The following is a 576,716-nucleotide window of genomic DNA, read 5'->3' on the forward strand; positions in this document are numbered from 1 at the left end:
CTAGATCTTTTTCCTGGGTGGTAGCTCCTAACATGGAACCTAACATCGTGTAACTACAGCAAGGGTTATTTTTCCCTATGTGAATCACCTTGCACTTGTCCACATTAAATTTCATCTGCCATTTGGATGCCCAATCTTCCAGTCTTGCAGGGTCCTCCTGTAATGTATCACAGTCTGCCTGTGATTTAACTACTCTGAATAATTTTGTATCATCCGCAAATTTGATAACCTCACTCGTCGTATTCCTTTCCAGATCATTTATATATATATATTGAAAAGCACCGGTCCCAATACAGATCCCTGAGGTACTCCACTGTTTACCCTTTTCCACTGAGAATATTGACCATTTAATCCTACTCTCTGTTTTCTGTCTTTTAACCAGTTTGTAATCCACGAAAGGACATCGCCTCCTATCCCATGACTTTTTAGTTTTCGTAGAAGCCTCTCATGAGGGACTTTGTCAAATGCCTTCTGAAAATCCAAATATACTACATCTACCGGTTCACCTTTATCCACATGTTTATTAACCCCTTCAAAAAAATGAAGCAGATTTGTTAGGCAAGACTTCCCTTGGGTAAATCCATGTTGACTGTGTCCCATTAAATGATGTCTTTCTATATGCTCTACAATTTTGAGCTTGAGAATAGTTTCCACTATTTTTCCCGGCCCTGAAGTCAGGCTCACTAGTCTATAATTACCCAGATCGCCCCTGGAGCCTTTTTTAAATATTGGGGTTACATTGGCCACCCTCCAGTCTTCAGGTACAATGGATGATTTTAATGATAGGTTACAAATTTTAACTAATAGATCAGAAATTTCATTTTTGAGTTCCTTCAGAACCCTAGGATGCATACCATCCGGTCCAGGTGATTTGCTACTCTTTAGTTTGTCAATCTGGCCTACTACATCTTCCAGGTTCACAGTGATTTCGTTCAGTTCGTCTGAGTCATCACCCCTGAAAACCATCTCCGGAACTGGTATCTCCCCAACATCCTCATTAGTAAACACGGAGGCAAAGAATTCATTTAGTCTTTCTGCAATGGCCTTATCTTCCCTAAGAGCCCCTTTAACCCCTCTGTCATCTAATGGTCCAACCGACTCCCTCACAGGTTTCTTGCTTTGGATATATTTTAAAAAGTTTTTAATATGAGTTTTTGCCTCTATGGCCAACTTCATTTCAAATTCTCTCTTCGCCTGTCTTATCAATGTTTTACACTTACCTTGACAATGCTTATGTTTTATCCTATTTTCTTCAGATGGATCCTTCTTCCAATTTTTGAAGGATGTTTTTTTGGCTCAATTCTCTCTTACGGTCTGGCCATTGAGAGGGCTAGACTGAAGAAAAGAGGATACTTGGGGCTGGTAATAGATACTCTCAGAGCGTGCAAGTTCTCCACATCACTAACATATATAAGGATCTGGAGAGTATTTGAAGCCTGGTGTGAAACTCACAGCACCAATCCACATGCCGCTAAAATCCCTATCATTTTGGATTTCCTGCAAGATGGCCTTCAGAAGGGTCTGTCCCTCAATTCCATCAAAGTTCAAGTGGCAGCACTATCCTGCTACGGTCCCCGGAGTGACAGCAACAGCATCGCCACACACCCAGACGTTTCCCGTTTCCTGAAAGGAGTCAAACACATTCGCCCGCCACTGAAGTGGCCAGTGCCCCTGTGGAACCTCAACCTAGTCTTGGAATTCCTAGTGGGACACACCTTCAGACCACTTCGAGGCCTGTCCCTCCATTTGTTAACCTTGAAGATGGTGTTCCTGCTGGCGGTATGCTCAGCACGCCGCATCTCAGAGCTACAAGCACTGTCCTGCCGTGACCCGTTTCTCAGAATCACTCCAGAGGCTATCCATCTTCGCAGGGTTCCTTCCTTCTTACCCAAAGTAGTCTCTCAATTCCACCTCAACCAAACCATATCCTTGCCTACCACGGAAGGTTTGAAGAAGTCGGAAGAAGGTCGAATACTACGCCATCTCGACATCGGCAGGCTGCTGTCCAGATACCTGGAAATGTCAGAAGCAGTACGAAAGACGGACCACCTGTTCGTCCTTCACAGCGGGAAGAAGCAAGGGGAAGCGGCCTCACGGGCAACCATCACCCGCTGGATCAAAGAAGTTATCAAGGCAGCCTACGTAGAAGCAGGAAAACCACCGCCTCTATGGGTCAAGGCTCACTCTACCAGAGCGCAAGCGGCCTCTTGGGCAGAAACTAGGATGCTGTCGCCTGCAGAAATATGTAGAGCGGCGACGTGGTCCTCTCTCCATCCTTTCTCCAGATTCTTATCATCTGGACGTCCAGGCCAGGGAGGACACAGCATTTGCGAGGGCAATTCTGAACAGACCTTGGGCAGCCTTCCGCCCAGTCCAGGAGTAGCTTTTGTATATGCCACTTGTTTTGAGTCCATCTGCTACACGCTAGGAAATGTAGAGATTACTTACCTGATAATCTCGTTTTCCTTAGTGTATGCAGATGGACTCAGCATCCCGCCCGGCTGCCAGCATACATGGGGATTCACCGACTCACGGTAAGCCATGTTTTTTTCTTATAATAGGCCATCCACCCTGTCGGGTGTCGACGCCTTCCGGTTGAGAACGCTGGCGGTCTCCAGCTACTATCAATCAGTCAGGGTAATCCTGTTCATTTAATCGATCGGTCAGCTACAGCTTTTGCAAGGAAGATTACTGAATTGCTTCACTTCCTGCGGGGGTATATGTACCCGTGCTGACGTCAGATCATGCACCGTTTATTGTATCGCCTCCTAGCGAAAGTTAAGTTCTTTGTAAACCGGTGTGATCTATATATCCTTTATAGGAATATCGGTATATAAAAATTCAAAATAAATAAATAAATAAATCTGTCTCCAACTGCTAGCACGAGGACACTATACCCACTTGTTTTGAGTCCATCTGCATACACTAAGGAAAACGAGATTATCAGGTAAGTAATCTCTACAATTTTAAAAAGGATGAGAGGTCAGAATTCAAAACTTTGCAAAATATTAATATCTTAGAATCATTTCTATGGTGGCACCTCCTTAAAAAAAGAGGGAATAAAGTGCACCCTAACTAAATAAGGTGCCCATATAGGACCAAATTAAGCCAGTTATGGGTTTATTCTAGTGCATGTAGGGAGATGTAATTCTGATTTCCTTATTGAGTTCCCTCAGAAAAGCAGGATTGTATCTCCATGCACATAATTAGGTAAATCCAAGACTGGTTCTACCAGGCCCCTTGAAATGGAGCTGTACAGTTTGCTATGTCCCTAAAGGTTTACAGCACCCACAAAAGGAGAAAACTGGTAGTTGTCTTCCCTGATTTTGGAGCATGTTTCAGAACATATACTGAGCTATCTGTAAACTCCTGTGATGGCTTGCTGGGGCAGAGTACCAGGTTCCCTGGGCATCATTATAGGTCACTCTTAAGCACTGCTCAGAAATTATCTTGAGTGTAAAATTCTCTATTTTCTCCTTTTTAAAACCATATGTAAAGTTGTTAGCTCAGAGGGCGAATGCCAGTCTTGCCGACTTCTGAACCTGCCATGTCGTGGCTAAACTATATCATGGAAATCAGATTTGGCACCCATCTGCCCAATGTTGCAATTATTTAAAGATTTTATAACACTTTATTGAAATGGTATAATTAGTTATTTCATAAAATACTAAAGGAAGTTCAACCTTTGTGCATAAATTATATGCTGTGCTGCACTATCACTTTACACTCTGTGCCATCCCATTAGGCAGAAGGTGAATTTGTAATATAAAATGTGAATCATGTTTACATTTAAACTGCCTCTGTTTTATTTGGAAATGCTTGCAAATAAAAACAGAACAAAGTGTTTGTTATATTTAAATGGGAAAGTACTTTGAGACTCAGGCATTGAAATTTATTTTTGAAGAAGGAATGGATAAGAAATTCTTACTATAACAGATATGTAGGCTTGCTTTAATACTTTGTAAACAACCAGTTTCCCAATATAACCACACTTATATCGATGCATATGTTGTGACCATCATAATAGGCATCATTGTATAGTGCTATGCAGCCTTTGTTACTCTGCCTTATTTTTAATCATAGGTCAGTCCATTGGACAAAACAATTTTTTTGAATATTTTTAAATATATGCTTCTTATAATGTCCTTCACCTATGAAAATTAAAATTGAATATAGCAATTCTTAGTCTATGTATTTCTAATGTCAATTAAACTTGCTTGAACTTTAGTCCATGAAACTGAACTCAAAACTTACTTATCTTGCTTCCAGGAATTATTTTCTTATGCCCAATATTTCTTCAATGCAATGCTGTTAGCCAATTGCAGTCTTCATGCCCGACGCGGTACTGTGTTTCAGACTAAATGATGTCCTTTGTCAAGGGCTAATTCTGCGTCAAGAAAAGCAACATTTATGATTATTGCTGAAACCCGATCTAACAGTTTTTTCCAAGTTACTCAGAGTGGTACTTACTGTTAGAGCAGCATGGTGTTTCTTGGCGTTTTTTTAGTATTTCTCTTCCGGTCTTTCCCGGATCTTAGTTATAGCCTAACTTGGTTACTTACGTCATAGTCACGTTTCTACTGCCACAATAGATCTTAAATTAAAGAATTCCATTCTATTGCGCTGTTTAACCCTGTTGGGGCTACTGTGTTCATCCAAAATATCCATTGTTCTCTCAAATTCAAGATTGAATTAGGATCACCACCTCTCAAATTCATGGGAACGTAATCTAAAATTCACCACTATAAACTTTGAAATATATGATTTTTTTCTACACAGTGAGCCACCATTGGTGCTAACATTTTTCCCGTTGTAATACAGCTCCGATTTTCAATTAATCGTACTTGAATGGTGCATTTTGTACGTCCAATATAATAAAGATTACATGGGCAAATAAGGTAAATCACTCGTGTCTATAAACAATCAGTATACTGGCGAGCCGTATGGATCTTCCTGAATTTATTTGTCCAATTTAAGCCTGCAATAGTTTGACTACACATCGAACAATTTTTGCATGGCCAATGACCAATGTTTGGATCTATGCTGGCAACTGGAATTGGAGCCAGAAAAGAATGGGTGACTATATCACCAAGATTTTTACCCCAGATGTATGTTACTATGGGTAGCTCTTCGAACACTTTGTGTGTCTTCAACGTTGGCCAATGATACCGAATAAGAGAAGCAATTTGACCTGCTTTTATAGAGTAAGGTATAGTGCACACTAATGTTGATTCGTCCTGTTCAGGTGCTTTCTCTAATAGCAACCATTGTCTTTCGGCATGATATGCCCATTTATATGCTTTTTTGATACATTAATAAGGATAACCTTATATTGGGAAATTGGTTGTTTACAAAGCATTACATTATTGACCAGCGATTTTCCACCAAAAAAAGTAATTGTTCTGAGCATTTATAGTTGAGTATTATACTGGGCTTGCTTTAATATACATACCATAAGTTCAGTTCTTTTGGTTTCTAGCCCAGCATTTTACTACTTTTTGTAAGAGGAAAACCAAAAGTATTTGAGGTTTAATCTTCCTGCTTTGGGATTGATGTTCACAAGATTTGGATGGTAGGGTATTAACCTGCCTATTTTCCTCTGTACAACCTAGTGTAGATCTTGGTCCTGACTTGGCTTTTTGGCTGAGACTATCCTCTGCTCATAGCTCAGACCTTGCACATATTCCACCCAAAAGGAGGCTGAGAGCAATTCTGATTTTATTCCATCTGAGTCATCTTTCAATTGCGAGTTTGATGTTTTGTGTACATTGTGTTACATAAAGTAGTGCAATATAGATTGAGAACAGTTTGTTCACTGACACTATTGAAAATGCAGAGAATCATCTTTTGTTAGCCAGGGGCTTGCCCTCTTCTGTGTCTGTCAGGGTGAGAGAATACAAAGACAAATAAAAAAAAAACAACCCAGGAGTTGAATGCAGGCAATCCTTTTTGCAGAAGAGAGATTTAGGTTGGATGTGGGACTTTTTCAGGTCATGTGTTGAGGAATGAAAATCACTTTTGTAGGCATTTAATAAAGTCAGTGGGTTTCAAACTTAGTTTCTGAGATCCTCAGCTATGCAAGATATTTAACTTAGCTAGGATGAATAGGAATTATGTACTTTTAAGAGTAAGGTTAACTTGTACGTTTTTTATATAGACTAGGGGAAGCTGAGGAAACTTCTTTGGAATAATTCTTGAAAGAATTTCCCTGATGGGTACAGTCACTGATGCTATTTTCTTACTGGAGAGCCACTTTAAAGCTGACCCTGTAAACATAAGATCTTTTTTTGTCATGTCTCCACACAGTTATTCTTTACATGCTGCCTGCTCAGTTCACTGATTAAAAATGTTTGCTGCACACAGTCCTAGTACACAAAGATTTAACTGATTGGTAATGTCTGTGACCTGAGTGAAACTACCACAGCTTTGACTCAAATTGCAGTTGCTCCTTTTTTTTTTTTTTATGGCCACTTTAAATGTGTTAAATTATTTTAATGGAAGATTGATCACCAGGGTTCAGTGACCTCAAGTAGTGGTGTGTGTTAGGTTTGAACTGATTTGCCAAGGGCTAAAATCACATGTATTTCTATAAATGTGCCAATGTGCAGCAAATCTGCTAGAACATGTGGAGCTAAGGAGCTTCCTGATTGGCTACAGTAGTGGGTGCTAATGCGTAATAGAGCTTGTGAAAATCAACAGAAATTTCCATGAAACCTGTCTTTTAGTGATGTCTAACCCAGTTGAAATTGTAAACTTTTGAAGTTTACAATTGCCCTCTGACCTTTGCCGCCTGCTACCTCCCTGGTTATTGACTGACCTTCAGGTCATATCACTGAAATAACTATTCAGCTGTCACATCTATTAAATATAGTATTTAGGAATGTGTTGGAGGAATTTTGCAATATTTGACAACTGTATTCCTATTCAGTCTAAAAGGGTCATGTACTAAATTTCAGTATAAACAGTTGAGATTATTAATGTGCAATAACATCCCATGGTAGTGATTTGCATTAACTATGTATTAGTCAGTGTATTAATGCCATCATTGCTGTAAAAAAAACCAAAAACAAACTTTATTCCTCAGGGAAGGGTAAGTTTCTCACATGCAATGGCTGTATTACACATTTTAACGTGTGACGTTTCACTGTCTTCATAGGTAATGAGTTGATTTGAATAATTTATCTAGTTTATTTTTAGCATAACTTTTGCTCTGCTGTTCTTGATTATTAAATGTCCATCAAAAACACGGCTGTTTCCTAACGTGTAGACAGATGGACTCAGGAGCAGTGGTTTTGTACTCCCCTGCCAGCATATGGAGATGGAGGAAGCTGATATCACAGTATACATAACCCAGCCTGCCAGTATTCTCCGTCTCCAGCAGATGGTGAATGTGCATCTCCCTATGTGTATTGCTTTGAAGTTTTGGAAAGGAGAAATTTGAAATTGTAAATTCAGGAAAAGAGAGCCCCATTTTCCTGCAGTGATACCTAAAGAGCCCTCCCCCCATTGAGAATGCCTGAGGTGATTTTCCATGGTCCCTCAGAGGTGTGCTTTGGTCTGGTAGCTGAGTTTCCTGGTGTGAACTTAGCTGTTAGTTCAGCTGAAAGGCAGTGTGTACAGGAGGCAGAGGGTGGCAGTAATGGCAGATGCCCTCTTCCCCCCACAGCTGGAGACAGTCTCTGTACTCAGCAGGTAAGTGCTGAGCTCGGGTAAGGTTAAAAAAAAAAAAGCTTTGCCTGAATCAGAGGTTTCAGGACTTTCTCTGGTCTTGGCAGGCCATGCCAGCGTTCATTCCCGTTGGGGAAACGGTATCTTGGTGGGTTGAGGCCTCCAGTGGGCTAGGCCCTAGCCCTTAGGCTTTTTCTTGCACAGTGGCCATTTTCATATGCTCTATAGGCCATCAGTGTGTCAGTTCTGCGCATGTATTGTGCGCTTGGTTTTTGGCTACGCTTTTTACACGCACAAACATTTTTACATGCTTAACTTTGGTGCACAGGCTGTGCACGCACCTTGCCATGCTTTCATCTAGGTCCTTATTTTTTGGGCGCATTTTATTTTTGAGGGCAAGCCATTCAGACACATTTACCACAGCGATGGTGCCGGTAAGCAAGGAGCCTACGCGTCTTCCTATTTGTGTTGCCTGTCAAATTAGGGCTTCTCAGCCTAACCTGGTCTCTAACCTGTGTCAGCACTGTTCAGATGCTCAGGGAGAGTTGTCTTCCTCGCATTTAGCTAAGCTTAGCTCTTCCCATTCTGATGATGGGTTGGTCACAGCCTGGATTGGAATGATGACAGATATTGGTTCTTCTTTGACTGGCTCCTAAGCTAGTGAGGGCAATTCTGTGGGACCAAATCAGTTCCTTTTGGGCTTGGTCTGGACCTGGCTGCTTTTTCTTGGGTGGAATTTTTTCAAGGCTTACAAGCCTTTCTTCAGGTGCAATCTTCCACTTCCCCCATTTCTGTCTGGTCTGACCCTCAGCTGATGGCTTCTCCCTCTTCCAGTCCTATGCTTAAGTCCTGGGCCTTGCCTCAGCTCTCTGCGGGTGTTCCTGACAGGAATCTGGATAGTACTGATGCTGAGGTTGCTACTGCTTCCCTGGAAGATGGGGAAATTCCTCCTTAACCTTATGTGGTGGTGTACTCAGAGGAATTTCTGACCTCCTTGGATCTGTTAGAGGCTTACCTTCATATTCCCATTCAATTGGAACACCAATGCTTTCTATGCTTTGTGGTGGTGGGGTGCTGCCTTTTGGTCTAGCCATTGCTCTTAGAACATCTTACAAGATTATGGTGGTAGCAGTGGTCTTGGATGACTGGCTGACTCAAACCAAGTGTCAGGAAGAGAGCTGCCTGACACATAGGAGCTCGGTTGGGTGGTGAACCTGACCAAGAACAATCTTTAACCATCCAAGTTGTTGGAGTATCTGGGGTTCTGGTTTGTCACGGGACAGGACCATTTTCCTACCGGAAGCTCAGAGCCAGAGATTGTCTCAAGTACATCAGTTGAGGAACACCATAGGCCTGACTGTGTGGTCCTACCTACAGCTAATCTACTTGATGGCAGATACTGTGGAAGTAGTGCCTTATGGTTCACTTTGAAGACTGTGTTCCTGGTAGCTATAGGTTCTGTGCAATGGCTTTCAGAGCTGCAGCCCTTGTCTTGCTGGGAGCCATTTTTTTAATGCTCAGAAAAATGAGGAACAGCATAACACAATGTATTTCTCAACAAAAATCTTAACTTTAAGACCATCAGTTTCTTTGTAATCTTATTAATCTCTCTCTAGCCCTCTATCAAGCAGTTCTACATCCCTTAAGTCAGTCTGCAACATCCACCTATCTTCACTAAAGAGGGAGAGTTTATTGTTCTCTTTGTGCAAGTGATCAGATGAACTTAATCAAGACCATGTATTCTATGCCTTAAGAAAGGTGGAAGGAAGGCAAAACGATTACTGGCATGGTTAAAAGGTGAGATGAAAGAGGCTAGTTTAGCCAAAAAATCTTCATTCAAAAATTGGAAAAAAGAACCATCAGATGAAAATAGGATAAAGCATAAGCATTGACAAGTTAAATATAAGACATTGCTAAGAGAGGCTAAGAGAAAGTTGGCCATAAACGTAAAACCTCACAAACTTTTTTTTTTTTTAAAAATACGTCAAGCAAAAACCCTGCAAGGGATTCAGTTGGACTGTTGGATGACCAAGGGAGTTAAAGGGTCACTTAAAGAAGATAAGGCCATCCCAGAAAGATTAAACAATTTCTTTGCTTTAGTGTTTACTGAAGAGGGTATTGGGGAGAGAGAGATGTCCCAGAGAAGGTTTTCATGGGTGAGGATTTAGATCAACTGAACCAAATCCCTATGACCATGGAAGATGTGGTAGGCCTGATTGACAAACTGAAGAGTAGTAAGTTACCTGGACCAGATGGTATATGTGCCAGGATTCTGAAAGAACTAAAAAAAATGAAATTTAAGACCTATTTGTAAAAATTTGAAACCTATCATCAAAATCATCCGATGTACCTGAAGAGTGGAAGATGGTCAATTAACCCTGATATTTAAAAAGGGATCCAGGGGTGATCTGGGAAACTACAGATCTGTGATCTTGACTTCAGGGCTGGGAAAAAGTGTGAAAACCTATACAGTATAAAATCACAAAACATTTACATAGACATGGTTTGGGACACAGCCAGCATGGATTTACCCAAGGGAAGTCTTGCCTCACGAAGCTCCTACACTTTTTTTGAAGGGGTGAATAAACATGTGGACAAAGGTGAACCAATACATGTGGTATATTAGGATTTTCAAAAGGCGTTTGACAAAGTCCCATATGAGAGGCTTCTAAGAAAACTAAAAAGTCATGGGCTAGGAGGTGATGTCCTTTTGTGGATTGCAAGTTGGTTAAAAGACAGGAAACAGTAGGATTAAATGGTCAGTTTTCACAGTGGAAAAAGGTAAACAGGTGAGTGCCACAGGCATCTGTACTTGGACTGCTGTTTTTTAATATTTTTATAAATGATCTGGAAAGGGGTACAATGAGTGAGATGATCAAATTTGCAGATGACACAAAATTATGCAGAGTAGTTAAATTGCAAGCGGATTGTGATGAATTGCAGGAGAATCTTGTGAGACTGGAAGATTGGGCTTCTAAATGGCAGATGAAATTTAATGTGGACAAGTGCAAAGTGATGTACATAGGGAAAAATAACCCTTGCTGTAGTTACACAATGTTAGGTTCTATCTTAGGAGTTACCACCCTGGAAAAAGATCTAGGTGTCATAGTGGATAAAACAGTGAAAGCATCTGCCTAGTCTACTGTGGCAATCAAAAAAGCAAACAGAAATTATTAAGAAGGGAATAGAAAATAAAACGGAAGATGTCATCATGCCTCTGCATCGCTCCATGATGAGACCGCACCTTGAATACTGTGTGTAGTTCTGGTCACTGCATCTCAAAAAGGATATAGCTGCACTGGAGAAAGTGCAGAGAAGGATGACCAAAATAAGGGGCATTTAACAGCTGCCCAATGAGGAAAGGTTAAAGAAGTTAGGGCTGTTCTGTTTGGAGAAGAGACGATGGAGGGAGGATATGATAAAAGTCTTCAAAATCATGAAAGGACTTGAACATGTTAATGTAAATCTGTTATTTACTTTCTCAGATAATCGAAGGAACAGGGGGCACTCTATGAAGTTAGCAAGTAGCTCATTTTAAAACAAATAAAAAAAATATATTTTTCACTCAGCACATAGTTTAAGCTCTGGAATTCATTGCCAGAAGATGTGGTTACAGCAGTTAGTGTAACTGGGTTTAAAAAAGGTTTGGATAAGTTCCTAGAGGATAAATCCATAAACTGTTATGACTGTAATTAATAAGCAGTAGTACCTTCTGCTCTATGGAATGTTTGGGTACTTGCCATGTACTTGTGACTCGGATTGGCCACTGTTGGAAACAGGATAGTGGGCTTGATGAACCCTTGTTCTGACCCAGTATGGCATATCTTATGTTCAGTACTAATATAGCAAACCATACTGCCCCTGACTACATCCTTTTCTATTTTGTGGTATTCCAGGTCAGCAAGGCTAGAAAATTAACGGACAAAGAAGCCCAAAATATGGTATAATACAAAACTGTTCTACTGGGGGTCTCAGGTTCTCTGCCCTTTGGTGGCAGCAGGAAATCATGCAGGGTTAAGGCTGATATACCACTGCATCAACACTAAGATTCTACTTTGAAACCTAGTTCAAAGGTTCTAATGTCTGTCTTGGAGAGCCATGAAATGAGTCTGGATTTCAGGGTTACTAAGCTTACAAATTAACCTTGTTCTTTGACTGTATCTACACAAATGTATCTGATAAATCCAGTGTTTCCCAGGCCTCTAGATTTTCAGGGAGATCTACATAGATGTGCATACCCTGGATCTCAATGTATTTCATGCATATTCATTAAGGATATCTTGAAAACATGACTGGTTAGGTGTGTTGGGAAACACTGTGATACATTTTCATAGTGGATATCCTGAAGACTAGACTCGTCTGCAGCCCCTTCCCAAGAGACCCCCGAGTTAGTGAGATGGTTTCCAACTTTGGCCAGTCAATAGCAAAGCACGCTTATATCCTTGCTTAGTCACCTCTGTCAAATGCTTGTATTTTTTGTTTTATTACAAAGGCAAAGCTGCTTATTACAACTAGATTTCTGTAATCTTAAGCAAAATTTTGTGGTTGTGCTTAGTGCACTTGGTATTCCGTAGAAATGAGTCAATAGTCAAGTTGTAGGTGATCCTTTTTTTATTGGACCAACTCTCGCAAAGCTGGTGCTAGCTTTTTTGCTGTGCAATTACTGTGCTACCCCTCGTGCCCCCCCCCCCCCCCCCCCCCCCAGTCTCTGTTCTAGCCCATCAGGAAAAAAAGTCCAGCTCCTTCCAGCAATCTATATTTATAACCATCTGTGCTACCCCCCCCCCCCCCCCCCCCCCCAAGGGAACTCATGGTCTGTGGAAAGGTATTAGGTGCCCTAGGCCAACTGTATAGACTTACACACATAACCTGCCTCTACAGAAACAAATTATTTATAACATTTAATATAACATTCAAAAGTAGGTTTTCCAAGGCAAAAAATATTAGTGTGCATATTAATGTGCACTGCTGTGGTGTCAGCCAGAAAACTGCCAAAAAGATACTTGAAACTCCTATAAAATTAGACCTTTTGTAATGCATATTAGGTGCAGCCTTATTTCTCAGAAAGCCATGAATAAACGGAATTATCATTAAATATAGTAAACCTCCCATCCCAAAACAACCCTAACTACCAGCACTCAAATAGTAACAACCTTACATCTATGAAAAAGCAACACTGCATCAATTACACCAGGCCCTAGACGACCAATACATCTATTATGAAAATAGAACTTATCAGACTGCTATAGATCCCTGCACAAAAACATGCCAGCAAAATACCACACCTCAGTCACACATGCAGAACACATGACCCTGACTAAATGCAGACTAAAGAGACCAGAAAGCACCGTATAAATAGAAATGTGTGGAGAAGAACTGAACTGGAACCCACAAGCCAGCCCTCCTATATGGAGAGCAATGATGGAAAAAAGTGAAACCATACCATTATTCATAAAACATTAAATGGTAACATGAAGAAATATAAAACATCAATCATCATAGTAAAATCATATTCATAAAAATAATTTCAGACCAGTTCATGAATATCAATAATTTACCAAACACCAATAAAATATTTGCAAACAGACAAATCAAAATCACTAAGCAATAATTAAATCAAGTAACAAAAAAAACCCCCTTTCTTCATACCTTGGACATCTTATTTCCAGATGCCCTGAGGTTGTTGTGGATTAATGGGGGAGAATTGGGAAGACACATTCACGCAGGTAGGCTCCATTTACATGCATGCGCAGGTAGGATGTTCCATGGCCTCTCCTCTTTTTTGGCTGCTGATGGGTTGGGCTTCACCCACAGCCACATGGCATCTGCTAATCTTTGGCACCTGGAGGCATGGGCTCCAGCAGCAGCCACACAGTCTTTCCTCTTTTGCTGCCGGCCTGATGGGTGTTGCAATGGCCTCTTGTCTTCGTGTGCTGCTGGTGAGTTGTGCTCCACCATAAGCCCTATGGCCTCTCCTGCAGCTACCACCTCCAACCTCCCCCACCTCCCACCTCAGGTGTGCCGCCGTGAGAAATTGCAGAGTATGCACATGCGGCTGGGCCAGGCCTGCCCTTAATGATTAGCTTGTGTGATTTTAAAAACAGTTATTCTTCATGTAGAATCTGGATTCTAAATTACCTAGTACTGATGTTGGTGTGGCTTGTCTTTATGTGATAATATAATTTCACATTATTAGACTAAACTTTTTCGTGAAATGTGAAACATTATAGTATTTACCTACATTATGTTGTGCATACAATTCCTAAAATTAACAAATTTTTTTTATTTTAAATAAACTAAAAAGGAGGCACATTGATTTTGAATGGTAGTAGGAATGCAATTGTTCTAATCTGTAATTTAGTGGTGGTAGATGTCTCCTAGCGAATATATGATGTTTTCTGAGGTGGTGGTAACAAGCCTGATTGTCATGATTTATCAGTCATATTTGCATACACTAGGTTAGGGCTTTCCAAACCTGTCCTGGAGCCCCACAGAGCCAAACTGATTATCTTGCCTCCTCCCCCCACCTCTTTCCAGTTAGGTTTTTATGATATTCTTAGGGAGGGCAACGTTGAGGTTCACTATTATAGGGAAATACTTACAGTACCTGAATGTAATTTGCTTTGAAGTGCCTAAAAGGATAATATAAATAAATTAAATATTCTAGAGCAATTGTACTCAACTCTGTCTTTCCCTGTACATATCCGGATCAGTCCAGACTCCTGGGTTTTGCCTCCCCACCAGCAGATGCAGTTTTGACTGACTCTGTCCTATACCCTGAGGTGCCACTCACTGTCTGTCAGTATTTCTCTGTCTCCAGCAGATGGTGGAGGTGCAAAATCCTGCAGTCTGTAGTTAGTGCTTAGTTGTAAAAAAAAAAAAGAAAAGAAAAGTAAAGCGTTAGGCCTTTAGGGAGCTAGTTTGGCTGGTCTATTTATTTTTTTTTTTATTTCCAAAAAAAAAAAAAAAAAGTCTTTGAGGAGTAGCCTCCCAGGGGGTTGTCAGGTCCTGAGGGGATCATCCCCCCCTGGTATTGAGGCTGGTGGAGCCTGGGGTCAAGGATCCTGCTACTGCTCCCCTAAGCCATTGAGGAGATACTGGGGAGCCCAGCTCACTCTCTTCCTTTGGTTCAGGACCCGTGCTATGGACAGCGGCTGCTCAGGTTTACAAAAAAAAAAGAGCAGAGCGTGTTTTTTATTTTCACGGCATTTCTCCTCTCTTGGTGCCGGTTTCTCCTGCCGCCGCGGCTCATGGTTGGGGGTCGGCTTGCCGTTTTTCTTATTCCGTTGCGGCGCCTTTCATCCCGATGCCTCGTGGCACAGCCTGCAGCGATGCGTGCGCCTGATCACTTGCTTCCCTGGTGGGGAAGGCACGTCTTTGGCACTGGGGAGCGGTGTTTCTGGACCGTGACGACTGCCTGCAAGGCCCAAGCATGCACGGCCAACTGCCTTTGATCCGTTCCTGCTTAGCACGGGAATGGAGGCCATTTTGTCAACTTTTTGCACAGCGACGAGGGCAGCTATGGGGGGAGGGGAATCCCCTCCTCCCCTTTCCCCAAAGCCCTCTGCCCCCGAGAGGAGTGATGCTGGGGCTGGCAATGTTGGGGCAACGGAGGAGAGCTCCGAGGGGGGTCTCAGACTCCTCCTCCTCCTTTTCGTCTGATTTTATCCTCTTGCTGCATAAGGCCTTTAAAGCACAGAGGTCCACAACGAAGCACGCAGGAAGCAGCGGCCCTTCCCGCGCAGCCCAGTCTTCCGGGGCAGCGGCACCACCTTCTCTTAAGCGGACTTGGTCCGTAGAGGCTGCGGGGGCTCCTAAAGCTTAAGCGTGCCCTCCAGACCGGCTTCTCCCGTCCACGTTCAGATTCTTCTTCCGAGTCCTCAGAGTCACAGGGGCCCGGCCTCCTAAGGATCCTGTAGAGGAGGTCCAGAGTTCTCTTCCTGGCTCCCAAGTGGATGGAGACAATCCTAAGGTGGTTCGTCTCTTTTGGAAAGATGAACTTGGCCCTCTGATTCCCGCAGTTTTGGAGGAGTTGAGTATTGAGGCCCCTCCGGAGGACTCCGCATGGGCTCGATCGATCCAGTCATGGTTGGTCTTCGTGGTCCAACCAAGTGGTTTCCACTTCACCTCTCGGTTACGGATTTGTTATTCCGAGAGTGGGATACTCCAGACTTGAGCCTCAAGGTCAGTAAAGCTATGGACAAGCTGTATCCCTTGCCAGAAGAGGTGCTGGAGCTGCTGCGGGTTCCCAAGGTGGATGCGGTGGTGTCAGCCATCACCAAAAATACCACTATTCCAGTTTCAGGGGTTACGGCCCTCAAGGACCTTCAGGATCGTAAGCTTGAAGGCCAGCTTAAAAAGAATTTTGAAGTTTTGGCGCTGGGAGTTCAGGCTGCCATGTGCAGTAGTTTCTCCTTGCGGGCATGACTTCGCTGGGTCCAGCAGTTGCAGAGTTGTGCCTCGCTGTCGGAGGAGGAAACTGTCCAAGCCGGTCGTCTGGAAGCAGCGGTGGCTTTCAGTGCGGATGCGCTTTATGATCTGTTGTGAACCTCGGCCAGGTCTATGGTATCTGCGGTCTCGGCTTGCCAGTTGCTGTGGCTTCGGAATTGGGCTTCGGATGTATCTTCAAAGGCTCAGTTGGGTTCTTTGCCTTTTAAAGGCAAGCTCCTCTTCGGGAAAGACCTAAAGAACATGATTCAATCCTTAGGAGAGAATAATGTCCATAAGCTTCCTGAGGACAAGCCTAGGGTGAAGAGTTCCTTTCTCCCTAGGTCCCGTTTTCGGGAGAATAGGAGATTTCGATCCTCGCGGTCGTCGGGGTCTTCCATTCGTCAGAACTCAGGCAGGCAGCAGTCCTGATCGCAGTCCTTTCGAGGGCGCTGTTTTGGAAGAGAGGGGCTCCCCAAGCAGCGGGAGGCCCTAAGTCTTCCCAATGATGCCAGAATGGCCCTTTCTTCTGTTACGTCGGTAGGGGGCAGATTGTCTCTGTTTTATGAGGAATGGGTCAAACTAACGTCCGACCAGCGGGTCCTCAGCATCATAAGGCACAGCTATGCGTTAGATTTTGTACGCCGCCCTCGCGACACTTTTCTCGTCTCTCCGTGCTCATAGCAGAAAAGCGGAGAGCGGTACAGGACACCCTGCAGAGACTCCTCGACCTGGGCGCAATTTGTCCAGTGCCTCCTGTGGAGTTCCAAAGGGGATGCTACTCCATTTACTTCGTGGTTCCGAAGAATGACGGCACCTTTCGACCCATCCTCGATCACAAAAGGATCAACAGATGCCTTCGAGTTCCATGCTTTCGCATGGAAACCCTCAGATCGGTCATTACGTTAGTTCACAAGGGAGAATTCCTGGCATCTCTGGATCTCACGGAAGCGTACCTGCACATCGGCATCAGATCTGATCACCAGAAGTTTCTGCGCTTCTCCGTCATGGGAAAGCAATTTCAATTTCGGGCCCTTCCGTTCGGGCTGGCCATGGCGCCCAGGACCTTTACCAAGGTGATGATTGTGGTGGCAGCGCAGCTCCGGAAGGAGGGGCTGTATGTTCATCCTTACCTGGACGACTGGCTGATTCAAGCAATATCAGAGTCTCTCTGGCGAGCGGCGGTGCAACGAGTACTTCAACTGTTGCGATCTCTCGGATGGGTGATCAATCCTGCCAAGAGTCACCTGATTCCTTCTCAGTCATTGGAGTTCCTAGGAGCCCTCTTCGACACACGTCAGGGGAGAGTTTTTCTGACGGGGGATCGAATCAGCAAGCTACAGGAGCAAGTCCGCGATTTGTTATCCAAACAGCCGCCAAGAGTTTTTGATTATTTACGGGTCCTGGAGTCGATGGCATCTACTCTGGAGTTAGACACTCTGGCCTTTGCTCCTCTGAGACCTCTGCAATCAGCATTACTTTCCCGTTGGAATCCTGTGTCCGAGCTCTTTCAGCTTCCTCTTACAGACTCTGCACGTCTCATTCTAGACTGGTGGCTCCTTGCGGACAGCTTGGGCTGCGGGATGCCCCTGGAGGTTCCCGAATGGTCGGTGGTGACTACGGACGCCAGACTCTCCGGCTGGGGAGCGGTTTGTCAGGAGAAGTCTGTGCAGGGGCAGTGGTCGTCGGAAGAAGCTCGGCAGTCGATCAATCGCTTGGAAACCAGAGCGGTTCGCTTAGTATTACAGGTTCTATTACCTTTCCTGCGGGGAAAGTCTGTGAGAGTTCTGTCCGACAATGTGACTGCGGTGGCTTACATCAGGTGCCAAGGAGGAACCAAGAGTCAACTGGTTGCGATGGAGGCTCAACAGTTGATAGGCTGGGCCGAACTGCACCTGGCAAGGATTGTGGCCTCCCACATAGTCAGGGTCGACAATGTTCAGGCCAGTTTCCTCAGTTGCCACAAGCTCGATCTCGGGGAATGGGAGCTCTCACCTGAGGCATTTCAGATTATATGCGACAAGTGGTCCACCCCGAGGATGGACCTGATGGCATTTCGCAACACCAAGTCCCCGCGTTTAAGTCAACGCAGAGAGCCAGGAGCCGAAGGGGTAGATGCCCTGGTTCTCGCCTGGCCAAGGAACATACTCCTGTACATGTTTCCACCATGGCCTCTCATAGGCAAGGTGCTGAGATGAATAGAGGTTCACCCATCGGAGGTAATTCTGGTAGCATCGGAGTGGCCAAGACGTCCATGGTTTGCAGACCTCGTCAACCTGGCAGTAGAGGGTCCTCTGAGACTTTGGAACCTTCCCAATCTTCTGTGCCAGGGACCTGTTTGTATGGACGGGGCAGATCGCTTTTGTCTCGCGGCATGGCTTTTGAGAGGCAACGTCTGAAAAGCAAAGGATATTGAGATGCAGTGGTCACTACCCTCTTGCGATCGCGAAAACCCTCTACTTCCCTCGCTTATGCCCGGGTGTGGGGGATTTTTGAGTCTTGGTGTATGGATCATGAGATGAGCCCCCTTTCGCACTTCGGTGTCTGATATCTTATCCTTTCTGCAGGCCAACTTGTCTAAGGGCTTATCGTGTAGTTCTCTGAGAGTGCAGGTGTCGGCCTTAGGCTGTTTTCGGGGTAAGGTTCAAGGGGTACCTTTTAGCGACGCATCCGGATGTTATGCGTTTTCTCAGAGGGGTGAAACATTTACGCCCTCTGATGCGGAATCCGTGTCCTTTGTGGAACCTTAATCTTATTCTCAAGGCTTTGTGTGCGGAGCCCTTTGAGCCCCTGAAGAGAGCGACTTTGAAGGACCTTACTCTAAAGACGGTTTTCCTGGTGGCTGTTTCATCAGCTTGCTGGGTGTCGGAGCTTCAAGCATTGTCTTGCAGGGAGCCCTTTTTGAGAATTACAGATTCGGGAGTCTCGTTGCGGACGGTTCCTTCCTTTTCCCTAAGGTTGTCTCGTCATTTCATCTCAGTCAGTGGAGCTCCCTTCATTTTCAGGAAGCTGGATGTGTGTCGAGTTCTGGTGCGCTATTTAGAGGCTACTAATTCCTTCCGAGTGTCAGATCATCTGTTCGTGCTCTGGAGTGGTCCTAAGAGGGGCCATAAGGTGTCTCGGGCAACGATTGCTCGTTGGTTAAAAGAGGCTATTAGTTCAGCATATCTGTTACAGGATTGCCCGACTCCAGTTGGTTTATGAGCTCATTCTACCCGTTCACAAGCAGCATCGTGGGCGGAATGCCAACTAGTATCGCCATAAGAGATTTGTAGGGCAGTGACATGGAAGTCCTTGCACACCTTTGCTAGACATTATCAAATGTGCCCTCATGACACCAAAAGGTCACAAAGCCAGAATGGAGAAGATGGGACTCCTCTTCTGTGCTCACACCCCAACGCCGTCCATCGCATCAACGTCATCGGAACCGGTACCGTCGAAGTCGCACCAGCATCGACCACTGTCCGGTGACCGTCCGCCATCGATGTCTTCACGGCCATTGACTCCCATTTCTCCCCCTCAAGATCGAGGGGATCGTAGGGAGAAACATCGGCATCGTAAGTCTCGGACCGTCGAGGGAGCGAAATCATCGACCTCACCACCATCTGAGCCACCATCGAAGAAGCCCCGTCCAGGAATGGCACCGACCATTCCTGCGACTGGGGCATCGAGGCCACCCTCACCCGATCGGGGTTTGGGAGTCGTGATTCCGCCTGTAAAGGTGGTCCCTACAACTATGCCTCCGCCTCCCTCTTCCATTACAGAGCTGGGGCTGCTTGCTTCAGGTTTCCGGGAAGAACTGGACCGGCTGGTCCAGGAGGCCATCGACAAGGCGATGCAATGGCTCCAGGTTCCTCCGGCACCGAGAGTGGAACCGGTCACTGACCCGATGACAGCAGTGCTGGCACCGCTGCAATCCTGGATGGAGACGCTCATGACCGTCCCTCCATCGGTGATTCCCGGGTCTCCGATGGCTTCGGTGCGCTCCCCGTTGACAGCTTCACCAGGAGGAGAAACACCGTTCTGCATTCCTCCTTCGGGAGTACTGCCTCAGCCATCGATGCAAATTCGTCCCTCACCACCGATTCATCAGGGGCGATAAGCACATCGGCGCCATCGATGCCTTCGATACTGGCACCGATGCCCTCCAGGCCGTCCACAGTGCCCCCGGCGATTCCTTCGATTTTCTCGGAGCCTCAGCCGGGGCCTTCGGGTATCCAACTCCCTTCTCGTCCTACAGGTCAGTCTACTGATCCTTATGACACCTGGGATGATGATACTTCCACAGACACCGATGACTTACCTTCACCTCCCTCTCCTACTGAAAGTAGAAAGTGTTCTCCTCCAGAGGACCTTTCTTTCATTAATTTTGTGAAGGAAATGTCTGAGTTGGTTCCTTTTCAGCTTCAGACGGAGCAGGATGATAGGCACCAGATGATGGAGTTGCTCCAGTTCCTGGATGCCCCTAAAGTGATCACTTCCATTTCCATTCATCAAGTTCTTCTTGACCTCCTCAACAAGAACTGGGAAAACCCTGGATCTATTGCCCCAGTCCATAGAAAAGCTGATACTACCTATTTGGTGCAGTCAGCCCCCGGCTTTCAAAATTCTCAGCTCGACCACTACTCAGTTGTGGTAGAATCAGCTCAAAAGAAAGCAAAAAGGACGAAGCCTCACTCATCTACCCCGCCTGTTAAGGAACACAAGTTCCTAGACAATATTGGTCGACGAGTGTTCCAAGGGGCCATGCTCATCTCCAGAATTGCTGCTTACCAGCTGTATATGACCCAATACAATAGGGTCATCTTCAAACAGATACAGGACTTCTCTGAAACCCTGCCTGAACAATTCCAAGACCAGCTTCAAATCCTTGTCAATAAGGGGTTTGAGGCAGGAAAGCATGAGATAAGAACAACTTACAATATCTTCGACACCTCTACTAGAGTATCTGCAGCTGCTATTTCGGCAAGACGATGGGCCTAGCTCAAATCTTCTGACCTTCGCCCAGAAGTACAAGACAAGCTATCTGACCTACCATGTGTAGGAGACAATCTGTCAGTGAGCAGATCCAGCAAATAGTGGCTGAATTAAAGGACCATCATGAGACCCTTAAACAGCTCTCATCGATACCTTCCGACTTCCCCTTAAGACATCCCTTCAGGAAGGACTCTAAGAAGTCATTCTTCCGTCCAAGGAAGTACTATCCTCCACCAGCAAGGTCCCGAACTATGCGACCTTATCAAAAGCCTCAGCCTCGCCAGGTCCGAAAGCACAAGCCACAAGCAGCTCCCCAGCTGGGGCCTGCTTCCGGTTTTTGACTTTCATTTGGAGAGCAGCAGTCTGATTCCTCTGCCAAGCATACCAGTGGGAGGTCGATTGTGCCACTTTCACAACATGTGGCAATCAATCACAACCGACCAATGGGTGCTAGCAATCATTGCTCAGGGTTACCACCTAAACTCTTCCACCGGACTCACCACCTCTGCAGGCGTGGAGAGTATCCGACCACTTTATCCTTCTGGAGCAGGAGGTTTCCCTTCTCCAGTTAAGAGCAATAAAACCCGTCCCACTCGCGCAGCAAGACCTAGGGTTCTATTCCCGGTACTTTTTGATCCCCAAAAAATCTAGGGGACTTCGTCCAATTCTGGACCTACATGCTCTCAACAAGTACCTCCAGTGGAAAAAGTTCAAGATGGTAACCTTGGGCTCGCTTCTACCTCTTCTACAAAGAGGAGACTGGCTCTGCTCTCTGGACCTCCAGGACGCATACACACACATTGCGGTCACTCCAACTCATTGCAAGTACCTCAGGTTTTTAGTAGGCCCAAAGCACTATCAATATCGAGTGCTTCCCTTCGGCCTAGCGTCTGCACCACGAGTCTTCACCAAATGCCTCGTAGTTGTAGCAGCTTTCCTCAGGAAAGAAGGTGTACACGTCTACCCCTAACTGGACGACTGGTTAATCAGGGCTCCAACCCAGCAAGCCGCTCAGTCGTCCCTTCATTTCACCCTACACACTCAAATTTCTCTAGGATTTCTTGTCAATTACGGGAAATCCTATTTAATCCCATCTCAAAACGTGTCGTTCATTGGGGCAGACTTGGACACTTTACAAGCAAAAGCCTTTCTACCTCAACAATGAGCGCTAACACTCGTGGCCCTCGCTCACCAGTTGCAATCTCAACATACAGCAACAGCTCGCCAATTCCTCGTCCTGCTAGGATACATGGCGTCATCCGTCCATGTTACACCAATGGCCCGCCTGGCCATGAGACTCATGCATTGGACTCTGAGGTCACAATGGATTCAAGCTGTTCAGCCTCTGTTGACCATTGTCCACATCATCAACTCACTCCGTCTGTCTCTCGCCTGGTGGAAAGATCAGACCAATCTCCTCCAGGGACTGCCTTTTCAAGTGCCAGATCCTCAACTCATCCACACCACCGACGCTTCCAACCTCGGGTGGGGAGCCCACGTGGATAATCTACAGACACAAGGATCTTGGTCTCCAGAGGAAGCCAAACATCAAATAAACTTCCTAGAACTTCGAGCAATGCGATATGCTCTCAGAGCTTTTCAGGAATGCCTATCAAATCACGTTATCCTGATTCAGACGGACAACCAGGTGGCCATATGGTACATCAACAAGCAGGGAGGCACAGGCTCCTTCCTCCAGTGTCAGGAAGCTGCGCAGATTTGGGCGGAAGCGCTCTCCCACTCGATGTACCTCAGGGCCACCTACTTGCCCGGAGTGGACAATGTCTTGGCAGACAAACTGAGTCGCGTCTTCCAGCCAACACGAGTGGTCTCTCAACCCCTCGGTAGCAACCTCAATCTTTCGCCAATGGGGATACCCCCAGACAGACCTCTTTGCGTCCCCTCGGAACCACAAAGTGGACAATTACTGCTCCCTCATTGGAAGCGAGCACTCTCAGCCCAGAGATGCATTCTCCCTCTCAGCCCAGAGATGCATTCTCCCTCTCGTGGGCAACCGGTCTGCTCTATGCATTCCCTCCACTTCCTCTTCTTTTGAAGACTCTCATGAAGCTATGTCAGGACAAGGGAACCATGATCCAGATAGCACCTCACTGGCCACGCCAAATGTGGTTTCCCATACTCCAAGATCTCTCCATCCGCAGGCCACATTCCCTTGGGAACGGGCCCACATCTGATCACGCAAAACAACGGATGCCTACGCCATCCCATTCTTCAGGCCTTGTCCCTGATGGCATGGATGTTGAAAAGTTAATCCTTCAACCACTTAACCTTTCAGATTCGGTTTCTCGTGTCCTGATTGCTTCACGGAAGCCTTCCACAAGAAAGTCTTATTCCTATAAATGGAAAAGGTACACATCATGGTGCACTTCTCAGTCCCTTGATCCCTTTTCCTGTCCAATCCCAAGGTTTTTGGACTATCTTTGGCATTTGTCAGAGTCAGGTCTAAAAACCTCTTCCATCAGAATGCATGTCAGTTCGGTAGCCGCCTTCCATAAAGGTGTCGGGGATGTCCCTATATCAGTACAACCCCTCGTAACATGATTTTTAAAGGGCTTGCTCCATATCAAGCCACCTTTACGTCCTCCGGCCCCTTCTTGGGACCTTAATCTGGTTCTCGGTCAGCTCATGAAAACTCCATTCGAGCCTTTTCACTCCTGTGACCTAAAATATCTCACATGGAAAGTGATTTTCCTTTTAGCTATCACTTCAGCTCGCAGGGTTAGTGAGTTACAGGCCCTAGTTACCTATACACCTTACACTAAACTCCTGCAGGACCGGGTGGTACTCCGCACTCACCCTAAGTTTTTACCCAAGGTAGTTTCGGAGTTTCACATTAATCAATCCATCATACTACCTACCTTCCTTCCCAGGTCCCATTCCAATCCAGGGAAACAGGCTCTGCATACCCTTGACTGTAAATGGGCTCTAGCTTTCTATCTAGACCGTACAGTTGCCCACAGGAAGAGCACTCAAGTTATTCGTCTCTTTCCATCCCAACAAATTAGGGCAACCTGTGGGTAAGCAGACTCTCTCCTCCTGGTTGGCAGACTGCATATCCTTTTGCTACTAGCAAGCAGGCATTCCTTTTCAAGACCGTGTTAAAGCACACTCTGTGAGGGCTATGGCGACTTCAGTAGCACACCCACGATCGGGACCACTTCCTGACATTTGCAGGGCTACCACTTGGAGTTCTCTCCATACCTTTACAGCCCACTATTGCTTGGACAAAGCCAGAAGACAAGATTCCATCTTCGGCCAGTCTGTCCTGCGTAACCTATTTCCAACGTGATGTACCAATACCCTTCCGCCTGCCCGGTGGGGTTCAGGATGCCCTCTACCAAATTCCACCCCAGTTGTTGTGCCTGTTGCATGCCGTTGGGTACATTTGGTGCATGTTCAGACAGCCTCAGCTCGGTACTCACCCATATGTGAGGACTACCATCCTGCTTGTCCTGTGAGAAAGCAAGTGTTGCTTACCTGTAACAGGTATTCTCACAGGACAGCATGATGTTAGTCCTCATGAAACCCGCCCACCGCCCTGCAATGTTGGGCTCGTAACGTTTTGTTGTTTTTATTTTTTCGGCACTGCCTGTAGCTATCAAATAAGACTGAAGGGGGACCCCTGCTGGCTGCAGGGTTAGTGCCATGCTGGGCATGCCCAGTAGGGGCCAGTCAAAGTTCTGGAAACTTTGACAGAAGTTTTCCGTGATTGGGCTCCATCCTGTGATGTCGCCCATATGTGAGGACTAACATCCTGCTGTCCTGTGAGAACACCTGTTACATGTAAGCAACATTTGCTATATATCGGTTGATTCTGCAGAGTAGATTCTTTCTTGTGCCACAATTATAGCCTGTTCTGTTCCTATGTGAGGTTTGTGAGCTGGATAGTTCATGTGGCAAGGTTTCTCTTCCCCTGGTTGGGGTCGGGATGCTAGTGTTTACTCTACTTCTAAGGGTTCTGCTTTGATACTGTGAAATACTGACAGATTGTGGGTGGCACTTCAGGGTATAGGGCAGAGTTAGTCAAAACTTCTCTGTCTCCATCTGCTGGTGGGGAGGCAAAACCCAGGAGTCTGGACTGATCCGTGGTACTACAGGAATGAAAATTAGCAGGTAAGAACCAATTTTCCTTTGGGACACATCCAATTAGTTGCGTTTTCAAGATATTTTCCATAGTGAATATGCATAAGATTCAAGGGAGGCAGTGCATGCAAATCTCTCATGCCTACTCAGTGTGGATATCTTGAAAACTAGACAGGCTGGGAGTGTGATGCGGACTGAGTTGAGAGCTTCTGCTCTAGACCAGGCCTTCCGAAACCTGTCCTAGGGTCACCACAGCCAGGCCTGTTTTCAGAATATCCACAATGAATAGGCATGAGAAATTTGCATATTATGGAGACTCCACATATGCAAATTAATCTCATGCCTATTCAATGTGCATATCATGAAAACCCAACTGCGGGTGGCGTCCCTAGAACCGGTGTGGGAAACCATGAGGTACATCTCTAAGGCCTGGATTTTCTAAGTTCACAGAACTTAGAGAATCCGGCGGTAATGGGGGGGGCGAAGTGGGGGGTGGGCCTGCGAAAGCCAGCAGCGATTTCACCTCCGCAGAGCTATCGCTGCTGGCTTTCGTACCCAATAGCGCCACCGTGAAAGGTGGCGCTATTGGGCGCGATACTGGCGGCGATAAGGATTCTTACCTTTCGCCATCAGCGACGTCGTCGTGGAGTCTGCCCCGAGGCCACCCAGACTCCTCCCCTTCTGATGCGGACTCCGCCCCAATTTAGATATCGCACGCGAAAAGTCCCTTTTTGTGTGCGATATCTTAGGAAAATGACCCCCTAAGTTGGCTAAGTGGATCATTTTTATTCTTGTAGACTGGAAGAATGAAACGACCCACCTCAGCAATGTATGTCAGGGGAACCCCAGCTCCTGTTGAGTTTTCAGCATATGCACATTGAGTATGCAGGAGATTAATTTGCATATGTGGAGTCTCCATGATATGCAAAGCTTCTCATGCATATTAATTGTGGATATCCTGAAAACCTGCCTGGCTGTGGTGTTCCTAGGACAGTTTTGGGATATCACAAGCTGAGGCCTTTGCTTTCTACATAAATAGCAAATGCCTACCCTTACTCTTCAATTAAAAAAAAAAAAAAAGTCATCCTATCATGCTTTGATCTAGTCCTGCTCTTTTCAAGCCTGCCACATTCTGCAGCCTACAATGAGTGTGACCAGGGCGGTGGAAGAACTAGGCCTGGGCCTAGGGCGCCGAGTGTTAAGGGGCGCCGCGAGCAGTGGTAGCCCGAGGGGAACCAATGCCCCCGGGCGCAGGGAGGCTCATGCGGCCACCAGTGGACCTCATCCCACTGGCCGCTGAGCAGCGACACATAGGCAAATCGGCAGGGCCATAGTGGAGCTCACGTCACCACGGCCCGAAGAAAAAGGTCGCGTTGAAACGTGCAGGTGCTCCTCTTCGTTCCTGTCCGTGCGGCCCTGGATGAAAATGTTGCTGGAGCTGCACGGGCAGGAAGGAGGAAGAGCATCAGCGCGTGCGGAAGAGGAGAAGCGCTTACGGGCTGCCGCAAATCCCAAGTCGCAGCAGCCTAAGAAGAGGAAGAGACCCGGTAGCAGGGCCGCTGCGGCCCGAGAAGATCAGGGCGGCTACAGCGCCCATTCTGTGGTGTAAGGAATATGGAATACTCCTTGTCTGGGACCACTTATCTACTCTACTTATCTACCACTTATCTACTCTACTTATCTACCACTTATCTACCCTACTCTCGGCTCTCAACTACATGGGCTTCACACAAATTATAAAAGCCCCTACCCACAAAGCAGGTCACACTTTAGACCTTATTTTCATTAATCAGTGCATCTCAAACACAAATACAATCACATGTTCACCTGTCCCTTGGTCGGACCATCAAATCATCAACACGACCTTCAAGCTTTCACAACATCCTCCACTTTCGTTCCCAAAAAACACTATTCAATTCAGGAAACCTTGTTCTACAGACCTTCTCATCAATCAGTTCACTAATGAATTATTACATCTCGATCTCTCCAACGCATCTACAGCCACCACCTCATGGTGCAACATCACCAAAAAGATCGCAGACATTACCTGCCCTTCCATCACAAAAGTAGTACAACCTTCGCCAGACAACAGGAAACCCTGGTTCACCCCAGAACTGAAGCTGCTTAAACAAGAGCTAAGAAATAAAGAACACACTTGGAGGAGAAACCCATCCCCCACAACATTAGCTATTTATAAAACCTCCCTCAATGCTTATAGGATCACCATACTGAGAACAAAGAGAGATTTTTTCTCAAAAAAAATACATCATTTCATATTTGATTCAAAAGCACTTTTCTCCTACGTTTCAGCTCTCACTAAACCATCACCTCCTACCATTCCTGATGATCAAGCACTCAACAAAGCATCAGAACTAGCAGAATACTTTAAGGATAAAATTGACAAACTGACTATCTCTTTCTCATCATCTTTTTCATATCCCCCTTTCCCTCACATTACCTCACCTCAACTAAATACAATGCTGGAAACTTTCGAGACCACTTCAGCACTTGAGATAGAAAACATACTTAAAAAAATGAAACCGTCATCTCATCCCTTAGACACAATTCCTACTAACCTTCTCATCGCAATAAGAAACTCCATATCAAAACCAATTGCAGACATCATTAACTGCTCTCTCTCCCAGGGTCTAGTTCCTGACCAACTTAAATTAGCCATTCTCAAACCTCTACTTAAAAAACCTAACCTTCCAACCACAGATCCAGCTAACTTCCGCCCAATAGCTAATCTGCCATTGATCGCCAAAATTATGGAAAAGATAGTCAATAAACAACTATCTGAATATTTGGAAGAAAACAACATTCTTGTATCTTCCCAGTATGGCTTTCGGAAATCGTTAAGCACTGAATCTCTCCTTATCTCTCTTACCGATTCTATTCTATCTAATATGGACAAAAAACAACCACATCTTTTGATACTACTAGATCTCTCTGCAGCCTTTGACACTGTCAACCATTCATCTCTATTAAAATGTCTGGCAGATATAGGCATTAAAGGAACAGTCTTCAGCTGGTTCAAATCCTTCCTAGCAAATAGACAATTCAAAGTAAAGATTAACAACAAAGAATCACAACCGATCCCTTCCAACCGGGGGGTCCCTCAGGGTTCCTCCCTTTCCCCTACCCTCTTCAACATTTACCTCTTACCTCTATGTCATCTACTTACTAAACTAAACCTAACTCACTATCTCTACGCGGATGACATCCAGATACTCATCCCAATCTCAGAATCCTTACAAAAAACCTTGGCTCACTGGAACAATTGTTTGCAACAGATCAATCATCTTCTCTCCAGCCTTTGCCTCATTCTTAACAACAACAAAACTGAGATCCTAATCATCAATCAAGACATCAACATCAAACTTCTAAACCCAGCTGACCTACTCAACTCATCCACTCCCATATTAAATCACTCACCACATGTTCGAGATCTAGGTATCATGCTAGACAATCAGCTCAATTTTAAAAAATTCATAAGCACAACCACCAAAGACTGTTTTTATAAGTTACAAGTCTTAAAAAAATTGAAGCCTCTTCTTTATTTCAACGATTTTCGGATGGTCCTACAAGCCATTATTCTATCAAAAGTCGACTATTGCAATTCGCTTCTCTTTGGCCTTCCATATTCATCCATCAAACCCCTCCAAATGCTACAGAACTCTGCAGCCAGAATCCTTACCAATACGAATAAAAGAGATCACATCACCCCCATTCTCAAGCTCCTCCACTGGCTGCCTATAAAGCAAAGGATCCTATATAAAGTACTCACCGTAATTCATAAATCCATTCACAATATCTCTCCTCTTCAATTATGTAACCAACTACGCCCTCACTCCTCCTCTAGACCCATCAGAGGAGCATATAAAGGCACACTCTATGTACCTTCAACAAAATCCTCGCATCATAAACGTGCCATATCTACAGCAGGCCCCATTCAATGGAATGCGCTCTCACCAGACATTCGGCTTGAGTTCTGCCACTCTTCATTCAAAAAAAAACTTAAAACCTGGCTCTTTAGCCAAGCTTTTCCAGGACCATGATCATCATTTTTTCCCCTCCAACCAGCAAGAACATATCTTCTTCACAAACCCCCATTTTCCATACCACTACCTACTTCGGTATCTAATCTCTTGCTGCAGGACACTTGAGACGTTCTCACATATACGTTATAATTTTTATGCTCAATAAGACCTGTCAACTTAATTGTTTAAGTCTTTTTTTTTTTTTTTTCTCCTTTATCTTTTGGTCATCAATGTTACAACGTTATCATTAAATTTTGAACTTATGTACACTGTTCCAAGTTTCATAACCTTGTTCTATGTAATGCCTTTTGGCAATTTTCATGTTCTGTTTCAATGTAAACCGATGTGATCTTTATTTCATATAGGAACACCGGTATATAAAAATCTAAAAAATAAATAAATAAATCTACGGGGTCCCAAAAAGAATGCAGTCAGGATATATAAAACAAGAATTTATTTATAAAGGATTGAATTGACATACACAATCATCATCTCACAAAGCAATGTATTAGACTAGATGCTTCACCAGCAGTACTTGTTTCAAGACCTTACCGTCCGATTTCCTCAAGCCGAGAAGCCGGGGCTGCCATCAGGAACAGATGCTGCGGGAATTCTCAACATGCGTCCACGTTGCAGGATCTGCTTCTGACTTTGCCCAGGCTGCTCTCTGTATTTAACCAGGTATGTTTGCGAAGAGGCTCGTGATTACTAATCCCTTAGGGGAGTGATAGCATTGTTACTGGAAACTCGAGCTGGCTGCGTCAGCAGGATTGCACAAGGAGGCCACTCTTGTCAAACTGCTATTGCCCAGCACGTAGCTTTTCCTGCACAGTGCTTAGAATTTCCCCTTCAATCCACCCTTTAATCACGAGTCTCTAGCAAGCACTCTGGTCCGTACCGGGCCCGAACCACACGAAGGTGGGTTTGTTGCTTTAACATTTTGCGGACACGAAAGGCTAGGTAACAAGTACTGAGAGTGTATAAAATGCAAACAACACAAAGCACTAGAATAGGGTGGAATAGCCAATTAAGCATTTGTCGGGCAGTGGGGAAATGACCAGTAAAGATATCCCACCATGAATGATGAGTATCATCAACAATTTTTTGAGTTAATGAATGTAGTTTGTCATTCAAAAACAAAGTTTTAAGCAATACAATGTCTGTAGACTTATTTAATCGCCCTAGTATTTGCTGCAGCTTATGAGAAGCATTAATGGCCTTTTGCAGAGGCCGCAGATCTAAAAGGGCATATGCAAAAAGGCGATCGATATATTTATCCCCGTAGAGATGTTTAGTGTATCCTTAGCGGGTAAGTAAGGGCTACGCCCTAAAGTTAACTGTATTTATCTGTTCCTTGTAAGGGCTTCGCCCATAAAGTTCATGTTTTACTGTGAACCGATGCGATGTGCGAACGGACATCGGTATATAAGAGACATTAAATAAATAAAATAAATAAATAAGTAATAAGTGATGTTATCAAACAAAAACACTGAGATATTATAAATGCAGCCACTAAAGGAGAAATTATAAACACAAACTACTTGAGGAGCAACTATGGTGAATCCTTGCGCCTGGGCAGGTAATACCCATAACTCGCATTCACTCATGGAATGTTGCAAAGTACAATCCTCTTTAACACGGGATATTGAAAAGTGGCAAGCAAAATGACCTGACAGAAGAGGAACACAATTATCCAGAGAGGATGTCCGATTATCAGGAAAAATCCATTTACCGGAGAAAGTCGGTTGGACCATCACAGGTCCTGAAGAGGACCAAACATGAAAAGGGAGCGCTATAAATTTACATGCTGTTGCATTGATACCTTGGTACCATTCAATTAGTCCAGTACAATATAGATGGTTACACCTTGTCTGCTCCGGGTGCGGTCTCCACCCAATAGGGTAGGGGATCAGAGTTTTCACATATTGTTCAAACAAGGTTCTCCAAATAGGAGCATGTCCAATATACAATTGTGTCTGGACGTATTGAATTTGTTGGGTGAGAAAAATAATCTGCAATCGAACCTGCGTCCAATTAAACAATACTGAGACATTTTCTATGACCTGTACTTGTTGGTCAAATACTTTTTGATGAGTATTAGACTGTGCTTGCAAATAGTTCAATGTTTGGTGAAAAAGATTTGCATTATCCGGTATCCAGTCGGCCATAAAGTTAATAGCGGTACTCATGTCCATGCCGGCCCGAGCGACCTTACCCGCTAGTACTTCAACATCTATACTGTTAAGAACTCCAAAACCTAGGCCAGCACTTCCTAAAAGAGTATCTTACCATTCTCACCTTCGCCTTCCAGTCCGGGGTATGGAGGGAAAAGATATATTAAAATACAATTTATGAACGGTTTTATAAAATACTACTGTAGCACAGGTTTGAATGAAGAGTGGGTGGCTCGCCGGAATGACGGCTACTGCCTGGAGATAATACCCTTATTCAATAAACATACACATGGTTACTGTGACTCCAACATCTCTCTAAGCTTCAATGGCAAGAGGAAATGTGGAAAAAAGGATTTGCACTCACAAAGCGGGGAGTAGCTGGCTTGTTACGGCGGTTACTACCCCAAACCAAATAAGCCTGATACTTCACTTTCAATGCATATCCAGCATAGCTCTCTGCTTCAATGGCAGGGGAGAAGAAAAACTGATACTTCACGCATATCCAGCATAGCTCCCTGCTTCAACGGCAGGGGAGAAGTAAAACTGATACTTCATGCATATCCAGCATAGCTCTCTGCTTCAACGGCAGGGGAGAAGAAAAACAACCAATAAGGGCTGAATAACATAGTCTGGGTAAAACAAATAAGCATGGGTGTAGCTTGCTTATTGCGGCGGTTACTATCCCTACTACCCCTAACTAGTCAAGCTTGATATTTCATTCGGATGCAGCTCCATCACTGCTCTCTACATTAATGGCGGGGGTGAAAGGGAAGTAGAACCAAAGAGCTAAGAGAAACAGATAAGTATGAGAAAAAAATGTGTGAAGCTTGCTGGGTAGACTGGATGGGCCGTTTGGTCTTCTTCTGCCGTCATTTCTATGTTTCTATGTTTCTGGTAGGCGAATTAATGATTGTTCCCGGAATCGGGGCTGGGACACCTGATTCATGATCCAATAGTATGTAAACGTTTCAGATGTACTATTTGTCTTGGATTCCATGCAGCCAAATATCCAGGCTGGTTTGGAAACATTAATGGTAGGTAATGAAACAGAAACATTGTCACATTGGTATCGTAGTGCATGCTGAGTGCCCATAAAACAAACATAATCAAAATTTTTACAAACATATTCTGTAGTGTTACTAAGCTCTAAAGTCGCGTTCGAATTATGTTGGTACAACCAAACATACTGGTTGATATTGTTAAGAGATATAGTGTACGGAATAATGTTCTCTATCGTAAAGTTCCATAGATTACAGTTGTCACAGGTTGCATTGTGGAATAACTTCCACTTTGTCCGATTTGATGCCTGGATCTTTGATAACAGTTTGTGGAATCCACCTTGCGCCGAAGAGGGTGTGTTTCCAATGGCCAGGGCCCATATGACCAGGAGGGCTAGCAGCTTCGGAACCTGTGTAGCACAAACATTTTATGGTATTACTGTCTGAGTTTACATCGGATACTCAGCACTTGTATCCAATGATCAGCTCCTTAAGGAAGTACTGTGAGTACTGCATCCTTTCCAACTGCAAATATTTCACCTTTTTCTGGACCTTTGTTATGAAAAAATATCCAGATTTTTGCTCCTGGATGAAATTTGGGGAGTACTCCCTTTAGCGAGGTGCTCCCCAAGGCGCCCACCCCTCTAGGAGTTTTACTCGGAACTCCCCATCCCATAGGGGTGGATTCATGTGGAATGATTATTAATTGTGTCATTTTGGTCTGTGCGGGAACATATAGTTCCTTGTTTGTCAGATTGTGGAACAATACATATATCGATCCTCGGTAATCGGAATCAATAATGCCCCCAAGTATTATAATGCCTTGTTTGGCCCAACTGGATTTAATTTGCAACCAACCAAAATGTCCAGTGGGGATACTGCATCCTATTTGTAAATCATATAGAAAAGATTTGTTCGGGGGAAAAATTACAGCTGTAGGGTTTGTTAAATCATATCCTGCTGCTTCAAAACTATTATGTTGGGGGAGTTCAGCTTTCCCTTCTGCAATCGCCCAACAGACTATATTTCGGATTTGAGAAAACTGTTGTGTGTTACCTTGGTACATTCTTTGAAAGGGTGTTTTGCCATCTCCCTTTAACGGCCGACTGTTAAGTAACTGTAAGGCCGTGGGGAGTACGTCTTTCCACCCTTTGAAAGAGGCTGACTTTGTCAGCGTACGGAGCATATTCTTTAACAACCCGTTCATTCTCTCAATCAGGCCAGCTGCCTGTGGATAATAGAGTATATGGAATATCCATTCTATGAAATTATCTTGGGCATATTGTTGGACTTGATGTCCGGTGAAATGGGTACCCCTGTCACTCTGTATCTGTTTTGGTAACCCATAATACCGACTCATTTCATGGAGCAATTTAAGGGTTGCTTTATGATTGGCGTCTGGGGCTGGGACCGCCATTAGTACTCCACTGCACATGTCTACTGCAGTGCATTTGTAAGAATCACCACCGCTTCTTCTGAGCGGACCAATAAAATCTATTTGCCAAATCGTGGCAGGTGTTAGGCCACGATGTATGTGCCCTTTCTCTATTGCTTGCGGGGATCTAGGATGGGTCATTTGACAGTATTCACATTGTTTAATCACATTTTGGAAGTCCGAGGGGGACCCTGGTATCCCTCTGGCTTGAGCCCACCTGTAAGTAGCCTCCACCCCCAGATGACCACTTTTGCTGTGCATCCATTGCCATAAACCTTTTTTTCTGCCACATTCATCAATAATCTCTGCAGTTCGGATTTTTGTATGCTTATCTGCAAAAGAGTTGTACAAGTTAGATAATGAACTATCTTTGACATGTGCATCAATGTGAAAAACTGTCACTTCTTTATCATGGCATATCTGCCAGATCTTTTGCCATAAGTCTGCTCCCCACATGGGTCGGTGATGTATTTTCCAATCATCCTGTTTCCTTTTTGACATCCATAGTGTCAGCCCCTTCATCACTGCCCAGCTGTCAGTGTATAAGTGACATTGAGTGCCTGCACGATGTAGGGCCATCCATATGGCATATAGTTCTGCAAACTGGCTAGATTTCCCTTTTCCTTCCTCATTATATACTTTGTTAGTGTGAGGGTTAAAAATAGCCACTTTCCACATCCTCTCACTACCTTTCATTCTAGCTGATCCGTCTGTGAACCATGCATACTGTCTAGATTCTGGCGATAATTGGTCAAATGGAACTCCTAGCTTTACGTTAGACGAAGGTAGGGTTAGTTTATCTAAACCATTTCCATCTCCTTCATTGGGAATATCTGCAATTTGTTCATGTAACATCGAGTGGCCCGTTGGCCCATTTTTTGCTCTATCCTGAATACACCATTTCCATTTGACAACAGAAGCTTCTTGTGCGTATCCAATTCTATGCGTATGGGGATTACTCTGCACCCATTGCATTATGAGAATCAGGGGACGCATTAACACATCATGACCCTGTGTTAATTGGTCAGTGTCAATTAGAGCCCAATAGCATGCTAATAACTGCTTTTCAAAGGCGGAGTACTGCCAAGCTGCATCTGGCAACGTTTTGTTCCAGAACCCTAACGGTACCCTTTTCCCATCCTGTTTTTGCCATAGACCCCAATCAGCATAACAGGAGTTAAATGACACTTGCAGTTCCACTGGGCCCTCCTTCAGGGGCCATAAATCTAATGCAGTCTGAATAGCAAATTTCGCTTGGTCAAATGCATCCTGTTGTTCTTTTCCCCATTCAAATTTCTCCTTCTTCCTCGTAACTCGATACAGGGGAGCTAATATCTGCCCCAAGTGTGGAATATGCTGTCTCCAAAATCCAAATAGCCCAATAAATTTCTGTGCTTCTTTCTGAGTGCGTGGCGGGGTAAATAACAACACTTTATCTTTAGCTTTTGGCAAGATTTCTCGTTTTCCCTCTGACCATTGTATTCCCAAAGATTTTACCACGTTACTAGGTCCTTGTATTTTATTCTTATTAATCTTCCACCCCATTTGTTCCATTGTTTCAACAACTTGCGCTAACACCTTCGCTACCTGCTCTTCAGTTTCTCCTTGCACGAGTATATTGTCTATGTAATGTGTCAGCTGCACCTGTGGCGGACAGGCGTACGTCTCCAGGCCCTCTGCCACTTTCCTATGACATATCGTGGGGCTATTTAAGTATCCCTGTGGTAGCCTGGTAAACATGTATTGTCTCCCTTCCCAGGTAAACGCAAATTGTTCCTGATTTTCCTTGCAAATGGGTATAGTAAAGAAAGCATTTGCCAAATCAATTACTGCATACCACCTCCCAGGATGTGTTTGAATCTTTTCTACCAGAGTAACTATGTCTGGAACTGCTGCAGTTAAAGGGGCAGTGTTCTTATTCAGAGCCCTGTAATCCACAATCATTCTCCAGGAGCCATCCGGCTTTTTTATGGGCCAGATGGGATTGTTCCAGCCACTTGTAGTGGGGATAATTACACCTGCATCCTGTAAGTCTTTTATTGTCTCGGTGATCTCTTTGTGTCCTCCCGGTATTCTATATTGTTTTTGACATACCGGTCCTGTTGTTACAGGTAACTTAATGGGGGCCCTACGGTTCTGCCCACCGTTACTGGGCGGGATAGGTAGGTAGGTCGATTTTGTATAAATGCTACTTTATAAACAGGGGCTTGTCCAAACGTCATAAGCCCACATGTAGTGTTTAACTTCAACCCCTGTAACAAATCCATCCCAATTATGTATTCCTTAATAGGCACAATTACTACTTTGACATGCAAAATTTTATATCCTCCCACTATTAGGGATAATATCGTCCGTTTACCTACCACCGTCTTTCCTCCTAGACCTGCCAATTCCACCTTCTTCCCTCCATGTTTACGTGGGTTTCCATATATTAGGATGGCCTCTGCCCCCGTGTCTACTAGTACCATTACTTGCTGTACCCCATTACGCCATCATATCTCCAGCCCTATGTGAGGGCAGTTATCAGTAGTAATGGCAGCGATATTGGGGGTTTGGCCACTTTCCTATTGTGCCCAGGATAGATCGGGATATAATCTCGAATCCTGTGCGCTAGGTGTCACTCTAGGGCAGGGGTCGGGAACCCATGGCTCGCGAGCCAGATATGGCTCTTTTGAGGGCTGCATCTGGCTCGCAGACACGTGTCGCCATACTTCGCGGTTCCCCGCTGACCCAGCTGCTCCCCGGTCCTCCCCCGCCCGGGCTTAAAATGCTGTCAGCCCGGGCGGAACGCGGCAGGACAGCTGGAGTCAGCGGCACCGGCGGGCTCTCTTCTCCCCCCCCCCCCCCCCCCCCCCGTGGCCCGGAAGAGGAAGTGGAGAGCATCGGGTGCCTGCGCGGGAAGAAGAGACCACACTAGCGTGGTCTCTTCTTCCGCGCAGGCACCTGATGCTCACCACTTCCTCTTCCGGGCCGCGGGGGGGGAGGAGAAGAGAGCACGCCGACTGGAGTCATCCGGGTGCCTGCGCGGGAGTCATCGGGTGCCTGCGCGGGTCTTCCCGCGCAGGCACCCGATGCTCTCCACTTCCTCTTCCGGGCCGCGGGAAGAAGAGAGCACGCCGGTGCTCTCTTCTTCCCGCGGCCCGGAAGAGGAAGTGGAGAGCATCGGGTGCCTGCGCGGGAAGAAGACTGCAGCGCGGCTCGGAGGAAAATGAAAATCTTCAACCGCGGCCAATGGGACTCCGCCTTCGCCTCCGCGAGGGCTGAAAATGAAGGAGGTTAGCGTTGGGAGGTGGCTGCTGCTGCCGCGAGTTCCCGGGGGGGGGGGGGGGGGGGAAGGGGGAGAGAGAGAGTGAATGAATGAGCGAGCAAGCATGTGTGTTTGAGATCCTGTGTGTGTGAGTGAGAGATTGCATGTATGTGAATGATTGAGAGCCTGTATATGTGAAAGAGAGTATGTCTGTGATTGAGATCCTGCCTGTGAGAGAGAGAGCATGAATGTAAGTTTACCATTGGGAACCTGTATGTGTAAGTTTGTAATTGAAAACCTGTTTGTTTGAAAGAGTATGTGTGTATGATTGAGATCCTTTGTGTGTGAGAGAGATCATGTGTATGTATGATTAAGAGCCTGTGTGTATAAGTAAGAGAGAGATCATGTGTGTCTGTGTCTGATTAACAGCTGGTTTAGGTGATGGAGCATGTGAGTATGTGATTGAGAGCCTGTGTTTAAATGAGAGAGAGAGACCATGTGTGTCTGTGTGATTGAGAGCTGATTTAGGTGAGGGAGCATGTGAGTATGTGATTGAGAGCCTGTGTTTAAATGAGAGAGAGAGACCATGTGTGTCTGTGTGTGATTGAGAGCTGATTTAGGTGAGGGAGCATGTGAGTATGTGATTGAGAGCCTGTGTGTAAATGAGAGAAAGAGAGGACATGTTTGTAAGCATGTGAATGAGAGTCTGTGTGTGAGAGAAAAAGACAGCATGTATTTATGTGATTGAAAGCCTGTGTGTGTGTAAGCGTGAAAAGATAGACAGCATGTGTGTAAATGTGTAATTAAGAGCCTATATAAGTGAGAGAGAAAAAACATTTGTATATGTGAGTGACTGAGAGCATGTGTGTATAGGTGTGTCATTGAGAGCCAGTGTGAGAGAGAGCGCTGGTATGTGACTGAGAGAGGAGAAAGTTCCAAGCAAACCACCCCACCTCCTGCTAATTCAGAACAATCTCAGGACACCTGGATATCAAACGTTCCCAGGTATGCAGAGCAAAAAAATTTTTGTATCCTTATTATTTTTCATTACTGGATCTTTGTGTCTGCTATTTTGAAATATTTTGTTGGTATCTGGAAATGTTTTATATGAGTTTTTAATTATTGGATATTCCACTCATCAGCTGTTTCGAAATATGTTCTTTTTGTTAGTACAGTTTTACTGCTGATGATTTTATATTTCTTGATTTGTTTTATAAGGATGTGTGATGTTTCTTTTTTCCTTTGTTACACTGCATACAGAGACTCTGGCTTGTTGCAGTTTCCAATTCAGTTTTTGTCTGCATGCTTCTTGTTATGCGTTTTGGTCTCTTTATTCTATGTTAGGTGAGGGACAGCACGTGATTCAGGTGAGGTTTTCTGCTGGCGTGTAGTTTCTGTGTAGGACTCTATAGCAGCCTGACTTGGTCCGTTTTCCTAATAGGAGATGTATTGGTGTCTTAAGGCCTGGTGTAATATTTTCAGAGACTTATTGTACTTTAAAAGTGTGATCTTACATAAAATGCACACATTTACTTGTATTTAGTTTTAAACATATTGTATGGCTCTCATGGAATTACATTTTAAAATATGTGGCGTTTATGGCTCTCTCAGCCAAAAAGGTTCCTGACCCCTGCTCTAGGGGAAAACGGGTTGGTCGAATTTGTCTCCTGTTCCTTTGTTTCATGCAATAATTGATTCACTTTTTGTAACAGTACCTGAGTCAGTTCTTTGTCTTCTCCGCCCTTTTCCGTATATACTTTTTTCTGCCTCCCCTTACATTTTTGCAAGTACAATTTATACGTTTCCTTGGTGGGGATACCATCAATTTTTTCCTTTGCCACCCCCGCGGCTATCAGAGCTGCAAACATATCTCGTCTAGATATTCATGCCTCAGTGTCTCGATTTCGTAAATCACAGAACCCCTTTTGGGCTCCCTCGCTTCTTTCACTCCTTTGAGTGCCCTTACCTCCCACATCATATATTTCCAAATCCTGTACCTCCCGAATCGAGACAATTAAGTCTCCAATAGTTTTCCCAGCGTTATTAATGAGCAAAGTCATCATTATAGATTTATAGGTGGAGGATACACTTTTCATAATCTCTCACGGGCAGTTCCAGGCAACTTTAATTTTAAGAAGTCACCCGCTAAATCCCCCATACACCACACTTGCATGGTCAATTCCTTATTACGTTGTATAATATCCCTGATAGTATGCAGGGTACGATTGCTCTGTGGCCAATCGGTGATGGTAGCATATCTCCGCTTGGTAGAGGCAGAGATGGCATCGAATAATGTAGTCATCTGCCCCCCTTGCCATCCTAGCGTGCGTATGGCTGCCCGTACCTCTGGGACAGTACTGATCATAGTAAATCGTTTAACATCAGCCTGGTCTATGTTAATATCTCCTGCGCCAGACTCATATAGCCTTACTAGCCATCTATCAATCGCCTCATTGGGCTTTTGTCCCATTCGTTCTAAAATCTCGCTAATTTCGTGCTGAGAGAAATCTCCCATTACTTGTGTGCCTTCTTGCTCCACTACCTGTCCATCACTTCGCTGTAAAATGCACCTCCAGACAATGGGACATGTTTGTTCTATGGGAAGCGGTTCAGCAGCAGCCTCAGATTCACTGTCCGTATTTTAGTATGATTTATTTTTCCCTTATGTTTCCTATATTTGTGTTGAGCCACCCTTAAGGCGGCCCATTCAGCAATAGACTGAAAGTGCTCTGCCTTTTGCTTGTAAGTTTCTAAATGACATCGTAACATCACATTATCTTTTAGCAAGTCATCTAGTTCTTTTTCTAACCCGGCTATCCTTTCTTGTAGTATGCTTTTCTGTTCATGGCAGGTACGATAGCCAGATAGCATTACCCATCCTCATCTCCCAACACATCCCAGCTCTCTTCCTGCTATTACCGGTACCTTTTGTAATTGTTTTACAATATCTAGCTGCTCACTCCCTATATCCCATGCTTCTGCTAGTCTGGTATTTGTTGCCCATTCCTGAGCGAGTATTTTGTATGGCATTTTTTCCCAGCCGGGAATTGCCAAATCAAACGGACCAGCCGGTTCATTTTTGTCTTTATTTTTCTTTTTAAATATAGACATCCTGCTCACAGCACCAAATGTAAGGAATATGGAATACTCCTTGTCTGGGACCACTTATCTACAGGGTCCCAAAAAGAATGCAGTCAGGATATACAAAACTTAAGCCCTCTGGGGATAGAGAAATACCTACAGTACCTGAATGTAAACCGGTGTGATATCTCGATTAAGATCGAATGTCGGTATATAAAAATAATAAATAAATAAATAAATAAATAAAACAAGAATTTATTTATAAATGATTGAATTGACATCACACACAATCATCATATCAGAAAGCAATGTAATAGACTAGATGCTTTACCTGCAGTACTTGTTTCAAGACCTTACCGTCCGATTTCCTCAAGCTGAGAAGCCGGGGCTGCCATCAGGAATGGATGCTGCGGGAATTCTCAACGTGCATCCACGTTGCAGGATCTGCTTCTGACTTTGCCCAGGCTGCTCTCTGTATTTAACTAGGTGTGTTTGCGAAGATGCTCGTGATTACTAATCCCTTAGGGGAGTGATAGCATTGTTACTGGAAACTCGAGCTGGCTGCGTCAGCAGGATTGCACAAGGAGGCCACTCTTATCAAACTGCTATTGCCCAGCACGTAGCTTTTCCAGCACAGTGCTTAGAATTTCCCCTTCATGTGGCGACCCGTGAAGAGGAGGCCCAGAGGTGAGAGAGAGGCTGAGGGTCTGTAGAGTGTGTATGTATGAGATGAGTTGAAAGAATGTGTGTGGGAGTGAGGACCTGAATGTTTGCAGAGACAGCATGTGAGAGCCTCTGTGTGTGTGTGTGAGAGAGAGACATCATGTGACAGTGAGAGCCTGTGCTTGAGCAAGACAGCATGTGGGAGTGAGAGAGAGCCTGTGTGTGATTCAGACAGCATGTGCCAGTGAAAGACTGTGTGTATGAATGATTGTATGAGAGAGAGCATGTGACAGTGAGAGCCTGTGTGTGTGAGAGAGAGAAATGCATGTGAGAATGAGAACCTGACTGTCAGGTCGATACAGTAAGGTCGAGGTAGAAACAGTGAGGTAGTGTCAGGCGCACCCTTCCTCCCCGCATGCACAGTTCTCTTCACTAACTCCCCGATACTCTCCTCTAATCGCATGCAAATGCATGCCGCGGCTTTAAAGCGGTAGGGAAGGGTTATGCCCGCGTAACCCATTTTACTGTATAGGCGCTTAATACAGCGCCTATACAGTAACCTGGGTGTACTGGTGCCTGTCATTTCAAATGACATTTGAAATGACAGGCACCAGGAAGTGTAAAAATCAAAATTTTTAAATACCTGTCGGAGGGCCGCGTGGGTCCAGGCGGCCGCCGGGATCTGGGGGGCCGGTGGTCGCGTGTTAAATCTAGGCCGCGGGCGGGTGGGCGCCTGTTCCGGGCGGCGGGTGGACGCGCGTTAGTTTCAGACGGCCGCGTGGGTCCAGGCGGCCGGCGGCGGCGGGAGCCGGGTGGTCGCGTGTTAAATCTAGGCCGCGGGCGGGTGGGCGCCTGTTCCAGGCGGCAGCGGCGGCGGGGGGACACGCGTTAGTTCGAGACGGCCGGCGGGTGGTCGCGTGTTAAATCTAGGCCGGGTCCGCACAGGCACGCATTCATTCACTGCTGGTGGGGGCTGCCCCCCCCCCCCCCCAGCGCACCCGCCACTACCCCTTTCATCAGCTGCATCCACCCATTATGCCCCTCACGGGCATGTCCCGCTTCACAGAGCGCTCCCACTCAAATCCGTTCATGGGTATATACCCTTTCGCCCCCCTCACAGCGCCATGCTACCACTGCGACCCGGAGGAGGTGAGGCACAGCGGCGAAGACAGACGGGAGAGGAGAAAAAGCAGAGCCGAGCAAAGCAAAAGCGTGCAGCAAGCCGGCGAAATAGACCTGCGAGCAGAGGCAATAGCAGCGGTTCGGTAAGCCTGGCACCCTCCTTGATGTAGTACGTCCCGGATGCCCCCCAGCGCGCCCGCCACTACCCCTTTCATCAGCTGCATCAACTGCGACCCGGCAGTCCCGTGAGGCCTACAAAAAAAAAAAATCCCCGGCTCCCGCGCCCCCGCACTGGCCCGCCGCCTCTACCTCCCCCCCCCCCCCCCTCTCCTCCCGATCGGGCAGATAGGCGGCGGCGACGAAAACCAAAGCAATTTTTTTTTTTTTCAAAAAGCGACATCACACATTGCATAAAATAATCTCTCCAGCCTTAAAGCGACTTACTTTTGGGATCTGTCAAGATCCCAAAAGTAAGTCGCAAAAGTAACTTACTTTTCTGAAGCCATCAGGAACATGATCTTAGCTCCTCCGGACGAAGACGAAGATGGCCGCCTGCACGGGGAAAGCGTGCAATTGGCCGCTGAAGACGTGACCTCACGTCTTCAGCGGCCAATTGCACGCTTTCCCCCGTGCAGGCGGCCATCTTCGTCTTGAGCTACGATCGTGATGGCTTCAGAAAAGTAAGTTACTTTTGCGACTTACTTGACAGATCCCAAAAGTAAGTCGCTTTAAGGCTGGAGAAATTATTTTATGCAATGTGTGATGATGCTTTTTGAAAAAAAAAATTGCTTTGGTTTTCGTCGCCGCCGCCTACCTGCCCGATCGGGAGGAGGGGGGGGGGGGGGTAGAGTCGGCGGGCCAGTGCGGGGGCGCGGGAACCGGGGATTTTTTTTTTTTTTTTTGTAGGCCTCACGGGACTGCCGGGTCGCAGTGGATGCAGCTGATGAAAGGGGTAGTGGCGGGCGCGCTGGGGGGGGGGGGGCATCCGGGACGTACTACATCAAGGAGGGTGCCAGGCTTACCGAACCGCTGCTATTGCCTCTGCTCGCAGGTCTATTTCGCCGGCTTGCTGCACGCTTTTGCTTTGCTCGGCTCTGCTTTTTCTCCTCTCCCGTCTGTCTTCGCCGCTGTGCCTCACCTCTTCCCGGAGCAAGGCTGCTTTCGCGCCCTGCTCCGGGAGGAGAGACACAGCGACGAAGCAACAAAGACTTTTCGTGTTTTTTTACACTTCCTGATTCCTGTCATTCCAAATGCCATTTGAAATGACATTTGAAATGACAGGTACCGTCGCACCCTGGTTACTGTATAGGCGCTGTATTAAGCGCCTATACAGTAAAATGGGTTACGCGGCCATAACCCTTCCCTACTGCTTTAAAGCCGCGGCATGCATTTGCATGCGATTAGAGGAGAGTATGGGGGAGTTAGTGAAGAGAACTGTGGGTGCGGGGAGGAAGGGTGCGCCTGACACTGCCGCACTGTTTCTACCGCGGCCTTACTGGATCGACCTGTTATTGAATAGACTGGTACAACCTTCCTTAATTTCTAAGATCTGACCAAATTCAAAATTAGCTAAACTGCTACTGCTGGGAAGTATGAGGTGTTATAAAAAAAATACTCATGATCTGGAAAAATAGGCAAAGTAAATAAAGCTAAGCTTGAAAGAATTAGAGCATCCTTATTTAACTTTCATATTGAAGATAGCAGTTGCTGATAAGATCATATGATCTAATTAATAGCTACCATTCACAATTATTTTCTTTGATAACAGATTAAGAGAAACTAGACCGAGCCTATATTGCCAATATAATCTAAATTATATCAGAACAATATCAAATTAACCTAGCCACTCAGCTCATTTGAGATCTTTCCACATAAGTTTCAGCACCTGTATATAATTTTATAATTATTTTCTATCTAATATCTTATAGATAGCAGCCTCTTCTTCTGAATGCATATGGTAACTTTTGGAGAGGTTGTAAGGCTACAAGCTGTTTTAGTTATGGCAGAACTGTCCCGTTCTGCAGACATATTAGGTAGCAATTCTTAATGCAACTAAAACCTTGTCAATACGTTGGTGTATTTACTTCTAAATGTATACCTTAATATTATTAAGCTGCTAATGATTTTTTATTTTCTGTTGCTATTTTAATGTTATATGCCGCTTTGGGTGAATTTCTTGTTCAAAAAGGTGCCTAATAAATTCAAATAAATTGATGAAAGTGATCTAAGCTGGGCGATGGAGACAGGGCGCTTGAGGTTGCCCGGTTTTAATTTTGGCGATAGTAAGTGCATTACCAATTTAGATAAACTAATACCAACTAAGGGTGAAGAAACGTTTTTATGGAAGAGCCTCTTTCCTCTGACTATACCTATCTAGTTGCCTGTGATTTTCAAGAACCTCTAGTCTCTGAAAAAATGATTGTTGATTGATAGATATATTGTAACCCTTTAATGAGGACAGGTTGATGTGCCTCTATGTCTCTCTTAATAACTTTTGTGTTTAGTTTCTTTTCCACTCGTATCTAACATGGGGTCTAAGGGAGTCCTGATAGGACAGGGGTATTTTTTTTTTAAATCCTTTTATTCTATGTGAATGTGCATCGTCGAAAGTACGCTCTATTAACGCTGCGCGAACTTGGTGCACTGTATGTAGTGTGATTAAAAAGTGAGTAACAAAAACTAAAACAGACAAATACCCAGACGGCAATCCGCCATCCTGAAAAAGAAGAGCGTTGTTTCTTGGAATTTAAGGCGCTACATGGCACGTGGAGTCCGCCTCCCGCCTTCCCATGGTCTGGAAGAAGCATGTTTCAGTGGGTTAGGAAAGGCAGTCAGTGAAGGCTGCAGTGACGCCCGTGCGCCGCGCGTTGGCACCCGACTTCTTCCCAGCGCCGGTATCCAAGCAGCAGCTGCCGAGCTGGGAGGCGGATGCATATGTCAGGCCCGAAGCGCGTCGCAACCAATCGTTGCTCCCTATCTGCCTTCTCCTCCAATCTGTGAGGGGGGAAGGAAGGAGTCCAAACAAAAATAATGGTACTCTTAACTTTCAAGGTAGGTTGAGCCTCACTTAAACAGAGCGGAGTGGCGCTGTAGCTGTATCAGTGGCGGTTGTATAGGTGGAGTTCTCGGGGTGGTGGGGGGCATGGCGGAATAGGGAGCAGCAGTATCTCTGCATAGTGGAGCGCACCTGCAGCGGAGGGGCTGCAGCAGCACCTCTCTCTCTTTCCACCTCCGTCCCCACTTAGGTAAGTGTAGCCGCCGCCACCACTTCCTGAGCTGCTTGAAGCGGCCTCATGCAGCGATGCCGCTCCTGCAGAGGTTGCAGCCTACCCCGGCCACTGTGTCAGCAGCTACGCCCGTTCCTCCGAGTGGGGGGGGCCCCCCTCACCTGCTGCCAGGTGGGGGGCACTGCAGCTGCAGAGGGAGGCAGGCAGGCAGCGCTTTGTTCAACCGCCCACCTCCTCCCTTCTTCCCCTGTTAGGTGCACAACGGCCGCAGTCCCCGCCTGCCCCTGCTTCACCTTGTCTCCGCTGGAAATCCGGTGACAGAGAAATGCAACCTGCAGCATTCTCGGTCCTGCTCTGGAGTCTGAGCTCAATTGCCTACGGGCGCTGGGATAATCTTCATGCAGCTATCTTAGCATTTACCTTGGTGTTTGTATGCGATGAGCCACCTTTTCTGTGTGTGGTTTATATTTATAAACACACATACAAGGTTATAGTGCTGCGTTAATTTCACTGACTAACATGTATTGACCAATACAGTGTGTCTGTTTCTGTGCATATATACACACAGTTAAGATGTTGACAGACTGTAAACAAAATTATGTGTTTGTGTGCGTGTGAATACACAAACACACACAAGCGTCTTAAATTGGTTTATGGGCTTTAAGCATTCTGATTGTGCTTGGGAAATATTTCTGCCGTCAGTGGAGACTGCCAGCAAATCTCATTTATTCGTAGTATTTAATAACTTGTTTTATTTAACAGTGTCTGTCATTCACCGAGATTTAAAAGCTTCAAAATTGATTTTGCACATGGGTGGGGGAGGAAGGGGGAGTCTGGATCTGAGGTGCATGTTGAGTGGCTGTACTGTATATTTTATTTATGTACAGATATTATAATCTTGATTTTTAAAGAACACTGTTCTGCCCTTTTCACCTATATCTCTATCTCCCCAATTGCACCTTAGGATTTGTTTTAGCACTTCATTGGTTGTCAGGTTATAGTGGAAAGCAGCATTCTCCCCATAATCATGCCCTGGAAGAAGCTTACTATCGGGCCGATACAGTAAAAGTCGCGGGAGAGCGGGCGAGCACAGGCCACTCTCTTGTGCGCATGATTTAGTATCGGCCCGCATGCAAATGAGGGCCCGCGGTAAAAAGAGGCGCTAGGGACACTAGCGCGTCCCTAGCGCCTCTTTTTTGACAGGAGCGGTGGCTGTCAGCGAGTTTGACAGCCGATGCTCAATTTTGCCATTGTCGGTTCTCAAGCCTGCTGACAGCCACGGGTTCGGAAACCGGACGCCGGCAAAATTGAGCATCCGTTTTCAAGCCGCGGGCCGATTTAAATTTTTTTTTTATTGTTATTTTTAGTTATGTTTAACTTTTGGGACCTCCGACTTAATATCGCCATGATATTAAGTTGGAGGGTGTATATGCCGGCACTTTCCCAGTGCCGGCAGAAATTAAACACCTATCTTTGGGTAGGCGCTAATTTCTGAAAGTAAAATATGCAGCTTGGCTGCACATTTTGCTTACTGAATCACGTGGGAATAACTAATAGGGCCATCAACATGCATTTGCATGTTGCGGGCGCTATTAGTTTCGGGGGTGTTGGACGCGCGTTTTTGACGCGCTATTACCCCTTACTGAATAAGGGGTAAAGCTAGCGTGTCAAACGAGCGTCCAAACGTGGATTAACAGATACATTTGCCATGGAGACTCAGTATATGCAAATGTCTCTCATGCATATTCATTGTGGATATCCTGAAAACCCGACTGGCTGTGGAGTCCCCAGGACAGCTTTGGGAAGCCCTTGCCTAGCCATAGCTCAGCTAATCAATGATTCTGTTATACTGCTGGTCATACACTTGATCTAGTATATGCGCCACACCAGCTTCTACCAGATTTCTCCATTGGAAACAGCACCACTAAACTGATCTGGTCAGACCATCAAATGGTACTATTTGAGTTCTTCCCAAACCCACTCCAGAAAATATCTTAAACTGATCAGATCAATGATACACCTAAAACCAGAGGCCTTCCTATGCACTCTAAAAAAAAAAAACCAAACAAAAAAAACCCTTTCCTGCCACATCTGCTACCTCGCTGGTATTCTGATATGAATACTTTAGCCCCATTGAAAGTCACTACCTAACAAACCCTAAACTCAACCCCTAGTTCACACCATAACCGAAACTGCTTAATTAAACTGATCAAAGACTGGAACAAAAATTGCATAAATCTTAATAGTAGATGGACAAAACTTAGTGAATATAACTGTTGAAGACCATCATAGAAGCAAAGAAAGCATGCTTCACAATTACAATTCAGCATGCAAAAACTTCACAACTAGAATTATTCCAAACAATCCAACTAAGCTCATAAGATTCCCACCCCCCCCCCCACCACACACACACAATCAGGGCTGGCACGTCCCAATAGGCACACTAGGCAGTTGCCTAGGGCACGGCAAAGAGCAGCCGTGTGGGGCCACGAGCAGAGCCCATCCCACTCACGGCCGAGAGGAGTAGAGATTTGGTGGCCTGCGAGCAGAGTAGAGACTCGGCGGGCCCTGAGCAGTGCCCATCCTGCTCGCAGCCGAGAGAAGCAGAATCTCGGTGGGCCACAAGCACCAGCTGTGTGTGTGTGTGTGTGTGTGAGGGATTGTGTTTGTATGAGAGAGCAATGGTGTTAGTGAGAGAGAGGGAGCTTGTGTAAGGGTGTGTGTGTGAATGAGACAAGGAATCTAAGTCTGAGTGAATGAGGTTGAGGCCGGAGCAGGGCCTAGACTGGGGATGGGGGCAAGGCAGAAGGTTTGCCTAGGGCGCCTAATAACCTTGCACCTGCCCTGCCCACACTACCCCCTCTCTCACATCAGAAAACTGCAACAATCTTGCAAGATTCTTTTAAGGATGAAATTTCATGAATCCTATCAGATCTGAACATTAATCCAGGAAGAAGCCTGCCACAGGTGCAACAGACTACACCTTGCCACACTCTGCACCTTTCCGCTTCTTACAGAATGAAAATGTGAACACCCTCCTAACTGCCCTCAAACTTACTACTTACCCTCACCTTCATGGTTAATCAACAGGTAAAATCTGGATTTCTTAGCCAGCTCCAGTCCATCATCAATGCCTCTCTTACAGAAGGCCTCATACCAGACTGTTAAAAATTAGCAATCGTGCACCCACCAGTGGAAAAAAACCCCCAAACAATTGACCTAAGTGACCTAAACAACTATCTCCTACTCTGCCATATCTAGGTATTGAGAAAGTTGTGCTATCACAGCTATCAAACTTCCTGTCAACAACAGCCTAGCCTCATTTTAATTAGGCTTCAGGCCCCACTACAGCACAGAAACAGTATTAATAACCCTGGTTGCTGAACTAAGACTCTTTTAGATTGGGGATGGGGTTATCAGCACTCCTGATACTTCTCGACCTCGCTGCATCATTCTATGCCATTGATCATGGAGTCCTAGCCACTCGGTTAAAGGATTTAGAAGTAGCAAGAAAAGTCCACATAAATCTTATCCTTCAAATTTGCATCTTACTTGGATCAGCACTGTCACATCCCCACCCTCTCTTCAATGGAATACCACAAGGATCCATCCTGTTCCCAGCGCTCTTCAACATACACATATATGGCACCACTCAGCAAACTTATCAGGAATTATCATGTTAGCTACCGCACCTATGCTGATGACATTTAACTGCTGATCCCACTCAGCCCAAATCCAGATGAAGAAATCTCCAACCAAAATATCTGCCAGAGAAGATATCAACCTGGCTATGTCAAAATGAGCTAAAACTAAATCCACAAAAGACAGAGGTTTTCTGGAATTGGAATAAAGAATCCCAGCAACATACACACAAAAGTGACCCTCAAAGGGATGGAACTTCCCCTTACTGCCCGAATCTGGAGTCTGGGCTTCATATTAGACTCTCAACTCAGCATAGAAGCCCAAGTCCAAGCTGTGAGAAAATCGACCACTATTTTTTTCACCTCCACCAACTTCGCCTTCTCTTCAATGCCGCAGTCTTTTGCAGAATTATCCAGGCCTGTATCATCTCCTGCGTGGTCTACTGGAATTCCCGCTACATTGGAATCCCAAAGAAACTAGACCGACACCTACAGCTCATCTAAAATGCAGTAACTCAAATGATGCTAAATATAGGTAAGTTTGCCAGGATCTCTCCAGTTCTAAAATCCATATACTAGCTCCCAACTTTCTACTATGCCAAGTTCAAAATCCTAATCCTGTCCTGGCCTCAAGTCTTTAAGGCTGCTCCTTACCTAAACAGTTCCTTACCCCATATGTATCACCATGCCTACTATGTTCATTGACATAAGCCCTCCTCATCACATACACCCCAAAGGAAATGTGCGACACTAGGAGCAAATCTTTCTCTGTTTCTGTCCTAACCCTCTGAAATCCTCCCACTCCCCTCCTCCTGCTGCCCCCCCCCCCCCACACACACAAAAACACACACACACCACCACCATCATTAGCTAGCTCACAGCCTTCCAGCTTCAGGAAGGTACTAAAAACTTGGCCTTTCAAAACACTTTGGACCTGAAGAATGAACCATTTCACAAAACTGACTATCAGACAGCCTTCCTTCCTTAAACTGGCTCATATGAACCTTGTTCAGACCATCTTGCTTATATTAATGAATTGTCCAAATATCCTATACCCAAAATGGTAATGGACTAAAACAAACCCTCATGTATTTTCTATTCTTTATATCTATCTGTGTTGTCCGGGGTGGCCAACTCTGGTCCTAAAGAGCCATAAACAGCCTTGTTTTCAGAATATCCATAATGAATATGAATGAGATAGATGTGCCTGCACTGCCTCTATTGTATGCACATCTATCTCATTCATATTCATTATGGAAATCCTGAAACCCCAGAATATGTGTCGTTCTTGAGGACTGGAGTTGGCCACCTCTGCTCTATGTAATTACCTGCCTATGTTTGTGACCAAATGTCATACAGACAATCCTTGTCTTTCTACCTGCCCAATATATCTGACCTACTGCCTTGTCAAAATATTCTCTCTTCTTCCTCAGACCCAATACAACTCTATTTTATCATTTTGTCTATTTTGATCTACCCCCTTGATCTACTCCCCTTGATTTAATCTACTCTATTAATCAGTTTGTACTATGTACCCATTGTAACCCAAACACATTGTGCTTGTCATAAATCTAATTTTTGTAACATGCTTTGAACTCTCTGGTTTGAAAAGTGTAATCTAAATAAATGATGATAATGTTGGTAGATTAGGGTTGCCTTTGAGGAAAAGGGCATGGACTCCGCATGGGTCAAACAGAGGAAATGTGTAAAATATGCCTTTGTTCTTTTTAGCTCTCTGAGATGAAATAGTTATGGGAAGAAGCGATTTCTATCTATCTATTTGTTTGTTTCTTTTTGTATACCAACATTCGATTGAGATATCACATCAGTTCACATAAAAACTGAACAGCAAATAAGACATGGGCTGCTTATTTTTACAGTATAACTTAGAACAGTTAACAAGTAACTAATTAATACATATGTGTCAAGGAAACTTGGTGGCTTGCATATTGGAACATAGCTTAGGAACAGTTTACAAAGAAATGGTTTTTACAGGGTGTAAAGGCAACTTGGAGGATTGAGGATTTAGGCATGACAACTTGTTTGAGGATAATAATTATAATAATAATAATTATATTATAAGCATTTGATATTCCACCTTTTTGTAAAGGTAGGCCCATGGTGGATTACATAAAGTAATAAGGTATTAAATACATAAGTAATAGTTATGTACAGATATTAAGTGGATAGCAAGTAAGTAAGTGTGGTATGTTGGATAGGAGTAACAAAGTAGGTGCATTGGGTTTAAATTGCATATATTTAGTTAAAAAGTAAGTTGAACACCCATTAGATAAATGTAGCAAGAAAATAGGCAAACCTTCTGGGATTTGCAGTTTGGGAGACTTTCTATGGGCAGGTACTAAGGGATGAATCTGCTTTGGATTCTAAAGGAAGGCCTGGCTAAACAGCCAAGTTTTCAGGTGAAGCACTAGAGATCTTGGTCCATTTATTTATTTAAAAAGGTTTATATACTGCTTTTACAGCAAAATGTCGGTCATATCTGCTTACAATGGTTAATATACATAATAAAACTAAACAAAAAAAATACCATAAACAATAAGTTAAAAGCAAATAAAAAAAAATCTAGAGGTCCGTAATCTGGGGAAAAGAAAAGAATATGATGAACAACTAGAAGGTGACATAAGAAATTCCTTAACCAGTAGCAGAAAGAGAACCAAAGGCCTGTAAGAATAGATATGTTTTTAGGGTTTCCATATTTTAGGGGCAGAGCAGCTGAATGTGCCAAGTTTTGTGCATATTAGTCTAGCTGAAGCTAATGGAGGGGTGGCTAGAACAGTGGGGTGTTGGGAGGCTCAAAGTTCCCTCATGGGGGTATAGGAGAGCAGAAGTTTGGAGAGCTATTTAGGGGCTAGTTGATTCACACATTTGAAGACAAAGCAAGAGCCAGCGTAGCTGATGCAGATTTGGTGTAATATGGTCAGTGGATTTGGCCCCTATTAAAAGTTTAGCTGCCATGTTCTGCAAAAGTTGGAGATATTTGAGTTTGTATTGTGCAATGCCATGGAATAGAGAATTTAGTAGTTGTGGTTCTTGTTTAGTGAGTATATGACAATATACATTTGTAAATAAGGGACAGAGTGCATGATAAGCTAGTGTATTCTAAATTATAATTCTATTATAGTAAACTGTTTGATCAGGACTTTTGTTTCATAGCAGGATACCGAAAGAGATTAGGGTTTAGAAAACTTGCTGCTGTCACTAATAGCAGACATCACTGTGAGAGTTTCACACTAAGAAGAGTGTAATGTCTTCATGGTGGACCTTGAAGAATGTTGAGGTCCAGTGCATCCTTCTGGAGGGCCATCTAAAAGAGTCGGTGGCCTGTCAATGAGAGGGGCTTGCTCTTTGCAGGCACCATGTTAAATGAGGACCCTGAAGTAGGGCAGGGATCGGGGAAGACTATAGAAACCCAGATAATAGCATCCCCTCCGGGCAGCACTTCAGTGAAATGTTCTCTGAATGGTGCATTCATATGCAAGCTGCATATATACACAACATCTACTTATAAGGGTCTGACCAATACTCAAGTTTACATATGTTCAGTCTCTACAGCCTTTCAGGCCGATGCAGTATGGGCAGGCAAAAAATGGGCACTCATGATTGAGCGCCCGCTTTCCTAATGTGCGCCCATCCACCTCTCTCAGGTGCGAGATGCAGTATGCTAATAAGCTGCATTAAAAAAGAAGGCACTAGGGGAAATCGTGCGCCTCTAGCACCTCCTCTGCATGGGGCACCCAGGAGAAGTGGCTGTACACGGGTTAGGAAAACAGATGCTCGATTTTATGAGCGTCCGTATTCTTAACCCATGCATAGCCTTGTAAATTGAACATCCATTTTCCGAACCTGACCACTGTCAACACTTTTTTAAATTTATTTTTTTTCCATGTTGCTGCTTTCTGTGGTTCCTCCAACTTAATATAATTTTCAGCTTTTCTGTTCAACTTTTGGGGCTCCTCAAGACTTAACTCCAGCTCCGGGGCTGCCGTTTAATTTTTGAGGGTTAAAATGTGCGCAACGGGTGCACGGTTATTTTTTTACATGAGGGTTACTAGCTAATAGTGCTCTTCAACATGGCATTTACATGTGAAGAGTGCTATTAGCTATGCGCTGGTTTGGACGTGCCTTTTGGATGTGCTGATCCCCTTATTGCATCAGGGGTTATGAACGCATGACCAAAATGTGCATCCAACTGTGGGTTAACCTGTGCCCTAGCCTGAGCGCATGACATTGCATCGGCCTATTTGCAAAGGGGAGGAATCCTCCTGCCATATTGTAACTGTCTGCGCACTGAACACTGATCAGTCTCCTCAATTAGTAAAGACCCCCAATTTCTCACAGTATTGCCAATCCAAAGTCAGTGGCAGGTGTGGGAGAAAATCTCCAGTTTGGGATGTATTAAGTATCAGGAAATAGCAGAAAGGCAAGAAGAGAATTGGTTTGATAGTGAAGAGAAGGAGGAGGACATAAGAGTAAATGACATCAGAAAAAGACCCAAGGGTCTATCCAGTCTGCCCAGCAAGCTTTTTAAAAAATTATTTATTTATTTATTTATTTATTTTGGAGTAGTAAATGCTGCTCCGGGCAGGTTACCCCAGTTAACACAGGCTGCCCCTTACTTTCATTTCCATCCTCTGTGTTTATCCTATGCCCTTTTGAATTCCATCATTACCTTCCCTTGGAATGCATTCTATACATCCGTCACACTTTCTGTGATGAAATAGTTCCAAGGGATGTATCTACTCCCTTGGAACTTCATATTATGTCCCCCTAGTTCTACAGCTTACTTTCTACTGAAATAGGCATGATTCCCTTGTACCAATAATACCCTTCAGATATATAAAAGTCTGTATTATATCTCCCCTGTTGCTTCTTTCCTCCAGGGCATACATATTCAGGTCCTTCCGTCTCATCTCATCTATCTATCTATCTATCAGGTTTTATATACCGTCATTCGGCTTCATTATAAAGCCATCATAACGGTTTACAAACATAGGAAGGTTACAAACATGTTAATATGAATGTTAACATAGAGAGACATCCGTTCGCAAAGATTATTTTTAAATGTTTAAATAGAGCTAGCACTACGGATTGCACTAAGGGGTGCACAAAGGGGTGTGCCCCTCTGTCACACCCCATCGGCGTGCAACGCCTGGTGATATGGCGCCGTTTAATGGTTCGGCGCTGTCTTCAATGATATTGGGAGGGGGGGGGGAGGTGGCGGGTCTCCCGATCGGGGATCTCTTGTCACTCTTCCCTTCCCAGTTCCAGATGACATCTTTTCAGTTTTTCTTTTCTTTTCTCATGGCTGTGAGGTGTTGCAGGGTGCCCGGTGGTGGTGGGTTGCCTCCCTGTGTCATAACTCTTTTGGTGCAGACATACACCATTTTGGTTGCCTTTCTCTAAACCACTTCCATCCTGTCTGTATCCCTTTTGAGATATTGTCTCCAGATCTGAATGCAGTATTCCAGGTGAGACCTCACAAATGACCTGTACAAGGGCATTATTACCTCCCCTTTTCTTGCTGGTCATGCTTCTTTCCATACAGCCCAGCATCCTTCTGCCTTAGCCACTGCCTTGTCACATTGCTTTCCTACCTTTAGATTGTCAGACACTATCACCCCAAGGTCCTTTTCACGGTCCATTCACATCAATCTTTTACTTCTCATTATGTACAGCTCCCTTGGATTTCTACATCCCAAATGCATGACTCAGCACTTCTTGGCATTGAATGCCAACTGCCAAACCTCTTATTCCTCAAGTTTCCTTAGATCATTTTGCAATCTCTCTACTCCTTCAGGTATGTCCACTCTGTTGCAGATCTTAGTGTTGTCTACCAAAAGACAAATTCTTTCTAACCCCTCTGAAATGTCACTCACAAAGATATTGAACAGAACCAGCGCCAGAATCAATCCCTGAGGCACTCCACTTATCACTCTTCTCTCCTCAAAGTAGGTTCCATTTACCACCCCATGCTGCCTGTCAGTCAGTCAATTTGTAATCCATTCCACCACCTTGGGACCCACTCCCAGGCTTCTCATTTTGTTTGAGACTCCTATGCAGGACAGTGCCAAAAGCTTTGCTGAAATCCAGATAAATCACATCGAGTGCTTGTTGCAGTCTAATTCTCTAGTTGCCCACACCTGATCTGATGTGCAAAAACACCGTGATCTTTCATCTTCTCACCTTTCCCCTCCCAGTGAGCCGGCAGCAGGAGCAGCATTCAAATGTACCTCATCTCCTGCAGCTATGAGGCCAGTCTCCCAAACTGTTCAAAGCACAACAGCCTCCCTGGGCCACAGAGGTGAAGGAAGCAACAGAGCTGCACTGCCATTGTCCTCCTCCTAGGCTTAATCTGGGATGGGAGGGTAAATGAAGGGATGGGTGGGGGAAAGTGAATGAGGGGATGGGACAAGAGTTTGACTGAATGAATAGGGAGGCAAGACTGAGGGCAAGGGGGGTGGCAAGAGTAATTGGGATTGGGGGGGGAAGCCATGATGGGATTAGACGAGTGTAGGGAGAGTGATTGAGGGAATCAGAGGGGGAGAAGATTGATAGTGAGGGACTAGGACAAAGAGTGAGCAAGGAAAATTGGAGGTTCTGTAGCATGAGAGAATTAGGGTGGGGGTGAGCTTTGCATGAGGGGGATAGTAGGGGGGTGGAGTGAGTGGATCAGAAGATTGGGGTATTGAAATAGTGAGTCAAGAAATCACTGTTGAGAAGAGAAAAACTAGGGTTTCTTAGCATTCAGATAGGTAGATCCACACCAATGGGGTTATGCACCTCTACCAGCGGATGTCACAGTATGCATACCCCTGCACTGACATCAGTCTGCCAGTATTCGCCACTCCAGGAGATGGTGGACGTTCATCTCCCTACTGGGGTTTGTGTTTAAAAGTTTTTTTGTAGAAGGAGAAGTTTATTGTCCTGCTCTCCTGTGGTGATATCTTATGGCCCCTCCCTCAGTCAAATTTCATGAGGTGATATCTTTAGCTCCCCTCTCAGATGAGTGTCTTGGTCCAGGAGCTGGTTTCTGCCAGCATGGACTTAGCTGTATTAAAAACAAACAAAAAAAAACAGCTGAAAGGCAAGCAAGTGTAGGAAGCCAAGCGTGGCGGTGAAGGTCTATGCCCTTTCCTCCCGCAGCCGAAGACAGACTCTATACTCAGCTGGGATGGGCTGAGCTCAGATAGAGTAATTTAAAAAAAAATAATAAAAAGAGGTAAGAGGGAATTGATTTTAGCGATTCCTCTCCCCTCTAGTCTGTGTTCTGCATGCCAATCTGACGTCCATTCCTGCCTCCGGGGGAGCTTGGGGACCTGGGATGCCTGGCAGGTTGAGCAGCCTTCTGGGCTAGGTCCTGTTGTCAGGCTTGGATTGTTCACCACGTGGTAGCCATAGCGGAGTTTACGCGTTTTTCTCTGCGCAAAAAGCTGCCCTCTTCAGGTATGTTGGTTCACGCTTATGCGCCTGACTGTGTGTCTAGTTGTATGCCTACCTGGGCGCTCAGTAGTGCGCATATGGGCGCCTACCTGGGGCTCAGTAGTGCGCATATGGGCGCCATGGATGCACAGTGATGTGTACTCAGTTTGTGTGCTACCTGACTAGTGTATAAGGTGCCTAAGTTTTGAGTGCCTAATTTTTTTCAAGTGCTTATTGTAAGCACAACTGGGTGCACAGTTCTCAGATGCCTATTGTAGCATACTGACAACTCTATGGTGCCGATAGCAAAGAAGCCTAAGCGCCTTACCCTTTATGTTGCTTGCCATGTTTAGGCATCTCAGCCTGGCGTCCCCTCTAATATGTGTCAGCATTGTTTGGAGGCTCAGGGAGAATTGTCTCCTCTGATTTTGCTAAGCCCGGTCCTTCCTAGCATGATTTGGGAATGGAAAGAGAGCAGTCAGAGGTTTCTGCTGAAGTTGGAGCTCCCATTACTGGTTTGTCAGAAGGAGAAGGTTGTTAAACGAGCACTGGACTGACCCACTGGTTTTGGCATGCCTTTTCTTGGGTGGAATTTTTTCAAAGGTTGCAATTCTTCAGGTGCAGTCGATGGTCCCGGCCAATCTTAACAGATCAGGATCACAGGCTGTGGATTCCCATGCACCTAGTGCGTGGGTAAGCGTCAGTGTACATCTAGACCCACTGCAGGTCACATCGATAGGAATCCAGATGACATGGATGATGAAGCTGATCCTTACTCCCTGGAGGATGGGGAAATTCCTCCCGGGCTGGAGCCGTATAGAACTAAGTTGCATTTCTTTCATAGAGGTGAGTTACCAGCTCTGATTTCCCAGACATTGAATATGCTGGGAGTACCGGGGACTGATTCCATGTCTTTGTGTAAAGACTCATGTTTCTTCCCTGTTATGGAGTCTATTTAAGAATTGATTGATCTTGAATGGGGCGCCCCAGAAGCTAATTTTTAAAAAGGGACAAGCCTTGGAAGGGCTGTACCCCCTGGATCCGGCTGCAAGAGAGCAGCTGCGCTTTCCAAAATTGGATGCACTTGTGTGCCGTCACAAAGCGGATGACTATCCCCATAGAAGGGGGAGTGGCATTGAAGGATGCACAGGATAGAAGAATTGAGGCCATCCTTAAGCAGGCCTTTGAAGTGAAGGCAATGAATTTGAAGGTAGCTTATTGTTGCTCCCTGGTAACTAGCTCTTGTTTACTTCTCTCTCAGGAAGTCGATGAATCAGGTGTGAATTCCAGAGCAGTGATGGAACCGGCAGCTGCCATCTGGTACGCACTTTGGCCAGAGGGATGGCTTTGGTAATAGCAGCCAGGCGACTGCTATGGCTCAGGATTGGGTTGGCTGATATGATTTCGAAGTCTATTCTTACGAAATTGCCTTTTAAAGGATCACTCATGTTTGGGAGTGAGCTGGAAAAAATGTCCAATAAGTGGGGTGAGTTGGTTGCTTGGTTGCTAGAGGATAAGAAGCAGACATCATGCTCCTTTGGCGTAAGAGGTTGTACTTGAGGTTTCAGGTGCTTTCGATCCTTCAGAGGAGAGGCTTCTTAGAGGACTCAGCCTTTGGGTGGGTCTCAGACCTTTCGTCCCAGGCAGCCCAGAAGGGGTGCAGGCTCAGGTAGTGGTGCCCCCCGATCCTCTCAATGAAGGTGTGCCAACTGACCCCCGGGAACTGGAGATAGGGGGTCGCCTCTCTCTTTTTTTTTTTTTTTTAATCAGAGTTTGGTCGAGATCACGTCAGACCAGTAGGTTCTGGAGGTGATAAGAGATGACAATGATCCGGAGTTTCTCAGTGTCCCTGCCTGCAACTCTCATCAAAAGAGACAAGCAGTGGAGTGTACATTATCAAGGCTACTCAGCCTGCGGGCACTAGTTCCAGTGCCCATGTAACAAGAAATTATGGGCCGATAATCCATTTATTTCATTGTGCCCAAGAAGGATGGCTCCTTTCCCTTGAGATCTAGGATGGGGTGAATCAGTTGTCATTCGCGGGTGACTCATTTTCACATGGAAACCTTACGCTTTGTGATAATGGCTGAACAGTCAGGGGAGTTTCTGATGTCTTTGGATTTGTCAGAGGCGTACCTGCATATTCCCATCCAGCTGGAACATCAACTGTTTCTGCGTTTTGCTGTTTTGGGGTGACATTTTCAGTTTCAAGTGCTGCCTTTTGGGTTGGCCGCCATGCCTAGAACCTTTTCCAAGGTTATGGTGGTGGTTGCGGCAGTGTTAAAAAAGGATGGCATTCTGGTTCATCCGTACTTAGACTATTGGCTGATTTGGGCCAAGAACCTGGAAGAGAGCCTTCGGGTCTCATGCAAGGTGATCATCTTGCTACAGGAACTAGGTTGAGTGGTGAACTTGGCCAAGAGCAATATACACTGGAGTAACTCTGTGTTGGTTCGATACAAAGCAAGGCAGTGTGGCATTCAGAACCTGATGACACAGGTGTGTCTATTGACAGAAACAATATGCCCGACAGTGTGGTCTTATCTACAGGTGCTCGGGTTGATGGCAGCCATCCTAGAGGTGGTTCTGTGGGCAAGAGCACATATGCGCCCTCTTCAGCAGACTCTGCTGTCTCATTGGAGTCCACAGTCTCAAGACTATTCGATACGGCTTCACCTATCAGTGGAGATCAGCATACAACTGCAGTGGTGGTTGCAAGTGGTCTATCTAAGGAAGGGGGTTTCCCTATGATCACTGGACTGGCTAGTACTCACGATGGATGCGAGCCTCCAGGGTTCGGGGGTTGACATTCAGGTGTTGACAGTGCCAAGGGCACTAGAATACAGAAAAGTCTCTCTGGAGCATCAGTCGGTTGGAAGACCGGGCCATCCAGTTGGCATGCATATAATTTGTCAACAGATTGCAGGGTCGAGCACTTTGGATAATGTCAGACAATTTGATGTCAGTGGCTTACATCAATTGCCAGGAAGGAGCCAAGAGCCAGCAAGTGGCACTGGAAATAGCCCAACTCCATGAAATGGGCAGAAGTGCGTCTTCAAGAGATTTCAGCGTCCCACATTGCAGGGAAAGACAATGTAAGAGCCGATTTTCTCAGCAGACAGTCTGGTCCCAGGAGAATGGGAATTGTCAAATGAGGCATTCCAGCCGTTTCTAGACCTGCTGGCAACATCTTACAGTGTGAAGGTTCCTCGCTTCTTCAGTCACAGGAGAGATCAAAAGTCCTTGGGCATTGATGCCTTCATGCAGGAATGGCTGGAGGGCAAGTTCCTATATGCCTTTCCCTGAGGCCCATGTTGGGCAGAATGATTCGGAGGATAGAGAGTCACACAGGGATGGTGCTTCTGGTGGCACCAGATTGGCCCAGGAAGTCATGGTAAGAAGATTTGCAAAGGATCCTGGTAGATTCTCTTATCCCGTTACCGTTCACAGGGATCTGCTATGGCAGGGCCTGTTCTTAAGGGGTGAAGTATTTTCGTCCTCCCTGCGGTTGCTGGTACCCTTATGGAGTCTTAATCTGGTTTTGGATTTTCTGGCGGGACCCACCTTTCGACTGCTGTGTAATCTTTCCTTGAGGTTATTTACCTTGAAAACAGTGTTTCTTGTGGCAATTTGTTCTGCGCGTAGAGTCTCCGAACGGCAGGCCTTGTCTTGCCAGGAACCGTTCCTGCGAGTGACTCCGGGGGCGATACAGTTGCGTACTATTCGTCCTTTTTGCCAAAGGTGATCTCGGATTTTCACTTGAATCAATCAATTTCTCTGCCAACTTTGGACAGGGAGAGAGATATGAATGAATATCACCTGTTAAGGTCCTTGGATGTCAAGAGGCATATCTTGAGGTATTTAGAACCTCTCAGGCTGTGTATATGGATGCTGAGCTGCCGTTGTCTTATCAGGTCAGAGCTTATTCCACTAGGGCTCAGGCAGCGTCATGGGCAGAGATTAGATTGCTGTCTCCCATCAAGATTTGTCGAGCTGCACCCTGGTCCTTCTCACCTACCTTTTCCAGGCACTACCACCTGGAAGTGCTAGCTCGGGAGGATGCAGCCTTCGCACATACGGTATTGATCGGACCATGGCCAATCTCCCGCGCTGTTTGGAAATAGCTTAGGTGGATCCCCACCAGTAGGATGAACCAATCTGAATGCTAAGAAAGGAGAAATTACTACTTACCTGATAATTTCCTTTTCTTTAATGAATATAGGTGGATCCACCTTCCCATCCTTGGCTGCTGGATGGTTGTGTTATTGTCCTCCTGCATGGGTTACTGGTGTCAATCCAGTCCCTAGACTAGTGTTATTACACTCCTTGTCTGAGCTTAGTGGTTTTCTGTTAGCTGAGTGCTGAAGTGGTTGTCTGTTAATCAAGTTTTGTTAGTTTGTCCACAGTTAGCTTTTTCAGAGATTACTGGTGAGCACTGATGTTAGTGCAGGAGTATATATAGCATGATACAACCTTTGTTCCATCTCCATCTGCTGGTAGAGGTGCATAACCCCACTGGTATGGATCCACCTATGCATGTGCCTAAGGGGAGGCAGCGGCCTTGCCAGGATGGCAGAATCAGCAGCGGGTTTGTGGCATGCAGTGATTGCGGCATCCTGCCGCAACAGGAGGTCTCCAGCAGCGTTGGGCAGCAGCTGGGGTGAGTGCGGCGGCTTGAGGAGCAGTACTGTGAGCCGCCAAATGTAACAAAAACATATTAAATAATGCTTACTGATATAAACAGAATACATATAATTGCAAAGCACAGCAGTAAATGTAGAAGAATGACTCATATTCAGTAACTTGTGTAATGTGACTACACGAACCCACAAAGCTGGATCTGGAGCAACTGGGGGCAATGGACTGGTGGAGGGGATAGAGAGCGAGAGAGACTGGCAGGCAGAGATGTACTGGTGGTGATGAACTAGAGGAGGGAGAGAGAGCAACTGGCAGGGTTGGACTGGTGGAAGGTGAGAGAGAGTGACTGGCAGGGATGGACTGGTGAAGGGAGGGAGGAGAACTGGTCGGTATGGACTGTAGAGCAAAGACAGAGAGTGAAAAACTGATTGAGAGGGGCAAAGGAGGAATTTTTGAGATAGGTCCACATCACTAAAAGGAAGACGCGGAGAGAGGTTTAGTGTACATATTTCTCTCCCAGTCCCCACCCTTCAATATGGTATTTTTTGAAAATTATTATTACTATTTATAAAGAAAATAACCTGTGACAGGAAAACCACCCTGTTAGTTTGATCTTGACAGGGGTCCAAGGGGGAAGTAGTGTTGCTTGGACCAACATGTCCAAGCTGAGCAGGGGGAGTGACCTCCTTTTCCCCTGTTTGTACATGCAGCATCAAACTAGAAGCCTGGTCCACTTTAAACCCCCACGGAGGGAGAGAGCTTTGTAGGTGGGACCCTGTGGGGGCAGGGAAGAGGCCAGAGGGGCGGCATCGACAGGCCCCCAAGTCTATGTTTTCCAAGACAGCAGGGAGAGCTGAATACTGCAAAGTTAGGCAGTGGTTCTCAGTACTGTTTGTTGGTGAATAAAATGTATTTTATTTCAGAAAAGCTGGAGTCTGCATGGTTTCTGACTCCAGGAGAATGAAGCCTGCTCGGTTATCCTCACACTCATATAATTTATTTTTAGATTTTCCGAACAACAATAAAATATTTCAAAACATTAGACATCAAATATCAGCTAATAATTAAAACTAGTAAGGATTTTAAAATTCCCTGTTCTCCATACCTGGGAACATTTTGATTTCCAGTCACCCTGAGATTGCTGTGGATTAGTAGGGGTGGGGAGGAGAGTTCACGAACTTTCTCCTCTCACACACATACATGCACATGCTCATTCTCACACAATCACATGCTCGTTCTCTCTCTCACACACATACACGTGCACTCCATCTCTCTCACACACATACACGTACGCTCCTCTCTCATATGCATAGGCTCTCACACACATGCACACTCTCATACCCACAGGCTGTCACAAATGCAAACTCCCTCTCTCATATGCACAGGCTCTCACACATGCACATGCTTCCTCTCTCTCATACACACACACGCGCACACACACACACGCTTTCTCTCTCTAATATATACAGGTTCTCACACATGCACACAAGCTTTCTCTTACTTAAGTACAGATGCTCACACAAACTCTTCTTCTCTCATGTGTATAGGCTCTCACAGACAGGCAAGTTCCCTCTGTTTCTCATATGCACAGGCTCTCACACACATGGACACTGCTCTCTCATTCACATGCTCCCTTTCTCTCAAACATGCTCCCTCTCTCACACACACATGCTCACACCCACACACACTCCCTCTAACATAAACGTGCTGTTTCTCTCTCATATGCACATGGTCTCACACACTTGTTCCCTCTCTCATACACACATGCTCATAGGGAAACACTCCCTCTTTCTCAAACAAACATGCTGTCTTGTTCTTTCATTCCCCCCCTCCCCCACACACACACAAGCTCTCCCCTCTCATTCACCTAGGCTTTCTCTCACATGGGCCTTATCTTTTTCCTGGACCGTGCAGGGGGAAAGAGGGTCCCACAGTCTGTCCCTCATTCAGGCTGCTAGCGACCCCACAGCCTTTTTCAGTCTTTGGCCACTGGCGAGATGGGTGTGCCGGTCGCCTGTGGCCTTTTTCAGTCTTCAATTGCTGGCAAAATGGGATATGTCAGTGCCCTCTCAGGACTGCTCTTTTGCGGCCACCATGGGATTGGGTCTGGCAGCAGCCTGTTGGGCCTCTTCTTTGCGTGGGCTTTTTTTCTCTTCTCTTACAGCTCATGACCCCCTCTTAATTCTGACAGACCCCAGGTTGGGAATCACTGATCTAGAAACTTCAGCTCCGTAGCATGTCCTGATGTGGCATTGACCCAGTCGATATTGGGGCAATTGAAATATCCCATTATTACTGTTTGCCAAATTTGTTAGCTTCCCTGATTTTTGTTAGCATTTTATCATCCATCTGTTTCTTCTGACCAGGTGAATAGTAGTACACCCTTCACTGCTATACTCTTCCCCCATCAGACATGGCATTTCTATCCATGAAGATTCCATAGTGCATTTATTCTCCTGCAGGATCTTTATCCTGTTTGACTTTATGCCATCCCTAACATATACATAACATCACCCATCAACCAAGTTGATACACCCTATCATTGCGATATAATTTGTACCCTTGTATAGCACTGTCCTATCTTCTTTTCACCATGTCTCTGAGATGCTAATTATGTCTACCTCTTCATTCAGTACTAACTCACCCATTTTACTTTTTAGATTTCTGGTATTTTCATACAGACATTTCAATGTGTTTATTTGTATGTATAACTTTCTTAGCAGTTGACAGGGATAATTTGGCTTCTTTTAACTTGATCTGCTCTTTACTTAAAGCCACCTAGGCTTCTTTTGCCTTTATTAGAACCTCACTATTAGGATGTTGTCTCCCCGGTTTTGTTAGTATCTTTCAAAGATACCTCCCTTTGAACCAATTGTTGGCTTGAGATGCTGGGGTGGGTTAATAAGCCCAGAGGTTCAGAGGAGAACCCCCCCCCCCCCCCCCCCCCCCACCCGTTACGGACGTTTGCCTTACTATCAGGTCGATACAGAAAAAGTCGTGGGAGAGCACAGGCCACTCTACTGGGCACGCGATTCAGGAGGGTGGCCTATGCAAATTAGAGCCCACGGTAAAAAGAGGTGCTAGGGACACTAGTGCGTCCCTAGCGCCTCTTTTTGGACGGGAGCGGTGGCTGTCAGCGGGTTTGACAGCCGACGCTCAATTTTGCCGGTGTCGGTTCTCAAACCCGCTGACAGCTACGGGTTTGGAAAACGGGGACACCAGCAAAATTGAGCGTCCGGTTTTCAACCCACGAGCCAGTTTTAAAAATTTATTTATTTATTTATTTATTTTTGACTATTTTTAACTTTTGGGACCTCCGACTTAAAATCGCCATGATATTAAGTCTGAGGGAGCACAGAAAAGCAGTTTTTACTGCTTTTCTGTGCACTTTCCTGGTGCCGGCAGAAATTAGCGCTTACCTTTGGGTAGACGCTAATTTCTGAAAGTAAAATGTGCAGCTTGTATCACGCGGGAATGACTAATAGGGCCATCAACATGCATTTGCATGTTGCGGGCGCTATTAGATTGGGGGGGGTTGGACACGCGTTTTCGACGCGCTATTACCCCTTACTGAATAAGGGGTAAAGCTAGTGTGTCAAACATGCGTTCAAATGCAGGTTAACAGTGCACCGGAGCGCACTGTACTGTATCAGCCTGTATATAGGCATACCTCCCCCCCCCCACCCCTCCCCAATATGTTTTATTTTTTTCTTTTGCTTTTTGTTCATCTTTGCAGTGAGTATAAAAAAAAAAAAAGCATCAGGCGGTGTTAATGCTGAAAGCCTAAACACCTGTGCACTTGGTATCATATTCCTGTGATGTGCTATTGAATGTCTTCATTAAACCTTCTTAATTGCATCCATGCAAACTGAAGAACAGACGGTACAAAATTTAGTTTCTCTGAGGACAAGTAGGGTGGCAGTCCTCGCATATGGGTGACATGATGCTTAACACACTGGATGGAGCCCGGCACGGAAAAATTGTCAAAGTTTCTAGAAGTTTAACTGAGTATCTCCAAGGATGTCCAGCATGCCATTATATCACACATCCATGTGGGGTCCCTTCAGTCTCCTTTTTCCACCGAGCCTCGTAGTCTTGGGTTACTGAGTTAGTCTCTCTCTCTCTCCCCCCCCCCCCCCCCCCCCTAGCAGGTATCCTAGTCAACTCCCAGGATGGGTTTTGACTAGATCATAGGGAACACAGCCATGTCCACTGTATCTAAGATATTGGATCGGTGTCTGACTTCCATCTTAACCAGACCATCGTCCTACCAACATTTTTTCCCAGCCCCATTCGCACCAAGGTGAACAAGCCCTGCACAGTTTGGACCGCAAAAGAGCCTTAGCCTTGTATCTGGAACAGACAGAAGCCCATAGACAAGACGGTCCACCCAACTTTTTTGTTTCTTTTGATCAGAGCAGGTTGGGGATCGCCGTTGCCAAGCAGATGCTTTCCAGTTGGCTTGCAGACTGCATCTCTTTTTGTTATACCCAGGCAGGATTGCATCTTGGAGACCATGTCAAGGCTCAATCTGTTAGAGCCATGACAGCGTCTGTGACCCACTTGTGGGCAGTCCTTATGGAGGAGATCTGCAGAGCTGCATCGTGGAGTTAAATTCACTCAATCACATCGCATTACTATTTTGGATGGGGTGGCCAATGAATACGCAGGTTTGGCCAATCTGTCCTTTGGAACCTGTTTGAGGTGAGGAACCCAACTCTGTTCCCACCTAGGGCCCATTCTTTCTTTTCAGGCTGCCCCTCTCCCCTGTTACTAACAAAACTCATTGTTGTGCCTTTGGCACATGTTTGGTGTTTTGTTGGTCCCCTTTTATGTTAGAGGGCATCTTGAAGCTAGGGATTTATCCATGTGTGAGGACTGCCATTCTGCTTGTCCTCGGAGAAGGCAGAGTTGCTTACCTGTAGCAGGTGTTCTCCAAGGATAGCAGGATGCTAGTCCTCACGAAACCCACACGCCACCCTGCGGAGTTGTTTTACTTCGTGGGTATTGGTCTTAGTTTAATTTCATTCCTCAATTCTATGTTATAAGACTGAAGGGACCCCCATGTGGATGCGAGATATGACATCCTGGACATGCTCAGAGAGGATCAGTCAAAGTTCTAGAAATTTTTAATATAATTTTCCATGCCACGCTCCATCTGATGTTGTCCATGTGTGAGGACTGGCATTCCGCTGTCTCTGTCAAACACCTGTTACAGGAAAGCAACTCTGCTGTATTGAGAGACTGAAACATTTTCTGTGGTCATTAAGTTGATAAAAATCTGCCAATAAGTTGCTTTATTTCAGTTTCAGTAGCCTTTGGCCAGTAAGTGTTCAATTCTGAAAGTACTTCATGCCATCAGTCATGGTTGCATTATGGTGCAAGGAGTTCCTTTTGTCTTTAGTGCCAAGCTAAAATATTCACAGCATGCCAGTTGACTGGCAGAAATGTGCTTATAGGAAACATACAAGTTCTGATGTAAAGTTTTAGCAGAATCGGCAGGTTCTACTTTCCATAGAGGTAAGTAATTGATTTAAGAAATGATGCTCATTTAGGTCTTCTGTCTGTTCTTTCTGCCCTTGTTTTTATCCTCCATTTTTTACATCCATAATTCGTGCTCTTGGTTGGACTTTAGGTGGGGAAGTCCCTTTATAGACCAATCATATCCGAAGTTTTTACCTCTGGACATAGAGATGTTGCAATTAAGGATATTGGAGATGATGCAGCGGCTCCTGAGGGTGAAGCCTTCAATTAGTTTCCTTTATCAATATCTACTATAAAAATTGTCCCAGCTTCCCTGCCTTGGTGTGTAGGGGAGGGACAAAAGCATCACTTCTGAGACAATACATGCATATGTGTGGGTACACACATGCACACAAATAGTTCCCTTCATATGTTTGAGATGTTTATTAGTTTTATCAAACCTTCATTGGCTGAAGTAGTGTGGTTGCTATGCTATTCCATTTGAATCCACATAAATGGATTCACTCTGAGGAAAAGAGAGGTACCTCCTGAAGTTGTCAAGAAATGTAATGTTAGTCTAATAAAAATGTATTGCCTTATATTTTTGTGTGTGTTGATTTATATTTCTGAACACAATATCGGTGTAATGATTGCAATATGAGGTAATTTTTATGGTTCCATAGTCCATGTCCCAGAAATTTTATAAGCAAAATTTGAAACTATGGAGGTTAAATGACTTACTCAAGGACCGGTGCTTTTCAGTATGTGTATGGATGATCTGGAGGGGAATACGACGAGTGAGGTTGTCGGGTTTGCGGATGGGGCAGGGTTGTTCGGAGTGGTTAGATCGCAGGCGGATTGTGGTGCATTGCAGGAGAGCCTTGCGGGACTGGAGGATTGGGCACTGAAGTGGGGTTTGGTGTGGATGAGTGCAGGGTGTTGCATGTGGGGAGGGGTGACCCTTGCTGTGGTTGCACGATGTTGGGTTCCATGTTGGGAGCTGCCACCCGGGGGGGATCTGGGCATCATGGTGTATGGTGCTTTGGAGTCGTCTGCTCTGTGTGCTGAAGTGGTCGGGGAAGGGGGGGCAGGCAGGCTGTTGGGAGTTGTTGGGAGGGGAATGATTGATGGAATGGGGGATGTCGTGGTGCCTCTGTGTCGCTCTATGGTGGGACCGCGCCTTGGGTGCTGTGTGCAGTTCTGGTCACTGCATCTCAGGGGAGGTGAGGTTGCGGTGCAGAGGGGGGCGGCTGGGGTGGTGGGGGGGATGGAGCGGCTCCCCTGTGGGTTGGGGCTGTTCGACTTGGAGGGGAGACGGCTGATGTGATGGAGGTTTTTGGGATCGTGGGGGGTCTTGAACAGGTGGATGTGGGTTGGTTGTTTGCACTTTCGAGTGGTGAAGGGATTGGGGGGCATTCCATGGGGTTGGCAAGTGGCACGTTTGGGACTGGTCGGAGAGGGTTCTTTGTCACTCGGCGCTCTGTTGGGCTCTGGAGTTTGTTGCTGAGGGATGTGGTTGGTGTGGCTGGGTTTGAGGGGGGGTTTGGATGGGTTCTTGGAGAGGTTGACTGTTGTTGGTCGGGTTTGCTTGGGGAGTGGCTACTGTTGTTGATTGTGTTGGTGGCGTGGGGTCTTCTTTGTGTTTGGGTGGTTGCCGGGTTCTTGTGGCCTGGTTTGGCCTCTGTTGGGGGCGGGGTGCTGGGCTTGATGGACCCTTGGTCTGACCCAGCATGGCAGTTTCTTGTGTTCTTATAGACTCTATGACATAGACTGAATGGTGCAGAGGGCACTTTGCATTCACAGCTTTTCGTGCATTCTGGCCACTTCTTCCTCTGTACAGCATTACATAACAGTAACTGTGCTGTGAGCTGAAAGCAGTTTGCCTGTAAGGCTCCTTGATTTGAGGGGGACTCTTTCTGTCCTGGACATAGGAAAGAAGGCATAAAGCTAACCAACATTTTCCAGATGTATTTGTGAGCACAAGAAGACTTGCAGAAGTACTGTGACAGAGAGGTTGGCATGAAGCCAATGGGGCAAGATTTTCCAATACTAGATTTGCCTCTTAACTGAGCAGATGTTTGTCACTATATAAAGTGATTGGCATGCAGGCTTTTCAGTTCTCATTATTTGAGCTTTTCTGAATTTTGATTTCTTGATTTTCTTGGTTATTCTCCACTACTTGCTATATCTGCAGTAAAGCAATATTGCAAACAATGGACAGAAAAGACCATTGATTAGAGGAAGGCAGAGGGCCATCCTGTAGACCATGGGCAAGAGCAATGCATGGATTCACTAAAAAATGCATCTTAAACAGAGAAGAAATCTAAGTGGCCAGACAGTTGACAATGTACTTTTTAAATTTATTTAAAAAATGTATATCCTGCACATATTTTTATATTCAAGGTAAAAGATGGATATTCACAATAAAAGTTTTATAATACATAATAAAAGGACATCAGCAACAAGTCTACAGCTTCCAATATATACTATCATTTAAAGTAGGCCTGTTTAAACAAATATGTCCTTAGCTACTTCTGGAATTGGTTATGAAAGCTGATTAATCATAGTTGCTTTGAGCGTGAGTTCCAAAAGATGGGCCCAGCAATGGAAAAAGCCCGATCCTGGGTTTCGCTTAATCACATACCAGGCAGTGACGGTACTTCAGTAGACCTCTATTAGCAGAGCGTGATGTCCTTCCTGAATGGTAGATGCGCAGTACAGAATTCGGACTAGATACATCAGGAGTATTCATTACTTTGTGAATTATTGTTGCAACTTTAAATTTAATCCTATATTTAATTGGGAGCCAGTGCAGAGCCAGTGCAGAACCTGTGCCACCAAATTTTACACAATCTGAAGAGTTTTAAGTAATGTATCAGTCAGGCAAAGGTATAATGCTTTACAATAATCCAAGTTAGTAAGGACTAACGCCTGAAACACAGAGCAAAAATTTTCAGTTGATAACAGATGGTTATGTTTTCTTGGTTAATAGCAGGTCCATTTCTGGAGTTTGTCCTGTTCTATGCAGGGCTTTGCACTACCACACCTCCCTCTATAGTTTGTTTGTTTGATTTATTTATTTATTTATTTATTTTAGCATCTTTTATATACCGAAGTATAGCAATCTGCCTTCACTCAGGTTTACAGTTTAACAACTTATTACAGATAATGAACGATATAAACGGGAAACATAGTAACTGAACATTAAAACATTCTATAGATAGTCATAATGAAGCAGGTCTTATAGAGTATAAACATTGTCTAATCAGTGTACAAACGAGTACTGCATTTCGTAAAAACTAGAGAAAGACATTGAGTCTCTGTTGTGTTAGCTATAGGCTTAGCCAACACCATCTGTGAATATTTGTCTGAAAATCCAAGTTTTGAGTTCCTTTTTGAAAGATTTTATGTCGCTGATTGTGCTTAGTAATCTGGTAAGGAGTTCCAAGATTTTGGTCCCGCAATGGAGAAGGCTCTGTTCCTAGTGTTGAAGAGCTTTGCCGAAGGAAGAGAGGGTATGGCTAGGTGCATTTTGCTGGAGGTTCTTGTCGTGCGTTGTGGTTTGTGTGTTTGAATCATGTTATCGAGGGTGGTGTTATCAGATCTGTAAATTGCATTGTGTAGGATTGTTAACGTTTTGAACTTGATTCTTTGATCGACCGGTAGCCAGTGAAGACTCCTTAGAACAGGGGTGATGTGATCTGATTTTTTCTTGCCGGTTAGAACTCTGGCTGCGGTATTCTGTAACAGTTGGAGTGGTTTTAGGGCAGATTTGGGAAGGCCAATTAGCAGCGAGTTGCGGTAATCGAGGCTGGTAAAAATGAGGGATTGCAGGACGGATCTGAATTCTTGTTGGTGTAAAAGCGGCTTAAGATGTTTAAGTATGTGAAGTTTATGAAAGCCTTCTTTAGTCTTCGTTGTGATGGTTTTTTTGAAGTTTAGTTCGGTGTCAATCCAAATCCCGAGGTCCTTTGTATTATTCTTCAGTTGAATGTTAGTGTTGTCAATTTGTAGGGAAGGCAGTGGGGTCATTTGGCCTGTGTTGTTTCTTTCAATGAGTATGCATTCTGTTTTGTCCCTGTTGAGGCATAGTTTTAGGTGGTTCAGCATGTTTCTAATTGCGATAAGGTGGTTGGCTGTTCGTCTCAGAGTGTCTTCGATCGTAGAAGTTATTGGAATGAGGAGTTGAATGTCGGCGGCGTACATATAGTATGTTACGCCTAGACTTGAGATGAGTTGGCAGAGTGGGATTAGGTAGATATTAAAGAGGGTGGCCGAGAGGGCGGACCCTTGCGGTACCTCTGTTTCGAGGGGTACCGCAAGGGTCCGCCCTCTCGGCCACGATGTTGGGTTCCATGTTGGGAGCTGTTCTTTCCTAGGTGGAGGTTGCTGGATCCTACCTTGCTGTGTGCCACATTGTCTGTTCTCTATTAGACAAATAAAGTGCCAATGACAGTGTACTTGTAACAGTGTTGAACTTTTGCTGCGAGTAGTGAAGATTTTTTTTTCCTTCTAAGCCTGAGAAATGTGCCTTAGAATGAAGGGGGAGGGAAGTGATGGATCACAGTACAGACAGCTGAATACCGTAGAGTACCGTTCTGTTAGGAAAGTAGCTGTGAAGATTATTTATTATTAAGATATATAGTTTAAGAAGCACTCAGTGGATCCATTCTAGATGTTTTGTCAACAGGCTTTTTTTTTTTTTATGGAAAACAAATTATTCTCTGGGAGTGATGATGCTGGTAACTGAAACAGAAAACAAACAAAATAAGACACTTTATTATCAATATGATAATAGAATCTGTGTTTGACATGGCTTGATCCATGGCTACAGGGACCAGTAACAATATATACTTAATAATGAACATCTTTTTTTTTTTTTCTTCTGGTCCAGTTAAATTGTTTTGTTATTACTAGAATATTTAATTATGCAGAGAAATATTTCAAATAGATTACTCTGATTTTTGAATAGGGCAGGCCCTCTTGATTTTCATGTTGAAAGCAGCAAGCTTATTCTTTTTACTCTCCCATTAAAAAGCACTCTCTAATGTGGCTGTTTATTGCATGTGGCAAGTCTAGAGTTTTGCAGTGAGCAGGGGTGGTATCCCTTCACTGCAGTGCAAAAAGCAGGTCACATGAAACACTTTCTCCAAATCTTCCTCTTTAAATGAAAATAAAGGTCAGTACATGAAAAAATAGATAACATAAGAACATGCCATACTGGGTCAGACCAAGGGTCCATCAAGCCCAGCATCCTGTTTCCTAAAGTGGCCAATCCAGGCCATAAGAACCTGGCAAGTACCCAAAAACTAAGTCTATTCCATGTTACCGTTGCTAGTAATAGCAGTGGCTATTTTCTAAGTCAACTTAATAGCAGGTAATGGACTTCTCCTCCAAGAACCTATCCAATCCTTTTTTAAACACAGCTATACTAACTGCACTAACCACATCCTCTGGCAACAAATTCCAGAGTTTAATTGTGCGTTGAGTTAAAAAAGAACTTTCTCCGATTAGTTTTAAATGTGCCACATGCTAACTTCATGGAGTGCCCCCTAGTCTTTCTATTATCTGAAAGAGTAAATAACCGATTCACATCTACCCGTTCTAGACCTCTCGTGATTTTAAACACCTCTATCATATCCCCCCCTCAGCCGTCTCTTCTCCAAGCTGAAAAGTCCTAACCTCTTTACTTTCCTCATAGGGGAGCTGTTCCATTCCCTTTATCATTTTGGTAGCCCTTCTCTGTACCTTCTCCATCGCAATTATATCTTTTTTGAGATGCGGCGACCAGAATTGTACACAATATTCAAAGTGTGGTCTCACAATGGAGCGATACAGAGGCATAGAGACATTTTCCGTTTTATTCACCATTCCCTTTCCTAATAATTCCCAACATTCTGTTTGCTTTTTTGACTGCCGCAGCACACTGAACCGACTATTTCAATGTGTTATCCACTATGACGCCTAGATCTCTTTCTTGGGTTGTAGCACCTAATATAGAACCTAACATTGTGTAACTATAAGCATGGGTTATTTTTCCCTATATGCGTCACATTGCACTTATCCACATTAAATTTCATCTGCTATTTTGATGCCCAATTTTCCAGTCTCACAAGGTCTTCCTGCAATTTATCACAATCTGCCTGTGATTTAACTACTCTGAACAATTTTGTATCATCTACAAATTTGATTATCTCACTCGTTGTATTTCTTTCCAGATAATTATAAATATATTGAAAAGTAAGGGTCCCAATACAGATCCCTGAGGCACTCCACTGCCCACTCCCTTCCACTGAGAACATGGTCCATTTAATCCTACTCTCTGTTTCCTGTCTTTTAGCCAGTTTGCAATCCACGAAAGGACATCGCCACCTATCCCATGACTTTTTACTTTTCCTAGAAGCCTCTCATGAGGAACTTTGTCAAACGCCTTCTGAAAATCCAAGTATATTACATCTACCAGTTCACCTTTATCCACGTTTATTAACTCCTTTCAAAAAAGTGAAGCAGATTTGTGAGGCAAGACTTGCCTTGGGTAAAGCCATGCTGACTTTGTTCCATTAAACCATGTCTTTCTATTTGTTCTGTGATTTTGATATTTAGAACACTTTCCACTATTTTTCCTGGCACTGAAGTCAGGCTAACCAGTCTGTAGTTTCCCGGATCGCTCCTGGAGCCCTTTTTAAATATTGGGGTTACATTAGCTATCCTCCAGTCTTCAGGTACAATGGATGATTTTAATGATAGGTTACAAATTTTTACTAATAGGTCTGAAATTTCATTTTTTAGTTCCTTCAGAACTCTGGGGTGTATACCATCCGGTCCAGGTGATTTACTACTCTTCAGTTTATCAATCAGGTCTACCACATCTTCTAGGTTCACCGTGATTTGTTTCAGTCCCTCTGAATCATTACCCATGAAAACCTTCTCCAGTACAGGTACCTCCCCAACATCCTCTTCAGTAAACACCGAAGCAAAGAAATGATTTAATCTTTCTGCGATAGCCTTATCTTCTCTAAGTGCCTCTTTAACCCCTCGATCATCTAATGGTCCAGCTGACTCCCTCACAGGCTTTCTGCTTCGGATATATTTAAAAAAGTTTTTACTGTGAGTTTTTGCCTCTACGGCCAACTTCTTTTCAAATTCTCTCTTAGCCTTTCTTATCAATGTCTTACATTTAACTTGCCAACGTTTATGCATTATCCTATTTTCTTCTGTGGATCCTTCTTCCAATTTTTGAATGAAGATCTTTTAGCTAAAATAGCTTCTTTCACCTTCCCTTTTAACCATGCCGGTAATCGTTTTGCCTTCTTTCCACCTTTCTTAATGAGTGGAATTCATGTGGACTGTGCTTCTAGAATGGTATTTTTTTAACAATGACCACACCTCTTGCACACTTTTTACTTTTGTAGCTGCTCCTTTCAGTTTTATTTCTAACACATTTTCTCATTTTATCAAAGTTTCCCTTTTGAAAGTTTAGCACGAGAGCCGTGGATTTGCATGCTGTTCCTCTTCCAGTCATTAATTCAAATTTGATCCTGTTGTGATCACTATTGCCAAGCGGCCCCACCACCATTACCTCTCTCACCAAATCTTGTCCTGCACTGAGAATTAGATCTAAAATTGCTCCCTCTCTCGTCGGTTCCTGAACCAATTGCTCCATAAAGCTATCATTTATTCCATCCAAGAACGTTATCTCTCTAGCGTATCCCAATGATACATTTACCCAGTCAATATTGGGATAATTGAAGTCTCCCATTATTACCGCACTACCAATTTGGTTAGCTTCCCTAATTTCTCTTAGCATTTCACTGTCCGTCTCACCATCTTGATCAGGTGGACGGTACTATAGTCTTCCCCGACACACAAGGGATTTCTACCCATAAAGATTCAATTTTGCATTTAGTCTCATGCAGGATGTTTATCTTGTTGGATCTATGCCATCCCGGACATAAAGCGCCCCACCGCCTCTCGGGTGCTCCTCTCTGTCATTGCAATATAATTTGTACCCCGGTATAGCACTGTCCCATTGGTTGTCCTCCTTCAACAATGTCTCTGAGATGCCAATTAAGTCTATGTCGTCATTCACTGCTATACATTCTAATTCTCCCATCTTACTTCTTAGACTTCTGGCATTAGCATGCAAACATTTCAAAGTTTGTTTTTTGTTTGTATTTTTATTCTGCTTTTTAATTGATAGGGATAAGTTAGAATTTTTTAGCTCAGGTGAGTTTTTAGTTACAGGCACTTGGACTACTTTTCTTATTATTGGAACCTCACTGTCAGGATGCCCTAATTCTAATGCATCATTAGTATCCTTTAAAGATACCTCTCTCTGAACCATGCGCTGCTGAGCAACTGCCGGCTTTCCCCTTTGTTCTAGTTTAAAAGCTGCTCTATCTCCTTTTTAAAAGTTAGCGCCAGCAGTCTGGTTCCACCCTGGTTAAGGTGGAGCCCATCCCTTCGGAAGAGACTCCCCCTTCCCCAAAAGGTTCCCCAGTTCCTAACAAAACTGAATCCCTCTTCCTTGCACCATTGTCACATCCACGCATTGAGACTCTGGAGCTCTGCCTGCCTCTGGTGACTGCACGTGGAACAGGTAGCATTTCAGAGAATGCTACCCTGGAGGTTCTGGATTTAAGTTTTCTACCTAAGAGCCTAAATTTGGCTTCCAGAACCTCCCTCCCACATTTTCCTATGTCGTTGGTGCCCACATGTACCACGACAGCCGGCTCCTCCCCAGCACTGTCTAAAATCCTATCTAGGTGACGCGTGAAGTCTGCCACCTTTGCACCAGGTAGGCATGTTACCAGGCGATCCTCATGCCCACCAGCCACCCAGCTATCTACATTCCTAATAATTGAATCACCAACTATGACGGCCGACCTAACCCTTCCCTCCTGGGCAGTAGGCCTTGGGGAGATATCCTCGGTGCGAAAGGACAATGCATCACCTGGAGAGCAGGTCCTTGCTACAGGATCCTTTCCTGCTGCACCCGGTTGATGCTCTCCAATCATGAGACCTTCTTCCTCCAAGGCAGCACCAGGGCTGCCAGTCTGAAGTTGGGACTTGGCTACTATGTCCCTGAAGGTCTCATCTATATACCTCTGTCTGCCTTTTTTTTTTTTTTTAACTGGACTAACTTAATACATTTTTTGACTAGTTTTTAGGAGTTATTCCTTTTGTTGGGTCGATACATTAACGAGAACTAACTGGACAACCACACCATTTTATCTAAGATTTTAAAATAAAGAAACCAAAATGAAACCACAGAGTGCCCACTGCAGTCATGTCACATGGCTGGTGGTTCCACCACAATCACATGAGTCTGGATGCACAGGCCTTCTTCCAAGGGTTGACTTTTTTCCTAGGCCTGTGTTGATTCAGGTTTTTCGCTCCTGTTGCTGGTTGATTTTGACCTCCTTGTTGAATGTACCACATTTCCTCAACTATTACTTTTGATGGCTTTAAAAAAAATATAAAAGTTATTTCATTGTGGCTAGCCATACTTTTCGTGATACTCAGTGAGTGGCAGCAACAGTGTAGATGTGTAACAGATGCTCTAGACATCTGCTGTGTTGTGATGGTTTCATTTTACAACATCTTGAAAGGTGGGAGGGGAAAGCACTCGACAAACCAGACTCTTAATGAAACAGAATACTGCAAACTCTACTCTTCAGAAAAAACACTGCTCAGAGCAATTAGGAGTCACTAGGATTTTATTTAGGGTATCAGAGTTTCTGCCCTCTAACCAAGGCTGCTGTCAGACCAATATAATGTATGATAGTTGGCCTTTAATGTGTCACTTGAGAATTCTTTGTTTTTTGTGTTGGTGAAACATTTTAGTTAGCTTGGGCCATTTACTATGGGAAAGGGCTTGTAGGTGAACTTATGCCAAAATGTAATTGTGCTGTTGAAGCCAGGCGGGCTTGGGATGCTTACAACTTTAGACTGTAGCTTTTGCCAGCAGTTCAGTTGGGCTGGCCTGACTTGTATGAAGATACTGCAGGACATGTTTTGTAAGGCAATGAATCTCTGCATACGTGGTTATGAATGTCTTAGAATTTCTACACAAGGTGTGTGCCTCGTTTTCTGTACTCTTTGTTAATGGATGGTTGGTATCTTTGTACATTTTGCTTTCTTGCATGCCTTGGAGATCGACACCTCACTGGATGGGCTCCTCCCACAGGTTGCTTCATACCACTGTCTGGTTTGCTTCATGAATCTGCAGTGCTGACATTAAAGAATTAGAAGAGGATCAGAAGCCATCTTGGAGCAGATGTGTTCATGGCCTGTGATGATATCTAGTGTCAAAATAACAAGCACAATAACAATGGCTTTCATAAAATGCTGCTGGGAGATACGTGTATGATATACCTACAGTGGTAATGTGCAGTTATGAGCAAAACTATAGCATTGCAAATCTGTTTCATAAGGGCAATCCAAACAAAATCCCCTTATTTGAGCAGGATTGATGCTTCAGGTAGTATCTTTTGACTGTTAATGATGATAAACCATGCTTCTTTCTCTTTCATGGTTGCTTGTTCCTCCCTACATGCTTGAGGCATGCAATAACTAGGTAAAATGTGCCATTGCACTGTAAATGCTTCTTTACAAAGTATCGATTAATTTAAGACGTGGCTTAGCATACAGCAGAGCTCATTTAGGTCATCAGAAATGATCCAAAAACCTGTGGAAAGTTGCACTTATCTTTATATTAGAGCAGTTCTTCTTACATTTCAAACAAAGAAGGCTCATTGTTTTCTAAATGCATTGATCTAGTAACCTCCATGCATTTCTCTTCTCTTTTTGAAAAGATATTTTGCTCCCATCTGGAGATATGAGATCATTCTACCGTGCCTATATTTGTTTCTGCAGGTAAATTTGCCCTTTGTGAATTGGGCAGAGACCCCAGTGGGTCTCATTCAGCTTTTCAAAGCCCACAGCTATATTTTCCATTCCCTGATGTGCCAGTGTTTACATGTTTATTAGCAGAAAGCTAAATCTGAGAACTGCAGGGCAGTGAATTTTTAGATCCAGTTTTTAAATAATTGCATCATATGAATGGGGTTATGTTAGGTTTGTTTTTCTGCTCAGCACAACTGCAGGTGCACTTTCTTTTTAAAGACTGGATTTTTTTGGCTCAGCCCAGCTGGTCACAGATGTTCATTTGCCGCACTGGCTGTACTATGCCTGAAGAAATGGACCTGCGAATCCAGTTTTAAATCATTCTGGGAAACATTTTGCAACACCCAGCCTAGGTGCAAGGGAGATCTTATACCTGGTTTTCAAAGGTAAAGTATGTATGTGCTATTGCTTTTGAAAAATGTTCACAGTTACAAAGGCTCCAGAGACTTTTCATCAGCGTGTATGTGTGTTTATTATTTTATATTTTGTTGGGGTGAAGTTCCAATGGAAAATAACATGTGCAGATTGGATTTTCAAATCTACAAATGTTTTTCTCTTGTGGCTTAAATATGCCTCTGGGAATGCTTCCAGCAGCCCGGCTAAACGTATGTGCACAATGGAAAATGGCATGTAGCTTTTGTTGGATGGAGGAGGGCAGTTTTTCGGTAGCCAGTTTTCTTGGGTAAGTGGCTTTGAAAATTGTTCTCCCCAATTGTAAGTCTCCAGACCCTCTCTTAGTGTATGGTATTTTGGTAATTACTACAGTCATTGGTTTGTGGTTTGGTTTGTTTTTTTTTGTAAGATGCTTTATACACATTTAAATTTTCATTGTGTAGCCACCTGCCGGATACACTGCAGTGTTGGAGAAAGGAAAGGAGCAGCCCTCAATACTAGGGGTTAGTCCCGATTCAGTCTTTCAAACCCTAGTGTGGATTCTCCAGGCGTTTTAGCTAGAATCAGTTCCAAGGAGACACTTCAGATAGTTTTGGTGTTGCAAAAATAAATAAACCTTTCCTGGGAAGACTTCAAGTGAAACAATGGAAACTGTAATAGTCTTTCTCTTGGAACAAGCAGGATAGTATCCTCATACATGGGTGACATCAGATGGAGCCCAGCATGCCACTATCCATGCGTCCACACGGGGTCCCTCTCCAGTCTTTTCTGCGACGCTATTGTCTCATAGTTGTGGAGCTCGTGCTCTGTTTTCGGTATTGGAAAGTCTTTCTAGGTCGATTCGTTGACTTGCCTGTGCCGGGTCCCTTTCCATTGCCCCGACTTAGCTAGCTGGGCGGTGCAGCAAGTTTTTTTTTTCTTTTTGTTTTTCCCCTCCCTTCTGTGTGGTTGATTCCTGACAGTGTTCCTTCCTTACCCACTGGTCATCAACCACTTGGCTTTTTTCTTATGGTGTCATCGGGTTTTCGTCAGTGCCCCCAGTGCTCTTGGACTATGTCCTTCACAGATCTGCACGATGTGTGTATCCTCTGCCTGGGGGCATCGCATGACATTCAGTGGTGTCTGTCTGTTCTGCAACCGGATGACCCCCAAGGGCCAGCTCGCCCACCTGGACAAGATAGAGAAGCTCTTCAGATCGAAGAAGTTGGAACCCTCGACACCGGTGTCAGGGGCATTGATGCCAAGAGGCCGGGGGGAGCCGATGGACACCGAGCCTTCACTGTTCTCTCCTCCACTGGGGCCTTCAATGGAGAGAGAGGGGCCAGAGATCGGCCATCGGTGTCTTCACGCTCCAGGATGTTGAGATCGTCTCCTTTCTCCTTGGCGCCAGGGAAAGAGCAATGTGGAAAGTCCAGGAAGCATCGCCACCAGTCTTCATCTACGCATGGTACTGGGCTCAGATTGGCACTGGTGTCTGCTGTGATGACCCCAAAGCGACCCCGTGGAGAGTCCCAGGCATTCTCCATCGATACCAGTGCCGGGCACCGATTCCCCCTTGGGGCTTTGAGGTAGGTCTGCTGACGCCTCCCTTTCCTCCAACTGTCCGGTCTTTTGGTGGATTTTCAAGAGGAGTTGGAACACAGGGTGCAACTGGTAGTTGTTCGAGCCCTGCAGTGCATCGAGCCACCGGTTCTCCCACCGGTGCTTCTACGAGTTCTGGAGCCTGCACCTTCGATGTTGGCACCGTTGCTGGAGCCTCGATATCCATCTTGGCATCCTCCCTACGCAGCTGCTGCCTGGGGGTCCATTGATGTCCTGGCGGTCACTGTTGCCTCCTCTGTCCGGTGCAATTCCCATTGTAGGTTCCTCCGAGGAGGAAGGCCTGTCGCAGTCTGCACCACTGTTGAGGCCCTTGGTGCTGCGGCCAAGAGGCTTGGGCAGGGCTCTCTACTGGTGTCTCTAGGTGATTTCAGTGAGGATGTCGCCCCATACGACCCGTGGGGGAATGATACCTCTGAGTCTTCATCAGATGACTCGTGGGATCTTCCCTTGGACCCATCCCCTCTGGTGGAGCGACATTTGTCCCTATCTGAGGACCAGCCCTTTGCAGGATTTGTCTGGGCCATGGCAGAAACCATTCCATTTCAGCTTCTGATGGAAGAGGATGCCAGGCATAAGATACTGGAGGTTCTCTAGTTTGATGCCTCAAAGGAGGTGATGGCTTTTCCTGTCCATGATATCTTCAAGGAATTATTCCTTAGGATTTGGGAACATCCCACCTCCGTGCCTTCGGTGAATTGGAAGGCTGATGCTGTTTATCTAGTCCAGCAGGCCTTGGGGTTTGAGAGACGCCAACTCCCCCACTAGTCTGTCGTAGTGGAGTCTGCCCTAAAAAAGGTTGTGTTCCTGCACCCACACTTCTGCCTATCCAAGTTAGGAGCACAGAGTTTAGGTGTTTTAGAGCGCTATGTTGATCGCCCATATTGCTTCCTACCAGCTGTACATGATGCAGTACTCCAGGATACTCTGGAAGCATGTTTAGGAATTTTCTGAGCATCTGCCTCAGCAGCAGGATGCTTTGTTAGCAGTCATCCAACAAGGCCTGGAATGTGGCAAACGAGGTGCTCAGGCTGGTGGATTGCCTCTTCTTCTGCTATGCGCAAATGGGACTGCAGCTTGGGGGCCATGTCCAGGCTCATTCTGTCAGGTGGCATACCTGAGAGTGGTCCCCGTGTCTGAGACCTGCAAGGCTGCAATGTGGAGTTCCCTCCTCACTTTTGATGCTCACTACTGTTTGGACAGGGATGGCAGATATGATAGCAGCTTCGGCCAGTCTGTCTTACAAAATCTTTCAGCTGTAGAACCCAACTCTTCCTGTCTAAGGCTCTTTTTTTCAGATTCAGACTGTTTTTGGTTGGGTGCCTGTTGGTCTTGCTTGCTGTTCAGGAACAGCCTGTAGCTAAGGATTCACCCATGTGTGAGGACTACCATCCTGCTTGTCCTAGGAGAAAGCAGAGTTGCTTACCTGTAACTGGTGTTCTCCTAGGACAGCAGGATGTTAGTCCACCAAAACCTGCCCACCACCACACGGAGTTGGGTTTCTCCTATGTTTGTTTTATTTTTTCGTAATTCTGTTACGAGACTGGAGAGGGACCCCATGAGGACAGGTGGATTTATTATTTATTTATTGATTTAACAGTTTTTATATACCGACATTCAATAGAGATATCACATTGGTTTACAATAAACAGAGAGCTACACTAAATTAGTGTTTGACAAGGAATGTGAACAGATCAATAACAAAAGTAATAATAAATAGGCTGTAGTTAAATAGAATAATGAAATGTAATACAAAATAAGCGATATATATATATATATATATATACATACAATTACAAGATGACTAGGACTAAGTTACCTATTAGTTACGATGACTAAACTTATGACATGTAATTTAGTCTAAGTGGGATATGGATAATGGGTTAGAAATGGCGGAAAGGGGAGGGGGTGCTTAAAGGGAGGAGGAAATTTTACAAATGGTTGAGAGACTATAGCGGGCGTGAGGGAGCTTAGGTGTAAGCCTGAGAGAACAGCCACGTCTTTAGTTTTTGCTTGAGGATCTTTGGGCAAGGTTCCAGACTCAGATTTGCTGGCATTGAGTTCCATAGAGCTGGGCCGGCAATGGATAGGGCGCGTGCTCTAGATGTTGCAAGATTGGTGAGTTTGGGGGAGGGGGTGCGCATAGTGGCAAGATATTGGTTTTTGGTTGGTCTAGAGGGGGAATGGAATAGCAGTGAGTCATTGAACCATCTCATATTGGTGTTGTGAAGTGCTTTATGTATGATGGAGAGAGTTTTGTACTGGATATAGGAGGCGATAGGGAGCCAGTGTAAATCCTTTAAGATGGGGGAAATGTGCTCATTACTGCGTGTATTGGTAAGGATCCGGGCGGCAGTATTTTGCAGAATTTGAAGAGGATAGATGGAGTTTTTGGGTAAACCTAGGAGGAGAGAGTTGTAGTAATCTATTTTAGAAAGAATAGTGGTTTGTAGGACCATATAGGCTTGACTATTGCTTGTTTGAGGGGGTTGGGTACTGAGCCTAAGGTGATGGAGGCATTTATAATGTTGGCAATGGGTTTGGCTATTATATTGGGGATGGAAAGGAGACGTTTCGTGGGAATTGTGTCTGAGGGGTGGGAGGATGGTCTAGCTTTCTTCAGTATTGATTCTATTTCGAGAGCAGTGGTGGTTTCTAAGGAGTTTAAGCTTGTGTGGGGGTCTATGGGATGGGCAAGGTGGGGTTTTTGCATGTTGAGGGCAGGTGTTGAGGAAGGTGGGAAGCGTGTTAGTTTATTGATTTTTGTCTTTAAAGAATAATGCGAGATCCTCACATTTGATTTGGGCTTCATCAGGTATAGTAGGGGGAATGGATTTTGAGTGTCAAGGTATTCGAAGAGGGCTCGTGGGTTAAATTGAAATTGGTGTATTTTGGTGGCATAGAAGTCCTTTTTGAATTTGTTTAGCATTTCTCTGTAGGAGTGTAGTGAGGATCTGTATCTGGCGAGAAGGGTGGGGGTTGGGTTTTTGTGCCAATTCTTTTCAGTTTTTCTAAGGTTGTGTTTCATGTCTTTCAGCTCCTTTGTATACCAAGGTTTTTTGGTATTGTCAAGGGATTTTATTTGTCTTGTTGCAGGGAGGCAGACATTATTGGCCACAGTATTTGTGAGGTTGTGCCATGATGACAGTGTGGCATCTGCGTTAGAAAGATCTAAATTGTCAAGCGTGTTGGAAAGGGCCGAGATGAGGTCATCCCTTTTTCAAGTTTTTCTGAAGTGTATGGTACTGCTTGAATTTGCATAGGATGGGGGCTTCCTTATGGAACATGATGTTCCATAAGGAAGCCCCCCGTTCCACGCACCATCTGAATGGGCATGCACGTAGGAGGGTCCGCTTGCATAAGGGAGTTAGTGAATATAAGTGGCATGCTGGGCATATTCAGTTTTCCAGTCAAAGTTTCTAGAAACTTCTGTGCCGAGCTCCATCTGATGTCACCCATGTGTGAGGACTAACATCCTGCTGTCCTTGGAGAACACCTGTTATAGGTAAACAACTCTGCTTTGTTGCAGTTTTCAAAAGTATCAGCAAAATAGGGGTTTTTGATCCTTGCTGGGACACCATCACATCCCTACTGGATCTTAAACTTCCACTACACTGATGCTAGGCTCCCTAACTTCTTCAGGACCCTTTTTGCAGTACTTTTTTCACTTAATGCTTGAATTGCTCCTTTCTGGACCACAGCAGTGGATGGGCATGTCTCTCCTTTCCTTTCTCCTTTCCTCATGGCTTGGCACATCTGGATAAGCACCTGACACAACTTCTCACTGCCCTGCAATTATTTTTATTCACTGCTGGAACGGACACTGTGTGAAAAGCTTACTCTTTCAGAAGGTGATATCCTCCACTCCATAACTGGATCCCTTAGGAACAAATATTTTTATAATGTAATGCCTGAAGCACCATCACAGAGACTTTACCTTGTGGGCCTCTGCATCCACTACTGAACTTTGGAGGCAAAAGACTTGCTTACTCCTTCCTAGATGCTTCCTCCTGGGTTTAAATCATCTGACTAGAATTTTCTCTCATGTCTATGACCAACACTTGGACTATACCATTGTGATTATTCCAATAGGAGAGTGCCACAGCAAATTATGTTGTTCACTCGCTACTCTGACAACCCCAATATGTCCCCCAGTAAGAAGAGCACAGACCTTTAGTGAAGAGTCTGTAAACATCTTTATACATGAATACTGGAAAAATGTATTGTGGTTGCCATATTTGTTCACTTGGGTGTGCAGAAGTTTCAACACAAATACTGTAAATAGTAAATTACATCATAGTGATAAATTGTTGTAGAGTCTTAACCAGAAAAGATATTTGTTTTACAAACTTTGCTCATCTTGTCAAGAAGAAAAGCCTAGAAAGATTCAATTCGGGGACAGTACTTGCCACCTTTGAATAAATCCTGTTCTGTGTTTGGAACTGGCCTTCCCCAAAATGGGATATAGTATATTTTTTCAGGCTGCTCAACATTTCTGCCATGTTTTAGTATGAAAGTGAAAATCCTTACCTGCTTGCGTGTTTAGCAAGCCAATGGCTTCACAATACCACTGGTTCACATGGCCCTTTGTATGTCTATAAAAGCTGGTAACATAGTGGGAGGACTGGATGTGTTGAGGGGAGGATTTATTGGGGTTTTGTGCTAGGGATAATGTACTGGAGAAAATCTTGTTTAACGAGAGATGATGCTAAAACAGCGTGCTTTTAGTGAGCCCTGCCACTCCTCATGGTTTACCAAATTAATGACTGTAATATAGTAAAAGACAGAAAATTAAGGAGTTCCTATTCAGCCGCTGTGTGGCTTAGCAAGTTAGCCAGATACACTTATCCAGTTAGCTGGGATATTCACTGGCTAATTCAACTCCTCCCTGTTAATTCCAGTTCCCCATTCTTGACATATCCAGCTAAATACCTAGACAGATAAGTGACTTATCCAGCTAAGTGGCGTCTGCTGACCCTAGCCGGATATTCAGCAGCAACAATTAGCTGGATAAGTAGGACTTATCCAGCTAAATACTGTTTTTGAATATCTGGCTCAAAAACACCAACTAATCCATTCTTCCTAATTTATTCTTATCTGCACTATCAAGAATATATCCCAACAGTCATCCATAGAACATGACCGCCGGTATTATATCCTTCCTTATCCAAGACTAGACAACTTTTGTCAGCTTCATCCATTATACTGCATCCTCCTGGGTAGTTGAGTATTCAAGAACCCCCCCCCACCCCGCCTTTTCTTTTTTTTTTTTTTGTTTCCAGTTCATCCCCAGTACCCCTTCTTTTCCCATATCCAACCTTAAGGTCTCATAATAATCCAAATAGCCACCAACCCCAGCAAGGCTGTTACCTGTACATCCAGCCTGACCTGTGGCTTTTCCTTATGGTTCCCCACTACCACCAACCTAATCAACAGCAGATATTCATAGCCTGCCAGACAGACTTGGATACCTGAGAATAGATAAAATATAAAGTGTACATATTGAATATCTAGACCAGTATTGCCTGTTGTTGTTAACTGCGTAGCACAATTTTTCTGCTACAGGTGGTATATAAAAACCTGTAAATAAATAAGAATAGTCCAGTCTTCACATATACTTATCATTATGGGTTATTCAACCTGAGCCCAGGTTTATGCTGATACAATGCTGATTAGATGGCTGCCTGAGTCCATTCACAAGGATGGTGTTTTCCTCAACATAGTTGCCCTGCTCCGTTCTGATTCCATAACCAAGTGTAACAATAATGCGAGGGTGGAGAGGAGTACATAGACATTGCCTCCTCTGGCTGAAACATAGGGAAAACTCCTGGTAGACATGAAGTGCATCTTTTCAATAGCAGAAATGGCAAAAAGACTTGTGAGAACAGAATTACCATCAGATGAGCTTGTTAACCTGGCTGAGACTGATTCAGATCTGAAAGATCATGTTCACATACAGACTGGAGAGACTACAGCATAGTCTCTCCAGTCTGTGTTAAAAGTGGTCGTTCTTCTCGTTGTGTACTCACCTTTTCCATTGTGAAGTCCTCTGATCCTGGTGAGGTTGATCAAATCCTGTTTTTTTTTTTCATCGATAAGCAGGCTGAATTAGCCATTACATGTGGGTGACATCATCTGGCAACACTGAATGGACTTCTCTCCAAGCTTGTGGAGCTTTGAGCTCTACTGAGCATGTGCAGGAGTTTCCTCCTGAGCCTCTTCAGTCATTTTTGTGTCTGAGCTGAAGCACAGACATGATTTTGCTCTCTTTATTTTCTTTTTTTCTCTCTTTTGTGTCTTTTGCCTTCTCTCCTTGTTACCTTGTTGCCTCAGCAGCCCCAAATAGCACTTTTCAATGCCACTTGCTAAGAAAGAAAATAAAACAAAAGAAAAATGGTGCAAAAATGTTGTAGATAGGGGAAGATTCTGGAAGCCATGTCCAGCAAAAGGTCAGGAATTTTATCGGGTTTTAAGAGTTGTGTCTGTGGTCAAATAATGTGCCTGATGGATGTTACCATTTGCTGGACCATGACCAGCTGAATTGTCCCCACTATGGTCACATATCTCCATGGGTCCAGAGCTCCAAAGTGGCTAAAATTGAAGGCCTCTGCCAGACTCGCAGCTGCAGTTGGTTGTCTTGGAGTTCCTCTTCAGGTCATCTGAGCATGCTGCATACTCCCCCCACTGCTCCTGTTTGCAGCTTGGGGTTGAGTAAGGGGATTCTGCATACGTCAACACCCAAGTGCTATGGTGCAGATTAACATGCATTGAGGAAGCACAAGCACTCAATGCAGGGTGCATTGGAGACCGGTGCATTGGTGTAGACCACATTGAAGTACCTGAAGCATACCTCTTCGACACATTCTGCGTCAAAGCATTTGTAGTTCGCTGCATTCAGCGCATGAAGCATCGTTGCATCTGGTGCATTGACTACGCATAAAGCATAAGTCCTTGACACACTGCTGCTGCTTCTCATGCACATATGCCTTATATCATCTCTCAGGCCTCTGTAAATTCAGTCATCTTCCCATCACAGTTTGTAATGTTCTAAAAGCAAGAAATGTTTCTCTTCATTCTTGGAGATGACTTCTCATCATTCCCATAATGCTTCTTCAGCAGTTCCATCTGCACCGTTTGAACATATGCCGCACCCCATTCTACAAGCGGCCTTGCCCACTCGGAGAAATTCAACTTGCCCTGGCTTGAGTCCAGCTGATGATGTCCTGCATGTACCTCTACCAATTACCAGGGTGCTCCCTGTTGAGCAGCTTGCTTTCCCAGGGATTCCAGATCCAGTATGTTTTCTGCTGCCCATTTATCCTATTCGGCCTCAAACTCATGAGACAGAACCTATCTTGGTTTCAAAAGAGGATGCTACTCCTCTTCACTCCAGCCCAAAGGATACAACAGTCCATAGACCAAATGACAGACATCTTCAGGTCTTTCTTCACCTCACTTGCCAGAGAGTCAGGCAGTTTAGAACAACCTGTCCTCTCCACCTTCATCTTTGTTTCTCACAAGCAGTGGCTTCGGAGTCTCCCTTACCACTGACGGGCACTTTGGCCCCTGCCCCATGGGAGACTTTCTCATCCATTGTAGCAGTGTCATCTTGATCAGGCATGGTGGACCACCCTTTCTCTCCCCCAGTCATTCCAGAGGAGCCATCACAATCTCTTGCAAATTCCTTCTCCAGGATAAATTCAAGAACTCTCTTTTCAAATGATCCTATCCTTCATTCTTCAGAAGGAATGGATAAATGGATGTGCTCCCTAGACCTCAAGGACACTTACGCCCATGTTCCAATCCATCCTTCTTGTTGGTGCTACCTCCGCTTCACAGTGGATGCAATGGATCATCAGTACAGGGTACTACATTTGGCCTCTGGGCCATTCCGAGAGTCTTCACCAAGTACCTTGCAGTGGTAGCAACTCACCTAAGGTGTCAGGGAATTCAGGTCTTACCATATCTAGATGACTGTCTAATCACAAGTCTCTCAAGTGTCATTGTGCAGCACCATCTCGGAGTAACCATTCATGCACTACAGACATTTGGTTCTCTCATAAACTTCAAAAAGTTCCACTTTGTTCCATCTCAGCATCTCCAATTCATAGACATCTGTATAGACTCTGTATGACAGAGCATATTCTTTCCTGCTGAGAGAGCAGCTACTCTATGGCATTTGCTCCATGATCTCTTTATGTGAAACAGTCAAGGTCTGACAGGTACTCGATCCATCTTGGAACATCGCCTACATATCAATCTCCTCAAGCTGCAGGCGATCTGGAATGCTCTGTGAGCCTTTACTTATTTTCTCCAGTGCCTGAGTATCTTAATCCAAACAGACAACCCGTTGTCATGTTTTACATCAACAAAAAGGGGACACGGGTTCCTGGAGCTGCTGTTGGGAGGCAATACAGATTTGGCAATGAACAAAAGACTATCGCGCCCATCTCCCAGTCCACCTATCTACTGGGGATTTCCAACTCCCTAGTGGACCAGCTCAGCAGGGTGTTTCATCCTCCTGCTTGATCAGTGGCAGAGGATCTGTTCCCGTTATGAGGTTGCCCTTCAATTGACCTCTTCGCAATGGAGTACAATTGGAAACTCGATTGATTTTGCTCCATTCTTCCCAGTGATCTTAGACTTGCTCAGGATTTGTTTTTTCTTGACTGGGGAAGAGACATTGTATATGCTTTTCCACCGCTGCCCCCGATTCCCAGAACAATTCAGAAAGTACTTCAGGTTCATGGGTGCATGATCTTTATTGCTCCACTGTGGCTGAAACAGATCCAGTATGTGTAACTCTTACGACTCTGTGTATCCTCTACATCTAGGGTCTGATCTGTCCCTACTGACACAATAAGACAGATGTTTACTCCATCCCAATCTGCAGGATCTCAGTCTCACAACTTGGATGTTGAACACATGATAATGGCAAGCCTCACCTTACCAGACTCTATTGAGGAAGTTTTACTTTCTACCAGAAAACTATCTACCCGGCAAAGCTATAGTGTTAAATGGAACAGATACTGTAATTTGGTGTTTTCAGAATGGGCTAAATCCTTTTCATCGCGAGCCGTGCCAATTGTTATCCTACTTGCACCACTTTGAGGCTTGCTACATCTTTGGTACTTGAGTTCCATTTTGGTGTACCACATTTTGGTCGGTAACAGGCCAGTTTCAACTCATCCCTTCATCTCCAGATTAATGAAAGGATTGTGGAACCTGCATCTGCCAGTTCGGAAACCTATGGTACCATGGAACTTAAATGTGGTACTTCAGTGTCTCATAGATCCACCCTTTGAGCCATTGGATGCCACCTCTTTCAAGAACTTGATGTGGAAGATAATCTTTCTAGTAGCAGTGACAACCGCATGACGAGTTGGTGAGCTTCAAGTCATTGTACCCTATATTCTTTATTTGCAATCCTTCCACTATAGAGTGCTGCTCCACCCTCATCTAAAGCTCCTACCAACGGTCATTTCGACCTTCCATCTCAATCAGTCCGTAATCTTGCATACTTTCTTTCCCAGACCACATGCATATGATGAGGGAAAAATGACTATACTTTGGACTATAACTGGGCTCTCACCTATTTCAAGAGAAGAACTCAACCCTTATCAGGCCTCTCAGCTGTTTTCCGGTATTAAGTGTTTATTTTGGTAGCCTTCAACACTATGATTCTAATAGACTGGGTGACCAAATGCACCTTATCCAACTGGATAACAGCTTGTATTTACCATTATTATACTGCAGCAGGTCTTTACCTTACTAATCCAGTCAAAGCCCATCAGTTGTGAGCTATGGCTTCTTCTATTGCTCAATTAAAAGATGTTTCTCTAGAAGTATCTGCAAAGCTGCCATGTGGTCGTCTGTATACACGTTCTCTTCATACTACTAGCTGGACAATTTTTCAAAGACTGACAGTGGTTTTGAACAGGCAGTACTACAGAATGTAGTCTCTATGTAGTCCACTTGGTGGAGTCTGGGTTGCTCATCAAGAAAATACTTCACTGCAACCCTCATCTTGGGACCACCTACATGTAATTGCTAATTCAGCCTGCTTATAGGTGGAAAAAGCAAGTTTGCTTACTCTAAATTGTGTTTTCCCATAGATAGCAGGATGAATTAGCCATGGAATGCTTGCCCTCCTCTCTGGAGAGTTGACTACCTAGCAAGTTAGCTCTGTTGTTGACTGAAGAGGCAATAGCTTGGAGAGACCAGTCCATTCAGTGCTGACGGATGATGTCACCCACATGTAATTGCTAATTCATCTTGCTGTCTATGGAAAACACTGTTAATGGTAAGCAAGCTTGCTTGCTTGCATAAGAGGTATTCCTTGCTGCTACAAATTGTGATCAGTTGATAGCTTGTCCCACACAAGATGCTGGTCATATATTTGACTTTAGTAATTTATCAACAGCAGTGGGTTGAGCTAATTTCAGATCTTAAAATTGAAAGAATGTTATGGACTGATCATAGTTTAATAACATTTGGGATTTCTTGCCCAAAATTAGCGAAAATGGGGGAAATAAAACAATTAAGGCGACCTAGCGTGGATACTAAGCAGTTTTTTGAATGTTGGAGGGCAAATGTGGAGTCCTAGGATTGGGAAATAAACTCCACTGATGTTTTGGTGGATAAATGGAATGTCAGTGTTTTAGTAAAGTATATAACAAAACAACAAATCATGTACTGGTTTAAGCTAAAAAGCACCTTAATACCGACTTAACAAACTTTTGTTAGACCCTCTATATACGAGCAGGCATAGAACAAACCATCACAGTATATAACACTGTGGCACCAGTATATAAAAAGTGGGTTTGTATTAAAACAAGCCCTGTAGCTTGGTTCTCTGAAATCATAAGGGAAGAATGGAAATTATTACATAAGGCAGAAATGAATTGTAGAAAATTTTAAAATGGAAATTTTGAGACAGAAATATCAAATTTTGTTACTGAATTATAGAAAGTCCTTCCATTTGGCTAAATGTACTTATTTTACACAGGCATTAACAAATTTCATTTAATCATCCAATGAAGTTGTTTTTCATAGTAAGAAAATTAACTAAAAAATGGTGAATTTGGAACAAAAGGTCTCAGATTGTAACCAATTAGCAGATTATTTTCAGGAAAAAATTGGTACTATAGAAAAGCAATTAGGGATGAATAGGACTTTGGATGTTGTACTTGGGTTAAATGATGCATTTGTTCAATGGTCACTTTTTTCCCCTGAATATACGAAAGATATTGCCTCTGTGATAGCTTCTCTTAAAAGTCTCTATGTCTCCCTTGGATATGTCTATTTTATATAATAAAGAATTTGCAGGGTGCCTCAGTTGAGATTATAAAAAAGTAGTAAACTGTTCCCTAGCTGAGGGAGTTGTCCCTAGTACTTTAAAGAAGGCAACTTTTAGGCCAATACAAAAGCATTGCACGGTGTCAGCCAATGTTATTTCTAATTATAGGCCTATTTCAAATTTGCCTACAATTTCAAAAATTTTAGAATGAAGTTTTACTACAGTTAATTATTTTTCTTGGATAATAATATTCTTGATGAAAACCAATTTGGATTCAAAGTAATAATACTGAGATTTTAATGATTTCTCTGATACTTTATTGTAAACTTTGCAACATAGATTGAATGAAATTTTGTACAACCAGATATCTCAAATGCTTTTGATATGGTGAATTACATTATGTTGTTGTCCCACTTACAAGCCATTGGGGTTACAGGTACATTGTTGATATGGTTTGTGTCTTTCTTAAGGACAGAAAACAGTGTATTCAGTTTGGGAATCAAACCTCTTCCTGGTGTGAGTTGTCTCTCAAGCTCTAATATGCTCATTGCTTCAAACATTAGGAGGAGTATTTTTCTTGTACACGGATAATATGCAGTTATATATCCTAAGTGAGGCTCCTGGTGAAATTCTGAAATGTTCAAAAATTGTATGCATGAAGTAAAGAGTTGGTTGTGGATCAATGGTTTAGTTTTAAATGTCCCAAAACCAAAGTTTTTTTGTGGGTGGGCAAAAGCTCCTTGACAATAGATACAGCACTAATAAATTTTGAAGGAGTCAAGTTATCAATACTATCAGAAATAAAAAGGGGTGCTATTGGATTTACAATTTAGCATGAAACTTCATATAAAGCAGCTGGCTAAAATAGCATTTTACAAATTAAAGATGCTTAAACCATTGAAGTACATTATTCCAACAGATATGTTTCGAACAGTACTTCAGTCTCTAGTCTTGGGATATATTGATTATTGCAGCACTATTTGTGCGAGTTTCCCTAAAGAATTAACTGTATCACGTGCATTAGTTTAACACGCTGCTGCACGCCTTTTATTGGACCTAACAAAGTATGATCATATTACCCTGGCACTTCAGAGTTTGCCTGTGAAGTACAGGGCAAAATTTTGACTATTGGCTACAGCATTTACGTTGTAGCCAATATGAAGATAATTTTTTTTTTTAAATACAAGAAGTGATAAGATATAGTCCAGCACGTGTCCTTCACTCCACTAATAAACATTTATTGCAGGTACTCTCGAATAGAGATTATAAATCTCAAAGAATACAGGGTACGGCTTTTTCATATGTGGTTTTAGTATGTTGGAATGCTCTACCAGTGCATTTGAGAAAGGAGATAGACATAAAAGTGTTTAGGAAACGTGTGAAGGTGCTAATTTTCCAAGAAGCATTTGGGTGAAAACAGTTTTGTAGTTTTGTTTTGTTGTATATTTAAAATTAGTTTTTATATATTTTAATTGCAATTTTATGTATGTTTTATTTAAACTGCACTGAACATAAAATTGTATGGAAGTTTGTGGTATACAAGTTTTTAAATAAATGTGTAATTTTAGCTTGTTTGCACCTTTCTGATGGCAATGCCTGCATTCAGTGCACCTTGCAGTAAGATATATAAATAACATAGAAATAGAAATAATTACAGTACCATAAACAATAAAATAATACATCAGTATAAACATATTTACTACAATCTGGCCCTACTCCCACTCACTAGTTTGCTGGCGCAGAGTGTATAACAAAACTAAAACAATCTCAGAATTACTTCCTCCCAAGTCCTAGACATTAGAAAAAAACAAAACAAACAAAAAACCCCAAACAAACACATAGTATAACTAATTTTTAAATCCTAAACATTCCCTGTCCTAATCTCCAAATCAAACATCCCCACCCTGATCTCTCTCTCCTTAATATTTATTAAAGAGACCAAATGGAGAAAACTAAACAATCCCAAACTCCGCCCCTCCCCCCCCCCCCCCCCCCCCCATAAAATGACCTAAACCGCCCTTTCCCCTCAACAGTCTTATCCCTAAGAACTTCATGTCCCATGCATGCAATGAATGGTAAATTAAAGTAGGTCTGGATCAGCCATGACCAGCAGAAATGGAGCCAATTGGCAACCCTAGCTTTAAGTGGTGCCCAATGCTAATGAGCGAGAGCAGGCACCCACCTGCTTAACGTTGCAAGGGCTGCTTGCTCTCACAGTCTGTTTGACAGAGGACAAATTGCATTTTTACCTTGTCCGGCAGATTTCTTTAAGCAGAGATCCAGCTGCACCTTTTTCTCATCTTAATTATAACTTACTAGCAGGCACGTTCGCTTAACTTGGAAAAATGACTGAATGTGAGAAAAATAATTTATTTTATTTATTTATTTATTTATAGTTTTTTATATACCGCCACTCATCAAAGATATCACGTCGGTGTACAATGAACAGGAACTTACGCCGGAGCGTTATTATTATAATAATGACGTACAGCAAAGAAGAGGCCCTATCCTGCTTTCTTCGATTGTTCAGATTATTTTCCTGAAAGATGTCATTCAGTGTATGTGTCCACCCCCCATGTCAACACACTTTTTTTTTTCTTTCTGCCAAGAATAGATATTAATAACTACTGGCATATGTAATGTTATGCTCAGTGCCGAACAAAACGATTTATACTGGAAATATAATCTACTTTTTCCCCTTAAGATAGAAGCACTGGCTCCTGGTTGGTGTGTTGCATACTTAAACTAGGATTTCCCCATTCCTCAAGCTGGCAGAAATATGGAGGTTAACGTGCTGTTATATCACCTTTGATAGCATTCGTTCTTGCTTTCACACACAATAAAATTCAGCTAATGTCAACAAACACCATTCTTGATGTAATTTCTACCTTTAAACATATTTATAATGGAAGAAAGATTTCATGAACTGAATTAAATATTTTTGTAGATGACATTGTAGAGGAGATAGAGAAACACATTTTTATTTATTTTTGAGCCTGCACCTTGAGCCCTCAAGAACTTAAATATGTACCACAAAGGAGATGATGGAGAATGGAGATCTAATATAGACATTCACGTATCCTCCCCAAAGTGTCAATAATGCACAAAAGGTAAACCTTTTATCTTTTTGGGTGGAAAAAAAGGTTTAAAAGAAGAGGATATGAATTATGGCTGGAGTAGAGGGTGACTCAGGAGTAACATTTAGAAAGATTTCTTCACAGAAGGGTTGGCATACACTTTCTGCAGGAAGAGACTGGAACGAAAGATGGTATTGGAGTTTACAGTAGGGACACTCTTTGTGGTGGGAACTCCACTATAAAGCTGGAGATTAAATAGGGCTTCTATAGGGCTTGTGGAGATTGGGGTGGGGGGATAAATGTGCAAGCTGAAGCCAGCTAGTCTCTATTGTTTTGCCTGTGTATCTATGTAAGATAAGTGGAAAAAGTTAAAAATGAATTACTGAAGGTTATTGGTATCCCAATTTCCAAACACTGCAAGAGTGTTAACATATTTGTATAAACTGCAGTCTGCTAGGTATCATAATTATATATGTATTGTTTAGTGAAAAATACATGTTTAATTCCAATCTCCTTTTAAGAAAAGATGATGGGTTTTTCCTTTATAAGATAATCTAAAAAAATGTAGTCACTAATCTGTGAAAAAATGTATAGATAATTATTTTCCTTCTCTTCTGAGAAAACACTTTTGGTTATAAATAAGTCCTATGATGTGTATCACTGTTTCTAAATGGATTATACTATTGTGTATGTGTGTGTATATTGTATTCCGCCAAGATTTACGGATTGGCAGCTTAGAAATGATTAAATAAAAAAAAAAATCCTGCAGAACTTTCAGAGATGGTTCTCTAACCAGCAGACTTGAAAAATAACACCTGCTGAAAAAAAATGATAAATTTCATCTAGTTCTTATTAGGATTTGTGGAATAATTGATTTTTTTTAATGTACATCTTTCATGAATACCGTGTTACTTGGCATTTCATTTCCTTCCATATCTATTAATGCTTTGGCGGCATAAAACTGCTCCTTGCTGATGTGTGTTAAGCATTTTCATCAGCCATCTATCTGCAAAACCCTTGATTGCATGCTAGCTGTTTATGCAAATTTCTCATGATGACTGTGGCACACATTGTGACATAGGAGGTATGCCCTATAGTCGAGCCTTGAACATGATTAGGATAGCATTTCCCTACCTCTTCAAGCCCAAGCACACCAGCCTCCATGGAGCAGATAGTGCAGATGGAGAGGACTAGTACAACCAAAATAAGAATTAGGAAAGCACTGAAAGCCTATCAGTTCTCTTCCAAATGTAAAGTTGTTGCATTAGTATATAAGCCATTGGCTCTGGACTTGACACTTTGAGTTAATGCTATGCCTCAGATATACAATCCTACACAAGCTCTGTGCTCATCACACAAGGGTCTTCTGGATGTTCCTAAGATACGCCAAGCACATTTGCCCAATATGAGGGAATGGACATTTTCAGTGGCAACTCCAATTTTGTGGAATTTGCTGCCATACGAATGGTTAGTATCCTTTCATAAGACCTTTAAGAGCATGCTGAAAACCCACTTATTCAGACTGGCTTTCTTATAGTGTCCATTTGGTCATAGTGACTTGCATATGCATTTTATATCAGACTGAGTAACTTGTTTTTGTTTTGTGATTTTTGTATTGAATTTTAATGTGTTTTACTGTATGCTGCCTAGAGCCTGGCAGAGGCGACCTGTACATTTTCTAAATAATTAAAACAAAGTGGGTGGGGGAGAGGGGAAGCAGAGACACAAATAAATCCATCAAAATGGACCATCTCACTCTATACAAATACCAGGAAAGAGAGAAGTTGTGTGGTGCAGTCAGCTCAGTTAGTTACCTTGTCTGCTGCATGGGGCAGCCAGAGCTCCTCCACACTGCTGCGCTCAGCCTTCAGAGTGAATTGTATCCCATGCAAATGCAACCTCAGCAAATGCAATCCAACAGCAGGGCTTTTGAGACAGAATCAGTCACAACACCGATTGCAGGTCAGTGGAGGATATCTTCTTTTTACCACCCCTGGTCCAAGATCACAACCGATTTAATGAGTTCTTAATATAATCTCCCATAGGTGCAAACTGGATTTCACTCATCTCCCACTGACACCTCATCTAGTAGAGTCCACAAGAGACCTTTCCCAAATACCCCTGATACAGCAGGAAGCACAGGATCTGGTGCGTCAACAAGCAATCCATGCTCTCTCCTTTCCCAGATCAACAAGGGCTGCTTATTCTCAATACTTCCTCATTTCCGAGAAGTTGGGGGTTCTCTGCCCCATTTTAGACCTGCATTCTCTCAACAAATTTATCAAGAGACAAAAGTTCAATCAGTCCTGCCCTTTCTTCAGCCCCAACAATTGGATGTATTCTCTGGACCTGAAAGATGCATATACTCACATTCCCATCCACAGATCATATTGGCGTTACCTTTGTTTCCAAGTGGGGAATAAACATTACCAGTATAAAATACTTCCCTTTGGACTCTCATCTACCCTGAGAGTCTTCACAAAATGATGTGCAATGGCAGAGGCTCATTTACAAAACAGGAAAATCCTGGTTCCCCATTATCTCAGCAACTAGCTCATTATCTCTCCAAATCCACAAATTCTATGGGATCACTTGATCAAGACAATTCAATGCCTGGAAGAAAAGGGGTTTATCATAAATTACAAAAAATCCCACCTAGACCCTTGTCAGGTTCTTCAGTTCATAGGAACAAGGATTCACACCCTTTTATGCAAGGTGTTTCTGACCGACGACAGGGCTCAGGCTCTGCATTCTCTGTGCTTGCTTTTTCAGCAACAGACCTATACAACAGTAAGCAGAGTACTAGTCTTACTGGGATGTGGGGAATCAGCTGAGGCAGTGGCTGGCAAACCATGCTGACTCAGCGATTTCAATACATCTTCACTTCCTTATCTCTGACCTTTGCACTGAGTGCAACAAGACTAGCACATCTTAAAGCTTTAGCTTATAATTAACCCCCACTGCCTAAGGAGAGGATACCTGGCTGCCACGTAATCAGCTACAGGCAGAAGACAGACACATATATGGTATAGGCTTCAGCAGCCAATGAAATGATTTGTACGCACCTCCTGAGCCAATGGTCTAATGACACGTCTGTATGCTATGGCTAAGAGAGCCAATGATGTGATAGCACATCCGTATGCTATGGATGTATGTACAATTAAAGGGGACCCACGGGAGTGTTCAGCCCTTTTTGCCATGAATCCTGCCTGATGTGTCTTCATTGCCGCAACACTGGGTCACATGGCAGCAGCAATACATCTGGTCCCTAGCACCCGTCTTCACATGAGATGATTACAATGGGGCTTAAAGTCACAATCGAATCAGCGCAGGTAACCCATTTTGAAGAGAATTCGCATTACGGCCTCAATGAAAAGAGACATTTCTAGTTGCTAGCATCCTCAGTATTGACGAGGGGCGCCATTCAGGAATCCTATTCATCAGTTAATAGTCACGACAAATGCCTCAACAAAAGGTTGGGGAGCCCATCTACTTCATCTGAAAACATAGGGCTTACGGATCCCAGCAGAATGCCCATTCAAATAAACCAATTGGAATTGAGAACAATAAAGAATGCAATGCATACCTTTGCTCCAAAGTCATCCGCCAGTATTCCTAGGGGACAGCACACAATTTCTAACACAGGAGGGCAGAACGCTCATTCACCCGATGCACTCTTCCCTCCAACTAACAGCAAAGAGATTGAGCGGGAGGTTCTAGGACATTTCCACTCTCACCTCATTTCATTGACATTTTGATAGTGGCTAGAAAACCATCCACCAGTAAGAATTATGCCTTCAAGTGGAAAAGATTTTCTAATTTGTGCTGGCAGCATGGAATTGACCCTTTTACTTGCTCCCCAAAAGGTTTACTAACGTACCTATACTCTCTTTCCACCTCAGGTTTGGCAGTGACATCCCTACATGTACACCTAAGCTCAATAGCTGCTTATCACACCACAGGAGAAAACCCCTCAGTTTCTTCACATCCCCTGATTTCATGCTTTTATGAAAGGTCTACTACATATTCACCCACCAGTATGGAAACCTCCTATACCGTGGAATATAAACATTGTCCTGGAAAGCCTTTGAACCCATGGAATCCGCATCTTTGAAGCACCTGACTTGGAAAGTACTTTTCCTTGTTACATTCACATCAGCTAGGTGAGTGAGTGAACTTCAAGCCCTAGTGACCAATTATCCTTACTTGCAATTCCACCACAACAAGGTCTTGCTCCGTACACACCCAACCTTTTTACCTAAGGTGGTATTAGCCTTTCACTTAAACAATTTCATTACCCACCTTCTTTCCTAAAGCTCATGCAAATAGAAGGGAGAAGGCACTTCTCACCTGGACTGCAAAAGGGCCCTGGCATATTACAAAAGAAGAACTCTGACGTACATCCCAACTTTTCGTGTCTCTTAATCCAAATGATCAGGATAAAGCAGTAAAAAAAAAAAAAGGACACTATCCAATTGGATAACTCAGTGCATTCAATTCTGTTACACATCACACTCAATGGTGCTCCATAATCCAATTAAGGCACATCAGGTCAGTCATGAATTCACACTTTCACACCCCACTACTATCTCAATCACCGGTCAGTGGCTGACTGTACATTGGGAAAAGCAGTGTTGCATCACATCCAATGAAATTAGTGGCTGTCCACAAAAAGCTTGAGTTGCTAATTGAGAGTGATTATAATTGACTAACACAAGCAACCCTCAGTTTGGGACTCCCAAACATCATGGCTAAATAAGCCTGCTTATCAACCAAATAAAGCAAGTTTGCTTACCGTAAATAGTGTTTTCCATAGATAGCAGGATGATTTAGCCATGCAAACCCTCTCTCTTCCCTGGACAGCCATCTGAAATTTACTCTATATGAATCTGCTTAATAATCAACTGAGGAGGCTTGCATGAAATGCACGGGACAAGCTCTGTGAGCTTAGAGAGACAGCTCCACCCCATGACGCTCGGATGATGTCACCCAGACAGCATGGCTAAATCGTCCTGCTATCTATGAAAAACACTGTTTATAGTAAGCAAACTTGCTTTTATTTTTATGTTCATGTTTTAGTCTTTAAATGAATAGATATAATATGCCATGCTATACGCAAATGTAAAACTTGTGGTCGGGTTCTATTCACCTGATTAACCATCTGGAGGCATTGGATTTTGAGTATGAGCAATTCCTTATTTTAGTGATCCCTTTTAAAAACACCTAGTGTGGTTTGGACAGTAAAAATGTACATTTCCTGGAGGATTAGGGCTTTGGGGGGAGGGGCTTAAGAAAAGCTAGCAGATTCTGTGCTCTGCTCTGATTTGCAGTAGATTGTTCCCATGTTGGTTTATATTTGTATGTTTTTGGTATTGTCCTGTAAATTAAGTTTCTGTATTGAACAACACTTGGAGCATTTGTCAATTAGGCATGTATATACATTTAATAAATAAACTGAACTAAGGTATGCAATAGGGTCTCCCCAGTTCTTCCTTTGCCCAAAGAAGTCTTCTTCATAATTCCACCGCCTCTTCTGCTCTGGAGGTTTAAACCCAGGCTGACGTTCAGTGTTGCACCCAGTTCCTCTTGTTAACTTTTTATAACTCTAGCAAAAATTCTGCATTATGGCTCTACTTATCAATTGGTGCTTGTGCTTATGTGGAAATGGGGTGTTGCATGGTGCCATTTCTGGCAAGAGAAGGTCTTGTGAAGTAGTGATACAAGACTGAGCAGAAGCAAGTATGTAATCAGCAGAAATAATTAAAAAGAAATAGTCCTGGATGAATATTTTTTAAATATATAGTCCTGGATGAATATTTTTTAAATATATCCAAAGCAAGAAACCTGTGAGGGAGTCGGTTGGACCATTAGATGACAGAGGGGTTAAAGGGATTCTTGGGGAAGATAAGGCCATTGCAGAAAGACTAAATGAATTATTTGCCTCCGTGTTTACTAATGAGGATGTTGGGGAGATACCAGTTCCAGAGATGGTTTTCAGGGGTGATGAGTCAGACGAACTGAACGAAATCACTGTGAACCTGGAAGATGTAGTAGGCCAGATTGACAAACTAAAGAGTAGCAAATCACCTGGACCGGATGGTATGCATCCTAGGGTTCTGAAGGAACTCAAAAATGACATTTCTGATTTATTAGTTAAAATTTGTAACCTATCATTAAAATCATCCATTGTACCTGAAGACTGGAGGGTGGCCAATGTAACCCCAATATTTAAAAAAGGCTCCAGGGGCGATGCGGGTAACTATAGACCAGTGAGCCTGACTTTAGTGCCGGGAAAAGTAGTGTAAACTATTCTCAAGATCAAAATCGTAGAGCATATAGAAAGACATGATTTAATGGGACACAGTCAACATGGATTTACCCAAGGGAAGTCTTGCCTAACAAATCTGCTTCATTTTATTTATTTATTTATTTATTTGATGAGTTTTATATACCGTTATTCGGTAGAGCCATCATAACGGTTTACAAAGTGAACATTTTTCTTAACAGTATTGAAACATAATAGCAGAATAAGCATATATAGAGATAAACAAGACAGGTCAAATAATTATTCTTAGGTTGGATGAGGAGGGAAGCAAGTTTGGTTGGAGATTAGAGTTGAGAATTAATTTGATGGTTGGTATGGTCAGTTGACGGTGGGTCTGTGAAGAATTTGCGGAAGAAAAAAGTTTTTAGGTCTTTTTTGAATGTTTTTATGTTGTGCTGTGTTCTCAGGTCTTCAGGTAGTGTGTTCCAGAGTTTGGGGGAGGCAATGGAGAAGGCTCTTTCTCTTGTTGTTGCCAGATGTGCATCTTTTATGGTAGGGATGTTTAAGTAGCTTGAGCTATTGGAGCGTAGGTTTCTTGAGGGGTTTTGATGGGTTATGTTGAGCATGTTTAGACCTTGATTATCGTTGTTTAAAATTTTGTGAATGATGGTCATAGCTTTGTAGGCAATACGTGTAGTAATCGGAAGCCAGTGAAGGGATGTTAAAATGGGCGTTATGTGGTCATTTCTTTTTGTTCCTGTTAGGACTCTGGCAGCTGAGTTCTGCAATATTTGTAGAGGTTTGAGGGTTGAAAAGGGTATTCCTATTAGTAAGGAGTTGCAGTAGTCTAATGTGGTGAAAATGAGTAATTGCAGGACTGTTCTGAAGTCGTCAGGGTTGAGAAATGGTTTCAGATGTCTTAGGGTTAATAGTCTGTGGTATCCTTCTTTGGTTTTGTTTGATATGTGGTTCTTAAATGAGAGATCTTTATCAATGATGACTCCGAGGTTCCTGGTGTGGGTGGTAGGGGTTATAGAAATAATGTGTTTGTCAAGAATTGTCAGGGGTGGTGGTGTTGGATTCTGTTTTTTGTCCATGAGAATTATTTCAGTTTTGTCAAAATTGATTATTTCAAAGAATTTAGGAGGTGTTTGATTGAAACCATTAGATCTGAGGTTTTTCTGTAGGTGTCTTCGATAGAGTTTTGTATGGGAATTAGAAGCTGAATGTCATCAGCGTATAGGAAATGTGTGATTTTGCGTTCTTCAAGTAGTTGGCAGATGGGGAGAAGGTATATGTTGAAAAGGGTGGCGGATAAAGCAGATCCTTGAGGGACTCCAGTATTAAGGTTGATCATGTTTGATGGCTTGTTTTTGATTAATACTTGGTATGTACGGTCAGATAGATAGGAGGAGAACCATTGTAAGGTGGTCCCAGTTAATCCAATTTGTGTTAGTTGTTCCAACAGTAACTTGTGGTTTACTGTGTCGAAGGCGGCCGAGAGGTCAAGTAGTATGAGGAGGTATTTTTCTCCCTTGTCAAAGCCTCTTATAAAATGTCATTTAGAGAGATAAGGAGAGATTCTGTGTTTAGGTTTTTTCTAAATCCATATTGGGATGGGGGAAGAATTTTGTTCGATTCAAGATAGTCATCAAGTTCAGTGTGTACGACTTTTTCAATGATTTTGGCAATGAACGAGAGGTTTGAAATGGGGCGGTAGTTGGAGAGTATTTCAGGATCAAGGTTGCTTTTTTTTAGGATTGGTTTTATGACAGCCGATTTGAGGCATATGGGGTAATTACCTTCGGTTAGGGAAAGGTTAACAATTTTGGTGATGGTTTTTGATATGGTGGGTTCTATTGATTTAAGAGTTGTTATTGGGATGCTATCTATTGGATGGCTGGCGGGGTTCATTTTATTTATAATAGATTGAATTTCAAGTGTGGATGTGGTATCAAAGTTGGACCATGATGAAGTTAATTTGGTGTAAAGTTTGGTGTTTTGGTTGTTGTCGGTTATGTTGGGGTTAATAAACATGTGGATAAAGGTGAACCGGTAGATGTAGTGTATTTGGATTTTCAGAAGGCGTTTGACAAAGTCCCTCATGAGAGGCTTCTATGAAAACTAAAAAGTCATGGGATAGGAGGCGATGTCTTTTCGTGGATTACAAATTGGTTAAAAAACAGGAAACAGAGAGTAGGATTAAATGGTCAATTTTCTCAGTGGAAAAGGGTGGAGTGGAGTGCCTCAGGGATCTGTACTTGGACCGGTGCTTTTCAATATGGGATAGATTTTTAAAAAGTGCGCCTTCGCGTACTTTTGTTGGCGCACCAGGCGCAAACAAAAGTACGCTGGATTTTAGTAGATACGCGCGTAGCCACTAAAATCCAGGATTGGCGCGCGCAAGGCTGCCGATTTTTGTGCAGCCGGCGCGTGCCGAGCCGCGCAGCCTGCCTCCGTTCCCTCCAAGACCGCTCCGAAATCGGAGCGGCCTCGGAGGGAACTCGCTATCGCCCTCCCCTCACCTTCCTCTCCCTTCCTCTATCTAACCCACCCCCCCGGCCCTATCTAACCCCCCCCACCTTTGTCGGGGGATTTACGCCTCCCGGAGGGAGAAGTAAATCCCCGCGCGCCAGCGGGCTGCTAGCGCGCCGAGACGCAACCTGGGGGCGGTTCCGGAGGGTGTGGCCACGCCCCTGGACCGCCCCGGGCCGAAACCACGCCCCCGGGCCCGCCCCCAAAACGCCGCACCGATCGGCCCCGCCCCCCGACATGCCCCCCTCGAAAAACCCCGGGACTTACGCGAGTCCCGGGGCTCTGCGCGCGCCGGCAGGCCTATGGAAAATAGGCGCGCCGGCGAGCAGGGCTCTTAAAATCCGCCTCTATATATATATATATAAATGATCTGGAAAGGAATACGACGAGTGAGGTTATCAAATTTGCGGATGATACAAAATTATTCAGAGTAGTTAAATCACAAGCAGACTGTGATACATTACAGGAGGACCTTGCAAGACTGGAAGATTGGGCATCCAAATGGCAGATGAAATTTAATGTGGACAAGTGCAAGGTGTTGCATATAGGGAAAAATAATCCTTGCTGTAGTTACACGATGTTAGGTTCCATATTAGGAGCTACCACCCAGGAAAAAGATCTAGGCATCATAGTGGATAATACTTTAAAATTGTCGGCTCAGTGTGCTGCAGCAGTCAAAAAAGCAAATAGAATGTTAGGAATTATTAGGAAGGGAATGGTTAATAGAACGGAAAATGTCATAATGCCTCTGTATCGCTCCATGGTGAGACCGTACCTTGAATACTGTGTACAATTCTGGTTGCCGCATCTCAAAAAAGATATAGTTGTGATGGAGAAGGTACAGAGAAAGGCAACCAAAATGATAAAGGGAATGGAAAGCTCCCCTATGAGGAAAGGCTGAAGAGGTTAGGGCTGTTCAGCTTGGAGAAGAGACGGCTGAGGGGGGATATGATAGAGGTCTTTAAGATAATGAGAGGTCTTGAACGAGTAGATGTGACTCGGTTATTTACACTTTCGAATAATAGAAGGACTAGTGGGCATTCCATGAAGTTAGCAAGTAGCACATTTAAGACTAATCAGAGAAAATTCTTTTTCACTCAATGCACAATAAAGCTCTGGAATTTGTTGCCAGAGGATGTGATTAGTGCAGTTAGTGTAGCTGGGTTCAAAAAAGGTTTGGATAAGTTCTTGGAGGAGAAGTCCATTAATGGTTATTAATCAATTATACTTAGGGAATAGCCACTGCTATTAATTGCATCAGTAGCATGGGTTCTTCTTAGTGTTTGGGTAATTGCCAGGTTCATATGGCCTGGTTTTGGCCTCTGTTGGAAACAGGATGCTGGGCTTGATGGACCCTTGGTCTGACCCAGCATGGCAATTTTTTATGTTTCTTATATTTCTTAATCAGTTGGCAGTCGAGATACTGAATTCGTCATGCATGCATTTGGATTTAGGATGGTAGGGGAAATGTTTCTCCTAAGGTTTGTGAAGAACCTGCTAAGTTTATTTTTTTCAGTTTATTATCCCCTGAAATGTCTTTCTATCTTGACTCTTAACTTTGTTGCTCTCGGCTTCAGAATTCAAACCACCATCTTCTGAGAACAATTTTAAAGCCATGTGTTTGGGTAAATAAATGATTTACCTGTGTAAATTGGTCTGTCTGAAAATTTGCCCTTCCTCACAGGCTGTTGCAGTAATCTGAGCATTAAGAAACTGTGTACTGGTTTTCAGCATATAGTTTAAATGCTCAGATTTATTTTTTTTTAACTCCCCAGATAATGAGCTAATACTATGTAAATGCATTGGGAATTAGCGTGTTAACTGTAAAATGTGTGTTCGCCACAGGCCGAACCCATGTTTTAACTCAAGAAGGTGGGGGGAACTGGGGAAGAAAGAGACCATGCAATTAAAAAACAAAACAAAAAAAAACTACCGGGAGGAGGAAGTGACGTCACCCGAGGCGCATGGACGGGTAATCTCCGAGCTCCGTGTAGCGGCGGGGAATAAATGATTTAAATTATAGCGAACCGACTCGCACACCTACCCCGAGCCGATCCCTGACGCGGGTAAACAGCATGGCTACGCGGCGCAAAACTGTAGACCTCTCCGAGTTCTCTTATGGAGGCACGGCCGCAAGAACAGTGTCGGAGCCGGGGGAGGAGGAAGGCAAAATGGCGGACGGCACAGCACGTGCAGTGGGCCCGATACCGGAGGCCAGCGGCAGTACTAGCGCTGACGGGCACGATATCAGAGCCTGGCTGCAGGAGGTAAAGAAGGAGATCATCCAAACTCTGAAGGCAGAAATTAAAGAAAGCATCGGGGCGCTGCGGACCGAGGTGGAAGATCTGGGCGAAAGAATCCACGTGGTGGAGCAAAGCACCGACGACCAGGCCATCACTATCACGCTGCATTCTAAAGAAATTCAAACTCTCCAGCGCGGCCAGGAAGAGCTGATTAACAAAATAGAGGACTTAGAGAACAGGCAGCGGCGCTGCAACATACGAATCAGGGGGATCCCTGAACAAGAGGGGAACATGGATTATGTAGAGCTGGTACAGGCAATCTGTAAAGCGGTGCTCAGCATGGAGGCCCAGGAACCCTATACACGGACTATAGCAATTGAAAGGGCGCATCGTACCTTAGGTAAGCCAGCTAACAACAAACCAAGAGATATTATCGCCTGTCTGCACACTTTTGCAGTTAAGGAGCTTATTATGGCTAAAGCACGCACGCTCCGCCAGATACAATGGCGGGGGGAGCCGATCCAGATATTCAATGACCTCTCTTCCGTGACCCTGCAGAAGCGCAGGGAGATGAAAGCTATCACAGATTCATTACGGGCTGAAAATGTGCGCTTCAGATGGCTGTACCCGTTTGGAATCTTGTTTACCGTGAGTGGAGACACCTGTGTAGCACGGCAGCCAGGGGAAGCGGAAAAGTTCCTGAGACAGCGGGGCATCGAGCCGAAAGGAGCAGACGTAGGAAAACCAGCAGGAAGACCAGGGCTGGGACCCCGGTGGCAACGAGCGGGCAAAGGAGGAAAGCGCCTACGCAGGCAGGAAGGTGCCAAGGAGGGATCTGGGACCCCTGCAGAGTGACTGCTCCAGAGGACTTGAGCTGCTAAGCTCGGGCAGGGAATGAGTTCTATGGTGGGTGCCCCTGCTGCGGAGGGCATACTGGGTCCCTAGCGGGTAGGGTTCTTGCCCTACTATTTCCCGCGCATCCTGGGGGAAGAGTACGATCACATAAAGAAAATGGTGGAAGTGGAGGGGGACGGGGCGGGGTGGGGGAAGGTTCTAAGCAGCAGTTGTAATTTAAGTAGATATTATGAAGTTTCATATATGCTACACGGGTTGATGTTCTTTCTCCCTTTTCTTGGAGGTGAGGATGCACACCTCATTAAGTATGGATGGGGATGGTGGGTGGGGGGTGGGGAGGGAGGGATATTGCGGGGGATCTGAGGCACAACTGTATAAATCACTTCAGCAGGTAGTAAGAGGGGCGGATGACACAGAGGAGGGTAGGATCCAGCACAGCCAGTTCTTTTTTTTCTTCCCTGATTATGGCTGATTTACGGTTTATTTCCCTAAATGTTAAAGGCCTGAATCACCCAAGGAAACGCCAGTTGCTATTTAAAGATGCGAAGGCGCAGAGGGCCTCCATTTATTTTGTGCAGGAAACACACCTGCTGAGAAAGGATGAGAAATTACTCCGGGATAGGGAGTTCCCCACTATCTTATTAGCATCGAATGGGGAAGGGAAAAAGACAGGAGGGGTGGGTATTTTGTTTGCTAAATCTCTTAAGGTGGAAATTCTGGACCGTAAAAAAGACCAGCAGGGAAGATACCTTGCTGTGGTGGCTAGACTTGATAATATCCTGGTCACTTTGCTTAATATTTATGCTCCCAATCAAAACCAAGGGGCTTTTTTCACCCAAATGGAACAATCCCTAGATGGGTTCATTCAAGGGTCCCTGCTGATGGGAGGTGACTTTAATACTATTTTAAACCCTCACTTAGATCATAGTCAGTGGCCAGGGGGAGGGAGTAACGAGCATAGGGCCAGACTCAAACTGGTGATGACCCACTGGGGTCTTGTAGATATCTGGCGACAACAACACCCACGGGGAAGGGATTACTCCTTTTATTCCAGAGTGCATGGAACATACTCGCGTATCGATATGTGGTTGGGGAGTAAGCTTTGGTATCAGGGATGTAGGGAGGCTAAGATTGGCAATATAATCTGGTCTGACCATGCACAGGTACAGGGCACCTTTCGTTTGGTACAGGAGGTAATTGGGACTAAATACTGGCGATTGAATAATGGTCTATTAGCGGATTCTCATTTCTGTGAATCACTTTCCCACGATATCCAGGAGTATTTTGAATTTAATGATGATGGTGAGGTGTCCTCCCGGATGGTCTGGGATTGTTTTAAGGCCGTAATAAGGGGAAAGCTCATTGCCAGGGCAGCGGCCAAACAGAAAGAGAGTAGGAAGACGAGGGAGGAGTTGCTCAGGGCTATTGCGACCTTGGAAGGGAAACACAAACAATGTGGAGGATGGCGTACATTACGTGATTTAGATAAGAAGAGAAATGAATTACGTATATTACTGGACAGTGAAATATTGGATAAGCTGGATAAGAATAGAGGGTTCCGCTTTCTAGAAGGGAATAAGCCGGGACGCTTTCTGGCCAGACAGTTAAAACAACAGATCACCCAGAGCACGATCTTTAAAATTAAAGATTCCCAGGGAACCTGTATACTGGATAATGAGGGCATCCGGAAGCGGTTTGCCCAATTTTATACTGAGTTATATTCGGCAGGGCCTCCGGTCAGACCGGAGCGAATTGAGGCCTATTTGCAGGAGTCCCAATTGCCCACTTTAACAGCCACCCAAGCCCGAATTTTAGATATGCATATCACTAAGGGGGAGATTTCTGATGCTATAAACGACCTCAAACCCTTTAAAGCGCCCGGTCTAGATGGCTTTACGGGCCTTTTTTATAAGAAATTTAAGGATCTTTTGATCCCCCGGTTGCAGGTAGTTTACAATGATATGCTCACAACCCATGTCTTGCCTACTACTATGGAGCTTGCGGGCATTACGGTGATCCCTAAGCCAGGGAAGGATAAGTCTGTGTGTGGGTCTTATAGACCCATCTCCCTCCTTAATGTGGACCTGAAGATATTGGCTAAGGTCTTGGCCCATAGGCTGAACATGGTGATACAGGAGCTGATACACCCGGATCAATCTGGGTTCATCCCGGGCAGGCAAGCCGGAGACAATATTAGGAAAGTGGTCAACTTAATATGGACGGCGCAAAAGTATAATACTCCGGCTGTGTTAATAGGAGTAGATGCCGAAAAGGCATTCGATAGGGTGGATTGGGATTTCCTGTTTGGAGTGCTGCGGAAGGTGGGGATAGGGGACAATTTTCGGGCCTGGATTGCAGCAATGTACTTGTCTCCCAAGGCTTGCATCAAAATCAATGGCTCTTACTCTCCCAGTTTTGCCTTGGGTCGAGGCACTAGACAGGGGTGCCCCCTATCTCCGCTGCTTTTCGCGCTGTTCATGGAACCATTTGCGGCCAGGGTGCGCCACAACCAGGATATTAGAGGTATAGCGAGTGGGGGAGTTCAGTATAAGATCTCATTATTTGCTGACGACATCTTATTTTCTATTGCACAACCCCAGCTGACTTTGCCCATACTGGTACGGGAAATGGAGGGCTTTAGTGCTATATCGGGATTCAAGGTCAATTTGTCCAAAACGGAAATATTGAACCTTACGCTTACGAAAGCCCAGAGACTTAACATTCAAGCCCATTTTCCTTTTAAATGGTCTAACAAGGGCTTAAAATATCTAGGTATCACACTCACTGAAGACTGGAAGCAGTTGTTCTCCTTAAATTATGTACCTTTGATGTTGAAAACAACAAGGGATTTAGAGATTTGGTGCCCATACAGGCTCTCTTGGATGGGGAGGGTGGCCACCATTAAAATGACGGTGCTCCCGCGCTGGCTTTACTTTTTTCAGACCCTGCCCATAGCATTACCCACTACCTTTCTGAAAAGATTACACACGAGGCTCTTTCACTTCATCTGGAAAAGGCGGCCACCTCGCATTACTAGACAGGTCCTCCACAAAGCCCGGGAGGAGGGGGGACTGGCGGTTCCGGATTTTGGCAAGTACTATCAGGCCGCCCAATTACGGGTGATCCCGGAATGGGTGGGGGGAAAGGAATTGAAACAATGGGCCACGATCGAACAAGACACGGGGGACGGGGTGCCATTAGCGCATCAAGTGTGGGGTATGCCTAGGATAACTAAGAGTCAGACCACGGATAACCCATTCACGCAGGTGACACTACGGCTCTGGCGGAAGTCTAGAGTGCACCTAACCGGATCGTCCCTGGTCTCACCTCTGTTGCCAATTGGTTTATACAAGTCTAATTGCTGGGCACATGATGCGGGTGGACCGGTTGATCGCTGGGGGAAATGGGGCCTCTGGTATTTTGGACAATTGATAAAGGACAAACAACTGAGAACTTTTCGGGACTTACAAATCCAATATGGTCTACCTGAGACAGAGTTTTATTATTATTTACAACTAAGGCATTGTCTGTTGGGCTTATCCCAGAGGGACGACGTGCTTAGAGAAAAAACGTCCTTTGAAGCTATGTGCGGTGCATCTGCGGGACTGAAGGGGAATATTTCCAATATCTATATTTGGTTGGGGACTATTGCGGGTTCGTCGGCTCGCTATCAGCGGGAATGGGATGAGGAGCTGCAACTCAATTGGTCTGATATGCAATGGAAGCAATGTTTTGGATTTTTGCTACGACATTCCCTTTCGGCAAATATACTGGAAACCAATTACAAAGTACTGACCAGATGGTATTTAACACCGGTTAAGTTACATAAAATATACCCCAGTCAAGGGGCGCAGTGCTGGAGGCAATGTGGACGTGAGGGGACTTTTATTCATGTTTGGTGGAGCTGTCCCAAGCTGCTGCCTTTTTGGAGTCAGGTACAAGCTGTGATACACCAGATGCTGCATATACGATTGGAACTGCTACCAGCAGTGTGCCTACTGTCCGCATATCCGGACTCTTGGAATGTGTTGAAACGGACTTTAATTCATCATATCCTTTGTGCGGCACGACAGGAGGTGGCGGCTTGGTGGAGGTCCACTGGGGTACCAACGGTGAACACTATGTCACATAGACTTTGGCAGATGCACTGCTGGCATTATCTTCGGGCACAACAACTTGATAAGATGGAGAAACATGTCCTGATTTGGGAACCCTACCTCCGTTGGTATAAAGACTTGTGAGTGTGCGGGGCCCCTGGGACCGATGGGCTGTACCTTACAGCCCATGGGGGACTGATCCCGGTCTGGTGACGTCTGAGGTGGCTTTGAGTAGATCACAGGGGGCTATGAGATAGAGGATAGGTTGTGCTGAGTATTGGGCTTGGTAGTGTCGATCCGCAATGTTATTGCAGCGATCTTATTTAGCAGGGGAGGGAGGGAATGGGATTACTAGGGAATAAGGAGGGGGGGGTGGTGTGGGGGGGAAAAAGAAAAGCGCGGCACTCAGGTATTCATTTTAAAGTTTATTGTTCAGTGTTTAAGTGTTTCAACGTCAATTACTGATACTGTATTGTTTACTATACAATGTGCCAATAAAAATTTAAATTAAAAAAAAAAAAAAAAAAAAAAAAAAACTACCGGATAAAGCATATTTATCCTGCTGTCTGGCCAGAGCTATATGGACTTATTCAACTAAGTGGTGGTAGAGCAGGAAAGACTTCTTTTTTTTTTTCAGTTTTTGCTTTGTGCTCTGAGCCAGGAGTTAAGTTTCCAGCATTAAGAAAACCAGCGCACTTCTCTGCATCGGGAAGTACAGCTTAATGCCCTCATTTGCTTGGGATTTCCGTGTGCGAGCACTAAGCAGTACTCACATTTTAGAACACATATTTTATAAGTGTCTAAAACTCTTTGCTGCATGAGTATTCAAATGTGGGTAAAGCTGTGCATTGGGCTGAATGCACCTTTCTCCATCAGCCTGTCAGTGTGGCTGACAGATTGCTCCTTCTGTACTGCTTGGGGTAGCTAATTACACTGCACACAGATAATCTGGAAAAGGATGTTATACGCAAGCATGTCCTTCAGTCCAGAGTCAGTAAATCTCTGACATAGGGGAGGGTGAAGTGTGTGCTTTTGCCTGCATGTCTCTGGGCTGTGTGCATGGGTGTGAAGGTGGCCTGCAGAGTCAATAAGGGGCTGAGCAGATCATTTGGTAATGGGAAACCACTGAAGCCTGAAATAGAATACAGGATCTGTTCCTCTACCCTTCTAATTTTGGAAGATGTCTGGAAATAATAAAGAAGAAGCCTTTTGCTGGGTTGTACTCGACTGGTCCCAGGGATCATGCATTCATTGCCCATGTCATGCTTTGGCTGCTGATCAAGTATTTTGGATGCTTGCATATCCAGGTGGACCTCTGCCAGCAGCCAAATGCTGCTTCGGTCTCTAATAAAGTCAATAATAAAGGTGCTTGTAAATTAGGTGGCTGTTCTCATGGCAAATGAACATCAATGCAGAGGGGAAGGGAAGCACACACAGCAAAATAAAGCAGAAAAGAGCTTTTCTGCTCACTGATCCAGCACTTCCTTCCTGTCCTCCAAGTGCTGCTGATTGCAGTGAAAAGAGGAAGGGGTGCTGGAGCAGGGAGCAGAGGCTTTTCTCTGCTCATCCCTGCTCTGCCTCTCCCCTCCCTCCCCCCCCCCCCCCCCCCCCCCCCCCCCCACCCTTACCTGCATCCAGCAGCACTGGAGAACAAGGGCAGGGCTGGAGTTGATAGGATAGCAAAGGAAAAGCTCCTTTTCACCCCTCATCTCATCTGCTACCTAGAGTAGAGGGCTCTTCTCTATTCTGCTGTCTGGAGGGGAGACGCTGGAGTGAACCCTAACTCCGGCCCAGTAAATCACTGTCCTCTCAGGGCTTAGCATTCAGCTGATGAGGGAATGGAATTACCAAGAGCTCCAGTCAGCCACAATGATTTATGTTGAAGAAAGGGGCGGGGAATGCTTGGAGAGAGGAGGAGGCATATGAGAAGTGGTGAATGTTAAGCAGGCTGAGGGGTTTGAATGCTTGGGAAAGAGTGATGCAAGAAGGGGGTGAATGTTTGGGGAAAGTGAAGGGATTAAATTCTTCTGGGGTGAGTATCAAAAAGGGTGAATTTTGGGAGAGATGAGGGGGTTGATTTCTGGGGACTGCATAAGGAAGAGCTGAATTGTGAGGTGAATGTTATATCCTCATCTGTTATAATTAGTGAGGTTTGGGTGGACCCTTGGACACTGTGGCAGCTGACCACGCCCACAGGGGGAAGTCCCTTGAGGGGCCACAGGTCAGGCTCAGCTTAGGACACACAAAGACAGAGATTGATCTTTTATTAGACAATGTGATGAAGCCACCAGAGGCAGCAGAAGTAGCCAGGCTGGGCTAGTATCCCTCAGGCGCTGGAACAGCGACTCCTCCGGTAGCAGTGCTATAGTGGAAAGAACTGAGAATAGTATGCACAAAGCCCCAGTATGGAGAACCCCAGGATAGGGAGAGCAGGCCCTCGAGGAGCGAGTACCTGATCCCTGAGAGCTGAGAGGCTTGAAGGTAATGTACTCACACATCGGTTCCACGTAGGAGATGGCACTAGGGCTGGAATGGAGGCAGGCCCTCGAGGAGCAAGTACCTGGTTCCAGGGAACAGCTCTGAGGTGAAGATGGTAATACTCACTGGTGTTGAAGATAGCGAATCCTTCCAGGCAGAAGAGAAGGTAGGAGCAGGCAGCGAGTCAGGGAACATGGGCCCTTGAGGAGCGAGTACCGGTTTCCTGATAGCGACCTGAACAAGTGAGGCCCCCGAGGAGCGGGTACCCCGTTAGCATTAAGAGTCCAATGGAAGATAGGAGAGGCAGAGTAGCTGGGTACAGAGAGCGAATCCCATCCGTAAGATTCCCCCTTGCTAACTCAAAGGCTAGCAAATATCGTAGGCTTTAAATATCCGGGCAGCGTGACATCATCACAGGGGGACGCCCCTAAGGTTCGCACCAAGTAGGAAATAAGAGTGAGGGCCGCGCGTGCCCTAAGGTACCAGCGGAGCATGGCGGGAGGCAGCGCCCAAGCCGGTTCAGGGACGCCAGAGAGGACGGCAGGCAGACGCTGCGGCAGCCAGGCGTCCATCCATAGCGAGAGGAGGTGCAAAGAAAGAAAGGTAGGTGGAGTGAAGCTGTCGGGAAGGGACAGTTGCAACATCATCTCCCTGAAGTCAGCAATGCAAACTGGGCTTTCTGTAACTTTATTGTTCCTCATGCTTCCACATGTCCACAGTAGGTGTGAGGGGAGAAAGGGTGAGAGTGGGTGAGAGAGAGTGCCAGGGGTATGGGGTTGCATGAAAGCTATGTGAGAGGGGGTCCTGCATTTGAAATAGTGTGGGGGAAGTTGAAGGAACATGAGAGCCAGGAATGAGGTTAGAAAGGGTTTAAAAGAACTGGGAGAAAGGCAGCAGTGGGGTGCAAGAAAGCCAAAGTGGGAGAGTACATATGAAAGTAAGCCAGAGATGGTGATGAAGGGTGTGTATGAGAGAGACAAAGGTGGTGAAGCGGGAGAAAAAGAGACACATCTAGAAGTAGTGGAGGCGAGAGAGGGGAGGTGAAAGTGGGTGACAGAAGGCCAAAGGCAATGAAGAAGGAGAGGGAGGACAACAGTGCCAGAAATGGTGATGAGAGTGGAGGGAACAAAGTGAATGAGAGCCAGAGGTTTGATGAGAATGGAGGAGTAAAAGAGCCAGAAGTGTGATAGGGAAGGAGGGGGGTTTGAGAGACACACTGAAAGAGATGATGGGAGGGGGTGTGTGTATGTGAGATTCAGATGGGCTGATATTGAAAGAGGGGCTGGGGAAAGAGAATGAGAGGCAGGGCAGGGGTAACGTTGCTGGTAATAAGATAGGGGAGGAGAGAGGGTGAGGCAGGAGGAAAAGACAGGGTGACAGTGCATACTGGTACTGGGCAGAGGGTGAGGAGAGAGGGGAACCAAATCACACAAGAGATGGGATGGGAGGTGTTATGCTGAGTCTGCTAAACCCATGTCATTTTTGTGGGCTATGTTGGGGCTGCAGAGAAAGTCTGATAAGGATAGAATGGAAGGATTGAGAGAGATTGATATCACAGGATGGAGGCTAGAGAGAGACTGGTAGGAACAGGATGGGGGGGGGGGGGGCGAGAGAGAGAGACCGGTGGGAACTGGATGGGGACAAGAAAGAAAGGGGTGGGGCAAGAGAGACTGGTGGGAACAGGGTGGGAGTGAGAGTGATGGTATCAGGATGGGGGCAAGAGAGACACTGGTGGGAACAGGATGGGGAGGCAAGAGAGAGACTGGTGAGGATCGAGTAGGAGGACTGAGAAAGAGTGACGGGGAGGATTGAGGAAGACTAATGGGAACAGGTTTAGAGAGGGAGAGATATTGGTGGGCAAGGTAGGGGAATATATATTATATATAGAGAGAGAGACTGGTAGGGATTATGGGTCTTCATTAGAACCCCCACCCCTCAATAACGTGAGTCTCTTTCGTACTATGCATTGTGATTCCATGGCTGTTGGTGCATGTGAAGTTGGCCACCCTTGCTTTAGCTTACTGTTTTTATAGTTTGTTGATATCAGGTTATAATCCTGTAATAGCAGAAATGATGTTGCCTTAGAGACTTGGTACTTGAGTGTTAAAAAAAAGCAACCATTTCTTTTCTTGTTTTGTATGATGTAAATCAATGGTACAGTTGATGTACATTAATGTACACCATGTTGTAGAAAGAGAACAAGAAGCATAATGATATGTATGAATGTGTGAAATGATTCAAATATATTCACCATGGGTGTACATGGAAAATAGTTTTTCACATGGCAAACGGTTCAAATTGCTTCCTTTGTTGATTTTAATTCACCTATTAATTACATTTTCTGAATAGCAGGCACTGAAAATACAAATAATATTTTATTCGTTTTTTTGTACCTTTTCAGATGGGAATGAGACAAAACAGTTAAAGAAATATAGATGATGTGATGTTTTAAAATGACCCAACCTCCTTAGTAGGGAATGAAAATGTATTCCATACATTGTTCAACATAGCACCTGCACACTTGTACAGGGTGAAAAATTGTAGGAGGCTGCATGTCTTCATGCATAATGTTCACTGTTTTGAAGCACTAAAGACGTTACAGGATAAGAACATATTGGTACCAGTGGTCGGCAACTTGGCATTAGATTGTGCACCATCTTTTGGCCACGTGAGAATTGATATTACTGATACATTGAGGTTCATGGTAAGCTTTGGAACAATATGGGAATGTAGCCTCCAGAGACACAAGAATCTTGAAGGTCAAGACAAAAGAAGTTGGGTGGCTCAGAGGAAATGCAAAGTTATGCTAATTTAATGAGAGAGCAATGGTTGCCTGGAATATCCTACAAGCGATGATTGCAAACAGTGATAGAACTCATGTTTGGGACAGATACAAATTAGGGGCTAGGAGACAATCAATCACGTATGATCTGCATGATAAGGTTAGCAGAGACAGACTGGATGGACCCAGCAGTCCTTTCCTCTTGAACACACTATTGTTACTTTGTAGGTGTAAAACTTTGAAAAACCTGATGTTTTTAGGGAAAACATTAGTCCATTCTTCACCATGATACCATCTTGCCAGATACTCAGATTCCAGTACTTGTTCCTTTTTCTTGGATTTCCAAACATATTTTTCTTTTAACTCTCAAATATAGCAATAACAACCATGCACTTGCAATCAGCAGAAACTTAGAAACTATAATTTCAATGTAATATACAGTATTAACCCCCCCAACCCTATAGTGTCCCACCCCTAGCAAAGGCAAGGAAGGAAACTGGTTTATCAGAAGAGCAGGGGAAATAACAAATATGGTGCTAGAGAAGTTAATATGTTTTGTTAACTTATTCTCCATTCTAAAACAGAGTGGAGTCATGTTTTGCTGCTCCTGTCTAAGTCCTCCATTATCCACCCCATACACAAAATGGCAGGGGCGGTTCTAGAATGAGGTAGGGTGAGGCGGCCACTTCAGGCAGCAGAATTTTGAGGTGGCAAAAAATGCCTCTATCAGAATGCCACTGTGGCATATGCCTCACACTGCCTTCCAATGTTCCCCTTAAGCTGTGCACACAACATTTCTACCCCTCCCCCCCACACAATAAGACCAGCAGGGCCATGGTGGAGCTCATCTCACCATGGCCCGAAGCACAGACTAGAACCCCAAAGCTTCAGGTGCCCCACAGTATTAAAAACTCGTGAGAGTAGAACTTTCTGTATGTTCTCACAATGCATGAGATCAACATGAAGGAAGTGCTGGCCTACAAAATTTTAATTTCACGGGGCCTGCACAGAGGAGGGAGCAGTAGCAGCGATTGGCTCCTCACCAACAGCTATGCAGCGCAGTGACAGAGGCAGCAGAGTGAAAGAGGCTCCCAACAAAAGAAAGAAGGGGCCTTCCTTAAGTATATGTATGAATGGATGCTTGCCTGGGGGTGTGTGTGTGTGTGTGTTAGATGACTGGGGGTCTCTATGTGTGTGAGAATGTGTGCTTGCCTGGGGTCTGTGTGAAAATGGGTTCTTGCCTGGGGGTTTGCCTGGGGGTTTGTCAATATATCTGTTTGTATGTGTGAGAATAAATGGGTGCCTGCCTGGAGGTCTGTGGGAGCTTGTGTGGGTGTGTGTGTGAGAGAGAGGGAGTTAGTGAGAGTGAATGCATGGGTGTGTGTGTGTGAGAGAGATAGCATGTGTGTTTGTGTGAGAGAGCATGTGAAAGTCAGAGCCGTGTGTAAGCCACAGCATATGAGAGTGGGAGCCTGTATGTGTGTGAGAACATTTGAGAGAGACAGCATGTGAGAAGTGGTTAGCATATGTTATCTTTGGGAATGTGCATTACATATTTGTATTTTGCTCTTTCTTCAGTATGCCACTGTTCAGAGTTTAGTTTCTCAGGCTTTCCATTTTATTTTTGCCTGCCTGATTTTGTTTCTAATTTGTAGTCTCTCATTCTGTATTGGGTAAGGATCTGTGTGTGTTCTGCATGTGTGACTGAGGTGCAGTATTGCTACTGGCATGTAGTTTTTCTGTGGGGCTTTGGTGTATTAGTATTCTAGGGTATGGTATGATATTTGAATTGCTGCCATGTCATAGATAAGGCTAAGTCCTGAGATAATGCTGGTATGGTATGGCATGGCAAGGTTAAGAACATAAGGAATTGCCATGCTGGGTCAGACCAAGGGTCCATCAAGCCCAGCATCCTGTTTCCAACAGAGGCCAAACCAGGCCACAAGTACCTGGCAAGTACCTAAACACTAAGAAGATCCCATGCTACTGATGCCAGTAATAGCAGAGGCCATTCCCTAAGTCAACTTGATTAATAGCAGTTAATGGACTTCTCCAAGAACTTATCCAAACCTTTTTTAAACCCAACTGCACTAACCACATCCTCTGGCAACAAATTCCAGAGCTTAATTGTGCGTTGAGTGAAAAAGAGTTTTCTCTAATTAGTCTTAAATGTTCTACTTGCTAACTTCATGGAATGCCCCCTAGTCCTTCTATTATCTGAAAGTGTAAATAACCAATTGCATCTACTTGTTTAAGAACTCTCATCATTTTTAAAGACCTCTATCTTATTCCCCCTCAGCCGTCTCTTCTCCAAGCTGAACAGCCCTGACCTCTTCAGTCTTTTTTTTTTTTTGTAGCTGTTTGTGTTACTTCTCATAGTGTTTGGCAGTGAAAGGTTTGCAGTTACTGAGATGAGAGAGTGTGTGAGAGGAGGCGAATTGAGTGAGTGTGCATGAGAGTCTGGGGAGTGAATGAAAGACGTGTTGTGTGTATTTGTAAGAATGAGCGTGTATTTGTGAGAGAGAGTATGAGAGTGAATATGCGTGTGAGTGTATGTAAGAAAGTTTGTGTGCATGCTGCTCTAATATTCGCTCTAAGGATTGGGTTGCTGTGAGCATAAAATTGATAGACATTTTGCATCAAAGAAAGTAGTGCTCACAGGGTAATGAAACCAAAAATATTTGCACACAGCAACCCAATCCTCAGAGGGAAAATTACTGCCTGCCCCTCCCGCGGCTGCTGACTGCCTCACACTCTGCTGCTCTCTGTGTTCACAAACTGGCACACATCTAATGATCTAAAAAAAAGAAGAAAGGTGCAGCGTTCCATGTCACGTGGCGCAGGCTCAGCATTTTCGTCTGCCTCCCTCGTACTTTGGTGCCTGCTTGAGCAAGGTCCTACTCTTTGGTGGTGCTTATGCACAGCTCAGCTGCTTTGTTTTGTGGTGTTTCATTCCCACTTATCTTGATGCCTGCCTCCAAAATAAAGTATGTAAAAAAAAGAAAAATGGTGGCAATGCTAGCAAGCAATACTGAGCCTCGATTCCTGTACCTGTGTCCCCTTTGCTTCTGCCTGCTTGGCCACTCATCTCAGCGGCCCGCGGGAGGGGAAGCAGCCAAGCCGGGGACTCATGCTGTGGGGGGGATAATAAAAGCCGAGGGGCCGTGAGATAGAAAGGGACACCTGCAGCAGCAACAATTTTAAGGCAGCAGATGTGACAGCTCACACACACTATGGAGTTTGACTGGGACAGGTCAGAGCGGCTGCTGGGGTGAGGAGCCAAAGCAGAAGATCCAGAAGGCATTGAGTAGGTAAGCTCCAGGCTCCATTCCAGTAGCAGCACTGCCTGCAGTGATACTCCTGCTAGAACATACTGAATATGCAGGGGCTCCTCCCCCTCCTGGAGAGAGAGAGAGACACACACACACACTAGTCTTGGGGTGGGTGGGGTAAGATAGTAAACGAGAGACCTGTCATGGGGGGAGTTCATAGTGACTGCTGAGAGAGAGACTGCTTTAGGGGAAGGGGGATGACAGTGACTGGAGAGAGACAGAGACTGCTCTGGGGGTGACAGTGACTCATGAGAGAGAGAGACTGGTCTTGGGGAGGATGACAGTGACACGAGAGATCCTGGTCTGGGAGAAGGTTAATAGTGATGAGAGAGACTGGTCTGGGGGGAGGGGTGACAGTGATTGGTGAGAGAAAATGGAGCGTGAGCACTGATGGCCTTTGGGTAGAACATTCTGGGTGGTCACCTTAGGCACCACCAGCATCACCTATCCTGTTGTGACCCAAAGAGCGGGATGGGGGTCTGCTGCGGCCCACCAGGCCTATGTGGCCTGAAGAGACAGGGAAGCCCTGAGAGTGTGAATTGTGCGAGTGTGTGCACGCTGGAGAATGAGACCCTGTGTATGTGTGTACGAGAGAGTGCGAGCCTGTGTGTATGTGGGTGTGTGAGAGAGAGCCCATATGCATGTGTACATGGTGGTGTGCCTGAGAGCCTGCATGCATGTGTGAGTATGTGTGGTGTGTGCAAGAAAGCCTGTGTGCATGTGTGAGGGTGGTGTGCGTGAGAGCCTCTGTATGTGAGAGGGCATGTATATGTTTGTGTGGTCCCCCTTCCCCAATCCACAAGAAATTTTGGGGGATTGGAAATCAAAAGATATCCAGTATGGAGAGTGGGGAATTTTTTTTTATTCTTATTAGATTTAACTGATGAATGTTGTTTGATGTCTGTTTTGAAATATTTTGTTTTTTGAGAACATTTTAAAACATTTTGATGTCCTGTTCATCAGCCATTTTGAAATATTTATTCTATTAGTATAGTTTTAATATTCTGATTATTATATTTCTTGATTTTATTATTGTTTTATGAGGAATGATGGTGTTTCTGTTTTTCCATTGTTGCATTGCATAGAGGTCTGGCTTCATGCAGTTCCAGTTCAGTTTTTGTCAGCACATTTCTGTTTTATATTTGGTGTCGATCCATCTGGGTTCTACATGTGTGATCAAATCGACGTTTTCTGTTGGCATATAGTTTCTGTGAAGGGATCTAGCAGCCTGGCTTATTCCTAATAGGATGTGTATTGGTGTTTTAGAGCCTGGTGTACTATTTGTAGTGTTGTCTTTTTTCAAAGGTAGGGTTGTTACTGCTTGAGTGCTGGCATTTAGTGCTGTTTAAGTATGGGAGGTTTATTTATTTATTTAAAATATTTCTAGGCCGCTTATAGCAAACATTTTGTACTAAGCAGATTACAATGTAAAATAAAATAATCGTAATAGGTTTACTATACGGTATTATCATTGTTGTTCAGTTTATTCGTGGCTTTCTGAAGGCCAAGCCCACATCAAATGTACTTTACAATAGGCCTAATACCAAATGTCTTTTTTTGCAGGGTTTTCTGGTTGGTACCAATACAGTGCATGTAAAAATAATATACATGTTCCAAGGGGACCCTCTTGCGCCCCCCCCCCCCCGTGACCTTCTCATTGTTTTGACCTGTGCTGTGCCTTTGGGAGGCACATCTCATCCCTCGCCTCAGGCAGCAGATTGCCTTGAGCTGCCCCTGCAAAATGGTTTCATATTTACGCCCCGCTCGAGTAATTTTCTTTAAATACTTGAGTTAATTTTTCAGATGCATGCATGCTCCAAAATCATTTGAATCCAAGTTTCTAGAGGCAGCAGTTATAGGTCTAGCTGCTGCCAATCTATGGTTCCAGTTTTTTTTATCTGTCCCTGTTCCACTTACTGCAAAAGTTAGCAGCATTTATCTGTTTCTAGCTTTGTTGTTCTGTAGTTGCTCAGATATTGACAGCTGAGAGATTGAAGAAGAAATTGCTTCTTTCCAGACAATTCATATTTGCTGGAGCAGAAATAAGTGACAAGTAGGGGTGACTTTTTTTTTCTGTGTCATTGCTGATTTTGTGCTGTCCTGGAAAACATTAACACTCAAACATAACATCCAGGGTGAAAACAAATTAACTCAATTAGCTTCAACACCATTTCATATTAATGGTTTGAAAATGTTAATAAGCTATGTTAATTGCTCTTATTAACTTGCTGTATCATACATTTTTCTAAAGTGAAAATGAAATGCAAAAGAACAAATTTAAAATAGTCATGCGCACAGTTTGTGTATAGCTACACTATGTGCATTCAACTCCTGCATCTAATTCCATCATATACCTGTATCCACTCCTGATTTTATTTATCCCTTGTGTACTTCCCCACTCCCAGACAGTGTACCTGGACACATGTGTACCCTCGCTGGCAAGGAGAGCTTGACGGGAAGTCTTTTCCAAATTCCAGTCCCTACCCTTGGTACCTCGCCTTTGTTCAGCCGAGTTTGTCGCAGAGGTGGCAGCTGTCCTCACTCCCCAGGCTCCAGCGTGTCATTTTTGTGGAGACCCTGCCCCTTGCTGACCTTGTTGGACAGGAAACTTGAGCAGTAACCTGAACCATGGAGGAGGGGGAAAGAGGTGGCCGCCCAGCCTCACATTTCTATTGCGAACTTTAAATGATTTTTTACTTAGTCTTGCTGCATCCTGTGGGTGGTGTGTGGTTTTTTTGGTTTTTTTTTATGTCCTCACATAAGAGTGAATCTGTTTATTGCATCCCTTTATCTTCATTAAATATTGTGTGACGACATATGTAGCTATATTTTATTAAAGATGAGAATATCTTCTGTCTGATCAAACTGCAATAGAATTACATTGGGAATCATCCCATGGACTAATTATCTGTCTTAAAGGTGCAATTTTGCACTTTTCAGGAAATGATGGCCTTCATCCTTCAGAGAACCTTCTGCTTTTTCGCTCATGCTGTTTGCAAAAGAGTCAGAAAATACAGGACTAGCAATCTCAAATTGATTAAAGGTCCATGAAATTGAACAGACACGGATATCTTTTCAGATGTCACCCAAAGTAATTCTTTAGTATGTCGGGGTCCCAAATGAGGTCACCAATCGTTCAGCTGGGGTTACAAGTGCCTCAACTGGCAGCACTCTTAAGAAACCAACAGCATTTGTGAAAGCATGTGGGATTTGTGAGCCAGCACACACTCACAGGTCCTGCAATGGTACTGCCCTTGCGTACAGGCCGATGCAATAAAATGAACGAAAAAAATGTGCATCCAAACGGCACTCGTTTTTTTTAACGTGCGCATATCCACCTCTCCCGGGCGCCCAATGCAATATGTAAATGAGCTGCCGCGCTAAAACGGACATGCTAGGGATAAATTGTGCTTCCCTAGTGCGTCCTTGGCATCGGGCGCCCAAGAGACGTGGCTGGGTATGGACAGGGCTGGTGCTAGGTTTTTAGTTGCCCTGTGTGAACAATTACTGTGCTGCCTCTCCCCCACCTCCCCCCGTTCGTTCATTCTCTGTCCCAGGCCCACCAAATAAAAGCCCAGCTCCCTTCAGTGATACAACTTTAAAAACTGACACCCCCCTCCCGTACCAATGGCTGGTGCAAGCGTATTAGGTGCCCCAGATGAACCTTATAGCCTTACAGAACGCCCCCGCCACATTTCATACACATAGTTGAGTTATGCATTTATATTTTACATGAAAAATATCAAAGTACAGTATTCTGAGGTGAAGATATCGCTTCCATTATATTTACTTGGACTGCTGTGATGCCAACCAGAAATCCCTGCAAAAAAAGACACTTGGAACCCATATAGTATTAGGCCTATTGTGATGTGGGTTAGGTGTGGGCTTCACCCTCAGAAAGCCCAAATACACTTCCTATTAGGAAAATGCCTCACCTCAGTCACACATGCAGAACGTAAACAGACCCTCACCAAGTACAGAATAGAGCAACCATAAAGTAGAAATATAAACGCACAGGCAAAAACTGAACTAGAAATCGCAAGAAGCCAGACACACTCTATACAGTGCAAATATGAAAAAACAGAACCATCACCATTCCTTAAACATCAAATAATAAAATCAAGAAATAAATACATAATCATAATACTAAAAATATACTAACTAGGGATGTGCATTTGTCCTGGTTCGAGGAGCCCGAAACCCGAACAAATGTTTTCCCATTAGTGCGCACTAATCCGAAATTGGGGTCCCCCTCCCCGAATTTAAAAGGCCCAAACTGCGGGTAATATGAAATTTCCTGCGGCGAGCCGAAAACGAAGCCCGAACCAAAAGGTTCGGGCTTCGCACATCTCTAATACTAATATTATTTCAAAAAAAGCTGTTGAATAAAAGATCAAATAATTAAAAACTGATATATGTTTTTTTAAATGTCCCAAACACCAATAAAATATTTCAAAACGTCAGACACAGCAAATAACACCTGAAAAATAAAACTGAAAAAGATTTTCAAAATTTACGCTCTCCAAACCTGGGAACTTTTGATTTCCAGTCACCCTAGAATTGTTGTATTTATATTTATATTTACATATAGATAGATTTTAACTCTCTCTTTCTCTCTCTCTCTCTCACAAACCCACAGGCGCCTCCAGCTCTTCTTTGGTTGGGATCTATCAGCTGCCCCAGGCCCTCATTTTCATTTCAGCTGGCAGATTGGAATCCACCTGCACCTCCCATTCTCTCTCTCTCTCTCTCTCTCATATCCCCCCCCCCCCCCCCCAGATCCACACCCATCCCAGGCAGCCTCCCATTCACTCACACATATACAGATCAAGGTCCATGGGTCATTCCTCCTCCACTGCTGCTGCAAGTCTGTTCCTTCTTTGTGGAGAAAAGCCGTCCTTCAGCTCCTCTTCCTGTGCTGGCACTGTGGTAATTCAACACTCGTGGTGCTAGCGCTTCTGTATTCTCAGAAGATGAGAATACAGGACGTTCTAGCACCTTGAGTGTTCAATGCCATGGGGCCAGCACCAGAGGAGGAGCTGAAGGACAGGCTTCCTATGCTATGGCCTCCTGCTTCTGCCACCGGTGGGATCTGATCCACCGGCAGCACCATGAGCCTCCACTTCTTCTACCGGTGGTGGGATCGGGTCCACAGGCAGCAGCATGGGCCTCTTCCTGCTCCCGATGCTGCCCCACCAGGTGTGCCACCCTGTGCAATTGCATAATTTGCACACCCGGTGGTGCCAAGCCTGTGTACAGGTTATCAAAACAGAGATTAGGGCTGTTCAGCTTGGAGAAGAGACGGCTGAGGGGGGATATGATAGAGGTCTTTAAGATCATGAGAGGTCTTGAACGAGTAGATGTGACTCGGTTATTTTCACTTTCGAATAATAGAAGGACTAGGGGGCATTCCATGAAGTTAGCAAGTAGCACATTTAAGACTAATCGGAGAAAATTCTTTTTCACTCAACGCACAATAAAGCTCTGGAATTTGTTGCCAGAGGATGTGGTTAGAGCAGTTAGTGTAGCTGGGTTCAAAAAAGGTTTGGATAAGTTCTTGGAGGAGAAGTCCATTAATGGCTATTAATCAATTTTACTTAGGGAATAGCCACTGCTATTAATTGCATTAGTAGCATGGGATCTTCTTAGTGTTTGGGTAATTGCCAGGTTTTTGTGGCCTGGTTTTGGCCTCTGTTGGAAACAGGATGCTGGGCTTGATGGACCCTTGGTCTGACCCAGCATGGCAATTTCTTATGTTCTTATGCTCAATTTACAAACATCCGTTTTATTTTGCAGCAGCGAATTTACCAGCACAATATATGTGGCCTAGAGTGTATATACTGTGTGTTTATTGTGTGCTCAGAAATTATTATTTTTTCAGGATACTGCTTTCTGTGGTTCCTCCTACTTGTATCGTGACAATCCTAGGTGATAGGAACAACCGAAAAGCAGTATTTTTTTTTTTTTAAATAGACCCCTTGATGCTCAGCAAGTCTTTACGCCTGCTCCGGGGCAGACATAACATTTGACAGGTTAAAAAGTACACCTTGGGCACACGGCAATTTTTTGCATCACGGGGTAATAGCTAATAGCCTCATCTACATGGCATTTACATATGAAGAGCGCTATTAGCCACGCCTTTGTTTGGACGCACGTTTTGGGGGTGCTGATCCCCCTTATTGCAGCTGGGGTTATGGACGTGCATCCAACTGCTTGTTAACCTGTGCACTAGGCTGGGCGCACTTGATTGCATCGGCCTCATAGTGTTTGTGGTAACAGGAAGCTCTACACGTGGAAGTATCGAGGTCTCTGCAGGGCCTGTGAATTTACCCTAGCCCCCAGGCCCCAGGCTGATTTATCAGTAATGCTGCATGCAAATTACCAGCCAAGGGAGGAGGGGAAGGCTGAGTTTGAATGGACCACTGGTGATTGCCAACTCCCACCACTGAAACTACCCAGGAGAAAAAATGTTGCCCTTGTCATCCGCCTGCCCTCTCTTTCTTTTCACCAGTTGTTATTCACTTATGGCCCAAGGCTCAAAGGCAAACGTTGCTGTTGAGCCTGGCCAGGGGGATGTTTTGGAAGCGGGCTATTTGAAGAGAGGGATGAGAGGCAGGAGGGCTTTGGGGATTGGATAAGGGAACCAGAGGGAATGACAGAAAATCAACTGGGGAATTAAGAGGAGTTGGAGTAAGGGGAATGTGAGAGAAGGGTTAAAGGGGTGGCTGAAAGGTGAAAAGGAGATGGGATAAGGTGAGAGGGAGAGGGTGACAAAGGATCAGTTGGGGGTTATAAGAAGGGCTCGGGATGAGGATCAGCTTGAGGATGCGAAAAGGGTTGGAGGGGATGAGAGAGAGAGGATGAGCTTGGGAGGCGAGAGAAGTGAAGGTTGAGAGAGGGGATTAGCTGGAGTGTGGAAGAGTGCAAAGTGATTGTTGGAGGAGGACTCCTGTTAATTTGTTTTTGTTCTCTGGAGTCATGTGAATTTTCAGTGCTAAAATGAAGTCACACTGGTTAAAAATTTGGGAAGCCTTGCTTTAGTATTGTTGCTTACAATAAATGAATTTGTTGACCCCTGATTCATTTGTGACAAAGGGAGATTGTTCTAGCATTGACATTTTTATTTTTGATTTGTCCACTAGCAACCCTTGGCTGGGATAATTTGCTTTTTTGGAACAGTGTGGCCTTTGACTTAAACACCTAGAGATAAGATAAGGGAGATTAGAAAGGCTGCAAAAACTGGATGTGCCCACAGGGTGTTTATTAAAACGGGCAGTGGTCTTCATTGTAAAGCATATGGGGATTGACTTAAAGATCTAAACATGTATGCCCTAGAGGAAAGGCAGAGTAATGGAGATATGATGGAGGCATTTAAAAATCTCCAAGATATCGAACATGAGGTGGGCTTCTTTCAATGGAAAGGAGTTTCTGGAACAAGGAGTCATAAGATGACGGTAAAAGGGGGTAGACTCAGGAGTAATCTAAGGAAATATTTCTTTACTGAAAGGGGGTAGATGCATGGCATAGCCTCCCAGTGGAGGAGGTGGAGAAAAGGACCATGTCTGAATTCAAGAAATCATGGGATAAAAACAGGGATCTCCAAGGAAGTGGTTGTGGATAGGCAGACTAAATAGGCTGTATGGTTGCCTATCTAGTCTGCCTATCCACAATTGAGATAGGTCTGAGACCACACCTTGAATACTGTGTGCAGTTCTGGTCACCACATCTCAAAAAAGATATAGTTGCACTGGAGAAAGTACAAAGAAAGGCAACCAAAATAATAAAGGACATGGAACGGCTCCCCTATGAGGAAAGGCTAAAGAGGTTAGCGCTGTTCAGCTTGGAGAAGAGACTGCTGAGGGGGGTTATGTTAGAGGTCTATGAAATCATGAAAGGACTTGAGCGGGTAAATATGAATTGGTTATTTACTCTTTTAGATAATAGAAGGACTAGAGGGCACTGCATGAAGTTAGCATGTAGCACATTTTAAACAAATCGGAGAAAATTCTCTTTCACTCAATGCACAATTAAGCTCTGGAATTAATTTCCAGAGGATGTGGTTAAGGCAGTTAGTGTAGCTGGGTTTAAAAAAGGTTTGGATAAGTTCTTGGAGAAGTCCATAAACTGCTGTTAATAGGGAATAGCCACTACTTGTTGCCAGCATTAGTAGCATGGGATGTATTTAATGTTTGGGTTCTTGTCAGCCACTTGTGACTTGGATTGGCCACTGTTAGAAACAGGATACTGGGCTTAATAGACCTTTGGTCTGACCCAGTATGGCATGTCTTATGTTCTTATGCTGTGATGTTATGTAAAAGGTTCAAGGCCTCCTTCTGCCACCTACACTTGCTATAAGCTTGGGCAAGTTACTGTCTCCCCATGTTTCAGGTACCCACTTATTTATTATTTCTTTGGGATATGGACTTCTCACATATATGACACCAACAATGTCGATACCAGCAGGTTGGTCATGATTAGATTAATTGTGAACAAGAACAATAAACTAAACTAAGAGGCCAGATGTTCAGGCAGCAGCTTCTTTAGTTTTGGTGGTGGTTTAGCTTATTACAAAGCTTGGATGTAAAACATGAGGTGAGGAGGGGGCTTGGTGTGTGTGAATTGTGCTTTCTGGATCCCATACTTATTTTCCCAGGAGTTTAAAGCACCAAAAAGAAAGAAAACATAAAGTGGGTAAAGAGGCATATTCTACAGAAGGCCATGCTTTTACACTTGGCAGTTGGCATTTAAATGCCTCCATCATATCTCCCAGGAATAACTGGGCAGACTGAATGGAGCAGTTGGTTCTTTTTCTCTCTCATCTACTATGTATGTAAGATGCCTGAGTTTTTAATGTATTCTATAAATGCCAAATAATAAATGTGAGAGAAAAATAACTTAGGTCCCTGATCTATTCGTAATTTTTAAATGAATATTTGCTAACTACTGTCAACCAATTTGGTATGCTCGCATGAAAAGTTTGTATATAAAAATTATTAAATAAATAAATAAATAAAAGTAATCAATTTATATCCTTATTTTTGTGGATCAATAAAATTCAGTCAGGGATTTTGATGCAAAATTGGTATTGAGCTCTAAGTAATGTACCACAGAAAATGTCTATCCACAGTATTCCAGGCCTGTGATGCTGATGATGCTAGGAATGTTGGTCTCGGTTAAGGAACTCTCTGGGTTTCCTTGTATTTAGCCCCACTGCTCTACTTCCTGTGCCATCAGTATTTCTTTCAAGCTGTGTAAGTCACTGACAGGTGCAAGGGCTTGTAAGAGGAAGTGGGAAAGGAAGATAAAAAGGCAGAGAGGAGGCCAGGCGGTGAGATGTAGGCAGAAGGGCAGAGGCGTTGACAGTGTTGAAGGCAAACATGAAATTTGGTAGAAAAAGAGGAAGGATAGTGACTAGAAGGTCAAATTAAGAGGGGGATGGGGATGATGGAGGAAAGAAGGTAGGTCAGTATAAATTAAACTGTTCAGAGGTATTGTAGGGAGAAGGTGGTAGTGAACAACTGGCATACCAGACATAAATCGATAGTTTGATAATGATATGTTGTGTTGAATTTTATTTTTGCATTGCTTGCTGCCTGCAAATGTGGGACTGATCACCTTGGTAAGTGGACATTGGGTCAGCCAGTAATCTTTGCACTGTATACAGTACCCTTCCTGTTACAGCCATGCAATTTTCTTCAGGCCCCTCCAGTTGACTGGTTTTGTTAGTGGGACAAAAGTCTAGTTGACAAAAAACACAGAATGCATCTTTTTGGCCTGTACTTCATTTAACTTTTCTTATTTTCTTAATTCAAAACTGATATACACATTTAAAACTGAGGACTTAAATCAAGATAATAGGAAACTGAAGCAAGCAGTAATATATACACTTGAATAATTAATCCACCCCAGAAAGAGGCGGGGTGATTATACAAAAACGAGAGTAGAAAAATAAGCAGAAATAGATGACTAGTTAACATAGTACCCAACAGAAATTTCCTAGCGTGTAGCAGATGGACTCAGGACCAATGGGTATAGTATACTCCTGCTAGCAGTTGGAGACGGATCAGATTTCAGACTGACGTCAGCACCTAGTACATATACCCCTGCAGGAAGTGCAGCTCTCCAGTATTTTCCGTCTCCATAGCAGTTAGGGACTATCTGCACGCTCTCACAGTGTTCAAACAAATTCAAAGAAGAAAATCCAAATTTTAAAGAACAAACCTACCTGAAGACGAGCCCCGCTCTCCTGCGGTGATACCCTAGGGTCCCTCCCCCAGTTGAGATTTCCGGGGTGATTTCCGTGGTCCCTCGGAGGTAAGCCTCGGTCCGGCGGCCGAATCGCAGCGAGGACCTAGCCCCCGAACCTCGGGCGCGGCTGAAAGGCAGCGGGTGTATCCTCGAGCGCGGCGGTGAAGGTATTTGCCCTCTCCCCCCACAGCCGGAGACCGCCTGGGATGCAACCGGGAAGCGCCGAAGACAAGGTAAGGTAGAAATCTTCTGCTTAATCTGGTCTCCGAGGATCGAGGAGGAGCACAGGTCGCCGGCCGGGACCAGTGCCACCGGGTTGATGCGCCCTAGCAGGGCCAGGCCCCGGTTATTTCCAAGGGTCTACCCACGTGGAGACTCTCCGAGGGGGTCGCCATATTGCCCATGTGCTCGCCGTCGCCATTTTGGCCCTATTCACCGCACCGTTCACCGTTTGGCCCGAGAGCACGAATCTGACCTAGGCGCACAAAGCACGTGTGCGCATAGCTTTACACGCACATCAGGCCTTGCACGCATAAGTTACACGCGCACAGCTGGGCGCATATCTACGCCTGGGCACACAGCTTCGCGCACAACTACATGCTTACCTTAAGCGCACCGGTGCGCATAAGAGTTTATGCGCCGACAGCCATGGCACCTCCAGAAACAGAGATAAAAGCTCAAGGCCTCTGCCCAGCATGCCACATCAGAGCCGCACAAAGCGAGGAGGCCGACGCCCTGTGCACCCAGTGCGTGGAGGCCCTGGGAGATCCAGTTCAGGGCCAGTCCCACCCAGGGCCGAGTTCTAGCTCCTCAGGGGATACCCCGGACCTAACCAGAGGGACCTCCCCACAGACGGGGAACCCAAAGGATCCAGCGCCCCTCAGCTTTGACCCAGCTTCGATCTCATGGGTGGAGTTCTTCAAGGGGATTCACACCTTTGTTCAAATGCAAACTAAACCTCTGGCTGTCCAGCCACATGCTCCACCGGAGGACCCTCACGCCCCAGGCCCTTCAGGACCTAGGCACAGGCTTCCACTACCCAGAAGCCTCACCTATGGGGACTCTGACATCTCTGAGGAGGAAGCCGAACCCCTAGAAGAAGGGGAGCTCCCCCGGGAGACAGAGCCTCACCGAACCATGAGACGCTTCTTCACAAAGGATGAGCTCCCGGACCTGGTCAACCAATGCCAGATGGAGCTCGCTATCCCAGGCCCAGGAACTTCGGGGGAACCTAAACTGAACCCCCTGCTGGAGAGTTTCCGACAGACTTCTTGCCATTTCCCTCTGTTACAAGCAGCACAACAGCTGATTGACCTGGAATGGAGTGCTCCAGAGTCCACATTCAAAGGGGAATGAGCCTTGGCAGCCCTGTACCCCCTGGACCCGGCAACCAAAGATCTTCCTGCATGCTCAAGAGTGGATGCCATGGTCTGCGCGGTTTCTAAATGCACCACTATCCCAGTGGAGGGAGGAGCTGCGCTCAAGGATACACATGACCGGCGGCTGGAGTCCATCCTCAAACAGTCATTTGACGTAGCCGCTATGTCTCTACAAATTGTGGCCTGCTGCACCGTGGTGACACGTGCCTGTTTATCACAAACCAGGAACACCACCCTGGGAGAATACATGGAACCAGCAGTATCATTCCTCGCGGACGCTGCCTCCGACCTAGTGCACACAGCAGCCAGAGGAGTATCACCTGCGGTGGCGGCCAGAAGGCAACTCTGGCTCCGAAGCTGGTCGGCCGACGCATCTTCCAAAACACACCTCACAAGGATGCCCTTCAAACGGTCCCTCCTGTTTGGTAGCGAACTAGAGAAATTAGCTGACAAATGGGGTGAATCCCCATTGCCGCGCCTGCCGGAGGATAAGACGAAGAGAAACCAGCGACCCTTCCCCAGGTCCTCTAGGGGCAGAGGTTCACAGCGCTTCAATCCTTACAGGAGCAACTATCAAACCCCCCGCCCTACGGGCAGGAACCAGTCCTTTCGGACCAAGCACAACAAGAGAGGAACCAGCTCGGGTGCAGGCCCCAGCCGCACCCCACAATGAGATTCAGCCGACCCATCCAAGGGAAGAAGCCATAGGGGGCAGACTAGCCCTATTCTACCACAGATGGGTCGAGATAACATCGGACAAGTGGGTCCTAGCCATCATTCGGGAGGGGTACTACCTAGATTTCCTACGAACCCCTCCAGACAAGTTCGTGGAGTCCCCCTGCCATGACCCCTTCAAAAGGGCGGCAGTGGAAGCTACACTGTCCAGACTACTGGCCCTCGAAGCCATAACCCCAGCGCCTCCACAGGAAATAAATACTGGACATTATTCAATTTATTTTATCGTCTCCAAGAAAGAGGGAACATTCAGACCCATCCTGGACCTCAAGTCTGTCAACCGCCACCTCAGGATTCCCCGCTTCCGCATGGAAACCTTATGATCCGTTATAAGGGCGATACAACCAGGAGAGTTTTTCTCTTTCGGAGGCCTACCTGCACATCCCAATTCATCAGGAACACCAGCGCTACCTATGCTTCAAAGTCCTGAACTGTCACTACCAGTTCCGGGCACTACCCTTCGGGCTAGCCACAGCACCCCGGACGTTCACCAAGGTAATAGTGGTGGTGGTGGCAACACTGAGGAAGGAAGGAATCCTCGTTCACCCTTACCTCGACGATTGGCTGATCAGGGCAAAGTCACCGGAGGAAAGCCACCAAGCAACCAGCAGAGTCATAACTCTACTGGAGAGCCTAGGATGGGTGGTCAACACACACAAAAGCTCCCTACAGCCCTCACAGTCGCTGGAATACCTAGGAGTCTGATTCGACACCAAAGAAGACAAGGTCAGCCTGACCCCCACAAGGAGATCAAAATTGTGGAACCGGCTGCAAACCTTGCTGAACGATCCTCGTCCCACAGCATGGGATTACCTGCAAGTCCTCGGGCTGATGGCATCCACAGTGGAAGTAGTGCCATGGGCGCGAGCCCACATGAGGCCCCTACAGCGCTCACTTCTATCACGGTGGAGCCCACGGTCCCAGAACTACACCGAACTTTTATCACTCCCGGGCAGAGTTTGGACCCAGCTACGGTGGTGGCTGCAGGCCAGCCACATGAGCCGGGGATCAAGACTAACCCCCCCAACCTGGACCCTACTCACCACAGATGCCAGTCTATGAGGATGGGGAGCACACTGCGAGGAGTTAACCGCCCAAGGGCAGTGGAATGCAGAAGAGGCGGGATGGAACATCAACCGCCTAGAAGCGTGGGCAGTCAGACTAGCCTGTCTGCAGTTCGCTCACAGACTTCGAGTCAAAGCGGTCAGAGTAATGTCAGACAACGCCACAACAGTGGCCTACATCAACCGACGGGGGAAACCAGGAGCCAACAGGTGTCCCTAGAAATAGACCCCCTGATGGCTTGGGCGGAAGCAAACCTCCTGGAGATATCCACCGTCCACATCGCCGGGAAAGACAACATCACGGCAGACTTCCTCAGCAGGGAAAGTCTAGACCCAGGAGAATGGAGGCTGTCGTCTGCAGCCTTCAAGATGATAGTGAATTGGTGGGGGACACCGGACATGGACCTTCTGGCAAACAGATCCAACGCTCAAGTATCCAGATACTTCAGCCGCAGGCGGGAACCACAGTCCCAAGGGATCGATGCCCTGGTACAGCCCTGGCCCCCGGGGACTCTACTATATGCCTTCCCGCTGTGGCCCCTACTGGGCGCAGTCATTCACAAGATACAACTACACAAGGGACTAGTTCTTCTGGTGGCTCCAGATTGGCCAGGAAGACCCTGGTACGCAGACAGTAGAAGACTACTGGCAGGGAATCCCCTTCCCCTGCCCCCACACAGGGACCTACTACAACAAGGTCCGATCCTCCAAGAGGACCCAGCTCAATTCTCTCTTACAGTCTGGCCATTGAGAGGGCTCGCCTGAGAAAGAGCAGATACTCGGGGGCGGTAATCAACACTCTCCTCCGAGCATGCAAGTTTTCCACATCGCTAACGTACATAAAGATCTGGAGAGTATTTGAAGCCTGGTGCGAAGACCACAACATTAAGCTACACTCATTTAAAGTTCCTGTGATCCTGGAATTCTTACAGAATGGACTACAGACGGGTCTGTCCCTCAACTCCATCAAGGTACAGGTGGCTGCATTGTCATGCTGCGGCTCTAAGAGCGAGGGCAACAGCATAGCTTCTCACCCGGACGTGTCACACGTTCTGAGAGGAGTCAAACACATTCGCCCACCACTAAAGTGGCTGGTACCTCTGTGGAATCTCAATCTCGTTTTGGACTTCCTAGCGGAAGGTCTATCCCTCCGCCTGTTAACCTTAAAGACTGTGTTTTTGCTGGCAGTGTGTTCAGCCCGCCGCATATTGGAACTACAAGCACTGTCCTGCCGTGAGCCATTCCTCAGGCTCACCCCGGGGTCCATCCAACTACGCACGGTTCCCTCCTTCCTCCCCAAAGTGGTCTCACACTTCAGCCTTTACCAGACCATCTCGCTATCAACAACTGATGGCTTGAAGAATTCGGAAGAAGCCCATAGTCTGCGCCACCTCAACATCGGCAGACTCCTATCCAGATACCTGGAACTGTCCGAACCCATGCGAAAAATGGACCACCTTTTCGTCCTTCACAGCGGAAAGAGACAAGGGGAAGCAGCCTCACGGGCAACCATCGCCCACTGGATCAAGGAAGTCATCAAGGCGGCCTACATAGAAGCTGGGAAGCCACCACCTCTACAGGTCAAGGCCCATTCTACCAGAGCCCAGGCAGTATCCTGGGCAGAAACTAGAATGCTGTCACCTGCTGAGATTTGCAGGGCGGCTACATGGTCCTCCATCCATACCTTCTCCAGATTCTACCGTCTGGACATTCAGGCTCGGGAGGACACGGCATTTGCAAGGGCAATACTAAATGGGTCACGGGCAGCCTCCCACCCGGTTCAGAAGTAGCTTTTATACATCCCATTGGTCCTGAGTCCATCTGCTACGCGCTAGGAAATGGAGAAATTACTTACCTGATAATTTCGTTTTCCTTAGTGTAGACAGATGGACTCAGCATCCCACCCTTGGCTGCCGTCACGCATGGTCTTTCAAATGCTTCAAGGGTAAGCCATGTTTTCAGTTACCTAAGGCATCCACCCTGCCAGGTGTCGACGCTTTCCGGTTGAGTACACTGGCAGTCTCCAGCTATAGTCAATCAGTCAGTTCAAGTTAATCAAGTTAATCAAGTTTTAACATTTAACCAAGTTATGAAGTTATTCAAGTTAACCAAATTATTTAGTTAATCAGTCAGTCACACATATATCCACAATGCTTTTCGAGGAGAATACTGAAGAGCTGCACTTCCTGCATGGGTATATGTACTAGGGGCTGACGTCAGATTGAAATTTGATCCGTCTCCAACTGCTAGCAGGAGTACACTATACCCATTGGTCCTGAGTCCATCTGTCTACACTAAGGAAAACGAAATTATCAGGTAATTTCTCCAATTTATCAGCTATCTTATTTCCTGCAGTTGAACTGGAAGGCATTACCACAGTGATTTTTCCCAGACAAAAAAGCAGACAGTTGAGACAGCTTGGAAACCCTCCCCCATATTTCACGCCTTGAAGCTTAACGCATTTACACGGGTACTGCAATACAAAGGTAGCACCTAACTGTAATAACATAGGTCTAAAAATAAAAAACTGCTTTCTTTCTTTTTGTGTAGCATGGGCATACATATCTTGATACCTTTTAAACAAAACATCATGATGCTTAAAGAAATATTTAAGTAGAAATTCTCTATCTGTATCAAGTGCTAATTAAATAGTAAAGTTGATATTATAGAAACGTCATAGTCTGTCTTGTCCAGGGTCTGGAAAATATCTAAACTGTCAAAGGATAATGGAAAATGTTGATCCCCGATGGTAATCCTTTTATCCTGGGAAGGTAATATACCTTACAAAGCAGCAGAAACAATGCCATAGGAGCCTTTCTTTTTTTTTTTTTTTTTAACATATATAGTGAGACAGTACTATCCTTTCTCCTTTTACTTCTGCTTAGTTGGAACCAGTATTGGGATCTTGGCACCATGAGCCCTCATTCACTTATACCCGGGAATGCTTCCCTATTTTAATAGACCCACCTTCCCACTGTTCCTAGTCAGGTCATTGCAGCAGTGGTCCTGAGGCCAGGAGTCATGCACCAGAGCTCCTTCCAAAAACCTGTATAATCGACTCAAACTCTTGCCCTCAGATGTCAATCTTAATAACAATGACACTCCTACTTTCACCATCTCTCCTCCCGAAAGGCTGTGAGCACTGCCTCCACGGTATCCTTAGCCAAACCAGCATGCAGAAGACCGGATCCACGAATCAATCTAGGGATCCTCTGCATGGTAGTGTGCAGCACTGCCACCAGGGAAAGGCTGACAGAGTAGGTTTTTATTAACTTGGGATTCCCAAGGGTGAAGGCTTGATGCGGTAAGCCACCGGGCCACTCTCCCATTAGCCCTCACGTGTATTTTTTCCAGCATTGCTATAAAATCTGACCTTGATGATAAGTTCCTCTGGCAGCACAGCAGCACTCAAACCTGGCTGCCATTCTACCAGGTCCTGCCTGTGAATTGTTCAGACTGATATAGGGAAAAACAAACATTTCGGTTTAACATCTAACATTCCTTTTTAGTTATGTGTTTTAAGTTGGTTATTTAGTGTGAGGCAATAGAGGTGAGATGGGGGGGAATCTGTGGCCTAGAAGAAAAATGAAAACTGACAGAGAACCAGCGAGTGCCAGAAATAATCCTTGTAGCAGCATGAATCCCAGGCAACTGAGGTCAGAAATTGTAGAAGATTGATGGAAAGGATGTTTGTTTTATTTACAGCACAAAATAACTGGGTACAGTAAGAACTGGTTTGGACAGTATAATCCAGTTTGCATTCTTTTCTTTATTTTTCTAACACTAGAATAAGCAGTATTTTTTGTCACATCTGTATTTTTTGTCACATCTGTATTTTTTGTCACATCTTTATTATTTTCATTCTTTTTGGATGTTGAAAAAGCAAGATAGAGGCAGAGCATTGCTAGTCTATATTTAATTTATTTTAAATCACCTAGCAAATATTTATGCTCCAAGTAGCATACAAACAGAATAAAAATGCATTTTATAATAAACAGTTCAATCAATTTAATGACCTACTGTACTTGTTCCCCTCCAGGAACTGGGGAGGCCAATAGCTCATTCTGTGTCTTCTCAAGCTTACATTCAAGAGAAGTGATGCGCATATACATATATATAAAATGCTAGCAAAAAGTGCCTAGCATTGCTCAGGTAGTCTGGTCTGTAACAGCTTGTGTGTGGGGAGGGGGGTGGGGGGCTCTACCTGGGTCTGTGTGAGGATGCCTCTGCCTGTCTGTATAAGTGCCTATGCCTGCGTGTGTATATTTGGGGGAGCCTGTGCATGTGCACATATGTCTGCTTGTGTGTGTGTGTGTAAGGTTGTGTGCACCTGTGCCTGTGTATAGGAATGTGAGAGACAGGGCTTTGGGAACATTGTGACAGACATAACCAACCAACACAAGCCTTTTATTTACATATATATATATATATTTATTTAACTTTTTTTTTTTTATGCCGAACTTCATGACAAGCTTCATATCAGACCGGTTTACATCAAACTTACAGCTCGATACTGTAAGGCCGCGGTAGAAACAGTGCGGCAGTGTCAGGCGCACCCTTCCTCCCCGCACGCACAGTTCTCTTCACTTAGCGCCCGATACTCTCTTCTAATTGCATGCAAATGCATGCCGCGGCTGCGAAGCCTTAGGCAAGCGTTAGGACCGCGCAACCCATTTTACTGTATAGAGCGCTTATACACTATCCTGGGTTCGCGGGCCCAAGGCTTCACGGCCGCGCTTGTATCTGTTATTTCAAATGTCATTTCAAATGACATTTGAAATGACAGGTACCAAATGTTCCCCGATGCTCAGCAAACTTTCCCCCAGCCCCCGCTTACCTGCCCTGGCCCCGTCCGGTCTCCGGTGCAGCCCATCCGGTCTCCTGCAGCCCCGTCCGGTCCCCTCCTCCCGAAGCAAAAAAAAAAAACAAAAAACCGAAAAAGTAGCAAGGCTCGGGCCTGCTACGGTAGTCCCTTCTCCTCTCCGTGCGATTCTCCTCCGTGCGATCCTCCCCTCCCCTCCTCTCCGTGCGATCCTCTCCTCCCCTCCTCTCCGTGCGATCCTCCCCTCCCCTCCTCTCCGTGCGATCCTCCCCTCCCCTCCTCTCCGTGCGATTCTCCTTTCCGTGCGATTCTCCCCTCCGTCCCTTCTCCCCTCTCCTCTCCGTGCGATTTCAGCGCTCAAGGCAGTCACATGCCGTGACTGCCTTGAGCGCTGAAATCGCACGGCCATTCATCCAGGCAGAGGGAGCCGGCCTGCCTGGATGAATGCACGGCAGTGAAGGAATGGCCGTGCAATTTCAGCGCTCAAGGCAGTGAGCGCTGAAATCGCACGGCCATTCATCCAGGCAGGGGGAGCCTCTGCCTGGTTGAATGCACGGCCTCCGCCGGAATGGATGCCCGTGCATTCATCCAGGCAGAGGGAGCCGGAGGCCGTTTTCGCCGCTGGCTCCCTCTGCCCGGATCCCGCCGCCCGTCTGAGACTATCGCGCGTCCACCCGCCCCCGCCGCCGCTTGGAACAGGCGCCCACCCGCCCGCGGCCTAGATTTTACACGCGACCACTTGCTCCCCGGCTCCCACCGCCGCCCGCCTGGACCCACGCGGCCCTCCGACAGGTATTTAAAAATTTTTATTTTTTTTTCTGACAGGTTTTTATGTGTCCCACAGCATTACATTTTCTCGATCATCTCTGTATCGCTTTTTTTTTTATTGTGTTTTATTGTGTTTCAGTATTTTAAGTGGTGTCGATGGGTTTGCTACAAGACTCACAGTCCTAACACCTACTAGGGGGAGGCGGTAAACTAACACATTAAGGCCGCGGCAAAACAGCGGGTTACTAAGGAGATAATATCAGCGCCCGTTACAGTATCGGAGGGGAATAGCTAATTCCTTCATTATACAGCTAATTCGTTCATTTACACATCATCTACATGCTGGGTGCGGAAAGGGTTATGTGTCTATTTTAGGAAGCGCTAAGGACGTGTGAAACTGGAGACTGTATCGCTGGATGGCCTTACTCGTCTGTATTGTGCGCTCCCAGCACGTTACAGACGGGAAATCTTCAACCGCACGTTACTGTATCGACCTGTAAGGGATTAACTGAACATTACTATATAACAGGAAGGCCGAAGCGCAGTTACAAATAACAGGGAGAATGAACTTGGGGGCTGGAGTAGCCAGGAAATAAAGGACAGAAAAAAACTGGAGGATGAGAACGTATGTCTATACAGTGGCTGGGTCGGTCATTTAGTCTATTGGGCTAAATGAAAGTACTGTTGCAATGTTAGGCTTATATATATATATATATATATATATATATAATTTAAAAAAAAGTTGTATTTTATTAATTTTCAAGCCATGTCATCTTCATTTTGAAGAACAAGCCTACAGGTCTTCTGATCCAGTATACCCATGGCATCCACCAAGGAAGAAAAATTGCTTGCTGTAGGGAGAAATAAACGCCATTCAGATTCATTGCTTTTCCTATGCGAACTGGTTGATCAGAGACATTCCATCCAGTTCAGACACCTTCAAATTAGTTGCATACAGAATTTTTATCTCTTTGAAACCTGGCTTAGTCTTCTAATCACTTGGAGTTACTAGATGTCATAGAACTGTAACTGAAGTAATGCTAAAGATCTGTCGCACAACAAAACCAACACAAGTCATACACATTACTTTTTTCCACACTGGTAGTGAGAGATTATGCAGAATCCAGATTGACAGGCTGATATAATAATGGGATGAGAGAGTTATCGCGACAGTGAAGTGGATTGTGGGTTTTCAAGGATGTTCACCCTTCATCAACTGGTCACTCCCCAGATAATCTTTTCTTGGATCATAAGTGAGAATGGGAATGAAAGGGGTTTGCAGTTAGTACTTAATCACTGTAAGGCAAAATATGGTTTATAAGGGGACACTGGCTTGCTATGTAAAAATTCAGTCCTCTCTTTCGATTTGTATTTTTGCAGATCTGTTTATTTTTCAGGTAGATATTTTTTTAAATATTCTTTTTGAAACTCACACGCAACCATTGGCCATGAAAGCCTTCTGCCCAGCATCATTTTGTTATGGAAGAATTTAGCAGATCAGTCTCTTTTTAGGAAATGTAAGGTGGTGTTTATGTATCCCTTTCTATAGGGTATAGTATGCTTAATTGTTGATTTATAAATGTGTCATTGTACTTTATGGGGGGAGGGGGCAGGAATTCAACAAAATATTTTAAATTAATAAAATTGTGATCATTAGCAATAATTTACAAAAATCAGTAATCACTGGGAGGAGGAGGGCTTTTACCCATAAATTTCCAGAAATGTTTTAACATCAGAAAAATATTTCTTCTGTTGTGCAAGTAGGTTTTTGTATTGTTAGGTGGCTGATAATGTGCTGGTTTACTTGCATAACCCATGTTCAGTATTACCTATTGTGGTGTCCATGTGCTTGGGTCAACACATTGCATGCAGGCTCCAGAAAGACGCAGATGGAACTGTCTATACATGGCACTCAAAAGTTTTGGAATCCTTCCTGAAAAATTGGACCATGAGAACTTTTCTTATATAAAACGGTCATCTCCCTAGATAGATAAGGCAGTTATTTTTCCCCATTGAGTTTTACATTTTCTTCTGAAAAAAAAAAAAGGTCATGTAATATAGTGAGCCTAACAAAGCATTGCGCTAGAGGTCTGGGTGCCACTCCTCCTCTCTGTATTCAGTCTTAAGATCCCCAATCTTCTATATGGTGCAGAGGATATTTTGCCATGATTGGGATAGCAGAAATGTCATCTAAGCCCATCAGGAAGGAAAAAGAAAGGGGCAAAACAGCAGACTCCAAAATAGCCAACAAATGTGAGTCCTTCAACTTGGTTAATATGGAGGAGCAAGCAGGATTAAAATTGACTCAGGCAGTTGTTGTGGCCCTAGAACATAAATTTGATGCAATTAATACCAACTTTTCAGAGTTAAGAGTTGATGGCAGATGTTGGGAGAAGAATGGATATAGCGGCGGATCTCGGCATTAAAAGAGGAAAATGTGGCACTTACAGTCTGCACACTATAGAAGTCATTAGCTTCAAGCGAGGGAAAGCTTGAAGATTTAGAAAATCGTTCAAGCCTAAATAATCTGAGGTTCTTGAGCTTGCTTGAGAGTATACCAGAAGGAGAGCTTCTGATTTTGCTTGAAACCTGACTACCATGCGATGTAAAACTGCCCAACTTCAAAAGAAAACTGATTTATAGTATAGTAGGGCGTACAGAATCTGACCTAAACAAGCTATGGCGGGGCACCTTGTTATTGTGCGACTTCTAAATTCAGCTAAAAAATCAACCGTGTTTACGGCATACGACAAATGAAAAGAGCTCAAATACAAGGATCAGAGAATACTGATGTTTCAAGATTTCTTAGAGGCCATGTCTGTGCAACTTTACGCTTTTTCAGAGTTCTGCAGTGAGCTAATTAACCATAACACAAGATTAGCTATGATTTTTCCGGCGAAACTGAATGTATGGGAAAACGGGAAAGTACACACTCTTGACTCTCCCAACCAGGTGAAGGATCTGTTAGCAAAACAACTTTCATTTGAAAGAGCACAAAGGCGGGTTTACTCCATGGGTAACTAAAGGTCATGGCATGCATTTAAGTGCATCAGGAAGGCTCAAAATGGAAACCTTTGTGGTGCCTTTGGAAGGTGGGTTGTTTTTTTTTTTATTACAGAGACTAACTTGGAGGAAGGCTGTTCCTCAACGTTCTAATGAGTTTGCTTGTCTTCTTCCCTAGTCGGAAGGAAACTGCAGGAATGCTAAAGATGTTAAGAGGACTACTGTATGCAGCAAACTTCACAGGTCCCTGATGGAATATAAATAGTTTACTTTTTATTTTTGTTGTTGAAGGTATGAGGAGAGCTATTGGGAGACTAGACATGGTTTCAAAAGTTTTGAAAGTTTGTTCAATATGTTGTGCCCTTACATATGGTCATATAAGGGTTAAACTGGTAACCAATATGCCTATGAGTAATCTAGATTTAACCGATAGCAAATATCCCTTTGTGCCTTACTATCATGTATGACCAAATTACTGCTAATATCCGTTTGTTAATGCTTAGTTAATTGGCAACATGGGATGGTAGAATGATGAAGGGAGGGTGTCACCCAATCGCAAAATTCACGGATCTTGTTCCCCAATCTCGGGGTTCAACAGAGAATATGGAATTTGGGGGTTTAAAAAGGGGGAGGGATGCCAAGTGGAGGGGAGAAGGAATGAACAATGCAGTGGGGAATCAAGAAATACACTTATCTGAAAGGGAAAGCAAAAAACTTAATAGGAACTGGGTCAGACAATGTTTTTTTTGCGCCGGCAGTGGGGAGGAAGGTAACGGTAGCAGTTCTGGTGCACAAAAATTTAACATTCCAGTTAATACAGCAAGTAAAAGATCCATCAGAAAGATTTTTAAACTTAGTTGGCAAAATTCAAGGTAAAGAGGTTATAACATGTTTTTTTCACAGATTTAGTAAGTCACTTACTTCTGGTTATGAGGTGACCTTTGATCTTGACTGGGGATTTAAATTGTGTTCATGATGCTTTATTGGATAATTTGCCCCCACACAGCAGATGACAGGGGGACAAGACAGATTAAATTTCTATGTAAAGAATTATTCCTCCTGGATATTTGGTGTACCTTAAACCCTACAGCACACACTCCACGCATGTATCTAGAGCAGCGGTTCTCAACCTGTGGGTCGCGACCCCAGCGGGGGTCGAACGACCAAAACACAGGGGTCGCCTGTGTTTTGGTCGTTCGACCAAAACTGATCTGCGGACCGACCCCAACGGCCCGGTCCGCAGACCAGTACCGGGCCGTTGGGGTTTTTTGCCAGTCCGCGGCGCCGCGGCTGCTGCGGGGAGGCAGGGCGAAGCTAGAGACCTGCCTCCTCCAACCCCAAAAGGGAGCGTGTCGCGGTGCTCCTCCTACTTACTTCCTGCCCGCCCTGCCCCGGAAGACAAATGTTGCCGGAGCTGCACGGGCAGGAAGGAGGAGGCGCGTCAGCCGCGTGCAGAAGAGGAGCAGCGCGGCCCGAGAAGACCAGGGCTGCTGCAGAGCCCATCCTGTGGCGACCCGTAAAGAAGAGGCCCAGAGGTGAGAGAGAGGTGTGTGCGAGTATGAGATGAGTTGAGAGATTGTGTGTGAGAGTGAATTGAGAGACTGTGTGTGTTTGCAGAGACAGCATGTGAGAGCCTCTGTGTGTGTGAAAGAGACAGCATGTGACAGTGAGAGCCTGTGCTTGAGCAAGGCAGCATGTGGGGGTGTGAGAGAGCCTGTGTGTGAGACTCAGACAGCCTGTGCCAGTGAGAGACTGTGTGTATGAATGATTGCATGACAGAAAGAGCATGTGACAGTGAGATCCTGTGTGTGTATGTGTGTTTGAGAGAGAAATGCATGTGAGAATGAGAACCTGACTGTGTGTTTGAGGGAAGAAGACAGGTGGAGAGAAAAGAAACAGAAAAAAAGGCAATATAAAAGGAAATGGCAAAAAAATAAAGGGAAGCAGATGTAAAAAAAAAAAAAATTACTTTTTACTGATTGGCACATGTAATCTTTGGGAATGTGCAAGAGTAGCACTTTCTCTATGGCGGATCTCACAATGTACGAGATCAACATGGAGGAAGTGGAAACCCAGGGGGCCTGCACAGAGGAGGCAGCAGAATGGGCTTCAGTGCCAATAGCAGCAATCAGCGCCTCCCCAATAGCCACGTGGCAGCAGTGGCAGTAATTAGATTAATTGTTTGACTCAGCTGGAGGTGACAAAGTATGAAGTGGGATGTGAAATCAGCTTGATCTGGTGGAGAATTAGGATTGCTGTTACACATGAACTGTATTTGGCAAACATTAAATTAAAGGGAGCCAGGATAATCAATTGAAGCCTGCAGCTGAGGACTGATTCATTATGACTCATGTAGAAATTAGTGCATTTTCCAGATTAGTCTGCATAACACAATTCTCAACATTCAGCATTATTTCTGCTGCATAGAGTTTTATCTGAGAGGCTCTGAGGTTGTGAGGGAGCCAGTAAGAGTGAGAGCATGAGTGTGTATGAGAAAATCCAGGGGAGTAAGAGTGTGTGTGAGTGGGAGGGGGGGGGGGGGGGGGGGGAGAGAGTGTCTTACACCCTGAGAGTGTGTCAGTGTCTGTGAGAGTGAGAGGTTATGGTGGGTATAAGAGCATGAATGTGTATGTATGTGACAGTGTATGTGTGAGAGAGAATGGACATGTGAGTATGTGTGAGAGAGAGAGGATAACCTCCTAATCCTCGACAATATCAGGGTGACTGGAAATCAAGAGCTCCCATGTATGGACAGCAGGGGCTTTTTAAAATCCTTATTAGTTTTAATTATTGTGTGTTATTTGATATATGTGCTGTTTTGAAATATTATTGGTGTTTGGGAAATTATAAAAATGTATATGATTTTAATTAATAGAAATTCTATTTATCAGTAATTTTAAAATATTCTTTTATTAGTATGGTTTTACTATTATAACTGATGCTTTATGTTTCTTAATTTTATTGTTTTATGAGGAATGGTGGTTCTGTTTATAAATGTCATAATAAATAAGTATGCACTAAAATCCAACCCCATCCATAACCCCGCCCCATATGACCAAAGCCCCGCCCTCGCCCCGCCCTTGCGGGGCGAGGGCGGGGCGAGGGGTCACCGCAACATGAGGAACTGTATTACGGGGTCACGGCATTAGAAAGGTTGAGAACCACTGATCTAGAGTGACTCGACGATGTCTAGGATTGACTTCTAATTTCTGATTTTTTTATTTTTTTTTTTTCCCCAAAAATACTGAAGGCAGAAATTGGCCCAACTGGAATATCAGACCATGCGATGATTTGTATTGATTTTAAATTGCGGCTGCTGTCCTGGGGTTGAGATTTTGGAAGTTCCCAAGTTAGTTAGTAGAGAATGTAGAATTTAAAGTGTTTTTTGCAAAATAAATGGAAGACATTTGAAACGTACAATGTCAGACATAAAGATAATCCAGCGTTATACTGGGGAACAAGTAAAGTGGTGATGAGAGGAGAGATTACATCATTTATTTATTTATTTATTTATGTAGCACTTTTATATACCGATATTCTTGTAACAAGTTACAAATCACTTCGGTTTACATTGTAACAATAACCATCGCATAAGAATGCATTACATTAAACAAGGGTGAACTAAATTGGATCCATGGAACTGGGTTTAACAGAGAGATAAAAAGAAGAACTTTAACCAGTGAGCCGGATGCTAACTTAGGAATATAGACAAGCGACTAAGAAAATAACAATGGGACAAGGTATTAAGAAGGAGAATTTCTTATGATTTATGATTGTATAGCATTTATGATTGCTAGATCTAAGGCGCTGCATAGGAAATAATAGAATTAGAACAACAATTGGGGGAAGCAAAAATAAAAATGCACAGAGTAATACTGATAAATTTAGAGAGGAATACAGGATTATTCTGGGAGGCAAACTCACACTTTACAGCAAAGGACACAAAGATCAATGTACCATGTGACGCATAAATTCTTTAGATTCAGCAATAAGGCAGGGAAACTATTAGCAAATATGGTGAAGTTGAGCAGAGGTAAGACTTTTATAGAAAAATTAAAGGATGACAGGGATAATTGGACCATGCAAAGTAAAGATATTTGTGCTATTTTCCACACATTTTATGAAAATTTATAAACGGGAGATAGAAAAGGGAGCCTTACACAAGAGGAAGACTTCTTTAAAAATTTGGATATCCTGAAAATAACAGATAAACAACTGAAACAAATTAATAAACCCATTATGATTCAATAAATTACTAATATAATTAGGGCTACTAAGAATCATAAAGGATTCGGTCTGGATGGCCTAAACGCAGACTTTTATAAAGTGCTTGGGGGCCAGGTTTCTGTGGTTTATTTCATTTTTTCTTAGATGCCCAAAGGAAATCTAAATTTCTGGAGGAGTTTACAAGGGCCTATATTACTGTCTTGGAGAAACCTGCAAAAGATCCAACCAATCCTGCATCCTATAGGCCTATTTCCTTAAGGATGCATGGCAAATCTGGGAGGTATGCGCATGACTGGGATGTGCATGGGCCACGCAGATTTTAAGAGGCCCGCAGCCACGCGTGTAACTCCCAGTGCGTGCATTGGAAAAGATTTTGCAAAAAGGGCGGGATCTGGACGGGGCATGGGCAGACTGGGACAGCGCCATTAAGTCCAAATCACGCACAAGCACATGCCGGGATCCAATGAACATAAAGGGGTAGATTTTTAAAACTTGCGCGCAGGCGTACGTGCGCACGCTACCCGGCGTGCACACATGTATACCTGATTTTATAACATGCACATACATGTTATAAAATCCGGAGTCGGCGCGCGCAAGGGGGTGCACAATTGTGCACCTTGCACACGCCGAGCCTGCTGCGAGCCATGCTGCCTTCCCCCTTTCCCTCCCAGGCTGCTCCGAAATCGGAGCAGCTTCGGAAGGAACTTTCCTCCCCCCACCACCTTCCCTTCCCCTACCTCCCCCGCCCTTTCCCCCCTACCTTTGATGACTTCTTTTTTTTGTTTCTAAACTTACTTCAGCCTTGGGGCTGAAGTAAGTTGCTGGCGCGTCATCCCCGGCACAGTGGCAAATATGGCCGCTGTGCCGGGAGCCTGACACCGCCCCAGAACTTACACGCGTCCCGGGGCTTTAGGCGCGTTGCCAGGCCTTTTAAAAATAGGTCTGGCACGCGTAAATCTTTTAAAATCCAGCCCATAAGTTGCTGCTGCTATGAACTGTGGGTAAGTAGTAAAATAAAAAATTTTTAGGGTAGTCAGCGGGATTTTAGGGGTCAAGGCTAGAAGGGAAAAAGGGAGGCAGGTTAGGTAGGGGAGTTTAGGAAGTCCGCTCCTTTACAGGGGCGAACTGGGAGGAAACAGAAATAGGCCCTAATGCGTCGCCACGTGTATCTACTAAAATTCCCTCACTTTTGCATGCGAGATGGCTTTCACCCACACATGCATGCGTTGATATAAAATCGTATGAGCAGGTGGCGGATTTTATAACATGCACGCATGATTTTATGATGCAAAATTGTTCGCTAAAATTTTGGCAGCTAAATTAAGTATAAAATTTCCTACAATTATTTTTACACACCAAGTAGGTTTTTTGAAGAGGCATTCGATCAGCATAAACATGACAAAATTGATAATAGCAATGGAAGAAAGTAAGAAAAGACTGTGCCTAGCAATGGTGGTGGGGTTTGATTCAGAGAAAGTCTTCGATAATATTGTGGCCATATTTATTTTCCGTATTAGAAAAAATGTGTTTCATGGGGAAATAGTTAAAAACATGTCTTTACAATATCAGAGATCGAGATCCGCCACAATAGCTAGTGGTCAAATTTCAGAAAATTTCCTGTTTCATTGGGGAACAAGGCATTGCCCACTCGTGTCTCTTCTCCACATTATTTCAATTGATCCTTTAGTAAGAAAGACTGAAAAAGATAACTTGGTAGAGGGGTTCAGAATAGGCACCCAAAAAAATCAAAATAACCGCCTTTGCAGATGACGTTATAGTTTTGCTATGCTCACTCCAAGAGTCGTCGGAGAGAGTACTCAAATATCAGAGGGAGTTTGGTTTTTTTCAGGCTAAAAATAATTGTCGACAAATATGAGGCTCTGGAAATATATACTAATTTACAAGTCAGTGGGAGAGGTCAATTTCCATTAAAATGGGTGGAAGGAGGGATGAGATTCCTGGGGATTATGCTTTCAAAACAGGTGGGCAAAAATATATGAAGTGAACATCATGCCGTTACTTAAAAAAAAAAAAAAAAAAAAAAAAAGAGACAAAAATTGGGTCTCTTTGCTCTTGTCCCTGATGGGGAGTATTCATTTACTTAAAATGATGGAATTGCCGAGATGGCTTTATGTTTTACAACAGCTTTCTCAATCACTATGGTTGAGAAAATCAGACTTTAAATTAATTCATCAGCTTGTGAGGAAATTTGTATGGGGCAGACATAAGGTAAGAGTCTCATTGAACATTTTGACAGGCGACAGGGAGGTATGAATTGTCCTAATTGGAGGGATTATAATTTAGCATGTACAGTTATTTTTCTCCTTTTATCTTTCGAAAAGCATGATTGTTCCCATATTGGCTGGAAAATATTATGCAAGTTACACTGAGTGGGGACCTCTGAGTTTTTAAGTATAGTTTTAATAATACTGTCAGGAAGAAGTGCGTGGAATCTCTTATGTAAGCATAAATTACACAAACTAGAGTGTAGTATGCCATTCCTGACTTTGCGAGGAAACCCACAATTCTTGCCAGGCTTAGAGGCAGATTTTCAAAGCGTTACGCACGTAACATACGCGTGTAACCCCTGAAAAGCTGCCCCTACGCGCGCCGAGCCTATCTTGCATAGGTAGATTTTAAAAGGTGCGCGCGGGCATAGATTTGTTCGCTCAACAAATCCAGGGTCGGCGCGCGCAAGGGGGTGCACAATTGTGCAACTTGCGCGTGCCGCGCCACGCAGCCTTCCTCCAAGGCCGGTCTGAAATCGGTGCGGCCTCGGAGGTAACTTTGGAACTTTCCTTCTGCCCCCCTCCCCACACCTTCCCCTCTCTTCCCCTAGCTAACCCACCCCCCAGCCCTATCTAAAACCCCCTCCTAACCTTTGTTGTAGAAGTTACGCCTGCCTCCGGGCAGGCATAACTTGCACGCACCAGCTCTCCAGCTCCCGGCACAGGCCGCTGTGCTGGAGGACTTGGACCCGCCCCTTTTTCGAAGCCCTGGGGCATACGCGCATCCCGGGGCTTGCGCGCGCACCGCCAAGCCTATGCAAGATAGGCTCGGCATGCACAGGGGCAGGCAGGGGCAACGTTTCGGGGGTTATGCGCGTATATTACGCACGTAACCCTTTGAAAATCTGCCCCTTAGAGAATAAGGTATTTCAAATATGAGAAAACAAGGCGGTGGTAAGTGTCACAAAATTTTTATGGATAAGATCAATGCAATTACAGATTTCAAGGAATTACAAGACAGCAACAATTTGGACGCCAAGGATTGTTATGCCTTCCCATAAGCTTTGTATCAAAAAAATAGATTTCATAACTATGCAGATGTGAGAGAAGTCTTTCTGTGGAAAGGTGAGAAGACCAATTCATGCTCATCTTTCAATAAAGCGATTAAAAACATACGGCACGACAAAGTGATAGATGGGATAATGGATAAATGGAAAAAGCAAGCAGCAATAATGATAGGAAGATCGGAAGTGCTGGAAATATTGCAAGATTATATAAATATTAGAAGTGCAAATAGGGAAACAGGTACAGATTACAAATTACTACGTTGTATGTACATGTCTAGGGCATGGTTATTGCGGCTAAATTGTGCAATAATGATAAATACTTGAAATGCCTTACTGAAAAAGGTTCTTATTTCCATTGTATGTGAGTGTGTGTGTGTGCAGATATCAACAATTTGGACTAGGATTCTGACAGAGCTAAGGTGGATGATTAGACTGTAAAATTCCAAGTATGCCTTGAGTGTGCCTGTTGGAACTATCTGATAGTTCATTGGAAGATCTAACTGAAAGCAAGAAAATATTTCTATGTAAAGCATTTTTAACTAGCTATTCAAACTATCTTGGCAATATGGATTTCTCCCAACTTGTTGACAGGAGAACAATGGAAGTGTCAGCTTCATAGTTTGCTTTAGCTTGAATATTTGACTGCAAAAAAATGTCATCAGGAGTTAAAGAAAAATGTATGGATATTTGGCAAATCTATTGGTCTATCCTTTCAGAAGCATTGAAAAATGGTCTTAAGCAACTGTAATATCCCTGGAGAATGCTCATCAAGCTGAAGGTTTGGTAATTGATGTAAGGATTAGTTGTGAACCTTCCCTGCAGGAAGTTGACAATAAATGAGTAACTCTTTAGATACTTTTGGGATCATTATCAGATGCAGTTTCTCATGGTAGAGAATTAGGAGATGGGGAAGGGGAAGGAATTGAGGAGGGTGGAGATAGGACAGGTCGTTGTACTAGTTAGGTTCTATAACTGGTTGTACAGTTGCAACACATCTGTCTGATATATCGCAACTGTTCAAAATGAATAACTATATGAATGAAAAAAAATAAAAAACCCATCCATAAATGTAGTTCGTGTTTAAAATCTGCTTGAAAAGTGATTTTCTTCCCAGACTGTTGGGGGTCTCTGATAAAGTGGACACTGTCATCCTTTTATGGGTCTTGTCCGGGAGGTCAGCATTCTGGGTACTGATCCCTGATGGGGTTCATTAGCAGTTGCCAACTCCACTGCACCCATAATAAGCCCTGGCATATTTCTTTTGAAGAAAAATATATCTCTAAGTTTAAAGTTATTGGAGTCTTTCCTAGGCTTAAAATGCTGATAGAACTGCATTTTATGCATATCCAAAGGTACTATAATGACCAATTTTACGTGCTGCTTGCTGATGAACATAAAAAATGTCCTTGGGTCATTTATATGATTTTAATTATCCTTTATTTCATTCGTTCTCGATCTTATCCTTGAGGACCACCCAGCCAGTCTGGTTTTCAGGATAACTACAATAAATATGCATAAGATAGATTTACATGCATACTGCTTCTACTGTATGCAAGTCCATCTCATGCATATTCATGGTGGATATCTTGAAAATCAGACTAGTCAGATGGTCTGCAAGGAGCAGATTGAGAATGCCTGCATTTTATCCTGATGATGTACAGGAAACATTTGTCTAGGATATATTGAGTGCTTTTTTTTTTTTTTTTAACCTGGCTAAGAGACTTGCAGACCTCTTCACACATAGAAATGTGAGGAGTTGCGTAAGATGCACATTGAATTCCTGTAGATGCCCTTGGGCTACACGCAATACATTGGCATGTGGCTGAGTGGCGTTCTGCTATATGGAGCCCTTGGAGTAAGTTTAAAAAATTCCTCAAGTTTAGAATGTGAATTGCTTGGCAGTACACTGGAACCCATGGCAGTTGTTGATTTATCTCTAGGAAACCTATTACTGTTATCTGAAATTTACAGTGTACTGTGATCGGCGCTTCCTAATGGGAACATTGTCAAAGAACAGGTCAATAAATCAAAGTGGTAAAATGCCCGTGACTCTAGAACATCTGAGGTATCTTCCTTCCATTTTCCAGGACACAATTTGCATTTTATTAGCCTGTTTTACTTGCTTCTGAATGGTTCCTTGTGATTTATCAGGTTGCCTTATGAGTAATAAGTCGTTATGCAAACTAAAAGTGAATTTTCAAAATGTTGCATACGTAAAAATTAGTATATATGTGCGTAAGTAGCCGCTACTCCTGTATTCTGTATTTTATAAAAGTCCAAAATACATGCATATTTTCACTTTCACATGCATATATACATGTGTAAAAAAGGGGCAGTTTAGGATGTTCCTAGATGAGGTCCAAAGAAATAGTGGATCTGTAAAAACACCAGGGATTCTTTATTATCACAATCTTTACAAACTGCCCGACTCAGGCCAAGTTTCGCTCATGCGTGAGCTGCTTCAGGGGCTATTGGAAATATAAACAGATAAAAGTAACACACAAAACATTAAAATATGCAGACATTATTATGAAAATGAATAAAATAAATAATTGGTTTTATTTTTTTCCCTTTTGAATTGGTATTTTTCTCTGCATAATTTATTTTTTCTCAGTGTGATTTGCCATGGTACAACACTAGCCCAATTTAAATACATTTACATTTTTGTTGCGAAAGGTAGCCATTTAAATAGCAGTCTGTAGCAGGCAGGTCTCCATTTACTCAGCGTTTGCCAACCTCTGACACAGCGATTCCATTCTCGGTATATCTTGCAGTTTATTTTGCTTTAAAAGTTCAGTTTTTCTTAGTTGCAATGTTAAGTTGGTGCATTACAGAGAGCACACATTTATCTGTTTATTATTCACTATGGTCATCATGTGTATATGCTGTCACACTGGTCTCTTTATAGGTTTCATATTTGCATATATTTGAATGTCATTTCAGCCTTTCTGTAATCCTTCCCTCATGTTCGTTCTTTACCTTTGGTTCTTTAGATCAATTTGTTGTATTTGTTCTCTACCCCCATTTTTTTTAAATAGCAGTTTGCAGTGTTCAGGTTTTCATTCACTCAGTATTTGCCAATCTCCGACCTGGTTGCTGTGTTTCTAGGCTTGTCTTATCATTTAAATGGCTTCACACGTAGTTAAACAGTTTACTTTTCTTATCACTACTGCCTGCTTCATATGCTATCACCCTGTTTTGTTTACACGTATTTATTCTTTCCCTTCGGTCTTGATCATTGCTTTCTGTTGTTTTGATTTTTATCAAGCATTGTTTATACACTACTTTTGAACGGTAATAGTTTATTCACGAGCAGTGCATTTATGCAACTAGAGCTTCACTAATTTATTATTTGATCTGAGGTGATTTTTCCTTTGGCAGAGTCACAATTTAAAGAGGTGCACCCGTCCAAAAAAAGAATCATTAATAGTTTTTTCAATCTCTCCGGTTTTTGGTGTTTTGTTTTTTTTTTGTGTTTGAACATTGTTGTTTATGTACAGCATTTATTTTTATCTTTCCTTTTAGTATTCCATATTGGAATGGAGTCTTAAAGTTGGCTGCTCTAAAGTTGTTCTCTTTTAGACTACTTCTGGATTCATATGGCTACAGTGTTCATGCTTTTTAAGATCTTCTGTGCCATCCTTTTTCAAAAATGAAGAGCATCTTGCCATAGTTTGGTTAGTATTACCTTCATCTTTATTATTTATTTACTTATTTTTCATTTTTGTTTCTTCATTTTTAAAACAAGCGTTTAATAATTAGGGCTTTTTATGTGTGTATTACATTTGTGAGTAATCAGCATTTGTAACATCTATATTTTTAAATACTATTGATTGGTGCAGTTGTTGACACTTTGTTTTTTATTTGCTGATATATTAAGGAATATGACTAAGTGATTTCTACAGTTCACCTTAAGGAATCTACCTATTTGACTACACTATAATTATAGGTAAATTTTGCCACATTGTCCTTCATTGTTTTTCATTGAGTTATGTATATCATATTTTATGTGTATCATTTTTTTGGCATATATTTTGTTTTGATTTATCCTTTCCTCGTTTATTTTTTGGTCTGTTGGTATGTTAATCATTTTTATTTATTTTATTCATTTTCATAATGTCTGCATATTTTAATGTTTTATGTGTTACTTTTATCTGTTTATATTTGCAATAGCCCTGAAGCAGCTCATGCATGAGCAAAACTCGGTCTGAGTCGGGCAGTTTGTAAAGATTGTGATAATAAAGAATCCCTGGTGTTTTTACCGATCCACTTCTCTTTGTTCCTAGATGAGTCCAACAGTTACACATGAAAGTTGATATTTTAAAAAACACTTATCTGTGTACATTTTCTAACTTGCGTATTTTTACACCTGCTAATTATCCCGGTGATCCAGACCTCCCACCAACAAGGTGGGAGGTCTGGATGACCGGGAGAAGGAATGGGCAAACTGGTGGACTAATTAGTTAAACTGGTAATCTTAAGCATATATGTTTTAAAAATAAATCAATTTAAGAGGGTAAATACTGACTCACACGATTGTCTTACTGTATTGTTGCATATAAATATTATGCGTATATTTTTAAAATAGGTGGGTAAAGTACGCATGAAATATGTGGTTTCAATGCGCATTGGCCTACATATACGTTTTTGTTATAAAATACTATGTAAAACTACACACTGCTACATATGTAAGTACTGCCACACACTGTTGTTTGAAAGTTATCCTCCCTAAGTGTAATTAGCAGTTTTTCATTAATTGGAGGTAGAAGAAAAGAACATTAGGAACAGATGAATGTATCCAGTAGTTAAGATAATGAAGATTTTTTGCAGAAAATGGCAGAGAAAGTGGAAATGCCAAGCTGATTACTTTTAAATAGCAAGAGGTTTGATTTAGCGTTTAGAACCATGTTGGAAGAGGTCTTGGGTTCAGCTCCTACTCTCCCAATGACACTGACTCTAAACTCGAACAAGCCTCGTAATCATCTTCTACCCAATCAGGTGAATACAAAAAGTATGTTTCCCTCTGAACCCAATACAATAATATACATACACAGAGGTCTAATACATAATTCAAATTGTTCCTACAGAATGGTTCAAATAACTATTACAATCCACATTTGTTACATTTATTACATTTATTATATTCAAAAATAAAAAACAATACAAAATGTCTGAGGTGCACCCCAAATTATAAAATGCAATGTATTACATATTACACCATCTTATTATAAAACTCATCCATTCATCAAACCAACACATGCATACACATACATACATACACTACTTAAAACATTACCATCACCTTACACAACACAAAACTTTTACAGTACATTATAATATCCTTCTTATATATTAACCCACAAAACTTTTACACTGTTATAATATCCTTCTTAAGCATTAACCCTACAAGGACCCTCGTTTCACCCTCCAGAAGGGCTTCCTCAGGGGAAATACATACATACATAAGAACATGCCATACTGGGTCAGACCAAGGGTCCATCAAGCCCAGCATCCTGTTTCCAACAGTGGCCAATCCAGGCCATAAGAACCTGACAAGTACCCAAAAACTAAGTCTATTCCATGTTACCATTGCTAATGGCAGTGGCTATTCTCTAAGTGAACTTAATAGCAGGTAATGGACTTCTCCTCCAAGAACTTATCCAATCCTTTTTTAAACACCGCTATACTAACTGCACTAACCACATCCTCTGGCAACAAATTCCAGAGTTTAATTGTGCGTTGAGTAAAAAAGAACTTTCTCCGATTAGTTTTAAATGTGCCCCATGCTAACTTCATGGAGTGCTCCCTAATCTTTCTACTATCCGAAAGAGTAAATAACCGATTCACATCTACCCGTTCTAGACCTCTCATAATTTTAAACACCTCTATCATATCCCCCCTCAGCCGTCTCTTCTCCAAGCTGAAAAGTCCTAACCTCTTTAGTCTTTCCTCATAGGGGAGCTGTTCCATTCCCCTTATCATTTTGGTAGCCCTTCTCTGTACCTTCTCCATCGCAATTATATCTTTTTTGAGATGCGGCGACCAGAATTGTACACAGTATTCAAGGTGCGGTCTCACCATGGAGCGATACAGAGGCATTATGACATTTTTCGATTTATTCACCATTCCCTTTCTAATAATTCCCAACATTCTGTTTGCTTTTTTGAGTGCCGCAGCACACTGAACCGACAATTTCAATGTGTTATCCACTATGACGCCTAGATCTCTTTCTTGGGTTGTAGCACCTAATATGGAACCCAAAATTGTGTAATTATAGCATAGGTTATTTTTCCCTATATGCATCACCTTGCACTTATCCACATTAAATTTCATCTACCATTTGGATGTCCAATTTGCCAGTCTCACAAAATCCTCCTACAATTTTTTTTTATGTAAACCGTTCTGATGGCCACACCAAATGACGGTATATAAAATCAGCAAATAAATAAATAAATAAATAAAAATCACAATCTGCTTGTGATTTAACTACTCTGAATAATTTTGTATCATCTGCAAATTTGATTACCTCACTTGTCATATTCCTTTCCAGATCATTAATAAATATATTGAAAAGAACGGGTCCTAGTACAGATCCTTGAGGCACTCCACTAATTACCCTTTTCCACTGAGAAAATTGTCCATTTAATCCTACTCTCTGTTTCCTGTCTTTTAGCCAGTTTGCAATCCACGAAAGGACATCACCACCTATCCCATGACTTTTTACTTTTCCTAGAAGCCTCTCATGAGGAACTTTGTCAAACGCCTTCTGAAAATCCAAGTATACTACATCTACCGGTTCACCTTTATCCACATGTTTATTAACTCCTTCAAAAAAGTGAAGCAGATTTGTGAGGCAAGACTTGCCCTGGGTAAAGCCATGCTGACTTTGTTCCATTAAACCTTGTCTTTCTTTATGTTCTGTGATTTTGATGTTTAGAACACTTTCCACTATTTTTCCTGGCACCGAAGTCAGGCTAAAACTACTCAACACCAATTTAAAAAGGACATACACAAATAATCTCTATTGTAAATTGAGGTGACTCTCAAGAACAATTCACAGTGTGAGTTCTTCAACCAATCCTTCCTTAAAGCATGCCGAGGAATGTATCCAGTGAATCAATGAACACAGCTCTTTCCCGATGTTATTTTGAATTCTCAAAATAATCCCTTCATCATTACATGACTCAAAATATTTCATAGTCCACAAAACATGCATGTGTTTGGTTTGAAGAATGGATGAGTTTTATAATGAGATGGTGTATTATTTATTTATTTAGTTATTTGGGGTACAGCTCAGATAAAGCTGGTCATACTCTTGACCTTATCTTCACAAATTCCAACCTCTTTCCACTTTCACCCCCTCTATGCCTCCCGGTTCCATGGTCAGACCATTTCATGACCACCTCTACCATTAAGTCATTGACAGGATTTTTTGCTCCCCGTCAGGTGACCACTCTGCACTACAGGAAACCATGTCCATCAGAAGACCTCGGCAACTCTCTTATCAAAGAACTTCCTAACCTGGACCTATCTAACCCCAATTCTGCTATCAACTCTTGGCAAACTATTACTGAAAGGATAGCCAATAATCTATGTCCACTGTCTAAAAAAACCATAGACCATCTTCAAAAAAATAAACAGCCATGGTTCTCTAAGGAACTCCGTTCCCTGAAGCAAAACCTTAGACGGAAAGAAAAGGAATGGAGGAAGAACCCCAACCCACATTCTCTATCCATATATAAAGCCGCCCTCCACCATTACAGAACGACTACACTTCAAACAAAAGAGATTTCTATGCCCACCGTATCCACGATATGATATTCGATGCGAAGGCTCTTTTCTCTTACGTATCAGAACTCACCAAAAACTGCCCCCCTATCATTCCTGACGATACAGCCCAATCGAAAGCTAATGATCTGGCATTATTCTTTCAGAATAAAATCTCAAACACCCTAGCTAAACTACCCACCAACCCAAACTCACTGCCTCCTGTTACCCTCCACCGACCGAACACAGACATAAGATTGGAATCCTTTGACCCAACCCACACTATAGAGGTGGAAAATCTGATAAAAAGAATGAAACCTTCGACCCACCCGCTGGACCTAATCCCCTCTAAATTCCTGATTCTAATACCAGAATACATCTCCAAATATCTAGCCGATATTATCAACTGTTCCCTCTCTCAAGGAATATTCCCAGACATTCTCAAATCAGCCACACTTAAACCCATTCTCAAAAAACCGAATCTGGATCCGGATGACCTCAATAACTACCGCCCCATCTCAAATCTCTCATTTATAGCCAAGATCATGGAGAAAATTGTAAATAAGCAGCTTTCAGACTACCTGGAGGACCATAATATTCTACACCCGTCTCAATACGGTTTCCGTAAAGAACACAATACTGAAACCCTCCTCATCTCCCTCCTTGATCAAATTTACATCGGTTTCGACAAAGGTCAATCATTCCTTCTGGCCCTCCTTGACATCTCCGCAGCTTTCGATACTGTAAATCACAATACCCTATTAAACCGGCTATCAGATATAGGGATTGCAGGATCAGCTCTCAAATGGTTCGACTCCTTCCTTACCAATAGAGGATATAAGGTTAAAATCAATAACAAGGAATCCTCTCATACTAATGCCCCATTCGGAGTTCCTCAGGGCTCCTCCTTATCACCCACCCTGTTTAACATCTATATACTCCCTCTCTGCCATGTCCTCTCAAATCTAAATCTTAAGTTCTATATATATGCCGACGATGTACAAATTTTAATCCCCATATCCAAATCACTGGACTCTACACTCAAATTATGGAACTCTCATCTACAAACAATCAACCACCACCTCTCAAGCATTAACTTGGTGCTCAATACTTCCAAGACTGAACTACTGCTAATCACCCCTGAAGGCAGTCACTTTCATAACCAACTACATTCTAACATACAAATATCCCATGCCCGAGATCTTGGAGTTATACTAGATAGTCACGTAAACTTAAAGCAGTTTATAAGACAAACAACAAGGGAGTGCTTCTACAAGCTACAAGTACTCAAAAAACTCAAACCGCTTCTATTCCATTATGATTTTCTGTCCTTCAAGCCATTCTTTTCTCCAAGATAGACTACTGCAATTCCACCCTGCAAGGTCTACCGACTTCTGCTATAAAATCTCTCCAGTTGCTCCAAAATGCAGCAGCGAGAATTTTAACAAATACTAATCGCAGAGCGCATATCTCCCCCATCCTTAAAGATCTTCACTGGCTCCCAGTAAATTTCAGGATCCTTCATAAATCACTAACAATTATCCATAAAAACATTCACCATCAAACTCCATTAGATCTTTCACACCCTCTTAAATTGCACTCGACGACCAGACCCTTAAGAGATGCCTACAAGGGATCCTTACACGTTCCCCCAATCAAAATAGTTCACCACTCAAACATCAGAGACAGGACATTCTCTATCACAGGACCTTCCATCTGGAACGCCATGCCTCCGGACCTCATGCAGGAAACCTGTCTACTAACTTTCAAAAAGAAACTAAAGACATGGCTGTTCTGCTGAGCCTTCCCAGATACTAGTTCTACAATCTGATTTAGAACCATCATATTTCTTATGTAAATACTCAAAATGCTAAGCTTGCTCATATTTTATCATACTCCATTGTATATAGTAACTTATTGTATATAATTATTTATCTTTCGTTCTCCCCCTCTTTTTTTTTTCCTCCTTCCTGTTAAGGCAACCCTGTTATAATGTAACTTTTATGCTCCTTCTAATTGACTCTTGTTGAATTGTTGGTTATAGTTCTGCTTAGTTCGATGTAAACCGAGTTGATTTGATCTGTATCAAGAAAGTCGGTATATAAAAGCCTTAAATAAATAAAATAAATAAATTCTTATGTGTTAGTGGCATAAGCAGAGCATTACTTCATAAAGGCCTTCCTTCAGATGTAAGACATAATAAAAGGTGCACAAATATAGAGGCTCAACCATCACACAAATGGGAAAGAAAATGGGGAGGGGGGGGGGCAAAGTAATAGAGAAAATGAGAGAAACTTCTGCTAGATTTTAACAATTAACATAACAAAAGACACCAAAGCATATAATCTAAAACTTGGAAAACTAATAGATATCTGTGCAAAACCTAATTAAAACTATTAACATACACATATGAAAATACAAAAAAGTTGAACTGGTTCATAATTTTTTGACTTTTCATATGTGTATATAATTATTTTTAACTAAGTTTTGCACCAATATCTATTAGATTTCTAATTTGTAGATTATATGTTTTGGTATCTTTTGTTATGTCAATTGTTAAGAGAAACTTCTACTAGATTTTATTTTCTTTGCCACTTCCTCCTTTTTTTTCCATAATAAAATGTGCAAAACTTCTTTTTCAAACTGAATGATCAAAGAAACAAAAAATATTAGGACAAAAGAATAGAAATCTGTGAATTGGAGCTCACCAGAAAAAACGTTTTCCAAACAAAATTTGATCAGCAGCCCAAACTCCTTCAGATAGAAATTATGGCCTGGATTTTCAAAAGCCTATGTGCGCCGGGCCTATTTTAAAAAGGCCCAGCCACTTCCGTAAAGCCCCGGGGCGTGAGTAAGTCCCGGGGCTTTGGAAAAGGGGGCCGGGGTCAGAGGCTCCCGGCACAGCGGTCATTTGCTGGTGTGCCAGGGGATCGCACGCCGGCAGGGTGCCAGTGTGCGCAACCTGCACCTGCCCCAAGGCAGGTGCAGAAGGGTAGGATAAAGGTCAGGGGGGGTTTAGGTTAGGGCAAGGGGGTGGGTAGGTTAGAGGAAGGGGATTGGAAATGGGGAAGGCTGTGGGCGTCGGCGCGCGCAAGTTGAACTAATGTGCACCCCCTTGTGCACGCCGAACCCCGATTTTATAACGTGCACACCTGCGTGTACATGTTATAAAATCGGGTGTCCATATGCATGCGCGTACTCGTCTTAAAATCTACCCCTATATGCGCATCTCGCTCTGAGAATTATAGAGTGTAATTTCAGTAATACTCTGAAATATGCAGGCTGTCCCATCCAGAAATGACTTTGCTATTTACACAAATTAGTTATTAAAAAGAAAGCTGAGGGATGGTAGAGGGCACTAGGAGATGGGGAATAAAAGTGATAGTTTGGATATTCGTTATCTTGATGTATAAGTTGGGAGGTGTAACAGAAACACGCACCTCTTAAGCTGTTTGTATGAAGTATGTTTATTAGTAAAATTAATAAAAATGTTTTATCATAAAAAGAAAGCTGAAATCAATCCATTGAACCTCCAACAGAGGAGATACTTGGTTCCTTTTATCTGGTTATTGTTGAAAAACCATTTGCCCTTCACTGGAAAAGCTGTATAGATGGATTCAAAACAATGGTGGATACCTTGCTATCTAGAAAGAATGTTCCTCAACCGCCCTTGCAAATGGACTGTTGACTAGGGATGTGCAATCGTTTTTCCCGAATTAGGCAATGTCAACGAAATTGCCTAATTCGGAATGGTTTGGGAGAACCGAAAAACGATTGATTTTTTACGAAATTTTGGAAAAAATTCAATTTTGAGTTAGTGTGCGCTAATTCCCGATAGTGCACACTAACCCGAAAATCGGGGGTCCCCGAAAAAAACAAAACCCTGAACCACGGGAAAAACGAAATTCCCGCGTGGGCCCCTGAACGAAGCCTGACACGAAATTTTTACCTGAAGCGCATCTCTACTATCGACTGGAAAACTTGTATTCTTTTATGGATTAGATGGAAAATAATTTTTCAATATTTAAGAACATTAGAAGTTGCCATAGTGAGTCAGACCAAGGGTCCATCAAGCCCAACATCCTGTTTCCAATAGTGGCCAATCCAGGATACAAGTACCTGACAGTAACTAAACATTAAATAGAGCTCATGCTGCTAATACCGGTAATAAACAGAGGCTATTCCCTAAGTCAGTTTGACTAATAGTAATTTAAGGACTTTTCCTTCAGGAATTTGTCTAAACTTTTTTAAAAACTCAGCTAAGATAACTGGCTGCCCTTAATCACATCCTTTGGTAACTAATTCCAGAGCTTAATTGTGTGTTGAGTGAAAAAGAACTTTCTCCAATTTGTTTTAATGTGCTACTTGCTAACTTCATGGAGGTTCCCCCTAGGCCTGTTTCTTGCATGATGTCTAACAGTGGGGCTGATGCAATATTATCGTGAAAGTGGGCGCTGACTTTTCAGCAAGCCACTTTCTTAAAGCATGCATGGCGCCCGCATGGGGGGGCGCCATGCAGATATGCAAATTAGGGGGGTCACCGGTTAGCAGTGGTCTGCCGGTTAATGAGCACCAATGCCGATAAACTCTCTGCGTCTGTTTTCATAACTGCAGTCAGCCGGTTATGAAAACCGACGCCAAGCATGTCGGCGTCTGTCTTCAAAGCGGCTGCAGAGATTTTCTTTTCTTTTCTTTTTTTTTTTACTTTTAAAAAGTACAGAAAAGCAGTTTTTTCTGCTTTTTCTTCTCCAGGCAGGGCGTTAAGTATTTGAGCGATAAATGTGCGTTTGAGACGTACATTTATTTTTTTGCATTTGGGGTGAGTGAGTAATAGCCTCATTCACATGCATTTGCATGTGATGAGCGCTAACTCATTCACTCCACGTCGGAGTGTGCGTTAAATAGGCACTAATCCCCCTATTGAAGAACCCTCATCTGACAGCGGGTTAAACAGTGCGCTCGTCTGAGCGCACTGTATTGCATCGGCCCCAGTGGGAGCAGTTTTATCTGTTACTCATGCCACTAAAAGATGGGGTAATTAAGTAAGAATATTGATACCCAATATCTCTCTCATTTCTTTTTCTTTCATGTTTCAATGTGTGTTGTTTATTTCTTTTCTGGAAACCAGAATTTTCAGTCAAGGTCTAACTTTTTAAGCAAGCAAGAGTAGACCTGACCCAGAATTTGGAGTGAAATATTTGGCTAGTATTGTTTTTTTGTTTTGTTTTTTTTATTATGCCCATTCCAGATGCATTATGGGACTCATGGCAGTACTGTTTGCAAATGGAAAAATCAGAATCTCTAAGATAAACAGCCAGTGGGAATGTGTGAGACTCTGAAATCCTCCCCAGAAAGTATGGATAATACTATTCCCAGAAGAGTCATTTGTAGGTTTTCACCTTGGGGAAGACTTCTCATCCAAAAAGTTGAATTGCTTAGATATATGCCCAGAGAAAATGAGAGCAGAAATAGACTCAAAACATGTTATATTTAACCAACTTGCACCAAGACCTTAAGCAGTAAGAAATCCTTCCCCTATAGATCACCATTTGCAGTCTCCTGTTGGTTCTTTGAGCACATGCTTGTGATATGCAAATTTTCTTCTGGGCTTTAGTTCATGCCATCTTTTGAAAGCATTGATTTATTTTGAAATGCAGTATTAGCTCTAGCACTGGTTTGAGAGGGTGGGAACCAAGCAATTAATTCGCTTCTGTAAAATCCGATCATTATCTTCCAAGCACCTGTTAAATTGGGTGCCTCAGTAATGCTGCATGACTGAATCTGAGGATAAATTAGTAGATTCTCATCCTACTTTGACAATCCATATACATTTTTTAGTTACTTGAAAGGTCATCCACATGGGATAAGTTAGATTTCTGTAGCTATGGCAAAAGAAACAATATTAGAAAAGTTCAAGATGGATCAACATTTATAGAAATTTCACAAAAATTTACAAAGTATTGTTACAGATTTCCTTTGCGCTCTGTTACAAAACATTTGAATCTAAGCTGAATATTTGGTATACAAACAATATTTGTTTAAGCATATTAGAAGTTACTAATGGACACTGTGCTGTAATTTTTCTCACCCTTTTTAATACTGGATTTTCTACTATTTAGGTTAAGAGGCAGGATATCTTAGGTATGTAGCATGGGCTAATTAATATTGAACTAGTGATCTCAGTTGAACCCTTGTCCATTGGCTTGGTATTTATTTACTTGGGGGCTGATGCAATACTGAGCACTCAGCCAAGCGCACTGTTTTAAGCTGAATTTGGATGCGAGTTGTGTAAGCACGTCCACAGCCCTTTATGCTATAAAGCGTAGATTTTCAAAAGGCCACGCTTACACCAAGCGCATTTTCAAAGGGGCCCGGCCACGTGCGTAAACTCCAATACACGCATACGTACCAGGCATACGGGTGGGGCGGGGGGGGGGGGGGGGGGGGGGGGGGCCGGGACAGCGCCATTGATTGCTGTTCCAGAGCCTTGTGCACCGACTGGTTGCTAGCGTGTGCGCTCAGAAATTAACGTCTGCCCAGAGCAGGTGTTAATTTCTGAGCACCCCCAAAAAGTTGTACAGATTAGCAGAAAATACTGCTTTCTGTACAGCCTCCAAGTAAATATCGTGGCGATATTAAGTCGGAGGAACGAAAAAATTAAAAAAAAAATTTTTTTTTAAAGTGCCAGCAGTCAGGTTCGGGAAACGGACGCTCATTTAACCAGCGTCTGTTTTCTGAACCTGTGGCTGTGTGCCATTAGGAAATGGACACCGATAAATTCAGTGTCCATTTTCTTAACCGGCGGACTAGCAGCAGACCTCTCCCGGGCGACTGCTGTCAAGGAGGCGCTAGGGTTGTACAGTCGACCCTAGCGCCTCCTTGACAGCATGACCCCTAATTTAAATATTACATGGCGCCCCCAGGAGAGGTGCCTGGGGGTGCGTTAGGAAAGTGGGCGCTGAGCACTCAGCACCTGCTTTCAGCACTTTTTTTTTTTTGCATCGACCCACCTTGGATTCTATGCCTCTTTGCCATAGAGTGTTCAAGGTGGGATAACAACCTTAAAATACAAAATCCAAACACATATTAAATAAGACATAAAACAATCAAGACAGTTCAAAAACAAAAGCATAATAAAATAAACTTACTCATCCAGTTTAAAAGCTAAAGGAAAATTTGGTTTCTTACCTGATAATTTTCTTTTCCTTAAGTCCCATAGATGAGTTTTACTCCCCCTCCAGTAGATGGAGGCAGAAGAACCACTGTTTTGCTAACATCAATCTCTAAGGCACTATGGAGCCTGCAGCAGCTCAGTATTTCTGTATCAAAGCAAGAACAGGTTTGTAACAAGACCACTTCCCATAGTCAGAAATGGATCTCGAAACAGTTGATCAAGGAAAAAAAACAGCAACAAGAATAACTAAAAAACAGAAACAAATCAAAGATCAAGAGGACACTTATAAGTAGGATGTTGGCAGGGAAACATAGGGAGGATACCTGGACTGGTCTGGTAGGATTTAAGGAAAGAAAATTATCAGGTAAGAAACCAAATTTTTCCTTCTATTTCATTCCACTAGACCAATAAATGGAATATACCCAAGTCACATTCACCCAGAGAAGGAAGTGAATAACTCTACACACCTCAATGTCCAAACAGTAATGCTTCAAAAAGGAATGCAAGGATGCCCACATTGCCACCTTCCAAATCTCTTCTAGGGAAATCAAATGCAGTTCCAGCCATAAGGCTGCCTGGCTTCTCATGGAATGTGTCCTAAGACCCTTGGACACTGAAAGACCCCCCTTGAAATGTAAGCTGAAACCAATAACCTTCTTAATCCATCTAGCAATCTTGGCCTTAGAAGCACCTTTCCTAGGTCCATTAAACAGAACAAATAAATGATCTTAGTTCCCAAACAGTTAAGAAACCTTTAAGCATCTAAGCAAAATCCTTTTAAATCCAAAAGATGTACTTGGACTGATGCTTTTCAATATATATATAAATGATCTGGAAAGGAATATGAGGAGTGACGTAATCAAATTTGCAGACGATACAAAATTATTCCGAATAGTTAAATCACAAGTGGATTGTGATAAATTGCAGGAGGACCTTGTGAGACTGGAAGATTGGGCATCCAAATGGCAGATGAAATTTAATGTGGACAAGTGTAAGGTGATGCTTACAGGGAAAAATAATCCATGCTGTAGTTACACGATGTTATGTTCTATATTAGGAGCTAGGCATCATAGTAGATAATACATTGAAATTGTCAGCTCAGTGTGCTGTGGCTGTCAAAAAAGCAAACAGAATGTTAGGAATTATTAGAAAGGGAATGGTGAGTAAAACAGAAAATGTTATAATTGCCTCTCTATCGCTTCATGGTGAGACCACATCTTGAGTACTGTGTACAATTCTGGCCGCATCTTAAAAAAGATATAGTTGCGATGGAGAAGGTACAGAGAAGGGCGACCAGAATGATAAAGCGGATGGAACAGCTCCCCTATGAGGAAAGGCTAAAGAGGTTAGGGCTGTTCACCTTGGAGAAGATACGGCTGAGGGGGGGATATGATAGAGGTCTTTAAAACCATGAGAGGTCCAGAACTGGTAAATGTGAATTGGTTATTTACTCTTTCGGATAATAGAAAGACTAGGGGGAACTCCATGAAGTTAGCATGTGGCACATTTAAAACTAATTGGAGAAAATTCTTTTTCACTCAGTTAAGCTCTGGAATTTGTTGACAGAGGATGTGGTTAGTGCAGTTAGTGTGGCTGGGTTTAAAAAAGGTTTGGATAAGTTCTTGGAGGAGAAGTTCATTAACTGCTATTAATCAAGTTGCCTTAGAGAACAGCCACTACTTTTACTGGTATCAGTAGCATGGGATCTGCTTAGTGTTTGGTACTTGCCAGGTACTTGTAGCCTGGTTTTGGCCACTGATTGGAAATAGGATGCTGGTCTTGATGGACCCTTAGTCTGACCCAGTATGTCAATTTCTTATGTTCTTCTTATGTTCTTGTGTCCATCTGCCAAAGTTCCCCTAGACTCCCTTTGAGAAAAGGCCGGGAGCACCTCAGATTGATTCAGATGAAAAGATGGAGGAGTAGCCTATTGGTTAGAGCAGTGGGCTATGAACCAGGAGACCAGGGTTCGAGTCCTGCTGTACTCCTTGTGACCTTCGGTAATTCACTTTACCCTCCATTGCCTCAGGTACAAACTTAGGCCTTACCCAGGTAAAGAGTCCCTCAAGCTAGGTTGAGAGAACACTGCACAAATCTCATCTTGGAGTGAGTTTCCTCACTCCAAAGGCCAGCAAATCTTCACAAGAGACCACTGTTCTGTTCGTAGGTGTCACGTAGAATTTCAAAGTGGCCCCTAACCCCCTACACTCTTACCTAAACCCCACCTGGAGTTACTAGGTGGGCCTACCATAGGGACGCAAATACCTACCTATGGGCCATGATATTGTGGCCAGTCTCTCTCTCTCTCTCTCCCTCCCCCCCCCCCCCCCCCCCCCAAGGCTCTGGACCCGTCAATTCACCTGAAATAGGACTTACAGGAGACATTGCAAATGGCAATGAAACCTTACCGCATGGTCACGGCAGCTATCGCACAGCCTAACGCAATCCAAAGCGGTGTAGTTAAAATCGGCATTATGGCTGTGCGATAGCTCTTCACAAACAGGCTAACCCAGCCCACTCTCCGCCCCTAACTCCTCCTATTTTCTGAATTTGCATCGCACCATACGATATGGTGCGATTGCATGCGTTAAACACGTTTTCGCATGCGTTAAGGGCTTATCGCATGCGTTAAAGGCCTATCGCATGCGTTAACGGGGCTTTTCGCATGCGATAAGCCCTTAACGCATGCGAAAACACCTTATTGCATTTTGATAAATGACCCCCTTAGATTGTAAGCCCTCTGGGGATAGGGAAATACCTACAGTACCTGAATGTAATCCACTTTGAAGCGCTGAAAAAAGTGTGAAAAGCGGAATATAAAATAAATAAATAAATATGTACCTTGGGCAAAAAGGAAGAAACCATATGAATGGACACCCCAGCATCAGAAAAAATTCAGAAATGGCTCTCTGCAAAAAAGAGCCTGCAATTCTGACATTTGCTGTGCTGAAGAAATGGCAACCAGACAGATAGCGTTCATGGCTAAATCCTTAAGAGACGCTCCCCTAACTGGCTTAAATGGTGACCTGCACAAGGCTTGAGGGACCAAATTGAAATTCTAGGAAAGACAAAGTCTTCGCTAAGGAGGCCTAATATGCTTAAATCCCCATAAGAAAATGAGCCACATCCGGATGACCAGTCAAGGAACCTCTCCGATCACCCCCGCCAATAACAGGTAATGTCCACAACCTGAACCATCAAAGATTTCAAAGCCAGGTTCCCCCGAAGACCAACTTGCAAAAAAGGAAATAGAGGCCTGGAAGGGAGAAATAGTCCTTTGAGCACACCAGGCCCCAAACGCGTTCCAGACCCTGATGTAATCTAATGAAGTGAACTTATTTCCATCCTGTAAGAGTCATCAACATTGCTGGAGAGTAACCTTTTATTCCTCAAACGTCAATTCTCAAGAGCTAAGCCACGAGACAAAAGTGAGGTGGATCATCATGATCACCAGACCCTGGTATAAAAGAACCTGGTCCTGATGTAACCAAAGTAGGCCCTCCTCTGAGTCTCACGAGATCTGCATACCAGGGACACCTAGGCCAATCTGGCACCACTAGAACCACCAGGCCTCTGTGTCTTTCTATTTTTTGGACATCCCGGCCCATCATTAGCCAAGGTGGGAATATATAAAGAAAGGCAGCCAGGTCTCAGAGAGGAATCCACTCTCACTGAAGCTGATTCTTTTCTTTGACTGAAGAATAAGGCGGTCTTGGAATACTTGCAAGTAGCTATGAGATCCCAACAGGGTCTTCCCCACTTGTAAACTATCAAGATAAAGGCAGTATACGCCATTCTCCCAGATCCCAGTATATGATGACTCAAGAAATCCGTTTGAACATTGTCTGCACCAGCAATATAGGAGGCCTATAGCACCTGTAGATGCATCTCCATCCACCTGAACAAGAGTCTGGTGTTACGGATCAAACAGTGGAACCAAGATAGAAGACAGCCTTACCTGACTCAGTGGGCTTGGTCAGTGTTGAGATCACACTTCGGTCGGAACAGGCAGCAGAGTGTAGTCCGAAGACAGTCCGGGTCGGGGAGGCAGCAGATCAACATTCTAAGGCAAATTTATTCTACAAGGCAGGCAGCAAGACAGGGCAAGTCCAAAAGGCTATCCGGGTTGGGGCAGGCAGCAGAATGAACGAGTCCAAGGGCGATCCGGGTCAAGACAACAGCAGACATAATCGAAGCAGGAATCCAGCGAAGCTTCAGCACACGCAAGCCTTTAGCTGAGGCAATGCTGTGCTGGAGAGTTCTTTTTAAATACAGTTTTTTCCTGCACTTACTGCGGGAACTTCCGGTCGGCCTGCTGATGAAAAGGGGGTGGAAACATGCCTCGAGTCACGTGGTGCCGCGCCAAGCTGGGCGAAGCTGTCGGGCTGCAGACTGCGGAGGTCTGCTGAAGTCCTGCTGAACGGTAACACCTGGCCTCCAACACCATTAAGAGGCTTTGAGTGCCACCCTGCTGATTTTATATACCTTACAGCAGATGCATTGGCTGAGAATACCCTCACTGGCCTTCTTTGTACTAAGGTCAACAGCGCCTGAAGAGCTCGCTGTGTGGCTCTTGTCTCCAGACAACTGATGGACCATTTTAACGCTGTTGGATTCCACTGCCCTGCGTTAACCTGCCCTAATAGTGAACCCCCAACCACTCAGACTGGCATTTGTAGTCATTACGATCCAATGCAAAGACTCCAAGGAAACCACTCTGGAAAGATTCGAATTGGAAAGCCACTAATCCAGACTGTCTCTGGACTTTGAAGTCAAAGCAATTTCTTCTCTTGAAATACTGAGATTGTGCTTCCCAAAGAGACAACCGTACCTTCTGCAATGGTTGCATATAGCTCCCTGCCCAAGGGCCGAGATCCAAGACCAATGCCATGGAACCCAGAACTTACAGATAGTCCCAGAAACTTAGCAATCACAAATGAAGCAGATTCCACATTCAATCTTGTCCCCTGACAAAAAGACATTGCCCTGCCTTATATCAAAACATGCTCCCAAGTAATCCAGGACCTGAGATGGAACCAACTTGCTTTTGGCAAAATTTATTAACCAGTCCAGCTCCTGCAGGAGCTGAATGACCCTGGTCATAGAATGTCAGAACTCTTCCTCTGAATTTGCTCAGACCTGCATCCCTGTAACCACAACCGTCACCTTGGAAAAGGTTATGGAAGCAGTGGCCAACCCAAAAAGTAGTGTTCAAACTGGTAATGGTTCCCCAGAACCACAAATCTGAGAAACCTCTGATCTGGCCAAATGGGAATTTGAAGATGAGCTTTAGTGAATGTGATGCCAAGTAGTCAGAACAAACCAGAGAACAGACTCCAGTCTGGACTCTGGCACACAAAAAAAATCTTTATTAGCTTCTTTTTATTCGTGAACAATAATAAAACAACTTAGTTGGTTTGTATAGTTCAACAAAGCAATTGTAACTTACACTTGGTTATCTCGAGGCATCTCTCTGTAGGGACCCCCCTCATACTTCGGGCCCTGGCCTCTTATCCCTACTTGCAGTGAGCCACCCTAGCCCAGAATCCCTTGCTAGGTTGGGAGTGAAGGAGGACCGTTACAGATAGTTATAGCTAGTCCTTCAAGGTGTTCTGAGGGAATTTCTTATATGCTGCCTCACATACCCTCCCCCTCAACTCAGCCTTGTCAGGCCGGGTCCAGCTGTGCCCAAGCTACTTCCCGGCTCTTCCTTACCAGTGACCTTACCCCTGGGTTGGCTGTCCTGATTCCCTGTGAGCTGGCTCCACAGGGTCGTAAACTGGGGACAACTGCATCCCAGAATAACCGGGTATGGGAGCTCAGGAAGAACTCCCACTTCCATAATGGCTTGACCTGCCAGGGTCATTGTCAGGCCCTGATTGGTTGGGTATTCCTGTTTGTCCACATGTTTACTGGTGAGTATCTCTTTTCTCTTGTGATTGATGCACTCTTTTTGGAGGAAGACCTCACGAATGAGAGTCTTGCGAAATCCTGAATCCACTAATACTTGGATGGGCACTTCATCCAGTTCCACCTGAATCACAAACTCCTTACAATGCTGATGAGGAACATCCAGGTCAGCAGGTTTTTCCACTCCCCACTTCCCCGGAGTGGAAAAACCTGCTGACCTGTCCAGCCCTGGCTCACTGCTTGACCCTTGACTGCACAGACGGGGCTACACCCCTTGGCCTGTTGTAGCTTCATTTGGGTGAGTGGAACTGGGAGGTCCCAGGAGAAAAGGAAAAAAAACTGTAAGGTTTTTTTCTTCTCTTCTGAGGCTGTGGGTATCTGCTTGTGCTCCTGCTTAGGCAAGAGATCCCACTTCTGAAACCATATGTGAGGCCGAGTGGTCAGAACTAGCCAGAGAACAGACTCATTTGTGCAGTTCAACAAAAATATTTGTAACTTACAGTTTATCTTGAGGCTTCTGTCTCTCTCTGGGGCCTCCCTCAGGCCCTGGCCTCTTATCCCTGCTTGCAGTAAGAACATAAGATATGCCATACTGGGTCATACCAAGGATCCATCAAGCCCTGTATCCTGTTTCCAACAGTGGCCAATCAAGTCACAAGTATCTGACAAGTACCCAAACATTAAATAAATCTCAAGCTACTATTGCTTATTCATTAATAGCAGTTTTTTGATTTTTCCTCTAGGAACTTATCCAAACCTTTTTTAGAACCCAGTTACACTAATTGCTGTAACCACACCCTCTGGTAATGAATTTCAGAGCTTAACTAGGTGCTGAGTGAAAAAGAATTTTCTTCGATCACCTTAGCCCAGAATCCCTTGCTGAGTTGGGAGTTAAGGAAGACTTGTACAGATAGCTGTAGCCGGTCCTTTAAGGTGTTCTGAGGGAGTTTCTTATATGCTCCCTCACAATGAGATCCAGAGAGGTAAGAAATTACCCTTTTCTCACTATCCCCATTACTGATCGAATGATGCCATTTGGAAAGGCATCACCATCCCCATTACTGATCGAATGATGCCATTCAGAAAGGCATCTTCAGAGCATCATTTACCAGGTTATGATGAAGCACACTTTCCTTCTTGGGAACCACAAAGTACATGGCATACCTGCCTTGTCCTCATAGCTCTCTGGGCACTGGTACCACCATCTCAAGCTGAAGACTGTCCAAAATCACCTTTACTGGTCTTCTCTTTTCCAGGGAATAATGAGGGTATTCCATCATGGCATCCTTAATGTAGAAAGTAAACTCCAAGGCATAATGGTCTGTTATGACTGAAAGGACCCACTGATTTGATGTGATGCCGGTTCACTCTCAAAAAACTGGGACAGATAACCCCTGATTTTCTGAACTGGGAAGTGAACCCTTTGAACTTTATTGGGACCCTTTGTGACTGCCAGTGCCAGAAGAACCTCCATCTCTAGAGATCTTCTGCCCATGCTGAAAGGCATGAGTTTTAGCCCCAGAATGAACCTTCTGGGAAGAGGGTGACTTCCCTTGCCGGTAGCAACACACATCCCTGAACTTAGGTTTGTTCATAGACCCCCTTCAGTTTATCTTTGGGCAACTTGAGGGTCTTAGTTTCCCTGTAATGTTTCACCAGCTTCTCTAAATCCTCTCCAAAGAGAAGCTTTCCCTTGAATGGCAACTTGCTCAAATGTGACTTTAAATCTGAATCTCTGGACAAGTTTCACAACCACAAAAGACACCTGGCCACAACAGAAGATGCCATGCCTCTAGCTGAAGTTTGGATTAGATTATAAAGGCATCAGAAACGAAGGCCATAGCAGCCTCAAGCTTTTCTGCCTCCTTTAGGGAAAATTTGTCATGCGAGGTTCCTACTGGAATCTGCTGCATCCATCACAAACAAGCTCTATACATATATCTACTACAGATTGCAGTCTGCAAAACCAGCGCAGCTACATCAAAGGACTGTTTGAGAACCACCTCAGATTTCCACCCGAATAGTGGTGGCTTCTTTGTCACAGAAGAAACCAGGGCATCCCCCTTTGGAAATTTTAAAAGATCCAGAACTTTAGTGGGTAGCATACAGTTTGGCCATTGCTCTGTTAAACCTGCCTGAGGCGTATCCCAATCTAGGTGGCCTCTGGAGTCCTATGGGAGAGAGGATTGGGGAATTAGAGACCTTTCCACAAGTGAGAAAAGGAGCCAAAATGGCAGATTCCAGGCCCAGGAAGAGGAGAAGCACTTGAGCTCCAAAGAGCCTCCAACAGAAGGAACCCTCACTGGAGGAGACTCTCCCACTACTGCAGCATACCAGACATCAGAGTCTACACAAGCATGTCAAACCCTTATTACCACTGAGCTCCTGCACAACGCTTCTCGTGCTCTATTGCTGTTGCGATTGGCGGTCTGCAAGTCCGTTCCACGGACCACCGCTCTTACCTCCAGCCCCTGGTCCTGGAGACCTGCTGCTAGGGAAGACATCCAAGGGCGTACACAGCAGCTCACCCCATTCAGCCTACCATCCCTGCCATGTCTCCCATCGCTGGGCCGAGCTCCCCAGGCCATGTGACAGGCCCCTGCACCAGCCTTGCTGCCGACATTGCTCCTGCTTCAGGCCTTTTCTAGGGGTGTGCATGTGCCAACACCATCCCACTAAAAGGGCCAGTGACGTGAAAACCCCAGAGTCTCTCCCTAATGACATCACCTAGCTAGGACTATAAAAGGTTGAGCTTGTCTCCCAGCCAGTGCCTCGGCAACAGGTTGACTACCTTTTGGTAGAGCTAGTTGCCTCAGCATTGTTCCAGCGTTCCTGCTCCTAGTTCTTGTGTTGGCAGCCTGGTCTGTGTTTGAGTGCTTGTCTTCGTCTCCTTCGTGATCAGTCTTCAGCCCTCACCTCTGAGTCTTCTGTGTCTTCTGTTCCTGCCTGTGCTGCTCCTCACCTCCCTGCCTCCTCTCCATCCCTTGTTTCCCTCGGATGGATCTCTAGTTTTGATCTCTGCCTGGACACCAACTCTGATTGTACTCTACTTGCCCGACTCTGATCTCAATTGAACTCTGCCTGCCTCCAACCTCCTACTTGGACTACGACACTCTGCAGCCTCAGCCTGCCTGAGATCTCTTCCTGGACCACTACCCTGAGGTCCTCCGACTGTCACAGTCCTTCGCCACTCTATGTTCCCTCCTTTCCTGGCCTGCAACATCTTCACCTCTATGATTCTCCAGCACAGAGGCCCGCACCTAAGACCAGCCAGCCCCGGCACCCAAGGACTCAACCTAAGGGGAACGTGGGCTGGTATTGGCAAAGCTCCAGTTGGGCCTCTGCTTCAGCCAGCACTACCTGCCGACTTGGGGACCTGTGGGTCTCCTCCCGACAGTTAGCACCAACTCCCCCTTGGCCCAAGGGTCCACTTTGCTGACAGTTGCTGTCATGAGGCCTGCCCAACTTCACCTGCAATGAGGCACTCTCCACTGCTGAGGCTGGAATGGTGCTGGGAAAGGAAATCCCTTGTTTGCTTTTAAAAAAAAAATAATGTTGTCTTCCCTGTAAGCAGTAAAAAAAAGAAAAAAAAGCTCCTCACTTCTCTCATCAGCCACCCCCTGCCAGAGGGAGGACAGAAGGATGGGCAGAGCCGGGGAGGGGGGGGAAGAGGGAACCAGATGGCCATCAAACCCTCCCCCCAAGCCCGCTCATTATGATTAACCAGGTTGCCGAAGAAAGTGCTCCAGGAGTCCTAAATGTCTCCATGAAATCAGCTGCATGCTTTACCCACTACCATTTGCTGGAGACAGAGAATACTGAGCTGCTGCATACTTCATAGTGCCTTATGATGTCAGCAAAACAGAGTGCTTCTCTGCCTCTATCTGTAAGGGGAGTAAAATCTTTCCATGCTGAACTGGTCTAGTAATAAAAGGAAATAAGTGATATGCCTTGATGACCATTAAGTACAGGCAGAAGATTGTAAAATAGCATACATGTGTACATAGGGGAATGTAGATTTTTACTACTTTTTTTTTTTAGTGCCAGCTAATAAAGGTGTGTGAGTACCACAGGTCTCAAATCTGTAGAATTGAGCAGTAGTTCACAGTAGGCTTGACAGCTTCTTCCTTTTTTTTTTTTTTTTTTTTATCAGGATATCTTGATCTAGTCATTTTTTTTCCCATTCCCGTGCATGGATTTGCAGTTCTGACTTTACTATTGATTTCACTAGAAAAAGCTAAGACTACAAGTTCATGCGTGGAATGCGATAAAACCAGGACTGGATCAACTTGTCCAGAAAAAATGGAGCCAGTTTCAATAGATGGTTTCTTGCACTGTTAGATTTGCATGCACTTCCTCTGTTGTGGGCAAATCTATCTCCTGCATTTTCATTGTGGATATATTGAACAGAAGAGTAGTTAGGGGCTCTCTAAGACCAGATGGGCGGGCACACCAGTTCTTTCTATTGGATCAACATAAAAATTAGCCAGAGGGCTGGCAGTACTTGATCTTCCAAGACCACATGAGTCTCTCCTTGGTTCCATCTGAACATGGACCCTTCTGTTTTCAACAACTCATGTACACCACCATCATCTTTGAATTCTTTTGTTGTCCAGTAATAGATACAACAGTCTGCAGAGAATCCGTTTTTCTCCAGGACCAGTTAAGCTCCAAAGACCTCCACCTCCTCTTTTTTTTCTATGTCCATGTGATAAGGGCATGTAAAGGGAGATAGCACAGAAGAATGAAGCAGTTTATTTTTGCGATACAAGGAATGAAGACAAAGGTTGTCCACCTCATCCTGTTTAATACAATACATTTTGATTAGAAACTTTGAGCTGTAGCACACCAAGTGCAGCATTGAGACTGATGTAAATGGCAAGAGCACTGAACTGGCAACTCAGAGAAATGGTTATCCCCAGGCTCTAAAGCACTGCTGCTAAATTTGACCTTTACTAAATAATCAATTACTGTGTCTTGATGACTGTTGAGTGTACACAGCAGATTGTAAAATAGCATATTGGTGTACCTAGAAGAATATTTATTATTTTTTTTTATTTCTTGGTTATCAGTGATGTATATAGTAGGGATGTGCATTTGTTGGTCATTCATTCATTTCACGGTATGCACGTATCTAGTACGCTCATAAGTGTCCGTGCTTGTATAATGGAAAATGTACAGGTGTACAGCAAAATGAATGACCAATGAATGCTCATCCCTAGAATATAATACATACTTCAAGCCATACCATTTCTCAGGTGATGTATTCCAAAGCAAAGTGCAAATGCATGAAGCTTGAAAAATAAGCATACAATATATATCTATACTCCATTAAGCAGAGTGGTTTGGGCCACCTGACAGCATCAGTATAGGCTTTTGTTTTGTTTTTTTACATTTGTTACCAGCACCCTCTAAAGTTCAGGGTGGGATACAAATCAATACACATAAAAAGAATTATGACTTGTAAGACCTTGATTCTTGTAGTAACAGCCCTGGGCCAAGCATTTCTTAGGTTGTGTGGCAACACACTACTTCCCTGCATTTCTGCTTTGCCTAGATCTACCTGTACAGGAAAACCAACTGCACTGCATTATTTTCATGTTGCATTAATGCTATAAGAAGAAAAGATATGAGTATTATTATGAGTCATCCCATACTAGGCTCTCTTTTCCCTTTCTTTTCTAAAGGAATAATGCAGTATTAAATTAGCAGCGGTTCATCAGGATCTTCTGTATGGTTTGCACAACATGAACCCAATAAATCAAGTTAGATGATGGCTAAAAGGGCTCATATACTGATGTAAGTTGATAAAAATAAATTGACATTTTCCCCAGATGGAAAGTATTGTAGGACCATGACCATTGAATATGCTGGATCCTTGACTTTGGTGCTTGGCAATTGTGGTTTAAACATAAGACTGTGATGGCTGATAAGGATCATAAGGCCCATCTAGTCTACCTAATATGATTCTCTTGGCAATACCTTAGACCCCCGTTGATCTCTTGCTTTCTCTTCAGCAGACTACAGAAGAACTGTGTATATAATCCCTGTCTTCTCTATCTGGCCAACATGGTTCAAGAACAGCTCTATGCAGATACTCCCTCACCCCCCCAAGATATGGGGACACATCTTTCTCCCATCCACCCCAATTTCTGGAATTGAAGAGCTATACCACAATGTGACTTTCCAGGGAGACTCTTCATCCTATTCAGCAGGATCATCTTCAGCATCCTGTCCTTCAGCTTGTTAAAAGTATAAAGCCAAGACCACTTATGTGCAATGTAGGAACCACAGTCCCTGGACTTCATTTCTTGAGTTCTTTGCTTTTTTGAACACTTGGATGCTGTACATAACCTGTAATAGATTCCCTTCTTGCTCCCATCCCCCTATGTAAGAAATTCTCATTTACTGAGAGTTTGGAAGAATGGGAATAAAGAAGATGCAACACTTTACCATGGTAATTTAGTACAGATGCATTTGTGCATAGAATGAGCATTCTTTCAGCTGTATAAAAAGATACTTCCTTATCATCCAATTAGACTAGTCCAGATAAGTGAATTTACTCTGCCTCTCCCCAACTGATAGAGACAGAGGAGACATGCCTTTTTCTCTATCATCACTGGATAAAGGGAGGTGTAGCCTAGGCCATGCCTGTAGTGTCTCATTCCAATAGATAGTGGATGTGTATGGTTTAGTGCAGCAAGATCCAGGCTCCCAGAGGCTTTGGCTTGTGCCTCAGCCTGGTTAAGCAAAGACTGAATTGCTCCTTGGGCAGCGGACCTTCTTTGGGCCGATTTCCCCTGTTGAGCAGCTTTACCTTCTAGGGCCTTTTGTTTTTTTCCTGGTGGTGTAGGTTTTGCGGCTAATCCTAGATTCCTTAGTGGTCGTGGATGCTCACACCTTGTTGGTGGCTCCCAAGTATTTTGACCTGGCTGAGCCCTGGAGAGAGAAGGGGCCCTTCAGTAAACTTCTTGCAGTTTTCTCCTCTGTCTCTCATTTTGTCTCCTCCATCGCCTTCTTTTTTGGCAAAATCCTTTATAAAGTTTTACTGAAAAAAGAGGAGAGAGCTAGATTAATGGGTTCAGAGAGAAAGTGTTTTATGCAGCATTTGTGGGGCCCAGTGCTTCAGAAGCAGTAAGTACTGTAGAATAACCTTACCTGTGTTAGGGGCCCTCTGTTAGGCTTGACACAATTCTTCCATGGCCTATCACTGGAATGAGCCATGACTGGAGATGTGCTACCTACGGAACCTGCCACTTTCTATCATGGTGGGCTCATTTTGCTCTACATGCAACACTGATACAGGACCTCCTCTCGTGGATTCAGTCTTGGGCCTACTTGCTCTTCCCATGGGACAAGGGGAGCAAGCTGTTGTGGGGATGGTAGGAGATGTTTTCAACTTTCAACGCCCTCTGCCTTAGGGAGACAGGGACCTCTGGCCCTGTCCCCTGAGAAGGATGGTACCCAGGAATTTCTTAGAGTTGTGGTTACCTCCCTCCAGGATGTATTTATCATTATTATTATTTTCCCCAGAGTTTGAGATGACAATGCCCCAGGATGTCTGAGCTATGCAGAGGTCTGGTGAGAGTGGTTTACCACTGGTCTCAGGGCTTGGCATGGGTTCCATGCCTGATGAAAGAGCTCTGCTCCTCTCCAAAGCAGCCAAAGGTAGCTCCAGGTGCCTTGGATTTCCCAGCTGTTCCCACCTCCTCTGAATTGTGTAGATCAGGCATGGATAACCAGACAGACTCGTATAAGTCAATGGACTCCCTGAAGGAAGGAGAGTGCCCTTCAGAGGATGAAAGTTCCTTGATCATTAGACTCTTTGTAAGGAAGAACTGTCTGCTCTCATTACTCAAGTGGTTTCTTCACTCAATAAGTCAGACTCTAAGGTAGAGAACTCTGTGGAGAGATATCTGATTTTTGGAGGGAATGTCAGCCTCCAAAGGCCTTTCCTCGCCATAAAGTCTTGAAATACATGGTGTTGGCAGAATGGGAATCCCCTCAGGGAGGACTTAAGGGGAGTAAATATATGAACAAATTGTACTCCCTGACCATGGAGGAAAAAGAAAGCCCCCAAGTTTCTTGGGTGGATGATCTGGTGTTGGCTGTAACATGCAAGACTACCATACCAGTAGATGGCGGTACAGCTCTCCAGGATCTGCAGGATATGAAGATTGAAGCCTTCTAAAATAGGCCGCCTCAGCAGCTGCACTACCTATATAGTCCTCTATTTGTGGAAGATATGTGGCTCAGGCTGTGGTCCACTTGATTCAGCAGCTTCTGAGAGTCTGGAATTAGCATATTTGGAATCAGGCATCCCTTTTTGGAAGACACCTTGTCAGGGGTTCCCCTCATTTTGTGGCATGTGGTGCAGCCTGAATACTACTGTGGTTACCAAATCTCACCTTGGTAAGGGCAAGTTACTATTTGGTTAGGTGTTAGAAAAGCTTGTTAAGAATCTGAGAGAATCCAAGCCCTGGAAGCTTCCTAAGAATAGATCCTGTTTGAGACTGGGGGGCACTAAAAACTGCAGTCACTTCTGGGAATCCAGAAGATTCAAGCCAGGGAAGCTGTTTCTCTCACAGGAGAGTTTTTTTCATGGCAGGAATCGCTTGTTTCATGGGGACAGGAAGCCAAGAAGTGGCAACTGTGGAACATGAGGAGTTGTTTGTTTGATCCAATGAGATGCAGTGAATCCTTTTTGAAAGTTCTGATGGGTGGTTCCCTTCAGCGGTTCTACTAGGACCAGTTGGATCCTTGATATTGTGCAGAAAGGATATTCCTTGGAGCTTGCTATTCTCATCGCCAATGCCTTTAGTATTCCTCTGCATGTTGATTGCCAGGAGAGAAGTGGTAAGAGCTAACTTGGAAAAACTTCAAGGATTGGAAGCTTTGATTCTTGTCCCAGTCTAGGCATGGTGCTAGAGAAGATATTAGATTTACTTTATGGTCCCAAAGAAGGATGGGTCTTTTCATCCTGTCTTGGACCTGAAAGGGGTCAACAATTGCCTCTGGGTTCAGAATGGAGGTTTTTAGTGCCGTTATAGTGGCAATAAGGAGATAAGAGTTCCTTTTATTTCTGGACCTGGTGGAAGCCTATTTTCATATTCCCATTTGGGAAGATCACCAGGGATTTCTCAGATTTTGTGTCCTGCAACAAAATTTCCAGTTCAAGGCTCTGTCATTCAGACTTGCTATGGCCCCTTCTCCAAGGTGATAGTTATAGTTGCAGCAGTTCTTCATAGAGAAGGTATCATGATGCATCCCTTTGTAGAAGATTGGTTCATCAGGGCCAAATCATTTCAAGATAACCATTTGGCATCTGCCAGAGTCATTCAGGTCTTGGAACACTTAGGTTGGGTGATAAACTATTCAAAGAGCAGGTTAAATTGTCAGAAGCTCTTTCTACAAGCTGAGTGCTTAAGCATCTAAAACCCATTTTACAACCTGATAATTTCCGCTCTGTACTCCAAGCTCTCCTTTTCCCTCTGTTGACTACTGTATCACTTGCTACGCTGGGCTCCCACAAAACTCTTTCTGTGCTCTTCAAATAATTCAAAATTCTGCTGCTTGCCTACTTACTGGCACTTCTATTCATAACCATATTATACTTGTTTTAAAACAACTGCACTGACTACCAATATCTGCATGCATCAAATACAAGATCGCCATTCCCATACACAATCTGCTCTATAATCTTAATTCTCCCTGGATTAGCTCTATTTTGTTTATTCACACTCCTGCATGGATCCTCCGCTCCTTCGATCAGTTTTTGCTTGATGACCCACCACCAAAAGCTGTTTGCCTGGCATCAACGTGTGAGCGCTCATTTTCCATACATGGCCCTATCCTCTGGAATTCCCTCCCCATTTCTCTACGACTCACAGGATTCAAAATTATTTAAAAAGTAATTAAAAACATACCTTTTCCATGAAGCCTTTCAATAATGATGTATTTATTTCCCCTTTAGTTTGTATTACCGAGGTCATGGCAATCATACCCTTGATTATGCTTTAATTTGCTGGGTTCCTTCATGCAAATAATTGTATTGTTTGCTTTTTTGATTGTTTTGTGGTACCTCACCCCAAACATTGGAGGGGTGGGTAACAAATGAGTAACAAATATTTTTAAATAAAATAAAAATAAGTCCCAGACAGTTCTTAGAATTCTTGGGAGCCCAATTCAACAAAATAAGTGTTGACAAAATAATGGTGCAAATGTGAGCATTTTGGTCTCAAAGGGTGCCCAGTGTGTGGCACTATCCCGAACCTTTGAAGTAGCAGCCACCCTGTATTTAGTTCCCTGGGCCAGGGCTCACATGCGTTCCCCTACAGTGGTTCTTGCTGCCCCGTTGGTCTTTAAGTCTCAGAATTACAAAATTAGTCTGCCCGTGCTGCTCCCGGTAAGAGACAGCTTGAAGTGGTGGGTGACATCCTCAAATTTTTTGAAGAGAATGGATTAGGAATTTCCCTTTTGGACTGCAGTAATCTCAGACATAAGTGCAGTGGTCTGGGTGGCCTTCTGTCATGATCAAATGACTAAAGGCTTCTGGATCAAAGAAGAAGCCTTGTGATCCATAACTGGAAACCAAAGCTATTGAACTAGCCTTGGTACAATTTCTTCCTTTAGTGAAGTGAAGGTCAGTTCAGGTACTGTTGGACAATGCCACAGTAGCCACTTATGTGAACAATCAAGGGGACGTTCTGCGTTGCAGATTGGCCCAGGAAACAAATCAGTTGTTCTAAAGGATGACTAAGTATTTGATTCACCTTTCTGTGGCTCACAACACAGGAGTCAAAAATGACTGGGACGATTTTCTCAACAGAAACATTCTGGATCCCAGAGAGTGTGATCGCAGCTGGGACGGTTTCCATTTAATAATGGACCACTAGGGCATTCCATTTATGGACCTGATGGCAACCCACAGAAATTTAAAGTTCGACATGTTCTTCAGTTGTCAGAAGGAATAGATGGAATAGATGCCTTGATTCTGCCATGGCCAAAGGACAGACCTATTTATGTCTTCCTGCCTTGGCCCCTTGCAATCAGATACATGAAAAAGATAGAGGACCACTCATCCACAATGATACTAGTATCTCCAGATTGGTTAAGAAGATCTTGGTATGTGGATGTGGTAAGATTTTCTAGCTGGGCCCCCTCTTCGGCTACCCAACAGACATAGCCTATTATTGCAGGGCCCAATTCCAATGGAGGACCATCTCCATTTTGTCTTATGGCCTGGATCTTGAGAGGGCTCGTTTTGCACAGGAAGGGGGTCTTGTACATAACTGGGTCTTGAAACTATTCACAAATGGGTTTTTCTATGCTGAATACCAATGCTAAGTTAATTGCAAATTCTGATTCAATTGTAAGTTGTTCTGCCATCTCTGTTCATTAAATTTATTGTAATCTACCTTGAGACCAACTTTGGGAAAAGGCAGAATATCAAATATTCACAAATTAATAATAAATAAATACTCCCCTTTAGTTTCTGCAGTGATACTAAGGGTTTGTAAGAACTCAACTTCCTTGATGTATATGTCAAGGACTGGCAGGCTGGAGTCAGGAAGCACCCCACAGAGGCAGTACAGGGCTGCAGAGCAGGACTGGAACTGGTTTTTCTACCTAGCCAACCCCCTCCCCCACAGTTGAGTCCTTGGGTTCTGGGAGCTAATAGGACTTGTCTTCTATTGAACATTAGGGTCAAGGCTGAGAGCAGGGCAGGCTAGACAAGGCATGGCAATCCATGGCTGAGGGCTGGACACAGGTACTGGCTAAGGACTAGATACAAAGCACAGGGGAGGGGGGGGCTGAACGCAAAGCACAGCCTGAGGGCTGGAGCCAAGCACTGGCTGAGGGCTAGAACCAGGTACTGAGGGCAGGCAGGGGCTCAGTACAGACAAGGCTGAATTAGGGACACAAAATTATTCAAAATTGCTAAATCGCAAGAGGATTGATAAATTGCAAGAGGATGTTGCAAAACTGGGAGACTGGGAATGCAAATGGCAAATAAAATTTAATGTGGACAAGTGATGCACTTAAGAAGAGTAACCCAAATTATAGCTACATAATGCAAGGTTCCATATTAGGAGTCACCACTCAGGAAAAGGATCTAGGTGTCGTCATTGAAAATACATTTAAATCTTCTGCTCTGTGTGCAGCAGCAGCCAAGAAATCAAATGGAATGCTAGAGATTATTAGGAAAGTGTTACGCGCCCCACCTGCGGCTGTCCCGCGCACGGGCCTGCTCACCTTCATGGTTCCACAGCGGATCCCGGGACGACCTCCCTCGCAGTAGTTGCCAGGCCCCGGTGTCCGGCGGCGGTCGCCGGGCCTTCCACCGCGCGCCGGGTCTCACGCCGAGGTTCGGCGTCCTTGGCCACATTGGCCACGTCCATACGAGCACGCGGACTGCCCGGACTCATGTAGGGCCAAGGACGGGTCCTAGCTCCGCGGCACGCCCTGATTGATCCCCCGATATAAGGAAGTTGCTGTCTCTACTTCCTTGCCTTGGCAATCGGGTCGGTTTGTTCTGAGATTGCCTCTGTGCTTGTACTTGTTCCTGCTTGTTCCAAGTCTCGTTCCAGGATCGTTCTGTTCATGATTCATTCCTGCATCCTAGTTCCTGTGCCCTGCTTGTTCCTGTGTTCGTCTGTCTGTCTATCCAGGTAGTACCTTCGGACTGTCTTACTGGTACTGACCTCAGCTTGTTCCTGACCTGCCTGCCTGCCTGCCGCCTGCCTCAAGACCTCAGCCTGCCTTTGACCTCGTCTGACCTCTGTTTTGCTGACCACTTCTCGGACTGACATCTGGACATTGACCTTTGCCTGCCTGACATAGTCTCCAGTTTCTGGCTCTGTTCCTCGCCTTGTCATCACCAACTCTGTTCTGGTTCTCCCTGTTCCAACCAGCAGCCACCTTTGAACCCGATTGCGTTCCCCCTGTCTCCGTGGGCACACCGGAATTTCACTCTCTTAGGAGACCCTGCGAGGCCCATCTAAATCCAAGCGGCCCGGGTCCCTACGGGCTCCTCCCGGGGGGACCTCAGGCTTCCAGTGGTGAAGCCCTTCCTAGCCTCTGTCTTCTCCAGTGCTCTGCCCCCTGGGGGCAGTTACCTCCTGTTCTCTTTCAGGAGGCGTTCCACCTCTGTCCCAGGACAAGGGTCCAACCCCAAGCGCAACAGAAAGGAATGGAGAATAAAATAGAGAATATCATAATGCCTCTGTATTGCTCCGTGGTGCAACCTCATCTTGAGTATTGTGTGCGGTTCTGATCACCACATCTCAAAAAATACATAGCAGAATTAAAAAAGGTGCAGAAAAGGGTGACCAAAATGATAAAGAGAATGGAACAATTCACCTATGAAGAAAGGCTAAAGAGGTTAGGTTTCTTCAGCTTGGAGAAGAGATGGCTAAAGGGAGATATGATAGAGGTCTATAAAATAATGAGTGGAATGGAACAAGTAAACGTTAATCAGTTGTTTACTCTTTCCAAAAGTACAAAGACTAGGGGACACCCAATGAAGTTACTAGATAATACATTTAAAACTAACCAGAGAAAATATTTTTTTCTAGGACGAACAGGATGGTAGTCCTCACACATAGGTAACATCATCCAGTGGAGCCCAGCATGGAAAACTTGTGTCAAAGTTTCTAGAAATTTGACTGGTACACTAAACATGCTCAGCATGCTTTAATCCTCGCATCCACACGGGGTCCCTCTTCAGTCTCTTTTTTTTTTCCGCGGAGCTGTCATCTTGGAGTTTGTGCTCTTTTTCTCTGAAAACTTCCATTTTCGGCTTGTGTTTTGCCTCATTCTATGCCTGGTCCCTCTCGGTTCCCCCTGCCTTTAGACAGTCCAGCGGCGTGGTAAGTCCTTCTTCTGTGCGGTCTGTTCCCAATAGTGGCATCCTTCGGGGCCCGCAGGCCATCAACCATTTGCCAGCCGTGTTTTTCATGGCATCATTGGGTTTTCGTTGGTGCCCCTGAACTATGTCCATTATGGATCCACACGATGTGTGCATCCTCTGCTGGGGGCATCCCATGACGTTCGGGGATGTCGTCTGTGTGATCAGAATGACCCCTAAGGGCCGGTGGGCCCGCTTCGACAAGATGGAGAAGCTTTTCGGGTCCGAGAGGTCCAAATCTTCTGTGTTGACGTCTGTGTTCTTGACACTGAAGGATCGTGGGGAACTAATGAGCATCGATCTCTCACCATCTGGCTCTCCACCGGTAACACCGGAGGAGCGGGAGGCAGGGGATCGGGCTTCTTCGGTCTCCTCTAGGATGTCTGGATCTTCACCATCCTCCTCGGCACCAGGGAAAGAATGGGCTGAGCACCATGGGAAATCGAGAAAGCATCATCATGGTCACCATTGGAGCATGGAGTCAGGCTTGGGCTGGACCCGTTCTTAACGTGATGCCCCCGAAGCATCCCCAAGGCGAGGAGGTTATACCCTTCATTGACGCTGTGGCTCCAATGCGGCCCCCACCGATTCCAGTGCTGGGTGCCAACCTCCCTCGATTCTTCGAGGAGGATCATACAATGTCTCCTCCCACTCAGCTGGTCCTGGTGTTGGCAGCCTTTGAGGAGGAGCTGGAACGCAGGGTGCAGTTGGCGGTGGATTGGGCCCTACGGGGCATCAAGCCGGTGCCTCCGCTGGCACCTGTGGCTGTGGCCTCCCTACTAGATCTGCTTTGAAGTGCCTAGACGTTCTCCTCAGTGTCCTCCCCACCCAGCTGGCTCCATTCATGCTCAGCCTGATGCCATCCTCGTTCATGGCTCTTTGGATGAGGAAGGCCCTTGGAGGCCAACGATGCCGCTGCACTTTCTCGCTCCTCAGCCGCTGATGCTGTGGTTTTTAACCTTTCTCTGCGGGTCCATCGGAGCCATCAGTGCCGCTAGTGCTGTCAGTGCCTCTGGTGCCTAGGTCTCTGGGCACATCCAGGCCTTCGTCCCTGACTCCCTTCAGTGAGGACGATGCCCCTTATGACCCCTGAAGTGATAATTCCTTCTTGGAGGATTCCAAGAGCCTTCCCTCTGTCCTGTCTCCCCCAGGGGAACGTCTGAGGTCCCCGCCCAAAGACTTGACCTTTGCAGGTTTTGTGCAGGCCATGGCGGAAGCCATTCCATTCTTACTAATGACGGAGGAGGACGCTAGGCACAAGATGCTGGGGGGCCTCCAATTTGTGGATGCGCCAAAGGAGGTTGTGGCTGTCCCAATTAATGAAATCTTCAAGGAGCTGCTCCTAAGGATTTGGGAACACCCCTTCTCAGTGCCGCCTGTAAATAGGAAGGCAGATAGGGTCTACCTGGATCAGCATGCCAAGAGCTTTGAGAAGTGTCAGCTCCCACACCAGTCTGTGGTGGTTGAGTCTACGCTTAAGGCCCAAGCATTCCTGGATCCATGCCTCGGCTGCCCAGGGAGGGAACATAGAGCGCTGGATGCACTGGGTAGGAAGGTTTTTCAGGGCATCATGCTGATCGCATCAATTTCCTTCTCCTGACTCCATATGATGTAGTACTCCCGTAACCTCTGGAAACAGGTTCAGAAGGTTTCCAACCATCTGCCCCAGCAGCAGCAGCAGGAGACTTTATTAGCAGTCGCACATCAGGGCTTTGAGTGCAGGAAGCATGAGGTGCGCTCCACCTATGATATGTCTGAGATGGTGGTGAGAGTTGCAGCTGCCGGGATTGGTGCCTGCAGGATGGCTTGGCTCCACCTCGAACCTCCGGCCAGAGGTGCAGAAGAGGCTCGCTGACTTGCCATGCACTAGTGAGAATCTTTTTGTAGATAAGGTGAGGGATGCAGTGGCTCAGTTGCAAGACCACCACGAAACCCTCTAGCATCTTTCCGCCAGTACCTCTGATCCGCCATCTTTGGCCAGAAGGTCGGCACATCAAGGACCATGTCATTCCTTCTATTGTCAGCAGATGTATTATCCACCTGCCTCTCACTCCCACCCCTAAAGGGTGAGCTGTCAGTGCCGTTCCAGGCAACAGTGAGCCCCCAAGCCACAACCAGCACCCCAGCCAAGCCAAGCTATGGGATTTTGACTGGTGGAAAGGAAGCAAAAGCCTGCCCATCCCCATGCAGTGGGACCCCCCCCCCCCAAGTCGGAGGTCAGCTACGATTCTTTGCGGGTCGATGGCCCAGGATAACCTCAGACCAGTGTGTTCTCTCCATCATATGGTGGGGATAAAGGCTGAATCTATCGGGTGTTCTGCCAGATTCTCCTCCAAGCCCTTTTTAGGGCCATCAGCATGTCAGGAGATCCTCTTGGCGAAGCTCTCCATCCTAGTAATGGCTAGAGCGGTCGAGCCTGTCCCACCATAATAGTGGGGACAGGGTTTCTACTCCCGGTATTTTCTGATTCAAAAGAAAACTAGAGGTCTCTATCCCATCCTGGATCTGAGAGCCTTGAACAGCTTTCTAGAAAGAGAAAGGTTAAAGATGGTCTCTCTGCGCACCTTGATTATCCTCTTACAAAGAGGAGACTGGCTATGATCCCTCAATTTGAAAGACGGATATTGATAAATTGCAGGAGGACCTTGCAAGATTGAGCTTCCAAATGGCAGATGAAATTTAAAGTGGACAAGTGCAAAGTGATGCATATAGGGAAAAATAACCCTTGCTGTAGTTACACAATGTTAGGTTCTATCTTAGGAGTTACCACCCAGGAAAGAGATCTAGGCGTCATAAAGGATAACACATTGAAATCGCCGGCCCAGTGTGCTGTGGTGATCATAAAAGCGAACAATGTTAGGAATTATTAGGAAGGGAATGGCAAATAAAACGGAGGATGTCATAATTCCTCTGTATCGTTCCATGGTGAGACCACACCTTGAATACTATGTGCAGTTCTGGTCACCACATCTCAAAAAGAAGATGTGGAGAAAGTGCAGAGAAGGGCGACCAAAATGATATGGGGCATGGAACGGCTGCTGTATGAGGAAAGGCTAAAGAAGTTAGGGGTGTTCAATTTGGAGAAGAGATGACTGAGAGGGGGATATGATAGAAGTCTACAAAATCATGAAAGGACTTGAATAAGTTAATGTAAATCAGTTATTTACTCTTTCAGATAATAGGACCAGGGGGCACTCTATGAAGTTAGCAAGTAGCTTATTTAAAACAAATCAAAGAAAATTATTTTTCTCTCAGCGCGTAGTTAAGCTCTGGAATTCATTGCCAGAGAATGTAGTTACAGCAGTTATTGTAACTGGGTTTAAAAAAGGTTTGGATAAGTTCCTAGGGGAAAAATCCATAAACTGCTATTACAGTAATTAATAAACTTGTGATTGGTCTAATGTTTTGGGTATTTGCCAGGTACTTGTGACCTGTCTTGGCCACTGTTGGAAACAGGATAATGGGCTTGATGGACCCTTGGTCTGACCCAGAATGGTACATCTTATATTCTTATGGGGTAAAAGAACAGGAAGGGAGCCAGATTGTGAAGGAGTTTTTTCTCTATAGGTATTGGTTTTAACTTTATTTTGGCTGTTTTTAGTTGTGTCTAGATGTGATGGGGTTTCCAGCCAATCTGAGCTGAATCTAGAAGCAGGTTGTGCTTTTTACAGGTAAGGAGTTAAAGTTCCCTTAGCAAATTGGGTTTGCAATAGTGGTGTTTTTCAAGGAGGCTGTGCAGGATATTACAACAGATTTTATCTCTACCGATGCTAGTTTTAACTTTCTGTAGCTGCTTTTACTTGTGTCTGGATGAGCTGTGGTTTTCAAAGGAGCTGGGCATGGAGCTTTTTCAGCAGATTGCATGCATTTCAAACTATTAGTAGGAAAAACCACAGCATCAGAGGTTTTTAATACATAATACACATTAAACTGAGAATTGGACACTGAACTGTTTGCAGAACAAAATAGACAGGCGCTGTCAGGAGGCATTTATTTATTTATTTATTTATTTAGATAGTTTTATATACCGACAACCGTTTGCACATCGTGTCGGTTTACATGTAACTTACAACCATAGTAAATATAGGCAGTGCCTTTACAAAGAACAGTAGAACAGTAAACGCAGTAACAGATAAGTAACAACTAGATAAATTAGAAATGGGGATTTAGACTAAGAGAGACAAAGGAGGGAGGGGAGGAGGGAGGGAGGGAGGGGGTCACTGTTACCCCTCCACGTTACAAAGGGGAAGGTTATATACAGGATTTGGTATATACAATTCTACCAGGTAGGATTAAGGGACCCACATCCCATACAAACTGGAAATATCAGAGAATTTTTAGCTAGGCATTTGCACTTCCAATAAGCTAGGGTCTGAGGTGCAATCATGTCATCATGAAGTAGAATCCACAGTGTGGGATTTGGTTGAGGTGCAGCACAACTGCTACAGACAGAGTTTGTAGATCAACATTTAGTACAGTCCCACAATTTAAAATTAGGGAAATGGCAAACCATGCATGCTAAATAATGCGAAGGATTCCAAATATGGCTGGAGGTCAGACATAGGCTGAACAAGGCAAGGAAGGTTGGATGTTGTTTTCAGGCACAGGCTGAGAGATGGATACAGGTATTGGCTGAGGTCTGGATACAAAGCACAGGCTGGGGACTGGCTGAGGGCTTAACCTGGTACTCAGAGAAGGCAGAGGCTTAATACAAACAGGGTTGAACAAGAGACAAAAGCAAGGACTGAGAAGTAGACAAGGACAGGACTGGACTAGACAGGAAACAGGTAACATGAAAGCTCAATAGAGCATGATACTGGGTAAGGTAATCCTAGTAGGCCTGGAGTCTGTAAGGTAAGACAGAAAAGCCCAAGAAGGTACAGAGCGAGGCCTGAGAGGCCACAAAAGAAGGTCAAAAGGCCCCAGAGCTAGGCAAGTGGCCAAGAGAGGCTACAAGGAAAGGCAGAAGGCCCAGATAAGGCACAAGGAAAGACAGGAGGCATGGGTAGGCTGCATGGCAAGACAAGATAACTAGGAAAGAGTGATCAGATTAGAGAGTTGAGGTGACTCAATGAAGAGGCACTGAGGCATTGAGTAGGCTGGATTAAGTAGGGCTGGGGTTGAGGCGTAGTGTGATCAGTGAGGAGGTAATTGGCAGAGCTAGGAGCGAGGCTTACTGAGGACACCTAGAGGAAGAAAGTTTGAACAGCAGGTGGAACTTCAGTATAGGGAGACTGCATAGCATGTGAAACTGTGACAGTATGTTTGGGTATGGCATCTCCTTTGAGAGACGCCATACCCAATGGCGCAGACATTGTGGTCATCCTGACCTTCCTTCAGAGAGATCTAGACAAGGGACTATCACTAATTTCCCTAAAGGTGCAAATTACAGCCATTTCCTGCTACAGAGGTCGAGTCAAATGTTGCTCTGTGGTTGCAGATCCAGATGTAGCCCTCTTCTGGGGGTCAAGTATATCCACTTTCCATTTCAGTTCCTGGTTCTTCAGTGGGACCTTAATTTGGTCCTTAGTGTACTGGTAGGTTTTTCTGGTAGTTAACTGCTCTGCCAGATGTATTTCAGAATTGCAGGCCTTATCTTGCAGAGATGAGAGTAGGCTTCATTTTTGATACCAGCTCATACTTCTCAGATATTTGAAGGTGACAAACCCCTTTCAGAAAACAGACAGGCTATTCATACTGTTTGGCAGCTGGTGAAGCAGCTTCCAAGGCTTCTCTGACTAGGTGCATCAAGGAGGGAATTGCATTAGCATACTTTCTGAAGTGCCAACAGAGATTTTTCATGCTCATTCCATGAGGAATCAGGCATCATCATGGGCAAAGTCATTTGCATTGGCTCCAGAGGATATCTGTAAAGCAGCCACCTTGTTGCCCTTGAATTCCTTTGTTAAATATTACATACTGGATGTAAAAGCCAGGGAAGATGCAGTATTGGGGACAGGCATTCTCAGAGCAGCCCTGTCTTTCTCCCATCTGGGCTATTCTAAACTTAGTTAATTCCCACTTATCTAGACTGGTCTAGCAGGATGAAATTTTAGTCATACCTATAAATTTCCTTTCCTTGAGTCCTGCTAGACAAGTCTTGGACCCACCTGGGAACTGAGTGGCTGCATTTATGTATTTCTCTCTCCCCTTGCCTTTCCTTCATGAGTTATAAGGATAGTTGCCTCTCCTTAGTAAAGCAGCTGGACCTACTCTGAATTGTCTGTTTTGCTTCTTCCTGCTCCTCTCCTCTCTCCTCCTGCCTAGGAAATACTAGTAAAGGTTCCCTTCTCCTGGAAAGGGTAAGGTACTATTGTTTAGGGGTTTGCTTCATTGCTTTAACTGAATGTGCACTGGGAAAGGCCCAGGCTGTACCTCCTTTTATCCAGAGTTGATGTCATGGAGAAAAAGGCATGTCTTCTGCCGCCATTAGCTGGTGAGTGGAGTAATCCCACTTGTCTAGACTGGTCTAGCAGGGAAAGAAATTGAGGCATGACTAAATTTCTCTATTACAATATAAGCAAATTAAGAAAAGTGACACATCACTATTTTTGTACTACATTTCTGTAAGCACTAACACCTCCGTTCTGTACCCTTAAGAAATTACATCTGTATTTATGAGAGATTTGCGCAACCTGCATTGCTACACTTACGCATGATCACAGTATTAACAGCAAAAAGGATGCCTGTTCTGTTTGTCTTTCTGTCATTTACTCACTGTATAGCCATATATCTAACAAACTAGAAGACAAATAAGCACCATCCCATCCTCGTTGCCAATTGTAGTGGATAAGCTGAATGGTGGTTATGTCACAGAATACACAACACACTTATTTATAAGTATAGACATTTTACTTATAATTATGAGAATAAGCAATGAAAGCATACAAGATTAGATTTTGCCTTAAATGTATGTACAGATACTTCCCCTCACAGTTTCCAGTATGAGCCTTATATATCTTGGAAAATCAGAAACACAGCGCAGGAAATCAGTAACAGATAATTGGTCACTGGAATGTCTGTCAAGCTTTTCCTCTGAGCTGTTCATTCTCTGATCTAACCACTGTTTGACTTTGTTCTTTTTATTCTTATTTTCATGACTATGACCCAGTTTCTTCTCTGGGCTACTCCTTCATGTTCTTGCCATCTGTTGAGGCTTCAACTATCTGTGCTAACCACATCAGCAACAGGTGCAGTTAGCTTGCTAATGTCCTGTTTTCCCTGATATTTGCACAGTTAGATTCATGATTATCTCCTCATTAATATATCTGATGTCAGAACGTGTTTCTTTTTACCAGGCAAGCTAAGAAAAATGGTGTATTTATTCTCAAGACTTATAGGCCTTATGTCAATCAATTACACTAGCAATTGATAATACTCTTTAGGTGGAGTTAGCAATCTGTAATGAATCTTCTCCTAAAGAGGGAAGGAGTTAGCAATCTGTACCGCTCTACCTCTGCCAGGAGGAGGAGTAGCAATCTGTAACTAATCTGCTAAGGCGTTAGCAATCTGTAATGAGTCGCTCCTCTAGGAGAGCAATCTGTCATACCTCCGCTATGGAGTAGCAATCTGTTATATATAGGTTGCTGGCAAGTCTCATAGAAAGAGGAGTTAACTATCTATAATATACTTCCGTAAGCGGAGTTAGTGGTCTGTAGTTGTTGGCTCCCACAGGGTGACAGTAGTATAAGAAATGACCACTTGGAGGAAATGGTGAATCCCTGGGCCGATGGTAGATGACAGCGCCCCCAGGAGGAGATCCGGAGAGGAACCACCGGCTAGGCTGGAATATGAAACAAACACAAATAGATCTTTATTAGGCTGGAAGCTGAACCACCAATGATGGCAGTAGTGAGTCGATGTGTTCGGCAAGGCTGAAGTCCTTCTGATACTGGAATTATAATCTCTGGGTTGCTGAGCTGTAGAGAGAGACTAGAGTAGTGAGTAAATAGGATATACTGGATACAAGATGGTACCCTCACAATAGTAGATGTCTGTAATGGTCTCTATGCCACAGAGAGTCTTCAGTACATTCAGGAACAGGAGCCGTAGGCGAGCACTGGTTCCCACAAACAGTCTGTAATAAGAACTCACAAAAACTGTATATGAAATGGCTTTTGGAGTAGAAGAGAGTCTGTAAAGGATTCTAGGAACATGGGCCCTCATGGAGCGAGCACCGGTTCCTATCTGCAATCTTGCCAATATGACTCATGATCTCCGTACCTGCGATAACGTTTTAGACAGAAGGGAGTCTTCAGAGATAAAGGAATATAGGCCCTCGTGGAGCGTGTACCGATTCCTATCTGCAATAGAACTCACTGTGTTCACGTCTGCGATCGCTTCCAGGCAATGAGGAGTCTTCCGAGTATTCAGGGACGTAGGCCCTCGAGGAGTGAGTACCGGATCCCGTCTTGGCAATCTGAAATCAAGAAGAGAGAGCGGAGCCCCCATGGAGCGGGTACTCCTGGTAAGTTTGAAAAGGCCTAGCAGTGGAGAAGGATTCCCCTGGCTGACTCGGATCGTTGTTGCAAGTAGCGTGGACTGCCGAAGCAAGTCCATAAGGAGTTCCTTGTTGTAAGTAGTGTGGACTGCCGAAGCAAGTCCTGTTGGAGTTCCTTGCTAACTCGTTTGAGGTTAACAAACAAAGACCTTTTAAATTGAAAATGGATGACGTCACTATGGGGGGACGCCCCCGAGGTTCGCGCCCTTGCTGGTACATAGTCTGGAGCGTGCGCGCGCCCTTACGTCATTGGGAACGTGGCAGATCCGTAGCGTCAAGCCAGCCCGAGGATACCAGGACCAAGAGGCAGGGAGATGCCGCGGCTGCATCTGTCCATCAGAGCTGAAGGGAGTTGCCAATCTAGGTAGAGAGGGTAGAGCGAGGGCGAGAAGAGGCACGAAATCAACAATTGATTATCTTTGTTCCACTGTTTTCTATTGTGTTACAAAGTTCTTCACATTAACTAAACTCCTTAATTTTTCACACTGCCTCACATACAGAAGGGAGAAAGGTGGTGCCTTCAGCACTATGGTGTTTCCCTATTTTGTCCTGTTTTGGGTAGCTTGAGCCATGTGTAAGGACTATCATCCTGCTTGTCCTTGGAGAAAGCAGAGTTGCATACCTGTAACAGGTGTTCTCATAGGACAGTCAGTCCTTATAAAATCCACCCGCCTCCCTTGTAAGTTGGATCTCCATGTATTATCTGTATTATGGACTGAGGGGCTCTGCCTGGGGGGTAAGGAGGTGGTAACAGCTGCACATGCTCAGTGGAACTTGCTGAAGGCTCTGGATTCTTTGGGATCAGGGTTCCGTGATGGGCTCCATTGGATGATGTCGCCCATGTGTGAGGACTGACATCCTGCTGTCCTTGGAGTTTATTTAACTGGGGGTGGAGGGGAAGAGAGCCCTTTTAAGTTGTTTTGGATAATAGAAGGACTAGGGGCACTCCATGAAGCTAGCAAATAGCACATTTAAATCTAATCAGAGAAAATTCCTTTTTCTTTCGACGCACAATTAAGCTTTGGAATTTGTTGCCAGAGTTTGTGGTTAGTGCAGTTAGTATAGCTGGGTTTAAAAAATGTTTGGATAAGTTCTTGGAGGTGAAGTCCATTAACTGCTATTAACCAGGTTGTCTTAGAGAACAGCTACTGTTATTACTGGCATCAGTAGCATGGGTTTGGGTACTTGCCATGTACTTGTAGCCCGGATTGGCCACTATTGGAAACAGGATGCTGGACTTGATGGACTGGCGTACTTGCAGACTGACTCAAAAGGGTGTCATAGTACTCGCTAGCTTTATACCCAGGGTGGCCATCTTTCTTGCCCACACTTTGTGATGGCTCCAACTGGGGTCTAAGGCACCACAGTAGAAAGTGCATTGAGCAGACTAGATGGATCTGCTCAATGCAAATTCTTTGTGTCTATTTCTTGTCTTGTGAGGCTTCTAAGAAATATAAAAAAAAAATTACAGTAAGCCTGGATTGAGGTGTCTTGGGCTAGGATGTCTTTCAAAGTTTAGAGGTCCACACTGTTCTGGGAAACCGGATGTGTGTCACTGAGCATAAGGAGACTGCAAAGCATGAAACAGAATTTATTGTGCGTCCTTGCACTGATCCATAATGTCCTTTTCTTATCTTTGTGGGTTTGAACAGAACTTTACTTCTCCTATTTTTGCTTTCCCTTACTATTCAGAGCAGTGACCTGTTCCTTAATAGTATTTCTTTCAGCTTGAAGCAAGAATATGTAGTAAAGATAAGAGCTCCCATACAGATCACAGGCCATTACTGGCTGAAAGGTATCTGTTTACATAAGGAAATGGGGAAGAATTGCTGTCCATCTTTTCTCTGCAGGGGTAGGGAAGCGATGGGGCAGAGATGGAGAGGAAGAGTTCTAGAGAGATAGGGGAAGGATGATAAGAGAATCTGCTTGACAAAATCTGTATCTTATGGCTTATAATGGGGCAAAATTAAATATGTGTGCTCTGGAGGAGAGGAGGATATTTCAGACAATGAAAACATATCTAGAGTACATAATATCCAGAAGGAAAGCTGGTGAAAAAGAAGTTCTAGTAGTGGGACCAAGGTATGATGTAGCTGGACTTGAGATTAACACACAGAAGTATTTCTTCATAGAAGGGGTGGCAGATGCATGGAAGAGGCTCCAGCCAAAATGATGGGGATAAAAAGGCAGTTTAAGAATTTAAAAAGGCATGGGACAGTAAAGAAGATTCTTAGTGATGGGATGTGTGGTTAAACTAGAGAATACAGTCAGTGGGAAATATGATTGATGGTCTTTTTTTCGCTGACAGTTTCTGTACTTCAGAACAAAGAGCCAAGGACAGGGAGCCTTACTACCTGTGAGCTCCTTAAGGCCTGTTCTTCATGACATCAAGACCCTTTGGACTGGGCCAGGCTTTTAAAACCTTGGGAATATGACTTAAATTTAAATGGAGCATTAAGCCAAAAATAAGGGTAGATAGACGATGGCAGACAGTTTTTATGCTACTGCTATGCCCTCTCTTCATGACTCTTGGTACGCTTCTAATTGTAAAATGTGTTGTGATCTTGCCTAGATGGAAAAAGATGGTGCATACCTAGGGACTTTCATGTTCAGTTTTTATTTTTACCAAGATTTTATCAGTGTTTGTTATAACAAACAAAAATGGGAGAAAAATCAGTGGGAAAAAAATGACATTTGTTTCCACCACTTTTCACAGTTTTTCGTTTGTTATAATAAACATTGATAAATTCTTGGGAAAAATAACTAAAAACAAAGGTCCCAATGCATATCCATGAAGTAATATTAATACCCATCACTTTGTTTCACTGGTGACCACAGCATGAACTACAGGCACCATCTACTAAACAAAGCCAGTACAATTCAAGGTGGCTGGCAACATACTGCCAGTTCAGAAAAAAGTTAAATTTTTCATTTCAAATGAATCACACAATTCCCAGTTTAGCTATTGCCTGCAGGTGCATACAGTATCTCTATGTGGGTGGCATGCTACAGGAGGAAAGGCTTGAGTTGGACCTTGTAGCACCAAGTTTTTTTTTAATGATTTGTTCATCTGCCCACCTCTCCTTGAAAGTGCTTCAGCTCCTCTTTTACAGGATCATATCCAGTACATGGAAATTCTGTATATAGACCATGCTATTCCAATTCTGATATTATAATGCCTACCTGTGTTTGCAGACATTATTAGTGCTGCACACAAGGCTCCTAAGAACCGGTTTAACTGTTGTCTTCCATTTGTCTCTGGTTTAGCTTTCAACTCTTATGTTGAAGCTGTCTTGCATAGATTAACACAATTATTTCTTTTATTTCAGTTACATCATTTCTAACTCTTTTAGATAAGACTCCCCCATTTGCTGTGTCCCAAATTATCATCTATTGCATTCCTTTTGATATTTCCAGATTCTGAAGCATTTTATTAAAGAATGGGCAATGGAGACCTTGCTGTTCTCAGCAAGTCTTCATATTAATAACTTACAGGTGTTAATCTGTGTGCTATTGTTGGAATCTATTGGTTTATATAGACCCACTTTGAGATGCATCTTGGACCAAAAAATTATTTTGCAGGAGGGACTCCTAGTGTTTAATAGTTTGCTTAGGTAGTTGCTTATTAGTGCAATCTACCTTTTCTGCAGTTCAGTTTTTAAAGCAGATATGGCCAAGATTTTATACATTTTTTTTCTCTTTTTCGGACCAAGCAGTTTTCTCCTTTTTTGTGCTCCCAGCGAATCGGAACCAGGGCTGGAATCCTGGTGCTATGAACCTTCATATGTATCTACCCCAAATCTTTTCCTGCTTTTATATCCCCCTTCCAAGTCTCTTAGCTTGATCATTGCAGGGACAGCCAGGGGAACCATACATCAGGTATCCTCCTGGAAAGATCATATGTTCAGCCACTAGGTATTGCCATAGCACAATGATAGTAAGACAAATGTTTGTAAATTCATGGGGCAATTTTTAGAATCCTTTACCTCCTGATTTGTGTAAGTAAAATAACAGTTTGAAAATTGTCCATTCTCAACCCAAGTAGAAGTACACACGAGTTTCCATGATGTATATATTCTTAGCCACATTAAAAAGAGTTCCCGAGGGTATGTTTAGGTTGGAGGAGCAAAACTAGTGCACGCACGTCACATTTTCAAAAGTACCCACTCTATTTACCAGCCAAAATGAACCCTTAGAAAAGCAGCTGCAAAGTGCATGGCCACTTTTAATGTGCGTACTTTAAATTCTTCATTGACAAACTGGGCTGAATTAGCCATGAGATGTGGGTTAAGTCATCTGGCACTGAACAGATACACTTTGAGCTCAGTAGAGCATGTGTGGGAGTTACCACGTGAGCACTACCTTGTGAGCCCCTCATTCATTTTTTGTCTGTTCTGCTGTCCAGAAATGTACTTCTCTCTCTCACTTGTTAAAGTTATTTTGGAATTTTTCTCTGACTTTTTTTTTTCTGTCTTGCTGTTTCAGCAACCCAACAACAGCACTTTTCAAATACTACAAAAAAAGAAAATATCCGGGCCCAAGAAGGCTACAGTTAACTGCTTTAAGGACTATGTCTATGGGCAAAAAATGTCTGTCACTGGTGGACATGACCTCTGTTAGGTGCCTGGGGCCATATGATTCCTCCAACGATTAAAATTGTGGTCAGATGTCTCCCAGGTAACAAAAAAATTGGACCTATAAAATGGCCGAAATCCGGAGCTGTCACAGTTCTTCCCCCTCGGTGAGCTCTGTGCATGGTTAATTGAGCAGGGGCTCCAAGAAGTGCTGGGCATCAGCCAACACAGTCCCATTGGAATATGTGAAATGGGTTCAGGGCTTCTTGGTGCCAACGAGCACAGGAGCCAAATGCTAGTCTTCTGTTGTTAGGCCAGGGATATCAGCACCAGCAACTTCATCTTGGTTGGTGCTGCCGGAAACTAAGGATCCGGCGCAGTTGACATGGTCAGTGTTGTCAAAGTGTGAAGTCTCGGCATGATCAGCCCAGAAGGGCCCAACGTTGCTGATGAGTTCTGCATCATCGGGACACCAGGTGCCATTGGCACCGGTGGAGCACTTGAGGCACCAGCCTCAGAGACCTCATAGAAACATAGGCCACACGGCCTTTTTCTGCCAACATGTTTCTATCTAAACTGCCCATCCACCCAACTGATTCAGCATTACAATTCTTTTTACTCCCTCAGAGATCCCCTATGTTTATTTTATGCTTTCTTGAATTCAGATACTGTTTTTGTCTCCACCATCTCCATGGGGAGGCTGTTCCATGCATCCCTACCAATTGATAATTCCTGAGTCCACCAAGTTTCATCCTTGTCCCATGACCCCCTTGTTCTAGAGCATCCTTTCCATTGAAAATTGCTCTCCTCCTGCACACTCCACTGCAAACAGCTCAATAGCAGGCACCCGAACCCTTTCCAAGTGAAAGGAAGGGAATTGAGAGGGGCAGGAGTGCCAGGCGAGCACCCGACCCGAAGCCCCGCCCCCCACCGACATCATCACCACCTCCCCTCACCCTCAGCTGAATCTCACCATTTAAAAGAAGAGTGAAACCTTGGCGTCGCGCACCGGTTGTCACTCGCCTAAGGAGTGCAACAAAGGGGCACCCCCCTTTGTGCACCACTTAGTGCAGACCTTAGGACTTCACAAACCAGAAACTTCTACTATCAATACACCTCTTCACAACCATCCAACTAACCAAAATGGAAACCACCAAGCTCCCTCCTAAAAATACTTTGAACAGAAAAAACAGGATTCACAAGAAAACAAGTAAGTTCAATTTCTCAAATTCAACATACAGAAATCTAAAGACATACTCCAAATGCATATTCCTAACATTCATCCTCATTAATGCTCAATCAATAGTTTAAAAAATGCCGATGCCGGTCATCTCAGACTTACTCTCTGATAACAAACCAGATTTCTTAGCAATCACTGAAACCTGGATAAAAGACTCTGACAACATTCTTATTAATCAAATAGAAGACCCATCATACAAATTATTCACAATCCCCAGACCAAGAAACAAAGGCGATGGTCTAATGCTAATCATCAAGGAAAGCTTTCAAATGAAACTTACCACAACCAAGGAATGCTCCCCTTTTGAAATAGCCCTATTTGACTCTGCAAAACTACAAATCTGTCTGGTGTACAGTCCTCCCGCGATTTTGGAACAAAATTGCTACCCATTTATTGAATTCATGATTGCCAACCTAACCCTCAATAAACCAATTATTATCCTTGGCAACTTTAACTTACACGTGGTCACATGCCCCCTATCAAACACTTGCAAAATAATCACGGATGCTCTTGCAACATTGGGAGTAAAACAAATAGTCAACGGATCAACCCACAAAGCAGGTCACGCTCTTGATCTTATTTTCATCAGCACAAACATCTGGAACTCACATCACTTAAAAATCACCGAAATCCCATGGTCAGACCACTACCTCATCCATACCACCCTTACTCAGAACAGTATACCCACCACAACAGAAAACTACAATAACCCCCCCCCCCCCCTTTGATAGCGAAACATTGCAACAAAATCTCCAAGATGAACTCAAGAATATTGATCTTTCAAACTCTGAAACAGCAACAACATCATGGATAAACATTACCAAATCCATAGCTGATAGAACAAACCCAATCATCACAAAAACATTAAAGAATCCTAAATATAACAATCAATGGTACAATGACACCATAAAATCAGCTAAACAAGAACTCAGAAAAAAAGAGATTCTGGTGAAAGAATAAAACCTCTCCATCAGTCAATGCATACCGATCCCATTTAGCAAATTACAAAAAACGTATCCATAATACAAAGAGAATTCTACTCAACCAAAATAATCAAATACCAACAGAACCCTCGAATGCTTTTCACCATAGTAAAAAACCTCATCAAATCACCTAACAAAACAAGAACACCTCCAAACACATATCAAAGCAACGACTTTGCAGAATACTTTACTAAAAAAATCAGAAAACTATTAAACAACTCTAACAGCGACAACACTTCACACATCCAATTTCCTGTACCACCTCTGGAAATAACAACAACCTGGAATGATTTTGACTTTGACTCAACTCTTGAAATCCAAAGAATAATCAGAAAAATGAACCCAGCAAACCACCCCATTGACAGCATCCCCATATAAACAATTAAACTACTTGATATCTCAATAATAAAATCATTAACGGACATAGTAAACCTCTCCCTCACTGAAGGGATATATCCTGAATGCCTAAAATCTGCAATCATCAAACCACTAATAAAAAAAAGAGCAACGTAGATCCGGAAAACATCAAAAACTACAGACCTATATCTAACCTACCTTTCATTGCAAAAATCATAGAAAAAATCGTTCACTCCCAACTATCAGAATACTTAGAAACAAACAACATTCTTCAACCCACACAATTTGGTTTCAGAAAAAACTTAAGCACGGAATCATTACTCCTTTCATTTAATGACACAATTCTTCGAGGATTCGACAAAGGACAAAGTTACATTTTAATATTCCTGGATTTGTCAGCTGCCTTTGACACAGTCAACCATGCCATTTTACTTGACAGACTTTCTGAAATAGGAATATCAGGCGCTATTCTAAAATGGTTCACCTCATATTTATCCCAAAGAAGTTTCCAAGTAATATTCAACAACAACCTATCAAATAAAGTGAACCTAAATACAGGAGTCCCACAAGGATCTGCACTTTCAGCAACACTTTTCAACATCTATCTCCTACCTATTTGTCACACACTAGATAGTCTGGTTCTGACCCATTTCCTTTATGCTGACGACATCCAAATATTAGTCCCAATCCAAAATATGCTAGAAGAAACCTACAAGAAAATAACCTCTTATCTCTCAAAAATCAAGCAAATGTCTCTCCAACCTAAAACTCATAATCAACATTGATAAAACTGAATTAATCATCCTCGAAAAAAAAATCAACGATTCACCCAGACAATCACTCAAAACAGAAAACCCAGAAACAATAATCTCTCCTGTTGATCATGCCAGAAACCTCGGAATTACAATTGACAAAGAATTATCCTACAAAACCCATATAACAAATAAAATCAAAGAAGGTTATCACAAATTATTGACACTCAGACGTCGCAAACCCTTCCTCACTCAAAATGACTTTAGAACAGTTCTGCAACTACTACTATTTGCAAACCTGGACTACTGCAACTCCCTACTCCTCAGCCTCCCTTTTACCACCATACGCCCACTACAAATACTCCAGAACGCAGGCGCCAGGATTCTTTCAGGAACCAAGAAACAAGAACACATTACACCTACTCTCATATCCTTGCACTGGCTCCCAATTAAATACAGAATAGAATATAAAATTTTATCAATCCTCCACAAATTAATCACAGGACAACAAAACCATTGGCTAACTGAACACATTGAACTACATGCTCCAAAAACGAACCTTCGCTCAATGAATAAAGGCCTCCTCAAAATTCCTCATGCAGAAATCACGCACCTAGTATCAACCCGAGAGAGAGCTATATCAATCGCCAGCCCATCTCTATGGATCGCCTTACCCCTAAATCTAAGAACTCAAGTTGACACCAAAACTTTCAAAAAAGAATTAAAAACCTGGCTTTTTACCAGAGCTTTTTCAGAAAATCTTAACTACCAACACCAACAAACTCCCAACCAGACAACTCCAAAGAAAGCAGAGACACCATCCTATCAACTTATGACGGACCAATAAAACCACAAACTCTACCACAGACATCTAAGAACTTTTCCCCATATAATCTAACCCTCTATTACCCCCCAATGCTACCCAACTTTATATTCAAATTGTATATGTTAAAACTCTGTTATTCTCCTAATATAAACAGATATGATGGCAAAACCGAATATACGGTATACAAAACATGTTAAAATAAATAAAAAAATAAATAAACCTTGGAGGTAATTAAATGTTTCTATCTTATCTCTCCTATCTCGCCTTTTCTTGAGGGTATATATGTTTAAATTGTCTGTCTCCACATGCTTTAGAAGGAAGACAATTTACCATTTTATCAGCCTCCCTCTATATCGACTCCAACTAGTTTATATCCTTTTGAAGGTGCAATCTCCAAAATTGGACGCAATATTCCAAATGAGGTTTTACCAGTGATCTATACAGAGGCAGTTGGTGCAAGAACCATTGGCGCTGAGACAGGGGTCTTGACAAGATCTGGGCATTTCTATGGCTTCCTCTCATCTCTTCTATCCTGATCCAACACTGGCAGGTGACATCAGGGAGGGGCTTTCAGACCAGAACACCGTGATTAGAAATCCCAGAGCCAAATTGCACATCTTTATAGTAGTTGCCATTATCGGGACAGGCTCAGGAGGTCCAGTTAGGAGCCCCTCCATGGAACTCGGGGGAAGCCTCTCAGTATGATGATCTTGTCATAATCTCAGAGGAGGAGATAGCTTCCCCAGCCGACCAGCAAACCAGATGATGGAGTTACTTAAAGCTTTCTTCACATTGCTAGCTACAGGTAGCAGCCAGGGGATTCTATGTCGAAGATTATCATAGAACACAGTCCAATCCTTCAAATGGAAGACCCAGCTGCCTCCACCCCAGTGCATCAGCTATCTATCATAGGAATTAGCCCTGGAGATTGGCTCCATTGGTAACCTTGAAGAGCATTAATCCCTATCAGAAAAGGAAAATCACAGACCTGACTCTCAGCCTCCACAGGAGCTTTCACCCCTAGAATCATCAAAATTTTCTCCTTTATCATCTTGTTCTTCTTTGTGATCATGGGTAAGCATCCCATCCTTATCTGATTCAGAAGAGGGATCAACAGGCATATGTTCAGACATTCCGTTGGCGCTGCTGAAGTATTGTTTGCCTCTGGAAGATTTATTATACTCTAAATTTCTGGACAAACTGGGGAAAACCTCAACATTCATATGCGGAGGGATAAAGATCCTCACAAGGACGATTGATATCCTCCATGTACTGAAAACTCAGACTGAGCCTGCGGGCTTGCCAGTTCATAAAATTCAAGACCTCCAGACCAGAATGTGGGAAAGTCCAGCTTCTTGTGTTGCAGTGGTGAGGAAACTGGATTTGAAGTACAAAGTGCAACAATTGCTTAGTTTTGGGGTGGTCCAGCTTCCCCATTAATTGGTGGTGGAATTCACCTTGAAATAGACAATATTTTATTTGAACACCTTTCTAGGAAAGGACACAAGGCTACTTGACTCATCTGGGGAAAAGAGTCTTCCAATGCTGAGAGAGCCAACCATCAGCTTTATATGATGAAATATTTACAGAATTAATCAATAGGATGAGATGGGTCATGGACTCCCTAGGCAAAGACATGGGGCTCTTCACCAGGTGTTCCTGCAAATGGAAGCTTGGTCTACAAGTCTTTTGATTCAGTGGCTAGGAGTTCAGCCACTGCTGCTGGGGCCTGATGAATGGCATGACTGCAAGTTAGTGGATTACAAGAGGATGGCATAAGTTGGCAGATATTTCATGCTTGGGAGACTACATCTTTGGTGACAAGGTCTGGGAGACTATGTTGCAAATCAAGGAACAGCAGGTGGTATGCCAGTTTTTTATCAACCACAAGAGAAAAAATTCAGCTCTGTAGGAACTCTATAGAAGGAAAAGTCTAGCAACCGTCATATCTGGCCACATATGCTTAATGACTTATATTGTCAAGCCCGTGGAGCACTGGGCTTGTCTAATCATAGGTTGCGTGGGACTTATAATTCTCCAGGCAGAGATATATAATAAAGGCAAGCAGTGTAATATAACTAATGCGTGCACTTATCTTGATCCACAACTCAAAAAATAGTATGTGAAATCCTGGAATGCATCCTCCGACACGGCAGTGTTTCGGAGTGTATAACTCCTTCAGGGAGTTCCAGGTGGTTACATACAACGGAATAATTTTGTGTGGAGACAATTGAAGAGTTCTGAGAAAATGCCATATGGCTAATGAATCACATTAGGCTGCTGACTAGAAAGGAGAACACTTACTATGTAGCTGTATATGATCAGTCCATACGCTGATTGCAGTGTCTGCTAAAATGCTAGAACAATGGTAAATAAGGATGCATTGTGACAAGAGTTCAAAATAAATTAGGTAAATCTTAAATTCAAAGCATACAAAAAGTTATTATCTGATAGATCTGAGTACTTACATATACAGACAAGGTGCAGCCTTTCAGCAGTCTATTTGGTGACTGACAATAAGAATGCGGCTGAAACGCCGTATTTAAAGGGAACTCCTCCGATGATTGAATGTGCAAGCAGGAAATGACGTCTTACACTCCAAAAATGGTAAGACCCATATTTGGAAAGTGACGTATGAAGGGGATGTTCTAAATAAATTGAAACTCCTTATAAGGGAAATGACGTCAAACTCGCAGCCGTTTTGAAGAAGGAGTTATACACTCCGAAACACTGCCGTGTCGGAGGATGCATTCCAGGATTTCGCAACTATTTTTCGAGTTGTGGATCAAGATAAGTGCATGCATTAGTTATATTACACTGCTTACCTTTATTATATATCTCTGCCTGGAGAATTATAAGTCCCACGCTACCTATGATTAGACAAGCCCAGTGCTCCACGGGCTTGACAATATAAGCCATTAAGCATATGTGGCCAGATATGACTGTTGCTAGACTTTTCCTTCTATAGAGTTCCTACAGAGCTGAATTTTTTCTCTTGTGATTGATCTCTAGATTTCAGCCTCTTTTGGGTTATTTAAATTGCTATTTTCAGTTTATCAACTGCTAGTGATCACCCTCAGCACAAAGATGCCTGTATTTCTCATATAAATGGATGTAGTTTCAATATCGTCCCTTCAACATATACCAGTGCTACTGGACTCCTCAAGTGCAGTAGCAACGTCTTCCACCCAGAGAAATGACCACATGAGCAGCACCCGCCGAAGATGATCCAGCAGTCTCACTCAAAAGCAGGGCCAAGTTTTTGATGGGGCTAAAGCCTCGCCCTCCTCCAGTAGTAAGAGAAATAAATTGTTTTCAGGAGTGAAAGATCACCAGGAACAACTGGATTCTCAGGATTGTGGTGTGTAGGTACCATTCTCCCATCCTCCATGGCAAAACTATGGCTCCTTCAATTCAGAGCAGTTTCACTTGACCCAGTTTTGTTCTGAGGGAACACGCTGCTTTGCCAGTGGGCAATAGAGCTGGTCCCTCCCCTCAGAACATGGTAAAGGATTATACTACTGGTACTTTGATGGAGTGCCACTGTTGGATAAACCTCTTGGCACTAAGAGCAATTTGTTACACTCTGCAAGTGTTTACTCACCTGCTGCAAGGCAAGCAGATTGTAATCCAAACAGACAATCAAGTGGCAATGTTTTATGTAAACAAGCAAGGTAAAACAAGTTCCTGGGTTCTCTGTCAGGAGACCCAAAAGATATGGGCATGGGCTTCAGTCATGGAAACCACCTTTAGGAGATGTACCTTCTGGGGATGGCCAACACACTGGTGGATCACCTCAGTCAGATTATTCAATCACACGAGTACTCATTGGACCAGGAAGTGGCAATCAGCCTATTTGCCCTATGGGGTTGGCCTACCATGGAACTGTTTGTGTCAGAGATAAATTGGAAAATGGAGAGTTTCTGTTCCATTCTTCCAAGTGAGTTTACATTTGCTTTTCTGTTCATATGGGATGTTTGCCTTCTGTATGCTTTTCCACCACTAACTTTAGTAGCCAAGGCAATTCTAAAAGTAATTAAAAAATGCATGGAGATGGTCCTTATTCTGCTAGCCTGACTCAGACAGATGTGTTTCTCTTACCTGGTTCAACTCTCAGTGCATCATATAATTCTATTGGGAATCTCACCATCATTTCTGTCCCAGGAGGGAAGTCATCCACAGCATCTGAACCTCCTTCATCTCAACCTTATAGCACGGAGATTCTTAGGTAGTGCCAATGGAGAGATTAACAAAGTGGAGTATATTTTGATTTCTACAAGAAAACCATCAACCAGAAGATCATGTGCTTTTAAGTGGAAAAGATTTCTCAACTAGTGTCAGTCTTCATATTATAAACTCTTCTGTTTGCCACCTCATTGATCTTTTTTGTTACCTGTTCTCCTTATCCTCTAAATATGAGCTATTCTGACTTAGAAGTGCCCTTCCCTGCCCACGCCATTGTGGCTTACCATCCCTACATAGATGGAAAGCCATTCTCTGATCATCCGTTGGTCTCAAAGTTCATAAATGGATTATTGCATACTAAACTCCCAGTTTCCAAATCAGCAGTCCTGTGGGATCTCAGCGTGGTCTATGCACAAATGATGAATCATCCATTTGAACCGTTGGATTCTGTAATGTTGAGATTCCTCACTTGGAAGTTGATATTTCTAGTGGCAGTCATGTCAGCAAGAAGAGTAAGTGAGTTTCAAGCCCTAGTCTTGTACTCTTCTCTATCTGCAATATTATGCACCCACCCAAAATTTCTTCTGAAAGTTGTGTCCACTTTTCATATAAATCAAGCCGTTGTCTTACTGACTTTTTTCCCCCTAAGCCGCATGCCCACAGGGTGAGAAAGTCTTCATACCTTGGATTGTAGGAGGGCTATAGCTTATTACCTGCAAAGGACTCTAACACATAGTCAGGCTTCCCACCTTTTTGTCTCCTATGACTCCAACAGAATGGGGCAAGTAGTAGCTAAATGTACTCTGTCCAGTTGGTTAGTGGACTGCATTGCACATTATTATTTCCTGGCTGGTCTCCAGATTTCAAGTTCAGGCCTGGCTGGTCTTCCCATCAAGTGCAGGCCATGGTAATCTCTGTGGTTTATCTAAACACTATATCTATTGAAGATCTCTGCAAGGCTGCAACTTGGTCATTTGAGCACACCAAGTACCACTACTGTCTGGACAACATTTCAAGGAGCGCTAGTAAATTTGGACAAGCAGTCGTGCATAACATATTCTTCCAGTAATCCATTCTTCACAGAGGGAATCATGTTGCTTGCTCAGTGCAGCCCTCAGCTTGGGACGCCCCATGTATCATGGCTAATTCAGCTCTGCTTATCAATGGAGAAAACAAGTTTACTTATCAGAAAGAGAGATCTCTGTAGACAGCAGGATGAATTAGTCATGCTTAATTCCTGCCCTCCTCCTTGGAGAATCAACTACATAGCTAAAGATAAGCTCTAAACATGGACTAAGGGGATCAAAAGGCACCGCATGCATGGCTCACATATGCTGAGTAGAACAGAACTCTACTGAGCTCAGAGTGATATATTTGGCATTCACCCATGTTGCATTGCAAATTAAGAACATAAGACATGCCATACTGGGTCAGACCAAGGGTCCATCAAGCCCAGCATCCTGTTTCCAACAGTGGCTAATCCAGGCCATAAGAATCTGGCAAGTATCCAAAAACTAAGTCTATTCCATGTTACTGTTGCTAGTAATAGCAGTGGCTATTTTCTAAGTCAACTTAATTAAGAGCAGGTAATGGACTTCTCCTCCAAGAATTTATCCAATCCTTTTTTAAACACAGCTATACTAACTGCACTAACCACATCCTCTGGCAACAAATTCCAGAGTTTAATTGTGCATTGAGTGAAAAAAAACTTTCTCCGATTAGTTTTAAATGTGCCACATTCTAACTTCATGGAGTGCCCCCTAGTCTTTCAGTTATCTGAAAGAGTAAATAACCAATTCACATCTATCCGTTCTAGACGTCTCATGATTTTAAACACCTCTATCGTGTCCCCCCTCAGCCGTCTCTTCTCCAAGCTGAAAAGTCCTAACCTCTTTAGTCTTTCCTCATAGGGGATCTTTTCCATTTCCCTTATCATTTCGGTCACCCTTCTCTGTACCTTCTCCATCGCAATTATATCTTTTTTGAGATGCGGCGACCAGAATTGTACACAGTATTCAAGATGCGGTCCCACCATGGAGCAATACAGAGGCATTATGACATTTTCCATTTTATTCACCATTCCCTTTCTAATAATTCCCAACATTCTGTTTGCTTTTTTGACTGCCGCAGCACACTGAACCAACGATTTCAATGTGTTATCCACTATGATACCTAGATCTCTTTCTTGGGTTGTAGCACCTAATATGGAACCTAACATTGTGTAACTATAGCATGGGTTATTTTTCCCTATATGCATCACCTTGCACTTATCCACATTAAATTTCATCTGCCATTTCGATGCCCAATTTTCCAGTCTCACAAGGTCTTCCAGCAATTTATCACAATCTGCTTGTGATTTAACTACTCTGAACAATTTTGTATCATCTGCAAATTTGATTACCTCACTCGTCGTATTTCTTTCCAGATCATTTATAAATATATTGAAAAGTAAGGGTCCCAATACAGATCCCTGAGGCACTCCACTGCCCACTCCCTTCCTCTGAGAAAATTGTCCATTTAATCCTACACTCTGTTTCCTGTCCTGTAGCCAGTTTGTAATCCACGTTGTGTACAGAGACCCGTGTTTACTGTAAGAAAACTCACTTTCTTTTTCAGAGGGAATGGAACAGCTCCCCTATGAGGAAAGGCTGAAGAAGTTGGGGCTGTTCAGCTTGGAGAAGAGACGGCTGAGGGGGGATATGATATGATAGAGGTCTTTAAGATCATGAGAGATCTTGAATGAGTAGATGTGAATTGTTTTTTTTTACACTTTCAGATAATAGAAGGACCAGGGGGCATTCCATGAAATTAGCAAGTAGCACATTTAAGACTAATCAGAGAAAATTCTTTTTCACTCAACGCACAATAAAGCTCTGGAATTTGTTGCCAGAGGATGTGGTTAGTGCATTTAGTGTAGCTGGGTTCAAAAAATGTTTGGACAAGTTCTTGGAGGAGAAGTCCATTAACTGCTATTACTCAAGTTTACTTGGGGAATAGCCATTGCTATTAATTGCATCAGTATCTTGGGATCTTCTTGGTGTTTGGGTACTTGCCAGGTTCTTGTGACCTGGTTTGGCCTCTTGGAAACAGGATGCTGGGCTTGATGGACCCTTGGTCTGACCCAGCATGGCAATTTCTTATGTTCTTATGAGGTTCCTCTTCAAAAATGTGCCTAAAGTACATGTCCTAAAAGTGCCTGCATACTTTTCACCAATTCAGGCTGTTTGAAAATATCAGTGATCTTTTAAAGTAATTTTAAATATGAGCTATTCTGACTTAGAAGTGCCCTTCCCTGCCTACGCCAGGAGAGAAGAAATATATTTTATTTTAGGAGCTATATAGGTTTATTCCCCAGAAATGTTAGAGACACAAAGTGCTCTGCAAATTATAATACTATTAATACAGAAAAGACTAGAAGGTTTTTAGATATCACAATGCTTATATTCTGTTTACCCTCCTGTCTGTCTTGCAGTTCAGCCTTTATAAACCAGGCTTGTTCTTCACAAACCGTTAACAGAGAGGTCTCTTCCGTTCTTGCAGGACTGAGCCGGTCGTAGGAGAAGCGATGTCATCTGGAGGAGTTGAGGATGATATTCCTCAGAGTGAGAGGAAGACTGTGACAGATTTCTGCTATCTGCTGGATAAATCTAAACAGCTCTTCAATGGCTTGAGGTCAGTGGAATTGTGATAGACCAGTGGAGAGGGCAGCTTTGGGACTAGACAGCACATGCTGGTTTAGAGTACAGGAAAGCTGTGTGTGTAATAAAAGGGGTTATAAGCGACTTGTTGCACTGAACCCTCATTTTCTGCATTAGAAGGCAATTGCTAGCTTGACAAAATAAACGCTTGTGCTACTGAATTCTTAAAGAACCTGTAAAAGGTTAAATGTATCATGCTTTTGCAGTCACAGCTGCTGAAATGAGCCAAACGTACAGCCATTTGCAGCTGGAAAGCACATTTGGTGTACTTTTTATTAATTACTCACTGGTGTTATTAATCAGGTTCACACTGAGCCATTCCGCGAGAAAGAATGAAAGCTTCAAGCCAGCCTTTAATGAGATGAGTGCATTTTTTAATCCTGATTTGGATTTTGGAGAGCAGTGCTTCAGCCGAGTCGGCTCAAAACCTGGGTCTAGCTGGAAATGCTCTCCAAAATATAGTACTATTCAGTCTCATTTGCAAAAAACAGTTTTGATAAATCAATGTCAGAGATGATTTTGGTTATTTTTATTTTTTTGAAAGAACTTTGAAAATGTTCTCTGGACTTTCGGAACCTGCCCCACCTTTTTCTCTGGTGTGTTCCTTATCCATAATTATGGAGAAAATAACTTTGCAAAAAGTAGCAGTATTTTTATTTTTATTTTTTCAGACTTCACCTGTACTATGTCCATTATGCATGTGATATATTTGCATGCACTACAGGAAGTCTTTGACTTCCAGTGCTTTGAATTACAATGATTCAGAGTTTGTATTTCTAAACTGACCCCCATTATCCAGCTTACAACACTTGTTTAGACTTTGACGCTCAAGCATATCACAACAGGCAAAAATTGGTGTACTGAGGATCATGAGGTCAGGAGAAGTGAAGTTAGTAGGAAGAGTTCTGGGGACTACTTTTCCTCAAAACAGTTTCAATGCAAATTCCTATAGGCATACCTTGCCACTTTTCTCTTCAAATAAAAAATAAGTAATGCTTTAAGATGCCTATGCCGCGCGCATGTTATAAAATCCAGGGTTGGCGCGTGCAAGGAGGTGCACACGTGCACCTTGCCCGCGCCGAGCCCTAGGGGAGGCCCGATGGCTTTCCCCATTCCATCCTTGGAGGGAACTTTTTTTTTTGTTCCTCCCCACCTTTCCCTCCCTTCCCCTATCTAACCCACCCCCTAGCCCTACCTAAATCACCTGCTGTGTTGGGGCACTCAGCCACACCCCTGAACCGTCACCACGCCCTCGGACATGCCCCGGATCGCAGCCACGCCCACACCCCACCCATTTTTGCAAGCCCTGGGACATACGTGCATACTGGGACTTGCGCGCGCCGTTGAGCCTATGCAAAATAGGCTCAGCTCGCGCAGAGGTGGGTTTAAGGGTTACGAGCGTAACATTCAAGCTTAGACACAATCTTTAATTAGAAATAAGGTGTCAATGATGATAAATGAGTGTTGAAAAATAGAATGGGCTCTGTGAATGTAAAGAAATTCTGTTTTAGACATGTTGAGGGATAATTTATTATAGTGTAGCCAAGTTTTGAAGGTGGACATACAAATTCAGAGATGTTCAAGAATGTCTTGCCAGGTAGTGTGAGTGTGAATGACAACTGTATTTTATCAGCATATATTTTATAGCAGTCATTGAGACTAGCCAAGATTTCGCAAATAGAGGCCAGATAAATGTCGCATAAAACTGATGATAGGGCGGATCCCTGAGGAACCCTGGTTTTAATCTGTGACCATTATGAACATTCATTCTTAATCTTGATTTGTTGCAAACGGATTTGAAGTTGAGGTAAACCAGTTTAAAATTAAACCAGCTATGCAAACAGTGCAGAAGTACTGCATGATTGACTGTGTTGAAAGCTGAAGATAAATCAAGAGACACAATGCTCATAGAGCACCTAAATCCAAACTGATGAGGATTGAGGAACTTGTTCTCCTCAATAAAATCCATTAATTGCTGCAATATAGCCGAATTCAGCAACCTTATGTTAACCTTTATATGTCTCTCTACTTAATTGTTTTTCGCTGATTATTTTCAGTACTCTCCAGTTGTATTCGTTTGAAATCTTTCCTTTCTTCCAACGCCCATGTTTTTGCTCCCTGTTTAATGTAACTTTATCTTCTATATAGTTGTTAATTGGTTTCCCCCTAGTTCTATTGTAAACCGGTACGATAAGACTTGGTCTTGAGCATCGGTATATTAAAAGAATTTAAATAAATAAATAAATAAACTTTTGAAAGGAAAGGCAGTGATGAAATAGGCCTCTAATTGTTGGGATCTATACTATAAAGATTTGTTTTTTTTAAACAAGAGACACACTATGGCTTTTTTAAGGCTGTCAGGAAATTGATCTTGATTCAAAGACATATTGATGATAGTAATAATGTTGGATAGAATAGCATCTTTGGCAGCTTTGAAAGGAGTGATAGTACAATTGTAAGATGGACAGTTAACATTGTTCATTCTGGCAATGATTTAGTTGACCAGTTGTTGAAGTACTAGAAAACAAGGACCAGCAAGGGACACCACTGTATTAAGATTGTCCAATAATAAATTGGTAAGGAGATGAGTAATGAGATCTATACATTTCATGTTATCTTTATGGCCACAGTGAAGTGAGAGTTGATGATTAGTGACAAAACATTGAAATTTAGAAAAACTGATTAGCGAATGGTCAGACCAAGGAACATTTTGAATTAAAATAGAATTGGAACAATATTCTCGAACAGTGTGCCCTAATCTATGAGTAGGATTAGCTGACTCCTGTTGCGTCTGTCAGTCTCAGACAGCTTGGACCCTTGTGCCTCACCTTTTTCTCCGCTCTCCCCGCTAGCCTTGGGAAGATGGCTACCGCCGCGTCTGCAAGCTGCATTCTCTGGCATCCCCGCCATGTTTCTCCTAAGGGCCTGCTAGGGTGTGCGCACTCACATCACCCATGTCTTTATCCACGTCATGGCGGGAACCTCGGGGGCGTCCCCCTCGAGTGACATCACGCCATCCCGGTCTTTAGCCTACGCTTGTTTGCTAGCTCGTTGCTAGCTCCGGTCTAAGCTACTCTGCCACTTGTCCGGTCTAAGCTACTCTTCCACTGTATGTGCTGCTGCTGGAAGCTCTCTCTACCCTTCGGGGTAATCTCTAACCTGGGTACCCACTCCTCTGGGGCCCTTTGCTTTCTTTCAGGTGCCTTACTGGGATCAGGTACTCACTCCTCGAGGGCCTGCTCTCCCTGCCTCTGTGCCTGTAACCATCTACTTCTGCCTGGTGGAATCGTCAACCTAACAGCTACTGCTGCATTTTGGAGGATTTGAAGCGGTTGGATGGTGCTTTTAGGTAAGCCCAGCAGCATGGAGTTACAGTAATCTATTTTTGATAGGATGAGGGCTTGTAATATGGTACGAAAATCATTGAGATGTAACAGAGGTTTGAGTTTTTTCAGCATGTGCAGTTTGAAGAAGCAGTCTTTCAGAGTATTATTGATAAATTTTTTGCAGTTAAGATGATTGTCAAGGGAGACGCAGAGGCTGCGTACGTGAGGAGGGAAGGTGATATTAGTGGCTGGAGCATTGTTCGCTGGTAGAGAAGGATTAATGTTGGGGGGTGAAATGAGGATGAGTTCTGTTTTAGCGGTATTGAGGGCGAGAAAGTTGTTAGATAGCAAGCTGCTGATGACAGGGCGGATTTCCAGGTTTCTATAGCTTTGTGTATTGAGTCTGTAACCGGAATCAGTATCTGCACATCATCCGCATATATAAAGTGTGGAAGGCCAAGTTTGGCAAGGAGATAGCAGAGGGGGAGGAGGTATATATTGAATAGGGAAGAGGATAGCGATGAGCCTTGGGGTACTCCTTGAGCTAGGGCAAGAGGTTTGGAAATGCAATTTCCAATTTGTACGCTAAATTGTCTCTCGGTCAGGTAGGAATGGAACCATTGAAGGGCTGAGCCTGAGATGCCAATGTCGGTGAGGCGTTCTAATAGAATATGATGGTTGACAGTATCAAATGTAGCGGATATATCAAGAAGAATTAGGATGTGTGAGAGACCTTTATAAAGGCCTTTTAGGATGTGGTTGGAGAGTGAAATGAGCAAGGTCTCAGTACTATGGTATTTGTGAAAGCCATATTGTGAAGGAGATAGGATGTTATGTTCGTCCATATAGTCTGAGAGCTGTCTGTTTATTGCTTTCTCAAAGATTTTTATGATCAGTGGCAGGTTGGAGATAGGTCGGAAGTTGGAAAGATCAGAGGGGTCCATGGAGGTTTTCCTTAAGATGGGTTTTACAATGGCATGTTTAAGGTTTTTGGAAATACTGCCAAGTATAATAGATTTGTTTATGATGTTCAAGATGGGTTTAGCGATAATCCTGGGGATGGAGAAGAGATTTTTTTGTGGGGATGGTATCTGATGGGTGCCGCGGTATATAAAAAACCCTTAAATACATAAATGAATGAATGAATAAATAAATATAGTTTTGTATACCCTGCAATATGCAACAAAATAAGGGATGCTTTCTTGTCTGCTTCCAGTAATCAATTTTGATAGGAACCACCAAAGTATTCATAGAATAAATTAACATTGTTTAAATTAAAGCCAGCCTTTAAAGTTCATTACTAATAAATTATAAATCTATAAATGGAAAGATTTTCCTCATACCAAGGGATGTCAAGTTGCTGGCTGCTGTTTGGGTGCATTTTTTCTTGCTTAGTAGAAGGAAATCAACAGGTGAAATCCATTTATTATTTTTGTCCTCCGGCTGAAGAAAATGTGCAAGTGTCCTCCAAAGCTTTACCTTGTGTCCTGTATTTGGGTATCTGGAAGGGGGAATTAACGTTTTCATACATGGTAAGGCTCTGTAATGTGCGCTGGGTCCAATGAAAGCCTTCACACTTTTTCATTTGTTCCTTTTTGTTAGGAAAAGGTGGGGAGAGTGTTCTGGGAACACCATTACTCCTTAGTGCGGTAAATGTTCTGAAGCATTCAACATCTAAGTGCTGTTTTGTTCGCTTCCATCCCAGCAGGATGCAGTGCATTAGGCTGCAGGTTTGTTTATGGTTTCTTCAGATCGAATGGGGGAGGGGAGCAAAAGTCTTTCTCCTCACCCAAACCTTTTGTAGGCTTAGAACAGAAATAGGCTCAGTCTTTCCTTCTGAAGTATCCAGACTCCTTGTGTTCTTTCTGTGTCTGCCTCTGCCTCTAAGAAAGAGAATATTAAAATATCCAAACCTGCCCTGCTTGTAAGCTCACTCCTCCCCTGCTCTCAAAATAATTTAGATTGCTTCCAGTATCCAGCAAGAGCTTCTTGCACTTCTGTAGAGAAAGAGAAAAAGGAGAGTAGGTTTGTTTAGATACATTCATAGGGGACAAGGAGGGCTCTTGTATGTGGCACCAAGGTTTGGGCCTCTGTTAGTGAACCTGTTTAGTTACCGTATTTTCCGGTATATAAGTCGCATCCCTCCATAAACATCAATTTTGCAGAAAACGTTTGTAGATAGGTCGCACCGGTAGATAAGACACACCTGTTTGTCCTCCGCTGGGCTCGCAGATTTGGCGTAGTCAGGAAGTGAGTCTGCCGAGTGTCGTGCGAGTACCGAACATGAGTGCACTGAGTCTAGTCTTCGTTGGTGGGGCAAGGATGCACCGGTGAGAGAGAGAAACCCAGTCAGCGGGGTATGGACACGCCAGTGAGAGAGAGAAACTTCGGTCGGTGGGACATGGATGCGCCTGTGAGAAAGAGACAGAGAGAACAAAAGCTGTATATGTCGCACCGGAGTTTAAGTCACGCCGATTAAATTTTAGAAAAAAAACCCACGACTTATACACTGGAAAATACGGTATTTGTATTTGCAGATAACTGAAGACTACCCAATTTATGGTACTAGAGCAGCCTATGGCCAGGTGCAGCGGATGACATATGATGAGGTCTGGTGCAAGGGTATTAGGTACCCTAGGTGAAACTTACAGCCTGTCCCTTCCCCACACACAATTATGCATTTATAATAATTTTACATGAAAAAGAACAAGTACAGTCTTCTGAGTTAAAAAAAAAAAAAAAAAATCCTTTATAACATATATATTATATGTACATGCATTGCTGTGGCAGCAATTTGAAAACCCTGCAGAAAAAAGTAAAAAGGGCACTTAGAATTGGTATTAGGCCTATTGTAAAATTTATTGGATGTGGGCTTGGCTTGCAGAAAACCTGAATAAACTGAATTACAAATACAAAATAGTAAACCTCCCAACCAAAACAGCATTAATTGCCAGTACTCAAATAGCCCTACCTCCTGAAAAAGCAATACTGCAAATATTACACCAGGCCCTAAAACACCAGTACACCTCCTATTAAGAAAATAGAACAATCCGAGCTGCTATATTTATCTACACAGAAACTAAAGGCTAGCAGAAAACCTTACCTTGATCACACATGCAGAACACAGACAGATCCTCACCAAATACAAAATACACCCCATAAAATATAAATAGAAACATGTAGATAAAAATTGAATTGGAAACCACAAGAAGCCAGATTATGTATACAGTGCAACAATGGAAAAACTGAAATCACCATTCCTCATAAAACAAAATAATTTATATTTTTTATCACTAGAGTAAAACCATACTAATAAAGAGAATAAATATTTCAAAACAGCTGGCGAATTGAACACCAGTGATTTAAAAGTCATACAAATTTTCCAAATAGCAAACTATTTAAAAACAGCAGACACATTAAACAGCATCCAATAATTAAAATTAATAAGATCACTTCCTCAATAAAATATATTGAACATAAAATTAATAAGGACAAAAAAATCCCCTGCTGTCCATATCTGAGATCTTTTGCTTTCCAGATGCTGTGAGATTGTCATGGATTAGCAAGGAGAGAGGACAGGAGTTATTGCTCACAAACTTTCTCCTATCTCTCTCATATATATATACACATATGCTTGCTCACTTAAACACACTCACAGACATGCCCTCTCTCTCATACATACACACACACACACACACACACACACACATGCTCTCTCTCTCTCACTCACAGTCCCTCCCCAGAAGCACAAGACCAACAGTAACAGCCTCCTCCTTCAGCCCCTGGGGCCCATGGTACTTTCTTTCTTTCTTTAGGCCTGCGTTGGCTGATTCTTTTCTGCCTTTTGCTCCTCCTGCCATGTTGCGATGGCATAATCTCTCCTTTCTGCTGCACGGGACCACACCATGGTGCTTTCTATTCTGGGCGGGAAGGAGAGGCCATGCCATTGCTGCCCCCAACTGATGGTGCTCTAGGCGGCTGCCTAGTGCTTCCATCAGCCCTGCATGTAACAAAGCAGTACTAGCTCCCACTTTCACCAAGTTCTGTTATTTGTGTGATGCTAATGGTCTACCTATTTCTGTGCAAGATTTGCATTTCTAGTGTGCCTGGCTGAAAGGGTTCACAATCAATGTCCGCACCTTTTGGAAGGTCGAGATTTTCATCCTATTTGCATGTAAGGGGTTTAATTTATTAATTTGTTATACTGCTTTCAGCAATAATGAAAGTGGGTCTTGGGCTAGGTTGAGGACTCTGGTTCTTAGTGGAAGCTGTGATTGAGAACTGCATATTTTCAGTAATGATTCTTTATTTTATTTATTTAAAAAACTTATATTCTGCTGAACCTCCATTCTCAGCAGATTTCAGCATACATACATAATTAAGCAATAACATAATGCAATGAAACAAACATAACTCACATCAGTTACTACAGGCTTTACATATTAACGGCAGTCTAAACCAGTGGCTCTCAACCTTTTTTTCTATCAGGATGCACCTAAGAGATGACACTCCACATGCGTGACACACTGAAGACGTAGCCATCATGGGATTAAATATAAACATATACTCTGCATCCACAGAAATCTTCTGCTTCCTAACAATGAGTGCAAAGCAGAACTAAGACATTCTCCTAGGACAAGCAGGATGGTAGTCCTCAAAAGTGGGTAACATTATCAGTCTCTTCTTTTCCACAGAGCTATTGTTTCACGGATGTGGAGCTCGGTGGTAATCTTGGCACGCAGGTCAGTGAACTTCAGGCTCTGGTTTCATATCCACCCTACATGAAGCTCTTCCATGATCGGGTGGTTCTCCGCACACATCCTAAGTTCCTACCAAAGGTGGTGACTGATTTCCATTTAAACCAGTCTATCGTCCTGCCCACCTTCTTTCCTAAGCCTCACTCACACCAGGGTGAACGGGCTCTGCACAGCCTAGATTGCAAAAGGGCCTTAGCCTTCTAGCTGGAGTGAACAGCAGGCCACAGGCAATCCAAGCAACTTTTTTTCTCACAGGACAAGCAGGATGGTAGTCCTCACAAATGGGTGACATCGAGGATGGAGCCCTGTACGGAAAACTTTTCTGTCAAAGTTTCAACAAGCTTTGACTGACACTGGCACACTGGGTGCACTGAGCATGCCCAGCCTGCAATTATCCCTGTGAGCCACAGGTGTCTCCCTCAGTCTTCTTTTTTCCGCTCTGCAGTCAGCATAGCGGTTGGAGCTCTGTGAGGATTTTTTTTAACTAATTACCTCATGGAAACACTTAACTTTTCACTTCAAAAAACACTTTTCCCTGCACAGGTCTCCCTCCGCGTACGTTTTTACGACGCTCGGTGAGTACTAATTCTTATTTTTCGGTCGGTTTCTGTCACTATCTTGAGGCTGTTAACTGACTGAAGCCTTCCCTTCCCCCATTTTTCAGTTAGCTTTAAACAGCTTGCGAGTATCTCTGTGACACTCTGCTTGCTTATGCTAGTGGGGTAGGGATTTTTTCCTTAACTTTAGGACCTCTGTAGCTTCAAGTCCTTCGTTCCCTGGTACCCTCACGCAGTCAATACCCTATCGCTACACCGGGACCCTCCTAAACCGCCCTGGGCTTTTATATGTCATCAGCGCCCCTCCCCCCACGGTGCCCTGATGCCTTTATCCATGTTTTTTGCTTTTCAGTGCTACCAGGCTTTTTCCTCCTACGCACTGTTTTTTTTCCTTGGGCTTCCTCGGTGCCGTCCCTACCCGGATGCATGCCATTGACGCACACGCTGTTAGTCACTGCCATGCATACTCGGGTCGCCGCCACCGCTGCCCGAGACACTTTTTAACGATCCCAGGGTCACTTCATCGATGCCATCGATGCCCCATCCTCCCCACCGATGTCCAGCCCTTTTCCATCGGTGGGCATCGGTGCCACATCGATTCGTCGGTGGGCATCGATGCCGGATGGTCCCCATCGGTGGACATCGGTGCCGGATGGTCCCCATTGATGGACATCGGTGCCGGATGGCTTGTCCGTCGATGGCATTGGTGCCGGATGGCCGTCCGTCGATGGCATCGGTGCCAGGTCCTTTTGCATCGATGGACACCGATGCCCAGGTGTTTCATCCATGGGCATCTATGTTAGAATGCATCCATCGAGGGCAGTCGATGCCAGGCTGCTCCCATCGGTGAAATTCGATGCCCAGGTGGGTCCCATCGGTGGGTATCCATGCCGGCTCGATTCCGTGGATGGGCGTTGATGCCAATGCCAGCCTTATGGCTGGCATCGATGCCCATGCCGATTCCAGGACTGGCGTTGATGCCGGGATGGAATTCATCGACTGGGAGATCCATGCCATCGATTCCATACGTGTCCATATCGATGCCACCGACACACGTGTCTGGGGCACCGATGCCATGTACACTTGGAAATCTGAGTCTGTCCAAATCGATACCGTCAACGTCTGTGGCCCTATAGTTGATGCCCGTGGCCATGCCACAAACGGCATAAATGCCCGCCTCCATGCATCGATGCCCTCGACACCTCCGTTTTCCTTCGGTGTCCTTGACGCCCTATTGATTCGACTTCGACTCAGTCGATGCCGGTATCTTTTTCAATAACGGCAATGTTTTTCGATTATTCGATTCCACATCGTTTCAAAGATACCTATGCCACTGCTGTCAGTGCCCGTCACTGTCATCATTCTCCTGGCCAGTCATCGACAATTTTTCATACCCATTTTGATGATATCCTCGAAGCCCCTTAGGTTGCCTTCAATATCGTCAATACCGACATAGCACCGCCACATAATACCCTCGCCTCCTCACATTGCTCCACGCTTTGGGTTCTTTTTTAAGCCCCGTATTAGCTTAAGACACTCCATTGTGTCAGGAGCAGAGCAGGCGTGCTAACAGTTCGTCATCGATCGCCTTCCAGGACGACGAGGGCTTCCATCTCGGCGCTGGGGAAAGACCGGGCCGAGCACCGTGGCACCCATCATCGCCGACATCGTGATCGTCCGCCGCTGACGCCATCCAGCACATCGGTGCCATCCTTCTCCAGGCTGGACAACGCTCGGGCAGAGCGACATCACCACTGCCATCAGCACTGTTCCTACAGTTTTGGCAGTCCTTGGTGATCCAGAACTTCCGGATCCAGGTCCGACAGCTTCTGCATTGGCGTCACGACACATCGAGCCGCTGGGACGAGGGAAGGGAACATGAGTTCCGTTAGGGCTCCTCTGTTCCTGGCGTGCCCCACCGTCAAGTGGTGTGGGACTATGGCCATCTGTTACACTTAGCAGTCTAAACGCCACTCACGCCTGGCCTGTCTCCTCTGTACCTGTGCCACCATACCGGGTTTCAGAGCGAGATGGACGTTTACGTCCCCGGCTTTACCCTCGAGGACTCCGGAGACCGTCGGAGTCAACAATCTTCACCGGCTCGTCTTGCGGCGATCCACGTCGGATGGTAAGTACCCGCTTCGGCGGCATTCCCATAGAGTTGTGTTCTCCCATTCGGACCGTGGTTCGAAAAGTTCTGGGTCATGTGCCTTTTAGAACTGTATTAGTGTCACATATCGCTATGTTAGCTATGTTAGCCACAATATCAGGAGAACCCCTCTATCTTCTTGGGATTGCAGCAGGGCTTCTTCTCTTGTCAGTAACAAGTCCCTGTGCCGACCAATGCTCTGACTCTTGGTTCCCTCCCAACCAAGGTCCAGCTGCATTGGCTGATCTGCTAAACATGAGATTCAGCAACCATTGCCCCATGTACAAGTCCACCTTGAGGCCTGGCCACAGGTCTCAGTGTCTCCTTGTACAGCATACAGAAATGCGGGTACCACTTACCGCTCACACACCTGCAGGAGCCTACATGATATCCTCCATTGGGACACCTCCTGGTCTCCCATCTGGTCAGATATCAGAGCGGCCACCCCACCTTGTACCAAAGTCCCGGTACACTCCCCCAGGCGCTACGAAGTGCAGAGGGGAGAAGGGAGGGGGGTTGGGGAGTTTTAATTGCACTATTCTTTCTTTTAACAGAAAATAGTTACTCTCCGCACATCCTGGACCTAAGAAAATCCAACTTTCTTTAGACGTCACAGGTACAATGCTCCATACTGCAGTAAGTACATTATTTTAATGTTTCTATGTGCTTTATGGTGAGTCAACATTACAACCCCAAGCTCTGCCGCTGGCACCAGCTTCGGTAAGTGAACTGTCTCTTGCATCACTGTTGGTGAATGCTGTTTTCTCTGCAGAGTGTAACATCATTCACTTTCCTTGCATAGACTACTGCTAACCACTTTCAGTACATGCAAGGAGCTCTCACTTTTTTCAGGACTCACTATACATTTACTAACTGGGATTACTGTCACTGCCATAAATCCCTTCTGTAACACTTCTGGACACCACAGTCTTAAGACCCTCTTGTCCAGCATGCGCACAGACATTCTGATACATTGTTATATGTCCCTGCGCATATTTTCCATAACCTCAGCCTTTCAACTTTTCATGGTTGGGCTATGGGGTTTCTTCCCACTATGCATTTTTCTCATAATTCAAAACTGCTATGGGTTATATTCAGTGACATTCTATACTCAATGGACCTAAGTGGTTTCATTGCTTTCGTCCCTGATTCTTATCCCAGTTCGAACTAGGACCTAGTCTCCTTCGACTCATGCTCGCAATTCCTTAGGGTTATAAAGTTTCTCCTGAAAGCTGTCAACCCATTATGCATCTATTGCACTCCAGCATAGTTTCTCATAAACTTCCTGGACGTTGCACCCATGAGTTATGCCCTTATGCCTTCCAATACTGCTTTTGCAACAATTCTTTGTGCATACAGACAGACAGCACAGGGACAATGTGCTTTCCAACTCATAAGCACGCATTACCTCTTAGCTGCTCTGCTAGACAGCTGCGCAGCTCTACCCTTGGCCCTTGTTCACTTCATGCGTCCTTGGGCCACATATCTAAGAGATTTAATGAATGCTCTATCAGACCTTCTCCACGTAGGTTCTATCCTCTCGAATGGTCTCAATTACATGTGTACAGGGCAAATCTTTTAACGCTGAGTTTAACTAAACTTTCCTCGGCGTCTGCATCATTCCATACGATGCACAGGTTCTGCTCCCTGCACATGTTTCCTATGCGTTCCCTTAGATGCCTTTTCTTCCATCAAAGGCCTCTTCAATATATCTCTTCTGCTGCCTCTCGTAGCCAGCATTCTTCTAATGTTGAACTGGGATGGGGTTCAGTATTCTTTTCCCCACTCCCTGACTGAGATCAGTATGCTTTCCCATACTTCTCAATCCATCATATCAGTAACCTTTTATTCTCTCACCAGTCAGTCCCAAATCATAGACTTACTGATGTTCTTAGGTTCTGGTTGCGTCACATAACCTTCTAAACATAAATCTTGCCGTTTAATATGGCAGGCTTTACCTCCTGACGCTAAAAAAAAAAAAAAAAAAAAAAAAAGAGGTATTACCCCTTTTACTTTTCCACCATTTTTTCTTACTCCCTCGGATTCTGTTCTCCAGACATCCTCCACATAGATACACCTTTCTCTTAGGAGGTGTATCGTTTTGGGAGTTGGGTTCCCGTTTTCGGTAATCCTCTCTGAGTCGGCTTACCATGGATTATCCACTGATCAAGCCGCCTCTATTTCTCTAATCACGGAATGAACATATATATTCTCCTTATAAGTCTCATACATTCTACGTTTGAGCCTTTCCATTCCTCTCTTCCACAGTTTGGCAAGGGAACTTCTTTCCCTCTTAATGTCATTCCTGCCAGCAGGGTCCGTGAGTTATGCACTCTTTCCATACTCACCTGACTCCGTTCCTCTGCCACTGAGTAGTTCTACGCATTCAACTTTCTATCCTTTTCAGGTAGATGTTGTATCTCCTTTCCTCAGGAAATACTCTATTAATTTTTCCTAACCTCTCTCTCTCGCCCTAGGGAGAGACTGGGTTTTCCACATTCCTGGACAGTAATGCTGCGCTTACATTCTATCTACATTGCACTGCATTCCATGTGAATTCCACTTGACTCTTTCCTTCATGCAAGGGTCAAGCTGCTACTTCCAGTGGCCACACAGACCTAATCCTTCTGATTAAGTGGTCTATATTTCCTTTCCTACCAACAAGCAGACATTTCACTACAACACTGTGGGTATCCACATACTGTTGTGTCCGTCTTAGCCTTAACAGCTTCCCTTTGGTTACTGCTGCTTGTACTTTTTTATCAGGTTGCAGCCTGGAGTCCTCTCCATACCTTCGCAGCCTATTATTGCTTACATTTGACTAGCCGGCATGCTCCATGTTTGGCCAGTCCGCCTACTCTTACTTTTTTCAATTCACTACCCAGCATCCTTCCACGAACCCATTATGGTGTTGCGGATGCCCTCCGTTCCCATTTCCACCTCAGTCGTTACGCCTTTGCGCATCTGCGGTGTATCTGGTGCATTCCCGGGCATCCTCAGCTCGGTACTCACCCATTTGTGAGGACTACCATCCTGCTTGTCCTGTGAGAAAGCAAATGTTGCTTACCTGATGTAACAGGTGTTCTCACAGGACAGCAGGATGTTAGTCCTCACGAAACCCACCCGCCACCCCGCGGAGTTGGGTCTGTATACTTTTATTTTAGTTTCGCTTGCGCTTTTTAGCTATAAGACGAGACTGAGGGAGACACCTGTGGCTCACAGGGATAATTGCAGGCTGGGCATGCTCAGTGCACCCAGTGTGCCAGTGTCAGTCAAAGCTTGTTGAAACTTTGACAGAAAAGTTTTCCGTACAGGGCTCCATCCTCGATGTCACCCATTTGTGAGGACTAACATCCTGCTGTCCTGTGAGAACACCTGTTACATCAGGTAAGCAACATTTGCTATCTGTTTTGACAAAATGTTTTATCTTTTTTGACAAAATTTTGTTAAAAAATACCATCCTAGAAGCACAGTCCAGATGTATTCCACACATTAAAAAAGGTGGAAAGAAGGCAAAATGATTACCGGCATGGATAAAAGGGGAGGTGAAAAGCTATTTTAGCCAAAAGATCTTCATTCAAAAATTGGAAGAAGGATCCAACAGAAGAAAATAGGATAATGCATAAGTAACACATTTCACAGAAACTAATAGAAGGTTACACCAAACTAAGAGTCCTTAGAAAACTGAAACCCTTACTAACTCTGAACAATTTCCGCACAGTTTTACAAGCAATGATATTCGCAAGCACAGACTACTGTAACTCCCTGCTATTAGGATTACCTCAAATTACCATTAGACCGCTACAAATACTACAAAATTCCGCTGCGAGAATACTGACAGGCAAGAAAAAAAGAGACCACATCACAGGAACACTTGCTGATCTACACTGGTTACCTATCGAACAAAGAATACAATACAAAGCACTGTGTATAATTCATAAACTAATCCATGATGAAAAGGCCGACTGGCTTAACACAACACTTCGAGTACCTGTACCACACAGAAAACTAAGATCAGCTAATAAAGCTCTACTAATTGTCCCCTCTGTTAAATCAGCGCGTCTTACTCAAGTAAGGGAGAGAGCCCTGTCGGTGGCTGGACCTGTTCTATAGAACTCCATGCCACTCGAACTTAGATTGCAAAGTATCCTGAAGCTATTTAAAACTAATCTAAAAACCTGGCTTTTCAAACAAGCTTTTTACAAAGACAAAGAGAAAAAGGAAAACAAGTATAGAAACATAGAAATGACGGCAGAAGAAGACAATACGGCCCATCCAGTCTGCCCAGCAAGCCACGCAGTTTATCCATTTATTTTATTTTTTTTTCCCACCCTTTTTCTCCCTCCCACCCATCACTATTGGCTTCCAGCACCCTCTGGCCCCAACTCCCACCCCTCCACCATGCAGAGAGCAGCGGCGTATCCGCATCCCAGTGAACATCCAGCTCAATCAGGGGTAGCAACCGCCGCAACAAGCAGGCCACACCCCTGCCCCATACTCTTACCCACCCCTGCTTTGTTTGTTTCTTGTTTCTGTTTTTTTTTTTGGAGATGGCAGCCCTCCGTGAAGGCGGAACACTAACCACTGGCCACTGGCATCCCGCTCTGTGAATGCCTCTGTGGCTACTGCCGCTCCGTGCAGTGTTTTGCTGCCTCCTCTTTATTTACGCCCACTAGACTTGATGGATCCACAGTGTTTATCCCACGCCCCTTTGAAGTCCTTCACAGTTTTAGACTTCACCACTTCCTCCGGAAGGGCATTCCAGGCATCCACCACCCTTTCCGGGAAGAAATACTTCCTGACATTGGTTCTTAGTCTTCCTCCCTGGAGCCTCAGCTCGTGACCTCTGGTTCTGCTGATTTTTTTCCGACGGAAAAAGTTTGTCGTTGTCTTTGGATCATTAAAGTTTTTTAAGTATCTGAAAGTCTGAATCATATCACCCCTGCTCCTCCTTTCCTCCAGGGTGTACATATTTAGATTCTTCAATCTCTCCTCGTATGTCATCCGATGAAGATCCTCCACCTTCCTGGTCGCCCTTCTCTGTACCGCTTCCATCTTGTCTTTGTCTCTTTGTAGATACGGTCTCCAGAACTGAACACAGTACTCCAGGTGAGGCCTCACCAAGGACCTGTACAAGGGAATAATCACTTCCCTTTTCTTACTCGATATTCCTCTCTCTATGCAGCCCAGCATTCTTCTGGCTTTTGCTATCGCCTTGTCGCATTGTTTCGCAGACTTCATATCATTAGACACTATCACCCCAAGGTCCCTCTCCTGCTCCGTGCACATCAGCCTTCCCCCCCCATCGAATACAGTTCATTCGGATTTCCACTCCCCATATGCATGACTTTGCACTTCTTGGCATTGAATCTCAGCTGCCATATCTTCGACCACTCTTCCAGTTTCCTTAGATCCCGTCTCATTCTCTCCACTCCTTCCGGCGTGTCCACTCTGTTGCAGATCTTAGTGTCATCCGCAAAAAGACAAACCTTACCTTCTATCCCGTCCGCAATGTCGCTCACAAAGATATTGAACAGGACCGGTCCCAACACCGATCCTTGCGGTACACCACTTAAAACCGTTCTCTCTTCAGAGAGAGTTCCATTTACCATCACACATTGTCTTCTGTCCGTCAACCAGTTTGCAATCCAGGCCACCACCTCGGCACTCACTCCTAAGCTTCTCGTTTTATTCACCAGTCTCCTGTGCGGAACCGTATCAAAAGCTTTGCTGAAATCCAAGTATATGACATCGAGCGCTCTTCCTTGATCCAATTCCTTGGTTACCCAGTCAAAAAAGTCAATCAGATTTGTCTGACAGGATCTTCCCCTGGTGAATCCATGTTGCCTCTGGTCCATCAATTCTCCGGACTGTAGATAGTTCACTATTCTCTCTTTCAGCAGTGACTCCATTACTTTTCCCACCACCGAAGTGAGGCTAACCGGTCTGTAGTTGCCAGCCTCCTCCCTGTTCCCACTCTTGTGAAGCGGGACCACCACTGCTCTTCTCCAATCTCTTGGTACCACTCCCGTTTCTAGGGATCTATTGAACAGGTCACACAGCGGACCCGCCAGAACATCTCTGAGCTCCCTCAGTATCCTTGGATGAATCCCATCAGGCCCCATGGCTTTGTCCACTTTCAGATTCTTTAGCTCTTCCCATACATTTTCTACTGAAAAATGATTTTCATCTATTCCACTTCCCTCCAGTTTCTTGTTGTGTAGAGATGGTCCTTCTCCAGGGTCTTCTTTAGTGAACACAGAGCTGAAGTATTCGTTTAATATTTCTGCCATTTCTTCGTCCCTCTCCACACATTGATCATTACCACCTTTCAATTTCACTATACCACTTTGGACCTTTCTCTTTTCGCTGATGTATCTGAAAAATGTTTTGTCACCATTTTTTATCTCCTTGGCAATCCTCTCTTCCGCTTGACTTCATGCCAACTTGATTAATTTCTTTGTCTCCCTCAGTTGAAACAAATATTCTTCTTTGTGCTCCTCCCTTTGGGATCTTTTATATTTCTTGAATGCTGTTCTTTTAGCTTTAATTTTGTCAGCTACCTCCTTTGAGAACCAGATAGGTTTCAATTTTCTTTTGCTTTTCTTTACATTTCTAACATATAGAGCAGTTGCCTTGGTGATTGCTCCTTTTAGATTGGTCCACTGCTGATCCACATCTCTCTCGTTCTCCCATCCTTTTAGTTCTTCCTCCAGTAATCTTCCTCCAGTAATCAGTTTCTTTTTTAAACATCACAAAATACATTTTAACACTAGACCTGAATCATTTTACCAGTTTTTCAACCAACATTTAAGCTTTATTCATCACATAGCTATATTATTAAAATTATGTTACCGTTCCATGTTGGCACATGTATAACTTGTAATCTATACCAATTAACCTTGAATATCCTTTTGTGCCTTTATGTAAACTGTTGTGATGGTGAAATAACTTAACGACGGTATAGAAAAGTTTTAAAATAAATAAATAAAATAAATAAGCGTTGGCAAGTTAAATGTAAGACATTGATAAGACAGACTAAGAGAGAATTTGAAAAGAAGTTTGCCGTAGAGACAAAAACTCACAGTAAAAACTTTTTTAAATATATCCGAAGCAGAAAGCCTGTGAGGGAGTCAGTTGGACCATTAGATGATTGAGGGGTTAAAGAGGCACTTAGAGAAGATAAGGCCATCGTGGAAAGATTAAATGATTTCTTTACATCAGTGTTTACCAAAGAGTATGTTGGGGAGATACCCATTAAAGAGAAGGTTTTCATGGGTAATATTCAGATGGACTGAACCAAATCATGGTGAACGTGGAAGATGTGGTAGGCCTGATTGATAAACTGAAGAGTAGTAAATCACCTGGACCGGATGGTATACACCCCAGAGTTCTAAAGGAACTAAAAAATGAAATTTCAGACCTATTAGTAAAAATTTGTAACCTATCATTAAAATCATCCATTGTACCTGAAGACTGGAGGATAGCTAATGTAACCCCAATATTTAAAAAGGGCTTCAGGGGCGATCCGGGAAACTACAGACCGGTTAGCCTGACTTCAGTGCCAGGAAAAATAGTGGAAATTGTTCTAAACATCAAAATCACAGAACATATAGAAAGACATGGTTTAATGGAACAAAGGCAGCATGGCTTTACCCAAGGCAAGTCTTGCCTCACAAATATGCTTCACTTTTTTGAAGGCATTAATAAACATGTGGATAAAGGTGAACCGGTAGATGCAGTGTACTTGTATTTTCAGAAGGCGTTTGACAAAGTTCCTCATGAGAGGCTTCTAAAAGTAAAAAGTCATGGTGCAGGTGGCGATGTCCTTTCGTGTATTACAAACTGGCTAAAAGACAGAAAACAGAGAGTAAGATTAAATGGACAATTTTCTCAGTGGAAGGGAGTGGGCAGTGGAGTGCCTCAGGGATCTGTATTGGGACTCTTACTTTTCAATATATTTATAAATGATCTGGAAAGAAATACGATGAGTGAGGTAATCAAATTTGCAGATGATACAAAATTGTTCAGAGTTGTTAAATCACAAGCAGTTTGTGATAAATTGCAGGAAGACCTTGTGAGACTGGAAAATTGGGCATCGAAATTGCAGATGAAATTTAATGTGGATAAGTGCAAGGTGATGCATATAGGGAAAAATAACCCATGTTTATAGTTACACAATGTTAGGTTCCATATTAGGTGCTGCCACCCAAGAAAGAGATCTAGGCATCATAGTGGATAACTCATTGAAATCGTCGGTTCAGTGTGCTGCAGCAGTCAAAAAAGCAAACAGAATATTGGGAATTATTAGGAAAGGAATGGTGAATAAAACAGAAAATGTCATAATGCCTCTGTATCGCTCCATAGTGAGACTCCACCTTGAATACTGTGTATAATTCTGGTCGCTGCATCTCAAAAAAGATATAATTGCGATGGAGAAAGTACAGAGAAGGGCGACCAAAATGATAAGGGGAATGGAACAGCTCCCCAACGAGGAAAGACTAAAGAGGTTAGGACATTTCAGCTTGGAGAAGAGACAGCTGAAGGGGGATATGATAGAGGTGTTTAAAATCATGAGAGGTCTAGAATGAGTAGATGTGAATTGGTTATTTAGTCTTTCACTCCATGAAGTTAGCATGGGACACATTTAAAACTAATCGGAGAAAGTTCTTCTTCACTCAACGCACAATTAAACTCTGGAATTTGTTGCCAGGGGATGTGGATAGTGCAGTTAGTATAGCTGTGTTTAAAAAAGGATTGGATAAGTTCTTGGAGGAGAAATCCATTACCTGCTATTAATTAAGTTGACTTAGAAAATAGCCACTTCTATTACTAGCAACAGTATCATGAAATAGACTTAGTTTTTGGGTACTTGCCAGGTTCTTATAGCCTGGATTGGCCACTGTTGGAAACAGGATGCTGGGCTTGATGGACCTTTGGTCTAACCCAGTATGGCATGTTCTTAACCAATTGGGAGTTGCTGTGACTAAGCAGACCTTGTCCAATTGTCTAGCAGACTGCATTTCTTTCTGCTATATGCAGGCAGGACTGCAACTGGTGGGCCATGTCAAGACTCACTCTGTTCGAGCTATGGCAGCTTCGGTGGCCCACTTGCGAGCGGTCCCATGGATGAGATCTGCAAGGCTGCGACATGGAGTTCTCTCCATACCTTTGCCTCATACTACTCTCTAGACAGGTATGGCCGACTTGATAGTAATTTTGGTCAGGCTGGCCGGAGGAATCTCTTTCAGATGTAGAACCCAACTCTTCCTGCCTCAGGCCCATTGTTCAGGTTCAAGCTGATTCCCTGTGTTACCAACAGCACCTCAGTTGTTGTGCCTTTTGGTACCTGGTTAGGTTGCTGTTGATCCTCTTGTTCGGAAACAGCCTGAGCTAGGTATTCACCTACTTGTGAGAACTACCATCCTGCTTCTCCTAGGAGAAAGCAGAGTTGCTTACCTGTAATAGGTGTTCTCCTAGGACAGCAGGCTGTTAGTCCTCAGGAAATCTGCCCACCACCCAGCTGAGTTGGATTTTCTCCTATATTTGTTGTTTTATTTTTTCGTAATTCTATATTACGAGACTGAAGAGGGACCCCACGTGGACGTGTGGGTAATGGCATGCTGGGTATGAAGTTTTCCATGCCAGGCTTCATCTGATGATGTCACCCACTTGTGAGGACTAACATCCTGCCATCCTAGGAGAACACCTGTTACAGGTAAGCAACTCTGCTTTTCCCTGTACAACTCACCATCCAAAAGAGATATTTTGATTCTGGTGTCATCTCAATAACATTATAAACTCCCTCTACTACCAGGTGCATTGAAAAATACAAAACCAGGAAAATTAAACAAACCCCACTCTATTCATGTTTATCAAATCTGCCATAACGAAGCAGCACTAACTCCTAGAAATGAAATAGCAATAGCTCTACCCATGAAAAGGCAGCAGTTCACCAGTGCAATATCATATTGAGAAAATACAACAAATAAGATTGATACAAATCCCTACATGCTACATCTCAGTCACCCACATATAGAATAGAGATAGGTCAGCATACAACTAATATAGAATAAATTACCACAAATTACAAATGCGGAAACAAAACCTGGAATGGAAACACCAAGACCTTCTGCATGCAGTGCAAAACTAGAGAACTAGAAACAGAAATATATTTCCTCCTACACTAAGCAAAGTTCAAAGACAGAAGAAATGCATATTCTCAAAACTGACATATATTATGATTCTTATACCCCATCACTCCCCTCCATGCCCCATCACCCCTCAGTTCACCCAACTACTCAATCGTCCCTTCACATGTTCATATCCCTGTCCAACAGGGGTGGATTGGCCTATCGGGGAATTGGGCATCCCCCGGTTGGCCGGTCGCGCTAGTCACGTGGTCTGCAGAGCGCAGCCGTGACAGAGCCGCACTCGGCAGACCACGTGGTATCTCCTGGGCTGGCCTAGGCGGCGAATCCCCGGGCCGGTCTTCATCGGGAATCTGCCGCCGCTGTCCAACATTTCCGATACCCTCCTGCATCCTCTTCCCAGTGCCGCCTCTTTCCCTTGCTCAACTGTCTCTGCCTGTCTCTTTCCCCTTTCCTACCCAGCATACCTCTGACCACCTCTTTCCCACCCCTTCCTGCTCAGCAAGCCCCACACCTCCACCTCTCTCTCCTCTTCCATCTCACCTCCCTGCCCAGCAGCTCCAGCCACCCCCCTTCCTCCACCACTCCTATCTCCCAAGGCCTTCCTGCCCAGCACAATTCCCCCTCCTCCTGGCTCCCAGCCAGCATAAAAGCCTTCAGTTCAATCCAGAGACTCCCTCCATCTTTACCAGCAGCAGATGAGGGCAAGAAGTATTTAGGAGAGGAAGAAGATGAGTCAGCAGCAGCAGAATTTGTCAGTGGATCTATAAAGCATGCACATCTCTCCCTCGTGCTCCTGCTTTCATGTCCAGGCCCCATGGGGTAAAGAGAGCATCAGCAGCCTCACTACCAGGTCAGGCAGAAGAAGATAAAGCTGGTGTCCTGTCAGGTCCATATGAACAGAAACTGGAGATACCTCACTGGGCCAAGAAGAAGAGAAGAAAGCAAGAGCAGCTTCCTCTCATATCCAATAAAGGAGAAATCAGCCAACTCCTGTCCAGACTGATGAGGAAAGAGAAGCCTTCTGCTGAGTCTGCAGCATACCTTCCGTGACCTCGCGACACATTAGTGTACCCCGATAGATGTGGTTTGGATAATGGAAAACAATTCATCTAAATTTCCCTTGACATTTCCGCCGCCTTTGACACATTCTACTTTACCGATTACAAGAAAGTGGTATTTCAGGAAATGTTTTACGATGGTTTGCTTCTTTTCTTTCTGACCGCTCATAGGTGCAGATTTTAAAAGTTACATGTGCGGCCTACATTTGTGCGCACTACCCAGCACGCACAAATGTATGTCCGATTTTATAACATGCGTGCATAGCCACGCTCATGTTATAAAATCAGGGGTCGGCGCGCACAAGGGGGTGCACACTAGTGCAACTTGTGCGCCGAGCCCTCTGGGAGGCCAGCTGGCTTTCCCCGTTTCCCGCCCCCCCCCCCCCCCCATACCTTTGTTGTGGAAGTTACGCCTGCCAGAACTTGCGCACACTGACCAAGTTCCGGCAGGCGATCCCCTGGCCCAGCGGCCGTACGGAGGCTTCTAGCCACGCCCTTGCCTGTCCTGGAGCACCCTGCCCCCGGACCACCCATTTTTTCAAGCCCCAGGACTTACACGCATCCCGGGGCTTTATGCGCGCCACCGGGCCTTTTGAACAAAAAAAAATTGTTAAACCATAATAAACTTGCTTTGAATATTGCCAAAATAAAATTCATTGTCATTCACAGTCCGCATATCTCCCTAACAGATCTGTCTGTTACAATTGATGATTCAGTTTACACCATCAAAAACCAGATAAGAAGTATTGTTGTCGTTTTGGATAACACCTTATCTTTTCGCCCCCAGATCAAACACATCATTTCTCAGGAATTCTGTAGACTCCGAGTACTCTCAGGCCTCAAAAAACTTCTTCATCCCCCAGATTTCCACACAGTTTTGCAAGCTTCCATCTTCCCAATTATCGACTATTGTAATAGTCTTTATTTGGGAATTCCTTCTTCCTCTCTTCGTTCCCTACAGCTATATTTACTTCAAACAGTTTTTATTGAGTTCGAAAATTAAAAAATTCAAACATTGATACAACAAATACAGAGCAAATATATGAATCAACAATGGAAGTATAAGAGTACCGCTAAACTCATTTCTGGCCTAAGGAGGTGTGATCATATTACTCCAACTCTAGCAGAGTTGCACTGGCTACCGATCAAAGAGAGGATAAAATACAAAGTAGGAATGCTAGTCTTTAAGCTTCTGAATGATCACTCTTGCAGTTGGACCAATGCGATTCTAAAATTTTATCAGTCATCTAGAATCTTGTGCACGCCCCAAAGGGGGCTATTGGATATTCGCTTGACTCCATGCTACCCGTGAGAGTGCTTTCTCAGTTGCTGGACCAATATTTTGGAATTCACTTTCCATTGACCTCAGACAAAATGACTCACTTAAGGATTTTAGAAAAGAAATGAAGACCTTTTTAAGCCGGCATATTACCTTTTAAGTTGGCTCATTTTAAGTTAATTTTTTCCTTTTAATTCTGAAATGTATTTTATTTGTTTTATTACAGTTATTTATTTGTTGTTTTTATTAGTTTTATTTGATTTCAGTTTTGCTATATGCTGTTTAGTTTTGTTTTTATAATCATTTAATTTGTTTTATTTTACTTTATGATTATGTATGTAAATATGTTCATTGCCTAGGCCTTCTGTGTTAGGCGATCCAGAAATTCAAATAAATGTAAATGTTGAGAGCCACTAGTCTAAACAACAGTCCAAACAAAAAAAAAAATGCAGAGCCGACAGAAAGCTAAAATGAAAAAGTAGGATTTAAAAAGCTTTCTAAAGCTACCTCCGTTGGTATAAAGACTTGTGAGTGAGCGGTGCCACTGGGTCTTAGGGGCGGTACCTTACTGCTCATAGGGGACTGATCCAGGTCTGGTGTCGTCTGAGGTAGTTTTGAGTAGATCACAGGGGAATATGGGCTAGAGAATTGGTTGTGCTGAGTAATGGGCTTAGTAGTGTCGATTCGCACAGTACATGTAGCGATCTTAATTAGCAGGGGAGGGAGGGCATGGGATTACTAGGGAATAAGGGGGGGTGGAAGGGGGGGGAAAAAGAAAATTGCGGCACTCAGGTATTCACTTGATAGTTTATTGTTCGATGTTTAATTGTTTTATCATCAATTACTGATACTGTATTGTTTATTATACAATGTGCCAATAAAAATTTAAATTAAAAAAAAAAAAAAAAAAAAAGCTTTCTAAAGCTGAGCATATCTGATTCAGATGTAAGCTCCTGAGGAAGACTATTCCATAACATTGGGCCTGCTATGTTAAAAATGTGTTTCCTCGATTTCATAAGTCATACCTGGCCTGTCAATGGAATCTCCAGGAAATGTTGAGACAAATTTAAATTATTTTCTGATATTTGGATATAAAATAGCATGTCAAGTTAAAATATTCTCCCACATATGTATAGTTTTATAATATAGGTGCACACACATTCATATGAATGTGTGTTATAATATAGTGCAATACTGAAGGAAAACGTTTAATAACAAATTACTGATTTTTTTTCAGGCACAATCATGTACATTGGTTTGCAGTATTCATTTTTTGGTTATGAAATGTCTTACATTATAATTTATATCATGCCATTAAAATTAATTGCTAAATTATTTGACTGCTACTGAATGCCTGAACAAAAGTACCAGAATTTTTTTTTTAAACTTTGATATGATTCCCCAAAAAATATATGTAGATCACCTTTTGGTACTCTTCTAGGTCAGGACTAAACCAGTTCTTGTTTGGGGAGGAAACATAATAACAATGTGGGTGATTAGTATCGGAGGGTATGCACCCCATGTTGTGTGTTTGGCTGAGGCGAGAGTGTGGTGAACACCACCTCCAGAGTGGTGCAGGACCGCAAGGCTGAAACTCTGTGTGAGAGGTCCGGTGAGGCTGGAGCAAAGAATAAGGTGCAGACAGGGTTGGAGCTCTGGAATGGAGTGCAGGCAGGGCTGGAGCTCTGGAATGGAGTGCAGGCTGGGTTGGAGCTCTGGAGCAGAATGTAATCTGGGCTGGAGCTCAGGAATGGAATGCAAGCTGGGCTGGTGCGCTAGATGCAGTTAAGCATGGAATAGGAACAACTGAAATAGACGAGCTGGGTTCAGGTAAGAATGGACTGGAACACTGGAACAGAGAGCTGGTAAGAGTGGAACTGAATGCAAGTAGGAGTGGACTACAACAGACTGGAGCTGGGTGCAGGTAAGAATGGACTGGAACACTGGAACAGAGAGCTGGTAAGAGTGGAACTGAATGCAAGTAGGAGTGGACTGGAGCTGGGTGCAGGAAAGAATGGACTGGAACACTGGAACAGAGAGTGGGTAAGAGTGGAACTGAATGCAAGTAGGAGTGGACTACAACAGACTGGAGCTGGATGCAGGTAAGAATGGACTGGAACACTGGAACAGAGAGCTGGTAAGAGTGGAACTGAATGCAAGTAGGAGTGGACTACAACAGACTGGAGCTGGGTGCAGGAAAGAATGGACTGGAACACTGGAACAGAGAGCGGGTAAGAGTGGAACTGAATGCAAGTAGGAGTGGACTACAACAGACTGGAGCTGGATGCAGTTAAGAATGGACTGGAACACTGGAACAGAGAGCAGGTAAGAATGGAACTGAATGCAGGTAGGATTGGACTGGAACAGACTGGAGGTGGATGCGGGTAAGAGTGGATTGGAACTATGGAACAGAGAGCAGGTAAGAATGGAACTGAATGCAGGTAAGGGTGGAACTGGAACACAGGAACAGAGTGAAGGTAAGCATGGAACTCGATGCTGGTAAGCGTGGAGCTAGAATACTGGAACAGGGACTGGGGCAAGACAGACTAGAACAAGACAGGACAAACCAGGACAAGGACTACACAGATCATGGAATATAGAATACCCGAAGGCAGCATGGGCAAGGAAAGCTCTGAGGGGCAAGGCTGAGAAGAGGCCTAGAAACAGAGGAGAGACCTCCCTAGGCCCGATAGGACAGAAGGCCAAGACGGCCACAAAACAGACACGGGGACCAGGAAACAGAAGGTCCAAGCCCAAGGAACAAGGCTCAAAAAAACAAGAGTCAGAAAGCCCAGAGTCCACGAGACAGATACAGGAAAGATCTGGAAAGGCCGCAAGGCACAGATGGCTAGAGCAGAGAACCAAGAAGGACTTGATGCTGAAGCATAGAGGCATGGGAGAGAGAGGGCTGGAGACTGGGTATGGTGCAAGCAAACGAAAAGGGCTTGGCCAGCCAGAGTTGAGAGCTCATGGAGGTCCTCTGGTGGCGCAGAGCCTGTAGGACAGGCAGAATCCAGGGACCAAAGACATGTTGGAAGGTACAGTTCCGAGCAGGGTTCACTGGGATCTTTTGGTGGAAGGGAGGCTGCTAGAACCATAACACCCCAGGGTTCTAAAAGAACTCAAAAATGAAATTTCAAATCTATTAGTAAAAATCTGTAACCTATCATTAAAATTGTCCATTTTACCTGAAGACTGGATGGTAGCCAATATAACCCCAACATTTAAAAAGGGCTCCAGGGGAGATTCAGAAAACCATAAACTGGTGAGTCTGACTTCAGTGCTGGAAAAAATAATGGAAACTATTCTAAAGATCAGAATCACAAAACATATAGAAAGACATGGTTTAATGGAACACAGCCAGCATGGATTTACCTAAGGGGAAGTCTTGGCTCATAAAAATCTGCTTCATTTTTTGAAGGGGTTAATAAACGTGGAAAAAGATGAACCGGTAGATGGTAGTGTGTTTGGATTTTCAGAAGGCATTGAACAAAGTCCCTCATGAGAGGCTTCTAAGAAAACTAAAATGTAATGGGATAGGAGGCGATGTTCTTTCGTGGATTGCAAACTGGCTAAAAAACAGGAAACAGAATAGGATTAAATGGCCAGTTTTCTCAGTGGAGTGCCTCAGGGATCTGTACTTGGACTAGTGCTTTTCAATATATTTATAAATGATCTGGAAAGGGATACGATGAGTGAGGTGATCAAATTTGCAGATGACACAAAATTATTCAGAATAGTTAAATCATATGCAGATTATGATAAATTGCAGGAGGACCTTAAGAGACTGGAAGACTGGGCATGCAAATGGCAGATGAAATATAATGTGGACAACTGCAAGGTGATGCATATAGGGAAAAATAACACATGGCCAAGCCAGGTCACAAGTACCTGGCAGGACAGCCACTGCTATTACTGGCATTAGTAGCATGAGATCTATTTAATGTTTGGGTATTTGCCACATACTTGTAGCCTGGATTGGCCACTGTTGGAAACAGGATACTGGGCTTGATGGAACCTCGGTCTAGAAACTATTTAATATGAGCTCCTCTGATATATAACCTCCTGATTACCATTTTACCTTGTGGAATTTTTGTTGCTCTTCCTAGGGCAGCATGCCCTGGTTGTCCCATGTTTTGGTTTGTGTTTAAAAGGTTAAGGCCTCTGAGGTTCTCAGAAGTGAAAACTGTGATAGATGTGGAGTCAGAGAATCTTCTTCTATTTTTGAAGAACCAATTTTCAGAACATTTTCTTTTCTGAGCTAGGAATTTTTCCACCCCCTGGACTCATGTGTTTTACCTTTTTCCTGAAAAAAGATTTTTAATTTCTTTCTTTCTGGATTCCCATCAATTAGGAACTCGGTCTTTTGTTTGGACATTCAACAAACAGAGACATTCCCTTCACTGTGAAGGAACCTGGGATCATCTGCATCCACAGGAAGGATGACTTACAATCTTTCAGAAGAGAGAGGGGAGAAAGAAGTTTGAGTGAACCCCTACAAGGGCTCACATACATCTGCTGAAGAACTTGGGAGAAGAGGAGTGCAACAGGTATAATTCTGCTGCGGTCCACCTGGTCTATCAGCATTTCGAGCCCAGGTGGAGGAACAGCTGGGCAAGTGGGGGACTGGAAAGTGTGGCAACACACCTGCATGTGCTCAGCAATACACTGGTGTATCGCGACACATCGGTTGAGAACCGCTATCTTTATGTATACCTGCAGGGAATAGTACACCATCCTTTCCCTGTTTTTTCACCAAGTTCTGGCCAGTAGTGCCTTTAGCTTTTCATACTTCACTGAGTTGACCAAAGTGCCTTTTTGCTCACCTGAGCAGAGGATACTGTGGACAGGATGGGTAGGCCTACTCTTGATAGGGTAGAGCATACATGAGTTTCAGGCCTAGCTTAACTCCCTGCTCAGGGGTTTGGGCTAGCAATCCCGTTTCAGGGATTGCCTTTCATTCCCTGACACTCTTGACGTCTCACTGGATGGTCAGATCTGTCTGGTATTTTGGCAGCTAGGGTCTTCCAAGTGTTGCTTGGGTTTTCTGCCCATTGTGCCTATCAGCCAACCATTGGGCACACTTCTGTAAATGCATTCTGTCCTTCAGTTGCTAGTGGACCGCAGTTTCTTTCTGGAGCACTCTCTGGCCCCAGTTGATTTTTTTCGGTGGTCTTGTGATATTGTGCGGTCTTTGTCCAAGAGTTCTTCTCTTGGTTGATTTTCTAGGCTTTTTTCAGTATACAGGAGGATTTAGACCTATTTTGCTTGTCGGGGTTCGCTGATCCAAAATTTGGACTGTAGAATTTCCATGAGGCAAATTATGCTTTTCACTGGACTTCGCATCACACCTCTGCCTTAGGCGCCTTTACTTCACATCGGGGTTTTGTGTCTGTCTGTCCTATGGTTTCTTTTTGCAGAACCCAACTCTTTTCTGGTCTGGACCTATTTTTGAGGCGGCTGCCTCACAAGCTAAGGGAGAAAGGTAGTGCTTTCAGCACTGTAGGGTTCCCCATTTTGTCCTGCTTGGGCAGCCTATAGCTTGGGAATCACCTATGTGTGAGGTATTCACGCATGGGTGATGTGCTCTCTTTGAAGACAAGCCATCCTGCTTGTCCTCAGAGAAAGCAAAGTTGCTTACTTATAACAGGTGTTCTCCAAGGACAGCAGGATGTTATTCCTCATGAAAGCTGCCCACCTCCCCTGTGAGTTGGTTCTCCATGTATTAGCTATATCAGGGCATGAGGGACTCTGCTTAGGGGGCAGGGTGATAATTACAGCTGAACATGCTCTGTAGAGCATGTTTGAAAGCTCTAGAATCTTTGAGATCAAAGTTACGGGCTGGACTCCATCTGAGGATGTCATCCATATGTGAGGACTGACATCTGCTGTCCTCGGAGAATACCTGTTTCAGGTAAACAACTCTGCTTTGTCCTTCCTAGGGGAAATATGTCCTGGTTGTCCAATGTTTTGGTTTATATTGAAGGAGTATGACCTTTGAGGTTCTCAGAATTGAGAGCTGGGATAGATATATTTATTTATTTTTAGGTTTTTATATACCGGAAGTTCCTGTATACAATACATATCACTCCGGTTCACAATTAACAGAGAAAACTATCGCCGGGAAGGCGATTTACGTGGAACATACATGGAACATGGAACATATCGAATATATCGAATAAACTATAGTAAAGTACAATCTAATTTAAAACAACTGAAATAAACTTAGGAAATAACTTGGTACATGTAACTGAAGCAAGATGAACATTACATTATTGCTGCAAGGCAAGGCTGGATGTTTGTTCTTATTGCTATTAGCTCTCTGAGAAAGCTTGATGGAATAGCCAAGTTTTGAGTTTCGCCTTGAAAGTAATGTGGCATGGTTCAAGACGGAGGTCTGGTGGTAGTGAGTTCCAGAGAGACGGGCCCGCTGTGGATAGAGCACGTTTTCTCAGGGTAGATTTTGCAGGTTGTGTGCTCATTCTATTCTGGTATGCCGTTCTGGTTGGTTTGTTAGAAGAGTGTAGTTGAAGCTGGAAAGTTAGGTTGAGTGGGGAGATGTTGTGAAGGGCCTTGTGAATCATCATGCAGGTCTTGAACTGAATCCTATATTTGATGGGAAGCCAGTGGAGATGTTGGAGGATCGGGGTGATATGGTCCCTTTTTTTGGCATTGGTAAGTATTCTTGCAGTGGCATTCAGTACCATCTGGAGTGGTTTGGTAGTGTATGCTGGAAGGCCTTGCAGGAGTGAATTACAGTAATCTAATTTAGTGAGAATGATGGCCTGGAGTACTGTGCGGAAGTCCCTATAGAGTAGAAGGGGCTTTAGTTTCTTCAGCACTTGTAATTTAAAGAAGCATTCTTTTGTGGTGTTATTTATGAATTTGTTGAGGCTGAGTCTGTTGTCTAGTAGTACTCCCAGATCTCTGACTTGAGGTGCTGTGGAGTATCCTGGAGGGTTGCTGGATGTTGGCGGGGCAGATTTATCTGGTGCTATTATGAGGATTTCCGTTTTTTTGGTGTTTAGAACGAGGTTGAGGCTGGTTAGAAGATCGTTGATGGATGAGAGGCATTTTTTTTTCCAATGATCCATGGTTTTGTGTATGGTCTCTGTGATAGGTATGAGAATTTGTATGTCATCCGCGTATAGGAAATGGGTGAGTTTGAGGTTAGTAAGCAGATGACAGAGTGGGAGAAGGTAAATGTTGAAGAGGGTGGGGGAGAGTGATGATCCTTGTGGTACCCCCATCTTGGCTTGGATGGGGTGAGATTCCATATTGTTTATCTTAACTTTGTATGATCTGTTCTCTAAGAAGGATTTAAACCAGTTAAAAGCTGCTCCAGTGATGCCGATATTTGTCAGTTGTTGTAGTAGGTTAGGGTGGTTCACGGTGTCGAAAGCTGAGGAAAGATCCAGGAGCGCGAGGAGACAAGGTTGGCCTTTTTCGAGATTGAAGATGATAGTGTCCGCTAGTGTGGCTAATAAGGATTCGGTGCTTTTTTTCTTTCGGAATCCATATTGATTATTGGTGAGGATATTGTTCTCTTCAAGGAATTCAGCAAGTTGTCTGACAACTTTCTCCATAATTTTAGCTAGCATGGGGAGGTTAGCTATAGGTCTGTAGTTGGCCAGATCTGTGGTGGGAAGGTTGGGTTTTTTGAGGAGAGGTTTGAGCAGTGCTGACTTGAGTTGGTCCGGAACTTGGCCTTGGGCGAGGGAGCAGTTAATGATATTGGCAACTGGCTTGGCAATGATGTCATGGATTGAACTCAGCAGGTTTGATGGTATATGGTCTAAGGGGTGAGAGGACGGTTTTATCTTCTTTAGGATATTCGCTATTTCTAAGGTGGACGTGGGTTCAAGAGATTCAAGGACAGCTGTGTGTGTGATGGGTTGAAAAGCGGTTGATGTAGTTGATTGCTGGTTGTGGTTGTTTGCGAGGCTTGTGTGTGGCGTTAGTCCTTTGAGGGGGGCTACGAGTGCTGTGATTTTGTTGTCGAAAAAGTCGGCAAGTTCACTGGCTTTTTTTTGAGCTTGGTCATCTGGGATGTTTGGTCCGGGGGGTTTAGTGAGGGCTGAAACATAAGAGAAGAGGGCTCTTGAATCAAATGAGAAATGGTGTATCTTTTTGGAGAAAAATTCTCTTTTTGTTTTGTTGATTTCGTTTCTGTAGGTATTGAGGCATGACTTGTAGTTGAGGAGGGTTGTCGTAGATGGGCTTTGACGCCATTGGCTTTCTTTGTTTCTAAGCTCGTGTTTACGGGACTTCAACTCTGTGGTAAACCAAGGTTTCCTGTTGTCTTTATCCGGGTTGATGGACTTTGTTGTCAAGGGACACACTTGATCTGCCACCTTGTAGGTGATGTTGAGCCAAGATGAGGTTGCTGAGTTAGCGTCAGTGAGGTCCAGATTTATTAGTTCTTTTGCTAGGTGTTTACTTAGTTGATCTCCTGAACATTGTTTCCTGACTGATATGTTGATTGTTTGAGTTATTAGGGGAAGAGGCTTCTTGATCTCTAACATTGATGATATGACTCGGTGGTCGGTCCAAGGTACCGCAAGGCAGGTTGGGGTGGAGTGGGATGAAAGACCTTCGTTTATAAAGATCAGGTCTAAGGTGTGACCAGCTTTGTGGGTAGGTTCTGTCACAATTTGTCTGAAACCCATATGGTTGAGGGAGGAGAGAAGGGTTTTGCAGTTGGGGGAATGAGGTTGGACGTCCACGTGGAGGTTGAAGTCTCCCATCAAGATGGCCGGTTTTCCTGAGTTTAAGTGTTTTGCTGTAAGTTCTATGATTGGGGAAGGGTCTGATTCCAAAAGACCAGGAGGAGCATAGATTAGGGCGATGGTCAGATGTTTAGAGTTGAATAAAGCGAATTCCATATTGGCTATGGTATTGGATGTCTGCAATGTCAGACCTAGTGATTTTTTTGTTGCTAAGAGGAGGCCTCCTCCTCTTTTTTTGCGTCTGGGTATGGACAGTATGTCATAGGTCTGGGTGGGAAGCTGGTTGATTAGAGTTGTGTCAGTTGGTTTTAACCAGGTTTCTGTAATGGCACAGATATCTGGTTTAGAGTCGGATAGGAAGTCATTGAGTATGTGTGTTTTCTTGGCTATGGATTGTGCGTTAAACAGCGTGATAGAGAAAAGAGCCAGGCCAAGGCATTGTGTGATAGGAGTCAGCATGATGGGCCTGAGTCTCTGTTGGCGGTTGTGGTGGAGTGGTGTGGTGGGGAGCTTGGGTGCTCTCCACCTTTGGTTGTGGATGATGGGGATGGTTAGGGAGTGCATGTTAGGACAGTAACAGTAAGAGTTGTTGACTGCTGAAGGCAGGAGGATGTTGTCTGGTGCTGGTTGGGTGCAATAAGGTGGGGAGATAGTTTGTTGTTGGCTGACTGCTGGGATGGAGGCTGGTTGCTTCAGTAATAGGTTGGTTAAACGTTGTGTGATAGAGTATCCGTATGGGCCTGGAAGGCGGAGCGTTGCAATACAGCTGCGTGCTGCTTTGGGTTGTGAATATTTGGTTTGTGACTACTGTTGCTGGAAGGAATGTTAGTTAAGCGGAAGTTTACAATCTTAGGCTAGGGATTGGGGCTCCTTCGGGGCTGCAACTAAGGGGCGAAACAAAGGGGCAAGCCCTATAGAGTTGGAGAGCCTTCCTTTATTTTTGAAGAGCCAATGTTTCAGAACATTTTCTTTCCACCCTCCTGGACTCATATGTTTTTCCTTTTTTCTGTAAATAGGCTTTTACTTTACGTTTTTCTGCGTTACAATCAATTAGGGACTCAGTCTTTGGACATTCAACAAAAGAAGAGGTTTCCTTTACTGTCAAGGAAACTGGGATCATCTACATCCATAGGAGAGCTAATTTACATCCATGCAATGGATATAGGGGAGAAAGGAGTTTGAGTGGACCCCTGCAAAGGCTCATATACATCTGCTGAAGATCTTGGGAGAAGAGGTGTACAACAGGTATCATTCTGGTACTATGAGGCGAAAGAGAAAGGTGAAAGAACACTGCCGGAGATGTAGGAGATTCATGTGGCAGAATGGACTTAAATCCATCAATTTTGTGGGAGGGAAGCTTACAACTACCCCTTACCATGGGAAAGGAGAGAGAATATAAATTTCAAGGATTTGGATAATTGGCTTTTACACCTATTAATAAATTAAAAATCAGCAAAGGGAAGTGTGCTATCAATGACTGTGTTTGAGATTTGGCTCTCTAGAACCTCTATCCAGGACTACCAGCCTAAGGGTTACATAATAATAAGACTATCTCACACCTAAACAGTTAAAACAATGTACATATCTATTTACCTGCAGCAGCATTGACAATAGTTTGTATAGAATTTGGAGGTGCAATCCCCATATCCATTTTTTGCTTCTTACTTTGATACACAGAATGTCAGCTTTGTATTCTTGTAGCTGTGTATGCAAAAGAGTATTTTCCTCCCATAGCATCTGTATGTGTTTGTGTGTTTTTTCTTTTTTCTCATCTTTCCTGCTGCCGAGTCACTGCAGGAGCCCATTTCATATCCATCCAAAGAAGTGTTCTTTAAGTGCTGATGGTGGCTACAGTGCAAATCTGCTGATTGCTCAACGAGTCAAATGATGCAGCCAGAATCTATTGTTCACATCTGGCCAGAAGCCAGTACCATCCATACATATTCTCACTACATGTCTAAAGTCACAGCCTTGCAGTATCAAATCAAATCAAGGTGCAAATTTAGATTGTAAGCCCTCTGGGAATAGGGAAATACCTAAAGTACATGAATGTAATACATTTGGAAGTGCTAAAAGGTGGAATATACATAAATCAAATAAATAAATCTTCATTGGCTGTGCAAGTACTTTTTAACCAAATGTTTTCTAAGTTTATACTTCAGAATTTTGCTTGCTACTGTAGGCACATATCTCTGGCCCCTGGACTACATAAAAAGCTTCCCAAGGGGAGAGAAAAAGATATTGGTGTCAGTTACCCAGTTACAGCTGAATGGATGGTGGCATAGGGATATAAAAGTAAATTACCCGAGGTTGCAAAGAAAGTCCATGAAAGAAGAGATGGTCAAATTTAAATCCTATGGTTTCTCCTGACTTTATTCCAGCCAAAACTATCATACCTTTCCTCCTCCACCAGAATTCCCCCATCCTTGGATCTGATGTTTATGTATTACTGCAGTCAATAATAGAGCAAAATAATTCATGTCCTTAGCTCACTAGCACCAAGATATATGGTGTTAGGGGGATGCCATGCCGACTTTTGAATATATATATATACCCCATCTTTAAATTAATAAAATGGAAAATTCCTTGGAGGGAGGTGGGAATAAACTGCCAACATAATATTTTTCAAGACAGTGTTGGGATCCTGTCTCTGGAGAGCTGCTGTAAATGTTGTTTATCAGCATAGTAAAATCATTCATTTTCTTACCCTTTTTCAGGCGGTAGAGTCCTGTGGTAGCAGGCATTGTAGGACGGTTGCCAACACTTCTGATGACAAGCCAGAGGAATTATTTCACAAATTAGCCTGCTGCCAAATGTACTAAAACTATTAGTTGGAACTTTAATCCCGTCACTTTCATGGTTTTCTCTACAGCATATATAAATTGGCAAGTGTGATGGCATGATTTTATAGATTACCTTTTCTGAGCCAGGAAACATTTTATGAGGTCTGTTAGTCACAATGCTTGAACCCAGGGATGGCTTGGGTTTGAAGGATGGATGCCTTGACTAGTGGACTAACTCCAGAACACAAGAAAAGATCAAAGTCCCAGAAGAACAGCCTTCAAGGATAGCCTCTGAAACCCGTGTCCCTGAGGAGCTGGAAGATCAATCTAAAGGGGTTACCATGGACTTGACCTTATTCATCTGTGGACTTGAACTATTAGTTCACTATTGCCAAGCTGTTTTCCTTGATACTCATGCAGCCTGAACATAAAGGCTTCAACTTGTACCTGACGTGCATGTCTCTCTGCTCCTCAGAAGTCTGTAAGTACACAAAGTAGACAAAGTTCTTTGTGTCTAGGATGATTAAAGGTGAACTAGTGCACAATTATAGTGAGTAGGGCACCCCTGCACAGCTCGTGATGTCATAGGAGTTTTCTGTGCATTGTTTTATACAGCAAAGTATAGTCATCAGTGGATGACAACCAGTTCCTGTTTTGAAGGAGAGGGAATTGTCAGAGTAGGATCTTTCCAAATTAAACCACAATTTTAGTCTAGCTGAAAGGTGTAACCAAACAGAAATATAGAAAGAGAAATTTTCGTGAGTTGTAGAGCACTGTTTGCAGGGAATGTAGTAATATGCTGACTCCTGAAGATGTACATATCCTGCATGGTGCTGTTTGTATCTGGTTGTTGCTTTCAGAGAGCTTGCTTCGTTCATGTAAACCAAAGGTAACCTAATGCATGCTTGAGAAAGATCTGATTATACGGACATCACCATTACTATCTTATTGGTAGTATAGCTGCTTGTCAATGTGTGATAGATAAGTTATTACAAGCCCTGGTGGAAGATCAACAGCAGCTGCAGAAAGTCATTCAAAATCTATATGAACAGTTCAGTCAGCTACAAGCTGCTATAACCCATGTGAAGTTGCCACCTCCTGTCCTGATTAAGATTAAGGCAAGGAAGGACCAGAAGATCTTCTTGAGAAATGTCAAAAGGACCACCCACATGATGGGTTGGCCAGAACGCTAATTGAACACATACCTGGAAAATTTGCTTACAGGTAAAAGCCAAGCGACCAATCTGGAAGGAAGGGCCACCTATGAGGAAGTCAAGGCCACCATCCTAGAAAGGGCAGGATATACGTCAGAAACTTTCTGACAACAGTTTTGGCAGGGTATTATGCTGCCTGGAGAAAGTCCCTGAAATTTGTATTGCTGTGTGGTTCTTTGGTAGGGGATAAGCCCCTGGGTTCAAGCCCCCATGTATAATCCCAGTAACTGTGTGTGTTTATATAAGATTAGCCCCCCCAGGACAGAGCCCCTGGGCAGGATACCAGTGTCCACAGTCTGAACCCGTAACAATCGTTGACTCAAAGACACTGGATGGAAATGGCTGCAGCTTGAATCAAAGACCGGCCTTGAGGTAGCCAACTAGGTGCTTCTGGAATAGTTCCTAGACTGGCTCAATTGGCCCATGCAGAATTGGGTCTGTCAGCACCCCGGGCTGACTTTGGAAAAAGCACTAGAAGTGGCAGACGCCTTCCATCAGGCACGGTTAATGCCCGACGTGGTACAGAGGCTAGAAAGACAGCCTGCACAGCTTCCCTGGTGCAGCAATGAGAGTGGAAGACCCCAGCACCTACCTCTGAGGCATACAGCTCTTCTGCACCAAGGCCACAGTCTCTTCAAAATGCCTTACCTGTGGAAGGAGAGGTCATTTGGCAAGGGACTTTGTTATAAAGGCAGTGAAGATATGGCCATCAGTTAGTGGCACAGCCAGCATTAGTGGGTAAAGTCCACTTGGATAAAGACAGATCTTCAAAGCAGGGATGATCCTCAAATCGAAGGAAAAAAGTAACCTTGGAGATACTAGAACAACCCAAGAATGAGTCTATGGATATTTTTATCTTCTGTGCTCTTTGTGTGGAGAAAGAACATGAGCATGACCACTATCCAAATGGAAAGGCAGAAAATGAAGAGCCCTTGAAAGGACCGGGTAAAACCAAAGGGGGAAACCGGCCCGTGGGCATGCTCTTTTAGTAAGTCAGAGGACCATTTATTTATTTTTATTTATTTACATGTTTTATGTACCATTGTTCCAAATGAAGACTAAAACAGTTGACAAGATAAAATGTACATAATATGCAACTAAAATCAATGCAGTAAACAAAACATTCTAAAATAACCTTAACAAAATATAAAATAACATTAAGGAAGTCAAGCTCTCTCAATGGGATCCTAGGTGTTCTTCAATTGTGCTCTCATTTGAGGTGGTAAACATTCTTAAAAAGCCAAGTTTGGAATTCACATTTAAATTTTTTGCCTTCAGGCATAGAATTCCATAGTTTGGGACCTGCTATTGAGAAGGCATGGTCTCTCATCTCACATAAATGATACTTTGGATAGATGGTATTGTTAATAACCCTTTATTTTCAGATCCAAGAGATTGTTGAGTGTATAAATGTAAACTTGCTCCAATCCATGCTGACTCTTTTGAGTGAATGATCTTACAGATCAATGTGAGAATTTTGTACTGAATTCTGAAATGTATTGGCAACCAATGTAGTGAAACCAGTGTTAGTGTAATATGGTCAAATTTTCTACAGCCTGTTAGGACTCTTGCTATTGCATTCTGTAGCATTTGAATGGATCTTAAAGTATAAGCAGGAAGACTAAATAGGGAGTTGCAGTAATCTAAATTTGAAAAATTGTCTGTAGCACTCTACGAAAGTCACTATCATTTAACAACAGTATTTATCATTGTAATAATCGTAATTTATTGTAACTGATTTAAATTTTTAACATTTGCTCATTGAAAGCTTCTAATCTAACTTAGTGGAAATCCAGTCTATGCTATACTTCAAACTTCAAAACTTACTCCAAGATCACTTAAATGATCTGACAGCACAATTTTATATGCACCTGTATTAATGTGTATTGGCTTGTTAAGAGACCATACAGATGAAGAGTGCTATGACTTGAAGCGGGAACGCAAGCTAGCGGAAAAGCGCAAGAAGTGTCCCTTGCCCTGGGACAGTGATGGAAGGTCTCCTGAAAGGGATAAGGAGGTAACTGCCCCCAGGGGGCGGAGCACTGGAAGAGACAGAGGCAGTGAAGAGCTTCACCACTGGAAGCCCGAGGTCCCCCCGGGAGGAGCCTGTAGGGACCCGGGCCGCTTGGACTTAGTGTTATAATTAGTGAGGTTTGGGTGGATCCTTGGACACTATGGCAGCTGACCATGCCCACGGGGGGCAGTCCCCTGAGAGCCACAGGTCAGGCTCAGCTGAGGACACACAAACACAGAGATTGATCTTTATTTAAACAATGTTGTGTAGCCACCAGAGGTGGCAGTGATGAGTAGTTGAAGTAGCCCGGCTGGGCTAGTATCCTTCAGGCGCTGGAACAGCGACTCCTCCGGTAGCAGTGCTGTAGTGGAAAGAACTGAGAATAATGAGTACAGTGGAATATGAACAAGCCCCAGTATGGAGAACCTCAGGATAGGAAGAGCAGGCCCTCAAGGAGCGAGTACCTGGTTCCAGGGAAAGTTTTGAGGTGGAGATGGTAGTACTCACTGGTGTTGAAGATAGCGAATCCTTCCAGGCAGAAGAGAAGGTAGGAGCAGGCAGCGAGTCAGGGAACATGGGCCCTCAAGGAGCGAGTACCGGTTTCCTGATAGCAACTTGAAAACAAGTGAGGCCCCTGAGGAGCAGGTACCCCATTAGCGTTAAGAGTCCAATGAAGATTGGAGGCAGAGTAGCTGGGTACGGAGAGCGAATCCCATCCGTAGAATTCCCCCTTGCTAACTCAAAGGCTAGCAGTGTAGGCTTTAAATATCCGGGCAGCGTGATGTCATCACAGGGGGACGCCCCTGAGGTTCGTGCCAAGTAGGAAACAAGAGCGAGGGCCGCGCGTGCCCCAAGGTACAGACGGAGCATGGCGGGAGGCAGCGCCCAAGCCGGTCCGGGGATGCCGGAGAGGACGACAGACAGACGCCGCGGCAGCCAGGCGTCTATTAACAGCAAGAGGAGGAGCAAAAAGAGAGAGGTAGGAGGAGTGCAGCCGTCGGGAAGGGACGGTTGCAACACTTAGGTGGGCCTCGCAGGGTCTCCTGAGAGAGTCACAGTCCAGTGTGCCCACGTACAGAAGGGGAGCGCGATCGGGTTCGAAGGTGGAGGCTGGTTGGAACAAGGAGAACCAGAACAGAGTTGGTGATGACAAGGTGAGGAACAGAGCCAGAATCTGGAGACGAGGTCAGGCAGGCAAAGATCAAGATCCAGAGGTCAGTCCGAGGAGTGATCAGCAAAGCAGGGGTCAGGTACCGGAGGTCAGAGGCAGGCAGAGGTCTTGAGGCAGGTCAGGAACAAGCTGAGATCTTTGAGGCAGGCGGCAGACAGGCAGGCAAGTCAGGAGCAAGCTGAGGTCAGTACCAGTAAGACAGTCTGAGGGTACTACCTGGGTAGACAGACAGACGGACGCAGGAACAAGCAGGACGCAGGAACTAGGATGCAGGAACAGAACTGGAACAAGAAGGATCCTGGAACGAGACTAGGAACAGGCACGAACAGGAACAAAAGCAGAGGCAATCTTAGAGCAAACCGACCCGACTGCCAAGGCAAGGAAGCAAGGACAGGAACTTCCTTATATCGAGGGATCAATCAGGGCGCGCAGTGGAACTAGGACCCGCCCTTGGCCCTACATGAGTCCAGGCGGTCTGTGTGCGCGCGCAGGGTTGTGGCTATCATGGCCGATGACGTCGATCCTCGGTGTGAGGCCTGGCGTGCAGTGGAAGGCCCGGCGACTGCCGCCGCTGGACGCCGGGGCCTGGCAAGACTGGCAACTACCGCGAGGGAGGTCATCCTGGGACCCGCTGTGAAACCATGAAGGTGAGCAGGCCCGTGCGCAGGACGGCCACGGGTGGGGCGCGTAACAAGAAGGAGCAGGGAACAGAGGCAGAGCCCCAGAATGAGAATGGAAAGTGGGAACATGAATGGGCGAACACTATTGTAAAACTTCAAAACTGTAACTTGGGGAAATCCAAATCAGGGTCTTAAGGAATTTGTGATCTAGGTGGAGCTGGACGAAGTTCCCACCCAAGTTTTGGTGGATTCAGGATCTGGCAAGATTCTCATTTGTAAGGACCTACTCCAAAAAGAGCACATTAACCATAAGAGGAAAAAGACACTTGCCGATATACACAGGGACAAACAGAAGTATCCAACCCAGTCAGGTCCAGCTGACTACCCCAGCAGGACAAGCCATTATGGAAGCAGAAGTCCTTCCCAAGCATACCCAGTCATTCCGGGACGCAATTGTCCCCAGTTTGCAACCCTGTGTGGCCAGCTCACGGGTAGCCAGGGCAGTCCACCCAGCGGTGGGTCATCCTTGAGGAGGTCCTGGGAATTAGCCCAGGCATGGCTGGACGCTCGACCTTACAAGGCCAGGCTGAAGGAGAGGATATGTGAGGGAGTATATAAGAAACTCCTTTAGAACACCTTAAGAGACCAGCCACAGATATCTGACCTGGTCCTCCTTAAGAGCCAACCCAAAAAGGCATTCTGGGCCAGGGAGGATCCCAGAAACCTTAGATAAGAAGGCAGGGCCCAGAAGGCTGGGGAGACCCCAGAGAAAAGACAGGAAGCCAGCCTAAGCTAGGACTGTTGAGGTAAGCAGTCTATGCTATACTTTGGTTTTACTTGTAAATAAAGAGTTTGTATAGGTGGAACCAGCCGGAGTTTGGTTTCATTTTTTGTACTCCTGGTTATTTCCCAACTTGTGGCTACTCCCAAGCTACTATACTCCCCTTTTTAAAGCTTTATGATTGAACATCTAGCACAAAGTGCAGTTCTAATTAGGGAGGGTGTCCATTTACTGCCTGTGCACTTGGCATGCACAGAGCCCTGGATTTTGCACGTACTGTTCAGGTACAATGTTCCAGCAGCTGCTAGAAGCTTTTCTGCCCACAGTGGTTTATCATGCCTACAGCTGTGCTCCATTTTTGCCCCTGTTGATGACAGTGGATTGATGAACATGCAGCTCTCAGCACAGAACTTGTATCCTTTACCTATTTGACAGAGACTGAGGCACCCATCCAAATAATTGTCAGGAAAGAAATCACATGTCTGTGCATTATTAATGTGATATTAGCATTTGTTCACATTCAGTATAGCTTGTTAAAACATAAGAAATTGCCATGCTAGGTCAGACCAAGGGTCCATCAAGCCCAGCATCCTGTTTCCAACAGAGGCCATACCAGGCCACAAGAACCTGGCAATTACCCAAACACTAAGAAGATCCCATGCTACTGATGCAATTAATAGCAGTGGCTATTCCCTAAGTAAACTTGATTAATAGCCATTAATGGACTTCTCCTCCAAGAACTTATCCAAACCTTTTTTGAACCCAGCTACACTAACTACGGTAGTAAGATGGGTTACTGACGTAGTTCTGAGATACAGTTGTGGCTTTGACTGACTACTGAGGTTGGGAAGATGTTGGCTTCTGCCAGGTACCTGTTTATACTGAATCAGTAAAGCCTCATCTCGATAAAGTGAAAAGTACTCATACCCCTACCACCTTGTGAGAGCAGTAGGCCGTGACAATATGTAGTAAAATGGATCTTCCCTGACCCAGAGGGTGAAGTTGGCTGCTTTACATCCATCTGTGAATGTAAAGGAAGTTTGTTGTATTGCACTCACAGGAGTGGCTGAACACACTTTTAATAAAATGAACAGTGCTTTTATTTTGTAAAGAGCATGCCATTTCATAAAAGGCAGTGATTGGGTCAAGGAGAATACATAACACTACAAGTTACATTCTACATGATTATTCAGTTAGGTGGAATGTTACTTGTAGAGTCATGTGTTCTCAGCCCGATAAAGCACTCCATTCCAATTGCTATTATCTTTAACACATGGCATTTTTGAAGGGGTTTAGACCAGTGAGTCTCACCTCTGGATGTCTTAGATACATGTTACTTGTAAGTGGTGGCACCCTGAGCACCTCCTTCAGGTCCTACTTTTCATCCTGTGCAATTACTAAACTTGTAGCAAGAACTGAGTTTATCAAGGCTTTATTTGGGGCAAATGGCTTAGTGGGTGAAAAGCGTCCTCTCCCCCATCTGATGACATGCACCCCCCTCCCCCAAATTACATTGCCTGAATCAAACACTCCAGGTATCAACCTCTTACGTCCCCTGTTACCTAAAAGAAAATGGCATTGATTGACCTGAAGCTATGGGGTGCTTTGGGCTACCACTAGACTACCAGGGGAAGTCTTTAAGATAAAGGAGGGTCTGGGGGGCAGGAGAGGATCCACCATGGCCATGTTGGGTCTGTCTTATTCCGCTGCAGCAATGCCAGGACTCTCTTTGGCTACCATGGGATGGATGATGCTGGCAGTGCCCAAGGCACTCATAGCTCAGTTGCCTGGCTCGCCTTATCCAAACGCCAGCTCTGGGCCTTCAAAATGCTACTTTTTTTCACCAAACAGTAAGTTTAACCCTCCTACTTTGGCCATAGCCAGGGACGGATTGGTCTATCGGGGCTTCAGGCATGCCCTGGTGGGCCGGTCAGCCCAATCACGTGATTGGTGTTGGTCACAGCGTCTCCATGCCTGTGGAGTCACTGTGCCTATCACCACCCCGAAGCAGCTCTTATCTTCGTTCAAGGCAGCCTTTTTATTTTCAGCACAGAGGCAGTATGGGCTCCTCCCCCAGGCAGTACCACGGCGGCGGGAATCACTCTGGCCGCTTCCTCTGGCAGCCTGCCTCTGTCATCTTTGCCGTTGCAGCGGAAAGAAGCTGCTCTGCTGTGGGCCGCCAGTGAGACTACAGTCAGTTGCTGCAGGCTGCCGCAGGAGCTCAGACAGGAGCTGCTTAATTGGGGGCCGCTGGCAGGCCCCGCAACAGTTTTATGTGTTTTTTCAGCTCCCCGAGGCTCTCCTTATGTTTTGATTCACATTGCGACGGCAGTGGTAAAACAGCTGCACATGCCTACTATCACCTCTCTCCTTTCCTCTGCGGCACTGAGAAGTACTCCTGTCTCCCTATACTTGCCTTGCCTCATTTCGCCTGATCTGGAGTTTCCTTTGCTGGAGGTAGGAATACACAAATCTCCCGGGACTACCTCAGTGCGGGTTGAGCACTTCCCACTGCTTCCAGGCGCGACTGCCTTCATGTTCGGCCCGCTACAAAAAAATCTACCAGTGCCCCCTCTTTCCCCCCCTGCCAGCATTTTGGCCTTCCAGCCTGCCCCTGCCGTAGGAATCACTACCTGCCGGAGCAGCAACAGGGCACCAACCCAGAACCTATTCTTTTGGGGTCCTGCCTGAATACCACCTGACCACCAATGTAAAAGTAAGTAAAAGATTTTTTTTAACTTATTCAGAGGCAGAGTGAGTCACTGAGTATATATGAGCTGGTGTGAATTTTGAGCATGTGTGAGCCCATGTGTCACTGAGCATTTGTGAAGGCCTGTGAGTGAGTGAGCATGAGTGTGTTTGTGAGTTAGTGAGCATGTGTGAGTGCATGTGTGTGAGGGTGCATATGGCAGAGTATATACAAGAATGAATGTGTGTGTTAGAATGTGTCTGTATGTAAGAGAAAAGAGTTTGTGTGCAACCCTATGCCTGCCTGATCCATGACAATCTCAGGGTGATAGGAATCATAAGTTCCCAGTATAAAGAGCGTGGGATTTTTAATCCTTATTAGTTTAAATTATTAGATGTTGTTAAATGTCTACTTTTTAAAAATATTTTATTAGTTCCCAGTTAATGGATGTTCTATTTGTCAGCCGTTTTGAAATTTTATTTTTTTTAGTATGGTTTTGCTATTATGGTTGAAGTTTTATATTTTTTATTTTATTGTTTATTTTATGAGGAAACATCGGATTCAGTTTTTCCATTGTTGCACTGGCTTGTTGTGGTTTCCAGTTCAGCTTTTATCTGCACGTTTCTGTTTGTATCTTATGGTGTTTTATTCTGTGTTTGAGGGGCTGTTTATGTTCTGCACATGTAACAGCTGAAATATTCTACTAGCATGAAGTTTTTGTTTAGGGATCTATAACAGCTTGACTTGTTTTCTTTTCCCAATAGGAGGTGTATTGGTGTTTGAGTCTGGTGTAATATTTACCGTGTTGCCTTTTTATAGCATTGTAACTCTTTGCATACCTGCAGTTAGTGCTATTTTAGTGTAGAGGTTTATTGTATTAAAATTGTAATTCAGTTTACCCAAGGCTTTCAGAGGTCCAGGCCCACACCCAACAAGTTTTGCAATAGGCCTACTGCCATGAGAACATAAGTGCCATGCTGGCTCAGACCAAAGGTCCATCAAGCCCAGCATCTTGCTGCTACCTCCCTGTGACAAGTGGTGGGTTTCCCTGAATCACCTGGTTAATAATTATGGACTTTTCTTCCATGAGCTTATCTTTTTAAATTCAGTTATGCTAGCTCTCATGATCCCATCTTCAGGCAGTGAATTCCATAACTTGATTGTGCATTGAGTGAAAAAAGAGACAATTGAGGCAGGATATGATTGAGGACTACAAAATTGCGAGTGGAGTAGAATAGGTAAATAAAGAACAGCTATTTACCCTTTCAAATAACACTAGGACTTGGGGATACTCACTGAACATTTCTTTGCTTTTGCCTATATTTAATTTTATCTGCCATGTAGATGCTCAGTTCTCTAATCTTGTAAAGTCCTCTGTAGTTCCTTACAATCTGCCTGAGTTTTAATTATCATGAATAATTGTGTATAATCTTCATATTTGTTCACTTCACACGTTGTTCCACTTTCTAGATCCTTAATGAACAAGTTGAACAGCACTGGTCCCAGGTCGGAGTTTTGGGGCACTCCACGATTCACCTTTTTTCCACTGGGATATCTGACCATTTAGCCCTGCTCTGTTTCCTGTCTTTTAACCAGTTACCAACCCACAACAAGACACCTCCTCCTATCCCATGGCTTTTTAATTTATTGAAGAGAAATATGAGTTCCATGTCTGTTTGGTTTTTTTTTGGCAGGGTTTTCTGGTTGGCAGAAAGCAGCATGTGTAAATATTATATACATGTTGTGATATTTTTACCTCTGAAGACTACTTTGGATATCCTTCTTCATGTAAAATTATATATAAATGTATAAATATTAATTGTGTAAGGCTGGAGGGGGGTGTAAGGCTCTTACACCAGCCCTGACTGCACTGGCTCCACATGGGAAAACAGGAGTCCATCTGGAGCTTGTGCTGCTTTAGGTCAGTGGCTCTTCCCATCCACACTCATAATTTGTTAGAGAGTGTGTGTGGGTGTAAGTCTTTCTGACACAGACACACACACTCTCTTTCTTGCTCAGACACACCCACATACTGAGAGCAACAGAATGTGTAATGTATTTGTTTTTGTTTCAGAGAGAGAGAGAGTGTGTGTGTGTGTTTGCCACTGACTGGTAGTGTGGTTGTCTCATTATTTGGCAACTGAATCAAGAGCTGATTGTTGGCAAGCAACTAACACCAGACCAGGAATCCAGAATATATATGAGAGATGTAACCAAACTTATGGGGAGCCAAATCAATTGCATAGATGGAAGAGGAGCTGCAGCTCTGTTTTGGTCTCTCCTGGTCTAGAGTGCACTCTACTACTTAGTTATTTAGGAAAAATGTGAAATCTGTGTTAGATATCTTTTGGCTCAATTTTGCCAGGTTCCAAGTCACATGATGTACCTGTCACGGAGTGAGCCTTTGGGAGCTGTTGAAACACGTGCTGTAGGGAAGGCACACGAGGAAGTCAGATTCCCCGTGAGTTGGTTCTGAAAGAAAATCCCCCCAGGCTGATACTTTCTTGCAATCTGCCCCGGCCATAGCTGTAACATCATCGTGCCCCAATTGGGTTGGGTAGCAGAGTGTTAAAGCCCCTGTGCTTCCCCACTCTCACACACACAGACACACACACATTCTACAAGCTCTCAATATCAATCAAAAAGCAAAGAAGGGACACTTCTCAGCTCATTGCTCAGATTGCACACCTGGATCTTGAGCCCAAGAGATTGAGAAGTATTTTACCTTACTGATCAGCTTTGCATTCAAATACTAAGTTTCACCCTTGCAAAAGGAAAAACAGAACTAACTGGGAAATAAAGGAGACACAATAACATAGTAATGATGGCCTAGCAAGTTTCTTATGGTAGTAACTGCCACTCCGTGCAGGTTACCCCATGTCTCTGTTAAGGGTAGTAACTGCCACTCCATGCAGGTTACCCCATGTCTTATGTTAAGAGTAATAATATTTACAATTAAAACCAAGCAGCTGTCAAACCCATAACAAATTACTGCTAGCAACAATTTTACGAGGTGAGCATCCCTTTTCATAATTAAGACAATGCTGCTTGACGTGCTTTGCTTATGGACTTGGCTGTAGAAGCAGCCCTGTGCATTTTGCCTAATGTCTGCATATCAGTACCCTAGACAGTAAAGAGAGAGAATCTTCAGTCCCAGACAGGATGATATTAAACAGGGTAGTGATAACACTTTGGTTCATGATGATGGCACCTCCCAAACATCTCTTATACTTGGATGGGCCTTCTAAATAAGTTATTTCTCTAAAGCTCACTGTAAGTCATTTGGAAATGCATCAGCGATTCCTGACCTCCCCCTCTGTCTCTCAGACATACTTCATTCCTATGATTCACAAATTAATTGTGTTTTCACTGGAAGGTGGGTGTGGGGTAGGGTCATTTTATAAGCCACGTGTCTTTTTCCTGACATTTCTTACAGCATTCTGTAATACAATGTTTGTCACTGAAACTTTGCCTTTTATTAAAGAAAACAAAACAAAAAGATTAGTACTTACTGTACACGATGGGGTTATTCATAGAAGAAAATGTTCTTCTGCAGAGCCAGAGATAAACAGGGCACAGACTGACCCTGCTGTATCACTACACTGTTTTGGGAGAGGCCACCTTTCAAGAGTGAGCTGGTGGTCCTACTCAGACAGCTACAATAGCCATGCTATGTGTGAGTTTTAGTGGTGTACACCTGGCACCTACGAACCAGACAGCTCAGCCATTCATAACAACTCTAGCACCTGCCTAATCTTCCCTTAAATAATCAAATCCTTTCACCGAATGTGCATGTTTGGTGAAAAGCTCACAGAAGAATTTACGTATAGTATGCCCTCCATGTCTAGCTGTCTAAACCATTTCTTCTAATGCCTGGAGCAGAAAAGCCAATTTGACTACCAAATTAACACTCAGTCAGTTGCCCCAGCATGTCCCCTTTATTTCAAAGCTTGCTTATAATGAATTGAAGTCTTTGACAAGATATGTTTATAGGAGCTACATTCTGCAAGACTAAACCCAGGTCATGATGCAAGTTTGTGGGCTTCCAGCTAGATTTATTTCTCTTTTATTTCTAATTAGCTGCCAGTTTTTACAGCTTTTTTAACCAACTGGCAATATGCACATTTAAATTAATATGTGCCGCCTAATAGTGTAAAGAGCCAGATGCATAAGCAAGTAAAAGTCCGCAATAAGAGAAGCTAAGGAAGTTAGATGGGGAAAGGACACATCTGCATGAATTTAAGAGTATAAAGGCAGGAAAAACTGGTTCTAGTAATGAGATGCATACAATGACAGAGAGCATAACATAGAGCAATAAAGAGGATGACTGCCGTAATTCTAGAATAAAGAGTTAAATGCTTGCCATGTAGAATTTGAAGTAGTTCTTAATGGCAGTAGCACATTTTCCATTGCCTTCAAATTGTGTCAATGTAATATTCTTGTTTCTTTCTTCCCTGGGTAGAACAGAAAAGGTTATGGAGTTGGTTAGGATGAAGGAAGACCCGAGGCTCATAGGAGTTCAAATTGGTGTAGTAGCTCTCTGTACTCCAGGGGAAGGCATAGGCAAACTGTCCTCCTACCCCAGCTGTTGAGTACTGCCCATCTCAGCTAGTTCTGAAATACAGTGAAAAAACATTTCCTTCCCATCTCCAAATGTGGTGATTGCATCAAATCCATGGTTGAGCAATGTTCTTGGAAACCTTTAAGTATACTTAAAAAATTGTGTAATTTACTTTTGTTGTAGCCATGCTTGTGTCCATTGGCAAATTGTTCCATGATTTTGCTACCCTGGAATAAAGAATCTTTCCCAAAGGGTGGTTGAATTTATTTTTCCTTTGCCCTGGATGATTCCTCTCTGGTTTTGTTAATTTTGGAGTAAAAAAGAGCATTTGAGATTCCCGTAGAGTTGATTGAGTGGGTATCGTGAAAGTACATGTTCCCTCAAATTAAACAAGAGTTGTGTGCCTGGTTTGTTCCCTGTAAAAACGTATGCAGTGCTGTGATGGTCCTGGAGAAAACTGGAGCTTTTACATCTTGTGGGAGAGTTTTGTGTTAAAATGAAAAATTCTGCAAAAATCTGCATATTTGTCAGAATAGCATAATATATTCATGGTCTTTGAGTAATATTTAAAAATGGAATACAAAGAAAAATTATTATTCAAAGATGCAGAATTCTTATTCCTTATCTTGCTCTATAAGTCCAGACGAATGGTTTATCTCTCCTTGCCAGCACACAGAGGCAGAGAACATACGGTAACTTTTTCTGTGACATCACTTGTACCTGCAGTATTCTTTCTCCAGCAGATGGTAGGACGTACTGGTGGTTCTGTCCTGCTGCTGTGATTTTGACAGCATCGCATGGTAGTGTTCTTGCCCTTTTTCTTGCAATCTAGTTCAGCCAAGCTAGCAAGCTTTGTTTAACAGCTTCTAGCCCCAGAGGGGGGCTTAAGTTAGAGCCGGGGGTGGGGCTGGGGGGGGTCAGTTTGACTACTCTTGAGAAGAATTCTCTAGCAGACTCTTCTCCCTCCCCCATCCTAACTCTTGTTGCCTCTTGAATAAAATATAAAAAGGAGGAAGCTTTGGAAGAAAGCTGAAGAGAACATTGCTGTCAGGCCTGCCTGGGGGTGATTTCCTGTATCGGGAGGTGGAGAGGGGGTGGGAGGGGGGGGGAAATTGAGTGTCTTCTGGATCTGAGCCTCTGTGCACTGCTTTTGCCTTGAGGGGTCATTTTTCAAGCTGGGCCGGGCCGATGGCAGATTAAGGCCATCGTTGTATGTCTTATTGGAGGCAGCACTCTTCTCACTCAACTGGTTGCCTGTGTGTGTATCTTAGGAGCAAGAAATCCAGCTTGGGGGAGCTGCTTAATGGCACTAAGCTGTCAGGTATGTGTTTGAAGCAATGGGGGAGGCCCAGCATGTCTACCTCAGAGAAGTTATCCCTAGAGTTCTTTTGTTTTTTTTGTACTAGGCCTTCTGTGCATTGCCTGGTGGAAAAGATAGATTTCCTAACATATGGCTAGATGGATTCAGGACCAATGGGTTATGCACCTCTACCTGCAGAGAACAATGTTGCAGTTGTAACAAAAGCATCAAGGCTTATTGGTTAAGGGTAGTAATCTCCAGGCCTTCTATTAAGGGTAGTAACTGCCACACCAGCAAGTTATCCCATGCACCCTTTTCTTCAATTCTGTCCTCTAGCCTTCAGGGATGCACAGTTTTTATCCCATGTCTGTTTTTATTCTTTGACTGTTTTTGTCTTCACTACCTCCTCTGGAAGGGCATTCTAGGCATCCACCACCCTCTCCATGAAAAAATATTTCCTGATATTAGTTCTAAGTCATCCTCCCTGAAGTTTCATTTCGTGACCCCTAGTTCTACTGATCTCTTTCCAATGGAAAGGGTTTGAAGTTCGTGAATTATTAAAACCTTTCAGGTATCTGAAGGTCTGTATCATATCTCCCCTGCACCTTCTCTCTTCCAGGGTATACATATTCAGATCCTTCAGCCTTTCCTCATAAGTCTTATAATACTGACCCTACACCATTTTTGTTGTCCTACTTTGGACTGCCTCCATCTCTTTTATCCTTTTTGAGATATGGTCTCCAGAAATGAACACAGTACTCCAGGTAATGTCTCACCAAGGACCTGTACAAGGGCATTATCACCTCCTTTTTCTTACTGGTTACTCCTTTCTCTATGCAGCCCAGCATTCTTCTCTTTTTAGCTATCACTTTGTCACACTGCGTCACCAACTTCAGATCTCCAGACACTGTAACCCCAAGATCCCTCTCTTGGTCTGTGCACATCAGTCTTTCATCCCCCGTGATATACAGCTCTTTTGGATTACCGCATCCCAGATGCATGACTCTGCATTTCGTGGCATTGATTCCCAGCTTCTCAATCTTTGACCGCTCTTCAAGTTTTAAGTCACTTTTCATTCTCTACTCCTTTAAGTGTGTCTGCTCTGTTGCGGATCTTGGTATCATTCATAAATATACAAACTTTACCTTCTATCTCTTCCGCAGTACAACTCACAAAGATATTGAACACAGCCAGTCTCAAAATTGATCCTTGTAGCATGCCACTTAACACCATTCTTTCTTCAGAGTAGGTTCCATTTACCATTACATGCTGTCTCCTGTCAGTCATCCAGTTTGTAATGTACTCCACCACCTTGGCGCCCACACCTAAGCTTCCATTTTATTCACAAGCCTCCAGGGCAGGACCATATCAAAAGCTTTTGCTGAAATCCAAGTAAATTACATCAATCATTCTTCCTCGATCCAATTCTCTAATCACCCGATCAAAAAAATCAATCAGATTTGTCTAACAGGATTTTCCCCTGGTGAATCCATGCTGCCTCAGGTCCAGCAATTTACTGAATTGTAGATAGTTCACTATCCTTTCTTTCAGCAGTCTCCATTAATTTTCCCACCACAGAGGTGAGGCTGACCGGCCTCTAGTTTCCAGCCGCTTCTCTGCTAGCACTCGTGTGAAGCGGGACAACTGCTCTTCTCCAGTTTCATGGTACCACTCCTGTTTCCAGGGATCTATTGGAAAAGGGTCTTTCAGCGGACCTTCCAGGGATGTACCTCATCTGGTGCCATGGCCGTGTCCACTTTCAGTTTTCCTAGCTCTTCCCATACATTCTCTTCTGTAAAAGGAGTTATGTCTACCCCATTCTCATCTACAGTCTTGTCAACCAGCAATGGTCCTTCTCTAGGGTTTTCTTTAGTGAACACCAGACTGAAGCATTTGTTTAATATTTCTTCCATTTTTTTGTCTGTCTCTACAAATTGCTCCTTGTTACCTTTCAATTTCACTATACCACTTCAGTCCTTCCTTCGTTCTCTGATATATCTCAAAAATGTTTTGTCACCTCTCTGCAATCCTTTCATCCACTTGACCTTTTCCTTTCTTGATTTGTTTCTTCATCTCCCTCAGTTTCACCAGGTAAATCTTTCCTATGTTCCTCTTTTTGGAATTTTTTATACTTCCTAAACATGGGGGAGGTGTTGGGTTTTTTTGGCCTTTATTTTTTCTTCCATCTCCTTTGAGAGCCAAATCATTTTCTTTTTCCTTGTACTTTCGTTTGAATTTTCTGACATATAGTTTTGTTGCTTTTGTAATAGCTCCTTTTAATTTGGTCCACTATTGTTCTACCTTGCCCATTTTCTCCCAGTCTTCTAGTTCTTCTTCCAGGTAAATCCTCATTTTGTCAAAGTTCATATTTTTGAAATTCAAAACTCGGGTCTTCATTTGACTTCTCTGTATCTTATTTGCAATATCAAACCATAACTCTGATGTTCACTGGTGCTCAGGTGGGTACCTGTCCAGACATTAGAAACATTATCCCCATTAGTGAGCACTAGGTTGAGTATCACACCCTCCTTTGTGTGTTCTATTTCCATTTGTTTGAGGAGAGCCCTTTGAAGGGCATCCACTGTCTCTCTACTTCTTGCAGATTCTGAAGAAGGGATACTCCAGTCCACATCCATCATATTAAAATCTTCAATGATCAACATGTCTCCTTTCTTTCCCACCTTTTGCATATCTTTCACCAGATCTCAATCCAGGTCTTCAGTTTGGTTTGGAGGCCTAAAGCCCAAGCCAGTATAAATGGAAAAACCATTGTCTAGTTTTAGGATATCCCATAATGCTTCTTCCCTACCCCACATCCCTTGCATTTTGGTTACATCGATAAGGTTTTTGACATAAAGTGCTACTCCTCCCCCTTTTCTGTCCTCTCTGTCTGGGGTGTAGGGTTTAAAAAAATATAACCCCTGTGATGGTTGAACCTGGATAACAGTTTCAGATGCCATATCTCAAATTTATATTTTAGATGGAACACTACTATTAAGTATTAAGATGTTATTTCCAGCATTTCCTGCATGGGGTGAAAGCTTATTTTCAAGGCCCTTCTCACTGCTTCATTTTAAGTCCCAATTGTATACAGCAGTGATAATCTCAGCCTAGATAATCCATACTGTCACAATTCAATGAAACATTTGAGAGTTTTTATTAGTTTCCAGTGTTTCTCTTTACTAATAAGATGCAATTGATGGAATAAACTCTTTACAGTTGATTTATTCACTTTACTTTATACAAGTGCTTTTTAGTAAGTTTGTGACCTCTTTCAGTCTTTCTTAAGTCAGATGTTAAAGCCAATTGATATAGTTTTTTAAGTTAATAACTTATCATAGTCTCTCTCATGTTCAAGATATTAAAACAATTTAATTTACTAATTAAGTTGATTTGGATCTTCCCTCCCATTGGATATAGAGCAAGTTAATAACTTCCCTCCCAATGCTGATTTATTTATTTATCTGATTTTTATATTCAGCTTTTTGGCAATTCAAAATAGATTACATTCAGGTACTGTAGTTATTTCTTTGCCCCCAGAGGCCTCACAAGCAAAGTTTGTACCTGAGACAATGGAGTTGCTCAAGGTCACAAGGAGCAGCAGTAGGATTTGAACCCTGGTTCAGAGTGCACTGCTCTAACCACTAGGCTTCTCTTCCACTTCCTTGGATGATCTCCAGACCCTCTTGAAGGAAAGGAAGTTCTCCAGTTTGATAGAAGAGCAAAATTAAGTAATCTTAACTGAGTCCCAAAGGATTGTGCACTCCCAACTTAAAAATATTTATCAAAGCTTAAAGAGTGGAGTGAGAGGGTGGAAAGAAACTCTCATCCAAAATAAAGAATTCCATGGAGGTTTAAGTTAAGTCAAAGCTCTTCTTGCTGTCTTCTCTAAAGCAAAACTAATCTACAAGGGTAAAATGGTGATCTTTCAGTATAAACCAACAGGACAGTTCCATTTCAGCCACTCCACATGGGGGAGCTATAAACCCACAATATTATCCTTAGGTCTGTCCCCACACCAATTGGTATATTCCTCTACCTAAGTATAGTAAGTAGAGGACTAACAGGATCCCTACAAAATCCAAAGCAGTTTGTTGTACTGCCCCACAGTAGGAATGGCACAGATGACTGCTGAAACTGTGCCCTGCTCTGTAAGAAGAGCTGAAGTACTTTGCAAAGTGAAATAGGAGACTTTCTATTTGTCCAAAAAATGCGTGTACGTGTGTTTGTGTTCTGTTCAAAAAAACTTTTTTCTGAAAGGTGGTTTTAATGAATTGTGAATTTATACTATTATATGTACTTTTGTATTTCTGCACTAAAATGATGGAATAAATAGTAAGAATAAAAGATATTTTTTGATTATTAGAAAAGTTTTTGTTCCTCATAAATAGAAGTGTGTATATATTTTTCTGTACCTGTCAAAAGGAAATGACTTCCTTCCTGCACCTTCAAATTATTTGTAAACCGATGTGATATGTAAATCGAACACCGGTATATAAAAAAAAAAATATATATATATATATGTACTTTTATTTTTTTTTGCAGCCAGGTGTGGGATGTAATTATATACTTTTTTTTGCCACAAAATATATGCATGTGTGTTTGTGGTGGCTGGGTTGGAGGGAAGCATGGAAGTCCTCCAAATCTAGTGGTCATTGAGCCCAACATTTTATTAAATCAGACTGGTCTGAGACCTTTCTCTGAATGGATCTGCTTCCTTCTGATATTATTAGGGCCTGAATTCTCCTCCATGCTTTGAAATGGGAGGGGGGGAGGGGTGCACCGGACCAGGCTTGCCCCAGACTTTAACCTCGGACTCTCACCCAGGTTTGATTTTCAAGATAACCAAATTTGCAAATCTGCCTGGTTCCTTATCTTGGAATAAAATGTATGCACATACAGTTAATGAATGAACCCTTCAGCGGACACCAATTTATAACAAAGGTCTTGAGCGGGGAAATGTCTAGAGCAATCCTATTTCTATGGTGCATGCCATATTCATAAAATTCTAAAATTTCATGCACCAGATGGAAAATGGGTATCCTTTCACTTTTTTCTCAGCATTCCTCCCCCCACCCCCACAACAGTGCAGTTTCTGAAATATCTCCAGAAGCCTGGATTGTTGCACTTCCAAAACAGGTGATCTCGCACAATGAGAAACACAAGGTCATTTAGCTGATGGGGCAATCATTGGGCAGGATTTAATTTCATTCCACACACCATTAAGTTTGTATCTTCACAGACAGCAATAAAGCCCAGATGACATAGCCACTATTTAAAGGATGAACAAAAAGATGTGATATAGAAACAAGCTCCTCCTATCTTGCTTCATATAAATTCAGTAACATTTGGCTATACTGCATAATTATTGTAGACTGCATAGACCTTGAGTTTTTCTGAATAGTTATTTAATTTCTATAATCCTTTTTCTTTGGAAAACTAGTTCACAAAAAAGTCAGCATTGGCAGTCTTCCTGCGATCTCCCTCCCGCAGGTCCACTCTGCAGCCCGGATCCCTGTGTTATGCGAAATGTCCGATTCCATATTCTTCGTCTTTTCTTTGCCACTCACACCTGGAGCGGCTCATTTGACCTTTCTATGCTTACCCTCTATCTATGTCCTTTCCTTGGTCTTCTTTCACTTAGACTGTCAGTGCTTTGGGAAGGAACTGCTCTACTTTCATCTGTTTTGTGATAGTGCTGTGTAAGTAAATGAGTTTTCTTTAACTAAGTTATTTGTGTTTTGGCATTCTCTCCATGCACTAGTCTCATCTCTGTCTAATCCCATTCATCCCTGTTAAGTTTATATTCCTGTTCTTGGGACACTGATCTCACTGTTTATGCCCAGAGGTCCCATTTACCAGTGCTTCTCAACCTTTTTTATTTCATGGCACACTTTCAGGTTTGTTCAGTCTTTGTGGCATACCAAACCAAATTTTACATGAAACTCGCCTCCCCCCCCCCCCCCTTTCCATCAGCAGGAGGAGAGTAGCACCTTTTACCTGTGTGTACCTCATTGGGCCAGCTTCAGTCTAACATCTGAACTTGTGGAACCAGCGGGTCATGCGAGATTACAGGGCCCCACACATTTGAACGTCAGGTTGAAGCTGGCAAAGGAGTTGCATGCAAGTAAGAAGTGCTGCTCTCTTCCTGCCAGTGGGAAGGAAGGTAAAATTACCAGAGTTCTGGTGGATGAATTTAGGGCACTTGTTCTCTTTAGCACTAGTAGTGAGTGAGCAGTTTATTTTGGTGGTTGGGGGAAAGTCTGGTGGATTGGCCCCATGGAAAATTGTACTAAACTACTCTCAAAATATACCTAAAAGCACATTCTTTAAGATTTGTTACCACAAAACATTTTTGAGTCCAATACAAAAGCCTAGTGGATATAACCCTTATCTACAAAAAGGACCACTACCACTGTTCTATTAAGGGAACAACCTAACAAACTCACCTAGAACAATATAGTCTGAAAGCTACTACACTACTGGTTAAACTTCATTACATTTTATAACAAGAGTTACTTTATTACATCAAAAAATGTTTTTATTACAAAATATTATTGTATAATGGTGAAATACAAAACCTTCTAATCTTGATTTAAAGTGTCAAACAAAATATACCTCCTAATAAAATCCTCCATACACATACTATGTTGGACTCACACAACCCACTCAACACATCACTCACACACCCCTAAGACTAATCTCATAACTGACATAAACAACTCCAAATGTTTGGTAAAGACCATTAAACAGGCACCAATACCCAGAACATACTCTGTAATATCTAATTTTTCATAGTTATATAAGAAAACTCCCAGTATATATGGTGTCCAAAAGAATGCACTTAGCTTGTATAGAGCTGCAAAAGAGTCCAGCATGATAGATATAAACAAAGTTGCAGGTGAAGAATATTAAATAATCCTGAAGCCACCTCAAGGTCTATAGTTGATCATACATAATGAGGAGATGTTCACTTTTTCTTCATAGAAAATGATGTTCTTGAAGCTGCTGCAAAGCTACTTCATAAACAGTATTATTTCCTAAAGCCGCTTTAAAGCAACAGGAAGAGAATTAAGGCACTCGGTTCAAATCTATGGTACTGCTGTATATCCACCACTTTGCTGGTCATACCATTCACTTCCCGAATCTGTAAACCCTTTATCATGGATATAGTGCCTTAAGCTCTCAAGTTTTAAACAATATTAGAGCATCACACAGTCTAAAAGTGTCTCCCGACGCTGCAACATTTTGGCACCAAAGTCATGCCTGTATCCAGGGGAACTCTTGTTACTTGGCGTGGAAAGGTTCTTGCTGGTAACTAGGTACTATCAAGCTAGGATGAGAGAACATTGTAGAAATCTCATCTTTGTGAGACTTTCCTCACTCCAAATGACGTCAAATCTTCACCGAGGTGTACTGTGCTGTTCGTACATCTCCTGTAGTGATATAAATAGTTGAATACTATGAAGGCCTTATAAAGAGGCTCTCTCTCAAAAATGAATGATGTTAAAAAAAAAAAAAAAAAAAAGCTAATTTTTAAAAAATTTGCATTTGTGCCACACACTACCAAATCCGCCCGGATTTAGGCGGATTTAGGCGAGCAGGGCTCTGAAAATCCGCCCCTATGTTGTTAACGCCATAACACATTTTGATGAATGACCTTGATAGTTTGAAGCATATTACTATTACATGATTGAAAAAACTAACTTAATCACTTATTGTCAGCCTGGGAGAATGATACAGGTGAGTTCAGCAGAGATCATCCAGTATTTTATTAATCATCTGGATCAGTGCAAAGAGAGTGTGTGTGTGTGTGTATATATATATATATATATATATATATATGTATATATATATATATATATTAACTCTCTTGTTAAAACATATATGTACATATGTATATAATTCTCGTATTATCTCCTCCAACTTTGTTCACCCACCCCCTGTTAAAAAATGATATTATTGTAAAGCTTGTTGCTAAGTTATGTTACATTGTGAACCGAGGTGATGTTTTGCAAACGTGCCTTGGTATATAAAAAACCCTTAAATAAATAAATAAATAAATAAATAAATATATGTGTATATATATATATATATATATATATATATATATATATATATATATATATATATATGTGTATGTGTATAGGCTCAAGATGATACTAATTTGGGAAGAGTTATAAGTACTTGGAATTTTAAAATGATCTTTACATTTTGGTATCATGGCCATTCATAAACAGAAGAAAATAAAACAAGGAGAAATCTGAGGGGGATGGGAGGCCCCTCATATATATGAATATAAAATGCAAAAATGACTGGCTGGGCCCTAGCATTCTGGGTGTTACAGCAAACTACAAATTAATATGAATAGCTTTCTTTATAACAGTACTGTATTTCTAGCATCTTGCTGAAATGTGTGACACAGGAATATTACATATAAAGTGATTTTCCCGCTATATTCAGCATTGGTAAGGCCTTTGATATAGTGCATCCAATTTTGGGCCCCACGCACAGAATGGATTTAATGAGATTGGTGAAAGTAACAAATGATTAAAGGCCTAGATATATGGCCTCTGTATTTTTTTAAAACTTTGCAGGCATACACATACAGTACCACATATTTATATGTGGTACTGTATGTGTACATACATATTAGGAACACAATTCAAGACAGAAAAATGGAGACAAAAAAATACATACAAAACATGTCGTCACTTATACTCTCCTTTGTAATTTGACTACCACGTTTTTCCTTAGTGAAAATGGTATCCCTACTGTATTTACTATTTATGTATTTGAAAATTGTTATCAAATTAACCCTGGGTCTTCTTTTTTCCAGGTTAAATAAAGCTATCTCCTAAAAAGCGGAGGGGCACAATCCTAGTCCTCCAGGGTCAAAGATGGATTTGGTTTTCCAGTTAGCTGAGCTATGCAAATTATGTATTTATTTATGAACATTTGATATTTTGCCTTTTCTCAAAGTTGGTCTCAAGCTGGATTACAGTACATTTCAATGAACAGAGGCAATAGAACAGTTTACAGTCAAATTAGAATTTGCAATTAATGAAGCATTGGGATCCAGTCTGGATGTGCTGTTTCCACTCTTAAAAGCTCCAGACTTGGCGAAAATGACAGGCACCTACTGTAGATGCTTCACTGACCATTAGCGTGCGTTAAATATGACTGATACACGAAAAATCTGTGCTTGAGTCCTGAATAGAAAGTTGTAGCCCCTGAGGCAGCCACTTGAACAGTGGCGAAACTCGGCCAGAGTCGGGCATTTTAATACGTCTCCACCATAATAAACATTTTAAAAGGACATCCGGCATCTATCAAGCTAACGCAGTGCCACCCAAGAAAGAAAGGATGTATGTGGTTTTAATCTGGTTGCACTAGAATATAGCAGTCTGCAGCTGGATGTGCATACGGCACTGGTTTATGAACCCATGGCAATGTTTGGGGTCCCTCATAAAGCGTGGGGATAGTGGTTGTTCAGAGAGCAGTCTAGTGGTGGCAGGTGACACCTGGGGAGGTGGAGTTGTTGGTCTCTGTGCGGGGTCTTGCTTTAGAGCATCTACATTGACTGCTAGTTTCTCCAGGGCCACAGTGACCTCATTGAGCACTTGTTGCTGCTCCTGTAGGCACTGTGCCAAGCTTGGTATTGCTTGTAGCAAAGCCTGAGCCACTGCGTCCATGGCCTCAGCAAACTGTTAGAGTTGGGGATGCTTGTGCTGGAGTGAGGTTGACACCACCTACTGGGAAGACCCAATAGGTCCTCACTGCCAACTGATGGAAGACAATTCAGAAATTTAGCTGCGGCTCCTTTCCCCACGGGCTGAGCCTTTCGGTTCTGGGGGCCGGAAAATCTTAGGTGAGTGTCTCTGGCGAAGACTAAGAGGTTCCAAAGTCAGGCTGTGGTTGAGGCAGGCAAGAAGAGTCAGGTCACAGGCTATGATCAAGGCAGGCGGCAGACAAGGGTGGTCAGGTCACTGGCTACAGTCAAGATAGGCGGTAGACAGGGAAGGTCAAGTCACAGGCTATAGTCGGTATTGGGAGTCAGTCTAAGGGAGGAAAGGCAAGGTTGAAGAGATGGAAGGCTGGATGAGGCTGAAGATGAAGATAAGGCAAGACTGAAGACACAGAGTGAAGAAGCAGCAACTCTCACTACCGGAAGGGTAGTTGACTTGCTGCTGAGGCAGTGAGGGAGAGGCAGAGGAGGCTCTTTATAGGGCTAGATGGGTGATGTCTTCTGAGGGTGCCATTGGCCTTTTTCCTGCCACAGGCTCTTTAAATCTGCCCGGGTATGGTGCTTCAGAATGAAGCAGGAGCAGCAGCATCTGGCTGCATGTTGCCAGTGTCCTGCTGTACTTCAGGGGGATGGGGGGCGGCATGAGGTGAGTGAGCCAACAAACGTAACAAGTGCCATCAATGCCTCCCTGTTTATGAGACGAAGTGAATGCAGATGTATCTAATGTACATTGATTTGAGATTTTCTGAAATCTGTCTGCGACCTAGGAGAGCAAGGTTGTACACCCCTGCTCTAAAGGAGGTGGATATATTAAGCCTGGAAAAGGCGGCTTCAGGGGTAATTCTACAACAGTCTTCAGATCCATAAATGGAGATTACAGTAGGGTTCAGTCTTCACTGATGAAAGAAACAATGGGGCTGATGCAATAATAGTGCCTCAAAAGCGGGCGCTCAGTGTTGAGAGCATGCTTTTTAATGCATGCCCAGGCACCTCTCCTGGGTGCGCGATGCAAAATTTAAATGAGTGGTTGGGCTGCCAAGGAGGCACTAGGGTTGACTGCGTGCCCCTAGTGCTTCCTTGGCAGCGGGCGCCCAGGAGAGATCAGCTGTCCACAGGTTAGGAAAGTGGTCGCTTAATTTTACGAGCGTCCGTTTTCCTAACCACTGCACAGACATGGGTTAAGAAAATGGATGCTCGTTAACTGAAGGTCTGTTTCCCTAACATGACCACTGGCGTTTTCTAAAAATTTTTTTTGAAACTTTTGGTTCCTCTGACTTAATATTGCCACAATACTAATTCGGAGGATGTACAGAAAAGCAGTATTTTCTGCTTTTCTGTACAACGTTTTGGGCTGCTCAGAAATGAATCTTTTCTTTGCTGTCGCTAAGTTATATACCATCGCAACGGTTTACATTAATAGCCTTATCAACTTACATGTGATGAGCGCTATTAGTTTCGCAGCTCGTTGGACACGCGTTGTGGATGCACTAATTACCTTCTAGCATAAGGGGCTGAGGACTTGCGTCCAAAACACGTGACCGACCATGGGTTAAACAGTGAGCTTGGCTCACATTGTTTTGCATCAGCCCCAATGGTCTTAAATTAGTGTAGGGGTCTGTGAGGTGATATAAGACCCTTTTTAACCCTACGGGTAGCCAAGCACTGGAAGAAATTACAGAAGAGGGCTAGGGATATAATCTGTTAGAGATTTTTAAGAGCAGGTTATACAGACATTTATGTAAGGTGATTATATACTTGCCGGGGGCAGAGAAGTAGACTAGATTATTGGTTTTCAGCCTGGTTATCGAGGACCACCCAGTCCTTGAGGACCCCTGGGTCAATGTGGTTTAGGGGGTTACCCACATATGAGATATTTGCCCACATTGTCTCCATTTTGTGCAAATACTGTATATCTCTTACAAATGTAAGTAGCTATCCTGAAAAATTAGACTGATTTGGGTGGTCTTGAAGGACTGGGTTGAGAATCTCTGGACTTTCCATTCCCTTGAAGCCCTTTCCAGCTCTCTCTTTCTATGACAATATGATTGCAGTATGCTTCGTGTAACAATAGCTTAGGCCCAATGCCAAAGAAGCACGGTTGCCAGCTGGCCAGCAGAAATTAACCCAAGCTGATCCTGTGCTGGTTTTACCCCATTGCTTCCATGGATTTATTATTCTGGTTAGAGCAGATGAGCAAAAGATGTATGGTAGCATTATGCCATTACATCTATAATAGAAGTAAATATATATTGCTTGTACTAAATTGGTAATTTAGGATGGGAAATATATCATTCACGTGTGGAGGTCTTGTAAAAATGTGTTTTGGGGAATGATGGTTGTTAATCATGAAATGGTGCCTTTTTGTTTTGGAAATCAAAGTAAGTGTTAAATCTCAGACATGACAATGCATTTATTATTGTTGAATTATTGTAGATGCATAGTGCAGTCATAAAACTTTGCTGTAATTGGTATTATAGGGATTTACCTCAATATGGACAGAAGCAATGGCAGTCCTACTTTGGACGAACATTTGATGTTTACACTAAGCTCTGGAAGTTTCAACAGCAGCACAGGTAATAAAGTGCAGAAAGATAGCTTAGTTTCTTTCTTATTTTTCACTTTCATTTTTTCTTTCCTTCCATTGTACTTTCCTTTCCTCTCTCCCTCCCTGCTGTGCCAGTCTTTGACTCTACATTAGCTTACAGTGTGGCATCTCTAGAGTTTGATAAGATGTACCCTGTGATATGCATTTCCTTAATATTATTTCACTTTTTTATGTTTTAATAATGTGGAAATGTATCAATGGAAATTTAATTTTTATTAACTTTTGCAGTGTCTCTTCATTTTAACATGTACAGTATTTAAGTAAAAACTTCTCACCACTCCAGTCTATATTCACAACGCTTATTAGCAGAAGATACAGGCTCTGGTCATTCACATCGGTGTTCTTTATCTATATCTATCTGAACTACTTCAGCCTTAATCACAACCTCTCTACTGGGATATTCTAACTTCCCTGTTTTGCAAGTATCCTTGGAAGATTCCTTCTTCCGAGCCTTGCGCTTCTGAGTGACTCCCTGTTTTTCCCCCATGATCTAGTTTAAAAACTCCTTTCTCCTTTTTAAATGCCAATGCCAACAAACAGGCTGAACTCTGAAGTCTCAATGCGTGGATGAGAGAATGGTACAGGGAAGGGGGCTTTAGATTTGTTAGGAACTAGGAGCATTCTGGGGAAGGGGGTAACCTGTTCTGATGGAATAGGATCCACTTTAACCAGATGGAACCCAGCTGCAGGCACTAACATTTAGAAAGGAGATAGGGCAGCTTTTAAACTAGACCATGGGGGAAAGCTGATAGTCACTCAGAAACATATGGCTCAGAGGTAGGTATTTTCCAAGGATGCTTGCAAACAGGGAAGTTAGAATATCCCAGTAGAGAGGTTGTGGTTAAGACTGAAGTAGCTCAGATGTACATAGATAAGTCATACAGATGTAATGACTCTACACTACCTGTATCTTCTGCTAATAAGCAAGTTGTGAATACAAATATAAGCAAAAAAACATACTTTAAAATGTCTGCACGTGAATGCCAGAAGTCTAAATAGTAAGATTGACGAGTTAGACTGTATAGCATTATACAAAAATATAGATATTAGTGGCATTTCATAGACATGGGGGATGGAGGACAATCTATAGGACACTCTGATGGCAGGGTATAAATTATATTGACGTGTCAGAGCAGATCAGATTGGCAGAGGGATGACACTATATATAAAAGATGGCATAGAATCAAACATGATAAAAGCCCTGCAGGAAATAATACACTATGGAATCCTTTTGAATAGAAACTCCATGTGTGACAGAGTATAGCAGAGTATAGTCTGCTCGGCCAAGATGAAAAACAGTTGAAATGCTAGTTGAAATTAGAGGAGAAAATATATTTAGAAACACAATAGAGATTTCAATTACCTCAATATTGACTGGGTCAATTCTGAGGTTAAGATCTAGATGCCATAAATGACTGCTTCATGGAACAGCTGGTCCTAGAACAGATGAGGGTTATCTCCTTTAGATCTAGTCCTTAGTGGACCTGGTACAAGGGGTTACTGTGGTGGGGCCACTAAGCAATCGCAGTCATAGTGCAATCAAACGGACAATCACTGGAGAGATATTATTAAGTAAAACTATTGCAGAGGCATATAACTTTAAAAAAAAGAAGACTATGACAGAATGAGGAAATTAATTAGGAAAAATACCCAAAAAGGTTAAAAGCTTGCATGAAGCTGGACATTATTTAAAAATACAATCTTGAATACCCAGATTAAATCTATTCCATGCATTCAAAAAGGTTGAAGGAAGACAAAACGACAGCCGGCATGGTTTAATGGTGAGGTGAAAGAGGCAGTTATAGCTTGAAAGGGCATTGTTCAAAAAATTGAAAGCAGATCCAAATTTTGAAAATAGACAAGAGCATAAACATTGGCAAGTTAGATATAAAGAAATAGTAAGACAGGCCAAAGAAGAATTTGAGACGAAACTGGTCAGAGAAGTGAAAATTTATAGTAAAAACATTTTCAAGTACAATCGAAGCAAAAACCCTATGAGGGAGTTGGACTACTAAATGACTAAAGGGTGCTCAAGAAGGACCAGGAAATTAGCAGAAAAACTGAATGAATTCTTTTTGCCTCTGGCTATACTGAGAAAGATGTTGAGAACATTCACACACCAGAACCATTCTTCAGTGATGATTCTGAGCAACTTAAACAAATGTCTGTGTTAATGAAGATATAATAGATCAAACTGACCAGCTAAAGAATAACAAATCACCAAGTCTAGATGGCATCCACCTCAAGAGCCCTAAAAGAACTAAAACATTAATTGTAAACCTGTTACTAGTAGTCTGTAACCTATCATTTAATACGGCCACAATATGAGTACTGGTGGGTGGCCAATGTAGCACTAATTTTTAAAAAAGTTTCAGAGATGATCTAGAAAACTATGGACTGGTAAGCCTGATGTCAATTCCAGGAAAAATTATAGAAGCTAGTCTTAAAACAGAATCTTTGGCCATATGTAGACAAGGCTTAATGGGGTAGTGTCAACATGGTTTTAGCAAAAGGGGACCAAATCTATTAGATTTTTTTCAAGTTGTAAATAAACATGTAGTTAAAGGTGAACTGGTTAATATAGTGCATTTGAATTTTCAGAAGGCATTTGACAAAGTCCCCAGAAAGAGACTGCACAGGAAATTAAAAAGTAATGGGATAGTAGGCAGTATCCTATTGTGAATTGGTAACTGGATAAAAGACAGAAAACTGAAGGGTAGGAATAATGGTCAGCTTTCCAAATGGAGAAAGGTCATTAGTGGAGTACCTGTGCTGTTTAATATATTCATAAATATTCTAGGAAAGGAAATGACGAGTGAGGGGATCAAATTTGCAGATTACATGAAATTATTCAAAGCTATTAAAACAGCAGCAAATTGTGAGGAACTTTAAAAGGACCTTATGAGACTGGGCATATGGCAGATTAAATTTATTGTGGAAAAGTACAAAGCGATGCACATAGGAAAAAATAATCCTTTTTACAGGTACACAATGCTGTCTTCTGTATTGGCAGTCACTACCCAGGAAAAGGACTTTGGAGTCCTTGTGGATAATATACTGAAATTCTCAGCTCAGTATGCAGCAGCAGTCAAAAAAAGCAAATAGAATGCTAGGAATAATCTGAAAAAAAAACCAAAACAAAACTGAAAATATCATTGCTTCCATACTGATACATGGTGTGACCACACCTTGGGATAGATCCTACAAATTTGTGCACAGGCGTTCTTTTGTTCGTGCACCAGGCGCAAACAAGAGTACGCGGGATTTTAATAGATACGCGCATAGCCGCGCATATCATTTAAAATCCGGGATCGGCATGCGCAAGGCTGTGCAAAATCGGCAGCCTGCGCACACCGAGCCGCGCAGCCTGCCTCCATTCCCTCTGAGGCCGCTCCGAAATCGGAGTGGCCTCGGAGGGAAGTTTCCTTTCACCTCCCCGCACCTTCCCCTCCCTTCCCCTACCTAACCCACCCCCCCCAGCCCTACCTAAATCCCCCCCCTACCTTTGTTGCACAAGTTATGCCTGCCCGAGGCAGGCATAACTTGCGCGCGCCGGGCCAGCTGCCGGTGCACGATTCCCAGGCCCGGGAGCCATTTTGGAGGCCTCGGCCATGCCCCCAAAACGCCCCGGGCTGGAACCACACCCGCGGCCCCGCCCCCAAATGATGCGCCACCGCGACACGCCCCCCAACACAACCCCCCCCAGGAAAGCCCCGGGACTTACGCGCCTTCCGGGGCTTGTGCTCGCCGCCGAGCCTACTCAATATAGGCTCGGCGCGCGCAGGGGGAACTTCGGGCAGGTTTTCGGGGGGTAAGCGCGTATCCCTTTGAAAATCTGGCCCCTTGAGTATAGTGTGGCGTTCTAGTTGCCTTATCTTAGGAAAGGCATAGCGGAACTAGAAAAGGTGCGGAGGAAGGTGACAAAAATGATAAAGGAAATGGAATGGCTCCACTATGATGAGAGGCTGCCCAAGTTAGGGCTTTACAGCTTAGAGAAGAGATGACTGAGAAGGGACATGAAAAAAGTTTATAAGCTCATCAGTGGGGTGGAATGGGTAAATAGCTAGCTATATCTTCAGGTATTAAAACAAAGTGATATTTGACTCTAACAATCAACAGATTTAAAACAAATCATAGAAAGTACTTTTTCACTCATCACACAATGAAGCTGTGGAATCTGTTGCCAGATGATGTGGTCAAGATGCCTAGCATAGTAGTATTTAAAAGATGTTTGGTCTAGTTCCTGGAGGAAAACGCCATAAAACATTATTGGTCAGGTAGACTATTGAAAGCTATTGCTATCCCTAGGTGTGAATAACAAGAAATAGATCTACTTTTTGGGATCTGTTAGGTATTTGTGACCCGGACTGGCCACGGGCTTGATGTATCTTGGTTGACCCAGCATTTATGTTCTTATCTTCTCCCTTGAAACAGGCAGGTGCTTGACAACAGATATGGCCTTAAGCGATGGCAGATTGGGGAGATTGCTTCTAAGATTGGGCAGCTCTACTACCACTATTAGTAAGTAAACAAGGTTGCAAATTACTCCCTGTTCTCCAACAGAGTTGCACAGCATCAGCATGGCCCCCAGTGCTGAGTAGCTGGGAATGCAGGCAGTCCAGAAGATGTCAGTTTGCTTTGCTGGCCAAATACACTGTTCATAAACTGCCTTGGAGTTTACAGCATAGTAAGAATCATTTTCCAACCTTCAACTTGATTGGTTGAAAAGTGGTTCAGTGTTAGGGCTTGTTACCAGACCTTGTCTACTTTCCAGGTCTTGCTAGAGATTTTGGGCATGATTCATCAGGTCTTTTCCCATAGACACAGTATGGGAGAAAAAATCTTAATGAATCAGGCCCTATGAGGTCTATATTCAAATGATTTGTCTAGCTAACTTTCAGAGTTAGCAGGATAAATATTTGGGGTTGAAATTAGCCCCCCAATATATGGGTAAATTTTGTTTGGGTGAATCATTGCTTGCAAAATAAAATAATAAAATAAGGTAGTGCTGGAAGCATTCCCAGAGCATGGCAAAAGTTGTATGGTTAATTCTGGTCAGTGAAGTCATTGTCCTAAAGTTACATGGCTCACTTTATCCAGAATTATATAAGAATTCCATAAATGGACCAAACGGTCAAAGAGTGACCATCGTAGAAATGCCAAACACAGCAAACAATGACTGCCATAATTCATGAAGCAAGATCAATTACAATCATTGGTCAATGCACAGCCTTAGTTTTCAAGCTAATTTTTTTTTAAAACTTGCAAATAAAATTCTTTCAGGGTCATTTATCTAAGCAACATCCTATGTATTAGGAGGTTTTCCACATTTTTGCCTATTGTCACTTTATCCAGATACATGCAGCGGCACTTTTAGCCAGATAAGTGCCACTGCATATTCGGATAAAGTTACCCAGGTAAGTTTCTTGTTCAGCGGGTTTTTGAATATGGACCTTTATATGCCCATATAGTTGATAAAATGTTCAAGATATCTGAAAGATTCACTGGCAACTCTAAAGGCGTTATCAGCAGCGGCGGATTCACGATGTCGGACCGGCCCGGGAATTCGCCACCCAGGCCGGCCCAGGACACATCACGTGGTATGCCGAGCGTGGCTCTATCACGGCCACGCACGGCAGACCACCTGACTGGAGCGATCGGCCCACCAGGGGATGCCCGATCCCCCGATAGACCAATCCGCCCCTGCGTATCAGCCAGACTAACAGAGCGTCAGCACCCTGGAAATTGCAGGGAAGAGTGGCATGTACCATGCAGACTGGCAACCCTTCTTGTGGCTGCAGGTGTCCCATTTCCTGCCTTCTGTGGTGTGGCACACTGAGCTAATGTGTTTCTTCCACAGCCTGCGCACATCTGAAACCAGCTACCTGAACGAGGCATTTTCTTTCTACTCTGCAATACGGCAGAGATCCTACTACTCCCAGGTCAATAAGGAGGACAGGTGAGAGGGCATTGATCTTGTCATTTTACAAGCATTAACTCAGCTCTCATACAGCATTGGACAGATAATCAGAAATAGTCTGAACTTGGAGGATTAGCTAATGTGCTGAAAGCTGCACATGTTTTATGGAAGATTCAATGGGAACATTTTAGTGATATTGTCACTTAATTCTCTGATCTCTAAATTAAACTCTGAGTCACTGGAGGAATGTTATGAGATCCCTAGAGGTCATTTGATGAAATTTAATAGCAATAAATCCTGTAACTGATGATCTGTGTTCTCAGTAGCTGTTGTCTTTAGTGTTGTGAGGAATTTTTGTAGTAGTGTTGAGAGATGTGAGGATTACTCAGTCGGACTGAAACAAACTGAGCAAAAATGCAGAGCAAGGAAAATAATTATTTTCCTGTGTTTTTGAGTTTATCATATTTATGTGATGTCCTGCGATAGCTCACTGGTGCTGCTGCATTCATCTGGGAAATATAGGTATGCTCATCGAAGTACTGAAGCTCCTTGTGCAGTGTGGAAGATGTTACACAAACATTTAGAATTTGAAAGTGGGGACATAAGTCCTGGGCAATATAGAGGAGAAATAGTATTGTATTAGCAGAGTAGCCCAGTGATTGTACAGTTAGCTGTTAGGACATGGACATCCAAGTATTAAATCTTGCAGCAGCTGCATTCTGTGTGACCTTCAATGAGCCGGCTAACCTCCGAGGGACTTGAGTAAGGGCACCCAAGGTCTTAAAACAAACACATGGATAAAGGTGCACTTAAAAACTGTAACAGTGTTTCATAAAGATTCATCACTTCTGTAAGAATTATATAATTCATATTAAGGTTTTATAATGTCTTGTTTCTTTTTGTGAGTGGTGGTAGTGATGATGGTGGACATTTAAACACATGCTTGGTGCCTTGGGACAGGCTGCTTCACTTTTTAATGGGCTTCTTTTCATGTGCTGCCCACATTATTGGAAGTATTCTTATTGGAAGAATACTGGAAGGACTAAATCCACAAAATGTGTATCATAACCTATTCCTTCGTAACTAGAAATGCTTTCCTTTTACCTTCTCAGGCCGGAATTGGTAGTTAAGAAGTTACGTTATTATGCAAGGTTCATCGTGGTTTGTCTTTTACTCAACAAGATGGATGTTGTCAAAGACCTTGTCAAGGTAAATCTGTCACAGCTAGATTTCGGAAGTCTCATATTGTCCCTTCTCTGTGCCATTATAAAGCACTGAGTACCACAATGCAGTATCTTTAGATATAATAATAAATCTGCTCCTATCTAAAGTTTGATGTAGTCCTCCATCTGGTTTCCTGTTTCACATTCTGTTCATCCAGTTTATTGAGCCCATTTTTAATTCAGGTTCTGTTAATCCAGTTCTTCTTTCGCCCGTCAGGACTAAACTCAATTAGTGATTTCTCTAATAAATTGCTTCAGGCAACCAGCCATGCAGGACTCATTATGTATTGTAAATGAAAATGGCCAGCTCAGTATGGCCAGTATATCCCAGTTGGTTGCTGTAGTTGCCCATTGTGTACCTCGCTGGCACATCCCCCCCCCCCCCCCCAATTGGAATAGCTCTGGAAAACTTGTATTCTCAGTACTGGAAAGAAAAGTCAGCACTGCAGAAAGAACCAGCAATAGATTTTGAGCAGGTAGGTAGTGAACATTGTTTGGTTGTATTTTAAGGACTGTTAGCTGATCTAATGATCCTCTGTAGACTGTGGTACCTTTTAGTGATACTTCTGAATCAGGGACCTGTGTGTTCTGGAAAGCTCATGTACTATACCAGTGGATCTCAACCTTTTTTCTGTCGGGACACATCTGTTGGTTCTCACATGCGTGACACACTGAAATCATGATCGTCAGGGGGGCTAAATGTAAACATATACTCTGTATCTACAGGATCCACCCTGACCCCCCCACAATGGCTGCAGAACAGAACTAGGACATTCCCCATTCAATTTACCATACAAAAAAGATATTTCTGGTGTCATCTCAGTTACAGAACATAAACACTCTCCTACCAGATGCAATAGCCCTCCTTATGAAAAAACAGTAATTTACCACAAATGCATGTTCTATTGAGAAAACACAACAAATAATATTGATACAAATGCCTACATGCTAGTAAAATACTCCACCTCAGTCACACACACAGAATCGACCTTCACCAAGTACAGAAAGACCACAAATTACAAATATGGAAACAGAAACTGGAATGGAAACTCAAAAAAGCCACTCTGCATTCTGTGCAAAACAGAAATATAACACCTAACAGACTTCCAGGATCTGCAATAATGTACACAAATTAATGCGCACAAAGTTACACCTGCATTATGGAACTCAAACAGTAAGGCCCTAAACACCTCCTATTGGGAAAACAGAACAAGCCAAGCTGCTATAGATCCCTACTAAGAAACTACAAGCTCACAGAACATCCTTAGCTGGGTCACACATGCAAAACACATAGAAACTCTCACCAAATACAGAATAAAGTGACCATAAAGCTAATGTTTTTGTTTTTGTGGTGTTGCACTGCACACAGAATTTAGCTTCTTGCTGTTTCCAGTTCAGTTTTTGTCTCCCCATTTCTATTTATACATTCCTTGAGAAATATAAAATAATTCTAAAACTGGAATATAATAAATGTTTCAAAACCACTGATAAATGGAATAACATCCGATCATTACAAATTTTCAAAATTATTAAAATTTCTCCAAACACCAATCAAATATTTCTAACAGCAGACACATCACATAATACCCAATAATTAAAATGGCAGTCAATCAAGAAAGATAAATTTAAAAAGCCACCTTTACTTACCCTCTCCAGTAACTCTCCTACTCCTTTTCCTTGTAGGCCAATAGCACATACCAGAAGCAGCAAGGGCTGCTGAAGCTCTGTCCTCCTGCTCTTCTTCCTTAGGGCCCATGACTAGTATCTCTCTCTCTCTCACTCAAACTCTCTCTCACACACACACACACACACACACCAGTCGCCTCCCTGACCAATGTCTCTCTCTCTCTCACACACACACACCAGTCGCCTCCCTGACCAATGTCTCTCTCTCTCACACACACACACACACACCAGTCGCCTCCCTGACCAATGTCTCTTTCTCTCTCTCTCTCTCACACACACACACACACACACACACACACACACACACACACACACCAGTCGCCTCCCTGACCAATGTCTCTCTCTCTCTCACACACACACACCAGTCGCCTCCCTGACTAATGTCTCTCTCTCTCTCTCTCTCGCTCTTTCTCTCTCTCTCACACACACACACACACACACCAGTTGCCTCCCTGACCAATGTCTCTTTCTCTCACACGTTTTCTCTCTTACTTAAACACACACATTCTCTCATACACTTACACACATGCTGGCTCACTCTCTCTTTCTCATTCACTATCTCTGTCTCACTCATTCACTCACCCTCACCCACAGCACACATGGCATAAGAACATGCCATACTGGGTCAGACCTGTTTCCAACAGTGGCCAATCCAGGCCATAAGAACCTGGCAAGTACCCAAAAACTAAGTCTATTCCATGTTACCGTTGCTAGTAATAGCAGTGGTTATTATCTAAGTCAACTTAATTAATAGCAGGTAATGGACTTCTCCAAGAACTTATCCAATCCTTTTTTAAACACAGCTATACTAACTGCACTAACCACATCCTCTGGCAACAAATTCCAGAGTTTAATTGTGCGTTGAGTAAAAAAGAACTTTCTCCGATTAGTTTTAAATGTACCACATGCTAACTTCATGGAGTGCCCCCTAGTATGCTGCTATTAAAAGCAGAGTCCTGACAGGCTGGAAACTGCAGCAGGAGTGACCTCCTCCACCCCGCAGCGGCAAGAAGGCAGCACTCAGCTATTTGCTTGTGCTGCTATCACGGCACAGATCAGTCAGCCTAGAATGTAATTCTATGCTTTTACATCTCCCCATCCCAGCCTTTTATTTTTTTTGCAGTTTGATTGTTACTATTTTCATGTGTTCTTGCTGGTGTTGCGCTGGCGAGAGAAGGGAAGGTCTGAGCCAGTCCAGGGAGGGGCAGTGGCACCGAACTCCTGCAGTCCCTGGCAAAGTGGGCAGCCAGCACCGATCTTCAGCTCTGGGTCCGGGCAGCTAATGGATGGATTTCCCCAAGAGCCACGCAGCAGGAAATCCCGGCAGCCACATTCTCAGCTGACTGCTCTGTGCCGCAATGATTGCAGCACAGGTAAACTGCTGAGTGCAGTGGGGCCGGGGAGAGCCTTGGGATGTGATTTCTGGAGCAGCAGCAAGCATGCATGCATGCATGGCCTATTCTTCTTCCCGCATGCCCGTTAAACATCACTTCCTCTTCTGGGCTACAGGGGCGGAAAGAAGAAAAGGTCATGTTCCTGTTGCCGGCTTCCACAAACACTGCTGCCATTCCCCTCGGGGCTTGAATGTGCTAATAGCCTGAGCAGGAATGCAGTGGTGTTCGACTCGCTGAGGGGAAGAGCAGTGGGTGCGCGACACACCTGCCGGTGCTTCACAACACACTAGTGTGCAGCGACACACCGGTTGAGGACCGCTGTACTAAACAACATCTTTTGATAATTCTTATGTTGGGCCAACAGTATCAGAAACTGCAAATAAGGTCAGCAAGCATATTATAGGTGATAACTTTTTTATTGGACTAACTCAATACATTTGTGACTAGATTTTGAGGCTTAAATCTGTTCCATAAGGTCAGTGAAGAGACAGTTACACAGGGTTTAAATAGTTCAAAGTCACCTATACCTTAGGTCAAGGTATCCTAAACCTGTCCCGGAGATCCTACAACCATTCGGGTTTTCAGGATATCCGCAATGAATATGCATGAGATAAATGTGCATATACAAAGTTCCCAGTGTATGCAAGTTTATCTCATATATATTTATTTTGGATATCCTTAAAATCTGACTGGCTGTAGGGTCCCCAGAACAGATTTGGGGAGTCCTGCTGCCCTAGGCTGTCTGCATGTGCTGTTAAAGCTCAAAAAAGAGGGGAAGGTAACAAAACTATAAAGTCCAAATGGCCTTTTTCCATCGATAAGCAGGCTAAATTAGCCATTTCATGTAGGTGATGTCATCCGGTGGCACTGAATGGATGTCTCTCCAAGCTGTAGAACTTTGAGCTATACTGAGTATGTGCGGGAATTCCTGCGTGGGCATTGCCTTGTGAGCCTCCTTATTCGTTTTTTGTCCGAGCTAAAGCACAAATATGTACTTTGTCTCTCCTGTATTTTTCCCTTCAAACCACATTTTTTCTTCAAAAATCTCCTTCTGCCTCTCCTAGCTGCTTTGACAGCCATCCAAATAGCACTCTTCAGTACTAGAAAAAAAGATACCGGAGCTGAGACAGTTCCTCAACTCCCTCATAATAGCGGGCCACAAGAAAAAAATCAACAACCATGAGTGGTTTCAGAAGTTGCCAGTGTGGGAAAATCATGTCCCTCACACACAGAGACAAACTTTGCTACCATTGTTTGGGACCAGATCATGACCAGAAGAATTGTGCAACCTGTGAATGAATGTCCCCATTCTCATAATGTTCCGGGTCCTTTCATATGGAAAAGTTGCGTAAATCTCAGAGGAGTAGCAGCCATTCTTCCTCTACAGTGCAGATCGTCTGCTTCATTGGGAAAGCCCATAAATCAAAGCTGCTCAAAAACTCCCCCGTCCGCAAATGCTGAAATTTCAGGGTTGAATTCAGCTGCCCGACAAGTAGCGATTCATAAGTGGCACCACTCTCTCGAGTCAGCTCCCCATGCGCTGAAAAAATACAAGCATCGAGGAACATCGATGCCAACACAATGTCTCTCTTTGGTACCACCGATGTAGCAAGGTGCGTGGAAGCACCAATGCATCAGTACATCACAGTTCTACATCAACTCTTTCTAATCGTGGTGCGGCCAAACAATTGAAGCATGGTGCACCAATGCATTTGAAGTCATATGCCATCAGCGCATAATGCATCAGTGATCCTCAGCCACGGTGCATTGATGCACATGATCCATGATGCACTGACACGCACAATGCCTTCCTCACTGATGCAACCTACGATGCTGCACCAACGATTGATAACACTGTTGTGTCCGTCGCTGTCCGATGTCTCTCCTCCACCCACCTTATTTCGTTGGCGAATCCCTTCAGGGTTGATGGAAGGCTAGCTGCTGCGGCATCTCCATGCCGTCCTCCTCCGGCGTCCCCGGACCGGCTCGACACTGCAAGCAGCCATTTTGACCAGATGCCTAAGGGCACGTGCGTGGCCTGACTGATGTACCAGCGTTGGTGCGTACCTCAGGGGCGTCCCCCTGAGATGATGTCACCAGCTTCAGATATTTAAGGTCTCAGTTTTCGCTAAGAAGACGAGTTAACAAGGGTTCACTTCCTCCTGGTTGCTGCGGATGGGATTTGCTCTCCGCAGACCCAGCTACTCTGCCGCCTCAGACTTCACTAGAGGTACTCGCTCCTCGGGGGCCTCGCTCTCTTTTTCTTTTCAGGTCGCAGTCTGGAACCGGTACTCACTTCTCGAGGGCCCACGTCCTGGACTTGCTCCTGAATACGACTTCTGCTAAGAAGTCATCGCTGCTTACAACATTGTGAGTTTCCATCTATCTCTCAGAGCTTTCCCTGGGTCCAGGTACTTGCTCCTCAAGGGCCTAATGCATACCATTTCCTGGGCTGCCTTAAGAGACTATTGTGTGAGTGTTACCATTAAGAACTTGTTCCAGAACTCTGCACATACTGCCTTATGTACTTTCTTAAGTGAGTACTTTCTTAAGTTTCTCAACAGCTCAGCCACCCTGGGATCGCTGTTCCAATACCTGAGGGACTACAGCCCAGCCGAGCGCTTCCAGCTCACTGCTGCCACCTTTGGTGGTTTAATATATTGCTTCTAAGAAGTCTTTATTGCTTAACATCAGTGAGTCTGTATCTATCTCTCAGAGCATTCCCTGGAACTAGGTACTTGCCCCTCGAGGGCCTAATGCATACCATCTCCTGGGCTACCTTAAGAGACTATTGTGTGAGTGTTACCATCAAGGACTTGTTCCAGAACTCTGCATATACTGCCTACTCACTTTCTTAGTTTCTCTACAGCTCAGCCACCCTGGGATCGCTGTTCCAGTACCTAAGGGACTACAGCCCAGCTGGGCACTTCCAGCTCACTACTGCCACCTCTGGTGGTTTACTATATTGTCTTATAAAAGAACTAGTGTGTGTCTGTCTCCTACACTAGCCTGACCAGTGGTCCCTCTCAGGATTTCCCCCGAGGGCGTGGTCACCTGCCACTGGTCCAAGGATCCACCCATAACTATTCTAAATAACAACAGATTGCTAAATATCAGCTTAACAACAGAGCTTTCTGACAAACACAATACACTGATGTAAGTCATCCCTATGCACTCAATGCATGTGGATTCTTCTGATACTATGCTGTCTTCTCCACATTGCGTGCTGCTACACCCTCTTGCTCCATGAGGTACCTGGACTGTCCTCGAGCATATAGACCACGAGATGTCGGCAAGAGACACTACATTTTTATCTTGGGATCCAAGAGGTCCTCCAACCCATCATTTTGCAGCTTATTCAAGAATGGCTGGAGGAGGAGTCAAATTGTCCTTATTGTCCCCGGTGGTTCAGAGACTAACACCTCCAAGATTGGTAGTGAAAGGTCTCCGCTTAAAGACGAGAGAGCCGATCCTGGCTATCATAGAAACATATATAGAAACATAGAAATGACGGCAGAAGAAGACCAAATGGTCCATCCAGTCTGCCAGCAAGCTTTCTCACTTTTTTTTTTCATACTTTCCTGTTACTCTTGTCCCTTTAAATAATTTTTTTGGTTCTATTTCCTTTCCACCCCCGCCATCATAGATAGCAGTGCTGGAGCTGCATCTAAGTGAAGTATCCAGCTAATTAGTTTGGGGTAGTAACCGCCGTAATAAGCAACCTACTCCCATGCTTGTTTACCCAGCCTGTGCAATTCAATCCTTTTTGGTTGTTTGAATATAAATCCTCTTTTCTTCATTACCCCTGCCGTTGAAGCAGTGACCACGTTACTCCAATAAATTGATTACATATCAGGAACAAATTCTGGTTTTGGAAGAGGATATCCCTCCAGCAACCCTAAGCCAGAGGACACTACAGTCCTACCAGTAAATTGCAGGTATAGTGAAGACAGATGGAAATATCCAGCCTTTTGTCTCCCCCATGGTATTAGTGGTTCCTGAGACAGGAGTCCCAAACTCACTTTAAGGGGTGATTTCATCACTAGAACTCCATATCAGAGGTTCCTCATCAACACATTCATTTGCAGTGGGGTCCACTCATTTGGAGATCACAAGGCAGGCCAATAGTCTAGAACCTCAAACAGAATTACACCTATCATCCCCCTCTTTTTCACTGGCACTGTGGCTCAGTGAACCAGAACCCCTAGGATCGAAAGACAAATCCACTGGAATACTGTTGTGTTTGTGGCATTGTGTACCCTTGGTCACAATGGAGATGACTCCGCCCACAGGGAGGAACCCCATGGGGAACCACTGTGATAGGCTGACACAGATAGCAGACACAGTATGGAGAGGGTCTTTATTGTACTGCTGTATGTAGATGGAGAATTCAGGAAGATATGGTACTGATCCACGAAGTGCCAATACGTTCAACAGGTTCAGAAGTATATTCTCACCCAGATGGTCACGATAGGTGGGAGCCCGCAGTGCAGGTAACGCCACGGCTGTTGGGTGGAGTTGGAGTGCCAGATCATAGAGGTACTCACAGAATGAAGGTGTCTTCCTGGTGGTAGAATGGTGGGACCGAAGGTCCATGGTGCAGGATATAAAGTAGATAGGCCCTCGAGGAGCGAGTACCCAATGGTCCGTCCAATATCCTGTAAGTAGAAATAGAGAGAGACCCCTGAGGAGTGGTTGTCTTAGATAGTGAGGAACCCCGAAGGGAAGTTGGAAGTGAGAGACCCCCGAGGAGCGGGTGTCTAGAGCTTCTTGCTGGATCTAGAATTGGGCCAAACACCATCATGCAACTTTACAAGCAACTTATACACCAGGTATCTCAAACACTCTAGTGGATCGTCTCAGAACTGTATTTCAACCTCATAAGTGGTCTCTACAGCTATCAGTAGCAAACAAACTGTTTGACTTATGGGGTCTACAAACAGTGGACCTCTTTGCATCATCACAAAACATAAAACTAAATCAATTTTGCCTCATTCTTCCAAGCAACCGCAAGATTGCACAAGATGCGTTCCTTCTCGATTGAGGCCAAAGCTTCTTGTACACTTTTCCACCAATACCATTCATTTCTAAAACAGTGCAAAAACTTCTGAGAGATCGTGCTCGCCTGATTTTCATAGCACTGGCATAGCCTAGGCAAGTTTGGTATACATATCTCATTAGACTATCCAGCAGTCCTCCCATTGCATTGGGGTCAGACCCTGCTCTCCTAATTCAAGACAACAAAACGCTCTTCCAGCCCATTCTCCCTGCACTCAACCTCACTGTAGTGATCGCAAACTTTCATTTACTGTCAGAGATTGAGGACATACTGGTATCCTCAAGGAAACCTTTGACCAGAAAAACTATGACTTCAAATGGAAAAAATTCTCCTCTTGGGGTGCTTGGTAGCCCACACCACTCATTCTGGTGCCAAAGGCATGCTTCTGATCCCTTTTTTGTGAGCCTCTGTGAGTATGTATTTACTCTCTCAGATAACAGAAGGACCAGGGACACATTCCATGAAGTAGGCAAGTACTCATTTAAAATAAATTGAAGAAAATTCTTTTTCACTCAGCACATAGTTAAGCTCTGGAATTACAGCAGTTAGTGTAACTGGGTTTAAAAAAGGTTTGGATAAGTTCCTAGAGGATAAATCCATAAACTGCAATGACGGTAATTAATAAGTAATAGTAGCTTGTGATCTATCTAATGTTTGGGTACTTGCCAGGTACTTGTGACTTGGATTGGCCACTGTTGGAAACAGGATTCTGGGCTTGATGGATCCTTGATCTGTATGGCATATCTTATGTTCTTATTGCAATAATCTTTCTCATTCAGGACTTGCCACCTCCTCCATAAGAGTCCATCTGAGTGGAATCACAGCTTATCACACTTTAGTGGATCACAAGCCCATCTCCACGCACCCGCTTGTATCCTGCTTTATGAAATGTTTCTGGCATGTGAAATCCCTGGTTCAGAAACCACCTGTTCCATAAGACCTCAACATAATTCTCTGTCAATTGATGAAGACTCCTTTCGAGCCACTGGAAATGATTCCTTTGAAGTTATTGACTTGTAAGGTACTTTTTCCTTATTGCAATTACCTCGGAAAGAAAGATTAGTGAACTGTAAGCTCTTGTCCATTATCTTCGATATCTACAATTCTTCACAACTGGTTTGTCTTCCAGACTCACTCCAAGTTCCTGCCAAATGTAGTCTCAGCTTTTCATATCAATCAATCTGTTTTACTACCTACTTTCTTCCCAAGGCCCCATATGCATGATGGGGAGAAAGCCCTTTATACTCTAGACTGCAAACAAGCTTTATTGTATTTCAAATGACATACTCTCATTCTCAATCGAACCAACTCTGTCTCCCACGTCCCTAAATCCCTTGGATTAGTAGTTATAAAGAGAATGTTATCCAGTTGGGTAGCAAAGTGCATTTAGAACTGTTATAGCTTGGCTAGATTTCAACTTACAGACTCGGTCAAAGCTCATCAAGGGTGAGCTTTGGCTTCCTCTATTGCCCATTTCAACAGGTGCCCATTGAAGATATCTGCAAAGCTAAGACATGGTCCTCGGTCCACACCTTCACGACCCATTATTGCTTCAAACACTGACAGTAGATTTATTTAAGCAGTTTTGCAAAACCTGTTCCTACTGTAGTCTAATCTTCATGATAGAATCTGGGTTGATTACTAATTAATCACTCCACTGCAACCCTCAACTTGGGATTTCTTACATGTAATGGCTAATTCAGCCTGCTTATTGATGGAAAAAGCATACTTGCTTACTGTAAACAGTGCTTTCCTTAGATAGTAGGATGAATTAGCCATTGAATACTTGCCCACCTCACTGGAGAGGCAACAACAGAACTAGATTAACTCTGTTACTTATTGAGGAGGCTCATGAGGCAGCATCTGTGTGGGAAATACCGCATGCACATGCTTGGTAGAGCTCAAAGCTCTACCGCCTGGAGACAAATCCGTTTGGTGCTGCCAGATGACATCACTCACACGTTCTGACTAAAACTAGAGCTCAGCACTACAGAATTGACTTAAGAGAGAAATAGTGACTTAAGTGAAGACATACATGGATTCCTAATAATCCTAGAATAAGATGATTTTGATCCAATCCTGGCCTTTTTACCCCACGACTGTGCTTTCTAGGACCTGAGGTCATGTTGAAGGAAAACATAGTTTGAGTGATAGTTACCATTTCACTGTTGTGTGGAGTGGGAAAAGTTTGTTCTTTTAAACTCTGTTTTAGAAATGATGTTGCAGATATTAGATCTCACCTTATCTTGAAACCAGATACACCTTTCTTGCAAAGTGATTTTTAGTACTGTACATGTGCATATAATCTAACAAAAACTGAACATTTTTTCTAATGCTGGATTACTTATTCAGGAATTGTCAGATGAAATTGAAGATTATACCCATCGCTTTAACACCGAAGATCAGGTGGAGTGGAACCTGGTTCTGCAGGAGGTGGCAGCTTTTATTGAGGTGGGTTTAGTGTTGTGATTCTAATGTCATGTTTAATAATTTTATTGTAAAGATCAACAGCAAAAAATGTCTTCAATTATCCTGCTATTTTTTAAAATTTGGATAAGGAATGCATATCTATTAGTAATTGCTTCCCTTCAGGCTTATTACTCTGTTTATTATTCTAGGCAGGATACAGATTATAGTTATCTCTCAGACAAATTTTTGGTGAGATAATTGTCGTGGTATATATTAGTAATGTAACAAAAGACTCAGTACGTCTAACAATCCAAAGTCAATATTTACCAAAAATAATTTTTTTCACATTTAAATGACCTTATACCGGGCTCGAATGTGCAGAATGGTACGATCGTTTGCCTCTATATGCAGGGTAGCAAATTTAGTTGCCTCTGCCAAGGTTTTTAATCATTGGTCATGAAAATGCTATTTTCATTATGCTTATCGTGACAAAAATTTCTTCTTATATCGTGGCAAAATTTCTTATTGTGACATGCTTTTCTCATTCAAAACTGGAATCACTATTACAGTTATTTCATAACTTTTGTGATGTAAAATTACAAGCTACTTAGCTCGGTTGAAGAAACATTATAAACCCAGTGCGTTCAAAGGTATTTGCAAGCTGCCCGACATGGTCCGTGTTTCAGCTGAAACCTTCTTCATGGGGCCATAAATATGTGTAACTTGTTTCAGCAACTATTCATCGGCCATTCATCACGCATTGCCGGATGGCCGATGAATAGTTGCTGAAACAAGTCTCTGTTTTTCTCCTGCTGGTTTGGGAGCAGTGTGGCCAGTGACATGTTACTGATATGCAATCCATTGCTATTGAGAAGACGCAAGAGGAAATTCTGCCTGTGATGTCCTGCTGACACTAGACAACCTGCTCCCTCTCTGCCTTATTTATAACTAGTGTGTCAGGCCTGGGGAAATGAACTATGACTTTGCTAAGACTTCAAACCTTTCTGTGCAGATTGAAATTTCTTTTCATTTCCCCAACTCTGTGAGAAGCCATGGAGGATATAATAAATTAAACTGTTTTATATCTTCAATCTGTTGACATCTTTTCAGACCCATCAAATGCCTTAATCAGATGAGGCTGCAATAACTCCATATAATCCATAACATTCCCTTCTGTTCCCTACTTGCTGCCTCTTAGCAAGGAGCAGACCAGAGCTTCACCCCATGTTGGATATGATATTCAGGCAACATTTTGTGGACTTTTAAAATCTTTTAACATGGGGTTTACTCCTACTTTTGCCATGTTGGTAATATAATTGCGTCCCCTGTAGGGTCAGGTGGCAGGATGTTTACACCCCACCTCCTATATTGGACAGGTTCTCAGTCCCAGCCAACAGGCCATGAAGGGCCTATCCTCAATTTATAGCTCAGGCACTGTGCTTGGATCTTGGCCTAGAAGCAAAGTAATCCACCATATCAAAGGTGGCCATTTTATATCAGACAGGTAAATAATGCAGGATGCCCTGATGCCTTTTAAGTTAATGGCTAGAGAAAGAATTTACAAGAATCTCTTATTCTGCCAGCCACAGATTGACTTGTGTGGTTGACTGCCGGGAGAGGTTCATTATTTCTCCTATTGACCGCTCAGGCACCCTTCAAGTAGCCATAAGCAAAGGATGTCTCCTTCCATTAATTTTTGTTTTATTTTCTATTGGTGGTGAAATGTGAAAAGCATTAAATGCGGCCATATATAGCATTGTTCTCAGTACCCATTAATAGTTTATTTACCAGGCTAAAAACATATCTACCTTCTAAGTGGAGATTATTAAAGTTATAAAATCTGAATTATTAAAGCAGAAATGAAAGTGCTGTAATTTGCTGGAAGTTACTTTGTGGACTTTGGGTTCCCAAAGAGTTGTTCTAGGAATCCAAATGTTAATTGCTAAGTTTTCTAGTTTAAAAAAAAAAAAAAATCATTTTTGTATACTTAAGGTCTTGTTGCACATAAATCTGACCCTAAATCAATTGGTTCATACATTTCTGAAATAGCACAGCTTTTGCCCATGGGTTTAATTTCTTGCAAATTCTGCAAGGGCAAAAATTTAAATTTCATGGGAAATATAGCACTAGAAAAAACTTGTGCTAAAAGCCCTGGCTGGGACTTTTGCCTGAAAAAGCCAAATTTAGTTATCGAGCTAGAGTCCTGCAGTGCTTTTATTACGGTTTATTTTTTGCAGAAGTTGTGTCTTGCACAATTTATTTGTGTGTGAATTTTTTTCCCCTTTTTAGAAGGGACAGGATGCTAAGTCCTTGCTTAAATGATATTCTATTTGAAAACTGTGCAAGAAAAGCTAGCTTTGTAAGGTGTTTTTTTTTTTTTTTTGCTGCAATGGCTAAAAAACTTAAATCTGACCTTTAGTGCACTGCATAAACCAGTTTGTTTAAGTTGTGCATAGACACATGTATACTCCTAGTCTGAGGTCTTTCCTCTGCGATAAATCCGTTTTCAGGTTTCAAACATTTTTTGTAGTAAATTTATATGTTAAAGGTTGGATTCTCCCTTCTCGTGACAGGAAAGTTTTCTGATAATGTTCTAAATAAACACCCTTTTCTCTTTGTGAGATACTAAGTGTTGATAAGAATAATTTTCAGTTACTGAATGAATCCAGCAAGCATGGAATTTGTAGAGAAGTCACATCTCCGCATCTTTAATATCTAATTTTAACAAAATGATTCCTGTCAGGCTTTTGGATTTGGATTTTAGATTTGATTATATGCTTTTCCAAATCTGAGCTCATGTACTGTAAGTATTTTTCTGTCCCCTGAGGGTTTACAATCTAAATTTTGGACAGGAGGCAATGGAAGGTGAAGTGACCTGCCCAACGTCACAAGGAATATCAGTGGGGAAAAGCAGGAATTGAACCATGGCTTTCTTGGTTTTCAGCATGCTAGGCAGCTACTCCAATGTGTGCTTCTGTAGTTAACAGGTTTTTTTTTCTCAATTATGAAAGTATTGTCCAGGTCTTTTATTTACCTGCTAAGATTCTGGGGATTCTGCCTGGTTGTTGCAGAAATCTAGTAAGTACTGCCTGTACTTTTGCCTGCTGGTGTGTGTCTTGGAATGGTTCATGTTTGTTGGTTCTTGCTTACAGGCAGACCCTGTGATGGTACTCAACGATGACAACAGCATTGCTATCATATCGAACCGCCTGGCAGAAGGAGGGGGCCCCCTGCTGGAGCAGGGAATGATCGTTGGGCAGCTGGCTTTAGCAGATGCTTTAATCATTGGTAACTGCAATAATCAGGTACACAAGTCAATTTATCACTTCAGGTTTTCATCTATAGTTAAGTGCATAAAATGTTTTTTGTTTTTTTTAACTTGTCAGTGATAGGTATTAAAGCATAACTTTCCCCTCCCCTTTTTGATGTGGAATTGGTAGGAGGTTTGAAGAATCAAAGGAAAGGCAATTTAAAATTATCTCTTTGGCTCTAAAAAAAAAAAAAAAAAGAAAAAAGTACGGAGTGGCAGAACAGAGCATCTTATGGAGCCTAGCCCTGCAACCTGAGGTGTTAAGAGTTTCGGATAGATGCCCAGAACGTGCAGCTTCATCTTTCATCTGAGAAAATTCATTTTTAAATGGCTTTTTTTTATTAATATTAGGACAAAAACTAGATTATGTTGAACAAAAAAGAAATCTAGGAGTTCTCAGGTGACCTCAAGATTGTAGTCTGTTTAATAAAACAGTAGGGAAAGTTAACAATGTGCCTGGTTGCATAAATAGAGATATCACCAGCAAGAAAAAGAAGGTAATATTGCCTCTAAATATGTTACTAGTGAGTACAAGTTTGTGAACTCTGTTCAGTTCTGGAGGCCATACCTTCTTACGGGCATTGAGAGGATGGAAGCAGTTCAGACAAGGGACTATTAAAGGTTGCAGGGCCTGCAACACAAACCCTATACAGAGAGACTTAGGGAACTCAAATTGCACTCACTGAAGGAAGGAAGAGAAAGCAAGTTTGCTTGTCATAAACAGAGTTCTCTCTAGATGATAGAATGAATTAGCCATGACGTATGAGTGACATCATCCGATGGCACCAAACAGACCTATCGCTCTAGCTTAGTAAAATTTTACTATTGAGCATGTGTAGGAGTTCTCACCCATGTACTGCTATGTGAGCCCCTCTGTAGAGCTTAGCTTTAGCAAGGTAATAATCTCTCCAGGGAGGTGGTCAAGTATTAAGCATGGCTAGTTCATCCTGCTGTCTATGGAGAACCCCATTTATGGTAAAAATAAATCCTTGCTTTTTTCCATCGACCAATAGGACTGAATTAGTCATGTCGCGAGGGAAGTCCCATGCTGAGTGTTACATAGCGGAGCACTTACTGAACAAGCAATCCTGTCCCTCCTTATGTGGAGAGGAGACTTTTGAGTCAACAGGGTGCGTAAAACTGCTCGCCCAAAGTTACTGTCACTTTTTGAAGATTGTTCAGACCAGCGTTTCTCAATCAGTGTGTCGCCAAGCACCGGCAGGTGTGTTGCGTCTCCTGGTATCCCACTGCCCAGTTGTATTTTCCTTATCCCTTTTTCCAGCCCCCGCAGGCCAATTGGAAGTCCCCTTTCTTCCTACCCCCACTGCCCAATGGGAAGCCTCCTTCATTCTGCCTGCCCCTGCGCAGGCCAATCGGAATCCTCCTCCCTTCTATCTGCCAGTGGGAGTAGGAAGAAGGGAGGAAGCCTTTGATTTGCCGGTGAGGCAGGCATCACATAGCCCAGGGGTGGGGTGGGAGGAATGGCAGTGTTGAACTCCGAATCAAAGCCGCCACGGGAGCTCCTCCCCGTAGCGGTGAAGAAGAAAACCAGACCCCGACGAAGCAAGGCCACCACGGGAGCTCATCCCTGTGGTGGCGAAGAGGAAACCGACCCCGACTGAGGCCACCATGGGAGCCCATCCCCATGGCGGCGAAAAAAGAAGGCCCACGGAGTAAAGCCGTGGCGGAACTGGAGACCATCCCTGCAGTGAAGGAAGAAGAGGTTTTTGGTGAGAGTTTGGGTGTGAGTGTGAATGGGTGCAAGCTTGTGTGTGTGTGTGTGAATGGGTGCCTGGGTAAGAGCTTGTGTCTGAGGGTGTGAATGGGTGCCTGGGTGAGAGATGGTGTCTGTGGGTGTGAATGAGTGAGAGCTGGTGTGAATAGGTGCTTGAGTAAGAGATTGTGTGTGTGGGTGTGAATGGAAGCCTGGGTGAGAGCTTGTGGGTGTGAATCGGTGCCTGGGTGAGAGCTGGTGTGAATGGGTGCGAGAGCATTTGTGTGTGATTGAGAGCTTGTATATAAGAGAGCATATGTGTGATTGAGAGAGAGACTGGTCAGGGAGGTGATGTGTTTGTGTGAGAGAGAGAGACTGATCAGGAAGATGGCTAGTGTGAGAGAGACTGAGATTGGTTGTGGGGTCTAATTGGGGGTGTGTGTGAGTGAGTGACTGGTTGTGAGCGCTAAGGAAGAGGACTGTGAGGACAGAGCTTCAGCAGCCCTTGCTGCTTCTGGTGAGTGTTATAGGCCTGGAAGGGAAAGGAGTAGGAGAGTTGCTGGAGAGAGTAAGTAAAGGTGGCTTTTTAAATTTATTTTTCTTGATTGACTGCCATTTTAATTATTGGGTATTATGCAGTCTGCTATTTTGAAATATTTTATTGATATTTGGACATGTTTTAATAATTTTTATGAGGTTTTAATTGTTGGATATTATTCTGTTCGGCAGCTGTTTTGTAACATTTTTAGTATAGCTTTACAATTGTTTCTATGTTGGGCTATATAGCAGCTTGGCTTATTCTGTTTTCCCAATAGGAAATGTATAAGTGTTTAGGGTCTGGTTTAATAGTTTTATTTCTTAGATAGGGTTGTTACTGTTTGAGTGTGTTCAATAATACAGGTGTAACTTTGTGCGGGTTAGTTTGTGTGCTTTATTGCAAATCCTGAGAGTCTGTTAGGTGCTATATTTCTCTTTCCGTTTCTCCAGGTGTGCACTCCATGCAGAGTGGCTTTTTTGGTTTTCCATTTCAGTTTCTATCTCCATATTTGTAATTTGTGGTTTTTCTGTACCTTGTGAAGGTCAGTTCTGGGTGTGTGACCGAGGTGAGGTATTTTACTAGCATGTAGGCATTTGTATCAATCTTATTTGTTGTGTTTTCTCAATAGGATATGCATTAGTGGTAAATTACTGTCTTTTCATAAGGAAGGCTATTGTGCCTGGTAGTAAAGGGAGTTTGTTTTGCATTTATTGAGATGACATCAGAACCAGAATATCTTTTTTGTATGGCGAGTTGTACAGGGTAGTGCCCTAGATCTGCTCTGCACTCATTGCTGGGGGTTATGGGGATTCCTGTGGATGCAGAGTGCATGTTTACATTTAGCCCCATGATGGTCACATGTTCAGTGTGTCATGCATGTGAGAACCATCTGTCAGGTGTGTCCCGGCCAAAAAAAGATTGAGAACCACTGGTCCAGACAGTAGTGGGAAGGAAAGGTGTGAACTGATGACCAAAGTGTAAGTTTCAAGATGTCTTCAATGGAGACAGCTCTTAGAAGAGCCACTGAAGTAGCCATTGTTCTCACTTGATGAGCTTTGACAGAGTCTGTGATCTGAAGGCCACCCAAAACATAACAATCAGGCCGATTCATTAAAAAGTACGGGAGAGCCCAGGCACCTCTCCTGGGCACTCAATTCTCTATTTAAATGAGGCCGCATGCTAATAAGGAGGCACTAGGTATAATAGCGCGTTCCTAGTGTCTCCTTATTAGTGTTAGGGATGGCTGTCAGCGGGTCTGACAACCAACGCTCAATTTTACTGTCGTCTGTTTTCAAACCCACTGACAGCCACGGATTCGGAAAACAGACGCTGGCAAATTGAGCATCTGTTTTCTAACCCGCTGACCGGTGGGCAGATTTTTTTTCTTTTTTAAATTTTTGGTTCCTCCAACTTAATATTGCTAGCGCACCTTTCTGTATTGGCCTGCCAGTGCAGTAGAGTCCATTAGCCAGTTAGACTAAGTGTATTTGGCAACAGCCACACCTGGGTTAGGATCATAGAACAGCAGAGAAGCCTAACAATAAAGTTAAGTTCTCCTCAGGTTTCCTTGTTGTCTCTATGCTAATGGCTAATATGTATTTTATTTTTATGCTCATTATTGATGAACATTGCCTTGAACTGTGGAAAAGGTGGTTTATAAATCTTTTTAAATAAATAAAGGTCAAAGCCCGTTTATAGTCCAACGAATGGAGGACCTTCCCTCCTTTATGTTCATGAAGTATTGGAAAAACCATGGACAAAACAATAACTTAATGCAAATGAAATGCAGAAACTAATTTAGGTAAAAACTTAGGATGGTGCAGAGTACCACACTATTGTAAAAAGCTGCAGGTACAGAGAGGATGGCACTAATGCTTATAGCTTGCTAACTCTTCTTGCTGAATATATATTCTTCTTTTTACATATACACAAAACCTTTGTGTATATGTAAAAATTTATATTTATGTTTCCTTTGTTAACTAAGCTGTTTCATTGTATTCGACTAAGGAATTTTTTCCTGCTTTTTCTGTTTCACTGTAAACCGGCATGATTTGCATTTAATGCAAGAATGTCGGTATATAAAAGTTAAAAATAAATAAATAAATAAGTGATAGTGACTAAGAACACTACCTTCCACATAAGGAACTTAAAGGAAGCTAACTCTAGAAGCTCATAGGGGAAGCCTCATTAGTTGTGCCAAGATGATGTTGAAATCCCATGGCATAGGCAGTTTTGAAACTGGAGACTTTGTTTGCCACAAATCCTTTATGAACTTTGATACCAAAGGATGAATGGAGATTAGTTTTCCATCCACTTGATAGTGGTAAGCTACAGTAACACTAAGGTGCATTTTGACTGATGATGTGTTGAAACCCGCTGAGGAGAGAGGGAGAACAAGTACTGAAGCAGATCTTTCAGAATACAGGTGAACTGGTTCTGAGAGCCTGCCTTGACAGCAAGATATATACTATATATCCTTGTGGTAGAATTTCATAGCTGAAATCAATGTCCTTCAACTCCTTGGAAAGAGACAACAAGGAAACTACAATGTGCTCAACATCCATGCCATCCAAGTTGAGGGTGGGAAGGTTCAGATGACATAGACAATCCCCCGTCGTGAATTAGTAGGGTCAGGTTGGTTCCCAGAGGGAACTTGAGGTAAGAGAATCACACTTAATCGGGGCCAAAATGGGGTAATGAAGATAAGGTGTGCTCAGTTCTTGAGTACCTTCTGCGCCGTCCTCTTCACCAATGCATACAGAAGATCTGCATTCCACTTGAGTAGAAAAGTATCTGGACCAGATCTGAATTTGATTTGAAGATTGGAGCAAAAGCTGTTGACTTTCCTGGTTTCTGATGCAAACAAGTTGATTAACAGTTGATTCCAAAGGCCAAATGTCCCGTTTGCCACATCTTGGTCCAGAGGCTACTTGTGGGGGGTCAAAAAAACTCTGCTGAGGCAATTTGCCAATGTGTTGGAAACTGTGGGAAGATAAGTTTCTTGAAGAAAAGCTCCATGACTGAGAGCCCATTCCCAAATCCTCTGAGATTCCTGGCAGAAGGGTCAGGATCATGTGCTTGTTTACATAGAACATTGTACTTGATTGATTTGGATCAGAATTCTCTTTCCCTGAAGAAAATGGGAGAACACTCTCAGCACATATCAAATGGATTATAGTTCCAAGAGGTCGATTTGGAACAGATGTTCTGTTAGTGATCAAGTCCCCTGAGTTTGGAAGGAATCTGTGTGTATGCACCCCTCCCTCTGGACGCATCCATCACAGCATCACCTGAAGAGGTAAAACTCGAAGCAAGGATCCTACTCCTAGGACTGTCTATTTCAGCCACCAGTCATGACTTTCATCTCCAAGATTACCCTTATGGAGGGGCATAGCTGATCCTACTAAGAGGGAAGTCCACACTGGAGAACTCTCACGTTTAGGCGTGTCATGGGGATTAAATGCACCACTGCCACCATATGCCCAAGAACCACTACAGCTGCTCATGCTGGGACCTGATCTCACTGTAGCCAGTGCTGGACCAATGCTCATAGGCAGGTTGCCCTTTCTGATGAGAAGAATGCTTTCTCCTCAAATGAGTCTATCCATGCCCTGATGAATGTGATTCCCTGAGTAGGGATGAGGTTCAGCTAGGCGAAATTGACTAAAAGCCCCAGTAACTGAAGGAGCTAGATCGTCTTGTGTGATGCATCTAGCACCCCTACTTGAGAAGGTTCTGTTGCCAGTCAGTCATCCAGATAAGGGAAAGCACAAATCCCCCAATGCCACAGATGTACTGCTGCTACTGCTAGGCATTTCTGAAGACCCTCGGGATCACCAAGAGGCCGAAATGGAGGACCTTGTACCAGTGGTGAGTTGTTTCCACCACAAATGTGAGGTACTTCCAGTGAGACAAATGGATAGAGATGTGGACATATGCATCCTTCAGATCCAAGGCGCACATCCAGTCTCTCACCTGGATTGAGGATAGGATCATGTGGAGGGAATTCACCTTCAATTTCTCCTGTAACTACCCCCTTGTAGCATAGTGATCAGCTTTAGCTCCATGGAGTGTGCCAGAGTACAGAAGCAGCTGGACCTTGGATATCTCTCAAACAACAGTCTTTTATTATGTTCAGCAAAAAGGCATCATCATACAAGCTGCTTACCTCAGCAGTTAACCTTGTCATGAAGTTAGGATACCCCCGTCACAAAGTTAGGGCCAACAGACTCTCAAAGTAGTGTCTGCTTTTTATTCCTCTCGTCCTAGGCCTCTCTATTTGCGCCTGGGCTTTTCTGTCTCTCCCCAGGGAGCCGCTCTCTGCCTTGGGTTCCCTCTTGGATATTCCTTAAGGTAGACCAGCTACATAACTGGAGCTGGTCCTTTATGATATTCTGGGGGTCTCTCCTATATACTTCTACACCCCTGTTCATTCTTCATAAATCCAGGATGGGTCTCAATCTTCTGACTACTTGGGGATAAGAAGGTAGCAGGAGTAAAATCTCTTGCCACGATCTCTGAGAGGGACAAGCTCTATCGCTCGCTGGTTGAGAAGCAACTCCACCTCGAGATGAAGTTAGGTTGAGTGAGATGGATCTGGATTGAAGGCTAAACAATGGTAAAGTGCTGGGGTCCAAGAAATGCAAACGAGCCAGACTACACAATTTTGAGTACCCAGTGGTCCTTGGTGATTTTTTACCACTCGTCAAGGTCTGTGAATCAGAGCTCATCAAAAATTTGGTTTTGATTTGGACTAAGACTGTTGTGGTGTCTTAGGCTGATGTCTTACACAAGGGTCCGCAGGCCAGAAACTGCTGCTACAGCACCACAGATGTGGCGTGATATTGCTGTAATTGGCTGAAAAAGGTCTCTGGAAGGAGGCTAGCTTAAAACCAAAGTAAGATTGCCTAGCAGTAGGAGCTGGTCAGGCTGAATAGCCAATTGCTGTTCCTTAATCTGGGGAATTGTTTCTCTAACTTTGTCTCCATCAAGATTGTCCCCAGAGCACGGGATATTGGCGAACTTGTCATGAACATCTTCTCGTAGGCTACTGCTACCCCAAACCAAATAAGCTGATACTTCACTTTCAATGCATATCCAGCATAGCTCTCTGCTTCAACGGCAGGGGAGGAAGTTTGACACTTCACACATATCAGGCATAGCCCTCTGCTTCAACGGCAGGGGAGCAAGACTGATACTTCACTTTCAATGCATAGCCAGCATGGCTCTCTGCTTCAACGGCGAATGAATAAAGGTGGATCTATATTCAGGCAACAATCAAAAAGGACTGAATTACATAGTCTGGATAAACAGATAAGCATGGGTGTAGCTTGCTTATTGCGGTGGTTAATACCCCTAACTAATTAAGCTATTACACTTAGATGCAGTTCCAACACTGCTCTCTACATTAATGGCGGAGGTGGAAGGGAAATAGAATAAAAAAGGTTACTAAGAGCCAAGAGAAACATAAGTATGTGAGAGAAAAAAAAAAGTGCGAAGGCTTGCTGGGCAGACTGGATGGGCCATTTGGTCTCTCTTCTGCTGTCATTTCTATGTTTCTACTGGCCCTCAACCAGGCCTGCCTAACAGCCTCAATCAGATTTGCCCCATGGCTGCAGCAAGAAGATCTTGCCATAATGTCAAAGGACTCGTATACTGACCGGGTGAGATGCCATGTGCACTCTTCCACATCCAGCAGTGCCTGTCGATAACCCTTCTGCTCCCTGTACAGAGTCCAAAAGGAAATTCAACTTGTTAATGCAATCGTATAAATATTTCACCATATATAGTTGGTGGGCTGCAATGTGGGCATTCAGCATCGAACTCTGGAAAACTTTCTTCCAGAAGTTGTCTAGCAATCTGGGGCCCTTACTGTTAGGAAGCGCTAGGAGAGCGTTTCTATTTTCCAGGGGATTGTGTGTTCTTGGACCACGGCTCAACCCCAAAGGAACTCCGAAGAGGTGCCGAGGCAGGTGAGGCATGTCCGAGCATGGGCTGGACTGAAGACCAGGATGACTGAAGGCATTGACCCTCCACCGGACCTGCACGCTCCGGGAAGACCAACAACTCAATGGTGGTCTTTGAACAGTCCTCCGACTGTTCCAAGCCCTTTCAGACCCTGCCGCTGGGTAACGGCAAGAAGCGGCAGGCTGGATGGAGGCCAGGGGAAAATGAAGGCCTTGGAACATGGAAGACTCAGACGAAGACACTTGGATGAGGATTCAGGAGCAAGGTACTGAAGTCGAGGATTCAGGAGCAAAGTGCTGGGTTGAGACTGCGATGCAGCGCACCCTACACAGCCCACCCGCGGGGCTGGTCGCGAACCACGCTGGAGTGGCACAGGTACATGCAGAGTCTAAAATATGGACGGAACAGGCACAAGGAGATCCGAGGGCCGGGACAAGATTCAGGAAACTGGACCTAGACGGGATTAGGCTTCAAGCAAGGATGACTCTGCAGAGACTTGTGGTGCTGGTAAGAAGGAAGGCCTTGTACCCCGAGGCACCCTACTCAGCCCGTCCGTGGGGCTGGTCGCGGACCACGACATGGCACGTCAGGAAGGGTGACGACGAGTAACCAAGGGTTCAGAACATCAAGGCTGGATCATGGACATCAGGAACATCAGGACTGGATCACGGAACAACAGGAACTGGAAGACAGACAACAAGACTGACCATGGACATCAGGAGCAGAAGACGAACATCAGGACTGGATCACGGACATCAGGAATTGAAGACTGACATCTGGACTGGAACATCAGGAACAAAGGCTCGGGCAAAGACACAGGAGCTCCAACAGGAAACCACAGGACCTTGAAGAAGCGATTGAACAGGGAAGACTCCTGGAGCGAAGGACAGAAACATCCAGGAGCATCTAACTCCTTGCGAAGGCGAAGATGGACTGACACAGGTCCCCTTTTATAGGGCTGAAGTTGGATTGGTCGATGACATCATCTTCGGGGCCCGCAGGGCTTTTCCCACCGTTGGCCCTTTAAATGTCAGGTTGAGGCGTGTGCCCGTGCCTTAGGAAAGCAAGAGGAAGTAGGAGCAGAAGGCAGGCATGCTGGTGGCGTCCCTGCCACGTGGAGGACCCGAGATGGAGAAAGGACAGGCTGCAGGAGTGGCTCCATGCCGCAAAAACGAAGAATGGAAGAACCGGCAGAAGCAGGCATCAGCAAGGACAGCTTCCCTGCCATCTGAAGACCCCGACAGCGGCAAGGACAGCTTCCTTGCTGTCCGAGGACCCCAGCAGTGGCTCCAGCTGCGAAGAAGACTTGTCTGGCAGAGCAGGAGCGGCAGCGGCAGCCCCAGCCGCTTAGAGAAGGGCTCCCGGCGATGACTCAGGCCTGCCGCTCAGGGCAGAAGGCAGCCGCGGCCTCCGGGCCGCAGAGGACGGTGTCAGCGGCAAGCTGCTGCTTAGAGCAGAGAACAGCTGAGAGAGGTAGGGGACCTGCCCGCGCGCATCGCGGGCAGGTTCACAACACTTACCCAGTGAAGTGTTGGAAATTATCTGGGTTGTCTTAGCTGCTTCAAAGCAGACTCCACCACTATTGACTAATGGAGGCCAGATTATGACGAACTAGATTCAAAGTGAACCAATTTCAGTCCATCCAGAGTGGATTAGTTCAAGGAGACCTTATTACCTCTAAAAGATTGGAAAACTTGGAGAACTCTTCAAGATATTTAAATCTAAGGGTCTTGAATTTTCCTATGGTTTAATTAATATCTCCAAGAGAACATTTTAAGAAATATTTACAAGATGTTATTCATTTTTCATCTGAAGCTATACCACCTATTTCCAGGATTTATTTTTTGCCTACTAAGAAAAAAGAAAATATTTCTTCTACATAATTGCCTTTAACGGTTCCTGCTAATCTCTCTGAATTTTTGGAAACATCTGCTGATGGTCAGGTTGAGAGTCTGGGAACTCTTTTGATTGACTTTGTTTTTTCTTCTGATCGTGATTCTGTATTTAGACTTTTTCTATGAAATAGAGATTCCCTATTCTTTGGCCAGAAGATTTGGATTTATCCTGATATATCCCAAGTGTTACTGTTCTATGTAATGGCAGTGCCAAAAGTTCTGTATAATGACACTGTCAAAAAGTTTTAGTTATCTGTAAACCGATACGATGTGCAAACGGCTATCGGTATATAAAAACCTATAAATAAATAAATAAATAAATGACTCTCAACGTCAGAAATCATTTTTAGCTCTGTGTCCTCAGGCTTGGCAACTTGGTGCTTCGATTATTATTCAATACCCTTGTAAATGTGTTTTGAATATTAACAATGTTCGTTATGTTCTATTTATTTATTTGTTTGTTTGTTTATTTAAAAGGTGCTTATTTCCCATGCCCTCCAAAGTTCAGGGAGGGTTACAACCAAACATACACAATGGTATAACACACAAACACATGTCAGAAAACAAAAAAAAATATAAATAATTAAATAATTCAAAAGATTAAATGAGGATAAAACAGAATAAAAATCAATATGAATCAAGGAGGGGATGCTGAGGGGAAGGGACAGTGAGGCAATGAAGTTGTACTTGTTCGGAAAGACCTGTAGGAAAAGATGGTGTTTGAGAGCTATTTTAAAGTCTTTTTTGTTGTGGAAATGCAGGTAGCGGTTCCATCTCTGGTGTTTTCGTGTGCCACTGGGCCCCGATTCAGCCACAGAGGAGCTCCAGCAAGCACCAAGGCAGGTGAGAGATGCCCCAGCATGGGCTGAAGATGGAACCCAATGACCTCAACCACAGCCACACCTGTATGCAGCAGAAAGAGACCCAAACAATGCAATGTTGGTCTCATGAGTGGTCCTCTGACTACTCCAAGCCCTATCGGACCTGCCGCACGGAGCAGCAACTGCGACAGGGCGGACAGTGGTCAGAGGATGAGGACATCAAAGACGAAGACTTGAAGTAAGACAAGACCCAGGATACGTGAAGTGGAACATCACTCTGGATACATGAAGAATGCAATCTGGATACTTGGAATGAAAAGGAACTCTGGTCACGTATATGAAGAAACTCTGGAAGGCCATGAGTTGCTTGAAGAAGACTTGGTTGGTATTGGACGTCACGCGCCCTACACAACCTAGCCAGACTGGTCTTGGACCATGCAGGCGGCGCGCCCTACACAGCCGGAGTAGGCTGGTCGCAGACCACGCTAGTGGTTCCCCATACAAGTTGGCAGAGCTGAGTCGGTACTGCACATCACGTGCCCATATTCTCAGCCAATAAGACAGGTCACAGACCACGCTGGTGGTTCCCCACACAGAGAAGATAGGAGATGAGGTGAAGACTCCGAAGCCTGTTCCAAATGCACCCTGCACAGCTGATAAAGGCCAGGCAGGGCCATGCCGGAAAGAATTGGATAAATAGAGTTCATTCATGAAGTGGAGGCAGGGTGCAGACTCCGAGGATCCAGGCAAGGTATAGGGTTCGAGGGGATGCCTCTACGATGAAGGTTAAAATAAGAAGCTGGAACCTCTTGGAGACTTGCGCTGCCAGGACAAAGATAAACCGGATAAGGAAGACATCAAGATGAGACATCTGGAGACCTTGAGACGATAAAGACAAAGACGTAGCGTGAGGACATCACGAAGACACGGGATCCCACATATAACAAACTGCCTTGAGAAGCAGATGACAAGAAGTCCTAAGGAGGACTGGCTCCTTGCAAAGGCAAGGAAGGAATGAAGGCCAGACCTTTTTATAGGCAGAAGAGGCGACTCCCTCGATGACATCACTGGTGGACCTCCTCCCTCGCTGCCCCTTTAAGAAGGGAAAGAAGAGCCGGCCTCGCCCCCTAGGAGGAAACAGGAAGCAGAACAGGACCCTGGACAGCGGCCCTGCTACGACACCGAGGACTGCAGGAGAGAAGCAGGCCCCGGCATGGACAGCGGCTTCCCTGCCGCGAAGGATGGACCAAAGGCGGCTTCCTGCCTCAGGAAAGACCAGGAATGCAGGCCCTCACCCTCGGAGGGGTGCAAGGTATGTCAGTGGCCTCCGGGCCACATGGGAATGCTGCAGGCGGCTTCATGCCGCAAGAAGAAAACACGGACGGCCTCCTGGCCGCAGGGAGAAGCAGCAGCGCGGCTCCAGCTATGCTGGGAATACCAGCGGCCTCCGTGCTGCACGACACTGCCCAGGAGTGGCTCCTGCCACATAAAGAAAGTATGGACGGCTTCCAAGCAGTCTTAGATGTGAAAGCATGGCTCCGGCCACGATGGTCAACGGCGACGGCCTCCGGGCCGCGGGGAGATGCAGCAAGCGTGGCTCCAGCTGCATAAGGTACGTGTTGGCAGCCTCCGGGCTGCAGATGAAGGCAGAAAAGAAGGGTGAGAAGCTGCCCATGGGGCAGAATCATAACATATTTTATCAGAAATTAATTTTAAATCAGGAGGTAATGTGTTCCAGAGGATAGAGCCTTCGATAGAGAACAATCGTTTTTCTTGTTATGATTAAGCATGTAGTTTTGGGTAATGGGATTTAAAGTAGAAGTTTATTTTTGGACCTAATGTTCCTACACAGGGTATAGATGTGTAATGTTGCAGATAACCAAGTAGAGCTGTTATAAAACAGGTTGTGGATAATTGTAAGGGTTTTGTAATGAATACGCCATTTTACCGGAGCCAATGTAGTTGATAAAGTACTGGAGAAATGTGATCATGAAGCCTGCTATTGGTGAGGAGAAGGACTGCGGAATTTTGTAATAGTTGGAGAGGATGGATGGTGACTTGTGGGAGGCCTAGATATAAGGAGTTGCAGTAGTTTAGGCATGATAAGATTAGAGCTTGAAGTATTGTGTGGAAGTGAATAGGATTGAGTAGCGGTTTTATGTGTCTGAGAAGACGTAATTTATGATAGGATGATTTTAAAAATGTTTTTATGTGTGTGAAGGTTGAGGTTTGAGTCTAGTATGATGCCCAAGTTATGAACTTGTGTTACAATGTTGATAGTGGAATTATCAATGCAAATTGAGGTGGGTATGTCATAAAAAATGGAGTTTACTAAAATGAGTATTTCTGTTTTGGATAGGTTTAGGCTGAGTTTATTATGTGGTAGCCATTTTTTGACAGTAGTTAATGAGAGTTTGAGAAATTTCAATGTATCATTCCATGTGTGTTCAGTGGGAAAGTAGAATTGAATATCATCGGCGTATATTCTATAGGTTACGCTAAGGTGGAAAGCAACTGACAGATTGGAGTGAGATAAATGTTAAATAAGTCAGCCGATAATGCTGATCCTTGAGGAACACCTGTGTTGAGTGGAAAAGGGGTTGAAGGGATTTGGTTAACAAAGATTTGTTGAAATATGTTTAAATTCCTAAGTTGATGAGACAGGATAGGAGAATTTGATGAATTATAGTCTCGAATGCAGCTGAAAGATCAAGAAATATGGAGTCGTATCAATTATGTCTTTTTTCTTGATTCTTATCAACCTCCAGATGATGCCAACCAGGAAATAGATTAATTATATATATTCTATCTCTCTTCCATTGTTTCATGTTTCTTTATTACCTTATATAGTGCTTTTTGTTACTTTTGATCTCTCCCTATTTCAGAGTACCATGGGTTATGGTCTAAAAATTGTATTTTTTTTTCTTAATGTCATCCCCTCCTCTTCATTTTCTTTCCCACAATGTTTCAGTTAATGCACTCAAGCGGAAGTTAGTTTTCCAATGACTTCTGTTTTCCAGCAAGACATCTATACATTTAGGAATAGGAATAATTCCTAACATCATGTTTGAGTTAGACGTTGTCCTTTGGTTATCTATTTTTATTTTTTCTTCCTTTTATAAAGGCTATTTAAAAGTTTTATTTAAAACATTAAGACATTTACATTTATAATTCAGTGTATTTGTCTAATATATTTATCTATGTAACTATTGTTTAAAAAGTTCTATTTATCTGTTTGTTCAAAAAGTTATTTGTTATATGTAATTGCTCCCAAGCAAACCTTTTAATAGTTCTCTGTAAACCGATTTGATTTGCATATAATGTAAGAAGACCGGTATATAAAAAACATAAATAAATAAATAAATTGTAATTTGATTTTCTTTGTTTTCTTATGAATCATACCCTGATTCTATGACATGCTATTGCTGTCTGTATTTTTTTTTCAAAATAAAAAAAGAATTTAAAAAAAATGCGTACTAAAGATCTAAGACTTCATGTAAGTAATACTGGAAAATAATATAACAAATATCACAATAGTCTACATTGTTTTAAGATTCTTATGTTCTCTCATTGTTTTAGCCCTCATACTTCAAATAATATCTCTCGTCTATCTTGTTATTATTGTTCTTTACATTCTGATGTTTTTAAGTTAGGTTATATGCATTTTTGAATAGCCATGTTTTTACCTCACATTTAAATATCTTTCTGTCTGGCATCACAGTAACATCTTGGATAGAGGATTCCAAAGCTTTGGACCTGCTATGGAAAACACACAATCTCTTTCTCGAGTCAGAATAAAGTCTTATACAAACTTTGTTTTTCAAGCTGCACCTTTTATATCATCTAAAATCACTACTTGACCCTCCCAATTTTTTTTTTTTTTAATTTAAATTTTTGTTAAATTTTTTAAAGTTTGAAACAAGCACAACCTATACAAACTACATGTTGCATACAGTGCAATAATCCCCACCCCTCCCCCAACATGATAGAGTCCACAAAGATAACATAACAGATTCAGTAATTCTGAGTAATACTGGAACATGGAAAGCAAAATAATATAAGAACAAATCAGATCACATGTCCTCCTTCTCAGCTACTATAAAAGAAATCCATATAAATAAACGTTACTAATCCATATACACGAGAGCGTAGGCCTATAAGTCACAGAGTACAAGTAAGGCGTGTCAGATAAGCAGCAGCGTGTATATATCACAATTGTGAGATATAATCCAAAAAAGGTTGCTATGTTTTCATGAAGGAAGCCATTCGATTATATTTATTGGCTGTTAAGGATACTAAATGATAGTAGTAATGTAATTTTTCAATAACTTCCCTAAGCTTGGGCAACTGATTCGATTTCCATCTAAGTGCCACCTGGCTGCGGGCAGCTATGAATAGTTGGGTACAAAATCGTTGTTGAGTCTTGCTGATAGTATCAGGAAATATATATAACAGTGCAATTTCAACAGAAGGCACTACAGTTATGCCCAGTAATTCACTTAACCAAGTAAAAATCGCATCCCAAAAGGGTGTAAGCTGAGGGCATGCCCAACAGATATGCAAGTAAGTGCCATGGTCCCCACATTCACGCCAACATGTAGCCAGTATTTGGGGATAAAACCTGTGGAGTTTATCCAGGCTGAGGTACCACCTATAAATCATTTTGTAGCAGTTCTGTTGCAGTCGAGCGGATATAGAAAACCTTCTAGCTGTGCATATGATCGCTCCCCATGTTTTTGCTCCCAGTTGTTTGCCCAGGTCGGATTCCCATTGTGTAATAAATTTGCAAGACAGCCTCATGTGAGAAAAATAATTGATAGATTTTAGATTATAGACCCTTTAAGTGAGTCGCTGTTTAAAAAATACGACTCCAACAGTGACCGGCCCGGTCGCAGGGAGTTGGATCTCTGTAAATAGCATACAAAATGGGTAACCTGTGCATAAGCCAAAAAATCATGGTGATCTAGATGGAATAAATCAGACAGCCGTTCCATGGAGAGAAACTCACCCTGAAGCAGCAGGTGTCCTATAGTAGTGATCCCCTTTTCCCTCCAAGATTGAGCTTGATAACCAATGGGTAGGTACACATTGTTCATGAGGGAAGTTTGATAGAAGTATTTATGATCCCCAACCAGCCGTTGTCTGCTATGCACCCAGATGCGCAAAGTAACTTCCAGCGACCATGGAATACCCTGAACAGGGCGCCAGGTATTGCAGGGTTGCCATGGGAGGGCAGCTAGCTCCATGGGGCCTACAGTAGTCTGTTCGATTTGTGCCCATTGTTTGGGAGCCGTACGGCGATTGATATCTAGCATGGCTCTCAATTGAGACGCAGTATAGTACCATATGATGTTGGGTACTCCCAAGCCTCCCTATAATTTTGGTAAATATAACACCTGTCTTGCAAACCTCCTCCAATTAAAATCAAAGATCTTTTTCTGCCAGCTACGTAAGATTGACGATGGGATGTAAACCGGTAGAGACGAGAAAAGATTGGAAGCCAGTGGAGATCCTTGAGAATGGCAGTAATGTGGTCAGACTTGCGGGTGTTAGAATTCTGGCAGAGGCATTTTGCAGCATCTGGAGTGGTTTGATGGTTGCGGTGGGGAGGCCTAGGAGTAGAGAGTTGCAATAGTCAATTTTAGAAAAAATTGTGGTCTGCAAGACTGTGTGGAGATCATTAAAATGGAGGAGTGGTTTAAGTTTTTTGAGGACATGGAGTTTAAAGAAGCATTCTTTTATGGTTGCGTTGATTAATTATTTTCAGGTTCAGTTGATTGTCAATAGTGACACCAAGGGTCTCGTACATGTTGGGGGGAAAGAGGTAGAGGGGAGGAGGTGGTTGATGTCGGGGGAGGGCATTAAATTGTGGTGGGGAGAGATGATGAGGAGCTCGGTTTTTGATGTGTTTAGGGCAAGGTGCAGGTTTGTGAGGAGGTTATTGAAGTGAAGCAGTTTTCCCAGGTTTCGAGGGACTTGGATAGTGATTCTTGTATGGGGATGAGGATTTGAACATCGGCATAAATGAAGTGGGAGAGGCCAAGATCAGAGAGGAGTTGGCAAAGGGGCAACAGGTATATGTTGAAGAGGGTGGATGATAGGGAGGAGCCTTGGGGAACACCTTGAGTTAGATGGATGGGTGTGGATTCTGTGTTCCCAATTCTGACTTTGTAGTGTCTGTTCTCTAGGTACGATTTAAACCAGTGCAGGGCTGTTCCTGTAATGCCGATTTTCATAAAGGATTTCATATCATAAGACTCTATTTGAAGACTAGCCAAAATACAGGAATTCAGATTAAATATGCCTGCTGTAATATTGTAAGCCTTAACCTGCTTCCAAAAAAACTTTTTAATTCTGTAAATTCAACTGTGTGGCAAAGCATTCCACAAAGTTCGTCCTATTGCAGAAAAAATGTGATTGAGTTTCCTGTAATCTGACTAATTTGAAGGAAGGAACAATAAGGAAAAACTATCACCTTAATGAATACGTCTAGCCAGGAGTATACTAATACAGAATATTTGCCAGATATCTCGGTTCACCATTTTGAACAGCTTTAAATACCATTGTTGCAATCTTAAATTGAATTCTCTGAGCAACAGGCAGCCAATGCAGGTCTTTGAGATGAAGAGTAATATGGTCATAAAATAAGCATCCAATAAGCAGATGAGCTGCATACCCTGCTAAACTCCTTTTTATTTTTTCTATATTGACCACTACGCTCCCTTCTCTTTCCTGACCCCCCACACTTTTCCCCTTTGTTCCCCATTTCCACCATTAATCTAATACTGGCAGCTCACTGCTGCAACTTTCATCTGCTTTGGCTGACAGGAGGGCAGCCACATGTCGCTATCTTTGCTTCTGGCCTGCACATGCTGACACAAGTACCCCTCTATCTTCTGGTTTGTGCTAACCCATGCAAGTGAAGCATAAGGCATTTCCTCCTCCAGGCTGGTGCAGGCTGACAAGAGCATGGTATTGAGCCTTGAGCCATGGGCAGGGCTATTACAAGGGTATTAGGCACCCTAAGTGAAACTTCACCTTGCCTCCCCCACCCCAATTATTTTTAAGCCCATAGGTCTCCTTTGAGATTTTGATAAACTGAACAATCATTATGACCCTACCACCACTCCTTCTAGAACAATCTTGTAAAAACAGACTGTCAGACAATAGTTATTTACATGGATTAAAGGGCTCTTTCAAAATTGCTCACACTCTATGCAGGTAAAAATAAGCATTTTCCATAAAGCACGTATTTTACCTGTACTTTTTGAGGATGCATTCCCTGGGTAGAGTAAGACAGGAGAATGCAATATTGCATGTAGTTTTGCATTACTAAAATTATGTGCATAGTTATGACTGGAAAAAATATCAACAGAAAAAGGAAGCACAAATTTATGTAGGTACTTTTTGCTTTGCATGGTTTTCAAAGGGAAATGTACCTATGAGAATCGGTGCAAAATCTATGAATAAAAGTACCAGTAGACTTTGCACCTACCTGAACATTTTTTTTTTAATTTTCCCCATACTTTCAAATATATACACACACACAATACAAATATACTCACTATAAAACATTCTGTGGTCACCTCAGTAACAAGGACAGACTCCATCCCTTACAGGGGCATAGGGTGACTGCTGAAGTTGGTGGTGCACCAGAAAATTTGCTGCTGTCATGTATCCTAGAACACAGTCCACCCTCTTGAATTATCTTGTGAGCACTAAAAGCCTATCAATTTTATGTTCACAGCAACCCAGTCCTTAGAGGGAAAATTAACTAAATCCATCCCTTAAAATAATCACCTAATCTACTAACATCAGTTACAATAAAATGTTAATGAAAAAAATATTTTCTGCAAGAACATTCAAAATCATTTTTCTGCATGCAAATGAAATTAATAAAAAGCAAACCTGTTTAAAATAGAAATGAGGAATAGAGGACCATAATGCCATAAAAGCCAGTGATAAGTACCATAATTTTCACAGTAAAAATTAAAGTTACACAAGAACTGGGCCTTTAAAATACAGACAAACCCTCACCAAATACAAAATAAAAACGTGCCAACAAAAACTATACTGTAAACAGGAAACCCAAAGGGTTTCAACATTCCCTCTCTCGTATACATGTCCGTGCTTTCACACACACTCCTCTCTCTCTCACACACATGCTCTCTCTCCTGCATGCCTGCCTGTGAGAGCCTGTGTGTGACACACCAGGCCCTATGACACTAATGCACACCTACTGGGCAAACAGAACAAGCCAGACTGCTAAAAATCCCTACAGAGAAGCTATACGCTAGGCAAAATACTGCACCTCTGTCACACATGCACATCACAGACAGACCATTACCTAATACAGAATAAGGGACTACAAATTAGAAACAGAAATATGGAGGCAAAACCAGACTCTGTGAACTCTGGAATACTGAAGAAAAAGCAAAATACAAGTATATAGGAAATATGCATTCCCAAAGATGGCATATTCCAGTTGCTGAAAGGCAAAATATATATATTTTTACCTTTGTTGTCTAATCTTATTTTTCTAATCAGTTGATCCCAGTCTCTTTTTTTCCCCTAGTCTGTCTTTTTCTTATTCCTTTTTCAGTCTCTTATTTTTTCTGTTTCTTCTCTCTCCTCCTGTCTTCTTTCCTTCCTCCATACACACACAGGCTCTCTCACATACATGCTGTCACACACAAGCTTTCTCTCACATAGGATCCCACTCTTGCGTGCTCTCTCTCATATACACACAGGCTCCCACTTTCATATGCTGTCTCTCACTTGCTCTCTCTTACATAAAGGCTCTCGTTCTCACATGCTATCTCTCACATGCAAGCTCCCAGTCTCTCCCCCCCCCCCCCCCCACACACATACTCACGCAAGCTTCTCACTCTTACATGCTCTTATTCACATAAAGGCTATCACACTCACATGCGTCTGACACACAGGCACCCATTCCCCCTCAGACACATACAGGCTCTCACTTTTACATGTTCTCTTACACTCAGACACACAGGCTCTTATTCTCACATACAGGCTACCACTTTCTCACTCACCCACACAGGCTCTCACTCTCACATGCAGGCTCTCATTTCCCCCCATAGACACCCACATTCTCTCTCACACAGCTTCATATTGCCACAGAAACACACAAGCTCTCCATTGCTCTTTCTCACATGCAGGCTCCCACTTCCATCCATCCATACATACATACATACACACATAGAGGATCTCATTCTCACATGCAGGCTCCCACTCCCACACACCCATATACTCCCTCACACTCACACACAGGCTCTCACACCTACTTACTTTCTCTCTCTCTCTCTCTCACACATACACATACAGGCTTTTACACCCACATGCTCTCTCTCTCTCTTACACACTACACTCAGGCAGGCCCCCATTCACACACACACACCCAGGCAGGTTTCCATCCACACACTCACCCAGGGAGGCTACCATTCATACACATACACACTGAAACCCAGGCAAGTTCCCTTTCACTCACATACACAAAGACCTAGGCAGGCTCCCCATTGGGTCTGGAAGGCTACCAGCAGATGAGAAGAAGAGCAGGTCTGGGAGGCCACCAGCGGCCGAAAAGAAAAAGGAACCCATTCTCCCATTGCTTCTCATGTGCCTGCCCCATGTTATTCAAAACTCGTAGGGCTAACACTTCCTCTATCCCAGTGAAGGCTAACCTATGACACGCGTGTCAGAGGTGACATGCCAAGACGTTTTTGCTGACACGCACAGCGTTTCATGGACTATCGGGAATTTTTTTTTTTTTTTAATCGGCTGTGCCGAGCCTTTTTTTTTTCGGCTGCACCGACCCTTTAAAATTTGTTTTTTAGTATCCTCCCACCCTCCGGATCCCTCCACCCCCCTCCCCAATGTCCCCGGGCGCAGGGAGGCTCATTTGGCGCAGCAATAGGCAGGGCCGTGGTGAGGCTCACATCACCACGGCCAGAAGAAACAGATCGCATTTAAACGCGCTGATGCTCCTCCTCCTTCCTGCCTGTGTGGCCCCGGAAGTAAACGTTGCCGGAGCCGCGTGGGCAGGAAGGAGAAGAAGCATCAGCGCATGCAGAAGAGGAGCAGCACTTGCCCTTACGGGCCGCCGCGAATTCCAAGTCGCAGCGGCCTGAGAAGAGGAAGAGGCCCAGTAACAGGGCCACTGCGGCCTGAGAAGATCAGGGCCGCTGCAGGGCCCATCCTGTGGCGACCCGCGAAGAGGAGGCCCAGAGGTGAGAGAGAGGCTGAGGGTCTGTAGAGGGTGTGTGTGTGTATGCGTGTATGAGATGAGTTGAGAGATTGTGTTTGAGAGTGAGGACCTGAATGTTTGCAGAGACAGCATGTGCTTGAGCAAGACAGCATGTGTGAGAGAGAGAGAGCCTGTGTGTGAGAGTCAGATAAGCATGTGCCAGTGAGAGACTGTGTGTATAAATGATTGTATGAGAGACAGCATGTGACAGTGAGAGCCTGTGCTTGAGCATGTGTGATTGAGAGAGAGCCTGGGTGTATAAGTCAGACAGCATGTGCCAGTGAGAAATTGTGTGTATGAATGAGTGTATGAGAGAGCATGTGACAGTGAGAGCCTGTGTGTGTGTGTGAGAGAAAGAAATGCATGTGAGAATGAGAACCTGACTCATTCTCTCCATCTTCTTCCCCTGAGGGAAGAAGATGGAGAGAAAAGAGACAGAAAAAAAGACAATATAAAAGGAATTGGCAAAAAAAATAAGAAAGGGAAAGTGGGGGAAAAAAAAAAAAGCCTGTGACCAACCAATTAGAAAACTAAGATCAGACAGCAAAGGCAAAAAAAAAATATAGATTACTTTTTAGTGATTGGCACATGTAATCTTTGTGAATGTGCAAGAATAGCACTTTCTCTACGGATCTCACAATGTACGAGATCAGCATGGAGAAAGTGGAAGCCCACAGGGCCTGCACAGAGGAGGCAGCAGAATGGACTTCAGTGTCAGTAGCAGGAATCGGCACCTCCCCAATAGCCATGTGGCAGCAGTGACAGTGGCAGCAGAGGAATGAGAGAGGCTCCGAGGTTGCTGGCAAAAGAAAGAGAGGGGGGTCTGCCTTTAGTGTGTGCATGTGTATGAATGGGAGTCTGCCTGGGGGTGTATGTGTGTGAATGCATGGGTGCCTGCCTGGGGGTCTGTGTGTGTGAGAATGAATGTGTGCATGCCTGGGGGATGGGGAGGGAGTGTGAGAAAATGAATGGGAGCCAATAAAAGAAACAGACTGACAGATGAAGTTTGTAACGCTTGCTTGGGCTTCAAGTGTACGAAATACCAACCTTCAAATGAAGATTTAGCCAATGAAATTCAGCAACAAAAAAGTCACTAAGCAGGTAAGGAAAAGAATTATTTGTTTTTGCTTTATTAATAAATACAGTACATATATTAAAATTATAACTGTTATTAATTAGAGCTACAAATATCACAAAATTATGGATTTTTCTAGACGTGACACACCGCCCGAGTTATGCTCGGGTTTTTTATGAATTTTGACACACTGAGCTCAAAAGGTTGGCCATCACTGCTCTATCCTGATCTTGTGATACACAAGATCCTGGCTGCATGTGGTTTGAAGGCCAGCACACTTAGAGAAATGGGAGAACGGGCTTCTTCCTCTTCTTGGCTGCCAGTGGCCTCCTGGGCCTGCTCCTCTTCTCAGCCATTGGTGGCCTCCTGGCCCTTTTCCTCTTCTTGGTACCACGTTTCTGGATGTGCACGCAGTTTGTGGTGTACGGCACACCCTGTTTCAAAGTTGGTGGTGCCTGTGTACAACTGTGCACTACGGACGCTACGCCCATGTTCCCTTACCAGATACTTCGTGAAGTAACACAAAACCTGCAAAAAAGTCATTAAGAACCAATATAACAAACCTGGCATACCAAAACAGTCCTAACTCTTAGGACTCACATAGCAAAATCCCTATTTGAAAAGGCAACACTGCAAATATTCTACCAGTGTCAGGCAAAATAGTAGAAACTACCAAAGAACAAAATTACAGAACATATATAGTCATAATTTAATGGGACAAAGGAAGTCTTGCTCTCCAATCTGCTACATTGTTTTGAGGGTGTAATAAAAAATGTGGATAAAGGTGAACCAGTTGATATACTGTATCTTGATTTTGAGAAAGCATTTGACAGAGACCTTCATGAGAGACTTTTTAGGAAATTAAAACATCATGGGATGGGGGCAGTGTTCTATTGTACATTGGGAATTGGTTAAAAGATAGAAAACAGGGAATAGGACTAATAGTTTTCTCAACGGAGAAAGGTGAATAGTGGAGCATCCTAGGGTTCCTTTCTGGGACCACTGCTTTTTAATATATTTATAAAAGACCTGGAAATGGGAGCCATAAGTAAGTGATCAAATTTGCAGTTGACACAAAATAATTCAAAGTTGTTAAATCATAATAGAATTGTGAGAAATTGCAAGAGGACCTTGCAAGACTGGGAAACTGGGCATGTAAATTGCAGATGACATTTAATGTGGACAAGTGCAAAGTGATGCTCTTAGGAAAGAGCAATCTAAACTATAGCTACACAATGCAAGGTTCCACATTAGGAGTCATCACTCAGGAAAAAGATCTAGGTGTCATCATGGATAATATGTTAAAATCTTCTGCTCAGTGTGCGGCGGCAATCGAGAAAGCAAATACAATGCTAGAAATTATTTGGAAAGGAATGGAGAATAAAACAGAAAATATTATAATGCCTCTATATTGCTCCATAGTGCAACCATATCTTGAGTATTGTGTGCAATTCTGATCATCGTATCTCAAAAAAGAAATAGTAGAATTAGAAAAAGGTACAGAGAAAGGCAATTAAAATGATAAAATTGATGGAACGATTCCTGTATGAGGAAAGACTAAAGAGGTTAGAGCTATTCAGTTTGGAGAAGAGAGGGCTGAGGGGAGATATGATAGAGGTCTATCTGGAATATTGGGCATCCAAATGGCAGATGAAATTTAATGTGGACAAGTGCAAGGTGTTGCATATAGGGAAAAATAACCCTTGCTGTAGTTACACGGTTAGGTTCCATATTAGGAGCTACCATCCAGGAAAAAGATCTAGGCATCATAGTGGATAATACTTTAAAATCGTCGGCTCAGTGTGCTGCAGCAGTCAAAAAAGCAAATAGAATGTTAGGAATTATTAGGAAGGGAATGGTTAATAAAATGGAAAATGTCATAATGCCTCTGTATCGCTCCATGGTGAGACCGCACCTTGAATACTGTGTACAATTCTGGTCGCCACATCTCAAAAAAGATATAGTTGCAATGGAGAAGGTACAGAGAAGGGCAACCAAAATGATAAAGGGGATGGAACAGCTCCCCTATGAGGAAAGGCTGAAGAGGTTAGGGCTGTTCAGCTTGGAGAAGAGATGGCTGAGGGGGGAATATGATAGAGGTGTTTAAGATCATGAGAGGTCTTGAACGAGTAGATGTGACTCGGTTATTTACACTTTCGAATAATAGAAGGACTAGGGGGCATTCCATGAAGTTAGCAAGTAGCACATTTAAGACTAATCGGAGAAAATTCTTTTTCACTCAACGCACAATAAAGCTCTGGAATTTGTTGCCAGAGGATGTGGTTAGTGCAGTTAGTGTAGCTGGGTTCAAAAAAGGTTTGGATAAGTTCTTGGAGGAGAAGTCCATTAATGGCTATTAATCAATTAGGGAATAGCCACTGCTATTAAATGCATCAGTAGCATGGGTTCTACTTAGTTTTTGGGTATTTGCCAGGTTCTTGTGGCCTGGTTTTGGCCTCTGTTGGAAACAGGATGCTGGGCTCGATGGACCCTTGGTCTGACCCAGCATGGCAATTTCTTATGTTCTTATGTCTATAAAATAGTGAGTGGAATGGAACGGGTAAACGGAAATCAGTTATTTACTCTTTCAAAAAGTACAAAGACTAGGGAACACAATTAAGTTACTAGGTAATAGATTTAAAACAAATAGGAGAAAATATTTTTTTGTACTCAATGCATAATTAAACTCTGGAATTTGTTGCCAGAGAAGGTAGTGAAAGCATAGTTGGGTTTAAAAATGTTTTGAATAAGTTCCTGGAGGAAAAGTCCATAAACCATTATTAAGATGGAGTTGGGAAATCCACTGGAATAAGCAGCATGGAATCTATTTACCTTTTGGGATAATGCCAGGTACTTGTGACCTGGATTGGCCACTGTTGTCAGCAGGATACTGGGCTTGATGGACCTTTGGTTTGACCCAGTTTGGCAAATCTTATGTTCTTATAAACACCAATATACTTCCTACTGGGAAAACAGAACAAGCGGGAATGCTACAGATCCCTATACAGAAACTGCATGCCAGCAGAATACCTTTCCTGTGCAGAACATAAACAGACCCTCACTAACTACAGAATAAATGACCACAAATTTAGTATTGGTAATGCTGTGCTATCCTCTCCAACCTCACCCCTAACTAACCTCCTGTTCCCTGCCCACAGGGGAAGAGGGAGAGAGGGACTGGATTAGGGAGAAGAGTGGCTATTCTTTGCTCTTCAGTGCCTCCTTCAGATTCACCGCTTCCCTCCTATCCCTGAATGACAGAAGAGGAAGGGCTGGATTAGGAAACAGTGTGTTTCTCTTTTTTTACTCTGCTTTGTCTGCTCCAGGCTAGCCCCCTCCCTTTTATTCAATGCAGGCTGCCTGGAAGGGACTGGAGTAGGAAGCAGAGAGATGTCCTCTGTTGTAGGTGTTTCAGGACACAGGCCAATAGGGCAGAGCCTTGTGTGCTTATGTAGTGGGTCTCCTGATATACAAAGCCCAAGATAGCTATTTCTATAGGTATTTTATTTATTTATTTAGCCATTTTATATACCATCATTCCAAATGAAGATAAAGGTAAAAGTGCCCTAGTCTTAATTCATGTTCAGGACTCTGAATGTAGTGCCCTAACAGGAAAAAGTATTCATATTTGCATTTCTATATGTGGATAATGGGTGCTTTCTCTCTTCTAGGTAAAATTCAGTGAATTAACTGTTGACATGTTCCGAATGTTGCAAGCTCTGGAAAGGGAACCCATGAACTTGGCCTCACAAATGAATAAACCTGGACTGCAGGTGAAGTTTCTCTTTTGGCTTCTAACCCTGCAAAGTCTGTAGGCATTTAAGCTTCACAGGTCAGACTGGAATTTTTACAAGCTTATTTTAGATCTTGATGAACACAGTACCAGCATGATTGCTGTTAACAAAAGCAAACATGTAAATGTAGATGAATGTATTTGTTCATTTATATGGCAGCAGAAGCCAGGACCCCACATGCAGTTCGAGTGATAGACAGTGAGGGAGAACAAGTTCACAGATCTTGTTAATAGGAAGAAAATCAAAACATTGGACAGGTACTAAATGAAAGGATTTTTCTTAGATCTGAAAACCTTAATTTTTTTCCAGCTACAGAAATTGTGGTGGAGCATATACAATATTGTGATATTCTCCACTGATTGCACTGGTTGTGTGGGAAGCTTGAACCCACCTAGGGCTCAATAGGCTGATCCCATGGTGTCCAACTTGTACACCTCTTCAGATCCTCTGCACTTTTCTTGTTTACTCTGGCAGGGATGAGGGGGTAATGGTATTTGATGGTGATATAATCATCATAATCATTATTTGTTTATATTACACCTTTCCAACTGGAGAGATCAAGGTGTGTTACAACAAGGTTAAATTTACAATATCACAACAAAGATAGGGTATTAGCATGGGTATCGAGGTATGGTACAGAGTTGGTTCACAAAGTTAACCATGGGCTGGGTTACAGCAGGAGGTTGAAAAATACTTGCAGAGGGTAGATAAGGTCCAAGGGAAATTAAGTGATGCCTTTATTTTTAAGGGAGAAGGGGAAGGTGGTTACATAGGGCGAGTAAAAGGTATTCTTAGGTTGCAAATTAGGTAAATACATGAATTATCCCTATTAGGACTATCATATATACAATTGTATTCACATACTCAAGGAGTATGCACATTTGGTATGTGGTACATGTACATTATTATATACATAGATTTATCTGAAAATTAGTAAATTGTGTCTTGAAGGTATGGGTTTTGTGAGTTCGGTTAGAGCTAGACTAATTATATGAAGACCGAGCAATTAGTGGCCTATGCAGTGGTTCAGACATAGGTTTCCAGGTATTGTCTGCCTGTAGGATTTAGAAAATTTTCCTTTGAGATGGGTCATTCTTCAGGCCCAAAGGCTGCTTCAAAAAGCCAAGTTTTTAGTAGAGTTCTGAAGACTAGGAGGTTGGAGGCTAATCGGATGTTAGGTGGTTGGTAGGGAGTTCCAGAGGGTTTGGGCTGACCTTGAGAAGGTTTTGGTGAGATGCATCCCTTGGTTGGTGGGATGATGATGAGAGCTTGTTCCAGCAAGTGTAAAGAGCAGGAAAGTACGTATGGGGTGAGAGAACTGTTAAGATAAGGTGGGGCCCAACCCTTAAGAGTCTTAAATGCCAGGACCTGTATATTGAACTTGGCATGGTAGATAGTAGGGCGACAATATAAGGTTTTTAGGACTGGGGTGATTCTGGTGAATTTACTTATGTTTTATAATATCCATGCAGCTGTGTTTTGGACAAGTTGCAGGTGTCTGTTTAGTTTCTTTGGCATTCCAATAAAGAGTTAATTACAGTAGTCGAAGCAGAAGATGATGCATGCTTGGATGACTGTAGCAAAGGCCGGAGTATCCATCAAAGGGCGGAAAAGGCAGAGCTTGGCCGAAGGTGGAGAGACTTGGGGTTCAATGGTGAGTTTAGACTTTAGTATAATGCCCAGACTGCAGACTTGGGCGGTGAAGGAAAGCTCTGTCCATTCTAAGGTCACTTTTAAACTTATGTCATTGGGTTCTATTTTGCCAGTCATAGTACCTCTGTCTTTTGGCAGGTTCAGGTTTAGCTTGTTTTGGTGTACCCAGGTTAATATTTCCTCTAGGTAGGTGTTAAAGGTTTACAATTTGCTATATCTGGATTTTGGCTGTGAGAGAGAAATAGCTGGATATTATTTGCATATGAATCATATGCAATGTTTCCTGATGAATTTTGCAAGGGGGAAAACTCTCTGTGTTTATATATATAATTTGATAATGACAGGAATTCTTAAAGCTATAACACTGCTTTCTCTATGATCTTGCCTAGGAATGGGAGCTTTGAGATTGGGTGGAAGTTTATAGCATTGCTGGGGTAAGGGCAGGGTTTCTTTTAGTGTTAGGTGAATAATTGCTCATTCTAGGTAGTCTGGAAGGCGGCATTCTGTCAGCAAGAAGTTGTTGATGTGCAGGAGAATAGGAAGTAGCACCAATTTTGCCTGATTTGATTCACCAAAAGAGGCAGGGTCTTGTTGGCAAATCGGCACTTTAAGGGAGGCCAGAAGGGTGTTACTCTTTATTGGAAGAGGACATCAGAATATTGTATATGTGAGTCATAAGATAGACTGTTGCTTCTGTGGTAGGCTACCTCCTGGTTGGTGTTCAGTTCTGATTAATAGGGTCATTCATCAAAATGCGTTATGGCATTAACACATGCACTAAGAACAATAACACACGGCGTGAATGCAAATTTTTGGAGGGGCAGGATTTAGTAAAATGAGGGGCAATATCGCACTGTGTGATAGCATAACACATGCTATTGCATGGTTTTAATTCCGGAAATAACTACACCTTTTTTCCTGGTGTTAGGCTGTGCAATATGCCCGACATGGCCATAAAGCAATTCGCGATAAATGTTTTGAATTGCATTTTGGCCATTTCAGGGCTTGAGAACGGGAGAGGGGAAGAGGAGAGAGAGAGAGCCTGCCTCTGGGGAGGGCCTCATATTGTGCAACTATTTATATCTCTATAGTAGGGCCATCTAATAGGTCGAGGTGAGGTGTTGGTGGTGGTTTAGGGGCCATCAAGCTAGGGTGAGAGAAGAGAACATAGTAGAAATTTCATCTTTGTGAGACTTTCCTCATGGCTGTTTAAACAAACCTCTACAATCTGTGATCCTGACCCTTCTGTAAAAATATATAATATGACTTTTATATAATTCTATCTTCCCATTCCAATCTATCTATTGTTTAATAACACTAAACACACTTTGGCGACATATTTACTTGCAATATTATTAATATTGTTATTTAGCTATCACCTAATTCTGACCTTTTAAGATCTGTACTGTTAATAATGTACCATTAATTTGATACTCCGGCTCCTTACGCCCCCTGTCAATTTAGTTTAATTTAGTTTATTTGAATTATATTATAATTTAATGTTATCAGCGATGTATCTCTATTTAATTATGTTGGATTGTAAAGCTTGTTGCTAATTTATGTTCATTGTAAACCGAGGTGATGTTTACTAACAAGCCGCGGTATATAAAAACCCTTAAATAAAATAAATAAATAAAATAAAATGTCAAATCTTCAGCAAGGTGTACTGTGCTGTTCGTATGTCTCACTCTATGTGCGAAACTGGCCCCTAAACCACCACCATCTCACCTCGACCTATTAGATGGCTCTCCTATAGAGATATAAATACTTCACTACTATGAGGGCCTTGTAGATAGTCTCAGTCTCGCTCTCTCTCCTTAGCACAAGATGTGAAAAATAGTTTACTGCACCATGCAATACTACCGATGCAAAGTGGAAAGTTACCACATGGTGTGGTAATTCTAAAATTTCCCTATTTCTTAACACGGGAGTTATCAATGCGTTATTAACACATTTTGATGAATCTAAGGATAAATTTGCAAGATTTCATCACTAAATAATCTGGCAAGGTTGTTACATTGTGAGGGAGGAGGATAGAGATATGAGTTTATTGATAGTTTGGAATAGTTCTCATGGGAAGCTTTGTTTGGAGAATTATGGTTGAGTAATATGCTTTTTTTTTTTTTTTTGCTTTGGTGATGGATTTGTGGTAGAGTGTCTGGTGTTTGCTTTCTTACATATCTGTCTGTGATGATGATTTCTACCATTTCCAATTCAGTCTGCTGCCTGTTTGAGGACTTTCAGCTCAGGCATGAACCAAGGGATGGGTTTTTGTTTTTTTATGAGGGTGATTTATAAATCTGCCCATTTCAAGAACGGAATGTAAAAGAAGGCTTTTGGATGTTATTAGATATGCAGTTGGTCTGACCGGTTAAGGGTTTTCTACTTTCTGTTTACATAAACTGTTCTGTAAAGGCAACAGTGCTTACACATTTGTTAATAAAAACAATAAATTAAATTGACAGTTATGAAGAGAGAGAGTAGAGAGAATTAATGTCTTGCAAATTAAAAGCAAAAACATATGAAAAAAAAGCTGTTACTAAAGCTGTTTCTGAACTATGCATCTTTTCTGCAGGAGCCAGCTGAGAAACCTGCCAAGCGGGAGAATCCCCACAAGTACCTCCTATACAAGCCAACCTTCAGCCAGCTCTTCACTTTCCTTGCTGCATCTTTTAAGGTGTGTACCCTCTTTGCAGGAACTGGAAGGAAAAAGTTGCAAAGACCAGAAGATTTTCTCTGTATTCCAGGGAGGGAGGGAAGGCAGCGGCTGTTACTGTGGCCACCCCTGCTGGCGGAAGGAAGGCACTGAGGGTTTCAATATCCCAGGAGACTGCTCAGTACCGCTTTTGGCCAGCAAGGGATCCAGTAGGCACCTCAGCCTATATCTGTTGTAAGGGGGAAGGGGTTATAAAAAGGGTAAAAATAAAATGAGAATAACAAATTCTTATTATGGCAGCTGTAACATCCATGTACCATGCACATAACAAATAACACTCATCCAGTTTTACCGATTCATTAGTTTTATGTTTTTGTTTTTTACAAAAAATTCAGATTACTGTATTTCAGGAAGTGCTGCTGATAGCAAGAGAGCAACAAATTAATTACATATCCCTCTTCTTGATAAGTTCGTGTTATTAGCTTTTATTTAGCATTCCTGCTAATATCTATCTATATATCTATATAGGTGTGTGTGTATATATATATATATTTTTTTTTTGGAAGTTAGCATTCTCAGAATGGAAAGTGCATTTGCCTATTAAGCCTGTATTGTAACTTACTGTGATCTGTGAGAGGTACCTAGTGCAGCACGTGTGAATTGCCCTGCCCCTACTCTCACCATGGAAATACCCCTCACCCACCTAGAATACATATCAACATAGCGTGGGCCAGATTTAAGGTCTGACCAAATGTCCAGCAGTGTCAACTAGAGCTCTTTAAGCAACTTTTTTTTTCCCCTGCCACTGAATGAATGCCATGGAGTAAAATAAGCACTGTTTTACAACACAAGGAAAGGATCGGTAGTGGGTTTCTTTTTTGTGAATTTGCTTGTGCAGTGTTTATTTTCTCTTTGCAGAGTTCTGGAAACAATGGATGTTTTTTGCACAAATCTAAAATTTAGATGCAGCTATGAAATGTAATTGCATACATAAAATAACTTTAATTTTGCATGTTGTCTGTGGGAGGTAAATCTGGCCCTGTACATATGTCTACATGAAAAGAAAAAGAATGAGCTAGAAATTAATTAAAAATGTGACAAATAGCTTTATTTAATAATAGAAAAGCCTGCTACCATTTTTTTTTTTTTTTTTTTTTTTAAAGACAGGAGCCTTCCAAAACCGAACATTTTTTCTTTCTTTAGTGTCTGCCTGAGACTAAATCAGACAGCACCATTTACAGGTGCAGTATATGGCAGATATTGTAAGTGTCTAATAATATCGACAGACAGAGCCCTCCGATTATCATGTTGGGCTAGCCCAAATCAGCCATCAGCGCCGATGGCCTTCATGCCAGTCTGCACTGCTTCCTTTAGTTGGTATGTTTGTATGTGGGGGTGCATTTGCTTTGTGTTCTTTATAGCACCATACTATGATGCCCAGAATATGGTGAGGGAGAGGGAGATATCCAGCTATAATGTTTCTGGCACCTGTGTGAAAGAAGTCATGAATAAAGAGCTGCCTTTCTGTATTAATTCCAGGAGCTACCTGCCAACAGCGTGCTTCTGATATACCTGTCTGCCACGGGCGTGTTCCCAACAGGTCGTTGTGACTATGAAGGTACAATAAAGGAATGCTCCCTGTCATGAGCAGAGCTTGAATTGTCTGTGTCCCCCTGTGCTTTCACAAAGCGCCTCTGTAAGCACACAGTCCAACGCCAGCGTTAGACTGTACCAGCCACAGTTTTGCTAGATAACAGTTTAAGGGCCCTACTCAGTATGAATTCCCTTTTCAGTCTCTCTTGGTTATGTTGGGGGGGGGGGGGGGGGGGTGGAGAAAATCTTCAAGTAATCAGGGCCTTCAAATATATCTTAAACAATTCTGTTGACTTCAGCTGTGCTCATATGTATTATATATCCTGTTTTAACTTTTTCCTGTGCATGTCTGAGCTGCGGCTGTGTCTGCAGCATTAGAAAGGGGCACAGATTTGTTCAACGGCCACTAATTCATAGCTTAAATAGTATGATTAATTTGCCAATATTTGCAGCTGAGGTTCTGATTCTTCTTATTGATGAGGCTGCTGCTAGGGGATGGGTTTCTGTGCTTTCCACATCTCTGTTGCTGCAGAAATTCAAGCCCTTATCATGAATTCCATTAAATCACCTCACTTCATACCACCCTTTCAGCAGTGAAATATTGGGGTGCTACTGGGATCATGCAATAAGCATCTAGGGCCTCAGGTGCTCGCATTCAGGCTGGATAAGGGTTGGAAATTGCATTTTAGTTCCAAAGGTCACATAGAAGTCCCCGAAAAGAAGTTTCCCATTATTTTGTCTTAAAAAAAAATATGAAAAAACTGGTGCTTTGGAAGTTTGACTTCCCTGAGCCTCCCTCCAAAATTCAGTTCTGTGTACACAGTTGGCATCTTGCACGTGTATGGTGTAATGCACGGGCTGAGACTGGATTTGTACTTGACACTGTAAGACATGTTCATATTTGCCGAAGTCCCTCCTAGGGACAGAAACCCCAATATTTCACGCTCCTTCCTCCTGTTGGTTTAAGTGTGCATTCCTTTATCCAGATGCATGCTCATTGTAGCCGCTTCCCACCTGGCCCATCCCCATTACATAACCTGGTACCTTGCAGCTTTGGATTCAGCTGGAGATGGACGTGAGCAGGACCTGGTCTCTGCACTTTTGTTTCTTAAAAAGTGCTTTGAATGGAATTAAAAAAAAAACAAAAAACAAACGGTATCCATTTTATATTTAGATCATGCTAAGCTGCAGCAGAATTCCAAATGCACTTCCATCACCATGGAGTTCAAATGTCTGTTTTAAACACCTGTGGTGTTCTGTGTTTTGGGGGAATTGGAGTGAAAAGACAAATTGGCCAATCGGATGAACCGATATTGGCTTGTCCGAATACATGCCCCCCCTCTCTGTGGGGGAAGTGGGTGTCGGCAGAAAGTGTTTGAATTAGGCTCCAGAAGGGGTTGGGGTTCTTTTTCTTTGGAGGGGGGTAAAGGGGAGATGTAGATGTATTGCTTAAAAATGGATTTTACTAAGAATGGGTTCTTTTGTAATGAAACCGAAATAAGCGTCTCTTGTTATGTCTGCTGTCTTATGTCTCTATGTAACTGCTTCTAGCGTGTGCCCTCTCCCTGCTCATCAGATACAGAAATATCTGCACTAAAGGATCTGATTCAGCTCTGCTTCCTTGTATTTGTGTCTCATATTTTAAGAAGATTATTCCCCTGAAAAATATATATTTTTAAATTGAAGGCAATTTGGGATTTTTAAATACAAAAAAAATACGTGCAGACAAATTGTAACAGACCATGAGACCCAACTGTGAAGTATCCCTCCAGAATTAACACTGAGATGAGAGGCTCTGAGTGCTGCAATAAAATTGACGGTTCTTATGGTGGCCTTTCATCCACATAAGATCCCCTCACCATGTGGGGTTTTTTTCTGGGTCTGAGCTACAAGATGAGGATGGTCCTTTCTTAGAAACAGACTATTTCAGAAACATGTCTCTGCTACTGGTGGGAAATCTGCCTTCCGGGTTTATTTCCTAATCTGTGTGATGGCTTCTTAAAGAAGAGGGAACAAGGAACATCATTATTATTTACAATTGGATGAACCAAGGCCCAGAATGAGAATGTGCCTGAGGCAAGGATATCCAAATTTTTGTAGAATTTATAGTTCTAGGCTAGGAATATTTTAAGGCTTTGATTATGTAGCTGTTTAGGCTTTTGCATCTTTTACTGTGAACCCAATTAGCCCCACTTACACAAGTACGAATCCCTTAGTTATGTTTTAGAAGATAAAGAATAGTCACTTGTATCTGATTAAGTTGAAAGTAATAAAGCTGGAATAGCTTGCATTGCCAGGCAACAGGGAGGGGTGGTGGCGGCAGTGGGGGAGTGGTCCTTAAAATGTTTCCTGGCTGCAACCATCGGACCATGCGTGCTTCCCTTGTGGCACCCACCCTCTTTCACTGGTGGCATCTACAAGGCTTCAGTTGATCCTGAAGGCTTTCATTGGAGGCAGCCTGCAAAAGATTCATGTTTTATAAATCAGTTATTCCTAAGACCTTCTGTTAGGAGGGCACCATTCTGTTCCAAAAAGTATTGATCCATGCATTATTTAAAGGTCATTGATTTTTGCTTATGAAATGCACATATTCCCGTTTCATTTTCTGGAGATGGTTGTAATGATATAGATGTATTTTTCTGCTGTCTGGTGTAATGCGATAGGCATCGCTTCTCTTAGCCTTCCTATTACATTCCATGTCTGGAGAAATGATGAATAATATGCGGTTTGTTTAAAACATCAGAATTTTATTACTGTACCTATGCTGGGATATTTAAATTGTTCATTTAGTTAGATGCAGTTCAATTTCAAAATTTGGCCTCCTTGTTAAAGGATGATAAACCCCATATATTTGCACAACACAATGAGTTCCTATATTGTATTTCTTTTCTTTCCTTCCAGCAATAGTAAATTACTGTTTCATGTCAGTTAATACTTAAATCATAGACCTTGTAACAGCAGGTCCTATCACCAGATATAATTATCCACAAGGCAAGGTCAACATTGAGAACAAAAGGCATATGGTGATGGCCAAGGTCAATCAGCTGGAGATAGAACATCCTACTCTGGAGATATCACTCTTAAAAATCTATATCTATTATTAAAATGCCTTTAGTTTTTTAACCTTTTTTTTTTTTTTTTCATTTTCTGTAGCAGCTGCAAAGTTATCTATAGCAGAGACATTCCATTCCCTAAGCTACCAACAGGAGCCTGTCTTTAACAGAGATGGAGGTTAAGGGTCACAGGTCAAAACCCAAGTTATTTAAATTGTCTCTTTGCCTGGAATGTGCCCCAATTTATAATTTTTTTTGTTTTACTTAATATCTTTGTATTGAATTGCCAAAACATGGCATTTACAGGTTCAGATGCCAGAGGATGTGTGGCTGAGTTTAAAAAAAAAAAAGATTTGCACGAGTTTTTGGAGGCCAGGTCCATTAACAATTATTAGCCAGTCAGAAAATGTTTCTGCTACTTCTGGGAGTGAACAACAGGAAATGGATCTCTCCGTTAGGATCTGCCAGGTACTTCCAAGTAGCTCAGATTGGCCACTGACAGAGACAGGATGCTGGGTATGATGGACCTTGGTCTGACCTAGCATGGCACATCTCATGCTAAACAACAAATTTATGCTCACAACCATGCAAAATGTTGCGGGAGGGCATCCTTTGGTCGAGTCAGGGTTGACGTAACTGGCAGGGAGGAGCCCTGCAGGTCCCTTCCATTAGTAGGTGGACCCAGATGAGGCAGAGGCCCATCTGGCGTTTCGCCTTTGCCAGCCCACATTCCCCTTGGGTTGAGTTTTGGGTGCTGGGGCCAGCAGGTCTTAAGTGGGGCCTCAGCTGGTGATGGTGAGATCTGCCGAAGAAGCTGGGCCAGAGTAGATACAGATGAGGAGTGTCCGGTAGCAGGCCAAGGTTCGTGGCAGATGGCAGTCAAGAGTATCCATGAGTCAAGCAGTGTTCAGTGGCAGGCAGTAATCAGAAGTATCTGAAAGTCAGGCCGAGGTCAATACCAAGTATCCGTCTGAAGGAAAGGCAGGACGGATAGGCAGGGAAGCAAGGAGCCGAATAGGTGGGCAAACAGGAAGGCAAAACGAAGAATTGAAGAACGAAAGACAGGAATTACTGGAAGTGAAGAATGAAGACAAACTGAAGAATCAAAAATGCTGGAGCAACTTGCACTACTACAAGTAGATGGACCTGTTGCCTAGGCGAGTTGGAACTGCAGTATTGCCATTAAAGAGGGCATAGGCTGATGTCGTCAAAGGGGCTGGGGTGTGGTGTTTCCCGCCGCGGTTTCTTTAAATAGTGCCCTCAAGGCTGGCAGCGTTCAGCCGCGCATGCCAATGGCATCTGCAGAGGCATGGCTGGTCGGGCCAGAAGCACTCCACCATGCTGGAGGGTGATGTCAGTGGTATCTGGAGGCAGCGAGGGCCAGGTTGAGAGATGAGGGCAGAGATTTGCAGGATTAGCCTGCGGACTGCCAAACATATCAAACACATTATTGCATTCAATACCTAGCAAATACAAACTTACCAGGACAAATATGAGCAGTCCCATAATGCCCAAAAGAAACCAGCAACCCTTATATGTGATTGGCTATGTTCTTAAATTGTCCCAATCGAATGAACCGTGCTGCCCACTTTATTTTTTATGTTTATGTTGGATTAGAAATCTATGCTTCCCCAGTCCCATGGATTGTTTGCAAATTCATAAATAAATCATCCTTGGGCTACTGGTTTTGTAGACTTTTGGTTTTGGAAATATGGGTTTGCTATCATTCATTCATTTTGTATTTCTACTGAACTTTCAGCTCTGCCTGAAAGGGTCTTTTTATGCAGCTATGTCTGGGGTTCTTAGGTTTAAATCCCAGAGGATCTTATTAAGCATGATGAAGCTTTGTCCAGAACCAGTCAGATGTGCTACATGCAATTTATTGTGTGCTTTCCACCTCCACCTCCCCACAGGTTTATAATTGCTGCTATTACTTGCTCATGGCAGGTCCGTACGATTTTGGTGGCGTGCTCACAAACAGCAATCGAGACATCATAAACGGTGATGCTCTGCACAAGCGCAGTCAATCGCACAAGGAAATGCACTGGTAAGTGAGACCGGCACCCTCCAGACAGGACACCTAGGGCTGCTCCCAAACATTGCATCCAATTTAAAAAAAAAAAAAAAATAGCACAAGAGACAGGTGTCTGCCCTGTTAGAACAGAGTGGATTTTCCATATCAGTCTTAGTTTCAGATACTTTGACAATAAATGGCAGGACCATTAAAAACTAAGTGGTTTAACTCTAACAAGAACAAGAATTTGGAAGACAAGTGCACCAGAATAAATGCAATAAGTGAGTGTATTAACTTGTATAACAAAAGAGGAGGATTACAAACTACACCACACCTGTAGATAATTTCTAATGTTCCAAGAAGGATGGGTAAAAGCAAGTGTCTACAGATGAATAGAAGAGTCTCTCACATCTTCTGTGTCTGATCTAGGAGGGCTGAGACACTGTTTTGGCAAGCTTACATATGTGCCAGTGTTTTGGGTTCCCCTATGGGGACCTTCATCAGACTTCTGAAACGAATACGTATCAGTATACCTACTGGGGACAATTTTCAGATGTACCTGCGGGCTTTCACCAGTTCTCAAAGGGAAGGTATGAGGAATACTTGCCCTTTGAGAACTAACTTGGGATGAAGTACCCGCAGAGATTTGCATCTGCCTTTAACTACAGGTATTTTTTTTCCATTTAAAGCAACAGGTATAGATTTGAAAATGTAATCTGTTTGTGTTTATTCCCCGCCCCACCCCCCCCCCCCCCCACCCCTCAACTAATAAAGGCTAAATGTATACATGGTGTTGATCTCCATACATACTTTTAGCTGGATAACGGCTGGGGGAATTCTTAGACAGCCAATTTACCTTGGTAGGTGGCTTCTATAAATTGCCTTTTTCTAAATATATGTGAAAAAATTTATAAATAATAAAGAAATCAACAAAAGAACCCAGCATCAGAAGTGAATGGTGTTACACAGAGTACATCCACTGCCTCTCGCCACACAATGGGCTGCAAGCAGAGTCCATTTAAAACACCTGAAATTTCATTCATTTGCCAGTTCCGGTATCATACCCTTTTATAAAACTATAAGCTCGCTCTTATTTTTTTTTTTTCACATATATTTAGAGAGAGGATTTTTTTGTTCATATCCCGTGCCTTTCATTTATTTTTTGTTTCTGTTGGAGGGATATTTTTCTTTTTTTGGTTACATTTCTATAAATTGCCTTCATTATTTGTCTATTTTTTTGGTGTGTTTGTCTTCCATCTGCTTCTTTATTAGTACAGTACCTGTTTGGAGGCTTTCCCTCCTCTTATAACCATACACCATGCGTTTTTTTTTTCTTTTTACCCAGGTAAAATGTTTCTGCATAACTTTTGAGCTATTTCACTGTCTAGCCCTGGATTCCTATTTTTGTTCATTGAGCTACATTCAGCATTGCACAGATCTAAAAGTACCAGATCCCGCAACAAGAGTGAGGGATGGACCATCTGTGTGAGATAGCAGCTGGATGTTGGGGGGGAGGGGGCAGGGTTTTGCTTTTAGAATACAGTATAGAAAAGAAAACTCTGGGCAAGAGATGCTACAGCAATGAAATAAACTTTTTGCTTTGGTCCCAGTCCTAGTGCACACAAAGACTGATGCAACTTTAGAACTGACTGAGAAAGTTACTGTATGTAAAAGCACAACATTTGGTGATACATTCATTTATCAAGACTTAGTGAGACCTGTGACTTTTTTATAATCCTGGAAGAATTCCATGGCCTGAAAGAAAATTAATTTAAAAAGTAAATTTGTTAATTTGGAAAGCCATATTATAAGAGATGCTTTGTTCCTGTTCATACCCCAGATCAGTCCAGACTCCTGGATTTTGCCTACCTGACAGCAGATGGAGGCAGAGAAAAAAAGATTCACTGACATTGCCATCTAACCTAGTGTGCCACCTGCAGTCCCTCAGTATTTCTCTGTCTCCAGCAGATGGTAGAGGTGTAAAACCTGCAGCCTGGAGTATATATTTAAAAAAAAAAAAAAAAAAAAAAAGAAGAAGAAGGAAAGAATATCTTTATGTTCCAGCATTCCTCCCATGGGGTTGTTAGATCCTGGTGGGACCACCTCCCCCTGGTTTGAGGTAGATCGGCAGGGGTTTGGTGATCCTTGAAAGAGGCGCAATCCTTGTCTCCATGGAGGTTATACAGCTGGTGGTCCAGTTCCCTCATCCTACAGGAGTGACCTTTGGATTTCCTGTGGCAGCTCTGCATCTTCATGACCTGGCTAGTTTAAGGGAAGTACCCTTGTTCTTTTGGGACCATTAAAGTTAAAAAAAAAAGAAAAAAAAAGGTGTGGCTCGGAAGGGTGCAGTTACTCACATGTAGTAGTAGGCACAGTGGGCCCGATTGCTGGCGGTGTCGTTTTCTTGTCTCCTATTTTTGCCCGGGGGTCCCAGTGCAGAGGTAGTATAGAACAGCACCCCGTGGCTACGATGGCGCACGGCAAGAACTGCTGCTCCTGCAGAGAGTCGCGTTCGTGCCTATCTAGGGCCAGCTTGTGCACGCATTGCCTCCCCGGGGGGGGGGGGAAAGGCGGCTAGAAAATTAATTTAAAAAATGAATTTGTTAATTTGGAAAGCCCAGTTATGAGAGATGCTTTGATTTCTGCTGATTCCTTAAAGCATATAGTAATAGTAAATGAGAGTAGATAAAGACCAAAATGGCCCATCCAGTCTGCCCATTTGATTTTCTAAGACTTGGATATATGTGCATATGAGTTCCCTCATACAACCCAGCAACCCCTCTCCCCACATCTTTAAATTAGTCTCCCCACCCTTTTCCTACCACTCCAAGCACACCCAAAATCTGTTATAGTGATGGCTTTTACTATCTCTGCTAATATGCTCCTTCCATGTTAAAATCTGGTCTCCCTAGTGCTTCATTCCTATTGTCTAGCCACCAGGGATCCTCTCGCGCTTTTTTGAATTTGTCACTATTTTAGTCTCCACAATATCCTCTGGGAGGGCACTGCAGGCATCCACCATCCCTTCTATGAAAAGGTATTTTCTTATGTTGCTCCTGAGTCTATACCTTGGGGCTTGAAAATAAGTTCTACAACTTATTTTCCTCAGAAAAATGTTTGCTTCTTGTTCATTAATGCCTTTCAGATATTTAAGGTCCTGAATTTAAAACTGTGTGCATAACCCAGATACACACATACTTTTACACAAACTGGGGAGAGACATTCCAGGGGCAGAACTGGAACTTGCTGTAAGTGCATACTTGTTGTTTGACAAGTTTGCACATAAATTCACCCACACAAGTAATGTCCTCAGTAGAGCAGATGTAACTTTGTGCAGGTGAGTTTGCGATACCAGGACACTTACATGTGAATTTTCAAAGCAAACTTAGGTATACAAGTTCATTTTGAAAATTCAGGGTAAAATCTATATGTAAAAGGTACACATAGGGGCGGATTTTCAGAGCCCTGCTCGCCGGTGAGCCTATTTTACATAGGCCTACCGGCGCGCACAGAGCCCCGGGACTCGCGTAAGTCCCGGGGTTTTCGGAGGGGGGCGTGTCGGGGGCGGGGACCGAGCGCAGCGGCGTTTTCGGGGCGTGTCGGCAGCGTTTTGGGGGCGGGTACGGGGGCATGGCTACGGCCCGGGGCGGTCCGGGGGCGTGGCCGCGCCCTCCGTACCCGCCCCCAGGTCGCGTCCCGGCGCGCCCTAGGCCCACGGGGATTTACGCCTCCCTCTGGGAGGCGTAAATCCCCCGACAAAGGTAAGGGGGGGGCTTAGACAGGGCCGGATGGGTGGGTTAGGTAGGGGAAGGGAGGGGAAGGTGAGGGGAGGGCGTTAGAGGATTCCCTCCGAGGCCGCTCTGATTTCGGAGCGGCCTCGGAGGGAACGGGGGTAGGCGGCTCGGCGCGCGCCGGCTATACGAAATCGATAGCCTTGCGCGCGCTGATCCAGGATTTTAGCGGATACGCGCGGTTACGCGCGTATCTACTAAAATCCCGCGTACTTTTGCTTGCACCTGATGCGCCAGCAAAAGTACGCCTATTCGCGGTATTTGAAATCTACCCCATAGACTTTAATGCACCATGCATAGTTATAAATGTCTATATCATGTCCCCTGTCTCGTCTCTCTTCCAAGGTGTACATATTGAGAACATTAAATCTCATCTCATATGTCTTTTGGTGCAGACCCCACAGTATTTTGATAGTTTTTCTTTGGATGGCTAGTCTCTCCATGTTCTTTCTAAGATATGGCCTCCAAAACTGAACACAGTATTCTAAGGGGCCGATGCAAAAAATCAGGGCAGAAAAAAGGGTGCTCAGTATTGAGCACCTGCTTTCCTAACACACACCCAGCACTTGTTATGAGCCCATGATTGAAAATTTAAATGAGGGTTCACGCTGCCAAGAAGAAGCTAGGGACAAATGTGCGCCCCTAACACCTCCTTGGCAGCGGGCACCCAGGAGAGGGTTAGGAAAACGGACACTCGTTAATTGAGCATCCCTTTTACTAACCTGACGCTGTTTTTAAACATTTTTTTTTAAACATTTTGGTTCCTCCAACTTAATATCGCCACAATATTAAGTCTGAGGATGAACAGAAAAGCAGTATTTTCTGCTTTTCTGTACACTTTTTTTGGGCTGCTCAGATATTAATGCCTGCTCTGGGCAGGTGTTAATTTCTGAGCATAAAAATGTGCGGATCGGATGCACATTTTTTTTTTGATCTGGAGAGAATAGCTAATAGCCTCATTAACATGCATTTGCATGTGATGAGCGCTATTAATTTCACGGGGGGGGGGGAGGGGTTGGCCGCACTAATCCTCTTATAGCGTAAGGGATTGTGGATGCACGTCCACAACACATGTCCAAACACGGGTTAAACAGTGCGCTCGACCCTAAGTGAGGCTTCACTAATGACCTGTACAAAAGCATTATCGTCTCTTTTTTTTTTTTTTTTCTGCTGGTTCTCTCTCTCTCTCTCTTTCCCTATGCACCCTAGTAGCCCTCTGGATCTGGTCACCACCTTATCACACTGTTATACTATCTTGAAATCATTCCAAGATCTCTCTCCTGGTCCATGTACATCAGTCTCTTACCTCTTATCATTTACCACTCTCTTGAATTTATGTTCCCCAAATGTATAACTCTGCAATTTTTTGCACTGAATCTTAACTGTCAAGCAATCGACCACTCCTCTAGTTTTTTTAGATCACTTTTCATTCTGTCTACTCCCTTAGGGCTATCCATCTGTTGCAGATCTTTGAGGCAACAGAGGCAAACTTTTCCTTCTAACGTTTCTGCAATATTGCTCACAAGGATGTTGAACAGAAATGGCTCAAGGATTGATCTATAAACACTCCCTTGTCTGGATTAAAGCCATCCCCAGACTGCTTAGCTTATTAATGAGCCTCCTGTGCAGGACGGATGTGTTTGATACGATCTTTCTCTGATAAAATCATACTGCCTTGGAACCTACCACCCACTTGACTATACTTCACTATCTTTTCCTTAAGTAGAGTTTCCATTAATTTTCTTACTACCTAGGTGAGGCTGACTGGCCTGTAGTTTTCAATCTCCTCTGTTACCACTTTTTCATTTGCCCTTCTGTCCCATAGGACCACTCTGTCAATTAAACAGATTGTTCAGTGGACCCACTACAAGGAGTTAATATCTCACACACAGGATCAGTGGCAGTGGAGAGTTTTGAACTCCTGCCCCAAGACATGTCCTGAATTTTAATGCCATGCCTGCTTCTCTTCCCCCATGCCTTTCAGAGACAACGCCAAAGAGAAGTCTTATAACTCTTGGTAGTTATAAGACTCCAAGCGATTCATGGCTGAGGGAAGAGCCACAAAGTCTGCCCCTTCCTGTGGAATTGCGGTGGGAGACCATGAAACTGAGTCCAGACTATGAGCTCTGTTGTCCTATCAGCTGGTGGCGTTTTCCACTGCCACGCGTCTGTGAAACAACTTCCTGATTCTCATCTTCCTTCCCTGTGCATCACATGGGAGGAGGAGGGGAGTGGTAGCACATTGGACAGCATCTTCCTTCTCCTTTAGTGGCCGAGCTGAATGCTGCTTTCAACTGTGGGACACTGTTCAACCGACTGAAAGCTGCATTTCGGCCCAGCTGGTAGAGGAGGAGAATGCTGCCATTCACCATGTCCTCTGTGCAGCCTTACCAGCAGTGTTCTGGAAGGGGAGGGGGAGGGAATAAGATTGGCCACAGGGAAGGGTTAAGGGGGTGAATCTATGTGAAATGGGATGAGGAAAATGGTAGGGGGGGGGGAGCTGGGTGAAACAAGTGGGGGAGAAATAAGGGGGGAGGAAGGTTGTGTAAAATGAGAGGGTGAGAGGGAGAAATAAAGGAGGAGGTTATGTGAAATGGAAGATGGGGAATAAGGGAGAGGCTAGGCAGATAAGGGAAGAGAAGAAGGGGGTTATGATAGAAAGTTGGAAGGGTTACTGGAAAGGGGCTGGGAAATGGAGCATGTGATAGGGAGACTGGGGAATCAGGAGTTATGAGAAAGAGATGCTGGGGAAGGGTGGATGGATGTGTGTATGTATGAGCAAGTAGGATGGGGACAATAAAAATGTAGGAGTATATATGTAAGAACTAAGGTAGATAGATGAAAGGAGCGAGATTATAGGGTGGCAAGCATGAAAGAGAGAGTAGGGATTGGGGGTTGGAATGTAAGGGGGAGTAAAGCTGGGGGTCAGGGGAGGGTCACTTATCTCTCCTCTCTATGGATTTTGGCCCCTGCCTTTCCCCAAGATCTTGGGGATAGAAGAGGAGGGGAAGGAGATCCTGAGATCTGAGTGGATGGGGGACTATGATCCATTGAGAGGTGAGGGAAGTATACCGCCTCTGGCCCCAGCCCCTCCCCAGATCTCAGGACCTTCTTCCCCTCCTATTTTCTGTTCTCCTCCCCATTCATGATATTTTCCTCCTCTTCCACTCTTATCCCCAATCCTCCCTTTCTTCCCACATCCCCGTCCCTGATCATCCCTACTATTCTTGGTCCCCTCTTACTCTTCTCTATCATTCCCTTTTCTTATCTTCCCTGGTTTCCCCCAGGGCCATATTTAGGCATAGACAATATAGGCATGTGCCTTGGGCGCCAAATTCTGAGGACTTCCAAAAACTGGGTCTCCCCATGCTGCTGTCTGATTTCTAGGGGTAAAACTCATCCCTGATCCTCTGCCTATGAGCACCATAATCTTCAATCTGTCCCTGATTCCCCCATCCCTCCTCTGTTCTTCTCTCCTCCTCCACTCCATAGTCCTCTACCCTTCCTGCCTAACATTCCTTCTTCACTTCCCTCCTCTGAGATCCCTTTTCACTCTTTTGAGATCTTTTTCTCCAGCCCCAGATCCCTTCCCGTTTCTTCCCCTGCCCCAATCACTAAGATCTTTCCTTCTAATAAAGAGCAAAATTAACTACCCGGACACAGAAATGTCACACAATTACTTTATTTTTATAAAATTAAAAAAAAAACATTATTTAAATTGCAAATATATTCAAAATTATGCTAATTTGCCATATAATTGCCGCAGACTCTTGAAAAATCTGCCACAGGAAACCACGGGCTCTGTTGGTAGTGCCTCCAGCAAAGAAAATGATGCTGGTGAAGCAGCTACATTTCTCAAGGAATGTGTGTAAAACAAAAACAACCCCTGTCCCCCCCATCCAAAACTGTTACAAAATTATGCAGTACCGTACAAGAGCCAGAGAAATATCTAATGAACCTAAATGGGAAGTCCAGAACCCTAACCATAAACATTTTGTATTTTTTTCCCAAAATATTTCCTGTGATGGACTGGTATCCGTAGTCAAGTGCTGTTGTAGTGTTGCATCTTGTGTTTTTAACGTCTGTTGGATTTGATGTTTTCTTCTGTCAAGTCTCCACCCAGGTGATCTGTACCCTTTTACGAGAAAACCTCTGTTTATCATCGTAGATTCCTCAAACAGCGTAGCGTACAAGGTAATGCACTCCAGCATGTTCCATACAAATATTTCATCCTGAAATAGGTGCTACTAGGGAGACTCTCTTGGAGAGCCTTGGATTTTTGTCTACAATTTTGTAGTCTGTTCACCTTTCCCTTCCTTTGTGGTGGTGCATGCTTTCTGTGATCCCAGTGCCATGAAACAAAAGGAAAAGAAAACATTAACAGATGCATTGGGAAATGATCTGTGTCCTATACCGGGGCAGTGATAAATTCTGTGCTGGAAGTTGCATATTTTATTCTTGAGTTTCTTATTTTTTTCTTACCAGTTCTTCCACTGTTCTTAACTGCTGTGCCCAGGTTTGTTTTTTTTTCCATCAGCAGTTTTGCAAACATAGCACAAGGTGTTAAAATACTTTGGTGAATAACATTAAGATTCTGAGAAGTAAGAATCCTGGTTTCTGGTGAGTGCAAACATTGTCCATAGGAGTTTTCCTTATCAACTTTTTTTTTCTTTTTTTCTCCCCTTCTTGAGGCAACTTGAGGGCAAACTCTGAGAGTAAACTTTCTCTAAATTTATAACATCTAGCCTTAATAAAACTGGTCAGCTTTGAGGCCTCGATTTTGTAGAAAAACAATTCCAAGGACAGTAGGGCTGCTTTTTATATTCCTATGTACTAGTAGGTAAATATGGCTTTCTAATATTTTCCTGCAAAAGCTGCTGTTCTGAGTCTTTATAATGGTTGACTTGTCTTTATAATTTACTGTTTTCTACCTAGAGACAAAGATAGCCCTTTTCCATGGCTTACTTCAGTGTTTTTGTTATTGCTGGCTCTCCCTCTCTTCATTCCACCCTACTTACTGCTCGTCTTGCATAGACTTTTCTCTGGAAAGGGGGCAGGGTCTTTCCATAGGCAAATGGACCCTGCACTCAAGTGTGGAGAGACTTTCTGGAGGCTTTAGTGTTATCTTATCTATATCCAATACTCTGGCTTGAAGATGGAGATAGTTTAGCTCAGGGAAGAACTGGCCAGAATGAAAGGGTCTATCCCATATTCAGAAAATACCAAGTTTGCCCTCACCCCAAAAAGATTCCACAAACATGGAGCAGACGAATTGTGATGGGTTCAGGAAGGATAAGAGCTGTGAGCCAGAGATATGTCCTCCAAGCAGTACTGCTTACAGCTCCTTTGTAATACTGGGAATATGTGAAAGACCCACTGAGGCATCTGATATGGAGATAAAGTTGAAGGTAGAGGCTTACCACTAAGGAAAATCCAAATGTAATGTTGGAGGGTCCCAGAAGAGGACTGAAAGGAAAAAGTTAAATTCCTTCTGGGATCCTAGGCTAACCAGGATACTGATGGACAAGAAAGGAGGACAAGTGAGAATGATGTGATAGCATGAATGGACCTAGTCAATGTAGTGCAAGAGTTATAGAAATTAGCATGTTTCTGAGATACTATTTGTGTTGGGCAAGGGGGGGAAGATGTTACATCAGGAACTTCAATGCAGGACTGAAGAGCTGCTGTAAGAGACTTGGGACTGAAGAGCTGCTGTAAGAGACTTGGGCTCTATCTTGAGTGATAAAAGGCTCTACTGTAGGGATGACATAGGAAAAGAGAAGTGAAGGGAAAGCCAGGGATCAAGAGGAGTCTGTGGTGTTACAGCAGGTGGGAAACTGGGCGGACTGGATGGGCCTTATTGACTGTCATTCTTTGTTCGTTTTACTGTATTTCATAGTATTTGTGACTAGGCAAACATTCCCCATATTACCCAGAACTGGTCACACAGTCCAATCCTTCACAAGATGACAATTATTTTGCCTCATATATTTTCTTTGTCACTGTATAACAGCTCTGTTCAATTTACTTTCCATATCAGACCAAAATGGGTTACAATAAAACATGCATATTATAAAAACATACCAATATAAATTATAAAATATTTCTTATTGTCATTGTATTCATTGCGCTGACCATTATTGTGGTGAAAAAGCCAGGTGGAACAACCATGTCTTTAGCTCTTTTTTAAACATTGTAAAAAGTGGTGGATCAAGGAGGTGCATTGGATGTTGCCTATCTGGATGTCAGGAAGGCTTTTGACACCGTTTCATATAAAAGACTATTAAAAAGTTGAACAGTACAGGAGTAGGACAGATAGCTGTAATTGAATGAGAGTTTGATTGAGCGGCAGAACACAGACAGGCTGATGCAGAAAGGTGTGTTCAGCCAAACACACTTTTCTGCCTGCACCCGAACGCACATTTTCTGTGCACAAAACCTACTGCCGATGCAGCAAGGCGTTTTGCATGCAGAAAATGTGTATCCCTAAATAGGAGTACTGCTTAGCGCCCTCTCATTTAGTACTCCCTGATGCAGAGAGACTGGTTTTGGGCCATGCTTTTAGTGCTGGAAACGTAACTCCTGGGTCAAAGCTGACATTTCCAGCGCTTCTAAAAAAAAAAATAAATTTTTTTTTGAAAAAGGAAAAAAGGGAAGGAGTTTCAAGATGGTGGCAGTCGGTCTCTAGCATTTGCAGCTCCGTCCCCACTGAATACATTTTTCTTAGGAAAAACATTTGCCTATTAGATTATAAAAGAAAGGGCAAGCCTGGTGATCTTCCTGCCTCTGATCAATGGTGTCCCATGGATGCTCATGTCAGGCTCTCTCACCGGGAGGTAGCTCGTTTGACAATAATGAGAGGAAGGGCTTGCTCTTGTTCCCTCCTGGGTTGTCAGCATCCCTGAGCCCTGTGTTGCAAACCTCGCTGCCCGACCCCGCTGCTTGCAGGGCCTCTACTCAATGGTGAGGTGCAGCGCTGTTAGATGGCATTCTAGCAGCACCTCTAGCATCAGGAAGCATGGAGGGAGTTGTCAAAACAGCAGCGGTGTTCTAGCAAAGGGTCCCAGTCTGCAACAACATTGCAAGTTGGTCAAACAGCAGTTGGAACGCTGAGCTCAGCCTTGACTGCACAAGATTATATTTCTCCATAATTCATTCTCTCTGGATCATTTACATTGGTAAAACCTACAGTTTTTTTTCATTAGAAACCATATGGGAAGCTATTGAAGGACTAAGAAGTTCTCATACAACAGAACTTAATGGTGTTTGAGAAAAATCTTTTGGTGGAAAAACGTGTCGTCTCTTTGGAATCCTTGCTTGGTAATTTTGACTCCCAAATCTCTGTGGTCAAAGAAAAAACTGAACATCTTAATTTTCTGCAAGATAGTTTGGTGAAGGACAATATAAATTTGTCCAATAAACTTGAAAGAGTTGAGAATATGCAGAGAAGGAAAAATCTTCGTTTTATCAATTCTCAACTACCCTTAATTTCTGCTAAGGATAAGTTTAAACATTATTTAACTGAGATATTGAATATTGCAGAATCTTCTGTTCCACCACTTGCAAGGATTTATTATTCTCCTCCATTCAAAAGAGAAGATGGAGTAGGGGAAGGTGATCAGTCTCCTATTCCAGATGGTCCATTGGCTGTGACTATTTTGCTAGAGACATCTGACTCAGAAGCGGTTGGACCTTCTGCTCTTGTTGCTTCTTTGTATTGGAACCTAACAGAGGCTGGGTTTTGAAATTATATTTTAGATATCGTGGTGTAATGTATTTTGCAACAAAGAGTTATGATTTCCCTAATGTCTCTAAACAGACACAGAAAAAACGTAAACAGTTTTTACTGTTTAAACCTGAAGTCCTTCAAATTTCCATGTAAATGCTGTGTTAAGTATAAGGGGGTTTCCTATGTTTTTTTTCAATCCTAGTCAGCTTTCTTTTTTTTTTTGAGTGATAAAATTGTGCAGCCTAGCTTTGTATCTGTACCTTCTGCTGCTGACACTTGAATGGCATTCCATATGTTAAATCTGGGATGTCCACTGGTTGATAATTTGTTAGATTGCATTTCTTTTTCCCCTTGGTTTCAGTATTGATCTCCTCCTGTAAGAATTTGTGGACTTGGTCTTTGTATGACATTTATTGTTTTCCTATTATTCTTTTTCCTTACTTGATGATATGATATCTTAATTTGCTCTTTCAAGATAATCTTGATTGTATGTGTATTGAAAAATTATAAATAAAAAAGGAAAAAAGGAAAAAACACTCCAAGTGCTGGCATCCACCGCCACTTACCCGGATAAGTACTGACTTATCCAGGTAAGTAGCAGAGAGCCACACCAGATAGCCAGATAAGTACTGACTTATCCAGCTACATAGCAGCTGCTACCTGCTGCCAGATACCTGGATAAATCAGTACTTTGTTAAATGGCGGCAGCTGCCACCACTTATCTGAATAATGGCCTGTCAAGATGCCGTCCCCCCTCTTTCCTGAGCTAAAAGGTGCATTTGGCCTGTGCCAAATGCACATTTTAAAATTTAGGTATGTTTTTAAACTCCTGATGCATTTGCATAGCATTAGCTTACTGCATCGGGAGTTAAAAAATATTTTAAGCTGAACATTAAATCCATGCATTGAGCACAGTGTTTTAATGCTCAGCTCTCTGCATCAGTCTGAGAGTGTGGAGGCCAATGGAGTCTTGAGTCGGACTCCACTCTGGAGGTCGAAGCCAATGGGGATGCTGCAAGGTGCAGTGCTGAGACTGGTTCTTTTCAGTATCTTTGATTTCTCCTAGGACATACAGGATGGTAGTCCTCACATATAGGTGACATCATCAGATGGAGCCCGGCACGGAAATCATTTGTCAAATTTTCTAGAAACTTTGACTGACACACTGAGCAAGCCCAGCATGCCACTATCCACGCGTCCACACGGGGTCCCCCTTCAGTCTCTTTTTTTCTGCGAAGTGTTTGCCTCGCAATAGTGGAGCTCTGCTCTTTCATTTGTTTTTTCCAAAATCTTTCCGTCATTTTTCGGCGGTCTCTGCGCTGGGTTCCTCTTCCACCAGTCTGTGTCCTTCCTGCGGCTTGGTAGGTTGAATTTTTTTCCCTTTGTTGCAGTCGATTCCCGGTGTATTGCTTTCCGGTGGCCATCGGCCATTGACCGCTCGCCAGCTGTTTTTCATGGCATCGTCCGCCCGCAGACCATGTCTATCACTGATCCACATGAGATTTGTATCTTCTGCCTGGGGGCGTCACATAATGTCTAGGGGTGCGCCCTCTATGATTAAATGACCCCCAAAGGCCAGCGTGCTCAGCTGAATAAGATGGAAAAGCTTTATGGGCTCAAAAAGTCTGACCTATCTACTCCAGCAAAGGGGGCATCGATACCAGGGGGCTAAGGGGAGCCGCTAGATACGCTGTTCCTCTCTACTTCTCTATTGGGACCCTCTCTGTGTTCTTGCATTCCAAGACTTTGGGATTTTCGCTGTCACCAGTCACCGTCCTTACATGGCACCAGGTCAGGTGTGGCACCAGCATCTGCTGTGCCGGCACTGAAGGCAACCCTTTGGAGAGGAGGCCTCGACCTGTATCAGCCGCGGGGGTCCCAGGCGTTCCTCACTGGAGTTGTGATGGGCACCGAGCCCCTCGGGGCTCCAAGGAGGCTCTGGTGACGCCTCCTCTTCCTTCTCCTCAGTCCATTCTTTCTTCAGCAGACTTCCAAGAGGAGTTGGATTGCAGGGTTCAGCTAGCAGTGCTACAAGCCCTGCGGGGTATCGAGCTGCCATCAGCACCGGTTGCCAGGCTGGTGCTGGAGCTTGCGCTGTCTCTTGGTGCCCCTGCTCGAGCATCTATATGTTCTTTTGGGTGTACTTCCTACGCAGCTGGTGCCCGGGGCAACATCAATGCCCCAGCGGCCACCGATGCCCTCCTCCAGAGCGCGTCCCATCATCTGGGAGCGCGTCCCATCATCTGGTTCCACAGCTGCAATTCCCCAATTCTGGCCCCAGGCCATCAGAGGTTGTGGAGCCGTTGGTGCCCAAACCGAGAGGCTTGGGCAGGGACCCTCCATGTCAGCCCCCAGGGGACCTTAGCGAGGAGGAGCACCCATATGATCTATGGGGGGATGATCACTCTGAATCCTCTTCAGAGGACTCAGATAACCTTCTCTCTGAACCATTAACTATTTCTTCCGGACAAGAGGCATAGATTCCCCCCCCCCCCCCTGCTTGTCCAGGTGATGGTGGAGGCCATCCCATTTCAGCTTCTCACTGAGAAGAGTGCCTGGCCCAAAATGCTGAATGTCCTCCAGTTTGTGGATGCCCCAAAGGAAATAGTGGTGGTTCCAGTCCATGACATTTTCAAGAAGCTACTCCTCAGGATCTGGGAATACCTCGTGACCGTTCCTCCAGTCAATCCGAAGGTGGATGCAATTTATTTAGTACAACATGTGTTGGGATTTGAGAAGCAACACCTCCTGCATGGAGTCCGCCCTCAAGAAAGCCAAGTGCTCCCGCACCCACGCCTCTGCTCCTCCAGCTCAAGAGTATCGGGTGTTGGACGCTCTGGGTAGGAAGGTCTACCAGGGCGCTATGCTCATCGCCTCTATTGCCTCCTATCAACTGTATATGACCCAGTACAACTGGAACTTGTGGAAGCAAGTCCAGGAACTGTCAGAGTGCCTGCCTCAACCGCAGCAGGACACCTTCTCAGCGGTGGTACAGCAGGGTCTGGAGGTGGGTAAACACGAAATTAGATCCACCTATGATGTTTTTGAGATGCAGCCAGGGTAGCTGAAGTGGGCATTGGCACCTGAAGGATGGCTTGACTTCTTGCCTCAAACCTTCGACCGGAGGTCCAGGAGAAGTTGACAGATCTGCCCTACACAGGGGAGAATCTCTTCAGGGATAAGGTCAGGGACACTGTGGCCCAGCTGAAGGACCACCATGAGACCCTTCAGCACCTTTCCACCAGTACTTCTGACCCGCTGAACTCAGGAAATCCTCGTGATAGGGTTCTAGGAAGTCCTTCTATCGCCAGAGGAAATATTACCCTCCTGCCTCAAGGGCATGGACGCCACATGTGGCTTCCCTGGGTGGCTCCAGGTAGCAGATTGCCCCCAGGACTCATCCAGCCCCGCAGCAGAGCCCCGCTATGGGGTTTTGACTGGGAACGGGGGAACATGAGCCAGACTGCTGAACCCTCTGTGCCCTGTCCCCCCAGTTGAGGTCAGGCTCCTTCTTTTTGTGGAACACTGGCCCCACATTATCTCGGACCAGTGGGTTTCTCTCCATCGCTCACCAAGAGTACAGGCTAAATTTAAGGGATGACCGTGCGGACTCTCCCCCATATCCATCGTGGGCCTCATCCACTCATCAGGAAATACTTTCGACAGAGCTGTCCGCCCTTCTAAAATTTGGAGCCATCGAGCCTGTTCCTCTGCGTCAGCAGGGATAGGGGTTCTACTCTTGGTATTTCCTGATACCAAAGAGAACAGAGGGCGTCCACCCTATTCTTGACCTCAGAGCCTTAAGCAAGTTTCTTCAAAGAGAAAAGTTCAGGATGGTCTCTTTGGGCACCCTTATCCCACTCCTGCAAAAAGGAGACTGGCTGTGCTCTCTTGTCTTAAGATGCCTACGCCCACATCGAGATCTTCCCTGGTCACAAGAAGTATCTCCGATTTGTTATGGGCAGGGAACACTTCCAATTCAGAGTATTGCCATTTGGCCTTGCATCAGCCCCTCATGTTTTCAACAAGTGCCTGGCAGTTGTGGGGATACACCTTTGCCGTCAGAAGGTGCACATGTTCTCCTACCTAGATGACTGGCTGGACAAGAGTGTCACTCAGCAGGGTGAACTATGCGCTCTCAATTTGACCATTGCGGTGCTGAGTCTCTGGGGTTTTGTTATCAATTACCACAAGTCCCATCTCATCCAAATGCCACACCTGGGATTCATCGGGAAGTGTCTGGACACAGTGCAAACCAGGGCCCCATGATCAAGCACTTGCCCTATTGTCCCTTGCGAGTTTGATCTGCCGATGCCAACAGGTTTCGGCTCGCCTTTTGCTGAATCTTCTGGGTCACATGGCAGCATCTGTCCATGTTACCCCCTTGGCCCGTCTGTGCATGCGCAGAGCACAGTAGATGTTGCGGTCTCAGTGGATGCAGGCGAACCAGGACCTCAATACCCATATCTGCATTATGCCACCCCTTCAGGTCTCCCTGTCCTGGTGGGAGGACCTGTCCAATCTGGAGTAAGGAGTCCCGTTTCAAGTTCCCCCACCCCAGGTCGTACTGACCACCAGTGCATCCCCCCTGTGTTGGGGAGGGGGGGGGCACATGTGGACAGCCTCCGTACCCAAGGTCTTTGGTCAGCTATAGAATCTCAATGCCAGATCAACTTCTTGGAGCTTCAGGCAATCTGCTACGTTCTTTGGGCGTTTCGGGATCTCTTGTCCCACAAAACAATCCAGATTCAGACAGACAATTAGGTGGCAATGTGGTAAATAAACAAGCAGGGGGGCATTGGTTCATTCCTCCTCTGTCAGGCAGTGCAGATATGAGCCTGGGCTCTGTCACAAGGCATGCTTATATGAGACGTGTACTTAGCAGGGACAGAGAACATGATTGTGGACCGCCTGAGTCGAGCGATCTGACCACACGAGTGGGCGCTAGATCAAACAGTAGTGGACTGGATCTTCCACTTGTAGGGAACCCCGGATGTGGACCTCTTTGCCTCCCCTTGAAACAGCAAAGTGAGCCACCTCTGCTCCCTGTTCAGGGCAGACAAACTACAAGCCTCAGGCGCTTTGCCCACCATTAGGGCAAGGGTCGTCTTAATGCGTACCCTTCACTTCTGCTGGTAATGAAGACTCTCTTGAAGTTCCAACAGGACAAGGGGACCATGATCCTGATGGCTCCCTATTGGCCAAGCAGATCTGGTTCCTACTCCTGCGGGACCTGTTGATCAGAGATTTGATCAGTTTGGGGACCTCCCCTGATCTGATTACACAGGATCAGGGCAGGCTGCACATCCAAGCCTCAGGTCATTAGCTTTGACGGCCTGGATATTGAGAGGCTAGTTCTGCGGTCCCTTGACCTATCTGATGATGTGTCTCAGGTGCTGGTTGCTTCTAGAAAGCCTTCCACCAGGAAGTCTTACAGACTAAAGTGGAAAAGGTTCTCCGTCTGGTATGAAGGTCATGGCTTGGATCCATTTGCCTGTCCCACTCCAAAGCTGCTTGGCTATTTGTAGCACTTCTCAGATGCTGGGTTGAAAACCAATTTGGTGAGGGTACACCTGAGTGCCATCAGTGCTTACCGTCAGGGAGTTGCTGGTATGTCCATCTCTGTGCAGCCCTTAATAGGGCAATTTATGCGGGGTCTACTTCAGCTGAAGCCTCCCCTCTGGGCTCCTGTTGTGTCCTGGGATCTCAACGTGGTATTGGCATGGCTCATGTGAGATCCTTTCGACCCTCTGCGCAGCTGCAATCTGAAGTTCCTCACCTGGAAGGTTCTCTTACTGGTAACTGTCACTTCGGTGCCTGGTGGCATCAGTGAGCTTCAGGCTTTGGTTACGTATCTGGCCTATGCAAAATTCTTTCATGACAGGGTGGTTCTGCGTATGCATCCTAAGTTCCTGCCTAAGGTGGTGACTGATTTTCTTCTCAATCAGTCAGTCATTCTGCCCACCTTCTTTCCGAGGCCTCATTCACACCAGGGTGAACAGGCACTGCACAGTTTGGATTGCAAGAGGGCCTTAGCTTTCTACCTAGAACGCACAGCAGCCCAAAGGCAGACCGCACAATTCTTCATATCTTTCAACAAGAATAGATTGGGAGTTGCAGTGGGCAAGCAAACTGCCCAACTGGCTGGCAGATTGTATCTTTCTGCTATGTGCAGGCGGCCTTCAGCTTGGAGGCCATGTCAAGGCTCATTCTGTGAGAGCTATGGCAGCACTGGTAGCCCACTTGCGGGTGGTTTCCATTGCAGAAATCTGCAGGGCTGCAACGTGGAATTCCTTACACATGTTCGCTGCCCACTACTACTTGGACAAGGATGGTCGGCTTGACAATAGCTTCGGCCAATCTGTCCTTCGCAATTTCTTCCGGCCTTAAACCCAACTCTCCCTACCTAGGGCCCATTGATAGGGTTTAGGCTGCCGCCCTTTGTTACCCATAGCACCGTAGTTTCTTGTGCCCATTGGCACCCAGTTAGGGGCTGTTGGTCATTGTTGTATACGGGAGCAGCCTGTAGCTGGTATTCATCCACATGTGAGGACTACCATCCTGCTTGTCCTAGGAGAAAGCAGAGTTGCTTACTTGTAACAGGTGTTCTCATAGGACAGCAGGATGTTAGTCCTCAGGAAACCCGCCCGCCACCCCGCGGAGTTGGATTCACCTGCGTTTTGTTTATTTTTTTCCTCGTGAATTCTGTGTTACGAGACTGAAGGGGGACTGTGCGTGGATGTGTGGATAGTGGCATACTGGGCATGCTCAGTGTGCCAAGTTTCTAGAAACTTTGACAAAAGTTTTCCATGCCGGGTTCCATCTGATGATGTCACCCACATATTAGGACTAACATCCTGCTGTCCTAGGAGAACACCTGTTACAGGTAAGCAACTCTGCTATTTCAGAGGTACATGAGAGGAAAATATGCTTATCTGCAGCTGATGCAATAGTCTCTTACAAAGCGGACGAACCAAATAGGTGACAAAATATGAAAGGGGGCTTGAAGAAATTGGAATAGTGCTTTTGGAAAATGAGCTTCCATGATGCTAAAAGAAAATGTGAGGGCAAAATTATCCTTACCTACATATCTAGGATATATCCTTGGCCATGTGAACAGAAGTAATTGGGTGGACTTTTTAGGGTCAATTGGTCTTTTTTCTGTTGTCATTTACTATGTTACTAGTTAGTAAATGCAGTGTTACTAGTTAATAAATGCAGTGTTTATAAACATGCTGAGCAGCCAAATCAGCAGTGGCAGAGTTCATATTCGTATTTTGCACAAGGTGACCTAGTTTGGTAAGGCATTTGCTTACACTTCCAAGGCGTAAATTTCCCAGCTTGCACACTCAGTTTCACTGGCTGCTTATTCCCATAACTGAAATGCATGGTCTGTTCAAAGATCTCTACACAGCATGGGGATATGTTAATGGACCTGTTGTTTCCTCCCTTGCCAGTTCTGTCACTGTTCAAAGTAGGCAGGTTGTGGACAATTTTGGAACTCAGAATGATTCTGGATTTGGATTTAATTACTCACTTTTTCTAGGTCCAAGCTCAAGATGAGTTACATTTTAAGTACTATAGTTATTTCCTTGCCCCAGAGGACTTAACAATCTAGGGAACAGATTCACTAAGGCTTTTCCCTATTCTGAGGCTATGGGAAAAGACCTTGATGAATCAGGCCCTATGTTTACACCTGATTTAATGGAGGATGAAGTGACTTGCCAAAGGTCACAAGGAGTGCCAGTGGGATTGGAACTCTGTAATAGCAACCTCCAATCTGTCTTGTTTTATTTGACTTGTTATATGTGAATTATGCATGTTTTCTTTAGTATATCACCTAGTGCAACTCTTTGGGACTGGGCAGATGGTTAATAAGAAATGTTAAAGTAAGAATAAATAGGTGCTCCTTCATGCCACTGTTTCAGTTTGCCCTCCTAAACCTTCCAAAATTCATCACAAATCTCCTTCCTGATCATGGAAGAAGCTTCTTTGACTCACCATGTAAACCTCTATAAAATTGGTGAGCATGCAGCTTCTGTAAAGTATGACTTCCCTGGCCAATATGCTTTGAATTGATACAGTGACAAAATGCCTTCCTTATTCCTTCAGCCCCTCTCTTCCAAAATGACTACCGCCCTGCCCCCCCCCCCAACCACCACTTTGGAATCACTCACTGAATAAAAAGAGCAGAAACGCAGCACGTTCATTGCAGCACTGCCTTATCTCTCATTAAATTAAATGGAACAAGTAATCGCTTTTAAATAGCAGCATTTACATTTTTATGAAATAAACAGAAAAAGGACAAAGCAGACTACAGCCAAGCTAGCCGTCACGCTATACTCTTTATTGTACTGTATTAATTGCTTTGAATGGCTGAAGAATCTCCTTTTGTATTAGGCACAGCATTTAACATTGAAGAACCAGCCGGCAGAGGCATGATATGGGTGAAAAGGAATCTAAGGGGGGGGGGGGGGGTTGGCCAAATATTCTGTTCTATAGGAATCTGCTTATAGCACAGTGCTCTGAACATGGCTGCTGGGTAATTATAGAGCCCTGTAAGTATAATTCTGGGATTTGAGCCTATTTGGGTGAGGAACAGCAGAGAAAATGTGGAGCTTATGCAGCAGATGCCTGAGGTTTGTTTTCTTCTGTTTTTGACAAACAAATGCCCTGATTTAAGAAACACAGATTGCATTTTTTAGAAATTTGGCAAAAATGTTCTGAAATGGACTTGGAAATGACTAGCAGTGGATGAGAGAGAAGCAGTCCAGATGGGCTTTCCTCATCTCCTTTCCTCCATGCTCTGCTCTCAACTGCATCACTCCAGGAAATTCCTGGTTTAACACTGCTAGTGCCAGGTTTGTATAATTTTTAGATGTTTGGGGGCAAATGTTTATCAAAACTTTCCTCTGTGCAAATATTGCTCCAGATTTATCAATGAAAAATCCCAGCAGGGAAGGAGGGGAATCCAAAGGCATAATCAGGGCCATATTTGAAATGAAACAGAACTTTGATAACTGTTCTGCTTTGAGCTGTTTGACCATGAAGCTGCTGTGTACATAAGATGATCAGTGTTCCCAGCCAGCCAGGGCTCTGCCGGGTACATGTGTGTGCACAGCCTGTGTTAAGAGGGGAGTGTCCTATGAAAATCTTGAATGCCAGACTTTGCATCCTGCATCTCAGCTAAGTGCTTTTGTTTGGTGGACATCTTGGGGTTGCTGTAAAACATCTGGGATTTTCTGCACTGAAGGCCATGAAGAGCCATCAGCAGTCTGGGAAGAAGCATCAACAATATGGGATACCTCATAGACAGAAAAGCTTCCTGTATATGGGCACATTTACAATGTATCATATTCTATAACCACTACACCAGTTTATTTCCAGTTCTGCATGCTACCCCCTCTTTGATGGAATAGCAGCAAGGCCGAGCTCCAGATTCAAAAGTCATTTAGACGGATAACTTTAAAGTTATCCGTCTAAATGGCAAAAACAGCATATTCAGCAACTTGGATAACTCAGGGGTGGACTGAAGGCAGTTCAGGTAGGAGCAGAGTTAGCTGGATAAATTATCTGGCTAACTCCGATATTCAGATAATTTATCCAGCCAGGTATATTCAGCAGTGTGCCAGAGTTAGCCAAATAAATTATCTGGCTAACTCTGAATATTGGAGTTAGCCAGATAATTTATCCAGATAATTCCAATCCTCCAGATAAGTTTATGTGGCTAACTAGCCGAGCCACACAGCAGCTGAAAATGGACCTCGCCGTTAATATTGGTAGCAGTAATGGAAGTGCTCAAAGCTCTTCTTTTTTAATATTGCTGTCTTTGCCCCCCTTCCTGCCTCCCTGCCCCTCCCCCCCCCCCCCCCCCCCCCCCCCCCCCCCCAAAGTTCTTCTTCCCCTTAAGAATTTAAATTTTAATGTCAGTGTTGGAAGCCTGCCAGCAAATGTTACAAATTTGTCAATGCATAGGACAAGCCGGCATTTGCAGAATAGATTTGGTTCTTTGTCTGCACGGCTGATGTATACAGATGTTTGAGAAAGGAAAACATCCAGGCAGGGGTGTGTTGGAGAGAAACTGGCTTCTTATGTTCTCATGGTTACAAATCTTACGAGCTGTGAATAAATATGCCAGCACCTGCTGTCTAGAATACAGATGATGCACGTGTGTGTATAGCCTAGTGCATATAGAATCCTTTGCTGTGATGCAGCTCAGAAGTACAGTAGATTATTTGTAGCAGTATTTATATAGATGCTCAGTAGATTAGATTTGAGGGCTCCCTTAAGTGATCTTTGTTAAGATAACCCTGGCTGCCCATCAGTCAGTCACTAACCCTTTGGCATGCTGTCTATTCCAGATAGATTTGCTTTATGTAAAAAAAAATATTCTCTCAATAGGACCGACCAGTTCATCCTTTTCTGGCACCACAGTCCCCTCTGTCCTGGAGAGCAGATCATTTGAATCATTTCTTGTCCAACATCTCTGGCCAATGTTTTAGACCAGATGCGGTAAGGTAGGATCATAGGAATCCCAGTCCTATCATTACAAGGTATCCTTTTCTAACGGGGGGTGAGATGTATGGTAGTCGCAGACTGTGTTACCAGCGCTTCTGAACTGCTGTAAAATTCAGTTTGTGTATTATTACTTGAGTGGAGACTTGATGAGAATGTCATCAAGTGAGTATGCATACTTTGCTAATTAGTAGAGAGCTATTAGCTCTGTCATACCAGAATATGCATGATTGATTATTTTATGGACTTTGTGTCTAATTGCATTAAATCAGAATTTACAGTTTGCTGTAATCACAGCAGTCCTTGCTACTTAGGGAATGATATTTCAATACTGGACAGACTGTGGTAATAAAAATCTATGCAGGGACCAACTGGGTGGCTCAATAGCAGTACTGTATACTGCTATGTGCAGGAATCTGCATTTGATTCCTGATTCCAGTCTGCTCCCTGGATCAGCCAGGGCTGGGCATGTTGCAGAGGCAGTGTTCACAGCTCTTGGGGGAGAGGGGAAGGAGAATCAGTTTTTGTGTAATGGCAACACTTAGTGGCTAGATTTAGAGCCTGCAGTTGCAAAGTTCGAAAAGGATTCCTGGTGTGCAGTCCCTGTCCATGACATTTGCTCAAATGACTAAAGTAAGTTGGAGAGGGATCTAAAACAGTGAGAAAAAAATCCCTAAGTAGTTGTGAATGAAAGCTTATAGTACCATATCCCAGCTTTGATTCTGACTGAGCCAAAAGCCCAAAGGATTAGTCTATACTGTATATGAATGAAATTGGGAAGGCTAAATAGACTTTATAGTCCCTATCTGCTGTCATATTCTAGATTTCTATTTGCTCTGCCACAAAACTGTCAAATATGATGATTGTTCAGTCTTATAAATCTCCAGATCTATATGTAAAATATGTTTGGATCAATTTCTAGTTGTTAGTGACATTTTATTTTTAAAAAGCACTGATAATATGAACAGGGTTGTACAATGTAGAAATAAATAAATTCATAAAGAGTATTAATGATTGAGGAGAAATGCTGCTGGCCAAATCTCTCCAAATGATTGTTCATTTTACGTGGGTCGAGAATTTTGTATAATACAGTGGCCTTTATTAACATGGGACATTGTTTCCAAAACAGTTGCATTGCCCTTAAACTATGTGTAGCAGAGTGTACCATAAGGTGGTCACAGGCATCACTGTGAGCAAATGATCAGCTCCAGCCACACCTGAGTTTGGACTTGTTCATGGAACCGGTTTTGGTTTTATTCTCTAGGTGGCTCCTCTAAGAACATAAGAACATAAGAAATTGCCATGCTGGGTCAGACCAAGGGTCCATCAAGCCCAGCATCCTGTTTCCAACAGAGGCCAAACCAGGACACAAGAACCTGGCAATTACCCAACCACTAAGAAGATCCCATGCTACTGATGCAATTAATAGCAGTGGCTATTCCCTAAGTAAACTTGATTAATAGCCGTTAATGGACTTCTCCAAGAACTTATCCAAACCTTTTTTGAATCCAGCTACACTAACTGCACTAACCACATCCTCTGGCAACAAATTCCAGAGCTTTATTGTGTGTTGAGTGAGAGAGAATTTTCTCCGATTAGTCTTAAATGTGCTACTTGCTAACTTCATGAAATGCCCCCTAGTCCTTCTATTATTTGAAAGTGTAAATAACCAAGTCACATCTACTCGTTCAAGACCTTTCATGATCTTAAAGATCTCTATCATATCCCCCCTCAGCCGTCTCTTCTCCAAGCTGAAAGCACTAACCTCTTCAGCCTTTCCTCATAGGGGAGCTGTTCCATCCCCTTTATCATTTTGGTTGCCCTTCTCTGTACCTTCTCCATCGCAACTATATCTTTTTTGAGATACGGCGACCAGAATTGTACACAGTATTCCAGATGCGGTCTCACCATGGAGCGATAAAAAGGCATTTTTACATTTTCCGTTTTATTAACCATTCCCTTCCTAATAATTCCTAACATTCTGTTTGTTTTTTTGACTGCTGCAGCACACTGAGCCTACGATTTAAAGGTATTATCCACTATGATGCCTAGATCTTTTTCCTGGGTGGTAGCTCCTAATATGGAACCTAACATCATGTAACTACAGCAAGGGTTATTTTTCCCTATATGCAACACCTTGCACTTGTCCACATTAAATTTCATCTGCCATTTGGATGCCCAGTCTTCGAGTCTTGCAATGTATTACAGTCCACTTGTGATTTAACTACTCTGAATAATTTTATATTATCCGCAAATTTAATAACCTCACTCGTCGTATTCCTTTCCAAATCATTTATATATATATATTGAAAAGCACCGGTCCAAGTACAGATCCCTGAGGCACTCCACTGTTTACCCTTTTCCACTGAGAAAATTGACCATTTAATCCTACTCTCTGTTTCCTGTATTTTAACCAGTTTGTAATCCACAAAAGGATATCGCCTCCTATCCCATGACTTTTTAGTTTTCGTAGAAGCCACTCAGGAGGGACTTTTCAAACACCTTCTGAAAATCCAAATACACTACATCTACCGGTTCACTTTTATCCACATGTTTATTAACCCCTTCAAAAAAATGAAGCAGATTTGTTAGGTAAGACTTCCCTTGGGTAAATCCATGTTGACTGTGTTCCATTAAACCATGTCTTTCTATAAGCTCTATGATTTTGATTTGAGAATAGTTTCCACTATTTTTCCCGGCACTGAAGTCAGGCTCACTGGTCTATAGTAACCCGGATTGCCCCTGGAGCCTTTTTTAAATATTGGGGTTACATTGGCCACCCTCCAGTCTTTAGGTACAATGGATGATTTTAATGAAAGGTTACAAATTGTAACTAATAGATCCGAAATTTCATTTTTTAGTTCCTTCAGTACCCTAGGATGCATACCATCCAGTCTAGGTGATTTGTTACTCTTTAGTTTGTCAATATGGCCTACTGCATCTTCCAGGTTTACAGTGATTTCGTTCAGTTCGTCTGACTCATCACCCCTGAAAACCATCTCCGGAACTGGTATCTCCCCAACATTCTCATTAGTAAACACGGAAGCAAAGAATTCATTTAGTCTTTCTGCAATGACCTTATCTTCCCTAAGAGCCTCTTTAACCCCTTGGTCATCTAATGGCCCAACCAACTCCCTCACAGGTTTCTTGCTTCGGATATATTTAAAAACGTTTTTATTATGAGTTTTTGCCTCTATGGCCAACTTCATTTCAAATTCTCTCTTCGCCTGTCTTAATGTTTTACATTTAACTTGACAATGCTTATGTTTTATTCTATTTTCTTCAGATGGATCCTTCTTCCAGTTTTTGAAGGATTTTTTTTTTCACTAAAAATAGCCTCTTTCACCTCACCTTTTAACCATGATGGTAATCATTTTGCCTTCTTTCCACCTTTCTTTATGTGTGGAATACATATGGACTGCGCCTCTAGGATTGTATTTTTAAACAATGTCCAAGCCTGTTGAACACTTTTAACCGTTGCAGCTGCACCTTTCAGTTTTTTTCTAACTATTTTCCTCATTTTATCAAAGTTTCCCTTTTGAAAGTTTAGTGTTAAAGCTGCAGATTTGCTTATTGTCCCCCTTCCAGTTATTATTTATTATTCCAGCCATGGGATTCAAGCAGATAATTAACAACCCTACCCACAAAGCGGGTCACACTTTGGACCTTATCTTTGTAAACTCGGGTATCACACATTCATCCCACCCAGTATGTAAGCAGGTTCCCTGGTCAGACCACACATTAATCTCCACCACCATCACGCTGGTGGAAACCAATAATATCCACCTCCCTCAACCTTCATTTATCTACAGAAAAACCTGCTCATCAGACAAACTCAGCAAACAGCTGGCCTTAGAACTCCCTCTCATTGATGTCTCCTCTCCCAACTCAGCTCTCCACTCCTGGACCAACATAACAGAGGCCATAGCAAATAAACTATGCCCGCTAACAACAAAAAAATTCAACCCCAACTCTTCCAAAAGACAACCATGGTTCACTAGTGACCTTCGAAAACTCAAACAGAGCCTACGACAGAACGAGAGTAAATGGCGTAAAGCACCTGGCCACAACACCCTCTCAGCCTACAAGCTTGCTCTGCACTACTACAAGAGCTCCACCCTAAAAGCAAAAAGGGACTTCTATGCTACTAAAATCCATGACCTCATCTTCGACGCTAAAGCCCTTTTTGCATACGTTTCCAATCTAACACAAATCAACGCTCCTGACATTCCACTCAATCAAGCTCAATCAAAAGCAGAAGAGTTGGCCTTCTTCTTTCGAAATAAAATCACTAACCTCCTATCACAGCTTCCTTCCAACACCACCTCGCCTTCTAGTTCATATCACCACCCCAATAAAGATATATCTCTCAAATCTTTTGATCCTATAACAACCTCAGAGATCCAAGCAGTTTTGAAGAAAATGAAACCCTCCTCTCATCCCTTCGACCGAATCCCCTCTAAACTGCTACTACTAATCCCCGACTCCATCTCCAAAGTATTGGCAGACATCATTAACTGTTCTCTATCCCAGGGAATCTATCCAGACGATCTTAAACTGGCCTCCATAAAACCACTCCTAAAGAAACCTAATCTGGACCCTAAAGATCCCAATAGCTTCTGCCTGATCTCCAACCTCCCATTTATAGCCAAGGTCATGGAAAAATTAGTCAATACACAATTATCGGATTATATCAAAGACCACAAAATTCTGTTCCCCTCCCAATTTGGATTCCGAAAAGCAGTTAGCACATCTTATCATGGGCCTAGACAAAGGTCACTCCTTCTTACTGATTCTCCTGGACCTTTCGGTGGCGTTTGACACTGTTAACCATTCCATCCTCCTAAACCAATTGTCAAACATCGGAGTAACAGGAACTGCTCTGGCCTGGTTCAAAACTTTCCTTGATAACAGAGGCTACAAGGTTAAAATACACAATAAAGATTCACTCCGTCACCATTCCTCCCTAGGATTTCCCCAGGTTCTTCTTTGTCCCCCACCCTCTTCAATATTTACCTCCTTCCACTATGCAAGCTGTTAACCAAAATGAACCTAATACGCCGACGATGTCCAGATCGTGATCCCCCTAAAATAATCTATTACTAAAACACTTGAATTCTGGGAAAACTGCCTGCAGGAAATTAACGGCCTCCTCACCAACTTAAACTTAATTCTAAATTCCTCTAAGACCGAACTCCTTCTCATCTCCCCGGAAAACAGTACTATCACCTCGAACACACCAGCAAACCTTCACATCACCCAAGCAAGAGACTTAGGGGTTATCATTGATAATCGGCTAAATCTTAAACCCTTCATCAAACAAACAACTAAGGACTGTTTCCATAAACTACATGTCTTGAAAAGAATAAAACCACTCCTTCACTTTCAAGAGTACAGAACGGTTCTGCAAGCTACAATCTTCTCTAAGATAGACTACTGTAACTCTATCTTACTAGGTCTCCCCTCTTCTCACACCAAACCTCTTCAGATGGTACAAAATGCAGCAGCCAGAATACTGACAAACACAAGGAGAAGAGACCACATTTCTCCCATCCTTAAAGACCTACACTGGCTGCCAATCCACTACAGAATCATGCATAAGGCGATTACCACAATCTTTAAAGCCATCCATCACCAAGCTCCACTAAACCTACAAATCCCATTTAGAAAACATACCTCCTCCAGACCGACTAGAGAAGCCTACAGAGACTCATTACATGTCCCCCATGTCAAAACCTCTCAAGATATATCATTTAGAGAACGGGCTTTCTCTACAGCAGGACCATCTCTATGGAACTCCATTTCACCGGAACTTTGTCAAGAACCGTGCCTTCGAACATTCAGAAAAAGGCTCAAGACGTGGTTGTTCAAGCATTTCCAGACCCTATTTGAATCGCATATTAACGACAACCACAATCAGACATTCTTAGAACACTGTAAATAATGGCTCTTTCTGTTAAGTTCCTTTTGACTTTCCTCCACCCAGTTTTTAGCATCCTGTTATATTGTAACTTCAGAGTTTTTCATTTCACTTGTTACAGTTTTTCAGTTCTGTTCTGTTCAGTTATTTATTTTAATTTACACTCCCTGTTAAATGTAAACCGTCATGATGTGATTCTAATCATGAATGCTGGTATAGAAAAACGCTAAATAAATAAATTAGTTTAAATTTGATCATGTTATGATCACTGTTGCCAAGTGGCCCCACCACCGTTACCTCTCTCACCAAATGTATTTATTTATTTAACAGTTTTTTTTATACAGACATTAAAATACACATCATTTCGGTTTACATTTTAACAACAGGTGGAAAATACAATGAATAAGGGAGGGGAAAGCAGGAAACTAATAAATAAGAAGTAGGATGCTCAGTAACAGAGAGCCTAACGAACTGAAACTAATAAGGAGTGAAGAGAAAGAGATCGAACATAGTTTATAAATTATACAAATTTTACATATTTATATGTTCCACTAAGAATTAAATCTAAAATAGCTCCCTCTCTTGTTGGTTCCCGAACCAATTTCTCCATGAAGCAGTCATTTATTACATCCAGGAACTTTATGTCTCTAGCAAGGCCTGATGTTACATTTACCTAGTCAATATTGGGGTAATTGAAATCTCCCATTATTATTGCACTGCCAAATTGGTTTGCTTCTCTGTTTTCTCTTAGCATTTCATCATCTGTCTGACCATTTTGTCCAGGTGGACGGTAGTATACTCCTATCACTATACTTTTCACCAACACACATGGGATTTCTACCCATATAGATTCTACTGAGCATTTAGTCTCTTGTATGATCTTTATCCTGTTGGACTCTATACCCTCCCTGGCATAAAGTGCCACACCCCCACCAAGTTGATCCTCCCTATCATTGCAATATAATTTGTACCCTGATAAAGCACTGTCCCATTGGTTATCCTCCTTCCACCAAGTCTCTGTGATGCCAATTATGTCAATCTCATCATTTGCTGCTATACACTCTAACTCTCCCATCATACTTCTTAGACTTCTGGCATTGGCATACAGACATTTCAAAGTGTGTTTTTTGTTTGTATTAACAACCTGCTTTTCAGTTGTTTGGGATAATTCAGAAATCATTAGCTTCGGTGATTTTTTACATATAGGTATATGGACTATGTTTGCTTTTAATGGAACCTCTCTGTTGGGATGCCCTAACTCTCCTGTTTTATTAGTATCCTTCAAGGATACATTTCTCCGAACCATGCACTGTTGAGTGACTGTCTGCTTTCCCCCTTGTTCTAGTTTAAAAGCTGCTCTATCTCCTTTTTGAAAGTTAGTGCCAGCAGCTTTGTTCCACTCTGGTTAAGGTGGAGCCCATCCTTTCGGAAAAGCCTCCCCTTTCCCCAAAAGTTTCCCCAGTTCCTTACAAAACTGAATCCCTCTTCCCTGCACCATCGTCTCATCCACGCATTGAAACTCTGGAGCTCTGCCTGCCTCTGGGGACCTGCACGTGGAACAGGAAGCATTTCAGAGAATGCCACCCCGGAGGTTCTGGATTTCAGCTTCCTACCTAAAATCCTAAATTTGGCTTCCAGAACCTTTCTCCCACATTTTCCTATGTTGTTGGTGCCCACATGTACCATGACAGCCAGCTCCTCCCCAGCACTGTCTATGATACTATCTAGGTGACGCGTGAGGTCTGCCACCTTCGCACCAGGCAGGCAAGTTACCAGGCAGTCCTCACATCCACCAGCCACCCTGCTATCTATATTTCTAATAATCGAATCACCAACTATGATGGCCGGCCTAACCCTTCCCTCCTGGACAGTAGCCCTGGGAGACTTGTCCTCAATGCGAGAGGACAATACATCACCTGGAGAGCAGGTCCTTGCAACAGGATCACTTCCTGCTACACCAGGGTGATGTTCTCCTACTGGGAGACCTTTCTGATCCAAGGCAGCACTGGGGCTGCCAGACTGGATTTGGGACTTGGCTACTATGTCCCTGAAGGTCTCATCAATGTACCTCTCTGTCTCCCTCAGCTCCTCCAAGTCTGCTACTCTAGCCTCCAGAGATCGGACTCGTTCCCTGAGAGCCAGGAGCTCTTTGCACCGAGTGCACACATACAGTCTCTCACCGGCGGGTAAAAAAATCATACATGTGATACTCAATGCAAAAGACTGGAAAGCCCCCCTCTTGCTGCTGGACTGCTGCCTTCATCTTAGTTTTATTCCTAGTTAAGTTTAGGATACTAAGGGCGTTGGAATGAGAGTACTTTCATGGCCACACTCGATATAACCGACTTGGGGTGGATTTATCAAATTGCGGTAAGTACCGCATGCGATAGCAAAAGGGGCGTGTTTTATGCTGTTTGATGTTACCCAGGTAGAGACTCCATCAAGCTAGGTTGAGAGAACCTTGCCCAAATCTCATCTTGGAGTGAGTTTCCTCACTCCGAAGGCCAGCAAATCTTCATGAGACCACTGTTCTGTTCGTAGGTATCACGTAGAATGTCAAAGTGGCCCCTAACCCCTCTACACTCTTACCTAATCCCCACCTCGAGTTACTAGGTGGCCCTACCATAGGGATACAAATACCTACCTATGGGCTATGATATTATGGCCAGGCTCGCGCTCTCTCTCTCTCTCTCTCTCTCCCCTGTCAATTCAGCTGAAATCGGACTTACGGGAGACATCGCAAATGGCGATGAAACCTTACCGCACGGTCACGGCTGCTATCGCACAGCCTAACGCAATCGAAAGAGGTGTAGTTAAAATCGGCATTACGGCTGTGCGATAGCTCTTCGCAGACAGGCTAACCCAGCCCACTCTCCGCCCCTAACTCCTCCTATTTTCAGAATTTGCATCGCACCATACGATATGGTGCGATCACATGCGGTAAACACATTTTCGCACGCGGTAAGGGGGCTTTTTGCATGTGATAAGCCCTTAACGCATGCGAAAACGCCTTATCGCATTTTGAAAAATGACCCCCTTAGGTTGTATTCTTATATACCTGTTCATACACTATTGATACAGGCCGAAATGTATCTAGTTGTTTGTAAACGTGTTAATATTTATCATACGAATGTGTTATATGTATTAAGTTGTTTAAAATGTAAACCGGAGTGAAGGCAACTTGCTATACTTCGGTATAAAAAAAGTCTAAATAAATAAATAAATACTTTAAATTTACAGGTGAATTTACTAATTAATCAGCTAGTGTCGTACAAGGGGATGATTAAACTTTCAATAAGGGCTGTTATAATAGTATGATTTAGATAAGACCCTAATTGATTTTTAATGAGAAAGTGTCTCATGTCTAAAAATCAAGGGATGAGTTGGGTGGGAAAGATAGACTCTAGAATTAACTATCTCTGGCTTGCTTATTACCTCAGACACACACAAACTCTAAAAAATATATCCCTTAATTTCACCTTTCACCAAACATTTATAAACCCAAATATTTCTGAAAGCTATACTTACCAATCCTCTTTAACCACTGTTAAGGATTTCAGGCAACTTTACCTTCAATAGAGCTCACTGCTGTTGCTATTAGGAGCCTCCATCTTAAACTGTTTCAGTAGAGTCATGTCTGCATGTACTACCCCAGAGAAGTAGGGGTGTACTTCCATTGTATAGTGTTCATCCACTGGCACAGCATGGAGGAGCCCAGCAGCAAAGAACCCTTTTAAGGATGATCTATGTGGTAGACCACTTAGGTATAAGACATCTTGTCCATCTAGGTGGACATTTTAGTTTAGCACAGGGAGATGTGAGTGTTCCAGGCTCAAGACAATGAATGTTGGTGATAATAACTTCTGAACATCAGCTCTGTTTTGAGATTCAGACCTCTTGTTTTTAAGCCTTATAACTCAGAAATTTACCACAGTTCTCTCTTGGTACTATCATAAACCAAACTTCATTTTTTTCATTGTTATTAAAATGTATTAATCGCCTTTCACAATAAACACATACATAAAATAATTAAGAAACATAAAACATAACAAAACATAACATGAATGAGATTAAGGCAGCAGATATCATAAGCACGATGGAGCAAGAACTTGCTTTCATCCTTATTGGAATTATTTTATTGAGATTTTGTAATCTGCCATTCCATACTAAAATGCCCTTTACCTCTGCTCTCTAAATACTGAGAGATACTTCTGTCAAGAGGCTAAAGCAGCAGGGCTCAACAGCATTTATCTGTAGTGCCTATGAACTGCAGAAGGCCATTGCTCTTTGTCTCACATTTTTTATGTGCCCCAATTACTTTAGGCTTTATCAATCATTATGGTCCAGGAGTAGACTTATTTATAATTTATAAACTTATGAATTAATTTGAGCCAGATCTTTCCTCTTCTTGGGATAGAGGCTGCCAATTTAAATCGCTCAAATCACCAGCATGTTTCTTAGTCCTTCATCTTAGAACAAGTTCTCCTAACCCAAAAAAACTGACTAATATTGATATTTTCCCTATTAGATCTAGGGTGGAAACTACTGAAATGTAAAAGACTATTTTTATCTGTATTCTTCCTGTAGAATTCAGTTGTAAGAAAACAATCACTTAAATGAAATGACATATCAAGAAACGAAACATGTTGCGCATGTATATTAGATGTAAATTTTAAATTTGCGTCAAATTGATTCAACTCACCAAAAAATTCTTCAAAATCCAGTCTTGTTCCTGACCAAACTACAAATATATCATCTATATACCGACACCAAACTTATAAAAGGTGGAGGTATAAATCGTTCTTCGAAACCGGATATGTATAAACATGCCAAGATCAGGGGCCATAGTGGCCCCATTCACAGTCCCATGTATCTCCTGAAAAAATGTGTTCTTAAAAAATAATTTTGAGTTAAAGCTATTGATGCTAATTGTGTAAGAAAATGAGAATGGCCCTGTTTATCAACCCCTGTCTCCAAAATATTTTCAATCATATGAATAATAGCATCCTGTAGAATATTAGAATACAACGATTCAATGTCCATTGATATAAGAAAAACCAGTTCTGTCATCTTAGGAAGTGTACCAATAACTTCAACGAAATGAGAGGAGTCTCTGATATAGGATTGTGCCAATGGGACAACAGGTTGTAAAAAAAAAAAAATCCAAAAAGATCGAAAGAGGTTCCAAAACAGATCCTATGCCATAGACTATAGGTCTCCCAGGAGAAGAAATCAAGGATTTATGTACTTTAGGAATCTTGGGATTACATTGGACCAAAAAAGCTGCTTCTCTTACAGTCACCCAACCTACACTAAGGGCCTCAGTCACCATAGCCGAAATCTGTGCAATTGAAGAATGCATAGGGTCAGAGGATAATCTACAATAGAATCTCTGATCTGAAAGTTGATGATAAATCTCTTGTTCATATTTTACCCTGTCTAATACTACAATCCCTCTGCCTTTATCAGCGGGTTTAAACACCAAATCATCTCTAGCGTGCAGAGAGTGTAATGCACACAGTTCATCTCTCATCAGGTTTTGGAAAGGAAATTTAGATGGAGACTCCATCCAACAAATATCCCGTTCAACAACCTGCTCAAAAGCCAACATCAGCAGATGAATAGGGCCAGGAGGCATCTTTCGTTCTTTGTGGATCATTTTTTTTACAACCTTTTGTTCCATTGACATAATCCTGTATCAGAGACTCCTCATTTCATTGAAGTTATTGGTACACTTCTTAGGAAGACAGAACCAAGTTTTCTTATATCAATGGCCACTGAATCCGTTGTATTCTAATGTTCCACAGGATGTTATTATTCATTGATTGAAAATATTTTGGAGACACAGGTTGATAAACTGGTCCCTTCTCATTTTCTTACACAATTAGCATCAATAGCTTTAACTCAAAATTATTTTTTGTTTTAAGGACAAATTTATTCAGCAGATACATGGGACTGCAATGTTTATATGTATCCAGTTTCGAAGAATGATTTATTTACACCTTCACCGTTTTTAGATTTGTAAAAGTTTGGTGTCTGTATATAAATGATATATTTGTAATTTGGTCAGGAATGAGACTGGATTTTGAAGAATTTTTTGGTGAGTTGAATCAATTTGGCGCAAATTTAAAATTTATATCTAATATACTTGCACAATATGTTTCGTTTCTTGATGTGATGGTTTTCTTACAATTGAACTCTACAGGAAGAATACAGATAAAAATAGTCTTTTACATTTCAGTAGTTTCCACCCTAGATCTAATAGGGAAAATATCAATATTAGTCAGTTTTTTCGGGTTAGGAGAACCTGTTTTAAGATGGAGGATTTCAAGAAACATGCTGGTGATTTATTTGAGCAATTTTTAGCCAGAGTTTATCCTTGACACATGATACGTCAGGCATTTAAGAGGGCTTGTTTTATTAATTGAGATCTGCCAATTTAAATCGGCAAATGGCATTCTGTAACACATCCTATAGCCCTACTGTAGAGATCATCTGTAATGTTCATAAATCTTCTGAGGCTAATAGAGCCACCTTCCATCTTACAATTGTAGCCCAGATTCTGTACATAGAGAATGCCTAAGATTGATAATTAGCTTCTCTTTTTTGTAGGTTTATCACTCCTGCTATTGTAAAAGGAACAAGAATTACATAGGTGCCTTGCCATATTGTTAATAGATTTCAGGAGTTTTCATGACTGCTACAATTTAAGTCAGTCATGAAATCTATTTTATTCCCCCCCCCCCCCCCCCCCCAGCTGTTGCATCATTCCAGAATGAAGTTTGGGAGACACTGAATTTGGAATTCTTACAGAAAAAAACCCCCTGTATTGCATCAGGGCTGATCCAATCTGCTTTTCAAACTGTAGAAAAAGGGATTGGTGGAAGGAGCAGGGAAAAGTTAAGGAATAGCAAAATCATCATCATTATTATTATCCTTGTTTTCATTAAAGGGCTCCTGGGGACTCCTATCCCTAAACTTTAGTTGGAAAGGGGAGCTCAGACATGGTAAAGAGCTGCCCTATAAAACACTCGTATTTTATCCCTTTTCAGTTGTATCCAGCGCCACTGTTTAATTTTCAGCAAAATAGCTTGCACTTGCATTGCAAAAGCCTCTTAGGAAAATGCTAAGAAGGTGAATAGTCTTGTATAAAAACACACACTCTGGATAGACAGCAGACTGAAATTACCATAGCTTGTATTTCACGGCATTGCCACCTGCAGGCCATGAATGAAAAATGGGGCCTGTTCTGTCCAAGGGAAAAATCAGTGAATGAAAACATTTTTTCAGATCTCCAAATCTATATGAGAGGAATAAAAGCACAGATTTAGTTAAAAACTTTCCTTTATCTGAACAGCAGATAGATTGGCATCCCCTGAGAGACTATGGTACAGCAGGAAGAAATGTTTCCATATGAAATTGTACTAGATTTCCTAAGGCAGGAAAGAGATCTTGCAGAGCTGATAATCCATTAAAATTAAATTTTAGGGCCGGCCCAATGGGTCTTCTACTCCCTAAGTTGACTGGGCCTGTGGAGACTGCATTCACAGCCTCCGGGGTGGGGAAGCGGGGGAAGTCATGATCATTGCTTGAGGCTGAGATCAGTTGGTTGGATTCAGGGCCCATGATTGCAGGGTTCCAGAAGGAGCCCTGGTGCATGGCCTCTAGCCCAGGACCACCACTGCAATGGCCAGATTAGGTATGTTGGGTGTCGGGGGGAGGGGGGAATAAAATAAGGGAGAAATCTCATATAGTTGCGAATGAAGGTTCTTGGCACCAGATTCCAGCCCTGGCTCTGGTTCAGCTGGAAGTCTTATAGAGCAGGATGAAACTGCCAGGCCAAAAAAAGTCTTGAAATGTTTCTTAGGTTGCCTAAGAGAAGAAATCAAATACAAAACCTTGAGAAATTATAGTGACACCCTGTGAGGTGTCTGGTGATTCCTATAAAATCCAGTGGATTAGCTGTAAAAAGGAGCAGAAGCATGGCCTAGTGGATGAGAATGAGAGAAACCAGGGTTCAAATCACACTACCACTCTTTGTGACATTGGGCAAGGTAGTTAAATATACTAAACTGTGTAAATGTGCAGTATACAGCATTTACCATGTGTTAAAAATGTTAGCATGGAAAGAATATGTAATTTCTGCATGCTATTTCCTGGCCTGTAAACCTGCAAATGCATGCAAAGCTGCTAATTGCTATAGAAATGTAATAACATGGCATGTGTTAAACTTTGCAAGCTGCATTATTCGCTGAAAGTTAACTTTTCCCCAGGAGCACTGAAACACTAATGTGCTTTCTGATGCTCCTTGGGTCAGAATTTAAAGGGGCTGCCTGACCCCAGCACATTCAAAAAATTCTTGGGAGTCTGGTGGGACCTGCTCGCCCAATCCCCTCCCATACTTCAACCTATTAAAAATAAATACATATTTGTAAGAAGCCTCCTTAGGGGCGGATTTTAAAAGCCCTGCTCGCGTAAATCTGCCCGGATTTACGCGAGCAGGACCTTGTGCGCTGGCACGCCTATTTTCCATAGGCCTGCCGGCGCGCGCAGAGCCCCGGGACTCGCGTAAGTCCCGGGGTTTTTTTGTTGGGGGCGTGTCGGGGGCGTGGCCGATCGGGGCGTTTCGGGGGCGGGCCCGGGGGCGTGGTTTCGGCCCGGGGCGGTCTGGGGGCGTCTCGGCGCGCCAGCAGCCCGCTGGCGTGCGGGGATTTACTTCTCCCTCCGGGAGGCGTAAATCCCCGGACAAAGGTAGGGGGGGGGGGGTTAGGGAGAGGAAGGGAGGGGAAGGTGAGGGGAGGGTGAAAGAGAGTTCCCTCCGAGGCCGCTCCGATTTCGGAGCGGCCTCGGAGGGAACGGAGGCAGGCTGCGCGGCTCGGCGCACGTCGGCTGCCCAAAATCGGCAGCCTTGCGCGCGCCGATCCTGGATTTTAGCAGATATGCACGGCTACACGCGTATCTGCTAAAATCCAGTGTACTTTTGTTTGCGCCTGGAGCGCGAACAAAAGTACGCGAACGCGTCATTTTAAAAATCTACCCCTTAGGTTCTGCACCCTAGTTAAGAAGCCCTGACCCTGGGGAAAATAATCTCACCCTACCCTGGACCTCCCTCTCCAAAGCTTATTTGAAATCTTGGTAGCCTACTGGGGGCATGAGTGACCCCATTTGCTCCTACCCCACCAACACCATTTTCCATACACTCCAGTGAGGATTCTTTTCCGAGGCAGTATGGTACCTTTAAAACATGGCAGCCGGAGGATGAGAGGCCGCCATGTTGAGAACATGTAGAAAACTACTAAAGGATACACTAAGCGGCAGTAGATTTCCCCACAGTACAAATACCGCACTTCAGTAAATAGGCTCCTTGTTCTCCTGTTGCTTCAGGTTCCCACTTGAAGGTGAATTTTAAAAGCCCTGCATGCATCAAAACCCAGAGATGTGCAAACATATCTGGCTGATGCACACCGAACAGATTTTAAAAGGTGCCCGTGTTCACACAAAGCTCCCCTGCGCACATACAAAAATTTTCCCAAAAAGTGTCCGGGCATGGGCATTCTTGGACTTCACATTGAAACCAGCGCACAAATACTTACATGCACAAATGCGCTGGGGTTCCCTGCTGCATAACTTTACTTCTGCTATGGATGGTGTGTAAATCATAAAATAAAAACAATTACACAGATCAGCAGAGTTTTAAGGGTTAAAGTAGGAGGGTTTGGACATCCTAGCCCTTGCCTAGGTGAACTGGGAACGAATTGGGAAAACGGGCAATTGCATCGTCATGCGTGTCTATTAAAATGCCCCCACTAAAAATTGCCCACCCGTGCGTGTGTTAAGCCTATTTTATAACATGCATGCATATACATGCTTATGTTATAAAATAGCCGCATCCCTGGACGTGAATCGGAAAACTCACGCACATGTGTGCCCACGCACCTGTTTAAAAGTTACCTTCCCTGACTAAAGATCTTTGGGGCAGGGATTTGTTGTTCATAAAAGGGTAGATTTTAAAAGGGTTACGCGCATAAGTTATGCGCGTAACCCTTTAAACCCCCCCCCGCACGCGCCGAGCCTATTTTGCATAGGCTCGGCAGTGCGCACAAGCCCCGGGACGCGCGTAAGTCCTGGGGCTTTCCAGGGGGGGCGTGTCGGGGCCGACGTGACATTCGGGGCGTTCTGGGGGGCGTGTCGGGGGGGGGGGGGCGTTTTGGGGGCGTGGCCGAGGCCTCCGAAACGGGTCCCGGGCCGGGGAATCGAGTGCCAGCTACGCCTGCTTCTGACAGGCATAACTTTTAAAATACAGGTAGGAGGGGGGTTTAGATAGGGCCGAGGGGGGGGGGTGGGTTAGGTAGGGGAAGGAAGGGGAAGGTGCGGGGGGGTGGAAGGAAAGTTCCCTCCGAAGCCGCTCCGATTTCGGAGCGGCCTAGGAGGGAACGGGCAGCGTGTGCAGGTCTCCGCGTGCGCAAGATGCACAAATGTGCACCCCCTTGCGTGCGCTGACCCCGGATTTTATAAGATACGCGCAGCTACGTATCTTATAAAATCCGTCGTACTTTTGTTTGTGCCTGGTGCGCGAACAAAAGTACGTGTGGGTGCACTTTTAGAAAATCTACCCCATATTCTGTTAATGCTGTAAGCTGCCTCAAGCATCATTTGGAAAGGCAGACTAACTTTTTTTTTTAATATAAATTTTTCAGAGTATTTTAATGCTAAAGTATGAATGGTTTGGAAGTATGGGTTGGGATTTTTAGGTTGGTATTCCTTGGGTTTGTGTTTGAAATACAGAGATTGTAAAAGAAGGGTGTTCTTTAGAATATTGTTGGAAAAACAAATAAAGATTATAATATATTATATGTCACTATATGATTTTTTTGTTTGTCTAATTTTTTGTGGTATATTATTGATTGCCAGTGAATTTGTATCAAATATTGTAGTACAGCAATTCTAAAAAGCTAAGGGACATTTATATGATCTTATGAAAGTCATAATAATAGTGAGGGCATTATTCAGCTGCTATATGACTCAGATAGCCGGATAAACTGATCCGACTAACTTAGCCCATATATACACACATATGTATGTATATATGTGTGTGTGTATATATATATATATATATATATATAATGTATGGGTATTTGTATTCAGATGAACTAGAATACTAATACATCAAATTACAATCAATTAAAATATATTTATTTAGATAAACTTAAGTACAAAATGATATTTATATAGGTCAAATACACATGCAAATACAAAGGTGATGCTGTGAAACATACACACCTAAACTCAATTTCATATAAATTAGTCTAAAGCCACAAAATTAATAAAGTCCCTTGCTGAGGCTAAAAATACCTCAAGTAGAAACCAATACCACTCCAAAGAGTGAAACAAAATTTCAAAGTCTGTATTAAATCCCAAAAAGGTCTGCATTGCTTATAACATGGTGATAAAAGGACATCTTCATTCCCCTGCTTATGATATGATTTTCAGCATATAAGTTTAGGTATATTTGTACCTAAATAAAAACATTTGTACATATTTAATATATGTTTATCTAAATAAATATACACTTTAATTGATTGTGATTTGAAATGATACATGGGGTTCTAGTTTTTATGAATACAGTGTATATAGTGGAACACTTAATTGTAATTTATTTGCTGTGGTTTTTTTTAATTTTATATATATATATATAAAATTTGTTTGAATGCTCATATTTGTATCTATATATAGATAGATATCTGGCTATCTTAAAATTAGCCAGATGAGTTTATCCGGCTAACTTTAGAGCAGCCCTATGGGCCAGCCAGACTTAGCCATATAATTTATCCAGCCAACTCTGAATATTGGAGTTAGCCGGATAATTTATCTGCTCCTCAGTGGTGACCATTCAGTGGGGCCGGATATTCAGCTGTTGCTACTTAGCCGGATAGGTCCTAACTTATTCATCTAAGTAGCACTGAATATTGCCCTTGACATGTCCATGTTTTGTGTTACATTAATATGGATGATTCTGCAGTATTGCAGAAGAAGTGTTCAATAAGCCACTGTTTTGCAGTCTAATCTATAAAGAGTCAAATCTGTTTAAGCTCCTTATAAAGTGGCTGTGACAAGGGAGATTCCAAGAAAAATACTTATCTAGAAGACTATTATGCTGCTAATTGTATTTGGGATTCGGGATAATTTATGTTCCCTGATTTGTTTCCTTCATTATCTCCGGATCCCTATGTGGAGATAGTTTGTATTAAAAGTAGCCCTACCACTAGTGTGCATGTTTCGCGTCTTTGCAGATCTTATGCAGGTTTCCCTATGCAGAACACTTCCCAGCCTTTGGGCTGAGATCAAATGTAAGGACCAAGTTATGAATTAAGGATAGTCCCTCTATGGTCTTTAGGCTGAGACTGAGAAGCCTATACAAGATGATGGGGAGGGGAGAAGAGTTTAACATCCTGCCACTCATCCTCTGAGGACATGATGATGATCATTGCCAGAGCAGGAGGATTCAGTCTCCTAGTAAAAAAAAAAAAAAATAATAATAATAAATTAAAAATGTGAAATTACTTATATGCTTTTTGCTCTTGCTGTGGCTTTCTCTGTCAGTGGGACAGTGTTGCTGATTGTGCTAGCTGCTGTTTATCACTGGCATGGGATATACCGATAAGCTGACTATTGCATACCAGCTGTTAGAGCCATACATTTCAGATTATGGAATGTGTGCATGTTTTATGGTATGCAACAGGGATGTGTAACATGGATAACTATAAAAGATATCCTCTCCTCCTTAATGGGGTGTGACTCATATGCATTTTCTTTGAAATGTTATCTGTTACAGAATTTTACAAATCTATTTGGACAACCTCTGGTCTGCTTACTTTCTCCAACAGCGTACCCTAAAGCTTTGCAAGGTAGGGCATGCTTTATATAGCTTTGTGTACTGTCTTGATTTTCTGTGTGCCTGATATTGTTTTCTTAGTCCTTCATGCACCTCTTGCCTCAAATATTGGTCATTATTTGGAGTATCTTTTCCTTCACCATCTAACAAATCCAGCTGTTGTGAAAATGCTGAGCTTAGCAAACATTCGGTGAGCTTTCGGGCACGGGGCCAAAATTTGCTTAGCTAGATTTAGGTCTGCCATTTGGGCAACCTGACTTAGCTGGCTAGTACTGAATATCAAGGAAGGGTCCCGCTTAACTTTTAAAATGTATGGAGAAAACATCTATGTACAATTGAAGGTGTGCTGTCTTGGAAAAGGAGAGCTTCTTAGGCAAAATTCAAACTTTCTGTAAATAATATGACAAAACTTCCTTTTATTTCAAAGTAATTTGAAATTGAAAATGGCCAGTAGATACTTGGGGGGTTTTTTTGTCTCCTTTCCTTTTGGTAATGCCCCTGGCCATCAGTTGAGTATGTTCTGGAAGTAGCTTCCAGTTGATGGACTGAGGTATGATGGGAAGAACAGAAAGATGAAGACTGCTGGTCCATTGGCCTTTTTTGTGGTTACTGGTTGATTCCACATTATTTTTTTCAAAAACTGGATTGTTTTAGAAACTCTACCCTGAGCCCTCTCAACGCTACCTCAGTATTGGGGACATTGCCCATTTTATACCCAAATTTGCTTGAGTTGCATATTTCATTACTGAGGTAAAAAGTGGGTTGTTACAGTAGTTCCTGCTGGACTTTCTCACTCGACTACTCTTTGCAGGAAAATACTTGTTTATTACAATCTACGGCCTAGATTTATAAAAATGCTATATTTATAGTAGAAATAGAGTCCGCGATTAAAAAAAAAAAAGGGGGGGACGTGGTTAGGCTCATTTCCCTGCTCCCACATTGCATAGGTAATTTCCACTGTAAGAAGGGACACTTTTAATTCGGTGTGGGTTTTGGGGGTGGGGTATGTTTGGGGGGGCAGTTTTACATACACCAGGGGTGGGCAATTCCAGTCCTCGAGGGCCACAAACCTGTCGAGGTTTTAGGATATCCTAATGAATATGCATGACATAGATTTGCATACAACTGAGGCAGAGTGCATGCAAATCTCTCTCATGCATATTCATTAGGGATATCCTGAAAACCAGACTGGTTTGTGGCCCTCGAGGACTGGAAGTGCCCACCCCTGACATACACAGTATGAGGTACAGCAGCAAAGTTGACATCACTGAAGATTTTCTGCTGTTTGAATAGATGAAAGATACAAGAGGAATTGATTTGTACAATGCACTTTCTACCTAGCATCAAACAAACTAGGTAGAGAGTTAAGGCCCTAACGCAAAATGATAAATGACCTTGTTAGTTTGCTGTAAAAGGAGATATTTATTTAAAACACTTATATTCTTCTGATTTTAAAATGATTATTCTCAGCAGATTATATTGTGTAACAGCCCTTGCTCCCCATTGTTTCAAGAACCATTTTGCTCTGAGGGCACCTCCCTTAGGATACACATCATGTTCTCTCTTGCCTTGTAGACCAATCTCAACGAGGTAGTCTCTTCACGCTCTTTCTGAACAATCCATTAATGGCATTCCTATTTGTCTCTGGACTATCAAGCATGCGGAAAGGATTATGGGATAAATGTCAAGACTACCTCCGAAAAATTATCCGGGATATCACACAGTTGATTACTCACTCCCGCTCTATAGGTAAATTCTTCCAGGACAATGCTGCAAATGTGGATCATTCTTTGTGCTGGGGCATAGTCTAGAATCCAGATTTCACTTTATCACGTCTCATCTAAGGCACTATCAGCTGCCTCCACTTACAGTACATACTCCTGATGAACGTCTACAAATATATTGGCTCAACAGGTGTTAAGAAAATAAGAACACATGCATTTAAACTTGTGTAAAGGAACGCTGACTGAGGATTGACCTTGTAACCCTCATAAAGTAGTAGACCTTTCAGTAATATATAAAGAAACCGCATCTGCTTATGTAAATTATTATTAAATATTTACTTATTTTAGGAAATTGTGTTCTGCTCATCTTAACTGATTTTTTACAGGTTGCAATGTCCTCTCTTGGATCTATGTAAGAATGTACAAAGATGTTGTACATGGGTTCTCAAGACCTCAGACCAGGTCCCTTCTTCTGTTTTGTGGTCTCAAACCTCATGTGCACTAATCCCCTTCTGGATAATTCTTGGGTTGATCCAACTAAAGATATCACAGCCTGCACAGATTCCAGTTTTCTCACGCACTGATATAGTGCTTTTACTTTATTACTTTACTGATACTGTTAAAAATGATCATCAGTCGCAACTCCAAAACTATTTCATAGTCTGACTTTCCGTAATATCATATGTCTAGAGCATCACTTTGGGATAGAAAACCAGCTGCACAAATTCAGGTAGTGATAAAGATAACAGTGAAAGAAAAAAGTCAAAGGAATCAAAATTTATTTTCCGTACTATGAATATTTTTTTGAACACATTTTTGTTTTAAACCTTTTTTTTCCAATATCTATGCCACGCCTCCTATAATTATCTAATTATACCTCCTCTTCTTTTCTGCAGATCAGGCGTTTCTTCAGTTTTTTGGAGATGAATTTCTTCGCCTGCTGTTAACACGCTTTATCTTCTGCTCGGCGACAATAAGGCTGCACAAAAACTTTAGGGTATGCAAGAATATTATCCTTCCAGTTCAGTGCTATCCTGCTTGTAGTAATGTCTGTTGCTGCCTTACAGAGAGACACCTGCAGACCAAAGTACACCAACAGGAAATTCAAATCATTACCTTTTTGAAACCTGAAAGATCCTGTTTTGCCTTGTAAGATGCTGGTTTCTGCTAGTATTATATTACATGCAAGTTCTTGCAAGTGTATTTTAAGGATGAAGAATTGCAGTACATTGACATGTTACTGCAGCATTTAGAAAGTAGGAACAAACAGAAGTTACTGTAGTCAGTGTAGCTTGCATGTTCGTTAATAACTGATGTCAACCAAAATTATACAGGTTGGGGTAAATAATCAAAAGTGGGGTTTGCACCAGTAATCAAAGTAAAACTACATTGGTAGCTTTGCTTTCATTATTGCCCAAGGAAAAATTGACCGCAAAGAGTTGCACCTACTTTCCCTACATTTAATTATTTGGCATAAAACTACACGTGTAGTTCCATTTTCCAAGGACAAACAGGATAGTATTCCTCCAATATGGGTGACATCATCAGATGGAGCCCTGACATGGAAAACTTATGTCAAGGTTTCTAGAACTTTGACTTGGCACACTGAGCATGCCCAGCATGCCTTATACCATGCAACCATATGGGGTCCCTCTCCAGTTGATCATTTAGCACATCCGTTACAGCCTTGGTTAATTCTCTTAGCAAGACCTCCAATACCTCATTCGTCGGTGTCTTTGGATCAGCCACCATCTTGTCCTTCTGTGAGCCTGGCTTCTCCACCACAACTTTTTTCTTTCTCCTGGACATAATGGCAAATTTCTCCATTCCAAGAAAGTCCATTCACTTATGTAGGTCATAAATGTTCTTTTCTGGATGACAAATCACAGGTTTATTTGTTCAAATTAGAAAAGTCTCGCAGTGAGCCGAGAGTGCTGAAGACTGCTCAGCTGTGCGTCATCGCCAGAAGTCCCTCCCATAGTGTTCCTAGTCAGGGTTTTTGACACTTCTGGTAAGTTTCCTTTCGTGGTGCTTTGTGCCCACCAGCCATCGATGCCCTCCATCGATTTTGATTTGGTGACCCTTTTATTTCGTCCTGTCATAGCCACGTCCGGTTTTTGGCAATGTCCTCTCCCTGGGGGCATCGCATGACGTCTAGGGTTGCCACTTATGCACACAAATGACCCCGAAGGGATGTTGTCTTCGGCTCAACAAGATGGGCCAATGAAGACCAAGCCATCAACATCAGCATTGGCATCGATGGACCTTGGAGCCGCGCCATTGACATCGGCGCTGCCGTTGGCAGATACGGGCTCCGGAGACCGACATCTGTCAGTCTCCTTCAGGCTGAGCATGTTGAGTTTCTCGTCTTCGGCCTTGGCACTGAGGAAAGACCAGACTGAGCATCGAGGGAAGCTGAAGAAGCATCAATGCTGCTTCCCGTCGATGCACGGGGTTGGACACAGAGGTGCTAGGCTCATGCCGCAATGTCTCTGAAGCAACACCATGGTGAGGAGTGCCAGTCCTCCATCGTTGCCGGGGGTCCGCAATGGTCTCCACTTGTCCTGATGCCAGTCACCGATCTGTCTCATGGGTCCGAAGAGGATCTAGCCACCCCTCCTTCCTCCCAGTCTGTGTTGGCATCAGCAACTTTCGAGGAGGAGCTGGAGTGGTGAGTCCAGCTGGCGGTGGAATGGGCACAGCATGGCATCGGTTCTATAGTACCGACGACACCGGAGCCAGTACTGTCCATCCTGGAACTGCTGCTAGAGAAGCTCAATGCGCTCATTGGTGCATTACTGTTCCAGCTGGCATCAGTTTCCAGGACAGCGTTGGTTCCCAGTGGGGCACCAATGCCTCCCTCTACCGATATGGTGGTTGTTACCGGTTCCTCCGATGAGGAAACTCTACTTAGGCTGGCAGAAACGCCGAGGCTTGTAGCCCCCGTCCAGCTTTGCCAGAGCCTGCATCTCTGGATGAAGGCCGAGTGCCTAGGGCCGCATCCCCTGTGGCTTACAGTGAGGACGTGGTTCCCTATGACCCCTAAGGGATGGATACCTCTGAGTTCTCCTTCAAGGGTTCTGAAGGTCTCCCCTCAGACCTTTCTCCTCCAGAAGAGTGAGGGACGTCTTAACCTGAGGATTTAACCTTTGCAAGGTTTGTGAGGGGGATGGCAGAACCCATCCTATTTCAGTTACTGACAGGAGGATGCCAGGCACAGAATGCTTGACATCCTCCAGTTTGTGGAGCCTCCTAAGGAAATCGTGACAGTCCTGGTACACAAGATCCTTAAGGAGATGCTGCTGAGGATATGGGAACACTCCCTCACAGTGCCTCCTGTTAAGAAGGCTGATGGGGATCTACCTCATCCAGAAGACTGCCGAATTCAATAAGCATCAGCTTCCTCACCAGTCAGTGAATGTTAAATCTGCTCTCAAGAAAGCCATGCGTTCTCAGACTCATTCCTCTGTGTCCCTGGGGAAGGACCACAGAGCGTTGGACACTCTTGGGAGGAAAGTGTTTCAGGGGGCCATGCTCATTGCCCACATTACTTCCTGTCACATCTACATGAGCCAGTACTCGTGGGACATCTGGAAGCAGGTGCTGGAGATGGCCGAGCAGCTGCCTCAAAAGCAGCAGGACACCCTCATGACACTGGTACATAAGGGCCTGGAGTGGGGGAAACACTAGGTCTGAGTGACCTACAATGTTTTTGAGACCACATCGAGGGTCTCTGCAGCAGAAATCAATGCACACAGAATGGCATGGCTGCAGGCTTCGGATCTCCGACTGGAGGAACAGGAATAATTCGCCAATGTGCCGTGTACTGGGGAGAATCTCTTTGGAAGCAGGGTGAGGGACACGGTGGCCCAGCTCTGGGACCAACACAAAACCCTCCCAAAAACTCTCCTCCAGCACTCCGGACCTGTCCTTCTCTTCTAAGAGGCCAGTGAGAACGAGACAGAGGAAATCTTTTTCACCTGATGAAGTACTGTCCTCTGCTCCCTTACTCCTGTCAACACCATCTGGGCTCCCACGGCTGTCCCAGGCAGCAGAGAGCCCCCAAGCCACAGCCGGCACCTCAGTCAACTCCAGGTATGGGATTTAACTGGGTTGTAGGGAGCGTAGTCCAGTTACCTATACCCAAGACGTTGGACCCTCCAGTTGGGGGCAGGCTGCAGTTCATCGCAAACCAGTGGTTCAGTATAACATCGAACCAGTGGGTTCTTTCCCTCGTCCATCAAGGGTACCTATTGAATCTTTTGGGTGACCCGCCAAATTGCCCTCTAAGCCTGTTTTGGGGGCCAGTTGTGTATCAGAAGGTACTGCTAGCGGAACTCTCTTCCCTCTTAACGGTCAGAGCATTTGAGCCTATCCCACCAGGGCAAAGAGGGAGGGGATTCTTTTCCAGGTACTTCCTGATTCCAAAGACAACAGAAGGATTCCATCCTATCCTAGACCTAAGGGCCTTGATCAAATTTCTAAAAAAAAGTTCAAGATGGTTTCCCTGCGCATCTTGATTCCCCTTTTGCAAGAAAAGGGGATTGGCTATGCTCCCTCGATCTAACATCGAGCTCTTCCCCAGTCACAGGAAGTATCTCTGATTTGTGCTGGGAAAACAGAACTTCCAGTACTGGGAGTTGCTGTTCAGGCTAGCGTCAGCCCCACGAGTCTTCACAAAATGCCTGGCTGTGGTAGCGACACACCTTTGCAGGCTGGGAGTGCATATTTTCCCCTGTCTGGACGATTGGCTGGTCAAGAGCACATCTCAGGCAGCAGCTGTCAGATCCATGCCCTTGACCATCCGGGTGCTGGAATTTCTAGGGTTGTCATCAACTGCCCAAAGTCCTATCTCGGCCTGTCACCTCAATTGGACTTCATAGGAGCCCTGCTAGACACAGCTCAGGCCAAGGCCTTCCTGCCTCGTCAAAGAGCTATCACTTTGGTGATCATTGTGGCAGAGATTCAGCAGAGCCAGCAGGTGTCAGCTGCAACAGTCCATGTCACTCCCTTGGCAAATTACACATGCGCAGAGCCCAATGGATACTGAGGTTGTAGTGATACTAGGCCATGCAGAACCTCCAGGGCTGCATCCGAGTCATCCCGTCTCTCCAGGACTCATTGTCCTGGTGGTGGGTACTTTCAAATCTGGAACGGGGGATCTCTTTTCGAAGTCCTCCTACCCAAATTGTCCTAACAACGGATGTGTCCACCCTGAGCTGGGGAGCTCATGTGGATGGGCTCAGCACCCAGGGTCTCTGGTCTGCTCAGGAAAGCTGTAGTCAAATCAACTTCCTGGAGCTTCAGGCAATCAGGTACATGCTATGGGCTTTCTGAGATTGGCTGATCCAAATCGATAACCAAGTAGCTATGTGGTATGTTGACAAGCAGGGAGGCAAGGGATCGTACCTCCTGTGTCAAGAAGCAGCCAGATCTGGTCATGAGCCCTGTCCCTTGGGATGGTGCTCAGGGCCATGTACCTGGCCAGGATGGAGAACATGGTAGCGAATAGGTTGAGTCGAGCCTTCAGACACCACAAGTGGTCCCTTCACCAGGGGGTAATGAATTGGATATTCTGCCTCTGGGGTGCCTGGACATAGATCTATTCACGTCCCCTTGCAACAGGAAGGTGCCACTATTCTGTTCCCTGTACAGGTCAGACGGCAAACTAGCCTCGGACATCCTTGCCCATCATTGGGGCAAGGGTCTTCTGTATTCTTATCCACAGATTTCCTCCTGGCGAAAACTCTCTTGAAGCTTCACGAGGCAAGAGGACTATGGCTGAGACAGGTCTGGTTTCCACTCCTATGGGGTTGTCCATCCAGAGACAGATCACACATGATTGAGGCAGGTTGCAACATCCCAACCTCCAGGCCCTGTTGATCACGGCCTGGGTGTTGAGAAGTTAATTCTGCAACCACTCGATCTCTGAGGATGTCTCGAGTCTTGGTGGCTTCTAGAAAGCTTCCACTGGAAAGTTCTATAAACTGAAGTGGAGGAGGTTTTTCGAGTGGTGGCAGCAGAAGGCCCTGGATCCTTTCTTCTGACCCACACAAAAACTGCTTGACTACCTTCTACACCTATCAGAAACTGGCTTAAAAACCAACTCTGTTAGAGTTAATTTCAGTGCAATTGGCGAATACCACCAAGGTGTAGATGGTATGCCCACCTCTGTACAGCCTATATTTGTATGATTCATGCGGGGCCTGCTTCAGTTGAAGCCTCCCCTAAGGCCTCCCGCTGTGTCTTGCGACCTTAGCGTGGTATTAGCTCAGCTGATGAAAGTTTTTGAACCACTGCGCACCTGTGACCTATCTTCCCACCCCCCCACCTGCTCCCCGGTACCGTGGTCGGACCACTTCCTCATAGAAGCCCTGCTTACCCTTAACTTCCCCACCATCCATACCCCCACAAACAACACAACCTTTACCTTTAGAAAATCCTGCTCAGGAGATGAACTTGCTCTTGCTATCTCCAACGCTTCCACTATCCTTGACTGCTCCACTCCAGAAACTGCCATCACATCCTGGTTCAGCACAACCCTAGAAATCGCTGACAAACTATGTCCCATCACCAGACGTAATCTACCCCAATCCACAAAAAACCATCAACCATGGTACACGACTGAATTAAGATCCTTAAAACATACCCTCAGGCAGCGAGAGAGAATCTGGCGTAGAGCCCCCTCACCCCAACTCGCCTCAAGCTACAAATCCGCCCTTCACCACTATAGAATAACCACCCTCAAAACCAAACGAGACTTCTATGCCTCCAAGATCCACCAGTACATGTACAACCCGAAAGCCCTCTTCAATTATGTTGCCAACCTCACCAAGTCCTCCCAGCCCGCTATCCCTGAAAATGAAGCCACCGCCAAGAGCGAAGAAATCGCCCAATACTTCCTCGCAAAAACGACTAACATCCTCCGTAGATTTCAACTCCCATCCCCTTCAACCCCCCTTTCCCCTCCCCTTCAACCTTCCCCTACTACACCCACCCTCCTAACCCTCGAACTGACTTCCTCCAAAGAAGTGGAATCTATCCTCAGAAAACTCAAACCTGCATCCCACCCTTCAGACACCATCCCCACAAAATCCCTCCTCTCCATCCCGAATTCCGTATCCAAACCCATTGCTGACATTATAAACTCCTCCCTCTCTTCAGGCTCTGTCCCTGATGCCCTCAAACAAGCAATTGTTAAGCCCCTCCTAAAAAAACCAGCATTAGACCCTAAAGACCCCGCCAACTTTCGCCCCATCTCTAACCTGCCCTTCCTCTCCAAAATTATGGAAAAGATTGTGAACATCCAACTTACAGAATACCTAGAAAACAACAATATACTACACCCAGCCCAATACGGCTTCCGTAAGCACCTCAACACCGAAACACTCCTGCTTTCCCTCACTGACCACTTGCTCATAGGCATGGACCAAGGCAACTGTTACCTCCTCACCCTCCTCGATATCTCAGCTGCCTTTGACACCATCAATCACAACCTCCTCATCAACCGTTTGACCGAAATAGGCATCTCAGGCCTAGCCCTGCTATGGTTTAAATCCTATTTATCTAACAGAAAGTTTTCTGTCAAGATAGGAAACGCCAACTCCACTCTCTACCCCCTGGCTCAAGGTGTTCCCCAAGGTTCCTCCCTCTCCTCTACCCTCTTCAATATCTATCTCACACCGCTATGCCAGCTCCTCACAGAACTCGGCCTCAAATTCTACCTCTATGCAGATGACGTGCAAATCATCATTCCCATTCACAACTCTCTCTCAGACGCCCTCGCATTCTGGAACACATGTCTTGCCAACATAAACGATTTCCTCACCAACATCCACCTCGCCCTAAACTCCGCTAAAACAGAGCTGCTCCTCATCTCTCCCCACCTCCCCCCTAAACCCCTGATCTCTAATGACCCAGCTTTCAATACTATAGCATCCCAACCTACTGTAAGAGACCTTGGGGTAACTCTTGATCAACAACTCAATCTGAAAAAACAGATCAACTCCATCCTCAAAGCAGGTTTCTTCAAGCTCAGTATTCTGAAGAAGCTCAGACCTCTCCTCCACTATCATGATTTCCGCACTGTTGTCCAAGCTACCCTTTCCTCAAAGCTTGACTACTGTAATGCCCTCCTCCTCGGTCTACCCTCCTCCACTACCAAACCCTTACAATTGCTCCAAAATGCAATTGCCAGGGTTATCACCAACACTCGGAAAGCCGATCATATCACCCCTATACTCAAAGAACTCCACTGGCTCCCCATCGCATCTCGTATCCTCTTTAAAGTCTTAACTATATTACACAAATCTATCCACTCTCACAACTCCAACTGGCTGGATGAACCCTTCTGTCCTATACGTTCTGACCGACCTATTCGCTCTGTCAACATAGGTACCCTCTCCATTCCCCCTCTGAAAAAAGCCCACCTCTCCTCCACCAGAGATCGCGCACTATCCATTGCAGGTCCTAAACAATGGAACGCCCTCCCTACCACGCTCAGGCTTGAGCCATGTTACTCCAAGTTCAGAAAAAAACTTAAAACATGGCTCTTCCAACAAGCCTACCCTGTCTAATCTTCACCCCCCCCTTTCAGCCCATACCTCCTTTGAACCTCCCCCCTCCCCTTCCAGCCCTACCTAACCTTACCTTCTTTGAACCTCTGTATATAGACCCTTGGGCCCTTGTAAGTATATAGACCTTGTAAGCAACCCTTTTAAGCCTGTATATTCAGTCCTGTAAATAGCCTGTATATTCAGTCCTGTAAATAGCCTGTTCCAGTTTTAATGCTTCTATTTCATTGCCTTCTGCTCTATGTATACTCCTCCCTGTTTCCCCTCCCTGTTAATTGTAATTTCAGCCTTTCAGTTACAATGTGAACCGGTATGATGTATGCTTACTAATGCCGGTATATAAAAAGTTTTAAATAAATAAATAAATAAGTACCTGACCTAGAAAGTCATGACAGGGTGGTTTTGCTTATGCACCTTAATTTCCTGCCTAAAGTGGTGACGAACTTCATCTTAACCAGTCCATCATCCTGCTAACATTGTTTCCCAGGCCTCATTCGCACCAAGGTGAACGAGCACTGCACAGTTTGGACTGCAAGTGAGACTTAGCCTTCTATCTAGAGCAGACAGAAAGGTTGCATTTTCTTCTGTTACGCCAAGGGGGGACTACATCTTGGGGGTCATGTCAAGGCTCATTCTTTCAGAGCCATGGCAGTGTCAATGGCCCACTTGCAAGCAGCTCCCATGGAATTCTCTCCACACATCCACATTTCACTATTATCTGGATAGGGATGGCCGAAGCGACAGTAGGTTTGGCCAGTCTATCCTTCGGAATCTAGCTACAGGCTGTCTCCCCCCTCTGTAACATACAGCACTGTTTTTGTGCCCACTGGCAACTGGTTGGATGTCTGTTGGTCCCCTGTTTGTGTTGGGGAGCAACCTGTAGCTAGGGATTCACCCATGTGTGAGGACTATCGTCCTGCTCGTTCTCGAAGAAAGCAGAGTTGCTTACCTGTAACAGGTGTTATCTGAGGACAGCAGGATGTTAGCCCTCGCGAAATCTGCCTGCCACCCTGCGAAGTTGGTTTTCTCCTAATTTTTTATTTATATATAATTCTATGTTATAAGACTGGAGAGGACCCCGCATGGACATGTGGTATAGGGCATGCTGGTCATGCTCAGTGTGCCAAGTCAAAGTTCTAGAAACTTTGACATAAGTTTTCTGCATCGGGCTCCATCTGATGTCACCCATGTGTGAGTACTAACATCCTGCTGTCCTCTGAGAACACCTTTTACAGGTAAGCAACTCTGCTTTCTCTGCCCTCCCTCCAGTTCCACAGTATGCGGATTAAATGTAATGCTGAAATACACACATATATTTAACTACATACAGATTGGCCAGAAATCATAGAGCCTCCTTCCTTCCAACTCCAAGGCAAATCTAATGAAAGAGGTTTTGTGTTTGCCCTTCTCCCAACTATCCCAGACACTCCTTGTGAGTCATCTGGTTTCCAGTCCTATCTATGTCTGTAGCAGCTTAAGAATATATTCCGTTTCCTTTTGAATACCTCTGTATGGAAGATGTGCCCTTTAAGTGTGATTCTGAGCTATTCCAGAGCCTTACCACCTTGGCTGTAAAGGTGGTTTCTCCTGAAATGTAAAGTAAATTTTTTTTTAGTTATTCTTAATATGTGTCCTCTGGCCCCATCAGTTCCCTGAGTCTGAGTGGTTTGGAGACCATGGCAAATTGTAGCATTTGAACATCCTGCAGTGTACTTTCCAATACATTGGGGCATATGTGAGACGATTGTGTCACAAGAAGGATCAAAAGGGAGAGTGCCCTGGTGAGCTAATGGACACATTATGAGCTGGCAAGATGCTTAAACTAAGCAGGCAATAGCTAGAAAAATTAAAGAACAAAAAAAAAAAATTATTTGGCACTATCAGCAATACAATGTAAGAAGTGACAAACCATAAACTTGTAGCTATCTCTTCATATCACAGCTTTGCTCATAAATTTTTTACATAATCCTGTCCCTGTAAATACAGTTCAGTAATCTATATATGTGCATTTTGAGAAAGCTTTATTTGCTTATGACCAAAATAATGATTTAAAAGCAAAACAAAACTTACAGGGTAAGAAAAATGTGTATCTTACACCAAGATTACAAAATCTGTAGTTTGGAACAAAATGTCATTCAAAAGAGAAAGGGAAAAGCTCCAAATTGCATGAGTTTCCACCTGTACAAGCTTTTATCCAGGGATAGTTCAAACATAATCACTTAACTTTTAAGCAGTTCATGTGTTGTCTTTTCCAGGCCCACAGCATCTCTTTCCCAGTCCATGGCATGAGTACATCTTTTATTGTACACTACCTTGAGATGTTGAGACGCATTGTCTTTCAAACTGGACCGTGTCACACTGTGGAAAGTGAATAAGGTAGTGTGACCCTGGAAAAGAAAATAAGCATGGCTCCTGGGTCATTTTCTTGTCCTCTTACCTTAATCCAGTGGAAGGTATTGCAGCATGCAGCAAAGAAGCCAGCTTTTTTGTTCTCCAGGCTGTGTGTAGCCACCAGAGCTCTCTGCCCTGCGTGGTTTGGTACCATTCTCTCTCAAGATGTCTCCTCTTCCACAGGAGACAAGGAATTACCCAGAGACGTACCCTCAGTTGCCAAAAGATGAAACAGTGGAGAATGCTCACCTGCAGAAGCAGATTCTGGAGCTGGCATCCGTCCTGGACGTCAGGCACATGTTTCTAGAAAGTACCATTGAGGAGTATTGAACTTGCCTGTCTCTCCTGAACTTTTGAGTTCCTTCAGCTATAGAACCTGAAAGGTGCATATGTTTTTCCAATGTGAAGACAGTGGGGGATTTACTTGATTTTATATTTTAAGTTCAGAAACCATGTTTTTAAAATGAACACTCCATATCCAGTACAGTTTTTAATCTCTCTGGTATTGTTTTTTGTAAAATACCCTTTTTTCCAGACCTTTAAATATTGGACATACTGATCCCTTCTCCAACGCTTATTTTGGGGGTTTTGTGGTGTTTTTAAACCCCCGTTTCCAGCAGTCTTGAGCATTCGTAGAAGAGAATGACGTCATCCATTTGATCCAATCTATGGTGAAAACCTTTATTATTTTCATACTAAAAGAGTATTTGGCAACAAATCCTGCCTGCTTCTCCAATGCTCCATCATGCATACGCATAATTTACTCATAACACTGGGTAGCAATACTATTTTTTCATATAGAATGCAGTTTTCCCCTAAGTGTCAGGCAAAATATTTGTATAAACTGCAATGGAAGCAATGCATTTATCAACAAGAGATTGATCTTCCTGCCATGGTCCAACTTGGCAGGGCATCTGGATATCTACCCTCTCCGAGCAATAGTCTACTAGCTAACAGATTCTGTCATTATCAATTTATAGTGCTGCTGTGTTATAATTATCAGGAAACTGTAATACCTCTTATCAGACCAACATAAAAAGACATTTTAGTACTTGAGTTTTTGAGACCACTGAGCTCCCTTCTTCAGGTTATATTGGGCCAGTCCAAGGTCAATCATCCAAAGAGATGAGTAAACTCACGATAATAACACACAAATACTTTTGCAGACAAACAAAAAAATGTTTTCAAAAAGGAAATCAATACAAAAACCTTTCCATTATGTTAAAATGTTTTGAAAAGTAAGTAAATTAGAAAATTTAACTGTGGTATTGAAAAATAATCTCCTAGAGGAGACTTAGCACATTTATAATAATTTACTCCATTGAAAAAATGTTTTATCATTTTGAAATACTAGCAAATGTCAAGAAGCACATGCGCCACATCCAAGTTTTTCATGGATTTTTTATTTTTTTTGGTTAACAATGGATGGCATACAAATAATTTTGCAGTCTGGATATGAGTTTACTCAGCTCTTAGGATGATTTATATTGTCAGGTATAGATTTTTCTTTTTTATTGCATATATCAGTCCAAAGGTATCACAACTTCCTAAGTCTCCAGATTGCAGTAGGCCACAAAACATCACAGTACCAACTCTGGTTGGGCTGCTGTATTTATAGGAACATAAAGCCAATAGGTGAAGGGATTTAATTTTTTTAAAACTACACATTTGCCTTGTTTTACCCTACTTAGCTTTTGCATTTCCCTTTTTTAAATTTAAATAGATAGATGCACCAAAGTTTTTTGTTTTGTTTTTTTTTTAACTCTAGTTCAAAAATTGCACCAGCTTTATCAATGAAAATCTCCCCATATTTTCAGTAGAGGGGAAGATAACTGGGCAAAACTGGGGCAGTTTATTACACCAGAGCAAAACTTTTGATATTTATATCTGTTCCCCAAAGAGCCTGGTATTACTTGGAAGCACTTTATGCACATACTGGCAGAATCTGTGCTATGATAATTGTAAGGGATTTCAGCAAACTGGGACTGCACCATTCACCACCATTGGTTTTCTTACAGCAACAAAACCAGATGTCTGTTTGCTGTCAGAATGCAGTGGGAGGTTATACATCCTGATACCACTTGCTGGACTGATCTGGCTTGGCAGTTCCCATTTGCCTTGTTCCAGCATATACATGCTGCTTTAAGTGGCTTGAGAACTCGCCTACCCACTCCATTTTTGGCCACAGTTTAAAAAAAAAAATGCCAACTTTTGTACTCTTGTAAAGCTACCTTGATGCTACTCTTGGGCTGATTTCTGTGGGGCACAGCACCCCTGTGCATTGGGCCACAGGAAACATCATCCAAAAGAACAGGAAGTATTGTATATTTTACTTGCTAGAAAATATTGTTAAAGGCATTTTCCCCCCTCCAGTTTTCAAAATATGACATACAATTTGATAATTACTGACAGTAAGACAGTAAATTTAATAGCAGGAAAAATAATATAGAATACAGGATGCCAGGCACTTTAAGAAGTAATTTTATAGCAAAAATATTTATTAAAGCATGTTTTGGTTTCAAAAATGGAACTTGCAGCAATCTCCCAACTCCAACACACCCATGACAATTCTTCCATCACCTACACATACATACATGTTTGATCATCCTACCTTCAGCCTGTAAAAACATGGGCTCAGAGGACTTCCATGAATCACCCACATTTTTTCCTAACTTGGTATCTGAAACAGTCTTCTGCTTAGTTGTACTTCATCCAACAGAGTTAAATGTTTCCTAGTTGTGCATTTAGGGAGGCAATTTTTAAAACTGCAAACCCTGCAAGTGTATTTTCAAAGATGGCACTATGAAGCACAAGTACCAATTTCACAATAAAATCCCATCTCCACCCTCCTCAGCATTTACCCCTGCACAATGCAGATAAAAGCAGGGCAGTTTTTAGCCAGGTAATTGCTTAGTTGTACAGGTAAAATCATTTGAAAAGAACAGAGTATACTCATACATACTTGGGGGAAAGAAGAGAGAAAGTTGGCGCAATACCTGGGATCCATTGAGGGCTATTATGAGCCTGCTTTTAGTATATGGAAGAGAAACAATATTTGTTTAAAATAAAGAAAAAATGCTATTTTGGCTGTAAGTTATAAGGAAAAAAGTTGTCAAGTCTTCCATAACTCACTGGTGCTTGTCTTAGGAATCGGTATAGCAAATTACTCGGTGTTCTTAAAAGTGGCTCTTACAGTATATGTATTTAATCTTGCATTTGTGAGACAAGTGGTTAGAGTAGTGCTTTGTCCCAAACATGAATAAGATGAACACTCATGAACTATGAGGTATCTCCAGGTGTGTACACTAACTTATTATAAAGAGGGATTTTTTAAATATTAATTTTGTACTGGTAGGTGTTTTATAAACATTTTTGTAAGTGTTTGAAAACAGCTGGGGAAAGTCCTTTCTCTCTTCTTTGGACAGTGGAGTTAGTCTGATTACTGTTACTTTAGGCATCACTGTACATGAAATAAGAGATCACAGCCAACTGACAGGCTGACACTCTCAGGGTGTTGTATAATAATGTATATCTGTGCTTTCAGTGGCTGGAAGATAACTAAACTAAAGATGTTAGGAAAGCTTATGCTCACTTGTAAAATGTAGATGTGAGGAGCAAGCAAATGAGCTATAGGTAACTAAATACTACTCTACTGGACATAACAGGATCTTTTTCAAATAAGATTCTCCTGTTTCTGACCTTTCAAGAGTATTGGGCTTCTCATATGCTTTGGTTCTCCGTTAAATGAACTGTTGGTCCCTCCTTGGCAATTTCTGCTCATGCACTCCTGGAGGATCTAGTTATCTTGACCACTACCATGACCAGCCATGCTTCTTTTTCGGTTTGTCTGAGCTTGGCTTTCTAATCCCAGACCAGTAGTGCCCACTGTAACTGAAGGCACACAGACCGGCTAATTAGGAGGGCAACTTTCAAGTAGTTTACAGGTAAAGAGCAATTCATCCTAGTAAACTGCTGCCTGAAAGCTGCCCTCTTCTGCGTGGCATGAAAGTATGCCTAGGCTTCTACAGCATGCAGACTTTTTAGCCAGGTTAAAGAGACATGCCTGGGAACATGTCTGGGTCAGAGAGAGATGGTGGGGGCAGGTGCCTGTTTGTAAGGGAAAGCCCCGTGCGTGCATGGGATGCTGAAATGTAGGTATGCCGTGTTACATTTCGGTAACCTGCACAAACAGCAGATGCAAAGTATGTGTGCCGATTTGTAAGCACATAATTTACATCAGCTCATTTTCAAAGTGGACTTACCTGGTGGTTTACCCTTGAAAATTAACTGCAAAGTTCCCATGTTTGCAACTATGTAGGCGGTTAAAAATTGCCCTCATCCCTTTTGTGGAACAGGAAATCAGAAGACAGAGTGGCGCCAAGGACAATGGAAGTGCAACCCAATTTAATAGAGATAACCAGATACAGCAGCGCCAGCAATACTCCAAGAAGCACACAAACATTTGATATCATGTGAAAATGATTTGTTTCCTGCAGCCTTTCATATTATCTAAGCGGCTGTCATGATGTAATTGGAAATAATGTAATAACTCAAATCAAAATCAGATTTAAAGTGTTTTTTTATCATTTGGCTCATTTTTGTCAGTGATAATGTTTTGTAACAATGCATACAAATATTTAGATCTTATGTTACTTACTGTGTCATTCATCAAGCCGCGTCACGCATTATATCGCCATTATACACGATATTTTGCATCTCCCTGCCCAGATACCCTCCTCCTACGATTTGCATGCATAATGCAAATACATGCAAAGCAGGTCACTACTAGACAATTCATTGCAAATATTGTATCGCGACTGACCGAGAAGGTGGTTAGCTGCAATAAAATAAAAACATCTCATTGTTAAGCATTAGATGTGCAGTGGGAGGCCCAGGACCCTACTGTGGATCCCGAGGCTCCCGCCACTGACCCCCATTTCAACCTGGGGCTGCTGGTTGAGGTGGCCCTGACGCCCCCAAAATAGAAAAACAAGTTTTAATTATGTGCGTGATGGCCCTCCTGAAGTACATTCAACCCTACCTCCGATATGCCTTAACCACACATACCTGCCCCCTGTACCTCGCAGAGCCCACCATACCCTAACCTGGAACCCGATCCCTGGACCTTACCTCAGTCATTTGGCTGGGGCAAGGTCAGGTCGGCATCACTTTGGAAAATGGGTGAGGGTGCAGCCACCCCCGATGTGCGATCCAGGTTAAGGTAAGGTGGGCTCTGGGAGGGGGTGGGGGGGTTTACACTTTGGGGCAGGAGTGTTAAGGCATATGGGGCAGGGGTATGGGGGTGTGGGTTAATGTACATTGGGGGACCAGGGGGGTGGGGAGTGTGGGTAAGGCATATCAAGGGGGCGGGATTGAATGTACTTCAGGGAAGCCACCACTGCACGCGTACTTAAAACTTTTTTTTCTATTTTGTGGGAGTCTGAGCTGCCTCAACTGGTGGCCCTGTGTTGAAATGGGAGTCAGCACTGACACCCACTCAACCTCCCCATTTGGTCGTGGTTTTTTTTTTTTTTGGGGGGGGGGGGGGGGAAGCCAGCAACTCTTTAAGAGGATGGTGGTTTCGTGATGTTGGGGCCGCCATCGAGTTAAAGGGCCGCTCATCACCTTGTTTTTGTGTCACAGTGTTTGGTCATGACACAAGAACACGCCATACAACCGCAATGTGTTTTTGGGGGAGGGGACCCACTGTCGTGGCGACACCTCCTCACAATAGTGGGACCTCCTCCTGGGAAAACACATCATGGCTTGATGAATCTAGGTGGTGGTTTAAAAAAAAAAAAATTGGCTGACATTTTCAAAACCTGAAGACTACTGGTTTTAAGTTTAATTTTCCTGGCAAAATTTGAAGCTGTGTTTGAGATTGGACAATGTAGTTATTCTCACTTTTTAAAGTCACCCAGCAGTTTAGGTTTTTTTTCCATTAAAAAAGACTTTTATGAAGTGTATGTAAGTGATGAAGTGTACCTAAGTTTCTTTGCTCGAGTCCTGTTGGACCAGTGCAGACAAATGGGTTTTCTCCCCTATTAGCAGATGGAGACAGAATGAAAGCTTTGCTGGAAACAGCCTACTTAAGGAGTTCTGCCAAATGCAGCATTTCAGTATTTCTTTACCAAAGCTAACCCCATAAAAGTAGGGGTGATATACAAAGCTCTTAGGTAAATTCTCAACAGAATTGTCCACTTACAGAGAGAGTTTGACAACCAGTAGAAAAAAAATTGTAATAACAGTGTAACATTCCAAATATTGTATATATGTCTGATGAACCAAATCTTGATGAAGTAAATCGTAGAAATGAATGAAACATAATGGCTCCTCTATGCTGAGCCTTACCAGATCAGTGAACCAAGGATGCCTGGGCCACTCTAGGCCTACTAGAATTACTTTACCCCAAAGCTTATATATCCTCTGTAGAATCTGTACTGGGGGAAACGTACAGCAAACCTACCCTGAGGCCAGGATTAAGACAGGGTGCCCAGAGCCATTGACCCTGGCTCGTTTCTCAGAATGAAAAACCAAGGCTGCTTGACATTCCTTCTCATTGCCATTAGATCTATTTGAGGCTCTCCTCACTTGGACAGAATCATGGAGAATGCTGTGTCTGACAGCTTCCATTCCCCGTGATCTAACATGCTTGCTTAAGAAGTCCACCTTGACATTTTCACCTCGACAACATGCGAACCAACTGCATTTTCAAATGGTTTTCTACTCACTAGAATAAGAGGCTCACCTCCAATGACACCGCCAGACTTCTTGTCTCCCTTTGCTGGTTTATGTATGCTACTGCTGTAGCATTATCCAGAAACATACTTCACTGCTCTCCCCTTTACCAGAGAGAGAAATTCCTGCAAGGCTCTTCTGATTGCCCTTGTTTTCAAACAATTGATGGCTGCCTCTGACACACTCCATCAACCTGGAACTGTATACTTTTGGCAGTGAGCCCCTCCAGCCACTCAGATTAAAATCTGTGGTTACAACTGTTCATTCCAAAATCTCCAAATCCCACCCCTTTGGATGGATTTTGACCTGAAAGCACTAAGCTAGGCTGTGCCTGGCATTCATTTGAAAGGGTAGTCTGATCTCATAATTCTGAGATTGAAAATTCTCCAAGGATAAGCAGGATGGCAATCCTTGCATATGGGTGACAACATCTGATGAAGCCCAGCACTGAAAACTTATGTCAAAGTTTCTAGAACTTTGAGCCTCATTAAGCATGCCCTTGGCATGCATTATACTATGCATCTACATGGGGTCCCTTTGACTTCAGTATTTATTTTTCCAGAGAACCCCATGGCAAACCCCTGGGAATGTTTGAGGCTGAGCTCTCCTCACCATAGGTTCACTTTGGGTGGTTCTCAGTTCCCCGCACTCAGCACTGTGCATTGATAAGGACTGATGCTGATGCTTCCTTGGCTTCCCTTGATGCTCAGTATGGGTCTTCCTCAGTGTCGAGGTAGAAGAGAATTATTCCGAGGCTGCCTTTGACCAGGAGGAGCTGGGTAATGGCCATCGACACTGAGGGAGCCAATTGCCCCTCCTTCCCAATGCCATTGAATCCAGTTCCATCAATGTGGCTCCATGGTCCTTTGATGTCCATGCCTCCAATTCTGATATCAATGGATCAGTCTTCTAGTGCCCATACAGATGTTCCATTAAATTCACATGAGACCAGTGTCCTTTGGGAGTCATTTCTGCACACATGTGGCAACCCCAGACGTCATGCAATGTCAAATAGAAAACACATCTATCATAGGGATCTGTGATAGACATAGTCGTCTTGCATCGGGTGCACCACTGGTACCCTGAAGACATTGCATTGCAAAACAAAAGGGACATGAAATCAAACTCTATGGTGGTGATAATCTGATGGCTGGCAAGCACCAATGGCACCACTGACAGAAAGGGAACTGATTGTGAAAAGAAACTTAAAGAAACACTCGAAAAATTTACCTGGGGGATACTATTGGGAAGTCTGTGGTACCCCCATGAATGGTGAAGAGAAAAAAGCAACTGGAAACTGCAAAAATACAAAAAAAAATGCAAAACCCTGCTGAAGTGAGACTCCAACCAGGCTCTGCGGAAAAAGAAAAACTGAAGGGAACCCCTGTATGGATGTGTGGTATAATGCATGCCTTAGGTATGCTCAGTGAAACTCAGTCAAAGTTCTAGAAACTTTGACATAAATTTTCCATGCCAGGCTCTATCAGATGATGTCACCCATGTGTGAGGACTGACATCCTGCTGCCCTCAGAGAGCACCTGTTATAGATAAGCAACTCTGCTTTCCACCTCAAGAGATCATCTCCCTGCAACAGCCTCATGTGCACACCTGCCCATGGAACTAGATCCCAAAATCAATGCCTTCAACCCCAGAACCCGCAGTTAATCCCAAACCCTGAGGGCTTTTACTCACAGCATTTTGTGAACTTTACTCTGAGTTTGACCATCCTTTCCACCATAAGAAACACCTTTCTTTCCCAAGTATTGAAACAAGCCCCCAGATACTCCAAAGTTTGAGAAGGCTGAAGCTGCTCGGGAAAATTGATATCCCAACCCATCTTCTGCAACATCTGGATCAGTTTGGAAGTGGAGCAATGAAATTCCTTCTTTGACTTTGCCCAAATGAACCAGTTGTTGAGATAAGAATTAACAAAGACTCCTTCCTTGCGGAGAGTTGCTGCCACTACCACCATAACCTTGCAAAAATTCCTTGTCCCTGTTGCCAGATGACACAGAAAGGCTTCAAACAGGAAATGACTTCCCCCAGGACAGCAAACCTAAGGCACCTCTTATGATCCCTGCAGACCAGAATATGCAGATATGCCTTTGAGTGGTCCAGGGACGTAAAGGAACTCTTTCATTCATACTGCTATGATCACCAAGCAAAGAATTTCCATGCAGAACTGGGAACTGTTAAAGATGTGTTAACTTTCTTCAAGTCCAGAATAGGCCTAACTGTGCCTTTTTTTTAGGGTAACATGAAATAGATGGAATAACGCTCTAGACCCCATTCTTCCCTTGGCACCACAACCATCACTGCCAGTTGGAGAAGGTGATCCAGAGTGGACCTTACCACTTCCCTTTTCTTCACGGACTGACAGGAGGATACCATGAAGGTGCCCACTACTAGGAGAGCAAATTCTAACACATAACTGTCAATTATTATAGTCAGAACCCACTGGTCCACTGTAATTTGGATCTACAATCCATACAATTGGAAAAATTGTTCTCTGATCTCCTGAGTAGTGTGAATCTCTTGAACTTCTTTGAGATTTCTAGAACCCCCTCCTATGGTGCCACAGACACTGTCACTGGTGCCTCATTGGCTCAGATGAAAGGGCTGAGACTTATTCCCAAACTGCCTCTGAGATACAGAAGAACTTTCCCAGCTGGTAGTCCTTTACCTCCTTAAACTTTGGTTTGCTGGTTGCTCCCTTGGGCTTGTCCTCTGGTAACTTATGGGACTTTGACTCATCCAAATGCTTCATTAGCCTCTCCAGATCCTCTCTGAATAGAAGCTTTTCCTAAAAAGGCAGTTTCCCCAGCCGCAACTTAGACCAGACATCTGCCGTGCAGTTGTGCAGCCACAACAAATGCTTGGCCAATACCGAGGCCACCATACCTCTAGAGTCCGAATCGTGTCATAGACAGAATCTGCTATAAAGGTAAGGCTGGCCTCAAGCCTTTCCACTTCCCTCACCATCAGATTTTCCTCAGCAGAACCCACTGGGATCTGTTGCATCCAGTGCAGAGAAAAGCATTAGTTGGGCCTCTGAGGCCTTTCAGAATGGGTCCTCTCCCTCCTGGACTGGCTCCATCTCCTGGGCTGCTCCTTAATGCCCAACTCCGCCAGAGCTTGAGTAATCATCGCTGGCAACTCCCCTATCTAAAATGGGCAGATCACTTGGGGGCCATTTCCCTCCACAACAGGGATTTCACCTTCCTCTAGGAGACTCCCTCCCATCTGGTTCACTTTCCATCTCCTCCCTGGCAGTAAACTTCCTAAGAGAGCCATCTCCTGATGCCACGGATGCTCTTTCCAAATCTAGTTCTGATTCCCATCTGGCTGAAGTGGAAAATAAGACGTCCCTGAGGAAATTCCTATTGGACTGGATTTGTTTGAAACGGAACCCTGCTTAATCGAAAAAGCTTGGTGAATTAGCACTACAAACTCTGGGAGAAAAGGGCTCCGAATAGGGCTGACCCATCCAGTCCTTTATCCCTGGGCTACCTCTGGCCTCTTCCCAACACACACACACACCCCTACACACATACACTTACACCTACATACGTACACACACCTTTGAAAAATCTCCCTGCTTTCTCTAGCACTGCAGGGGCCAGACTCTAAAATGACTATCAACTATCGTTCTTGCCTTGACTGGTTGTCCCACCACCACCACCACCAACAGGGCTAACACAGAGAGCCACAGTCACCTTGCTTCCTGAAAGCTATTGGCTACCCTCACCTAGTAGAAGTTCCCCTGAACATCTCTCTCCTTCTCCAGTACAATTGCGACATAACCCCAACACTAGCATACTCCCATGCCGGCCTCCACATGTTGCAAACTTTTCCCTGCACTTTACGGGAAATACCATGCTGCCTGAGCCATGCAGCTGAAAAAATAAAACAGTACCACTGCTTACCCTCTCTTCTCCCTGCTGAGCCCCGATAACACCACTTCCTGCTCCCACACCACAGGAGAGATGGTCTTCAGCTGAACATTTCCTCTTTTCTGTCAACAGGCTGAATTAGCCATTACATGTGGGTGATGTCATCCGGCAGCACCGAATGGACTTGTCTCTCCAAACTGCAGAGCTTTGAGCTCTGCAGAGCATGTGCAGGAGTTCCTCTGTGGGCTTTGCCTCATGACCCTCTTCATTCATTTTTTGTCAAAGCTGAAGCATGGACATGTATTTTGCCTCTTTTTTTCCTTCAAAGTTGTTGTTTTTGGTCAGAAATCTTTTTCTACTTTGCCTCACTGCTTCTGCAGCCACAAAGCAGCATTTTTAAGTGCTAACAAAAAAAAAAAAGAAGAAGAGATTTATTTTTTTTCACAAATGGGCCAGAAGAAAAAAATCTACTATAGTAAGTGGTTTTAAAAACTGCCTATGTAGGAAAATCATGTCCCTCACTGACTGCCATGATTTGTGTTATTGCTACCTGGGACTGGATCACAACCAGAAAACTGAAGCCTGCAGACAGATGTTCCCCTGCTCACAATGCTCCAGGGCCTTGCACATGGAAGAACTTTGTAAATCTCTCTGGAGTCGCAGTAGATCTTCCTCTCACAGTGCGGCATCGTCTGCTTTCTCAGGAAAAGGTTTAAAAGAAAGTTCTTCAAAAACGCCTATGTCTGCACAAGCCAAGGCCACGGAGTCTAGTTCAGCTGTCACTCTGCATCAAAGCAAAAGTGTTGTCATTCACTAGAGCCGGCCCAGCCTGCGTTGAATAAAACATAAGCACTGAAATCTCAGTGCACCGGCACTAGCAGCACACACAGTGCCACTCAGTGTATCAGCGCACCCAAAGCATACTGCCTCAACACATTTGATGCATACTGCTACCATGCATACTACGTTCGCAGCAATGCTTTCCAGGTGCAATGCATCAGTGCACCCAATGCAAGCTACAATGTACTCAAAGTATATTTCACTCCATGATGTGTCGGAGCAATCCTTACATCTGCTGACTCAATTTCTTCACTCTATGCCAGCAACAACACAAGAACATGCTCTGAAGGACTGGTGGTCCTCTAGAATGCCCAAGCATTCTATTCCTTCAGGCCATTCTGCTTCCTTTGACCCAGCAGAGTTGTAACACAGCTGTTTGCTAGCTATCTGAGATCTATGGAAGAAGGCATAAATTTAACTGGAGGAGGTAAGGGTATCAGAATGCTAATGTTCCCCTAGGTTGATGGAAGATTTTGTCTGTTCGATAGTTCTGTCCTCAAATAGACCACATGTTACAATGCAAGAACCTGTCTTAGTGTTGGAAGAAGATATACCTCCACCTGCCCCAGGCCAGAGGACACAATAGTCACTTGACCAGATTGTGGGGCTTGTGAGGAGTTTCTTTTCCACTCTCTCCCAAGGAGGCAGATGCAACATTCCAGCATTTCTTTTCAATTTTCGCTTCAGCAATTCCACAAATGGGAGTCCCAAACTCACTTATAGGTGTCCTCTCATCAGAACCCCAAATAAGGGACTATTCATTGATAAGCTGAATTGCAGTAGAGTTTAGTCAATTGGAGGCAATGAACCAGGCCACTCCTCTGAGATCTCAGTTGGAGGAATATCCTAATTCCACTTCTTCATCACTGGAGTCCTGGTTAAGTGAGTCCATGTCCCTCGGCTCAGATGATGACTACACTGGAATACTGTTGATCCTCTAACAGATTCCCTCTAAACACACCTCCCTCCCAGAGGATCTCACCTATTCAAAATTAATTGAGAAATGAGGAACAGCACTGGATGTTCACATACATAAAGATAAAGACACATACAGAGCTCCTTGGCATATTAAATATTCTAGCTGAACTTGCCACTTTACCAATTAATGATATTCTCAAAGTCTACTAATGAAGTTGTGGGAAATGCAGATTTCATGTTCCCCTACAGCTTAAAAACTAGACCTCAAATATTGGATCCAACAATCACCAGGCTTTTGTGTGATTCACCTGCTGCACTAGCAGCAAAGAAAACTCATAAATATTCATTCCAATTCCCTACCGAGCAAAAATCACAAACTTCTGGACAATTTTGGCAAAAGGATATTCCAGGATGCAATCCTTTTCACTTGCATCACTATACATCAGTTGTATATGATGCAATACCTCCATAATTGTCTTCTGAAGCTGTAATTATTATCCTCCATTCAGAATGCCTTCCCTCAATCATTCTGGGATGTGGAAGAAGCTGTTCAGCACCTCTAAGTGTACGAGTTATTTGATTTCGCTTCTTGATCCCCGACAGCTTCTGTAGCTATGGCTATGAGCGAGTTTCATCCATGAGAAATTGGCGGATCTCCCCTGCTTGGGAAACAACCTCTTCAGAGAGAAGCTCCGAGAAACAGTCTTCCAGATAAAAGACCACAAGGTAGCAGTACAGTCTCTCCATCACAGCGCCCATACTTTCCTTACAAATGACTCTACTTTCACAGATGACCTTATTTTATTGGCCTTTCCAGCAATATTGGCTTCCACTTCTGGCACAGTGTCAACAGCATCTTCCAGCCAGACCTAGACCGCAATGATGTCAGCCAAAAACTACTCAGGAGGCCCAACCTAAATCAGGGGCCATTTTTTCATTTCATCATTTCATCTACCAATCCCCCACCCCTCCTTTCCAGTAGTGGGATAGTTTCAACATTTTATGGAGAAGTGGTACCAAATAACCAAGGACTCTTGGGTACTCAAAACTGTGCAGTATGGGTACTGGTTCTATTTCTCCTGGCTCCCATCCCTTCCATGCTGTTTGCCTCCCCATTCGGATCCCTTTCATCTCCCTTAGATTTATCTGGAAATGCAATTGCTTCTCAAACAGGCAGTGGAGATTATCCCTGCATCACAACATATGCAGAGTTTCTACTCTAGACACTTCCTCATCTTTAAATTATTGGGGGGGGGGGGGGTTTACAGCTGATCCTGGACTTAAGGTGTCTCAGCAAACAAATCCTCCAGGAGAAGTTCAAAATGAACTCCCTCAGAATTCTCCCATTCCTCCAATAGCACAAATGGATGAACCCTAGACCTCAAGGATGCCTATACTCAGATTCCAATTCATCCATCCCATTGGCATTACCAATATGAAGTCCTTCCATTCGGCCTCTCTTCTACTCCCAGAGTCTTCATGAAATGCCTTACAATAGCAGTGGCACCATTTACGATGCCAGGGAATACAAGTCTTCCCATATCTCAATGACTAGTTGATCATGCAGTCTCGCGAGGCAGTTCTTTGCTCCCTAGTCATGGTGATTCATCATCTACAGAGTTTAGGTTTTCTCATTAATTTCAAGAAGTCAAATTTAGAGCCTACACAACACCCCTAGTCCGTAGGGGCAAACATAGACTCATCCATTACAAAAGGCATTCCTGCCCAATGGATGGATATCTATCATGACCTCTCAAATCTAAACACAGCTCTATCATCTAAGGACCATGGCCAGGAAGCATCTCATCATAATGGGTTATATGGTAATGGCCATCCACATACTTCCATTAACCCTTCTTCACATCCATTATCTCCAGCAGGTTCTGAGATCTCAATGGGATCAGCTCATTCAGCCCTGGTCTTTGATAGTTAAGTATATATTACTAACCCAGAGGAACTCGGCTCAATTTAAAGCCAACCGTATATTTTATATATATTTATTTCCAAACAGCATCTCATGCAATTTAACAAAAAGTGCTAAGTGCAATACATGATATCCCCATTAAAAATCATACTCACATACACACCATACATACCCTCACATACCACCTCATACTAAAAACCCCACTGGTACATAAACAATGCTAGTACCCCCCACTATATACCCCCAATGTTACAATACATCCTTTTTTTTAAACATTCACTGTTGTTACCGATACCAAGTATCTGATATTAGTTAACATATATTACATTATATCATTTTTGAAACACAAAAACAACTCTTAGATATCATATCAGATACGAAGTATCTACCATATTAACACAAGCATTGATTCAATTTACACATTGTATAAATTGAATCAATGCTTGTGTTAATATGGTAGATACTTCGTATCTGATATGATATCTAAGAGTTGTTTTTGTGTTTCAAAAATGATATAATGTAATATATGTTAACTAATATCAGATACTTGGTATCGGTAACAACAGTGAATGTTTAAAAAAAAGGATGTATTGTAACATTGGGGGTATATAGTGGGGGGTACTAGCATTGTTTATGTACCAGTGGGGTTTTTAGTATGAGGTGGTATGTGAGGGTATGTATGGTGTGTATGTGAGTATGATTTTTAATGGGGATATCATGTATTGCACTTAGCACTTTTTGTTAAATTGCATGAGATGCTGTTTGGAAATAAATATATATAAAATATACGGTTGGCTTTAAATTGAGCCGAGTTCCTCTGGGTTAGTAATATATAATGAGATTAACAGAGGATGCACTTTAGCATACAACTTTGATAGTTAAGGTCACACTATTAGTGGCAAGGGAGTTAAAGTGGTGGTTGCATCCCCATGTTCTCCAAGATGGTACCCTGCTTTGCCTGCCTCCCCATCAACTCGTTCTCACAAGATTGCTTCTACCAGAGGTTGGGGAGCCTATATGGGATCCTTCTGCACACAGAAAGTTTGGTATCTCCAGGAGACCCTCTTTCAAATTAATCTCTTGGAGTTAAGAATGATATGGTGACACAGTGAAAGAAACAAACTTACCAAGGAGCATTTTTCAATTTTACAAACATTAACTACTAATACAAATTCTTCACTGCAAAGAGATCCTCAATCCTACAGAAAGCAGTTCATGAAGTTAGCAAGTAGACCATTTAAAACAAATCGAAAAAAAAATCTTTTTCACTCAGTGCATAGTTAAGCTCTGGAATTCATTGCCAGAGGATGTGGTTACAGCAGTTAATCTAGCCGGGTTTAAAAAAAGGTTTATTTATTTATTTAAATTATTTTAATATACCGATGCTCAAATCAAAAGTCTTATCGTACCGGTTTACAGCAGAACCAGGGGTAACCAATTAATTAGAAGAAAGTTACAATGAACGGGGTGTACAATTCAGGACAATTAAGAGAGAAAGAATTAGTTTAACAAAACGCTATTAAAGTGTAAAGCAAATAACAATCAATCAACATGAGGTGCTAACATGAGGTTTGGATAAATTCCTAGAGGAAAAATGCATAAACTGCTATTAATTATTAAGCAATAGTAGTTTGAGATTTATTTAATGTTTGGATACTTGCCAGGCACTTGTGATTTGGATTTGGCCACTGTTGGAAATAGGATACTGGGCTTGATGGACCCTTAATCTGACCCAGTATGGCAATTCTTATGTTCTTATTGAATGCTCTCACCACATTTACACATCATCTCAGAGGGAAGAGTATCCTAATTTTTCAGTTGCCATGTTCTGTGTCAACAATCAGGGAGGAGCAAGATCACTGCTTCTCTTCCAAGATGTGCTGAAAATTTGGAACTGGGCAGAAAACCATCAAGCGATTCTTCAGGCTGCTTACCTACCAGGTGTCTCCAACATTGTAGCAAAATCAAATTTGTTCTATTCTAACCAAGCAATCACAGATTAGCACAAAATGCCTTCTACTTGATTAGGGGCAAAGCCTCATTGCCATAACAGTTTAGAAAGTTCTTCTGGACCAAACCCACCTGATCCTCATAGTGTTGGCATGGCCCAAATTTGGTATGTGTATTTCTTCAAGCTTTCCAGCAGTCCTCTCATACCTCTGGGATCAGCCGCTAATCTTCTAAGTCAAAACATCAGGATACTCTTTCATCTCAGTCTTTCAGCCCTCAACCTCATGGCTTGAATGTTGAGTGCTCAGTGATTGCAAAACTCCATTTTTCTTTGGAGATCAAAAACATATTAGTTTCGTCTAGAAAGCCATCAACCAGAAAAAACTATGTTTTCAAATGGAAGATATTCTTCAACTGGTGCCAACAACATGATTCTGACCCTTTTTCTTGCGGGCCTTCATAACTCTTACAGTACTTCATCTCTCTCTCGGACCTCACCACTGCCTCAGTAACAGTACATCTGAGAGCGATCATGGCGTACCACATCTTGTTGGACAACAAACCGATCTCCATTCGCCTGCTTGTGTCTCATTTTATGAAAGATCGCCAGAGCATCAAATCCCTTATACAGAAACCACCTGTTCTATGGGATCTCTCCCAACTTAAGCTTCCTTTTGAACATTGGAATCTGCTTCTTGACTTGGAAAGTGCTTTTCCTTATTGCAGTCACCTCAGCAAGAAGAGTTAGAGAACTGCAGGCTCTCATCCACAACCCACCGTATATGCAGTTCTATTACAATTTGGGTGTTTCTTTGAATCCACCCAAAGTTTCTACCAAAAGCAGTCTCAGCTTTCCATATCAATCAGTCTATAGTACTACCTAATTTCTTCCCAGGGTCCCATGTGCCTGAGGGAGAGAGAGCCATCCACACTCTGGACTGCAAACGGGCTTTGGCATATTACAAAAGACATACTAAGTCTCATTGTCAAACCAAACAGCTCTTCCTCTCATACGACCCTAACTGCCTCAGGGTAGCAGTCAAATGAACCTTATTCAGCTGGTTAACTGATTGTATCCATCACTGCTATAACTTGCCAGGACTGAAAATGACAGACTCAGTCAAGGCTCATCAGATATGAGCTATGGCTTCTTCTGTTGCTCATCTTCGAGAAATGCCCCTCAAAGATATCTGCAGAGCTTGCAACATAGTCTTCAATCCACACATTCATGTCCCATTACTGTCTGGATAACATCTCAAGGATGGACAGTAGATTTGGACAAGCAGTTTTGTGAAATCTTCTCTTATAGGCCACTCTCCATGGTAGAGTCTGGATTGCTTACTAAATAATTGTTCCACTGTAATCCTCAGCTTGAGACTCCTACATGTAATAGCTAATTCAACCTCTTACTGGAAAAAACAAGTTTGCTTACTGTAAACTGTGATTTCCATAGATAGAATGAATTAGCCATGGAATATCTGCCCACCTCCCTGGAGAGTTGACTACATAGCTAGATTCAGCTCTGTTACTGATTAAAGAGGCTCACAAGGCAATACCAGAATGCAAACTGCACATGCTTAGTATAGCTCCAAGCTCTACAGTTTGGAGAGACAAGTCTGTCTGGGCCACCGGCTGACATTACCCTCATGTAAGGGCTAATTCATCCTTCTATCTATGGAAAACACAGTTTACAGTAAGCAAACTTGCTTTCTGCCTTTTTTTTAAGCAAACTTTACTGCATACAACAAAAGTAAGGGTACTTTCCTGCCCCAAAGGCTCTTGACCTGGACAGCCAAAGAAGAGGCTGGGGGGGGGGGGGGTAAAAGAGGAGAGGATGGGGGAAAGAAGGAACCAGAATCACTGATTTTTAGACCGCTCAACAGGATTAAGCTAGACCAGAGGTACAACCTAAAAATGATTTCATCACCCCTTAGGGCAATTTATCCACCAGAAACTTCAGACTGCAGGTTTAGCACCTCTGCCTTCTGTTGGAGACAAGAAATACTACAGGTGGCAAGTACCCTTATGTAGGCTGTTTTCAGCAAAGCTTTCATTTTCTGTCTTCATCTGCTGGTAAAAGAGAAAAACCCATGCATCTGGACCGATCTAGTAGGATGATAAGGAAATGTGTTTACATGTAATCTCGCACACCACATGCATACTTATATCAACAAACAGAAATACAATTTCAGGATGGTTTGCACTGATGAGACTTTCTCTGCAAGACCTTTTGGGTTTTTTCTCAAGTATTTTTTCTATTAATAGGAATCACCTTTTTTCCAGTTAATAATTCCCAGTGGTTAGATATAACTGACTCATGCCCTTTTCAGAGGGGAATGACTTTACATCAAACTAAAATGTATTTTTTTCAGCAACATAACAGATAATTGTTATTTGAATCAACCCAATTATTCCATATCTGCATAGATTACTAGCAAATTACAATCCCACTGCTGTGCAGTCATAGTACCATAATTCTGTCTTGCTAGTAATATTATAAGTTAATGAACCACGGATATTTTTTTCACCTTCATTAAATTACCTTGTAGACAACAGTAAAAGTTGCTAGGCAGTCAGAAGAACATAATACCATACTGGGTCAGATCATGGTCCATCGAGCCCAGCATCCTATTAATTTATTTATTTATTTATGTGTTTTATATACAGTCGTTCCAAAATGAGATCACAACGGTTTACAAAATCAGTATTCATATTCTGGGTCAATATTCCCTTAATGGGTCAGCATTCATGTTATAGGACAGTGCATTGGCAGATACATATTTGAGGTCATATTTTTACATAATCAAGTTCATCACTATCAAATACATAACTTCACAATATCAAATATATATTGTAGGTCGACATATTAATAATGAGTACTAGTTAACTAGGGTGCTATGATGGATTGTAACCTGTAATTTTCAATTCATTATCAGTCAAGTTATACTCAGTAAGTTGTCTTGTTACATTTTACATCGGCCAATACTAAATATTACCATAATCTTATTGGCGTGTTGGTATTTATGTTAGGTCATTTACATTTCATAAGAGCCATGTTTTCTCTTCTCGTTTAAAACTCTTTCTTTCTGTTATCCGATAGGTTGGATTTAATGGGTCTCTGGGTTGTCTTTTAACATAACAAACTGTTACCATGTAAACAGAGGAACTAGTTTCTAAGTTAAAAGCTACTTCATGACTTGGGGACTTGTTGACTGCCCTCTATTGCCAGGCAGGGGGTGTAAAGATTTAGAGGCACAAGAAAGTATATTTGCTATACCGCACTGAATAAAGTCATGTGGCTGCCATGTTAGTCCACTTGGATATGGAGAAATAAAGGTTCATCAAGAAGCTGTAGGTGGCACCTTTGTATTAGACTAATTTATTTGTGACTTGGTGAGTATTGTTCTCAAAAGCAACAGAAATGTATAGAGGTGTTGCCGTTTTATTGGCCAACTATGTCAGCTGTTTTGTTGACCTTTATTTCTAATTCTATTACATTGTAGCTCAAGTTGCAATGAGCAGAAATTGCTCTTTCCTTTGAGAACAGTGATTTTCGGTTAACCCAGTTCAATCAGGTATGTCAGAACACTGGGCTGTGCATAGCAATAAGCTGGAAATGAGCTTTTGGTACTGCTCTCGGATGGTGCATGCCTTAGTTAATACATTCCGTTTTCAGAAATCAGTTTTGGTAGACGCCTGTAAGTTGAGTAAAATGGGTTAATTTTTATCATGAGTAACTGGGCATGTATGCCAACTCACTATATAGCATCTGTGTGCCATACAGAATGGGAAAGACCTGTCAGCACAATCTCAAGTCAGCTTTGTGTACAGATGGCTCATAGCATTTACATCACTTTCTTTTTAAGCAGGCAAGGTTACCTGTCTTCTCTTATAAGCCAAATATCGGTCAATAAATAGAATTGGCATATGATGTATTGGAATAGAGGAGTGGCCTGCTGGATAGAGCAGCAAGCTGAGAACCAGAGAAGCCAGGGTTCAAATCCCACTGATGTTCCTTGTGGCTGTAGATAAGTCATTTCATCCTCCGTTTTTTCAGGTACAAACTTAGGCTCTAATTTACTAAGCTTCTTTTTCCCATAGATGCAGAATGGAGAAAAATCTTTAGTAAATCAGGCCTTTAAATTGTATGCCCACAAGGGACTGGGAAATACCTCCTGTACCTGAATGTAACTTGCCGTGAGGTAAATCTAAATAAAAATTGCCCAATAAATTTAGTATGAAATGTAACAATTTTTAAAAATTGTGTGTGGATGCCATTTTGGAATTTGTTATAGGTATGAAAAAATGCATAGCTGCCTAGTTATAAAGTTAGTTTTCTGGAATTGAATAGCAGCATCCATAAGAATTTTAATTTGACCATTAGTCGGATTTGGGCAAATACCTTGTTTTCAGCTGGGTCTTTGGAGGCACAGAGAACTAAAGGGACTTGCTTAAGGTCATATGGAGGGTCAGTGCAGATCTTTGATTTATTTCTGCAAAATATTTCAGCAAAATAGTTGCATGCACACTTCTTGCTCAGACGATGAGGAGCAAATATTCTGCAGTTTTTTAATTCTAAAGATTACGGGCCCAATGAACATTTTTTCTTTTTAACTCCTGATGCATTTGCATAACATTAGCTTACCGCAGCGGGAGTTTAACAAAAATTTAATCTGGGCATTAAAAATATGCCCTGAAATCCAGCGCACAGTTTCTTAATCCCTAGATTACTACTTCACACTGTGAATGTAGCTAATGGTATACACCTTGTGAAAGCCAGCCACACTGTGATCAGTAATTATCGAAAAGGAGAATCTACCAGCATGAATTCTTTTTTTTTTTTGCAACTAGATTGCTTTGGAAATTGTCCTCCTTGTGGCTGTGATTCTGTGCTACTGTGATGATACAGTCAAGGCAGCAGCAGCTAGAAATCCTTGTTTCAACAGAGGGCACAAGTACAATCTAACCTAATTATAATGTTGCTGTGTGAACATCATTAAGTGACCTTACGTTCTCCATCAATGGCTTTTCATTACAAAAAATGAAAATGATTTTTTAGATGCTTCTTAGGAGCCCACTTCACCCAAAAATTAACAGTGCTGACCGGTGGTAAACTGGGGAAGAGAAATTCTTAAAGATTGGGAAAACTATGGCGCATATCTAAAACAGCCCCTTTACCAATGTTTTTGGCAGTCAGACCAGTCCATGAGCTGACAATAGTTTCAACTGAGAATACCAAGCACATCTGTGGGCACTGGTGACTAAGGAAGAACTTTTACAGCAAGGTTTAATACGTTGGGGTTCCCAGTGCCACTCTGATATGGGCTAGTGTGAGAAGAAGGCCGGTCAGAAAGCAACATCGTTGGTCATGGGCTCTAGTTCCTGTCCCACTACCATTCACAATATGCCTTTTAAAAAAAAAATACCCATACTTCAAAAAATTAAGGTTGTTTTTCATTGGTTCATTTTCTTTCCTTGTTTACTTTCAAATATTTTGCCATCTTCCCTCCTTGTAAGCATTCCCATGGTATTTACTACTGGGCAGAAATAAGCATGTAGAATCAATCTCCTTATCTGAAAATAAGTTGCATTGGAGATTCTGCAGCTGGTTCTTGTTCAGCCCTGGAAGAGTTAAAAAACAAACAAAAAAAAAGGGGTGGATCAAGGACTGTCAGGTAGATGACAAATGTTTTCAGACTACCAAACCCCATTTTATCTGGTGGTGGTGGCCTATCACAAGCTACTTCTTTACCAGCCAACATCTCTTAACAGATCAACTGAACCACCAAAGCCACAGGAAGAAGATCTGGCTTCTCAGCATGGAATACTGAACATTTTATTTAGAAACATAGAAATGATGGCAGAAAAGGACCAACGGTCCATCCAGTCTGCCCAGCAAGCTCATGGAAGTTTCTGCCGCGCTATACAAGTCACTGCCATACTTATCAGTTTCCCAGACTGTCAAAGTCAGGGCCCTTGTTGCTTGCTGTTTGAGTCCAGTTCCCCGTTACCTTCTGCCGCAGAAGCAGAGAGCAATGTTAGATTTGCATCAAGAGTTTCAGGTTTATTGGTTAAGGGTAGTAACAGCTGCATCAGCAAGTTACCCCTATGTTTATTTGTTTTCCCAGACCGCTAAATTCAATATCCTTGATGCTTGCTGTCTGAATCTAATTCCCCTTTTCCTCTTTTCCCCCAGCTGTTGAAGCAGAGAGCAATGATGGTGTTGCATCGACAGTATGAAGGCTTATTGGTTAAGGGCAGTTACCACCACACTAGCAAGTTACCCCCATGCACTCTTTTCTTCATTTCCATCCTCAAGCCTTTAGGGGTCCACAGTGTTTATCCCATGCTCCTTTGAAATCTTTCACTGTTTTTGTCTTTACCACTTCCTCCAGAAGGGCATGAAAATAGAAGTGTCCTGGTGAATTTGTTTTGTATTAGTGTATTGTCATATAGAAAACCAAATACATACTTCATGTCCTTCCCCCCACCCCCCAAGAGTTTCCATGATTTTAGTGGCATTGGTGGACTTTTTAAAACCCCGTGCCTAGTGTCTATTTTACTGAGATCTAAACAGATACTTTTATAAGGATGAGGGCTGTTACTTTCTGTCCAGAGAGCGCTTAATGAGACAAGCACAACAATTTTTGCCTATACTGTACCTCTCCTGTTTAATGCACATCTGGTTTATACTGGGAAAGTCCATGCCATTAGGTAAGATGCAGCCTCACAAAAGCCACTGTTAACCTTTCTCTCTTTCCTTACACCACCTTGTCTTGTTGCCAGTTTGTCTGTCTTTTGTGACTTGAATTTAAAATAATGCTTGTCAAAGAAAGTAGATCTGAATAGTGAGACCTTTAGATGCAGAGTAACACCAAATACATTCTGCTTTGCAGCAAATCAGTAGATTAAATAAGACATTTTATTGCAATTAGCAAGCAAAAAAATGTTCCACCAGTAATGTTGGATATTGATCCATACAATTAAACGTTAACTGTAAGTCCTGAATACAAGGTAGCAATCACAGTGTCTGTTTATGATGCACTGATGTTGACAAAGCCATCATTTCACAAGGGGCTGTCGCTTGTTCACGATACCTTGTGTGAAAGATAACTTCCAGCTTTAAATCCACTGATAGTTACACATCTATGTACGTGCAAAAGTACTTTCAAATTATAGGTATATAAGGATTTCAGAAAATACCCTAGCAAAACGTTTATCGCTGGAAATTGCTAGGACTCCCGGATTTCCATTTTTACAGATGAATACAAATACTTACAGATGGAATTTGATTGAATTTCATGTGTATTTCTTTTAATCAGCAAAAATCCTGAATGAACATACAGAACTGCACCTGAAAGAGACAATTGGGGTAAAGCAGGGGTTAAAAACCGAGTGAAAAATGTAAGTATCAAAACATGTAAAAGAGTGAAACTTGTCCTCTTAATTTCCTTTTCATGGTCCAGCAGTTTCTAGCTCAATCAGAACCTGCCCTAACTGGGCCAAAGCCCCATAGCCCTTTGTTTACAGTTAGCTAGGCTTGGATTACCTGTTTCCCTCAGGTCTAGCAGCAGCAGTGGTCCTGCTGAGAGCCTAGAACTGTGGTTCCCTTCTGAACCAGACACCAGCATGTGCATGGGTCAGTTCAGTAGGAGCCTCTCTCCCCCCCCCCCCCCCCCCCCCAGCCCTCTCAGAGGAAAGGAGTGGTTGTGAACACTGCCTTCACAGCTCCTCCAATCCAGATAGCCCAAGGGAAAGGAGCAGGGGGTGGGAACCTAACTTAGATCCCCCAAAAGACAGTGCTGCCTTTTGGCCAACCAACCACCCCTCATGTTTATATATTGAAGAAGCATAGGTACATACAAACCACAAAAAAAGTGAAAAAATACAAGCTTGAGTTAAAAAAAAAAAAAATACAGATGTAAAAGCATGAAAAATAAATAGCTGAAAACCGGGAGCCGTAGATCTAGTCCTCCTCCAATAGTCAATATTGATTCAGTGCTCTGGATAATGGTGATTCAATGTCCTTCGTCCATTTACACTTGCTGTTACTGGACAAAATTTAGTTCATGGAACCAAACTCTTCTAAACCAACACTGTGATAAGGCACAGAGCTGATAACAGCATCCTAGAAGCTAAATATCTTTTGTTGCATTGCTGACAGATAAAAGTTTAGATTCTGAAGTGCTTGATTTTGCTGTCAGTGTGTTACATTTTCACATTGGTAAATGTTCTCTGGCAATGTGATTAATGCTCACTAGTTGTGAACTGTTGTATATGAATTTTTGTATCTGAAATTCACTCATAAATTAAGTGTTAATGATATAAAAAATAAAATAAAAATATTTGCTTAAAATGTTTGGTTTCTTTCTTTTTTTAATGTCTTCCTGTATATTTTGAGTGGCCTGCATTCTCACTGTTATATGTAAAAATGTTCTTATGTGTCATGGAAGTTAAAATCAATTTTTAATAGAAAATAGTTTACAGAAGATTTTTATGCTTTTCCATGTATTTTCAGGGGGTTTTCTTTACACACTTTTATAGTGGTAGAAATACCTTTCATTGAGGTTAACTGAACTGCTTGCTGGTGGCCAGATGTCGAGACCTAGAGCCATTTGCAGGCCATGGTGAACTGACCTGTGGCCTCAGTCTGGTTCATAATAGACAAGTGTCCACCAGGTTAATAAAGCCATCAACACAGGTCTCACTGACTGGCACCTGCGTTGCGATAGCCAATATGGGATATAATTTCTTTGAAGAAGTCCTTTCAAGTAAAGTTGCTGAAGAACACTTGCAGATGATGGAACTCTTTGGAGCTCTTCCCTCCAGGTGTTCGAGTCACATCTGTTTAACAGATATGAAATGGACTTTGGATTCCAGAGCTGCCAGTCTTGACATTTTTTCACAAGCACTAAATTTGCTAAGAAAACAAATGTAAAAAGAAATTATCTTAAAAAAAAAAAAAGAGGAATGTCAGCAAGTTTGCTTCTAGTAATAGTAAGGAGCGTGCAATGAGTGCTGGGATAGGAGGAAGAAACTAGAGTCTGCTGTGATCACCAGGGTGCCACCTAGTTCTGCTGTCCTACAAGCAGGTTCTGAACTGATCTTAATAAACATCTCATGCCAGGCAATTATTTATATATAAATATTTGATATTCCATCTCTTCCAAGCTAATTGCAAAGTGGATTACAATCAGATTTAATTAAATCCCCAATACAGTTGTCAGTTTACAAATCAACAGGAACAAACACGAAGGTGAGGAATATAAAAAGATAGATTTAGAGGTATGAAGTGGATGGTATTAGTCATCTAGGAAGTATCAAAAGATATGATAATAATCCCAGGTCTACTAGATGGGTTAGAGAGCTAGAATAGTGATAGGTATAGGAGTACAGATGCATTGGTGCAAGGAAAGTAAGAATGATTAAGCTCAAGTGGTCCACTGATAGAAGGAAAGTCTTTGTCACAGTCTTTGATGAGGGATCTAGGGGAAGGCTTGGCTTCTTTCTGAAGTTAAGGTAGCATATCTCAAGGCACAGGAGTAGTGATATCTTATTCCATATATTTGGGGCATTAGCAATTAGCACTGATCAAGATTGTAGGAACAGAGATTGTACTGCTCAGACTTGAGGGAATAGCTAAGACTGCTGAAATGCTAAAAAGGGTGTTAAAAATAAAAAACAAAACTATGTTTAAGATCAGCACTGAATTTAGTTTCTGTCCTCTGGGCTCAATTTACAAGAAATTATATGACTTACAAGAATCCAGTCATATTTGCATATATGAGATAAAATTATAATGCAAACCAGCTGAAAAAAATATGCAAACAAACTAACCCTTTGGTCTGTAAGTTTGAGGGAGGAATGTCAGTGACCAAAATGATAAAGGGAATGGAACAGCTCCCCTATGAGGAAAGACTAAAGAGGTTAGGACTTTTCAGCTTGGAGAAGAGACGACTGAGGGGGGATATGATAGAGGTGTTTAAAATCATGAGAGGTCTAGAACGGGTTAATGTGAATCAGTTATTTACTCTTTCGGATAATAGAAAGACTAGGGGGCACTCCATGAAGTTAGCATGTGGTACATTTAAAACTAATCTGAGAAAGTTCTTTTTCACTCAATGCAAAATTAAACTCTGGAATTTGTTGCCAGAGGATGTGGTTAGTGCAGTTAGTATAGCTGTGTTTAAAAAAGGATTGGATAAATTCTTGGAGGAGAAGTCCATTACCTGCTATTAATTAAGTTGACTTACAGAATAGCCACTCCTATTATTAGCAACAGTAGCATGGGATAGACTTAGGTTTTGGGTACTTGCCAGGTTCATATGGCCTGGATTGGCCACTGTTGGAAACAGGATGCTGGGCTTGATGGGACCCTTGGTCTGACCCAGTATAGGCATGTTCTTATGGAGGTGACATATTTAACTGACTGGAACAGCTTGGGAACTCTTAGCTGAAGGTTTACTCTGCATTGTTTGGTAAGTACTGTTTCTTTTTTAAGATATTTTATAATAAAAGACTAAAGATTTTTCTCTTACTGGCTGTTGGTATTCAGTGTTTACTAGCACCCCCAACAGCATGACATCTGCAGATTAATGTGGCAGAAACTAGAGAAGGAGAGGATAGAAGGGCCATTTGGGAGTACTGGAATGCAGGAGAATGGGAGCTGGGAGAGATACTCAAGGGCCAGGAGCTCACACATTCCCAGCAGTGTGCCAAGTCCATGCCCAGGTGATTTTTTTTTTTCTATCTCTATTCTTATTCTGAATTCTCTCCCTAAATTGTACCAGCAATAATTTCCTACCTTAAATGTATGAGTTGAGCAGTGGCTTTATAAGCACTCTGCAAGGCAGTACTTCACTCAGTCTGAAAGCATGATGGAGGATTGTGACATTGGATTTTTATGGGGTTTTTTTTCTCTACTATTGTAATCATAAGAGCAGATATATTGTGGGATAGACAGAGTATCAGTGATTACATTTTGTTTGTGATGAGTTCAGTGACCATGTTCCGGAACTGCCTGGATGATGTGTACACTCATGTGACCATCATTAACATTCCCATGTCCACATTAACCCATAAACTGAGCCCTTTCCAAACTGGATCCTATTTTTTTTTAATTCTGTGGTATCTTTACTAACTCATTTAATTTTTAAGAAGTCCCTCAGATTAGAAATACTGCTATATTGAGCATAGCTTTGAGGATTCAAAACATGTTTTCCTTGTTTCATTTGCTCCATAGCTCCCACGACCTTAGTGTGGTATAACTCTATATGGAGTCCTAACCCACCTCCACACACTGCTCTTTCATGATTTATCCCTGGGGTTTTCCTCTCATTGGGAAACTAAGCCACCAACTAGATAAGGATCCATTTAGGTGAGAAGAAGAAAAAGGCTTGTCCTGAGACTCTGCCTGCTATGTCATTAAGGACCTACAAAACTGTTTCCTCTTTTCTCTTTACCTACACTACCTTCTGGAATAGTACTGGGCATGGTAAAGACCTCCTGGGTTGAAAGCAGAATTCTCTTCTTGCCGGAGTTCTGATCTGTGCTACTGTTGATGCTCTCCCTTTCCAAGTTCTGTAAACACTGCCTACACCATCAGTCTTGCCATGAGTCCCATCCAGCTCTCGTATATTGTACTGCGCTCTGGTAACACTGGGCCAATGGGCTGGTCTGGTCACAAAATAATTTCCTCCCACTAGCTAAAATGGTATGCTCAGTGCCTACATAGTCTATGGGTTGCTGGTATCTCATCCAAGAATTCAACCAAATGAACGGAGCTCCAAGAAAACCTATGAACCAACTCTAGCAGAGCTCTTAGATGGCCACTCTCTTAGAAAGGCTACTTTTCCATGGGCCACCTTGTAGAATGTCTGCTAAATAAGCCGCCCCTGATTCTTTCCTATCTGCCTCCGAAGCAATCCTGGAGCTGTTGAACCCAGTGTACTATGGCCCTGGCAACATACCACGCCCACCTCACCCCCAGATGGTGGCCTACAAGGTCAACACTTTGTTGAAGAGGGCCTGCTTTAGCATAGAATCAATTTTCCTATCCTGAGAGTCCATCAAGGAGTCCTGGGTGGTAGCATCAGAGGTGGCTGCCAGAGACTATCCAGGGATAATACAATGCTAACCTATCCCCCTTAAGTAGTGCATTAAACATTTCCTGTAAAGGTGTGGCCAATAGCCCCCCCAAATCTTTTATAAAAACTCGACATATACCCATCTAACCCTGGAGCCTTATCAGGCTTCAGAGTTTTAATTGCTTGTAAAATTTCAAATTCAGAGATTTCTTTAAGAATTGTTGCTGGGAATGGGTGAGCATCAGCAACTGCACACTAGTCAAGTAGCCTTTTGTCCTCCTCCCGAATGGAACTACCAAAAGAATAAAGCTCTTGAAAAAATCTCCTAAAGCATTCTCTAATTCCAACCTGGTCATATACCATAGTTCCATCCCCTTCTCTCATCTGCATAATTTGTGATTGCACAACTCTTTTCTTTAATTTTTGAGCCAGGCAAAGTGTGTTTGCCTCGTTAATAGCATATGATAGTGAATGGAGTCTACATACACATTTCAAGAGATGTATTATATATATTTTATTATAATATATTTTACAAATATATTGTCCTTAGGAATTGTATATTATATATTGTGTTTTAATTTGCTGTAAGCTGCTCTGGGCAATCCTTAGGGATTGAAAGGATGGAGTAAATAGAAATAGAAGTATAAGTACTTCAATTTACCCCTATCCTTTTCCAGCTGAATCCATACCCTCCGAGAGCCAGTCCATTTGTGTTGACTCACTAAAGGTTTAATATTAGATGATAAAGCTGGTTTGTTTATTTTTCTCTCTTTTCCTACACTGCCCAAGCTATTAATTTGCCATGTAATACTGCTTTTAAATCCCAAATATATTGGATTTCATTTCCCCCATCCCATTGATTTCTAAATACTCCTGTATAATTTCCTCTATCTTCCCAACAATGTTTTATCCATAATCAGGTATCATTCAATTTCTAAAAACAATTCCTACCTGGTATTTGTAATCCCCAAGGTTTCACCCAAACTGGTGCATGATTCGACCAAGCACACCCAACCCCAGTCAAGATAGAATCCACCAATATAAAATAAATCCAAAATATGTCCCATGTAGACTGGAGTAAAATGTGTAGTCTCAAGAATTAGGGTGACGCACCCTCCAGACATCTATAAGGTTCAAATTGTTAAGCATAGTTGTCAATTTCCCTCTATGCCTCTTCAAAGACAACCTGGGAAAAGCCGAATTATCCATCTCTGTATTGCTCCTTGGTGAAGACCGCACCTTGAATACTGCGTACAATTCTGGTCGCCGCATCTAAAAAAAGATATAGTTGCGATGGAGAAGGTACAGAGAAGGGCGACCAAAATGATAAAGGGAATGGAACAGCTCTCCTATGAGGAAAGACTAAAGAAATTAGGACTTTTCAGCTTGGAGAAGAGACAGCTGAGGGGGAATATGATACAGGTGTTTAAAATCATGAGAGGTCTAGAACGGGTTAATGTGAATCAGTTATTTATACTTTCAGATAATAGACTAGGGGGCACTCCATGAAGTTAGCATGTGGCACATTTAAAACTAATCGGAGAAAGTTCATTTTCACTCAACACACAATTAAACTCTGGAATTTGTTGCCAGAGGATGTGGTTAGTGCAGTTCGTGTAGCTGTGATTAAAAAAGGATTGGATAAGTTCTTGGAGGAGAAGTCCATTACCTGCTATTAATTAAGTTGACTTAGAAAATAGCCACTGCTATTACTAGCAACAGTAGCATGGGATATACTTAGTTTTTGGGTACTTGCCAGGTCCTAATGGCCTGGATTGGCCACTGTTGGAAACAGGATGCTGGGCTTGATGGACCCTTGGTCTGATCCAGGTGGGCATGTTCTTATATTAACTTTTATATCCACTTCATGATTTCATGCTCCAAACACACACCTCCCTCCCTTCCCCCTCACTACCCAAAAACCACCCCACCATCCCCTCAACTCACCTTAAACCTTTCACCCGAAAACCATAAAGAACCTCCCCCCACCATCATTAGTCAAGTATCTCACAAGAGCTTTGCCCACTCCACCCCCAGCAAAGTACCCTAAAGAGGAATTACTTCATGGACCAGATTAAATAATCGCCTTACTATTACAATCTTAGGATTTCATTCAGTAGCAAAGACAGAGCAAAATAACATAGATCCAGTGAATAAGACCAGAAGCCTGAAGACAGTCATAAAGAAGAGTGCTCCTTTCTCCATTATTAGCAAAGGAGTCCCTCATTGAACAAAAATCTAACCTCTAAAATTTCAAAGGAAAACACCCTTATGCAGTCCATCACGCCACTGCTGCCTTAGACCCATATTTGTTCTGCACTGCTCCCGCTGACATTTTGAAAAGTCTTGGCACAGGAGGGATGAGCAAGCTGCCACTGTTTTCTCTGTAGGCATTTGCCGATCCACATGTTCATTAACAAGTCTTGCACACTTCAAGGCACACCATGCCTCTTGCAAGGTTTTAGCTTTAAATGTTGTGTCACCTACTGTTAAACTTATGCTGAAAGGGAACAGCCACTTATAGCAGATATTGCCGCCCTTGAGAGTATTAGTAATGTCTTTCTATTCCCTCCGACTCTTCAGTGTGGCTACAGACAAATCTGCATACAGTTCAAGCTTTTGGGTCTCCCAGTAAAAAGGCCTGAGGTCCCTAACTTTCGGCATTAATTTTTCCCTCACTGAAACAGACTGTTATATCTCGGGGCAGATTCTGGTCTTTTCAAACCCAGAGCTCTGTGGGCCCTTTTAATGTTAATTAGTGGGAGTTCAGTCTCCCCATCTTTCCTGCTGCCCAGAACTGCTTTACAGAGCTTCTGCATCACATCATACAATTTTTATATTCGCTCGCCTCTGGCACTTCTCTTACATGCAGATGATCCCAGGAGGTGCAATTTTCCAGGTCTTCTATTTTAATCACTGAGCTCCTTCTTAGTCACGGCCAGCTCTTTTGTTAAACACTGGAGCACAGCAATTTGGGATATGTGGTCTTCTACGCACTTCTCTACTTCAATATGACCATTAATTTCAGTTATCTTGCTTCTCAACTCTGCTATAGCTTCTAACATTTCACTCTTAATTGAAGCTCTCTTTCTTAAGGACGCAGAACCAGGCACGAATCTCATTCTGAGGGATATCTTTTCCATCCCTATTGCTCGTCATTCTTGTCCAAGTACGAGGAAGATCTCCCACGTGCCACGGCTGGTGGTCCTGCGCCTAGAGGCCAAGTTGCCCATCGTGAAAAGGATTTTTATTTCCACCACTTTTCTATGGGTCAACATGATCCCCAGCACGATGCTTCATGTTAAGTTCACTATTTCCTCTTTTATATAGCTATAAAATTGCTTTTGTGAGCATCTGGTCAGTGCACTCAGTTCATGTTTCCATCTTGGTCTGTGACATCGCTTCCTCTGCCACTGTCAGTTTAATTACTATCAGGCCAATACAGTATGGTGCGCTCAGCCGAGTGCACCTTTAGCCCCGGTTTGGCCACGCGTTTTCGACGTGCTATTTTTACCTCTTTTATATAGTAAGGGGGTAAAAGCACATCGAAAACGTGCAGCCAACCCCCCCGAAACTAATAGCGCCCGCAACATGAAAATGCATGTTGATGGGCCTATTAGTTATTCCCGCGCAATTCAGAAAGTAAAATGTGCAGTCAAGCCGCACATTTTAATTTCTGCCAGTATTGGGAAAGTGTACAGAAAAGCAGTAAAAACTGCTTTTCTGTAAACCCTCCAACCCAAAAGTAAAAAAAAAAATTAAGAATCGGCCCTCGGGTCGGAAGACGGATGCTCAATTTAGCCGGCGTCCGTTTTCCGAACCCGGTAAAATTGAGCGTCGGCTGTCAAACCCGATGATAGCCGCCGCTTCTGTCAAAAAGGAGGCACTAGGGATGCGCTAGTGTCCCTAGCGCCTCCTTTTACCGCAGGCCCTCATTTAAAAACTTGATTGCGTGCCCAGGAGAGTGGCCAGGGTGCGTGTCAGGAGAGTGGGCGCTCGCCTCGGAGCGCCGGCTCTCCCGCAGGTTTTACTGTATCGGCCTGTATATCTTTCCTTGGTCCTTAGGATCTCTCCTTGAACCACTGTCAAAATATGTAGATTTCTTTTTTAAGACCAATTGTTCCCCCAAGTAAATCATATATTTGAGATTCCACCCATTTTCTTCAGATTCTTAACACGGTTACCAAAGTACAAGATTCTTGGATACTGGTAACAGCAGATTTTACCTCACTTTATACCGATATATTTCAGCTAGCAGCTGTGTCTATTATAGGACAAGCTTTAAGAACCACATCTTTATCTAACAAGTGCCAAGAATTCATTAAAGAACTAGTGTATGGGCTTTAACAAAAAATGTTTTAGATTCCAACAAAACATTTACCATCAAATTAAAGGTACAGCTATGGGGACCACTATGGCCCCCTCAATAGCTTGTTTATATGTAGCTTCATTTGAAGAACAGTTTGTTTATCCTTCAGAGTTCTGGCAACACATTAGAATGTGGGTAGATTCATTGATGACATCTTTTTTATTTGGATGTCTTCTGCCGCTAACCTAATGAAGTTTCTGGAATGGTTGAATGTTCAAAATGAAAATCTTCATTTTATCTTTCATAGTGATGCAATAAAGGTGCCATTTTTGGAAACAATAGTCTACAAGGATTGAACACCTCCATTTTTTTAAATAAAGAAACTGATAGGAACACCTTGCTTGCCTTCACTAGCCATCACCCACGAAGACTTAGAGAGAACGTTCCAGCTGGGCAATTCCTTAGATTATGGCGGTTATGCACCACTGTGGAAGATTTCCGTCAACAAACAGAGCATATGGAAACTTGCTTTAGGCAGCGAGGCTACCCTTAATCAGTAATTAAACATGCATACAAAAGAGTGCTACATGCAAATAGAGAGCTGCTTCTTCAATCATCTAATAAGAGCACACCAGATAGGTTGATATTTGTACTTTCATATTCAACTTGCACAAAAGAGGTGCAAGGGATTATTCTAAAGCATCTGCTATGCTTATATGATATTTTTAAAGAGAAACCTATTTTTTTAAATACCCGGGGTCAGAATTTAAGGGTCTCTTTGGTAAGAACTACCCCACATGTTCACAGTGAAGATCCATTAACATAGGGACAGTATCCATGTGGCAAATGTGCAGTATATACTAATAATTTACAATCACCAGCTGAGAGGATACTTCACATGCAATTAATTGCAGGTTATGGGGTCCATTTTCAAAGGAGCGCAAGTGTGACCATATGCGCACGGTTCCCAGTGTGTGCACATGGACACAGCTATTTTATAACAAACGCGTGTTATAAAATACGATATCCACGTGCACATGCGTGGCAGATTTTAAAATCCGTGTGTGCACGTGCGGGCGGCGCGCACTGGGGGGGGGGGGGGCGCGAATTTTCAATTTATATGCGTGGCAACAGAATCAGGCCTCCCCCAGTTTCCTTCCCAGTCTGCTCCAATTGGCAAACAGTAGCTCCCAAAGGTCTCAATATGGCTATAGAGTGGGAAGCTTTCTATTAATAATTTCCTTGGTCCTCTTTGCCAGAGAGAGACAGAACAAGGTTTTCTGCATAGGGATGTTTGCATATATTACAGTTAGATAATGGCTAGCATGTCACGTTAAAAAAAAAGGGCTTCAATAAAGTTTCAAAGTTCAATACTTAGGCTCTAACACCCGGATATCCAGTCAAGGCAGTATATTATCGGGTCTTCCTGCTAACGCGTAGCGCTTGAAAATGGCATGTCTGAATGCTAAATGATGTGTGCACTATTCTAACGTACGATGGAATTTCTTACCTAGAGGGACTGAAGGTCTATAATTTAATGTGAAGCAATTTAGTAAGGGTTAGAGCAGTGTTAGGTTTGCATTTGTGAATGGTAAAGTACTGTAGTGAAATATCATTTCTGGGTGTTTGAGAACGGCATGTCTGAGTGTAAAATGTTATGCACACTATCCTAAGGTATGATGCCACATATTAACTATAGAGGTTAAAGGTGTAAAATCTAACCAATAATCAAGCTAGCTTTTAGTATGTAGTGAAATAATGATATATTTGAATTATAAAGGCAACATGCAATATAATCTTTGACCACCCCGACTGAGTACAAAAAGCAATGGGCAGCATTGGTGAATGGAAGGGCGTTAACACACTATTTGAAACTTATTGATGCCAGAAAACGACACATTATCTCAGGAGAATGGATCGTCATGACAGAATAAATTCATCTTAACAAAAGCAAGTCAAGTAGGATGTGTTTCCTCTTTAATAGTGAAGCTGGATTTTTTATAAAAGGACACAAGTATATCAACCCAACAAAAGGTTATGTGCATCACATGGCTAGAACTTGGTTTTTACAACACTCCCCTGATGAAGCCTTTCATTAGGTGAAACCTAGGCCTTGGGAAGGAGAAAGAAAGCTTGTAGGAAGAACTTAATGGTGGTGTTTAACTTTAACGATATGTGACACAAACTCTGAGAATTTGTTGTGAAGGAGAAGGAAAGATTATAGGAAGAACTTAATATTGATGTTTAAATTAAATGAGATGCAAAATAAATATTGAGAAATGTTAAGTGCAGGAAACCAGTAGGCATTGATGTTACAATAAGGTGTGGAGGTGCTGACTTAATGTTGGATGAAACATGATTGATATGATCGTGGTATGAATGGTTTTTAAGATGGTTGATGGACTAACAGCTTGTGCAATATATTTATAAGGCACTAATAAAATGATTTAGATGTAAAAATGTGTTTGAATGTGATATAATTTGTGGTTGTGCAATATAGTGCTTTACTGTGTAACAGTTGTGCATATACTTTGAAATTTGATAGGTTCCAGTGCGGTTTCTTTATATATATATATGTAAAATATGCTAGAAGAGAGATGGGGGAATATGATACATGGAAAGGGTGGTACAGGCCTGGAAAACCCTCCCGGAGGAAGTAGTGAAGGCAAACATAAGAACATGCCATACTGGGTCAGACCAAGGGTCCATCAAGCCCAGCATCCTGTTTCCAACAGTGGCCAATCCAGACCATAAGAACCTGGCAAGTACCCAAAAACTAAGTCTATTCCATGTTACCGTTGCTAGTAATAGCAGTGGTTATTTTCTAAGTCAACTTAATTAATAGCAGGTAATGGACTTCTCCTCCAAGAACTTTAACTGTATTAACCACATCCTCTGGCAATAAATTTCAGAGTTTAATTGTGCGTTGAGTGAAAAAGAACTTTCTCCGATTAGTTTTAAATGTGCCACATGCTGACTTTATGGAGTGCCCCCTAGTCTTTCTATTATCCGAAAGAGTAAAAAACTGATTCACATCTACCCATTCTAGACCTCTCATGATTTTAAACACCTCTATCATATCCCCCGTCAGCCGTGTGATGGAATTCAAAAGAGTGTGGGATAAACACAGAAGACCCCTAATGCCAAGAGGATGGAACTAAAGCAGTGGGGTAATGTAGTAACATTGCCACTCTGTGCAGGCTAGAGTAGGGATAACCCAACACAGAAGGCAAGGGGGTTACCACCATCGAGTAGCAGTTCTGAACATAGGAACATTTATTGATGTTCCTATGTTCAGAAACTCTGTTTATTGTAACGCCTTAACCGCGACAGTTTTGTTCTTTGGAAACCGACCTGATTTGATACTTGTATTAAGAAGGTCGGTATATAAAAATTCTAAATAAATAAATAAATAAATAAAGCCCTGGCTAGGCAGACTGTTGACTATGAAAACCAGCCTAGTCGGTAGACCAAAGATTAAGAGATTGGCCAGGCTCATTTCCCTAGCAACAAAGTACAAGAAGAAGAAAAGAAACATGAGAGAGAGTGATGCTGCTGCTGCTTTAGTTTTCCATCATGGTGAGCTGCTGTGTGCGTAATAGGATCCCTTCCCTCTTACACAGAAAGCTTTCCAACGATCTAGCCATCAATATTTAAACATGTCTTTTTACACCTCAGTGCTGGGCTGAGAGCGCAGACAGAGGAGCAGCACCAGCACTGCCCGGGGCGTCTTTAGCAGCAAGTAGAAAGAAATAATTAAAAATAACAAATGGAGATGGGGGTCGGTTTGGCTTACTCCTCGCACATTTTGTGTGGTGAACCATAGTTCTGTCTTGCCTCAGCCAGGACTAACAGTCTCAGAGAGCAGAACATTTCAGAAATGAGCCCTGGGCCTGCTTGTTTTATTTATTTAAGTATACTTGGTTGAAATATATTGTAGCAAATGCAAAGTTCAAAGCATCTGTTCTTTATTTTTTGTATTTATTTAAGAACATTTATATCCTGCTGATCAGAAGTACTTTCTCTCGGCGGGGCACGTCCACAGTGAAGAAACCAGACCCAATCGTTTCTCGGCTTCTCAGGGCTTGGCCAGGCAAATCTTTGGGTTTGCATTTCATTTCTTTTAGATAAGAAAAATCACCTGCCCCACCGTTGGTGAACTCGCACACTGGAAGCTCTGCAAAAGAGCTGGGGTTATTCCTGTACTCAGGGCAAAGAAAAGCGAAAGCAACATCCTGGGAAAGTCGTGCTCCAGCGGAGCTTTCTTCTTTGTTTCTAAAGAATGTGCTGCGTCCCGTGAAAAAGGGGGAGAACATTCCAGGCTCATGGCACCTGATTAACCAGATGAAATAGAGGCAGAATAAAAAATACTACTACTGTATTTTAGTCTAGCAGCTGGAAGAAGGGAAATATTAAATTTACCATTTTAAATGAGGCTACTCCAGTCCACCCTAAAACTAAATTACTGGAATCATTTAAAAAGCTATGAAAAGGCTTCTAGTGAGGATTATATGAAAGGGGAAAAAAAATCTTTTTACCATGACTTTTATTTCTTCATCTTGACTGTTTTTAATTTTCATCTTGTTGGGCTGGCCTTATTCTGTTGCTGGGGCTGGCCTGATGGTTCAGTGGCAGATCAGGGTTCGAAGCCTGAGCCTGGTTCTGGAGCTGGTTGGGGATGGGAATCTCAGCCATTACACACTAGTGACACCTGATGGTCACACTGGGTTCCAGAGGGAGCCCTGAGTTGTAGATCCTGGGTGCTAGACTATCATTGTAATGCTTCAGGTTAGATTGGGGGGGGGGATTTTTTTTTTTAAGTATTTGTAAACTGCACATATTAATATTCTTGACAGTGTACAATAAAAATGTATGTAGAAAACCTAAATTATGTTTTCTAAGATGTCTGTCTCATTATAGTAGGGGGAACAGAAGTAGTAGTTGGCTGGGTTTAGCTACACCTTGTGGGAGACTAAAATGGTGGAGTTTTCCAAATATAAAACCCAGTGCCATCAGTTTAGGGGGGTGGATTTTGAGTTAGCCCTTCTAGAGATTGGAATGTCTCTGTACCTGCTCCTATTTTTGTTATGTTTCTGGGGATGAAGCCTGGGTATGACATAGAGGAAAGGGTACCCTTTTTTCCCTTTTTTGAAGAAATCAAATTCACATCAAGATCGGGTAAAGAAAATTTTATCCATCTTTCTTTCTTCCTCCTTTTAGGGATCCTGTTTTCAAGAATTTTATTTTTGCCACCTGCCTGAGTCCCCCTTGGATCCAGGGCCTCGGTGCTTAATATTTTAAGGAGTTTGGCATCTCTCAACCAGCAAGGTTCAGTCAGCTATTGGAAGTCCTGTAGGGGAATTAATTTCCATTCATTCCTAGGAGAGGAGAAATGAGCACAGAGGAAACTTGCGCTACCCATCCAGTGTTAACTAAGATCATACAATCAAGATATTGAAGAAAGGAGAGTGGAGGTAGCATCCAGGTACCAGCAGGGAAGGAGGAAGAGGAAGAGCATCTGTTTTGAACAACTGGACTAAAGGTTTGAGATATGGTTATTTTATGATATCTAAACTGGGAGTAATCATCCTCTCCACCAAATTAGGGGAGAAAGATTTAAAACTATCTAATTCCAAAAATGGTGGGGGGGTCTCCATCAAACGACATATGAGGAGAGGCTGAAGGACTGAAATATGTATACCCTGGAAGAGAGGAGGTGCAGGGGCGATATGATACAGACCTTCAGATACCTGAAAGGTTTTAATGATGCACAATCAAGAAACCTTTTCCGCTGGAAAGAAATCAGTAGAACTAGAGGTCACGAAATGAAACTCCAGGGAGGACGACTCAGAACCAAGGTCAGGAAATATTTCTTCATGGAGAGGGTGGTGGATGCCTGGAATGCCCTTCCGGAGGAAGTGGTGAAGACAAAAATAGTGAAAGATTTCAAAGGGGCATGGGATAAACACTGAGGATCCCTAAAGGCTAGAGGATGGAAATGAGGAAAAGAGGACATGATGGTAACTTGCTGGTGTGGCGGTTACTACCTTTAACCAACAACCCTTCATACTGTTGATACAACTCATTATTTCTTTTTTTTTTTTTTTTTTTAATTTAAATTTTTATTGGCATTAGCATACAGCCTATACACAATGTGCTAACTGAGTCAAAACAAGCAAATACATAGAAATTGTGTAAGAACCAGCTAACATGAAACACCAATATTTAGGAATAAGATTCCCAAATCCCCCCCTCCCCCTTTAGAGGTGTATAGCCAGGTATAATATAACGAGGACAATGCACACAGGACCACAAGAAAATGCATGTATAGGACAGGCGAAAGTCCAAATTCAACGCCATACAGTATATCAAACTCCCCCCTCCCGCCAAATGCTAGAGACCAGTCATAGGAAGCTACGTTGCCAGCGTTCATATAGGCCCCACGTCCTGTAAAAGGTGCGTAAGGAGTTATTTTTGTAAGCCGTGATACGTCCCAAACTATGCATCTGTTGAACAGAAGCTTGGATCGCCTGCAGCGTTGGGACGCGTGGATCCTTCCACAGCTGGGCTATCGAGCATCTCGTAGCTGTAACCACATATTTAATAAAATAGTCATGATATTTGTAGCCATCTTTCCTGTCGTCATTGAGCAAAGCTTGCGCCGGCGTCAACTGGAATTGTATTCTGAGTACACGAGCAATCCATGCAGATACCACTGTCCACAGGTTCTGTATCTCGGGACACGTCCACCAAAGGTGGAAAAAGGTTCCCCTTTCACCACAACGCTTCCAGCAAAGGCCGTCAGAGTGCTGGCTAATGTGTTGCAGGCGGGTCGGAGTGATATACCATCTGAAGAACAGCTTATAACCATTCTCGATATGCAGGGCGGAGATTAGACCCTTCCGCAGCCCCTGGAACACCCTTAACCAATCCTCCTCCACCCATGTACTTTGCAGATCCAACTGCCAAGCCCGTATATGAGGCGCTGAGAGATTAAATCGACCTGACAGTAAACTGTAGAGATTGGAAATATGTTTATCAACACGATCCGCGTGGCGGCACATACTTTCAAAGGTAGGTATGCCCTGGGACAGATCGCCTGCCACATGGTGCTTTTGACAATAATGTCTGACTTGTAAATATTTAAACTGGTCCCCCCTAGGCAATTGGAACCGATCCCTAAGTAAATCAAATGGGAGCAGCCCCCCTGGCTCCCAGATATGGGCAAATTGGGTTACCCCCTGCGCAATCCAATGGGAAAAAACTCTAGGGTGTCCTGCCGGCCGGAAAGCAGAGTGGTGAAATAGGTATGTACTATGGAAAACAGATTGTGTGCCCACCAACGCCTTCCGCCAGTGAGACCAGGCGGTAAGGGTAGCCTCCACAGAGCCCGGCATTTGTACCACAGGGAGCCAAGAAGACCTCGGCTGCCACAACAGGGCCCCCAGAGGTAGAGACCCCAGCATCGCCTGTTCTAGTTGCACCCACGGCTTGCTATGCTGAACACAATGCCAATCGACTGCTGCTTTAAGCTGAGCAGCCCCAAAGTACCTAGCAAGATCAGGCAGGCCCATACCCCCCTGCTGGCGCGGGAGGTACAAAGTTTCCTGCGCTATCCTGGGTCTCTTCCCCTTCCAAAGATATTTATTCAGCCTCTTTTGCCACTTAGCGATAAGTATACCAGGTATTGCCAGTGGCAAAGTCTGAAACAAATACAATAGGCGAGGTAAAATGTTCATTTTTAGGACCGCTAGTCTCCCCAGCCAGGAGATATGATAGCGGTCCCATTCCTCCAACTCCCGATATATTGTAGCAAGCAACGGCGGGTAATTTAGCTGGAACAGATCAGCTCCCATTCCCAGGTGGATTCCCAAATATTTCAATTTATTCTTAGCCCATCGAAAAGGAAATTGGTGTGTGATCTGGGTCACCATCTCTGGGGCTAGGGTGACGTTAAAAAGTTCTGACTTATCCCAATTGATGGTGAAACCAGAAACTGCACTGAAAGCCTGGAGTTCCCTCGTAATTGTCTGTAGGGAGAGCAAGGGGTCAGTGATGGTAAACAATAAATCGTCCGCAAAAAGGGACAGTTTAGTTGAGATCTCCCCGGATCGAACCCCTGCTATGTTATTATTATGCCGGATGCGATAGGAAAAGGGTTCCAGAAAAAGGGCAAAAAGGAGGGGGGATAAGGGACAGCCTTGCCGAGTTCCCCGCTGGACATCAAAAGGGGGGGAATAACCCCCATTAATTTTTAAGCAGGCTGTCGGCCCCTCATATAATTTATGAACCCATCTTAAAAATTTGTCCCCAAAATTATACTTTTGTAGGGTGTGAAATAAAAAAGGCCAATGCACGTAGTCAAAGGCCTTTTCAGCATCCACTGCCAGCAAGGCCATGGGAGTCTTATGAGTGCTAGCCCACCACATAGCATCAACCGCCTTACGGACATTGTCGGATGCCATCCGACCTGGTATAAAACCAGCCTGTTCGGGGTGAACCAGAGCAGGCAGAAAGGTGTTTAGCCTTTGGGCCAGGATCTTCGCTAAAAGTTTTAGGTCCAGGTTTAACAGGGAAATGGGGCGGTAGGAGCCGCAAGCCGTGGGGTCACGCCCGGGCTTACCGATCAAAGTCACGCCGGCCAAATTAGCCTCCCTAGAGAGAGAATGCTGGGTTTGAAGTGAATTAAATAGTTTTACTAAGGGAGCCACCAAAACCGGGGCAAATTTTTTGTAAAAAACTGCTGTAAAACCATCCAAACCCGGTGACTTGCCTACCTTTAGGGATTTGATCGCCCACAAAACTTCCGCTGCTGTAATATCACGAGACAAGAACTTTTGGTCCTCAGGGGATACCTGTGGGAGCGGGATAGCCTGTAAATATTCCACTATTGCTTCCTGACTAATATTGGCGTTGGAGGCGTATAAGGCAGAGTAGAATCGCAGAAAGCGCTGCCTGATAGCAGAGGTAGAGGTAATAATATCCCCCTTCTCGTCCTTCACCTTCACTATATGACATTGAAGTTGTCTAGCCTTCAGTTTGCGGGCTAAGTGTTTCCCCGCCTTATTCCCCCCTTCGTAGTAGAGTTGTTGTACCCGGGTTAACCGATAGGCTATCTGCGCCGCCTCTATGGACACCAGGTGCTTACGCAATTGGTCCATCTGGAGCAATACGCGGGCATCTCCAGTTTGAGCGTGGCTAATACCCAATTGCTGGAGCCGGTGTATAGTCTCCGACTTATCCTTCTGCTGTTGCTTCTTAAGCGAGGCTCCTTTAGCTATAAGTTTGCCCCGTATCACAGCCTTGAGACAGTCCCATAGCGTAGTCGGGGCAGTCTCTGGGTTATCATTAATGAGTAAGTATTCCTGCAGATCGGAATACAATAGATCACAGAAGTCCTCGTCTGCCAACAAACTATCATTTAGCTTCCAGTAGCGTTGTCCGGGGTCCGTTGCCGATACAGTCAACTGTAAAGACACTGGACCATGGTCAGACCAGGTGGCCACTCCAATAGCAGGATGGGCGACCCGGTTAGCGCACCCCTTATCAACCAGTAAGTAATCAATTCTGGAATGCGTTTTATGGGCCCTGGAATAAAAGGTATACTGTCTCTGCTTGGGGTGCCAAACCCGCCAGGTATCAATCAGACTATATCGCTGTAAGAAACTATGGAAGCCCTGGCGCTCCCTCCTCTTGTTAGAGGTACGACTATTAGAATTATCCAGTCTAGGATTCGTAGTTAAATTAAAATCCCCTCCGATAAGAAGGTGACCCTCTACACTCTGGTCAAGAAACTGGGACAAACGGGCCAGAAAGAGATCCTGGGCATCATTTGGAGCATAAATACTCAATAGGGAGTACTTGACTCCCGCAATGTTTACATTGACTAAAACATAGCGTCCCTCTGGGTCTGGATAACAACCCAACAATTCATAGTGCAGATCCTTATGAATAAGGATACCCACCCCCAGGTATTTATGAGCCAGTGGCCTCGCCGCCCAATATTGGCCTGGATAGGCGCTGTTACGTAGTAAGCGTTCATAGCGCTTTTTCAAATGTGTTTCCTGTAAGAACGCTATCATAGTGTGGCGCTGAGTCAAATCTGAAAAAAGGGATTGGTGTTTTAAGGGGGTATTGAGACCCTTAACATTTAAGGTTTGAATATGTATGGTCATCATGAGGAATACCGGTTAGCTAATTGAGTGTAGTCGATCCAAAGCTAAACAACAGTAATCCCCCATCCTGTCCATCGAACACACATCTGGCTGTCCCCCAGCCAGGAAATAAACAGAATGCTTACCCACCTCTAGTCCCCCTCCCCGCGCCCCCACCCCCCGAGCGGTATGGTCCTCCGCAGAGGCCCACACCCTGTAAATCTGGGAGGATACAATCATTCCAGCAACAGCCTTCCCTCTCCAACAGCTTTAAACCTTTCAATTAAACAACAGTAAACATTCCAGCACTCCCGCTAAAAGAGCAAATTAGCGGTGGTGCTGTTAGGAACCCACAGTATAACAATATAAAGCAGGACCTGCTAAAGTGAAACGGTATAACATTCTAAAAGTCCTGCAGCCGCACAGGGCTAACGAGTTCCAGCAGGGTCGATGCCTGCACATCGCAGCACAAGCAAAAAGTAGCCACTCAGTGCAAGCTCAGAGCAACCAGCATCTGGGATGCAAACCAAGCTCATCCCTGCGGGCCTTGGTCTGGGTGTCTTCGGAGCCTCTTATCCCCTCGATTAACCCTTTGCCAGCGAGGCGGGTCGTCCTTGCGCATAGGTGGCTTAGATGCCGCGGGCAGCTCCGCCAGCGCTCCAAAGCCCACTGCCTGTAACACCTGCGAGGCCTCCGTTGGGGTTTTCACTCGGTGCGCAGCTCCTTTCACTGAGAAGGACAGCCCAAACGGAAATAGCCAGCGGTAGTGGATTTCTTCCCTTCTCAAGAGCTCGGTAACCGGCTTAAAATCCCGCCTCTTTTTAATGGTCACCGGGGAGAGATCTATGAAGATCATGATCTCATGGCCTTGCCATTGCCACTTGTTTTGTCGCCGGGCAATGCCTGCAATCTTCTCCTTTAATACATAGTCCTGGAAACAGGCAATGATGTCCTTAGGCAAGTTGTTAATCCTCGGGCCCAACACCCGATGCGCCCGGACAAGGTGGACCTCCACTGCCTCATGTGAGGGCTGGTCTGGTTCTCCCGCGGTTAGAAGCATGGCACAGATCTGTTTAACTACAGCCCCACAATCCGCGTAATCCACGAGTTCAGGCACGCCCCGAAAACGGAGGTTGTTCCGGCAGGACCTGTTCTCCAGGTCCTCGACCTTTTCTAGTAAACGTTCCACCTCAGATTGAATTATGGTAATGTTCTCACGGTTTACCTTCACCTCCTCGCTGTTTGCCTCCGCTCTGGTCTCCACTTCAAACAGACGCCTCCCGTTCTCGGCCAGGTCCCCTTTAATATCCTCTATGGATGCACGCAGGTCAGCAGTATTAGCTGCTAATTCGTGTTTGAGATCCGCAAACCAGCGCTTCATGTCCGCCCGGGTAGGCAATTCGGAGGAATCCAGCGGGTCCTCAGCTATCTCCCCCGGCGATTCCGCCGCGTCCACGCTGCCGGCCGCCATGTTGTCTCCCAGCGAGTCCTCAGGCAGCGCAAGTTTGTGGTAGGAGTACTTTTTAAAATCGAGCGGTTTTTTCCGACTCGACATCAGAGTGATGCTGGGGTGCTCTGTGTGCGATTTGGTCCCGATTCGGTGCCGTGGGAGTGCTGGATGCTATTGGATTCTGTGTCGGAGCAGAGGAGCCATAGATTCAGGCTGCTGTCTGCATGGATGACGTCACTTCCTCCTCCAACTCATTATTTCTATCTGCTTTAACAGCAGGGGGAAAAGAGGTAAAGGAGAATTAATTTCAGACTGCAACCAACAAGGGCATGAATTTTACGGTCTGGGAAAACAAATAAGCATGGGGGTAACTTGCTGATACAGCCTTATACTTGTGATGTAACTCCAACATTGCTCTCTGCTTTAATGGCAAGAGATAAAGGGGAATTGGACTCAGACAGAAACCAACAAGGGCCCTAACTTTTAACAGTTTGGGAAAATAAGTATGGGGGGGGTAACTTGTAAGGCAGATGCCACTCCCTGATGATACCTTTATGGGGGAGACCTGTATGGCACAGCTGGTGCTACCATAAGCTTGCTGGGCAGACTACTTGGCCATTTGGTCCTTTTCTGCTGTCATTGCCATGTTTCTATTAATTGGAAAGGATCAGGAAGAAGAGAATTAATTGGCATCAGTAACATCATAAATTAATTGGAAGCTTAGTCACAGATTTATTAGAAGAACTAAAGCTGTAAATGGAGTGTAGAGAACAAGAACTTGCAACTGGATATTTTATCAATTTTCCATCATTAATCAGTAAATGTTACGTTGGAAAGCAAGATCAGCTTCCAGCATCATTATAACTGCGGTATACAGGAAACTTTACATCTTGAATTAACTCATGAACAATAACCTGACAGGGAAGCTTGGACTTCAAAGGGGCTTAACATCAGGAGAGGACAGTTAACTAACCTAAGCCCCTAAAGTGAGGTGTGGTTTTTGGGGTCCTGTAAGGGGACATTAGCCCAGGGGTTACACATACATCACATAAAGTAACCTCAAACAATGGACCGAATAAATGTTCAGCTAAAATCTCAGAATAACAGGTCCAACCCAAAAGCCTGTAAGTTTGGGGTCACCATGGACCACCCAATCTGTACCAGCTATTTATTATCTTAAAGATATTGGATATCTGCCTCGTTCATGTGCCTCTTTGAATAAAAATGATTTCAATTTTTCAGTTTAAAGTTGGGGCTAAAATCAGGGTTGTTCTAAATCGAAAGTTTATGGCACCATAGTGCAATAGAGGCTGGCTCTGATTGAGTTAGATCCCCAAAGTGAAGAGGAGGCAACTGCTGTCCCAAAATGACAGATGGACTCAGGCCCAATGTGTATTGTGCTCTCCTGATAGCAGAAGGGAGACGGAGTCAGATTTCAAAGCTGACGTCACCCTACATATACCCGTGCAGCAAGCTTAGCTCTTCAGTATTCTTGTCGAAAAGCCATTGTGGATATATGTTGCTTAATACTTGATTAACCTTGAATTGGTTCACCTGAGAGACAGAGACAAAACTTTTGAAACTGGAGATGGCCAGTGCAGAGTATTCTTGGATAAAGTAGTTTGGCTGTTTTGTTAGGCCATGAATACAGAGAAATAAAGGTTAGAAAATAAAATACACAAGATAGAAATGGTAATACCATTTTATTGGTAAATTAATGCATTACTAGCCCACGTGTTCATAGGCCTAGTCAGGTTAAAAGGTAACATACATAAACTTAAATAAAAAAAACTAAAATATTAAATACAATAACCCACAACTCTGCCAATCAAATATAATCAGATAATAAGGGGGCAAGCTTCAGTAACAGTTTACATATGCTTGTTCAAACAGAAAACCTTTCAGCTTTTTGCTACAAACCTTTATTCAGGTCCAGAGTCCGGACCAGCTTTTTCTGTGCCTGGGGCAGGTATACAGAATTACGCCTCTTCCCCCTCCCCCCCCCCTTTCACTTACCAGTGCCTGCTCTGACACAGCGCTTTCTCCTTTAGCAGCAAAGGCACAGCTGTCCTTTATAGTGGTGGCAGCTTCAGCAAAGCACCCCCTCTCTCTTTCTCTCTCACCTACTACCCAGAATCCCCCTTTCCCCCACTCCACTCTGTGACCTGAATCCTACTTCTCTCCCACTCCTTGTCCTGCATCCCCCTACCACTTGCCCTAGGTCTTCCTCTTTCTCCCCCCTTGTCTTCAATTCCTCTTGCACCCTTACCCACCCCTTGTCCAACAGTATGAGTCCCCTCCCTTCAACCGGCCCCTGCCCTCCACCACGCTGCCCAGCATCAGCAACCTCCTCTTTTTGCCCCACAATCTCCTGCACAGCATCAGGCCCTTCTTTGGCTCCCTTCTTTACCCCTGCCAAGTGGCAACCCCCGCCCCGCTCCCTCTAACTGTCTCTCCTCCCCCCCCCCCCCCGAATGCTTCTCGTGCTGCAATGCTGGAGATCTTTCTGCAGTGGCAGCAGCAATAACAGAAGAAACATAAAATCAACTCAGGGCCAGTGAGCCATGAGGCAGCCCTAGCTTTCTCCTATACAAACTTATGCATTACAGTATCCTGAAAACATGTTCTGGGAGTCCTCCAGAACAGATCCTTCAGCTTTGTGTACCCTCCTCAATTAATTTTCAGGCCCATATGCTTCCCTTCACTTGTTATAATTAAACTCAGCTATCATTATGTCCCCACAACCCTTGCCAGAACAATCCTGTACACTCACATAACTGGACATCATATTTTTAAATATTTAACTTTGTTTTACAAAATTTATGTTTCAGAAATCATGTCACAGTGTCTGATGAATATGTGCTTTGTGAGTTTTGGAAATAGACTGCATAAAAGAAAAGATCACAAGTAAAATCTAAATTTCTCAATTAAAAGCTATTCATACTACACTGGTTGAAGGTGATCTCTAAAATCGCTGGCTGAGCGGAACTAGAATATTTTTCCCTTTATTACTGTCCATAGATAAAAAAAAAAACATTCAAATGATGTTGTCACTTCAGTTACAGTGACACAAACTCCCTCAATTACCAGGCCCTTTGTGAAGTAACACATACATCTTATGAAGTCACTCAGAATAAGGGATCACAAATTAGAAATATGCAGATTAAAAACGGAATTATTTTTTGTTCTGCTATCCTCTCAAGTTATTTCCCTTCCCCTTTCTGTTCCCTGAAGCTATTGGAGTATCCTTGTAAATGAAGGCGCCACAAATTACCTGCCACGCCTGGAGCCTATCAAACCATACTGGCTGCATTTACAGTACTGAAGATGGGGCAAACGTGCTATGACTCTGATGAAGAAAACTAACTCTGTACAGACCAGTTTCCAATCCCGGCACTGGTGCTGTATGTGAAAAGGGATAGTAATGACAGTGCAGTGCTAGGAGCCATGGCAAAAGCATTCACACCGCGGCTTCTGTCTAATTTCCATGAATCGATGAATTCTGCTGCATGCCTTATATACTTGGGACAAGATGAGTGAGATAAGGAGCCGTCTTTGAGTATTTTCAGTCCCTGCATTCTACAGGAGTCTGGCATGCTCAAAGCTCCCAGCATCTGTGCATCCGTACAGTAACTAAGTCCTCTTCAAAATTAGATCTGCAGAAACTCTCCAATTAGCCTCTGAACGCCCTTAAGCAAACGCTACTGGTATACTGTATGCTTTCTTTTGTAACATTGTCCCTTTGCTTGAGAGCAGGCAAAATGTAAAACATACAAAGTATAACATAGTGATGTGTATCCTCATAATGATCCTCGGGCTCACAAATAATTCCAGTTCTGAAGTACACGTGAAAAAAAAATGGTGCAAAATAATTTGATTCTGAGATCAAAGGTATGCAAACTTGATTCATGAATATTCACTACAAATAGCCAGTTTACAGTATCACCAAAACACACGCACCTTGCCTCGGTCATGTGACTCCTTCCCTCAGCACGGAAAGTTGCTCTCCCATTGCGCCTGCGCCCGCCGCTCCAGCCAGCCGCCGGAGGAGGATGGATGCCGGTTTCCTCCAATCACAGGTTGCCCCCCCCGCTCTTCGGCTTGCTCTGTCTCCGCGCGCAGCCAATCGACAGTAGCTCTCCTGACCCTGGCGCGTGAGTTACGTCAGCGGCCACATCGGCTGCCGGAATCGGAGGGAGGTTGGAGGCGGTCCATGGATTGCGGAGAAGAAAGCAACGAGAGGCCGAGTCCCGCAGGTACCGAGCCCATATCCCCTCAATGAATACTGGGGGGGCTGAGAACCGCAGACAAGTCCCGTCGTGGACGGACGCAGAGCTAGACAGAGAGGACTGACACTTATAGGGGACACAGAGACAGAGGGAGCTGACAGGGTACAGACAGACACATAGAAAGGACACAGAGATAGACTGATACAGGGATATCTTCCGAGGGATAACCGTGTTAGTCTGGTGTAGCAAAAGTGACAGGTGTCGGGTGGCACCTTATAGACTAACCAATTTATTAAAGTTAGTCTATAAGAACATGAGAAATTGCCATACTGGGTCAGACCAAGGGTCCATCAAGCCCAGCATCTTGTTTCCAACAGTGGCCAGTCCAGGCTACAAGTACCTGGCAAGTAGCCAAACACTAAGAAGATCCCATGCTACTAATGCCAGTAATAGCAGTGGCTATTCTCTAAGACAACTTGATTAATAGCAGTTAATGGACTTCTCCAATAACTTATCCAAACATTTTTTAAACCCAGCTACACTAAATGCACTAATCACATCCTCTGGCAACAAATTTCAGAGTTTAATTGTGTGTTAAGTGAAAAAGAATTTTCTCCTACTAGTTTTAAATGTGCTACTTTGTAACTTCATGGAGTGCCCCTAGTCCTTCTATTATCCGAAAGAGTAAATAACCAATTCACATCTACCTATTCTGGAACTCTCATGATTTTAAAGACCTCTATCATATCCCCCCTAAGCCATCTCTTCTCCAAGCTGAACAGCCCTAACCACTTTAGCCTTTCCTCATAGGGGAGCTGTTCCATCCCCTTTATCATTTTGGTTGCCCTTCTCTGTATCTTCTCCATTGCAACTATATCTTTTTTTTGACATACTGCGACCAGAATTATACATGGTACTCAAGGTGCAGTCTCACCATGGAGCTATACAGAGGCATTATGACAGTTTCTGTTATAAATGACTCCTGTCATTTATACAGAGGCCAGACAGGCTAGGGAAGAGTATATTGCCCCTCTCCAATACACAGACAGATTAGTAATAATACTTACTTTATAGTGCTGCTGGTTGTATGTAGTGCTGTATATTAGTGATAAAGTATTCATTAGTAATAAAGTATTCAGGTACCTTAAGTTCCTGCCCAGATAGCTTACAATCTTAACAGCTTACAATCTAACAGCGCCTCTTTTTACCGCCGATTGGACGTGCGTTTTCGAGGCGCTAGCGTTACCCCTTATTCAGTAAGGGATCGAAAACGCGCGTCCAACCCCCCCGAACCTAATAGCGCCCACAACATGCAAATGCATGTTGATGGCCCTATTAGGTATTCCCGGGCGATTCAGAAAGGAAAATGTGCAGCCAAGCCGCACATTTTACTTTCAGAAATTAGCGCCTACCCAAAGGTAGGCGCTAATTTCTCCCAGCACCAGGAAAGTGCACAGAAAAACAGTAAAGACTGCTTTTCTGTGCACCCTCCGACTTAATATCATGACAATATTAAGTCGGAGGTCCCGAAAGTTACAAAAAGTTAAAAAAAAAAATAAAAAATTGAAGTCGGGTTGAAAACCGGACGCTCAATTTTGCCTGCGTCTGGTTTCCGAACCCGTGGCTGTCAGTGGGTTTGAGAACCGACACTGGCAAAATTGAGCGTCGGCTGTTAAACCCGCTGATAGCCGCCGCTCCTGTCCAAAAAGAGGCGCTAGGGACGCGCTAGTGTCCCTAGCGCCTCTTTTTACTGCCGGGCCTAATTTGAATACTGAATCGCGTGCACAGGAGAGTGGCCTGTGCACGCGCCGGGAGAGCGGGCATTCGCCCGCTCTCCCATGGACTTTACTGTATCAGCCCGTAAGTCAGTACCTGAGATAGTGAGAAATAAAGTAACTTGTCAATGAGAGAAGCAGGAATTAAACTATGATTTCCCTGGTTCTCACTTGTGTTAACCCCTAGGCCACTCTTCCAAAGATGCACTGGTACATTCAGATAGACATGCAGTAAAGGAGATTTTCAGTTACTTTTTAAATTTCATGTGATGCAGGTTTACTAACTGCATTGGTCTTGAAGAAAATTTGAGTCTTTATAGGTTGTGTGTCTAAGGGTCATTTATTGTGAATAATAATGCACAAGAGGCAAACCTTTTTCAATGGAAAATACATTCCTGAACTATGGGATATAATATGAAGTTCCAAGGGAGTAGGCTCAGAAAATATATTTTCACAGAAAGAGTGATGGATACCTGAAAAGCACTCCCAGTGAAGGTGGTGGAGAAAAAAAATGGTACTTGAATTCAAGAAGGCATGGATAAACACAAAGGATCCCTATAATGAAGATGAAGTACTGAGGTAACATACACAGAGATGCAGTTACAAACCTGAACAGAAGATGTGGGCTAACATGCACAAAGCAGCAATTATAACCCTAAAAAAATCTTGCTGGGCAGAAATGATGGACTGTTTTGTGTGTTTTTCTGCCATCATTTACTATGATAATGGGAGCTGCTTATATGCATTGGCACTGCCTTTTATGTAGAAAGAGCTCTCGTTGGTCCCTAAACTTGCTTCCAGATCTGCTTTTCTACTTTAACATTCTGTTATTAGTAGTGATGGCTTTGCCCTAGTCTTGCTTAAATATGAACTCTTATGAGAGGTAAACTGAGCCAAAACCCCCTCATCTTTAGATAGGCCCATTGTCTTTCCGCATAGCACTGTGGAATTAAGTGTCTGCTGTGAAGCTTCTCCTACTAAGGTTAATGTAATACCAACCTTTCTTACTGAGGACCATATGTATTAAAGTGTTTTTTTCCTTTTTTTTTTTTTTTATAGCTGCGGGAAAAGTGCTTAGCAGATCTTGCTCTTAAAGACCCCAATAGCAGTGGGCTGAATGCCAAAGACACATTCACATGTTAATAACGTATTGTTTTAGTATTGGATCCACTCCATTTGGTTTTCTGGTGCTAGTGATGTTACAGAGCTACACTGAACCTTAACGCATCCCTATCACTGATAATATATAGTGTTTTATTTCATCGCCTTGTTTGTGTCCCATCATAACCTTTTGATCAGTTATAAAATTTGTGTCATCTGAAGTAACATTGATTATGAGGAAAATAGATATACTGAAACTTAGTATGGTTCTCTCTTCTAAAACTTGACAGCTTGGGCCAGTTCTGTTTTTCTTTAAGGAAACTTCTGCCTCCATTTAATACTGGACGTGTTTACACAGATAGTCTCCCTTGGCTAGTTGAGAAGCATGCCAGTTAGGCATCTGGCGTAGCTGTCAGCCGCATTGTTGTAGCCTAGAGCTTTACAGTGATGAAAAATGTATTTATTACTTTAGTACAATGCTGCGATAAGCCCCTATATGTCACTGCCTTTGACTAGATACCAAAAAAGTATTAATGGTACTGAATAATGCATACTAGTAAAATACATTTTCAAATATACTTCTCTGGAAAGATCATTTTGTGTGGGATTTTTTTTTTAAAGTAACAAAAGTAAGGTTACAATTTGAAAATGTATTTTGGCAAACACTCTTATTTTGAATACACTCTGACTTTTGCAGGTAGGTGTATAGAAGCTCTGGCATAAATAAATTACATTAAAAAAAAAAGTTAAAGTAATTTAAAGTAATCAAGTAAACCAAAACTAAATCTGTTACACAGCTAACTTTTTCAGAATTTTTGTGGTTGACTGGAGAATATTTTGACTGGCTAGCACTTCTACACAGCATCACAATTTAGAACAAAATGCACGCATCGATAACCAGACAGAATAACATAGAGTTAACTAAAATATAGAAAAAGTGGTGCAGAAGAGAGGATACTGTGTTATGATAATCAGTATTAAGTTGCCATCAATAGGGAGTTGAACTTGTGTCAGCTACTAGTAGCTGTTCACACAGCAGTGTAGTAACCCCTTCATGCCATTCCGGTTTAATGAAAAGCAGGCATTGCTTGCTAATTTGAATTAAAGCCTGTAATGGAATTGTATAAAATTAGGGAGACTTTTGTATTAAAAAAAAAAAAAAAAAAAGGCACTATTTTCATTCATTCATTGGGAAACAAGTGTTTAATGCTATTTGCAGATAACTGATAAGCATGCATGTCAGCCAGTAATTTAAGGTATCATGTTGTGACTTTTGGGATGCAGTTCTAGGAATGCCAAGTTATTTTTCGCCTACAGGTTTTTTGTTTTTTTTAAATAAATTGCGTGTTTTGAGTCAAAAGGAAAAAACTGTTTCTAAATATTGTGACCTATGAGTAAGCCTCTAATTACTTGAGAAGTAGTCTGACTACCATTAGAAGGAAGTTGTGTTTAGTTTAAATCCAAGCTATTATCAAATAGTCTTTGATAAAGTGGCTAGTTTGTATGTTATTGTCTTTAGAAGCCAGATGATTCATTTGACAGCCATGTATAAACAGAATGGGGTCAATATTCAGCCTTGGCAGAGTAGAAAAAGTTTACCAGCTAACTTTCACTGAATTCAGCTGCACTTACCAATTAATTGTGCAGTTGAATGTTTCGTTGTATCAGATTTAGGATAGCCATTTGTGAGTTCATAGTTGGCCACATACAAATCTAACTGGTTAGCACTGAATATCGCACTAACTGGCTAATGCCTGGATTTATCAAAATGCACTAAATATCGCATGCTATAGGAAAAGGGGTGTGTTTTAGGGTAATAAGCAGTTTATCGCAATAATACCTATGCGAAGCACTATCAGCGCAAATTGCGATAACTTTTTCGTAGTTTGCAATAAGTGCCAGAATTGATGTATTTCCTACATACAACCACTGGGGGGACCATGTTTAGTAGGTTTAAGCTCCTGGAGAGCCAGCCTAGCTGAGAGAGAGAGCGCCTAGTCATAATGCCCTCACGCTAGATAGGTATTTATATCTCTATGGGAGGTCCACCTAATCACTCGAGGTGAGGTTTAGGTATTAGTGTAGGGGTTAAGGGCCACTTTGACATTCAAAGTGAGACGTACGAACAGAACAGTGCTCTCTTGTGAAGATTTGATGACCTTCGGAGTGAGGAAACTCACCCAAAGATGAGATTTGTGCAATGTTCTCTCAACCTAGCTTGATGAACTCGAGTTACTAGGTGGGCCTCATATAGAGGTATAAATACCTACTTAGTATGAGGGCATTATGGCTAGTCTCTCTCCCCCCCCCCCTACCCCCAGAGGGCCCTGATAGCTCCTGGAGAGCCAGCCAAGCTACGCAAATGAAAAATGTGTAATTAAAATTTGCATTAAAGCCGTGCCATACGCAAAACTGTGAGCCCAGCCCACTTGGCCAAAATTCCCGCCCCAATATCCTCTCCTTTTTCTCATTTGCATCGCACCAAATGTTATGGTGCTTTCGCGTGTGTTAATGGCGTTTTCACATGTGTTAAGGCGTTTTTTGCATGTGAAAACACCATATAGCACTTTGATAAATGACCCCCTAAATTTGAAAACCCTGACCCATCCCCGTTTTTTCCAAGTTAAATCTGTGTGCACAGCAAATTTGTATGCAAAAAAATTGTAGGTGAGCAGCAGGGAGAATATTTAATTGGTTAGATTTATGCAGTTAAAAGCCAGTTTAAACCACACGGTCTTTAGAATATTGACCTCGCCATGTTAAAATTCCTATTGCATAAGAGTTTGAATCATTTCAGATTTTACTTCCTTTCTTAAAAAGTTTAGCTAAGTGCCTCTTCCCCTTTCATCTGGAACTAGTTGAGCTCCTAGTGTAAGACAGAAAGATTAATTTTCAAAGACATTTCTTTGGGTAAAAAGGAGCTTTAACTGTGGAAATGACTTGTTATAAAATTGCCCACTTGACACGTGGTTAAAAGCAAGTGTGTTTAGCCTGTATGCGTGTACATTTACCTGGCCTGTGCGAAGGCACAGTTGAGGAGAGGCCTGAATTTAGGCACATGCTTTTGGCTTTTCAGAAGGGTGCGTATATGTTTTCATCCATAGCTTGCTGTTCATGAATTAGCAGGTGTAATTGTGTGCGGGTAGTTTTGGTGGAATAATTTTCAAAGTGAATATATGTGTAAATTCATTTGAAATTTGGTGAAACTTGTGTGCATAATTGCTGTCTTCCTTATGTGGGCATTTACAAAATTACCCTCTGAATGTTTTCTATATTCCACTAGATAAACAAAGAAATCCTAATGCTGTATATATTCAAGTTAAGCACAAAAACCTCAAACCTTGGTTAGGAGTTTATAAAATCTAATAGTAAAAAATAAAATGGGGAAAGTTAAGCAGTTTACTTGAGTTCATACTGGGAAGTATAAATAGCTGATTTTGTACTTAAATAATTTAAAGGCTGAAGTGGTTGTGTGACAGAAACAGGTATTTGTTTGAGTGGTTTGGATTGTAAGAAGTTTTCAGAGCATCTAGTGTTTGATCTGCTCCTTTCACTCCTTGTTGCCATCACAATGTAATGAGCTTTCTCTTTTTTTCTTGATAAGATCACTAATCTATGTGCCTCTTTTTCTGCTGACACCAGTTCTTTTGCTTTTATAAACTCTGGTCCTGAATGGGATCAATTTATTCCAGTAAGTCAAGATGAAATCTTTCAGATTAGGAAATCAACAAATCCCACCTCTTGCCCTCTAATCCCCATTGATACTGTTCTGCATAAGATAGTTATGACATTAGTAAATCTATTACTAAGATTGTAAATACTTCATTTATATAGAGCTTTTTGTTTTTTAAATGAAACGTGCATCCATACATCCTTTGCTAAAAAAGGCCAAACTTGTCCCAATAGATTTTGCTAATTACCATCCAATCTCTTCCCTATTTCTGTTTTAAGATTATAGAACCAATAGTTCTAAAATAGTTATGTGGGGACCCCCTTGTCTCCCACTAGATGGCCCTAGGTCCTTGCCCTGGTATTACAGCTAGAGGGACAGTCCATTCCCTATAGCATCTCCTTCTGAGGCTGTTTGTGATGGTCTGATCCTTGTCCAGAAGGGGAGGAGGGTCAGGCCTGTAGAGTGTGTGGTCATTTTGAATTGGCTTTTGGGAGTGAAGGAGCTGTTTTTCAGTTCTTAATCTGAGTTAGGCCAGCTTTGCCTAACAGGTCCTTTGGTGAGGAGAAGCTTCTGTAGTACACCCCTTGCCTGACAGAAACTGTCTCCAGTTTTCAGTGAAGTTTTGATATTTTTATTACACCCTGGGTGAGACCCTGGTTAGTGCTGGTGAGGGTCAAGCCCCAGATCCAGAGGCCAGGGGTGAGAATATCTCTGTACCCCTTTCTCCGAAGTTGAAGGGCAGCAGTGACTCATCACTCCAGTACCAGGAAATATTTTTGGACTTTGAAAGTGTTTTGGTTTTTTAGTTTGTGAGGAGGTTTAGTGCCACCCCTCCTCAAGAGGGAGAGTTGGGCCATATTAGCCTGTTTTTTTCAGTACAGACCTTTCCTCCAGGAAGATCACACCTTAAGGAGTCCGAGGAGCAGAGGAGACAAAATGTTTGGAGACTCAGGACACAGGCTGGAGAAGGACCAGACTCATGTGGACCTCAAGTACGATTTTGAAACTCTGGATTCCTTTCAACATTGGGGTTGTTGCTCATCAGCTCACTCCCCGAGGGATAAGGCATAGCCCAGGATCTGGTACTGAGGGTGCATACACAGAGGAAGGAAGAAGAATCCAGTTTGTACATACCCCAGGGAGAGCACAGTTGTAATGCACAGGTATTTAATTGATAGGACATTGATTTAATTTTGAAGAATCATCAGTAAATTTATTTTGAACATCCACAACTGTGTCTAGCTGTTTGTCCCTACAGCGCAGCATCACAGAAGGAAAATGAGTGATAGTGAAATACACACGTCTAAGGGAAAAGCCACACCACTGCATGGGCCACAAAGGTCTGCCTTCACCTCCACAGAAAGGACCCATCCTTTGGGATAAGTAGGAGGAGGACGAGAGTTAGTGGAGGCAGCCCCAGATACCAATATTTTTATGTGCCTTGTGGAAACATTAAAAAAAAAAAAATTAAAAAAAAGGGTTACAGCTCAAGCTGCCTTAGATGAAAATGATGTGTTAAGCAAAAACCAAACTGATAGTTATCTGTCTTACAATATAAAGATTTTGTTTTCAAGTTTATCCAGTTTTCATCAGGGTTTTGATGGTAGTACAGACTATTTTTTTGGTGTTACTTGATATATGTTCTGCATTTGACACTGTAAATTGCCAAATCCTCCTTAACTGATTATCTAATAGGCCTTACCGCAATTATTTTAAACTGGTTCTTATTTATCTGGACATTATCAACAGCTGATCTGCAGTATCTAATTGGTTCTGATTAAAGGCAAGTGTTCCATAAGGCTGCACACTCCAGATAGATAAATTCAACCGTAGGCTGCTTGTAAAAGTCTTTAAATCCACCAGGTACTGGTTGTCGTCAACAAGCTGTCTCCTATGACACCCAGATCACCCGATGCTGTGGCGTTTCACTTTTATTTATCTTTTATATTTATACAGCAAAAAGGTTTTAATTTGCATACAAAAAATTATCTTAAATATATTTGGAATTCTCAGAAACAGGTTTCATTCTGGACCAATGATTATTATAAATAACCTGGCACGTTCTCTGTGAAAAACATGAGATACTAAGTTAAATGGTGCAGTCAAAGTGCCTATCTATATGAGGTCATTCCAAGCAAAGCAATGAATGTAAATTAATAAGTGCAAAGAAACATTATCTGCCACTCGCAACTTCTTAGCTGTCCCCTCACCACGACTAATCTGTTTAGATGAGACACTAGAGTGAATTTTTTCAGTAGCTGGCCCTCTGGTATGGAACTCTTTACCTGACAGTATACATGAGAAATCTTTACTAAGTCTTTCAAGAATCTACTGAAAACCTATCTTTTGAAGCTGATTGCTAAACTCGGCAGCCTTCCTTTTGGCCTGCTAGAGGTGTTGAGTTTGTGGCATATTGTGGACTCTTGGTCGAAGTGGCGATGACTCCTCCCACGGGGGGGGGAAGCACAGCGATAGGTTAGACTCTAGTAAGCAGACACTGAGGAAAGAAAGCTTTATTGTACTGCTGATGTAAGTAGAATCTTGCTTCAAGGAAGGGATAGTACTGTAGGCCAGCGATATCACAGCAAGCTCAGACAGTCTCTATAGATGATGGTTTCACCCAGATGTAGCAAGGTTGAGTAGTGTTCCGCAGCACGGGATAAGCCGAACCTGAAGGGTGGAATAAGGAGAGCTGGAGCGTAGCGATACTCACAGAGTGGCAGTGCTGATAACTTCCTTGGTAGAAGAATGGAGAGAGGGTCCCGAGGTGCAGGATACCCTGAGCAGGATAGGCCCTCGAGGAGCGAGTACCTAAGAGCGCCGAAGGATCCTGGAAGAAAATAGATAGGACCCCCGAGGAGCGGGTGTCCCAGGTTAGGTAGTTGAACCCCAAAGGGCAGATAGAAGCGAGAGGTCCCCGAGGAGTGGGTACCCAGAGCTTCTGTAGGAGCGAGTTACCCCGGAGGGTAGAGAGGAATTCAAGCGAGTAGCTTAGAAGTGGTCGGAGTAGCAAAACCGAAGTCCTTGCTAACTCGTTGGGCTATTGCGGAGCGGAGGTTTAAATACCTGGAGGTACTGACGTCATGCGGTGGGGACGCCCCCGAGGTTCCCGCCATGACGTATTCAAAAGTGTAGGTGGAGTGCGCGCTCGCGCCTAGGAGGCCTCAGGAAGAAGCATGGCGGACGGGGACACCCATGCTGTGTCGGAGACACCGAGGGTTTCGGCAATCAGTACCGGAGGCAGCCATCCTTCCCAGGGAGGAGGAAAAGGGTAGAAGAGAGGTGAGGCAGAGCGGTTGCAGCCGTCTGCGACCGACGGACGCAACAAGAGGTGATTCAACATGGTGATTATAAGATTGGCAGTTGATTTCTGAAACCCTCTAGGCGCAGTATGGAATCTTTTATATTGCTTTGCAGATTGATCACTGTATTGTTTTGCTTTCGTATGTTTTAATGCTAATATGAATGTTTATATGCACCTCTCCAAGAAGCTGGGATTGGTGAGTCAGAAATTTTTTAAATAAAAATTGCCTGGAGGGATCACTTTTATATCTCCTGCACATTTATTAGACATGTAGAATAGAGCAAAGTAGGTAAAAGATCATCTCATTAGTAGTGAAATACTTGTCATCTGTGCTATGACTGTTAAATAAAATATTAGCTGTATTATAAGTTCTTGAACAAATGATTGCATAGCCGTGTGGCTCCAGCTTTCCACAACACGTGACGACAGCAGAAGGAGGTGGCGATTCTCCTTTAACTATTGATGCATATTGACTTAGCCTCTGCTGTTGCCAAGGCAGCAGTCCTCTCTCTCTCTCTCCAGCCCCTGAGTCAAGAAGCGACCCTGTGCATTCAAAGCTCTCTGGGCTGCAGGTATCCACATAATATACTTTATGCTAAAGCCTCCTGCTAAATGTTTGTATCACCCTTTTTAATGTTCTGCAGTATTTTCTGCTGACTGCTCTGAAAGGCTTCTGCTTCTCTGCTGATACTGTGAGAATGCTCCTAGGTGCTTGCAATGTAAAAATGATTGGTATGATGAGCAGGTGTTCTCAGAAGAAAGAGGGTTGTGAAAGTTTGTCATTTTGAAGGTTAAAGCCATGCTATGTATGCAGCGTTTGTCACTGAGTGGGACCAAGCCACATTCAAAATGCTATCTCCTAATATTCAAAGTTAAGTTCCCTGTACGTACCCGGATCAGTCCAGACTCCTGGGTTTTGCCTCCCCTCCAGCAGATGGAGACAGAGAAGTTTGAATGGACTCTGCCCTATACCCTGAGGTGCCACCTAGAGTCTGTCAGTATTTCTCTGTCTCCAGCAGATGCTGGAGGTGCAAATCCCTTCAGTCTGGATTAGATAGAAATATTAAAAAAAAAAAAAATGAAGGAAACATAGCAGAAGAAGGACTAAGTAACTTTAAGCCTCCCAGGGGGTTGTCAGGTCCTGGTAGGACCATCCCCCCTGGTATTTGAGGCTGAGGAGCAGAGGGTTGAGAACCATGTAACCGGCCCTCTTGTCAGTTTTCTGAGGGTGATACCGGGGAGTCCGGTTCACTTACCCTCAGAGGGGGACAGGTTCTGTTTGTTATTTAAAAAAAAAAAAAAAAGACCGTGATCGACAGCAGTGAAGTTATTTTTGTTTGCCCTTCTGTCTAACGGCCTTTCCGGACCTCTCCGTTTTCCCCGCTGCTGACTGCCTGCCAAATTGCCGTGTCGTTTCCCCGCTGCGATTACATTCTTTTTTTGGCACCGTTCATGCCGCGTGGGACGGCCTGCAGCGCCTGTGGCAATGCGCGTGTGTGGCGCTCTCGAGCCAGGATTTTCTCTGAGTGCCTCCCCGGGGGGGGGGGGGGGGAGGGTACCTCGGGGATGGCAGAGAATGCAATTTCCCATGGCGGCGATTCCCGGAGTCACCGAGAGCCTGGGAGGCTCGATAGGCCATGTCAGCCTACAGACCCGTTCCCGCTGAGCGCGGGAACGGCAGCCATTTTAAAAGTTTTTGCAGTACAGAAGCAGGCTGCTTTGGGGGAGGGAAATTCCCCACCACTGCTATCGCCATGGCCTGGAGCCCCTGGGGGGGGGGAGGTGTTAGGCCGGCTGATCGTGAGAACTCATTGGAGGAGGGCATGGGGGGGGGGGGCTCGGATTCTTCCTCCTTATTCTCCTCCAAATTCGTTTTACTTCTCCACAAGGCCTTTAAGGCTCGGAAGGCAGCTAGAAAGCATGGTAGCAAGACTGCTCGTTCAGCCCCAGTGCCCTCAGAGGGGGGAAAAGGAGTTAATTTGACCCATAAGCGCACAAAGACCCCCGGGGGGGGGGGGGTGTTCAGCGTAACCTAAACGGCCGCTCAGATCAGTATCTTGTCCCACGGACACTTCCTCTCCAGACACTTCCGATGGGGAGGAGGCCCCTCCTCTAGATCCTCAGGGTCCAGACGTGGATCCGGACAGTCAGCCTCAGCCTTCCAAGCAGGCGGGCACACCGATGGTCGAGGGGGATGACCCAAAGGTGGTCCGGTTGTTCCATAAGGATGAATTGGGTCCTCTTATTCCTGCTATTCTGGAGGAAATAGGCTTAGAGGTTCCTCAGGAGGACGTGCGGCTGGGAGCCGTCAGTGTGGGTTGGTCTCAGGGGCCCGACTCGTTTTTTCCCTTTTCATATGTCAGTTACTGACCTGTTGTTTCGGGAATGGGACACTCCAGACTTAGGTTTAGAGGTCAGCCGAGCTATGGACAAATTATATCCCCTACCGGAAGACGCTTTGGATCTCCTCAAGGTGCCTAAGGTGGATGCGGCGGTCTCTGCAGTGACAAAGAAGACCACTATCCCATTGACGGGAGCCATGGCCCTTAAGGATTTGCAGAAATGCAAATTGGAATTGCAGCTAAAGAAGATTTTTGGAGTGTCAGCTCTTGGGGTCCATGCCGCTATGTGCAGCAGTTTTGCTCTGAGAGCCAGCCTCTGTTGGGTGCATCACTTGCAATCGATAGCATCCCTTTCGGACGCAGATGCGGTTCAGGCTGTGTGGCTGGAGGCTGTGGTCGCTTACAGTGTGGATGCGCTTTATGATCTACTTCATACTTCAGGCAGGACTATGGTTTTGGCGGTCTCTGCCCGCAGGCTCCTATGGCTCAGGAACTGGTCCGCGGATGTTTCTTCAAAAGCCCAGCTGGGATCCTTGCCCTTTAAGGGGAAGCTGCTATTCGGCCAAGAGCTAGAGGACATGATTACGTCTCTGGGAAAAAAACAAGGTCCATAAGTTACCGGAGGATAAACCTAGGACGAGGGGATCTTTTCCCCAGTGATCTAGATTCTGGGGGAATCGCCATTTTCGATCCTCCAGATCCTCCGGATCTTCATCCCGATAGGGTCCTAGCTGGCAACATTCTTGGAATCAGTCCTTTCGAGGCCGACGTCCTGGTAAAGACGGAGTCCCACAGGTGCATGGGGGTCTCCAGTCCACCCAATGAAGCGATGCCGGATCACTTCTCCATACCAAAGATAGGGGGCAGGTTGTCCCTTTTCCTAGAGGAGTGGACCACTTTGACCTCGGACTAGTGGGTCCTCAATATAATAGAACAAGGCTATGCTTTTGATTTTGCTCAGCCACTCCGGGAGCGATTTCTGGTTTCCCCGTGCTCTTACAAGCAAAAACGTCTGGCTGTGCGTGACACCCTAAGACAACTGCAGGACTTGGGCGCCATAGTTCCAGTTCCTGCGGGAGAGCTAAGGTGGGGTCGCTACTCCATTTACTTCGTGATACCCAAAAAGGAAGGCACTTTTCTTCCCATCCTCGACTTAAAGAGAGTCAATCGGGTTCTAAGGGTGCCTCGATTTTGCATGGAAACTCTTCGGTTTGTGATAGCGTCCGTTCACAGGGGAGAGTTCTTGGCGTCTTTAGACCTGACCGAGGCATATCTGCACATAGCCATCCGCCCAGATCATCAAAAGTATCGGTTTGCAATCCTTGAGCATCACTTCCAATTTTGTGCTCTACCCTTCGGGCTGGCAACGGCTCCCAGGGTACTCACCAAAGTAATGGTGGTAGTGGCAGCGGCTCTCCGGAGAGAGGGTGTTCGGGTACATCCTTATTTGGACGATTGGCTGATTTGAGCGAAATCGGAGGACCTTTACTGGAAGGCGGTACAGCGGATCCTACAGCTGTTGAGCTCGCTGGGTTGGGTTGTCAATCCGGACAAGAGTCATCTGATTCCCTCCCAGTCCTTGGAGTTTTTGGGTGCTCGGTTCAATACCATCTTGGGCAAAGTTTTCCTTACCGGGGAGCGAATTACCAGAGTCTGGCATTATTTACAGGTTCTCGGTTCAATGGCTTCCACAATCGACCTAGTCCCATGTTTTTTTGCGCATATGAGGCCTCTACAGTCCGCATTACTCTCCCATTGGAATCCACTCTCAGAACAGTTTCATCTTCTTCTACCCCTTACGGACTCAGCGCGTTCCAATCTTGTATGGTGGCTCCTCCTGGACAATCTGCGTTGGGGAGTGGACTTGGAGATACTCTCTTGGACAGTGGTGACCACAGATGAGTCTCTCCAGTTGGGGAGCGGTTTGTTGGGGAACAGCAGTGCAAGGCCAGTGGTCAAGAACAGAGTCCTCTTGGTCGATCAATTGGTTGGAGACCAGAGCAGTTCGGTTAGCTCTGCAGGCCCTCTTTCCCTTTGGTAAAAGGGACTTCAGTAAGAGTGCTCTCCAACAATGCGACAACAGTGGCCTATATCAATCGTCAAGGCGGAACCAAGAGTCGACCAGTGGCAATGGAGGCCCAGCTGTTGATCAGCTGGCTGGAACAGCACCTGCACAAGATAGCAGCCTCTCACATAGCCAACGTGGACAATGTGCAAGCCGATTACCTCAGACGCCACCAGCTGGACCCGGGGAGTGGGAACTCTCCGAAGAGGCCTTTCGTCTCCTATGCAACCACTGGATCACGCCCTCCATGGACCTGATGGCAACATTTCGCAATGCCAAGGCCCCCCGATTCTTCAGTCGACACCAGGAGCGGAGGGTTTAGATGCCCTGGTCCTTCCCTGGCCGAAGGACATTCTGCTGTATGTGTTTCCGCCTTGGCTGTTGGTCGGCAAGGTGCTGCATTGCATCGAAGCTCATCTGGGTGAAGTAGTGCTAGTGGCGCCAGAGTGGCCACGTCGCCCATGGTTTGCGGATCTAGTGAATTTAGCAGTAGACTGACCTCTGAGGTTTCATCCATCTCCAAACCTTCTGCACCAAGGCCCCGTTTATTTACAAGAGGCAGATCACTTCTGTCTAGCGGCATGGCTTTTGAAAGGCGGAGATTAAGGAGTAAGGGCAAGGATCCCAGCTGGGCTTTTGAAGAAACATCCGCAGACCAGTTCCTGAGCCATAGGAGCCTGCGGGCAGAGACCGCCAAAACCATAGTCATGCCTGAAGTATGCAGTGATTGCCACGCTCTTACAATCTCGCAAACCTTCTACCTCCATGGCATACGTCAGGGTTTGGGGGTTTTTTGAGACCTGGTATCTTCACCATGAGATGGAGCCGTCCAGGGCTTCAGTTGTGGATGTTTTGGCCTTTTTGCAGGCAGAGCTAGCTAATGTGTTGGCCTTTAATTCCCTAAGAGTCCAGGTGGTGGCCCTTGGTTGTTTTCGGGGTAAGCTGCACAGCGTTGGCCTAGCATCCCATCCAGATGTAGCTCGTTTTTTTGCGTGGGGCCAAGCATCTGCGTCCTTTGGTTCGGAACCCTTGTCCCTTGTGGAAGCTGAATCTGGTCCTCCGGGCCTTTGTAATGCGCCTTTCGAGCTGTTGAAGCGAGCAACTCTGAAGGATCTGACCTTGAAAGTGGTCTTAGTGGCTATCTCCTCAGCAAAGCGTGTATTGGAGCTTCAGGCCTTATCTTGCAGGGAGCCCTTCCTATGGATTACAGAGGCAGGAGTCTCCTTGTGGACAGATCCCTCCTTTCTCCCGAAAGTGGTGTCCTCTTTTCATTTGAATCAGTCGGTGGAGCTCCCTGCCTTTACAGACCTGGATTCTTCTACTCCTGAGTCTAGGGATCTGCGGAAGTTGGACGTGAAACGAGCACTGTTGTGTTACTTGGAGATTACGAATAGTTTCCGTTTCTCGGACCATCTTTTCGTGGAGTGGCCCCAGGAAGGGTCAAAATGCTTCAAGGGACACTATTGCGCATTGGCTAAAGGAAGCTATTGTCTCGGCATATGTAGTTCAGGGCCATCCGATCCTGATTGGCCTTCGGGCTCATTCTACTCGGTCGCACGCAGCCTCATGGGCAGAATGTCAACATGTGTTGCCACAGGAAATTTGTCGGGCGGCTACTTGGAAATCTAAGCACACTTTTGCCAGACATTATCGCCTCGATGTCCGGGCCCCAGAGCCCGGTTCCTTTGGGGCTAGTGTGCTTCGAGCGGGACTCTCTGTCCCACCCCAGGTAGGGAAGCTTTGGTACATCCCAGGAGTCTGGACTGATACAGGAACGTACATGGAAAGGAAAATTGGTCCTTACCTGCTAATTTTCATTCCTGTGGTACCACGGATCAGTCCAGAGTCCCGCCCATTTCAGAGTTGGGGGGAAATGGAGAGTCCGTTCGGTCGTTAGTTCTTTCGTATTCTGCAGATTTATAAAATGTTCTTATAGTGTATGCCCCCCTTACAGGGTGTGAGTATGGGCATGTTTTTGTTAGTAACGTTACAGGTTTCATTCCCTCTGCTCTTCAGGGGAAGTGGTGTTATAGTGGAAGTTATGGTTTAACCTTTCTGCTTGGGTACAGTGTAATACTGACAGACTCTAGGTGGCACCTCAGGGTATAGGGCAGAGTCCGTTCAAACTTCTCTGCCTCCATCTGCTGAAGGGGGAGGCAAAACCCAGGAGTCTGGACTGATCCGTGGTACTACAGGAACGAAAATTAGCAGGTAAGGATCAATTTTCCTATATAGCAGCTTTCTGTTCTGTACTTGTCTAAAACTCTAGAAACATTTTACAGAACGCTGCTGAGCACTCTGAAGAACCACATGTGACTCCCAATTTTGTGGTTGAATGTCACTAGATTATATGCTTTGTGGTGGCTTATGTATTTAATGCCATTCTGTCATTTTGTTTGATGAACTGTAGTAGGTGAAAACACCAAGAAGCATTACAGGAATGTTGGAGGATGCAAGTTAAACAGAAACAAGAGAGTCTTATACAAGTCTTGAGTGTCTTAGGTAGGAGAAGCACTCTCCTGTCACCTTTCAGAAGAGTACTGGAGATAACTATGAAGCTTTTTTGATGATAGATAAATTGTGCAATGCCTTTTCTATAGGCCATCAAAGCAAGTGGCCACAGAATAAGAAAATACTTGAACATGGAACCTGCATCTTGTGCAGAGTGAAAGCAGCTCTTACATAGGAAATATTTAGCTTTGGAATAACTTTAGAAGTGCACAGTAATGGAATTTGTTAAAACAGTAGTATCTACATATATATATATATATATATATATATATATATATATATATATATATATATTTTTTTTTTTTTTATTCACAGACATGGTCATGCCATGAAAACACCAAAGGAGTTTTAACTCGTAGAAAAACTATGCAGCTGGAACTTTTTTAAAGCTGTAATCCTCAAGTGTTCCCAAACAGCTGACACTGACAAATTGATTTAAATCCGCGGACTGTGGAGGTGACTGTGCCTTAAAGTATCTTCTGCCGTGGTCATTTTGTGACCACGGCTACGTAAATATGTTTGCAAAACTGAAAAAGAAGATTGCAGAGGAAGCGGCTGTTGCCCCCCGACCTGGAGGGGCTGCAAGGATTCTCAGATCGGTCAGCAAAGAGTCCATCACCTCAGCAGGAGCAGACTCTGGGGATGACTTTGTAAGTATTGGTGTTCATGCGTTTGTACAGCCCGTTTATTCAAATTGTTTTGCCATTTAATAAGGGTCATGTTCATTAGAACAGAAGTAGAGGTCTATTGGTGTCTATTTAGGTTTTCTATATGGAGAAATTTGACTGGCCGTCTTTTATATAATAATTATAAGAATTTCATCTATGCCAACTGCTCTTCAGTCCTGCTTTGGAGTGTGATGCCATAATAATGCCCTGTTTTGTAGGGCTTTGCTATATGGTATCTTACATTTTCTTTCTTTTCAAAAATATTCTTTTAACACACACTATCTTACAGGAGATCCTTTAGATCCTCCTCTTGCTTCCAGTCTTTTTATTTATCTATTTATTTGTATATATATATATGTTATTTATTGCTAAGTTATTTTCTGTTATGTGTTTCAGTGTAAGCTGCCCTCCAGGCAACAGTTTTATTTCCTTGTAAACCGGTGCGATATGTATATTATACAGGAACATCGGTATATAAAAATTAAAAAAAAAAAAATATATATATATTTTTACATTTTAGCTAAAAAAACCCCACATTCTTGGTAGGAAATAGCAAAAGAATATTATCCAAAATATTGAAATTATCTAATGTCTTAATTTCATTATCTTAAATAAGGTAAGAGTAAAAGAAAATGGACAAAGCATACACAATGAAGTCCTCAAAAAAAAAAAAAAAAAAAAAAAGGCAGAATAAGGAAAAAAACCCTAAGAGGCAAAAAATGCATGTCGCATCAAGTTTCATTATCTGATCTTCTAAATGTACACCAAAACTTGACCATTTTCATACCTCAATCTATATAAAACCTTTTTTTGCAATAGCCGCTGAAATTTAAAGAATTTGTTTAACTGGGCTGTGTTTCTCTTCTGCTATTGACAGCTGAACTCAAATACACTATTGCTTGCACATCAAAAGAATGCATGAAGATGCTCTTACAAGAATTCTCTCCACAAACATCATTAACTTAATGACAAAGACTTGAAATACTCTTTCTAGGAATTTCCATCCATAATCCTGGCTGTGTTTTTTTTTTTTTTTTTGTAAATGCCCTTTGAAATCTGCAACCCCCCCCCCCCCCCCCCCCCCCCCCCCCCCCCAATAATTGAGTATAACTGTTAAGAAGACAAAGGGGGTGAGACTGGAGGCTGTTGGGAAGTTTACTAAAAAGCTAAGAGAGCCTAATAGGTGGTTATGAAACTGTACACTTTCCTACAGTTGAGAGCTACACTCTACATGTCTTTTTTTTTTTTTAATCAGTTTTAATGGCATTTTCATACAACAATGATCAATATGGAATCAAAGTTAGAGATAAATAGTCTTTGAGAGTCAGACTTTCTAAATAATCATCAGCATTGTAAGACTATAGTCACTTGTTGCATTAAAACATTGTCTCCTGCAGTGCTGCCGGGACATAACTTCACTCACACTCCTCCCCTTCCCCTAATTTGCATTGTACCGCTGTGATGCAGCCGGTATCGAGTACGGTAAGGCATTCTCACACGCAATAAAGCCACATCGCGGTTTGATAAATGACCCTGTAAGTTTGCCATACTAAAGAAAGGAGACCAAATATTCCCCCCAAAAAACGAGTTTTTCCTTCAGATCCCATATTAGCTTCTCCATCCTCACTGTATCACATATCTTTTCAGCTACTTAAACTAAATTTCATGTCTCATTTTTAATTTTTTTTAAGTGTACTGCTTTTCATCCATCAAGGCTGGGTGGATTTTTGCTTTATCTTGCAAAAACTCGGCCCGTCATCCTTTTTATGCAAACTTTCACAGAATGGCGCATCTGGACCTGAGTGCCTGGTTCTATCAGGCCCCACTGCATTAGCCAGTGAAAGGACAGAATCCGACAGAGGCGTCTTAACCTTTCCTTCACATGATCGTTCTGCTTTTGCTTGTGTTTTAATCAGTCTGTCAGAAATGGAAGCATTAATTTGCCCCCCCTTGTTGAGTCTTATTTTCAAAAGACTTTCTTCCATTCTTTATCTCAGGCAAATTTCTTTAGGATATAAGGCTTTATATGTTTCCTGTTAATTTCATATTGAGATCTGATTATTTTTGTAATCTTTTTTTTCCCCTTAAATAACTCATATATAAAATTGACATCTGAAAATTTCATGTTCTAAAGTAGAAGTACTGAGCCATGCCACATCTTGCATACAGGCACATATGCTGTTTGTTGCTTTTGAAAGCAAAAGATGCCTATTCTCGGGATGGCTGTTTATGAGTACATGATCAAATAGCATTAATGCAGTTTACAAATGTGCAGGGAGTATATTCAACATATACCTTCTTCCCATATGCCGTCTCCTTTCCGATCTTGGTCTTCTACATTTCATATATGCTGACGACATTCAGATCCTCATACCTATCACTGACACACTGCCTAATGCCATCAAGACCTGGGAGTCAGCCCTCACCTCTATCAACTCTCTGCTCACCGACAACTTCCTCGCCCTTAATATTGCAAAAACTGAGCTACTAGCCATTTCTCCCAACAATATCACCTTTCATCCATCTTCAACCAACTCCCCTACCCCACCTAGCACCTTCGCCTCTCATGTTCGTAGCCTCGGCATCATCTTAGACAATCATTTCAATCTAAAAAAGTTTATCAACTCAACCCTAAAAGAGGGTTTCTTCAAACTACATACTTTAAAAATAACTTAAACCCCTATTACACCTAAATGATTTTCGCACAATATTACAAGCCATCATTTTGTCTAAAGTCGATTACTGCAATGCCATTCTTCTAGGTCTCCCCAAAAACATTATCCAACCCTTACAGATACTCCAAAATGCTGCTGCCTGAATTCTCACTAATGTACATAAAAATGACCATATCACCCCCTTACTCAAACATTTGCCCTGGTTACCTGTAACATCCCGGATACAATATAAAGCCCTCACTATCATTCATAAATCTCTCCACATCAAGGATAAGCACTGGTTCAACGAACACCTCTACTTCCACGATTCTGGCAGACCCACCAAAAAACAACACATAGCCACCTTACACACACCCTCCCACAAAATGACGAAACTGAAGTCCACTGCTGGCCCTACGCTTTGGAATAACATGCCCCCCACTCTGTGTCAGGAACCATGCTATAAGAAATTTAAACAGAACCTCAAAACATGGCTCTTCAAGCAAGCCTTCACTTGAACTATCCACTTTACCTCCCTCCCCCCTGATTTTTAGTCACCCACACCCCACCTCCATGTCCTTATTTACCACTCTCCCGTTAATCATCTTCTTCCTTCTCAGTTATGTATGTATTTTGTTTGTTATATAACGACCATATAATCTTAACTAAGTTTGATCTAGTATATATATCTCTCATTACTATTAGTTACAAAGTTTCCTAAGTTATATGTATAGCCTGTTGCTGAATTGTTGTTTCCCTGTAAACCGATTAGATGTTCCAAACGATTATCGGTATATAAAAATACTAAATAAATAAATAAAACAAATAATATATTGTCCCATGTCACCCAGTCAAAGCTTTTCTTACATGACTTCCTAGGTGAGAATGTTTCAGGGCATTTAATGCAGTTTTATTAAATTGCATTTGCATTTTACAGATAATAAATGTGAGTCACTTAACATTTACTTTTCCTTTCTAAACTGCAAAGGCATCAGATGGAAGCAGCTCTCGAGAAGATCTCTCATCCCAGCTCTTCAGAAGAAATGAGCAGATACGGAAACTGGAAACCAGACTCTCCAGTACGTGGCATTTTGTACCGTGTCACTTCTAGAAGTTACTAGATCAGTGCAAGAAAAAGGTTCCCCTCCCTCTCCCACAAGCAATTAGCTCAAAGCTGTTATTTAATTTACAGTCTGCTTTTTATTGCAAATGTTTGCATACTTTTTGTTGCATATGTCAGTTAAACAAAAAGAAAAGGTATTATCTGTAGGGGAGAGATACAGAAACTGAAGTACTTCATCTATTTGAGAAACTTATTGATAATTACACACCTAGACAATGTTTTTTGTTTTTTTTTTTTAATGGATCAGGCCATAGTAATGTTGCTTCAAGTGTGAATGGTCTCCTCCTTTCTGATATAGAGAGGCTTGAAATTGTATACCATTTAGGGTGTGGGCTGGACAATTCTTAGCCCAGAAAGTGGATTAATAATGCCTCTCATGGTAATAAGCAACTAGCAAATCCTGTTTGGGCTATAACATTTTGATGACTAGGTGGATCGTCCTCAAAGTCAGTGCTTCTCAACCCAGTCCTCGGGGCACACCTAGCCAGTCAGGTTTTTAGGATATCCACAATAAATGCAGGAGAGTGATTTGCATGCACTGCGAGGACTGGGTTAAGAAGCACTGCTCTAAGATAACACTTTAGCAGGAGTTATACTATATTATGTCCTTTACTTGGGTGTAATTTTCAAGCTCTTCAGCTATATTGCTACGGTGTGTGAACTGTGACAAAAATCTCATATTGAAGCACCATAAATACCATTCACTGTTTCTTTTGCTAATTGGAAATTCCAGAAATACAGACATTTTGGCAGAGAAACCTTATCCAAACTTTTTTCTATTGTAAAGGTTTCTAGCAATGCCCTCATCCTTTGGTCCAAATCGCCCCTGTTTTCTTTATAAAAATAAGTTGTCCTGCTGTTCTTGGATACCCTTAAGCTGCAGATCCTTTTTGCCTTTTCTAGGAATTTATGAGAAGTCATGCATATCCAGTTGACTACTTCCCACTTGTATGTCTGGTTAGTAGAAGATCTCCTAAGTTCTAGAAGTAGAAAGCAAGAAGATATAGTATCATGCAGGCCATTTAACTGCAAACAGAGTATGGAAAAATGCAAGACCAGAGGAACATGACTTATGGGTTGTGCCGTGACAAAACAGGAAATGGGAATTCCCAATTCCTGCATGAGCAGAGAGCAGACCTTTCCCCCCCTGCCCTGCTTTCTACAACTAGAGTGTATGACCTCAGAAATTGAAGGAGTGAGTGTTTTTGGGGCAAGGGGCAATCCTATTCTTGTAGTTAATAATCATATGTGCTGAAGGAAGGTATGATTAGGAATAGCCACAGGCATTTTGATATCATATAACTTTTTCCCCTCTTGAGGTCTTGCATATGAGAGAGAATTTACGTCTGGCATAGCTGAACTGAGTGACAGCCTTCCCTTCATGTGTCAGAGACAGCACCATAGTATCATTTAATTTCTTTCAGCCATTTCCCTCTCTGAATGGTCCATAGGCCAGGTGTATGGCATTTTGTTTTTCATGGTTAAGGCAAGGCGGTTGGCCTAGTGTTCCTTAACAGGAATGATTTCTGGTGAAGAAAATCATTAGCATCTTCCACTTATCATTTTGTATTGTTTTTTTTGTTTTGTTCTTTTTATTTCCTTCCCCTTTTGTGTGTCTGTCTCTGTCTTTTCCTGGTTTGTACTTCTCCTGCCTTACCCAAGATTCCGCTGAGCAGGTCCGAAACCTGCAGAAGATAAAAGAGAAGCTTGAAATTGCATTAGAAAAACACCAGGATTGTACGTATTTTTTTTTCTACTGCCTTCCTTTATTTCTTTTTTTTGTGTTTTATTTATAACTTCTCAGATAAAAATTGTCAGCTTTTTCTTTTTACGGTTATATATGTATTGTGTGCTATAATATTTTTTGTGCTTTTTTTTTTTTCCATTCAACACTGATTTTTTTTTTAAGCCATTGAAAATAGTTGTTTTTGGCAGTTGATAAAATATAAAAATTTTGAATGCCAGATGAATTGGTTCTTCAAATATGAAAACAAAAATAACATTGCCTTTATAATGGACTGATAATGGAGCTTTGAGCCTGCTGGAGATGATGAAAATACTAAATGTAGGTTTGCTGTTTCAGAGCACTTGGAAGTTTGGGGGCCATAGGGGGGAGGGTTTCCATTCATTAACTGGTTTGATGGATTCTGGAAGAAGATACTACTTTAAAGTGTCCATTCCATGCTGAAAATCACCTGATAACGCTGCAGAGCCAACAGGCTTGCCATCAGAGCTGGTCTGCTATCTTGTAAACACTGCCTGCAGAAACATTAAGCTGACCATGGCTTTACAAATGCAAACTGAAAAAAACTAAAACCATTTTTAAATCTCTCATTTTGGACATACATTGCTTCCTGCTATTTACCTTTTTTCTATTCAAACTGCAGAAATAAGGGTCAACAAACAAGTTGTGGGTGAGACCTTTTATTAGACTAACTCAGTATATGTGTGCTTCTAATAGCTATGCTCCCTTCATCAGGTCAGTGATCCAGTTGATATAGTGTATTTGGATTTTCAGAAGGCATTTGACAAAGTTCCTTATGACAGCCCTCAGAAAATTAAAAAGTCAATAAGATTGGTAACTGGTTAAAATGTAGGAAACAAAAAGTAAGACTAAATGGTCAGTTTTATCAATGGAAAGAGGTAAATAGTGGATCACCCCCAGGGATCTGTACTGGAGCAACAAATGAAGTTATCAAATTTGCAGATGACACAAATATTCAAAGTAATTAAAACACAAGCAGATTGAGGAACTGTAAAAGGACCTTACCTAACTAGGAAACTGGATATTTCAATGGCTGATTAAATGTAATGTCAACAAGTAGCGATTGTCAGGTTAAGGGTCCCTCTCCCCTTCCCACACCCTCCAGACACAACACAGTTCTCTTCTGTACTTGAATGCAAGGGTTTTACAAAATACAAGTTTCTTTACAGGTGGCTTTGAATCAGATCTAGCAATCCATTGCTCATTATGAGCAATAGTCCAGGTCTGATCCTACCAGGTTGATTCACCAGTATTTCTGTCCAGAGTGCAAGCATTTTTCTTGCAGCAGCTTCACAGCACAGCCCTCAGCCATTAAGTTGTCAGAACACTGGGCCTTTCCCAGCAACACCTTTTTGAACCCTGGGGACCAATCCAGATCTTCAGGGCCATGTCCCTGGTTAAAAATTGTCTGAGGCTCACACAGTTTAAGCCACTTTGCAGCCTCACTCACAGCGCACTAGCATCTGATCGGGTAGATCCTAGTTCAAAGCCCACCAAATATCTTTTTGTCCTGGCAGTAATGCTGATTAGAGAAAAATAATTCTAACTATGGAAACACTATGCTGGGTTCTGTATTGAGTCACCACCCAGGAAAAGAATCTTGTCATTGTGGTCAGTACGATGAAATCCTTAGCTCGGTGTGTGGCAGTCTATCCTGGATTTGAAGCATATCAACAAGGGGTTGAGAGTGCCTCAGTCCTGCATGGAAACTTTGAGGTTGGTTAGAATGGCAGTGATGTAAGGAGAGTTTCTGACTTCTCTGGACCTGACAGAGAAATACCTCTATATTCCTGTCAGGAGGGAGGATCAGAGATTACTGAGGTTTGCTGTCTCAGAGGGTCATTTCCAGTTCAGGGTGCTTCCATTTGGGCTGTCCATAACTCCCAGAGTCTTCTCAAGGGGTGCTGACAGTGGTGGCAGCAGCCTTTTCCAGGAGGAGATTTTAGTTTATTCCTAACTAATCTAAACAAAATCCGAGGAAGAGAGCTACTGTTCCACCACCGGGGTGATACAACTGTAACAGGCTGGGTGGTAAACTTTGGAAAGAGCAAGTTGGAATATCTGAGAGTTCACTTCAACAGTGGCCAGATATCAATGATACAGGAGAGAATTCTGAAGCTTCTGAAGTGTACTTTCTCTCATGCAGGATCGGAATCCCAAAATGGGACTATTTTCATGTCCTGGGATCCATAATGGTAGCACTGTACTTGGTACCTGGGCAAAAGTGCACATCCTTCCCCTGCAGAGATCCTCCTATCTCAGTGGTCCTCTCAGTCTCAAGTAATCAGGGAGGTGAGGTAAGAGATTAATTTAGCCAAAAGAACATCTTTCAAAAAATGGAAAAGGGATCCAAATGAAGAAAACAGGAAACAGCATAAGTAGTGGCAAGTAAGATGCAAAGCATTGATAAGAAAGACGACAGAATTTGAAAAGAAGCTTGCTGTGGAAGCAAAAACTCATAATAAAAACTTTTTAAAGTACATTTGAAGCAAAAAGCCTGCAAGAAAGTAAGTTAGGCTATTAGATGATCAAGGGGTAAAAGGACACTTAAGGGAAGGCAAGACTATAGCAGAGAAATTAAATGAAATGTTTCTTCAATCATCAAGGAGGAAGATATAAGGCAGATTACCCATGTCAGAAGTGATATTTAAAGAAGATGATTCAGAGGAACTGAAACAAATCTTGGTGATGTAATAGGTCAAAAATTGACAAACTGAAAAGTAGCTAATCAGATGTTATACATCCCAAAGTGCTGAAAAAAATGAAATTGCAGACCTATTAGTTTACAGATTACTATCATTAAAATCAGCTATAGTACCTGAAGATTGGAGGATGGCTAACATAATGTCAACCTTTTAAAAAGGGTTCCAGGGATTTTCTAGGAAACTATAGACCAGTGAGCCTGACTTCAGTGCTGGGAAAAATGGTTGAAATGATTATAAAGAACAAAATTTCTGTACATACAGATAGTCATAGTTAAATGGAGCAAAGCCAAAATGGATTTAGCCAAGAGAAGATTTACCTCACCAATCACCTGCATTTTTTGAAGATGTGGATAAAGGTGAGCCAGCTGATACACTACATCTGGATTTTTCGAAAGAGTTTGATAAAGTACTTTGTGAAATTCTTCAGGAAATTAAAAAGTCATGGGATAGGAGGCAATGTTCTATTATGGATTGAGATCTGGTTAAAAGATAGAAAACAGAGTAGAGCTAAATGGTCAGTTTTCTCAATGGAGAAAGGTAAATAGTGGAGTGCCCCAGGGATCTGTGCGCAGACTAGTGCTTTTTAACATATTTATAACTAACCTAGAGATGAGAACAAATGAGCTGATCAAATTTGCTGATGATAAAAAAAAATTAGTCAAAGTTTTTAAATCACCAGAGAAAGTGAGAAATTGCAAGAAAACCTTGTGACTCTGAGAGACTGGGCATCCAAATGGCAAATAACATTTAATGTATACAAGTGCAAAGTGATGCACATAGGGAAAGGGTATCACAAATTATAGCCTCACAATGCAAGATTCCACATTGGAAGTTGCCACCCAGGAAAAGGATCTAGGTATTGTCGTGGATAATGTGTTGAAATTGGCTCCGTGTGCAGCAGCCATGACAGCAAATAAAATACTAGGAATTATTAGGAAAGGAATGGAGAATAATCCATATGCCTGTGTTGCTCCATGGTAAGACCGTACCTTGAGTATTATGTACAATTCTGGTCACCATATCTCTAAAAAGAAATAGCAGAATTAGAAAAGGTACAGAGAAGAGTGACCTAAATGATAAAAGGGATGGAATGACTCCCCTATGAGGAACGACTAAACAGGTTAGGGCCCTTCAGCTTGGAGACGAGAAGGCTGAGGAGAGATATGATAGAAGTCTGTAAAATGAGTGGAGTGGAACAGGTAAATGCAAATAGGTTGTTTACTCTTTCATAAAGTACAAAGATTAGGGGACACACAATGAAGTTATTAAAAAATACATTTAAGACAAATAGGAGAAAATTATTATTTTTTACTCAATGCAGCATTAAACTCTGGAATTCGTTGTCAGAGGATGTGGTAAAAGATTTTAATGTTGCTAGGTTTAAAAAAAGGTTTGGGAAAGATTATGGAAGAAGAGTCCTTAAACCATTATTAAGTTGGACTTGGGGAAATCCACTGCTTATCCCAGGAATAAGCAGCATGGAATCTTATCAACTTTTTGAGATCCTGCTAGTACTTATGACCTGGATTGGCCACTATTGAAAACAGGATACTGGGCTTGATGGACCTTTGGTCTGACCCAAAAGGCAAATCTTATGTTCTTACTCTTTGAGACTTCTGGTCTTGGAGTAGACACAGGGCAATTTGAACTGATGGCAAGATGTGAGGAATCTGGAGGTGAGAATGGACCTGGAGACTTTGGATTGGGTCATGTTAATGAATGATACCAGCCTGTTTGGCTGGGGGGTGCCCACTGTTTGAGGATAGGTGGCACATGGGACATTGAGCCCGCTGAACATTGGCTAGTCCATAAATCATTAAACGAGCCATAAGAAAAGACTTGCAGGAATTTGTTCACCTGGTTTAAAGTCAAGCAGTGCGAGTTCTGTCAGACAACGCCACTATAGTGGCATATGTCAATCACCAAGGCAGTACAAGGAGTTCTCAGGTGGTTAAGGAAGTGAATTCCTCATTGCTTTGCTGGATCTAATGATGACAAGAAGGAGTGCAAAGGTGGACTGGTTCTTCAGCCACAAAAGAGAAAAAGATTTGAAGGGTCTGGATGCTTGGCCTTCCCATGGACTTTTGTCTTCTCCTCCACTTCTAGTGGGTCAGGTCCTACAGAAGATAGCTGGATTCTGGAATCTAGTGATTCTGGAGGCACCAGATTGGCACTGTCACCCCTGGTATGCAGATTTGATGAGCATCAAGGAGGGAGAGGCCTTTAGATTGCCACAAAAAAGGGGCTTTCTGCTTCTGTGTCCAGTCGTTTGCGAAAATCCATATCCATTCTCTCTTACTGCATGGCCATTGAGAGGACATGTCTAACGAAGAAAAGTTACCCTGAAAAAGTGGTTTCCACTCTTTTACCAGCTAGCTTATGTGAGGATGTAGAAGGTTTTTTATGCTTGGTGTGCAGACAGAGGTTTGTCACAATGGAAGTGTCAGTGGTATCAATCTTAAACTTTTTTACTAGAAGGTCTGGAGAAGGAACTAGGAGTTAATTCCCTTAAAGTGCAGGTGGCAGCTTTTGCTTGCTGTAAGGAAAGAGTTCTGCTTCAAGAAATGCCTTGCATTTCTTGAAGCGGGTGAAGCATATATGCCCACCCCCCTTCCCTCCCTCCTAGAGAACTAGTTCTTTTATGGAATCTATATTTGGCTTTAAAATTTTTTGTCTGGCACTCCTTTTGAACCCCTTAAGAAAGTATCTCTGAAAGAATTAACTCTGAAGACAGCGTTTTTGATAGCAATTTGTTCAGTGAAAAAGATTTTGTTGCTACAAGCTCTCTTGTAGGGAAACATTTTGGGGGTTCTCTGAGGAAGTGGTATATGTCTGTATTGTACCCTCCTTTTTTCCTGAGGTGATTTTGCAGTTTCACCTGAACCAGATGAAGTTTCTCCCATTTTTCAGGAGGGATTCATCAGGAGAAAGTAGTGAAGAGCTTCACTGGTTTGACATATGCAGAGTACTGCATTCTTTGAAGGTGTCCAGCTCCATCAAGAAGTTGGATCATTTGTCCTTTTTAGTGGGCCAAGGAAAGGGGAGGTGGCTTTCAAGCCCATTGAATTAAGAAAGCTATCTGTTTCGTTTACATTTCTAAGGGGATGGCTTCTTCTAGAGGATTGAGGGCTCATTCTACCAGGGGCCAAGATTCTTCTTGGGCAGAACTACAACTAGTCTTTTTCCCTTGGAGATTTGTAGGTCAGTAATTTGGCCCCCTTGCCTTCGTTCACAAAGCATTACCATTTGGATGTCTTGAGTAGCAGAGGATGTCGCATTTGGCTCAGGCTTTCTGAGAGCAGGTCTTGCAGGATTCCACAGAGTCTGAGGAATGGCTTTAATACATCTCACTCATCTGGACTGGTCTATCAAGGACGCTAAGGCAGATGAAATATGTAATGTTACCTGCTAATTTCCTTTCCTTGAATCCTGTCAGATCAGTCCGGAGCCCTCCCCCCCCCCCCACCCCCCAGTCTTCTGGTTACATCAGCTGATCCCATCTGTTGTGCATACAGTAATGTTACTGAGGCGTGTTCTCAAACTTACTGAAGAATTTTACTGTAAATAGTTGTTATATTACAGTTCTTTTCTATGAGACATTGTGTTGGCCCCTGAGGTTTGAGATTTAGATGTTCCTGTCCCTGAGAAGCCTCTGGTGAGGGTTTCTTGGGGAGGATATATTTGATTGAAACTTGTTACAGAAATACTGGAGGCTGAGGTAAGCACGGAATCCTATATAAGCTGACATCAACAAACCAGTTGCTCTCTGCCTCCATCTGCTGGTAAGAGAGTATAACCGACTGGTCTGGCAGGACTCAAGGAAAGGAAATTAGCAGGTAAGTCTAAATTTGACCTTAAGTAGCATGTCCTCCTGTTTCCTCTGACAATCTGCTTCTGATTTGCTTCTTGATTATTTATTTTCTCAATAGTAAAATGTTATAAGACACATTTACTTGAACCTTAGTTCCTTGCTTGCTTAAGTTTAAAAAGATGCTGACTATAGAAATGCCACTTTTTACATCTCATAAAACTTTAGGTTGTATGTCTTCTTTTTCTTAGCTTCAATGAGGAAGCTCCAAGAACAGAATGAACTATACCAGACCAGCCAAGCAAAGATGGCAGAAGGAATGGCTTTAGCTTTAGGAAAAAAAGACCAGGTAATATAAGGATATAGGAATAAATCTCCCAGAAACCTACATGTAACTGAGAATATATCATGTAGACTTTCTGAGCGATTTTTGTTTCTTATGGGCAGGGGGTACAGGTGCAATAAATTTAATGTTGGTCTTGTACTTGGTATTGCTGATCATTTGTATTATCCCATGACACGTATGTGGGGTACAAGCAATACATTGGGACACTGACTAGTGTCCTGTTTAAAATATTGTTTTGTAAATGAAATTCTATAATTTTGCCTGCTTTGTAAGATAAACAACACTTTTTACATTTTCTAGTAAATGATATTTTAAGCTCTTATTATCAGCTGTGTTTTGTTTTTAAGGAGTGGATGGGAAAGTTAGCTGACCTTGAAAAGGTAAGTGCATTTCTGCAAGGAAAACTGGAATCTCTGGGTAATAAACTTCTATTGAGGTCTGATTGTAGTCCATGCTATATGGTATGTGATTGTTTGAAAAATGTTATACCAGAGTAAACACTGTATATCCACTAGCCTGGAGTGTGAGGAAAGGATGTCGCATCATTCTGTGATGGTCCTCTGACTTGCTACTGCAGTGAGGCAACTGTTCCTGTTCATACCCCAGATCAGTCCAGACAAGTGGGTTTTGCATCCCTACAGCAGATGGACCCAGAGAACAAAACTTTGAGGCACTGCTACATATCCAAAAAGTGCCACTTGCAGTCCCTCAGTATTTCTCTGTCTCCAGCAGATGGTAGGGGTGCAAACATGAAGCTGACAGAAAAAAGAAAAATAGAGAGAGAAAAGATTTGGATTTAGGAAGTTGGATTGAAGCTCCCTGAGATGTTAGGTATCTTTGTGGACCATCCCTTGGGTTGAGCCGGGCGACCTGGGGGTTGGAAACCTCTGCCTGCTGTAGCCCACTGCTTCTGGAAGCCTTGATAGCCAGGGGACTGGCTCCCTCTCTGCCTCTGAGGTCTCCTCCTGTGAGCCGCTGTCTTCTGGTCAGGGAAGTAATTCTGTTTTTGTTTCTTTTAAATTGTTAAAAAAAAAAGTTGTTATCAGATTAGGAGATTCAGTCTGTGGCTCGGGAACTGGGGCGTCTCGTTGATGGGAACTGCCTGGGATCAACAGGAGGGAGAAAAAGATGAAGTGCTGTTGGTTTTTCCCCAGTGAGGAAGCCAACTGTGCAGAGCAGGTGTACTGCGTGCCACTCAGGCTGACACAACCGCGCGGTTCAGTAACTCAGCCATGTGTATGGCCTGCTTTGGGGCATTGGCATGCTTAGGCTGCGATTGTGTCGTTAGCAGCTGCGTGGGTGATGGTGCTGAAAACAGACATGGCAACATGCAAGTCGTGCAGGCTCTGGTCAGTGAGGCTCAATTCCCGCACTCTCTGTAGTGGCTACATGTCAGGGGAAGAGAGGGCCTCCAGGTCTTTGGGGGCCACGGCTAAGGTTCTGAGGGGATCCACTGGTTCCCTGTACGTACCTGGATCAGTCCAGACAGTGGGTTATGTCCCCAATCCAGCAGATGGAGTCAGTCAAAGCTTCGAGGGGGCGTCACCATTAGTGCTACTACCCCCTCTGCAGGAGTTCAGTATCTTCTGACTCCAGCAGATGCGAGTAGGGAATCCGGGTTGCTCCCGATTACCTTAGGCTTTTCTTGTATTTCTTGTATTCCTTTTCTGGTTTCTTTCTGCCTACTTCTTTTTGGATCAAGTTTTGTTTAAAAAAAAAAAAAAAAAAAAAGCAGTAAAGTGAGTTAGAGGGTTCTAATTGGGAGGCGTGGCTTCCCTCTGTGTTTGTCTGCCTTTTTCCTTCTCTCGTTGCGAGCGGGGTAAGTGCAGTGTTGTTTTTCTGTTTCTTTCCCTGCAGCTTTTCTTCGACGGAGGGGCTCGCGGAGGCCAGTAGGACCTGCCCCTCTGTGTTCTCTCCCTTGCCCGCGGCCATTTTCGCGGCTCCTCGTGGGCTGCGGAGGCAGGCAGGGAGTTCGTCGTTGGCGGGTCGCGCGGCCAGGAGGCCCCCCCGCGGTGCCGTTTTCGTCTGTTGGCGGGTTGTGCAGGCCGTCCGGGCCCCCCCGCAGCGGCGTTTCCGCTCTCAGCCCCCCCCCGAGGCTCTGCCGGGTGTTGTTTTTGCCTGCCGGGACCGTTCCCTTGACGGCTCCGATGCCGCGGCCAGCGCGCTGCGCTGCTTGCGGCGAGCCGGGCTCGCGGATCTCGAGGGAGGGCATCTGTGCGAGGTGTCTCCCCGGGGGGGAAGGCACCTCGCGGCCCCTCAATGATTTTCCTCTTTTGGCAGGCTTGCCCGGGCGGCGTGGGCCGGCCCCTCCCCCATTCCTGGCGGGAACGGCGGCCATATTACATACTGTGCGCCCTGAAGGGGAACAGGCAGCGCTTGGGGCCGGGGATGCAGGGGAATCTCCTCCACGTTTATTTCCAGTATCGGACCCGGAGGCAGCCCCGCAGGGGCAGGTCTCCCCGGGCCCCCCCCCCTCGGAGCCCCCCTCGGGTAGGCTGGGGTTTTCCCCGGAGTTTATCCTTTTGATGCACACGGCATATCTGCAGGGCCTTGATGCTCCCACGGGACCTCCTCCAAGCAAGATACTGCGGCCCTCGCCACCTTCCCAGGCCCCCCCCGCTCCGGCGGGTGTGGGGGCCCCTCCACTTACCGCTCGCGCCCGGCTCCCGGTGGGCTCGGGGGCAGCGGGCACAGGACCAGGTTCCCCTGGATCGGACCCGGCGGATCCTGGTCAAGGAGACTCCACCTCAGAGGGTGATGATCCGCACACGCTGCGTCTGTTCCAGCGGGAAGAGCTGGATGACCTACTGCCACAAGTTATTAAGGAGTTGGACCTCGATCCACCGCCGGAGCCGCCCGCTCCCGTAGCGCCCGCTGTGGTCACTTCCTCAAAGAAGGGGGATCCGGTCTTGGCAGCCCGGAGGCCGAGAGCTCGGGCCTTTCCCATTCACGAGTCTTTCCTGCAGCTTCTCACCGGGGAGTGGGATGCCCCGGAAGCTTCCTTTAAGGGCAGCCGGACCATGGAGGGGCTTTATCCGCTGCCTGAAGATTTTCTCAATCTTATCAAGGTACCTAAAGTGGACTCCGCGGTGACAGCGGTCACGAAGAGGACGACCATCCCAGTGACGGGGGTGCGGCCTTAAGAGACGCGCAAGATCGCAAGTTGGAAGTCTTCCTCAAGCGGGTATTCGAGGTCTCCGCGGTAGGATTGCGAGCGGTGATGTGTAGTTCGCTGGCACAGCGGGCCAGCCTCCTCTGGGTGCAACAGCTGCTCACCTCTCAGGTCCTACCGCCTGGGGAGGCCGCCCAGGCGGATAGACTGGAAGCTGCGGTTGCCTATGGGGCTGACGCCTCCTACGACCTGTTTCGGGTCCTCGCCCGCTCCATGGCCTCGGTAGTAGCGGCACGCCGCCTCCTATGGCTCCGCAACTGGGCGGCGGATACCTCCTCCAAGTCGAGTCTGGGCTCCCTGCCATTCAGGGGCAAGTTTCTGTTCGGGGAGGATTTGGATCAAATCATCAAGTCGCTGGGGGAAAACGCGGTTCATCGCCTGCCGGAAGACAGATATCGCTCCACCAGGGCGTTTCCGTCCTCTCGGACCAGGGCGCAACGGCGCTATCGGAACTACAGACCGGCGCCAGCCAGGCCCTCTGCCCCCAGGTCTCAGCCCTGGTCCCGCTCCTTTCGCGGGCGCCGCCCAGCGCGTCCCGCTTCCACAGCTGGGCAACCCTCTCCCAAGTCCTCTCAATGATGTTCAGCTCGCCCACTCCGCCGTCCCCAGGATCGGGGGACGGCTGGCGTTCTTCTACGAGGAGTGGGCGCGGATCACCACGGACCAGTGGGTCTTGGATACCATCGGACAAGGTTACGCGTTGGAGTTTGTCCGCGCTCCAAAGGGACGGTTCATATTCTCCCCTTGCGGCTCGGACACCAAGCGAAGGGCGGTGCAGTTGACCCTGGACAGACTTTGGGAGATAGGCGCCATTGCGCCCGTGCCCTTCGGAGAGGTGGGCTCGGGCCATTATTCCATCTACTTCGTGGTTCCAAAGAAGGACGGATCCTACCGGCCCATCCTGGACTTGAAGGAAGTCAACAAATCACTCCGGGTGGTTTGGTTCCGCATGGAAACGCTGCGGTCGGTGATCGCGGCGGTGCATCGCGGGGAATTCCTGGCCTCCTTGGACCTGACGGAGGCCTACCTCCACATCCCCATTCGCCGGGAGCATCACTGTCTTCTACGGTTCAAGATCCTGGATCAACATTTCCAGTTTGTGGCTCTCCCGTTTGGGCTAGCAATGGCTCCGCGCACCTTCACCAAGATCATGGTGGTGGTAGCGGCTTCCTTGCGGAAGGAGGGGATTCTAGTTCATCCTTACCTGGACGATTGGCTCATTCGTGCGAAGTCTTTTCGGCATGGCCAGGCGGCTGTGACCAGAGTCATAGAGTTCCTGCAGTCTCTGGGATGGGTGGTGAACTTCTCCAAGAGCTCCCTGGTACCCTCGCAACGCTTGGACTTCTTGGGGGCGACCTTCGACACCCGTCTGGGCGCGGTTTTCCTACGTCAGGACAAGGCGCAAGCCCTGCGGGAACACATACAGCGGTTCTCTGCGTTATCGGTTCCCACCGCCTGGGACTATCTGCAGCTCCTAGGGGTGATGGGTTCCACCATCGACATGGTCCCTTGGGCATTTGCGCACCTCCGGCCTCTACAGAGGGCACTTCTATCCCGTTGGAAGCCGCTCTCGCAGGACTACCAGGTGCTCCTCCCTCTGCCGCAGTTTGCCAGGAACAGTCTGGCCTGGTGGATGAATCCGGAGAATTTGGCCCGCGGCATGTCCCTCGATCTGCCAAATTGGGTCGTGGTAACCACCGACACCAGTCTCGTAGGCTGGGGAGCGGTCTGCGACCGCAGCACCACGCAAGGGACGTGGTCCGTGGAGGAATCGAAGTGGTCCATCAATCGCCTGGAGACCAGAGCGGTCAGATTAGCGCTCCAGCACTTCCTGCCACTCCTCCGGAACCGGGAGGTCAGGATCTTATCGGACAATGCGACGACAGTGGCCTATATCAACCGACAGGGCGGCACTCGCAGTCCGCAGGTCGCGCTCGAGGCAGAGTTACTGATGCAGTGGGCGGAGCGGCATCTGGCCCGCCTGGCGGCCTCGCACATCGCAGGCGTGGACAACGTACAAGCGGATTTCCTCAGCCGTCAGCTCTTGGATCCCGGGGAATGGTCCCTCTCCGACGAGGCGATGCAGCTGCTCGTCCGGCGGTGGGGATCCCCCCACCTGGATCTCATGGCGTCCGCACAAAACACCAAGGCTCCCCGGTTCTTCAGCCGCCGGAGAGAGCGAGGAGCGGAGGGCGTGGACGCTCTCGTACTCCCGTGGCCGGCCAACCTGCTTCTATACGCGTTCCCGCTGTGGCCACTGGTGGGAAGACTACTCCGCCACGTAGAGGCCCACCAGGGACCGGTGATCTTCGTCGCTCCGGAATGGCCAAAACGACCTTGGTTTGCGGACCTGCTTCAACTGGTGATCGACGGACCCATCCGTCTGGGACATCTCCCCCGCCTCCTTAACCAAGGCCCGGTATTTTTCGACCAGGCAGAACTCTTCTGTCTTGCGGCTTGGCTTTTGAGAGGCACCGCCTTCGGCGCCGGGGCTACCAGGAGGCGGTAGTGTCAACGCTGCTGCGCTCTCGGAAGACTTCGACGTCGGTAGCCTATGTGCGGGTCTGGAAGGTGTTCGAGCTGTGGTGTGCCGGACTGGACACGAGTCCCACTGAGGCTTCGGTTCCTCAGATCCTTCAGTTTCTGCAAGCAGGGGTGGACAAGGGGCTTGCCTACAACTCACTCCGGGTTCAGGTGGCCGCCCTTGGTTCTCGGCTACAACACCCGGATATTCTCCGTTTTCTCAAGGGTGTCAAGCACATGCGTCCGCCGGTGCGGAATCCTTGTCCCTCCTGGAGTCTCAACCTGGTGCTACGGGCCATGTCGGGACCTCCGTTTGAACCACTGCGGAATGCGACAATCAAGGATCTCACTCTCAAGGTGGTGTTTCTGGTGGCTATCTGCTCCGCTCGGCGCATCTCGGAGCTGCAGGCCCTGTCGTGCAGAGAGCCCTATCTCCGGTTCTCGGATTCCGGGGTTTCGATTCGCACTGTTCCCTCCTTTCTCCCGAAGGTGGTGTCCGCGTTCCATGTGAATCAGACGGTGGAGCTTCCTTCCTTCTCCTCTTCGGAGCCGAGGTCTCTCCGGCTTCTGGACGTCAAGCGCACCCTGCGCCTCTATCTGGAGGCTACGAATGATTTCAGGACTTCTGACCATCTCTTCGTCCTCTGGTCCGGCCCTCGGAAGGGCGCCCAGGCCTCGAAGGCGACCGTTGCCAGATGGTTGAAGGCTGGCATTGCCGCTTCCTACATTGGGGTGGGGCGGACTCCCCCGCCCGGTATTGTAGCGCATTCTACACGCTCTCAGGCGGCCTCTTGGGCGGAGACCCGCTCAGTCTCATCTCAAGAAATCTGTAGAGCGGCCACCTGGAAGTCGTTACACACGTTCTCGAGACACTATCGTCTTCACCTCGCGTCCTCGGTCTCTGGACACTTTGGGGAGCAGGTTCTACGAGCGGGTCTCGCAGGACCCCACCCGATTTAGGGATGCTTGGGTACATCCCACTGTCTGGACTGATCCAGGTACGTACAGGGAAAAGAAAATTATTACTTACCTGCTAATTTTCGTTCCTGTAGTACCATGGATCAGTCCAGACGCCCACCGCATTTGGGTCCTATTCCTGCTCGACGGTTTTACCGCTACGGGACGGGAGTATTTTCTGTCTCTCACGATTTTCTCAGTTTCTTTTTCACTGTTTGTCACAGTTCCGTTTTGGGGGTGACACGCTGACCTCTTGACCTCCCACCCGTTGGTGGGACGGGTACGGTTTTGTTGCTTAGGTTATGCGGCTGTTTTCGCCGTTACTTAAACTTGATCCAATCTGGGGGTTCTTTGTTTACTCGGGCTTTGATATACTCGATACTGAACTCCTGCAGAGGGGGTAGTAGCACTAATGGTGACGCCCCCTCGAAGCTTTGACTGACTCCATCTGCTGGATTGGGGACATAACCCACTGTCTGGACTGATCCATGGTACTACAGGAACGAAAATTAGCAGGTAAGTAATAATTTTCTTTTCAGCTGCACCCACGGGGGATCGCATTCGGACCCCTAGCCTTCAAGGAGCCTGGAGGTTCCCCTCTTCCCTGTAGTTCAGAGTACTAAGGAGGATCAGGATGGGGGAGGGGAGTCGGATGAAAGTCTGCTCGCTCAGGGGGCTGAGGATCCGGAGGAGTTTTCTCCGGATTTTCTCCTGCTTCTGCATAGGGCCTTCCTGGCAAGAAAGGGAGCAGGAAGGAAGACACCCAGAATGGCCAGCCAGGCCATTCTTCCAAGAGGCCAAGGATGGTTTCTGTGGGAGGTTCTGGAGATCTGCTGAGTCACCTGGGTCTGGCTCGCACAGGAACCGAGGGCGACCCAAGAGTTTTGGATGACTCAGATGATCTGCAGGAGGATCCTATGTCCCCGCACGGCCAGATGTGGGCACGGGTCCGAATACTGATCTTGATACTAACAAGGATGACCCTGATCCGGATGAGGTTCTGGTGACTGAGGGGGATGACCCTCGGGTGGTCCTCCTGTTTAAGAAGGAGGAGCTGTGTCCCCTCATTCCTTAGGTGTTGGAGGAGTTAGGGGTTAAGATGGCTCAGGAAGAAACTGATATTGGAGTGAATCCGGTCCTAGATGGGCTGCATAGTCCTCCTAGTGCCTTCCCATTGCCTAAGAAAATTCAGAAGCTGGTAAGCTGGGAATGGGACTTCCTGGAGGTGGGCTTGAAAGTCGGTAGGGCAAAGGCAAAGCTTTACCCATTGATGGAGGAGACCCTGGATCTCCTAAGGGTTCCTAAGGTGGATGTGGCAGTTTCTGCGGTGACCAAGAAGACTGCGATTCCAAGTAGCAGGCTCAGCTGCTCTGAAGGATATGCAAAACCACAAGTTGGAGATTCAATTAAAGTGCATGTTTGAGGTTTCTGCCTTAAGCCTCTGTGCCGCGGTTTGTGGCAGTACAATGCAGCGTGCCTGCTTGTGCTGGGTTCAGAAAGCGCAAGAGTAGTTTTCAACTGGGGTCAGTCGGCGTGTCTGGAGGCTGGAGTGGCTTATGTGGCAGATGTGCTGTATGACTTTGTGCGTACTTCCACCAGGGACATGATCTTGGCGATGGCGGCACGCAGACTTTTGTGGTTGCACAGTTGGTCGGCAGACATGCGGTCCGAATCCCAACTATGTAATAATCCCTTTAAAGGGAAGCTCCTGTTTGGGGAGGATTTGGATCAGTTGATGAAGACTGGGGGATCTGAGGATAAGAGGACTAATACAAAGGTTTTTCCGTCCCAGTCCCGTTTTCGGGATTCACGGTGGTTCCCTTCAGGTAAGGGTTCCACAGTTTCGGGGCCGAAACAGTCTTTGGGACGATAGTAGTCCTTTTGGGGTACCCACAGATCCTTGAGGAATGGTGCTAGTTCGGGTCCAGAGGAGGAAAGTCCGTGCAGTGAAGTCAGGGTCATCCACTCCTCCGTGGAAGCAGTAGGGGGCAGATTGTCCTGCTTTTACGAGGAATGTGCCAAGATTACCTTGGACCAGTGGGTTCTGGAGGTAGTAAGAGATGGCTACGCCTTAGAATTTTCGCGCCCAGTCAGGGAGGCCTTTCTAGAGTCCCACTACTCGTCTTGAAGCAAATGATAAGCAGAAGGGGGGACTCTGTAGAGTTTACCAAGCTTGAACACAATAGTTCCAGTCCCGCTGGTCAAGCAAGGACAGGGGAGGTACTCTGTTTATTTCGTAGTTCCAAAAAAGGAGAGCACCTTCCATCCCATTCTAGACTTGCAAAAGGTAAACGTAGCCTTACAGGGCTCGTGATTTTGCATGGAGATGTTGCGAATAGTGATAGCAGCAGTCCACAGAGGAGAGTTCCTGGCATCATTCTACCTGACTGAGGCTCACCTCCGAATTCCCATTCAAAAGGACCATCAGACGTTTCTGCAGTTCATGGTGCTGGGGCAGCACTTACAGTTATGGGCTCCCCTTTTGAGTTGGCTATGGCGCCCAGAACCTTCACGACGATGATGTTCGTGGTGGCGGCAGCCTTGAGAAGAGAGGGGATTTTAGTCCATCAATATCTAGATTGGCTTATTCGGGCAAAGATGGAGGAAGAGTGCAGTTCCATCTAGCGAGTGATAGACACCTTGAATTCACTGGGTTGGGTGATAAATGTATCGAAGAGTCACCTGGTTCTGACCCAGTCATTGGAGTATCTGGGAGCACACTTCAAAACCCAGAAAGGCAGGGTGTTTCTGAGAGCAGACAGATTGTCAAACTTGTAGGCGCAGGTGACGTGCCTGTTATGCCTGTCAGTACCAAAGGTCTGGGATTATTTGCAGGTTCTGGGCTCAATAACCTCGACATTGGATTTGGTTTTGGGGCCTTTGCTCACATGCAACCTTTGCAAAAGGCGCTCTTGTCCAGGTGAAATCCGATGTTGGAGGAATATCACATGCCTTTACCTCTTCTAAGAGAATCCAGGTCCATTCTTTCGTGGTGGCTCTCTCGACACAACCTGAAAAAGGGAGTGGATCTGGAGGCCCCGGACTGGGTGGTGGTGACCATAGACAACAGCCTCAAGGGTTGGGGGGCGGTGCACCTGGGATGGTCTGCCCAGGGTCTTTGGTCAACAGCGGAGGTGTCCTGGTCTATCAATCATCTGGAAACTAGGGCAGTCCACAGGGCCCTGGAGATTTTTCTGCCCTGGATCAAAGGTTAGATGTTTCAAATTTTCTCAGACAATGCAACAACAGTGGCATACATCAATCATCAAGGAGGGACGAGGAGTCACACGGTGGCTGTGGAGGCTCAGCAACTGTTTGTGTGGACGGAATGTCACCTCGAAGGAATAGTGGCATCTCACGTCATGGGAGTCGACAACGTGCAAGTGGATTTCCTTAGCAGGCAACAACTAGATCCGGGAGAATGGGAGTTTTCCTCGGATGCTTGGGATCATATTTCTGCCAGGTGGGGCGTTCCTCAGCTGGATCTCATAGCCGTGCGTGCCAATGCAAAGTTGGCAAGATTTTTCAGTCACAGAAGGGAGATCGGCTTGGAAGGGCTGGATGCTATAGTGTGCCCGCGGCCAACGGGAGTTCTGCTGTACATGTTTCCTCCTTGGCCACTCATCGGTCAAGTTTTATGGCGCATAGAGATGCATCCAGGGAAGGTGGTGCTGGTGGCACTGGAGTGGCCACGTCGGCCATGGTTTGCGGATCTAGGGTATCTTGCGATAGAGGGGCCTCTCAGGTTGGCTCACTTGCCAGGGTTGCTGCGGCAAGGACCCATATTTTTGGATCAGGAGGATCACTTTTGTCTCACGGCTTGGCTTTTGAGAGGTGACGGTTGTGCCTGAAAGGATATTCAGAACTAGTAATTTCCACATTATTCCAGGCTAGGAGACCATCTACTTCTATGGCGTATGTCAGGGTCCGGAAGGTATTTGAGTCCTGGTGTCTTCAACAACAGCTGGATCCTCTTGCTGTGGGCATCCCTCACATTTTGGTCTTTCTACAGCAGGGGTTGTCTAAGGGACTAGCCTATAGTTTGCTCCAAGTCCAGGTTTCAGCCTGGGGTTGCTTAGGGGGAAGTTATGGGGGAAGTCTTTGGCCTCTCATCCTGATGTGGTTCGATTCCTGAAAGGGGTTAAGCATTTGCATCCTCTGGTTCAGAAATAGTGCCTGGATTGGAACTTCAGTTTAGTTTTGTGGGTGCTCTGTGAGGCACCCTTTGAACCTTTAAGACGAGTGTCTTCGAAGGATCTGACTTTGAAGCCAGTTTTCTGGTGGCCATATGTTTAGCCAGATGGATTTCAGAGCTTCAGGTTCTGTCTTGTAGGGATTCTTTTTTGCGTATTTCTAATGACAGGGTGACATTGTGTACTGTCCCCTCTTTCTTGCTGAAGGTGTTTCTTCCTTCCATAGGAATCAGACAGTAGAACTTCCGGTGTTTCCGGAGTAGTCTAGGGAGTCCCCGCAGGATAGAGATCTTCATCTACCGGATGTGCATCGAACTCTGTTGTGCTATCTGAAGCTCTGTTGTGCTATCTGAAGGTCACTAACAGTTTTCGGCGGTCGGCTCACCTGTTTGCATTGTTTGGTGGAGCAAAGAAAGGAGAGAGCGCAGCTTTAAAAGTTTTATCTCGATGGCTATTTGCTCGGCTTATATTTGTAAGGGTTACGAAATTCCAGTAGGCCTGAGAGCACATTCTACCAAGAGCGCACAGGCAGCCTCTTGGGTGGACTGTCAGCTGGTGTCTCTCCAGGAGATATGTAGGACTGCGATGTGGTCCTCGCTTCATACTTTCACCAAGCATTACCAATTGGATGTTCGGGCGCAGGAAGATGCAACTTTTGGTGAAAGTGTTCTGCATGTGGGTCTTTCGGGTACCTGCCCAGTTTAGGGGTGCTTAGGTACAACCCACTTGTCTGGATTGGTCTGAGTATGAACAGGAAAAGAAAATTTGGTTCTTACCTGCTAATTTTCATTACTGTAATACCACAGATCAGTCCAGACACCCATCCCTTTGCTGCCGAAAGACTGAATATCCTGGTGGTGGTTTACACCTTATATCAGAGATGTTTGTAATCTGCACATAAGTTGAGAGTTGTTGTTTTGTTTTTTTCTGGAAGTATGAGAGGCTCCAGTTCAGGGGAGTTCCAACCCTGTTTCCTGTTCGCCCTGAAAGGGGGAATGGTAGCTACTCTATGGCTTGGGTACAGGTCAGTACTGAGGGACTGCAGGTGGCACGCTCAGATATGTAGCAATACCTCGAAGTTTTGTTCTCTTTCTCCATCTGCTGGTAGGGATGCAAAACCCACTTGTCTGGACTGATATGTGGTATTAAAGGAACGAAAATTAGCAGGTAAGAACCAATTTCCTTTTTCTATTGTAGCATCATGAAGAGTGCTTAGGAACGTTTTACTCATTTGTGCCCACAAAGAATGACTGACCCAGGTTTCTGAGCAGTGATGAATTTAGAATTTTGCCTCCCCTAGGCACTATTGGTGTTGTTGCCCCCTCTTTTCTCCCCCTCTCCCTACTCCTGACAAGAGACAACAGAGCAGAACATCTAAGATACAGCCTTCTTTGTTCTGCTCATTCTGCTTCAGGCTCACCTCCTTCTCTTAAGTCAGGAGTGGGTAATTCTAGTCCTTGAGAGCTGCAAACCAGCCAGGTTTTCAGGATATCCTTAGTGAATATGCATGGGAGAGATTTGCATATATACTGTCTCGGTTGTATGCAAATCGCTCCCATGCATATTCATTAGGGATATCCTGAAAACACTACCATTTTTCACCCCTTGAGGACTGGAATTGCCTACACTTGTCTTAAGCCAATGAATCACCAAAAATCACAAAAGCCTCCAATGAAAATCCCTAATGAACAGAAATTATCAAGCACACCCAGAGATATATGAATATATTTATTTATTTATTTAAGGTTTTTATATACCGGCATTCATGATAAAATCACATCATGCTGGTTTACATTAAAACAGTGGTGCATAGAAAGAAAAAACAAACTGGAACTGTAGTGCGGAAGAAAGCAGTTACAAAAAACAGGGATGCTTAAACTGGGAGAGGAAGGAAAAAGAAAAGGTTAATAGCATTTTAAATATTTACAACGAACAGTTAAATGAGCTGGTTGTATTATAGAACTTGAAGTTGAAGGACATTAGTTGGAGTCCGGGAAAGCTTGTTTGAAGAGCCAAGTCTTAAGTCTCTTCCTGAAGGTTGGGAGGCAGGGTTCCTGTCTTAGGTCTGGGGGGATGGAATTCCATAAAGGGGGACCGGCGGTAGAGAGGGCCCGATCTCTCAAGGTAATATGTCTAGTGGCTTTGGTTGGAGGAACCTGGAGTGAACCTCTATATGCATCTCTGGTAGGTCTTGAATTGTGTAAGAGGAGAGGAATTTGCAGGTTGATAGAAGTATGTTGATGAATGATTTTGTAGATAATGGAGATGGATTTGTAGAGAATTCTGAAGTGCACTGGCAGCCAATGAAGGTTTTTTAGGATAGGGGAGATGTGATCTCTTCTTCTGGTGTTTGTTAATATTCGTGCTGCCGCATTTTGTACCATCTGAAGCGGTTTGGTATAGGAGGAAGGGAGACCTAGTAGGATAGAATTGCAATAGTCTAACTTTGAGAAAACTAATGCCTGAAGGATTGTTCTAAAGTCCTGCAAGTGAAAGAGAGGTCTTATCCTTTTCAGGACTTGGAGTTTTCACAAACTGATGAATTAATGTTCGGTATTGCTTGTCTTGGGGAATGACCGTTTAAAGGTACAAACTCACTAGCAAGCCAAGTACCACTTTGCTCTATATATGAACCAATGAAAAAAATGTTTTTTTGAATTTTATCTATTATGCAAATAATTCTTAACATATAAAACACATATTTCATTGTTACTTTGAACAACCAATGTGAGAATATGAGTATTTCTTACATTAGTTGTTCAAAGTAACAATGAAATATATGTTAAGAATATATGAAATATATGTTAAGAATTTTTATTTGCATAATAGATAAAATTCAAAAAATATTTTTTTCATTGGTTCATATATAGAGCAAAGCGGTACTTGGCTTGCTAGTGAGTTTATACCTTTAAACGGTCATTCCCCAAGACAAGCAATATAAGCATCGGCTTATATGTTCTTATATCCCTGGGTGTACTTGATAATTTAAGTCCATGAATGACAGGGGGGAGAGGGGCAGGATTTGGGAGCAGAGTGACTTTTTTTTGGCTTCCTGCTGTGTGCTATGGCCTCACCTTCCTCATGTTTCCTGCACAGGACAGGAGAAGAACTGGAATAAGGAGAAAAATAGTTTTTCTTTGCTTTGTCTCTTCCAACCTCGTTCCTTCCTTTCTGTTCTGTGTAGTGGAAGGGGAGGGTTTGGAGCAGGAAGCAGGCCATTCTCTGCTCAGTGAGATTCAGCAGAATTGGGAGGCAACATATTTTCAGCTGGCCTGCTCTCCCACAGAAATTTGCCGTCTTAGGCACAGGCCTAGTGTGCCTATTGGCAAATCCAGGCTCGTTTCTGAGGAGGCCTGACTCCTACCTCTGTGACTGCACTGCACTCCACCAATTGTATTTCTGCTCCTGTTCTCTCTGCTCATCTGCCATTACTGTAATGATGCTTTATCTCTGCTCCATGAATTGGTCTGCTTTTCAAGTCATTGGTTGTCTGCCAGTAATGTGGCTGTTTTCTGCATTGTATCTCCCTCTGAAGACCAAGTGTGTCATTTTGTGGTGTGTAATGGTGTTTGACTTGAGCCAAGGCAGCTTCATTTCTTCCCGTTATAAAAGTGCATCAAGTAGTATTCTCTTCCTGGATGAATAGTAATTGGCATGCAGAAGACTTTCACAACAGCTGGCTATTTTGGATGTCAATTTATGTACTATCCAATAAATATTGGGTACTAGCAAAAATCATAAGTAAAAGGCAAGTTTAGCTGCATTGAGAAATACTACAATACCTTGAGACAGTTTTCCAACTTTTCCTCTTTAGGAAAAAGACTGTGTCCTGGCTAAAAATCTTACTTTATTCTCTGTTTCCTTTCTAAATATTTTTTCTCACCAGCACATGTTGGAGTAAAATTAGGAGGCTGCAAATTGTGATACCTTTTTAAAAAGCAACCAAAGATACTTGTAGTACATACGCTTTCAAGACCACACAGGCCCCTTCTTTAGTATAAACAGTTTTTATTAAGTTTCACCAAACAACCTAAGTGTACAGATTCTAGGAGGGCGGTTACTTAACCCTCACCAGACAGAACCACAGGTAAGGTATTAACAAATATCGGCGAATTATCCCCTCCCCCCCCATTGTAACCTCCAGAAGTCCGTAGAAACAAAAAGTCTGATACTTAATAGGCTGTATAATAAAACATAAAAGGCAATCTCTCAGATGTAGAAAGTCCGCTCTATGCTTCTTGAAGAGGGTAATCGTTCAAAAGCAAGCTTCGAGCACGATGTGGCAGAGCTTGGATATAAGGATCCCAAATCAGCAGAAATTTCCGGCGTAGAGACGGGGAGCGTCGAGAGCCCAAGGCTAGGCCCCTTCTTTAGACTTTGAAATTAGATCATCACTAATAGTTATAGTCCTTTGTACATGGGGTTTGGTTGTATTATTTTTATTTAAATCTCTTTAATTAAGAATTTTCAAATGTTGATCTGTGTGCTATGATTCTTGATCTTTCATTTTTTTTTCTCACAGGAGAAAAAGAAGATGTCTGCTCAGTTGAAAGAAATAAAAGAGCAGAGTTTGAATTTTTTCCAGAGGAGAGATGACCTTGATGAACTAGAAGGCTTTCAACAACAGGAGCTGGCCAAAGTGAAACACATGGTAAGGGGATCGTCTAAAGATTTTGACTAACATCCTGCTAGAGTGTTTCTCTGGTATATGGTTAATGAGCATTACAGTATCTTTAATTACACAGGTTGGGGCTGTATTTTTTAAAGCAGCAGTGCTTCCTACTTGATTGTTTTTGTGATCAGATTTCGGTGATCCTTAGTGATCATACACCTTTCTGGTCGGAGCTTGCAGCCTATGTTTCTCAAATGCAGAAAAATACTTCAATATTACATTTTTCTTATACAGTCTTGTAGCTAAAGCTCCCATTCTGCTGTGTGGACTATGAGTGATGGAATAGTCAGGATGAGGAGTGAGGTACAGAAATGCTGCAGGTGTGCTGGCCATGAACAGGGATAAGACAATCTTTATTTATTTTATTTATTTATTTAATATTTTATTGACCTTTGATATCCAATAACATAACAGTATAATATTACAATGCATAAATAGTTACAGATATAATAATATACACTGAACAGGTAAACAGGTAAGCATACAAAATGATAACAGTTCAGCAGGGTGTATAGAACCGTCATACATCTTTCCATACTTTGTTTCGACGAACTAATTATGGCTTAACTGCGAAAGTCGTGTTTGGTAGTGTGCACCGAAAAGATAACATTTCAGAATTTCAAAGTTGGACATTATAAATGCCAAGTTACCAAAATAAAACCACATATCTTCTACATGTTTTGTCTCCACTTTATGTATGGTTGCCAAATAGCTGAAAATCCTGGAGTTTGGTGTTTTTTGTGGGCTGTTAATTTATATAACTCACACATTTTATCCTCCTTTTCTACTAACATATTAATGGTGAAACATAGAAACATAGAAATGACGGCAGAAGAAGACCAAATGGCCCATCCAGTCTGCCCAGCAAGCTTCACACACTTTTTCTCTCATACTTATCTGTTTCTCTTAGCTCTTGGTTCTATTTCCTTTCCACCCCCACCATTAATGTAGAAAGCAGTGATGGAGCTGCATCCAAGTGAATATCTAGCTGATAAGTTAGGGGTAGTAGGGGTAGTAACCGCTGCAATAAGCAAGCTACACCCATGCTTATTTGTTTTACTCAGACTATGTTATACAGCCCTTATTGGTTTTTATCTTCTCCCCTGCCGTTGAAGCAGGGAGCTATGCTGGATATGCTTGAGGTATCAGTTTATTCTTCTCCCATGCTGTTGAAGCAGAGAGCCATGTTGGATATGCATCGAAAGTGAAGTATCAGGCACATTTGGTTTGGGGTAGTAACCGCCGTAACAAGCCAGCTACTCCCCGCTTTGTGAGTGTGAACCCTTTTTTCTTCTCCCCTGCCGTTGAAGCAGGGAGCTATGCTGGATATGCGTGAAGTATCAGTTTTTTCTTCTCCCCTGCCGTTGAAGCAGAGAACTATGCTGTATATGCATAGAAATAGAAGTAACAGGCTTATTTGGTTTGGGGTAGTAACCGCCGTAACAAGCCAGCTACTCCCCCCTTTGTGAGTGCAGATCCTTTATTCCACATTTCCTCTTGCTGTTGAAGCTAGAACGATGTTGGAGTCACAGTAAGCATGTGTACGTTTATTGAATAAGGGTATTGTCTCCAGGCAGTAGCCATCATTCTGGTGAGTCACCCACTCTTCATTGGCGGCCTCTTGACTTTATGGATCCACAGTGTTTATCCCACGCCCCTTTGAAGTCCTTCACAGTTCTGGTCTTCACCACATCCTCCGGAAGGGCATTCCAGGCATCCACCACCCTCTCCGTGAAGAAATACTTCCTAACATTGGTTCTGAATCTTCCTCCCTGGAGCTTCAAATCGTGACCCCTGGTTCTGCTGATTTTTTTCCTACGGAAAAGGTTTGTCGTTGTCTTTGGATCATTAAAACCTTTCAAGTATCTGAAAGTCTGTATCATATCGCCTCTGCTCCTCCTTTCCTCCAGGGTGTACATATTTAGATTCTTCAATCTCTCCTCGTACGTCATCCGATGAAGATCCTCCACCTTCCTGGTCGCCCTTCTCTGTACCGCTTCCATCTTGTCTTTGTCTTTTTGTAGATACGGTCTCCAGAACTGAACACAGTACTCCAGGTGAGGCCTCACCAAGGACCTGTACAAGGGAATAATCACTTCCCTTTTCTTACTCGATATTCCTCTCTCTATGCAGCCCAGCATTCTTCTGGCTTTTGCTATAGCCTTGTCGCATTGTTTCGCAGACTTCATATCATTAGACACTATCACCCCAAGGTCCCTCTCCTGCACCGTGCACATCAGCCTTTCCCCCCCCATCGAATACAGTTCATTTGGGTTTCCACTCCCCATATGCATGACTTTGCACTTGGCATTGAATCTCAGCTGCCATATCTTCGACCACTCGTCCAGTTTCCTTAGATCCCGTCTCATTCTCTCCACTCCTTCCGGCGTGTCCACTCTGTTGCAGATCTTAGTGTCATCCGCGAAAAGACAAACCTTGCCTTCTATCCCGTCCGCAATGTCGCTCACAAAGATATTGAACAGGACCGGTCCCAACACCGATCCTTGCGGTACACCACTTAAAACCGCTCTCTCTTCAGAGAAGGTTCCATTTACCATCACACATTGTCTTCTGTCCGTCCACCAATTTGCAATCCAGGTCACCACCTCGGCACTCACTCCCAAGCTTCTCGTTTTATTCACCAGTCTCCTGTGCGGAACCGTGTCAAAAGCTTTGCTGAAATCCAAGTATATGATATCGAGCGCTCTTCCTCGATCCAATTCCTTGGTTACCCAGTCAAAAAAGTCAATCAGATTTGTCTGACAGGATCTTCCCCTGGTGAATCCATGTTGCCTCTGGTCCATCAATCTCCGGACTGTAGATAGTTCACTATTCTCTCTTTCAGCAGTGACTCCATTACTTTTCCCACCACCGAAGTGAGGCTGACCAGTCTGTAGTTGCCAGCCTCCTCCCTGTTCCCACTCTTGTGAAGCGGGACCACCACCGCTCTTCTCCAATCACTCGGCACCACTCCCGTTTCTAGGGATCTATTGAACAGGTCACACAGCGGAGCCGCCAGAACATCTCTGAGCTCCCTCAATATCCTTGGATGAATCCCATCAGGCCCCATGGCTTTGTCCACTTTCAGGTTCTTTAGCTCTTCCCACACATTTTCTACTGTAAAAGGATTTTCATCTATTCCACTTCCCACCAGTTTTTTGTTGTGTAGAGATGGTCCTTCTCCAGGGTCTTCTTTAGTGAACACAGAGCTGAAGTATTCGTTTAATATTTCTGCCATTTCTTCGTCTCCCTCCACACATTGATCATTACCACCTTTCAATTTCACTATACCACTTTGGATCTTTCTCTTTTCGCTGATGTATCTGAAAAATGTTTTGTCTCCATTTTTTATCTCCTTGGCAATCCTCTCTTCCGCTTGACTTTTTGCCAACTTGATTAATTTCTTTGTCTCCCTCAGTTGAATCAGATATTCTTCTTTGTGTTCCTCCCTTTGGGATCTTTTATATATCTTGAATGCTGTTCTTTTAGCTTTAATTTTGTCAGCCACCTCCTTTGAGAACCAGATAGGTTTCAATTTTCTTTTGCTTTTCTTTACATTTCTAACGTATAGAGCAGTTGCCTTGGTGATTGCTCCTTTTAGATTGGTCCACTGCTGATCCACATCTCTCTCGTTCTCCCATCCTTTAAGTTCTTCCTCCAGGTACTTCCCCATTTCCTCAAAGTCTGTGTTTTTGAACTGTAAAACTCGGGTCTTTGTGGTTCTTTTCCCTATTCTTTTAGTGATATTAAACCATACCGTTTGATGATCACTGCTGCTGAGGGGTTTCATATCCTTCCAATGTGCCGCCACCACACATCTGGCAGCTATTAGGAGTTGGTATATGAGCTGCCATACGGTTTTGGAACTATCCGGTAGGTTTAATAATGCATTTTCCGTTTTCAAAATAATATCTTCCTTAAATATATGCTGTAGAATGTGGGTGAGTAACCCCCAGAAGCTCATAACTACCAGACACTCCCACCACATGTGAATAAAGGTGCCCCGACCTCCACATCTACGCCAACATAAGTCAGTGTCCCATATGGTTGCCCTGTGGAGTTGGACTGGTGTATAATACCATCGCAGAAGAACCTTGTAGCTGTTTTCAATTAAAGAGGATGATATGGAGCTCTTTTTTGCATTAATAAAAATCAAATCCCAGGTTTCAGGTTATATTGCCTTCCCTCGATCCTTTTCCCACGCCTTGATAAATGAGGGTTTGACATCTTTATCATCATTAAGAAAATTGTAAATCTTTGTAATGACCCCTGTTATCTTGTCAGTGCTCTAATTGCGTGGTCCCTCTGGAGAGATCATCGGTAGTGTGCCCTGATCTGATAAAATAACATAATTGATAATAAGGGAAAAAATCTCTGTCCAATAGCTGATAGCGATCCAAGAGATTTTTGAAAGGCAATAACCTTCCCGCCTCCCATATGTTGCCAATAGTCTTAATGCCTTTTTCTCTCCCAACGTATGAAGTCCCCTGAGTTCCACCCAGCTGAGAATTGGCTATTATGAAATAAAGAAGTGCTAGAGAAATACTGTGCCATTGTTTCCATATTTGCAAAGTATTGGATAGAGAAGGAGGTACCACACCACCCAGGATCCAAGTATTACGAGGTTGCCAAGGAGTAGCCCATATCAGCATGTTACCAATCATGGTTTGCTCTATGTCCACCCACCTTTTTTGCACTCCATTTTTGTTCCAATCAATAAAGACTCTTAGCTGGGCTGCCACATAATACTGACCAAGGTGTGGACACCTAGTCCCTCTTTTAATTTATGCCGATATAATACATTTCGCGCCACCCTTGGTGGTTTCCGTTTCCAAATAAAGGCAAACGGTTTCTTTTGCCAGCATTTAAGAATATTTGTGGAGATATGAATAGGAAGAGTTTGGAATAAGTAGAGAAACGTTGGGAGGGTATTCATTTTTATGGAGGCAATCTTTCCTAGCCATGATAAATTATGCTTATGCCAGTCATCTAAATCTCTAAACACTTTTGAGGTGAGAGGTGTATAATTTAAGTGAAAAAGTTCCTCCAGTTTATTACTAATGAAGATTCCAAGATATTTTATCTTCTTATGTGCCCATTTAAAGGAAAATTTAGACCTAATCTCTGTCACCTGGTATGAAGCTAAGTTGCTGTTTAATATTTCAGATTTATCTAGATTGAGTTTAAACCCAGAGACTGAACTAAATTCAGACATCAAGGTAACCACATTTGCTAATGAACTATAAGGTTGAGACAGAGTAAAGAGAATATCGTTGGCGAATAAAGACATTTTATAATCTTTCTCGCCCACTTTTATCCCGGTGATATCATTGATGGATCTAATCTTTAGGGCCAGTGGCTCAAGAAATAAAGCAAACAAAAGTGGGGATAGAGGACATCCCTGCTGGGTTCAGCGCTCTATAGGGAAATTATCCGAATATGCCCCATTAACCTTGACACAAGCTTTGGGATTGTCATACAGGGCTGTTATCCATCTCACAAAAGTCAAACCAAAGTTCATCTTCCCCATGACATGAAATAGGTATGGTAGTCACAAAATAAGAGAGTACAGACCCCCTACTTATTACACCACAACACACATATATAGGGAGTCCAATAACATCAGTCTGAGAGTTCTAATACATCATATCCTCATATAACAATTTATTCTTAATTTATTCTTAATTATCTCACTCAATTAAAGAGCAATATTGATACAATACATATACAGAATTTTCATAAATGTATCCATTAATACATACATTAACATTGATGCAAAGACCTGTGCAACCTGATATACATACCACCATAACATCAATAACCCAAGTACATTAGCAGCAATACATTGGCAGCAACATCTTAAAATACCCCATTTCAGCCATTCATCCACACACACTCCCCCCCCCTTTTTTTTTTTTTTTAAAACCACCCCCCGTCTAAGATCACCACTACTTGTCTGGTTGAGATTCTCTTCATTTGGTTCTGCTCAACCTCAAATACAGTCTGTGTGGGAGCAATCCTCCACATCCCAACAAGGATCCCTGTTTCGCCGCAGCTTCTTCAGGGGACAATTTACTCTCGACTCAACCAAAGAGAAGCGAAGCCTTCCAGCCTTCCGCCCTCTGGAATACTGCACCTTCACAAGAGTCAGCGACAGATATTATCTTCAATAAATTAAAACACATATATCAATATCTCATAAAAACACAAAATCCAACATCAGCCCCTACCCACTATTATATGTATCCAGGACCTCACTTCCTCCACAAATTTAATCAGCAACACAGCTGCACACCCACCATGTGGATTCACCACCTATGGTAAAAAAGATGACATAACTTCAAGGAGGTTTTATACACGCGGTCTAAACATACTATGTATATATCAAAGAACCCACCTTATATAACTCTTCAACACTCTTATATATTCAACATACTGCTTACAGCACATCTCGAATAATCCACTTCATGTGTACCTATAACAAACAAGGTACACAATACAACCATAACTTCTCAAAATTCCAAAAGCTCAAGTTGACCACAAACTACTATTCAAAACCGATCTTACCTTACAGACTGTACAGCTTGATGTCAGGATGCCAAAACAGTTTTTACACTTCAAAACGGCAGACCGATTCCGACACCACCCTTCTCACAAACCGACAACTCTTCCAAACAAGGCGCAGTCAATCGCATGACGTAACACTCCAAATATAACCCCCATCTCACAACCACACCCATCCACGCCTCTCAAACTACACGCAGCTAACCACCAATAGAATCACACCATCCACCACTACCTCAACACGTATCACAACAAACCACACGAAGAACACGCACTACGTCACACCACATCTAACACAAAAATATATTCAATCTCATATCCAAGACATACCAAAGTATATCCTTAACAATATCACAGAAACATCCAATCACCTAACCATACCACAAACCACTCAACCATATTACAATACGCCACTCATTCTGCCACATTCAACATTAAACTATAAAATCAAACTGCCGAACCATACAACCAATCGCACCTCACCACTTGCTCAACCATAACAACCGCAAAAATTGCCACTCACCACAACCCATACTATACAGTCAAACACCACAAAGTATCCACATATCATCTATAGAATGCTTCCCAATCCACTCCCATGTTCAGACCATGCAGTTGCACCAATCGCCACCAAAATATAAATTTCTGTTCCAGTTTCCATAGAATGCTAGTCACATTGCCTTGGGCATTAGCCCTAACCTGCGTAATGACAAAGAATTTTAATTGATCAACTCCATGCTTCATACAGTTCCAATGTGCCACCAATGGCGCTCCATCTTTTTTAATCCTCAAATTACTTTTGTGTTCAATGATACGAGATCTAACTTGGCTTTCGTAATGTCAATATATAACAGTTGACACGGACATAATACCCCATATATAACCCTCCGGGCAGTACACGTATACTCCTCTTTGAATATATATGGATCTCGATGCTTATCATATTGATAGCTATCCAATCGTAGCCTATTAGGACACACTGAACACCCAGAACATACCTCATCTGTATCCACACTCACCAATTGTCTATTCGCCCTATTGGTAACACAGGACCTTAAATTTTGACCCTTAGAGAATGCAAATACTGGGCACGCCTCACAACCCGGAATAGAATTCAATAGATTCCAATGTTTATTAATGATTTTTTGTATAGAATCACATCTCGTAGAATACGGTAACACACAAACAATCCTCTCCACGGTTTCTTTCTCAGCCTTCAACAATAAATTGTCCCTGTGGGCATACAAACTGCGCTTAAATGCGCGTTTAACCACTTTTTTAGGGTACCCCCGTACCAAAAATTTCTGAGATAAGACCTCAGCCTTAGCTTTATATTCACAGACCGATGAACAAATCCTCCTATATCTGAGAAACTGGCCAATAGGCACACTCTCTCCCTGAGTCTCCTCGGATGGAAACTTCCAAAATGTAAAATGGAGTTCCTATCTGTTTTCTTCACAAACACTGAAGTCTCAATCTTTCGATTAATACAACGTACCCTGACATCAAGAAAACTGATATCCGTTTCACTATGATGAAAACTGAATTGAAGATTGATATCCGCAGAATTCAACCACAATTCAAATTCCTTCAAAGACATTACGTCACCCATCCAAATCCAAAAGAGATCATCAATGAATCTCTTATAACATCTAATCTGAGAAAAAAAGCGGCTAGAATAAATACATCTTTCCTCAAATTGAGACATGTAGAGACATGCAATCGACGGGGCCACTGGAGATCCCATAGGGATCCCAGTGACCTGCTTGTAAAAAGTCCCTTGAAATGTGAAATAAAATTCACATAAGATAACTTCTGCCAACTGCACCAAATAACCCATCTTAACAGAGGATATTTCATTTTTCTCTACCTTCTCAGTCAAAACCTGAGTGACCACTTTCATAGCCTCAATCTGGGGTACGTTCAATGCAACACCAGATCAACTAACAAAGCACAGCTAGAAATCCCTTCAGTCAATACAGCCAAACTTACCACAACCAGATATAGAGCATTCTCAATTGCTGGACCACATCTTTGGAACACTCTACCAATCAATTTACGTCTTCAAAGCGATACCAAAATTTTCAAAAAAACTACTCAAAACATGGCTTTTCAAACAAACACACAAAGAGGGGATAGGATAACCGACCAAAGACCAACACCCACCAATAAAACTCTACCCTCTACTGGCCTAAGACCATCACCCCCTGTCCTACCCTCCCCGCTCACAACACCCTACCCCTCCCTCTTTCCGCCCCTTCCCCCCCCCTTCCCTCTCGACTGATCCTAATTCCTACTTATACCCACCTATGATACTCACCGTTCATCCTTCATCCTTTGTTGCTAGCTAACATCTTCCAGTATCACTATTTATCAGCCGCTTTTCACATTGTTATCCTGAAGATTATTGTTGGTCATCTGATTTAATTATAGTTCGCTACTGTTATTGTTACCTCGAATTTACCAATATTAATCTGTTATTATTGTTCATGTAATTCAAATGTAGTATGTTACACATGTAAACCGGAATGAAGGCCAACACCAATACTTCGGTATATAAAAAAACCTACAAATAAATAAAATAAAATAAAATATTAGTGTAAAGAGCGGCCCCGTCGATTGCATGTCTCTACATGTCCAAATTTTTGTGTTGTATGTGGTGTGACGTAGTGCATGTTCTTCGTGTGGTTTGTTGTGATTGGTTGCGTTGTGGTACGTGTTGAGGTAGTGGTGGATGGTGTGATTCTATTGGTGGTTGGCTGCGTGTAGTTTGAGAGGCGTGGATGGGTGTGGTTGTGAGATGGGGGTTATATTTGGAGTGTTACGCCATGCGATTGACTGCGCCTTGTTTGGAAGAGTTGTCGGTTTGTGAGAAGGGTGGTGTCGGAATCGGTCTGCCGTTTTGAAGTGTAAAAACTGTTTTGGCATCCTGACATCAAGCTGTACAGTCTGTAAGGTAAGATCGGTTTTGAATAGTGGTTTGTGGTCAACTTGAGCTTTTGGAATTTTGAGAAGTTATGGTTGCATTGTGTACCTTGTTTGTTATAGGTACACATGAAGTGGATTATTCGAGATGTGCTGTAAGCAGTATGTTGAATATATGAGTGTTGAAGAGTTATATAAGGTGGGTTCTTTGATATATACATAGTATGTTTAGACCGCGTATATAAAACCTCCTTGAAGTTATGTCATCTTTTTTTACCATAGGTGGTGAATCCACATGGTGGGTGTGCAGCTGTGTTGCTGATTAAATTTGTGGAGGAAGTGAGGTCCTGGATACATATAATAGTGGGTAGGGGTTGATGTTGGATTTTGTGTTTTTATGAGATATTGATATATGTGTATTAATTAATTGAAGATAATATCTGTCGCTGACTCTTGTGAAGGTGCAGTATTCCAGAGGGTGGAAGGCTTCGCTTCTCTTTGGTTGAGTCGGGAGTAAATTGTCCCCTGAAGAAGCTGCGGTGAAACAGGGATCCTTGTTGGGACATGGAGGATTGCTCCCACACAGATTGTATTTGAGGTTGAGCAGAACCAAATGAAGAGAATCTCAACCTGACAAGTAGTGGTGATCTTAGACGGGGGGGGGGGGGGGGGGGGGTGGTTTTGAAAAAAAAAAGGGGGGGGGGGAGTGTGTGGATGAATGGCTGAAATGGGGTATTTTAAGATGTTGCTGCCAATGTATTGCTGCTAATGTACTTGGGTTATTGATGTTATGGTGGTATGTATATCAGGTTGCACAGGTCTTTGCATCAATGTTAATGTATGTATTAATGGATACATTTATGAAAATTCTCTATATGTATTGTATCAATATTGCTCTTTAATTGAGTGAGATAATTAAGAATAAATTCTTATATGAGGATATGATGTAATAGAACTCTCAGATTGATGTTATTGGACTCCCTATATATGTGTGTTGTGATGAAATAGGTATGGCCAGTGGACCATATCAAACGCCTTCTCAGCAACCACAAATAACAACACTGCTGGGAGTGCATGTCTGCTGAGCCCACCAGATGAGATCCACAATCTTGCGAACATTATCAGCAGCAGTCCTTCCCTGTATAAAGCCTGTTTTGATTTGGGTGGATCAATTTCGGTAATACTTTATTAAGACGGTTCGCTAAAATTTTTAGGTCAGTGGTAATGACGGATATTGGGCGGTATGATCCACATTCTAGAGGGTCCCTACCTGGTTTGGCCAATATAGTGATTCCAGTGACATTGGAGCCCTCATAAAGAGAGTGTCCATCTCAAAGAGAGTAAAAAAAAAATATTAGCAAAGGGTCAGATACCTGTAAATTAAATTTTTTGTAAAAATGAGCAGTGAACCCATCTAGTTCTGGAGCTTTATTAACTTTAAGCTCTTTGATGACCTGGACCACCTCTCCCAAGGAGATTTCACTATCTAAGAACTGTCTCTCATTGTCCGTAAGTGTGGGTAAGATAACCTGTGAAAGAAACTCCTCTGTTTTGTCGGAGTGAAGAGTAGAATCCCTGGTGTATAAATTCCCATAGACAGGGGCGGATTCCTGATGACGACTGGCCCAGGGATTCGCCGCCTAGGCTGGCCCTGGAGATACCACGTGGTCTGCTGAGCGCGGCTCTGTCACAGCCACGCTCGGCAGACCACGTGACTAGACTAATCGGCCCACCGGAAGCTGCCCGATCCCCCAATAGGGCAATCGCCCCTGCCCATAGAAGTTCTGGAATCTCCGATGTATCCCTGAGGTAGCAACAATTAAGGACCGATCTTCCCCCAGAATCCTAGTAATCTGTGATTGTGCTATGTGATGCTTCAGTTTCTGAGCTAATAGACTACTAGCTTTATCTCCCCATTCGAAATATTTCTGCCTAGTAATTTGTAATTGTAGGGCAACTGCTTCAAAGGTTAAGGAGCATAGCAGATTCCTGGCTCTCTTTAATTTGGAGAGCAATAGATCTGATGGATCTGTTTTGTGTAAAGCTTCTATGGAGGCAATTTCCTCCTGTAGCTAAGACAACCTTTCTGAAATTGAAAATGGGGGAAAAATACAGAAAACTTTTTATGGTGAGAGACAATATTTTCACATCATATTTCAGATCTGCCTAAACAGGTGCTGCTGTAATTTCCAGTCCTAAAGGAAAATGGTAACACTTTATTCTGTCAATGTTCATGTCGTAGCAGCATTGATTGCCAAGTGATGTTTGGAGGTTTTTTGTTAACAGCTTTTAAAAAAAGAAGAATTATTGATAAAAGTAAAGCAAGAATTGGAAGAGCAGCGAAGCCATCAGAACAAGGCTGAGGAAGAGCTACATGTCGCCAGTCAGTTGTCTGATAGCTTGAACAAGGAACTCCAGCTGTTACAGCAAGAGCATTCTGACCTCGACAGACAAAGGTTAGGGGCTTTGGGGATGTAGTGAGGTACATATTAGGGATGTAGCAAGGGGGTCATTGGCAGCAATGAGCATTAGTTCCCTTTCTCCAGTATATGTAAAGCATAAGGAATGTTTTTTAACCAAGTACTTGAATATGCAGTTACCAGGTTGGTGGGTGCCAGGGTCTGTGGGGTGACATATTCTCTCTTGGTGGCTGGGTCTTTTCAGTGCCCGTAGAATTAGCCATGAGTGCCGCCTTTTCTACTCATGCCGAAAGTTTGCCATTGCTGTGCTAGACTTCTGCTATATCTAATGTACAACTGTAGATGGTGTTGTCTTTATAAAACATTGGTTAATTTTTTTCTTCAAAAAACACAAGTATCAAACCTTTATAGTCAGTTTGGGTATTAATAAAATGTAATGTAATATGACTTTTGTAGTAATTGGTCACTTTCAATTGACATTATGCTTTTCTAAGTATAGTTTTGTTGATGCACAGGCATCTTGGAATCTATTCCTATATCATTTGCTTATAAATAAAAAAAAAAAAAAAAAAAAAAAAGCTTTTACAGACTGATTCACAGGACGCACAGAGTGCCAGTCATGCCTGACACTCAGACCAATCAGATTAGTTAAATCAGGCCTCTGCATGTGAAAATTACACCCAGAGAGACTAGGTATATCTTTGTGGATTAATATAACCGGGTCTGTCTGGTCTATCAGGGACTTGAGAGACTCACACGTAATGGTAGCCATTTAGATCATATTGCAGTAATAGAATCAAACTGGACGGTTGCAAGTTTTGTAATTAACTACAAGTCCTAGCAGAAACGCAGGCACTCTCGCAAAGCTGGATCTGTCTGACACGCTAGACAGGTGACCTAGGAGGCCGGAAGTTTGAGCAATGGCTTTTCTAGTATTGCTAGCTATTTAGATTATTACAGAGCCTTGTGGTTAGGGATGGGAAAGATGGGTGCTAGAGGGAACTAAGTGGGGATCTTGTATGCTTTTGAATTCAAAATGATGGAGGATCTAAATTGGTTTGGGCCTGAGAAAGTGTCACACTTCTCTCTCTATACACAGGCAAGAATTGGCAATAGCACAGGCAAGTGCTGAAAAGAAAATTACTGATCTGGAACAAAGAGAACAAGAGCTCCAGACTTTTATCCAGCAGCTATCTTATGACTTGCAGAAAGTAAGCTCAAATCCAAATGACCTGTCATGTTTCTTTTTCACAGTTACAAATGATACGCATTGTTTACTGAATATAGCATTTTAATAGCACAAAGTAAAATGCCAACTGCAAATATCAAATCATCAAACATAATTAGATGGTAATTGTAGGTAGATGAATAAACATTTACCTCTTGTCCTCTCCTTTCAAGCCCAGTGCACAACTAATTAGATAGCTCCACATAGCTAGCCAATGTCACCAAATACAATTGCTAAAACTAGATTCAGAAAGGTGTTTCATCAGCATACATGCTAGTCCAGACCAGTAGATTACTCTCCGCTGCCAACAGATGGGTATAGAGAAAAACTTCCTAAGTATCCTCTGCATCCTATATAAGCTGGAGCAGCAAATCCTTAGTCAGTGTTTCTCTGTCTCCAGCAGATGAGGCAGTAGGATTAAGAGTTAGGCTGAGGAGACAGAGGATTTTCTTTTTTTGGGAAGATCCACTTTCCTGGAGAAGGGCTTTGGCCAAACTTTGAGGGTTTTCAGGCGATGGCCTGAGGAACCAGCTCCAGAGAAGGAATTAGTTCCTTTGTTTCTGATCTGGGAACTCCAGCATTCAAGGGGTCTGGCTGTAAAGTTCTGAGGTTGAACAGGCAAAAAAAAAAAAAAAAAAGAGAGAGAAAGCAGAGCATGGCAACACTCCTCCAATATGCATAAGAGCTGATTTTTGCAGCAGAGCCAGAGATTGAAGGACTTGTGCAGAGGTATTGTTTCCCTTCTTCATCTTCTAGGCTATGCCCTCTGAGAAGGGGAAGAGGGTACACTTTGTCTAGGGTCCTGGTGGGTGTTGTCTTTGGCAGGTGCTTTGTGCACAGTATGTGAGGAGGCTGATCATGGAACTGTAATTTTGTCGGCGGGAATCTTCTTAACAGCAGGTCCAGGCAGGAGATGGCATGTTTACTCCTGCAGACCGTGGAGGCAGTGTTCCCACTGGTGGGAAAGTCTGCCATCTTAAAGCAGTAGACCTTGAATGAGGAGATCTGCAGGGTAGAATTTTTACAATGGCAGCAATTCAGATCTGACTGTGAGTGTTGTGGCAGAGCACACAGGCAGATCTGGTAAGGCTAAGGGGACTTTTTTAGTGGATTTTATTGTTTTACCCCCTAAAGTTTATTGCTCTATGCAGCAGTCGGCAGCTCCTCCTGCTGCTTTGTCTCCTGGGGAAGATGCCTAGACTGCAGAGAGAAGAATCTTCTGAATTTCCACAGGGATATGTAGGCGCTGTTTGGGACCCTCATGATGAGGATGGCAAGGAGCCCAGCAAGTGTGGTTCCATAGAAATGGAGGAGGGGGAAATTTTCCCTATTCCAGAGGAGGACTTGTCTTTAGTGTGGTGTTTCTATAAGGAAGAATTGCTTCCTTTGATTGAAAACTGCACTGGGTTTTACTGGCAGTTTGCTAGAGGAAAAGCCTCAGGAAGATCCTTTTTCTGACTGGGATAAGAGCTTTTGGGTTCCTTTCCTTTCCCTCTGCTATTAAAAATATGATGGCTGAATAGGAATTCCTGATTCCTGTTCATAACTAGAACAGTCCAAACTCCTGAGGTTTGCCTCCCTTCCAGCAGATGGAGACAGAGAAGGTTTTACTGAAACTGCCATATAACCTGGTATGTCACCTGCAGTCCCTCAGTATTTCTCTTTCTCCAGCAAATGGTAGAGTTGTAAATCCTGCAGTCTTAAAAAAAAAAAAAAAATTTTAGAATTGAAGGATTCCTCCCAGGAGGTTGTGGGAAATTATTTTCAGCAGCTGGTTAGCTTATGTGAAGAATTTTGTACCGCGATAGAAAGTAGTGAAGCAAAGAATCACTGATATTATTAGTGTAATTGTTTGATAAAAGGCCTATAAGTTCTGAGAATAAATGCCATTTTTCTTAGCCTGCTTGTTACAAAAAACAAGTCATGAGATCAAAGATTAAAGAGCAGTTACTTGGCGGCTAACTGTGCTGACATCAGAGGAAAACAGGACAGTAGTGACTTGGCCACACCTAACTGCTTGCTGATATGATAAGAACAGACAGCTGGGGCCTCAAGAACACATGGAAGTAGCCCAGAAGAAAACTGAAACTAGGACAAAGGTCAGCAGAATCAACATAAGAAGATCTACTTCAAGCTGTTTGAAATCCTAGAACAGCACAGAGGAAAAACGTTTGGACATTACCAGTGGTTAATGAAGTGTCTGATGAGCTGTTCCTGGTTTCCTGGAACTGTGTTCTCGTATTTCCAAAGATATATCAGACTCACATTGGGAACAGTGAGGGGGAAGTATTTTTCTCACAGGACAAGCAGGATGGTAGTCCTCACATATGGGTGACATCACAGGATGGAGCCCAATCATGGAACACTTTTGTTAAAGTTTCTAGAACTTTGACTGGCACCTACTGGGCATGCCCAGCATGGCACTAAACCTGCAGCCAGCAGGGGTCCCTCTTCAGTCTTCTTTTTTCCGCACAGCAGTAGCCACGCTGGTTAAGGAGCTCTACAGAGATTCCTGACAAGAATTTTCCTCACTGAATTACTAAAAACGTTCATATCCCTCCTTCGAATTTTTGACTCCGCGGTACTCCAGTAAGTTTTTTACCCGGTTTCAATCAATTCCCGTCGAGTTTGCCCCTTGCAGCCTACTGGCCATCGACCGTACCGCGGCTAAATTTTTCAAAGGCCATGGCGTCTGGGTTCCATAGGTGCCCGGATGTACTCGCATCATGTCCATTACAGACCTGCATAAAGTCTGTGTAATGTGTCTCGGGTGCGAGCATGATGTCCTGACTTGCACCAAATGTGCCTTAATGACACCAAAAGGTCGCAAGGCCAGAATGGAGAAAATGGAACTTCTCTTCCGTTCTCAAACTCCGATCTATTGCATCAACGTTGTCTGAACCGGCACCGTCCACTTCGCGCCAGTATCGGGCACCGACCGGTGACCATCCGGCATCGACGACTTCTCGGCCTTAGACTACCTCTACTCCCCCTCAGGACCGAGAGGATCGTAGAGAGAAACATCGGCATCGATACTGCAAGTCTCGGACCATCGAGGAAGGAAAATCTTCAACCTCGCCATTGTCCGAGCCGCCATCGAAAAAGCCCCGTCCAGATAAGGCACCGACCCTTTCTGCGACCGGGTCACCGAGGCAACCCTCACCCGGATGGGTGTTGGGAGCCGGGACTCCGCCTTTAACGGTGGTCCCTCCGGCTATGCCTCCTTCTTCCCTTCCGGAGCCGGGGCTGCTTGCTCCAGGTCTCCGTGAAGAACTGGACTGGATGCTTCAGGAGGCCATTGATAAGGTGATGCACAGACTCCAAATTCCTCCGACACCGAAACCGGTGCCGATTGTGGAACCAACCACCGATCTGATTCTGGCAGCACTGGCTCCGCTGCTCTTGAAGATGGAAGCGCTTATAGCCACTTTTCCACCGATGGATCCTGGGTCACCGATGGCTCTGGTGCCCTCCCTGCTTACTCTGTCATCGGGAGTGGAAACACCGTTCCTCATTCCTCCATCGGGAGTTCTTCCGATGCCTCAACCATCGATGCTGATGCGCCCATCAGCGCCACTGATCCATCCATTGATGCCCACAATGCCTATACCGGTGCCCTCGATGCCTTCATCAGTGCCTCCAGCACTTCCCTCGATGCCTTCGGAACCTAGACCGGGACCTTCAGGAATACCATCGTCCTATCCTTCTCAGGCTCCTAGAGGGGCAGTTCCTGATCCCTATGACACCTGGACCGATGATTCTTCTCAAGACACTGATGACTTGCCATCGCCACCTTCTCCTACTGAAAGCAGGAAGCATTCTCCTCCAGAGGACCTATCCTTCATAAATTTTGTGAAGGAAATGTCTGAATTGGTTCCCTTCCAATTGCAGACTGAACAAGATGACAGACATCAAATGATGGAGCTGTTACAATTCCTGGATGCTCCCAAGGAAATAACCTCCATCCCTATTCACCAGGTTCTTTTGGATCTACTCAAAAAGAACTGGGAACACCCTGGTTCTGTTGCTCCAGTCAACAGAAAAGCTGATACCACTTATTTGATCAAGTCAGCCCCAGGTTTCCAGAAACCTCAGCTGGATCGCCAATCTGGGGTTGTAGAATCTGCCCAAAAAAGGGCAAAATGATCAAAACCCCACTCTTCCTTTCCCCCAGGTAAGAAACAGAAATTCCTGGATGCCATTGGCCGGCGTGTCTTCCAGGGATCAATGCTTATCTCTCAGATCGCCTCCTACCAGCTGTATATGACCCAGTACAACAGGGTCTTATTCAAGCAGATACAGGACTTTGCAGAGTCCCTGCCTCAGCAATTCCAGGAACAACTTCTAACCCTAGTACACAAGGGTTTTGAGGCAGGGAAGCATGAAATAAGATCTTTTTATGATATCTTTGACACCGCTTCAGGGTATCTGCAACTGCTATTTCGGCAAGAAGATGGGCCTGGTTTAAGTCTTCGGACTTGCGCCCTGAAGTACAAGACAGATTATCTGATCTGCCCTGCATAGGAGACAATCTATTTGGGGAACTGATTCAGTTGGACGGTGGTGGAACTCAAGGACCATCATGAGACCCTTCGCCAGCTCTCTCTGATGCCCTCTGAGTATTCCTCCAAACAGCCTTTCAGGAAGGATATTAAAAAGTCATTCTTCCGTCCAAAGAAGTCCTATCCACCAGTCTAGGACTCGTTCCACGAGACCTTTCCAAAAAGCCCAGTTTCATCAACCTCGTAAACAAAAGCCACAAGCAGCTTCTCAGCCGGGCCCTGCTTTCATTTTTTGACTCCTGCATAGAGAGCAGCAGCCAGTTTCCACTGCCTCAGATACCAGTGGGAGGTCGATTATGCCATTTCAACAACAGGTGTCACACAATCACCTCGGACCAGTGGGTCCTCACCATAATCTCTCAAGGTTATTGCCTGAACTTTCTCTCCATGCCACTGGACTCCCCACCTCTACAGGCGTGGACAACATCCGACCACTCACTACTCCTGGAACAGGAGGTTTCCCTCCTCCTCCAGTCCAGAGCAATAGAACCAGTACCTTACTCTCAACAAGACCTAGGATTCTATTCCCGGTACTTTCTAATCCCCAAAAAATCGGGAGGCATTCATCCAATTCTGGACCTACGTGCCCTCAACAAGTACCTCCAATGAGAAACGTTTAAGATGGTAACCTTGGGTTCCCTCCTTCCTCTTCTGCAAAGAGGAGACTGGCTCTGCTCTCTCGATCTCCAAGATGCGTACACGCACATTGCGATAAATCCATCTCATCGCAGGTTCCTGAGATTTCTAGTAGGCCCCAAGCACTATTAATACCGAGTGCTCCCATTTGGCCTGGCATCTGCACCATGAGTCTTCACCAAGTGCCTCGTAGTAGTAGCAGCCTTCCTCAGGACTCAAGGTGTTCACGTCTACCCCTATCTAGATGATTGGTTGATCAGGGCTCCTACTCAGCAAACTGCTCTGTCGTCCCTATGTCTTACTTTACACACTCTGACTTCACTAGGATTTCTCGTCAACTACGCAAAATCCTGCTTAGTTCCATCTCAAACTTTATCATTCATAGGGGCAGGCAAAGGCATTTCTGCCTCGACAGCGAGCTCTCACTCTCATCTCCCTCGCACACCAGCTACAGTCTCAGCGCCACACGACTGCACGCCACTTCCTCATCCTACTGGGACACATGGCGTCCTCAGTACAGGTTACCCCAATGGCCCGCTTGGCCATGAGAGTCTTGCAGTGGACTCTAAGGTCACAATGGACTCAGTCCGTCCAACCTCTATCAACCATTGTCCACATCACCGACTCACTCCGTCAGTCTCTAGCCTGGTGGAAAAATCAGATCAATCTCCTCCAAGGCCTGCCCTTCCAGGCTCCAGACCCTCAAATAATTCTTACCACCGATGCTTCCAACCTCGGCTGGGGACCCCATGTGGCCGATTTGCAAACACAGGGAACTTGGTCTCCAGAGGAAGCTAAACACCAAATCAATTTCCTGGAGCTTCAAGCAATCAGATATGCTCTCGGGGTATTTCAGGATCGCCTTTCCAATCAGGTCATCCTGATTCAGACAGACAACCAGGTGGCCATGTGGTACATCAACAAACAGGGAGGGACGGGCTCCTACCTACTGTGTCAGGAAGCTGCGCAGATATGGGCGGAGGCCCTCTCCCACTTGATGTACATCAGGGCCACCTATTTGCCAGGAGTGGACAATGTGTTGGCAGACAACCTAAGCAGTGCTTTCCATCCGCACGAGTGGTCTCTCAACCCCACAGTAGCGGACGCAATATTCCAACGTTTGGGTCATCCTCGCATAGACCTCTTTGCGTCACCTCAAAACCGCAAGGTAGAGAACTTTTGCTCTCTCACTCGCAGCCAACACTCTCAACCAAGAGATGCGTTCTCCCTCTCATGGGCAACCGATCTCCTATATGCATTCCTTCCACTTGCACGTCTCTCGAAGACTCTCGTGAAGTTACATCAGGACAAAGGATGCATGATCCTGATAGCACCTCACTGGCCTCGCCAAGTGTGGTATCCAATACTTCAGGATCTCTCCATTCGCATGCACATTCCCTTGGGAAAGGACCCGCTTCTGATCACTCAGAACGGTGGGTGCCTACGCCTCCCCAATCTTCAAGCTTTGTCCCTGACGGCCTGGATGTTGAAAGGTTAATTCTTCAGCCACTTAACCTTTCAGAGCCAGTTTCCTGTGTCCTGATTGCTTCACGGAAGCCTTCCACGAGAAAGTCTTACCTAAACAAATGGAACGGATTTAAATCATGGTGTTCTTCTCAATCCCTTGATCTCTTTACCTGTTCCACCACAAAGTTTCTAGACTATCTCTGGCACTTGTCAGAATCAGGTCTAAAAACTTCTTCCATCAGAATGCATGTCATTGCGGTGGCCGCCTTCCATAAAGGTGTCGGGGATGTTCCTATTTCAGCACTACCCCTCGTAACACGTTTTCTGAAAGGCTTGCTTCACCTCAAGCCTCTACTACGCCCTCCAGCCCCTTCTTGGGACCTCAATCTGGTTTTAGGAAGGCTCATGAAACCACCATTCGAGCCTCTTCAATCCTGTGATCTTCGCTATCTCACATGGAAAGTGATTTTTCTTCTGGCAATCACATCTGCTCGCAGAGTTAGTGAGTTACAGGCCCTAGTTACCTATTCACCTTACACTGAACTTCTGCAGGACCGGGCAGTACTGCGCACTCACCCTACGTTTTTACCTAAGGTAGTATCGGAGTTTCACATTAATCAATCCATTATATTACCTACCTTCTTTCCAGGCCCCACTCCAGTCCAGGAGAACAGGCTCTGCACACCCTTGACTGCAAATGGGTTCTAGCCTTATATCTAGACCGTACAGCTGCCCACAAGAAAAGCACGCGATTGTTTGTCTCTTTCCATTCCATCAAATTGGGGCAGCCTGTGGGTAAGCAGACTCTCTCCTCCTGGTTAGCGGACTGCATATCCTTTTGCTATCAGCAAGCAGGCATTCCACTTCAAGACCGTGTTAAAGCACATTCTGTGAGGGCCATGGCGACTTCAGTAGCACACCTACGCTCTGTACCGCTTCCTGACATTTGCAGGGTTGCTACCTGAAGTTCTCTCCATACCTTTTCAACCCGTTATTGCTTAGACAAGGCCGGAAGACAAGATTCCATCTTCGGCCAGTCTGCCTTGCGCAACCTTTTAACAACTTGATGTACCAACACCCTTCCGCCTGCCCGTTAGGGTTCAGGATGCCCTCTACCAAATTCCACCCCAGTCCTTGGGCCTATTGCACATCTTAGGTACATTTGGTGCATTTCTCGGACATCCTCAGCTCGGTACTCACCCATATGTGAGGACTACCATCCTGCTTGTCCTGTGAGAAAGCAAATGTTGCTTACCTGTAACAGGTGTTTTCACAGGACAGCAGGATGTTAGTCCTCATGAAACCTGCTTGCCGTCCCGCGGTGTTGGGTTCGTTACGTTTTCTTATTTTATTTTTTGGCACTTCCTGTAGCTTTAAACAAGATTGAAGAGGGACCCCTGCTGGCTGCAGGTTTAGTGCCATGCTGGGCATGCCCAGTAGGTGCCAGTCAATTTTCTAGAAACTTTGACAAAAGTGTTCTGTGATTGGACTGCATCCTGTGATGTCACCCATATGTGAGGACTAACATCCTGCTGTCCTGTGAGAACACCTATTACAGGTAAGCAACATTTGCTTTGTGTATATCCCTTAATGCAAACTTTAATCTTGTATGCTTTTATTGCTTATTCTTAGACTTATAAGTAAAACTGCTATACTTTTAAATAAGTGTTTTGTGTAATCTATGACAAAATAATCACAAATTTCTACCCCACCTGAGAGAGGTTGCTAGGCCCTGGTGGGGCTTTCCCTCCTGGTGCTGAGGTGGACGAGGAGGGGGATTGGGGACCTTTGGTATGGCTCGTTCCTTTCGCCGCCAGAGATGACCTGGTGGTGCCAGTTCCCTTCCTCCCCAGGAGAGCTCTTGGCTTCTGGCAGCATTTCAGCCACACAGGGAAGTATCCTTTTCTTGAACTCCTTTTTATCTGGAGGAAATAAATAAATTATATATATATATATATATATATATATATATATTCAGTGTGGCAGAATGGTGGCAGGGTTCTAGCAGCTACGGAACCTGTAGGAGGCATTCTGGCCAGTTTTTCAGAGTTCTTGGGCGGCAGTGTTAAGCCATTTGGTTAGGCCTGCACGAACGCCGCAGTGCGGCTGACTAAGCTTTGGGGAGTGGCACACGGCAGTGCATGTTGTTCATGCGGCAATGCGTGTGCTTGACTTCCGCGCTCCGGCCTCTGCTCTCGATGCCTCTCTGGAGGGAGAGGGCAGCTCGAGGCAGGTGACAACAGCATCTGAGAGACAAAAGATGCATGAAGCAGGTGTAGGAGCACCTCCAGAAGGCTGCAAACATCCGCCCTGTCGGGAGCGGGAATGGCAACCAGCTTTGCTTCGGCAGGGTTCAGAGGCTTCATCCCCCATCTTTGTCCCTGGCAATACAGAGCCCTGTTGGCAGGCAAGTTTGATGAGGAGGGGGACATCCTGTGGGATGTAGTTATTACTGTTAACTGTGAACCGGAGTGATATGTATTGTATACAGGAACTCCGGTATATAAAAACCATAAATAAATAAATAATAAATGATTCTGAGGATTCCTCAGTGTTTTTGTCTGTTTGTGTGTTATGGTTTCGAGGTATTTGAGTGGATTCTTGGGTACTGTGGGAGATGACCATGCCCACTGGGAGGAGCCCCGTGGGGAGCCACAGTACTGGGCTAGATTCAGGACGCACAAACACAGTTTTGTCTTTTATTGTACAGCTGATGTGTACCACCAGAGGTGGCAGTAGTGAGGTGATCCAGAGGTAGAAGTCCAGGGACCCTCGGCAGAGGGAACCCGTCTCACCAAGATGGTATAGGGAGATCCAGGTGTAGGGTTCCCAGCATGGCAGAGTTGTAGATGATTTCAATCACAACAATGTCGGCTCTCAAACTACATGCATTCCAAGTACCTCAGTTTGTAAACAATACTTCAAATAATTGGTACACTTGGTATTCTTTAAGACATTTATAACATCGCTACCATGTATTTGTAGGACCTTTCCTCACAGAGTCAGAGCATTTTCCAGACTCCCTCTCATGGTAATTGGTCCGTTTTACTTTGTATTTTTTCAAGTATTTTTTGCACACATTTTTTTAAAAACTTTTTTTTTCATTCTTCATTTTTATCTCACACAACTTTCCTACCAACTCAGTCCCATATTTTGAAGATCAGTCACTTTTCAAAAATTCGTGCATTCATAAACAGTACTTATCTGCACATCCCAACACGATCGCGTTTCGGACCCGCCCTCTTTAGGTCCTGCTTCAGGGGAAAACCACTTAACATTATTCAGTGACACCACGCAGTCCATACAACGAGTTTAGTAGCTGTTGTTGAATCTTCACAATTTTATATCCACGATCCCCGCTGGAATCGCCTTTCTTTAAACATGGCAACTACCGAATGGCTTATAAAGGGGGGGAACAGGAAGTCCCTCCCCTTCCTTATTTCTCGGATATCTTCAACCAGGTCGGCTCTTCCCTTAAACTTGTATAGAACTCAGTTCTCTTTCACGTCGACTTGGTGACGTAAACTACGTCCTCCCTCTTCGAACAGACTATAATTTTAACCACGTAGCTCACGCAACCATCCTTCATCAATCAACCAATCAAAACGTCACAAATGCTGAAGAAGAAAACAGACCGTCCCTCCTTATTTCTCGGATGTCTTCAACCAGGTCAGCTCTTCCCTTATACTTGTATAGAACTCAGTTCTCTTTCACGTCGACTTAGTGACATAATCTCCGTCATCCCTCTTCGAACATACTCTCATTTTCACCACGTAGCTTACGCAACCTTCCTTCATTCATTGACCAATCAAACGTATCAAATACTGTGGAGGGAAAAGTTAATATTCTCTATCACATTCACTCATTCCCACAGAATTTGCGGCCGAACCAGATGTCAAATTAATGAATACCAGTTGATCTTTTCATTCAGACCACGGGGATCCATGGTCTTTAAAGTGTAAATCCAATGATGTTCCCGTCTATTAAGTAAATATTGAATGTCTCCCCCCCTACTGCTGGATCGCACTTTTTCTATAATTAACCACCTCAAGTCTGTAAACACATGTTGATGTGTGAGACAATGTTGTACGAGGGGAGCCGCCAGTTTTCCTGTCTTAAGACAGCTCTTATGTTCAACTAACCGGGTACGAATTTTTCTTTTCGTACGTCCCACATAGCTTAATTGACAAGGACAGAATATAATGTAAATGACACCCTCAGAATCGCAAGATGTCACAGATCTGAGTTTCAAAGTGACATTAGAATTTGGCACCTGCCATTCTTCTCCAGACCATGAAAGAGCACACATTTCGCAGTGCCCGCAAGGGTAATGTCCCCCACTTGTTGAATGCCCCGTCATTGAATGAAATGTAGAGTGCACAATCATGTCACGTAAATTCTGTCCTCGAAAAAAAGCAAATCTGGGGCCTGTTTGAAAAATCTCGTGTAACTCCAACACTTCCCAATGTGTACGAATCACATTAATCACTTCCTGTACTTGGGTGGAATATCTTAAAGTGCAAGTCAGATGTTTAGAAAAAGGACGTTGTTGATACTCAAGAAGCAGATCTCTATTTGCAAACAATGCCCTTTTAAAGGCTTTCTTAATTACTGATTTAGGATAACCCTTCTGGCCAAATCTATTGGACAACTCCAGAGCTTGCATACGAAATTCTGCATCTGTAGAACAAATTCGGCGTAGCCGGAGAAACTGGGAAATGGGTAATCCATTTTTCAAACGAGATGGATGCACACTAGAGTACCGAAGATAATTATTACGGTCAGTTGTTTTTCGATACAAAGTGGTACTTATTTTGTTACCTTCACGTTTAATCCAAATGTCCAAGAAAGAAATCGCCGTCTGGTCATACTGGGCAGTAAATTGTAAATGTGGATCGAGTGAGTTAAACCAACCCAAAAAGGACTGAAGATCCTCCAAAGATGATACCCAAACAAAAAAAGATGTCGTCAATATAACGTTTGTATAGACGCATTTTTTTAAACCACTGTGAGGAATATAAATGTTGCTCCTCAAATTGAGTGACGTACAGATTGGCAATATCTGGAGCGACCGTCGCCCCCATTGCCACTTCTCGTATTTGGAGGAAGAATTGCCCATCAAACTGAAAAAAATTTTTGAACAATACCAGCCGCAAACATTCGGACAAAAAAGATGAAGGAACTTTATGTGGTCGCTGACGCTGATGAAAAAACTGTTCCATAAGTGAAAATGCTTCCTGCTGCGGGATATTCGTATATAACGATGAAATATCCAAGGTCACTAACCAATATTCATTAGGAAGATCTGTAACATTTTGTAGTATCCGTAACATATGTGAGGTGTTCTGAATGAAGGAACGAGCTTCCTTCACAAATGGTTTTAAAAAGAAATCCAAATATGTAGATAATGGCTCTAACACAGATCCTCTACCAGCCACTATAGGACGTCCCGGAGGTCTCTCCAAATTTTTATGTACTTTCGGCAAGGTATACAGTACGGGATCAATAGGGTATTTAACCTTGAGTGCTCTAGCCTCTCTCGTAGTCACAAAACCACATTGAACTCCCTGATCTACCAAATTTTCAATCTGTTCTTGAAGGGCCTCAGTAGGATTTTCTTCCAGCGGGAGATAATATGTCATATCTTGCAATTGGCGCTGTATTTCGGCTACATATGCCTGAGTGTCTTGAATCACAACGGCCCCTCCTTTATCGGCAGGCTTTACAGTGAGCCCTTTATTTTCTGCTAGCTGTTTAATCGCTCTATATTGCAAAATTGACCAGTCTGTCGCAAACTGATTTCTTTTGAAATTGTCATGTTCCTCTAATACAGCGAGATCTTTAAGAACTAACTGTATAAACGTTGTTATAGCCGGATCAACCGGTCCTGGGGGAAGCCACGTAGATCGTGGTGTAATAATAGACCCGTCATATGTGTCTTTGTCAGAAAAGAATAAATCCAATTGTAACCGCCTAAAAAATCTATGCAGATCTATCCGTGTCTGAAAAGAGTCATATTTGCAGAATGGAACATATGATAATCCTTTATCCAGAGCCCCAATCACTTCGGTTGACAATTCCAACTGTGATAAATTAATCACTGAAGATGTTTCTGCTATGACTGGGGAACATTGGATGAGTGTTGGTTTTTTGACCCTTGAGACCTTGTAATCGGACCCTCCCAGTTGGAATTTTTGGGACCCGCTTTTCCTCTGTATGGACGGGCCCGATATGACCCGATATCACAGTTGGAATTGTCAACCGAAGTGATTGGGGCTCTGGATAAAGGATTATCGTATGTTCCATTCTGCAAATATGACTCTTTTCAGACACGGATAGATCTGCATAGATTTTTTAGGCGGTTACAATTGGATTTATTCTTTTCTGACAAAGACACATATGACGGGTCTATTATTACACCACGATCTACGTGGCTTCCCCCAGGACCGGTTGATCCGGCTATAACAACGTTTATACAGTTAGTTCTTAAAGATCTCGCTGTATTAGAGGAACATGACAATTTCAAAAGAAATCAGTTTGCGACAGACTGGTCAATTTTGCAATATAGAGCGATTAAACAGCTAGCAGAAAATAAAGGGCTCACTGTAAAGCCTGCCGATAAAGGAGGGGCCGTTGTGATTCAAGACACTCAGGCATATGTAGCCGAAATACAGCGCCAATTGCAAGATATGACATATTATCTCCTGCTGGAAGAAAATCCTACTGAGGCCCTTCAAGAACAGATTGAAAATTTGGTAGATCAGGGAGTTCAATGTGGTTTTGTGACTACGAGAGAGGCTAGAGCACTCAAGGTTAAATACCCTATTGATCCCGTACTGTATACCTTGCCGAAAGTACATAAAAATTTGGAGAGACCTCCGGGACGTCCTATAGTGGCTGGTAGAGGATCTGTGTTAGAGCCATTATCTACATATTTGGATTTCTTTTTAAAACCATTTGTGAAGGAAGCTCGTTCCTTCATTCAGGACACCTCACATATGTTACGGATACTACAAAATGTTACATATCTTCCTAATGAATATTGGTTAGTGACCTTGGATATTTCATCGTTATATACGAATATCCCGCAGCAGGAAGCATTTTCACTTATGGAACAGTTTTTTCATCAGCGTCAGCGACCACATAAAGTTCCTTCATCTTTTTTGTCCGAATGTTTGCGGCTGGTATTGTTCAAAAATTTTTTTCAGTTTGATGGGCAATTCTTCCTCCAAATACGAGAAGTGGCAATGGGGGCGACGGTCGCTCCAGATATTGCCAATCTGTACGTCACTCAATTTGAGGAGCAACATTTATATTCCTCACAGTGGTTTAAAAAAAGCGTCTATACAAACGTTATATTGACGACATCTTTTTTTGTTTGGGTATCATCTTTGGAGGATCTTCAGTCCTTTTTGGGTTGGTTTAACTCACTCGATCCACATTTACAATTTACTGCCCAGTATGACCAGACGGCGATTTCTTTCCTGGACATTTGGATTAAACGTGAAGGTAACAAAATAAGTACCACTTTGTATCGAAAAACAACTGACCGTAATAATTATCTTCGGTACTCTAGTGTGCATCCATCTCGTTTGAAAAAATGGATTACCCATTTCCCAGTTTCTCCGGCTACGCCGAATTTGTTCTACAGATGCAGAATTTCGTATGCAAGCTCTGGAGTTGTCCAATAGATTTGGCCAGAAGGGTTATCCTAAATCAGTAATTAAGAAAGCCTTTAAAAGGGCATTGTTTGCAAATAGAGATCTGCTTCTTGAGTATCAACAACGTCCTTTTTCTAAACATCTGACTTGCACTTTAAGATATTCCACCCAAGTACAGGAAGTGATTAATGTGATTCGTACACATTGGGAAGTGTTGGAGTTACACGAGATTTTTCAAACAGGCCCCAGATTTGCTTTTTTTCGAGGACAGAATTTACGTGACATGATTGTGCACTCTACATTTCATTCAATGACGGGGCATTCAACAAGTGGGGGACATTACCCTTGCGGGCACTGCGAAATGTGTGCTTTTTCATGGTCTGGAGAAGAATGGCAGGTGCCAAATTCTAATGTCACTTTGAAACTCAGATCTGTGACATCTTGCGATTCTGAGGGTGTCATTTACATTATATTCTGTCCTTGTCAATTAAGCTATGTGGGACGTACGAAAAGAAAAATTCGTACCCGGTTAGTTGAACATAAGAGTGTTTACATGTGTTTACATGTGTTTACATGTGTTTACATGTGTTTACATGTGTTTACAGACTTGAGGTGGTTAATTATAGAAAAAGTGCGATCCAGCAGTAGGGGGGGAGACATTCAATATTTACTTAATAGACGGGAACATCATTGGATTTACACTTTAAAGACCAGGGAAGAGCCGACCTGGTTGAAGACATCCGAGAAATAAGGAAGGGGAGGGACTTCCTGTTCCCCCCCTTTATAAGCCATTCGGTAGTTGCCATGTTTAAAGAAAGGCGATTCCAGCGGGGATCGTGGATATAAAATTGTGAAGATTCAACAACAGCTACTAAACTCGTTGTATGGACTGCGTGGTGTCACTGAATAATGTTAAGTGGTTTTCCCCTGAAGCAGGACCTAAAGAGGGCGGGTCCGAAACGCGATCGTGTTGGGATGTGCAGATAAGTACTGTTTATGAATGCACGAATTTTTGAAAAGTGACTGATCTTCAAAATATGGGACTGAGTTGGTAGGAAAGTTGTGTGAGATAAAAATGAAGAATGAAAAAAAGAGTTTTAAAAAAAATGTGTGCAAAAAATACTTGAAAAAATACAAAGTAAAACGGACCAATTACCATGAGAGGGAGTCTGGAAAATGCTCTGACTCTGTGAGGAAAGGTCCTACAAATACATGGTAGCGATGTTATAAATGTCTTAAAGAATACCAAGTGTACCAATTATTTGAAGAGTTGTAGATGAGACAGACTGCGAATTAGATTACTCACTAGATAGTAGCTGTAAGGTTAATGAATCCACCAGACAGAAGTAGATGGTAACAGGCACCGAAGCAGGGAGAGCAGGCCCTCGAGGAGCGAGTTCCTGATCCCAGTAAGGCACCTGAAAGAAAGCAAAGGGCCCCCGAGGAGCGGGTACCCAGGTTAGAGAATACCCCGAAGGGCAGAGGGAGGGCTTCCAGCGGCAGCACGGAAGCGGCAGAGTAGCTTAGACCAGACGAGTCCTATCCTTGCTAACTCAACGAGCTAGCAAATAAGCATAGGCTAAATACCCGGATGGCATGATGTCACTCGAGGGGGACGCCTCCGATGTTCCCGTCATGACGTGGATAAAGACGTGGGTGGCGTGTGCGCGCACACCCTAGGAGGCCCTTGGGAGAAACATGGCATGAGGCTTTGCCATAGCCGTTCCAGGGATGCTGGAGGATGTGGCTTGCAGACGCGGCGATAGCCATCTTCCCAAGGCTAGCGGGGAGAGCGAAGAAAAAGGTGAAGCACAAGGGTCGAAGCCGTCTGAGACCGGACGTAACATTGTGCTGCTTATGCATAAAGCGGATTTGGCCAGGAAAGCAGCAAGGTGGCAGTCAGTTCAGCCTCTTGGACTGGTGGGGCACATCCGGTTAATCCGGATGAAGACTCTGGGGAATTAGAGGAAGTAGTCCCACTAGTAGCTGTCTCTCCCGATGCTGCTGCAGGTAGCAGCCTGGATGTGGCAGAGCCAGATTGAGGGCTGGACCAGACCTCTGTTGCAGAAAGGGAAAATCCTGTGGTGCGTCTCTTCCGCAAGGAGGTACTATAGCCTCTGATTCCCCATGTTCTGGAGGAATTGGGGATCAAGGTTACTGACAGTCATGGATGGTTTGAGGGGTCAAGTGAAAGCCTTTCCCTTTTACAAATCAGTGAAACAGTTAGTGATCAGGGAGTGGGACGAAGGCAAAATTGTACCAATTGCCTGAAGACATGCTTGAGCTCTTGACATTTCCAAAGGTGCATGGGTCAGTGTTAGCAGTCACTAAGGAGAGCACCATTCCTGTGGCTGGTTCAGCGGCACTGAAGGATATGCAGGACAGAAAACTGGAAATTCATCTCAAAAAGATTTTTGAGTTGTCTGCATTAGGCATCCGGGCTGCCGTTTGCAGTAGCTTTATTCAGAGGGCTAGCCTGTGCTGGGTTCAGCAATTGCAGGTTGCAAGGCCGCTGTCTGCATCTGAGGCTAAACAGATAGACTGTCTGGAGGCGGCAGTAGCTTATGTGGCTGATGCCTTGAGTGAGCTCGTCGGAACCTCTTCAAGAATTATGAGGTCAGTGGTCTTGGCCAGGCTTCTCCTTTGGTTAAGGAACTGGTCAGTGGGTGTCTGCTCCAAGTCGTGTTCGGGAGTAGTGCCTTTAAGGGAAAGCTCCTATTTGGAGAGGACCTGGAAGAGCTAGTGAAGCATCTTTTGTGAGACTAAGGGACATATGTTGCCAGAGTTTAAGCCAAAAGGAGGCAAGGTTTCCTTCTTGGGGCGGTTCCGGTCAAATAGGAGATTTCGGCAAAATAGGCCTCTGGAGGGAGCCCAAAGACAAGGGACCCCAGAATACAACAATCCCAGAGCCAGTCCTTTCAAGGGATTAGAAATCCAAACAGGGATGGCCTTAGCCAAGGCTCTGGTGGAGTTAAGCCCTCGCAGTGAAGTGAGGCCAGTCCACTCTTCTATCCCTTCTATCGGAGGACTTCTGATTATATTTTTTATGAGGAGTGGGCCAAAATCCCAGTAGACCAGTAGGTCCAAGCAGGATAAGAGGTGGTTGTGCGTTAGAATTTAATCGGCTGTTAAGAGACTTGAACATGATCACCCCTTGTGCCCCATTCACCAAGAGGAAGGTGGTCTAAAGGACTATAGAGCAATTGCAGAGACTGGGAGCCATTGTTCCTGCACCTACTGGGGAACGGAGAACAGGAAGGTATTCCATATGTTTCGTGGTGCACAAAAAGGAAGGGTCCTTCTGTTCAGTTTTGAATTTAAAAAATAAAAGGTGTCTCTCAGGTCACTCGTTTTCGAATGGAGACTACGCTCGGTCACCACAGCAGTGTGCAAAAAGAGAGTTTCTGGCTTCACTAGATTTGACTGAGCCATACCTGCACATAGCGATCCACCCGGACCACCAATGATTCCTGAGGTTCATGATGCTTGGGAGGCATTTTCAGTTTTGTACCCTCCTTTTGGATTGGCGACAGCTCCGCGTACCTTCACCAAGGTGATGGTGGTTGTGGCAGCAGTGCTCAGAAAAAAAGGGGTGTACCTGGTTCACCCTTCTCTGGACAACTAACTCATTTGGGCGAAGTCAGAAGCCTTCTGCAGACAGGTTGTGTCTCAAGTGCTGCAGCAGTTGGGAGTACGCTTCGGTACCAGAATAGAGAAGATTTATCTCACCAGGGATCACATGTTCAAACTGCAGGCACAGATTTGCAGGCTGTTTAACACTATGGTGCCCAGGGTCTGGGACTTCCTTCAGATTCTAGATTCTATGGCATCAACTTTGGGGCTAGTTCCTTTAGCCTTTGCATAATTGCGGCCTCTACATAAGGCTCTTCTTTCCCGGTGGGATCTATTGTCAGATCAGCTTCATCTTCTGCTGCCTTGCATGGGGGCTGCCAGGTCCAGTCTTTTGTAGTGGCTTGGTTGGGTACTTCTGAATTGCGGAGTGACTTTGGATGTACCAGACTGGGTGGTAGTTACCACCAATGCCAGTCTCTCCGGATAGGGTGCAGGGTTTCAGAGTCAGTTGGACAAGGCATTCTGGTTTTTCAATCTGTTAGAAATGAGGGTGATGCCTTTGGCATTGCTTACCTTTCTGCCTTTTTTATGCAATCGCTTGGTGTGAATCCTGTCAGACAGTGCAACCACCGTGGCTTTCATCACTGGCCAAGGGGGAAATGAGTCGGATGGTGGCCTAGGAAGCTCAGGAGCTGTTTTTCTGGGCAGAACAGCATCTGGCATTGCTGGAGGTATCCCACATAGTTGGGTGGACAATGTTCGGGCAGATTTTTTCAGTCTGCAACACCTGGATCCCAGGGAGTGGGAGCTGTCTGAGGAGGCAATGGGTTTCCTCCATCGTAGGTGGGGCATTCTTTGCCTAGACTTGATTGTGTCTCAGCGGAATGCCAAGGTACCTCACTTCGACAGTCACAGATGGGAACACAGGGCAGGGAGAGTTGATGCCCTGGTTCTGCCTTGGCCTCGAGGGATTCTTCATACATGTTCTCCCGTGGCTGCTGGTGGTCAAATTTCTATGGCGGATAGAAAATCATCTGGGAGAGGTGATTCTGGTGGTGCCAGAGTGACCACAGCGGTCGTGATTTGTGGACCAGAGCAATCTGGGGGAAGATGGCTTTGCTTTTGAGAGGAAGTGTTTGAAGGGGAAAGGATATTCGGATGATGTCATTTCCATCTTGCTGCAAGCCTGAAGGCTGTCCATTTCCTTGACTTGCATGAGGATCTGGAAGGTCTTCGAGCCCTGGTGTACAGATCAGGGAGTGACACCAACTCAGGCGTCGATGGCACACATTTTATGTTTAACAATTTTTATTGCATTTTCCAAATAAACACAGTTAGAATTACAGCATGTTGAACTCAGGTTTCCTTATGAGGTCAACATTGGAAGCAATAACAAATCAGAGTAATTAACCACAAACTTTGAATAGAAACCCACACCCCTACCCTACCCTCCCCCTCTTCCTCTATCCCCAACCAATTAGAAAACACTGTGACGGGAACACTAGAGTCGTCTAGACCAAGCTTTTGGTCAGTTGAGAAAAGTCCTTCAATCATTTAAAATCAGGCTTCGTGCTTTATGGGGCAAAGCCTGGATGTAGGGATCCCAGGTCCGCAAAAACTGGCATTGATGGCGTAGAGTGGCTCGGGCTGACAAATTCTCCATTTGCATTAAACGGTGCAGATGGTTCCGCCAGGTCCAAAAGGAAGGTGCCACCGAGTCTGTCCAATGGATGAGTATCAGTTTTTTCCCCACAAAGCAGGCTTTCATAAACAACAGACGGGCCCCTGTTTCACGTACTCGGAGAGGAGGAACACATTCAAACAAAAGCAACAAAGGAGAAGCCTGTAAAGAGACACCCAGCAAACTAGACAAATAGCAGACAATGCGTCTCCAAAATTGCTTAATGAGGGCGCATCCCCAAAACAAATGAGATAAGAGTGCCCATTTCCCTATTTCATTTCCCACATGTTGCCACAGGTACCAAAGTAGTATGAAATGCCACCTGTGTTGAGACATACGCCCTCCAGAGAAATTTATATTGCATTTCTTGATAATAGGAGTTAGGTGAGACCCTCGCTATACGCCTGAAACAGGCACTCAAGTGCGCGTCGGTCACCCGGAAAACTCCATCCTTGTTCCAACGGTCAGCTAAGACCGGGCAGGGATTTTGAAAGGCAGCTGCCCTCAAACGTTTATAGTAGTGCGAAAGCGTAGGCACCTTTGCCTGTTCCAGTAGAAAACAGCCACCACATGGAACCTAGTGGGCATGATACTAGCCTTTGGTAATGATTTAACATAATGTGAAAGTTGTAGATAAGAAAACACAGATAAATTCTGCAAGTCATAAAGTTCAGACATCTTTTGTGGTGTTAAGTGCCCCGTGTCATCTAAGGTGTGCCCCAACTGGGTAATCCCCCGTTCCGCCCATAGTTTAAAAACGGCAGATGAAGAACCCGGGGAAAAGTCGGGATTACCCCTCAGAGGAAGGAAATAGGCACACACCCTAGGTAACCACAACCGTTTCATAAGTTGCGACCAGGTATAGCGAATTGGAAAGACCAGACCGGCTAAAGGTCCTGAGAGAGTCAGCTTGTCTGCCGTGGTCTGCAAGGCAAAGCACAAGTCTAGAGAGCCAAGGAGGGTATGTTCAGCCAATAGATTAATGTAAAATCCTTCCCCCACCAACCATTCCCGAACCACCCTTAAATAACTGGCCAGGTTGTACAAACGAAGGTCCGGGACACTAAGACCCCCTGTTCCCCATTTCGTCTGTAACTGCCGAAGTGCTATTCTAGATTTCACCCCTTTCCAAAAAAAATGCCTCATTCCCTGCTCCAGTTTTTTTAGATCCTTGGATGTCAGCAGAAGTACCAAGTTTTGGAAAACATAAAGCCACTTTGGTAAGATGATCATCTTAAAAAGATGTATACGGCCACCCAAAGATAAGGGAAGGGAGTGCCATCTCCGTACGCATTCCAGGGTAAAGTCCATTAGAGGAGACACCTTTAAATCATAGATCTTAGGGAACTCAATGGACAGGTTGACACCCAAGTACCGTATTTGCGTGGGTGCCCAAAGCAGGGGAAATGGACCCTCCCATCTATCTCTTAGCGCATCAGGAAAGGCCAGGGCTTCTGATTTTTCTTGGCACACATTTTAATTTTTTTGCAGAGAGGGTTGGTGAAAGACTTGGCATTTAACTTCCTCAAGGTACAGATGGCAGCTTTGGGCTGCTTCGAGGCAAGGTACATGGAGTGTCCTTGGTTGCTCGTCCGGATGTGGTGCGGTTTCTACTTGGGCAAGACATTTGTGTCCTCTGATGCAGAAAATATGTCCTTCCTGGAATCTTATCTGGATCCTGAGAGGGATGTGGGTGGCACCGTTTGAGCCTTTAAAGAGGGAAACTATAAGGGATCTCACTCTAAAGGTAGTTTATCTAGTGGCAATTTGTTTGGCCCAAAGAATCTTTGAGCTTCAAGCATTGTCGTGTAGAGATCCCTTTTTAAAGATCTCGAGCTCCGAGATCTCATTGCTTAAGGTGCTCTCTTTTCTCCCGAAGGTTGTATCTGCATTCCATTTGAGTCAGATGGTGGAGCTCCTGGTTTTCTCAGATTTAGACAAGTCAACACAACACGCGAGGGATCTGTGGGGTTTGTTTTTTTTTTTTTTGTTTGGATGTAAATCAGGCTCTTTGTGTTATAGAGTGGGTCTAAGAAAGGTCAGAAAGCCTCAAAATTCATAATTCCATGGTGGTTAAAGGACACTGTAGGCCTAGCTTATATCTGTCAGGAGTGTTCTGTCTCAGTGGGGTTGAGAGTTCACTCTACTCAGTTGCAGGTGTCTTCTTGGGCTGAGTTCCAATACATGGCGCTGCAGGAGATTTGTAGGGGCGGCCACTTGAAAGTCATTACACACTTTCGCCAGGCATTATCGTTTGGACATCCAAGCTCCGGAGGCCATGGGCTTTGGTGAGAGTGTTTTTCGAATGAGACTCTCACAGTCCCACCCTAGTTAGGGAAGCTTGGGTACATCTCAGGAGTCTGGACTGATCTGGGTATGAACAGGAAAGGAAAATTTGGTTCTTACCTGCTAATTTTTGTTCCTGGAATACCACGGATCAGTCCCGAGTCCCATCCTGTTTGTTGAGGAGAGTCTGCTCGTACTTCATCTGTATATATGCTGCAGAGTTGTTCAAGATTTCAGGATTGCTCTCCTGTTCTGTGGTTGGAAAGAATTCTTCCATTGCGGGGTTCTGCTTTCCTTCTGCTTGTTATGGGAGTTTGTTCAATTACATTATATATACACTGAAGAAGTTAGAGAAGGGCAACCAAATTGATAAAGGAGATGGAACGGCTCCCCTATAAGAAAAGCTAAAGAAACTGTTCAGCTTGGAGAAGAGACAGATGAGGGGGGATATGATGGAGGTCTACAGAATCATGAGAGGACTAAAACAGGTAAATATGAATCAGTTTACTCTTTCAGATAATAGAAGGACTAGGGGGCACTCCATGAAGTTAGCAAGTAGTACATTTAAAACAAAATAGAGAAAAATCTTTTTCACTTGATGAACAATTAAGCTCTGGAATTCATTGCCAGAGGCTGTGGTTAAGGCAGTTAGCTTAGCTGGGTTTAAAAAGGTTTGGACAAGTTCCTGGAGAAGTACATAAACCGCTATTAGTTAAATTGATTTAGGGAATAACCACTGCTTATTACTGGCATTAGTAACATGGGATCTATTAATGTTTGAATATTTGCCATATACTTGTATCTTGGATTTAGCCATTGTTGGAAACAGGATGCTAGGCTTGATGGACCTTCAGTTTGACCCAGTATTGCAACTTAAGTGCTGCTGTTCTCCTTACAGAACATGAAGTATGGTAAAGGAAAACAAAAAACAACACAAAAATTGGAATTAGATTCTTGCTTTGAAAACCCCCATTGGAGTATGTTATTGTTTAGCTTATAAATATGTACTGCTAAGGACCTTGTTGCTCCAATTTATTTAGGATGCAGAGGCTACTTAGGAAGTTTTTCTCTGTCTCCATCTGCTGGCAGAGGGGAATAACCCTCTGGTCTAGTAGGACTAAAGGAAAATAAATGGTAAGTACAAATTTCACCTTCATGAGAAGAAATTGCTTATTAAATTTCATGTTAAAGATTGCTACACTGACTGCTGAACTTTCCATTTCAAAGGTGACTATTGACCTATGATATCAATGTATGGGTTTTTTTTTTTCTTACTTGTCTTTCATTTCTTTTTGCCTGATTGTGGAGCAGATATCTCATGCAATGTTTAATTTAGTTACTTGCTTTTTTATTTATATGTTAGTTTTTCTTCCCCGCCACCATTATTTTATATCTCCTCCCAACTTAGCCCATTTATTGCAATGACAATCCTCAGCTGGAGTCTACCCACCACAGCTGCTTCTGGAACCCTGCAATCATGGTCCTTACATCCGGCCATTGATGCTGCCATTGCGTGATGACTGGGATTTCCTCTCCCCTTCCCAGGGGCATATCTGGGACTTGGAAGACCTAACCCAAGCATAGAACCCAGGTCCTTCACATAACAGTGCATAGCATGTACCACTGAGCCACCAGGCCAATCCTTTTACACTGGTGTTCATGTCTGTAGATGTTGACTGTAGGCAGTTGATTGGCATATTGCATTTAGTAAAATTTGTTAATTGCTTAACATAAATGGTCTAAGCGATGTACATATAAAACAAATTATAACATAAAATTAAGATAAGCAACAAACCCGAACTTTATTGAAAACTTTATTGAAAACTTCCTTTGCATTTGGAAAAGGGTTATCTTTAATGGGTGTTCATGTCAGTCTTCTGATCATTGGGAATTATGAAGTATTGATAACAAAAAAAAAAAAAAGCCTGAAACAAAACAAATTCTTGTATCTGAGACACCAACTTCACAATCGCTGGAAAGAAAAAAATAATTTTATCATCCGTTAATGATCAGCTTTAAAAATATCCACAGCAGAATGGCTGAAACCAATTTTTAATTTGCAAGCGTAATTAGGTAGAAATCAGGGTTTCTCTTTCCTCTATCATAAGCCTTTCTGTCATTCAGTTATTCTGAACCAACAAAGGGTGGGAGGCATGTACACACTCATGCAGTTGAGATAGTGCAACACATGAAGATATGGTAATTGAAATAAGAGATGGGATTAGCAGATTAGACAAAAACAGAACAAGGGAAAAAAAATATTAGCCTACGTTATGGAGTAGAAAATGTGAAATGAAAATCACTGTGTGACCATGGAGATCAGCAGGGCTAGGAAGTGGGATTTTTACTTAAAACATCACTAATAGAGACTTGATAAGATGCGTTTTCTTTTAGTAAGTGCTGAGGTGTATTAGGATTGTTGAAGATCATGGAGGTTTCTCATCATCTTGTGCATGGAGCCCTCAGTTGTTTATCGCTTTAGTTCTTAGTATTACAGTTGATCTCTAAAGCGATGAAATTATTTTTTTCAAAAACCAAAAAAAAAACCAGAAGAAACTGATTTTTTTTTTTTTTAATTTCCTCTTCTTCCCCCAAAGTCAGCTTGGCAGTTGGATATATGGAGACTTTGTTAGAGGATACCTATTCTCATAGTTTCTCTTGATGTTGGAACCATTTGCAGCCTCTTGACTCTTACATCAGAGGGACGCAGCAGTGGAAGATGTACCAAAGGACATGGCATTGGCTGGGTCCTCATTCTACATTTAATTTTGCATTCTTCCTATGTTTTTGTTGTGCAGTAGAGTTACAACATATTACCATACTACAGCTTTAGTTATTAGAATAAAAACACAAAAATATTGAAAAATATTGAACTTATCAAAAACTTATTTCCCATTAAGTATTTGAGGATCCATGTGCAACACAGTAGAACACAGAGAAAAATATCTGCAGTCTTCCACTACCAAACTAAAGCTTTTTATTCAGCAAAATTTATAAAAATGCTGGCTTAACCAGCAGTGAATGTTCCTCTGTTTGCTTTCTTCCTCCTTTCTACTATTTCTTTTCTATTTCACTTCTGGTTCCTGGCTGCCAACCAGCAGTACTGCCAAGAGAATGGCTTGTGCTTCAATTCACATTAAGTGATTTGTTTCACCTTTTCTGGAAGAGTCCACAGTCCACATCCCAGGCTTGGTCGGCCAGTCTGCTGGCAGTACATTCTGTCAAGCTGTCAACCTGCTAGCTGGGAGGAAAGTTTTAATGTAGAGATTAATTCACTTAGACAGAACTTGCTGGCCCTAAGCACTCTAGTAAAATCAAAAGGATCAGTATTTGTGCAAAAAAAAATAAAATCCAGGCATCATGCAGCTTAGCAGCCTTTTAGGATATGATTTCTTCAGGTCTCATATCTTATTAAAAAGGAATAGCAATAATCATATCAAATAGAGCAGCTGTCAGAGAATTTGGCAACCTGCTTGTAGTTGGGTAGCTTGCTGTTAAAGTGCTTGTTCAAACTTAGTTTTATTGCACACGGGGTAGTTGGTGTATGGTCTATAGCAGTGTTTCCCAACCATCTTCTGGAGGCATACCTAACTGATCTGGTTTTTAGGGTATCCCTAGTGAATATGCATCTGAGAAATTTGCATATATACCAGGTCTCTAAATGTTTGTCATGCATATTCATTATGGCAATCCTGAAAACGAGACCAGCTAGGTATGCCTCCAAGAGAGTGTTGGGAAATAATGTTCTATGGCTTGGGTCTTCTGACTGTCAGAATCACCAAGATATGAACACACATGAGAAGTGAAATTACTAGGTCATCTGGGAAGGCCGACTGTAGGATTCAGCTTTGGAGGAGGTTTCTTGTCAGCAGCAGGAGATCTAAGTTTGCCAACAAAGGGGAGGAACGGGACTTAAAAACATAAAATGCTCCCTGCAAAGTAAAATCAGCATGTTATAATATAATTACAAGATCTGTTAGGAGTTTCAGTGATGGATCTGAGCCAGGAAATCAGTGTCAGTAGAATCATGGCCATCTTAAGTGTGCTAGTCTTAGCCTTTTGTTTTTTTGGTGTAATGTATTTATTGAAGTGAAAAAACATGGTACAAATATCCAAAGAGCAATGTGAAGTCAACTTTCCATACAACAGAATCATAAACAAAATTTAGTTTGTCCATGTAGTTCCCAATTTTTATATTAAACTTTTTATCAACACATTATACCCTATGTATACTACATTCACCCCACAAGCACCCTCAGTCACCTTCCCAAACGTACCAAACATCTTGTTCAAACTGAAAAACACTCAAAATTATATACCAAAGATCCTATATAATTAAAATTCACTCACTCACCTCTCCCCCCTGAACACATTTCCACAGTTGAAAATATCCCCTCTGTCTCAAAAAGTGTTTTTACACACAATAGTCCATCTTCCTGAATAGTTCCAGGGAAGCATGACGCATTAACATGTCTTTCCAAAGTTGGAAAATGGGCAACTCTTCACTCTTCCAAAACATCAATACTAGTTTTTTGTTTGTTTTTTTTTGCAATTTCCCCCACTTGGAAGAACTTGATATCTGTCATACAAGTGCAAATAGATCGATTTCCCTGACCAAACTATAAGGCACTCCAGTTTACTCTCTAGAAATGTAAAAATGGTCTCCAAAAAGAAGATAAATGTGTGACATTCTGTAAACATATGACATACATTTCCCGATTGGTGATTGTATTTTAAGCAGAAATCAGATTCCCATGGTTTCATTAGGACTCCACCCCCCCACCCGAGAGATATAGATACAGTGTGGTATTTTGAACTGTATTTCTCTCAGATTAGCAGGTAATAAGTTATTATAAATCCATGAAAAAACGTGCACAATGTCAGTGTCTTCCAGTTCAATGCCTAAATCTCCCGAATTCACAGTCAACCCAGACAGTTATGTTACTGCACTGCTTTTTTTTCAACATGGTCATCCAAATGCCCACTTTATTAAATTTTGGTATGGTTTCTATAAATGTTTCCTCATCTGCTGTTAAAGTAATAGAATTGAGATTACCACCACTCACAATTAAACCAGTGGCAGGCCTGCAGCTATGCAAAGAAAGTTAGCGGATAAAGACCAATGCTCCCTTTTTTGTTGAAAGGAACTTAGGGAACTCAGTTCCTCCTACATCAGATGATCCAAACAATAAAGGCCTTTGCTTTCCCACTGCTGAAACACTCGCCAAATGACAAAAAGGGGGAGATTGCACAATTGTGATTGGAACATGCTCTCTATCACACCCAGGCCTTTTGCATTGCAGTTAACCAGAAATATGAGTATCCTAGTGATATCTTGTCCCCACTAATGCATTAAATTAAGGGTTTTATGAGGCCGGATCCATTAGAACATAAAAAATTGCCATGCTGGGTCAGACCAAGGGTCCATCAAACCCAGCAACTTGTTTCCAACAGAGACCAGACCAGGCCACAAGAACCTGGCAGTTACCCAAACTCTAAGAAGATCCCAAGCCACTGATGCAGTTAATAGCAGTGGCTATTCCCTAAGTAAATTTGATTAATAGCCGTTAATGGACTTCTCCTCCAAGAACTTATCCAAACCTTTTTTGAACCCAGCTACTCTAACTGCACTAACCACATTCTCTGGCAACAAATTCCAGAGCTTTATTGTGCGTTGAGTGAAAAAGAATTTTCTCCGATTAGTCTTAAGTGTGCTACTTGCTAACTTCATGGAATGCCCCCTAGTCCTTCTATTATTCGAAAGTGTAAATAACCAATTCACATCTACTCGTTCAAGACCTCTATCATATCCCCCCTCAGCCGTCTCTTCTCCAAGCTGAACAGCCCTAACCTCTTCAGCCTTTCCTCATAGTGGAGCTGTTCCATCCCCTTTATCATTTTGGTTGCCCTTCTCTGTACCTTCTCCATCGCAACTATATCTTTTTTGAGATGCGGCGACCAGAATTGTACACAGTATTCCAAGTGTGGTCTCACCATGGAGCGATATAGAGACATTATGACATTTTCTGTTTTATTCACCATTCCCTTCCTAATAATTCCTAATATTCTGTTTGCTTTTTGACTGCTGCAGCACACTGAGCCGACTATTTTAAAGTATTATCCACTATGATGCCTAGATCTTTTTCCTGGCTGGTAGCTCCTAATATGGAACTTAACATCGTGTAACTACAGCAAGGGTTATTTTTCCCTATATGCAACACCTTGCACTTGTCCATATTCAGACATTAAATCTTAGATATCAAATTTATAATGAAGTGACACCAAACTTGAATAAATCTTAGTTAGCAAACTGCATTATACAATTGTAAATCAAGGAAAGCCAAAACCCCAAGTTTATAATTCATCAAGATATCCAGTCTTAAGTGTGCCCTTTTACCTTGCCAGATGAAACTAGAAATCATAGAGAAAAATTGTTTAATGTCTGATTGTTTGATCCACTTTGGTATCATTTGAAGACAATAAAGGAGATTGGGGAGTATCAACATTTTCATAACTGCACATCATCAGAGAGATTGGAAAAAACCACCAGTTACATAAGAGAGTCTGAATCCTAGAATTGTTACAAAATTTGCTGAGTACAAATCTGGATCTTATGAGTCAATTGGATGCCCAAATATTCCAATTTGCTCTCAGCCCATTGTAATGGAGATGGACTTTCCCATCTATCTTTTAGTGTAGGATCGAGGGGAAGTGCTTCTGATTTTGTTTGAGTTTTAGGCCAGAGAGAGAACCAAAATGTTTGAGAACATTGAAGATCTCCATTAGACCTACTTCTGGATTTCCCACTAATAGTAACATTTCATCCGCAAATAAGCTCAATTTAATCATTTGTTTCCCCAGCATTATACCTTGAAATGTGAATAAGCTATGCAATTGGCTAAGGGCTCTAGTCCCTCCCAAGTCCCTTTGCTTAATATGAACTGCTCAGATACTGCATCATTTACAGATATCCGAGCCATTGGTGCATTATATAATAGCTGTATCCAATTTAGAAATTGGCCTCACATATCAAATTGTTTCAATATGTCCGTCAAAAATCTTTTTGGCATCAAGACTTATTAGCATCCCTCCATCCCCAGTCGCTTTTTTAGATGAATGTATGGCCAGTAAAGCTTTCAGCACATTAGAAGTACATAACGGCCCTTGATAAAGCCTGTTTGATTGGGAGAAACCAGATGTTGAATAATATTCAGCCTATAGCCTAAAATGGCAGCTAAACTTTTCACGTCTTAGTTAAGAAGTGAAATTGGCCTATATGATTCTGAGTAAAGTGGATCTTTTCCAGGCTTTGATATTAGGTTATGCTCCTTTTCAAACATTCCAGTTGTTTGTGCAGCATTGAACATATCCTTTAAAGGGGTGAATATATAATCCCCCAATATTGTATAGAATTCTGCTTCGGGACTATCTGGTCCAGGCATCTTGGCAAAGTTCAACTGGATAACAACTCTTCTAATGTCCAATTCTCATAAAGGGGCCTCAAGGACTACTTTGTGATCAGCAATCAGTTGAGAAAGAAGCAAGTCCCTAAAAAAATTATTATTGAGCAGATCTAGGGAAAGAGATGCCGTACAGAGAGGCTTATAAACGAGGCAAAAGCTTGCAAAATTGAAGGCGTTGAAGTTTGGGTGTCTCCTTTTTATTTCAACTGAGTTATTGGTTTAGGTTTTGAATATTTCAGTAGATTTGCCATCAGCTTTACCGATTTGCTTCCCCATTGAAACAATTTATAATGAAAAAACAAACTGTTCTGCTGGGCAGTGTAATCCAAAAGGCCATCAAGCTCCTTTCTACATTCTTAATTTGCTGTTTGATACTAGGAATAAGATCTTTAGCATGAATTCACCATAGAGAAGAAAGTTTTTGACTGAGTTAAAAAAAAAAAAAAATTACCATTACATTCCTTATGCTTGCACACCTGATATGAGATAATTTGCCCATGTAAAACTTCTTTAGCAGCATTCCAAAAGAATACTAGTCCTATATCAAGTGAGGAATTGAGCTGTTCATATTCCTTCCACTGCTTCTGCAAAAATCATATAAAATCTTTTTCATAGTATATTATAGGAGACTTCCTCCATGTGGGAAAGCGGGATCCGTCAGTTATTATCTGCAGGTGTCTATGAGCAAGTGGTGATCAGAGAAAAGGAAGCTCAACAATTTTACAAGATAACCAATCTTTCTAACCAGGAGTGGGCAAATAGAAGATAATCCAACCAAGAATACACATTATGTACCTGGGAGTAAAATGAGTATTCATGATCCCCCAGGTGGAGTAGACTCCATGAATCAAATAGGCACAACTCACTACACACGAAACAGACTCCAATCTCAGCTTGCTTTTTTTTTGGTTTGTTTTTTTTAAGTGATTTCTCCGGTTTACACTATTACTGGGTTATCTGTAATATTGAAGTTCCCACCCATAATAGGGGCATAGTCTTCCCATGGTACTAATTTGGTAATAAGCGAGGAGAAAAAGTTACGCGATTAACCATTTGATGCGTAGATATTAATCAGCAACACACACATATTATGTAATTACTCAATATATTGATATACTTGCCATTTGGAGCTTTGAACTGACGCGCCATAACAAATGGACATATTTTTGTGGATAAGAATAGCCACACCCCTCTGTCTTCTAGAAAAAGAGCTAAAATAGCACTGACCCACCCACTCCCTCTTAAGTTTAACATGTTCGGAGTCTTCAAGATGTGTTTCCTGGAGATAGGCAATATGAGCTTTGTGTTTATGCAGTGCCATCAACATTTTTTTCCTTTTTATTGGGGAGTGCAAACCATCAACATTCAAGGAACAAATGTCTATATCAGCCATAATTGAGCTTCCTCTATAGCTTATATGCAGCTTTAATTAAAAGAATAAGAGAGAGGATCTCCCAGACTAGACCCTTCCCCAGATAGCAAAATTTGACATTTCCCTGGAGCCTGAAGTGTCTTAAGTTTTTTGAACCTACATTCATCCACATTCACACATTTCGCCCGTTCACACCTCGGCAAGCTACCCAATTATAATTCTGCTGTTAATGTCTCACATTCTCTCAAACACTCCCCTCTGAAATCCCATGTAAAGAACAGCATTCTACCAAAGAACAAATAACCAACTCATCACCCCCTCCCTTCTTAACATTCTGTGAAAAACTACTTTACAATGAACTAAAATTAGTTTCAAAATAACACCAAAACTCCCTTGGATGAGGAAGCAGACTGCCCACGACAAGACTCTTCACTCTCTTCTTTGAAGAGTCTCTTCGTGACTACACGGTCAGTCTCTCATACCTCAAGGGTCTCTTGGAGTCAACGGAGAGATAAATCATAGTCATCAGAGCTCCAATCAAGACAGCTCCAGAGAGCCAATGATAGAAATAACAACCAGCTTCTGGCTAATAAAACATGCCTCAGTTTTCAATAGAGTCTGCCATCCTTTACAGAATTTCACCCCAAAATAGAGAATACTGTAGCCCCTCTCAAGAGCATTATTTTCTTTTTAACTTCGCATCAATTTTAAGGCTCAGAACCAAAGTGATGCTGATATCTCATACCACTCACAGCTTTTCTATAAATGCTTCCACCTCTTTACTGTCCAAAAAGACACTCCCTGGTGAAACACCTTCAGTCAGGCAGGAAACTATAATGCAAACTTTCCTGTACATACCCAGATCAGTCCAGACAAGTGGGTTATGCATCCCTACCAGCAGATGGAGACAGAGAACAAAATCTTGAGGCACTGCTACATAACCGAGAGTGCCATCTGCAGTCCTTCAGTATTTCTCTGTCTCCAGCAGATGGTAGAGGTGCAAACCTGCAGCCTAACCAAATTTCAATTGAGAGAGAGAATTGATTGCGGAAGTTTTCGAAGGCTCTCTGAAGTGTTAGGCTCCTTCATGGACCATGCCTCAGGTGGAGCAGGGCGACTGGGGAGGTTGGAAACCCCTGGCTGGTGTTCGTCCTCGGCCGGACAGAGGTCCTGATAGCCAGGGGACTGGCTCCCTCAGGGTCACTGATGTCTCCTCCTGAATCTTCACAGCCTGTAAGGGAAGTGCCTTGTTGTCTTTGTGTTAAACTGTTTTTAAAAAAAAGATCTTTGACTTTTTTTTTTCTCCCCAGTAGCTTTAGGGAGCAGTCGGGTCATGAGTGCGTCTGTGGCAGCGGGAGCTGTTGGCACTTCAAGAGGGGGAGGTTCTTCCCTTCTTCCTCTCTTCGGGGGCCCCGGGGATGGTGAGGGAAGTAGCAGCTCAGCTAACAGGGACCACAGGTGCGGTTTGTTTTGCTTTTGTTCATTGAACAGGCTCTCGGGCTGGCTCTACCATGTGACTTTGCAGCGGGACCACTGCCATCGTGTCAGGATTTCCCGCACACCGCTAAGGCTGGTTTTTGGTAGGGGCTGTTGCAGCCACGTGTGCGGCCTGTTGTGCCTGCGGCACAATGGTTGAGCCACATTTGAGGCCTGTGCTGCAGTGTGCCTAGTATTAATAGTGCCAAAACCGCATGTGGCGGCCTGCGGGGTTTGGTCTGCTCAGCTGAGTATTAAATCCCTGTGTTCCAGCTGCAAGGCAGGAGATGAAGGGTTCTTGGGGGGGGGGGGGGTGTACAGGGGTCCTTGAAGAAGAGGGCTCTTTGTTCATCGGGATCCCCGGCTGTGGCCCCGGGGGGGGGGGTGTCTCAGGGGACAGATGTGCCCTCAGGGGATTGTGTACAGGGTCCGGTGCCTAACAGAAACTCCCATGATTTTCCCCCTCCTCCCCCATTGCCTGTGGTACAGGAGAATATCGATAGGGGTGAAGATTCGGAAGGCAGCCTTCCTGATTAGGGGGCTGAGGATCCCAAAGATTTTTCACCAGAGTTTTTCCTAGTCCTTTATAAGGCCTTCTTGGTGAAGAAGGGAGCAGGGATCAAGCATCCAAAGGGGAGGCTGCCTTTTCGTTCTTCCAAAAACCCTAAGGTGGCCCCTGCAGGGGGATCTGGGGACCTGTTGCGACACCTGTGTTTGGGTCGGGCAGGTCTGGAGGCTGACCCCAGGGATGGGGAAGACTCTGATGGTATGCCGAAGGATCCTCTAGCTTTGCAGTGCGCTGACCCAGATGAGGACGTGGATGCAACCCCAAATAAGAACATGCCATACTGGGTCAGACCAAGGGTCCATCAAGCCCAGCATCCTGTTTCCAACAGTGGCCAATCCAGGCCATAAGAACCTGGCAAGTACCCAAACACTGATACAAATAAGGATGATTTGGACCTGCATGAGTTCCCGGTGTCAGAGGGAGATGACCCTCAGGTAGTCCGTCTGTTTAAAAAAGAGGAATTGCGTCCCTTATTCCACAGGTTTTGCAGGAAGAGGGAGTGAAGATGGCTCAGGAGTCGGATAATAAGGGCGAGAACCCAGTCCTGGACGGTCTGCGGGGGCCCCCTAGTGTCTTTCCCTTGCCGAAGAAGATTCGCAAGTTGGTGAACTGGGAATGGGACTTCCTGGAAGCGGGTCTGAAGGTCAGAAGAGCAGTGGCTAAGCTTTAACCCCTGATGGAGGAGACCTTTTTGCTGCTGTGGGTCTCGAAGGTGGATGCAGCGGTTTCAGCAGTCACTAAGAAGACGACCATCCCAGTGGCAGGAGCTGCCGCTTTGAGGGATGTTCAGGACCACATGTTGGAAATTCAATTGAAGCGGTTTGAAGGGTCAGCCTTGAGGCTCTGGGCTGCAATTTGTGGTAGCATGATGCAGAGAGCTTGTCTGTTCTGGGTGCAGAAGATACGAGAGCAAGCTTTCTCCAGGGATGGGGATTCCCGGCAGTCAGCTCGCTTAGAGGCTGGAGTGGCTTATGTCATGGATGTGCTTTATGACTTGGTCCGCCCTTCAGCCAGGAGCATGGTCTCGGCAATAGCAGCTTGCAGACTTTTGTGGTTGTGAAATTGGTCAGTGGACATATGGTCCAAGGCCCAGCTGTGTAATCTTCCTTTTAAGGGAAAGCTCCTGTTTGGGGAGGATTTGGATCAGCAGATGAATACTTTGGGAGAGTCCAAGGAAATAAATTGCCTTAGGATCGGAAATCCAACAAGAAGGTGTTTCTGCCTCTGTCCTGGTTTCGGGATTCGCATAGGTTCTGGTCCAGCAAGCCCACCTCGGGTGTGGGGGCTAAGCAGTCAGCAGGACGTCAGCAGTCCTTTCGAGGAGCCTGCAGACCTGCCAGGGATGGTGCCAGCCAAGGGACCGGTGGTGGAAAATACTTGCAATGAAGCCAGTGTCGCCCATTTTTCCATAGAAGCAGTAGGGGGAAGATTATCCAGCTTTTACGAGGAGTGGGCCAAGATTACCTCAGACCGATAGGTGTTAGAGGTGGTCTGAGAAGGCTGCACACTAGAATTTTCTCATCCTGTTAGAGAAGCCTTTCTGGAGTCCACATCGTCTTCTGGAGCAAGCGAGAGATGGTGCAGGAGACTCTGCAAAGGCTGTTGTGCCTCAACGTGGTCGTTCCTGTCCCGAGGGAGGAGTAAGGAAGAGGAAGGTACTCCATTTATTTTGTGGTGCCCAAGAAGGAAGGCACGTATCGGCCCATCCTCGACTTGCAGAAGGTAAACAGGGCCCTAAGGATGCCACTGGAAGCTCGACAGTTGTTTGTCTGGGCTGAGCTCCTTCTCAAGGGGATAGCTGCGACTCATGTCGCAGGTGCAGACAATGTGCAGGCGGATTTCTTCAGCAGGCAGCAGTTGGATCCAGGGGAAGCTTGGGATCGCATCTGTGCCAGAAGGGGCGTGTCCCAGTTGGATCTTATGGCAATGCGGGCCAACACAAAGACAGCAAGGTTTTTCAGTCGCAGAAGAGAGGTCTGTGCAGTAGGCCTGGACTCCCTGGCATGTCCTTGGCAAATGAGGATTCTGTTGTACGTATTTTCTATGTGGCCCCTCATCGGACGCATTCTACGGTGAATAGAGTCACATCCGGGATTGGTGGTGCTGGTGGCACCAGAGTGGCCTCATTACCCATGGTTCGCGGATCTTGTGTATTTTGCAATCGAGGAACCCCCCAGACTGACCCATCTGCCGCACTTACTGTGACAGGGATCCATATTTTCAGATCGGGAGGATCACTTTTGTTTCAAGGCTTGGCTTTTGAGAGGCGGCACTTGCATTTGAAGGGCTATTTGGAACAGGTGATTTCTACCTTTCTTCAGGCGCGGAGACCCTTGACCTCTGTAGCGTATGCCAGGGTCTTGGAAGGTTTTTTTAGTCTTCGTGTTTGTAGCGCTGGCTAGATCCCCTATCTGTGGATGTGCCCCAGATTTTATCCTCTTTGCAGGAGGGGTTGTCTAAGAGCTTGGCCTATAACTCGCTCCATGTACAGGTATTTGCTTTGGGTTCCCTTAGGGGCAAGGTGCAAGGGAGGTGGTTGGCCTCCCATCCTGATGTGGTTTGGTTTCTGAAAGGAGTGAAGCATTTGCGACCACCGGTTTGGAAACTGTGTCCAGACTAGAGCCTCAATTTGGTTATTCGGGTTCTCTGTGGAGCGCCCTTTGAGCCTTGAGAAGGGTGACGTTGAAGGACCTGACATTGAAGACAGTGTTTCTGGTGGCAATATGTTCAGCCAGGCAGATTTCGGAGTTGTAGGCTCTGTCGTGCAGAGATCCCTTTCTACGTATTTCTAATGATGGGGTTATGTTATGAACAGTTCCCTCCTTTTTACTGAAGGTGGTGTCCTCTTTCCATGTTAATCAGACAGTAGATCTCCCGGCCTTCCCAGAGTGGTCCAGGGATTCCCTTCAGGAGAAAGAACTGCATCTTTTGGAAATGCGCCGGATTATCTTGCGTTATCTGGAGGTCACTAATTCCTTTTGGTGCTCACATCATCTTTTTGTGTTAAGAGGTGTGAAGAAAGGTGATAAGGCCTCAAAGGCCACGATGCATGGTGGCTTAGGGACGTCATTTGCTCTGCTTAATTTTGTTAGGGTCGTAAAGTTCCAGAAGGGCTGAAAGTGCATTCTACTAGGACGCAAGCAGCTTCTTGGGCAAAGTGTCAATTACTTTCTCCCCATGAGATTTGAGGAGCAGTGGTATGGTCTTCGCTTCACACGTTCACCAGACATTACCGTTTGGATATGCGCGCACAGCAGGATGCGTCTCTTGGTGAGAGTGTATTGTGCGCGGGTCTTTCGGGTTCCTATCCAGTTTAGAAGTGCTTGGGTACATCCCACTTGTCTGGACTGATCTGGATATGTACAGGAAAGGAAAATTGGTTCTTACCTGCTAATTTTCATTCCTGTAATACCACAGATCAGTCCAGAGACCCACCCTGTTGCTGCCGATAGACTGTTTCCTGATAGTCGATGTAATATAGTCTGAAGAACTGTTGTACTTAATTTTTGTGTTTCTGGAGATGACAGAGGTTCCAAGACAGGGGTATTCCTGTCCTGCTTTACCTGTTCGCCCTAGATGGGTTTTGTAGCTTCTAATTATTTGGCTTGGGTACAGTTCAATACTGAGGGACTGCAGGTGGCACTCTTAGTTATGGTAGGCAAACAACAAGCAGGAGGATGCCAAAGAGCGTCTTTTTCAAACTTTAATCAAGGAGACGTAAAAACTCAAAGGGCAATTTTATTTGAGTTTTTACGTCTCCTTGATTAAAGTTTGAAAAAGACGCTCTTTGGCATCCTCCTGCTTGTTGTTTGCCTACGGTTTCACTGGATCGCCTACCCTGCTGTTTTTTGGGTCCATCACTCTTAGTTATGGAGCAGTGCCTCAAAGTTTTGTTTGCTGTCTCCATCTGCTGGTAGGGATGCGTAACCCACTTGTCTGGACTGATCTCTGTGGAATTACAGGAGCAAATATTAGCAGGTAAGAAACAATTTTCCTTTTCTCCTTATTAAATAACTGCGTGCAGTAAAGGGTATTTCTTTTCGTGAAACTAGAACTTTCACTGAGAATCAGGAAATAGCAGAAACGTACAATTCTTACACTTCAATTCAGCGATCTTATGGTAGGCAGAAAGGATTTTAGTTTTATCTGTAAAGTTCAGGTATTTAGCGATTACTTGCCATGGCCTACCCACTGCCGTTCCTCTGCTGCCAAGATGATGGGTCCGCTCCATGAGGATAGCGCTCTCTGCTGTATTCGCTTCTTGAGTTTTGGGCAACCAGTTTTTGCATAATTTAACCGTTCTTCTCCTTGCATGGTTTTCGATATTCCATTATGCACACATTGTTGCACCGACTTCAGTTTTCTAATTCACCAAGTTTACTTCCAGAGTTTTATTTTTTGCTCAAAATGTTTCAACCATAACATCAATGGAGCTGAGATGATCGTCATGTTTAGACATGGCTTGGCTGATTCAGGTACTCACTAAATTATAATTATCTACTTTCTTTCTCAATTTGTTTGCTGACAAATGCAGTTAAGCTGATCAGTGATTGCTTCCAAAATTGCAGGGGTCAGCTACCTAAGTGTGGTCTCCAAAAGGCTTTCTATAGCCAGGCCTGGCTCAAGTGCCATCTTGCCTTCCACAGGTCAAGTTTTGTTAGCACCTAGCCTTTTTGAGCCACTAGACATCTCATTTCCCATTATTATTACAAACTTTTCCAGGAAAACTCCCAGTATAGCTTTAATATAGGAATATGCACAATGATGGATTTAGATGCCGTTCAGTCTCCACTGTCTCTTGGGGAGCTGGTATTGGGCACCTCTGATCAAACCAGCTTCATCAATGGAAGTCTCAACCTTAGCCTTACTTCTTGTGCGTATACACTGCCCAGGAATGGAGCTTCCTTATCTCTGCATGAAAGCTGATCATAGAGCAGGAAACTCTGCTCCCTTTTCTTTTGTGTAGGAATGGGCTGTCTCTTATCAAATCACATAATTTGACTTTGAAAAAAGAAATGTAGCTGATGGCTGTTTCCTGGGAACCAAGGGCACCTTTGGAAGTACCAGTGCCTGAAAGATAATATCTTTAGAAATTGTGTTTAGCGTGGCATCTTTTTCTCTGTCATTGATGGTTGATGGGCCAAAAAGTAGGTGGTACAGTGAGCCCTGTTGTCATTGCTCTCCTTCTCCATTTGCCCTTTCCATACCTCAACCCTTCCTCCTCCGTTGCCCCCTCCACCCCTGGATTCTTCCACCTCTCTTCCATCTCTCTCTGCTGTCAGTCTTTTCCATTACCTTTTTGTTTCTCTTGTCTAATTTACTTGTAGTGTGATCACAGCTACATACAAGCCACCATAGATTCCAGAATTGTAATGCCTTAATGAAAGATGGTCCAATCTATCATGTTTCAAACATCTTTCTTACTTTTAATATGATGGGAATAATAATGGAATTGATTGTATGTTGATAAGATCGGACATAGAACAGTGACTTGCTAACATTTGAATTGTTTTTCAATATTGTCATAGACTCAAGTCACTGCATCTGGCTGTCAGAAGAGATTGGAAGTGTTACAAGCTGAATATGAGGCCCTTAAGCTGCAGCATGAACAGCACAAACACAAGGTACTTCTGCTCAAATATGAGATGTGAAATAGAAATAATATTGCCTCTAATAACATCTGGATGTAACAGGTAGTTTTAACTATCAAAACAGATGACGGTTGAAGCAGAAGAAAAAGATAAACTCATTGAACATCTGCAAGAAAAAGTAGCTTCCCTGGAGAAGAAGCTAGAAGGCAACTTTTCAGAGGACGAACATATGCAGGAACTGCTGAAGGAGGTAACAGTTCCCTCTTGATGATGTATTAAGAGGAAGACCATATTTTAGAAAACCTTTCTGAAGAAGTATGAAATCTCACTTTTTTTATATTATGTGTGTTTTATCTAATGCTATACTTTGAAGTTTACTGGCTCAAGTGAAATCTTCCATTCTCCTTCCTCATCCACTCAGTCCACCTGAGTGGAGCTAGTACCATCTAGGACAGTGGTTCTCAACCTTTTTTCTATTGGGACACCTGACAGATAATGCTTACATGCATGAATCACTGAACACTTGACCATCATGGGGCTAAATGTAAATATATACTCTTCATCCATAGGAACTCGCCCCCAGCTCCCCAAACAATGGGTACAGAGGAGATTTCCCCATACAACTCACCATATAAAAAATAATTCTGATTCTGGTACTATCTCAGTAACAGAAACACAAACTCCCTTACTAGCCAGGCGCATTGTAGAATACAAAATCTGAAAGAAAAAAAACCCAAAAACAGCACATATGTAGCTTCCCTGTACATACCTGGAAGAAGAGAAGGAAGAGAGGGTAGTCTCCCATCAGGCCTAATATAAAAGAAGTCAACCAACTTCCACCCAGGCTGATGAGGAGTCAGCTGGCCCTGCAACACACCTCCCAGGACCTCGCAACACACCAGTATGTCCCGACACACCTGTTGAGAACCACTGATCTAGGAAACCCAATGTTTGGCTTTTGTTCAGCAAGGGATCAACAGTGAAACATTATACAGTGTAGATTGCATTCTTTTACATGCAGATCAGGTAATTCAGAGGTCCACTTGGTTTTAGCTTCCTTGAGATCTTAAAAAGTTGGATCATGAGCCAGGAAGATTAAGTCTTTGTGAGAAGTTGGGGATAGTTGGGAGGGGTTAGTTCTCAATTATTTTTATTGACCGTCATAAAATTTAATGTATTATTTCCCAGAAAACTGCTTTGGAGCAGAAGTTGGATGATACCAGGCAACAACTTTTGGAAGCTAGAACCAATCACACAGAAGCTGTTAATGTATTGGAGACCCAGGTACTAATCTATTTATTTATTTACGGTTTTTATCTACTGACATTCGTAGGTACTTCATGCCGGTTTACATATAACGGTTACTCCAATAATGGTTTCTGTTTATTAGAAGGGCTCAGTGGGCTGAGCGTCTGTCATAATATCAAAGTATAATTATGTATTATTAAATTATTTCCTCCATGGACAAGCTCAAGAAATAGCCACACAAGATGGGTGATGTCATTTGACGGCGCTGAGTCGGATCATCATTTTCTCATAGTTTAAAAAGTTCATCTAGCTTCTCAGCATGCACAGGACTTCCTGCACTAGCTTCTCACATGCAATTCTGCCTCAATCTATTTTCGTCCGCTCAACAAACAGTCTGGAAAACTTCTCTGTCAATGTCACCACATCAAACTTAGAAATATTGACAGAAAAAGCCACTTCTGAAAGAAAAGGCCCATTTAAGAAATTTGAAAAAAAAAAAAGTATGGGCACAGAATTTTCATTTTGGATTTACATTCATTTTGCCTTAAATGCCCTGGGCCAGACCATGATATAACTAACTGTGGATCTTGTGGATGAATGTCCCCAAGTGTACTGGCTTGCAGAGAATGCCACCTTCCTTGTATGTATCCAGATCAGTCCAGACTCCTGGGGATTTTGACTCCTTTCCAGCAGATGGAGACAGAGAAAGTTTTATTGACACTACTACTTAACCACATGTGCCACCTGCAGTTCCTCAGTATTTCTGTCTCTAGCAGATGGTAGATGGGTGTAAAACCTGCAGTTCTGCAGCTGGGACATTTTTTTTTTCTTTTGAGCCTTCCTCCTGGGGTGTTTTGAATCATGGTGGGTTCTTCCTTGTCCAGTTGAGGTGAACGAGCCCGGGGTAGGTGACCCTTATGTGTGCTTGTAATGTGTGCCCGTGGGGTGTAAATCTGGTAGTCCAGATCCCTCCTCTTCATGAGGCCGCTCAGGCAGCTGCAGGCTCCAGATATCCTCTGGTCTGAGGCAGTCTATTTTGGTTTTTTTGTTATAGACTTTTTGCCTCAGTTTGGGAATGTGAGTAAAAAAAAGAGGAAAGGGAAAACATCTGAAGGCAGTTGCATGGCTGTGCCAGCAGCTTCCTCCTCACTCTTTACACTGGCTGAAGTAGGTTTAATTGGTTCTTGTTTTTTCTCTTGCCTGTCTTTCAGTCAGTGTCCTCCCAGGTAATGTCCTCCCTAGGTCCCAGGGGGACCATCCCCTCTGGTAGTTGAGGCATCCGGGCAGAGGGTCGGAGACCTTGCCGCTCGCCCCATTCAAGCAGCTGCCAGGGTTGACACCGGGAAGCCCGATTCACTCACCCTGCCAGGGGACGGTAGCAACCTACAGCTGGGCACCCCCCCCCCCCACCCCCAGTTGTCACTGCAGCCTCAGGGCTCTGGAACAGACCGTACCGATACAGCCAGAGGTTTCTCCTCGGAGGAAGGCGCAGAAGAGGGCTCTGACTCCTCCTCCTCTGTTTCGGCTGATTTTGTGCGCTTTCTCAGCAGAGTATTTAAGGCTGAGAACATTCAGGCACCGCGGCCATAAAGGGGTTTCCCTGAGCTGGAGGACCAAGCGTTCGTGGCAGGAAGAAGTGGCCCCGGTGGCTCCCACAAGGCTTGAGGCCTTGGACGGGTCAGGGGCCTCCAAAGGGGATCAGCCAGTTCGTTCTGGACCCCCCCCCCCCCCCCCCAAGACTGAAGTATTCTTCACCGCTACCGCCTGGGCATTGGCTCCCCCGGATGGGTCTCCTGATGTGGGAGACCAGGACCCAGACCAGTCTCACTCGGATGCATCAAGGCTTGTGTGAGATGACCCCAGGGTGGTGCATTTGTTTCGCACTGAAGAACTAGCCCCCTTAATTCCTGCCGTGCTTGAGGAGTTAGGTATTGAGGCCCCGCAAGAGAGCTCGATACTAGGGGCCATGGATCCGGGGATGTTGAGGCTTAGGGGCCCCACTGCGGCTTTCCCCTTTCATATGTCGGTCAGTGCCCTGCTCTTCAGGGAGTGGGACACTCCAGATGCCGGTTTGAAGGTAAGCAGGGCCATGGAAAAGTTATATACCGCTTCCGGATGAGGCGCTGGATCTTCTCAGGATACCGAAAGTGGATGCGGCTGTGTCCGCTGTCACTAAGAAAACAACTATCCCTGTCACTGGTTCCGCGGCGCTCACGGACCTTCAGGATAGGAAGCTAGAAGTTCACCTCAAAAAGCTTTCGAGGTCTCTGCTTTGGGGGGCTCAGGTTGCTATGTGTAGCAGTTTTATGTTGTGGGCAGGCCTTCGTTGGGTGCAGCAACTCCAGATGGATAAGGCTCTCTCAGAAGCGGTCCCTCCAGGCGGAGTGGCTGGAGGCCGTGGTGGCCTATACTGCGGATGTATTGTATGATCTGCGGACCTCCGGTAGAACCATGATGTCCACTGTTTCTGCTCGCAGAATCCTTTGGTTGAGGAATTGGGCGGCAGACATCTCCTCCAAATCACAGCTGGGCACTCTGCTTTTTAAGGGCAAGCTGCTGTTTGGTAAGGAGTTGGAGGAGATGATTAAATTCTTGGAGGAGAACAAAGTTCACAGGTTGCCTGAAGATAAGCCCAAGGCGAGGCCTTCCTTTACCTCTCGTCCTCGGTTTCGGGGATCTTAGGTTTCGGGCCTCTAAATTGTCGGGTTCTTCGTCCAGACAACCGTCAGGCAGGCAGCACTCTTGGAGTAAGCCCTTTCGAGGTTGCCAGCCCGGTAGAGAAGGTACCGCCCAGGGCATGGGCGGAGCAAAGTCTTCCCAATGAGGCGAGGCCAAACACTGATTGAGCCAGACACTCAACTGCATATTCTTATATGGGTGGGAGTCTGGACTGATCCATGGTACTATAGGAATGAAAGTTAGTAGGTAAGGACCAATTTTCCTTTCCCTGTATGTACTCGGATCAGTCCAGACAGCTGGAATGTTCATAACTTGACAGAATTTGTGGCGAATTGAAATGAGAGAAAAAGATTGACCAGTGAAACCGTTTTGGTATATTATCTCAGTAACAGCAACATAAACACTCTCTCCTACCAGGTGCAATAGCCCTCCTTATGAAAAAACAGTAATTTAACACCAATGCATGTTCTATTAAGAAAACACAACAAATAATATTGATACAAATGCCTACATACTAGTAAAATACTTCACCTCGGTCACACACATAGAATCGACCTTCACCAAGTACAGAAAGACCACAAATTATATATATGGAAACAGAAACTGGAATGGAAACCCAAGAAACCCACTCTGCATTCTGTGCAAAACAGAAATATAGCACCTACAGACTTCCAGGATCTGCAATAATGTACACAAACTAATGTGCACAAAATTACACCTGCATTATGGAACTCAAACAGTAATAACCCTACCTATGAAAAGGCAGCACTGCAAAAATTACACCAGGCCCTAAACACCAATACACCTCCTGTTAGGAAAACAGAACAAGCCAAGCTGCTATAGATCCCTGCCAAGAAACCTCAAGCTTGCAGAACACCCTTAGCTGGGTCACACACGCAGAACCAGACAGACCCTCACCAAAAACAGAATAAAGTGACCATAAGCTAATGTTTTTGTTTTTGTGTTGTTGCACTGCATAGAGTTTAGCTTCTTGCTGTTTCCAGTTCAGTTTTTGTCTCCACATTTCTATTTATACATTCCTCGAGAAATATAAAATAATTCTAAAACTAAAATATAATAAATGTTTCAAAACAACTGATAAATGGAATAACATCCAATCATTAATAATTTTCAAAATTATTAAAAATTCTCCAAACAGCATTAAAATATTTCTAACAGCAGACACATCACAATACCCAATAATTAAAATGGCAGTCAATTGAGAAAGATAAACTTAAAAAGCCACCTTTACTTACCCTCTCTAGTAACTCTCCTACTCCTTTCTCTTGTAGGCCAATAGCACATACCAGAAGCAGCAAGGGTTGCTGAAGCTCTGTCCTCATGTTCTTCTTCCTTAGGGCCCATGACTAATCTATTTCACACACACACATGTTCTCTCTCTCACACACAAGCCATCTCCTTGATCAATCTCTCTTTTTCTCTCTCACACACCAGTCACCTCCATGACCAATTTCTTTTTCTCACACACACACCAGTCACGTCCCTGACAATCTCTTTCTCTCTCACATACCAGTGACTTTCCTGAGTAGTGAGCCCTGTGTGAAATTCTTCACACAATTTCTGACTAAAAATCAGATTAAAACTTCATTTTTTCTCTCCCACATCGGGGTCTCTCTTTACCACCGGCCGGTGAGTAGAACATCCCTTCCGACTCTTCTCGAGTTTTTCAAAACTTTTAGTCAGCCATCCATCGACGGCTGTCATTGTGATCATGGCTACAGGTTTTAAAAAATGCCCCAAATGTAATCGAATGATGTCAATTACCGATCCAAACCTTGAGTGTGTTCTTTGTTTGGGTCAGTCGCATGATGTTTCGTCCTGCCCAAAATGTGCAGAAATGACCACTAAAGGTCGGAAAGCACGGCAAGAAAAAATGGAACATTTGTTCCACATCCAACTGTTAACTTCTACATCGACGTCTACTCAGTCGTCTCGGCCAGAGCTTCGAAAAGGATAATTCTTAAAAAAAAAACGTCGTCTGGAGGGTTCAGGGGACCAGTGGTCTCCGACCCCATCCGCAGCATCGATAAAATTGGCATTGGGCCTTGAAAAAGCCACGGAGCACCGATCTAAACATCGGTATCAACATCGACATTCGTCGATTCCGGAATCTCTACTATCCCCGGAGAAGTCGACAGCCAAGCGGCCTCGCCTACAAGAGACAACGAGGCCTTTGACACCGAGGCGTTCACCATCGATTGAGGTGCCGGACATCGAGCCTCCACAGGGCCCTGTGGTAGAACCGATGATGCCCCCACCGCCACCACATATAGCTGCTCTGCCTGCATCAGCTATTATGGAGGAACTGAGCGGGTTCATCCGCCAGGCGGTGCGTGAAGCGTTTCAGGAACATCGACCACCGACTCTGAAGCCCTCGCTGAAGCCGACACCATTGTTGATGCTGGTGCATGTGCCAATGCTGGTGCCCGCGCCGATGCCGGGGCCATCTCCGAGGATAAGACAAGCACCGATGCCGGGACCAGCACCAATGCCGATCCTGATGGCATTCCCGATGCCAGTGCCCATGCCTGGGGCTCCAGGGCAACCGGAATTCTCAATATTTCAAATGCTAATGGATAGATTCGACGCCCTCGTCGGTGCCATCCCACCGCAACCTCTCCCTACTAAGCCTGTAGGACTAGGGGATGTTCCTGGACAAGGCCCTCTTGATGACCTTCAACCAGGACCTTCAGGACTCTTCAGACCAGTGGTTCCATCACTTCCACCGGGGTCTTCTCCTACTTCTCCTTCCAAACAGGTTCCATATGACTCATGGGAGGAGAAAAATACAGATTCTTCATCTGAAAGCTTCATGTCTGAGCCATCTCCTCCTGAAGGAAGGAAAAGGTCTCCACCAGAAGACTTATCCTTCACTACTTTCATCAAAGATATGACAGACACAATCCCTTTCAAATTAGTGTCTGAGGAAGATACAAGGCAGCAGACTTTGAAAGGCCTACAATTTGTGGATCCACCCAAAGAAGTCCTGGCCATTCCTATCCACGAAGTACTCCTGGAATTACAACACAGGCTTTGGGAACATCCATGTTCCGTTTCGCCAATTAATAAGAGTGGACACTACATATCTTGTGCAACATGTTCCTGGTTACCAAAAGTCACAGTTACCACATCAATCTGTAGTAGTTGAGTCGGCTCAGAAAAAATCCAAAAGAGTACGACCTCATTCCTCTACTCCACCAGGGAAGGAGCATCGATTCCTGGACTCTCTAGGGAGAAAGGTATTCCAAGGAGCTATGCTTAACTCCAGGATAGCGTCTTACCAACTATATATGACGCAATACCAGAGGAATCTATGGAAGCAAATGCAGGAACTCACTGACTCCTTACCTCAACAGTACTAGGATGCAGCTCAAACAATAATTCATAAAGGACTAGAAGCTGGAAAGCATGAAGTCTGTGCAGCTTACGACAGCTTCGAAACATCCTCATGAGTTGCTGCTTCAGGAATCAGTGCACGTCGCTAGGCCTGGCTAAAAGCCTCTGACCTCAGGCCTGAGGTACAGGATAAACTGGTGGACTTGCCCTGCGTAGGCGACAACCTGTTTGGGTCAAAGGTCCAGGACGCAGTGGCCCAACTAAAAGAACACACAGAGACATTGTGCCAACTATCGGCGGTCCCGCAAGACTCTTCCTCGTCAGCGTCTCGCTGTCCACCAAGAAAAGAAGCCAGAAAACCATTCTATAGGCCGAGAAGGTATTATCCACCGACATCCAGGGGTAGATCTTCTCTCCCACAACAAAGATCTCAGTCCAGACAGCCTAGAACCACTAGGCCTCAACCGCCACCGCAGACGGGACCGGCTGCAGGTTTTTGAGGCAGGCACCAGAGAGCAAAAGCCATCTCCACAATCCCAACCCAAACTTGCCAGTAGGAGGTTGAGTTTCCTCCTTCTACAATCATTGGTTCCAATTAACAACAGACCAATGGGTACTCTCAATAATATCACGAGGTTACCAACTCGGTTTCCTATCGATTCCAAGAGACTCTCCTCCAAAACCTTTCTCGCTAAACGAAAATCACATCATTCATCTGCAAGCAGAATTATCCACCCTTCTGAGAGCCAGAGCCATAGAACCATTGCCCCGGACTCAGCAGGGCAGAGGATTCTACTCCCGTTATTTCCTCATTCCAAAGAAAGTAGGAGGCCTACGTCCCATCCTAGACCTCAGAAATCTCAACAAATTTCTAAGGAAAGAAAAGTTCAGAATGGTTTCTCTAGGCACCATGCTTCCCCTTCTTCAAACAGGAGATTGGCTTTGTTCTCTGGATCTACAAGACTCTTATGCTCACATTCCAATATTCCCTCCTCATCGCAAGTATCTGTGTTTCCTGGTGGGTCAACAGCATTTCCAGTTCAGGGTACTACCATTCGGACTTGTCTCAGCACCCAGCGTGTTCACGAAATGAACATAAGAACATGCCATACTGGGACAGACCAAGGGTCCATCAAGCCCAGCATCCTATTTCCAGCAGTGGCCAATCCAGGCCATAAGAACCTGGCAAGTTCCCAAAAACTAAGTCTATTCCATGTTACCGTTGCTAGTAATAGCAGTGGCTATTTTCTAAGTCAACTTAATTAATAGCAGGCAATGGACCTCTCCTCCAAGAACTTATCCAATCCTTTTTTAAACAGCTATACTAACTGCACTAACCACATCCTCTGGCAACAAATTCCAGAGTTTAATTGTGCGTTGAGTAAAAAAGAACTTTCTCCGATTAGTTTTAAATGTGCCACATGCTAACTTCATGGAATGCCCCCTAGACTTTCTATTATCTGAAAGACTAAATAACCGATTCACATCTACCCGTGCTAGACCTCTCATGATTTTAAACACCTCTATCATATCCCCCTCAACTGTCTCTTCTCCAAGCTGAAAAGTCCTAACCTCTTTAGTCTTTCCTCATAGGGGAGCTGTTCCATTCCCCTTATCATTTGGTCGCCCTTCTCTGTACCTTTTCCATCGCAATTATATCTTATTTGAGATTGCGGCGACCAGAATTGTACACAGTATTCAAGGTGTGGTCTCACCATGGAGCGATACAGAGGCATTATGACATTTTCCATTTTATTCACCATTCCCTTTCTAATAATTCCCAACATTCTGTTTGCTTTTTTGACTGCCGCAGCACACTGAACCAACGATTTCAATGTGTTATCCACTATGACGCCTAGATCTATTTCTTGAGTTGTAGCACCTAATATGGAACCTAACATTGTGTAACTATAGCATGGGTTAGTTTTCCCTAAATGCATCACCTTGCACTTATCCACATTAAATGTCATCTGCCATTTTGGTGCCCAATTTTCCAGTCTCAAAGGTTTTCCTGCAATTTATCACAATCTGCTTGTGATTTAACTACTCTGAACAATTTTGTATCATCTGCAAATTTGATTATCTCACTCGTTGTATTTCTTCCCAGATCATTTATAAATATATTGAAAAGTAAGGGTCCCAATACAGATCCCTGAGGCACTCCACTGCCCACTCCCTTCCACTGAGAAAATTGTCCATTTAATCCTACTCTGTTTCCTGTCTTTTAGCCAGTTTGCAATCCACGAAAGGACTTCACCACCTATCCCATGACTTTTTACTTTTCCTAGAAGCCTCTCATGAGGAACTTTGTCAAATGCCTTCTGAAAATCCAAGAATACTACATCTACCGGTTCACCTTTATCCACATGTTTATTAACTCCTTCAAAAAAGTGAAGCAGATTTGTGAGGCAAGACTTGCCTTGGGTAAAGCCATGCCAACTTTGTTCCATTAAACCATGTCTTTCTATATGTTCTGTGATTTTGATGTTTAGAACACTTTCCACTACTTTTCCTGGCACTGAAGACAGGCTAACTGGTCTGTAGTTTCCCAGATCGCCCCTGGAGCCCTTTTTAAATATTGGGGTTACATTAGCTATCCTCCAGTCTTCAGGTACAATGGATGATTTTAATGATAGGTTACGTATTTTTACTAATAGGTCCGAAATTTCGTTTTTTAGTTCCTTCAGAACTCTGGGGTGTATACCATCCGGTCCAGGTGATTTACTACTCTTCAGTTTGTCAGTCTTTTCAACAATGCCTAGCAGTAGTAGCAGCACACTTACACAAGGAAAGTGTACATGTTTTCCCCTACCTAGATGACTGGCTCATCAGAAGTCAATCTCAACAAGGAGCTCTGGCTTCTCTCAGACGAACAATCACTCTGCTGCACTTGATGGGGTTTCTCATCAATTACCAAAAATCCCATATCATCTCGTCTCACCTGCTTCAATTCATCGGAGCAGAATTGAACACCATCCTTTCAAGAGCTTTCCTACCCGAGGATCGGGCAGAAACACTCTCCTTATTAGCAAACTCGCTACACTCGCAGAAACAAGTGACAGCTCATCAGTTTCTCACTTTACTAGGTCACATGGCCTCCACAGTTCGTCACTCCTATGGCCAGATTAGCCATGAGAATAACCCAATGGACATTAAGGTCACAATGGATACAAGCCATTCAACCACGGTCGTCTCAAATTTGAGTAACCCACCAGCTACGTTCATCTCTCCTTTGGTGGGCAAACAGAGACAATTTGCGCAAGGGCCTACCCTTCCAACAACCAGTCCCACAGATAACTTTAACTACAGATGCATCCACCTTAGGTTGGGGAGCTCACGTAGACAATCTCCAAACCCAGGGTACTTGGACAAAACTCGAAGCAACATTTCAAATCAATTTCCTGGAACTTCAAGCTATACGTTATGCTCTGCATGCGTTCAAGGACTGCCTTTCACACAAGACTGTTCTGATTCAAACGGACAATACAGTAGCCATGTGGTACCTGAACAAACAGGGAGGTTCGGGCTCGTATCTCCTTTGTCAAGAAGCAGCACAGATTTGGAACAGGTCCCAATGTTCTCTGGGCCACTTATCTCGCGGGCATCCACAACATAATTGCAAATCGCCTCAGTCATCAATTCCAGCCTCACGAATGGTCCCTGGATCCCTTAGTAGCGACCAGGATTTTCAACGTTGGGGACAACCAACAATAGACCTCTTTGCATCACACCTGAATCACAAAGTGGACAAGTTCTGCAATCTGCCACAAACAGAAACACCAGCCAGCCAGGACGCCTTTGCTCGCCCTTGGAACTCAGGTCTTCTATACGCGTATCCTCCTATACCGCTAATATCCAAAACTCTAGTGAAACTACAACAGGACAAGGGGTCCATGATACTAATAGCCTCACATTAGCCTCGAAAAATGTGGTTTCCCATACTTCTCGACCCTCTCAATCGCAGAGCCAATTCGCCTGGGTGTGGCTCCCACTCTCATAACTCAAGATCAGGGCAGGTTGCGCCATCCCAACCTTCAATCCCTATCTCTGACAGCATGGATGTTGAAAGCTAGATCTTACAACCACTCAGTCTCTATCATCTAATGTCTCTCAAGTGCTTATAGCTTCCCGTAAACCTTCCACGCGAAAGAGCTATTCTTCGAATGAAAAGATTTACTTTGTGGTGCACACAAAAGGAAATTGAACCCTTTCTCCTGCCCCACACCTTCTTTGCTAGACTACTTATGTCATCTTTCAGACTCTGGTCTCAGACCTCATCTGTACGAGTACATTTAAGTGCAATCTCGGCTTCCCATAACAAGATGGGAGATGCACCAATATCCATACAACCTCTTGTCAGTAGATTTATGAGAGGTTTAACTCACCTTAAACCACCAATATGGCCACCAGTCACAGAATGGGACCTTAATCTGGTGTTAACAAGGCTCATGCGTTCTCCTTTTGAACCTATGAATTCCTGTGATATTAAATTTCTCACATGGAAGACTATATTCCTCATAGCCATTACATCGGCTAGAAGGGTTAGTGAGTTACAAGCACTTGTCACGTACTCACCCTATACAAAATTCCTACATGACAGAGTGGTTCTTTGTACACATCCAAAATTCTTCCCCAAGGGTAGTTACGTAATTCCACTTGAACAATCCATAGTTTGCTTACATTCTTCCCAAGGTCTCACTCTCACCAAGGTGAAAGGACTTTACATACCTTGGACTGTAAACGTGCGCTAGCATATTACTTAGACCGCACTGCAGTCCATAGAAAATCCACTCAATTCTTTGTTTCTTTTGATCCAAACAAACTGGGTAATCCAGTGGGCAAACACACTCTCTCCAACTGGCTAGCAGATTGTATAGAATTCTGTTATGAAAAAGCAGGCCTTCCTCTCCAAGGGCGTAGTAAAGGCGCTTTCAGTAAGAGCAATGTTCAACCTCAGTAGCACACTATCATTCAGTGCCAATTCTTGACATATGTAAAGCAGCAACATGGAGTTCTCTTCACACCTTTGCAGCTCATTACTGTTTGGACAAAGAAGGATGACAAGATTCAGCCTACGGACAGTCTGTTTTAAAGAACTTGTTTCCAGTATAATCCCACTCCTTCTACATCCAACCTGCTATGATTTTTGGCTGCCTCATTTTTACCAACAATACTTCAATATTGCTTCTCTAGACTAGCGGTTCTCAACCGCAACACACCGGTTGAGAACCGCTAGTCTAGATCATATAAAACACACTAAGAAAATAATAATCACACTTTACACCCTATGTGAAAATATGAAAGCTATATTCTCTATATCACATATGTATAAAACAGTGCTTATGACAACGTCTGTCAATTAAACAAAACACAGGTTATATTATAAATGTTTATATTCACTTAGATACCAAAGGTTATATGCAAATAAAAAGCAGTAGCAAAAGATATTTACAGTGACATGTCTCTCACATGTTCCCAGGTGCAAGACAGTATCAGGAAATTGGGATCTCAGTATTGGAAACTCAGTCTTGGGTCTTCAGTTGACTAATGGTGCTCTCCTTACTGAATCTGAATTTTCAGTCTGTCTCTCTTAGCTTTTATGCTATATTTTGGGCTTCCTCCCAAACTCTTCTGTGTGAAACTGCAGCTGTTCTGTTTCTAACCTAATCTTAATTATGTAGGAGAGTTCTGCTTCTAACCTAGTCTTAGTTATGCAGGAAACTACCTTGTAGCTGGTCTGTGAGTTGTGAGTTCTACTTGTGACCTTGAAGCTTGCAGACTTCAAGTTAGAAGAAAGGTGGGCTAATGGGGGGGAGTGAGGAAAAGCAGGGAGAAAACAGGGGGCCTACCCACACCCCACAAGCCTGTAATTTCTTTAAGCAGTGTTGTCTATCTGCATGCTAACCTTGTAAGGTTCCAGAAAACAACACGGAAGCCGATCCAACGTAGCAGCAATGCAACCAGAACAAAATTAGATCGGTGTCAGGAAATGCATTGGTTTTACCTTTTAATTAAAGTATTTCCTGACACCGATCTAATTTAGTTATGGTTGCATTGCTGCTAACCTTGTAAGAACATACTTTTACCATCACATCTTGTACTAACCTCTGATCATACTTTCACATCTAGATAATGTTCACATCTAGACAATCTTCTCGTCCCCTTTCACCTCACTCTAATACAGCCAGCCAGGGCTGGGGATGCTGTTGAGGGCATGTTCATAGCCCCTGTGGGGGAGAAGGGAGTCATTGCACATTGGTGACTTAGGGTCAATATTAGCTGGATTTTGGAAGAAGTCACAGTTTGTGGCCTCTGGACAATGATTGTCACAGCAATGGCTGGGCTGAGTTGGGATTATAAGGGAAAAGCCCCAGTCAGTTGTGAATGAAAGCTCTCATAGCACCTTAATTGAATTGGAAGCCAATAGAGCAGGATGAAATAGGTCAAAGTGTATCTATATATCTTTTTCTGTTTTGAAAGGAATAAGTTATTTCTGAGTTCTAACTACCAGTTGTTTCAGTTGAGAACCATTTTTTGTAGTTGTTCTGCTGCATCAAATGGTAACTGGGCAGCTTTTGTTAGCTGTGTGGAGATAGCTGTCCTGCCTTCTTTTTAGTACAATGAAATTAGTAGTTGAATAAACATTGTCAGTGTGTAAGACATTTGGTCTCAGTCTTCCTGCCTTCTCTCTTGTATGCAGAAAGGATGAAGAGGGCTGCTAGAGTTCCTCCCTCTCAACTTTGCCATTTTTGTTCCTCTTCTTCAATTACCAGGTAACAAAACTTAACAACAGAATCGTAGAAGGGCAGGCTACACTCGGCCAGAAAGAGGAAGAAATCAAACAGCTTCAAAGAAAGTAGCATATGCCAGGTAAAAGAGTTTGCCTTTTCATCCTGCCAGACCAGACCAGAAAAAATGGGTTATACTCCCCTACCAGCGGAGGAGAGCAGAGAGCAACTGGTTTACTGATGCCACCCTCTATAGTGTCCCATTCTGTCATCACCCTGTCAGTATTGTCTCCAGCAGATGGTAGTGTAGTATCCTCATGTTGCTGTAGGACAGAGGAAGATTTTGGTGAAAGGATCCTTGGTCTCTTGGGATGACCGGCCTCTGGTCTGATCCTCCCCCAGTTGAGTTAACTGAGACCTGGGGAAGCCTTGTCAGTACCTCTAAAATGAGTTGGTTCTGACTAGGTGCTTGTGGTGTGGTTCGGTCTTTCCTCACATCTCCCTGCTCCCCCCTTCCTCTTCTCGCTGTAATAATAAAGTTTTTTTTAAAAATTGTATAAAGAAGAACATGGAATTGAGATAGCTGGCTGGAGTAGGGTGAATCTGGCTTTGCTGCAGTGATGGAACCCATCTTAAGCCTCCCCAAGGGCAGTGAGTACATTTTGGGAAGGGAGGAGGCATGTAAGGCCAGCCGAGCATGGAGTATAGTAGCCCATGTGGCATGTATGGTTGCGCCACACCAGTGCCAGCACCAGCAGCCATTCTCATGGGTGTGTAGGGGAAGAAGTGGATCTGATGTGCAGGGCCCAGCCATGACTGAGCTACTGTGTGTGGGTGTAGGGGCAAAGACATTTCCTGATGTCGCAAATTTGACCATAACTGATCAGCCTGCCATTTTAGAGCCATGGGGCTCCACAGATAAGTTAGTGATTTGGCCTCTGGTGGTAGTTCCTGCTCTCTGGGGAGAGGGACAGCTTCCTTGACTGTGTCTACCATGGAGCCAACAGAGGGGCCTTCCAGCACATTCCTTGTTTTCTTTATTTTCACCCTTGGTCTCTCCTTAAAAAAAAAAAAAAAATCCCCTGAGTTCATACCTCGAATCAGTCCAGACTCCTGAGTTTTGCCTCTCCTCCAGCAGATGGAGACTGAGAAGAAAAGCTTTACTGCCATTGCTACTTAATCTAGTGTGCCACCTGCAATCCCTTCTTCCCTGTACGAACCCAGATCAGTCCAGACTCCTGGGTTTTGCCTCCCTTCCAGCAGATGGAGCAGAGAAATTTCTCAGGCATCACCTTATAATCCGGTGTGCCATCTGCAACTCCTCAGTATTTTCTGTCTCAGGTAGATGGAGATGGTACAAATCCTGCAGTTCTGAACTCAAGTAAAAAAAAAAAAAAAAAAAAAAAAAGATACAGGAAGCTGCTTTTATCCTCCCAGGGGGTTGGCAGGTCCTGGTGGGACCATCCCCCTGGTAGAAAGTGAGAAAAGCAGGGGTTTGGGGACCCCAAAGTGCTCTACTGGGCACCAGGGTAACAGCTGGTGGTCCAGCTCCCTCCCCTCCAGCGCGGATTCTGAGCAAGTAATCGCAGATCCTGGGCACTTGGGTGTCCAACAGATTCCAAACTTATACCCGCAGCTTTGCAATCTGGTCCTCCATCAGATAGACTTTGCCCACACTAGGGTTGAAGTGGGCGCCTAAGAACTCCAGGACCTGAGAAGGAGAAAGGTGGCTCTTGGCTAGGTTCATAATACAGCTCAGGGATCTCAGACATGGAAGGACCACCTCCACCGCCTGCTTGCAAAGGTCCTCCAACTTCGCTGAATGAGCCAATTGTCCAGATATGAGTGAACCAACACCCCCTCTTTTCTGAGGGCCGCTGCTTCCACCACCATGATCTTGGTGAAAGTTTTAGGCGCAGTGGCAAAGTCTCTGGTCCAGTGTCAACAAGCGATAGTCAGTGTTGCAGCTCTTCAGTCCCTCGGATGGTGGTCAATTTCTCCAAGAGCAGCCTTACTCATCTCAGTCCTGGATGTCCTAGGAGCACACTTCGATACAGCTGTGGGCAAGGTACTGTGCGTCCGGATCGGGCCTGGGCTCTCATCTCCCAGGTACAGCAATTCATTTCGCGCTCTCTTCCCACAGCTTGGGATTATCTTCAGGTTCTGGGCACTATGGCGTCCACTATCGATCTGGTATCTTGGGCTTTTGCGCATATGCGTCCTCTGCAGAGAGCCTTGCTCTCCCGCTGGAAACCGGTTTCTCGGGAATTTCAGGCCAACCTCCCACTGCCAGAGAAGACCAAGGACAGTCTGGCCTGGGCTCAACCTGGATCATTTGTTAAAGGGCATAACCTTGGCAGTCCCTCAGTGGATGATTGTCACCACAGACGCCAGTCTCTCAGGTTGGGGCGGTCTGTCAGACGAAATCGGCACGGGGACGTGGACGGAATTGCAAGCATCCTGGCCGATCAATCGCTTGGAGACCAGAGCGGTACGCCTGGCGTTGAAGCGTTTTCTCCCCCTAGTCCAGTGTCGGGCGGTTCGGATTCTGCCAGACAACGCACAGTAGTGTACATCAGTCGTCAAGGGGGGAACAAAGAGTCATCACGTTTCTCGGGAGACGGACAAGTAGCTGGCCTGGGCGAGGTCCACCTTTCTGCCTAGTGGCCCTCACATCGCAGAGTGGTCAACATCAAGCCGACTTCTTGAATCGTCATCGCATAGATCCCGGAGAGTGGGAAATCTCCGAGGAAGCAGTGGCACTTCTATTCAGTCGGTGGGGGTCTCCCCACCTGGACCTGATGGCCACTCTACGGAACGCCAAAGCTCTGCGAAGAGAGAATGGCGCGGAGGGAGTGGATGCCTTAGTCCTTCCCTGGCCACAGCACATTCTCCTCTACGTGTTTCCGCCATGGCCCCTGGTGGGAAAGGTAATCCGAAGAGTAGAGAGTCACCATGGTCCTGTAATTCTGGTGGTGCCAGAATGGCCACGTTGGCCGTGGTTCACGGACTTGGTCAACCTCGCAGTGGATGGCCCTTCTCACCTGGGACATGTACCACGCTTGCTGCGCCAGGGTCCATATTTTTCGACCAGGCAGATAGCTTCTGTCTTGCGGCCTGGCTTTTGAGAGAAGCCGGCTGAGAAGACAAGGATACCTAGAGGCCATGATCTCGACCCTCCTCAAAGCTAGGAAGACCTCTATGTCCGTTGTCTATGTCCAAGTTTGGAAGGTCTTCGAGACCTGGTGTGGCTCCGTACCTGTCTTGCCGTGGAGCGCCTTAGTGGCTCAGATACTGTCATTCCTGCAACAGGGACTGGAAAAGAGATTGGTCTACAATACCCTGAGGGTGCAGGTGGCTGCCCTTGGTACCCTGATCCAGCACCGGCAGGAAACTCCCCTTCCTCTCACCCGGACATCGTCCGATTTCTCAAGAGATTGAACACGTGAAGCCTCCCAGTACACGCTCTGTGTCCCTCATGGAGCCTCAACTTGGTTCTTCAATTCTAGGCAGCCCACCTTTCGAACCGCTACGAGCCGCTACACTCAAGATCTTACGCTCAAGAGCGCCGCAGGATTCGGAGCTTCAGGCGCTATTGTGCAGGGAGCCCTCTCTCGTTTCATGGATTCAGGAGTTTCCTTGTGCCGGTACCTCTTTCCTACCCAAGTTTGTTTCCGCGATCCATATGAATCAGACGGTGGAACTTCCGTCTTTCTCAACTTGAAGATTCCTGTGAGCTACGCAAGCTTGATGTTAAGCGCATCCTCATTCGCTATCTGGAGGCCCAAAGACTTTCGCTTGTTGGATCATCTTTTTGTACTTTGGAATGGCCCAAAGAAGGGGGCCAAGGCTTCGAAACCTACCATTGCTTGCTGGCTGAAAGAGGCCATTGCCTCAGCATATATTGGTGCCGGTCAACAGCCTCTGGTGAGCATCAAGGCCCATTCCCTCCGAGCTCATGCGGCTTCCTGGGCGGAGATTCAATCCGTTTCACCTCAGGAGATATGCTGAGTAGCCACCTGGAAGTCTTAACATACCTTTGCTCGGCACTATCGTTTGAATCTTCAGCCACCGGTTTTTGGCTCCTTTGGCAATCGGGTCATTGAGCAGGGCTATCCGGAGCCCCCCCTAAGTAGGGAAGCTTTGGTACATCCCACTGTCTGGACTGATCCGGGTACGTACAGGGAAAAGAAAATTATTCCTTACCTGCTAACTTTCGTTCCTGTAGTACCACAGATCAGTCCAGATGCCCACCCTAAGGATTTATGGGATTGGGATTGTCTCTCTGCTCAAATTGTTTTCTGTATACCACATGTTTAGTGGCTGTTTCATGGTTCATTTTGCAAGTTTAGTTGCCTCTTAAAGTTAGTACACACTGTACAGTTGTTCAAGTTGAAAGGGTTTTATACCTTGATCTATCCATCTTGTCTCTTCAGGCTTTGATATTCTTAATACTGAAGGATGACAGAGAGTGCACTAGCTTATATGGGAGCCTTCGAAGTTTTCTCTGACTCCATCTGCTGGAAGGGGGACCTGATCCGTGGTACTACAGGAACAAAAATTAGCAGGTAAAGAATAATTTTCTTTTCCCTCCCTCGGGATCTCAGCCAGATACCCCATATGATCCATGGGAGGATGTTGACACCGACACTTCTACAAAGGGCATACTCTCAGAGCCATCTCCTCCAGAAGAAAGGAGACTGTCTCCACCAGAAGACCTCTCCTTTACTAATTTTATAAAGGAAATGTCAGAGACCATCTCTTTTGACCTAGTCACTGAATAGGACACAGTCACAAAACATTAGAAGTCCTTCAATTTGTAGATGCCCCCAAAAGAAATTATAGCCATTCCAGTCCACGAAGTGCTCTTGGATCTGCAACATCGCCTATGGGAGCACCCTTGCACTGTCCAACCAGTTAATAGAAAGACAGATGCAACATATTGGTTCAGCACACTCCAGGGTTTCAGAAGCCACAGCTACCCCACCAATCAGTAGTGTGGAATCTACGCAAAAGAAGGCCAGGAGACTGTGCCCTCATTCTTCAGTTCCCCCTGGAAAGGAACAAAAATTCTTGGATGGTTTGGGTCGAAAAGTCTTTCAGGGCTCTATGTTAGTGTCACGCATAGCTGCCTATCAATTATACATGACACAATACCAGAGGAATCTGTGGCAGCAAGTCCAAGAGATAGTGGGCTCTCTCCCCCAACAACAACAAGAAAACCTCACTGCCATTCTCCAGAAAGGCCTTGAGGCAGGGAAACATAAGGTCAGAGCTGCATATGATTCCTTTGAGATGGCGTCTCGCTTATCAGCAACTGGAATCAGAGCCAGAAGATGGGCCTGGCTTAAGGCATCTGACTTGCGAACAGAAGTCCAAGACAAGCTCACTGATCTCCCGTGTACCGGAGATAATCTCTTTGGTGAAGATATAAGACGTAGTGGCTCAACTAAAAGATCATCATGAGACCCTGTGTCAGCTTTCCACAGTCTCTACAGAAGCTCCCCTCTGCTCGAAAGACCACAAGAAGGGACCCCAGAAGACCCTTTTATCGCTCACGCAAGTACTACCCACCTACATCTCGCATGAGACCAGCCAAACCACCTCAGAGAGGACATCCACGGCAGGCCAAGACATCCAGATCTCAGCCAGTCCCGCAAACGGGCCCAGCTCTGGATTTTGAAATCTGTCCAGAGAACAGCAGCCACTCTACAAATCCAAGACCAGATTTGCCTGTAGGAGGTCGGCTACACCACTTTATCACCAACTGGCGCCGCATTAAAAGCGACCAATGGGTAATATCCATCATACCCAGGGATACCATCTAAATTTCCTCATGGTACCCCGGATACACCACCCAATCCACTGTGGATCAGAAGAGATCACACAAGCCTTCTAGAGTTAGAACTGTCCATCCTACTGAGCGCCAGGGTTGTGGAAGCCGTTCCCCTGGCACAGCAGTGCACAGGGTTCTACTCCCGCTATTTTCTAATTCCAAAGAAATCAGGCGGCCTCCACCCCATCCTAGACCTCTGCAATCTCAACAAATTTCTACAAAAAGAAAAATTCAGGATGGTATCTCTAGGCACCATACTTCCCCTACTACAAAGAGACTGGCTCTGTTCTCTGGATCTTCAAGACGCCTATGCGCACATTCCCATATCCCCACATCACCGCAAATACTTGCGTTTTCTAGTGGGGCATCAACATTTTCAGTACCAGGTTCTGCCTTTCGGACTTGCCACGGAACCCCGTGTATTTACAAAGTGCCTAGCAGTGGCTGCGGCCCATCTATGCAAAAACAGTGTACACATGTTTCCTTACCTGGACGACTGGCTAATCAAGAGCCAATCCAAGCAAGGAGTTCTCAACGTGCTGAAGCTCACTATCGATATGCTACACTCGTTGGGGTTTCTCATCAATTACCAGAAATCCCACCTGAATCCATCTTACCTCCTTACCTTTATCAGAGCAGATTTGGACACCACAGTCGCAAAGGCCTTCTTGCCCAACGACCGCACAGACACGCTCTCCAGACTAGCTACATCTCTGCGTATAAAGAAAACAGCCTCAGCCCATCAATTCCTCACATTGCTGGGCCAGATGGCTTCCACGGTTCACGTCAGTCCTATGGCCAGGCTAGCCATGAATAACTCAATGGACTTTGAAATCTCAGTGGCTACAAGCCACTCAACCTCTTTCATCCCAGATCCTTGTAACCGACCAACGTCTCTCGCTTCTTTGGTGGACAAACAAGGCCAACTTGCTGACAGGTCTGCCCTTCCAGCAACCAGTTCCTCAAGTAACCTTAACCACGGACGCATCCAACTTGGGTTGGGAGGCTCATGTGAACAACCTTCAAACTCAAGGGACTTGGACACAACTCGAAGCAAAGTTTCAAATCAACTTCCTAGAGCTCTGAGCCATACGTTATGCTCTATTTGCGTTCCAGGACTGCCTTTCACACAAGAGTGTTCTCATACAAACAGACAACACAGTTGCAATGTGGTACTTGAACAAACAGGGAGGAACAGGCTCTTATCTGCTCTGCCAAGAAGCCGCACAGATTTGGGCCTGGGCCCTTGCTCACTCCTTGCATCTCCGGGCCACTTATCTGGCAGGCATACAGAACATAGTAGCAGATCGCCTCAGTCGACAGTTCCATCCCCATGAGTCGTCTCTGGACCCTGTGGTAGCGACCAAATCTTCCAACGCTGGGGTCAACCAACAATTGACCTCTTTGCATCCCAACTGAATCACAAAGTGGACAGCTTCTGTTCCTGCACAGGCAACAAAACCAGTTAGCCATGGGCGCCTTCGCTCGTCCTTGGAACAAAGGCCTCCTATATGCGTATCCTACGATACCACTGATAGCCAAAACTCTCATGAAGCTACAACAGGACAAAGGATCAATGATACTCATAACCCATATTGGCCTCGACAGGTATAGTTTCCCATGCTTCTTGACCTCTCCAGCTGAGTACCAATTCGCCTGGGCATGGCACCCACTCTCATAACTCAGAACCAAGGCATGTTGCGCCACCCGAACCTCCAGACCCTATCCCTCACAGCCTGGATGTTGAAAGCTTGATCCTTCAACCGCTCAACCTTTCAACTAGGGTCTCTCAAGTGCTTGTAGCTTCATGAAAGCCTTGTACACGAAAATCCTATCTTTCTAAGTGGAAAAGATTTACCACGTGGTGCACGCAAAAAGGCATCAACCCCTTTTCCTGCCCCACTCCATCTCTGTTAGACTATCTCTGGCACCTTTCAGACTCGGGTCTCCATACTTCCTCATTACGGGTATACCTCAGTGTCATCTCAGGGAGTAAGGGATGCCCCGATAACAGTGCAATCCCTTCTGAGTCGGTTTAGGAGGGGCCTTTTACAACTTAAGCCCCTCTATGGCCACCAGTTACCGAACGGACCTAAACGTAGTACTTACAAGGCTCATGCGTTCCCCATTTGAGCCTTTGCACTCCTGTGATGTTAAATTCCTTACATGGAAAGTTCTTTTCCTAGTAGCCATTACATCTGCTCGAAGGGTTAGTGAGTTACAAGCACTTGTCACATACTCATCCTATACAAGGTTCCTCCATGACCAAGTGGTCCTCCGTACTCACCCTAAATTCCTTCCTAAGTTGGTAAGCGACTTTCACCTTAATCAGTCTGTAGTCTTACCCACCTTTTTCCAAGGCCTCACTCTCACCAGGGAGAGAGAGTTTTACACACCTTGGACTGTAAACGTGCACCTGCCTTTTACCTAGACCACACTGCAGTCCATAGGAAATCCACCCAACTCTTTGTTTCTTCGATAAAAACAAACTGGGAGTTGCAGTGGGCAAACAAACTCTCTCCAACTGGCTAGCAGACTGTATCGAATTCTGCTATAGGAAGCAGGCCTCCTTTCCAGGGGAGAGTGCAGGCACATTTTGTAAGGGCCATGGCAACATCGGTAAACACTATCGTTCAGTACCATTTGCCGACATTTGTTAGGCTGCGACATGGAGCTCTCTTCACACATTCGCAGCCCTCTACTGCTTAGATAAGTAAGTCCATCAAGACTCTGCCTTTGGCCAATCTATCTTAAAAACTTTGTTCCAGTATAATCCCCAACTCATTCCACAACCACCTGCTGTGATTTCAGGCTGCCTCATCATTGCCAATAGCACTCCAATTATTGTGCCTGCGCACGAGTTATTTGCTATTGGCCTGTTGTAATATGAGTCAGCCTGTAGCTTGCTAATCACCCATTATGTGAGGACTACCATCCTGCTTGTCCTGGGAGAAAGCAGAGTTGCTTACCTGTAACAGGTGTTCTCCCAGGACAGCAGGATGTAGTCCTTACGAAACCCACCCGCCACCCTGCGGAGTTGGGTCCGCTTACGTTTTTTATTTTATTTTTTGCTTGCGCTTTTTGCTACAAATGAGACTGAAGGGAGATGCCTGTGGACACAGGGATCATGGCATGCTGGGCATGCTCAGTGTGCCAGTCAAAAGTTCTAGAAACTTTGAAAGAAAGGTTTTCCATGATAGGGCTCCGTCCAGTGATGTCACTCATATGTGAGGACTACATCTGCTGTCCTGGGAGAACACCTGTTACAGGTAAGCAGCTCTGCTTTGTCTGGACATTTTAATCAAATCAGATTATATTCAGTAGGTAAGACTAAATTTCACCAGCTTTACAGCAAGTAGTGTTCTTTGCCATCTTCATTTCCTGGTTATTTTTTGTCTAGTTCAGTAATAATATTGTGATGCGCAATTAATTTTTTAGCTGAGAGAAATTGAGCAAACTTTACAGGACACAAAGGAGAGGCTAAGAAAAGCAAGAAGAAATAAGCCAAAGAGAAGCACAAGTCACAAGACTGGTAAGAATTCTTCCCAAACACTTTGCACTATTTCCAGAGTGTTGCAGTGCCAAAGTTTTGTTGTTCATATCAGAGTTGATTTCTGGTTTCCCTTCCTGGGCATGGGCTACTCAGGGTGAGCAGACAGGTCCTTATCCAGGGGCATGGGTTGAGCCATTTCTGGATTAACCCCGTGGCATGCAAGGAGATGCCATCCTGTTTCCATAGGGAAATCCGAACTACAAATTTTTAGTGGGACAAAACGACTAACTCAGCCTGTCTCCCTTGACATGAATCTGTATGGTCAGTCTTTTTCTACAGTTTTGTTTATTTTTTAGTTAGTCACTAGTATTTCTGCTGTTTTGCTGGTAGAGCTTTAGTCAGTGTTTGTTTAAAATTAATCATGAAATGCACCTTTTTATTATCAGGTTGCAAATGGATTTTTGTTACTGTTCTAATTTGTTAGACACTTGTTTATTGGGAAGTAACAAATAACCTCTGAATGTGTGCTACTATTCTAATATGCTTTGGGTAAATTTTGTATTTGAAAAGGTGGGTAATAACCCATGCAATAAATAATAACTATACCGCCAAAGCTGTTAGGCATTTTTAATTCCTTAAAGGTCCCTCAATAAAGAGAAACAGAACTATGCAATCACATTATAGTTTGTGTCTTGCTTTTCCATTGGATTAAATGTTCTAGTCTAGTCTAGGTGACTATGGCAGAGACCTTTTGTTAACGGTGTAAGCCTCTTGAAATGGTAGCAGGCTTCTTAATTCATCAGAACTGTTGCATGTCTGCTCCATAGTTTGTCAAAAGGAAGCCAAGTGTCTAAAGAGGAAGGAAGTTGCTGCCTCCTGTTTTCTGATTAGGAATAAAGAATCTCGCTAAGAAACAAAAGGGGGTCTCACCATGTCACTTGAATTAGAAACTAAAATGGAATGTAGAACTTGAAATAAAGTTATATTGCTGTCATATATGTGGCCCATCACTTTTACATTTTTGACAATGGTAACCTTCAGTAGGATACCATACTTAGCAGAAGAAATCTCCATTGGCTCAGGCTGTGCTATGTGGCTACCAGCTTTTCACCAGGAGATATTTGAGGCTTTGGACTTTCTTATAGAATGGTTTTTATTTTTATTTATTATTTTTTTATATACCGACATTCGATCTCAATTGAGATATCACACCGGTTTACATTCAGGTACTGTATTTCTCTATCCCAGAGGGCTTACAATCTAAGTTTTTGTACCTGAGGCAATGGAGGGTAAAGTGACTTGCCCCAAGGTCACAAGGAGCGACAGCAGGACTTGAACCCTGGTCTCCTGGTTCACAGTCCACTGCTCTAACCATTAGGCTATTTCTCCTCCCTAATTATGGTTGGCATAACATGTCTGTCTATTATCAACTTTACTAGAATGCTCTGTCTTTTTTTTTAAGCAAGCAGATCTAGAAGCTGAGAGCAGCAAGCTCCATCAACAGATATCTGTTGTGAAAGTCCAGTGTGCAGAGAGAGTTAATTGGCTGGAGGCACAAGTAACTGCCCTAGAAACCGCTCGTGAATTTGATAAAACATCCTCACAGCACAAGATAGTAAGTACAAGCAACTTTCATTGGGCGCACTGCTAGACATTATGCAGCAATTGATCATAAAAATGAACCCCACATAGGAGAATTCATGCTGGAGTTACACATTCCCAGCAAGGATTCTGCTGTCCCTGATCTCATACCTGAATGGGAAAGCATATACTGCTCTCTCCTTTTCACCATAATTTTTGCTTTTGACACAAAAGTTGCTTCCTGTTTGCAGAACCAGTTAGAAGAGGAAAACAAGGATTTTAAAGAAAGAAGAATGAGTGTGAAACAGCTGTACAGATGTTGGAAGCAGAGCAGAGCAGATTAAGGTATTCACTGCACTCTAACTGAGCTTTTGGTGCACACAAAAGGAGGAACAAGGACCCATAAATAAAATTGATTTGTTTTAATTGCAAATATTTTGGAACTTTTAAATGAGGTTTAATTTATTAACAATTATTTTCTTATTAAACATATAACAGATTTGCTAAGTGTGGATGCTTATTATTACTGAGCTGTGAAATGTACCAGTAAGACAGTCCGAGGGTACTACCTGTTCCTGAAAGGGAACAGGAGGTAACTGCCCCCAGGGGGCGGAGCACTGGAGGAGACAGAGGCTGTGAAGAGTTTCACCACTGGAAGCCCAAGGTCCCCCCGGGAGGAGCCCTAGGGACCCGGGCTGCTTGGACTTAAGTGGGCCTCGCAGGATCTTCTGAGAGAATGGAAGTCCGGTGTGACCACGGAACAGGGGGAGCGTGATCGGGTTTGAAGTTGGAGGCTGGTTGGAACAAGGAGAACCAGAACAGAGTTCGTGATACAAGGCAAGGAACAGAGCCAGAATCTGGAGACGAGGTCAGCAGCAAAGGTCAAGATCCAGAGGTCAGTCTGAGGAATGGTCAGTAAAGCAAGGGTCAGGTACCGGAGGTCAGACAAGGTCAAAGGCAGGCTGAGGTCTTGAGGCAGGCAGGTAGCAGGTCAGGAGCAAGATGAGGTCTTTGAAGCAGGTGGCAGGCAGGTCAGGAGCAAGCTGAGGTCAGTACCAGTAAGACAGGCCGAGGGTACTACCTGGGTAGACAGACAGATGAACCAGGAACAAGCAGGACAGGAACTAGGATGCAGGAACAGAAGGATCCTGGAATGAGACTAGGAACAGGCAAGAGCAGGAACAAACGCAGAGAAATCTTAGAACAAACCGACCCGATTGCCAAGGCAAGGAAGCATAGACAGGAACTTCCTTATATCGAGGGATCAATCAGGGTGCGCCGTGGAGCTAAGACCTGCCCTTGGCCCTACATGAGTCCAGGTGGTCCGCGCACGTAGGGGCATGGCTAACATGGCAGAGGATGCCAAGCCTCGGCGTGAGGCCTGGCGCGCAGTAGAAAGCCCAGTGAATGCCGCCGCGGGATGCTGGGGCCTAGCAGGACTGGCAACTACTGCGAGGGAGATTGTCGGATCTGCTGTGGCCATGAGATGCAGGCCCAGCGCGGGACGGCCGCGGGCGGGGCGCGTACATACATTATCCCAGGACAAGCAGGATGCTAGTCCTCACATATGGGTGACATCATTGATGGAGCCCTATTGCCGAAAGCTTTCTGTCAAAGTTTCTAGAAACTTTTGACTGGCACTCTGAGCCCACTGAGCATGCCACGATATTCTCAGCCACAGGGGTCTCCCTTCAGTCTTCATTTTTCCGCGCTGCTTTGGCATCGTGGAGCAGGAGCCTGTGTGAGTTTTCTCACAGTTTGCCTGACTAAAAATCAGATTTAAAAGCATTTATTCTCTCCCACATCGGGGTCTCTCGATTTACCACCAGCTGGTGAGTAAATTTAGTCTTTTTTACTCTTTGGAGTAAAAATAATTTTCTCTCATTTCATTGATGGCTGTCGGCGAAAATATGGCCACGGGATTTAAAAAATGTCCCAACTGTAATCGGACAATGTCCATTACAGATCCACACCTCGAGTGTGTCCTTTGCTTAGGTCAAACACATGACTTATAACAACCTGTCCCAAGTGTGCTGAAATGACCGCGAAGGGTAGAAAGGCCTGCCAAGAAAGAGCATTTATTCCATCTACAACTTTTGCCTTCCTCGTCGATGTCTACGCAATCATCTCCGGCCGGAGTCTGGAAGCGTTTAATACTCAAAAAGCGTCGTCCGGAAGGCTTGGGGATCTTTCATCGCCGACCCCATCTGTGGCATCGACGAGGTCAGTGGCAGAGCATCGACCAAAGCATCGACACCCATCGATCCCGGAGACGCTTCTCTCCCCAGAGAAATCGACCGCAAAAGGCCTCGACTCCAAGAAAACCGAGGCCTTAGACGCTGAGGCCTTCACCGCCCATCGATGCACCGATCATCGAACCTCCACAGGGCCCTGTGGAAGGACCATCAACACCTCCTCTGCCACCACGTGTAGCTGCTCTGCATGCACCAGCTATCACGGAGGAATTGACGGATTTTATCCGTCAAGCGGTGCTCCAAGCATTAAAGGACCAGCAACTGTTGATGCCTTTGCGAAGTCGATACCGGTGCCTGCACCGATGCTGGAGCCTGCACCGAGGCTGGCACCAACACCGAAGTCTGCACCGATACCGAGGCGGCCATCAATGTTGATGCCCATACCATCGCCGATGCCCGGCTCAATACTGGAACCAATTCCATTGATGCCGATGCCACCTGGGGGCTCCAGGACAGCCAGAATTAGCACTGTTCCAGCTTTTGATGAACAGATTCAACGCAATAGTTGGTGCTTTACCATCGATTCCGACCAAGCCACAAGAAGATGTCCCTGGACGGGATACCATTAGATGATCCACAGCCAGGTCCTTCAGGGCTTTCTCGACCGCCAAGGTCTTTTCCCACGTCTCCACGTCAAGATGACCCGTACGATTCCTGGGAAGAAAGACATACAGATACTACTTCTGAAGGGTTTATGTGATCCTTCTCCTCCAGAAGAAAGAAAGAAATCTCCACTGGAGGATTTATCCTTTACAAATTTGTTAAGGATATGGCAGACACCATACGATTCACTTTGGTATCAGAGGAGGACACAAGACAGCAAACACTGGAAGTCCTTCAATTCGTGGACCCTCCAAAAGAAGTCTTGGCTATACCTGTCCACGAAGTTCTCCTAGACTTAGAGCACAGACTCTGGAAGCATCCATGCCCAGTGCCATCCCTAAATAAGAGAGTGGACCACTTATTTGGTACAATCTGTCCCCGGATACCAGAAATTGCAACTGCCACATCAATCAGTTGTTGTGGCGCTGCACAAAAGAAGTCAACGAATAAGACCTCATTCCTCCACTCCTCCAGGCAAGGGATTACAGATTCCTGGACTCCTTGGGCAGGAAAATCTATCAAGGGGCCATGCTAAATACAAGGATTGCATTATCAGTTATATATGACGCAATACCAGAGAAACCTGTGGAAACAGATGCAAGATCTCTCAAATTCGTTACCACAGCAGTATCAAGAAGCAGCTCAAGCAATAATACATAAAGGACTTGAAGCTGGCAAGCACGAAATCCAAGCAGCTTATGACAATTTTGAAACTGCTTCCAGAGTAGCGGCCTCCGGCATAAGTGCACGTTGCTGGGCATGGCTTAAGGCCTCTGACCTCAGGCCTGAGGTCCAAGAAAAATTGGTTGATTTGCCATGCGTAGGGGACAACCTCTTTGGCTCTAAGGTGCAAGATGCTGTAGCCCACTTAAAGGAACATAGAACCCTGCGTCAACTGTCGTCAGTTCCGCAGGACTCTGCTGCATCTTCATCTCGCCGCCCTCCTAGGAAGGAATCTCGAAGGCCTTTTACAGGCAGAGGCGTTACTACCCTCCAGCATCAAGGGGCAGATCTTCATGTCCGCAGCAAAGATCTCAGCCCAGGCAACCTAGAGCTGCTAGGCCTCAACCTCCACCGCAGACGGGACCGGCTGCAGGCTTTTGAGGCCATCACCAGAGACCAAAGCCATCTCCACAACCCACAACCGGAGCTACCAGTAGGCAGCCGAGTTTCCCTTTTACAACCATTGGATACAAATAACACAGACCAATGGGTTCTCTCCATAATATCTCGAGGTTACCAACTCAATTTTGTCTCAATTCCAACAGATTCTCCTCCAAAACCTCTTCCATTAAGCGAAAATCACATAATTCATCTACAAGCAGAATTATCCACCCTTCTGAGAGCCAGGGCTGTAGAACCGGTGCCCCGTTATTTCCTCATTCCAAAGAAAACCAGAGGCCTACGTCCCATCCTAGACCTCAGAAATCTCAATAGGTTAAAATATTATAGATAAATAAATTAAACTTAAAAACTGAAAAATGACCAGGTCAATATTTATACGAGAAAACAAACATTACTTTCTTCTTTCAACCCACTATTAAACCATCCCATCACCGTGCCTTTTCCTGCCCATAAATATATGCCTGCTGTTGACAGAGTGGTTCAAAATGGTTGGTAATCTATTGGATGGAATTGGGGAGACCAAACAGTTGGGACTTCAGCTGATGAAAGAAGATATTAGAGTAGTAATAGTATATCTGGATCTGTGACCAGAAGAGGTGGGAGGGTTTAGAAATTGTTTATTGCTTTAGTCTCCTAAAAGTTAGTTGTATTTGAGCTGTGAAATATTTTTGTACTGCTGGTTTGCAGGAGGAGCTGAGCAGGAGGGAAACAGTCAGTGTGGAGATTGCCAAGGCTTTGGAGGAAACCCGCAAACAAAGAGAGGACCTTCAGCAGCAGGTTCGTGTCTTTTAGAGAGGAATTTCAGGTTTCTTCTGTTTTTCTGTCTTAGATAAAGCAAATGTATATTTTATAAATTTATGAAGAGTCTGAGGGGGACAGCCAAGGACTTTGTATGACATAGCACTTGTTATTTCTTATCCCACAGGGTCAATGCAGAGATGTTTTAGCTCACTGGAGCGAGCTTGGTTATTGCTTCTAATGTGTTTTTCCATTTTGAGAAAAATGAGACCACACACATTACCAGGATTAAAGCAGCATTTGAAAGTGTCCACAATTTGAGTCCATGCAGTGCTTGCTGGATTATCTGTCGTGCCCTCCTCCGTATAGTGCAGCATATTCACAAGCATGCATTTCAGTTTAGACATGAGCCTCTGGAAAGGACTGTTGGCTGTTTGTTTTGGAGGTTTTTGAAAGCATTGTGGTCTTCAGGTCATATAGAATGTGTGCATTTTGTATTTTCTTGGCTTTATATGTTTTTTTCAAAATAACCCTCCATATCCTTCACGCTTCTCCATTGTGAGCCAGGGGTATGGCATTTGATTGACTCTTCTATCCTTTCTCCATCAGCAACTGTGTTGCCATTGCATATCCTGGGGAGAGGGAAATATAATTTAAAACCTTTAACTCCAGGCTTGCAGTATAGAAGAGTTGCTACAGTGATAGATTACCTGACAATAACAAACTTACACATTTCTTGAAGGTAATACTGAAGTTCTCTTTTAGCAGCATAAGTATGCAACAGTTTTACGGTAGATATAATTGGTTTTAAGTTTCTGGTTACACAGAGCAGAACACTGTTTAGAAATACATTTGACCCAGAGTAAATGTGCGCTTACCAAATGCAATGCCAGTCAACTAACCCAGCTGAGTAAGGTCACACTTCTGGTAAATTGGTTATCCTGTCTCATGGTATGGAGGGAATCAAGCTGCACCTCAGGCTAACTCTATAGTCTCAGGCTGGACCCCGAATGCTCAGATACCTGTGTAAGCTACACAGCAGGCATGAGCTGAAGAGCCTAACTTGCCAGGGCTTAAGCAGGTAGGAAACTGGCAAGTACTCCATAGCTATGGAGCAGAGCTGGGCTAAGTTTTAAATCTAGTCTCGGTGCCAAATTTACGAGTGTAGAATTCATGTGAACACAGCAATGAATAGGATAAAGTTCCCTTGAAATGGAATAGGGAAAAGGTTCCTGCAGTTAAGGAAAATTCCCCAATTAGTGAATAGGAAAAAATTCCATAATTAATATAGCAATTCCTTCTCCTCTCTTGAAACTGTAAAGTTCAAAATCTTTTCTTTGGACTTCATGCTTATTCAGATGCATAGGGTCCCAATGTGGCTCTTGACCGGTTGTTATTAGGGATGTGAATCGTTTTTTGACTATTTAAAACAATCTTCAGATATATTTTAAATCGTCAAAATCGTTAGAGCCGCGATACAATAACAATTCCCCCGATTTATCGTCAAAAAATCGTAAATCGGGGGAGGGCGGGAAAACCAGCACACCAAAACAACCCTAAAACCCACCCCGACCCTTTAAAACAAATCCCCCACCCCCCCCAACCCCCCCCAAAATGTTTTAAATTACCTGGGGTCCAGTGGGGGGGGCCCGGCGCGATCTCCCGCTCTCAGGCCACGGCTGCGTTAATAGAAATGGCGCCGGTGGCCCTTTGACCTTACCATGTGACAGGGCAAAGGTAGCGCCGGCGCCATTTTGGTTCCTGTCACCCGACGTCACGAGTGCAGGAGATCGCTCCCAGACCCCCGCTGGACCCCCAGGGACTTTTGGCTAGCTTGGGGGGGCCTCCTGACCCCCACAAGACTTGCCAAAAGTCCAGCGGGGGTCCGGGAGCGACGTTTTGCACTTGCGCCATATTGCCAATATTCAAAATGGCGCCGGCGCTACTTTTGCCCTCACTATGTCATACGGGTCGTATGCCCTCACTTTTTGCCCTCACTATGTCATACGGGTCGTATGACATAGTGAGGGCAAAGGTAGCGCCGGCGCCATTTTGAATATTGGCAATACGGCGCGAGTGCAGCAGGTCGCTCCCGGACCTCCGCTGGACTTTTGGCAAGTCTTGTGGGGGTCAGGAGGCCCCTCCAAGCTGGCCAAAAGTCCCTGGGGGTCCAGCGAGGGTCCGGGAGCGATCTCCTGCACTCGTGACGTCGGGTGACAGGAACCAAAATGGCGCCGGCGCTACCTTTGCCCTGTCACATGATAAGGGCAAAGGGCCACCGGCGCCATTTCTATTAACGCAGCCGTGGCCCGAGAGCGGGAGATCGTGGGAGATCGCGCCGGGACCCCCCTACTGGACCCCAGGTAATTTAAAACATTTTGGGGGGGTTCGGGAGGGTGGGGGATTTGTTTTAAAGGGTCGGGGTGGGTTTTAGGGTTGTTTTGGTGTGCCGGTTTTCCCGCCCTCCCCTGATTTACGATTTTTTACGATTTATAAAAAACCAAAAAACATGACGATCAGATTTCCCTCCCCCCCCCCAGCCAAAATTGATCATTAAGACGATCGATCACACGATTCACATCCCTAGTTGTTATCACCGTCTGTAGACATGCGATTGGTGGGCTCCTGACCTGACTTCATCTTTGCTGGTACATTTGTGCATATTCTCAGAAAATGCTAACATGTTCTAGAGGTTTCTCTTACACAATGCTTCCCTATGAGGAAAGGCTGAAGAGATTAGGGCTGTTCAGCTTGGAGAAGAGACGGCTGAGGGGGGATATGATAGAGGTCTTTAAGATCATGAGAGGTCTTGAACGAGTAGATGTGACTCGGTTATTTTCACTTTTCGAATAATAGAAGGACTAGGGGGGGCATTCCATGAAGTTAGCAAGTAGCACATTTAAGACTAATCGGAGAAAATTCTTTTTCACTCAACACACAATAAAGCTCTGGAATTTGTTGCCAGAGGATGTGGTTAGTGCAGTTAGTGTAGCTGGGTTCAAAAAAGGTTTGGATAAGTTCTTGGAGGAGAAGTCCATTAATGGCTATTAATCAATTTTACTTAGGGAATAGCCACTGCTATTAATTGCATCAGTAGCATGGGATCTTCTTAGTGTTTGGGTAATTGCCAGGTTCTTGTGGCCAGGTTTTGGCCTCTGTTGGAAACAGGATGCTGGACTTGATGGACCCTTGGTCTGACCCAGAATGGCAATTTCTTATGTTCTTCATTGTCAAGGCTGCAGACTCAGCAAGTCCTGAGTTCGCTGTACTAGCATATTATAAGGTGCAGACAGATGTCTGATATGAAGAACAATGGAAGTATCTTCTTTCTGCATAGTTTCTCACAGCAATTAAAAGTGAAACTATAGAGGCCATCATGTGGCTGGACTCCATTTTGTGTTGCTCAGGCCTGCACTTTGGTTCAGTTGCACACATCTTCCAGGGCTTATGCCCTACAGCAGTAATATGCTTCTGCTTCTAGGTTAATAATAATAATGCTTATCATTTTGACAGTGCTATTGTATAATCACACCGCTGTACAGTGATAAGTATTCAAGTATGATGAGTCCTTGCCCCAAAAAGCTTACAATCTGAGTACCTGAGGAAGATAAAATGACTAGCCCAAAGTCACAAGGAGTGTTGGTGGAAGAAGCAGAATTTGAACCCTGGCCTTCCTGGTTCCCAGCCTACTGCTCTGACTACTAGGCCGGTCTTTCTTCCTTTTGTCCAATCAAATATGCAAATGATCTTTGAGACTGTCCTCCACGAGGAATGGTTATAGGTGGAGCTTAATCTGCTGCATTAGAAATTGCTTTCATTGAATTTATAGTTGAATATTTTTAACTACTCCTGTACTGTAGTGCAAGGTTCCAGTAGTTTCCTAGAGAAGTCTTTCTTGGTTGTGATGGTAATTGAACTTTGAGACCACATAAGTCCCTTCTTTCGATTGTTTCTGTAGAACGCCACATCATTTTCTAACTAGAAGCATTGTCTAACTAGAAGCACTGTCCTGGAAGACCCCCAGCCAGTCAGGTTTTTAGGATGTCCCCAATGAATATGAATGAGATAAAATTTGCATGCTATGGAGGACAAGTTTGGAACCATTGGTCTAGAGGAGAAGTCCATTAACAGCTATTAATCAAGTTTACTTAAGGAATAGCCACTGCTATTAATTGCATCAGTAATTCTTCAACATACACCGATACAAGGGACCACTTGTGCTCTGGTGTTACTTATGTACGGTGGCTATGTTAAAGGACAGCCCATTTGGTGGGTGCCCTTGTCTTTCGCCCCGTCTATTATTCTTTATTATCTTAATTTTTTGTGAAACCTTTTTTTAATTTTCTGCAACGTCAGTCATTTTCTTGAAAAACCCCCAATTGCCCGTTTTCCGAGGCGACCCGCTATTGATGTATATATACTTATCAAGGCACCGTCTCAGCTTCTTCTCACGGGTACGCGTCTGCTAGCCCGACATGGGCCATGTTTCGGCACCTCCGTGCCTGCTTCAGGAGCTACGGGTGGGGTACTGCTGTGTCCTATCAGGTACACAGTAGCTGTTTGCATTTCCAATTATGTGATGACCATATTTCTGCGTGGACGGCGCCAACTTTCGGCGCCGTCCACGCAGAAATATGGTCATCACATAATTGGAAATGCAAACAGCTACTGTGTACCTGATAGGACACAGCACTACCCCACCCGTAGCCCCTGAAGCAGGCACGGAGGTGCCGAAACATGGCCCATGTCGGGCTAGCAGACGCGTACCCGTGAGAAGAAGCTGAGACGGTTGCCTTGATAAGTATATATACATCAATAGCGGGTCGCCTCGGAAAACGGGCAATTGGGGGTTTTTCAAGAAAATGACTGACGTTGCAGAAAATTAAAAAAAAAGGTTTCACAAAAAATTAAGATAATAAAGAATAATAGACGGGGCGAAAGACAAGGGCACCCACCAAATGGGCTGTCCTTTAACATAGCCACCGTACATAAGTAACACCAGAGCACAAGTGGTCCCTTGTATCGGTGTATGTTGAAGAATTACTATTGGAGGGAAGAGGTTGGTTGATGTACAATTAATTGCATCAGTAGCATGGGATGATCTTAGTGTTTGGGTAATTGCCTGGTTCTTGTGGCCTGGTTTGGCCTCTGTTGGAAACAGGATGCTGGACTTGATGGACCCTTGGTCTGACCCAGCATGGCAATTTGTTCTTATGATATAAATGCTTCCCACTTGCAGCACTACAGTCACATCTGAAGAAAGGTCCATTTGGTTCTTAAAGCTCATTTACTGCAACATCTTTTTTTCTGTTGGTCATTTGAAAGGTGTATCACACTATTAAGACGCCAAGATAATTCCCATAAGGACAGGTTTCCTGCTAGGGTCTCTTTCATACACGCACATACATGGTGAAAATGATCAAGGTTGCTCAATTTTGGAGGCAATGTAGGGTGGCAAGGGACATACCTTAGTCTTTTCCACTTCTGAAGTGTGTGGGATTGTGTGAGTAAAGCAAATTCCCTGTATGTACCAGGATCAGTCCAGACGGTGGTTATGTCCCCCGTCCAGCAGATGGAGTCAGACAAAAACTTCTGAGGGAGGTGCTACATAAGCCCGCATCCCTGATCTCATTCCTCAGTATCTTTCTGACTCCAGCAGATAGGAGCAGAGGAACAGAAGTTCCCCAGTACATGGGCTTAGTGGGTTCTGTTTCCTCAGCTAGGCCTTTGGTCTCATTCATTTAGTGAGGGATCAGGTTTTCAAGTTCAAAAAACCAACAATAAATAAAAAAAGGGATGTTCTTCTGAGTAGGAGAGCCTTACTGCTGACTCTCCGTGGAGCACTTGTGGCAGACCTGGGGCTTTCTCTCTTATCCTGTCTACCTCTAGTTTCTAGTACATTGTTGGGTAAGTGCATGTTGAATTCTTATTCCCAGGTTCGTCTCCATGTGCGCCAGACCGCCGGGGTGTAAGCTAGTGGTACTAGCCTCTCCCCCCTCGGCAGCTTGTCGACCCGTGGCCCCGCGATGTTCATTTCCCGGGGCCGCCGCCCACCGGGACGTCCCATTCCTCGGCGGTGCTTTCAGATTCCGGGTCAGTGGGGCATTTGGGGCGGTCCCTGGCTCAGGCCTTTCTCCTTCGGCGCTGAAGAGCTCCACTTACCGCGCTCAGTCTCCTCCCCCCCCCCCCCCCCCCCCCCCAACGAGGCATGCCGAGAGCATCGGCATGCGCTGCCTGCGGCTGGCTCGGGGGCCAGCTCTCGCGGGAGGGGCTTTGTACAAGCTGTCTCCCCGGTGGGGAGACCAGCTTGCAGCAGGAGGATGCTGCCGGAGCGCGCGGGTTTGACTGCGATGGACGACAGCAGCAGGCCCCGTTCCCTCGGATGGCAGGAATGACGGCCATTTTACTTCAGGATCCGACTGACGCCGGATCCTTGGAAGAGGATGCAGAGGCCCCGTTTTCGGCCCTGCCACCTGTTTTGGTCTCAGTGGAGGCATCAGGGCCGCAGTCTCAGCTGGGGAAGGCCACGGTCTTGCCCCTCTTAGGTCCCCCAGCATTTTCCCCAGAATTTATTGTGCTGATGCACAATGCATTCCTGCAGAGGATGGCACAGCCCCTGGATGTCACCCTGGAATCCCCACCGCCCAAGCTGGCATGTGCGGACCCTCTCCCTGGGGGGGGGGGGGTTCCACTGCAAGACATGTGCCACCTGGAAGGAGGGGCAGCTGGTTCATCCAGGGATCCCCTTGGAACACTCAGAGGGCCACCCAGAGTGAACTCTCCTGTTCAGGGGGGGACCCGGTCCCAGACCTGGCCGGGGACGACCCTCTATTGGCGGCCCAGATGGAAGGGGACGACCCTCGGGTCCTACACATTTTTCAACGCGACGAGCTGGATGACCTGATCTCGCATATCCTACAGGAGCTGGATATCGACGCCCCACCGGAGCCACCAGGCCCTGATCCTAAGGCGAAAAAGGGGGATCCCGTGCTGGCGGGACTCCGTCCGCCGACGAGGGCTTTCCCTACTCATTCCACGTTCCTCCATTTACTCTCGAGGGAATGGGATTCACCCGAAGCCTCCCTAAAGGTTAGCAGAGCTATGGAAAAGCTATATCCCCTCCCGGAGGAATTTCTGGAACTGCTCAAGGTTCCGACGGTGGACTCTGCGGTGTCGGCGGTCACCAAATATACCACTATCCCGGTCACGGGGGGGCACAGCGCTGAGGGACCTACAAGATAGGAAGCTCGAGGTTTACCTCAAGAGGGTATTTGAGGTGTTGGCGTTGGGAGTGTGGGTGGCCATCTGCAGCTCGCTGGTGCAAAGGGCAGGTCTGCTCGGTACAACAGCTCCTCATCTCTCAGGAGCTGCCCCCGGAGGAGGCTCTTCAGGCGGACAGATTGGAGGCGATGGTTGCCTACGGGGCGGACACTTTGTATGATCTCCTACGGTCCTCGCCCGGTCAATGGTGGCCGTGGTCTCGGCCCGTCGGCTTCTTTGGCTCCGAAACTGGTCGTCAGATTCCTCCTCAAAGACTCATCTGGGATCACTACTTTTTAAAGGCAAGTTCCTCTTTGGGGAAGATCTGGATCAGATCATCAAGTCGCTCGGAAAGAATGCAGTTCATAGACTTCTGGAAGATCGACCACGCTCCACAAGATCCTTCAGTTCCTCCAGAAGTCGTTTTTGCACGCAATGCCATTTCCGCATCCGCAATACCAGGCAATAGACCCCTCGGACTCCGTCTTCCCGTTCGAATTCCTGGAACCGGCCCTTTCGAGGGTGCAGACCTGGCAAGGACGGTCTGGCCCACAGTGCGCCCTCAAAGCCCCCTCAATGATGCCAGGCTGGCCCACGTGGCGATCCCCAAGATAGGGGGCTGGATTTCTCTCTTCTACGAGGAGTGGGTCCGGATCACGTCGGATCAGTGGGTCCTAGATATTCTAAAGCGCGGCTATGCATTGGATTTTGTACGGCTCCCAAGAGACAGGTTTCTCTTCTCCCCCTGCGGTTCTCTCCAAAAGCAGATCGCTGTGCGACAGACTCTAAATCGGCTCCCCACTCTGGGGGCAATCCTTCCAGTACCCGTCTCCGAAGTCGGCTGGGGTCACTACTCCATCTATTTTGTGGTACCCAAAAAGGAGGGCACCTTCCGCCCAATCCTGGATCTCAAATCGTGAACAAATCCCTCAAGGTCCCACGTTTCAGGATGGAGCCCCTCCACTCGGTGCTGGCAGCAGTCCACTGCGGAGAGTTTCTGGCCTCCCTGGACCTCACGGAGGCGTATCTACACATTCCAATCTTCAAGGCACATCAACGATTCCTCAGTTTCAAGGTCCTCTGGCAACATTTTCAATTCCAGGCCCTTCCCTTCGGACTGGCAACGGCCCCACGCATTTTTACAAAGGTCATGGTGGTGATGGCGGCTGCTCTATGTCGGGAGGTAATCCTAGCGCACCCCTACCTGGACAACTGGCTCATACGGGCAAAATCCTTGAACCAAGGTTATCGGGTGGTCGACAGAGTGGTACAGCTCCTCCAGTCCCTCGGGTGGGTCATCAACTATTCCAAGAGCAACCTCGTTCCGTTCCAGTCGCTGGATTTCCTGGGAGCGAGGTTCGACAAAGGAGGGCAAGGTGTTCTTCAGGCCGGAGCAAGCTCAAGCATTATGAGTCCAGAAACAGCGTTTCTCTGCTCTCTCTGGGCCCACAGCTTGGGATTATCTACATCTCCTGGGATCCATGGCATCCACTATCGATCTGGTACCCTGGGCTTTTGCGCATATGCATCCGCTCCAGAGGGCTCTACTTTCCCGCTGGAAGCCGGTGTCGTGGGATTTCCAGGCACTCCTATCGATCCCACGCTTTGCCGAAGAAAGCTTCCTCTGGTGGCTGGACCCTTGCCACTTGGCCCAGGGAGTATCCCTGGATGTTCCGGACTGGATAGTAGTAACCACGGACGCCAGCTTCTCGGGCTGGGGAGCGGTATGTCAGTCCAGTTCCCTGCAGGGATGGTGGATGAAAGCTCAAGCGCGATGGCCAATCAACCATCTGGAGACCAGAGCGGTCCGATTATCATTGCAAGACTTCCTTCCCCTCGTTCGCCATCAGGCGGTCAGGATTCTCTCGGACAACGCGACCACGGTGGCGTACATAAATCGTCAGGGAGGCACGTGGAGCTGCCACGTCTCACTGGAAGCAGACAGACTAATGCAATGGGCAGAGCTCCACCTGCTCTGTTTAACGACCTCCCACATTGCAGGGGTGGACAACATGCAGGCGGATTTTCTAAGCTGACAACATCTGGACCCCGGGGAATGGGAGCTTTCAGAGGAGGTGGTGCACCTGATAGTACAACATTGGAGGATTCCTCACATGGACTCATGGCCACAGCCCTCAACGTAAAGGCCCCTCTTCTTCAGCCACAGAAGAAGCGCGGCGCGGAGGGAGTCGATGCACTGGTCCAGCCGTGGCCCCGTCTTCTCCTTCTCTACATCTTCCCTCCGTGGCCCCTGATCGGCAAGGTGCTGCGAAGAATAGAGGGACCACCAGGGCACCGTAATCCTGGTGGCACTGGAGTGGCCCCGACGTCCCTGGTTTGCAGACCTACTCAACCTGGTGGAGGAAGGACCCTTACGTCTCACTCATCTCCCACGCCTACTCCGGCAGGGACCGATATTTTTCGACGAGGCAGATCACTTTTTTCTTGCGGCTTGGCTTTTGAGAGGCACAAGTTAAGATGCCAGGGTTATCCGGAGGCCGTGATATCAACCTTGCTCTGAGCGTGCAAGACGTCTACTTCAGTTGTCTATGTCTGGGTGTGGAAGGTCTTCGAAGCATGGTGCTCGACGCATGCCGTTCAATTGACTCACGCCTCGGTTGCTCAGATCCTCTCGTTCTTGCAGGCCGGTTTGGACAAGGGTTTAGCTTACAACTCCCTGCGGGTCCAAGTTGCTGCCTTGGGAGCCTTACTTTGCCAGGGGGATAAGACTCTCCTCTCTTCCCATCCGGATGTTGTTCATTTTCTTAAGGGAGTGAAGCATTTGAAGCCGCCGCGGCAGGCTTTTTGCCCCTCTTGGAGTCTCAACTTGGTGCTCAGAATCCTCGGCGGGCCTCCTTTCGAGCCTCTACGTGCCACCAGTCTCAAGGACCTCACCCTCAAGACTATTTTTCTGGTAGCCATTGCTTCGGCTTGGCGTGTTTCTGAGCTCCAGGCATTATCATGCAGGGAACCGTATCTCAGATTCACAGAATCCGGGGTTACCTTGCGCACGGTACCCTCATTTCTCCCCAAGGTGGTCTCCACTTTTCACCTTAACCAGACGGTGGAACTACCCTCTTTTTCATCGGTTGACTCTCGAGACCTCCGTAAACTTGACGTTAAGTGCTGTCTGATGCGTTACCATGGAGGTCACCAATGAGTTCCGTCTTCGGACCATCTGTTCGTTCTTTGGTCGGGACCTAAGAAGGGAGGTATGGCTTCCAAGATGACAATCGCCCGCTGGCTGAAGGAGGCCATCGCGCAGCGTATATTGGCGGAGGGAAGAAACCACCAGTGGGAGTCAAAGCCCACTCGCTTCGTTCTCAAGCCACGTTTTGGGCAGAAAGTTTTTTCGGTTTCTTCGCAAAAATCTGCAGAGCGGCCACTTGGAAGTCTCTTCATACATTTGCTCGACACTATTGCCTGGATGTCCGGGCACAGTCCTTTGGTTCTTTTGGTGAGAGGGTCATTCGAGCAGGGCTAACTACGGCCCACCCTCAGTAGGGAAGCTTTGGTACATCCCACCGTCTGGACTGATCCTGGTATACAGGGAAAGGAAAATTATTCCTTACCTGCTAATTTTCGTTCCTGTAGTACCAAGGATCAGTCAGATGCCCTTCCTCTGTCTTATGGGGGTTCATCAGGGACTCTACTGCTCAATTCTTGTCACTGGTTGCTCTTATGAGTTTTCTCTATATATGTTCTGGAGAGCTATTTACTACAGTTCTGTTTCGCAAATTGCAGTGTTGCACACTAGTTGGTTCAGGTTTACGATAATATACAGTTCATTTTGTTTACTTGATCCCTCCGTCTTCTCTCTTTCTATGGCTTTGTTAGTCTATATACTGAGGAATGAGATCAGGGATGCGGGCTTATGTAGCACCTCCCTCAGAAGGTTTTTGTCTGACTCCATCTGCTGGACGGGGGACATAACCACCGTCTGGACTGATCCTTAGTACTACAGGAACGAAAATTAGCAGTAAGGAATAATTTTCTTTACCAGTCTCTCTTTTTTTCTTTAACACAACTAGGAACCTATTTCTGTCTAATGGGGATGGCTTGGAGCCTTGTATGCAGCAAAAATGTTAAGCTACTTTGAATCAGGCTGACCACTAAATAAGGAATTGCTGAACAGAGATGCAAGTATCAAGCATAGGCTGGTAATTGGCCTTAAATATTGTGCATTCTGGGGCCACCTGCTGGTCACAGGGAAAACAGTGATTCCTGCCCTTAACATGCAATGTTACAGGATTTTTGCTATTATTGTGACAGAGCAGAGATAACCGAGAAAAATTCTTCTCTCATGTCACTAGAGCTTTAAGAATTTTAGAATGTATTTAGTTTGATATCCTTTTCTGATCATTTGTCTGTCTGTGGGGTGGGGGCTTTCTTTTTTTAGGTGACGAACCTGACAAGGTTAATACATGACAAAGACCAGTCGATTTCTCAAAAAAATGCTGAAGTCCTGAAAAAACAGGAGAAAGTAGACACACTTATGCAAGGTGAGATGAAACTGGTTTCCATGCTTGACATTTTCTGCAGTCACATCACAGAACCTTCAAAAGATGAACACATTGAATAGGATCCCTAGTGATAGCTTAGAAAGGCTCCCATTTTCCCTTCATTTGTATTCCTGTAAAGGTAACTGTTTTTCTTAAATTCGTATATGTCTGACATGTATTAATTATGTTGAACGTAATGCATTTGTTGTCAAATTTTTGTTTTGAAATGATAATGAAATGGATTAACTCAACACTGTGAACCAGTGCCATTCTTCCCACCTCCTACAAAACAATTGCTACAATTTATTTTGCTTTTGTGATGATAATTTTAGCTTTTTTTTTTTTCTGAATGTTCACATCTGTAGCCTGCCACCCTGCACAGCACATAGATTACAAAATGGTTAAATTAAACAGAAAAAAGGTTGCTTTTCAAAGCAAACACAATTAGAAACAGTTAAGCATAATCAAATTAATAAATGCAGTTTTCCTTCCCATAGACTTGAAGCCGAATGACATGGTTTTAATGTTTTGAAACGGGTGTTATCTGAGACTGAGTAGTGCAGATTAAGTTATTTCTAAAATAGAACTGTAAGGTTCCCACATTTTTCCACAGTTAAGTGTTGTAGGAAAACAATTCTCTAAATATGATAACCTGGTAGCTTTCTCTTGGCCTCATCACTTTAGATCCTAAATCAAGTTTTGACTTCCGATTTTCTCATTACATACTGTACTTCTGTTCACTGCACTGCAGCCTTGATATCAATAGACATAAAATTGTTGCACAGGTTTTCATTGAAGGTGTGTCTGGTATCAAATTAGTATAGAATAATAATGAGACTGGGAACTGATTTATTACAGTTGATGTAACATAGGAGCTAGATTTTGAAACTATTATCACTTGATTTACAAAACAATCTGGTTGGTATGTGCTTAGTTGGCTCCAGTTTGCAGAGTAAATAAAATGTGCATTTCCTTATTGACCCACCAGAACACTCCAGATGCATGTTTTTTGCTTCCTTACCAGCAGACTGAGGCAGAGAATGACTTAATGATGTCATTCCTTATTGGGAAGTGTGCCACCTGCAGGTCCTCAGTATTTCTGTCTCCAGGAGATAGTAACATAGAAACCTAGAAATGACGGCAGAAGAAGACCAAACGGCCCATCCAGTCTGCCCAGCAAGCTTTCACACTTTTTTTTTCCCTCATACTTATCTGTAACTCTTGGCCCTTAGTAACCTTTTGGTTCCAATTCCCTTTCACCCCCGCCATTAATGTAGAGAGCAGTGCTGGAGCTGCATCTAAGTGATGTATCTAGCAGGCCGATTCAGTAAAGTCTGCGGGAGAGCGGTCGAATGCCCGCTCTCCTGGCGCGCGCACAGGCCACTCGCCTGTGCGCGATACAGTATTTAAATTAGGTGGTGTGGTAGAAACGGGCAAAAGGAGGCGCTAGGGACACTAGTGCGTCCCTAGTGCCTCCTTTTAGCCCGGAGCGGCGGCTGTCAGCGGGTTTGACAGCCAACACTCAATTTTGCCGTCGTCGGTTCTCGAGCCCGCTGACAGCCACGGGCTCAGAAACCGGACGCTGGCAAAATTGATCATCCGGTTTTCAGCCCGACAGCCGCTGGCCCATTTAAAAAAATTTTTTTCTTTAACTTTTTTTACTCTTTGGGACCTCCGACTTAATATCGCCATGATATTAAATCTGAAGGTGCACAGAAAAGCAGTTTTTACCGCTTTTCTGTGCACTTTCCCAGTGCTGGCAGAAACTAGCGCCTACCCAAAGGTAGGCGCTAATTTCTTAAAGTAAAATGTACGGCTTGGCTGCACATTTTACTTACTGTATCACGCGGGCATTTTACTTACTGTATAGCGCGGGCATACCTAATAGGGACATCAACATGCATTTGCATGTTGAGGGCGCTATTAGGTGCCACGGGTTGGACGCGCGTTTTCCTCCCCTTACTGAATAAGGGGTAAGGGAAAATGCTCGTCCAAGGGTAGGTTAACAGTGCGCTCCGTCGGAGCGCACTGTACTGTATTGGCCTGTAGCTTAATTAGTTAGGGGTAGTAACTGCCTCAATAAGCAAGCTACTCCCATGCTTATTTGTTTACCCAGCCTGTGCAATTCAGTCCTTGTTGGTTGTTGTCTCAATATAAATCCACTTTTCTTCATTCCCCCTGCCGTTGAAGCAGAGAGCTACGCTGGATATGCATTGAAAGTGAAGTAGAGAATGATTTCTGCACCTGGATGTCTGGTTGGACAAATTGCTCCCGGGGGGGGGGGGGTTATTGGTTGAATAAGGATGAACTGGGGGGGGGTGTAGGTGGCTTATTCCCTGGCTTGATGCTTTTCTTGAGTGAAATCTGAAAACCAGTGATATTGGTTCCCTCTTTCCTTCCTTTTGTCCTTTTGGTGAGAGATCAAAGCTTCAGGTAGATGAGGAGTAGTAGCCAAATGGTGAACTTCTCATGGAAGTACTATTTGCTTTTTCCTTTCCAACTTGTATGATAAAGTTTAAAAATAAAAAGGTAACAGAAGCTAGAAGTTGTTTCACTCAGTTGCTGCTTTACTCCTTAACCCAGGGAGGGGGGGAGTCTGTAGTGGACAAGCTTAAGCTTCAGGTCTGCCATTCTGAAGAATGCAGAATTTGTGATTATCTTGGCTCTGGTGCTGTGAACCGGAGCACACATGCTCACCCATTCTACTGGAGTCCTCACTCATAGGATTATGAGATGAGGTTCATCCTTCCAAGGTTAGTCAGAAGCAGTCTGAGTTTGACTTTCAGTTTGAAATCTGTCCAAGGGAATGAATTTGGAGACTTTGGACTGGAGTGTCGTGACAACCAATGCCAGTCTCGTGGTTGGGGAGTGCATGCTCAGAGGTGCTGGAGTGTTACAGAAGCACAGTGGTCCATCAGCTGTTTAGAGACAAGGGTCTTAAGGAGGACCTTGCAGGAATTTCTCTGTTAGTCAAGGGGGAGAGCAGTAAGAATGTTTTCAGATAATGTTATGGCATTGGCATATGTGAAGAGACAAGAAATCGTGCAGTTTCCCTGAAAATTTATTTTTATTTATTTATTTAAGGCTTTTATATACCGACTTTCTTGATACAGATCAAATCAACTCTGTTTAATCATCTGTTCAAATGGGCTCTTTCAGTGACTCACATTGTGAGAGTGGACAACTTCCAGATGGATTTTCTGAGTCCTCAAACTCGAGATCCCAAAAAAATGGAAGTTAGTGGATTCAGCCTTTGCGATGATCCTGGACAGATGCAGAATGCCAGTCATGGATGATATGGCTTCAAAGCAGAATGCCAAGGTGTCTTGTTTTAGTTGGAGTAGAGAAGCAGGATCCGAGGGCCTGGATGCTCTGCCTTATATATGGCCATTGGAAGATTTGTTTTATGTGTTTCTTCTATGGCCAGTAATAGGAAGAGTTGTTCAGGAGATTGAAAGACATTGAGAGCTGGTGATTTTGGTGGCTTCAGATTGACCCAGGCTTCCTTGGTATGCAGATTTCATGAGACTCAAATGGGAAGCTCTGTTGAGGTTCGACCTAAGTCATCGGCTTTTATACCAGGGTCTAAATGTGGTGGAAGACGTGGTTTCCGTTTGCCTCATGGCCTGGCTATTGAAAGAATAAGGCTGAAAAATAGAGGAAAAGAATGAAAAACAAAATGGGGAAGGTCATAATCCCTCTGTATTGCTCCATGGTGAGATTACACCTGAAGTACTGTATATAATTCTGGTGACCGCACCTCAAAAAAGATATAGCTGAACTGGAAAAGGTACAGAGAAGAGCTACCAAAATGATAAAGGGGATGGAACTGCTCCTCTATGAGGAAAGGCTAATGAGGTTAGGATTGTTCAGCTTGGGGAATTGATGGCTGGGGGGGATGGGAATATGATAGAGGTCTTTAAAATTATGAGTGGAGTAGAAAGAGTAAATGTGAACTGGTTGTTTACTCTTTCAAAAAATAAACTCCATGATGTTAGTAACACATTTAAAACTGGAGAAAGTATATTTTTACTCAACGCACATGTGATGCTTTTGGAGCGGTCTAAGACAGGAGAAGGTCGGAGAACAGACCAGGCTGGAGTCTGTTCTGCTTTTCAACAGTTTAATTACAAAAATTTCAGCAAGACATAATCAAAATGGCTGCTTACCTCAGCAGACTGTCAATGCATGAACAGTTTTTCCAAAAGAGCACAACACTCCATTACAGCTTCCTTCTTCTCCCTGGGGCCTATCTAACTCTCTCAGGGCCTCACCTTTGTATCCCTTACCTCAGGGAAACGCCCCCACCCGAGGATCCCTTTCCTGTCTGTCTTAAGATGGACCAGGCCAGATAGCTGTAGCCGGTCTGTAAGGCAGTCTGAGGCTCTCTGTCATACTCTATCACAGCACAATTAAGTTTTAGAACTCACTGCCGGAGGATATGGTAAAGTCAGTCAGCATAGCTGGGTTTAAAAAAGGTTTGGACAAGTTCTTGTCTGAGAAGTCCATAAACAGTTATTAACCAGGTAGACCTGGGAAAGCTGCTATTTTATCTCTAGGAGTTAGCAGCATGGGATCTGTATACTATCTGTGATCCTGCCAGGTACTTGTGACCTGGATTGGCCAGTGTTGGAAACAGGATACTGGGCTTGATGGACATAAGTTCACTTTGATTCAGATGCAGAAGAAATCCACATTAGCCTATATCAGAATCTGGAAGGTCTTTGAAGATTGGTGAGGCAGAGGTTTCTGCTATAAAGTGCTGGTACCTTTGATTCTGTCTTTTTTGCAAAAGGGGTTACAGAATAGTCTGGTGCTAAAATACCTTAAGGTGCAGGTGGCAGCCATTACTACTTATAGAGGGAGGGTGCAAGAAGTTTCCTTGATGTCTCATGCTTTCTGAAGGAAGTGAAACATCTTGATCCACCTATCTGAAAATGTTTTTCTTCTTGGGATCTTAATATGGTTTTTGTTAGCTTTGTATAAGCCTCCTTTTTTAACCCATTAAGGATTCTATGGTTAAGGATTTGACTCTTAAAACAGTGTTTTTAGTAACAATCTGCTCAGTGAGATGTAATTTGGAACTTCAGGCCTTGTTGAGATCCTTTTCTAAGATTTTCAGAGCCAGGGTCTGTTTTCGGACAATCCCATCATTTTTGCCAAAGATGATTTCTCCTTTTCATTTGGATCAATCAGTTGAACTGCCTTCCTTTAGAAAGTCAAGCTTGGGGGAGCTTCATTTTTTAGTTGTATGTAGAGTTCTTCTCAGGTGTTTGAAGGTGACCAATCCCTTCAAGAGGTCAAATAATTTCTTCATTCTCTTTAGTGGCCAAAGGAAAGAAGAAGCAGTCACAAGGCCACTTTGACTAGATGGTTCAAAGAAGCCATTGCTTCAGCTTACATCCTAAAGGGTCTGTTGGAGCCAGAGGAAAAGCTGCCTCTTGGATAGACCACTTAGTCCCTCCAAAGGAGATTTGCAAGGTGGCTACTTAGGCTTCCTTGTATATATTTTCCAAGGATTACAGACTGAATGCATGGGCCAAGAGTCTGCCTCTTCTGAGATGGGCGTTCTAAGTGCAGGCTTATCAGGCTTCCTCTCAGTGTTAAGGATGGCTTGGGTACATCCTATACGTCTGGATTGGTCTGATGGGACAATAAAGAAGGAAAAATGTGGTTATTTATAATTTTCTTGAGTCCTATCAGACTAGTCCAGGATCCCACCCGATTATCTGTAGCTTGCCTTTTGTGTATATATATTTATTCCCTTACAGAACTGAATTTGCTAAAGAACTTAGCTTCTTAATATTGTTCACGTATGTTGTGGGATTTGGACTCAGTTGGGACAATTTTTGTTAATCCCTCTGCTCAGTTGGTGGAAGTTTATATTTTAAAATATATATGTCAAAGTGTTGTGTGCTTTCTTATAGAAATATTGAGGAGCTGCAGGTTGGAAATTTCCCTATAAAGGGTGACATCATCAAAACAGTTGTTCTCTGCCTCCATCTGCTGATAAGGGAGGAGAAACCCATGCATCTGGACAGATCTGATAGGACTCAAGGAAAGAAAATTAGCAGGTAAGAAACATTTTTCCTTGCATAATCAATGGCAGACTCACAAAAAGACTCTGTGGGATAGCCCATGAGTGTTACAAAATACAACTGGAAGGTCTTAGAAAAAAATACCCATACTTGGACAGCTGTTTACTCGTTCATAGAAACTACCTAAATAATTCATTTTCGAGTATATGTTGAAATTCTTTTTCTAGGTCAGGAAGCCAGCATATTACAGATGCAGCAGTTGCAGTCTGACTAGAGATATTGAAAAGCACAGCTTCCGAGAGAGAAACCACATTGGAAAAGCAGCTCAGTGCCGTAAAGCTGCAACTGCAGGAGCAGCAGGAATTGCTGAGGGCCAGGGAAACAAGTGTAAGTGGCCTCCAGGGTTGTGAACCACTTGTTAAAAATTGACTAAAAATGGACCTGTTCATAAGATCCATAAAAATAATCATGCCTGTAATTTTGTGCTTCTCTTTTGGCTCCCTCTGATGTCGTTCAGGAGTTGCCAGAAGTGATGCATCGTGAGTGGAAGTGGCTGGCTTGCAGTCATTGCTGACATCCTCCTGCCACCTCCTTGTTCACAGGCTCCAACACCCAAGAGAAAACTGCCCCCCTCTCCCCCGTCAGTAAAAATGTGTTATGGGAGTTGGCAACCCTGGTGTTGATGCAAGATAGAAGCAGGAATGATCTGTATTGTGGACCCATTGGCAATAAGCAGGTGTCTATATTGCACAGCAATCAGTAGTCTTTCTCTAGTCACAAGAAACAAGCTGAACCAGTCCTGCTTTTACCCCGTGCATCAATGGATGTGTGATTCCAAATCTTCTAAGAGCAGAACCTGAAGCTCATTAAGTCAAATATCTCCTATAGGGTTCACCAGCCTTTGTTGTTTAGGGTATTACTTGTGTGAAACATGAAAGCCCCAGATGAATTTGGCTTTCATTTGCCCAAGGTTGATCAAACAAGCATGACCCTGCGATGTGCTGAGATTTCAGCATGTGCAGCATTTTCAAAGAAGAAGATATTTAATAGAACCATGTGCTTGTTTTACAATTAGGGATCCTACTGTAATACAGTGGTTCTCAAGCTTTTTCCTATTGTGACACATCTGATGGACCATGCTCACATGTGACACCACTGTTCATTCCTGAACATAAGCAGATCAGTCCAGACACGTGGGTTTTGCCTCCCTACCAGCAGATGGAGTCAGAGAAACAAAACTTTGAGGCATTGCTACATAACAGACTGCCACCTGCAGTCCCTCAGTATTTCTCTGACTCCAGCAGATGGTAGAGGTGCAACCCTGCAGTCTGAGATTAAGAAAGAGAAATTGAAGTAGGAGAATTTTGGAGGAAGCTCCCTGAGGTATTAGGCTCCTTGGTGGACCATCCCTCAGGTTGAGCCGGGTGTCCGGGGGGGGGGTTTAGGAACCCCTGCCTTGTTTGCCTGCATCGTGCCGGGGGCCCCTAAAAGCCAGGGGACTAGTTCTATCAGGGCTTCCAAGGCCTCTGTCTGCAAGGCCCCAGAATCAGGGAAGTACCCCTTTGTGTGTTTTTTGCCTTTGTATCGGTGATTTTAAAGTTAAAAAAGAAAGAAAGGAGCAGAAAGGCAAACAGCTGATTTTTGGAGGGTGGGAGGTACGGCCATGAGGCAGCAAGGGCTGCAGGCCTTGGCAGACAGAAGGTAACTGCTGTACCGGTCCACGTGTGTCCCAGGGGGAGTGGCATTAGCAGCCAGGCCTGTAGCGGAGGAGGCGCGGCAGCGGTTGGTGCAGCCGCGTTTGTTTTCCTGCACGTCTCTGGGAGCCGTGCTGAGACTGGAGAGCAGCAGTCTTTTCCTTGGTGGTGCCCGGCTGATTTTTACGCACCGTGGTTAAGAAAAAAAAAATGCACACGCCAGAGTGGCGATTAAGGCCATCGGTGTTTACAGGCTGCAGGGTGGCCATCGATGCGAGAGCACGTGGTATGGCGCCCGAACTGCGCAGAGAAGCGTGCCGTGCATATGGGCTGGAGTACACGCATGAATTCTTGCTTCCTCTGTCCTGGTTTTGCTTCAGGAGAGGAGGGTTCCTCAGCAGGAGCGCACCGGGAGAAGCGGATTTCCCAACCTTCAAAGGGGGGGGGGGAATGTTGGTTTCAGTAGCCGAGGGGTCCGGGGGGCCCTGCGAGGCATCTGGTTCTGAGGAGGGCCACGGGCAACAGTCCTTTTAATTAGGGAACCCAGAGATTCCCCTCCGACAGCCTGGAGCAGGGGACAGATGGCTCTGGAGATTTTTGCCGGAATTTATCCTCTAGATGCATAAAGCCTTCCTGGCAAGGAAAGGGGGTGAAGGAGAAGCAGGCGAGAGTCGGGCCTCCCCTATCCATGCCGAAGAAGCCTAAAGGGCCTCAGGTGGGTCCGGGTACCTACTACTTCATCTGGGACTACATCGGGCGGAGTTGGAGGTGAACCCCAGGGATGGGGGAACTCCATGGATGATCCATAGCTTGTCCCTTTGGACCACCAGGGGTGGTTCCAGATGCTGATGTGATTATGGCACCAGGTGTGGACCAGGATGTAGCTAAGGATGACCGGATCCGGATGAAATATCGGAGGGGGATGATCCTCGAGTGGTCTATTTATTTAAGAAAATGGAACTATGCCCTCTTATTCCCCAGGTCTTGGAGGAATTGGGGGTTAAAGTGACTCAGGAGGAGTTGGATAGCGAGGAGGTGAGTCTGTTCCTGGATGGACTGAGGGCCTTCCCTTACCTAAGATGATCAGGAAGTTGGTAAGCTATATCCCCTGATGGAGGATATACATATACTGTGAGTACCGAAGGTGGATGCTGCGGTGTCGGCGGTCTCACTAAAAGATGACCATCCTGGTGGCGGGGGCTGCCGTTTTGAAGGATGTGCAGGACTGCAAGTTGGAGATCCACTTAAAGCGGATGTTTGAGGTCCCCGCGCTGAGTCTTGGGCCACTGTTTGTGCCAGCTTGATGCAGAGGCCTGTCTGTGTGGAGTACAGAAGCACAGGGACCCACCTTTGACAGGAGATGGTGCCTGCAGTCAGCTCATTTAAGTCTGGGGTGGCTTATGTAGCCGATGTGTTCTATGATTTGGTTCGCACATGAGCCAAGCTTATGTTCTTTACGGTGGCAGCCCGCAGGCTTTTATGGCTGCGCAATTGGTCAGCGGACATGTTGTCAAAGGCTCAGCTGTGTAATCTCCCTTTCAAAAGGGAAGCTTCTCTTCGGAGGAT

At 44.0% G+C, this 576,716-nt stretch overlaps 3 protein-coding genes and 1 long non-coding RNA gene across 8 annotated transcripts in view; 3 read left to right on the plus strand and 1 right to left on the minus strand.

Moving 5' to 3' along the window:
• Positions 1 to 44,793: 44,793 nt before the first annotated feature.
• On the plus strand, positions 44,794 to 385,284 carry SCAI (suppressor of cancer cell invasion). Of its 4 annotated transcripts, XR_003858238.1 has the most exons (18): positions 45,009 to 45,181; positions 207,467 to 207,598; positions 268,992 to 269,087; positions 273,554 to 273,640; positions 274,980 to 275,078; positions 276,152 to 276,248; positions 286,754 to 286,852; positions 289,963 to 290,115; positions 316,066 to 316,167; positions 320,417 to 320,518; positions 322,037 to 322,115; positions 327,091 to 327,190; positions 335,061 to 335,142; positions 367,945 to 368,017; positions 369,580 to 369,753; positions 370,625 to 370,725; positions 380,876 to 381,075; positions 385,048 to 385,284. XR_003858238.1 is itself a non-coding variant. In XM_029612831.1 (17 exons), the coding sequence occupies exons 2-17, from the start codon at positions 207,492 to 207,494 to the stop codon at positions 381,020 to 381,022; spliced, it is 1,698 nt and encodes a 565-aa protein (XP_029468691.1). In that variant the 5' UTR covers positions 44,794 to 44,987; positions 207,467 to 207,491; the 3' UTR covers positions 381,023 to 385,284. The 4 variants fall into 4 exon arrangements, 3 of the variants coding, with proteins under 3 accessions (XP_029468691.1, XP_029468690.1, XP_029468693.1); XM_029612831.1 differs by lacking the exon at positions 45,009 to 45,181 and adding an exon at positions 44,794 to 44,987 and having other exon boundaries at positions 380,876 to 385,284; XM_029612830.1 differs by having other exon boundaries at positions 380,876 to 385,284.
• Positions 385,285 to 401,783: 16,499 nt separating this feature from the next.
• LOC115096668 lies at positions 401,784 to 428,990 on the minus strand. Of its 2 annotated transcripts, XR_003858124.1 has the most exons (3): positions 428,915 to 428,990; positions 404,235 to 404,309; positions 401,784 to 402,577 (listed from the first exon to the last, which is right to left on the minus strand). XR_003858124.1 is itself a non-coding variant. In XM_029611629.1 (2 exons), exon 2 carries the CDS (start codon positions 425,057 to 425,059, stop codon positions 424,037 to 424,039), a length of 1,023 nt encoding a protein of 340 aa, XP_029467489.1. In that variant the 5' UTR covers positions 425,060 to 425,218; positions 428,915 to 428,964; the 3' UTR covers positions 423,724 to 424,036. The 2 variants fall into 2 exon arrangements, 1 of the variants encoding a protein (XP_029467489.1); XM_029611629.1 differs by lacking the exons at positions 401,784 to 402,577; positions 404,235 to 404,309 and adding an exon at positions 423,724 to 425,218 and having other exon boundaries at positions 428,915 to 428,964.
• A 99-nt stretch (positions 428,991 to 429,089) lies between these two features.
• The window catches only part of GOLGA1 (golgin A1), a 266,236-nt gene continuing 118,609 nt past the window's right edge, over positions 429,090 to 576,716 (plus strand). Inside the window, exons 1-12 of the mRNA XM_029610990.1 lie at positions 429,090 to 429,210; positions 446,270 to 446,604; positions 450,265 to 450,355; positions 452,062 to 452,136; positions 458,929 to 459,026; positions 459,371 to 459,403; positions 474,391 to 474,519; positions 486,316 to 486,485; positions 487,549 to 487,660; positions 525,951 to 526,046; positions 526,138 to 526,263; positions 527,202 to 527,297. Of these exons, the coding sequence (XP_029466850.1) occupies positions 446,470 to 446,604; positions 450,265 to 450,355; positions 452,062 to 452,136; positions 458,929 to 459,026; positions 459,371 to 459,403; positions 474,391 to 474,519; positions 486,316 to 486,485; positions 487,549 to 487,660; positions 525,951 to 526,046; positions 526,138 to 526,263; positions 527,202 to 527,297 (1,161 nt within the window). The 5' untranslated portion in view covers positions 429,090 to 429,210; positions 446,270 to 446,469. The remainder of the gene's footprint in view (positions 429,211 to 446,269; positions 446,605 to 450,264; positions 450,356 to 452,061; positions 452,137 to 458,928; positions 459,027 to 459,370; positions 459,404 to 474,390; positions 474,520 to 486,315; positions 486,486 to 487,548; positions 487,661 to 525,950; positions 526,047 to 526,137; positions 526,264 to 527,201; positions 527,298 to 576,716) is intronic.
• Positions 549,355 to 551,229, plus strand: LOC115096419. Its single transcript, XR_003858067.1, has 3 exons — positions 549,355 to 549,393; positions 550,817 to 550,969; positions 551,187 to 551,229. It is a non-coding gene; the product is annotated as an uncharacterized LOC115096419 (long non-coding RNA).

The sequence above is a fragment of the Rhinatrema bivittatum genome, chromosome 8 (assembly GCF_901001135.1).
Source record: "Rhinatrema bivittatum chromosome 8, aRhiBiv1.1, whole genome shotgun sequence".
NCBI lineage: Eukaryota > Metazoa > Chordata > Amphibia > Gymnophiona > Rhinatrematidae > Rhinatrema > Rhinatrema bivittatum.

What these genes read in the sequence shown, in the direction of transcription:
- SCAI (XM_029612831.1), top strand. Translation starts at nt 207,492, where the DNA reads ATGTCATCTGGAGGAGTTGAGGATGATATTCCTCAGAGTGAGAGGAAG. An exon ending in CAGCTCTTCAATGGCTTGAG is followed by an intron (nt 207,599 to 268,991) that starts GTCAGTGGAATT and finishes TTGGTATTATAG; the next exon opens with GGATTTACCTCAATATGGAC. An exon ending in TCCTTGCTGCATCTTTTAAG is followed by an intron (nt 320,519 to 322,036) that starts GTGTGTACCCTC and finishes TATTAATTCCAG; the next exon opens with GAGCTACCTGCCAACAGCGT.
- LOC115096668 (XM_029611629.1), bottom strand. Translation starts at nt 425,059, where the DNA reads ATGTCGAGTCGGAAAAAACCGCTCGATTTTAAAAAGTACTCCTACCAC.